General features: G+C 49.0%; 1 protein-coding gene across 1 annotated transcript; it reads left to right on the top strand.

Annotated features, from left to right (window-relative positions):
• Positions 1-92340: 92340 nt before the first annotated feature.
• On the top strand, positions 92341-333117 carry MDGA1 (MAM domain containing glycosylphosphatidylinositol anchor 1). The gene is made up of 18 exons (XM_006126531.3): positions 92341-92941; positions 93663-93969; positions 176859-176998; positions 183927-184101; positions 190476-190672; positions 195709-195841; positions 205785-206054; positions 206480-206809; positions 213404-213697; positions 256208-256477; positions 262697-262848; positions 287030-287207; positions 288337-288360; positions 299331-299483; positions 301131-301265; positions 322110-322240; positions 324313-324421; positions 327822-333117. Exons 2-18 carry the CDS (start codon positions 93903-93905, stop codon positions 327911-327913), a joined length of 2850 nt encoding a protein of 949 aa, XP_006126593.2. The 5' UTR covers positions 92341-92941; positions 93663-93902; the 3' UTR covers positions 327914-333117.
• Positions 333118-524718: the final 191601 nt, after the last annotated feature.

Raw genomic sequence — 524718 nt, 5'->3', positions numbered from 1 at the left:
CATGCTGCAGGCACGATAGTCTCTGGATTCACACCATAAAAGAAGCAGGCTTGGTCCTGCTTTGGGCAGGGGGCTGGACTCGATGATCTCCTGAGGTCTCTTCCAGCTCTATGGGTATGTCTATGCTACATGGCTCCATCAAGGGAACCATGTAGATGAGTTTACTAGACGTAGGAAAATGAAGTGGTGATTTAAATAATCACTGCTTCATTTACATCAAAATGGCCACCGCGCTGTGCTGATCAGCTGTTTGGCAGCACAGTGGGGCAGACTGGATGCTCTGCGGTCGACAAGGGAAGCCTTTGTTGGTTGCTCCGTTATGCCTCGTGAAATTAGGTTTATCGGAGCGGTCAACAGAGGCTTCCCTTGTTGACCGCGGAGTGTCCAGACTGCCCTGCTGTGCCACCAAACAGCTGATTGGCATAGCGCAGTGGCCATTTTGATGTAAATGAAGCAGCAATTATTTAAATCGCCGCTTCACTTTCCTACGTCTAGTAAACTCATCTACATGGCTCCGTCGACGGACCCATGTAGTCTAGACATACCCTATGATTCTATGATTCAAGCATAGGGCATATTGAGCGGGCTCCACGGAGATCTATCCCGGATCTGGTCCTATTCAATGTCTTCGTACATGATTTGGATAATGGCATAGTGAGTAAGCTTATACAGTTTTCAGATTATAACAAGATGGAAGGGGTGGCAAGAATTTTGGAGGACAGGATTAGAATTCAAAATAATCTGGACAAACTGGAGAAATGGTCTGAAATAATAGGATAAAATGTAATAAGGAGAACTGCAAAGGACCGCACATAGAAAGGAATAACAATTAGGCAAATATAAAATGGGAAATGACTGTCTAGGAAGGAGCAGTGCAGTACAGGGGGTCATAGTGCCTACCAAATTAATATGAGCCAACAATATAATATTGCTGCAAGAGAAGCGAACATCAATCTGGGATTTATTGTCAGGAGTGTCACAAGGAAGATATGAGAAATAATTATACTCTGCTCAACAATGATGGAGCCTCAGCTGGAGTATTGTGTCCAATCTGGGCACCACACTAGGGAGAAGATGTAGATAATTTTGAGGAAGTCTAGAGGAGAACAACAGAAGCGATGAAAGGTTTTGAAAACAGGACCCACAAGAAAAGATTGAAAAAACCGGGTGTGTTTAGTCTGGAAAAGAGAAAAATGGGGAGGAGGGAGGCTGATAACCTTCTTCAAATAAAGTAAAAAGTTGTTATAAAGTGGAAGGGGATAAATTATGCCCCTTGACCACTGAGGACAGGACAAGAAGAAATAGGCTTAAATTGCAGCTAGACAAATTTAGGTTTAGCATTAGGAATATCCTGACTGTCAGGGTAATTAAGTTTTAGAAAAAGTGACAAAGGAGGCTGTGGAATCTGTCATTGGAGGTTTTTAAGAACAGGTTAGACAAATATCTGTCAGGGATGGTCTAGATCAGGGCTACTCAACTTTGGAAGCCTCAGGAGTCACAATGATACTCACAGCACATGCCAAGGGCTGCAACTTAAGTGTGGTTGCATGTACATGCAAATATATATGCAGATATATGCAAATTGCTTCTTTTACACTGATGGATGGACATGAATACAAAGCACTTCCCACAATGCCCCTGGAACCTCCTCCCTGGGGGCTAGAAATGCCGACACCCTGTACCCGTCTGTTCCAGCCAGCCTGTCCGCTTGTGTCTTTCATTGCTCACCCCACTTGGAAGAGGCCTTGCCATTGTGGAGCGTGTTCCCAGTGGAGGCCATGTCCAAAGGATCCCACCTGTGGACCATGTGTTGAGCCCTGCATAAATCCAAACTGCCTGGTGGGCCGCAAACAAACGGGCTGGGTGTTGAGTAGCCCTGGTCTAGATAATATAAAGTCCTGTCTCAGTGCAAGGGACTGGACAGAGAGAAGGCAGAAAGAGTCATGCTTGGAAGGCAGGGGCAGAAAAGTCTGTCCCACTAGAGCAGTGTTTCTCAACCAGTGGTACGAGTACCCTAAGGGGTACTCAAGAGAAATCTGAGGGGTACGTCAACACAACTAAAATTTGGAGAAAACTGCATTTTTGTTTTAAGTTTTACAGCGCTTTATTATTTTTGTATTTTTTACACCCAAAAATGTCATTGCCCGCTCAGCTATGATTCGGTTGTTTAAACAAATGTGTTGCAAAGGTAGAACATTTGTGTGTGTGTCTGAAAATTGTAAGTACTGGGGATATTTATAATATTTTTAAAAGGGGTACTTTATAAAAAAAGGTTAAGAATGCCTTATCGAGATCCCTTCTAATCCTATATTTCTGTGATTGTATGAAAGTCTTTTCAGAAGCCCAAATAAATTACATCAACTACTTCCACTACCATTTTACTGGAAGTTCAAAGGATTCTAATTGCTTGGCTAGACATGATTTCCTGTTGCAAAAGCTATGCTGGTTAATCCCTATTGTATCCTGATCATGAGCTATGTAATTGTGTTGTAAATTAGCATTACAAGTTTACCAGGTACCTGACTAAGGCCTGATTGGTAATTCCCAGGATCAGTCCTAATGCTTTTTGAAAATTAAGTTCAGAATTTGCTACCCTTCAGTCCTCAAGTTCAGAAGCTGATTTTATTGTATGTTTTTGTTAGAAGCTCAGCTGCTTGATTCTTAAGCTCCTTCAGAGCTCTTGGCCCTGGTGATATATTGCTACTTAGTTAATCACTTTGTTTCAGCATCTCTTCCTTTGACGCATCAATCCCTGCCAGTGCCTCAGCTTTATTATTTTTTATTATAGGCAGGATTGGTAAAACTACTGATTAGTAAGGTTGCCTGACATGTCCCATTTACAAGCCCCTGTGTTCAGTAGTTTATAACTTGGCCAAATTTTAAATATTTTGGCTGACATTTTTCATATCAAGTGTCTATCTCAGCCTGATTTATTTAAAGGGAACTGGAACGGAGACACATTAGGGAGAAGGGAGGAATGAAGATGGCTCTGATGAGAACTGGAACTGTCTGATCTAAGAGCCAGGTACAATTAGCTGGGATGGGATGGGGGAAAGATGAGGACATTGAAATTAGACAAAGAACCTACGGTGGGGAGTTTGGGACTGAGAGAGAGAATATTGGCAGGGAGGCACCTGTGCACCGAGATAGGGGAGACAGACGCAGCAGATGAAAAATTAGGGATGTGAACTGGGACTAGCTGGGCAAAGAGATGAGAGTCAGGGAGCTGGGGTGAGAGGAAATGAGACTGGCTGGGCAAGAAATCTGAGATGGGGAATGCGGATGGGAGAGGATAAGACTTGGTGACCAAAGAGACTGGGGCTAAGCCAGAGCAGTGGAGGCCAGGATGATCTGGCTCAGAAGAATAGAATAGCAAAAGGATTTATGGAGCAGGGAAGGGACAGAGACACATTGACGGGGAGAAGGCAGAAAGAGTCATGCTTGGAAGGCAGGGGCAGAAAAGTCTGTCCCACTAGAGCAGTGTTTCTCAACCAGTGGTACGAGTACCCTAAGGGGTACTCAAGAGAAATCTGGGGGGGTACGTCAACACAACTGAAATTTGGAGAAAACTGCATTTTTGTTTTAAGTTTTACAGCGCTTTATTATTTTTGTATTTTTTTCACCCAAAAATGTCATTGCCCGCTCAGCTATGATTCGGTTGTTTAAACAAATGTGTTGCAAAGGTAGAAAATTTTAGTGTGTCTGAAAACTGTAAGTACTGGAGATATTGATAATATTTTAAAAGGGGTACTTTATGAAAAAACGTTAAGAAACACTGCTCTAGCGCACTCTCTGAAGCTTAATATGCATCCCAGTATTGCCACGTCTTACCATTCCGCTGCGCACGCAACTCAGTCCCCAGCATCCATCTCCCCGGCCACACCAAGATGGGGAGACAGGTCCAAAGTTCAGTATCTCAAAACCCAGCACCTCTCTTAGGGTATGTCTACACTACCCCCCTAATTTGAACTAGGGGGGGGGTAATGTAGTCATACGGAGTTGCAAATGAAGCCCGGAATTTGAATTTACCGGGCTTCATTTGCATAAAGCTGGTCGGCGCCATTTTTAAATGCCGGCTAGGTTGGACCCCGTGCCGCGCGGCTACACGTGGCACGGACTAGCTAGTTCGGATTAGGAAGCTGGCCGGCTTTATGCAAATGAAGCCCAGGAAATTCAAATCCCGGGCTTCATTTGCAACTCCGTATGACTAGATTCGAACTAGGGGGGTAGTGTAGACATACCCTTACGTACTACACTACACTCATTCCTGTCTGGAGGCTAGAATGTTACTGGTTGAGTGGCACTGTGTCCGAATGCCCCATCTTGCATGCAAATGTCCGTGTGCTTTATAGTTCTCAGAACAGAGCAATAAAACACAGACGGGGGAATCAAAACCGTATTTCTGTTCAGCTTTTATATGACCAGTTGTGCTTAATGCAATGCACTTAAAATGCCTCCAGAATACATTAGGATGTTTTGATGGTGAATTTAACTGCCAGACGACAGCCTGTATTGCTGGCCTTCCTTCTCTTCTTTATGTCCACACTCTTGTTGTCTATATTCTCCATTAATGGAAAGAGCGAGTAAGGCACTGCCAGGCTGCTAAGAGGTAAACCAAGGGGGTAGAAGTAATTCCTGGGCTGTACGCTATCACTCAGGAATCCCACGCTTGCCTTTGTAACCACCTTAGCCACACTGACATTGAAAGATCATCTGTTCTGTTTTTTCTGACAGATCTCTCTGCTTCACACTGTGCAGAACTCCTTCCTGGCCCAGTGGCTCAAGAGTCATGTCAAACTGTTTCAACAAGTCAGCCCTGCTATTGTCCAGAAATAAAGATGAGCGAGTGTCAATATCTGTTCTCCCTTTTATAGACACAGGAGGCCTTTGAGAAATGTTTCAGATTTACCCAGGCACTACCTTGGGGCTGTCATTTAAAAGGTACGATCAGCTCACATTTGACCCCAAAGTTAGGTTTCTGTAAAAAAAATAAGCTTCCCAACCCAAGAAACAAAAAGCCCAAGACCAATACAAATGCCCCTATTGATTTGTTTGTAAAAATTCCAAGAGAGCCAGTTCTCCTAAAATAAATGATCATTCCCCAAACATTTCACAGAAATGGAGGACTGGAAGGGACCTCGAGAGGCCATCTAGTGCAGTCCCCAGGACTGAGACAGAATTAAGTATTAGCGATAGAGCTGTCCTGTCCATAGGATGGTTTGGGGCAGCTGCGCTGTGGGGAGCCCTGTGGCAGCCATCCCAACTCTGCTCTGGGCAGGACCTGGGGGGCAGGGCACCCTGGGGGATTACTTGGGGTGGTTGGTGAGCACAGTCACCCTGTCACTCATGGTGGCAGTGGGAGCTGCAGGAAAAGGAGCGCCACAGCGACTGCGCCGCTTTGCTGCCGTCCCAGCCCTCTGTGCTCCATTTCACGGTGGCGGCAGCAAGTGGAGCGACCCAGCTCTGGCCCAGGCCCTGGCTCACTCCCCTCCCCCGAGCAATGCAGGGCTTGAGGGAGCAGTGGAGAGCAGGCTACAGCGAGGGTGCCCTGTTTTCTGCCACCGCCATGAAGTGGAGCACAGTAGGCTGGGAGATGGCGGCAGAGCGGTGCAGGATACTGGGTCTTACTCCTGTCTCTGTGGTGAGTGCGGGGGGGAGGGAGGGATGGACCCCTGCTGCCACTCCATGACAGGCCCCCCAGGTAATCTCTTGGGAAATGTAACTCAGGGTAGAGGGCTTTGGAAAGGGGTGCAGAGCAAGGGCAGGAAGACGCGGGATGGGGGTGGAGCCTGGGATGTGGAGGTTACCCTGTGCCCCATGCCTTGAGCAGAGGGAGGGTTGTCCTAGGCCCTACCCCCACCCGAAGGGACAGCCCTGATTATCTTTTATCTAACCTATTTGTTAAAACATCCAACAATGGAGATACCCCGGCCTCTCTAGGGCTATATCTACACTCGCGGCTTCTTGCACGAGTAATATGCAAATGAGGCTAAGCATGGAATATTGCCACACCTCATTTGCATACCTAATGAGTCACCATTTTTTTTCAGAAGAGGCTCTTGCGCAAGAAGGAGCATCTACACTGCCCCTTCTTGCGCGAGAAAAACCCTCTTGCGCAATGCTGTTACACCTATTACTTTTCAGGAAGAACGGCATTGCGCAAGAGGGTTTTTCTTGCGCAAGAAGGGTCAGTGTAGACACTCCTTCTTGCGCAAGAGCCTCTTCTGAAAAAAAGGTGGCTCATTAGGTATGCAAATGAGGCTCAGCGATAGTCCATGCTTAGCCTTATTTGCATATTTCTCGCGCAAGAAGCCGCGAGTGTAGACATAGGCTAGATGATTTGTTCCAGTGCTTAGCTACCCGTTAGTAGTTTGTTGTAATGTCTAACCTAAATCTCCCTTGCTGCGCTGCACAGGGTTAGTTCATGAAAATCAAAAAGTGAAAGTGACTAGACGCTAAAGTGAAACTGACCAGTCAGCTTTCATTGGCCACTGGAGAGAAAGGCCAAAAACAAGCGAACAGCAGAAAGAAGGAAAATAAAATTCGATTCTGAAAAGTCACTCATTGTCAAGATTATGAGGTGTTATTTGTAACATAGAGAACATAAGAATTTTAACCTGACAGCGTCTATTAGTTACCAGTAACTATTACTTTACATTTTTGCAAGATCAGCTGTCCAGATAACTTTTGAAAACCCCAACAGATTTGCCAACGCTACCCATAATGCCTCTGGAAAAATATGTAAATTTGGCTCCAAATGGGTCTGCTAGAGCTTTCCACTTTCACAGACAATAACTATGATGCCTGTAAGTGCCTGGCAATTGATTCCAAAGAATTAATTTTTCACCTGAGTGGTGATACCTGGAGTCCTGGAGCTGCACCTCCCCAGCGTAAACAAGCTGTCAGGCCATATTGGGCACTCTTAACCTGAGCTATATATTGTTAGGAAGTGCCCTAGGCACTGTAAAACAAAACTGCTCTAACTGGGTTAAAAATGGGACACAGAGCTGCAAAGAGTCGTTGGAAAAAGGGCCTGAGGATACTGTCATAAAGAAACAGGAGAGAGAGAGAGAGAGAGAGGGAGGGGTGTGTCAGGACCAGGTATTGAGTCTCAAGTCTTGTGACAGTGCAGGACTGTTCTGGAGAGTTGAGGTAACTGTATAGTCCAGCTCTATAAAGGCATTTAGGTACCCAAACTGCATTGTTTTCAATGCAAACAGCAAAGATGTGTTAACATAAAAATCATCACTAGCACTTCACTCGCAATTCTGTGATGTGGGGCAATGAGGACCAGAATAAGTAAATGATTTCTTGTAGGCAATGGCAGGTCCAATCAGAATAGCAGTTCTGTAAGGATAAAGGATGGGGTAGTGCAGAGAAACACCACAGCACACAGGTCTAGCTAAGCTCAGGAGTGACTAAAAGCTGTTCGGGGGGCTGTTTTAAATGGGCTGATGGATCTCTGTGCACAGTCATCAATATCTGCAAGCTACCATCACTGCTAGTTTTAATTGGCTCCCATGTTGGCAGTCTCAGCGGAGAGGCCAAGAACTGAATAGGTCATCCAGGGTGAACTCATCTCTATCTGCCTCATGACTGAAGCACATTGGCAAGGGCAGAAAAGAGGAGGGTGTCGGGGGGGGGGGGGGGCAAGAGGGGGGAAGCTTGCAGTGTCCCTGTCTGTGCTGACCCTGTTCTATGGATAAAGGCTTTGGGTCATTAGGACTGTTAATCTAGCACTTTTCCCCAGCACTGAGCTCATTCCAATAAAGAAGAGGAGAGGCAAGGATTTGTAGCCTTGTGCCTTTAATTGCCTGGCTGTTTCAGGTCCCATTCATTTCATTTTAAATGGAGAAGTTTACACAGTGTTAAATCTGGTAGCATTGCCTTTCACGGGAGCTTTATATTATCCTGGAGACAAGCTTACATTTTGCGGGAACAAATATTTTATCGGCATTGATACAATACGTACATCGCAAAGGAGCACCCTGAATCAAGTCTCTTTCTGTTTCAGTGAGGAGACGTGTTTGCTGCACAGATGACGAGAGTAAATCTGGCCCCACAATTAAAATCTGTTTAGAGATGGTTGCAAAAGTGACGGATGAATTAGGTGCTGTGTGCCATCAATCCCCAGCACACTTCTCTCTGTAGAGTGATATTGACAGCCCATCATAAATAGCCATTTGTACAAAGTGCAGGAACTCTTTCAGAAGCAGTTTATGGACAGCATATATATTCCAAGTGGTAGACAAAATGCAAAGTGCCTGGAGCTTTTAAGAAACAAGGGTGATGATGGGTCCTGCCTGGCCTGCAATTGCCTTTCTGTTTGCACCTGTGGTGCCTCACAGACACACATGGATGGCAGCATTATTAATATTCTGGTAGTATCCACAAGATACTATGCACTGTTCTCACATATAGGAGGACACAGTCTGTTCCCCAGAGAGATTGGGGCAGTGGGCAGGATTTCTGGACCAAAGAAATCCTGGATCTTGTTTGGGTAATTACAATCTGCCTCCTTATATCCTCCTGGCACTTTCAGCTGGATGCAGCACTGCTCCTCACTTCCTGCCCTGAAGTCCTGTTGCTGTGCTCTATGAAACAGCTTCCATGTTTTTCTCTGGAAGTGATTGATTTCTGCACTGAGCGGGAGAGGGCTGTTTATTTGTTACAAAAAGCCAAATTCCCAGTCATAGCACCGAACACTTAACATTCCCACTCATTTCAATTGGAATTGTACCTGCTCAGCCCGTCTCGGGGTTTTGCCTTTGCATTGTCCTTTTAAAATAAAGTCTCTGGGGAAGAGTAGAATATTAAGATAACCAAACTGTTGAGATTTTAGGCATTTGTAATTAAGACCATGGCCACTAAGGGCTTCAAAGAGGCATGGGGCAGAACACAAATCCAGGCAGGCCTCCAGTGACACGAAGCCTTTGTTAGCTGGTAATGGGGAACACAGAGGGACAGCTTCCTTCATTCCACCTAAATAGAGTATAAGGTGGATAAAAAGCTGGCTAGGTCATCAGGCTCAAGGGGTTGTCATCAACGTCTCAGTGTCTAGTTGGCAGATGGTATCAAGCGGAGTGCCTCAGGAGTCGGTCCTGGGGCCAGTTTTGTTCAACATCCAGAACATTAATGATCTGGAAGAGGGGATGGATTCCCCCTTCAGCAAGTCTGTGGATGACACTAAGCTGGGGGTAGAGGAGAGGTAGATATGCTGGAGAGTAAGGTGAAGGGTGACCTCGGTAAATTGGAGGATTGAACCAAAAGAAATCTGATAAGGTTCAACAAGGACAAGGGCAGAGTCCTGAACTTGGGATGAAAGAATCCAATGCACTTGTACAGGATGGGAACTGACTGGCTAAGTAGATGTTGTTCAGAAAAGGACCTGGGGATTACAGTAGATGAGAAGCTGAATATAAATCAACGGTGTGCCCTTATAGCCAAAAAGGCTAGCAGCATATTGGGGTGCATTGGGAGGAGCATTGCAAGCAGATTGAGGGAAGTGATTATTCCCCTTTATTTGGCACTGCAGACAGGGGTGTTTAAGAGGGAGTCCTACTATGCTTAGGAAGACCCACAACACCTTTGCCAGCACTGCTTCTGTCTCTGCCTGTGCCTGTAGCCAGTCAGACCACCTGACCATGGATGCTTCTACCCAGACCCTAGTGTGATTTTGCAGGGACTGTGACTTGCAATTCCCAATTACAGAAACCCAGCTTGGGGGAACCATCCAATGTACAAGGTGCCTACTGATGGAATCTTTCAGGAATCAGGTTGGAGAACTACAGGAGGAGGCTGAGGAGCATCCAAGTCCATGAGGAATTCCTGGAGAGTATTCATATGGAGACCACTGAGGCTGAGGAAGCTGTCCCATCACAAAAGACTGCTGACACACCACTGGTGAAGGAGGAGATGGCTCGGGGGGGGGGGGGGGGGCGGACACTGGCAGCTCTCCACCCCTGCTCCCAACCCTCCCACTGTGGTACTAGGGAACTGTGATGCTGTCCTGGATACAGGAGACAAAGAATCACCACATAAGTATGCAGGGGCAAGATTAGAAAGGCAAAGGCAAAAAGTAAGCTCAATCTAGCTAGAGACATAAAAGATAAGAAGAAGACATTCTACAAATATATTAGAAGCAAGGGGACGATCAAGGACAGGGTAGGCCCTTTGCTCAGTGAAGAAGCAGAAACAATAACAGGAAACTTGGAAATGGCAGAGGTGCTTAATGACTTCTTTGTTTCAGTTTTTACAAAGAAGATTGAGGGTGATGGGATGCCTAATATAGTGAATGCTAGTGGAAATGGGGTAGTTTTAGAAGTTAAAAAAAGAACAAGTTAAAAATTACTTAGAAAAGTTAGATGTCTTAAATTCACCAGGACCTGATGAAATGCATCCTAGAATACTCAAGGAGCTGATAGAGGTATCTGAGCCTTTAGTTATCATATTTGAAAAGTAATGGAAGTCGGGAGAGATTCCAGAAGACTGGAAAAGGGCAAATATAGTGCCCATCTATAAAAAGGGAAATAAGAACAACCCAGGAAACTACAGACCAGTCAGTTTAACTTCTGTGCCAGGGAAGATAAAGGAGCAAGTAATTAGGGAATTCATCTGCAAACATATGGAAGATAACAAGGTGATAACATGTAAAAAACAAATCATGTCAAACCAATCTGATAGCTTTCTTTGATAGGATAACAGGTCTTGTGGATAAGGGAGAAGCGGTGGATGTGGTATACCTAGACTTCAGTAAGGCATTTGATACAGTATCTCATGACCTTCTTATCAATAAACTAGGCAATTACAATGTAAATGGGGCTACTACAAGGTGGGTGAGTAACTGGCTGGATAACTGTTCTCAGAGAGTAGTTATTAATGGTTCACAGTCATGCTGGAAGGGCATAACAAGTGGGGTTCTGCAGGGGTCTGTTTTGGGACAGGTTCTGTTCAATATCTTCATCAACGATTTAGATGATAGGTTAGAGAGTACGCTTATTAAGTTTGCAGATGATACCAAGCTGGGTGGTTGCAAGTGCTTTGGAGGATAGGGTCAAAATTTAAAATGATCTGGACAAACTGGAGAAATAGTCTGAGGTAAACAGGATGAAGTTTAATAAGGATATATGCAAAGTACTCCAATCTGTTTCACACATACAAAATGAGAATCAACTGTCTAGGAAGGAGTACTGCAGAAAGCGATCTAGGGGTCACAAGCTAAATATGAGGCAACAGTTTGACACTGTTGCAAAAAAAGCAAACATGATTCTGGGATGCATTAACAGGAGTGTTGTGAACAAGACATGAGAAGTCATTCTTCTGTTCTACTTTGCATTGATTAGGCCTCAGTTGGAGTATTGTGTCCAGTTCAGGGCACCTCATTTCAAGAAGGATGTGAAAAAATTGGAGAAGATCCAGAGAAGAGCAACAAAAATGACTAATGGTCTAGAACAGTGGTTCCCAACTGCTGGTCCCTGGACTGATGCTAGACTGCGAACCACTGGCTGCCAAGCCACAGCATACTGCCAGGCCACACCCATGCTGGCTGCTCCAGGGTGTGTGGCTGGCTACTGCCGGAGCTGAAGCCGGCTGTTTGTGGTAGCTCTGGGGGCTGAGGCTGGAATACACCCCAACCCCCTGAGTCGCCATAGAGCAGCTGGCTTTCAGCTCCGGCAGCTGCCACATGGCAAGTGGCGGCCACAGCTGAAGCTGGCTGTTCGCAGCAGCTCTGGGGGCTGGGGCTGGGTACATATTTTGATGGACCGGTAACATTTTATTTGCCTATTTGTATATTCTTTATTTAAATATAATGAATATGCAAATAAGCATATAAAATGTAACCAGTCTGCCAAAAATTTCTGAATGGGTTTGTTGGTTCACGGTATAAAAACGATTGGGAACCAGTGATCTAGAAAACATGACCTATGATGAAAGACTGAAAGAAGTGTGCTTGTTTAATCTAGAAAATAGAAGATTTTAGAGTAGATTGATAGTAGTTTTCAAGTATATGAAAGGGTGTTATAAGGAGAAGGGAGAAAAATCGTTCTCCTTAACCTCTGAGGATAGAACAAGAAGCAATGGGCTTAAACTGCAGCAAGGGAGGTTTAGGTTGGACATTAAAAAAAACTTCCTAACTGTCAGGGTGGTTAAACACTGGAATAAGTTGCCTAGAAAGGTTGTGGAATCTCCATCACTGGAGTTATTTAAGAGCAGGTTAGATAGACATCTGTCAGGGATGATCTAGACAGTGTTTGGTCCTGCCGTGAGGGCAGGGGACTGGACTTGATGATTTCCAATTCTAGTGTTCTATGATTCTATGACAGCAGTAGCAAGGGTTGGAATCAATAAAAAATCATATACATATGTGTGCTCTGGGCTCAGATAGGGTATGTCTACTACGACCCTAGTTCGAACTAGGGTGGTTAATGTAGTCATACGAACTTGCAAATGAAGCCCGGGATTTGAATTTCCCAGGCTTCATTTGCATGTTGCCGGGCGCTGCCATTTTTAAATGTCCGCTAGTTCGGACGCTGTGCCCGCGGCTACACGCAGCACGAACTAGATAGTTCGGACTAGGCTTCCTATTCCGAACTATCTGTACGCCTCGGCAACATGCGGCGCCCGGCAACATGCAAATGAAGCCCGGGAAATTCAAATCCTGGGCTTCATTTGCAAGTTCGTATGACTACATTAACCACCCTAGTTCGAACTAGGATGGTAGTGTAGACATACCCTTAGTTGTTTTGGAAACTCAACGCAGAAATCAGACTATTGTCACATGTACAACCCAGTGAATTGGGAGTGGGCTAGTGCCCCATCTGGCAATGTCTAAGCCTGAGAATTGGGAAGGGAGCTATTGCAATTGTGAATAGTGAGAAGCCCATCCAGCCACTGGAAACTACATTCCCCTGTCAACGGCATGTAACAAGCTCCAATCACCAAAGAAGCCAAGTTGCATGCCAGCAAAACCCATCTGCTTTCCTAACGACACCAGTCCAAGGTGCTATCATATGTGGATTTTTAAAAAAATTCTGGACGAGTACGTGGAAAATGAGTTTTAAACTGTAATTTAATCCTACTGAACCCAGCTCCTCATGAGTGCGTTGGGATCTGTGTCAGTTAAATGGATTTCTTGAAATATTCATCTACATGCTCGTAATTTATTCCAAATGGATCACACTTGCCTTCTGTTGCAAGAGGACCTTTAGGTGGTGAGTTCAAATGTCTGCATAGCTGCATGCATAATTTGCACCTTCTTTGATACAAATTGCCTGTGCAAATTGGGAATTTGTGTGTGCAAATGGGTGTTTGCACATACCCGACCAGTGCTTGCAGTTGCAGTGCAAATTTGGTACAGAATTATGTACGGCTGATGTACAGCTCCAGGCAGGCTTGACCTTTCAAAAATTAGGCCCTGAACCTCCCAGGAAGGACTATACTCTCATTTACCACTGTGACTTTCAGGGCATCTCTACACTGCAGCTGCATTTATTATTTGCAGCTCTTCAGTATCCATGCAGTAGCTGTTCTTTAGCTATCTTTCTAAAACAGCAGTGAGGATGCTGTGGTGTGGGCTTCAGTGGTTTCGCTGCAGATCAAGGTGTACAGAATGAGGGCTTCACTGTGAGAGCCATCACAGAGGACAGCACTAAAGCTGAGTGGACTCTGGTCAGGTCCTGGACACCTCCTGCCTTGATAAAGCTAAAAAGGGGTTAATAGGTGAGTGGCACACTCCACTGATTTGAGTGACTTAACAAGGCCTCTCAGAGAATGACAGAGGCCCGGGCCACTTTAAGCTTAGAGGCCCCAGCCCAGCCTCAGGCCCCTGATGTATCTAACTTCTCATCCACAGAGTCACACTAAAACCAAAAGAATATATGAACATGAACACTTGAGACATTTATTTATTAACAATTAAGTCATTATGCCAATAGCATGTATATTAAAAATGTAACTTTAATTGTAAGTTCCCACTGCAAGCAAAACTCTTCAGTTTAGCAATGCTTTTCTGGCTTTGTTGCGTGCAAACTTTGTAATTGAAGAAAAATCTAATTTATGTGCAACATCACTGTTAATGTTTAGCATTGTGAGCCCATTCAAATACTCTTGTCCTATTATAGAATGATGATAGTTCTTTACTTGTTTTAACATATTGAATGTGCATTCACCTGAAGTCATTGATTCAGGGAGATTGACAAAAATACATAAAGCAATTGTGATATTAGGAAATACAGTCAATAGGCCAAGATCAAATATTTCTTGAAGCAATTCTTTTGGCTTGCAGTCCGATTAAAAGTTAGTGGAATGTTTACATTTCAGGAAAACAATCTCATCACAGAGATCTCTTGAAATTTCATTGTTGCACCTTTGTTGAAACTGTTCAGGCACTAAATATAAATCTTCATCACATAGGGTGTGTCTAGACTACAGGGCTTTTTCGAAAAAAGTTGCCTTTTTTCGAAAAAAACTTCCCCTGCATCTAGACTGCAGCCGCTTTCTTTCGAAAATAAATCGAAAGAACGCAGCAGTTTTTTCAATCATAAGCCTCATTTTACGAGGAATAACGCCTTTTTTCGAAAGTAAAATCTTTCGAAAAAAGGAGCTATTGAATGCAAACCGTGCTTTTTCAAAAGAGAGCATTTAGATTCTTTTGAAAAAGCACCTCGCTTTTTCGAAAAATCTGCTTGTAGTCTAGACGCTCTCTTTTGAAAGAGGCTTTTTCAAAAGATTCTTTCGAAAAAGCCTCTTTCGAAAGAGGCTTCTAGTCTAGACGTAGCCTTAGTTCTCTGAACTCCCGAAGGAATCCCAAAAGGGTACAGATATGTTACAGTGACTCAAATCAATGTCTATGACCAGATTTGATGGAGTCAATAATAACAAAAAACAACAAAAACCCATTGGTTCGATAGTGCCTCTCTGTATCAGATTGCGATGTTAGGCTGTGATTGGTGGAGAAAATACAGTTTGGATTTCATTCAGGAAGGATTGCTTGTACTCCGTTGTACTTCCCAGACATATTGGATCCATTGTCATAGGTTTGGCCAATGGAGACAAGAAAATTTAATTTAAAGCCTTCCATAATTTCTAGTATATGAGTGGTGATTTCTTTTCCAGGTTGTTTTGTGAAATTATCGAACAAACTGAATCATTCTTCAATTGAAACCTTTGTACTTCCTTCAATTTTAACATTCACCAACCAAGGTCATCTGTTCTTTATGAGAACAGTCTGGAGTTGCATCAATAATAATTGAAAAGTACTTCACATGTATCTCTTCAAGAATTGTTTGCACAAATGTTCTACACAGGTCAATAAACCCGTTTTGTATTCTGGTAATCAGATAATGGACTTGCATTTGTTTTCTGCTCTCTCATGATTCACAAACATGCTAAACATGGCCTGATAAAAGTGGGTCACACATTCAATGTATGTTCAAGGATTTTTTTTTTCCATTTATCAGATTCTATGTTTATTTCATTCAGGAGTAAGTTTTCAACTGAACTGTCAGCTAGTACTGCTCTATTAGCTGATCTCCATGTAACATCGGGTATGTCTATACTACCACCCTAGTTCAAACTAGGGTGGTTAATGTTGTCTACCAGAGTTGCAAATGAAGCCCGGGATTTGAATTTCCCGGGTTTCATTTGCATATTGCCAGGCGCCGCCATTTTTAAATGTCCACTAGTTCGGACTCCGTGCCCGCGGCTACACGCGGCACGAACTAGGTAGTTCGGATTAGGCTTCCTATTCCAAACTACTGGTACACCTCGTTCTTTATGCAATACTGAAGTTTCATGTGCAGGTATTCGGTCTTTCAACTTCCTCCAACCTCTACTGAGGCTCAAATGGGATGGATCAGACAGCACTGATTCATTTGAAGTATTACTGTTAAAAATGAAACAGGGTACACAGTACAGAGCCTGCTTTTCCATATTCCAGGAGAGCCAGTCTCTTGTGTAGAGCCCTCCATTTGGAAGAGTTTTTGTCAGCAGACGTATGGGAGGAGCATGATTTTCAGCATCTTTCAGTATATTACTTGGAATCTGAAAACAACTAACTTTGAGAAACGACTGCATTTGAGCAACATTGTTCTTATCAAGAAGCCCAATATCAGGATCTGATGCCACCGTTGTTACACTGTGTCCTGTGCTAGTCATAAGTTCTTGCTCTTGCACAGCATCTCTGAGGTCCTCATTTTCTGCCTGCACAGTCTCTAAATCGAGCGTAGATTCTGCATCTATTGCTACTGTTGGCATTTCTGTCTTGATTAATGACCTCCACATTTTGAGGCAGTGACATTGAAATGTCATTTGTGGGTACAAAGTTTTATCAGCAGAACTCGAAGTGTCACTCTCTGTATGGTCACTGTCTAATGGCTGAGGTGTCTTTTCTACGAGAAATGATGTTATTGACTTTAAACGCTTAACTGATGCTTTACTCTGTTGCTTTCACCGTCTCTTATTTGCACCACTTTCAAATCTTTGCTTCATTTTTATAAAGGGGTTCTTTTAAAACACGGTAACACACAATAAATTAATTCGCTAAAAGCTATTGATTATACAAAATTTTAATTGTATATACTTCGCAATGAATATTATATAATAACAGTTTGGGAGTGTTATTCACTATGACCCTTATAGCAGCCTTATTTCAAAGTCTTGAAATTTCATCTGCTAACATGTTCCCCTTATTAAATTCCTCTAGTAACTGGTGTGTTATTATGAATATTAACATGGGGTGATTGCCAGATTAAATATAAAGTTTATTCAACAACTAGAATTAAAAGTTTATTATCCCAAAAAAGCTTTTAAAGGTGAATCTAAAAGTGGACAAAGAGGTAGCTTTCAGCTGAGCCTGATATGATTATTGTATACGAGGACACATAAGAAAAAACAGGAATACGAAAGTATCCTATGCAGAGATAAACATCTAATTTAAAGGTTAAACTCACCCTCAGACCCAGAAAAATCAGTTTACAGTAACAGAATTAATTACAACTTTCAAAACCTCTAAACAGAGACTGTAAACAGCATTTCAGAATGTAGAATCACCAATCACAGAAGCTACTCCAGTCTTCAGTCACACAGATAAAAACTCGGATGTGACCAAAAATCTGGAGAAGGTCTGAGGTCCCACAATGAATTAAATCAATTTTTTGCAGGTATATAGAGCTTCTTTTGTTGTCTCCGTTATAACTGCAAAGTGTAGAATAAATGGAACTGATTTGGTAGAAAAATGTCACAATTTGAGGCCCCTTTCTCTCTTGAGGGCCCTCCTGCTCCTCCCCTTTTTCCCTTCTCCCCGATAGGGCCTGCTCTTTACACACCTGTACATCATGCATCATTTGAATGCTGAGTATGGATACTTTAAAAGGAAGTGTTGTGTGGAGCTGTCAAACAGTGCTAGTATTATACAAATGGGGATAAACTATGACACCACCAGCATAGTACAATCACCACTTTGAAATATTTGCACTTATTTTCTGTTAGTTTAATTACTCTGTGTTTTATTTCAAGACATAAAATTGGTTCACAGCATCACAGTAATCATTGAAAGGGAAAAACAACATCTAATAATAAGTTGGCATAGGTGAAATTGAAATGCAATAGTGCTGATGACATTTCTAGTCAACACCATTATCATCCTCTTGTTCCTCATGATCTCTATCGAGAGCACATGGGTTACCTGTTACCTTGGCATGTACACAGGTCTGTGAAGAGCATATTGTTTTAATTGAGAGAGTGGATTTTCACGTCTTTTTTCATGGCAAGCTGATTCAGGATGTGCTCTAGGTATTTCAAATGTTGTACACTGCATAAGAGACTTGGATTACCTGGGGAAGTAAGTAGAGCCCTGAAAATCTGCGGATATCTGCTTTATATCCACGGGTCTCTGCATCCGCAGATGTACATGTGGCGGTCCACGGCTCATTTTTGCAGATATGGATACAGAGGCAGATACACATTTTTTATCTAAACCCTTGCAAATTTGTGGATATCTGCTTTATATCCGTGGGTCTTTGCATCTGCAGATGTGGATGCAGATACCTGCAGCTCACTTTTGCAGATACAGACACAAATTTTGCATCTGTGAAGGGCTTTAAAAGTAAGTAACTTTTTTTCCCCCATGCTTCAGTGATATTTCTAGTGATACTAGGACACTCTGCAGATTGTTCTTGCAATACCACCATAGCCATTGCATGGAAGGTATTATTTCCATCAACAGTCTCTGTGTTGATGTCTATATTATCAGCTCCCTTGTGGAAGAGATTTACACTGGCATGAAGTGGTTCAATTCCATGTGGAATGAACAAACCTCCCTGGAGTCTTTCTACTTCAGTTCTTGCAGCTCTAGTGATAAACTGCCTAGGTTCTTCCTAAGAGATGCAGGATCCATGAAGGTGGCATATATTAATTAAATTGTGAGTCCCAAACTGATGGTGCAGCTGTACAGCAAGGCTTATGGGCACAGGTATGGTAATTTGGAAACTGTGAAATACACTGCAGCTGAGAAGCACTTTCTCTGAATGTCTTCTGAACAATGACACGCATTGCTAGCTGAATTATACGCCTCTTTTCTCTATCAACCCAAGGACAAACTCCTGCACCAACTGGGACCACAAAAGTAGCTGACTTGGTTTCAATCACCTGGCTTTGGATAATATCCCAAGGCTTTCATTTTGGCTATTTCAGACAGAAGGATTGAAGTAGCATTATATGAAGCCACTTGTTCATTTGAAAGCTGTTCATCAGGGTCACTCACCAGCAGAACATCCATAAAACATTTGGATAACTTAAATTCCTGCTTCAGATAACTAGCAGCTGGGATAGCATCCGTTTATGTTATTGTGTCACAGGGAACAATGGTAGACTGCCACCTGCCTCAACCAGGCTGTGCCTGGAATGATGTGGCAGAACCGTAGGGTTTTTCTAATCTTGCCTGTAATTTGCTACTGGAATAGCTTGGCGTTTCTGCATCTGAGGGGAGTTATATCTTTGTAGTAGCTTGGACAGGAGCAGAGCTTTCTTGAAAGTAAGATCATTGTCTCGTCAATCAGGTGATAAAGTGTAGTGTCGTGTAATGATGGTATTATTGCAGTGTAACTAGATGATTTTGCTTTCCAGTTTGTTTTACTCGAGCAGGAAGAAAGGCACGTTGAGTGATAAACTGAATCCCTAGCAATCAGGTACGCCACAGATCGTCTGTGCAACATGTCATCATCTCCTCTTTGAAGTGCTGCCTTCCTTAGATTGGTTACTCTCTCCCAGGTTTCTATTTTATGAGGTTTGTCTTGTGGGTTTTTTTCTCAAGCAAATAGTGCAACAGGACGAGTCACTGGTGGGCGGGCTTGCTCTGGTAGCTATTGAAGTAAGTGAACATGATGCTTGCTGATCAGATTCAGAGTCTGATTTCTTTCCTGGGTTCAATACAACTGTGACATGTGCCAAATGTGACTTGTTTGTCTATTTCTGCAAGCAACCCCAGTGATAGAGTATTGATGGCACGTCATTGCAACTAGAAAACTCATCCAGTAACCGCCAATACAATTCATCTCTCCTGGTGTCTGCTGCCAGCTTGACCGAATTCTGTGCAGCACCGGTGGCTGTTGACAGTATTTAATTCTTTTGATTTTCTTGACAAATTAACACATTTTTCAAGAGTCTTTTTGTCTTTGATGTAAGCTTTAAAGGGCTTGTATCCTCCATGACTTCATGTACAGTAACTTCCCTGCAGAGGAAAAATTCCTAAGGATATTGTTAGCCTTACCATTACTACCATTTTTCCTTTGCACAAGTATACAGACTGGTGCTAAATTGGATATAAATTCCATCTATATTTTAGAATCCAAATTACCATTTTTGTTTAGTGAGCATATTGATTGAAGCCCAGTGTGGAGTCGTGTTAACGCTAAAACTGATCTGTGAATAAGTGAAAAAGCTATTTTCTAGAATATTTCAAAGGTTGCTACTGCATGCATAGGAAATTACAAATTAAAACCTTCTACCCAGCAGAGACTATTCTATGCTATTCTGTATGCACACAAGGTTAAAAATGGAGAAGCATTTACATTAAGAATTCATGTACATTTATATCTATCCACTGTGGAGTGCAAACTGTGAGCAGGGTATCTACTGCTGCTAGTGGGAGGCTGTTCTGGTCAGCAAATTGCAACTGAAAATATAGAAAACTATTATAATCACCTGAGAGAGAGTTTGAAAATGAAGAATATACGATGTAAACATATTCCACGTTGGTATGTTGAAAAATGCTGATATTTGCCATTTTTGCCACATGCTAAGCAGCATCATCATTTTTGAAAATAGGCCCATGCAAAACCAATAGAAATCCTTTAATACATTGTCCTTTCAGAGCTTTGACAAATGAACACCATGTTTAAGGTGTTGAAATTAACATACACAGTAAAAACTATAATCATAGTTGTGTTACAGTGTTCTGGAACTGTGCAAAAAATGACACTCATCTTTGGATACTATTGTTTCATTTTGCCTAGTGGTTTATGACCTGTAGGGAGGTAGACTGGCCACCCACTGACCTGAAGAAGGAGAAACACCTCCATAAGGCACTGGTGGGCAGAGCCCGGACCCACCCCATCACCTCACCGGAAGTCTGGAAGTCAGGAGGCGTAGCTAGAGCTATAAAAAGGAAGCTCACAAGCCTGGTCAGGCCTCAGCTGATAGAGAAGCCAGATGCCTATCCCATGCTCCCAAGCTTGGGGGGCAGGGGAGTGTGAACCTAAAAGAGACCGAGGACTGGCCAGGACTGCTGGGCATGCAGACGACTTCGACCTGGAAGAAGTGCCAACCTGCTAGTCCCCCACACCTCCGAGGACCTGCAGTGGAGCAAGGTATGCCCGGGAGGGGGGAGTCTGGAAGTAGCCCAAGGACAGCCAACCTTAGTCTGGGTGACTCAGATCCTGTGACTAAGTTGGCATGTTGCGGGTAGGATCCCCGCTGAGCCAGTGGCAGATGGATCTGCCACTATTAGGGCCCTGGGCTGGGAAGCAGCAGAGCAGGTGGGCCTGTGTCTCCCCTGCCACCTAAACAGCGTTTGGCAGCCTCTCCCCACTGTGCAATTCTAGGCCTGTGTTTGTTGGCTCTCCACCAGAGCTAGGAGACCTGAGTGTTTGCTTGTAGCCCCCGACACATCCTGAACCTAGGGATTGCTGGGCCTAGGGACTGCTGCTCAGCCTGAGCCTAGGCCTGCACTCCTGAACTCTGTTGCCCCGCCCTGGACCAGAGCCTGGGCTTAGTGACAGTTGGCTCAGCTCAATCATGCGCCTGATCCCCTGGACTACTGTCACCTGCCCTGCATGAGGACTTGGTGTGTTTACTGTTGGCTTGGCCCAACCATAGGCCTGGACCCCAGACTGGTGGTTCATCCAATTCCCCTGGAGAGACTGAGCAGGTGTAGTGAGGCGGAGTAGCCCCCCACTGACCTGGAGCCCCCCTTGGCTACATGGCCCCTAGTACTGCTCTACATTATGCCTCATCTATGCATACATAAAAAAACAACCCAGCTTTCAAATAATAGACGATGTGGGTGGATGTAAGGTGGGTATATTAAACTCCAACAATATGGCCCTTTTTGGAGAATTGCTGCATACTTACTGGCAGTGGAAACTCCGGTCAGTACTGACCAAGCAGTTTCCATGAAACTGGAGACAGAGCTACTCAGAGACACTTGGATTGCAGCTATTCACTGATCCTAACTATGAGTTGGTTTTGGTGGACAGGTGTGATGGTGTGGAAAATATCACCTGTGGGATACTCAAGCTACTGACCAATGACTGCTAGACTTAGATGGATTACTGCCAGAGTTACTGGACGAGTAGGGCAAGGGCATGTATATTGAGTAGCTTGGTTTCCCCAATTTTATGACTGTGTTCTCTGTTCCCTACTAAAGATTTCTGTGTTTTTACATAGACTCAGAGAGCTTCTCGGTCTAGGAAGATGGATTTAATATTCTCAAGTTTCTGTGTGGGGGCTAGAGCCATTTTAGTTATTTGCCAAGAAGAACCCTAGATATATTGAAGAGAGCCCATCTCATCACTATGAACCAGTTGGTACATGGGTTACATTGGGGAGACAGGAGGGTGTCGCAGAAAAACTCAAAAGTCTAGATGCTTTCTCCCAAATTACTGTAACCGCTTAGGTCTGCAAAACTGAGTTGGAAATCATCGGAGAGTGGGACTTTTTCACATGCGATTTTTGCATTTCTGGAAATAACTATTCAAAATGCATGAAAAATAAATGTATTGAATTTGTGACCAGCCAGCTTGCTATGGCCACTTAACATTCCACAGTGGCAACAGGGAATCAAATCTTCCTGCTGCAAAAACCTTACTTGCTAAACTTTGAGTTGAAGGAGGACCTCTTTTGGCAGCATATGGCCTATGACAAACTGTTGACCAGTTATGATTGTATAGAGAGCAATGACCTTTCTCACACACAAACCATCAAGATCCCAGGTCTCAAATCTGGGTCCTAGTTAACTGGCACTTCTTTGATGTCACCACCAATTGCCTGTGAGAGAGACCATGAAACCTGAGCTACATCAGGGAGATTTCCCTTGGTCCCTGATTAGAGAAACATCTAGACCTCTGATAGGTCAGGACTTCCTATTTAAAGACAACGAGAGAGAGAAACAGGAAGTTGCTAGCACAAGTAGGCACTATCTACCAACTGTTTGGACCCTTTGTCTGGTGCTACAGACTCTGACTTACTTGTGTCCTGGTATTCTAACTTTGGCTTCACTCGTGGTGACCAGTCTAGTATCTGGCCCTGCTCGGATTGGTTCAACTGGCTCTTGCCTGATTTCTAATAAGCAGAATATAACTCCTCTGAACTAGGTTGCTAACCACTAGCCATCCCCATGGCCACCTATATCCTGGCTCTGACGAATAAGCTGTTTCATTATGGCAGAGGTAAAAACTGCTGTGAAACTTTCTTTAGTGGAAGCTGTTTACTCTTTCTGGACTGTAATGACACATGATGAGATTTTGATATGAGCAGGTTCCTCTTCTGTTTCATGTGGGAAAACAGTGACTTAGCTGTTTGTTTTGAATTTCTATTTGGTCCCGATCTCATAATTCTCTGAGTCTACAATTGAAGAGGTGGAAATATCCTTTCTCTGGTACATGACCCTCATGAGCATGCTATGGCACAATTGTCCACTATAGGGACAAAGGAAGGACAATCCTTCCTTTGAAGGATCTGTCGGTGGCTGCCAAAGGAATCAGCCGGATGGGCCATTGGCAATTCCTGTGTAAGAGGCAAAAACACTGCTGAGCTGCATTTCAGCTTTATTGCTTTCCTCCTCACACTCCGTAAAAGCAATGGCTATGCTGGTAGAGAAGGACAAATGTGATAAATAACAATGTAAAACAAATCTGCAGAGATGGATATTCTACTGTAAACCATATGTCTCCGTCCACCGCCTCTGCAGAGTCATTACTAAAAATGGCAGGGTAATAAACAGTGAGATTCCTAACATTTCTAATAATGTTTCATGCCCATCCAGCTCATCAAGTGGTGTGGAACTGGCAAAAAGTTAATAGAAACTCCCCATCTCATCTCCTGTGTGTGTGTGAGAGAGGGGACAAGGGGAATTGGAAACAAGAGCTGCTGTTGCTGAGAGGAACATGCAATGTCTTCCAGCTGCTTTTTGGCAGCAAGTCTTCATGCTGTTGGCAGCACAAGTGACATAATCACTCAGGAAAGGGAACCTGTCATGGTGTGCAGAGGCTTCTGATCTATGCCCCAGCCTGTAGCCACTCTCTCCGGAATAACTCCGATAGTGTGTTAGGTCCCACAATGCACCACCAGGGCAGGCCTGTGCCTTCTAAGACTGAGAGTTCAGCACTCACAATCCCTTTCTCTCTGCAGCTCTCTGCAGATCTCTAGAAAGAGGTTTGTACTGTTCCTCTTCAGTAGGGTTACCAGGTGTCCGGTATTAAACCAGACAGTTCGGTATTTTCGCCTCCTGTTCAGTAAAAAAATTCAGAAAATACCAGACACCTAAAATGTCTGGTACTTTCTGATTTTTTCCCAGCTAGGAGGCAAAAATCCCATGTGCTTACCAGGTTCCCCAGGGGAGCTGTCTGGCCCAGCACAGGTAGGCAAGATGATGGGTGGCCGCCGGCAGCCTGTTAGGGCCAAAAAGCCTCAAAAGCGTTTCTTAAAGGGACCATGCTTTTTTTCCCCCTCAATAACTTTGGTCTCCCCCTTTTTTTTCTCAACATAATTTTTTCCCTTTTTTGGGGGGGTGGTGTTCAGTATTTTTTTGTTAAACCACCTGGCAATCCTACCCTTAAGGGCACCATGCTCTCGGGGAGTATTTACAGTGACTCAGGCAGCTTTTTCAAAAAGCAAGGTATTTTTCAAAAAACAAGGTACTAATACAAGGACTAATGTATTAGTCACTCGGTGCATGGTATCTGAAAGTCCTTAGGTTAGCAAAAAGAGGCAGAGGTTAAGCCATAGTCCAGCCAGGCAAACTATAACAGACTCCATCTCTGCCTTTTTCCTTGTCCCCTTTCTCTCCCCAGGTCAGAGCTCCTGAGTCCCTCCAAAAGGGCAGCCCTTATTCCAATCACCACACACCTTATTGTCCAGCCTCACCTGGTGGGTTTCCTGCTGTTTGGTGTTGATTGGTTCAAGCATGCACTGAGGTGACTCTTTGTTGATTTGAGTCACTTTCCGCTTCTCCTTTAATGACTGTTCATTCCACCCCATAGCTAGGTGACACCCTCCACCTCCACCTGCCTCCTGCACTTAGGGTTAGGATGCTTGTAAACTGAGGGTGAGGCCACTGGATGAGGCTTAGCACAGAGTGGGTAAGCACTAGGGATGTTAAGAGGCAAGTATTTAACTAATTGAGTAGTGGATGGAATTTTTAGGGACTGCTTGATTAGTCAACAGCAGCCAGCTCAGTCCCAGCTTGCGCGAGGTGTGGGATCCAACCTCGCTGTGGCTCTGCAATTTAAAAGGCTGTAGGAGTCGGGCAGCCTGCCCCCCGGCTCCTACTTCAGTTTTAAACTGCAGAGCTGCAGCGGGGTTTGGTCCTGGACTAGCGCAAGACGGAACTGAGCTGGGCTGCCCACTGTGTGGATGCCTCACTCCTTACACAACATCTGTGCATGCATTTCACAATGATATTGGTTACACTGACTTTTTTTTTGAGCCCTCACATGACACCTTTAGGTGAACTAGAATGTACACACCAGATGCAGGAGATCCTGGTAACCACTGTGCCTCTCTTCTATGCCTCTTGCCAGTTGGCACAAATAGGTTCCTGAATCACACCACTTCACTTACTTTTTAATTAAATAGTGTTGGTCTGCCTCTGAGTGATCTGATTCCAGCTGGCCCTGGAAAGAATTAAGTATTTTGAGAGAGGCCATTCATGTGGAATTCTATTCATCCTTGGTCTATCTCTAAAGAAGTGCATAGTACAGTTACACCATGGCTGGTGTTTTCAGCCTGGTTGAAAGGAGGCGACATGACAGATCTCCCAAGAGAACCTTTTCTCAGGGGATTTCTAATCCAAAGAGGCTGGGGATATGTTTGAATAAACGGAAACGCCATCCAAATCTGCTGCCTTTCCAAAGAAATCTTTTCAGGATGACCCATCACCAGCGCTAACTTGCTGTGCTTTTATGAACACAGGATGGGTTAAGGCAGAATCCACAAATGCTTGGGATATGAATTGGATAGTCCAAGAGATTCCAAATTGAGCTGTAAATCAGAGGCAAAGCAACGAATAGTCCTGCAGCACCTTAGGGTATGTCTACACTACAAAGTTAATTCGAACTAACAGACGTTAGTTTGAATTAACTTTGATAGACGCTACACATGCAAACCGCTAGTTCGAACTTAATTCGAACTAGCGGAGCGCTTAATTCGAACTAGGTAAACCTCATTTTACGAGGACTAACGCCTAGTTCAAATTAGCAAGTTCGAATTAAGGGCTGTGTAGCCACTTAATTCAAACTAGTGGGAGCCTAGCCCTCCCCAGCTTTCCCTAGTGGCCACTCTGGGCACCACCAGGGAAACTCTTCTGCCCCCCTCCCGCCCCAGAGCCCTTAAAGGGGCACGGGCTGGCTACGGTGCCCGTGCCAGGTGCAAGCCTGCCAGCACCCAGCCATCAGACCCTGCACCTGGCACGGCTCGAGCCAGCCACCCGCTGCCAGCCAGCCCTCCGCCTCTTCCCGGGACCAGGCTGGCGGCTCCCGGGAGCCTGCCCAGGTCCGCAAGAGGCGGGCGCCCGCCTGGTCTAGTGCAGAGATCGTGGACCTCATCCACGACCTCCGCACTAGGCACAGGAAAGTGGCCGTCTAGGGCAGGATAGCTTCCAGCCTGGCCACCCAGGAGCAGGTTGGTATGAAAATCAAGGTGGTCCACTGAGACCCCTGACCCTGAGCCCTGAGCTTAGAATGGCCGTACCGGGTCAGACCAAAGGTCCATCTAGCCCAGTAGCCTATCTGTCAACAGCGGCCAACACTAGATACCTTGGAGGGGATGGACCGAAGACAATGACCAAGCCATTTGTCTCGTGCCATTCATCTCCAGCCTTCCACAAACAGAGGCCAGGGACACCATTTCTACCCCCTGGCTAATACCACTTTATGGACCCAACCTCCATGACTTTATCTCACTTCTCTTTAAACTCTGTTCTAGTTCTAGCCTTCACAGCCTCCTGCAACAAGGAGTTCCACAGGTTGACTATTTGCTTTGTGAAGAACAACTTTCTGTTATTAGTTTGAAGCCTGCTACCCATTCATTTCATTTGGTGTCCTCTAGTCCTTCTATTATGGGAACTAATGAAGAACTTTTCTTTATGCACCCTCTCCACACCACTCATGCTTTTATAGACCTCTATCCTATCCCCCCTCAGTCTCCTCTTTTCTAAGCTGAAAAGTCCCAGTCTCTTTAGCCTCTCTTCATATGGGACCTGTTCCAAACCCCTGATCATTTTAGTTGCCCTCCCCTCTCCCACCCTCTCTCTTCCCCTCTCCCACCTCCTTTTCCCAGTCTCCCCGAGTTTTGTTCAATAAAGAGAGTTTCTATTTTTGAACACGTGTCCTTTATTTTGTACATTAGGAAGGGGGCCTAGGGAGGGGTAAGTGGAAGGAGGTGAGGGAGGAATGGGGTACAAACCCCCAATGGGGAGGACTGGGGTGGCTCTGCAGGCTTCTCAGGGTGGAAGCTCTCCTGAAGCCCCTTGATTGACCCCCCCTCCCCGGATGGCAGCCTGCGGAAAGCGCAGCCAGGCTGATGGCCGAGTGCTGTGATGTGCCGAGTGTGGACACTCAGGGCACTCCAAGCCAGGACTGCTTTGCAAGTGGGGAACCCCTGAGAACTGTCTGTCCGGGGTGGGGGTCGGGTCCCTTTAAGCACAGCCCTCAGCTAGCCTGAGGCAGCAGCTCCATGCTCTAAGTCAGGCATGTCCAAAGTCCGGCCCGCGGGCCAAATGCGGCCCGCGGTCGGATTTAATACGGCCCCCCGCTTCTCCCGGCTCCCCGGTGCTTTTTTTAACTGGCGCGCTCAGCGCGCCGCTTCGGGCCGCCGCCGCCGCCGCGGTCCCAAACCCTGCCCCTGCACTCCGCTTTGGGGCTGAGAGTGCAGGGACAGCCCCCGCTTCCTCCCCCTCTCCTGGCTCCCCGGCGCTCCTCTGACTGGCGCCGCTTCCGGCCGTGCCGCCGCCGTCCATGGCGGCCGCTGCGGTCCTAAAGTCCACCATGTAGGGCACGTCCGCAGCCCCGCTCCCCCGCTTGGCTACGGGTTCGCCCTGCCCCCGGGCCGCCGTGAGGCCAGCGTGCCCTGCGCTCTCCGCCCGCCTCTGACCCTGCAAGCCCTCTACCTTGGGGCTGAGAGTGCAGGGACGGACTCCGCAGCTGCTGAGATCAGGGACGGACTCCGCAGCTGCTGAGATCAGGGACTGCCTTTGAACCAGACCTAGCCTATGTACTGCAGTCCAGATCTCAGTTTCACTCTTCACATTAGTGTAGGCAAGTTTTTTTTTCAATTGAGATGAATACATTGTAAAATCTCAGTTAATGTCAGTTGGTCTAAATCAGTTATAAATATATTTGGACACAACATGTATAGTTGGTGTTATGTCGTTTGCCGTTTGCAATAAACTTTGCATAAAATAGTTAATTTGCATTTAATTTTAATGGTTCAAAGAATGTCAGGCAAAATGGTCGGCCCTCACGCATGTTCACTTCATCAAATCTGGCCCTCTTTGAAAAAAGTTTGGACACCCCTGCTCTAAGTCCTAATCTGATGCCCTGCCGGCACTGCTTCCGGCCATCCTTAACCTCAGTTCAGGGTCCACTCAGTGTGGACATGCTAGTTCGAATTAGCAAAACGCTAATTCGAACTAATTTTTTAGTCTAGATGCACTAGTTCAAATTAGCTTAGTTCGAATTAACTAATTCGAATTAAGTTAGTTCGAATTAGCGCTGTAGTGTAGACATACCCTTAGAGACTAACAAAAAATGTAGACGGTATCATGAGCTTTCGTGGGCACAGCAGTAGCCAGGATATCTGTAAGGGTGAGTTAGACTGATTTGGTTGCCAAGAAGCTTAAGAACTCGAGAAGGAAGAGAACATGTGTCCATTTTGGGGTGGAAGATGGAAAAATCTGTCTGCGTGGAGAGATGGGCAGTAGAAAAGAAGTTGAAGGAGTCTTCTGGAAATGGAGGAAGGAGGGTTGATAGACTGTGAGGAAGAATCAGGGAAGAGAAAATGGAAGAAGAGTCTATTCAGTGGGCCTGAGGGACAGAGAAGTGAGCCAAGTTTTGACATTATAAAATATTAGTGCAGCAATGCTCTGCCCCTGCAGAGACCTGTGAAAGGCAGTTAGTTGTGACACAGCTTCTGTCTCTCACCTGCCACAAGAATTCACTCCCCCTGCATCCATCTTTCAAAAATTGGCCAAGCCACTAAGTTTGGATGCAGTTCAAATGTACAGATGCAAGGGTCTGGTTTACTATGAGCAGCAACAAAGTGGGCAGCCAGTTCAGCACCATGACCCATTTTACCTAGGAGACAGATGGCTGGTAAAGATGAGAACACTGAGGCCTGTGCTGAATTTCTGTCTAAAGATAACCTCACCCCAGAGCTGTGGAGGTAAGACTCCTAGTCCCATTATTGACTGGACAGGAGCTTCCCTAAAAGATCATTCATGTGAGTTCTTTGGTAGCTGAAGTTTGACTTGGCCTCTCTTGGAGATCCTCCTCCCCTCCTCCTGGGGCTGAAAGGGGAGGAAGTGGTTTTGTCATTTAAAAGAAAGAAACAGATGGAATTTGTGGCAGTGTTAAAAAGCTCCAGCTTGTTGCCACAGTAACCAAGGGGATTTTTTAAAAAATTATTATTTTAAATTCTTCATTGTCTTCATTAAAGGTAACAACGATAATAGCAGTGAATAAACAAAGCAGAGCCCTGCTGTGCAAATCAGTCCCTCAATAAATAAAATTAAATGAGTACTCTGTGTGATGAATACTTATACAGTGACTGAAAGGATGGAAGGACTATGGGTTAGCTGAGGACGCTGAATTAAATCTAGTGGTGGCTTTATGGGCAAAGTACAGTTATGCCATGGCTCTGCCCCATATCTAAAGACATCAGGTACACCCGGTCAGGACTAATATGCTGCTTAATATAAGGTGCCAGGAATAAAAATGATCAATTCTCATATTTTAGGGCATCAACTGATCTCCTTTAGGGGTCAGGAAGTAATGACTCCATCCACATACACTCATATGTAACATTGCACAAGTACGTTATGGCGATATTTCACCTTCCTCTGAATCCAGTAGGGGCCCCTTCTGGATGAGGTTAGTAACTTAGGGTATGTCTACACTACAGCACTAATTCGAATTAGTTAATTCGAACTAAGCTAATTCGAATTAGCGCATCTAGACTTAAAAACTAATTCGAATTAGCGTTTTGCTAATTCGAACTAGCATGTCCACACTGAGTGGACCCTGAACTGAGGTTAAGGATGGCCGGAAGCAGTGCCGGCAGGGCATCAGGTTAGGACTTAGAATGTGGAGCTGCTGCCTCAGGCTAGCCAAGGACTGTGCTTAAAGGGACCCGACCCCCACCCCGGACAGAGAGTTCTCAGGGGTTCCCCGCTTGCAAAGCAGTCCTGGCTTGGATTGCCCGGAGTACCCACACTGGGCACATCACAGCACTCGGCCATCAGCCCGGCTGCACTTGCTGCAGGCTGCCATCCGGAGGGGGGACAATCAAGGGGCTTCAGGAGAGTTTCCACCCCGAGGAGCCCGCAGAGCCAGCCCAGTCCTCCCCATCGGGGGCTCGTACCCCATTCCTCCCTCACCTCCTTCCACTTACCCCTCCCTAGCCCCCCTTCCTGATGTACAAAATAAAGGACACGTGTGTTCAAAAATAGAAACTCTCTTTACTGAACAAAACTCGGGGAGACTGGGAAGAGAGAGGGTGGGAGAGGGGAGGGCAACTAAAATGACCAGGGGTTTGGAACAGGTCCCATATTTCTTTTTTAATTTAATGGAGATTGCCTCTCTCCTAGAACTAGAAGGGACCTTGAAAGGTCATTGAGTCCAGTCCCCTGCCTTCTCAGCAGGACCAAGTACCAACCCTGACAAATTTTTGCCCCAAATGGCCTCTGTAAGGATTGAACTCACAACCCTGGGTTTAGGAAGGCCAATGCTCAAACCACTGAGCTATTCCTGCCCCCAAAGGGAGGCTAAAGAGACTGGGACTTCTCAGCTTAGAAAAGAGAAGACTGAGGGGGGATAGGATAGAGGTCTATAAAAGCATGAGTGGGGTGGAGAGGGTGCATAAAGAAAAGTTCTTCATTAGTTCCCATAACAGAAGGACTAGAGGACACCAAAGGAAAGGAATGGGTAGCAGGCTTCAAACTAACAACAGAAAGTTCTTCTTCACAAAGCAAATAGTCAACCTGTGGAATTCCTTGCTGCAGGAGGCTGTGAAGGCTAGAACTAGAACAGAGTTTAAAGAGAAGTGAGATAAAGTCATGGAGGTTGGGTCCATGGAGTGCTATTAGCCAGGGGGTAGGAATGGTGTCCCTGGCTTCTGTTTGTGGAAGACTGGAGATGGATGGCACGAGACAAATGGCTTGGTCATTGTCTTTGGTCCATCCCCTCCAGGGTACCTAGTGTTGGCCACTGTTGGCAGACAGGCTACTGGGCTAGATGGACCTTTGGTCTGACCCAGTACGGCCATTCTAAGCTCAGGGCTCAGGGTCGGGGGTCTCACTGGACCACCTTGATTTTCATGCCAACCTGCTCCTGGGTGGCCAGGCTGGCAGTTATCCTGCCCTAGACAGCCACTTTCCTGTGCCTAGTGCGGAGGTCATGGATGAGGTCCATGATGTCTGCACTAGACCAGGCAGGCTCCCGGGAGCCGCCAGCCTGGTCCCGGGAAGAGGCGGAGGGCTGGCTGGCAGCGGGTGGCTGGTTCGTGCTGTGCCAGGTGCAGGGTCTGCTGGCTGGGTGTTGGCAGGCTTGCACCTGGCATGGGCACCGTAGCCAGCCCGTGCCCCTTTAAGGGCTCCGGGGCCGGGAGGGGGGCAGAAGAGTTTCCCTGGTGGTGCCCAGAGTGGCCATCAGGGAAAGCTGGGGAGGGCTAGCCTCCCACTAGCTACACACCCCTTAATTCGAACTAGTTAATTCGAACTAGGCGTTAGTCCTCGTAGAATGAGGTTTACCTAAGTGCGTCCAGACTTAATACATCCGAGGGTACGGAGGGAGTTGGCAAATGTCATTCAGGAGCCTTTGGCTATTATTTTTGAAAAGTCGTGGAGATTGGGAGAGATCCTGGATGATTGGAAAAAGGCAAATGTAGTGCCCATCTTTAAGAAAGGGAAGAAGGACGATCCAGGGAACTATAGGCCGGTCAGTCTTACCTCAGTCCCTGGAAAAATCATGGAGGGGATCATTAAGGAATAAATTTTTAAGCACTTGGAAGAGGGGAAAGTGATCAGGAATAGTCAACATGGATTCATGAAGGGCAAATCGTGCCTGACCAATCTGATTAGCTTCTCTGATGAGGTAACTGGTTCTGTGGATATGGGAAAGTCAGTGGATGTGATATATCTTGACTTTAGCAAGGCTTTTGATATGGTCTCCCACAATATTCTTGCCAGCAAGTTAAGGGAATGTGGATTGGATAAATGGATGGTAAGATGGATAGTAAACTGACCGGAAGGTCAGGCCCAGCGGGTAGTGATCAATGGCTCGATGTCAGGTTGACAGTCGGTTTCTAGCGCAGTGCCCCAAGGCTCGGTTCTGGGACTGGTTTTGTTCAACATCTTTATTAATGACCTGGATGAGGGTGTGGATTGTACCCTCAGCAAGTTTGCAGATGACACTAAGCTAGAGGGAGAGATAGATACACTGGAGGGCAGGGATAGGATCCAGAGTGACTTAGACAAATTGGAGGATTGGGCCACAAGAAATCTGATGAGGTTCAACAAGGACAAGTGTAGAGTCCTACATTTGGGATGGAAGAATCCCAAGCATTGTTACAGGCTGGGGACCAACTGGCTAAGTAGCAGTTCTGCAGAAAAGGACCTGAGGATTACAGTGGATGAGAAGCTGGATATGAGTCAACAGTGTGCCCTTGTAGCCAAGGCTAATGTCATATTAGGTTGCATTAAGAGGAGTATTGCCAATCGATTCAGAGATGTGATTATTCCTCTTTATTCAGCTCTGGTGAGGCCACATCTGGGCTGTGTCTACACTGGCATGAATTTCCGGAACTGCTTAAAACGGAATACTATTTCGTTTTCAGTTTTTCCGGAAAAGGAGCGTCTACATTGGCAGGCTGCTTTTCTGGAAAAGCCCTTTTTCTGGAAAAGCATCTGTGGCAAATGTAGACGCGCTTTTCCGGAAAAGAGCCCCGATCGCCATTTTCACGATCGGGGCTTTTTTTTCCGGAAAAGACTACTGGGCTGTCTACACTAGCCCTTTTCCGTAATAGTGTTCCGGAAGAAGGACTTATGCCCGAGCGGGAGCAGAATAGTTTTTCCAGAATTGCGGCTGATTTTGTACAATAGAGCGTCGTTGCTTTTCCCGAAATTCAAGGGCCAGTGTAGACAGCTCGCAGCTTATTCCGGAAAAGCGGCTGATTTTCTGGAATAAGTGGCCCAGTGTAGACACAGCCCTGGAGTATTGTGTCCAGTTCTGGGCCCCCCATTACAAAAAGGATGTAAATGCGTTGGAGAGGGTCCAGCAGAGGGCTCCCAAGATTATTAGGGGGCTGGAGCATATGACCTATGAGGAGAGGCTGAGGGATTTGGGTCTATTTAGTCTCTAGAAGAGCAGAATGAGGGAGGATTTGATAGCACCCTTCAACTTCCTTAAGGGAGGTTCCAAACAGACTGGAGAATGGCAGTTCACAGTAGTGACAGATGGCTGAACAAGGAACAATGGTCTCAAGTTGCGGTGGGAGAGGTCCAGGTTGGATATTAGGAAAAACTATTTCACTAGGAGCGTGGTGAAGCACTGGAATGGGTTACCTAGGGAAGTAGTGGAGTCTCCATCCCTAGAGGTGTTTAAGTTTTGGCTTGACAAAGCCGTAGCTGGGTTGATTTAATTAGGCTTGGTCCTGCCTTGGGCAGGGGGCTGGACTTGATGACCTCCTGAGGTCTCTTTCAGCTCTATGGTTCTATGATTCTATTAATAGGTATTGGCCACTACTGGATATAGAATATCAGACTTCTTCAACTAGTGGTCTGAGAAATTAGGACAGCTTCTGTGTTCCAGCGTTGAAGGAATATGGTACAAAAGTCTGTACAATGATGACTGCCATTTTGTAACCACTTCCATCCAAAGATTTCTGAGCTTCAACAAGCTCATCACAGACTGATCACAAATGATGCTTACTGGTATCACTCCACCCACCACAGAAATAAAACTCATGTGGAACACAGCAGCAAGCTGTCTGGTGAACAGCAACATTGCACAATAGTCAAGGACGTGAAGTGAAGAAAAATGGTCAGCCAGCTGAAACTACATGGTAAATTTACGACAGCAGAATGCTATTCCTAGAACTGGCATTTGGGCAGAACATGGAACTATCATTCACATCATCAATAATCATGATTAGCTTGGATTCTGTAGTACAGGAGTGGCCAACCTGTGGCTCCAGAGCCACATGAAGCTCTTCAGAAGTTAATATGTGGCTCCTTACATAGGTACCAAATCCAGGGCTGGAGCTACAGGTGCCAACTTTCCACTGGGCCAGAGGGTGCTCACTGTTCAACCCCCAGCTCTGCCCTAGGCGCTGTCCTCCCCCACCCTTTCCCGTTCCCCCTAGGATCCTGCCACTTCCCACTCTCTCCACTGAGCCTGTCACCCCCATGCTTCCCCCTCCAGTGTCTCTCACTCAGAAAGAGCTGATCCCAGTGGGCAGGAGGGAAAGGAGAAGGCGGCACTGACTAGTGGGGTTGCCAGTGGGTGGGATGTGTGGAGAATGGTAGTGGGGATATGATCAGGGCTGGTGACATAGAACTGTGGCTCTTTGGCAACGTGCATTGGTAAATTCTGGCTCCTTCTCAGGTTTAGGTTGGCCACCCCGGCTGTAGTACTTCCAATCTGAAAGATACCACCTCAGGATTCCTTCACTTCACTTCTTATGTGCCTTAGGCAGGCACAATCAATAGATAGCTGAATTACAGGGAGAAAGAACTTCAGACGAAAGAGCACAGAACAACCCAGCATCAGTAATGCACAGAAACATTCTTTCCTGGTGAAGTCAAGGCCAGTGAAGTGCGTCTTTGGACATGGAATGGTCTAACTTGATCCACAGCATCGGTTTGGTAAAAACAAACCTATGTAAAATGCAAGGCTGTTTAATTATTTATTTATTATTATTTCCCACAGATGAAAGTGATAAGATCAGGTGTTAATATAAGGAATTATTTTTAAACATGACAATGGGGTGCGCTTGTTTTTCCCCAGGATTATTGCAAGGACTTTCCGTCATGGATATGAAGTCTTCAATCTCCATAGCACCCTACTTCAGACTTTGGGAATGCCCTGCAATCTGAGAGGGGCAGATTGAGAGGGATGGGGTCTGCAGGATGTGCCTGAGATCCACTCCCCCGATGCCAAAAATAAATATGCCCAAATTTAACATAGCTCTTCTCCCTCCAATTGCAGTGAAATTTGATCTCCAAAATGATGCAAAATTTCCCCCAGAAGGGATTGGACAGTGATCAGAATACTCCACCCACTAACTCTATCCTTCAGTGGAATCTTATTTCACAGGGAAATTACAGTCAGATCTTTTTCAACTGGAACATTTGGGTACAGTAATACATGATTGTCTGCCTCTAGTGCATGAATCACTGCTCCCTCAGAATGGAAGCAGTAGGCCAATGCGATATTGTATCTTTCCCACTGAAGACACATCCAGCTTTTGTACATGGCTGGAATATGTACTTGGAATCTCTAATGCAGAAACATCCCTTGAAGGACATGAGCAATGTCTGAAGCCATGTAAGCAAAAATGTAATTCACTGCTATGTCATAAATGCTCCTCTTATTACTAACTTTACTGCCACAGTGATCCAGTTCTTCCATGCATGGAAAAGAGAAGGATCATTTGAGGGTCACAGCCAGTCACTGTCTGGTTATTCCTTTATTACTAGGTGTAATCTCCTTTCCTATACTCCAGCAAATAACCAGGAAGTTCCCTGTGTTATTTCAGTATCACTCTTGGATCCTATATATTAGGAAGTGAATAATACTACAGGTTGAACTTCTTTATTATCTGGTCTTGCAACATTCAGGGTCCAGCTTGATTTTAGTTAGCCGAACGTCTACTTATCATGGGCATTGCCAAGTTTTCTGCGGTCCCATAGAGTTTGAAACAGAAAGAGAAGTCATACGGCACTAACTTAGGAAAATACCACAAACAGAGTTCATATCCCAAACATGAGCTAAGCCCCCCCCAACCAAGAATCACCCAAAGTCCCAAAGTCCGATACCCCAAAAGTCTCTGTCTCTGGTCAGTGCCACCCAGAATCCAAAAGCTCACCCGCAGGGTTTTACTTCCCAACCTGGGTAGAAATGGGAGCAGGGAGATAGATAGGGGGAACCTTACATGGTCCAAGGCTGACAGCCCCACCTCTCCGTAGAGTGCTGCTGTAGTCTTCAACGCAAGCAACTCCGCCACGCTCCACCAGCTGTCTCGTTCCACTCCACTGGACGCTCCACTGGTCACCTGCCACCACTCCTACCAGCCATGTCGTCTGTTGCCGCTCCTCGCCTGCTGCTGCATCACACCGCTGATCGCCTGCCACCGCTGCTACCGGCCGCCTGCCAGTGGTTCCCACCAGCCACTCTGCTGGTTGCTGCCGCTTCGCTGGCTGCAATGGGTCTGGCTCCCAGCCAAACCAGTGATTTCAGCTCTTAGGCTGTGTCTACACTGGCGCGATCTCACACAAAAGCGGCCGCTCTTGTGCAAAAACTTGCTGCCTGTCTACACTGGCCTCATGTTCTTGCGCAAGTAAACTGACGTTCTCATGTATGAAATCAGGGTTTCTTGTGCCAGAACTCTGATGCTCCCACTCAGGAATAAGCCCTTTTGCGCAACTGTTCTTGTGCAAGAGGCCAGTGTAGACAGGCAACATGAATTTCTTGCGCAAGAAAGCCCTATGGCTAAAATGGCCATCAGAGCTTTCTTGCACAAGAGAGCGTCTACATTGGCATGGAAGCTCTTGCGCAAAAGCACATGCCAGTGTAGACGCTCTCTTCTGGAATAGTTTTTGCAGAAGAACTGTTCCGCAAAAGAGTTTTTATGTGAGAACGCGCCAGTGTAGACGTAGCCTTAGTGATTTCAACTCTTTAGCCACCACCTAGACTAGCAAAGGATTCCAGCTTCCACTGGACTAGCAAAAAGACTCCTCATGGAGTCTGCTTTAGGTCTGTCCTTAAAACAAAGGGGGTTAAGGGCAGGTTGGGCCAACCTTACAGCTCACACCTGGCAAGTATGCAGCAGGCTGACTCAAGCCCTTTAACCCTTCCCCCAGCTCCATCCACTCAACTCTGGAAGGGGGGAGGCTTGTTCCTCAGAGACCTCTTACAATGATGATGTCTCTCCTGCAAGCACTGGTATCATGTTTTACAGTTCCCACATTTAGGGGTAGCATGATTTGTGACCCCCACAACAGCCCCAACTTAGTTACAATACACCACATTCCATTCCAACACTGACCCTCCATCAGCCCTGGCCGAATTGGATTTACATAGCCACACCTCATATTCCCTCCCTCTCCTGGCATGAGCTGTATTTACATATCAACAGTTAACAGTTAATTATCTTGCAGAGCTAAACAAGTGTAGTGGGCACACCCACGCCCAGGACAGCTCTCTCCTTCTAGCTGGCTGATAGCAAGCAGCAGTTCAGCCCCTGCTTACACTAAGGTCAATAGTCTATACTGTCTGATAAGACTTTGTCATACTGTCATGCTAATCAAAATGCACCCTGGGAAAATATGCTCCATGTTGCTAAGACTTTGGAAGAGCTAAAGTCTACACAGATTCTGATGCATCCATTGCGGGTATTATGCACATTGGGCTAGATCATTGTGGATGGCCTCTGTCAGTGTGAGTCAGACCCCCAGAGAGGATGAATATCTTCTATAAAGATGCTAATTCTTGACCAGGCCCACCAACAGGAGGTGCAAAGGGGAAACCGGTGGTGCCTAAAGTCCCAGCAGGACTGGTCTTACTATAAGGCGAACGGAAGTGGCCGCCTCAGGTGCCAGACTGCAGGGGGGGGGCGCCACTAGGACCCAGAGGGTAGAAAATTGTGTCTGCTGCTGGTGCATATGTATTCTCTCTGCTCTAGATGCACAGAGATGGTGGAGTGCCATGAGAGGAGTAGAACAGGAAGAAGGCAGAATTGAGACCTTTCAAAGTGTTGGCCCAAGCGAGGGGGCATGGCGGTGTCATTTGAGCTCCCAGCCTCAGGTGCCAAAATGTTGTGGGCCGGCCCTGAGTCCCAGACCCTTTAAATTGCCACTGGAGTGCTGAGTGTGAGTTCTGGGTAGCTTTTAGGGCTGCCTGAGGAGCCAGGGCATCATGCAGCATGCTCCAGGCAGTGCTGGTGGTAGGTGCTTTGGTCTGGGTGGCACTGAGGGGCAGCTGTCTTCAGTCCCACCCCTTATTCCTGAATCCCTGCCCCTTCTGGGAGCATGGAGCTGCCCCCATCACACTTTGCCCAGGGGCCTCGCATGGCTGTTGGTTCTTCTGTTTTTTCTTTGGTTCTGATTCTTATTGTGTAGTTTGCACTGTCTTGGGAGTATTGGCTCATGCCTGTTTCTTCTTTAATCTGCATGGTGTGACAGTCCCTTCCTACTAAAATGCTACTGTGTGTGTTTCTCTCTCTCTTACAGTCCTTACTGAAGAGATCCGGTATATGGAGAAGGGAGGAGTCAGCTATGTGAGCAGCATGTGATCTCCAGGCATTAGTACATCTCTGGGGCAATGATAAAATCCTCAGAGGGTACGTAGGGAGATGAGTGCTTTTGGCTTTGCTATCAGTGCTTTCCTTCACCTTACTGCTGCATCCTCAGGTTCCCAGGATGGTCCCATCTCATGTCAACAATTCTCCTGTGGGCCAGAAAAACTGACTATGGATGGGACTTCTCTTCCAGATTCTTCTGTCTTGGTGCTGACAGATAGGGAGCAGAAGATCAGGGAAATGGGAGACAGGAAAAAAATTCTTAGAGCTCCTTTCTTCCCTGCCAAAAGAAATGAAGGAGCAGTTTTCCAGAGGGTGGAATGTCTGACCTCTCTACTGTTATCTGTGAGGGTACAGATCTATCCTTTCAAAGCTGTTTTCAAAGTGACTCTGATAACAGAATTGCCTACCGACAGGACTGCAATGATTATTCAAAGCATTAATCAGGGGAAAATTATGCTAGTTACTGATTAACTAATTACTGCAATCACATATTCACTCCGCTCTTTGGAACAGTGGGCAAGGCACAGGGAGAAGGCAACAACAACAACAAAAAGCCCTCGCAACAACCAAAAAGTTGAATTAATATTTTGAGGGCCAGTGGGTCCCACTGGTGGGAACCTAAGTCACATGAGGAAAAGCACTGGTGTCCTCCAGCCTATATGATCTGAGTCCCTCTCTGCAGCTCCAGATTTCCAGTTATATGAAATAACGGGAAGGAACAGCATGCGCTTCATTAAGTGGGAAGCCATTGAAAGTGACCCCTGGTAATGGCAACAAATGATCGATTCAGTAATGCCACTTAGCTCCATGTTTCTGGGGGCAAATCTGCCAGCCTCCTCCTGCCACGCTGGCCCTTTGGGAACACTAGCACAGGCTGTGCCACCAGAACAATGGAGCAGATGACTCCAGAGGCAGAGAGTTTAGCTGCATGGATGAACTTTCCAAGAAATCTGCTTATAGGGATGAACAGCAGAGGGTAATAGAAAGTAGGGGTTCAGTAGGCTGGATGGTGGCAGTGACATGGGGGGGGTTTCCTCTCTAAAGTTTGAGGGTGATTCTCCAGCAACTATCAAAGCATTACAAAAATCCCAACTTGTTACAATACAGCAGTGAAAAATTAAGGACAGTAGGTAAAAGTGCTACACGAAGGACAGAATAACAGAAATTTACATTACTTAGCCCAGAACTCACTATCCAAGGGAAATTCTTGACTATGGAATGTATTATGTTGTGGAATAAAATCCCAAAGCTGGCGCTCTTGCACTGGACATTTTACAAGAGTCAAGGCACAGCAGAGGATTGTACAGGGCATGATCCTCCATGACAGGGAGAGGAATTGGATCTAGAAGTCTCAGACTGGTACTGGTTTTCAAGGTAATCGGTGGAGCTGCTTCTCTATCAAAGGGGAATCTTTAATTAGTCTTCAAGCAGTGGAGTTTCTTGCTAGTTGGAGCTCAACCCCAGAATCAATTAGGGCTTTCCAATGATCTTAGGGTTTGACCATTTGAAGACCAATCCAACCCATGCTCTGCACTCTGCATAGCTCCTATGGGCCTTTCTATGTGTTGTCCCCTTACTAAAGGAGCCTCTGACTTTTAATGCGAGGATCCTTTGTGCTGCAATCTAGCCCTAGAGACTACAACTCCCATGAGCCCTTGGGAAAAAGGAGGGAACAGTGGCTCTTCCAGGCATGAAGAGAGAGAGTTGGTGACCTCCATTTTGGAGAGAGGAGCCAGGCTGCTGGTGGGGAGCCTTTTCCAGGCTAGGAGCTGTTGTGTTGCAGCTTGATCCTGTTAGTGAGAGCCTGCCAGGGCTTGGATCTAGCAGGCTGCTTCAGGGGCTGTTGATTGTCCCTACAGGAGAGAGAGTCTGCTTGTGCCTGCACAGGAGGTAACTGTGAGTAACTGGGCTCTTTGGTAAAGTGCTGCCTGGGACGGAGCACAGAAAATAGACTGATTTTGGGTACAAAGGAAGGCAGAGTGGCCAGCACAGTGAGCCAGAGCTGCTGGCATTGGGTGGGGCCTGCTCCAGTGGCAGAGGGATTTTGCTGCTGGTTGCCTGCCTGGAGTGACACACATAGGACCAGCACAGTGCTGTCTCCACTCCAGTTGCAGACCTTCAGGTGCGCCCACACAAACATCTGGGACTCTGAATCCAGAGGAGCGTGCACTCTGGGGTGGGATAAATTGTGGTAGTGTAAATGCCAGATAGATAAGTTTCCTTTCTTTCTGACTACTTTGTTAATTGCTTTTATTCACTTTTCATCTGTTAAACCCTGTTTCTTTAAGTTGTTAAGTAACGGTGTGTTAATTCTAATTTAACCAATTAGATATATATTATTTAATATTGTTGTCTTGGAGTTAGACCCAGATTACTGCTGGAATAATTTGATTCCTGGAGGCTCCCAAGGCACACCATTAAGTGTGTACAGGGCCAGCCAGGTGGAGGCACTGCCATTGTATATTCTTTAGGAGCAAGGGACTGCAGCAAGGGGGAGGATAGGGCATCCCCAACTAAACAACATCACCACTGGGGTACTCAGGATCTCCTCTTATGTTAAAAACTTCAGGCGCCTATGCACACATGTGAGTGTGACCTGCTCCTGAGCAACCCAGGGAGGAAAAAGGGGGTTATCTATTAGGTGGTTCACCTTGTCTTCCTAGCTATTCATTAACCAGTTACTGCAGCTGATACAGGAAGGTGAGGGATCAGAACAGGAAAGGTGTCTATGTGAGAATTTCAGGGTTGATTTTCTTTGAAAATGGGCCCTTCATTCTTAGCAGATCCTCCCCTCTTTTGGTACATCAGAGTTAGGTTTGGTTAGATTGTCCTGCGATGAGGAAAAGCAAAATCCAGACATTTAACAAAAGGATTTTTTCAAATTTTGAGAGATAATATTGACATTCATTTTGGAGTCTGTTTTATTTTAAAATTGACTTACATTTTTCTGCTAACCGGAACTTTAAGAAAAAGTGTAAATATTAATTGCTTTTAATTCAAAGCGTAATGAATGCAGAATTTGAGCTTCAAACCCGGTTTAGATATAAATTCATGCTGGATAATAATTATATTTCATAATGTTAGCTTCTTAATGTTTTTATTTTAAGTATCATCAAAAATTCTCTTCTCGCTCACGAACGCCCACACACTCATCCACTCACGCATCCCATCACACACACTAATTTGCTCTCCAATATAATGTTAAACATTTAAGTTTTTCCTCTCTGGAAATTTCAATTATAAATTATTTGAAAATTTTCTCCCATTTGTTTTTGAGTAGAACAAGAATTTGTCTGACATTCACAGATGAAAGGCTAATTTTTCCAAGCCAACAAATAGCAAAGAATGATGAAGACCTGTCAGACACCCCTCTAACCTGCACCCCAAGCTCAGTGACACAGTAGTAAACTCCCTGAATCAGGCACAATGGCTTTCATCCAGCCACACCATGGGAGAGAGGTCTCCTTTTATTAAGCTGCCCAGTGCTTTGCCCCATTTCTAGCATATTTCAGCCAACTAAAGTTACTCTTCTAAAATGGTCAACTTCCTCTTCTCTGGGGGGACTTCATTACCTAAATCTGTAAGGACCCATTCTCAGAAGAGTTAGGCCTTCTCCCCCTCTCAAAATGGTCACTGGTAAAGCTTTGCTAGCCTACGTACCACTGTCAAGATTCCCTGATTGGCTTGGTCTTCTCCCTTTCTTCCACAGACTTTGCAGAGGGCTTGGAGTATTGGACCAGAATTGCACCGTCTGATCATTTTGAGGGGAAATGTCCATTGCCTGCAATTAGGCAAACTAAGCATCTTGCTTAGATTATATAGACTAAGAGCAGTCTTCAAATATGTTACAAGCTGTTATAAAGAGGACAGAGATCAACTGTTCTCCATGTCTACTGAAGGTAGAATAGGAAGAAATCTGGTTAATCTCCAGGAAGGAAGATTTTAGGTGAGATATTAGAAAAAACTTTCTAGCACCAAGTGTAGTTAAGCACTGCAATCAGGTTCCACGGGGGGCTGTGAAATCCCTGTTGTTTTTAAGAAAAGGTTAGTCAAACACCTGCTAAGGGTGTTCTAGGTTTACTAGATCCTGTGTTAGTGCAGTGGGCTGGAACAGGTGACTTCTCCAGGTCCCATCAAACCCTGCGTGTCTATGATTTCTATGATTATAGCATAATGAAAGGGCTGTCTGTCCACCCCCTGAGGAGTTCCAGCCCACCGGAAACAGCTGGAGAAACATAAAGGGTACCCTTCCCAAGTCTGTTATCATAGAGGGAGGGCTTTCTGAGTCCAATGGTAGAGTCCTCCGTCACATCTGATTTTCTCACTAAATAACAAATGGTTTCTCCGAGTGAGAGAGGCTCTCAAATAGAAACACAGCACAGCAGCCCTTCTAGCTAACCTTCGGAGAACTCTAATTCCCTCTGACCCCAACTGCAACAACAGGCCCCAATACAAGATATTGTAGAGCAGCTGCTTGCCAGTCAGCTAAACTTCCATGCATCCAAATGTTTGTTGCCTGTTTGATGCAAGATGGAGAAGCAGCTGTACTTGTACCGACCCTCTCCCTTCCCTTCCCTTTGACTACTTGCAGTTGCACCAAATGGAAAATCTTATCTAGCCAGTAGAGATAGGAGGGTCATATTTATACTGCAGGTGGTCCCTTGCCCTGTCAAAATCAGAGCCTCTCTGGGCTGGTGCTTTACACACAGGGGCTATGTCTAGACTGCAAGCCTCTTTCGAAAGAGGCTTTTTCGAAAAAGAGCGTCTAGACTGCAAGCGGAACTTTCAAAAAAGCCGCTTTTTCGAAAGAAAGCAGCGAGTGAGTCTGGATGCTCTCTTTCTAAAAAGCCCTGTTGGCATTCAAGAATGCCTTTTTTCGAAAGAGCACTTTCGAAAAAAGACGTTCTTCCTCATGAAATGAGGTTTACCACCGTCGAAAGAAAAGCCACGTTCTTTCGATTTAATTTTGGAAGAACACGGCTGCAGTCTAGATGCAGGCGAAGTTTTTTCGAAAAAAGGCTACTTTTTTCGAAAAAAAACCCTGAGTCTGGACACAGCCAGGAAGACAAAATAGCCTCCACTCAGCTGATTATACCACTAAATATAAGCACAAAAGATATGGGCCAAATTCAGGTTTGGTTTAATCAAGAGCCACTGTACTGAAGTCCACTGAGTGGCATCTGCCTACATCAGTGCTGAATTGATTTCATTTTCTTCCTGAGACAAACCTTGTCTCCGAGATGTTGCTCCTGCTGGCATTGAAGTCCGTAACAAAAGGCTCAATGGAGATAAGAGCAGACCCCATTCCAGTAGCTGGCTCTGAGGAGAGGTGAATGCTTTTGACATGCCTCAGCAGGGTCACAGCCAGGCCTCCAGAAGAGGGAGTGCCCTCCCATCCATCCATATTTTACATGCTTTCGGTGGTTGGTGACGTGATCCTAGGGTATAATATATACCTTCAGCACCCCAGCGGTGTCCACTTCTCCCTTCTGAATGCTGTTCTAGAAACATACAGGATTATAAGAGACGATCAAGTCATGCAACTGAGCATTAAAAATTCATTCCCTTACATGCTTCATTTGGTTTGTTTTAAAATCCTTCCCCTGGTTTTCTCATTTCATTCCCGAAGAGCAGCTGTGGTGCTGGCTGCAGCTATGACTCTTCATTATTATTATTTATATTGTGGAAATAGGCCCCCAATCAGGAGTGGACTGATTGTGTTGGGTATTGTACAAACACAGCAAGACATGAGCGCTTCCCTAGAGAACTCACATTCTCTCAAGACAAACATATGGAAAGGGATCCACCATTCAATTAAAATCACCCGGTGGTCACAGCCACGTGGCAGCTTAGCTCCAGCCTTTTTTTTAAAGATCGTTCTTATGCTTCATTTGTCCATAGAGTTTTTTGAGGGGGGTCTTTCGTTTTTTGAGGAGCACTCAGGGTTGGAATTGGAAGAGGAAGGTTTGGTGGGAGCAAGAAAGGGAATGAGGCTTAACAGTTAATTTGAACTAAGGGGTTTATCTCGGAATCCCGCTTCTCTGCTGCATGTAGACACGGGCAGTTACTTCGGGATAGTCATTTTCCAAAATGGCGACTAGCCGGGGATATGCTAAACAAACACAGGATATTTAAATCCTGTGCTTCATTAGCAATTTTGGTTGCCCTCATTAGCCTCCCTAGTTCAAACTAGGGGGCTAGTGTAGACATACCCAAAGAGAGTGAGGAGAGAAGGTGAAGGCTCTTGCAGACTGGATTGACACCCACTGGCCTGAGGGGAATTATGGGCTGTATTAGAAGGGACCAGCTGGCCAGCCACTGTGTCTGTGGACCAGGATAGAAGTAAAGTTTATATTATAACATTAGGGATGTTGCATCTCTGGACAGTGGATATGCTTTGCCTAATATGGCAAAAACAGCCCTTCCCTCTGTCACTGCGTAACATGGTACAAGTCCTGAAAAAGGAGGTCTTTGCCCCAGTGCTGAGAGAAGATACCTGAGCGGACAGTGATTCTTGGGTAGACTTAGGTGTGGCTGGATGGCATGGTGGCACGCGTAAGAGAAAAGTGACAAGTTATAAAATCTGTTTCGATCTCTGTTAAATGCACGTTAAATACTGTGTCTGTGTAAGATAGGTGGGATCAGGAGGACCTAATGTAAATGCTTAACTCTGACAGTATCAGGTCATAATCACAAGGGCGCAGCTTGTGAGCCAAACCATTCAAAGGGACATTTCTAGAAACACAATAGCGTGCTACACTGCATATGGTTCTGGACTCATGTAGGCCTTGCTCAGATCACCTTGGACTTCCAGGCCTGCCACACTTCTGACCAGCATATACATGCAATACCGTTACCACACACAATGCAATGTATTATTATACCCAAAGCATGTAATATACACCTCCATAATCACTCTTATTGTACTAGAGGTGTGTGATATGGATTACAGGATCACAACTGGGGTACCCTGCTGTGTATTACAAGCAGTTTTGACAGCACCTACCCTAGTATATGATGATGTTGGTGTATCTGAAGGGGGCGCCAGAGGGGGAAATCCCTGTAACATCACACCCTGGACTGAAGGGGTGCTCTTGTGGTGAGTCTGCCCCCTCCCCCATGGCAGTCCGTTCACAACACTGTAATGGTAATTTCATAACCTGTTGGGGAAATACATTAACATGGCGGATAAAATGATGGACCAGATTATAGTCAGAGTTATAAATGTGGAAGCAGAAATTGTTTTTTTGTAAAGGTATCAGCTGTTTAATGCCCATCTCCAGGGTGACACCTTTATTCCAGGTGCTGCACTTTAGGAAACAACTGCTAGTGAAATCACCAAAAAATTGGAGGATGCCCAGTTGAAAGCTATTCTCAGGCATCCCATGGGTCAGATGAGAGAGTCTGCTGATTGTGTGGGTCTCAGAACAATTTGCAGGTGATATGACCTCCCGTGGTCCCTTCCAGTCCTAGTATTCTATGATTCTATATGCAGGTAAAAGCCACTGCACATGGAATTGCCCCAAAAGAAGGAAGTCACACCAGGGACACATAGAAGTTGCTGATGCAGTAGGGCCACCATCAGCAACTATTAGAATGGCCCTCGTGAAGAGCTGCTGAGATATTTGTTACTATGTGTCCGGAAATGCCGATGGCTGAAAAACTGTAATGCTGTTGTATGCAGGAACTGAAATAAATTTGATCCATGGCGAACACCCAGAAAAGAAAATTGTACTAGAGAAGATTATTCAGCCACTGCAGAAAACAGAAGAAATCCAGTTCCAACTGAACTTGGGGTCACTACATACAAAATATACTTCTGATGCCTTAACCAATATTTCTACTGCTGTTGTAGTGGGAGTGGATTCCACCAGAGGGCATCGCAAGAACTCATGGGGTATTAATAGAAAGAACTTGTCCCTGGATATTATTCAGATGCACTTGCTGGGCATAGGTAGGAGAAAATGTGGATCTTGGTGTGGGGGGCATAAATGTACCCCTGCCATGCCCACCACGTGTATCTCTGTGGGAGTTCAGATTAAAAAATGTTGTGAAGCCAGCTCCTCATGCAATAATACTGCTGAGGATTAAAGGACTGCTGCAGTGACCCTATAGGAGTGTGTGAAGCTCTCAATATCCAGTCAGGATGATTGGTTAGCAGAACTCTGTTTTGAGCAGAGAGTGACATCGGCCAGAAGGGGGGGCCTTGCTGAGAACTAAGCTAATTCCCAAGGGGACCAGCAGAAGATACCATGATGGTGAGTCCGGACCATGTTACAGCTGCCCTCCTTCCTGTATCACTTTTTCCTCTCCCAGAGCCCCACATACTGAGAGCAGGATACCTTGTTCTATTCCCTCCATCCATGTGCCTCTTCTCTCGTCCTCCATTCAAGTATCTCTTAGACGTCGTCTCCATGCCCTCTTCTGCAACTCTGTGTCTGTATATTTCCACTGGTCTCATGCACCCCGTCCATGCCCCCTTAGTCCTGGATCAGCAGAGCATCTATCGAATCAAAGACTTTTGAGTCAGTAGCAGGCCATTTAATATTTATAAATCTTTTTTTACATTGTTATTTATATGTTCAGTGTTGCTTGTTGTACAAGTAAACCTAGTTCTGTAAGTCCTTTGTAATTCCCACCTTAGCCAGGTCCCATTCTCCCAAGGACTAAAAAAAGGATTAAATGGTTCCTTTCAGCAGGTCCAACCCAAAACATCCACATAATTGGAGGCTATTGCCCAAGCCATTTCGGAGATGTAGTGAGTTAAAAAGGGTTAGAAGAATGTTTAAAACTGCACCAGAAAGGGGGGCATTGAAAACTCTGTCACTGAAAAATTCTTTTCAATCTTGTTTGTTTCAGTCCGCACACACAAAAAAACCTTCCTCGGGATTAAATGTGGCATGTGGAATTTATGGGAGACAGGGTTTGTTTTAGGGGTATTGAAAGGGGGTGGGATTGAAAATTGGGGTAATGGTTAAAAAAAGAAGATAACTTGAACCTTTGCTGCTCCATAATATCCAGATTTTTTCTAGGAACTTAAATATATGTAATATGCTTTCATTATTCTTTACATAAAGTCCACTAATTGCCTTGCTGTACTGGTCCAGTGTATTTTCAAAGATAGCCCTTTTATAAGAGAAGTTCCTTTCTTTCTCTGCTGTGTAGTTTTGCAGTGTGGTCTGCAGTCATGTATGACACATTTTCTTCTCAAATATTATGGCTGGGCTCCCTATATCTAGTGTGAAGATGAAGCAGTTAATTACAAAGCAGTTCTAGCTATGGGTGACAGTAAAATGGCACACAGATAAATGAAGGCATAATTCTCCTACTGGACCAGTTTCTCAGTCCTCCTCTATCCTCTTTGTATTCTCCGGCTGTGCAAAAGGGGTAGAAACTGGCCACATCTCTCGTGCTGAGGCCTCCCTTAATATTTAGTTGGCACATAGCTCGCTCCTACATTACCATTCCTTGGATCCCTGGCACACTGGTTATGTGGGGTGCATGGAGGACATGTGAAGAGCTTTGGCTCATCCCCAGATGACACTGTCTTATGAGGGCCATTGCCAGTTAGCATAGTTCAGAGTAGTCCCCCAATTTACTTCAACCTTTGCCAGGATCACACTTAGGGTAAACAAAGAACTGTTGAAGAATCAGGCAGCTGTAGCCAGTTTTCCAATGGACCTTTCTCTGCTATGCAGAGCAGAGCTCTAGCATACCTGAGAATTTGGGTCATTTTTATCTTGTGCTCTTCTTCCCCCTCGGTGGTTTGATGTCTAAACATTATTACATGTAACAATATGCACAGTGGTATGTAAGCATTGTTACTCTCCCTTTACTGATGGCGGCGGGGGGCAGAAATGAAGCACAGAAACTAAAGTCTAGAGATCCTCAAAGGTATTCAGGTTCTTTACTTCCCCTCATTTCAATGGAAGTTAGTAGTTTGCCTGAGACCATTAATTCAACTAGTTAGGACTAGAACTCTACAATCCTGACAGCAAATCCGGTGTCCCAGCCATTGTTGCATAGACAGTTTAGGTAGCTCAAAATCCCCATCAGAAGTGGTATAGACAGCAGCAAGATAGAAATAAGAGCTAAAGGAACTGTCCACCTCTTTGTGTTTGGACTTCAGGCTATGCATTGTAGGGAAGCGTTTTTATTACTGGATGAAATTTGATGGGCTGTGTTGGGCAAGAAGTCATACTAGAGGACCGTAGTTGTCTTTTCTAGCTTTGAAGTGCGTGAGCCTATGAGTCTTTCACAGAAAGTTTAGTTGCCACACAGTGAGTAACAAAAGCACTTGGTCCCAACTTTTCACAGATGGTGGACCTAGTTCTCTTGCTTTAAAACAACAAATGGTGCACCAGAGGCTTAAAAGGCACAACATGAAATACTGATAAGAGAAGAATACCAGGAGACCCTGAGAAATGTTTAAAAAGAGAAATCTTAGCCACTTTTTCTTGCCAGGACAGCTAAATGAAGGGTCAATTTAAGAAAATGGCCCAAAGTGGCATTCTCACCCCACGGAGAGAGACATTTACAAACCTGGCTGTATCTAGATGAAGTGGAGTAAAATCACCTGTGTAAGAGCTTAAATAGAATATTTCTAAGCCTTGTGCAAAATGAAACACATGGCACCCAGCCCAAGTAAATTCCCTAATATTTTTCTTTTATTTTGACACTTAAATCCTCAGTTCTCATGAGTCTGAGATAGCGATGTGAACAAGTAGTCGGCTACCCGATAAGCAGAAGCTTATCGGATAGCACTATTGACTACTGACTACTTAATCACTTCCACCCCGCCCCCGCCACGGCTCTGCGCTCTTAAAGGGACAGAGCGGAACTGGCACACAAAGATGCTGACTCAGTCTCTGGTCCCCTGCAGGGTCTCAGGGCACGCACCCCTCCTCCCTTCCACTGCCAATCTGCATTGTGAAAGGGACAGAGCAGCGACAGCCAGTCCGGTGGGTCTCTCAGCACAAGCTCCCCCACCCCCAGGTTGCCACTCGGCATTTTTAAAGGGAAAGAGCAGTGGCAGCTTAAGCAGCTACTGCTGCTCTGTCCCTTTAAAAATGCTGAGTGGCAATGGGGGGTGAAAGGGAGGGGCTTGTACTGAGACCCACTGAACCGGCTGCTGCTGCTCTGTCCCTTTCAGAATACAGAGTGGGAACTGTGGGCTGGGGAGGGGTATCCTGAGACCTGGCAGGGGACCAGAGATTGAACCAGTATCTTTGCACACTGGCTCCACTCTGTCCCTTTAAGAACACAGAGCTGGGTGGGGAGGGTGTTGTGCTGAGACCCAGAAGTGACCCCTGTAACTGCCTTTCCCTGGTGACTAGTTAAGTAGTCGATGGAAATTCCCTCATCTAGCAAATTAATCTCTACTGAACATCCCTAGTCTGAGAATCTTTCTATTTGATGTTGGAAGAAGCCCTAGAGCACATATAGCCAAGGTACTTAGATAACTTGCTAGAGTTCTTTGCTTAGTGATACACCTTCCCAGGGGAATATGAGCTCCAGAAAGCTTGTGGTATTATGCTTTCTGTTGAACGTGAAGTGGTGTTTGGGTAAAGCATCTATAACCAAAAAGTACACACAAAGTCAGAAGGAAGACTAATTTGGCAATCAAATCCACCCCTTGGTAGCCCATGTAAGAGTTTTCCTTACAGCGCCGTTTTAAGTATCCTATGTGTCCAGGCCTCTAGAGAGACTGTACTATAGTCTGGATGGCTATCATTGTCCCTGGTTCTCTCCTGCACTACCTGTTCTTGCTTTTTCACGTTCTCTAAACCACTGCTCACTGGCCCCAAACCTGCTCGGCTCATGAGACCTGGGCATAGAGTCATCTGGAAGCAGGACGGTCACTCTCTCTCAGCTCCTGCATCTTTATGTCCCAGCGCTTCTGGCTGTGGGGAACTGTGGATTGCAATGCTTCCCACCCATTTCTGTCATCTTTCATTTCTACCTGGTATTGCCAGTGGCTCTGGAGTGGTACGCATGCAATGGGACAGTGACACTGTTCCTGTGGGACAGAGGGTCTGGGATAACAGTGGTCTCTCACTCTGACACTCTCTCATTGCTCTTAAAAGCACTAAAGCAGTAGGCCAGATGGCCTGTCCCCTGCTGCCTTCTGTCCAGCCACTGGAGCATTAGGATGTTGCCTGTCACTTTAACTGTATTTAAGCAGAGGAAAGACAAGAAACATAAGGCTTGATTTTTATCAGGGGAACTACTTCAGATAGTAGTTGAGATGGACAACATTTATCCCTGGAATAGGCACACAAGTACTATGCCACATGAATTAACCCTGAGATGGGGAGCAGGGGTTAACAAAGAAATTCCATATTATAGGGCTGAGGGGGGGCCTGTTCTGCCTGATGCCTTTTCAGTATTGATGAGAAACAGCATTGTCTAAGCACAGAACCAAGGCAGTTGGAAGTTGTTTCCCATCCTGCCAGTGACTTGCAGTAAATCTTCAGAAGTCTCTGAGACTGCGCTTGGGGGAGGAGGGTCTGGCATAAGTGTGTGTTTGCCATGAGAACTGTTTGAATATAATTTGTATGTTTAAAAGAAGTGTTCTCACTTGTGCAACACTTGTGAGTTCATGTGAAAAATGCACGGTGGACATTGCTGTCAGGCATGCTTGTTTGTTGTTATGAGGTGCTGCTGGGTGTTATTTACACACCTCAGAACAAAAATAGAGAGATCCATTAAGAAAGGTCTCCTTAAATCTCTCAGTAAACAAAGACTCAGATGTCTGTTATCTGACTTCACAGCCCTTCAGTTTCATTACATTAATAGCCCTCATCAAGGGGGCAGCTGGGTTGCTGGCTGTTGATTTAAAACTTGTGAACTCATCAGTCTTAAATGGCATTTAAGCCACTATGGAGACAGGCAGAAGGCTTGCTGTTCTGTGCAGGGCTCTGATGCCAACACTACAGACACAAATTAGCAAGGGTCCCCTGGGCTGTCCTTATCTGGCCCCATTCAGTTGTGATTGTGATATTGCATGTCCCCCTCCCCAATCAAATGCTGCTCGTCTATAGGTGTCGGGTGTGTAGTGACATGACTTGCCTTTGAAGTACAGGATGCTGGCTAAAGATGGTAGTTATTGGGGTACTCCATGGACACTGGTTCTCAGTGTTCTTTTGTGGTTGTGGGCAGTGTTCCCTCAAAGGTTTTCCATCCATGAGCAGAGTGTGTTTTGTTTGTGCACCAATATTGATGTCATGCACTTGTTTGGATGTGTGACACTGTGGCACCCACCAGTTACTAACAAAATTTTATATATATATATATATATGCAAATTGTTATGTAAGAAAAACCCTAAAACAAGGTGCATGACCCACCCACACTGAAAACCACCCAGCTTGGAACCCCAGTCTCACTCCCACCCAACCTTGCTTCCACCGTTCTTGCACCCATAGGCTCCCCAATCCCTACCCCCCCATTCTGTGCACCCTTTACCACTAACCCTGCCCCCTTTCACCTCTAACTTCTGCACAGTGCCCCCTTCACCCCAACCCCAACACTTTCCTCCCATCTGTACCCCCAAACCCCTAATGCATATTTTCTGGCTTCTAAGTGCTTAATGCAACTGGAGCAGGTAACGTTTTCAAAATTTGAATTTCAAAACAGGGTGAAAATTGAAAATCCATGAAATCTCATCTTCTTAGACAAAATGTATCTACAATTTTAATATTCTCTTAAACTAGTCTTTGGAAAATTGACGACTGGTAAAGTGAGCATCAATATGTTGGTCAAAAATACATAGACCAAGTAAAAATGTGAGCACCGGAAACAAATCTTTACTTTCATCAAAAATAAAATAGAGTGAACATGTGAGGTAGTGAATAGCAGCATTTTTAGCCCTCTAAGTGTATTTCTCTTTCAGAAAGCTAAAGGAAAATATTTATATTTAACACAGATCATCAGGGAGAGATTTCAGATCCATTTTAGACAAGCATTCAGAAAGCATGTCATGATACAAAATGAATAAAACTATTTCCTGCCTACAAGTCCCAAGCTCTAACCAAGAGATGAAACTGCCTCAAAATTAATTTACCTTTCTGCAACTCCCGACCAGAAATCCATACACACACTGAACTCGTTTCTATGTTCCCTGAGTGACACTGCTCCTGACCTTCTATCTGACCACTGGGCAGGAAATTTAAGTTCATCACTTGACTGTTTGCAGCAAATCATTGGTTAGGATATTTCTACACGCAATACAGACAATACCTCCCGCACAGGAGTCGTGGGCAATGCAGTGTGGGCTAGGCTTGAAGGAAAGTCACTCTACAGGTCTCTGATATATGAGGGAGCCTGGCTGTGCCCCGCAACCACACGCTCAAATCGGGGTAGCAGCCTGGCCCCACGCCGCACAGCCAGCCAGCCGTGACGTTCAACCTGCCGGAGCTGGAACCGGGGAAACAGCCTCACTGTGCCCGGCTCCAGCTGGAGCAAGGGAGGCAGCCACCATGTTGCCTGGCCAGCCAGCCACAGCATTCTGCTCGCTGAGGCTGCCCCAGCAGAGACAGCCACATCGCACCCCAGCTCCAGCCAGAGCAAAGGGGGACAACCACCCGCCACCTTGCAGCCTGGCCAGCCAGCCACAGTGTTCCGCCCACCGCCACATGGCCTGGTCAGAACCCACCAGGCCGTCACCACAAACTCTCTCCTTCTGTTTCAGCAGGAGAATGAATGGTGGTGAGTGCTGCTGTGCAGCTCTGCAGATGAGGTGGGCGGGTCTAAAATTTGTTGCGCACAGGCGCACAGCTCAGAGGGAACCCTGGTTGTGGGTGCATCTCTCCTCCAGAGCTTTGATTTGAAGAAGCACCAACAATTTAGCTGTTTCTCCAAGGAACACTGTCACTTTAAAAGAAGTGGACTCAGACCATAGAGTGGGGAAGCTCAGGTCTTATCCTGGAAGCAAGTGAGGGGCCTGCAAATTTGAGACGAAGTCAGCTGGAACTCACCTAAGAAACTGGCCAGACATTTTTGTGCTAGGTAACTTGTGTTGATTTCATTACTGTTCAGATTAGATGAGTGTCTTACCCTTGCGTGGTGCTAGCTTGGTTTCTGCCACAGAATGAAAAGGGCTTAAGAGATGCCTGGTCTTGAGAGACATCTGGGTGGGAGCATAGCTCCCGTGCCCCTTCATCTCTAAGGCTACAGGTTGTGGTGAGCAGATGCAAGGGCAATCGGATCTGTAAACACTCCACTATAAAGCATATCCTTCCCAGTCTTGCCTGGGGTTCCAGAAACTCAGGCCAGGGACTGGATGTGCAGGGGATTGGGAGTGGGATATATGCAGGCTTTCAGATCTAAGCCAACAAGTCCAAATCTAGCCCAATTCAGCGGTCACTCACAGTCATTAACATTTAGCTTTTTGGTCAGGGGACTCTCTGAAATGGGTTGGCCATTTCAGTCCACTTCCTCCCCATTACTCTGACAGTCCCAGCAGGTCATTTCAGAAACTGGACTAGAAATATCTTAATCACCTCTAATTCACAGCTTCAGTCATTTTGATTAAGCGATGGGGAGTCCTGTGGCACCTTATAGACATAGGGTATGTCTACACTACCCCGCTAGTTCGAACTAGCGGGGTAATGTATGCATACCGCACTTGCTAATGAAGCCCGGGATTTGAATTTCCCGGGCTTCATTAGCATAAGCGGGGAGCCGCCATTTTTAAATCCCCGCTGCTTCGAACCCCGTGTAGCGCGGCTACACGGGGCTCGAACTAGGTAGTTCGGACTAGGGTCCTATTCCGAACTACCGTTACTCCTCGTGAAACGAGGAGTACCGGTAGTTCGGAATAGGCACCCTAGTCCGAACTACCTAGTTCGAGCCCCGTGTAGCCGCGCTACACGGGGTTCGAAGCAGCGGGGATTTAAAAATGGCGGCTCCCCGCTTATGCTAATGAAGCCCGGGAAATTCAAATCCCGGGCTTCATTAGCAAGTGCGGTATGCATACATTACCCTCCTAGTTCGAACTAGGAGGGTAGTGTAGACATACCCTAACAGATTTATTGGAGCATAAGCTTTTGTGGGCAAAGACCCACTTCATCAGCTGCTCTCGAAAGCTTATGCTCCAATAAATCTGTTAGTTTATAAGGTGTCACCGGACTCCCCATCGCTTTTGCAGACCCCTCTGATACATGAAAGTCATTTTGATGTAAGTCTGTGTGTAGACACTTTAGAGGTGATCCCCTCAGGTCAAGTGCAAGACACATGAGTAGATAGCATGAAGAACCTTGATGTGCCATTGTCCCGGCTGTGCTTTTTCTATGGGTATGTCATACATGGGAAATATCTTGTCCAGATCAGTTCCAATTTTGCTGAAGAATTCTATGTTAGGCCTAGACCTAACTCATTGGCTTGTGAGGCCAACTGGACTTTTTCAAAGGTTTCTACACAAGGTCCCTAAATTAGGTTTATAAGAAAACTCTCAGCTACAAACATAACTATGGAGCAATGACTGTCACTCCATAATATAGGAATCTTCAGTCCCCACTGCTGTTAATCCAATACCTTTCATAGTACTACTAAAGCCACTAATACAGGGCAGTACTTTAAGTCCAGCCATGTTCAAAGCTGCCTCCTATGTGCTCCTTTCAGAGTCCATAAACTCAACTTTTAAGGAAAGGGGGAAGGGCAAGCAAGGGATTGCTGCATTTTCACCCCAGCTCCTTTTTGCCTATACTTTGCAATGATATATTTCTTATTCTTGAATGCCTTTCCTCCTTGCTAAGTCCTTGCTGCTGCCTGCATCTCATACATAGCAAGGCCCTCATCACATCAAGAATTCATAATCATCCAAAAATATTCAATAGGAATATAAAATATTTACATGCAAAAGACTGTCAGATGGAATGAATCACTTGTGTTACTTCACTGGAAATCGTTCACTTAGAAACGGTATGAAATGTGCCACGTTGCAATGCTATGGGTGTGTGATCTAGTGCTGAGCCTATGATGTGAATTGGAGCCCATGTGGGCTCCCCATCTCCTCTCCTAAGCTGCCGTGTAATGTGCAGATGAGAAGAATCCCAGCCCTGGACAGTCTCCTGGTATTTGTGCAGTGAGCCACTCTGTGTCCTATTAGTCACAGAGTAACAATATCAGACAGAAGAAGGCCATTTGGCTGGGCTTGGTTCAGCCACCCGACACAATCTGGATTTTTATCCTGGCTTCTGAATCTGTCCCACACAGTCACTATCTTCTTGCATAATGAAGACACAGCTGAGAACTTTTCTTAGCCTCTGCTCCGGCTCTCTTGTTCTTGAACCTATTTCTTTCTCAGATGCGCTCTCTGGAACTGTCAAGACTGTCTTCCAGCCCTCTCACAGCTGTGTTTCTATTGCAAACCATGGCCAAATTCTGCTTGTAGTGGGGCTGGGCTCACCGCTGCCTCAGCTCCTACTGGTTAGTATGGGAACTAGGTGTGTCCATCGAGTGCACTGCCTCCTGGTCAGCGGCTTGCCTGTCATCACTCCACTTCCCTTGTCTCCATCCTCTGGCCCCGGACCCGCATCGTTCCCTTGTTCCATGGTGTGTGCTTCTCTGGGTCCTGTTCTCTTCCCCTTTTGTGGGCATCAGCAGTCCCTACTCCATTCACTCACCTGAATGGCCAATCACACTCCCAAAGGTCTAGCCCCTTGCCTCAGAGACAAGCTGGCTACGTCTACACTGGCCCCTCTTCCGGAAGGGGCATGTAAATTTCACTAGTCGTCGTAGGGAAATCCGCGGGGGATTTAAATATCCCCCGCGGCATTTAAATAAAAATGTCCGCCGCTTTTTTCCGGCTTTTAAAAAAGCCGGAAAAGAGCGTCTAGACTGGCCCCGATCCTCCGGAAAAAGTGCCCTTTTCCGGAGGCTCTTATTCTTACTTTGAAGTAAGAATAGGAGCCTCCGGAAAAGGGCACTTTTTCCGGAGGATCGGGGCCAGTCTAGACGCTCTTTTCCGGCTTTTTTAAAGCCGGAAAAAAGCGGCAGACATTTTTATTTAAATGCCGCGGGGGATATTTAAATCCCCCGCGGATTTCCCTACGACGACTAGTGAAATTTACATGCCCCTTCCGGAAGAGGGGCCAGTGTAGACGTAGCCGCTGTGTCTGTAGGTGCAGTGCAAGGGGGAAGGAAGAGACCTAGGCCCATGACTACTCAGGGTCGCTCCCCAAGGACCCTCTGATGGCAGCCATCTTCTGCCCTCCTCCTCTCTCCCTGACTGCTCCCCTTCCCTGGACCACTTACCCGTAACCCTTGCACTTTCTTGGCCCTTGATCAAGGCCCACAGCCTGGCAGGTATCAGGCTGGAGCTTCTCTCTGGCTCCTCTTAGCCTGCCCAGGATTGCTCTTCTCAAGGTGCCGCTGGTTCCCTCTCCTCCTGGCAGGGAATCCTTAGGGCTCCCAGACCCTGGGGCCATCCCCGCTGCAGGCCCCACCCCCACTCCACCCCTTCTCCCATTGTACTCCTTGCCAGAAGCCCCCTTCCCCAAGCGATGCAAGCCAGGGATTACTGGGGGGCCTGGAGTAGGGTGGCAGCAGGGGTTGGGCCCTCTGCACTCACCACAGTGGTGGAAGCCAGAGTGACCCAGAAACCTGCTCCTCTGCTCCACCCCACTGCCCATCTTCCAGCCTGCTTCACCATGGCAGTGGGAAACAGAGCAGGCTAGGGCCAGGCTTTGGCTTGCTGCCACGGGGAGGCAGAGCATTGCAGTCTGGGAGCTGGATAGCAGAGTGGAGCAGGCAGCTGTGTCACTCCAGCTCCCACTGTCATGGTGAGTGAGGGGGGGGCCAACCCCTGCTGCCACCCCATGCCATGTCCCCCCCCGATAATCTCTGGGCCCTGCAGGTTCCATCCATTGGACCATTGAGGTGGGCGCTGTGCCCCCCACCCAAAGTGCAGGGTCTGGGGTAGCTAACCCAAACTGTCCTATGCATGGTATGGCTCTGCCTACTGGGACCCAGCACCTTTTCCCTTGCTGGTCAGGTCAAGAATGAGCTCCTCTCAGCTTTGCAGCCTTTTATAGGGCCTAGCCTCATCCTTATTGGCTGACCGTTCCTCACCCTAATTGGCCAGGTTTGCACAAGCTTCCTCTGGCCTGCCTTTAACCCTCTCCCTGCTGGAATGGGCTATAGCACCACTATCCTGCGCCACTACAATGCGGTAAATCTGAAGTAACGCTACTGACTTCATCAAATAACTCTGAATGTACACGGGTGTAACTGAGAGCAGCATATAGCTTTGTGTTTTGAAAACTCTACACAAAATCTGCCCACAGGCACTCTCAGAGTATGGCATAGATAAATTAGGGTTCCCCTGGGGAGCACGCTTGGCTCGCAATTTTTAACGGCCAGCCAGTACCCCCTTACAAATGCAACACATGGGCTGAGTCAGGCCAACCTGTATCAGATGTATGACTGGAATACTTTGCATAGGGTTGTTGTGGCTGTATTTCCCAGCCATAGGAGCTGTTGGGATGCTGCATGCCATTCTGGTCATGTCTCTAGGCAGGGATCTCTGTTCTCATAATAGTAGGTGAGTGAGTAACACAGAAAATGTGTGTTGGAGAACAGGAGGAAAAGCAAGCAGGACAACTCATTCAGGCTTTCAGAATAAGGCAGAAGATACTGGTCTTAATAACGGGGATAAAAATACACCATGGAAGCTGTTCATTTTTAGTGTACTTTCTCCTCTTGCAGTCTTTTTCATAAACTAACTTGCAATGGCCTTCAGATTATTCCTAGAATTAGGGACACATGGACTAAAAAATCTGGATAAACTTCAACATAAATGAGAATCCCATGCAAGAGAAAACCTCCCAGGAGGCCAGCACAGAAGAACACCTACTCTGGGGATGGGTGGAAGGGGAGAGAACTAAGAGGATCTCAGAGCTCCAGAAGTCCATTCATGGAGTAGCATCTGGCCGTCTCAAACTCCACAGACATCTTGGAACTCAGGGATCTTTGTGCTCCAAAACTTCACCGTGCAGCTATCCTTTGGGCACACCCTCCTTCCCCCAGAGAGGCTTTGGATTTGAATGTGCCATGTCCTAGAGCAGTGTTTCTTAAACTGTGTTCCGTGGCACACTGGAGAACAACAGAATTCAAAGTGGCCATCCTTAAAGGGGAAGGTGACCTTTTTTTTTTTGCTCATCAAAAAAATCTTCAGTGTTCCTTGGTCTTAAAAAGTTTAAGAAACACTGCCTAGAGAATGGGTGATCTTGTGGGGAAGGTAACCTGACTGGGAAGCAGGAGATGTAGCTTTTGTAAGTGCTGGTTCTATCCCTTGGGCAAGTCACTTATCTTGCTTCCACTGAATTCTCCATCTCTAAAATGGAGAAAATGATATTCACTGCACAGAAGAATGGTGCAGTGCTACATTCAGGAAGAGCTCTGATACTAAGGGGAGGGCGATCAGAGAAAAGCTCACAAACAATGCACAGAACATGTTGGCATTCAAACTAGAAAAGGACACTTTGGAGGAAGACGTCAGACCACGTTAGAATGTGGCCCGAGAAATGCTTGGCCCACACAGTGACTGATATTGTCATAATTCAGCCTCATATATAGCTTCCCTGTTGACTCCCAATTCAGCATCACCCTCTCCTTCTCTGATCAACTCCTCTGTGATGGGGAGACACCCACACACAGTTTCCCTGTCACTTCAGCATGGAAAGGGAAGACGAGGATCAGAACCATATAATTTAAAAATGGAAGAGACCTAGGGATTTATATTTCAAAGCAAGAGGGGAGGAGAGAAATCACTCAGGAATATTTTATAGAGAACAATCTTGCACAGACAGAAGGGTGAACGAGGTGACCTAATAAAAACTGTTAAAGGTTATTCCAAATCTATCACATAATAGAGGACTTCTGTCTCCAGAGCTGTCAATCCAACACCTTTCACCAGCACAAAATTCACTCAAAAATAATCTTCATGAAAGGAGAAAAACCTCAGTTAACTGCTTGCCTGGGGCAAATAGAATGAAGCCAAGAGACATGTTGGCAAGTAATTAAGTATGCACTTTTAGCTGCCCAGGTACAGGAAGCACAGCTTAGATTTGTATTTATTAACATCATTAAAAATTCCATTTCAGCTGTAGCTCTGGCATAGATGATGCTCACAGCATTGTGACCAGGGCAGATCAAAATTGGCAGCATGCCTTATGCTGGGCAACACACGTTTAATTGCTCAGTAGGCAAAGCAAATGCTGATATAAATGTTCTGTTGTTTGGGGGATGCCTTCATGAAACTCACATGAGGGAAAGGGTGGCAGGGATGGAAGCAGCCAGGCAGCCACCACCAGCATCCTTGGGACTGGAGCTAGGATCAGCTGAAGGTAAGGCGGAGAAGGCATCATCTGTAGGTAAAACAGGATTTCAAGTCAGACGATGCACGGATATAGAAAGTGACATCTGAGATCAGGCTAGTGCCCATCCAGTCATGTATCCTGTCTCTGAGAGTAGCCAGTACCAGAAGTTACAGGGAAAGGTGCAAAAGACCTTGCAGTGCATGGTTAGTGGATAACCTGATTTACTTATCCCCTGCATTACAACATTTTATACCTATTTGTGTAATCATTTCTTATTTCTAATATAAACGTGAATGTTGTGATTATCAGTTCTTGCATGTCTTCTCATTATTCACATGTTTCATCCTTCCTTGAATCCTGCTAAGCTCTTGGCCTCATCTGAAATATTGTGGCAGTGAGTTCCACAGGTTAATGGTGTTGCATGTAAGAAGGCATTTGCATTATTTCTAAATCTTTCCTTTCACTTTCATAATCTAAGAACAAAGAGACATTTCATGAAAGACGATAAATAGGAGCATTCAATGAACTTTCTCTCGCAGTTATTGCACACTTTTATGAACAAAAGGTGTACAATAATCATTCTAAAATAAATAGTCCCAGATGAGCAGAGATTGAAATGCTGGAGTCTTTCCATGCCTCTAATTTTTTATCCCATCTCTGGAGCCTTGCTATTTCTGCTAGATCACTTGAGATAAGGTGACCAGAGCTGAACAGTGTTCCAGGTAAGGGTACACCCTGACCTTAGATAATGGTATCACAATGCTTTTACCATTTTCTAGCCTAATCCTTATACATTCCAATGTTTTGTTTGCTTTAGTGACCACAGCTCAGATGAATGCTGAGCTGATGTTTCCAGAGTTGTCTTCAAGAAGGCCCAGTTCTTTTTCCTGAATAGTTGGTTTATTTAGAACTAGCAAAGTGTAAGTAGTTCAAATTATTATTCCTTCTAGTGTGCATTTGTTAACAATAAATGTCACCTGCCATTATGTTGCCCATTTATCTAATTTGGTGGCTACTTCATTGTCTTCTCTAGCCTTGACTTAATATTGTATCATCTGCATATTTTGCCACCTGACTGGTCATTCCCCTTTCCTCAATAGTTAATAACTATACAAAATTACACCACTGATCATCTTTTGCTATGTTGAAAATTGAGCATGCGTCTTCTATTTATATTCTTTCTTTTCTGTCTCTTAGCCAGTTTTGAATCCATGACAGAACTTTCACTCCAGATCTGCTTAATTCTCTCTTGTGAGGGGCCTTGTTAAAGACATATTGCAAGTTCAGATAAACAATATCAACCAGTTTTTCTTTATACATTATTTGCTGACGGGCTTAAAAAATTCTAGTAGATTGGAGAGGCTTGGTTTTCCTTTGCAGCCACTATACTGGTTAGTTGCTACCATATCCTTATCATAGAATCACAGAACACTAGAACTGGAAGCGATCTCAAGAGGTCATCAAGTCCAGTCCCTTGCCTTCACAGCAGGATCCCATATCATCTAGACCATCCCTGATAGATGTCTATCTAACCTGCAATTAAATATCTCCAGTGATGGAGATTCCACAACCTCCCTAGGCAACTTATTCCAGTGTTTAACCACCTTGACAGTTAAGAAGTTTTTCCTAATGTCCAACCTAAACCTCCCTTGCTGCAGTTTAAGCCCATTGCTTCTTGTCCTATCCTCAGAGGCCAAGGAGAACAATTTTTCTCCCTCCTTCTTGTGGCACCCTTTTAGATACCTGAAAACTGCTATCATGTCCCCTCTCAGGGTATGTCTACACTACCCCCCTAGTTCGAACTAGGGGGGTAATGTATGCATACCGAACTTGCTAATGAAGCCCGGGATTTGAATTTCCCGGGCTTCATTAGCATAAAGCCGGCGCCGCCATTTTTAAAAGCCGGCTAGTGTGAACCCCGTGCCGTGCGGCTACACGCGGCACGGACTAGATAGTTCGGATTAGGAAGCCTAATCCGAACTATCTGTACACCTCATTCCACGAGGCGTACAGATAGTTTGGATTAGAAGCCTAATCCGAACTATCTAGTCCGTGCCGCGTGTAGCCGCGCGGCACGGGGTTCACACTAGCCGGCTTTTAAAAATGGCGGCGCCGGCTTTATGCTAATGAAGCCCGGGAAATTCAAATCCCGGGCTTCATTAGCAAGTTCGGTATGCATACATTACCCCCCTAGTTCGAACTAGGGGGGTAGTGTAGACATACCCTCAGTCTTCTCCTTTCCAGACTAAACAAGCCCAATTCTTTCAGTCTTCCCTCATAGGTCATGTTCTCTAGACCTTTAATCATTCTTGTTGCTCTTCTCTGGACCTTCTCCAATTTCTCCATATCTTTCTTGAAATGTGGTGCCCAGAACTGGACATAATAGTCCAACTGAGGCCTGATCAGCGCAGAGTTGAGCAGAAGAATGACTTCTCTTGCCTTGCTCACAACGCTCCTGTTAATGCATCCCAGAATCATATTTGCTTTTTTTGCAACAGCATCACACTGTTGACTCATATTTAGCTTGTGGTCTACTATGATCCCTAGATCCCTTTCTGCAGTACTCCTTCCTGGACAGTTCCTTCCCATTCTGTATGTGTGAAACTGATTATTCCTTCATAAGTGGAGTACTCTGAATTTGTCCTTATTAAACTTCATCCTATTTACCTCAGATAATTTCTCCAGTTTGTCCGATCATTTTGAATTATGACCCTATCCTCCAAAGCACTTGCATCTAGATACTTCATAATTTTATTATCACTTCAATCAGTTTTCCTAGTGTGGAAGCAAGGCTCACTAACCCTGTTATCCCAAGGATCACTGTCAGTACTCTTTTTGAAGAGAGGTTTGCTGTTCTTCCGTCCCTTGGCAGAGTAGCTGATATATATGAGACTGGATCCTTTTGGTAGCAGCTCAGCTACTTCATTCACAACTCAGATCCTTCTTATTCCTGGCTCTTTCACTGATTTAGGATGTCCTCAATCAAATGGCTTGACTGCTCAGGGTCCCAGTTTCCTCATTTGTAAAATGGGGTTAATTAAACTCCTTTTCCTCCCATTGGATTGTGAGCGTTTATTCATGTTTGTAAAGTGCTTTGACTTATTGGGGGGAGTGGCTACAGAAATGCCAAGTATTCTTATTTAAGAGCTTCAATAGTTTCATAGCTATAGATAAAGCACTGCAGCTCACTTTTAAAAATATAATTGAATTCTATGTACATTGTTTCTGTCAGCTGTCCTGTTTCTGATGTAGTCACATGGGATTGCGCCTGGGAAAAATTGCTGGCCTTTGGATGGATGTTCTGCACAAATTGTTTTATCCTGTCTTTTCCTTGCAAACATCCCTTACATATAAAAACTTAAACAACAAATACAGGCAGTCCTCGTGTTACGTACAAGATAGGGACTATAGGTTTGTTCTTAAGTTGAATTTGTATGTAAGTTGGAACTGGCTCCAGATTCAGCTGCTGCCACTGAAACTGACCAGGGGCTGACTACAGGAAGCAGGAGGCAGAGTTGCTCTGCCCTCAGCTTCCTGGAATCAGCCTGATCAGTTTCAACAGCTGCTGAATCTGGAGCCTGGGACAGAACAGCTGGGGCGCTGCCCGGTAGGTTCCCACAGGACCAACCCGGCAGCACCCCAGCTGCTCTACCCGAGGCGTCCCGCAACAAAAGCCTGGTCTGCTGGGGGGGGGGGGGGGGCGCGCTAGTTGCGCCCCCCCCCCCAGCAGACCAGGGAGACCCGAGCAAAGCCGCACAGGCGGAGGGACCCCGCTGCCCGTGCGCCTTTGCTCCTGTCTCCCTGGGGTGCTGGGGGAAGTCCCCCCCAGCAGACCAGGGAGACCCGATCAAAGCCGCACATGCGGAGGGACCCCACCGCCCGTGTGGCTTTGCTCCTTTGCCCCCGAGCAAAGCCGCCCAGGCAGCGGGGGTCCCACTGCCTGGGCGGCTTTGCTCCCGGGCAAACGAGCAAAGCTGCCCAGGCGGCGGCTTTGCTCGGGTGTCCCTGGTCTGCTGGGGGGGTCCAGCGGCTTTGCTGGACCCCTCCCAGCAGACCAGGGAGACCAGGAGAAGCTTTTCTCGCCCCGGAGGACACGGGCGGCGACCAACCGCCCGTGAGCTCCGGGGTGAGAAAAGCCCTGTTCGTAAGTGCGGATCCGACATAAGTCGGATCCGCGTAAGTCAGGGACTGCCTGTAGTCTAGCAGCACCTTAAAGACTAACAAACCATGTAGATGGTATCATGAAGCTTCTGTGGGTACAACCCACTTGATATTAAGAATTCATATCCCTTGCATATAAATGCATAGTGATGAAAGGGTTATGATGCCATGACAACTGCAATCTTTCGTTAACAGTTTTTCATACAGTCTCAACGTTTGCAATTCCAGCTTTAAAATGTTTCTTTTCCTACTGCTTTTGTCCTTTTACACTTGCCAAAGAGATCATATATCTTCCCCCGTCCTGAGTCTCCAGGGATGCTGAACATATGCCATGACTTTGCCTCCATTTGTTTGCACAGCAGCCTTCATAATATAGTCACAACTCTGGGAACTGGGATTGCCATGCTGCTGTGAAACTCGGCTTCCATGGCAGATAAGTTCACACCCTAACAGATCTCAGGTAGGATGAACTTCCCCCTTTATATAGTCCTTTTCTATCTTACCTTGATTCCTAATTGTATCACATTGAATAATTATCTCTCTTTTGTGTCTTATTTGCCTTCCTCTTTGTGTATGAAGTATTTTCAGACTATTAATACGTGTCCCCTCTCATTGTCTCTTAGATAAACACCAGGTTTAGTTGTTTTGAAAATATTTTCTCACATACCACTTTGGGGCAGGACAGTTACTTGTGGACCAGAGAGTGTTTCACTACTCCCAGAAAAGTATATCAATTGTTTTCTGTGATGTGACCACTTTGCTGCAGATGAATAAGTGTGTTCCTGTTTGTTGATCAAGTAGGAGGTGTAGGACTTTCACACACACACACACACACACACACACACACACACACACACACACACACACACACACGCTGCATCTAGACTGGCAAGTTTTTCGGAAAAACTTGCCAGTTGTCTACACTGGCCGCTTGAATTTCCGCAAGAATACTGACGATCTCATGTAAGATTGTCAGTGTTCTTGCGGAAATACTGTGCTGCTCCCGATCGGGCAAGAGCCCTCTTGCGCAAATGGCAATCGGGGCTTTCTTGCACAAAACCGCATCTAGATTGGCACGGACGCTTTTCCGCAAAAAGTGTTTTTGCGGAAAAGCGTCCGTGCCAATCTAGACGCTCTTTTCCACAAATGCTTTTAATGGAAAAACTTTTCCGTTAAAAGCATTTGCGAAAAATCATGCCAGTCTAGACGTAGCCACAGAGCCTGGATGGGACCTGGAAAGAGCCCAGTGTCTGCAGCACCGAGAGGCAATTGTTGAACTGTAGGTATTTTGTCTGTTTACTTGCAAGCACAAAATTTGTCACTTGTGTGATTAATTTGGTGCTAATTATGAGCTTACAATCTGCAGACAGAGAAATCAAAGCCAATGTGCATTTTCAGAGGAAAAGGGAAATTACCCAAGTACTGTATAATTATGCACTTAACTGAGACTCGCTCTTGTGCCCTTTCCAGAATGTTGCTTTTGCTGTACAACTTTGAGACACTCACACACAACTGTGTTTGTGTGAGAAATAAACACCTATAAAATGCCATGGCCAGCTGTAGAGATAAGTTTAAATCTGGGGGACTGAATGGTTGGGATTTACTTGTAAAAATCAGGAGCATCAGTAGCTATAGCCAGACACAATGCAAGTGTAGCGCCCCCTCTCCACCTGATTACCTTCTTTAGTGCCAATCTGCCTACAGGTTTCGGTAGACAGGTCTGGGTTCTTCTGGATCCCGCCACCCAGGCAGCAGGGTGTATCCTCTTTATTTTTTCCTATGCATTTATTTGGCAGTGCCTCCACCCCCCTCACTCCTTCCTGGCAGGGTCACCAGGGCAGTTTGGGAGGAAAATTCTAACCACAGGGTAATCCCCACTTACTTGCCAGATAGTTGGAGACTTCAAAAAATAACACAAACACATACAATATATTCAATACACAATAATTACATTAAACAGGAGACAATTATAACAGGGTAAAACACTATTTTTAGGTTCACCGGTGCCCACGCTGCTAATACCTGTGACTTTCCCCAGTCATGTGACTCGATGTAGCAAATGTCAGATTAGTGTCCCATTGGTACGCATACTTTGTTGGGGCCCTTGATGACCTATGACCACAAAATTCTTCTCTGCAGTGGTTTAGCAGTGTGGCTGACTAGGTTCGGTACAGCCCAAAGGACTCACAAGCGGGAGAAGGTGGTAAATCCCTCCACAGGTTTAATATGCAGCAGATTATAAAATCCCCAAACCCTTACTCCCTGGCTTGAGGACACAGTTCAGGCAGTAGGGGTTCCCCAAAACAAATTCCCTGACTAACTAACTAAAAGATGGTGCACTCGCAGGAGCGGACTGAAGCCGGCTGCTGCAGCTGGCGCCCCAGGCAGACGGCGCGATCAGCGCCCCCACCTGCACGGCCCTAAATGGCCATGACGTAATCCCAGGATTTCCCCTCTCCAAAAAGGGGTGCAGGGCTCAAGGTGCAGATTACACAACTGTACTAGAATCCAAACTGTAGTCTCCTAGCCCAGCGCCCAGACACACACACAGCAGGCAGCAGCCCTGAACTAGCAGGCAGGGCAGCGCTGACCATGTGGTGACTGGTCTCACAAAGGAAGCAGGAGGGCTGACTCAGCCTGGCTGAGGAAGTTTCCCAGCAAACTCTACAAACTGAGAATCATTAGTGGAGAAAGAAAACCCAGCTGAGGGATCTTGCTTTCAGGTCCCTAGAGGCCAGTTCTCATGGGGGGGACCCTCTATGCAGGCCTGGGGCTTACCAGCTCCCCACACAGCCAGGCCTGCCCTTACCCTGGCTGGCTCCAGACTGACTCCTAAAAAACAATAGCCTCTCCCCTTTCCTGAACTCCCTGGGAGGGGCATTGAACTCCCTATTTGTTGCTGGGCAGACTCTGAGTTTGCCTTGGCTCACCCTCCCTACCAGGGACAGCGTGCCTCTCCCTGAGCTGCCAGCAGACAGAGCCCCATGAATCTAGGTAATCTCCTTGGGGGCTACACAAGCTTCACCCGGCCGTGCCATATACCTCACTTTTGCCCTGCATCCTCCTTGTTAACCCAGCCCCGTGCTCCCCACACACAGATCTGCCAATGCCCTCCCCCCGCTATCCCAGCCCTGGGCTCCCCACACACAGCTCTGCCAGTGCCCCTCCCCCTGCCCTGCAACCTCCCTGCTCTTCCAGTTCTAGGATTCTGATAAGCATGTCATGCCAAACACAATAGCATTTTTGCTTGTTTACCTCTATGTGAACGTGGAGAATAATTGAGAATCTCACTTTCATTGTTGACCTGCTGTGGATTTGAACACAAGGCTCCCAAGTTGAAAGGCCCCAATGATAACTCCCTGCAGCATGTAACAGAACACAAAGAAGCAGAGAGGAGGGATGTGCCAAAACAATGCAGTACAGCTTTATTTTGTCTGTCTCTTCCACAAACTAAAGCCCAAACTGTTGTAGAGAATTAAATCACACAATTTCAGATAATAGCAGAAGAGAGAAACAAGAGCCAGAGATGTTGTCATTTGAGATTTCATAAGCGATGGAGAGTCGATAAGGCAGAGAACTATAGGAAGGAAAATGTGAAATACTTAATTGAATTTTCATAAGTGATTCCTTAATGATAAACTAGGGATAGGTAAAGTGGAGAACTTAGAGATGGAAATGATTTATTAGGCCTTCTTGCCCATACACCAGTTCAGATAAAATAACCCACTCGTGATCACTGTCAATCTCTCTCTCTGACACACATTTGTCTCTTTCCTCCACCTCAAACTCATTGCAAATCTCTTCAGATGGTTTTAAAATATTTTTTCTTTGAATGCAGAGCTGAGTTAACGAATACCCTTGGGTTAACGAATACCCTTGGAGCGTGGCGCTCTTGTCTGTCTACATGAATTCAGCAGAGACAGAGTGGATTCATGCTTCTCCAGTGCCCCTTCCTTGTGATGTAGAGGGACTATCCCTTGGGGCGAAAGGGGAATGGGCCAAAGTAATTAAACTCAGCCCTTGGTCTGTCTCCTGAGATTTCCAGGTTGATGGCAAGCTGCCATTTTCATGTTGTAGATATTTGTCTTCTGACACCCAGACAAACTCACAGGCTGTTGAATAGCTTTGAGATGGTCATGATTGTGGATTCCTGATGACTCTGGAGTGACTCTCAAGACTGCTTCTGGTAGGCATTAATTCAATATCCCTTTCTTAGTTCCTAGACCTGCCCTGAGCCTTTTCTCTAGTGGCTTGAAATCTGGTTAACTTTTGCTTCTGTTTTTAATTTTCATGCCTTGTGGTTCCATCTGGGACCTTGTGAGAGAATCTGGGGCCTCAGCCAGAAGCAGGAGTGTGTTCTAGTGACCTTGATAGGGCAGGGAAGCATGCATGCTTTTGGGTGCTTAACTGAACCTACAGATATTATGAGCTCCACCCGTGACAATAATCAACTCCAGAATAAAGCTTCATCTGCCAGCGCCTTTATAGAATTATTTATGGATTAGCAGACTCTTCTCCTTCCCACTCCTCAGAAGGATGGTTAGGAACAGTGCCAGCATCACTAGAGACAAGCTAACACTGCAAACGCATTTTTTTCATGAATAATTGTTTGAATTTAAAATGAACTTTCTTCACCTATGTTCACACTGCCCCTGCCCTCCCTTCTCTCCAGATGTTATAGTGGATAGGTTTGCTGGCAGGACCATTTGCAGAAACAGTGAATTTTAGGCAATAGTTGGAAAAAGAACATAAGCAAATTTCAGGCTCATGGTGAATATTCAAAGAGATCGAGAACACAGGAGGTGACTTATAGTCCCCATCAAAACAGCTCCAATTTGCACAGTGAATATTTGCAACAAACTAGCCACTAGCGAAGATTTATTTGCAAGACTTATTCAAATAACAAATACATTGAGAAAAGCACAACTTGCCTCTACATAGTCAGGAAAGATGAAATTAATCAAATAACCAATACTTAATTATTTTCCCAGTTCTAAAAATCATGCAGGATTCCAACTGCAGAGTAAATTCTTTCTCATCTAAACTCCTCTGGCTCCTTATTGAGATTTCTCCTCCTTTAAATGGTGTTGTATTGTTGGCCTAAATTATTCATGTGTTGAAATAAATTTATTGGTTGTGGACTTGTCCCATATTCCTTTCCCTCTGCTGAAAATATTATTTAACTTCAAGGTGGCAGTTATGCAATTTAGTCTTTGTCTTTCATTATTGATGAATTTCAACATAAAATATTTAGGCACTTCCCCTGTTCCGCCTTATGTAGCATTGGCCATAATTATGTCAAAAGGAATTTTCTCCTTTTTTGAAGAAGTATTTAGTAGAAACCATCCTCTATGCCCCTGACATTAGATATTTAAATAGAAAAGTAATTTGTGTTCCCTTATTTTTAGCTCTTTTGGTATATGCTGATCTGTTGGCCTTGATCATAGAACCCCTTACTTGTGTGATTCATCTTTGCCCTTCCAACTAGTTCTGCTGAAGTCACCATGTCCCCTTGAGAGAGTAATGGCAGCAAGCTCAGTCCCTACTTTTTGACCATCTGTTCTCTTCTCTTCAAAAATAACTTGGCCCTGTGTTAGCTCTGCTCACTTAGGCTACGTCTAGACTGCAAGCCTCTTTCCAAAGAGGCTTTTTTGAAAGATACTTTCGAAAAAGCCTCTTTCGAAAAAAGCGTCTAGCCTACAACCAGTACTTTCGAAAAAGCGAGCTGGTTTTTCGAAAGAGAGTACCCAGGCAGTCTGGATACTCTCTTTCGAAAAAGCACAGTTTGCATTACATAGTGCCTTTTTTCAAAAGACCACTTTCAAAAAACGGCGTTCTTCCTCTTAAAATGAGGTTTTCCGCGGTCGAAAAAATGGCCGCATTCTTTCGATTTACTTTCGAAAGAACGCGGCAGCAGTCTAGATGCAGGTGAAGTTTTTTCGAAAAAAGGCCACTTTTTAAGAAAAAAACCTGTAGTCTAGACACACCCTTAGAAGAGATCAAAGCACTTTAATTAAACCTCATTCAGTTCCTGAGAAGTATTATTCCAATTTTATATAGGGGAAACTGAGGCCCACATTCATATAGAAGCTCAGAGCAGGGAATAGAAGCTGAAAGTGCTGACTGCCAGCCCCTCCCCCTAGCTCTCTGCATTAGACAATACTCTCTCCCAGAACTGTGATTTGAATACGGGTTCACAATAGTTACACTTACATTTCCAGTGCTCTAACCTCAAGAGCTGTCACTGACTCTCTCTCTCTCTTCCTTTCTGTTGTGATTAGTCTCGCTCCTGTTTGCACACACAGATGGAACTCAACAGATCACTAACAGCATCCTGTACTTAATTAACATGCAATTAGCCTAATGAATTTTTAACCTAATTATGTAGTTATTCATCTTTATCTGTTGGGTAAGTCTGGTGCCCAGTTCTGGTCTGTTGTAAAGACAAGCCAAATTAGGCTCAGTTCTGCAATTATTTCTATGGAGCCTGTTTGGGTAGCTGCTCATCTCGGTTTTTGTTTGGCATGGCTATGCTGCTGGGACGGGGTTGCGTGGCACTGAGCAGCAATGAACTGCATCTGATGTGGGCAGAACTGCTCTGCTCGCAAACAGAGCCTGTTCTGAAGCTGAAAGCACTCTGATGAGCATTCCTGTGACAGTGCTACTGTCCTACCTGCACTTTCAGCTCTCAGCTAGGCTTGGGGGAGGAATGACCTGAGAGAGAGCAGGCCTGGAGAGAAATACTCCACAAGGGGCTGCTGTCTGCTGGAGAAGCTCAACTCACCCCTGCAGGTGGCTCAGAGCAATTGGCTGTGGTCTTCTTTCTGCCTCTCTGCAGAGTTGGCCGGGCCTGCCGCTTGAATTTGGCTTCTTTTCATGTAGAACCAGGAACCCAAATATCAAGTCTCAACACTGCCTGAGGGCAGATAGGCTGTTCTTTGTCCATCTAGTCCATCTTGGGTGCCCGGGTGTTGTATCGGGGTACATGTTGGATGGAGAGAGTGGATAATGGCTCTGAAGAGGGTTCCGTGAGATAAGAAAGGAACACTCCCATCATCAGTCTAGGACAGGGGTGGGCAATACTTTTTGCCCGGGGGCCACTTCAAAAATTTTTGAAGTAACCCCAGGCCACCCTAAACAGGATTGGCCTGCGGGTGGGGGAGCCACTTTGCCCCCCTCTCACTAGTCATCCATGCCCTGGAAGAGGCTTGGCACACTTCCCCTCCCCCAGGCCAATCAGGGCCTGGAGGTGGGGGAGCACGAGAAGCCTTCTCCCAGCAGGGCCGGGGCAGGGCGAAGGAAGCTAATTGGCCTGGAGTAGGGGGGAGCAGCAGGGCCTCCACAGGCTGGATCCATCCCCTGGCGGGCCAGATCCAGCCCATGGAGGCCCTTTTGCCCACCCCGGTCTAGGAGGAAAATCAAAAGGCTTGTTTCCTGTTGGCATTACCACAGCCCCCTCACCTCCTCTTCCCTGGCATGATAGGCCTGGGAAAGGCAGTCATGTTTTTTACCCTATGCCTGCGGAAACTTGCTCATAAGAGCCAGTCTGTCTTTATGGGAATGCAGACAGAGTGAGCAATGGACATCAAAGATATTAACAAAACTACATACCCCCACCCCACTCCTGTAAAATCTCATTGGAAAGTGGGGGGGAAACACACTGAGCAGTATTTCCTCCAGGCTGTGGGTTTTGTTGTTTTGAGTCGGCAAGGTTAACCAGAGAAATAGAGCAGCAAGTTGAGATGTCTGGGAACAACTGCAGTCGGGTTTTCAGATCCTTCTCCAGCACCTTAAAGGAAAACAACAAACTGTACGTACGCATCCCTCACCCTTGCCTCCTCAACTCAGAGCTGGCTTTACAGAGAGGGAAAGATGAGATCGTAGAGGAGCAGGTGCAAACAGGCACAGGGTAGGGATGTTAAATATCGGTTAATTGAATCGTTGATTAACCTCATGAATTCTTATCGGTTACTCGACTATTCAGAGGCAGCAGCGTGGGATGCCGGGCGGGAGCTGGCCCATGAGGGGAGCCAGTTTAAAAACCAGCTCTCCTCATGTACTGGCAGCCTGTTGTCCCACACTACTGCCTCTGCTACAGAGGCAGCAGAACAGGGGTGGCAGCAGCCCCTGGGGAATGAACTCCTGGACCTGGTATAAGCCAGAACTGGGCCGGGCTGCCTGCCTGCCTGGCTCCTAATACACTTAAATACAGAGCTGCAGTGGGGGTAGGTCCTGGACTGGGTGCAAGCCAGGACTGAGTCAGGCTACTGGCCAGCCTGCTAAAAAATTTACTGGCAAAGGGGGGGCCTATAAGCTGGGAAGGATACAAAAATGAGTCAAATGAAAGACTGCTTTCTGCACCCAATATGGCTATTTCAATATCTGGTGATGCCCTTTGGATGATAAAATGCCCCAGTGAGCTTCTAATATTTTATAACTAGTATCTTTAGGGACATGCTAGATCCATTTGTTGTGATAAACTTTGACAGTATCCTTAACTTTACTGAAGTCCAGATTCTTCCTGCTCAGTGTGTACACAGAGTCCGTGAAAGGCTTTGCCTAAATCATCCGTGAGAAAATTAGAAAAGTGTGAGTTTGATCAGAATATGATGAAATTTCTAGGTTATTTCTCCCTGGAAATAACTATGGATTCCCAGAAGGTTGCTGCCATCTCGAACTAGACATTTCTCCCAAACTCTCTCCTCACCTCCAGTGTGCATGTCAGCTTGTAGTCTCCTGAACAATCAGGCACAGCATTCCCACTAGACTATCATACCTGACATCTACCAGGGCCACTTCCTCACCTCTCTAGGTGCTGCACACAATGGAGAATCTCGGATCTTGAATGGGCTTGATAGGAAACATCAGTGACTTCACTTCTGATAACTTTCTTCACCATAGGCAAAAGCAGTTATGTGAGGAGATGGGGGAGGGGTGATTGGATTGTCTGTTGCTCTGGTATTTACAGAACTTATTTGCCCATCTTCATTTGGACCTTTAAAATAGCTCTTTCAAGGATCAGAGACTACTCACCTGCAGCAAAGTCCTTCTCTACAAAGCTAAATTCCTGGTCATTGCTGCCATACCAACAGTTTTAAGGCAGACTCTTCCTTCGGTGGCTACGTTTAACACTTGACCCTGTTCTGTGTTGTACAGTCTTTCATTGACTTCTTGTGTAACAAGGGTGGCTACCCCACCATACTAACCCCTTGGGAATTCCAGTTTAAAATGGCCAGTTGATTCCCACTAGTTCCAACTAGCAAGCAGGGTTTGGAACCTGAGCAATTAGTTTATTGGATTCCCAATTCCTAGGACTCCAATACAAACCAATAGAGAGCAGCTGAAGGATCCTTGTGGAGTTGACTGGAGTTCCCAATAGTTGGCTAGCTAGAGGTGGCTCGTGGAGTTTTACGCCATCGCTAATATTTTATGTGGAGCAGGTGTAGCTGACGGAGTGTAGCTCTGGAATGTAGGTCTCAGTTCAAGATAGAGGACGGTGTGCATTGTAAGCTGGGACCTTTTGACCCCACAGGCTACCCTTCTCCTGGCACTACTTCAGCAATTCTCCAGCAATGTCTCTTCTTCCAGACATAGCCACCTGGGCTTTGACTGGGGCAGATGATCCCCCTCCCCCTCTCTGGTGCGCCTGCATACACTGCCTTGCTGTTGGTTGCTGGGGATGCCAGCAGAGGATGGTCCCTGCCCTCCTCTGGACACACCTGGGGCATAATGCTAGAGGAGCAGCCAGTGAATTCCCTGCCTTCCAGGAGTAATGGGACCCAGGCTTTGGCGTTCAGCCCTTGGATGGCATGGCAGCAGACTCTGCCTGGGACTTCATGCTTCTTCCCCAGGCTCTAGCTGTGTGGCTTTGGCCTCTGGCCACAGGGAGGCTCTGGCCCTCCTCTACCTGCCTGGTCCAGGCTATCTCACCCACCCCTCTTGTCCAGGGCTTAATTTGTCCACATAGTTTCCAGGGCTAAGTCTGCTATGAAAAGTTGTGCATGTTGTACAAGAGGTTTTAGCTAGCAGACTTACTAGCTAGCAATATGTACATTACAGCGATCTGGATTTGTATATATGCATACTTATTTGGGCATATGTTTGTTTTTCCTAAAGTTAATTAAGCATTTTAGGAAGACGTGTGAAAGCAGCCACCAGCAAAAGTTGGTGGCCACTCTCTGAGGCCATCAAATAATTTGGCCTGAGGACCCCTGCTCTAGGTTATGCATCTTTGATGCTGCCCTTACACCTCTGGCAGGGAGCTAGTGTGAACTGCAGCTGGACAATTGGGCAGCCAGCTGCTTCTTTAAGGTGAAGTGTGTGAAGGTGCACTGACTTCTTCTGGCTTCCATCTGCAACTCAGCTGCTATGGCAGGTGTCGGGGGGGGGGGGGCATGCGAGCTGCAGCTGGAACTGGTGGTGTCTGGAGTTGTGCTGCTTGCCTCAAACCCACAGGCAGTGTGACAGACACAAAAAGGAAGCAACTGGGGTTCTCCAGAGACTCCCAGGCAATGCTCATGACACTGGCTCATCTCCGGCTGCCAAGAGGCTCCTCTCTCAGATGGAAAGAGTTGAGCTGTGACAGTTATTGCAGAGGATACAGCAGCACCTCGTCCTCTTTGTGTGCTTTCAGCCATTCCTCTCTGCCACAATTCACAGCTATTTTGCCTCCTAGCCAATTAAAACCAAGCCCTGGGTTATAGGCTTTGTGGATTGTTTGATGTCAGGCAGCTCTGATCCAATCTCAACTGCGGTTTCCAAAGAGAATCAAACCTCACCCGCCCTTCTCCCCCCTGTCCAGGCTTAATCTTCACATCAGCTCTTTTCCACAAATAGCCATCCATATGCATGGTGCAGGCTGTGTGTGTGAGAGGGAGCTGGGGGCAGGAGACAAAATGTGGCGTCTCAGAAGAGATTAGTGTGCAAACACAGCAGTCGGGCTTTCCCGGAGAAGGCAAGATGCTGGAAGTTCAGCATTTCCCCTTCACTGGTGATTGATGGTCTCTGAGTTTTGTGGGGGGATTAGAATTCTGCATTTTGATCCACTCTTGGCAAGTCTAAAGCTAACACACGCTGTCCCGGAGATGTGGAATCAAGCCTCAGCATAGCCTCAGAAGACATGTCTGTCTCTTGACTTTGCAAATGTGTCTTTTGAACATACATTATCTATACTGTTTAGTAATCTCTTATACATGTAAGGGCTGTAGCACGTCTCATCCTCAAGTGCTTGATAAATGACTATAAAATGAGTAAATGCTGCACATAGTGTTTCCCCAGGCTTGGGCAGATTAGTGCAGATTAAATTCTGCACTAATATGCCTGAGGCCATAAATGTTCCATTCAATTTGACTAACTTCCTACAACTCTGCTGGCAATATTTGTGTGCTCATTGAACAATATCAAAATATCTAAAATCAATACTAGTGTGTGTGTGTGTGTTTCTCAATACTCAGCATAATACAGTGTGCTCAGTGTTGTGCAAGGTCTCTGCCCTGAGAAATTTACAATCGTACATATTTTTTTAAAGAAGTATGACACCCAATTGTCCCACCTTTGAACTGTGTCTTGAGAAATTTGGCTGAAAATCAGAGTGACTCTGAAGCCAAGGGAGAAGATATATGTGCAATATCTGAAGAAAAGTTTATTAACTGTAACTCACAAATCTTTTTGAAAAAGTGTAACCTTTCTGACATTTTCCCTTTTGTGTAGATCCCTCTAGCTCACAACCATCTTGTTTATTATCCTTCACGCTTCCTGTAGGGTTTCATCTGGTTGGAAGCTAGTTATATATGAAGAAAAGGGATTGTAAATAAGCAACATTATTAATGATTTTGCTGGTGCCCTACACTGTTCTCATTGATTTCGGTGGAAATTGTCTGATCCTATTCCCACTGTTGTCAATAGAAATTTGCCATTGATTTCAGAGGGAGCATGAGTGGGCATTATATATGTGTGTGAACATATTGCCCTCTATTCAGCTGGTTAACTAAAGGGTTTAAACTAAAGGGGGGGTGATCCTCCTCCTCGCTGTGGCTTGGCTAAGTGCTGTGTTTCTGCCTGGCACCCTTCCTTCTTGACTGGTGCAGTGAGCACTCACCTTTTGTTCCAAACCACTGACATTGCTGCTAAGAGAGGTCTGTTCTTCAGGAAGCAGTTACATTACACTCCTCCTTTAGCTTTCAGGGGCAGGTTCTGTCTGCTTGCAGCTGTAGGATGGAAGTCTAGACCCAGCTGCTCAAGCGAACATTTGGTTTGTCACAGTGTAACAGGGCACAGGCCTTGATCTTTGACCACTTGTATGCTCACAAACCAGCCAGAGTGACTGCACCAAAGCAATGATTGACGGCATCAGTTCTCAACATTTTTTATTTACAGGCAGTTTTAGACCTGCAACCTCAAAGACCCTGCAGCTAGCAGGGGACCACAACCTACCACTACTTGGCCCTTTCCACTCCACTTCCTTCCTGCCAGTCTTATGCTGCACCACAGCTAACTGTTCCCCATTTGTCCCTTAGTCTTGGACTTACTCGGCCAGCTTCAATTAACCTTTCCCGATGGAGCTGTTGTGACAGAGATCTGGCTTAGGGGTCCTAGCCAGCAGCCTGTCATGCATAGTAAGGTAGGAATTCCCTGCAAGTTAAGGTTACAGCAGAGGGACCATTATGAGGTAGATTTCGATCCTCTCTGTAGAAAAAAGGAGGAAAATAAAAGTTCACATAGTTCCACATTTCTAGAATTAAGTTTCCATGGGAAAAGAGTATTTTCTAAAAATTAGAAATGAATGGAATAAATACATTTTGAAATTAAAACACTCTAATGATCTCATTTTAAAAATGCGTGCAAAGGGTCTATGACTTCTCCCTGCCCACTTAAACCACATTATATTGCACAATGTGAAATATGGATAGATTTTTTTCCATGTCTTCTGCAAGAGGCAATTTACAAGGTGAGGAATATTAAATGTTTAATACATTGCCGTTATTTGAAAACTAGACATGATTCTTCATCAGTAGAGCCAAATCAAGTATTAATGGAGAATATTTTTATTGGTGGTGTCCGACCCATCCCAGACTCCTTTTGAAAAGAGAGGAAACTTAGGTTCTAGTACAACGATTCTTTCTCTTGTATTTCCCTCTGACATGCCCTCTTGATCTAGGACCGAGTGCAGAGTTCCATTTTTTTCAAGAGATGGTAAATGAGGGACAGGAAGCTTAACGAGAAAGATTAATAAGACGTGTTAGGGCAGAGATGGTAGAGCTCTCTGAGTTGGTAGAACTATATTTTATCCACTAAACCTCACTGCTTCTTGTGCCAACCCCATGCTGCCAAGTGCCATGCATTTGGTATGACACTTGCACATTCAACAACCCGGACCCACTGTGCCCTGTCCCATCTGCTAGTTATAGCAGTAGGTTCAGCTGGATTAGGGAGTACAGCTGCAGTTGCTTCTCTTGGCTGCTTGGGGCTGCTGTAGCACTGGGTTCAGGCCACCAGCTGGTCTTTCTGCATCTCCTCTCTGTGCTCCCCCAGCTGGCACCAAGTGTGTGGCACCTCTATGGAGGAGGTGATGGCTGGAGCAGCTGGTAGGTAGGTGAAGGGAGCAAAGGGGAAAGAGGGGAGGGAGGAGGAGAAGTAGGGGAAGAATGGGGATGCTAATAAGAGGGGCAAGAGGAGGCCAAGGGTTACCCACATCCTCAACGTCCTCCCCGGCCCATACTCCTATGGACCTCCCAGCCACCTTGCCCCACCTCAGCAATATTCAGCCCCGTTCTCCTCCCCCACAATCTTTCTTCCAGATCTTTTCCCCCATCAACCTCCTTATCTTCATGTAACCTTTGACTCTATCCTTTCCCCTGGTCCTCATCACTTTTGATTGCTCTTGGTTCCCTTTAAGCCAGTGATCACCAACCAGTAGATTGGGATCTATTGGTAGATCTTGGAGCCTCTGACAGGTGATCCTGACTGTTTCGGCCTGGTGGCTGTCAAGTGCGGGCACTTCAGCTGCTTCTCCGCCCACCACTGTGCATCTCCTGCCCTTTGCCTTAGAGCTGTCCCCTTGGGAGCCTCCTGCTTGCTGGACATGGCAGGGCAGGGAGAAGAGGGTGCTGATGTCAAGGTGCCCCCCTCCCAGCCTGTATCCTTGCTCCACAGAGCAGAGAGGACTTGGGATGGAGTTTGCTGGCTGCTTTAGGGAGTGATGCATGGCCAGGGCAGGGGTGAACCTGCCTTAGCCCCACTGCACCACCACCTAGGAGCCACCTGAGGTAAGCAGGGCCCAGCTGGAGCCCACATCCCAAAACCCTACCTCAGTCATGAACCCCCTCCTGCACCCCAAGCCCCTGTATCCAAACACCCTCCCACCCTGCACCTAGAACCCCCTCCAGCACCTTAACTGCTTGCCTCAAGCTCAGCTCAGAGCCCCACTCACACTCCAAATCCCTTAATCCAAGACTAGAGCCTGCACCCCAACCCTCTGCCTCAGCCTGGTGCATGGGAGGGAGGATGGAGGAGGGACAGTGGACAGGGGCGGGGCATTGGAGAAGGGGCACAAAGGTGGTGGGGGAAGGGTATTTGGGTTTGAGGTAGCTCTTGGATTGCACTTAAATTCAAAAAGTGATCTTGTGCTTTAAAAAGTTGGAGACCACTGCTCAAACCTTCCTTGCTTCTGGGATATGTGTGCAGTAGGTACCTCCCCCCCCACACACTCCAACACTCATCCACTGCCCCTGATTGAGGAGAGTCAGCAGGAGAAATCAGAGATTTCCCCCCACCAGTGAGAAATGTCACTCCTGGAAATGCACAAACTTGTCAGCAATGCACATTTCCGTGCTTATCTGTACAGTTCATCACAACACAACAGCCTTAACTCTGATCCCAGCTGAATGCCATTCTCTCAGAGATCAGGTTATTGCGTTGTGGGAAAATATGCATTACTTTATGGTTGATAAGAATAATTGGTTTATTATGTGGGTGGTGTAAAATTTACAGTATCTTTTAACTGTTCATTTCCTTGCCTTTAAGTGCTTGAGATTGGTAAATGATACACCAGGGAAGTCACTGTTGTCACTCAGCAACCATAATTGGATTGCAAAGTGAAGATTTGTTTGGTTTTGTAGTAGGAATCACTTCATCCTCCACTGAAACACAGCCGCTGTTGTGATAGAACGGAGCAACTGTTTAAAACCACATTGTGACAACGTGCAAGAGGTTGGGACAGGATGGGAAGTGAATGAAAAATACTTCAGCTGCTGGAAACAAGCAGAGGAATTTTGTTCAGTGCAATGGGCATCAGGGCTAATGTTGTTGTTCCTTGGGGAGACCTGATAGTGTTTCAGGGGAATGCATGTCCCTGCTATGAAGATATTATGATCATTGTTAGATAGCTTATTTCAGTGTCTCACAGGATTGCCATCCAGGAAGACAGCTACATTGTGCACAGAAGGCAATTACCAGCTAGAAAAACAAATCTGTAATATGCAAACAGCAGACCTTCCAGAGAGACTAGAGGGGTATGTCTACACTACCCTCCTAGTTCGAACTAGGAGGGTAATGTATGCATACCGCACTTGCTAATGAAGCCCGGGATTTGAATTTCCCGGGCTTCATTAGCATAAGCGGGGAGCCGCCATTTTTAAATCCCCGCTGCTTCGAACCCCGTGTAGCGCGGCTACACGGGGCTCGAACTAGGTAGTTCGGACTAGGGTGCCTATTCCGAACTACCGGTACACCTCGTTTCACGAGGAGTAACGGTAGTTCGGAATAGGACCCTAGTCCGAACTACCTAGTTCGAGCCCCGTGTAGCCGCGCTACACGGGGTTCGAAGCAGCGGGGATTTAAAAATGGCGGCTCCCCGCTTATGCTAATGAAGCCCGGGAAATTCAAATCCCGGGCTTCATTAGCAAGTGCGGTATGCATACATTACCCCGCTAGTTCGAACTAGCGGGGTAGTGTAGACATACCCGAGCAGATCACATGACACATTCAAACTGGAAAAAGCCTCCCAGACACCAAGTAAACTTAGACCCATCTTGGAAGCCAGGTGACAATTGCATGGAGCTAGGATGGGCAGCTATCATCTCAAAAGCGGTCTATATTCTTCCCACCATCCCCCTGACCTTGTGAAATGCTGAGGATGTGTGTGTCATACAGTTGGTTTGTTTGGTTGTCTTTAGGGGACTTACTGTAAGGACACTAATGCAGAAACACGAATCTTACATTTTGTGCTGAACATGGTCATTGTAGCACACGGTGGCGTGGTTCAGGTGACGTGATCTAGTATCAGCTAGCATGATCATTCTGGTTTTGTTTGAATTGAAAGATCAAACTTCAGTCCTTTGGAGGCTGTGAAAGGTAGAGAAGGCTGAAGCTCCAGTGGGGACGGGAGATATGTTTATTCCAGGGAAGGCGAGGACGTGCAGGGAAAGAAGAGATGTGTCTCCTTTGCATTTCCAGCAACTTCCCAATGGAGCCTGGATCAGCATTCATGGCTCAGTCTCTGACTCCACCCAGCCCAAGCTGGGATCCAAACATTGGACCAAATTTGGTGATGAATCCGGAGGCACGTTGCACATACACTAAGATCGGCATGATGTACAGTGAGTAACTATTCAGTGGTAGTTAATTGGCCTGTAGTAAAGGGGTTTGGCTGCACTTGCAATCAGGAATGTTTAAGTGCTGCCTAATGGTTAGGGCAGGGGACTAGGTATCTGCAGTCCTGGATTGAAGCTCTGACTTTGTCTCTGATTTGTTTCTGAACATGACTCTGATTTTCCCCTCCCTCACAAGAGGGGCTAAGAATCATTGGGGGGGGGGGCATAACGTGTTTAGAGACCCTCAGAGGAACGAGAAATGCACAAATGCGATATTCCTCTTATCTCCTCACACTAGGATTTCTCACTTTGGTTTGGTTCAGGCAAAGTCAAACATTACTTGGATTTACAGCAATGACTTGCTCTTTTTAAACAGCATTTCTATAGAAAGTTTTATAAAAATAGTCATGTAAATCAGGACAGCTTGTTTTCTACAGTTTTACACACTAATTTTGGGGTGAAAAACTGAGCAGTTGGCTTGCATTAGGATTCCAGGAGTAGTGTTTTTCAGTTGTATTATGTGATGAAGTGATCTGCCCCCCATGTAAGGGCAGTGCTGTGTAGGGATTCACCAACCCTGTAATATGGTATGACCCTTCAAGGTTTAGAGAGGTCTGAGCTATACAAGAACCTAGGATCTCTTGGGAGAAAGTAAGCAGTCCTGGAAGGAAATCCTATTGCTGTTTCTTTAAGGCCTTGGGACTAGTCCCCTTGCAGATTGGAAGGGACAAGGCTCCCCTCTCCGCCAGCCAGTTGGGATGAGCTTTAGGAAGGGGACCAGTATATATGCTGATTCCTTCCATGGAGCAGAATGGACATAAGCAGGAAAAGGTTGGTTTGCAGAGGGAAGACTTGGGGAAGAGAGGGCCTAGCTGAAGGAGAAGCAGGTTAAAGCTCTATAGCGGGCCTAAATTGCAATACCAGCCCCAAGGAGGAGAACAGGGGTGAGGGGGCCTCCTGTCAAGGAGGGAAACCAGAGAGACTTCAAAACAGAGCCCAGCTGGAGCCAGAAAGACTGGGTGCAGCATCGTGGAAACTACTGGGAAACGGAAATCTGGGCTTTGAGACACAAAGAGCAGCTCAGGTACATGAGCGCCAAGAGAATATCCCTTAACTCAGTGGTCACCAACCAGTCGATCCGGATCTACTGGTCGATCTTGGAGCCTCAGACAGGTGATCCTGACTGGTTTGGCCAAGAGGCTATTATAAAGTTCAGCACTTCAGCTGTCCCTCCCCCCACTGCTGTGCATCTCCTGCCCTTTGCCTTGGAGCTGTCCCTTCCCCCCAGGAGCCTCTTGCTTGCGGTTCAGAGCAGGGAAGGGAGATGAGGGGGTGCTGATGTCAGGGTACCCCCTCTCCCATCCTGTATTCTATCTCCACAGAATGAAGGTGGAGGGCACAACAGGCCTTGGGATGGAGGGAGTTTGGGAGTGATGCAAGGCCAGAGCAAGGGTGAGCTTGCCTTAGCCCCACTGCACTACCACTCAGGAGCCACCTGAGGTAAGCACTGCCCAGCTGGAGCCAGCTCTGAACTCCTGCCCCAGTCATGAACCCCCTCCTGCCCCAGCCCTGAGCCCCCTGAACCCAAACTCCCTCCCAAAGTCTACACTCTGAACCCCCTCCGGGACCCTAACTCCCTGTCCCAGCTTTAGCTCAGAGCCCCCTCACACTGCAGATCCCTTAGCCCAAGACCGGAGCCTGTGCCCCAACCTCCTGCCCCTGCTCAGTGAAAGGGAGGGAAGATGGGGAAGGGGGGAGGATGGAGTGAGCAGGGGCAGGGTCTCAGAGAAAGGACATGAAGGAGGTGGGGCAAGGTATTTGGGTTTGAGGTAGATCTTACATTGTGTTGGAAAGCAGGCTTTTTCTGTCCATGGCCTTCGTGTATCGCCTATCCTGCCACACAAGGCCCCTCACAGAAAACCCAGACTGTGAGGGTATGTCTACACTACCCCGCTAGTTCGAACTAGCGGGGTAGTGTAGACATACCCTGAGATACTCAGAGAAGCATGGGAAGCACAATGCAGCTTTCTGTAAAACGGAATTTGGCCTTGTAGGCATCATAGGACAGGGAGGTGAGAATGAAAAAATAGAACACAAGCTGCAAGAGATAAATAAAACTCTCTCGACCAGTCCTTGAAAGCAGGGAGGTAGGCATAGGGAAATAAGACGCAACTGCCATGCACACAGACCATGCCCACACCCAGCACTGTCCACGGGGCCATCAGGCAGGCATCATGAAAAATCCTATAGGGCAGTATTTCACGTTACCTCATTACCAGCCTATCAGGCCCGGCCAAGGAACTAACCCTAATAAGGTACCAGATATCAGGTTGTTATAAAAGACCCTCAACCCCTTTGTTCGACGGAGGTTCCGTGTATTGAGGGCACGTGTCTTTTTTTTTTTGCCCGGCTAAAGGATTGATTACCCTGAGGCTGCCTCCCCACCCTTTGAGTCAAATATAGGGGTGCACGAGTCCTGAGCATGCTCTGAGTTCTAATGTATCTTTGTGTTATTATCGATGCTGGATATGTAAGTATTGCTTAAATGTATTAGTTATTGGTTTAATTAATAGTTAAATTGTGTTAATTTCACTGTGTAATTCTGTAAAGTGTATCTAAGTTCTGTTAACCACACTGTGTAAATCGTATAATTTTGTGTTGTGTAGTAGTGTTGTATTTAGGTTAAGTGTAAGTGTTAGAAATAGAAGTCCAAGAGTTGTTACTAATTCCACCAGCTGCCCTAAAATAACCATAGGGTATGTCTACACTACCCCCCTAGTTCGAACTAGGGGGGTAATGTATGCATACCGAACTTGCTAATGAAGCCCGGGATTTGAATTTCCCGGGCTTCATTAGCATAAAGCCGGCGCCGCCATTTTTAAAAGCCGGCTAGTGCGAACCCCGTGCCGCGCGGCTACACGCGGCACGGACTAGATAGTTCGGATTAGGCTTCCTAATCCGTGGAACGAGGTGTACAGATAGTTCGGATTAGGAAGCCTAATCCGAACTATCTAGTCCGTGCCGCGTGTAGCCGCGCGGCACGGGGTTCGCACTAGCCGGCTTTTAAAAATGGCGGCGCCGGCTTTATGCTAATGAAGCCCGGGAAATTCAAATCCCGGGCTTCATTAGCAAGTTCGGTATGCATACATTACCCCCCTAGTTCGAACTAGGGGGGTAGTGTAGACATACCCATAGAGAGGCTGGCTTTAGACGGAGTTATCATTATCATTATATTGTCTTTGTTTTTGTATTTTTGTTAAGCGAATTAGAGATAGTGATTTAATATAAGTAAATTGTAATCTAAGAATTGTAATCAGTTAGGTATAGTTGCGTTCAAGTTTTCTACCCTGTAAAAGCATTAGGCAATTGTTAGTTAAAAAGACCATTTTCTAATTGTTAGTTTTGATAAAAGAATCATTCCACTTAATAAAAATAATTTGTTTTACACCATCATCCAGTAGTTTTCACTGGGTAATCGGCTTTAACCCTTGAGGCTTCCACCACATCACCGAACCAAGGTGTAACACATTGCACTTAAATTCAAAAAGTGATCTTGTGCTTAAAAAGGTTGGAGACCACTGCCTTAACTGGTAAATCAGTTGCAGCACCTTGTACTATCCCTTCAGGCTTCTGGCATACGGGTCGGTGTACAGACTTAACAGGGGAGTCCAGCGTTCTCAAATTGGGGGTCCTGACCAGTGTTCCCTCTAAGCTGGGTGGCAGCTCAGCTTCACAGGTGATTAATCCACCCCGCCCAAAGAGTCAGCTCCCTGCTGAAACCCTGAGCCTCTGACTGGGCAGGGCTGATTAATCACCAGTGAAGCTGTGCTGCCGCCCAGCTTAGACGGAACCCTGGTCCTGACCCAAAAGGGAGCTGCAGGGGGATCACAAAGTAATTTTAGGAGGGTCACGGTATTACCACCCTTATTTCTACGTCAGACCAGGCCACTGGAAAGTGGTTGACCAGGTGCCAAGCTTTGAAGGCAGCTCCCCACCAGCAGCAGTGCAGAATTAAGGATGGCAGTACCAGACCTATGTCACCCTTACTGCTGCTTTCAGCATTGGGCACCCAGAGAGTGGCACTTGCTAAGGGCTGCAGCTGCCCTGTCTGAAGGCAGCATTGCCACCAACAGCAGTGCAGAAGTAATGGTAGCAGTGCTGCAACGCCCCTCAATGACCTTGCAACCCACACACGACTCCTTTAGTGGTCAGGCCCCCTACAATTACAATACCGTGAAATTTCAATTTTCAGTATCTGAAATCATGAAACTTGCCATCTTAAAAATCCTATGACTGTGAAATTGACCAAAATGGACCATGACTAGGGAAGGGCCTAGTCATAATTATTGCTATCTGTGGGGGGCAGTGCATGCAGGCCCTAATCACTCCTCTATTTAAAACTCCTCTGGTGTCTTTTCATTCTTGAGATTACAGAAATCCTGGCTGGCAATGCAATCAGATACCCCACTGATGAGCCCGGTATAGATTCTTAGATTAGATACAGACCTGGATCAGTTTTGTCACAGAATTTCATGGTATCTCTGCAATAACTCTGCATTGTTATTGGAGTGGCTCCTCTGTGTAGCTGCTTCTCATGGCTATTTGCAGTAGTGCTCAATGGGGGAGGATGGGAGATTCTAGAGTATCTGTCTTGCACATTCCCCTCTGCCCTATTGTAATGCTAGCTGCTCTTCCTAGTAACAGGAGGGCCTTCTTTTCTGGGAGCATAGTGGGACAGTAGGCCCTCACATGCTCTGTTTCAAACCCGCATAATGTTGACAGATCAGCTTCCTGTGTATTTAACAAGGATCCTCAAAGCAGATTTTAGTGAGCCCACAGCCAGAAAGGGATATATGAGGATGGTCTCCTCTCCAGCAGCTGGTCTTAGGGGTGTGTCCACCTGGCACATGACTACATCCTAGTCTCAAACTGATCCATAAAAATGGGTCTACAAGGTGAACCCAAGGGGTTACTCCCCAGGAGAACCTAGTGCTAGCCATACTAAGTCAGTCTGGATTGGGAGTTGCCACCTCCCAGGGCTGAGCAAGTAGGGGCTGTGCTAAACTGGTCTCTGCTGGGAATTACTCTTTGCAGAGTTGACACAGATGCATGCCAACCTGTTTCCTGTGGTGAGGTGGATTTAAAGTGGTGCAGTGTCCTTGCAGTGACAACACCAGCTAGAGCTTATGCCTCAGGCTGACTTCCATCTCTTTCTAGAGCCGCTCTCTTACCTTTTCCATTGGCATTGTACCATTCCCTCAGCAGAGCTCAGTGGTTTCAGACCATTCATTGCATCTGCAATCAATATGCCATCCTCTGATTATGGTGGAGAAGGGGAGAAGTGAGACCTGGATAGTTCTGGTTCCCTTTGTATGAGACTTTTTTTTTTTAAACACTTGACTTTGCATTCAGAGAGGTGTGTGTTAAAACTGGTGGCAGGGGTAATGGGGTAAGACAAAGGAAGCATGAATTTATTTAACTAGCACCAGTTTGGGAGGGGCGGGTATTTTTTATTCTTGTTCTGTTGGTTTCAAATTGTAGATAGAGGATGGGGAGGAGAAAGGAAGAAAGCGTGAATATAGAAGCAGGTGGCAAGAAAGGACTAGGGAAGAATCAAACTAAGAGAAAGACACTCCCTTGGCAGTAGTAGGGTACCAACCCTTCTTCATAGAGACTTCAGCCCCTTCCCTGAGCTGAAGCAGAGAAGCAACAGACCAGCAGCAGGACAAACCCTAAGATAAAAGCAGTGACAGAGAAGTGAGGGGGAGGAGAGTGATGGGGAATGTAGGGCCCAAAGTCTCCAGCTTTATAGCATTAGGGGTTGGGTAGAGTGCAGGTACAGTGTGTGGGAGAGAAATTAAATGCACACTGGCAATAGGAAAGGTGTGCCCAAGACCTTACCAATGGAATGTACTTCTCTTTCCCACCTCCAAGTAGAAATCAAGTGAAAGTAGGAACAGAAAAAAATCCCCACAGAATAGTGACTATCTGCAACGACTTCCAGTGATAGAAATGTAGCTGTGTTGATCTGAGGAAGTGGGTCTGGCCCATGAAAGCTCATCACCTAATAAACCATCTTGTTAGTCTTTAAAGTGCTACGACTTCCAGTGAGGCACAGAACAGCTGCAGCAGCAGTAGGGGGAGGAATATGAAAGGTGAGAAACAGAAGTGGATTTACTCCTCGTCAGTTCGTTCTGTACCAAACGTTGGCTGTAGGGCAGAGAATACTCAAGAGGTTCAGCAGCGCTGTTAATGCTGTAAAATGAAAATAGGAAGGAAGCAAACACCGCCTAGGGGTATATTCCCCAGAGAAGGCATGCTAACCACTGAGAGCAGAGCAAAGCAAAGCTCCGCAGGGGCTTAAGCCTCTGATGCCACCTTAGCAGGAGCCATGCATTCAGGGCACGTCTACGTTACAGGGCAAAAATCGAATCAAGCTACGCAGCTTCAGCTACATTAATTGCGTAGATGAAGTTGAAATGGCTTAATTTGGCTTTTGGTGCAGTCTACAAGGCAGGAAGTAGAAAGAAGAGCACTCTTCCTCCAACTTCCCTTACTCCTCCTGAGATGAGGGTTACAGGAGCCGGTGTAAGAAGTCCTCCAGTTTGACGTTATTGTGAAATAGCTGCTTGCTGTGTAGATGCACAGGTTGTCATTTTGAAATAATGTCAGCTATTCCGCAATAATGCTGCTGTGTAGACAGACCCTCTGAGAGTGCAGGAGCATCTAGGAATGGAAGCACAGGGTGGCATTAGGGGCATTGTTTTCTGTGCTGCCGCCTTATAGGTATTCCTCTGCTGCCCACCCCAGTCTTCTGTATAATTACAGGCCTGCCCCTCCCTCGCTGTGTATCTCGTCTCACACCGGTGTGAGGCGTTTCCCTGGGTCTCCATCTGTCTGCCCCCCTCCCTGCACTGTTACCATTCCCTTGTTTTCTCATCTACCTCCCTAGCTCTAGGAGCTGCGCTGTCCCTTTTCCCCAGCTCTTACCGGCGACGCCTCCTTAGCTCCGCCAGGACTTTCCAGGGGTTCCTTGGCTTTTCCTTTCCCTCCCCCTCCCTTTTTATGTCTCTGTTTATTTTGACTTCTCATGTGCAACCCTAACAGCAGACACGCTGGGCAAACCGAACGCGCTCTCCCCTGCATAAAGCCCAAGCCTCCGGGGTACTTGCGAGACTCCCGGAGGGGTGGGGGGAGATGCCAGAGCGAGGTGATGGAAATGTCAGACAGCAGCAGGCGATGATTGGCGCAGGGAGATAGCAGCTTCGTCTGCACGTCAGCGGGAGAGGCACGCAGTGATGGAGTGCGCTGGGCTGGCGCAGGAAAACATTGCCACAAAAGAGAATTAATGATACAGGACCCGGGCCTTGGCCTCGCCCAGTTCATCATTCCAAGCTAGCACGGGGCCGGGGCGCCCGATAGGGCTGCCTCTCTGTGCACACGACAGCTGTTCCAGAGCGTGACTCCCTCGCCCTGGAGCAGTGAAATATGCGATGGAGGAGGTGTAAATATTTCAGAAAGGCAGGGCTCACTTGACAAGTGGGGGCTGGCAAAGGGACGCCAAGCACTTATTATCCGTCGGGAGGATGGGACAAATGAGTTCTCCATAAACCATTTGAGGAAAGGGGTACCCACCCTGATCTATCTTTTTGACAAGTTGGGATCACTGGAGGCTCCGGTACCTATTATCATTCTGTGCCAGGTAAACAAGGTTGGGCTGTGTGTGAGGCTGTTGGTTTATGGCTCTCGGTGGAAACGCTGGAAATTAATATTTTTTAATGTTACCTTATTAGACCTGAGCAACTAATTCATAAATAATTCAACAAGGGTAGGCCCTGATTGCTCCCCGAATACCTACCAACAGATCCGTTTCTTCTAATTACTCATTATTCAATTACTCTGCTTAACTCCGTAGGCTGAGCTCAGACTGTTCGCTGCAAGTATCCCCCGTTTGCTATTCAAGCCGCATTGTTTTGAGCTCTGATTAGTCAGTTAATTCGGATATCTTTTTTCTCTTCCCTAATTGGATGAGTTCACAGGTACTTCGGGCGCAAAATACTTGTGTGAGCTGATTTAAAATGTGGCTGCTGCAAATACGTTGGCAGATTACTTTGAACCTCATTTTCCACGATCAATTGCTCGGGCAAAGAGAATCATGTGAATATTCACGAAAAGCTAACAGAAAAGGGGTATGAATATGGCGACAGCAAATTAATTTAAAACTCGGAGCGAATAATGCTGGATTAGTGTGCACTATTCAGCTAGCTCTGTAACTCTTTGCTGGCACAAATCCTTAATTTGGGTTAGCAGCTCTATTAAAAACCTTGACACGGATTTCATAAATTACAAACCACGCCAGATGCGTACCCCACTGCTAATTAAAAATGTATTTCTTCGTGTAACTGGTAACAACGTGTATTAAATCTGAAAACCTAACGCTTCTCGCTGCTTGGTTCCTTGTTGTGATCAATTCCCTCATTCTGTCTCCAGGCGGTTTCGCTTCCCACTTGCGCCTACCTAAAGGGGAGGGGGGGTGTTAAATCCCGCACAAAACAGGGCCTATTGAAACTTCTCAAAAGCCAGGAAACATTTTCTACTCATAGGAAAGTTTGGAGGCACCTCCGCCCCGAGCTGCCGCAAACTTCCAACTACTTGTCGGAGTGTTCCTTTAACCCGTCTTTATAAAGCCACCGCCCTCTCAGATCCTGAGCTGGGGAGGAATATGGACCTGTTATAAACTCTATCTGCCCTCTCCGCCCCATTCATAGGAAACTGGTCCTTATAGTCCAGCTAGGCGGGTGGCTCACGCCACCTCTGATAGTCACTCACTGCTGAACGTTATTGCTCCTTTCCACGGTTGAATACAGTTTATAATATAAATAACTGCTTACTAATTAGCAGCTCTATCTGTTAATTGCTTATTTGTTAGAGCATGAATGAATAAGCAGCCGTTCGCTGGGCGATAAGCCGTGTGTGTGTATTTAAGCCTGGGAACGATTCTTGTCAATACCTGCCAGTGTGCCTTTAACAAGTGCAGCCCCTCCTCCCCCCTTCAGTGTAACACCTCTCTAGCTACTGCAGCTCGATCCAGTGATCCAAGAGAGAGAGAGAGGGGTGAGTAACCCTCCGCCAGCCTGGGGAGGGAGGTTGCTGGATCCACGTGTGTGACTAGCAGAGGCAGCTGCTTTCCTTAGTGATCTCTCATCAAAGGTCGCATGTAATCGTGGATGACAGCACCGCTGCTGGTGGTAGCGACGCGTATTGGGGGCCCAGGCACTAAGGAATGCGAGCACACAGCTGCACTGGAGGGGACTGGATATGTCTAAGTACCTGCTTTTGTCAGGCTTTTCACTGGGTCACTTCTTTTGCTCCGGAGCTGAAAGAGCTAAGAGTGCTCAGAGAAACAAGCATCCCATGGACAGAGCTCTCCCTGGCGATCTGGCTTTCCAGCTAGCTGTGTTCCACGTTACACTTCTGGCCACGTGTAGAATAGTCACTAGCTCTGCAACGCCCTCAGCGCCTGCAGGAAACTCCTAAGGGAGAGACTTCGGGGAATGGAAACTCCCCTAGTTAGACTTGCCAGGGACAACCTAGCTGGCGGCTCCTACGCTTTGCGTTTGCTGATTGCAAAGAGCTGGCCCGCCCTGTGCTGGGGGGAACATTGTGGTGGCAACGTCCTAGTGCCATGGAGGAAATCTATGAAGCAGTACATAGGATAGGTAGCCAGGCTGCCAAGGGAGGCTGGAGACACGCAGAGAGGTTGGCTTAAATCTCTTTCCTTGTTAATGAACTCCCCTTCCCCCAGTCCTGGAAGATCCTACTGAAATGGCTATCCGTGGACACACGCAGAGATAAATACCAATGCCAGTTAAAGCAAGAGTAATGAGACAGGTGCATGGGGGCACAGATCACTTTAAACTCCCTTCCCTGTCTGCCACAGTCCCTCCTCTAGGTATCTTGAAATTCCTGAGTCGTCGTCACATGTTGACAAAACCACAGCGGCCACTGCAAAGAGAGCTAATCAATTTCACTGGTATCTCCAGTACAGCGCCCCAGTTGTGTGCACAACCAGGAGAAATATTAATGGATTTCTTTCCTGCAAAACGTCAGTGCAGAGTAAATACTCCCCGTCTCCCCCTAAGGTTTCCTGCTAAAATATTCCCTGCCCTGAATCGCTTTTTCTAGCCTCTTTAATGCATAATCTGGTTGCGAAAAACACAGAGCGGCGTCTCTGAGCAGGAACTCAGTCAAGAGGGCTGGATAGCTTCATTAAACACAGCTCGCCTTGGACTGCAAGCAAAACTCCACAGAACCCTTCTCCCAGCAGCTCCTGGGCGCTCTCTTGCTGGTGAATATTTCAACAGCTTCTCCTCCGTGATGCACACATCTTACCTCCCAATCATTTTTAACCACCTTGGCGGACAAAAGACCAGATTTGATTCTCAGAGAAACTTTGATTTACTATTTCCCGCCCCCTGCCTAAGGCAGCGCGCGCGTGTGTGTCTTTCCTATGCAGCGGATGGCGGGAAAAGCAGCACCCGGACCGGCTGCACAGAGGGTGGCTCCGGCGCGTAGCGGGCAGCCGGCGCAGCTCATGCATTGGGCCAGAGGGGACAAGCGCTTCCTTCCCGCGCCCCCGGCAGCGGCGCGTGCGAGCAAGGCGGAGTTCCGCCGCCGAGGCGCTCCAGGGACCTGCGGCAGTTGGCGTGTTGTTATGCCAGGAGGACGCGGTGTTTGTTTCACCCCGGGATCGCGCTCAGCCGTGCTCCAGACCCGGCCGCGGGAGGCTGGTTCTCCCATTGTCCCGCGAGGAGAACACGCGCGCTGGGTGGGTGCGGGCTGCGTCCGGAGGATCGCCGCGAAAGTGTTGAGAGGCAGCTTGGCGGAGGGCGCTTGTTGCTCAGCCACACGGCCGCGATCGCTGCCGCGCACCAACACGCCTGTATGCCTGAAGGACGGGGAAAGGCAGACCGGCGCCCTAGCAGCCACAAACACTGACAATGGGTCAATGCAACCGTGCAAGGCCAGCAGACGACGTGCATCATGTGCAGTGCAAACACACACACCTGTGCACAAGCAGCCGGGCACGCTTGGGCCACATGCAAATGCACACCCGTGGAGAACACACATGCCTGGACAAATGTGCAAACCCACGTGCACTACACAAACACACCCAAGCATCACTCGTCACAATAAGGCCGTGCCCCCCCCCCCGCGCTCAGCACCCCGCTGCGCCGACACATACAACTCACCCAGTGTATTACCCACGTAGGCGCCGTGGGTGCACACATGCTTCCTGCACATCACGTACACGTACCCGAGTGCTACACTACGGACACGTTCCAAGTTGTCTGTTGTCGCGCTGCACAACATTGCACCAAGCGTGTGCATCGACCAACTCCCGTCTCCTCTCCCCCTTGGCTCTAGGAATGGGTCCCCGAATCCGCGAAGCCGCCCTTGCTCTGTGTGTCCCTAGGATGAAGGGATTCTTGCCTGGATCTGAGACTTCTCTGCAGGGGAAAAGAAAAGAAAGGAGAAGGGATGCGAAAGAAAAGGAGAAAACAGCCGCGCAGATTCGTTTTCTGCCCAGCCCTGTTTTCTTTTCTCTCATTTGCCCTGGGGGAGGCCGGGGAATTAGACAGGAGGCAGGGCTGTCTCCAAGCACAGCTGATTTAATTGGCTCCCGCCCCCCCCCCCCCCTTTAACAGGAGAGAGGATCAAATAGTGGAGAGGAATAGGGGGAAAAATGAAAAGCTCGAGAGGGAAAAAAAGAGACAGAACTTGCAGCCTGGTCTTTAAGGATCATAGATTCCGTTCAGGGGAGAGGCAGCCATCGGCAGAGCCCCCGTCACTCCTGATCTGCATAGGGGATCGGGACATCTCACTCTTCGGGTCAGCCAGGCGGGAGCGGAGAGGCTAGAGAAGCTATTAGCCAAAGACGCGGCTCTCGGAGGGAGGATTAAGTTTCTGCGGGGGTGAATGCCATTCAAAAGAGCGCCACGGCGAAATAAAGCATGATCCAGGCACTGGCTCGTGCAGGACACACGGAGTGATCCTCACATTCCTCCACGGGCTGGAAAACCTGCGGATCGTGGGGGTGCAGGGGACGGAAGAAAAGAATCGACTTTTGCCCAGACTTTCACACTTTGGGACGAAGGGGCGGGGCCAGGACCTGCCGAGCGATGTCTACAAAGCGTCCTTCAAGAAGAATTCAACTTTCTCCACCTTCCTAGCACCTCAACTGGCTTTGCCGGTCATAACCGGTGGAAAAGGAAAGGGGGGGGAACCCTTTAAAAGCCCCCATCCCAGCCACCAGCCAGCACGAGCTCAGGGAAACTTCGGAAGCCAGAAAGATCTGCCAGGTTGGCTGGGGGAAGGGAGAGAAAGGGGGAGGGGAGACCAGCCAGGCTGAACTGCAAACCACCAAGCTGGGTGCGTGTGTTGTAGCTATTCCTCGCTTGTCACCCATCCCCCCCCCCCCGCCCTGCAGGCTAGTGGGGCTGAGGTGATTCCGTGCACCTGGGCAATTTCAGGCTGGGGACCCGATCTCAGCAGCTGGGGGAGCTATTGGCAGCTGCTGTTTAACAAGCCCTTCCTGGATTGACTGAATTACAACGACACCCCTCCCCGAAAGAGCTGGAGAAGAGCCACCTATTTTTCCCCATTCCACCCAGCTGGGTCTCAGCCTTCCCCCCTCCCCCCCCACGTTCCTGCCTGGGGCTTCAGCCAGCGCCTCCTTATCGGAGGGGACTCTCTAGTGGGCCCCAGTTGGCAGGCAGTTTGGGAAGCCTGGGAGTTCAGGCAGCGCTTGGCGTTTCTTTGGGACCAAATGTCCCTCCCCCCGCGAAAGGATCGGGGCAGAGAGAGGGAGAAACAGCAGGAGTTTGCCTGGATTCTGCTCCCCACTGGATCCGCGTCTGCTGGGCTCCGGTTTGATTGTGTGTGTGTGTCAGTGTGAGCTTGTGTTTATTTCCCTGGCGCTCCGAAGGAGCCTGGGAGAGCAGAGGGACCCTGGTTTGTTTTTCTCCCTTCCTTCCTCCGTTTATTTTTAACTATTCGGGGTATTTTTTCCCTTCGTCCAAGTTGACTGTGTGGAGCTCGGAGACTCCCAGGCGGCGCTGGCTGACTTCGCTAGCCGGGCTGAGGCTCTCCGTGCCTGGGCAAGGCTCCGCGGGCTCCCGCCCTGCTCAGAGGCGGTGGAAGGGCTGCGGATGAAGGAGCATTTCCGTGGGCTTTCGCCGCCGGTTTCGCGGTTCTCCGCCGGATGCTGCCTGGCTTTGGGGGCTGCTTTTCCTCGCCGGCTATGAGGGATCTGCCGTGAAGATGGAGATGATTTGTTTGGTGTTCCTGGCGGTGGTGCCGGCGTACATCGAGGGAGAAGGGGTTTATGGTAAGAGACGTTACTCTGGTGCCCTGTTTGGGGGGCGGCGGGGGGCGAGCCCCGCGAGGATCAGATCAAAGTTAAAAAGCACCGGCAGGAGAAAGTAAACGCCGCGCGGCGCAGCCCGAGCTGGAGACGGGTGCCGCAAGAGAGCCCTTTGGCTCCTCCAGCCCCAGCCCGCCTGAAACTGGCCGGAGCGGGCAGCGGGCGCCGTGAACCCTTTGCGAGTCTCTCTGAGCTGGGGCTGTGCAAGGGAGAAAGCAGCAGTTGGTGTCACATGGGCCAGCCTGAGGTCTCTGCTCCCCGCCCCAAACTTGCCCGAGGAAGAGACGTACCAGATCGGAGACTGGGCGGCAAAACTCGGCGGCGCGCTGGTCTCGGCATTGGCCAAACCAGAGCTCCAAGTTGCAAGGCTCCGAGTGTGTTTCGTTTGCCCCTGGGCTGCCTTGTTTCCCTGGTGCGAGAGCCCACCCCGCCTGTTGGCTCGGGGCCTCCGCTCCCCTCCCATTAATGTTCCTGGCTGAAGCCCTCTATATGGGGGGGGGGGGGGGGGGAGGAGTGTGCGTCTTAGAGTCGAGCGTTCACACCGAATACTCGCCGAACCGTAGTGGCTTTGATTAGCCTGCTGGTCTGACAAAGGGCCATTGCACTGGGAGCTCCCTCTGTCACCTGCTGCGGGGAGAGTCGTAAAAGACCCATACAATAAAAAACAGGACTATGTAGCACTTTAAAGACTAACAAGATGGTTTATTAGATTTTGAGCTTTCGTGGGCCAGACCCACTTGGGGGGGATATGGATGTCAGTCCCCTGGGGTGGGGGAGGGTTATGTGGTGGAAAGCAAGCGGCTGCCCAGGTAATTGCTGCAAGTCTCAGCACACGTGGATTGAGGCTATCGGAGCTAGATAAGAGTGATGCTCCGTGATCGAAGTGTAGGTTGGATGCTCCTGGCTGAGTTAACAAAGCATCGCCCCAAATCTCCAGGGACGGCCCCTTAGTTGTGCACAGTGCTCGGATCTGAGGGAAAAGGGCTGCAGGGGTGACTTTGCCTTTAAATCCTACTGAGCTGAGTTACTTTGCTGTCATGCTTTAAAATTATTTCCTTGGCAGAGCTCAGGTTTAGCTGCTTTTGTTGTTGTTGTTGCCCATTTGCAAATGAATGCAGGCAGCGAGGCTAGCAAACTGCAAGAGCAGATGACACCCAGCGTGGTGCGGTTCCCACAGACATAGATTATTTATCCCTTCAGCTTCAAGGAGGGCAGCCAAGCTGACCAGCAACACATGCTGATGAGAAGAGCCCTCTGTCCTGAAGACAGGCTCTAAGTTGATAGCACACCCCGGGTTTGCTTTGGCAAGCACTGCAGCTCCAAAATGCAGCCTCCCGCCCCCCGATTGACTCTTCAATTTTTGCTTTACAAGCAGAGCTGCATTTCCAACAAATACACTAAAAAACCCAACCCCCCAGGACCTGCCGCTGACAACAAGCCTGCTTGATCTTGGCTTACAACTACATTGAGCGTTGCTATAAAGTCCCTCTTGAAGATGTGCCTTTACCTCTAATAAGGGAAGAGCTCTGAGGATAGACCTCCAGCGAGAGGGCTCCAATTTTTCTGTGTTTTTTGAAGAGCACGTAGCTAATCTCTTGTGTGAGCTCTAGTAATGCTGAGTTCAGTCTCACTGACTGTGGCTAAGTCTTTGTAGGTCACTTTTTAATGATGTATTTCTTTGATGGGAAAGGATTCTTCTTCCCCTCAGGGCTGGGATATTAATTTGAGTTTAAATCTGTTTTGTACAATAACTACTTTAAGCAGAGGCTTTATCCCCCCCCCCCCCCAGTGTGTGGGTAGAGGAGGGATTGCAGTCGGTTCAGAAGGAAATTGGAGGAAGCACCCAAGAACAGTGAAATGGGGAGTCAAGGGATTGAGGGAAACAGAAATGTGGGATGTACAAGTTTTTTAATCCCTGAGGATGGGTATTGTGTTGGTAGACAACCTTTGATTTTTTTAAATTAGTACGTCTGCTGCTGTCCAACTATTTTTTCTTTGCTTTAAAAGGCTCTTCAATCAGTTTTAAGCTCTCTGGCTCTTGTCACACTCCTGTGTTGTCACACACCTTTCTTCAAATGTAGCTTATTACACTGTTCACCCAACCATTCACTCTAGGCAATTCATATTTTAGTAGAGATGCTGCAAAACTAGATCTTCAGAATATCTTCCTGACTCTTTTTTTTTTGAGAGTGAGAGAGAGAAAGGCAGTGTATAAAAGAGCAGCAATAGAGATACTAAGATGAAGGCATCCTTTAAAGTCACAACTGTACTCTACTCATATTTACTTTGCTATTTCAACTGCACAAATAAAGGAAAAAATCCAGCCTCCTTTCCCCCTCCTCCTTTTTCTATCTGTTGAGAGAATCAGGGTTTTTAATATAGAGCTGTCTCTGTGAGTGCAACTCAGAGCATACTATGCTGCAGTCAGCACACCACAAACTTTTATGGTGACTAATAGTTTTCATATCCTCTTTTCCAATCCTTCCTCCAGTCTCTTTCCTAACACTTGCTCTGTACAATCTCCAGCCAGAGCTGTTTGTTTAGATGTGAAATTGCTTTTATTGCTGGCTCACATGGTGCTCAATTGAAACCATTATATTTGCAAGAATATCTAAAACAGGATTAGAAATGCATGCTACTAACCTTCCCTTACTTTTGTCCTAAATGTTAATTTCTAACTGTAGCCCCTAGATAAATATAGAAGGAGTAGTTTTGCAGTTGGAATGCTTATCTCCTGTGGCACTTAATGTGGGAATATTGGGAATTCAAGAATTTTGTTTCAGAACACTTCCCCTTTAGAAATATTATAATGATGGAAATGCAAGTGAAAGAGAGGCATTTGCATGATGAGGACTATAAATATATTTTATTAGAGTAAATCTAGTGCGATTAAATCCGATTAAAGCAGATAAAATAACCACGTGATGTACCCTTTAAATAATACCCCCCATGGATGTGCACAAAAGACCTCTGTGTAGGAAAGCTGAGTTGTTGGAGAGGTTTATTGAGATAGATGGTATAAATAAAATGTGTGTGAAGCATTGTAAGGGGGAAAAGTGCCTGCAAAGGAGGCTCAATTTAATTAGGAGTCAAGATACTTTTAGCAAGTTACCTGAAGAGGCTTGTTAACCAAATTGGTGTTTGTTATAATGACTGAAGCATGACTGAAACCCGATCATCTTTCCTCTACTCATTAGCTGATTCCATCTATTCAAGTCTCTTTGACTAGCCTCACTGTATCCTTTTAGCAATCCCTTCACACAGTGTAATATGGCAGTTCAGTGGGCAGCCAATAGACAACTATTGAGAGCCCACTGCTGACTGTTGTGATAGACCCATCCCCAAATGACTTGGTTTCCTGAGCATCAGCCATCGAAGCCATGCACTCAGGCAAGCAGCACGTTGAAATATATGCTTAGTAAACAATACCTCCAAAATGCAGAAAAACAGGAAAAAATGCATCCCTTGGCTGGGAAGAACTGAACATTGAACAAAAGAATTGAATGTGGAGCAGGGAGAATTCTCTCTGGCTAGTTCTCTATAAATAACTTACTGGGGTTTTGAAGTCCATTGTTTTATTTAAAGTTAGCCATGTGGACTTCAAAATGTTCTCCAGCTTTGTCTTAGGCTGCATGCCCTGGGTGGCTGCCCTGCTTATTCCATGTACAGCAGTTCACGAGCACTGGTGGAATGTTTTTATTGATAGACTCTGCCGCCCAGTGCTTTTGTGTTCAGTTGAAGGTGGTTTGCTGTCCATTCCACCCCAAAGCCTTCCATCTGCAGCAAACTAGAGAACCACCTTGCAGGAATGTCTGAGGATAGAGATGAAATCTATAACAACATGCTAAAGGGATGAAAGTAGGAGTTTTAACATGGATCTCAGTATAAGTGTCCTGAATGTGAGATATGATGCTCTCCAGTGGAGGGACTGAACAAACTCTGTCATCTGGGTCATAGAAATCTGGCTCAATATGGAGCAGTCCTGTCTCAGCCTCTGATAATGGGACTAAATGACCAGTAAATCTCTCTCTTTCTCCCTCAAGGCTCCATGCTCCTGTGAGTCAGCAGGAGATTTCTCAGTCTGATGGGGCAGGCTGTGTGAGCAGCATAAAAATCTACTGAGGGAATCTGTCCTCCCTTCTGTCATATGAGTACTTTGGGGACACATGTTGTAGGCTCATGCACAGACTCTTAATCTCTTTCATTGAACACACAAGCATTGTGTTTGCCTTCTGATTCCTGAGGCCAGGCTTCTGCTCCTACAGCTTCTACATCACTTTTACCCAAGCAGAACTCATCTCTTGCAAGTTCTGTGTGTTTTGGTGTTGGGCTGTGAGTGCACATGGATACACTGTAATATTAACCTTTAGCCCGATGATCTGAACCAACAGCTCCTCTCCTCTTCCTCCCCATCTCTTCTGCAGATGTTTCACCAGCTGAGCCAGGGTGCCAGATGGCATGCTTTGCAGTCTCTTTGCCATTCCAATCCCTCCCTTCAAGGCTGCTGCTTTAGAACCTGATTCTGCTTACACTCAAGTTGATGAGTTTGACCACTGACTAACACAGTGGCTTTCTTGGCTCCTCCCATAGGGTATGTCTACATTGCACGGCTATTTCAAAACAAGCTATTCTAGAATAGTTATTCCAAAATAGCTTATTTTGAAATAGCATTCCTACACTGCAGGGGAGCTTCAAAATTAGTCCGAGGCAGGCTTCCCTAATGTAGACCTGCGATCTCAATTTAGAGTCCCAGGAGGAATAACTTAGAATGGCCTTGGTGCAGGACTATTTCAAAAGAGCAGCAGTGGAGTGTCTACATTAGGGATGTTAAGGGCTAGTCTACTATCCAATAAGCAAATGCTTATGGGATAGTCAGTTGACTAGTCGATTCTCCCCCTCCCTACCCTTGCTGCCTCAGATAGAGGCAGCAAAGGGGGACACTTCAAAGCAGCAATGCTGCACAGCTGAGCCCACGATCAACTGTGCGGCGCTGTGATGCGTGGAAACCGGGATCAGCTGGGGAGTTCCCAGCTGATCCCAGGTTCCGCTGAAATGCCACTCGGAGCCTGGGATCAGCTGGGGGAGTCCCCAGCTGACCCCAACTCCACGTGGCATTTCAAATTGGCAGCACAGCATGGAGCCTGGGATCAGTGGGGGACTCAGAGTCCCCTGCTGATCCTAGGCTCCATGCTGTGCTGCTGCTTTGAAATGCACAAGAGCCCCTGCTGGGTTTCCTACTAGCCCCTGGCTGCAAGCAGAGTTCTGCATTCCTCCTTTGAAATGTACAAGAGCCCTGGCAGGGGCCCTTGTATATTTCAAAGGAGGAATGCGGAAGTGCCTATCGACTAGCTGATGGTAATTCCATTGACTACATGATTAGTAAATTAACTGTTACTTAACATCCTTAGTCTGCACACGCCTTATTCTGAAATAACTATTTTGGAAGAGGCATTATTCCTTGTAGAATGAGGTTTACAGATTTTGGAATAAACCATCTATTATTTCAAAATAACGGAATGGCTGGGTGTAGACACTCACATTGTTGTTTTGAAATAACGATAGTTATCTCAAAATAACGGTGCTGTGTAGATGCACTCAGAGTCCCTTCCCCTGTGATCAAAGCATTCTTCCTTGTTAGCCATTGGATTTAGCTCATAAAAAAGCCCTTCGAACAAGACCTTTGACTTATATCTGTAATTTGCCATTTACATTCCTATGATGCTGTATAAATCTCCCACAGTGTGCAGGTTTGGGCCAACACTTCCTGAGCCTCTCCAGCAATTTCTTCATATCCATAAAGTAAGAATTCTCAGCAGTATTCCACAAATCCAGCTTGCCTCCTCTTATAGAATGTGTTGATGCCTTCCCTTTGTGTAGCCAGAGTCCTGTGTTAGGTCAATGGAATTGTGCTCCCAGCAAAGTCTGGGATTATTTTAATGTGCACTACTTGGAAACTGACATTATCCTCCTGACAGGTTGTTTGCATCTTACTGGTAGAAGTCAAAATATTTCACTGTAGGTGTCATCAGAAACCACTATCCTATGCTAATTTTTGTGGGAACAGGAAGACAGATGTTGAATAATTTGACACGAACAACATAGCTTATAAAATTATCACCATGTCAGATTCTTGTTGGATTTTGTGGAAATACATATTAGATGACATGAAAAGAGCAAGACGGAAGAGTGTGTGGGTACAGAAAGTCACGCTAAAGGAAAAGCCGAGGTGCTGCCAGCAAAGACCCAGGTAGTTCTGTAGGTAGTGCTCTTCCCTCTGGGTATGTCTACACTAGCTTGTTAATTCGAGCTAGGTAGGCAAATCAGGGCAACCGGAGTTGCAAATGAAGCCCGGGATTTAAATATCCTGGGCTTTATTTGCATGTTCCCGTCCGGCCACCATTTTTAAATCCCCTTAGTTCGAATGGACCGCCCGTGGCTATATGCGGCAGTTTAAATAATTCCATGAGGAGTAACAGTTAATCCGAACTAAGGACTTAGTTCGGATTAATTTTAAACTGCCGCGTGTAGCCGTGGACAGTTTGTTCAAACTAAGGGGATTTAAAAATGGTGGCCAGATGGGAACATGGAAATAAAGCTCGGGATATTTAAATCCCAGGCTTCATTTGCAACTCCGGTTGCCTGATTTGCCTATCTAGCTCAAATTAACGAGCAAATGTAGACGTACCCTCTGAGTCTCTGCTACCACAGAGATACATTGGCAAGTTCAGATCTCTGCTCCAATGGCTATTTTATAATTTATATACCCTTGCCTACTGTCAAGAGGTAGGATTGCAAGAGACCTGCATGAAGCTAGCTAATAGTTGCGGGGGCTTTGTTGGCGGTTCAAGTTGGAAACCCTGCTCCACATTAGGCAGAGGGGGATTTGAACCTTGGTTTCCCACATCCCAGGTGAGTGCCTTAGCTACTAAAGGTTCTAGAGGAGCTGGTTCCTCCCACTCTTGCCTCTGTTTTGTGACTGGTGCCTAAGTCCTTCAAAAAATGTTCTGGCTGCATTTATTTGGCAAACTTGTGTCAAATTCCCTAATGGTTTTGGTTTGGCTGAAACTGGCTTTTTTTTTTTTTTTTTTTTTTTTTTTTTTTTGGCAAATGAACTGTTTATCTCAAATGTACCCAACTCTTCCAGCAGAGACTTTATAGCATAGACAAGGCCTTAGTGTTAGTGGTGCAAAATGGTTGCTAGAAGACATCCCCAGATGTACATGACTGCTTCAGTTCTGGGTGAATGAGTACGCTATCTGCAATGTACTTTTCTCTTTCCAGATGAAAGGCCTTGTACAATGTTGGTGGTTATGAGAAATGCAGCAGGCGCATTCCCCTAAAATACATTGGGGTGTGTGTCGTCTCTCTGTACTGTCAGTGTTCACCATAGCTGAGACTAGAATTACTAAGAAGAGGCTTCCAAACGTTGTGTTCTAGAATGTTCCAAGCCTGTCCAAGCAAGAGCCCCTGTCCCAGCCGTCCTTCTCTTCCAGGTGGTAGCTGTCAGTGATGCTGCTCCGGCTGCTGTTTCATTTGTACCCAGTGCCAATGTCCTCCAGGCATGGGAGATGTGGTACTGACACCATATAGCTGAATGCAGATCTGGCCAGGAGAGAATGATCCATGGTGATGAATGTGGGGAAAGAGGGAGAATATTTGTGTGTCTGTGCACCCGCGCATGTGTGCACATCAATGTTTAATTAGAGAGATCTACCCTGTCAGGATCTAAAGTATTTGTTTAATTTTTAAAAACTGCTCTAATCCTCCCTTTCATTTAAGAGACTCAGAGGCTTGCTTTTTAGCTGAGAATTAGCTTAGCAATAAAAATGTTTCTAAAAATGCTTATTCCTCTATGGAGGAGATCAAAACCACCACATAAATTAGTGATGAAGGAGATCAATAGTTGGAGCAAGGCAAGGGGAACCTGGGGCACTAGCTAGTCCTGGCTCAATAAAAGAGTTAAGCTAGAGGAGGGCAGTTACCAAAGGGCTATGGGTTACTTTGGAGTCCTGCTAAACAGAGTCTGGCAAGACTTGTTCTGAGGCAGTGACCTTTCTTGCCCACTAGTCAGTGTTCCAAGAAACAAGGGCTCCGATTCTCCTTTCACGCACTCCAGTTTCAGACTGCTATAGTCCCATTGTCATCAGTTGGGTTGCTGTTGAATTTACACCTGTGGGAGTGAAAGGTGACAGGCTACAAATGAGCATCAACGACTGCTGTTCTGCTCAATCTATAAAGAGAAGTGTCTGTCAGCATCATTTCCATGGTAATACATAGTTCTGTGGGAACATCGTCTTTAGATTTTGTTTCCTTCCAGAAAAGCTTATCTCACCTCTGTCCATTCAGGTTTTTCACTGGCCACAGGTGGCTTGGTGGGTTCATAGCTGGCGAGGGAGTCAGTCTTGTTGTGTCACATCGAACCAGCAGGGGGAACTCTTGCCTACAGCATTCCTCTTTCTATAGATTCTAAAGGTGTGTGTATCTGTCCCCAAGCCTGAGTTCCCCAGAGACCAGATCAACTTGTGTTTGCTGTTTTCCATTCTAATAGAGGCCATCTGAATCATTGTCATTATGCCACATCCCCTCTCTCACACATGTATACACTTGCAAATGTGTGTGTAAATAGGCCCATAAATTGTTTGTCGTGAAGATGGTGGAAAGGATGAAATGCTTTGTTTTATTTCACTGCAGAGTACAAATGGTGCTTCTAGAGATACTCTATTTAGGAGGAATCTGCTGTATGTGTTTGTGGAGAAGGGCACTTTACAAGTCATCCTCTGTGTTTGGTGCTAAGGTTGCTCTGAAACTTGCACTTGAAGCAAGATTAAAAACTGTTTCATACTTTAATGATTGAACTTAGCCTCCATGTTTCACCCAGTATTGTCCTTTGAGGACAACTAAGTCTTCTTTGTTACCTCTTTAGTATAATGCTTACTAATTTATGAAAAGGAAAATTTTTAAATGGCTCTTTTTAACGAGCTTGTTCTGCTCTTATTTCTTTGGGATCCTCTGGCCAATCTCCCATCATCCTACAAACTCCAAATTTCACACAGTCCTTTCTGATAACCACTAACCCACTGGCCACTTCCAGCCTTTTCCTGTTGTGCTATGTACATGGCACAAAGTTAACTTAAAGCAGCCAGAGAGTGCTGCTGGAAAATTCCCCATGTTAGTGCCCTGACAGCCTCCCTTCTCCAATGTGCCTGAGCGGGTCATCAAGTTATTCCCTATACAGGATAAACTAATAGAGCTACACGGAGAATAGTCAAAGGAGTTTCTCAGATTCAACAGCTATTTCCATTTCCCAGTGATGGCTGCCTCTTGACCGTCTCTCTAGATACTCAAATGGCTCCAGTTAGCATAGTATCTGAACGCTTTCTCCAATATATTTATCCTCCTAGCACTGTCCTACCCACAAGGATGCTATTACCCCCACTTATGGATGGGTAACTAAGGCACAGACAGACCGAGTGTGTCTATGATGCAATTAGATGCGCACGCCTGGCCCATGCCAACTGATTTGGGATTGCAAGGCTTGGGCTAAAGGGCTGGTTTTGGTTCTGTCTTTCTGGATCCCTCCCACCTTGCAGGGTCCTGGAATCCAGGCTCCAGCCTGTGCCTAAGTTTCGGCACCACAATTAAACAGTTCTTTAGTCCAAAGCCTGTGAGCCTGAGTCAGCTGGGTAAGACCAGCCATGGGATTTTAACTGTAGTTTAGACATACCCTGACTTATCTGCCCACGTGGGCAGAGCAAGGACTTGGATATCAGTCTATGAAGGCCAAGAATATTGCCTTAATCAGTAGACCATCTTTCCTTTGCTATACACAGCTCCCTGGTCAGGCAGGCTGAGCAGCAGATAATCTGGAGGCGGAGTGGGGGAGTTGAGTGAAGGAGGGATTTTAAGTAAGGGCATGCGTGTTTAGTGTGAGAAGAGACTGATATATAGGGGAGAGGTTGATTGCAGTAGTGGCCCTGGTTGGGCAGAGAATCTAGTGTCTCTGCCCAGTGTCTCTGGCCATGGAGGGACTTTCATGAGCCAGTGCATCAGCACAGAGACACTTGACTCATTTGATGTTGCTACCGTAGCTATTTGGAGCACCATCCACTGAGGCAGAGGGGCTCTGTACTAAGGCACTGTGTGCTCTTCATAGCTCTGCTGACATCTTAACACGGTGGGGTGGCCTTTATGCCAAAGTGCGTTGGATCACCTTTGTTCCATATCCCGGCTTTACCACATTAGCTTTTAAACTTGGGCTGTGTCTGGAAAAGGGAAGTCGTGGAGGCTGAGCAGGGGAATGGATGAATGGAGTGTAAATGGGAGTTGGAAATTTTTACTACATATTTCCACGTCTTTTCCCCCTTTGCCTTAGTGAGAGAGGTGGTCTGGCAATTTTAACAGCATTATTTTGTGAAGGGCTATATCATTAATCTGTAAATCTCTCTAGGGATTTCAGGAGCTTTTAAGGTCCTCTGAGCAGAGACCTTTGTACTTGTCTGTGAAGTACCATGCATGAGGATGTTTTATTATCAGTATTTTATGACTAATAAAAGGCTGTAGATTTGGTGATATCATTTTAGTGCCTTATACCTGGGGAGGTGGCCCATTGGGGAATTACAGGCCTGTCTTATAATGATCCCATGCCTGCCTTTGCTAAGAATAAATTCCCCTCCGAGTGGCTGATAGCCCAGATGATCAGGTCACTGCTCTGTAGCATTGGAATGCAAAACATCAGGCAATGGAGAAGTAATATTCCAGAGCCCAGGGAGTCCATGTATGGATCTGGCCACTGTCTTGTTTCCTTGTGCCTCTCTCTCTCCTTTTGCAATATACTTGCAGATGCTGTGTGTTGTGCTGCCCTTCTGTAGCCAGTCCCACAGGCTAACTATCATCTTACATTGGAAAAGTCCCACAGAGCTCACTTAGTAACCATTGCATGTGTGAAAATCTGTGCCTAGCCATGATGAAATGGCTTGCGATTTAAACTACTATTTGGAACTATTTATAGTCTAGGGTAAACAGGATTCAAGTGCTCCTGTTGGGGTTCTGTAAATGGAAAGAATGTCAGGATGAGGATGGAAAGTGTCACGTATTACAGTTTCTCTAGAGAAAAATTGCAAATGTTGTACTGAGAGAAGTGACAGTACTGAAAATTAAAATCAAGGTATGGGATAAAGGTTTTGGATGTCTGTGGGTGAACATAAAATACAAGTCTCAGTGGGGTAGCTGTGTTACTCTGTATCTGCAAAAACAAGGAGTCTTGTTATGACACCCGAGGGCACATCTACACTACAGCGTTATTTTGAAACAACTCACATAATTTTGAAATAACAAGGTGAGCGTCCACACAACGAACCCGTTATTTCAAAATTATTTCAAAATAACAGGCTTCTTATTCCAGAATAATAACCCCTCACTTCACGAGGAATAACACCAATTTCAAAATAGCTATTTTGAAAGTGGGCGGGTGTGGTTGGCGCAATTGTGCTTATTTCGAAATAATTGGCCTCCAGGGCTTCTCACAGCTGCCCTGGTGGCCACTCTGTCCACACTCCTCAAAACTCTATAGTTTCCCTTCCCCTGCAGCTTTTAAAGCTGCAGCCACAGGGGAAATTTCTGATGGCACAATACAGGCCCTGACCAGTGGTGGCCCATCCATAGGTGCGAACTAGGTGGTTGCCTAGGAAGGGCACCAAATTAAACGGCTGTTGAGGGGTTTGGAGGTGAGGGTGCCGATCCTGAATTTTGCCTAGGGCGCCTGTTGTCGGCAGCTCGTCTAGGGCCACTCCTGGCCCTGACAGCCCTGTGCCATGCTGCAGAAGCCATTTGTGTAGCAATGGCTGACCCCAGTGCTCTCACCAAGCCCCCCACGGCTGCTAGTGAGCCGACAGCCAACTTCCAAGTCTCTGCCCAGGGGCAGAAGAAAAGGGCCTCTTCCTGGTTTGGTGCAGAGATCCTGGATCTCATTGACATATGTGGAGAGGAGGCGAACCCCTAGGATCTCTGCACCAGACACAGGAACACTGCTATGTACAGCTGGATGGCCACAAGTCTGGGCCAGAAGGGCCACGTGCACCCAGGAGTAAGTGCACATGAAAATCAAAGAAGTGAGGCAGGCCTACACCAAGGCCAAGGAATGCAGTTCTTGCTCAGGAGCGACACCCCAGACCTGCCACTTTTATGAGCAGCTGCACCGCATTGGGCGGTGGCGGGAGGGGGGGTTGGTTCCTCCCTCCCCTCATGAACTCCAGCCTGGAGATGTCCTTTGTGAGCCTCCCGGAGGGCGGGTCTGTGGACGAGGAGGAGGAGGGGGTGGAGGAAGATGAAGCCAGCCAGGACACAATGCCTGCCAGCAAGGAGGTCATCCTGTCCCTGGAGCTGTCACCTGCCCTCCTCCCAGGATGTAGCCCAGGGTTCAGACGAAGCCGGGGAAGGCCCATCAGGTGAGTTCTATTACTTTGCCTGGACACAGGTGGGGGGAGATGGTGGACAGTACACTCCTTGCTTGGCCTTCTCAGCCTGGGGATTGCACAACAGCCTCTGCACATGGCGCACCAGTCCAGGGCACACAGCTGCACCAGGCTGCCACAAAGGAACCTTTCACTCATACTCACAGGCTTTCTGGAGACACCTTTCCACCACAAGCCATCACTAAGCAGGGTGGGGTCATGGATACACGCAGCAGTGTGCACACAGTCATGCCCCCACTGTCAGGGCAACATTCACTCCCAGTCAAGTGTGGCGAGGCAGCTGACGGTGAGGCAGCTGACACCGAGCCCCTGCCATGGGACCCCGCGGGGGAAGAAGAGAAGGGGACCCCAGTAGCGCCCATACCAGCAAGTGGTGTCTGCTGCTCACACACACCTCCCCAACACCTTCCCCTCTGTGGGACGCCACCATTGGCACTTCCGGAGGGAAGGCAAGATGCCCTGTCACCCCCTTCCCACCCACAGGCTCCTGGCCTGGCTGGCACCTTCCCATGCCTGCTTGTCCCCGGGCCGTGGGGGTAGCAAGGGTCCCCTGGGACATCTGCACCCCTGCAGGACAGTGCCCGTTATCTAAGCCACAGATGGCCTTTCTCGAAGCACATCACCATTGTCTGAACAGAGACCTATTGGTGTCAGCTCAGAGATGAGGGCTGGGCTTCATGTACACTGACTCCTGGGATGACTGCCCTTCTCGCTTTTCTTCACAGCTGGACCAGCTGCGAGTGAGGCACATCCACCATATCCCATGCCATCCTCCTGACCCTGTGAGAGCCGCTGCCACAAACAGCCCCATGAGGATCTAGAGGGAACATATTGCCCTGCAGCGATGTCTCTAGCAGCAGGAGCAGAGGTGGGACGCTGGCCTGGAGCTACACCACACCACCTGGCAGGACCTGTCCCAGCAAAACCGCAGCGCAGTGTGGCATACACTGCTGCTGTCAACCTCCTGCTCACCGTGATTGAGAGCCCCGCAGTCCCTCCTCCCCCTCCCCCACACATCTGCTTCTGTCCCTGCCCCTCTATCTTCTCCCTTAAACCCCTCTTGGCTGCCAAGGGCCCCACACAAGAGGCAGTGGGATCAGGTGCCAGTCCCAGCTCCATTCCTCAGCCTCTCCTCTCCCTCCTCCTCTTCCTTCCTCCCAGGTTCTTTTCCTAGTCCTTCCCCCATTTTATATTTTTCCTAAATAAAAAAAAACAGTTTCTTGCTTCAAATCAAAAAGTCCAGTTTATTGTATCTGTGGGGGGGGAGGGAAGGTGGGAAGGAAGGCACAGAGGGGCAATGCAGAGGCCCCTTGTGGGGAGATCCAGGGGAGAGCGTCACAGCTGGCCTTGTCTGAAATACTCCTTCAGGATTTCCTGGTGCACACAGCCCCTTATGGACTTGCCAGATGGCAGTGGTGCATGGCTGCTCAAAGGCCCTAGCGAGCTGCTCAGCCTCTATCCCCCCATCCTGGCAGGAACATCTTCCCCTTGTTCTTGCACAGGTTGTGTGGGACACAGCAGGCTGCCACCACCTGGGGGATGTCCCACTCGCTGAGGTCCAGGCAGATGAGATGTCAGAATCTCCCCTTCAAATGGCCGAAGGTGCCCACCACCACAATGCAGGCACTGCTGAGCCTGGCATTGAATACCTCCTTGGCGGGGTCCAGGTGTCCCCATCATCAGCCAGGGGGGCACAGGGTAGGCTGCATTGTCCACGATGCACATGGGCATGTCCATGTCCCCAACCCTGATGGTGTGGTTGGGAGAAAAGAGTGCCAGCGTGCGTCTTCTGGAACAAGCTGGCATTCCTGAAGATGTGAGCATCGTGAGCCTTCCCCGACCACCTGACACTGATGTTAGTGAAGTGGCCTTGGTGGTCCAGAAGGGCTGCAGCACCATTGAGAAGTAGCCCTTCTGGCTGATGTCATTGGTGGAAATGTGAGTGCCGCTAGTGGTGACGATGGGGTCCACATCACCCAGGATGATGACCCTGCACAGTAGGATGGCATTGATGGCCCTCACCAACTGTGAGAGGATACAAGTAGAGAATCACAGGGTTGCCAGAGCCCTTGAGAAGTCTCCGAGCCCAACCCCCCTTCCCAAAGCAGAAGCAACCCCAACTACTCGAACCCTGGCAGGGCTTTGTGAAGGTGGGACTGAAAAACCTCCAGAAAGGGAGAGTCCATTTTTCCTTCTCTTTCCTCCCCCCCGCCCATTCCAGAGGGAACCCCATTCCAGTGCTTCCCCACCCTCCTGGGACAATAACAAGAGAATTACACCTGCATGAGCACGGCCCTGATGGTCGATCTCCCCACACTGAACGTCATCATCGGGCGCCCGGGCCAGTGGTGCCCTAGGCAACTGCCTAGTTTGCCTAAGCTCATGGGCGGCCCCTGATTAGGACATAAGCTTTTGTGGGTAAAACCCACTTCATTCATCTGATGAAGTGGGTTTTACCCATGAAAGCTTATGCACTGATAAATCTGTTAATCTCTAAGGTGTCACAGGACTCCTCATTATTTTTATAAAGTACAAGGATAGTGGTTTGCTGTGACTGTTTGTTACTAAAGAAATGGGCCGTCACTAATTGGCAGAAATTGACTTAACAAGATAACTCTGGACTGGAATACAGTGCATCACTTGTATGGTCTGGTAATGAAAATTCACAAACCCAGAATCTGTTTGATTCAGACAAGGGTTCAGTGGGAAAGAATAATGGCAAAATGACTTGGACTTAAGTGAATGTGGGATGCATTTTTAATGTTCACTTTGTGCCTTGTTTCTCCTCCCCTCCTCCCCCCAAGAGCCTGCAGGAAAACAGTCTGAGGAATTATAGAAGTAAAGAATGGTTTTTGCTGGAGAGTTCAGTGAATGGGCTGCGTGGGGGAGTGGATATTTGTTTAAAACTGATGGCAAGAAAAAGGATTTTGTGAAGCCTATGAAGTCATCCTCAAACTTCTGCTAGAGATAGTTCACAGCTTAGTCATTTGCTTAGGGCAGGCGTGGGGAACCCTTTTTTGGGTTGGGGGCCACTGACCTTCAGAAAAATCAGTTGGGGGGCCGCACACAAGTGAGAAGCAAAAAATCCCAAACCAACCCTCACTGAGGTGACTCCCGAATGAGAAGGAGAAAGACAGTCTCTACATTCCCCTCACACCAGAGCCTTGGAGAGCCCAGACAAGTAGATTTTGTGTGCTCCAGCCCTGCAGAGGGACAGCGGAGGGGGCTGGAGTGCTAGTGCAGGCTCTCCAATGCTGTGGGGAGCCCTGAGCTTTGGTCTGGATCCAGGCAAGCCGGGGGCCGCATCTGGCTCCCAGATCTTGGGTTCCCCACCCCTGGCTTAGGGCATAGCATGGATTCAGAGTGGTTCCATCCTTTTGTAGGAAGAAAAGGACATTGAGACTGTGACGGTAAACCAAAAAGATTTTGGCTTTAAGATAAGCTATTTTAAAGCTGTTAAACTACTATGGAAGAGTCATTCCAAATTTGTCTACTTTAATAAAGCCCAGGGTTGAATTGGGCTGGCTCTCGATGGCTCAGCAACTTGGCATTTATTTTAGAAGCTGTCTTCTGACAGAGGTCCAGAATTTGAGCTTTCCTTTACAACAAATCATTGAAGTCTGTAGGAGCCTTTAGGGAAAAGTAACTCCTCTAAATATGAACCATTTGCCAACAGATGCAGTAGCACCAGCCTGAGTCTGCAGGCAGCCTGAAGATAAAGCTCTGCAAAATGTGTAACTGGTCCTATACATCATAATGGGGTGTTCATCAAGGGCTTTAGAATCATGATCAAAGCAAACAAGTAAGGAATGATTATACCATTCTGAGCAATATGTGAAAGAGATGGATAAATGGGGAAGGCAGAGCTTTGCAAAGTCCTGAAGGCAAACAAGAAGCTTGAATTTAATGCCATTAGAGAAGAGAAGTGGGAGCCAATGGGAATGGGAAGGATTCAGAATTGGGGGTGACTTGGTCAGAAGATAAACAAGGAGTACCACCTTGGGAGCAATATTCTGTACAGACCAGAGAGTGACAGCTTGAGTGTCAGGGGTGAGGAGTTGACAGTAATTAAGATTGAAAGTGATAATATAAAATTGGGTTGGATGGAAAAGAAAGGCAAAGGTTTTGAAGCAGGAACAGCAAATCTGAGAAATTCTACCATTCTGATACATTTTAGTCTAGAGTTTATAACTAGGAACAAATGACACTTTTCATTATGTGCAGAAGCTGTAATTGTTTACACGTGTGAAGATGGAAAAGAGAAAGCCTTAACATTTGTGAAATAAATGCTTAACAAAGGCAGCAATGAATTACATTCTCTGCTGCCTTTTCAGTTGAGGTATTTTTGGAGCAATTAAAATTCACATTTGAAAAGAAATCTACCTTGATCACTGATCAAAAGCTTGTGTTAAAAGGCTGGTGCAGAAGGTATTCCACCTCTTGCAGAAGCCAGGATTCTGAGGTGGGCTAAAATCTTAGCTTATATCAGTTTTCTACCCAGCACAAGCCTGAGTGAAACTTACTAACCCTGGCTTGCTTTCCCAGTAGTCTAGAAGTACGGACACAATGGGAAGTAGACTCAGGATATAGAATCTTCCCAGTACTGCTTGAGAGAGAGAAGTTACAATTTCTCAAACATCCAAATGGCTTAGGAGCCTGAGAGCTTGTCTACATACATACTTAGTTTGCAGCAAGCAGGGGTATGATGCTACCTCACACTAGCTTGCTGTGCACTAATGGTCTCTGTGTACACACTGCTTATGTGTACTAATAGCTTAGTGCTTTGGTCTACTCCCATTTCAGAGCAGGTTAAAGCAATGTGTACTAACTGTTAGCGCACATCAGCAGGCTAGCAGAAAGCAAATCCACACCTCAGCTTGTCGCAAGCTAAATATTCATGTAGACCAGACTGTAATCCTACTTTGAGAAGTGAGTGGAGGGGCATATTCTTAAATTTTCCACAAAGACAAATGCAGAGTTCTACACTTGGGATGGAAGAAGCAGCTGTTTGGCAGAAAAGGACCTGGGGATTATAAGATGATAAGATGGATGCCAGTCAACAGTGTGGCCTTGTAGCTGAGAAGGCTAACAAAATATTGGGATGCATTAGTAGGAGCGTTGCCAGCAGATCTAGGAAAGTGAGGCCGCATCTGGAATATTGTGTCCAATTCTGCCCTCCCCCCCCCCCCCCCGAAAAGATGTGGATGCATTGGGGAAAATTTCAGTGGAGGCTTAGAACAAATAATTTATGAAGAGAGGATGAGGGATTTGTGCGTATTTAGTCTGCAGAAGAGAAGAGTGAGGGGATGTGTGATAGCAGCCTTCAACTATCTGAAGGGAGGTTCCAAAGGGAAGGGAGAGAGACTGTTCTCATTAGTGACAAATAACAGAACAAGACACAAGGGTCTCAAGTTGCTATGGGGCAGGTGTAGATTGGATATTAGGAGGGTGGTGAAGCACTGGGATGGGTTACCTAGGGAGAGGGTGGAATCTCCATCCCTAGAGGTTTTTAAGGCTTGGCTTGACAAAGCTCTGGCTGGGATGATTTAGTTGGGATTAATCCTGCTTTGGGCAGGGGGCTGGACTCAATGGCCTCCTGAGGTCTCTTTCAGGCCTGAGAGTCTATGAAACATAGTTAGGGACCTAAATAATGAAAATTAGATGCCTACTTGCCTTTTGTGGATCTGGAGCTTAGCCTCCTAGTTCCTATTGATTTTTTCAAAGAGATTTATGTGCCTACACTTGCTACATTTCAAAGGCTGAGGCGCCCTTATCGACGAATAAAATAGTTGATGTAAATTACATCGACTATTCGATTAGTAGATTAATCTAAATTTAACATCCTTAACCTAAACCAAGACATCAGGAGAAATTAACCAGTGCAAACTCTGAAATGGGCTAGAAATTGCTTTACAGCAGTGGGGTTTTAAGTCTTGGCAAAGACAACACGCTGATTTATTTCCCCCCCAGATCAGAGTAAGCATATTCTTGTAGCTGGTGCTTATTCCAGGTGGCCTGCAGTAATACAGATTGTATAGCAAATGTTTTTGCTGCTCAGACTACTGAGCCATTGCAGGCTATGTTGGCAGCATATGGTTTGCCTAAAAAGGTGAGATGTTTGGTAAATCGCACTGGATCACTGTTTATCTCTTTGCTTCACATGGGACAGTGGGATGTTTTGTGCAAAAGGGAAATACAGAGAGAGAAGGGTAAAGTCCTGCAACGCTGCATTGCAGACTCTATTGGATGTTTAGCTCAGCCCTACAGACCCCAGCCCAAGAAATTCCAGCAGAGATAACTACTAATAAACATCAGTTAAGAATTACATTTGTTGAAGCAAATAAAAGAGAAATAAACAGCACAGAGGTTAAACCCACAATGTAAGCCTCCCAGACTTTTATGTGTATACCAGAGAGCATCGGTTTTAAATTACTGGGGAAGATGGAAGCAAGGTGCTGTAAGAAAAGCATTAGGGCTAGTGACACGCTTGGGCAGGTACATAGAGAAATGATGAAGAAACATGTTGTCTTGCTGTTACTAGATAAAAAACAGTAATTACATAGTCGCCATCAACATCAATTTCTTTTGTAAGAGTGAGAACGTTTGTGCCTCTCTCTCTGTGGTGAGGATACCAGTAACAGTGTTACTGTTGAAAACAAGAAACTGGAAGAGCAAGGGACAACAACTCTCCCTGATGTGCAGATCTTGCCAAGGCAGAATCTCAGAGCTTCCAAAAGCTGATCTTGGTAACATGAAAATTCCACAGGAGCTCGGCTACATCTACACTGCACAGTTATTACGGAATAAGTTATTCCGGAACAGTTATTCTGAAATAGCTTCTTTCGAAATCGCATGTCTATACTGTAGGGAAGCCTCAAAATTAGGGAAGCCTGCCTCGGACTAATGTAGACGTGCTATCTTGATTTAGAGCCCCAGGAGGAATAACTTAGAATGGCCCTGGTAAGGGGCTATTTTGAAATAGCAGCAGTGGAGCACCTACACATGCCTTATTTCAAAATAGCTATTTCAGAATAGGCGTTATTCTTTGTAGAATGAAGTTTCCAGAAGTTGGAATAAGCCATCCTTTATTTCAAAATAATGGAATGGCTGTGTAGACACTTGCACAGTTATTTTGGAATAACGGCCGTTATTCCAAAATAACTTTGCTGTGTAGACACACCCAAGGAGTCTGGAGTTTTTCAGAATATAAATCATGAGGACTGTGTGTGGTTTCTGCATATTTTTCCCCCTTTAAGGTCTGTAACATCATCAGGCACAGTTAGAAAAGCTATTCTTTTGAAGCAGTTGCCGGCAGAGTCCCAGATCAGAGTAGGATGGATAGCAGAGAAATCTGTTGATGTGTTTGGGGGGCGGGGTGGTCAGCTACTACATAAGTTACATGGATGGGCAAGCTTGAATTTTGGGTGGAGTTGAGTCACAGCCTTATTGGTTTTATGGAAAAAGGTTTGACTTTGGTGACAGACTTCACAAGCTTTTAGGTGCTGTTTCATTGAGACTCTTCTGGAAGCGTCTCAGATTTTCCAGAAGCGACTGTAACCACCTCCTGATATCCAGAAAAGTAGTGTGTGTGTGTGTTTAAGCTCGAGGAAAAGTGAGCCCAGAATATGTGTAGAAGTGATGTAGCCACAAGTTCTGGACATGTAGTTCTCAGTTTTAAGATCTGCTGTGTCACATGTAAACATCAGACTTGATGAAAAAATCTTTGTTTGTCATCAGGCCATTTATAATGGATTCTTATCCTGGTTCCATACTTTGAACCAACCCATATATCGGCTTCATTGCAGTCCATGTACAACCGGTGCACTGCTCTTTTCTGCATGCTAGTTGCATAAAGCAGTGCCTGCACATGGTCACAATACAGCAGATGGTCTGTTGGGACTGAATGTGATGCCTATAGGTACGTCTCCACTGCATGCCTATTTCAGGATGCCGTATCCTGAAATAGACATCCTGCGTCTACACGAGCCACTCATTATTTTGAAATATTTTTCGAAAAAATGGACATGCTAGTTCAGCATCCTGGTAACCCTCGTTCCACAAAGGTTTAGGGATGTCTCGAAGTAGCACATTACAGGCAGTACCTGGGTTACGCAGATCCGACTTATGTCGGATCCGTACTTATGAACGGGGCTTTTCTCGCCCCGGAGGACGCGGGTGGCGGGACCGCCCAGACGCACCGCAGTCCCGCCGCCTGCGTCCTCTGGGGCGAGAAAAGCTGCTCCGCATCTCCCCAGCGGACCAGGGAGACACAGAGCAAAGCCGCGGAGGATGCGGGCGGTGGGACCGCGGCGCGTCTTGGCGGTCCCGCCGCCCGTGTCTCCCTGGTTAGTGCGCCCCCCCCCAGCAGACCAGGCTTTTCTCGCTGACGCCTGTGGTAGAGCAGCTGGGGGGCTGCCGGGTTGGTCCCGCAGCGCCACTCCTCGGCGCTACTGGACCAACCCAGCAGCACCCCAGCTGCTCTGCCCCAGGCGTCCCCAAGTCAGCCACTGCTGAAACTGACCAGCGGCTGACTACAGGAACCCGAGGCAGAGTTGCTCTGCCCCGGGCTTCCTGTAGTCAGCCGCTGGTCAGTTTCAGCAGTGGCTGAATCTGGACGCCAGTTCCGACTTACGTACAAATTCAACTTAAGAACAAACCTACAGTCCCTATCTTGTACATAACGTGGGGACTGCCTGTATTTTGAAATTTGGCACTGTGTAGATGTGTAGATTTGAAATAAGATACACAATGTGCATAACACAAATTGCATCTCTTATTTCAAGTTTAGGGTGCTGTGTAGATGCACTCTGTGTCTGGGGCACAGCTATTGAGGAGTTCTGAGGAGCTGGGTAATGCCTCTAAAAATGCCAAGCTCTGTGCTTTGCTTCTCAGGATCTGTTGCCTGAGGAAGATAGTTTCTGGGGTTTCTTCATTTCCCCAGGTACTAAAGATCCAGTGACCATTCTGATTTCGGGACTCAATTGGTCATGGGCTATGGTGGTTTCTTTCCCCCCTCTCCTACCCACACTGTTATCTGTGGCCAGCCTGGAATAATGGGGTAGGGGTCTCTCTCTCTGAACATTTTCCTGCTATGCCCCTCACAGCAGTGGCTATTGAGTCCACCCTCATTCTTTGTCTGTAAGGGGACATCGACACAGTAGCACGTACCTCGAGAAAAGCTACACAAAATAAGCTTATTTCTAAATTTGGCTCTGTCTACAGAGCACTTATTTCGAAATAAATCACTCTTTCGCTGACTTCCTTAATCCTTGTACAACAAGGTTTACAGGAATTCAGTGTAAGGAGCCTGTTGTTTCAGATTTATTTTGCAATAATGGGCTTCTTGTATAGACAGCGCAGAATGTTATTTCAGAATAACAGATGTTATTCCAAAATAACTCCGCTGTGTAGACGTACCCTAGAAGAGTATGGCCCTTCCCAGTACATAAAGACATATACTGATTTTAAAAAGTTGACATGCAACGCTCACTAAATATTAAAAACAGCAAGGCATTGATTTAAACAGAGCCATTTAAGTATCTAGTAATGCACATTGTAAGTGAGATATTGCTTGCTAGCATCATCATGCCTTGATTTTTGGAGCAAAGCAATTACAACCTAGGTTGGCAATATACCCTGCCACCCTTATTTCTCTGGTGTTGCTGGGGGCAGTACTGCCTTCAGAACTGCATGGCCAGAGAGCAACGGCTGAAGGCCATTGCCCCCCTCCCCCTCAGACTACATTCCATGTCCCTCAGTTTGGGAACCTCTGCCCCCCGGCAGAGGAAGCTGGTGCTGTATTGCCGCTGGTGGCGGTACCCACTTCTTTCCGGGGACCGTAGAACTGTAATTGCTGTGGTACACAGCTACCATGGGTGTGGGTACTACGGGTGCAGGAGTTTTCATTCTGCTTTGCTTTCTTTCATGACAGCTTATACCACTGCTGTGCAGTGCAGTAGTATGAGGAAACTTTCCTTTTCTTTACTACATTATTTTAGTACATTATCACTTTTAGTTATAGTCACTCCCCCCACATCTCTGGGTCCCCTTGAACTGCTCCCTGCCTCCCTTGGTATGGGTTTAGAAAGTACAGTAAGACGCATAATGATAAATGGAGGTACAGAGCTGCATTTTCCCATCCCTCTGGCTCTAAGGCAGCTGATGGTGCTCAACTCCCTGCCAGGCTGAACCATCTGATTTTATTTTTTAAAAACTGGTGAGTTGTTTTCAAAAGGTTGGTCACAAACTGCTAGTGAGTGATAGTTTGAGAGGGGACCCAGGAGAGATGGTCCCTGAGTCTGTCTCCTGTCCAAAGAGGCTTTCTGTTCTTCTCTTCCCAGTGATTTCCTTCGGGAGGCAGAACCAGCTCTGCCTTGTGTGTGTTCATGGTGGTAGTGGGAGATGTAGCACAGCTTCTGGGGTGCAGGCTGCTTCTTTGTTTTGTCCTGCATTTTCAGAGCTCAGAGCTCCCGCAGACGGGCTGCTGCCACCCTGCACTGCTGCCTGGGTATCAGAGGCATCAGCGCAGGGTGGCAGGCAGGCAGTCCATAAGAGGAGCTGGTTTTTAAACTGGCTTCCCTAGCAGACCAGCTCTCACCTGCCACCCCATGCTGCTGCCTCTGATACAGAGGGTGGCAGGGGGCTCCCCGGGAGTGGGGCCAGAGCACACCGAGTGCTGGCCCCACCCCTGTGGACTATTGAATAGTCGTGTAACCACTTAGATATTATTTAATTGAATAGTTGTGTAACTGCATGATATTTAACCTCCCTACTGGGAACTGGCTCTTCTTAGGTCTGACAGGAACTTTGTGCGAGACCTTAGGTAAACTGAGGCAAAGTGACAGCCATCTGTTTGTATATTAGAACCTGGCTTCCCCCACAGACACACTGATTACATTTGCTTCTGTCCTTTCATCGCTGAGCACTTGAGGCAAGTCTAGTGTTATCTCAGCTCTGCCTTGGTTCTCAGCAGCTTTGTTTCTCCTCTCAAACAGCCTCTTTTGCCTCCAGTCCTTGCTGATTCTGATTTGCTTTTATTCCTTTGGGGCATCCTCTCAGTTTCCTCCTCCTTCACCCTTTCTGCACACAGACAAACGTCTTCTTTGCCCAAGGTCTCCCTAGAGGCCTGAAAAGCAGGTTTGTCAGTTGTGCAGGATCTTTCACTGGGCTCTCACACTCCTCCCTCTTCAAGCTCCAATTTTACCCTCTCCTCCTTAGTTCTTGCTTTTGACTTATATCTTACTGCTGTTTGCCTTTCACCCTCTGACTGGCTTAGCAGGACACACAGTCTTGAAAATGCAGGCGACAGTCTGCTCTCTTACATTGGTTTTATGCTGCAGACTTGCACCACTGTAGTAGAGAAAAATCAGGCTCTGTGCATAGAAAAGCCCATTTCAGTGGGAAATGTATTCGTATAAAATCTAATCTAGCTTGCCTGGTAGTATGGTGCAATATGCACCTACTTTGTCATGTCATTGAGCTTCTGAGAGATCCTGATCAATGTAATGCAGCAAGAAAACTAGGTCAGAAGTGGTCAGATCATGATCTGTAGGCCAACTGCAGTTTCCCAATGCTGTACATAACTTTTAATACACAATAATGTGGCCCACAGACACTCGCCTTCCCAATATGTGATGCTCCATCTTGATTCGATTGAAGTTTGGCTTAAACCCTTGTCTAGGAATAATTCTGAAGGATCGAGCATCCAGTCTTCACTGGGCACCTGCTTTAAAAAGTTATGACAGGAGATAAAATGATGTGTATGGATATAAAGACTAAGCTATTGTCAGAGAGGAATTAAGTTATTCATGTCGGCTTCCAGTAAAACTGTAGATATCTTATTGAGACTCTGGGCCCTCTGTTATCCCCTAGAATTAGGTTGGAATAAGTGAAGGCTTATGGGTAGGATAGGCCAGCTGGCAAATGTTGTGGCCAGAAGCTGTGGGCTCACTCTACGGCTGTCCAGTGGAGAGGCTCCTGTCTGACTGCTTAATGAAGAAGGCTCTGGTTCGAAGGGGTGAGATATTTTGGATAACTTGTCCTTGTTTGAAGTGTCATTTCTCTACACACCAGATCATAAGAACATAAGAATGGCCATACTGGGTCAGACCAAAGGTCCATCTAGTCCAGTAGCCTGTCTGCCGACAGTGGCCAGCACCAGGTGCCCCAGAGGGGGTGGACCGAAGACAATGATCAAACGATTTGTCTCCTGCCATCCTTCTCCAGCCTCTGACAAACAGAGGCCAGGGACACCATTTCTATCCACTGGCTAATAGCCTTTTATGGACCTAATCTCCATGAAATTATCTAGCTTCTCTTTAAACTCTGTTATAGTCCTAGCCTTCACAGCCTCCTCTGGCAAGGAGTTCCACAGGCTGACTACTCGCTGTGTGAAGAAGAACTTTCTTTTATTAGTTTTAAACCTGCTACCCATTAACTTCATTTGGTGTCCTCTAGTTCTTCTATTATGGAAACTAATAAATAACTTTTTTTTATTCATCCTCTCCACACCACTCATGATTTTATAGACCTCGATCATATCCCACCTTAGTCTCCTCTTTTCTAAACTGAAAAGTCCCAGTAACTTCAAGCCTCATAACTTCAGAGGCTACTTGAGTTTAATTACTTGTCATGACCCCATTCAGCCTAACTAGCCCCAGGTACAAGTGCTCCCCTTCCCAATTAAAAAAAATAATTCAATGAAACCCTTCATGAGGTGTGGTAAACTTTTGCCCTTCCCAGCTTCAAAGGAGAGAGGCATCTCCTTTCTTGTCCCCTTCACAGGAGCAAATAGTCTCTCCCACCCTTTCCTGTGTCTGATTTTTCTCCCTTGCCCCGTTGGAAGGCTCCTTGAAATATCAGTGCCCACACACCACAGCAACTAGATGCCAAAGAATGAAATGTGCATAATAATAAAACTACAGTCTGATGAAGTTTGGGAAGGATTTTTCTCTTTTCTTCCCTAATAATTTATTGGAGTCAACAGGAAAGTAGGGAAAGGAATCTAGCTGCTTTTGGATTGTGGTGTGTGTATTTTGGCCTTTTTCTCTGCAGCTCTCTCGGGGAAACAGTGTTGCTTTGGGGTAATGAAAAATCAATGCTTTTTTAAAGAGAAAAAATATTTTGTTTCCTCGGAGCTGAATTTTGCCTAAAACTGTGATGTTTGGTCCATCAGTGAGCCTCACTTTCTGGATCTCAGGGCTTGGGATTAAAATGCATACTGAACTGAACTCCGTTTAAAGATTTGACCAGAAATCCAAAGATTTGACTCAGGAAGGGCTGAGTGAAATTCCTACTCCTTGCACACTCTCCCAAGCAAAGGCCTGTGTAAATAGATGGATTTTCTACAAAGGTGTTGGCAGATTTGGGTTCTACCAAAGTAAAAAGTGTGTACAAAGTGGGCTCAAGTCTTCTATTGAAAATGACCTGCCTGCAACTCCCAAGTCTTTATATCAGTGGTGCAAGGCTGGAGCTGGGTCTCTCTCTTGCTTCAAGGCAGAGAGAATTCAAACCTTTCCCACACTTAAAACTGGAACCCTGACTCGGCCCAACAGCTACCACTTCCTCGCACATGAGATGGCACCGTCCAATATGTGCAAAAGCAAAATGCCAGTGATGAGCATTTGAAACTCTGTGGGGCTGCTCAGCCCCATTGACAGCTTTCAGTGTGGCTAATGAGCACAAGGGTCCCGGACTCCTGTTGTTTGCTGAGGCTGCTTTAAGTTTCAAGGTCTCCTTGTATGCCCAGTTGGCAGCAATAGTGCAAACATTCAAGTTTGAGACTCAGCAGCTCTTTCACTCTCTATTGGTCTGGTTGTATGGAGTAGTGGTGTTGGGTGGAGGATGTGGAGGGGGGGAGTGGGATGCGGGGGGAAGGATTTGAGGGAATTATTTTACTCCCATCCTTGATTTTATATGGGCAATGTGAGCACTTTTTAACAGTATTTGAAAAGGTGCTTTGGGGCTTTTGATCACAGACACCTCCAGATTAAAGGGAGGCAGACTCTGCATGTAGATATCTGGATTGTGAGGAGGTGGCTGGGATTGGAGGCAAGACCCTTTTGATCTCCCAATCCAAAGCTATGCGAAGCTGTATGTAACATCTGCCTCTTCACTTCCATTCTGCCACTTTCTTACCTGTTACCAAATCTGCTAAGGGATGGGGATGGCTTCTGTTCTCCCTCCCCTGCCTCAGCTCTTGGAGCCCAGCTTCCGACCTGAGCCTGAAGGTCTACAGGGCAGTTTGGCAGCCTTGCAGCTGGAGCGGGCATCAGCTGACACAGCCCAGCCATGGATGTTTGATTGCCATGTGGACTGATCCCATGTGTCTATATGAAATCCAGCCCATGCACACGGACGCAGCATTACATGTGCCCAAGCCAACTGACCGTTTGTACTGGTCATGCTCAAAACCTTCTCATCACCATACCCATACGTTTTCTGACAGGGCAAGAGCTAATGTGACTCCAGTCTGTGCTCCTGTTGTGTGCTGTGGAGCCGCAACACCGACTCTGTGTGTGTGTGTGTGAGAGAGAGCATGAACGGCCCACTGTCGCTCCAGAGCTCGCTCTTCTTGGGGAAATGGCAGCCCTGCCATTTCACTAGAAAATATTAATGCATGTAAACATTTTTCAAAAGGTATTACAGCTTTCTGCATGTACTTTGTTATATTCCCCCAAACATGACTAGATTTGATAGATGGGCAAAGAGGGAACAAGGAGAGAGGAGGGAAGAGGGACGAAATAAACACACGAGCCTGCTGTAATTCAAAGCAAGGCAAAATCAGATTGTGCGCTTTGGCTAATTTTCTTATTCAGCTATTGATCTAGTGGCTGCTCTGGAGTCTATTAGCAGTCAGCTAGTGAAAATATTTCCCATTGGGGGCTCTGACCTGAGACGGGGGTGAATCTATAGCAATTTGTTCAAACAGAGGGAAAGCTTTTCCTTCTGATTTGTATTCCAATTTGCACCATGTACAGAGGGGTCCCTTCCGGGGAATTTGCCGGATGCTGTTTGTCAAAAGGGAGCCAGGCTCCAGCCAGCTGAAGAAACTCTGGTTAATACCCAGAGATACCCTCCGTATGTGTGTCTCCTCATTTTCCAGCTTCAGTATCTGCCCGTGTAACCAGTAAGTGCCTGTCTCCCAAGGGAGCATATTGGCCCTTTGTGCCCAGCTGGAGTGGGAGGATATAGAGCTGCGTCCTGTCAACGCTACCCAGAAGGGGCGAGGAGGTGCCTCTGAAGAGAACTGTTTATCAAAGAGGAATAGTTGTGTCATTAAGGGCACATGCCCATACACTCCGCCACTTCTTGCTGAATTTAGTGCTGGTTTAAGGTGTCAGTTTGACAGCAGCTCTGAAGATTGAAGTCATCTATATTGCAATCTTGGCCACTTGAATCAACCTGCCCTGAAGACTGAATTCAATTGAAGTGTTTCCTCTCCTGCCTTTTAAGTAGCCAGGACTGTACAAATGCAGGCATTGCTAGCTGTCTATGCACTCCCTCCCGCCTAGCACGAGTAATGGTAGTTTAAACTTCCCTCAGGAGCACCCAGGGCATCCTATCAATATGCTTTGGTTCAGGCTCTCTGCTGGTTAGCTCCTGGCCTGTTCTAGTTGACGGTGTGCACGAGAGTTCTTTTGGAATAGGACCCCAACCAAAACCCACCAACCTCTTTCATGTGGGATGTGAAACAGCCATTGGATAACTTTCAGTCACTGTCCTCCTGAGGTGGATTTGAAACCATACCCTAAGGATGAAAAGTTCACCCTTTCATTCCCCTGAGCTACTGGCTTCCAGTGAAAGCATGCCTTCAGGGGCAACCGGGTGAGAGATCCTTTCCTTGGCTGCCTTTATTTCTGTTTTCTCAGGGCATTTTCGAGAGCACTTTGAGGTTGTCAGAGGAAAAGCACAAGATCAGTGGAAAATATCTGAGGGGGAGGGTAGAGGGAGGCAAGGTGTAGCTGTATGGAGTGATCCCAAGCAGCTGCAGTTTGCTCTCTGGTCTTCTGCTGAAGGTGACTGTTTCGGTCTGTTGTCAGAAGCTCTCTGCAACCTATTGTGTGGATTTCTGTGACTGACCCTCTCTAGGAATTAGTTCCAAGTTCTCTGGGATATATTGGGTGAGGACTAGTTATATGTGGGATCATATTATGAAAGGCTAAGGTGGCCCAAAAAGCTCTCTATTTTGTGCAGAAGGGGATGTGTGTGTGTGTGTGGGGGGGGGACTCCGGGAATCCCCAAAAGCTTGGACCCTCCAGTGCCTGATAATCCCTCAAATGCTAGAGAGCACTGGAAATTGGAGGGTACCTTGTGAGGCTGCCTGAATGTTCTAAACAGAATAAATCCCTAATTCTTAATAGGCTATTAGGTTTCAGTCTGGACTGATGACAACATCTAGTAAATCTCAGCTGTTTGCAGCCCAAGTCTGAGTAGGATTGCCAGGTGTCTGGTTTTGAACCGGACAGCCCAGTATTTGAGCTTTCTGTTTGGGAAACAAATTGAGAAAATATAAATGCCCGGTATTTTCTAAATAAGATGTAATGTAGATTGTGATGTAATGTCAAGTGTGTCTGGTATTTTTGTTGAAACCACCTGGCAACCCTAGATAGGAGACTTGTTCTGGGATTTCAGCATGACAAGTCCTTAGGAGAAGGAGAGGCAACGGGTGGAAGAACAGGCAGGAGGAATAAGGGAGAATGGACAGTTGGCTTGACACTCCCATTAGTTTTTCAGATTTTGGAAACTGACCTTGGCTTTGCTGGGCCTTTGCTGTTTGGCTTTAGTTTAGTGCTGCCAATCATTGAGACACCTGGGCATATGCCCAGAGAGAAGGAGTGGGTCAGGGAGGGAAAAATAAGAGCTTAAGATTTAAAGTCCATTCATTGTTTAAACCACAAGTTTATTTTTTGACTTGGCCATAACTTTGAAGGAACCAGCCTGGATTCCAGGGAGAGCTGTAACTCCAGCTTCAAGAAAGAGAGTGCAAGTTTATGAGCTTTTTTTTAAAGCAGTCAAGCAGAGGTCCCTGTAGGAGCTGACATCTGGGGGAGAAGGGCAGCCAGTGTTTTGTAATATTTAGGGGAATTATTTAACAGTGGTGGGGCTGGGACCTGCTTCTTTTATAACTAGTAGAATGCTCATTAATGTGCTGGGTGTGGAGAGTGGGGAGAGAATTACCAAGAGATGTTAAATTCTTCCAGCCAGGAGGGACATTGAGCGCAAAAAATCAGAACCACTTCTTATCTGCCTGTTCCCTACATTTGGAGGGAGATCCTGATTCAGCTGAGCACATGGCTCCAGGGCATTACACAGCGTGGCTGCTACATAGTCAAAGTAAAAGAAGGCAATTAGAATCCCATACTTGGTTGATGTGCACCAATGATTAGGTCCCATCAGGAACAGGCACTTAAGAGTTTCACATGAGATAATTGGTCAAGTAATTCCAATATCTGTCTTTGGACATGGCCAGTCCCTGGGGCTTCAGAGGAAGGAGGAATGACTCATGTAACGCTGTAAACTTGTTATTTTACATCTTCCCCTATCCTCTTCATCATTCTGAACCTGCTGCCCTTTAATTCCATTGTCTTGGTGCTCTTGGATTGTGAGATTGGCCCCAAGAAGAACTGAATAGTTTTTACTGTGCTGTTAATGCTCTGACTCCTGGCTGCAGTTCCATTTCCACAATACAAGAAGCAGGTTGTTGTCCTGACTGGCAGGGAGGCTGATTCACAAACAGGCTGCTGGCTGGCAAGTCTCCTGTGACCCTGCCTCTGGCATCCCAGCCCCTCCCTTCTCCAGCCCTCTGCCCCCCACTCCTGCCCTCCCTACTCCACCTACCCAAATCCTCTGTCCCCCTCTTGCACCCATATCCCCTCCCAGATCTGGCACCACGATCCCCTGCCCCAGATCACAGTCCCCTTCTGCCCTAGCTCACAACCCAAACCCCTGCACCCCTTCCTCTATCCCAATTCCTTGCCCTATGTCACACTCCAGCCCCCTGCACCTCAGTCCAGTGCCCCAGGTCACAACTGCCTTCTGCACTCAAACTCCCTCCCTTACCCCAAGCTCCCTTCTGCACCCAACCTCCATCCCAGACCCTGCACCTCCATCAATATCATGGAAGAGTGTGGCCCTCAACCACTTTCCAAATTCTTGGAGTGCCCCCCCATCAAAAATTATTGCCCACCCCTGCTCTTGGGTCACAGTGGAGAGACAATGGAAAGGGAGCATGTAGGAAGCTAGCCAGTCACGTGGACTAAGTCCAATGGATTCCTCTGCTGAAGATTCTGAAACCTACAGCAAACTGTAGTGTTATAGAACTTTTTTTTTTCTAGAAGCTCTCTGGAAAAATGCATGCGTTATCTGTAGAAAACCTAATACCTGTGTGTCAGAGCCTAGGAAGGTTCTGTAGAATACTAGCCTGTGGGGGCTCCATTTGGCTTTATAAGATCTCAGGGTTAGGGAAAAAGCATCACATTTCTTCAGGACTGTTCCAGGTCTCATCTTGTTCAGAACCAAGGACAGCTGCCCCCATTCTTTCCTTGGCTTCTGTGGATCCACCCATTCCAGTTATTCCAATTATATAATGGGCTTTTTTGTTTTTTTTATTGCACACTATATCGTTGGAGGTGACAGGCTGGCAGAGGGATTGGATTCTTTGAAATGCCAAAGGGAGTCTGTTCTTTCCAGGCTTTCACACAGACTGCTATTTTCTTGTGCCTGCCCAACCGTATTATAGAGGAGTTCAGCAGAAAGGAATATGGGTATGTCTACACTACCCCGCTAGGTCGAACTAGCGGGGTAATGTAGGCATACCGCACTTGCAAATGAAGCCCGGGATTTGAATTTCCCGGGCTTCAATTGCATAAACGGGGCTCTGCCGTTTTTAAATCCCCGCTCGTTCGAACCCTGTGCCGCGCGGCTACACGCGGCACGAACTAGGTAGTTCGAACTAGGAACCCTAGTTCGAACTACCTAGTTCGTGCCGCGTGTAGCCGCACGGCACAGGGTTCGAACGAGCGGGGATTTAAAAATGGCGGAGCCCCGCTTATGCAAATGAAGCCCGGGAAATTCAAATCCCGGGCTTCATTTGCAAGTGCGGTATGCCTACATTACCCCGCTAGTTCGAACTAGGAGGGTAGTGTAGACATACCCTATGCTAGTTGATCCCAAGTTTCTTCCAAATCAAAATCCTAATGTTTCATAAGTGTGTTCATAGACAGGTACCAGAGAATGATGTCCTTCCTTTATTCCCAGAACTAGCCCCATGCCACCAACATTTGGGCAAGCTTCCAACATGGCCCTTTTCTATTGTCTCCCCATGGTGACCTAAGAGGAATGAGAGAGACTTCTGATTGCCTGCTATAGTGCAGCGAACCCTACCAAGAAGGAAAGTAGGTCACAAAACGGGGGCATGATTCTGGGATGCATTAACAGGAGTGTTGTGATCAAGATATGAGAAGTCATTTTTCCACTCTACTCTGTGTTGCTTAGGCCTCAGTTGGAGTATTGTGTCCAATTCTGGGCACCACATTTGAAGAAAGATGTGGAGAAATTGGGGACTGTCCAGAGAAAAGCAACAAAAATGATTAAAGGTCTAGAAAACATGACCTATGAAGGAAGACTGAAAGAATTGGGCTTTTTTAGTTTGGAAAGGAGAAGACTGAGAGGGGACATGATTGTGATTTTCAGGTCTAAAAGGGTGTTACATGGAGGAAGGAGAACAATTGTTCTCCTTAGCCTCTGAGGATAGGACAAGAAGCAATGGGCTTAAATTGAAGTAAGGGAGGTTTAGGTTGGATATTGGGAAAAACTTCCTACCTGTCACAGTGGAACACTGGAATAAATTGCCTAGGGAGGTTGTGGAATCTGCATCTTTGGAGTTATTTAAGAGCAGGTTTAATAGACACGTATCAGGGATGGTCTAGATGGTGCTTGGCCCTGCCATGAGGGCAAGGGACAGGACTCGATGACCTCTCAAGATACCTTTCACTTATATTATTTGTGCTGTAGACATCTGGACACTAGACTAAAAGAGCCACCAGCTAACTTCCCACGATCCAGAATAAGGCAATGAGTGTTCAGGGTTGACTGAGACCCTTTCTGACTCTCTGGGCAATATCCTGAATTTGTGTGTGAAGCAGAAAAGGCAAGGAAGCTGGGAGGCAAAAGAAAAGCAATTTATCCAAGCAGGAGCATTTAGGCCTAGGCATCTTCAATTCCTCTGAGGCTCTGCCCCAGGGTCACTGTGTTGCAAGAGGTTAAATCTCTTGTGGCTACAAACTTGTCTGCTCCCTGATCCATGACTTGTATGCTGTCTGCAGCCACAGTCATGTGGAGAGTCTGGAGGTGATCTTAGAAAAATAATCAAGTTCTGAGAAGAGCATAAATCAAAATTACTCTAGAACAGGGGTGGGCAATAATTTTTTGGGGGAGGCACTCCAAGAATTTGGAAAGTGGTCGAGGGCCACAGTCTTCCATGGTATTAATGGAGGAGGTGCAGGGTCTGGGATGGAGGTTGTGTGCAGAAGGGAGCTTGGGGTAAGGGAGGGAGTTTGGGTGAAGGAGGAAGTTGTTACTTGGGGCACTGGACTGGTATGCAGGGGGTTGGAGTGTGACCTAGGGCAGGGAATTGGGGTAGAGAAGATGATGCAGTGATTTAGGTTGTGAGCTAGGGCAGGAGGGGATTGTGATCTGGGGCAGAAGATTGGAGTGCCGGATCTGGGAAGGGATATGGGTGCAGGAGAGGGACAGAGAATTTGGGTTTATGGAGTAGGGGGCAGAGGGTTGGGGAAAGGAGGGGCCGGGGTGCTAGAGGCAGGGTCTGGCCAGGACACTTGCCAGCCAGAGACCCATTCTGCCCTGCCAGCCAGTGTTCCCTTTAAGCTGTGGGACAGCACAGCTTCACAGGTGATTAATCAGCCCCTCCCAGTCAGTCAGCTCCCCATGGAGCCCTGAGCCTCTGACTGGGTGAGGCGGATTAATCACCTGTGAAGCTGTGCTGCCCTGCATCTTAGAGGGAACACTGCTGCCTGCCCCTGCCCCACCCCCACACAGGCTGCACCCATGTGCTCTGGAGCCCCTTTGTGCTTCGTGGCTGCCTGTTATTGAAACAGGCTGCTCCCATTGGCCGGTTTCTGGTGATTTCTCTCCCTCCCCTCCAGACTCACAGTTTTTAAAGAAAAACTGCTGCGTTTTAGGCGAGGCAAGTGGGGAGCCTGCCTGCGGCTCCCCGCAGCGTCCATCGGCCAGATCTGGTGGCTTGGCGGGCTGGATCCAGCCCACAGGCTGTATTTTGCCCAGGTCTACTCTAGAATGAAACCTGCCCCTCTAGCTCTCCAGAACAGAAGCTCTGCTCTCACCACATTACTGTTCCCTTTGTCTCCCCCTCCCAAGTGTAAGCAATCCCCTTCCCCAAGCAGGCCTAATGTCCACTGCTCCCTCTCTGACAACCACCCCACTTTCCTGGAAGCAGCCATTCCAGGCTCTGTAAGTCTACTTCCTTATCTTTTATTGTCAGAGGAACCCCCCACTGCTTCCTTGCAATTCCTGGCTTCAGGCTGAGGTTGGCCACCAGCAGCAATGGGAAGATGAGGGGAGAGGAAATGGGAGCGTGTGTGGGTGGTGATCCCAGCAGGACTTCAGAGTTCCAGCCTGGCTTTGGCTGCGGGAGACTAGAAACCCTCCCTGTTGTGGTGCCCTTGGTGGCCATTCAATACCCTTAAGGACTAGCCCATCTCAAGGCATTCTAGTGCCCATGAGCCCTTTGTAGGAGGACTGGACCGTTTCCAAAAGGTTAATGGAAGGGCAGGACAATGGAGGCAGCTCTGTTTTCTGGAGAGTCCACCCACCGCAGCGAGCATGCCAAACCAATGAAACAGCCCGACCCATAACACAAATGGAGGGCCGGACACTGTTTCTTGCGTTGCTTGCCAGCTGCCTTTCATGGGTTTCCTGTCATGCATGTCCCTTGTCTGGGAGTGGGAGTAACACACCGCCTGGTACCTGCTGAGTGTGCCATGCTCACATACTGTTCCATCTCTCTGTCATTGTCCCTATCTCCTGTAGCCGGCACAGATGGCGCACTGCTGTGTACTTCTGTGGAAGCTTACTGAACTCTGGCGTGCAGGCGCTCGGATATGCAGTTTGAGAACTCTTCTCCTCAGCAGCAACTGGGAACATCTCCGGGGGTTGAAGGAGTGTGCAGCCCAGGGGATGTGCTGAGTGCCCCCTGGTAGTGCGGTGCACCTGTAAAGCTACAGGCTCTCTCCATCTCACTAATGGTTTGGCTCACCTGGGTACTTAAGAGTTCCGCTGATGGGTTATTGCTCTGGCTTCTATTTTTCAGCTGACAAGTCCGTTTCTGCCTTTCTCTAATGGGCAGTCATGGTGGAAGGGCTCTTTATGTATAGAGCTGATAGCAACCCCCTTATGCTGCCTCAATCTGCATGTGAGCAGCTTCTGAGTGCAGTACTGGGGCTACATTGCCTCGCACAATTGCGGCTGGTGTGGGACTCATGACTTTGTATGGCACTTGAGAACACTTAGATGACAACAAGTGCTACAGAAACCTCACATCTCTCTTGGCCGATGGTCCTGGTGTTCTGTCATCTGGGCCGCTGCACAAAGGAGATGTGATGGGACAAGAGGAAACCTTTGCTTTATTTTTAACCTTCCTGGGGAATGGAAGTGCTTCATGTTTTGTACAGACTGTGTTAAACAACAGGCAAGGAATTTTTTCACTTCCTTTTCTGCCCCATTAGACGGTTGCTGTGCTCTGCTCTGACATGAATGCATTTCCACGGGGGGAGGGGAGGAGTTTCTGAACTAATTTGTGTTGTTGGCCAACAAAACTCTGTATTTCCATTTACGAGGGAGGAGGAGACAGTGTGTGAGGCTGCGGTGCCCCTGGGCTACATCAGGAATCCCAGGCCAGATGTCAGGTGCTTAACAGGTGGGCACTTCCTGTTAGAAAGGGAAAGGCCTTGTCCCTTTCCCAGAGCTGAATGCAGCCTGGGTCAACTTGTTTTGGTGGCATAACAGGGAGGTCTACACATGTCGCAAACTTTGTGAGGCGGTGCCCCCAGTATCCAGCTGATTCCCAGGAGCCAAGCTAGCTGCCCATTTAGCAGCTGCTGGGATTTTACTACTAATGCAATGGGTCTGCCTCTTGTATCTCCTTTTCCCCCAAGCTGACTCCCTCATCTATGCGGATGCTCCTTTCGCTGAAAGGGAAAGTGAAATTTTGCCTATGATCGATTCAGTGGCCTGCCTTGCTAGTGGCAGGGCCTGCTGGGTGCATGGCTAGGTTTCCTGGGGGAGGGCAGGGATTCTTGTGGAGCGGCTCTTGCAGAGAGACAGATTGGAAGCGAAAGGCCCACAGCTGGGGAGGGAGCCATCTGCAGCAGAAAGCCGGAGAGGTGCGTGATCAGAGGTTCCCGTGGAGACAAGCCCTGTACTGCTAGTGTGCCCAGCTCAGCACTGATGCTGAGTCGCTAGCTCTGGCGCAGGCTGCTGCCTGTAGGTGCTGTTTTACAGCGGGAGTGCTGCTGCGACCTTAGACTGCCATTGTGATCATTGTCCCTAAGAAGGCCTGCTCTGTCTCCATCGTTGTTGTTGCTTGTGTGGCTCTCCCTTTCCATCAGAGTGGAAGGACTGTGGCTGTAAGCGGTTGCACCAGTCGCCACAGCGGCCCCTGCTCTCAAGTCAGGCTGTGACAGGGGTTCTTTGCCTCTGGCGCCCCTCTTCCCACCATTCCAATTCTGCCACAGTCTAAGTAGTCTAAGTCTTCCCCCTTCAGCTCAGCCAGGGCCCCTTTCAGCTCAGTCCTTTTCGGAGGTAACCAAGAAGTCAAAATAAAAATCAAAGAGTCTTAGTGACGACGTAGTGGGCCGTCAGCCCCTCTCCTGGCTCTATAATCCTTGCCTCTTTCCTGCGGCTTACACTGCCCCTCCTGTCAGTGGTAGGGGGCATCCCAAGGCAGCCTCTGCTCTGGATCCCAGCAAGGGCCTTTTTGATTGGCAGCCGGGGTGGTTTCTTATAATCCCTTGCTGGTTCCCTGAGCTGCTCCTTGCCTCTGCCTGCTTGCAGGTAAGGTTACTAGGTAGCTTCCAAAAAAATACTGGACACACTTGATCGGGGGGCGGGGAGGACCAGCCGGGAGGGGAGCAGGGCTGGCTGGGAGAAGGGGGGGGGGATGGGAAGCAGGGCTGGCAGGGGGAGCGGGGCTGGCCGGGGGAGATTGGGAGGAGGAGAACTGGCCAGCAGGAAGCAGGGCTGGCAGGGGGAGCGGGGCTGGCCGGGGGAGATTGGGAGGAGGAGAACTGGCCAGCAGGAAGCAGGGCTGGCAGGGGGAGCGGGGCTGGCCGGGAGGGGTCAGCGGGAGCGGGGTTGGCAGTGGGAAGAGCAGGGGAAGGGGGAGAGAATCAGCTGGCGGGGAGCTGGACTGACCGAGGCACATACAGATCCCAGGGCGCTGCCTGTCCCGCACACGGTCCCGGCTTGAACAGCACTCAGGAGCACAGACAGGGCTTCTCCTCTGCCCCAAGGTGTCACTCTTACGTCAGACGCAACCAGAGGCTCCCAGTGGCGATCGCGCCCTGCCTCCCAGCCACTCCCCCCGCCCCTGCCAGGCTTCTGTCGGGCGCCCAGCCGGAAAACCAAAAAATACCAGACATTGCACATGTCCAGTATTTTCTGAATTTTTTTACTGGACAGAGGGCCCAAAAACCGGACTGTCTGGTTGAATACCGGACACCTGGCAACCCTACTTGCAGGTGTTTATGGAGCCAGACTTTTCAGGCTGTTCTCCCTCCAGTGTTGTTCCTCACTTGCAGCTTTTCCTCGGCTTTTGCTAAGCAGCTTTCCTTGGGTAGCTCCTGGCTTCTCTGGCAGCTGCCTGGAATCCATCACTTGTGCTGTTTGTTCCCTTTTGAGGGCACTCTCAGGGTACGCGGCTCCTCTCAGTTCTCCCTCGCTGCCCCCGCAGCCCCTCCTTTATAGGAACCATCCAGTCTGGTTCCCCTCAGCTGGGTCTAATCCTTCTTTAGCTGACTCCCCTCCTGGTGCCACCGAATGGGCCCCCAGGCACCCTGTTAACCCTTTACTTGTCAGCAGGGAACCCTCCTCCCAAAGGCTAGGCAGCTGATGTTAATACAATCTGGCCATTCTGCAGCAGGAGGCACTTGCTCTCTCTGCTAGGCTGTTTGCATCTGAGGGCGGATTGGCAGATATGTGGCTGAGTTGCTGGAACATAGGGTATGTCTACACTACCAGGGTATTTCGGAATAATAACTTCTGAAATAACTATTTCAAAATAGCACGTCCACACTGCAGGGAAAACTAAAAATTAGTCTGAGGCAGGCTCCCCTAATGTGGACGAGCCACCTCAGTTTGGAGCCCCAGGAAGCACTGGGGAGTAATTACTCTAAATGGCCCTGGGGAGCAGTGGAGTGTCCACACTACAGCTATTTGAAATGGCAATTTTGAAAGAAGCGTTACTCCTCATGGAACGAGGGATTATTCTTTGGAAATAAGAAGCCCGTTATTTAAAAATAATTTTGAAATAGAGGGCTTGCTGTGTCGCTGTAGTATAGACATGCCCATAAATCACTGAGTCAGATCCCTGGAGACTGCGCCCCCCTGCTCTCCACCCCAATAGCTAGAACCAACTTCAGGCGCAGACAGGGACAGAGAGCTCTGGCTTGGACATGGAGAGTTCCCGACTCTGACACAGACTCCCTCCGGGCCTTGGGAATTCCCTAATCTCTCTGTGCCCCAGTTCCCCCACTTTAAAAATGTGGCTACGGATGCTGACCTATCCCCCAGGAGTGGCAAGGATGAATCCACTCTTTAGGCGGTCCTTTGCCGATCAAAGGCCTGCATCAGTGCTGAGCTGAGAGGGATTCAACCGCCATCCCTTCCATCTCTCCCTAAACTGCAGACTGGCTCAAATGCAGAGCTGGCCTTTGTGGCTCAGGCCTGTCTCTAGTGTGTAATTATGGGTGTCACGTGTTTGCTTTTCTGTAGCAGAAAGCGAACAGGCCAGGTCCCTCTCCTGGGGAAACATGTGATAACTTTCTTTACACTTGACATGGAGCAGATTCCCAGAAGGGACCCCACACCAGACCAGAGAAGATGCAATTTGTGGGATGGAAAAAAGAGTAAGAGGATAATGAGAATGGCAGGGAAGAGGCAGCCTGTATTATCTAAGCCCCTAGAGAGCCTCCTTCCACCTGGGTATCCCCAGCTGCCCTTGCATAGAGACACAGTGCATCAATACATGGGCATTGCTCGCTGAAAATCTTCTCTCTCAGCTCCTGACAGGCTGCCATCATTGTTGCTGACAGCTAATAAAATTATGCTGTTTGTGGCTAACGTGTCCACTAAACAATGTAATCTCTGCGCAGTGAGAACAATGCATCATGTGGGTCCGCAGGGCCCAGTGATATTGAGTTACTGTTAGTCAGCAGAGGAGGGATGCTGAATTGAATGTAATAACATTCACTCAGCACTCTCCGGGGAGAGGGGGAGCAGAGTCTGTGTCCTGTAAGGAGGGACATGAATTACATGTAGAATATCGCTCAAACACCCTTAATTCATCTCCAGAATTCTTGGGCAGCTTTGTGCTTCAGGGCCTGCCAGGCTGTAGAGAATGCTTAGCGCGGTGACTTGGCTTTGTTACAGCTGATTGTTCTGCAGTGCCCACCCCATTTCTCAATTGTTTCCTCTCCTCACGGCTGCTCAGGGGCAATAAGGCCTGGCCCAGTTCTCAGTAATGCAGGGGCTGCTGCTGAAAAAGATCAATTATTTTCTTCCAAGAACTTCAGTGCTTCTGAGTCCCACTTGTGTCAGATCTTCCCCTCCCATTCCTTCCTCCACCCCCCCCCCCACTCTATCTAGTCTTTCCCTCTTAGACCTGTATGATCCATTCTGCAGCTTAATTCAGGGAAAGAAAAAGTGCAAGGCACAATTTGGTAGTGTCCTCAGTTACCACAAATGCATTTAAATCAGGGCTGGGCAAAATACGGCCTGGGGGTTGGATCCATCCCGCCAAGCCATGAGATCCAGCCCGCGGACCACCCTGCTGGGACACTCAGGCACACACCTGCTGTGGTTTAAAGCGCAGTCCCTGCGTCTCTCTGCTCTGCTGGCAGAGGAGGCTTTGTGTGATCTCCCCACCTCCAGCCCAATCCTCAGCTACTATTGGCTAGAAACAACCAGCCAATAGGAAATGATCCCAGGCAATCTCTCAGCTCCTATTGGCTGGAAATAGGAGTGGAGAGATTGGCCTGGGGGATGAGGGCAGCACAAGCCTCTTCCCGCTCCTGGAGCTGAGAGCCACATGGAGGGAACAGCCTGCAGTTTCAAGTGGTCTGGGGCTGCAACAGGCAGGGAGTCCAGCCTGCCTTGGGGTGCTGCAGGGCTGCTGGCCAGGAGACACTTAGGTAAGCACCTCCCAGCCACAGCCTGCCTCTGACACCCCTTCCCCTCCTGCACCGCATGCCTCTACCCCAGGTCACCACCCAAGCCCTCTGCAGTCTGTGCCCCCTTTTTCCCTTCTCCCAGGTCACAGTTCCCTCCCAGACTTTGCACTTCCTTGTAGAGCCCCTCCCCCAGGCCAGAATTCTCTCTTGTACCCAAACTCTCTCCCTGACTCTACACCCCAATCCCCTGACCCAGGTCATAACCCCCTCCTCCACCCAGACTCCCTCTCAGACCTCACACCATCTCCTGCATCCCAATATCTTACCCCATGTACCCTTCTGTACCCAACCTCCATCCTAGACACTGCATCTCCTCTACAGAAAAGTGCAGCCCTTGATCACTTTCCAAAATCTTGGAGTGGGCCCACACCAGAAATGATTACCCACCCCTGCATTAGATCATGGTGCTGAGACTTGATTAGTAACTATGGGTATGTCTACACTACCCCGCTAGTTCGAACTAGCGGGGGTAATGTAGTCATCCGCAGTTGCAAATGAAGCCCGGGATTTGAATTTCCTGGGCTTCATTTGCATGAAGCCGGCCGGCGCCATTTTTAAATGCCAGCTAGTTTGGACTCCGTGCCGTGCGGCTACACGCGGCACGGAGTCCGAACTAGCCGGCATTTAAAAATGGCGCCGGCCGGCTTCATGCAAATGAAGCCCGGAAAATTCAAATCCCGGGCTTCATTTGCAACTGCGGATAACTACATTACCCTCCGCTAGTTCGAACTAGCGGGGTAGTGTAGACATACCCTATGACCTTTATTGCTTATGTCAGGAACTGTGCATCCGCATGGCACTGACTAGACTGAGTCCTGTCTCCTACTGTGTTTCTCACTCATTCTCTCCAGTAACAGTATCTCTTTAAACATATCACTGGGTTTGCATTGTGACAAGTGACACATTCTGAATACAGTAAGTACCGACTTGAATCCCTGCTGAAATTTGAGTCTCTTGAAGGTGAGGCAAGGTTGGTTTACAACACCTTTCTATCGCGTGTGTCTTCCATTTACCCCACCAGTGCTACATTTTGGTCAGGAGAAAAAGGGAAAAACAACAAAATGTCCCCCAGGCTGCTGGTCTTGTGCATTTCTGGCCTAGGTGGAACCAGGAGAGCCAGGAAATCTCCTGAACTACATTTCCCGACACAATAGTGTTTGAAATATCTCACTTGCCCTGAGCTATGGCCACCTTGGATGCTTGCTAAGTAGTTGGTGGTAGGGAAATCTCAAGCGCATTAGCTCAGTGTAGGTTGGATCTTTATCTAAAGTTGTGTGTGTTGGAAATCCTGTCGGATCAGACTCATACAATCATAAAATCAATTCTGCCTCTAATTCACATTCCCCTCCAGGAGAGTTGAAGTTGTGCAAGAGCAGAATTGGATCGTGTGTATTGGAAACAGAAAAACTCATTATAGGCCTCCTGTGATCCCTCTCTCTAAGGCCATGGTGAGATTCTTCCCTAGTGTCTGTTCTCAGGGCTTTATCCATTTCTGACTGAACTAGAGCTCTGCCCCTCTCACTCTGTGATGTATTCTAAAGAGCCTCTTACTAGTTTCTGAAATCGAAGAGCCGCAAAGTTTGGGGCGAGCTCCTTGCTTGTTAGTTTTCTTCTCTATGGATGCTCCTAAATGACTGATCCATGGCTCATAAAAATACTTGGCAACAGCTCGTATTTTTTCTCATTTGGCAGTGCCAGATACTGAGTACATTTCAATGCATTTCCTAGTAAAAGAGATCCCCCGGCCTCACTTAAAGCCCTTCAGCTCCCTCTCTCCGCCCACGTCCCTGTTTACCAAAGCCGAACAACAATATTATTAACTGGAGTCCAGTGAATGATGTGTACCAAATGACAGAGTGATTTTTTTTTCTTAATGCGTCTTCTTCAGTGTATAATTCTTTGTGGTAGGAAGAAGCTATCCATAGGCTCCTTTGGGCCCCACTTCAGCAAAGCACGGAAGCATGTGCTTAAAGTTCGCCATGTACCTTGCTGAACGGGGGCATGGTGACTAGCAATAATCCTGTTACTATTTCCTGTATGGCACTTTCCAGCCGTGTATCTCAAAACACCTCAGGATCTTTTAATGTATTGCTCCTCAGCCTCTCCGTGAGGTTATCATCTCATTAGGCTGTTCCCAGGAATGGGCCTTCATTCTGGTCAGATCACCTTCCCTAATGGGACTGGGCTGTGTCAGGAGATTCCAATGGAGCAGCAGCAGTGGGATGAGCTGCAGGGTTCCCCACATCCTGGAATGGTTTGTGGGAGAGCTTTTGGCCTTGGGGGAGGGGTGCACGCGGACAGGCTCTGCAGCACAGCCTGGCTCAGGTGGCATGGTGTGGAGCCCCAGCAGAGCAGCACTTAGCCCACCGCTAGAGAAGGGCTAGGAAGGAAGAAATAGAGATGTTTGCTGCTAAGCTCTCCAGGAACGACCGGAGCCACAGGAAGTGTCTGTACTCTCAAACTGCATAGCACCAGAGGGCTGCAGGGATAAGGGGATAGCTTGGGCAGCTAGGGTATTCGATTCCTTGAGATGAGATTGGTGCACTGCCAACGGGTCTGTTTAAAATGACAGGCTCATATCTCCCAGGAGGTCTCACGCTGGGGTCCCTTCCCCTTGTCTAGCACCCCAAACAGAACAATGTCTCAGGCACTCGGCTGGGCTGTGATTGGGTAGGGAGCCTGATCTCCATGCATGAAACAAGAAGGAGCAGAAGAGTCTGATTCCACGTCCCTGGGCCTATGCTCCAAGGGGAGGTGGAAACCATTAGTCCCCGCTCCAGCCAAAGGTAAAAGGTCTGGATGTGTCTGTCTGGCTACTTGTGTCTGTCTGGCCCTGCGGGGTCTGAGCATGGCTCTGTTGGCGCAGGGGTGAGAACTGTTTGAGTTGTGTATGCAACATGTTTGAATGTGCTGGTGTGCAAAGAATGCTGTAGGGCACCAATAGGATGGGAGACTTTATCCAGGGAAGCAGTGACACTAAAAGATTTGGGGGTCCTGGTGGATGATCAGCTGCATGTGAGCTTCCAGTGTGACTCTGTGGCCAAAAGAGCTAATGTGGATGCATAGACAGGGCAATCCTGAGTGATTTTATCTCTGTACTGGGCCTGGGTGTGACCACTGCTGGAAACTGTGCCCACAATTCAAGAAGGATATTAGTGAATTGGAGAAGGCTGGGGGACAAGCCATGAGACAATCTAAAGGATTCAAAAACAAGTCTCATAGGGTATGTCTACACTACAAAGTTAGTTCGAACTAACTTTCATAGGTGCTACACTAGCGCTCCGTTTGTTCGAACTTAATTCGAACTAATGGAGCGCTTAGTTCGAACTAGGTAATCCTCATTCCACGAGGATTAAGCCTAGTTCGAACTAGCTAGTTCGAATTAAGGGGTGTGTAGCCCCTTAATTCAAACTAGTGGGAGGCTAGCCCTCCCCAGGTTTCCCTGGTGGCCACTCTGGCCAACACCAGGGAAACTCTACTGCCCCCCTCCCGGCCCCGGACCCCTTAAAGGGGCATGGGCTGGCTACGGTGCCCGTGCCAGGTGCAAGCCTGCCAGCACCCAGCCAGCAGACCCTTCACCTGGCACGGATCGAGCCATCCACCCGATATCCCCCAGCCCTCCCCCTCTTCCCAGGACCAGGCTGGCGGCTCCCGGGAGCTTGCCCGGGACCGCAAGAGGTGGGCACCCGCCTGGGCTAGTGCGGACATCGTGGACCTTGTCCACGATCTCCGCACTAGGCACAGGAAAGTGGCCGGCTTGGGCAGGAGAGCTGCCAGCCTGGCCACCCAGGAGCAGGTGTGCAAGAGAATCAAGGGGGTCCACTGAGACCCCCGACCCTGAGCCCTGAGCTTACAATGACCGTACTGGGTCAGACCAAAGGTCCATCTAGCCCAGTAGCCTGTCTGCCGACAGCGGCCAACCCTAGGGACCTGAGGGGATGGACCGAAGACAGTGACCAAGCCATTTGTCTCATGCCATCCCTCTCCAGCCTTCCACAAACCTTGGGCAGGGACACCACTCGTACCCCCTGGCTAATAGCACTCCATGGACCCAACCTCCATGACTTGATCTCACTTCCCTTTAAACTCTGTTCCAGTTGTAGCCTTCACAGCCTCCTGCAGCAAGGAGTTCCACAGGTTGACTCTTTGCTTTGTGAAGAACAACTTTCTGTTACTAGTTTGAAGCCTCTACCCATTCCTTTCCTTTGGTGTCCTCTAGTCCTCCTTTATGGGAACTAATGAAGAACTTTTCTGAATGCACCCTCTCCACCCAATGCCTGCTTTTAGAGACCTCTATCCTGTCCCCCCTCCATCTCCTCTTTTCTAAGCTGAAAAGTCCCAGTCTCTTTAGCCTCTCTTCATATGGGACCTGTTCCCAACCCCTGATCATTTTAGTTGCCCTCCCCTCTCCCACCCTCTCTCTTCCCCTCTCCCACCTCCTTTTCCCAGTCTCCCCCAGTTTTGTTCAATAAAGACAGATTCCATTTTGGAAGACACGTTATCTTTATTTTGTACATCAAGAAGAGGGGCTAGGGAAGGGTAAGTGGAAGGAGGTGAGGGAGGAATGGGGCACGAGCCCCCGATGGGGAGGACTGGGCTGGCTCTGCGGGCTTCTGGGGGTGGAAGCTCTCCTGCAGCCCCCCAATTACCCCTTTTCCCCAGATGGCAGCCTGCGGTAAGTGCAGCCAGGCTGATGGCCGAGTGCTGTGATGTGCCCAGTGTGGGCACTCAGGGCACTCCAAGCCAGGACTGCTTTGCAAGCGGGGCACCCCTGAGAACTGTCTGTCTGGGGTGGGGGTCGGGTCCCTTTAAGCACAGCCCTCAGCTAACCTGACACAGCATCTCCACGCTCTAAGTCCTCCTCTGATGCCCTGCCGGCACTGCTTCCGGCCATCCTTAACCCCGGTTCATCCTTTTCCCAGTCTCCCCCAGTTTTGTTCAATAAAGACAGATTCCATTTTGGAAGACACGTTATCTTTATTTTGTACATCAAGAAGAGGGGCTAGGGACATGCTTAATGTGGACATGCTAGTTCGAATTAGCAAAACTCTAATTCGAACTAGTTTTTTAGTCTGGATCCGTTAGTTCGAATTAGCTTAGTTCGAATTAACTAATTCGAACTAAGTTAGTTCGACTTAACGTTGTAGTGTAGACGTACCCATAGTGATAGACTCATGGGACTCAATCTGTTTAGCTTACCAAGAAAGCGTTAAGGGGAGACTTGATCCCAGTCTGTATCTATATGGGGAACAAGTCATTATTAGTGAGTTATTTTATCTGCCAGAAAAAGATACCATATGTCCTGTGGCTGGAAGTTGAAGCTAGACAAATTCAGACAGGAAATGAGACCATTTTTAACAGTAAGAGAAGTTGACCATTGGAACAACTTGCCAAGGAGAGAGGGAAGTGGATTGTCCACCAAGAGTGAATGTATTTCTAGGCATTATTCTGGGGCAGTTCTCTGTGCTGTGCTCTCGAGGAGGTCAGACTAGATGATCAAAACGGTCCCTTCTGGCCTTAGAATCTATGAACCTGTTGCTGGCAATGTGCATCTATGACTGGGGGCATGAATGTCCATGACTCTGGATGGAGCGGTGTCCTTTTCTACCTGTCCCCACACGCCACTGCAGTGTGCTCCAGAGTCAGCCAGTCTGGGGAATTGCCTACAACAGAGTCCCCAAATCGGCAGGGCTCAACAAATAATGCAATCTACTCGCCTGCGGCGAGTAGATTGCAACCTGGAAGAGCCGGGTTCGAGCGATCTGCGCAGGCGCAGATCGCTGGACAGCGCAGCTGGCGAGCGGGGCTCGCCGCAATTTGGCGAGCCCTGCAAATCGGTATGTGCCAGCTCCACTGGGGAAGCTGGTGAGCAGGAGAAGCTTTGCTCTTAGGTTGTTCTCTTTTGACTCACACTCTCTGGTGCATTTTGCTGGTTCTTTGGGGCAGTAGGATGTGCCACATGGACTATTCCATCCACAGGCTCTCTCAGATGGAAATACTGGCAGTGCCATGGGGTTGAACTCTACTGTGGGTCCATTGGAGCAGACTGTAACTACAGGAGACCTCCTTATAGGAGATGTCTGGTGTGCAACTGAGAAAGTGGAACTTCAGCTCTTTTCACTTAGGTGCTGTGAGAACAGCCCTCCTGCCCCTTAGCCTATTAATTGGCAGAGCTCAGATGGCCCCTTTCCGGATGTGCTCTCTGTCGCAGTGGCTCCTCTCCCCATGCTGCCTGGATCTCTAGGATGCTCAGCAGAGTGGTGTTTCCAGGAAGCTGCACCTTGTGCCCTGATTGTCAATAGTAAAGAGGCAGACTGACCGTAAGGGAGTTGGCCCAATGCCTCTTTTCTCTTTCCAAGAACTTATCACTGCATTCTGGAACACTTTCCTTCTTGTCATGAACACACAGACTGGCCATGCAATTACACGCCTGTACATCTACACAACAGGCACTTGCTCAACTGTACATGTTCCTCCATACGCCCTCTGGGCTTGTACAATACAAATCTCTGTGCATGCCCATCTACCCCTTATACGCTTGCAACTCCTACCCCCATATATGCAACTCTATACATGCACTTGCAGAGATATGCCCTGTTGTCCTTAGATGTATCCATTTACACATTTGCCCAATTGCATCTCCTCCACCTCATTCTTACCCAGTCATTCACCTAGGTGCACACGTGTCCTGTCTGCTCCCCCGCTCCCTGCATGCAGTGATACTGCTGTGTTGCCTTCTCATACCAACTCTCACTCCCTGTACAGAGATGTTCAGAAGAACAAAACAACATGGAGCAGGCATATTTGCTGGACACAGTCCTCTCATGGTCCAGCACTGAAGTAGTTAATACACAGGGATGTAGGCGAAGAGGCAGGAGACTGGACTAAATGACCTGACAAGATCCCTTCCCATTCTATGTTGTCACCTACTGGTTCCAGGAGCCAGTGTATCCCAGCCAGTCACCCAAGTTCACCAGGACTAAAGGGCTGTGTCTACATTGGCACCCTTTTCGGTAAAAGGGATGCTAATGAGACACTTCGGAATTGCAAATGCCATGGGGGATTTAAATATCCCCCGCAGCATTTGCATGAACATGGCTGCTGCTTTTTTCTGGCTCGGGGTTTTGCCGGAGAAAAGCGCCAGTCTAGACGGGATCTTGCGGAAAATAAACCCTTTTCCGGAAGATCCCTTATTCCTACTTGAAAGGGATAAGGGTTTATTTTCCGCAAGATCCCGTCTAGACTGGCGCTTTTCTCCGGCAAAACCCCGAGCTGGAAAAAAGCGGCAGCCATGTTCATGCAAATGCCGCGGGGGATATTTAAATCCCCCGCGGCATTTGCAATTCCGAAGTGTCTCATTAGCATCCCTTTTACCGAAAAGGGTGCCAATGTAGACACAGCCAAGGACAGAAGAAGAGACCTCTAGAAGGTGAGTAGACACTCAAGTGGGTGGTTGTAGACTGTTGAGGCACATCAGTGACAGTCAATGGGCACCCTAGTCTACAGAGAGCAGTGGGACTGGGTCTGGAGCTTGCATATACTTCAGTAGATTTAGTTCTGAGGTCATGGAGAGTGAGAGAGGCTGGAGCAAAGCTAGCATGCTCTCACGAGTGCTTTACAAGAGGCCTCCCCAACTAACTGATTAAAGACTGGTTGAAAGTCAGCTGGATGTAGCTGATGTGCATTTACTTTATTAAAATACCCTTCCACCCACAAAAAGTGTGTGTGTGTGCGTGTGTATATATATTGCAATACAAATCCTACATTTAAGAAAGTGGTAAGGTTACAAAGTCAAGCACCCCAAAATTAGGAAATGTCACTAATCAAGTGGCCATACAACCATAACCCTGTCTGCATATGCGTTACTGATACAGTCGTGTTAATACAGTGAGACTCTGACTTGAAGAATGCAAATTAAAGATACACAATGGTGTAGATGAGATCAGAGCTGTTTGGATGAAAAGCATAACCGAGATCTTGCTCGCTTTTGGGCACTAGAAGTCTAGTCAGTGGCTCTTCTTGCAAGAGTTCTGGCCAAATTACTCAACTTGGAATTACATTTTGCCTCCATAATTCCCTGTGCTCCTCCTTTCCTTTCTGTCCTAAACGATTTGATAATGTTGTTGTGTACTGCAAAACAGATGCCATGTACCATCCCAGAGGCAGCTACATTTCAGTGGTGATGTGACGTGATCCTTGGATGTAGCTGGTAAAGCTCTTCTGGCATGAAAGATGCTATAGAGGCGGGAGTCAGGATTATTTTTCTAGTTAGGGCTATTTGGTTTCTATACTCTGTGAAGGGAGCTGCGCAGAAGGGGCTGAACTTTGCAGAACATACGCCAGCCACCCTGTATGCTTCTGATATCAGTAACAAGATCTGCAAACATGCATATAGGGAAGGGGAGTCTCTTGTATTTCAGCCGTGTGAGTGCAGCCAGGAGTAAAAGGCTGCAAAGAGGGAAAGAGATAAGGGCTGTGTTGGGAAGGGAAGTGCAGCAGGTGTGACAGCTGGAAATTATGATCTGTGATATGGGAGGGAGTGTGTGAGCATGGTTCTGCCTAATGGCTCCATCACTGCATATATGCATCTGATTCTCCATGCTGTACTTGGCACAGCAGCTGGTGATGCTAATCCTTTGCCCTTATCAAGCTCACATAACAGCGATTATAAGCATGTCCTCCAAGGAAGCATTTCCTTCCAACAGGAGGGGCCTGGGAAGTGCAGACAGTAGAGGTTCTTGTGTCCTTAGTGAATGGTTTTGTTTGGATCATGTAGGCTGGGCTGGAAACTAGATAGTCAACTGCTGGGATGTGGCTTGTGTATTTTTCTTGAATGTCAGGACAAGTGTGTCTTCTGACTGAGAAGTGTGTGTCAGATGGTGCCTGTTACTTTAAGAAGGATGCTCATTTTAAGTTTTTCGAGGCCTCTTGTGGACAATTCAAGGATTTATGTTGCTTTCATTGTAGTTTTTTTATTATGTCACTGGCTGTTAAATGCAGAATCTCGCCTTGTTGTCAGTCCTAGCCCATCCAGAAGCTTGAAATCCCCACTACCACCACTATCATTAGGCATGTCTGCTATATTTGTGCCTGAAGGCCTCAACCAGAGGTGGGACCCTATTGCTGTGCTCTGTGACGGCAGCAGACAAAACAGTCCCCAATCCAGAGACAATGGATTTATTTGCACAAGAGGGAAGCTCTTTGAATTAGTTTTCCTTCCTAGTATTGTACACCCATGCAATTATGGCAGTTCCCCGGGAGGCTGGGACTTCCCTTGTCTGCAACATTTAAAACTAGACTGGACAAAATACCAGAGAGCATGCTGTGGGGAAACCATCTGTAGAGATGGGTAGGTGCAAAGGGGCTATGTGGCCCCATCTTTAAATTGCCCCTTTAGCTCATCTGAGCTTCCCCGGCTAACTCACTGAAACACACTCATCCCCCCACCTGTGGTCTCATTTTGACCTCCTTGATGGTTAACCAGAACCAGCTGGCACCAGAAAAACCCATGTGACCCACTGGAACTCAAGTGAAACAGTGATTAATAATCATTTAAAAATGGCTTAATTAGGCTGTCCTGTTGCTTTGTCTCTGTGCCCGGGAGTTGTCATTGCTCCACCTCAAGCTGCAGGCATGGAGCAGCACACAGATCTCCTTCCACGCAGTATGAGGGGCGTAGGGGGCGGCGGCATTAGACATGGGAAATAAATGGCAGCACTGAGCATCCGGCGGGCTATTTTGTTTAGTGTGTGTTCTGGGGCCACTCAGCTTTTCAGCATCTGCTGTATTCAGGAGGCAGCTGGTACTCAAGCAGCTAATGAAATTGCCACTGATCGCCCTTGTCTAGTGAGAATAATTCTCCAAGAAGATCTCCGAAGGCTCTTGTTTCCCCATTGCAGTGTGTAAGTGATTGGTTTGGCTGTGCAGCAGGTTCTGCAGCCACCCCTCTGGGAGTTCACAGCAAACTGGAAAGCATACAGCCTGGCATGTTTCATGCTGGAGTTTGGAGTCTTTCCCCTCAGCAGCATTTCAGTCATATCCCTGTGTCTTTCAGCAGTGATCTTGGGGAGCAGGCTGGGGAGTTCTCTCTCTGTTTACGCTCCTCACCTCTTGATCCAGAGAGAGAACCATTGGCCTCTCTACCCAGACCCTCCACAAGGGGAGCAATAGTAATGATGTTCCCAACACACAGGCACCAAGTCTGCCAACTCGCTTTGCAATCAAGCATTCAGGTGCTCCATTGAGTAACTATTGGCTCATGACCACTTTTGGTGACTGTTGATCTGGCTTGTAACCATGAGGTGGCATCCCAATCTTCTGAGCAAGTCAATTGAGCTGCCTTAGGCCTGGATTGGAGGCATGGCATCCTAGAAATGAAATGCTTCAATTGCTCATTTTCAATCCTGTCAGCCACTCAGAGGATTCATTGAGTGTGTTTCACTTCGCAATAGATAAGACATGATACCCGTACAAAGAGTAACTAAGCACTCCAATGATGGACCAGTCCCCCATTGAGTGAGGGGCTGTACAAAACTAGAGCAAGATAGGTCCTGCTTCCAAAGTGTTTATAATCTAAGCATATGCCAAGAGGCAACTGCTAGCTACAGCACACAGGCAGGAGGAGCACAAGGAAACAGTGACACCATACCAGGCAATAGGCTAGGCTGTTGTCTTACGTAGTAAATATGTCTTTATAAGACTGGTTTAGTGTTAAAAAGCCAGCAGCTGTTGAACTCTGGGACACGAAGCTTCATTCACCACAGGAGTCTTGGTTCATGCACTGAAACATGAATGAGATTTCTTTGCTGCCCTTATTCTACTTTGCCACGTCAGTGGGCTGGTGGTTGGAGACTTGGAGCATGGTGAAAGGAGCAGAGATTGGGTGTCTTCTGAATCTGTAACAACTGGGAGCATCACGCTCCTCTGACATACAGCTTTGTCTCCCTTCCATTTAATACATTAGCCAGTTTGCTGTTTAATGGGGTGTGATGCTCAGAGCTGCGCTGCCGATGCCTTGTTTTGCATTCTTAATGGCAAAGTGATTCTTTTGGGGACACTTGTATGTTCCCCAAAATTGGGTTTAGGGTTAATGCATGTTCCTTGCAGGAGCAAGAAAGTACTTTGTGCAATCTTATAAATTGATGGTCCCAGCCTTAATTAACACTGCATGCTGAGTTGGCCAGCCACTCATCCTTCTTATTAGCGACAACTGAGACTTGCGTTTCAACTTTCATTTTTATTAAATCAAGTGTTGCACAGAACAATAAAGCCCAGATCAGATTATGAAGCATTTAATCGTTTGCATATCTGTAGCACATTTCATCTGGTGATCTAGGACTGTTTTACAAACATTAATTATGAAACTGCATAACCCCCCTCTGAGGAAGGTAATAACTGCAATAATACTTAGCACTTACACAGGGCGCAAAACACAATGAGCTTTAACATTGAATGCAGGGCAGTAATTATTGTCATTCTTATTACACATGTGAGGAAACTGGGACACAAAGAGGTGAAGTGTCTTGGCCAAGGTAACACATCAAATCAGTGATGGTCAGAAATGGGGCCCTGGGGGTGTGACTGTAAATTCCTGGCTTGAATTACAAGGCTGCACTCTCTTCCTTGAACTGGGTCTGAATGATGAAGTCTCAGGGTAGCATAGGTTACAGCAATTACACATTCACTAGCAGAACACAATCTATAATTGTGTATAATGCTGGATGCTGCTTCCGCAGAATAATTTTTGTGGAGTAGTGTAGTATAGCCAGCTTCTTGGTCAATAAAAGGCTCTTTATCTGAGTGATCACTTGCCCTTGGTGCTAGATAATATCAAAGGGTGACTTAGCTGGAATATTTTTGCCATTCCAGGAAAACACAAATCCATTTAATCAGTAGCTTCCTGGGTCTCCCAATTGTTTTCCTGATAATATTTTGAAAAAAGCGGATTGTGGACATGACCATAAAGGGGTCTGTCATGGGGTGGGAAGCCCGGCCCCCTGGGAGGCCAGGCAGGGTGTCTTTTAGGCCCCATCTGCGTTGCCCCACCCTGTAATCTGGCCCCTGTCTGTAGCCTTTACCAGCAGGCAATACAGCTCAGTGGCCTAGTCTATAATGACCCCAGTCCACAGGGCAGTAAGGCCCAGTGGCCACATCTACGTTGCAGTTGAGGCACGCTTCCCTTTGGGGGAGTCAACGGGGGTGGGTTAGGGTGACCTGGGCCCTTCCTCTCCACCGGGCCCCAGCCCAGGGCCCTGTCAGTGAAGGGTGTGTCCCACCACTAGCTTAACGGGGAATCCACCTGAAACACGCTGAGCTTGCCAGGTGCCTTGCAGTTCCCCGTCCTGGGCTACTTCCTACCCTCTCTGCCAGCATCTTCCCCCCTGCAGCGTCCGGGCTAGTCGCTCCCCCTGGTGTCCCCTTGCTGCCATTGTGGTTGCAGCGGCGGCGGTGGTGGTGGTGGTGCTTGCGGTTGCTGCTCCCATGCTTGGACAGGAGCACCTTCCCCTCCCATGGTCAGCCCTGACTGAGCTGCTCCCCTGGCTTTTATACTAGGCCTGCAGTCGGAGCATGCCCAGAAGGGCTGTCAGGGAGGTGCCTTCTTACAAGCTGGCCTGGTTAACCCCTCGCAGGCCAGTGTGGGGTTGGTACACCCCGCCACAGGGTGGAAGAAGAAAGGTTAGTCACTGCAATGCATGGGTCAGTGAATTCCTTTCCCAGCCATTCAGCATGCTGTGTATTATGACTGCATTAATGGTCCAATCTCGCTCTCACCTGTGGCTGCAACCAGGCTCAATCTGCCTTTCTTCACAGCTTCTGTCTCTGCAGAATGGAATTGGTTCAGAGCAGGGGCACCGGTTTTCTCTAATCTTGGTTGGGCTCTGTCGATGCTGTTGCAATAGTAATTCTAATGAATGACTCCTCATGTGCACCCTAACTGTGCTAATCTGAAAAGAAGATGGACAGCCACATTTATTCCATTTAAATGGAGTAGGCTGGAGTGCTGGAACAATTTTTATAACTGGTGTGCTGAGAGCCATTGAACCAAGCTGTAACCCCTGTGTGCAATGGAAACCTCTTCAAGCCAGGGGGTGCGGCAGCCCCCTCGGCACCCTTTGTTCCAGAATCTATGGAGCAGGTTGGTGCTCGAATAATCCGTGGGGGATCTGATTGCTCATAGGGCAAGAATGGGAGAGTGAATTCTGTTAGCAGTGAGAAAAGGAGGCAGGGTGTCTCCAGCGCTGGCCAACCCCTGTGCAGAGATGGCCAGACTGAAGCAGCAGGAGAAAGCAGAGATGAATAAAATGATACTCGCATTGGTGTGAATTGGGGATATAAAGGACTAGTTGACAATCTACTAAGCAAATGCTTATCAGCTAGTCAACAGGATAGTTGACTAGTCGCTCCCCCCCACCCCCTTGCTGCCTCTATCAGATAGAAGCAGAAAGGAGGGGAACAAGAGGGTACTGAAAAGCAGCAGCACTGCACCGAGTCCGGGGTCAGCTGCTCCGTGCGGCGTTGCTGCTTTGAATGCTGCGGGGAGCCCGGCAGCAGCCTCCTCGCAGCATTTCAAAGCAGCAGCGCTGCGTGGAGCCCAGGACTCCCCAGCTGACCCCAGGTTCTGCGCAGCGCTGCCGCTTAGAAATGCCGGGAGGAGCCTGGGATCAGTTCTGGACCCCCAGCTGACCTCGGGCTCTATGCAGCATTTCAATTTGCTAGTCAAGTAGTCGATGGAATTTCCATCGACTGCTCGACTAGTTGATAGGCACTTCCGCGTTCTGCCTTTGAAATGTATGAGAGCCCCAGTGGGGACTCTTGTGCGTTTCAAAGTTAGAACGCCGTGTGAAGCCCAGGGCCAGCAGGACTTTCCCCTGGCCCTGGGCTCTGCACAGCGTTCCAGGTTTGAAATGCACAAGAGCCCCTGCTGGAGCTCTTGTACATTTCAAAGGCGGAACGCAGAAGTGCTTATCCACTAGTCAAGTAGTTGATGGAAAATCCTTGGACTACTCGACTTGCAAATTAATCACTACTTAACATCCCTAATGTGAATACGAGAACTGGTTATGATAAAATAAGAACTAACCAAAGCCAACTCTTTGAGGTTCAAATAGATGGATTCATTTTTTAAAATGTTTTAAAATCTCCTGCACTCTCTGACCTTAGCTAGAAAGTTGAAGTGCTGAAAAATAACGGAACAACCGATCATCTGTTTCATGAGAGAGCTTGTTCTCTGTACACATGTAGCCTAATTTTGCACATCGAGATTCAACTAAGCAACGGTTTTGAGATGTTACCAGCTTTTTCCTTCTTCAGACTCATGTTTCACCTGTAGTCTTTAGGCTCTTCCCATTCTTTGGGTCAGCTGCTGCCAGGACAAGGAGAGCCATTTGGAGGCAAAGCTCCTTGTGCAGGTATTTATCTAGGAACAAAAGCTAGGTTTGGGACTGGATTTCCTCTTGCTTGTTTTTTTTCTTGTGGTGGACTGCACTAGATTATCCTGTCAACAGCCACAGACTCAGAAGAAAAATCCCCAAATGTATGAGACTATCAAATGAAATTTAAGAAAAATGATATTAGAATATCCCTAGGACTTAGGGATCTGACGGTGTCTGGTCATATCTACTGACTGGACGCTCAAAGTCTGATTACTATGGGTGGGAGCCATGCCAGCCCCAAATCAGCTAGGGTTCCTCAGTCAAGTCCCTCCTGACCTGGGTATGTGAGGGGAGGAAAGGGTAAAAGTAGGAAGCAATGTGGGAAGGGTTCTTAGGTGTAATAGGCGGGGAAGGGGTGGAGCTTCAGACAAAACATGTGGGGCTGTGGTGCTATCTCAGGTGGAAGTGGCAGGGTGGGACAGGTTTTCACACTCCCTGCTGGAGTGTCTGTTTTTAAATATTCCATAGTTGCCAACCTAAGCCTACACCTGGCATTGCTGAACTGGGCCAAAGCCTTTTCTGTTTCAGAAGAGAGAGTAGAAGGCTAAAGGCCTTTGTCTTTAGAAATCCCGTATTTCTGTTTCTTGCCTCTCAAGGCTCTGCCTGTCAGTATTTCAGTCTCCCAGAGCTCCATTTTCTCAATGTCAGAGATCATCTTGCTTACTGTGATGACCTGTCATCTATCCTCTGCCTTCCTGGATGCTGCTAGGTGAGTCTCATATCTGGTGTATGAGCCGCTTGACAATTGTGAAAACTGTATCTTGGGAAGTAAATTAATTTTTGTCCCTCTTCCCAGTACAATAAGCCAGTTGACAAATACTCTTGTTTTGGAAACACCCTATGCTCACAGTATACCTTTCCCAGTTGCCTCTTGCAGGCCTTCGCATTTCAAATGAACGTGTGATCTGCACAGGTATCGAGTCATAAATTCATAACGTTGCTAACTTTGCTTTGTGTATCTCTTGCTACAAAACCCACTTGCTTGCCAGGAGACGGGAGGAGACTAGGTCAGTGTCACTCAGCATGTCATGCCTTTTCAGTCTCCGTTGTTAAGCGGTTATGTTTTTCCACAATTCCCCATTTTTTTTCACTACGAATCAGATGTTTCACAAGAGACCGTGACAGCTAGATGCACCAGTTAACAGTGATGGGTGAGGCTTAGATGTGGCATGGAGCTGATGGGCTATTTTAGAACTGCCCTCTGCTTGGTGTTGCAGGAGACTGGTGAGCTACAGAAAGCACCAGCTGGAAATTCAGTTTGGAGAGAGAGCTTCCCAACAGACAGTGGCCCAAAGCCATCCCTAGGAGCAGAACAAATACTGCAATATTTTTATAATTAACCGAATATACACAGACTGTCATTCTAGCTGCACTGAATAATAGCCCAATGTACAAAGATAACTGCAGAAGTCCAAAGCAGATAAATGGGCTTTTAGGAAACCAAAAACTGGCAGGGCTGCACCACTTCTGACCTCTCTTAGGAGAACTGCTCACTAGGGATGTAATGTAGTCAATTAACCGGTTAACCGATAAGCAAAAGCTTATAAGTTAATGCTATAGACGACACACATTCCCCCCCCCTCCCCCACACACACACACATTGCCAGGCTGCCAAATTTTTTAGCAGGCTGGCCAGCAGCCCAGCTTAGTCCAGACTTGCACTGGGTCCTGGACCTACCTCTGTTGCGTCTCTGCATTTAAAGTGTATTAGGAGCCAGGTGGGCAGGCAGCCGAGCTCGGTTCTGGCTCATGCCTGGTCTGGGAGCTCAGACCCCTCTAGGGTTACCAGGTGTCCTGTTTTGAACTGGACAGTCCAGTATTTGAGGGTTCTGTCTGGGGAAAAAAATTAAGAAAATACCGGACATATAAAATGTCTGGTATTTTCTAATTAGGTTAGTTTTATTATTATTAGGAATATCAGTACCTAGTTGCGAACTGCCTAGCTGGTAGACATGCTCACACTGCGTGAGTGTGTCTACCAGCCAGACAGTTTGTAACTATGCGAGGGGGGGGGTCCAGGGTGGGAGGGAGTCCCCGGGGCCGGACTCGCTCGTGCTTCACCAGGACTGTGTGCGGGATGGGCTGCACCCCGGGATCTGTGTGTGCCCGGGTCAGTCCCACTCCCCGCCGTCCGATTTCCCTCCGTCCCCCCCGCTCCTCCCTAACACCTCCCGGCCGGTTCCCCCCCCAACCCAATCTCCCCCGGCCAGCCCCACTTCCCCCAGCCAGCCCTGCTTCCCGCCAGCCGGTTCTCCTTCCCTCCTCCTCCCGATCTCCCCCGGCCAGCTCCGCTCCCCCCAAATCCCTCCCGGCCAGACCTGCTTCCCACCAGCTGGTCCCCCCCCCCGATTTCCCCCAGCCAGCCCCACTGCCCCCAACCCCTCCCCCACCGCCAGCCCTGCTTCCCGCCAGCTGGTTCCCCCTCACACACACATCCTCCCGGCCAGCTCCGTTCCCCTCCCGGCTGGTGTGTCCCCCCCCATCTGAGATCAAGTGTGTCCAGTATTTTTTTTAAGCCATCTGGTAACCCTAGACCCTTCCCCTCCCGGACTAGTCGACTAACCGATAAGAATTCATTAGGTTAATCAACAATTCAATTAACCGATATTTATCATCCCTACTGCTCACCCACCGGGCAGTGCCTCCTCCCCTCACCCCAGGCTGAGCAATGACAAGCAGAAATACAGGCATGACTGGCATCTGCACAGTGAAAGCAGCATGGCCAGCTGTTCTACACAGCTGCATGGGAGCGTATGGAAAATCTATTAATTGGAGTTGGGACACAATTCAAACAGTTTATGGTATCAAGGCTATTTCATTGCATGCTCACATGGCAGATGTGAAGTGATGCAAAATGCTAATTGTGTACAGATAGCTTCACGGGGGGGAAAATTGTCGCCTTCTGTATTTTCTCATACTATGCTGAGTGGTATGGAATCATGCCCAGAGTTTGGGAGCTGGTAATGAAACTCCAAATTCCTATGCTCGTTCAAAAAGGGGCAATTAACGCAGGAACCTCAGCTCTGACTTTGTGACTCCTGTGGAATAGAAAATTTTAACCATAAAATTGTAACATGCTAGCTTTTGGGTTTGCATCCCTGGTCCTTGGGTGTGGAATGCTAGAAATGCAGAAGCGTGTCTCAGAAACGCTTTGCTCCTCAGCTTAAGGGGACACTTTCCCTTAGTTCGTGGCACTGGGAAAGGACTGTGCTTTTGCAGCAGAAGGGCCTGAGATCTGTCCTCACTAATGATCGTATGTCCCTGAGTGACCATTGCACGTGTGTTTGTAGGTCCTACCCCCAACCGAGCCACGTTGCTACAGAAGCATCGTGCTGGCTGGTGCCTCCTTGGTGTGTTTGATGTTGCTGGGCTGCTGTCGTTGTTGTGTGTCTGGGTCTTCCATGACCGAGCCCTCCAGCCACGTGACTTAAAAGTTCAGTCCTTTTCCAGGGCATCCAGTTCCAGCTTGTAACCAGACAGGCTTCTTCAGATTCTTTTTGCTCAGCTCTTCATAGGCCAGCAGCAAAGTCTTTTCAAAGCCAACAGAATCGCATCATCCTGTCACAGAGCAGCAGGATCCAGGGCCCTTCATTAGTATTGGTCCATGGGGTGCCTCACTGGAGCCTGGCCCCCTGTTCTGTGGTAGCCCCTAGGAGCTGACTCTCCAGGTCTGTGGCTTAGCTTTTCAGCTACAACCCAGCTCAATTGCTCTCCTCCACTGTCCACCCAAAGCTGCTGGGTTTCATTGCTTGTGAGCCCTACACCCAGGCCAGCACAGGTGTGGCAGGCTGGGGCTAATGAAACAGAACTGGCCATCCCTGGGTATGTTGGCTGTGAAAAGCCACCTGGTACAGTGCGGCACAGTGGGGGCCAGGGATACATTAGATGCATTGACTTATGTGCATTATGGAGATACTGGCTCTAGCTCCAGCATTAAGGTTGAGTTTGGCTTTGCACTTAAAACAGGGATTTAATGTCTTTGTTATGTATGAGAAATGCAACATACTCTCTCCAGAATTACAGCACTTACTTTTTGAGCAAAGAATGAATTTACTGAGCACTTACAAGTAAATCCATTAATTAATTTAAGATTAATTTTAAAATGATCCTTTTAAGAAATTTAACATTTGTCAGTCTTGTCTTTGTCCTGAATTATCTTAATAATAGACTAGCATAGACAATTCAAATGTTACATTTAATTAACATTCATTGAAATCTTCTCCCTGGATTATATTTGAAGAAAGTAGGTTATAATTACAATAACAGTTAATAACTTAGTTTATCTAATTGTTCTGAGTACATAGGTACTGACTGGGTCAGGTCAATAGCTCAAGAATGTTGTAATTACCAGAATGAAACATTACAGAACTAAGAAATTCAGAGTTAAGATAACAATTAAAAGAAACCTAAACTAGTTAAGGGTATGTATATGCATACCCACAATACACAAAAACCCTTACTGCTGCCTTCTCTTCTGCTCATATCATTATGATTGAGGGATTTTAGTGCTTGTTGTTTCAGATTAGATTAAAATTGATTTTTAAAGCTGTTATGTCTCTTCCGTATATTCTTGACTCCTGGCATCACTGTAAGACAGACTTAAGTGTGCATTTCTGCACTTTGACATATCTGGCTTTCTTTAAGTGTAACTGAATTTCCTGGGCTCATAATCTTTTCTCTGGGGACAATCACAGCAGTCCTGTAATTTTTTAACCCTTAATTTACTTATGGACTTTCAAGTTTAATCCTTTTTAAACATTGGTGGTTGTCTAAGAGTACAATATCAAAAAGCTGTGCAGATTTGTATCCCAAATCCCCACCAGTACAGAAGACAACTATTATGGGGGAAGGTTTCTCTCCCTCCTCCCATCTGTATTTAAAGAAGAGGGGAAAGGGGAGAAAACAAATAATGGGCAAAGATGAATAAACTCCCTGAGATGGTGAATCAAAACCTCTGGAAATGCCTCTATCCAGTTAGTCACCTAGGGCACGTCTAGACTACGTTTTTCTTTCGAAAGAAGATATGCAAATTTGGCATGAATTTGCATATCTTCTTCCGATCACTTTTTTGAAAACGTTTTTTTTTTGAAAAAGCAAGCAGTCTAGATGCGGTTTTTTCGAACTCTCCCCTTTTTCGAAAGAACCCTTCTTCCTCAAAAAATGAGGTTTACAGCGTTCTTTCAAAAAAGGATTGTTGTTTTTTAAGAACTGTGTCTAAACTGCTTGCTTTTTCGAAAAAACCTCTTTCAAAAATGCAATCGGAAAAAGATATGCAAATTCGGCACAAATTTGCATATCTTCTTTTGAAAAAAAAAACGTAGTCTAGATGTGCCCCTACATACAGACAGCAGGAGACATGTACAGTTTCCCCTTGAACTTCATCATCCCGCCAAAAGGCCCAAAAGAACTCAGATGAGAGTCCTTTCAACAGATATTTGTCTTGGGTTCCTCTGAGTGTTTTGCTACAGCTAATTAAAAGAGAAAAGCCTTTTAATATTTAAGCACCATTAACTTGGCTGAATTATTAAATGTCAATTTGCATTATGTGCATAAAAGGATCAATAAACAAAGAGAATAAAACAATGGAGATGGCTGAGGTTAGGGAGATATCAGCTCCTCTTATCGGAACTGAAGGGAATTGTTCCCCTGCCTGTCAGGCTGTGATTATTCATTATTGGCACATGAGAGGGAAGGAACTGGGAACTGCAGAGGACTTCCTACCAAAGGCTTTGCAGGGAGTTAAAGGGATCCTATCAAGATGAAAACTATTTGGCTTGCTTTCCAGGGGGTACTAAGCATTCACAGGCCTCTCAGCCTCTCTGGAAAAATCTGTCAGCCTTTCCTTTCTGCACTTCCACTCTGCTTAGATGGTGACACTGGGCTGTGGTGCTTGTTTGCTTGTTTGCTTTTCTCCATTTCACTTGTAGGTAGTTGCTTTTGGCTTGGAGTTCCAAAGGATGGGAAGGAGGGTGAGGAAAACCCAGTGAAAACACTAGCTTGTGCTTTAATACAAGAAGGGCCATACTGGTTCAGACCAAAGGTCCATCTGGCCCAGTATCCTGTCCTCCGTCAATGGCCAATGCCAGCTGTCCCAGAGGGAGTGAACAGAATAGGGAATCATCCAGTGATCCATCCCCTGTTGCCCATTCCCAGCTTCTGACAAACCAAGGCCGGGGATACCATAATCAAATATAACCCCCTGAAATGGCATGGTGCTTTTTTATTTTGTGACTATGAGTGTAGAACTGGATTACACAGCCCTGGAGACTAAGGGCATTGTTTTGCCATTAAAACATTGGACTGGATTTGAGAAAGGTGTATTAAAGTCTGTGGTCTGACACAGATTTTCAGGGGTACCTTGTGCAAATCATTAGTCACTTTGTACTCCCCAGCCCACAAGGGGTGGTGACACTTTCCAAACTTGCAGTGGCCAACTCAGTCAGATTTTGTGAGGTGCTTGGCTAGAACGGGGACAGGGCTGACTGAGCAGATCTATTTCCAGAACAGGTAGAGATGAGCATCAGCAGAGCAGGCTTTCCATTTATCATCCTCAAACGTGCCTCAAAGGGACGGTGCCTAGACGGCAGAGGGCAAGTTAGTGTCTTTCACCTACTCTGTTCTTGACTTCTCTGCTGGCACTATTGGTTAATGCTAGTTCTTGTGTTGGGTTTGTAATGTGAACACTGCTCCCCAGGGAGCTGGCTTGAGATCAGCCAGCTTCCCTCTCACAAGCTGCAAAACACTCATCAGAGAGCAACAATCCAGTCACTACTGACTTGGACTGAATTGAAATCTAGGTACCTGTGTTTAGATCCTCTGTAAACACCAGCTTGGGCAGAGTGAAATGCTTTGTCCCCGCTGCATACTACTGTGCAGCAAAAAAACCCGATTGGAATTTCTTGAATTCAAGGTAACATTTCAGGCCCTAGTGAGGAAAAAGCAGAGGGTTTAAACCAATTCTGGTTGGAATCTCATTCTCCCCCTGCCCCATATCACCTTCCCTCCATTGCAGGGGTTTTCAATAGTGACAGAAGGAGGAGCAATGGTCTCAAGTTGCAGTGGGGAGGTCTAGGTTGGATATTAGGGAAAACTATTTCCCTAGGAGGGTGGTGACGCACTGGAATGGGTTACCTAGGGAGGTGGTGGAATCTCCATCCCTGGAGGTTTTTAAGTCTCGGCTTGACAAATCCCTGGCTGGGATGATTTAGTTGAGATTGGTCCTGCCTTGGGCAGGAGGCTGGACTCGATGATATTGTGAAGTCTCTTCCAGCCCTGGGATTCTGTGATTCTCTGAAATGGCTTCTGACTCTCAGAGAAGGTATGGTCCAGCAGTGGGTAAATAGGGCCACTTGTTGACTCTTCCCATTTTAGCTGTAAATGGCAGGAGAACCTGTGTGGCACACATTCAATATCTAGGAGTCTTCTGCTTCCCATGCCTTGTTTCTGTACCCCTCCTTCTGGTTCAGCACAGTCACGCTGCCTTAGAAATGACACTCAATGCACTAAGAAATGTAGAAGATTCCCGGAGCATCCTCTGGCTCTCTGCAGCAGGTCCCTCACTTCCTTCTAATAATGCCCTTCTTTTTCTCTCCTTCCTTCCCTCTGCTGTCCACAGCCTACATTTCTTCTAGACCCCAATCTCCATCTCACTGGAAGAGGCTGGTACTTTATGTCTTACACTCTGAAAGGCCTATGTTGATTTGCACAAAACCTTTCATGTTCCTGTTCAGTAGGGAATTCATAGATTTAAAGTGCCAGATGGGACGACTGTGATAATCTAGTCTGACCTCCTTTTGTAACACAGGCTGTAGGGCTTTCTGGAATTAATTTCTGTTTGATCTAGAGTATATCTTTTTTCGAAACACATCAAACTTTGACTTTTTTGGTAGCCTCCTTTCCTCATTCGTAAACAAAACTTGTGGTTTGGGTCTCTTTTATTTTGATCTTTTTCTTTTTAAAATTAACCTGATGGATGAGTCTGTACCTGTATGTCTGTGTTTTTGGGTGTGCATGTGTGATTGTGGTGGTGAAAGTTTGCACTTGTTCCCAAATGTTCTCAGTGCAGCCTGCCAGGGAGCCATGTGTGATACTGTTCTTTCTCTCTGCCTTTTGTTCTCTTTCCAACTAGGAAGTCACAGCTGTTGTCTGATGACTTTTTGTATGAAAAGGAGTCCATAGTTTCTCATTGATCAGAGCACGTGCACCTTTGCTGTTAATCCAGTCTACAGATGATTAGCAAATTGACATTTTCCTTTCCCTTTTGAAGGGCTGAAGGCTGCATGTGTGTGCTTGGCTTTCATCTCCTCTGTTAAATGGTCCAGCAATAAAACAGCAGCCAGAGTTTCAAAGTGCTCTGTTTCCTGAATCCATAGCTGCAGATGGCTTTGTTGAAAAGTCGCTGCTGTTGTACCAAAGTGGTTTTTGAAAAGGGAAAAAACGAGGAGGAGGGGGAAATAAACGGCACTAGCAATGACCTTGAGAATGAGCTGATCTCAAATGCAGGGATGACAGGAGAGAGGCAAAAGCCTTGGGATGGTTGGGGCAAAACACACTTTCTTACAAAGGTTATTGGCAACAAGTAACTCTCTTTCCTGAGACATTCATCTGTTAAACTGCACTACCTGCATTGCCCCGTTACTGTGCACCTAGCTGATTCTCAAAATGTGCAGCATGAATCTGTCACCAACATTGGGAGGGGAAGGAGAAGAAAGGAAAGCAGAGGGCCTGAGATTTGCACTGAGTGGCAGGCTTTTAACTGAGTCCTGTTCACTTGGGTTTGGCCCTTCAGGCTCATCAGACACCACTGTAGCTGTGAGATCGTTTGTAGCATGGTGGCCAGTGGGGGCAGAATGGACTTGCTTGCTTGCCGTGTGATTCAGTGGTAGCGTGGTGAGAGGCAGAAAGCAGCCGGAGAGCAGGGTGGCTCATGAAAGGGAAGTCTCGCTGAGAGGTGTTCTGTTACGATTCACTGCTTGTGTGGAGGTGCCTTTGTGAAATGAATAGTTTGGTCTCAGCCCAGCTCCTCCTGGGCAGGGGTTACAAACCACCATCACTGCTAGGATTAATTGCCCTCCCCTGGTTGGCAGTCTGCATAGAGAAGTTATGTATTGAATAGAAAATGGAGACTGGATTCACCTTTCCTCCCTAGAGGAGTTTCCTGCAGGGGACTCCACAGACAAGCAGGATGGATGGGCCATGTTCTTCCTGCCCTGTGGATAAAGGGAACTCCCCAGGATCCAACCTTTCACTGGCGCTGCATTCATTGCAGTGTTTTAAAGCGGGGGAGGGAGGGTTAAAACAGAAATTGGTCTGTAATTGCAGCTGGGACAGAACCCACCTGGGCCGCAGCATGTCATCTGCTGCATTCCTTTTACTCTGTAGAGGATCCTGTGGGGTACAGGAGTCCGGCGAGAAATTTGCTTCTGCAGATAGGGAGGCAAGGCCCAGGTAGTGAAGGAGGATGGAATTCTTTCCAGGTGTGGGCTCAAATAATGAGAAATTCTTGGTCTCTTCCTTTCCTCTTGTCATTTGAAGTCTGTGAGGATAATGTGTCTGGGTAAAAGAATCAGAATACAGGCAGTCCCCGGGTTACGTACAAGATAGGGACTGTAGGTTTGTTCTTAAGTTGAATCTGTATGTAAGTCGGAACTGGCGTCCAGATTCAGCCGCTGCTGAAACTGACCGCCAGTTCTGACTTACATACAGAATCAACTTAAGAACCCCAGGCGTCCCCAAGTCAGCTGCTTCTGAAACTGATCAGCAGCTGATTCCAGGAAGCCCGGGGCAGAGCAACTCTGCCTTGGGCTTCCTGTAGTTAGCGCTGGTCAGTTTCAGCAGAAGCTGACTTGGGGACGCCTGGGGCAGAGCAGCTGGGGTGCTGCTGGGTTGCTCCAGTAGCGCCGCTCCTGGGTGCTACTGGACCAACCTAGCAGCACCCCATCTGCTCTGCCCCAGGCGTCCTGATTCAGCCGCTGCTGAAACTGACCAGCAGCGGCTGAATCAGGACCTGGGGCAGAGCAGCTGGGGTGCTGCCGGGTTGGTCCAGTAGTGCCCAGAGCGGGCGCTGCAGGACCAATCGGCAGCGCCCCAGCTGCTCTGCCCCAGAGTCCAAAACAAAAGCCTGGTCTGCTGGGGGGGGGGGGAGCACACTAGCTGCCCCCCCCCCTCCCCAGCAGACCAGGGACACGGGGAGCAGAGCCTCTGAGGCTTTGCTCTGGCAAAGCCTCAGAGGCGAGGGACCCCGCTGCGGCTGCGGCTTCAGTCCGGGAGCCTGTGGTCTGCTGGGGACGGTCCCCAGCAGACCACAGGCACCCAGATTGAAGCGGCAGCAGCGGCGGTTCCCCACGCCTCTGAGGCTTTGCTCTGGCAAAGCCTCAGAAGCGCGGGAACCCGCCCGGTGCCCCTGGTCTGCTGGAGACGGTCTCCAGCAGACATGGGGCACCGGAGCAGCTTACCAACGGGGCTTTCTCGCCCCGACTTCCGGGGCGAGAAAGCCCCGTTCGTAAGTGCGGATCCGACATAAGTCGGATCCGCGTAAGTCGGGGACTGCCTGTATAGCCAACCCCTACAAACAGTACTTAATGCAAGAGAAATCAAGTCATTTTTTTGACCTAGAGAATTGCACTAGGGTCATAATAAAAACTGAATTGCTGCAGGCCAAAGGGGAGGGATGGGCCTGTTTTGGCAGTTCGATGTTTTACTGAAGCTCACAATAACCTTCCTTGCAAAACTAATCTAATGCCGTTGCTTCAAAATCAAGCCAAATCCTCTGGTATGTCAGCCACCTTCTCTGGAGGATACACTCTGCTACTCCTGCTGGGGTTTTTTCTGTTTGTTTTCTCTGTTTTTTAAAGAGAGCCGTATCTAAATGTTGCAGGAAGAGTCACTGGTGATTCAGCATAGGGTTCTCTTGAGCAAATACCAGCCTACTGCTCAGGGGGATGTTTTGCTGGAGGTGAAGCTAAGGTTCTGACCCCATCTGATTTCTTAAAGAGCTCATGCCACTTTTTATAAGTGGCGAGCTTGCATCCTGGGTAATTCCCTTCTACTCCTCCATGTCGTTTCCATCAGAAGCCACATTCTCAACTTGTTGTGCACTGTTCCGTAGTGTTAGGCAGCTGCTGCTTTGCGTACCTCTGCGGCGGCAAAGTTTCTGTGGAATGATTCCTGTATATTTATGATTTATGTAAATGCGACAGTGGCATCTGGCCCTTTACAGATGAAATCGAGAAATCTCCTTGCCCCCAAGGTACTGCACTTGTAATTGAATACAAGCAGGCAATCCAATGCGCAAAGCTGGCAGTAACACATGGGGCTTGGGGTGGAAGATGGCTAGCACACTGGGAGAAGAGACATGCTCAGCAGAGCTTAGCTCTGTTCTGTGCACCCTTTGGGTTGTGCTTAGAGTGCTACCATGTTAGATAAGCTTCATGGTGGCTTTGTTTTGTGATTTGAGGCCAGCAGCACAGAGCACCAGAATCAGGGCAGTGCTGGAAGGGTAGTTAAATGTAGAGAGGTGGCTGGGTCAGTGCTTAAAGAAGTTGGAGAAAGCGGAGGGTCTATAATTTTCTAGAGACAAGGGACATGACATTTGCCTCTCCTAGCCCTCCCCCCCCCCCCAGGCCTGCCTCCATCTGTTCTCCTCTGCATCAGTGCTATTCTTCCACATTGGTTTTGCCCTCCTCAGCCTCACTTCTTCTCCTCTTGCTCGTCTCCTCTACCAGGCCAGGGAGAGGACTGCGGCAGGGGCTTTCTTCCTCTCCTAGGCAGGGGGCAGCTCCAGAGGCTCTTTACCCTTTCTTCTAGGGTTGTTATCTGTGAGATGTGAGGGGGCGGGGGGGGGGGGGGGGGAGAGAGCCATTGGCTGGCTACCTACCCACCCACAGAAAGGATCCCACTGCCAACTATAATTAATTTTCTCTCCCCCCCCCAAAAAAATTGTTTTCTATCCCATCCCCTCCGAGGAGGCCCTGCCTCCCCACTGGTGAGCCTCATGTCCACCCCAATTCCCAGTGCCCAGTGGCAAGGGGGGCGGGATGTGGTTTCAGTAGGTTGAGGGCCTGGTAGGCCAAGTACTAGCCAGCTGAACCCTATGCACCACAGTAGTTACAAGATTGCTGTGTGTACCTACAAATTTCAGGGAAGTGTGGTCCCAAGTGGGGAAAAACTTAGCACTTAAAATATTTTTTCAGCAATCATCAAGCCAGGACAAAACCTGCCATACCTCCTCCCAGCTTGGGTGTTGCAGGGAGGGGAGAAGAGCAGAGGAACAATCCCTGTTGCTCACATTGGGGTGGGGGAAGAAGGAAGTGGAGCTGCTCTAAACAGCTGCTCTCTTTCTGTTCCCTCCTGCCAGTCCTGAGAATGTGTCAGCGCCACACGGGAGGGTGTGATAGCTTTTCCTGCTCCTTGCAGCAGCTCTGATTGGCTGCTTACACTTTCGGTGAGGGAAAGTGGCCAATCGGAGCAAATTTTCCTCCAGGAAAGTCTGCAAAGGTCTCCCCAGTGACCCTAGAGAAATGTTATGTGAAGAAGTGCCAGCTGTTGAAGTGTGGCTCACTTTGCATCCTGGGTTTGGCCGAGGAGAGCAAGGTCCCTAGCGCCCCAGGAGGCAAGGGGTTTCCAAGAAGAAAAGGGGATTGTGAGAGAAGGTCCAGAGCAATGGATGGAAGGAGTGGTGGGGAGGATGAAAACCCTGAAACCTTTCCCTTTCCACAACTCCCCCTTTTGGCTCCTGTTTTGGCAGTTAGATGTCAGTGAACCTCTCTCTCCTCTATTCTTGAGAGTAACCCGGCCCTCTTGCTTTAGGGGTCTGAGACTCAACTAGAGTCAGCAGCACCTAACTGCCTCTGCTGCCAGTTGCTCCTGGCTGGGATTCTGAAAACTGCCTAGGATTTAACTCACTGTCTGGTTTGACGGGGATCTCCTCCAAAGAGGATCACGGGGCAGCACTGCAGCCAGGACTTGGTCACAAGGCAGTGGTAGAAGTGCTGACCAATCCGATTCCCCCATTGAGAGGTGACATGAAGATATCAGCCACCTGGATTCAATTAGGTATCGCCTGCTGCCTCCTCCCTTCCCTCTGTGTTGCAGAGTTAATTCTGACAGACACTGCCCGGTCTTTCTTCAGCCATTAATACGCTATTGATCTGCAGCCCTCATGACAGCGTTAATGGACACTGATCGTGTATTATTATTTCCATAATAAGCCTTAAGCCGGAATGCATTTTCCTTTGCAAATGCTCCATTGATATTGAGCCCAGCGCTCTGGCCTTCAGGGGAAGGAGCTGGCCTGATTATTTGTTTTGTTTAAAGTTTCAGTGGAGCCACTGCTTTCTATCATTAATAGCTTAATCAATGACACAAGCTGAATAATAAAAGAATGACTCTCCACTCCTGCCCCCCAAACATACTAGCCCTCCTACACAGCATTTGCCATCCTTTCCCACAGCCAAGTTTTAGCTACTACTTGTTCTGGCAGAGACATGACTGTGCAACACTGACCTGTTGCGCTGGACACCCTGGTCCATGTTTGTATCTGTTCACTATCCTAAAATAACTGCTCTTCCTACAACAGGAGCACAAACCCTGTGTGTTTTTTCTATTCCCATTCTTAAAGCCATAGTGACCCCACACTTCCCTTCTTTGAATGTGTATGTCATAATGTTCTTAATGCAACTCTTCTGCTAGTTAGCACTGGCAGCTGCCAGGGCTGGGTTCAATATCTAGGGGTTCCTCTACATCCATCCCACATGGAACTGGCTCGAGCACCCACCCAGTAACCTGGGGATTCACACAACACCCCTGGGTGCCTCTTCCCCACTCACAGCACAGTCTGAGAGTGTAGAGAAGAAACTTTTAATAATAGTAATCTGGCATCACCCTACAGGAACACACACAAACAATGAAAACCTTATAAGCAAGGTCACATCTCTGGAGTCTGCAGGGAAGAGTTTTTTGCTTAAAGATCTTTAGTCCAACTCTCAACTCATATAGTGGTTCCCCCCTCACTTCAAACACCCCACTCATGGCTCTGTCCAGTCAGTGCAGATCCAGATTCCATCGGTACATCATCATGACATCTCCTCATCATTGAGCGTGTGTCAATGTGCTGCTCCTACCGGCCACCCTGCTGGCCATCTGCTGCTGCTCCTCCTACTGACTGCTCCTGCCAGCCACCCCACCCACCACTGTTCCCACTGGCCACCCTGCCAACTGTTGTTTCCCCTGGCCACCCTGCCAACTGCTGCTCCCACTGGCCACCTGCTCGCCCACTCCTGCCGGCTGCTCCCCTCGGCCACTGTTCCTGCCAGCCACTCCTGTCGGCCGCTCCTGCCAGCCATCTCACCAGCCGTCTGGCCACTTGCTGCTACTCCCACTGGCCACCCCGGCTGCTGCTGCTGGCCTTGTGATGGATTTGGCTCTAGGGATTGCAGCTTCTCAGTGATTTCAGTTCTTGGCCCACAGCATAGTCCAGCCAAAAGATCCCAGCATCCACTGGAATAACACTTTACAATAATAAAGAGACTCCTTATGGAGTCTGTTTTAGGTCTATCATTAGAAGTGGGAGGGATGGAAACAGGTAGAAACCAGTCTTACAGCTCATGCCTGGAGGGCACGTAGCCTGCTGGTGCAGAGCTCTGCCATTCCCCCACCCATCCAGTTGATGTCACAGAGTTTGGAAGGGAAAGCCTTGTCCATCTGAAATTCTTTATGCTGACAGTTTCTCTCCTTCGAGCTGAGTTAAACACAGTCTGCTTTTCTGCGTTTCCAGTAACAGCAAGCATTGGTGGCCATATCTTACAATTCCTGCATTTAGGGTTAACACAGTTTGTGACCCCACAACAGTCAAATTGGTTACAATAGGCAAAATACCATTCTATAGTCTAACACTTGAATATCAAGCAGGCCTAAGCAACTGTGTGAACTGTATTTACATAACCACATCCAGGATTTCTTTCCCATTCCAGGGTGAACTGTATTTACATAACAACAGTTGAATACCTGGCAGGTCTGAGCAACTGAGTTAACATAACTACACCCAGCATTCCTTGCCCATTCCAACTGGCTGTAATGGAAGCATTGATTCAGACCCTCCTTACATTAACAACTTTCCATTGGTTGGTTTACAGGTCTTCTCCTGAGGCAAAGACCAGCTAATTTCTATATCGGCAGTATTATGAAAGTTCTTATTACTGAGAGGAATGAGGTTCTTTTCATTTTCTTGCTGCTCTTGTTGCTATGCTGTATCCTTTTTTCTTTCAGCTGAGTTTGGTCTGGCAGTTAATAATTGCAAAAGTCTCTGGTTTCGTTTATGCACTTGGACATTATTAGTCATGACATTGTAAGATTGAGACATTCACTCTTTTAGTTAAATGGCTTTCTGAGCCCAATTTCTACCATTATAGACAGGTACTTGATCATTTAGTTTCAAGTAAGGTAGTTCTTGCAATCCACTATCATGATAATACTTTTGATACAAACTCAAATTATATTTATATTTATTCCTTTCCTTATATCCTTCTTAAAACAACAGGTAACCTGTTGCTATGTTTTCCCTTACATAACAAACATTTAGGTGATAAACCTTGTCATAATGACAATGTTCTGTAATTTAGCAATGCCAAATACAAATCAGCATTCATTTCTCCAGCTTTTGTTAGTAATATTTTTATAATTTGATCACCATTTCAACTTCTCCATTAGATGGTGGATATGTGGACTTGATATAAGACCTCTGAAACATATTCTACACAAAACCTTGACACTCTTGACTGTGAAATGGAGATCCATTATCAGTTATTGCCCTATGGAGAATGCAATGCAATGCGAAAATTGATTTTAATGTATTATCAACTTGTTTGGCACAGGTGTTTTCCACTATAGATATTTCAGGAAAATGTGAAAAATAATCTAGAACTATAACACATGCATGTTCTTTACATTCAAATAGATCTAAACCTTTCTTAGACCAAAATCTTAAGTTTTCTTGAACAGATGTCATATATTGTTTAGACTTAGCACTTCTATATTTTTGATATTATCAATGGCTTGGCTTGTATTCTTTGTGACTCAATCCGTAGCCCCTGACTGGTCAGTGTGTCTGTTAGAAGCATTAATTCTTGCACTCTAAACTTACACATATTCTTGTTATAAGTTTCAGCCCTTTTCTTTTGCTCTAGATAAAGCTTCAGTTAATTTTATATCATGCTTTTCTAAAGTTATTCCCTATATTCTTATGACATCTCTGCACACTTGTATACTACCTCTATTTCAAAAATCTCTTTATAACTCTATGAAATAATCTGTAGAGCTAAACATAATCCAGAAGATAATATTTGAAAACAATAATGTCCAAAAAGGTGTGTTAAAGCAGTTGGCCTTTTTGCTCCAATAGTATTTGCCAAAATTCATTTGGTGCACCTAAAGAAGAAAAATGTTTTTGCTCCTGACATTTGTCCAAATATTTCTTCCCTGGTAGATATTTTAAAATGCTCCATTTCAACTTATTTATTTAAGTCTTCTGGATCTAAATATAAATGTAAGTATCTAGCTTTCTCTTCTCCTATTACTAATGAATTCACCCACTCAGTTGGCTCCTCCATTATTTTAATTACCAGTATATCTAAGTTGACTAACCTTTCCAATTCCTTATGTACTCTACTTCTTAAAACGAAGGGTGTTTTTCTAGTTACATATATAACTGGGTGTGGGTTTTTTGTTTGTTTCATTTAACGCTGTTATATAAATTGTATCCAATTTACCGATGCCTGAGAATAATTCTGTTAATTGATGTTTTATTTCAAGTGTTTCAGAATTTGGAATAGCTTAATACCTTGTCCCTTTAGTACTGCAGATCTTATATTTTTCTCAATTTTCTTTAGGAAAAAACAGTAATTAGCTAATATCCATAACAGGATTTTTTTTCCCAGCTAAAAGACTGTAAATTGATATGTATTTGTTATTATTACATATTTTACATTTAGACCTCTTATAATTTCTTCTGAAATTACAGTGTCTTGTTCACTTGTATCTATAGCATATAAAATACATATTCCATTAATAGTGCAACTGTCCAATTCTCCCTGTAGTTTGCAGAGTGATTCAGCTTCAAAATATGCATTTTCTTCATCTCTAATGTCAGTTCTGTATTCCTTACATTATATCTTTTCTAATATCTTATCTGTTCTTTGCAATTTTGAACTAAATATATATTTCTAAGTTTGCCCTGCCAGCTCTGTTTACAAACTTCTGTGAAATGATTCTGTTTCTTGCAGATAAAACAGATTTGACCATATGCTGGACATCGTCTAGGTTAGTGCCTCCTTCCACATCAGGAACGTTCTTTCGTGTGGTCATATATTTTATCTTTAACACTCTATTGACTTGTTTATTTCTTTTTTTAAGTCTATATTCACACCAATTTGTTTTCTTTCCAAAATGTGCAATTGTTGTTAATCAAGTTCAGCTGTTTGGCAAAGTCTTGGTGCTTTTTCTAGATTTAGATCTGGCTCTTCTAATATTCCCTTTTGTTACACAAATCCATTTTTAACCCATCAACATGTGATTCATTATCATTGATTCAGATTCTGGAAATGATATGTGTGACTTTTCATATCTGTAGGTCTGTTAAAAATGATTCAAAAGTCTCTTCCTCTATTTGATTCCTTGAGTGAAACTGACATCTTTCAAATGTTTCATTTCTTTTTGGTAAACAGTATTCCTCACATATTCTTAAGACAAACTCATAGTTGGCTCGTTCTCTAACATTAAGCTCAAATGAATTAGATAATGAAATTGCTTCTGTAGCTGCAGTATTCAAAAAGATGGCAATCTTTTGTTCCTCTTCCTTATGAGTAGATCTGGATGCCCTCAGAAATAAATCAAATGCTTGTTTAAACTTTTTCCAATTTTTCTGCAGTATTTCTTGACATTTTGAGAAATGTGAGAACTCTTAATTGATCCATTTTATTTCACCCAAACTTGGTTTTCACTTCTGAGTAACTCTTACTCACGTTTTTTTTTTTTTTTTTTTTTTAAGCTTTGTCTCGTTTTCTATCATTTTCTTCATTCCTGTTATTATGTGTTTCAGGGGGTGGGGAATCATTTTTTGGTCACTGACACACAGAAGAATTAAGTTGGAGCCATGCACAGAGAAAAGCAAAAACCACAAGAACCCAAACCTCACTAACCTGGCTTCCAACTGAGAAGTGCAAAAAATAAAAAAGACAAAAAGGCACCTCACACACACACAATTTGGGATGCCAGGGCTCCGACGCTTGCCACAGGGCTGGAGGGCAAGTACTAGCTCGCCCTGCTTGGGAGGGGGAAGCTCCAAACTTTGCAGTTGGCCTGATCAAAGTAGGTTCCCCATCCCTGATGGACTGGTTTATGTTCAAGTAATCCCTTAGTGTAAATCATAATAATTCATTGCTAGTAATTTAGTAAACATTATTAGATACATAGTTAGCCTAGACTGAAATGATTTAAGATGCTCTGTACAGGTCAATCTAACCTAAAGCCAACAGACTTCTCCCACTGCCATCTCCCATACCCTTAAATTAAGTATCATTAGAGCCACAATAACATACCATTTTACCTAGGTCTTTGTGTATGTCATTGTGCCATGTGCGCAAAGGTCTCTGTGATTGCTCTGAACTCTATAGGAAGATTGGGGTAAGACTCTGTGCCTGTTGCTACCTTTACACTGGCTCCTACCACTTGAGAATCTTCCTTCATTTTTAGCAGTGTAGGGCATATGACACACAGTGAAACAGTTGTGTTTCCATCCAGAAGAGGACAATAATACTTAAACTCTGGCTAGTTGATTACAGTTCTCTCTCAGCAAGAAAAATTGAATGATTTATAATTGAATTCTAATAAACACCTACACCCTCCTTTCGATGTGACATATTTTAGGATTTTCTGCTTCCTTCTGTGAGCCAGCTGCTAAGCTCATCCACTAGCTGCCTCTGGTTGAGACAAGCGAGGTGAAAGAGTATGATTGGCAGCCAGCTGCCTGGCTCGTCAGAGCTTGAGCAGATGGTGCCAGTCGGACTAGAAGTGAGCATTCAACACTGCCCTCTCTCTCCACTGCCGTGTTCTCTGTAAATCCAAAGAGATTGACCCAGACGGATCGACAAGGGAGGGAAAGGGCTCTGCCTTCGTAGTTTGACCTCCTTGCAAAAGAGACTGCTTTATATAGTAGACTTCCGATAATCCGGAACCTATGGGACCTAGGTGGTGCCAGATTATCAGATATGCCGGACTATCAGGAGGTACTATAAGATGGTTTTATATATATACTGTATACATTATATACTGTATATAAAGTGTTCTTAACCCTTTTTATTGTACATACTGTATACAGTATACTGTAATGTTTTAGTTTTTTTAAGCCTTTTTTACCCTTTTTGCTCAGTTCAGCTGCTGCCACTGTTACCTTGTGACTCATTTTTTGCCGAAGCTCACTCACTCGGCTCTTGCTATTTTGATGCCAGACTATCAGGAGTGCTAGACTATTGGATGCCGGACTATTGGAGTTTTACTGTAATTGCACAGGGTACATAGAGAGTTACGTGACTGGCAAAACTGGAGCCGTTCTAAAGAACTCTGTCAACAAGGAACAGGAGGCTCTAGCATAGAGGGAGCAGCAGAAAGGAACAAAACAATCTGCTTCATGCTCAAGTGGTGGCAGAGGGGAGGACCGGAACCCATACCCGATGTCAATGTTCCCTCTAATATTTTCCATTCATGCGCGGAATAAATTATGTGCACCAAGGCATGTGCACCACCAGTAAAAACAGAAACCTAGCTGTGGGTGCTCTGCTAATCCACTGGACAGCATTTGAATCCCTCTTGAGCGGCTGGACAAGCGCCCAGCTTACAGGGGACACTGTGGGGACGCTTACAGGAGATGCACGGTTTCTTTCTGTGTGCTTCTTGGTACTGGATCAACAGCTTTGACAGTTAGAAGTTCCTTATCCAGGGAACCAAACACAGAACAGGTACAGCAGATGTGGGATAGAGCAGCACGGTGTGGGGCTGAGTTCCAGTGCCCCTGTGAACGACTCTCAGATCTTCACTGAGCTCTGCATTTAGAAGTGGATGGCTTGTGTCCAAGGTTCTGAGCTGTCGACACTTGTGGTCTCCTACTTGGAGACAAAGGAGTATGATCTATATGTTTTTTCTGCTCTAATGCCTGAACTGCTATCCACGGTGGACGGATGCAGGTTTATTGTTAGGCTTGCTCCGGAGGCTGCTTTTATGGATTTTTCTATCCTTTCTAGAGCAAGAATATTGAACAGCTGGGTCTGAAGAGTAGCCTGCTGAGAGAAGGGCACCCAACAATAACACATGGATATAAGAAAACAAAAGGGCAGGTCACATTTGCTGACCTGGCTGATGTAACTAAGAGCCGGAGGGAGGGGGGAGGGGGGGATTTTGTATACAACTCTGTGAAGAATAGCCTATAACATAAGCCTAGCTCAGAGCAGACCTGATCAGCCCAGCCCCAGGGGAGCTGACTCCAAGCTGACACTGCACTGAACTGGTCTCAGCTGGGAGTTGCCTGGCCTTGGGCCAAAACAGTGGGAGCCATTCTGAGCAGATCTGTGAATGCCTGGAGATAACTCTCAGCTGAGCTGGCTTTGTTTGTAAGCTCAGCCCAGGGGGAGAAGACTCCCAGCTCACTGCAGCTCCTTTCCGGACCAGCTCCCTTTTGGAACAGCTGTCAGAACTGCTGTCCTTGTGCCTGGCTCTGATTCCTGTTTGGGGCGTAACTGTGGAGTCTCGCTGGCTTGTCTGGTATACAATGAGGGACTTTGGATAAAGTTTCAGCCTCTTTGGTGTCTAGATCCCAGCCAGCTGACCCAGCGGGCTCTATCCTCAGCATGGCCTGCCCCAGGTTGGTTTCAGGGCTTGATCATGAAATTGTGCCTTCGGGGAAAATGTTGATCTAATGTGAAGAAGTTCGTTCTGTGTTCTTCCCATGAAGTGGTATGGTCAGAGAGATACATGGCCTTGGCGCCTTTCTTGCCTCCATCACTGTAATATCTGAGGCTCATTAGCATTAATCGATCCCCACAACCCTCCTTGTCTCCCATGAAATAAGGAAGCAACGTTAACCCCTTTTTACAGCAGGGGAACCAGATTAAATGATTTGCCCTAATTTACACAGGTAGTTTGTGGCAGAGCAAAGAATGGCACCCAGGTTTACTGAATCCCAGTCTATTCCCTCCTCCACAAGATCATTTCTCTCCCCTCTGCTACTTTATTATTAACACTACTGACCTCTAAAGAGCAGATGTCTCATAAACCTTCCACATTAGGGTGATAACACTGTACAGGATGTTGCACTGGGTATAAAGTTATTTTATCCTCTCCAATTTCCTTTCACTTTAATGGGTAAATATATCAAATGAAAGGCTAGTTTAAAAACCTCCATGCCAAGGCCTAGAGCCTTGCGGGCCAAGTCTCTTCAGAGTAAAAAATACTGGGAGGTGCAGTGAGATAGGTAAATATTCAAAGGCTGCATCTTTCCCTGAAAGCAGCTGCCAGTGGGAATGCTGGCTTGTCTGGGGCAAAGCCCCTTGTGCTGGGCTGCGTCTCGGCTCTGGGTTTCTGTCAGGGAGTGGACTGGAAGTGTCAAAGCCGCTTTCCTTAGATTTTTGAACAGTGGACTGAAAGCCTTGGGGAAAAGACAAGGGACACAATCGTGCCCCAGCCTCCAGTGTGCATTGGACCTCTTCCTTTTCTGCCTCAGCTGGCTCTTTGGGTTTTGCCCACTCAGAGAGGCAGCCCACTTGTATCTCCCCTAACTAGCTGCGTCAGAGCAGTCCTACACCATTTTAAGCATCTGGCGGCTCCCTGTGGCTCTCTGCTCCGGGTGCTGGGGTGGGTGGGGGGGTGGGTAGAGAGAAGCTTCGCAGAAACTGGCCAATGGGAGTGAAGATAGTTTTGGTAGGGATGGGGGCAGTGTGTGAATCCTCCCTCTCCTGCTGGTGCCCGGAGCAGAGAGCCACAGGGAGCAGCCAGCCATTTTGAGCAGCATGGGGAAGAGGCAGGTAAGGAGCCTGCTTTGGGGTCCTGCAGGGCTGCTGGCTAGGACCCACCTAGGAAAGCACTTCCTGGTCCCACAACACCTTGTTGACTGTGCCAGATACAGTCCCAACATCTGGAGATCGAGGTAATGCTTTCCATTGTGCTGGAGACCTATAACCTCTCTGTGGGTACGTCTAAACTACATGGCTCCGTCGACGGAGCCATGTAGATTTGTTGTTTTGGCAAAGGCAAATGAAGCCGCAATTTAAATGATCGCAGCTTCATTTAAATTTACATGGCTGCCGCGCTGAGCCGACAAACAGCTGATCAGCTGTTTGTCCGCTCAGCGCGCTAGTCTGGACGCTCCCCTGCCGACATCAAAGCCCTTTGTCGGCAGCCCCGGTAAACCTCATCCCACGAGGAATTACGGGGCTGCCGACAAAGGGTTTTGATGTCGGCAGGGGAGTGTCCAGACTAGCGCACTGAGCGGACAAACAGCTGACCAGCTGTTTGTCGGCTCAGCGCGGCAGCCATGTAAATTTAAATGAAGCTGTGATCATTTAAATCGCGGCTTCATTTGCCTTTGCCTATGTGTCTAATCTACATGCCTCTGACGACAGAGGCATGTAGTCTAGACACAGCCTGTGTGTTTAAAAACCCCATCGGGCCCAGCATGATGTGAATCAATAATATTCCTTTTGCGTGAGCACCTTGCAAATGTAGCTAATCCTCACCATACCATTTTACAGAGGGACAAAGTGACTTTCCCCAGATCCTACAGTACATCACAGCAGAGCGGAGATCAGAACTCACATCTCACTGTCTATTTTTGTGGTTTAACCACTAGGATATCTTTCCTGTGAGACACTGGGAATAGATTTTGCCCTTGGCTATCTCCCTGATGGCAAGACACCACTGAAGGCAAAGCTTTTCCTCTGATCAGACTCCCGTTACGTGGTAGCCAAGTGCTTTCACAAGCAGTCTGCAGATGGTACAGCAGGTTTTCTGAACTCTCCTTTCAGAGACCTGAGCTCAAACTGAGTTTAGAGGACAGACAAAATGACTGTTGTTGCCAGAGACTCAGTGCTGCTACTGCAAGAGAGTCTGCTTCTTTGTTTGGCCACAGTTTGATCAGCAGCAGTGGCTCACTCTCTCACAAGGGCCTCTCTCTCTGATCAGGGGGAGGGATCCTGTTGAAAAGAGGCTCCACCCAAGATGGCGGAAGCTTCCTAACTGTGTGTGTGTGGGAGGGGGGGACCACCCCCAACACTGCCTGTTCCCCCTGAGGCTCCTTCCCTAGTCACTCATCCTTACCTCTGGTAAAAAGTGGGAGAGACATGCCCCCCTCCCCACTCCAACGCTCCTGTCCTCAACCAAGTCACTGATAATTACCAATAAAGCTAGAAATTTCCTCTTGCTTCCGAGTGCTTTGGAAATCCACTGAACTAGAGAAATATGTGAGGAGCAGTAGAGCGAGAGAGGAGAGGGAACATGTCTTAGGGACCGTTTACATGTGGAAATGTACCTGTATAATTATTCGACTCACTCCCCTGTGGGCACTCTGTTCTAGCATATGAAAGCCTCTTTCTCATTTAGTTTATACCACCTCCAGAGCACCATAAACTAAACTGAAAAAAGCATTCTTATTCTGGAATAGGTATGTCTACATGGGGAGTTATACCAGTATATCTGTGCAGATAAAATTACCCCTGAGCCAATAGAGACTGTCTTGGAGACAGGGCTGGGAGGCAGGACATGCTTAGAGGAGAGGAGCAAAGAAAGCAGAGACTACAGTGGGGTGGGGCATTAACCAGAGGGACAGCCACAGAAATTAGAAGATCTAAGGTGAGCTAGACTGAGTGTGCACCAGGAATGTGAAGGACTAGTAGACAGGCTAGATAACTAGTCGCTTCACCCTTCCCTCCTACTTGCTGCCTCTATCAGAAAGAGGCAGCAAGTGGGGAGGGAGGGAAGAGGAAGGGGGTACTTCAAAGCAGGAGCACCATGGAAAGCCTGGGGCCAGACTCGGGGCTCCATGGGGCACTGCCCCTTTGAAATGCATGGGGCCAGCTGGAAACCCAAGCTGCATGCAGCGTTTCAAAGCGACAGTGCTGCGTGGAGCTCAGGCTCCGGGGGGGCCCAGCTGACCCCCGCGGGACTCCATGCAGCACTGCTGCTTTGAAATGCTGCATGGAGGCTGTTGCCGGGCTCCCTGTGACGTTTCAAAGTGGCAGTGCTGCATGGAGCTGGGGTCAGCTGAGGAGCTGACCCTGGGTTCCATGCGGCGCTGCCGCTTTGATATACCGCAGGGAGCACGGGGGCAGTAGGGGACTGCTTGAGTCCCCCGCTGGTCCCATGCTCCCTGCAGTGCATTTGCCTTGCCACACTTCAAAAAGCAGAAGCACCCTTATCAACTAATTGAATAGTCGATGCAAATTGCATCAACTATTCGATTAGTCAGTTAATCGACATTTAACATCCATAGGTACACTAAGAGCGCACAGAGGAATTTAAGGAAACATTTAAGCTAAGGAGACAGCTGCTGAGCTGTTTGCGCAAGCTGAAGAGCTCTGAGACAGGACGGATCTGTTGGAATGCAGACAGCAGCGCAGCTTGAAGGGGAGAACTCAGGATGAGATGGGGGAAACAGATGTCTCTATTTTAATCAGCAGTAGAAATTCCTCTCGAATCCAGAATTGGGCACAATCAGCATGACTGCTAATCAGTGCTGCAAGAGGCAGGGTCATTGAGGTGCCCTGACAGGTCTGGAGTAGGGGACAGGCCCAGGACTGGAATAGCAGAGCAAGGGACTCGGGTCAGGGCAGAGTGTGAGAAGATTTCACCACTTTTTCTAGCCCCCTCACTAGCCATAGTGCTAGCTTACCTTCACAGATATCAACTAGGGCTGTCAACTGATGTGTGTTAACACCTGCAATTAACGCAGGGAAGGATTAATGCATTCATTTTTGAATGTGTTAATTGAAGGCTGCACTGCCTCTTTGAAGTGCCACTCAGGCACTTCAAAGGGGCAGTGCATTAGGAGCTTGGGATCAGCTGGAGTTTCCAGCTGACCCCGGGCTCTGTGCAGTGCTGACCCCGGGCTCTGTGCAGTGCTGCCCCTTTGAAGTGCTGCTCCCCACACTTCAAAGGGACAATGCATACAGAGCCGGGGATCAGCTGTGCACTCCAGCTGATCCCTAGCTCCATGTTGTGCTGCTTCTTTGAAGTGCAGGTCTGGAGCTTCAAAGGGGCAGTGCATTAGGAACCGGGGATCAGCTGGAGTGTTCCAGCTGACCCTGGGCTCCCGTGGTTCTGCCCGTTGGAAATGCCAGGGCGGCATTTCCAAGGAGTAGTGAGGTATGAAGCCAGGGTCAGCTGGGGATTCCGGCTGACCCTGGGCTTCCACAGCACTGCCCCTTGGAAACACTGGGGTGTCCTTTCCAAGGGGCAGCCCTGCACCGGGCCAGGGTCAGCTGGGGACTCCAGCTGATCCCCGGTTCCTAATGCACTGCCCCTTTGAAGCTCCAGACCTGCACTTCGAAGAAGCAGCACAACATGGAGCTGGGGATCAGCTGGAGTGCCCAGCTGATCCCCGGCTCCATATATGCTGTCCCTTTGAAGTGCAGGGAGCAGCGCTTCAAAGGCACAGTGCATATGATTAATCACGCAATTAATTGTGATTAATTTTTTTAATCGCTTGACAGCCTTAATATCGACCCTTTCTGTTTCTTTAAGTGCTTCCACTTTTCCCCCCTGTCCCGACACAGTTAGCAAATAATAATCCCCATCCTTTTACAAGTGGCACTCTCATCTGTTCAAGCATATCACTGTAGCTTCATGCCCCGGTTCCAGTGTGTTCGGTTTTAATAAGACTCTTGTGAGAGCCATCCCAGGAGATCTCACCAGATGCTCTAGGCAGAAGAGGGACAGAACTGCAAAGATGAGGGTCCAGACCGTTGCTGTAATGTTATTCCAATAAATGCATTGATTCTATTAGCGCACAGTTGTTTGGACAATACTTATCCAATGATCCTGCCAATAAATTGCCATTGAACTAGAAAGAGAGAGAAGTCGATGGGGGCGAGGAGGCGTGATCACCTGGCATGCAGACCTTGTGCTGCATTGGAGCCTGCGTCTTCAATGTGTTTTAAAAATTGTCACCTGTCAGAACAGGGTAACCAGTTATGGAAATATGACCTTCCTTCTTAGCTGGAGGTGAGGGCCTCTGCTGTTACACATTAGTGTTGTTCTGCTAAAGGCAGTGAGGCTGTCCCAGCTTACACCAACTGAGGATCAGGGCACTGGTCTGAATGAACACCACTTCAAATCCACTTTTGCACAATCCATGCCCAGCCTGACAGTGAATACAGGGTTGACTGTTAAGAACGACACAAAACAGGGCTTTAATTTCACACTGGCTAACAATATTTTGATTTTTCCTCCCTGGAGGCTCCATGGTTACAGGATCCATGGCTTACTCAAAATGTCCCTGTGCCTCAGGGACTCGGTAAACTTTGTGTGAAAGCCAGTTTTTAATTCTGCCTGTGTAATGGGGTTTTCTTGCAAACTCTGTGCTCGGTTTGTCAAGTTTTATAAAACTATTTGCTTTAAGCCCTTTGTTCATTTCTCTCTTAAAGTGTGCCTGTATTGAATTACATTGGCAGTTGCGATCTGGGTCAGGGGATTGAGGTGTAGGGTCAGGGAGGGAGTGTGGGTGCAGGGGAGGGTTCTGACCTGGGGGAGGGGTGTAGGAAGGTTTACAGGGACTGGGAGGGAGTTGTGACATGGGGCAGGGGGTGCAGAGGGTTTGGAGCTGACCTGGGGGAGGGAGTTGGGGTGCAGGAGGGGTTGGGGTGCCAAAGGCAGGCGCTGGCTGGGAGGAGTTTATCTAAGTGTCTGCTGGCCAGCAGGCTGCAGCACCCCAAAGTAGGCTGGGATCCCTGCCTGCTGCAGCCCCAGCCCACTTGAAAATACAGGCTGCTCCCTCCACGTGGCTCTCAACTCAGGGTAGGGGAACAGGCTTGCGCTACCCCAGTCACTCAGGCCAATTTCTCAGCTCTGATTGGCTGGCTGTTTCCAGCCAATAGGAACTGAGAGAGAGGCAGAGGTCAGTTCTTATTGGCCATTTGTTTCTGGCCAATAGGAGCCGAGGATTGGGCTTCATATGCTGCAGCTACATATGCCTGAGGATCCCAGCAGGGTGGGCCATGGGCTGCATCTGGCCCCCAGGCCGTATTTTTCCCAGCCCCGCTACAGCAGGATTTCTCTAGAACAGGGCTGAGGCATGTTGATGAAACAGAATGGAGACTCACACCTATCAGGGCTTGGGTTGTATCTGTTCTGGGGATAAGTACTAACAGATCCAGTGCTTATACAGCCACCCAGTGCCCTTTGGAGTCACTGGCTGATTAACTCGCAGATGTTCCCACTAGTGTTTTCCATCCATGTGTGGAATAATTTTATGTGCATCAAGATATATGCAGATGTGCACCACCAAATAGAAACATACTTCTGGCTGTGGGCACTCAGCTAATTAGCTGGGCAGCATTTGTAACTCTCTTGGGTGGCCTCCAAGCACACAGCTTACAGGGAACACTGCACACAGTTCCCCCCTACTCACTGCATGCATGGCAGGAGCTGGAGTGGCCCACCAGCCTGCTCCACCCCGCTACCCTTTCCTGACCCACTGCTCCCTGCTTCTCCATAGCAGCTATGTCCTGGGGCCAGGACGCTCTGAGCTACAGCAGGCTGGGAGGGTGGCAGGACAGGGCAGGCTCTCGGGCCACTCCGGCTCCTGCCTCCCATGTGGTGAATGCGGGGGGTAACCCCCTGCTGTCACCCCATGCCAGGCTTCCATAGTCCTCAGGTCCCTCCTGGCCATAGGACAGTTGGGGCAGCTGCCCCAGGGCCCCCAAAAGTGCAGGGCATGGGGCGGCCGCCCCAATAGGTCCTATGGACGGGATGGCTCTGACTGTATATAACCCCACAGCAAAGTACATCACAGTCATTATCCTTCTTCTCCAGGCACAGAGCACTCCGGATTTGACTAGGGTTACACAGTCAGTCTCAGAGAACGCTCCTCCTCAGAGCTAGGAAAGGAGTTCAGAAGTTCCTGGCTCATATTGATCACTAGTTTACACTGTCTTTCAGAGAGGGCAGTCTACTCTGGTCATCAGTCTTCAGAGCTGCTAATCCCAGTTTCTTTCCCTTCGATTAAAGTCACTTAAATACAGACTGATGCCAATGGATCAGAGGGAGGAAATCCCCCAGTTTTCAGAGCCTCTCCAGCACTGAAGTCAGTCTTGCTTTTGCTTTAGGCTGTGGGCTCCCAGGAAGAGGTGTCATGATTCTAACAGCCTTGTGAGGACTTGGATTGCACTTGTGCTTTGCGGCCATTACCTTTTCTAATTTGTTCTCTTTCCCAGCTCCAGCTCAGGCCCAGATCATACATGCTGGGCAGGCATGTGTTGTGAAGGAAGATAACATCAGTGAACGAGTGTACACTATCCGGGAGGGCGACACCCTGGTCCTGCAGTGTCTGGTTACAGGCCACCCCCGGCCACAGGTAAGCTTTCTGTGATGCCAGTCTGCCACATCCCCTGGCTTGAAATGGTTTCCAGCATTTGTGGTTCATTGGCTCTCAGCACCCCCACTTTAGAAATTGTTCCAGCTCTCTTAGTCAAAGGTGTGACTGTGATGTGTGGAGATGTACCCCAGCAAGCTTAAAAAGCAGTGAATCCACAGTGGCACAGATGGCAGCTTAAGCTAGACACTCAGGTACATACCTGGAATCCTGGGCAGGCTTGTACATGCAGCTATGCCTTTACTGTTGTTCAAGCTAGCTAGGTTAAAGCTAACTCAGGTGTGTGTACAGGTGTTGCAATCACACCTCTGACTGCAGTGTAGACCCTGCCTCCCTCTCGCACCCCTGCCAGGCTTCCATCCGGCGCCCAGACGGAAATTCAGAAAATACCGGACATTGCACATGTCCGGTATTTTCTGAATTTTTTTACTGGGCAGAGAGTGCAACTACCGGACTGTCCAGTAGAAAACCGGACACCTGGCAACCCTACAGCCACCCCTTCCCTGCACTAACAGACAAGGGGCTACTTGTCTCTAGGGCCTTGACTGCTAGGAAATGGCAAAGGACATAGAGCAGCTCTCCCAAAGCATTCACGGTAGAATTATCTAACAAAATAGCTTTTAAAAAAGGACAGTGGGAGACTGAGCCAAGATGGGGGCTCAAAGAGCCTCTTGTGTGTCATCAGGGGACCTGTGGGTGAGCCCCCAGCAGAGGCACTTGGGCACACTAATAACACATGCAGCAGTCAGAGCTTGGGTAGGTAGAGCAGAGGCATGGAGAGAACGGATGCCCATGCTGCCCTGGAGCATGCCGAATGCTAGGTGAAGAACAGCTCATGAATGCTCTGAGCCTGGCAGGACTAAGGCACATAGATGTGCACACAATGCTGCTGCACAAGAAGCTGCAGTGTCCCTGGACCTGTTTGTGTGTAACGCTAGCACATGCAGAGTACGGGTGTGCCCGCGGGAAGCTAGCCCGTATGCCCAAAGAGAGCTGCTAGACATAGAACACTGGCTTACATGGAGCTGTGCCCACATCCCATCCCATTTCTCCCAAGCTTCCCTCTCTCCTTCATACTTCTCTCTTCCTTCTCTTCCTTGCTCATCTGCCACATCCCTCCTCTCTCTTTGTGCCTTCTCTCTCTTCCCCCCACTCCCACACATGCTCCCCCCATCCCCACTACTCCAAATCAGAGTTCTTTTCTCAGCCTTTGTGTAATCTCCACCCCCCCCCCCCTTCGTCCAGTTACTCACTAAAGCTTTACCGCGTCGCCCAAATATTTAAACGAGGTTGAAATGAAAAGGCTGGGGAAGGATTAAAGAGCTGACTGAAGCGGCTGTGCAAACAAGAGACTCTGAGATTTGGGGTCCTAAAACAATCTCATCATAAGCCCGCCAAGCCTAAATAAATCCGTCACAGATGGCCATTAGCTGAGCAAATCTTCCCAGCAGGGGAATGGGCTGTAGAGCCCTGCCACCTCTAGGGCAATAGCTCCAGTTCAGCCCCATGTCAGCTGACTTTGGGCAGGGGCCAAGGTACTCAACCCCTCCAGGGCAGCAGCTCTGTCTAGCCTGGGGTTGTCAGTGAATGAATAAATGTCATTTTACCATCTGCTTTGTGTCTACTGCAAAATGGTCAGGCAGCTCTCAGCCCAGCAGTTTGGGTCTAGGTATCCACGCTGCTGGCAGCTACCTTAGCAACTGGGGGCAGGTCTAGACTTTGGAAAGAGGATATGCAAATTAGGTTCGAATTTGCATATCTTCTGATCGCTTTCTCGAACGAGGTTCTTTCGAAAAAGAAAGTAGTCTAGACGCGGTTCTTTCGAGGGAAAAAACCCTTTTTTGAAAGAACTGTTCTTCCTAAAAAAATTAGGTTTACACGGTTCTTTCAAAAAAGGGTTTTTTTTCTCGAAAGAACTGCGTCTAGACTATTTTCTTTTTTAAAAGAACCTCTTTTGAAAAAGCAATCGGAAGGAGATATGCAAATTCACACCGAATTCGCATATCTTCTTTCGAAAGTGAATCTAGACGCGCCCTGGGGTTTTGGTGATGTCTTCATTGCAGTCAAAGTCATAGGTGTTAGAGCTAGGGGCTGGCGAGTCTGCCACATCCCCTGGCTTGAAATGGTTTCCAGCATTTGTGGTTCATTGGCTCTCAGCACCCCCACTTTAGAAATTGTTCCAGCTCCCTTGGTCAAAGGTGTGACTGTGATGTGTGGAGATGTACCCCAGCAAGCTTAAAAAGCAGTGAATCCACAGTGGCATGGATGGCAGCTTAAGCTAGACACTCAGGTACATACCTGGAGTCCTGGGCAGGTTTGTACATGCAGCTATGCCTTTACTGTTGTTCAAGCTAGCTAGGTTAAAGCTAACTCAGGTGTTGCAATCACAACTCTGACTGCAGTGTAGAAGTACCCTGAGTACAGAGGCAGCCAGCAAGAAGACCAAGAGGCCAAGGAACAAATGGGCCCCGGGCACTGACCTTCTTTCTCACTCTGAGTTGAGGTGTGGGAAGGCTGCACTGCTGCTGCCTATGCTATAGCTCTCTACTGGCTATTGAGATAGGGCATGGCTCTCTAAGGGCATGTTCATTATGAAATGCCATACAAATCTGCAGGTAGTGTTCTAAGACTAAACATGCAACCTCCCCGCAAAAAATGTCAAATAATTTGAATTCTGAAGGGTGCTTCCTTGTATTGAAGTGAGTTTACAACAAAAGAGAAACTCACAAAAATAACCCCAGAGAGGGAGACAGCAGTAGCTGCCTCTCTTACTTCGAAGCGAAACAGATTCAGCATTCCATTCATACAATGTAAGGCTAGAATGGCTCTGAAGAGGTAAAGTCCAACCTGCTGTGCTGATGCAGGACCAAGCAAACCTAGATTATCTTGACAGATGTGTGTCTAACCTGTTCTTAAAAAACTTCCAGTGATGGGGAGTCACCTCCCTATAAGCCTATGACAGCACTTAACTACCCATATCGTTAGAAAGCTGTTCCTAGTATCTACCCTAAATCTCTCAGGCTGCAGATTAAACCCGTTACATCTTGTCCTATCTTCAGTGAATATGGAGAATGATTGATCACTGTTAACAGCCCTTAACATGTTTGAAGACTGTTATCATGTCTCCTGTCAGTCATCTCCTCTTCCTAAGATGAAGCATGCCCAGTTTTTTAAACCTTTCCTCATCATAGGTCAAGTTTTCAATATTTATTAAGAGTATGGTACACAGATTAGGACAGTACTCCAGTTGAGGCCCCACCGGTGCTAAGGAGAATGAGCTAATTACCTCCCATGTCTTCCATCTGACACTTTTTCTCACCTGCATCACGCTATTTACTCATCTTATTCAGTTTGTGATCCACAGTAGCCCCTTTTCAACCGTACTTCTGCCTGGCCAGTTACTCCCCATTTTGTAGTTGTACATTTTATTTTGTTTTTCCTTCCTAGGTGTAGTACGTCATACTTATCTTATCCTAGTTTCACCTTGTTTAATTCCAACCAATTCTCTAATTTGTCAAGCTCATTTTAAATTCTAATCCTGTCTTCCAAAGGGCTTGTAATCCTTCCCAGTTTTGTATCATCCTCAAATTTTATAAGCACACTCTCCACTCCATAATTCAGGTCATTTAATGAAAATATAAATTAGTATTTGGACCAAAAATGACCCCTGTGGATACACTGTCCCAGCTTAACAGCAAACCATTGATAACTACTCTTTTTTTGAGAATGGTCTTCCGGCCAGCTATGCGCCTACCTTCTATTAGTTCATCTAGGCTTTGTCTACACTGCAGGCTTTTGCTGGCAGAGAGTATGCTAATGAAGTGCTTATTAGTATTTGTCATGCTGTCATTTGCATATTCTCTGCCAATGCTTTTTGCGCAAGAGGTTTTTCCACAAAAACAAGCAGTGTAGATGGGTCCGTTTTGTGCAAAAACCTCCTTTTGCACCAGATCCTTACACAGTAAAACCTGTGTTATCCGGCACGCTTGAGGATTAGGGCATTCCAGTTATCTAAAAATTCTGGTTATCTGAGGGTCCCATCAACCTAGGAAAAACCAATGGACAATAATAGTAAAACTCAAATTTTTAATATTGGTAGTTTCGTAGCGTGAGGCAGTTGGTTTAACATTTCTATTTTGAATTAAAGATGATTAGTACTTCTTAAATAAAAAATTAAGCCAATCATGGTAAACCAAGCCAGGCCTTTGCGCCTGAAGATGTGACAGTATTGTGACTGGGGGCAATGCCGGCTAACAAAGTTTTCTGGTTAACAGAGTGCCGGATAACAACGGTTTCACTGTACCTCCTTTTTTGAGGCATAAGGATCTTGCATAAAACGGTTGTTTTGTGTAAAATGGACCTGTCTACACTGCTTGTTTTTGCGCAAAAACCTCTTGCACAAAAAGCATCAGCAGAGAATATGCAAATGACAGCACAACAAATGCTAATGAGCACTTCATTAGCATACTCTCTGCTGGCAAAAACCTGCAGTGTAGACATAGCCCTAGACAATATTTCCTTACTTCCCTTATCAGAATATCATGAGGGACTGTGCAAAAAGCATTACTAAAATCACGATATATTATGTCACCTGCTTTCCCCCAACCACTAGGCTATTAACCGTGTCAAAGAAGGAAATCAGACAGATTTGTTCTTGACATTGCTATTCTTTGTAAGCCTGTTATCTTCTAGATGCTTGCAAATTGATTGATTGTTTTAACAATTTGTTCCAGTAACTTTCTTGGTATAGAAATTAGGCTGACTAGTCTATAATTCCCCTGGTTCTTTTATTTCCACTTTTTAAAGATAGGTACTTCGCTCTTCTCCAGTTCTCTGGGATTCAATCCCTGATGAGTTCTTGAAAATCATTGTTAACAGTTCTGAGATTACTTCTGCAAGTTCCTTAATACCTTTGGATGAATTTCATAGAATCATAGAATCCTAGGGCAGGAAGAGACCTCAGGACGTCATCAAGTCCAGCCCCCTGCCCAAAGCAGGACCGACCCCAACTAAATCATCCCAGCCAAGGCTTTGTCAAGCCAGGACTTAAAAACCTCTAGGGATGGAGATTTCATCAAGCCCTGTTAACTTGAATACAATACTTCTCACTTATCTTCATATTCCTTAACCAGTTCTTTCCTGATTTGCCTTGTGTTCCTTCCCCTAGTTGTTAATATTAATTGTATGGAGTATCTTGCCACCATTAGTGAGGACTGAAGCAAAATAGGCATTAGACTTCTTGATGTCATCAGTTATTACGTCTTCTTCCTAGCTAAGTAAGAAGACTACAAAGTGCTGAGTCGGCAAAATGCGGCAGCCATTTTTATGCAAATTAGGCACGGGATAGTTAAATCCCTGCCTCATTTGCCATGTCAACCTGCCTAATCTGCATCTCTCTGCCAACAGAGGGATGCAGTCTAGACATACCCTTAATGTATTTAAAGAGCCCCTTCATACTGCCTTTTATGTCCATTGCCAGGTGTAACTCATTTTATGCCTGAGGTCTAGTCTACATTAAAAAGTTAGGATAACCCAGCTATATCTCTCAGAGGGTGTGAAAAATCCACACTGCTGAGTGACACAGTTAATCCGAATTAACTCCAGTCTAGACAATACTAGTACAATGGAAGACTTAGGTAGTGTCTGCACTGAAGCTTTAAAGCATTGCTGTTACAGTGGCACAGTTGCAGTTTTTCAAGTGTAGACAAGCCTTACCTTTTCTGATTTTGTCCCTTCCTGTTTGTACTGTCTTTTTGTGCTCCTCCTTAGCAACTCACCCATGTTTCCACTTTTAGTAGGGTTCCTTTTTGATTTTTCAGGTAATTAAAGAGCTCCTGATGGTGCTATATTGGCCTCTACTAGTCATCTTATCTTTCCTTTGCATCCAAATAGTTTGCATTTGTGCCTTTAATATTGTCTCTTTGAGAAACTGCCAGCTCTCCTGAACTCCTTTAGCCTTTAGATTTTCTGCCCAGGGGACCTCACCTACCGGTTCTTTCAGTTTTGTTAAAATTTGCCTTTTTAAAGTTAATTGTTTTGTTCACTCGTTTCTTTTGTTAGAACCATGCAGTCAGTAATTCCATGATCCCTATTGTTCTCATTGCCTTCCACCTTCAGATTTGTCACCAGTAGCGTGCATCAAAGTCAAAATTGGCTATCCCCTGGGTTACTTCCTTCACTTTCTGAAACAAAAAGTTGTCTCCAATATATTCCAAAGAATTTCTGGAAAAGCATTGTGCTGTATTACTTTTCCAAGGGATGTCTGGCTAGTGGAAGTCCCCCGTTACTATTAGGTCTTTGGGCTCTGGAGATTTGCTATATGTTTTGTGAGTGTGTGTGTGTTGTGTGTTCCCCATTGCTTGGAGAATGATGAAAAGATGCCAAGCGAAGTGGTGACGACAGCTTTGTAGCCATGAGCTAGCTGCCTGCAAGGACCTCACTCTCCTGGTCGTGTATGCTTGGCTGGCTACCCAACTTATGCCCCTCACCCCCCGAAGGATCAGCATGGAAAGTCCCGTCTTTGCAGCCTAGCTCTGATTCTCTTCTGGCTAATAGAACGGACCAGGAGTGAGGAAATGCAATGCCCATTTGAGACTAGTAGGGGAAGTTTAATAGTAGGGGAACTCAGAGTAAGAGGGGAGTAGCTTTTACATTCGGGGGTCGCTGCGGGGCACTAGTGTGTTGGCAGTTACTGATGGGCAGCTGCAGCTTCCTGGGCAGGGACATTTGGGGTCAGCTGCTAAGAGCTGCTGACTGTGTGGGGGTAGAGTGCTGGATGCTTCCTTCTCAGAGGAGGCGCAAAACCGAGTGCTGCGATAATATGAGATTTTAGAGCTGTGCCCACAGCTCTGAGTCCATCTGTGTGGCCTTGTGCTGTGTTTGCCTCCCTCTCTCTCCCATTCCCCTGCAGGTGAGGTGGACCAAAACTGCTGGCAGTGCCTCGGACAAGTTCCAGGAGACGTCGGTGTTTAACGAGACCCTTCGGATTGAGAAGATCCAGAGGCTGCAGGGAGGCCGCTATTACTGTAAAGCAGAGAATGGGGTTGGGGTCCCTGCCATCAAGTCCATTCGAGTAGATGTGCAGTGTAAGTCGTTTAGTGGCAGCCCAGAGAATCCCACAGCTCTACTGTGTGTCTGTAAATAACTGCCAGGCCAGCAGGACTCTACATTGACTTAGAACCATGCTCACCTCCTTAGGGACCAAGTGGTATCTCCAGAATTCCCTTCCCCCAGGGATGATAGACCCTTTTAGGGCAGGATGACTTTGTCTAAACCAGGGGTGGGCAACCTTAGGCCCAGGGGCCAGATGGAGCCCCTGGCTTGCCTGGTTCCGACCATTGAGGCTCAGGGCCCCCTGTAACTTTGGGCAGCCTGCGCTGGTATACCTGTTCCCCTGCTGCCTCACCTCAGGGCTGGAGCACACAAAATCCACTAGGCAGGGCTCTCCTAGGCTCTGGTGTGGGAGGGGAATATGAGGAGTGTCTTTCTCCTTCTCAGTTGTGGGGCACATCAGTGAGGGTTTTTTTTCCCCTCCTTCTTCTCACTTGTATGTGGCCCCTGACTGATTCCCCACCCCTGGTCTAAACCAATCCCTCTCAGCCCATGGACCCTGACCCCATCCAAGGGTCCCCAGTGGGTGGCAGGGATGTTTGTGAATGGCTTCTGTTCCCTTTTGTTTTTCTCCTTTTTGACATTGACTTGTTCTCCACTCGAAACTGGATTCACCTCAGATGCCTGGGACCCTCCCAGAAACCATTGCACTGATTGCCATTGTGCTTCATCTGAAGCACAGTCAGAACAGAGCAAAGGATTCTGGGATGCACCCCAAGAGGCTGAATTGCGAATGGCTAAATATGGGTGAGCACAGAAGGGAAGCCAAAAATTCCCTCATTTTAAGCAATAAAGGAAGAGATCTCATCTAGAATTCCTTTCACCTTTTTCTGCTCTACCTGAATCCCTCTCACCTTTTAGATTCTACTTATTGCCCCTTGTGCGGGCAACATTTATATGTGGACTGTTGAGGCCAGATGTGAGGAAGGTTAGAATGGATTTGTGCTGCTGTCAGATGGGTCCCCGTTGTGGGAAAGACCAAAACTGGGAACCCAGCATAATTTTGAGGGAACTTTACTAGGCAGACACTTTCTGCTTAAGGGAAAATAGACAGGCTCCCTTCAGCACAGACTCCTGTCAAGCTGCTGCCTGGTGTGGTTGTGAGCAACTAATGCAGCTCCCTTCAAATCCTGCTGGCATTCAAACCAAGGTCCTTGCTGACCTCAATAGTGAGGATCCAGTTACACATAGTTAATTAAAGGTTTACATTAACAATGGGCCTGAGGGGGATCTAAGCACCCCTATCCTTTGGGGGAGTCAGGATCCTGATTGCAACTTGGGTAGATTCCTATTTTAAATCAGCCTTGCCTGTTGCCTTCTGCTTTGATTTGAGTTTCTCTCTTCTTCCCTTACCTTGCCCCACTGCTTTACCTCACTGGAGCAGTGTTGGGGGGGGCACGAGCCTATTACTTAGGCAGGGACACCTGTAAGTCTTCCTGCAGTTGATGCTGCTGTGGATGGGGTCACTGTTTCTCCATGGATTCCAGTTGTCTTTGCTTTGAGAAATTCCCATCTAAGAGCTCTTGGCTTGTCAAACCTTTCCCTTTCACGTCTATAGTCCAGCCATTTAATTGCTCCCTAAGGGTACATCTACACTGCACCACAGCTCAAAATAAGATACACAATTTGAGCTATGCACATTGCATATCTCATTTCAAACTTATTTTGAAATACCTTATTTTGTCATTTGGTGCTGTCTACACCAGCACCACATTTCAAAATATCCCACTATTCCAAAACATCCTTCACTCCTCAGGGAATGACGTTCACAGGGATGTTGGAATAGCGAGCCTGTTATATTTTGGGATACTCTGGTATCCCAAAATAGCGTTACAGTATAGATGTAGCCTTAGAAAGGGAACTTGCTTTTCTCTGCCCATGGCATAGCAGCTTGTCGGGGCTCTGTGTCATTAGGAACGGGCTTGTGGGAAGAATCTCTCTTGAGATGAGTATTTTAAGTAAAAGGAGGCCCCTTGGCATCTGGGGTGCAGATTGGAAGTAGGGTGATGTAGAGTCCTGTTGTTCCTCACACATCTCTAACCTTTAGAACTGTGGGGCCAATGGGGTGGCCAAGGGCTTTCTGATACTAACATCTACTCTGCACATGGACTTGGTAGTGCATCTTGTTTCCGTTTGCTTGTTTTCTGGGAGAAGTCTGCTTTCTGGATTTGCTGTATTTAAAAGGGAGCAGTAAGGAAAGATCAGGTAGTCAAGCTGAGTCAGCCATTAGCCATCTGAGCCTGATTTTCAAACCATATCCTGCCTTCCCTCCCTCTAATACCAAACTGGAAATAATCCCCATCATCTCAATGTTGCCTTTAGTGGTAGTGTCCTCAGTGGCCAGCCCTGGTGGGCTCTGGAACATTCAGTATAATGTGTTGCAGATTGCATGGAGAGCTCCATTAGGGGCTTGCAGATGGTTCCAAGGAAGGTACAAATTATCTGCCTTGAGGCAGAGTCACAAAGCTAGCCACTTTCTGTCTGAGTTTGGTGAGGGCTGTGCAGTATCAGTCTTTCTTCATTCAAAGATCAAGTGCATCTTGGGAAGAGCCAAACACAAGCATGTTATGGGCCACATCCATCCTTAATGTCACTCTCTTGAAATCAGGGAGTTGCACCAGGTATTTGACCCTGCCTTGCTTAGCGTGTGCCCATCCTGGTTCTGAAGGCAATTTTTTTCCATGAGAAGGAAGCTCTAAACTGACCTGGAGACTGAAGCCCCAAAGAGGCCATGTCTTATGGATTCAGAGTGTGGGTTGCTGTTACACACCCAGATTTTTCAGAGCTCCCTATCCTTTGGCTTACACTGAAATAAATCTTCCTTCGGGAGAGAGAGCAAGGCAGTGTGCAGCTGAGTATCGGTGGCTGCCAACCAGCTATTTGGGGAGGAGGATCTAGGAAGCTGCAACAGCCAGAAGAAAGTTCCTAGGTCTTGCTGCACTAGGCTGGAATGCTGCTGCCTGGAAGTGCTCCAGGCTGAGGAAAGGGAAGATCCATGGAAAAAGGGAGATGTTGTTATCGAAGTGGTCCATGCAGTAGGGTCCATGGGCAAGTTGGCAATTCAAGTGCTAAACGTATCCCTGGTGCAACTCCACTGATTCAGCAGAGTTACTGCACAACAGGGATGTGCATGTCTCCTTGGTTCTTATGGTAGCTCCTCTCAGGAGGGCTGGACTAAGGGCTGGTAGCTATTTAAAGAAGAGGAGGAGGAAATTACACTCTGTACTACCATGAGCAGAGCCCAAATGGACAGGGGTGGAGTTCTGGAAAGCTGGTGTGCTCTGTCCCTAAGGGTTGGAGGAATATCCCTTATTGCAATACAATGATCCTCTTGCCAGGTTAGAGGTGTGGTAGCTGTAACTCAAGTCCTGGAGTGTCCTAATGGATAAAGGAAAGAAAGGGAGGAGTGGGGGAAGGGTAGTATAAAATTCAGTGAACACTGCAGGTAGAGGAGGGTCTCGTCTCTCTGTCTGTCTTCTCTCTCTTGCTGTCATTCAGCTAACAGTTCTGCTCACGTCTCTGAACCATGGTGTTGTCAAGCTAACAAATCTTGGCTTCCATTATAAATGCTGTCTTCAGAACACATGCCTCATTAAAATATGTAAATAGACTGGACCATGTGCACATCTCTGTGGGAAAGGCATGCTAGTCACAGAGTGCATTAACAGTGATTAATCTTTCTCCCTGTAGCCAGATTTCCAAACTTGCAAGCATCTAAGCCAATATCTTCAAATCCAGTGACATGTAAGAACAAGGAGTGATGGGAACACATCCTTTCCCTCCATGGGCTTGGGAGGGGGGAAGGGACTGGGTCTCAGGGAGGCACAAACGAAGGCAGTGTACATGAGTTTCACCTGATAGTTACCTCAGCTGTAGCATTCATAGTCAAGTTGGACCCTGATTCTGATCTTGGTGATGGGTGGTTATCCAGAATCACTCCACTGAGCTCAGTGGCCACCCTCCCCTCAAAAGGCGGGGCGGGGTGTATGCGAGAAAGAGGGGCCTGGGGAATTTCAGATTCAGAGATCCAGCTTGGCTCCATGTCTCCAGACAAGTAGAATTTTAAATGAGGGTCCTGAATGTCAATTCATCTGAACAGTGATGCTGTCCGGGGGTTCTCCAGCTGCTGGAGTCTGGGAACTCTTTTTCTGAAAGAGACCTGCCTTCCCTTCCTGCCCTCACACCTGCCCCTCACTCTGTGCTCTTTTAAAACATTGCATTCTGCAATAGAGGGGCCCAGTCTGAGAAGCTCCTTTGTAGCGGAAGGTTGCAAGGGGTGCAGCCTGCCACGTCTGGCAAGCTCATCAAATGGCAGGCTCTGCACAGCTCTTCTCCAGACCTTCTCAAATGCAAGGTTAATCCCATCACTGAGAGGGTGAGGACTGACCTGGTTTTGGGGCACAGGAAGCAAAAGACCACTCAGGGGCAGTGTTCCCTCTAAGCTGTGGGGCAGCGCAGCTTCACAGGTGATTAACCCTCCCACCCAGCCAGTCAGCTCCTACCCTGAGCCTCTGACTGGGCGGGGCTGACGAATCACCTGTGTGCTCGCAGCTTAGAGGGGACATGCTTGGGAGGGAGGGGTGAAAGGAGACAGTCTAATGCAGGGGTGTGGAACCTTTTTTCGGTTGGGGGCCACTGACCCACAGAAAAATCAGTCGGACACCACATACAAGCGAAAAGCAAAACACAACTCACTGCCCTGGGTCCCAACAAGAAAAACCCCACCCAAACCCCTCACTGATCTGGCTCCAGGCCCACGTAACACCAGTTCACCCTACTATGGTGGGGAGAAGCTGTGGGCCAGACCCAGCCCTCGAGCCATAGCCAGGCCCGCCAACTGGGTGGGACAACGGGGAAAGTTGCCATGAGGCCCAGTGATTCAAAGGGTTCAAAGGCTCCTGCCTGCCGCTAGAGCTCCAGGCCCTTTAAATAGCCACCACATGCTCCATGTGGCTCTGCTAAGGGCTAGGGGGTGCCATGCTCTGTGCAGCATGGAGGGCTGCTCCTGTCTCTGTCCCTTTGGGTGTGTCTAGACTACATGCCTCCTTCGACGGAGGCATGTAGATTAGCCAGATCGGAAGAGGGAAATGAAGCCGCGATTAAAATAATCGCGGCTTCATTTAAATTTAAATGGCTGCCCCGATCTGCCGATCAGCTGTTTGTCGGCAGATCGGGGGAGTCTGGACGCGATGCCCCGACAAAGAAGCCTTTCTTCATCGACACAGGTAAGCCTCGTGAAACCAGGTTTACCTGTGTCGATGAAGAAAGGCTTCTTTGTCGGGGCATCGCGTCCAGACTCTCCCGATCTGCCGACAAACAGCTGATCGGCAGATCGGGGCAGCCATTTAAATTTAAATGAAGCCGCGATTATTTTAATCGCGGCTTCATTTCCCTCTTCCGATCTGGCTAATCTACATGCCTCCGTCGAAGGAGGCATGTAGTCTAGACACACCCTTTGGGAACACGGAGTCCGCCCCTCTCCACATACTGCAGAAGCTGTCAGCTCCCCTGGACATTGCCCCTCCCCCCATCCTTGGCCTAATGAATAGTTTTGGGGTAGGAGAGGAAAATGTTGACAGTGCTTTTAAAATAGGGGAGTAGAACTGGTGGAGGGGATAGGATCTGTGCATGAGAAGAAAGGGTGGGGCTACACTTTGGAAAGGAGAAGCTGCATCCAGACGTTCCTGTGCTCTTACACTCCATGATCCCATGACTGATGTTCCATCAGACTTTCCTGTCCGTGAGGTGAATCTCCATCTCCATCCATCTGTTGTTCCATTTTCTCTGCAGCTTTAGGGTTTCTCATGGTGGGTGTTTTTTTTGGGGGGGAGGGGTGTTCATTGTCTGGCTATGTCCAAGAGAAGGGCTTAGTCCCTACAAACCCAGGAGAAATTCCTCCCCCTTTGGGGACAGAGGCCACTGAAGTAAAGGGTGGGAGCAGAGGGGAATAAGGGTGTGGGAAGAGAGTTCCTTAGCTTTTCAGTCCTTTTGCCTGTCAGCTAGAACAGAGGGATGAGATGGGGCCAGGGGTAGTGTGAATGATGTCTGGGAGCAAGAATGATATCACTGGGGTCCTGCCAGATAGCCAATCAGTTCCTCTTACTGCCCGCGGAAGGCTGCAAATCAGCTTATTTCCTACTCCTGGAGTGCTGTGGAGTGACCTGGAGAAGACTGGTTTCTCCCATCAGACACATGTTTTAAGTCAGGTTAGCCTCTAGCTTAGTGGTTTTCATTAGCTGACCATGAGAGGTTCTCCTCCCTCGCGGAGCTTTGTCTGCCCAGCAGACTGTATGTGCCCTGGCCTGAGCTTGCTAATCGCCCCTGCGGACCTTCCCCACCTCCCTTCCAGATCTAGATGAGCCCATTCTCACCGTCCACCAGACCATCAGCGATGTCCGGGGCAGTTTCTACCAGGAGAAGACGGTCTTCCTCCGGTGTACAGTCAACTCAAACCCACCTGCTCGCTTCATCTGGAAACGGGGCACTGAGACACTCTCCCACAGCCAGGATAATGGAGTGGACATCTACGAACCACTGTACACACAGGTGAGAGTGAGGTGACCCACCACCAAACCTCACCCCGGCGTGAGGTGCCAGGTCCTAACAATCACCATGGGTCCACCCCTACTGTTCCTGGAGGGAGAAAATGGCGCTTGGCATCCACCATAGTTTCCCAATAATACTGGGTCTCTGCACAAGGGAGGATCATAGCTGGGAAATTCTTGTCCCACCATGAGATTGATGCCCATGCCCAAAGGGCACTGCTGTGTTTTTGAGGATGCAACCAGGGATGGTTAGGCAGGAAACCTCAGGAATCGAAGGCTGGTTACTCTGTTTGGTTTTATGTGCCTGAAAGAGAGAAATGGAGTCCAGTCCCCATCCTCCCATCTCTCTGGCTGCACATCCCTTAGCCTCCTACTGATACCCACATGGTGATGCCAATACCCCATCTCTGCTCATGAGGTTCGTTCCGAGAGCTGCGTGCACTGCTCATAGCCAACAGATTTGTAGCCCTTTTTCATGTTGGCAAACTGCCTGTGAGCAGGCCATGATTTTCACATTTGTGTCAGTTACTCCTAACATTAAATGAATAGTCTGTGGAAATTAATTTGAACAGCTGAAATGATTCACTGAACAAGCCATGCGATTGGTTCTTTCTGTTCCTGATTGGATCCCATATGCTTAGTATTTATGAAGAGAGTTTCTTGTTTGGAAATATGCATGGGTGTTTGTAATTGCTGGGAACTGACAGTGCTAATAATGAAGAACTTTTCTGAATGGCTGGTGTGAAGCCCAGATACACATCTACTCTTCCTGTCTGTTTTACTCTTTCTGTCTCCCTTTTTTTTTTCTGACTTCACACACTTTCTTCCTCCTCCCTACCTTAATATGCAGGTCAAAATCCTCATACTTCCTTATACTTATCTCCACCCCATCCACACATTGCTCCAAGTCCCAGTCATTTTCTTTGAAGCCATGGGAGTGGTGGTGGAGGGAATTGTGTTTGGGTAGTCTGTGTTCCAAAGTATTCTGGGTAATGGTGTCCTAAATTTTGCTATGGATTTCAATGCCTCTCAGTGACTGCTTTGCTGACACTGCGGAAGTCAGTTAATGAGGCAGAACAATGCCATGAGGCAATGAAAAGAGGGGCATAAGGGTAGGTCTTGAGGGGACAGCTTCATCCCTCACATCTCTCTGACAACCAAAGCCCTGGCAACTGGGCCCTGAGAAGATTTTTTTGTTTTTGAGCTGTGCCCTGGGCAACCTCTCAGTTATTGAGGTATTGTTCATAGCTTATTGAAACAAGCCTTCCCTGTATGCCATGGAAATGGGCAGTTGGAAGAAAAACAAAAAGGAAGATGGGGATACAGCTCAGCACTATGGGTCTGTAATCGATTGAAAAAATGCTGTAGGTCAGTGCTGCTACTTTGATCTGGAGAGGATTTTCTGTCTCGTCTAATGTCTAGTAAAAAAATTCCAGGACGCAGAACATCGCATCTTCCTCTGGCTTCCCCTTTTCATGGAGTCTGAGGCTGACTATGAGGAGGAACCGGAGCACAGTGGAATAGTGTCTTCGGCATAAATGGTGCAACTCAAAGAAATTAGGGTATGTCTACACTACAGCGCTAATTCGAACTAACTTAGTTCGAATTAGTTAATTCGAACTAAGCTAATTCGAACTAATGGATCCAGACTAAAAAACTAGTTCGAATTAGTGTTTTGCTAATTCGAACTAGCATGTCCACATTAAGTGGACCCTGAACCGGGGTTAAGGATGGCCGGAAGCAGTGCCGGCAGGGCATCAGATGAGGACTTAGAGCGTGGAGCTGCTGTCCAAGGCTAGCCGGGGGCTGTGCTTAAAGGGACCCGACCCCCACCCCGGACAGACAGTTCTCAGGGGTGCCCCGCTTGCAAAGCAGTCCTGGCTTGGAGTGCGCTGAGTGCCCACACTGGGCACATCACAGCACTCGGCCATCAGCCCGGCTGCACTTGCCGCAGGCTGCCATCTGGGGAGAGGGGGCAATTGGGGGGCTGCAGGAGAGCTTCCACCCCCAGAAGCCCGCAGAGCCAGCCCAGTCCTCCCCATCAGGGCCTCGTACCCCATTCCTCCCTCACCTCCTTCCACTTACCCTTCCCTAGCCCCCCTTCCTGATGTACAAAATAAAGAAAACGTGTGGTCAAAAATAGAAGCTCTCTTTATTGAACAAAACTCGGGGAGACTGGGAAAAGGAGGTGGGAGAGGGGAAGAGAGAGGGTGGGAGAGGGGAGGGCAGCTAAAATGATCAGAGATTTGGAACAGGTCCCATATGAAGAGAGGCTAAAGAGACTGGGACTTTTCAGTTTAGAAAAGACGAGACTGGGGGGGATAGGATAGAGGTCTATAAAAGCACGAGTGGGGTGGAGAGGGTGCATAAAGAAAAGTTCTTCATTAGTTCCCATAATAGAAGGACTAGAGGACAGCAAAGGAAAGGAATGGGTAGCAGGCTTCAAACTAGTAACAGAAAGTTGTTCTTCACAAAGCAAAGAGTCAACCTGTGGAACTCCTTGCTCCAGGAGGCTGTGAAGGCTAGAACTGGAACAGAGTTTAAAGAGAAGTTAGATAAGGTGATGGAGGTTGGGTCCATGGAGTGGTATTAGCCAGGGGGTAGGAGTGGTGTCCCTGCCCAAAGTTTGTGGAAGGCTGGAGAGGGATGGCACAAGACAAATGGCTTGGTCACTGTCTTCAGTCCATCCCCTCCAGGGTCCCTAGGGTTGGCCGCTGTCGGCAGACAGGCTACTGGGCTAGATGGATCTTTGGTCTGTCCCAGTATGGCCATTGTATGCTCAGGGCTCAGGGTCGGGGGTCTCAGTGGACCACCTTGATTTTCATGCACACCTGCTCCTGGGTGGCCAGGCTGGAAGCTCTCCTGCCCTAGACGGCCACTTTTCTGTGCCTAGTGCGGAGGTCGTGGACAAGGTCCACGATGTCCGCACTAGACCAGGCGGGTGCCCGCCTCTTGCGGTCCCGGGCAAGCTCCCGGGAGCCGCCAGCCTTGTCCCGGGAAGAGGGGGAGGGCTGGGGGGCATCGGGTGGCTGGCTCGAGCCGTGCCAGGTGCAGGGGCTGCTGGCTGGGTGCTGGCAGGCTTGCACCTGGCACGGGCATCGTAGCCAGCCCGTGCCCCTTTAAGGGGTCCGGGGCCGGGAGGGAGGCAATAGAGTTTCCCTGGTGTTGGCCAGAGTGGCCACCAGGGAAAGCTGGGGAGGGCTAGCCTCCCACTAGTTCGAATTAAGGGGCTACACACCCCTTAATTCGAACTAGTAAGTTCGAATTAGGTTTAGTCCTCGTAGAATGAGATTTACCTAGTTCGAACTAAGCGCTCCGCTAGTTCGAATTAAGTTCCAACTAGTGGAGCACTAGTGTAGCGCCTATGAAAGTTAATTCGAACTAACATCCGTTAGTTCGAATTAACTTTGTAGTGTAGACATACCCTTATTTTCTGTGTTGCATCTGCAGAATGTCTGTGGGTTCTTGTCAAGGGGCGTCCCCTGCCAACATGGGTCATTCCTTCAATTGCCAGCTAGAAGGAAAGCAGTGTAGGAATGCTCTGTTCATGCAGAGGTGCCCTAATTCTCCTCTGTTTTCCCATGGCTTACTCCAGAAATTGAAGTTAGCAAAGTCACATTGGGTATAAAATGGGTGTGATAACAGAATCAGTCTTGCAGCTTAGAAGCTTCATGTTTAACAAATCACAGTTCAATTACACTGATACTGTTGTATTCTCAGTCAGGACAGATACACTATGTCACTATAAGGTTTAGATGGCTGACATTTAACAAATGAGCCAAAGGCTTACCAGTGTATACTTTTGTAAACTGATTTACAATCTAGGTTTATACACGTTTACCCAGCCTTGTGTCTAATGTGTCTACTGATCAATAAACTGGATGCATATGAACTATGTGTAAATCACTAGTTGACTCACCCATTGTAAATACCCTTATTCATTCAGCATAGCAACAGATCTCTGGGGAGGTGTTTTTCACTTGTGTATTGGTCTCCTAGGAATTTATCTTCTAATTCACCCAGGTCAGATACTACATGTTCAATGTATATTAATGCTTGTGAGCTCCATGTCTTGCCCTGCGCAGTCATCTCAGGAGGATTTGTCAAGCTGGTATCTTTTTTTTCGTTTCCAGATTTGTATTAAAAAAAAAAATCTGTAAAAAGAGATTTACACAAACAAATGAAAAAGGACAGGCATACCGTTGTATAAAGGCATATGAATGAGAGGCTACAAACCAGGGGGTGTATCTCAGAACTTCCTATATGCATGTCTCTTAAATGTAAATCTACAGAGCCCATACGATGTGAATTTAACAGAGTTCTTCTGGTTCTGTTGTGTGCCCATAACTGGCAGTACTAGAATCTGATTTTAGTTACATTCGTATGAAAAATCCAAGGTAACTCCATTACAGACAGTGTGTTACTCTGGAATTACTTCAGTGTAAATGAGATTAGAATCTTCAGCAAAGGGGGGAAAAAAGGTTTGATGATTTATTTGAATATTTCTCTTAATTACCCTTTTTCCTCTACTGCAAATGTTTATGGTTTTAACTGTTGAGCATGCTGTATTTAGCCAAGTATTAAAGCTTAAGGGCTGGAATTTGATCTTGTTTCCCCTGGTTTTATGACATTATGACTCCACTGACTAGAGCTACTGCTGGATATATCCCAATGTGAGATCAGACTCTTGCTGTAAGTGGTTTAGATCCTTTCAGTTCTGCAAGATGATCCTGTAGCATTTGACAAGAGATTATCTATAAAACTGCTCAATAGTGCTTTCAGGATACATGGCAATGCTGCTGATTTCATTCATTTATTTATTTTATTTACATAGAGAATGATTAGTTTTGGAATTATTACCACAAACATTCGCTCCTTTTACAAAGGAATGAGGGGCTGATCCAGAGAGGTCCTGAACTTTTCCAACTCCCATTGACCAGCACTTCTCAGAATCAGACCGCAGATTTGTAGCCGAAGGTGGTTTGTAGTGCATCTGTCACTCAGTGACTCTGTTCCATTTCTTTCCACTTTTCCCAGGGTGAAACCAAAGTTCTGAAGCTGAAAAACCTGAGGCCGCAGGATTATGCCAGTTACACATGTCAGGTGTCGGTCCGGAATGTGTGCGGTATCCCTGACAAATCAATCACTTTCCAGCTCACTAACACAACAGGTAAGAGAGCAGCAACAGAGTACCCCGAGCACCTCTTGCTTGCTGAACAGCTGTCATCCTCCCAAGTTCGGGTGAAGTGGAACCCAATCAAATACCCGTTAAGGATTCCCACTGATCTCAGTAGGCAGGGGATCAAGTCCATAGTACAAACACTTGGCAATAACCAATGAGTTGGAGTAAGATGTGTCCGGCACTCCTTGGAATTCCTGGGAGCTTGAAGCATAGCTGGTGGGATGTCGCAAGGATAGTCAATCTCCGTTTGGGTGTTGAGGGAACCTCAACAGATTGAACCTCTCTTGTCTGGAACTCTCTCTGGTTCGGCAACATCTGTGATCTGGTAGGACAGTGGATGTTGCTGGACCAGAGAATCCTGGACTAGAGAGCCCCAGAAGGAAGTATTTGGCAGTGGAGTCCCAGTGGCCATGGGGTGGGGCAGCAGAGTCCCAAGGCTAATAGCCCAAGAGCCTGATCTTCCCTGGTCTGGCAAACTCCCTCCTTCAGGGCTGGTCAACCTCTAAGGGTGCAGGACCAGGTAGGTCCAACCTGTAGCCAATTTTTTACAAAAATAAAATCAATATTCCTGATTTGCTTTTTGTACAGTTGATACTTGGGAAAACGCTGCACAAACTTTCCACAAATTTTCCATACAATATTTGGATGACTTTGCTGCACCCTGGTTCACACCCCTCATGCAGCTGCTTTCTGAAAGCATTCAAGCCAGTAAGTTCTACCAGCACGAATGCCTGTGGAAAGCAGATATCAAAACGAATTTCACAACCACATGCACAAATGTTCATGACAGGGACGCTTGAGTGGTCAACCAGTCAAGGAACAGAAACAGTATCACGTGATCATTCAGAGAGTTCCTGAGTAATTAGCAACTGGGTGCTCTATATCAAACCCTTGCAGGAAGCTGGTCACAACCAATAGATTTAAACTCAAAAACTAAAAAGCAAAAAATTGTCAAATGTCTTAAATAATGAATAAATACAAGAAAATTGCTTTTTTGCTTTGGGATATTCTGTGATCAAAAGAGGCTGAATCTGTGTCTGTAATGTGATGTAATGTGCTTGTTTGAATTATTCACCTAGCTCTAATATAATACAAAATAGTTTCCATCCCTTGTGTCATCTCTGTACAATGAAGGCAGAACTATTGATGATGCCAACTGTTGATGAGAAATAGTTAATACTGTAGAAAATTATATTTATTGATCTAACCGAGCCCAGGGGCTGAGACAATTAACATGTTTTTATGAATAAATAATGAAATACCTTAAGAAAAGGAAAACCCAAATTAAATGTTAGGCATCGATACTAGCAATAAGATCTTTGCAGCTATGTAATCGTCTCAAAAGCTGGAAGCTCCATTTCTTGAGTCCTTTCAAACTAGACTGCACAGAACACTAGACCATGCATTATAAAAAAAGCAACCCTGCTCTAGTCAAGGGGAATGGGGCCTCATGCAGCTTTTCTAGCTCTGGCTTCTCAGTTGATATGTTTGTAGATTTATAGACTCTAATTCCTCTTCAGAACCATGCTTCCTAGGTAAATGCAAAGAAAGCATCCTTCTTTTCTGTTTCAGCCACTTTACTGAGTGAACCAGAAGTAAGGGTTTTCCTGATCCGATCTGGTGCCAAATTTACTCAACTTCTTAGCAATTTGCACCAGCTCAGCATTTGGCCCATACAGTAGATGTGTGTTCCTTTCTTGCAATATGTAGCTAGCTATATACTCATGTTTATGCACACAAATTTAAAGTCTTTCTCTGTCTAGGTATGAATATTTTTTTACAATTCTCTCTGATCTTGCATAAATCCCTTCCTCCCTTCCTCAGCTCATGCATTAGTAACTTTCTTGTAGCATTGGTTGTGTCCAGAATTCTGAACAGCCTTACTCGGGATGTCTTTGCTTCTATACCTGAACTCTGGGAGCACAGAAGTGAATGGAAATCTTTTTAAGTATTTATAGACCCCGATGGTATGGACCTCTGAGGGGAAGTGATGGGTCAGGTCAAGCTAGGCCAGAGAATCTTCTTTCCCCAGTTTGGTTGCTGATCCTTTGCCATTTGGCTATAAAAGTGGCTCCCACAATTCATCAGGGGCCTCTTGCTACTGACTGTCTGTGGTGTATATCTGTACTTCTCCCTGCCAGAGAGCCCAGAGCTTGGTAAGGAATCAATCTTTTGTTCCCTGGCTTGGCTCTTTGATAGTTATCTTGGGCAGCAGCTGAGTGTTGTGGTTGCAGCACAAATTCTGCAGCACCAGTTCTGATTCCTATTCTCTATTTGCATCCTCATTCTGCAGAAGTTTTCTGCCTCCTCCTCCTCATCATCATCTTCCTGATGATCCTTTGTGGTTCCAGAGCTCTGAGGCGCTCTCAAGTCCAGTTTGTTGCAGCCCACATATTCTGATCCCGCTGTGGTTGGGGAATGGCTGACATTTTCTCCCTTGATTTCTGCAAAGTTAAGCAGCCCAGCTGGTTAATTCTCCTGCAGTTTTACTGCAGCAAATTGGACTTCAAAGGGAATTGAAAGCGACTCTTTGTTTTTAATGGTCCCCTCGCTCCACAGCAGACTCTGCCAGCAGGTTTTCTGAGCCGAGAACAAAAGGAATCGCCACGGGTTACAAATAAATGAGATTCATCTCCTGCATAACAATGGCTGCATATTGTTACCCTCCATCCACCAACTGGAGGAGGATGCGATCCATCCTCAGCTCCCAGAGCTGGGGCTGGGTTCATACCTTCTAGCTGGAGATGCACTGCCTTAAGATGTGTGGGTAGCTGTTTCACAGGGGTCTCCTCTCCTGCTTGTGCCCACAAATAAGCTGCTCTGAGGAAGCAGCCACCACTTGAGGTCACTTATCCTGCACAGAACACGTCCTCACCTCACTCAACAGGAGTCTAAATAGCTTTATCAGAACCCGAACAGTAACTGACACATGCTCCCCTGCTGCCTTCCTCCACCACCCCTCCCAAAAGCCCCCAAAGAAATGGATCTCTGCCTGTTTCCAGGTCTGCTGGGGGAGGACGAGTCTCTGCCAAGACCAGTTCAGTGCAGTGTCTATCAGCGTGGCCAAGGAAAGGCCGTTCCCAGGCAAGACCAGCTCATCATCAGGGGAGGTGACTGCTATTCAGAAGCTCAGGTCTCTTGGCTCAGGGCAACTGTCTTACGGATGGTCTGGCTCTCTGTCATGTCTGCACAGCTTATGGGGGTTTATCCATCCAGGATGAGTCAGGTCACCTTATTAGGGGTCTCCTTGGATTTGTGAAACCTTATCAGAGCCTAAAGTCATCACTGGCAAGCACACAAATCATTTTTGCTCCCTGTTATTCTGTTGTTCTCTGGATTTAATATTTATTTTCCAAAGCTCCAGGTTGAGGAGAAATCAAAGGAATCAAACCTTGTCCCTCAAACTGATCCTTATGGCTGGCAGCATAAGATGGCATTCCCTCACTATGCAGCTATACAGTGCTTTCAAGGCTGGTTGGGTGCTCCTTGTGCATGTGACAAGAGGGACGCTGGCCACTGCTAGAGGCAGGACACCAGGCTGGACTGCGCTGAGCTTTCTGGCCATAGTTATGCTAAGTTATGCCGCCTGCATGGAGGAGAGAGTGGCCCTTCTAGCCTTGTCTGCACGAGCTGTAATTCAGAGATCCAGCACAGCTCATTAACGCAGTCCAGGGAGAGGAGAGGCAGAAATAATGATGCTGTTAAATCAGGCTTCATGAATATGTAACAACATCTTATTTTGCATTATTATGGCTGTTACTTAAAACACACTCTCAGCCTTTGTGCTGCTGCTGATTGTTTCTCGAGCTCTGTCTGGAGCCCTCGATGGAGCTGACAAGGAACATAAAAGGGCCTTTCGTGAGATGAAGTGGAGAATGCAGAGAAAAGGTTCTGAGGACTGTTCCTGGGGAGGGCAGGAATGGAGGAAACCAAATACAAGGATGTGAGCATCCAGAAGATGAGGAGCTGCCCATGCGCTTTGAATCAGCCCAACCTGTTCAGCTGTGCCATAAAAAAGGAGGCGTCTGGGTTGTACCCCAGGTGTGTAGAACCATGAATCTGAGGCATGCAGAGAACCAGGAGTGAGCTGCAGTGGTGAGCTGGTGGTTGGGATAAAGAACCGCGAATGATCTAAATCAGCAGTTTCCAAACTTCATTGGCTTTTTGTACAGCCTTCATTATTGATGTTTGAAGTATCAAGAGCAAATTTCTTCTTTTAGTGCCCATTTCTTTAGGCCTTAATAGGTGCCCACAAAGAAGTCTAAAGTGCTAAATTATAACAATTTTAACCTCTCAGGTTTTTAGACAGTAAATCAAAAAGAATAATCAATTATTCTGTCTTCCTTGTAATCTGATTAACACAAAAGATTTGTCAAATGACTTGCTGCTAAAGAAAGCCAGTGGCTTGAGGCTTTAATTTGTCTCACTTAAGTTCAAAGTTTCTGCTAATTCTTACTTGGATTATTGCTGAACATAACACAACAAGGCTGGCTTCTATTGACCACAGGTCCCTGATTATCACCTGGACACCAGACAGCTCCAGTTCACTCTTCTTCCAGTGCTTCAACTTCCCAGCTCCCTTCAGTTCCCACTGATGCAGGGAACTCTGCCAGTCATTGTTGCAGACCTCTCTGGAGAGCCTTTCACACAGAAACACTCATCTTTGTAAAGGACTCCCCAGCCTTCCCTCATAGGGCTGTGCCATGGTTCAAACAGGCTTCTCCTGCCCACCAATATCCACATTTTAGCCACACTCCACAGACCCTCCCTTGGTCCTTGGACTCACACGCCTCTTGCCTTGCTTCACACATCCCTACAGCCCTTCTCCTTAGGGCTGGGTCCTGATTTAGTCAGGTTTTCTCAGCCCACCAGTCTTCCTTCTGGCTCTCATTCTGGTGAGCCTTTCTCTTGACTTTGTGTCCCCCTGCAGTTCTTCCCTCCTGGCTGTGCTCTGCTTCTCCTGGGCGTCACCTGGCATATGAGTTTTACCATGTTAAGCAGGTAGCTGCTTCCTTAACACCGGCTCCCATTCTGCTGCTCCCTTGAACACCTGTTTCCTTAAAGGGGCCATTTCATGGAACAGGGCTTGTCTGTTCTTGGGCCCCACTCCCTTTAAAGTGGACAGCCCCCCCCTTTACAGCAAGCTCTTGTACCACCAGTGGCACGTGCACCGCAGTTTGGGCACTCATGATCCAAGCAACAAGTTCTGTTCTTCCGTCCCCTGGGGCTAAGCCAGCAGGGTTGCAGCAGTCTGAAGGAGGGTAGAATGCTTGTCTCAAGGAAAGTGCTGTCCATACCCTGAGAATGTGCTGTGAAAAGGAGGGAAGTCTCATGTTGTGAGTTGTTTGTGTTATATCCTTAATAGAGACATGCTCCAAAGCTGCTTCTCAGCCCTGCTGAACAGGGGCAGAGAAATACATCCTGGTGTCCAAGCTATTTAAGCAGGTTTGGCATCTGGAACTGTATTGTTGGATACAGACAGATATTTATTTCTCGTCTCTCCTTTAAGTACAGTTCCCATTAATGCTGTGAAATAGGATGTTCTCTGTGAATCTGTCGTATGTCTGCAAGGAAGGGCCTTTTCTGCTGTTCCAGCTAGGTTGCTTTCTCAAATCAAAACCCTGTCCCTGGCTGCTGTGAGGGCCCATATGTCTTAACACTAGTACAAACATGGTAAAGCACCTTTGGCCTTTGTCTTGACTAGAAGGATAGGTGGGCTTAGTTAACACGTGCTAATTAAACCTGACCTGACCTCAACTTTTTAACTAGTCTATATGCAGCTAGGTTTTGAAAAAGGTTAGCTCAGCTGGCATGTGTTAACTAACCTGACCCTTCATCCACGTAAGACACAATGTCTGTAAGAACAGGCATGGATATGTATGCCGTTAAGCACGTATGTGTCCCTTGAACACCTCAGGCTTGGAAGAGCTTTGTCAGTTTCTCTTGTTTGAACAGACAACAGTGTTTGGTAATGAGTTACATGTGAAAGGGACATTTGCATTGGGACAGTGTGGGCATAATTGTCTCTGTTCTCCACTAAAATGCCCAGAGATTGATCCAAAGCCCATTGAAGTCTATGGAAATCTTCCTTTAGACTTTGGATCGGGCCCTGAGTCATTGAGCCCAATCCATGGTGAGCTGGTAGCAACTTACTACAATCTATTTCAATGAATCTCTTATTTTCATCTTTCCCCGCCACTGCCACCTCTTCTGTTCATTCTCCAGTAGGCCGTTTTGTAGGAGGCTTAGGGATATTTGCAGTGACTTACACAGCATTTTCAGTAGGGGATATGTCACGTTTCTATTCCATCTCTGCTTCCGCAGGCCCCATTTAAAGGCAGAGGGACTGAAACAGAACAAGCAAAATAAAATAACCTGTGTGCAGGAGACTTTCATATTGTTGAAAATAAACTCCGCACTGGTTCTCCATTTCCCTGTCATCGGGTATGTCTACACTACAGCACTAATTCGAACTAACTTAATTCAAATTAGTTAATTCGAAATAAGCTAATTCGAATTAGTGCATCTAGACCTAAAAACTAGTTCGAATTAGTGTTTTGTTAAATCGAAATAGCAAAACTGACGGAACTAACAGAGCGCTAGTGTAGCGCCTATCAAAGTTAATTCGAACTAACGTGTGTTAGTTCGAATTAACTTTGTAGTGTAGACATACCCCTATTGAGTTAGACAAGCAAGCGGGGAACCCTGAGAACTGTCTGTCCGGGGTGGGGGTCGGGACCCTTTAAGCACAGCCCTCGGCTAGCCTGAGACAGCATCTCCACACTCTAAGTCCTCCTCTGATGCCCTGCCGGCACTGCTTCCGGCCATCCTTAAGCCTGGTTCAGGGTCCACTTAATGTGGACATGCTAGTTCGAATTAGCAAAACGCTAATTCAAACTAGTTTTTTAGTCTGGATCCGTTAGTTCGAATTAACGTTGTAGTGTAGACGTACCCTAAGGGACAGCTAAGTAGTCCTGTCTGGGAGTGCCCTAAGTGCCCACATTCGGCACATCACAGCACTTGCCCATCAGCCTGGCTGCACTTGCCGCAGGCTGCCATGTGGGAGGGGTGAATCAGGGGGCTGCAGGAGAGCTTCCACCCCGAGGAGCCCGCAGAGCCACCCCAGTCCTCCCCATCGGGGGCTCGTGCCCCATTCCTCCCTCACCTCCTTCCAATTACCCCTCCCTAGCCCCACTTCCTGATGTAAAAAATAAAGGACACATGTGTTCAAAAATAGAAACTTTCTTTATTTAACAAAACTGGGGGGGGGGGGAGGGGATATTAACCTCTGGGGAGACTGGGAAAAGGAGGTGGGAGCGGGGAAGAGAGAGGGTGGGAGAGGGGAGGGGAAAACCTGGGAGGAGGGAGCTGGAAGGGGGAAGCCAGGGGAAGAAGGAGGAGGGGAAGTATAAAACTATGGTACGCCATATCTTCAGTACTGTGTACAGATGTGGTCTCCTCACCTCAAAAAAGATATTTTGGCCCTGGAAAGGGTTCAGAAAAGGGCAACTAAAATGATTAGGGGTTTGGAACAGGTCCCATATGAAGAGAGGCTAAAGAGACTGGGACTTTTCAGCTTAGAAGAGAGGAGACTGAGGGGGGATATGATAGAGGTCTATAAAATCATGAGTGGTGTGGAGAGGGTGAATAAAGAAAAGTTCTTCATTAGTTCCCATAATATAAGGACTAGGGGACACCAAATGAAATTAATGGGCAGCAGGTTTAAAACTAATAAGCGAAAGTTCTTCTTCACACAGGACATAATCAACCTGTGGAACTCCTTGCCACAGGAGGCTGTAAAGGCTAGAACTATAACAGAGTTTAAAAAGAAGTTAGATAAATTCATGGAGGTTGGGACCATGGAGTGCTATTAGCCAGGGGGTAGGAATGGTGTCACTGGCCTCTGTTTGTGGAAGGCTGGAGATGGATGGCAGGAAACAAATCGCTTGGTCATTGTCTTCAGTCCATCCCCTCCGGGGTACTTGGTGTTGGCCGCTGTTGGCAGACAGGCTACTGGGCTAGATGGACCTTTGGTCTGACCCAGTACGGCAGTTCTTATGTTCTTGTGTTCTAAGCTCAGAGTTGGGGTCTCACTGAACCAACTTGATTTTCAAGCAAACTTGCTCCTGGGTTCGCATGTGGCCTTTGGTGGCCAGGCTGGCAGCTATCCTGCCCTAGACAGCCGCATTCCTGTGCCTAGTGCGGAGATCGTGGATGTTGGAGGCCTCCCCCCAAACCTCGATGAGGTCCATGATCTCCGCACTAGACCAGGTGGACACCCATCTTTTATGGCCCCAGGCAGGCTCCTGGGAGCCGCCAGCCTGGTCCTGGGAAGAGGCTGGGTGGCAGTGGGTGGCTGGCTCGTGCCGTGCGAAGTGCAGGGTCTGCTGGCTGGGTGCTGGCAGGCTTGCAACTGGTACAAGTACTGTAGCCAGACCGTGCCCCTTTAAGGGCTCTGCGGCTGGGAGGGGGGCAGAAGAGTTTCCCTGGTTTGGCCCAGAGTGGCCACCAGGGCAACCTGGGCGGGGCTAGAGTCCAACTAGTTCGAATTAAGTGGCTACACAGCCCTTAATTCGAACTACTTAATTCGAACTAGGCATTAGTCCTCGTAGAATGAGGTTTACCTAGTTCAAATTAAGCGCTCCATTAGTTCAATTTAAATTCGAACTAGCGGTTTGTATGTGTAGCCCCTGTTAAAGTTAATTCCAACCAACGGCTGTTAGTTTGAATTAACTTTGTAGTGTAGACATACCCACCTCGCTGCAGCCACAGTTACTTGAATTGGGAGCAAAAATCAACAAGTTTTAGACCCTGAGGCTACATCTACACTACACATTTTCTCAGCAAAAAATATGCTAATGCGGGATTCATTGCATGAATCGCGATCTCATTTGCATATTTTCTGCCGATCCATTTTTGCGCTGGGGTTTTTGCGCAAAAACAAGCAGTATGGACATTTTCTTTTTGCGCAAAACCCCCTTTTTCCACAAGATCCTTATGCCCCCAAAAAGGAGGTTTACCAATCTTGCGGAAAAAGGGGGTTTTGCGCAAAAAGAAAACATGCACACTGCTTGTTTTTGCACAAAAACCCTTAGCATAAAATGGATCGGCAGAAAAGATGCAAATGAGATTGTGACTCATGCAAATGAGTCCCTCATTAGCATATTTTTTGCAGGGAAAGCTCATAGTGTAGATGTAGCCTGATTCTTCACTGCTTGTCTGTCTGTGTTGCCAACTGTATTGATGCAAAATGGGTGTAAAATACTACTGTTCTGATATGGGGTAGAAAATTAGGCCCTACCTCTATAACACAGCCAGAGCATTAATTTTGTTACAGGGTTCAGTGTAGATGGGATCTAACTCTGTTTCTAAAGCTTGGACTGTTTGGAGTCTAAACAAAGAGTACGTCTACTCTGCAATCGCAATGTATCACTGCAGCTCACGTAGACATGCCCACGCAGGTTTTAATCTCACTAGCTCAGTCCTGGAGCAGGAAAGTTGTGACCATGTATGCATCAGTCCAGCTGGAATCCAGTCCACCTGGAATTCAGCATGGACTATCCCCATGAGTAAGCATGTGCCGCAGTGGCTTCACCGTTCTGGGACCCTGAGCTAGCTAGATTCAAGTTAGCTGCAGTGGTGCCCTGTGATTGCAGTTGAGATGTGGCCTCTGTTTGGGGTCTCTGTGGGAGACAGTCTATGCTATGCCTTTGAACCCTACTACAGCTAGGTCCCCTGACTTGGTTAGAGATGCCGTGTTTGATGGGGTCCTCCTAGATTCACATTTTTAATGAACTCATGGACAGCCCACCCTTACCCCCTCTTTTCTGAGAACACATGGAAAGTTTCTCCGTTCATGTCGAATTGAGCGACATCCAGGCTGGTGGGAGTCTCCTCAGAGCTCACTAGTGTTGCCTTTTTTCTCTTCCAGCCCCACCCGCTCTGAAGCTGTCTGTCAATGAGACCCTGGTGGTGAACCCAGGAGATAATGTCACTATGCAGTGCTCCCTGACAGGCGGTGACCCACTGCCTGAGGTGGTCTGGTCTCACTCACCTAGCCCCATGCCTCACAACAGCCTCATTCAAGAGGGCAACCTCACCATTTGGGGGATCCGCATGGAAGATTCTGGCTACTACAATTGCACGGCCATCAATAATGTGGGGAACCCAGCCAAGAAGACCGTGAACCTGCTGGTGCGATGTACGTCCTTCTACTTCTAGGCAGACACTCTGAGTACCCAGAGCTTGTTATTGTTCCCTTACATTGGGGTGAATGTGCTACTTCAGCAAGGGAGTGGTAGTGCTGACTGGAGACAGTGCTGTGCCAGCTTCCCCACTTACAGTTCTGCTGATGCACCTCACTCCTGGCCTGCCGCATCCATGGTTACTCCAGTCCTACCTTCCCACTGCTTTGCTGATGCTTCCTGATCCTGACATGCAGTGCCACAGCAGGCTTGGGGGGTGGCACCATTGCCTCCCATGGGGATCTCATTTGAGCATGGGATGGGAGCACATGGAACCACTGTCTCCCATTGGGCAAGGGATAGATAACGTACAGACATTTCCCCCTTTGGGCACAGGGCATTCTGGCTTCACTAACCGGCTTTGCACCTCTGTCCATCCCAGCCATGAAGAATGCTACCTTCCAGATCACCCCTGATGTGATCAAAGAGAGTGAAAGCATCCAGCTAGGGCAGGACCTGAAGCTCTCGTGCCATGTGGATGCTGTCCCCCAGGAGAAGGTCGTCTACTTCTGGTACAAGAATGGGAAACCAGCCAGGGTCTCCGACCGACTGCTCATTTCCAGAAACGACCCTGAGCTCCCACCAGTGACCAGCAGCCTGGAGATCATTGACCTGCGCTTCAGCGACTACGGCACATATCTGTGTATTGCAACCTTCCAGGGAGCCCCCATCCCTGACCTCAGTGTCGAGGTGAACATCTCTTCAGAAACAGGTGAGCCTCCTCTATGGAGGCCTGAGGTTTAGAGGGAGTCAGGGCAGGGGGCATAATGTGCCAACATATTCCCCTGATAGAGGCAGCAGTGCGGGGCAGGCGGCACCACAGAGTTGGTGCTGAGCAGCGGCTCCTGCCTGCCCCCCCTCACTGCCTCTATGGGAGTCAGCGAGGGATAGCAGGCGGGTCCACGGAAGCAGATAAGCACAGGGAACTGGCTTGAAAGCCGGCTCCTCATGCTTATTCGCTCCCACCTGCCTCCCTCTGTGCTGCTGCTTTATCAGAGGCAGCAGTGCGGAAGTGGGGGGACAGGTGGATCCGGTGCTCATGGGGAGCCTGCTTAAAGCCAGTTCCTCATGGGCACCAGCTCATGCTCCCCCCTTGTATGCCTTGAGATACAGGGGCAGCGAAGGGGGGGAGGGTGCACGTACTCGATAGGAATAACTGATAAGCCTTATCGGTTAATTGTTTACTCGATTATATGCCAACATCCCTACTTACTGAGTTAGTTTCAGGGCTCAAGTGACCTGAGGCACAACATGCCTGAGGATATAGGGTTGGCATTGGGAAGGCCCAGATTGCAGTCCGGCCCAGCCTCGGAAGAAGATGGTTTGGAAGAAGCCCTGGCCAAGGGCTTATCATGAAGGAACAGTGAGGGAATCAGATTTTACTAAACATTCAAAGGCTGTTAGCAAGCCGGCCAGTAGGAGAGCTAAGGGGACAACTGCTCCGAGGCCTGGTGATTCAAAAGAGCCCAGCGTTTCTGGCTGACACTGCTGCTACAACAGTAGCAGTGGCCAGAGCACCGTGTGGCATACTTCAGAGTCGCAGGCTGCGCTAAAGGGCTGACAGGGGGAGTCTACCTCCAGCCCTGCCCCCAGGGCAGAGTTTCGGGAGAGCAGGGGGCACAGCAGCCATGCACACCAGGATGGAACTTGCTTTTCTTCCTGTTCCTGGGACTATCTGGGGGAGAGGAGAAAGTACTTGTAGTCTGTGATTTACTCCTCTGCCCCCTCCCTTCACTAGCCAGGAGTGAGAGGCATGCACAGAATGCAAGTCCTTTCCCCTCACTCTTTAAGGGTATGTCTACACTGCACGCTTATCTCAAAATAAGCTGTTCCAGAGGAAATACTCCTCAATAGCTTTTTTTCAAAATAGCACGTCTATACCTCAGGAAAGCCTCAAAATTAGTCCGAGGCAGGCTCCTCTAACAGGGACGTGCTACCTCAGTTTAGAGCCCCAGGAGGCATTGGGGTGTAATTACTTTGAACAGCCCTGGGGAGGCGCTACTTTGAAATAGCAGCAGTGAAGCACCTAAACTACAGCTATTTTGGAATAGGCGTTATTCCTTGTGGAATGAGGTTTACAGAAGTCGGAATAAGCCATCCATTATTTCAAATGGATTTCAAAATAACGGAATTGCTGTGTAGATGCACTCTACTAGTCCAAGGAATGGGAAGAAAAGGGAGCCATGTCCCAGTGTGCATGGCTGCTGCTGCCCCCCTACTCTCCCGAAACCCCTCCCTTGCCCTGCCCCTCCTGAAACCCTCCCCCTCCATCAGGCCCTGGGGCTCAGCAGTTCTGGCTGGTGTCTGTAGGGAAGGAGACACTGCCCTTTCAACTCTTCGGCTGGGCTTAAAAGAGTCACTTCCTCTGATAACTGTTCCAGAGACTGATGTGGAAGGACCTGGCTTGTGTCCATGGCAGCGTGTGGTGTGTCACAGACTCTCCTCTCATGAACAGCTTGAACGAGTAGTGTCCTGACTCCAGTCTTCAGGGCACCTCTGGAGTGCTATGTGCAGGAGCCCGGACTCTGTAAATCTCACTTTCCCCCTACCCTCTCCCTAAAGGGCCCTATCCTTCTTGCAGGAAAGTCACTGGCTTCAGTGGGAGCCCCAAATCTGTCAAGCCACTTTTGTGGCTGCAACATACAGACTCAGGATTTGGTCTGTGGTGTAAGCAAAAGAGATCAGGTCAGGCTCTGTTCTCAGCTACACCCCTGCAGTCCCACTGCTTTCCCTGGGATTGCTCAGGTGTGACAGAGCCAGGCTGCGCCGACCTGGAGCTACGTGGGGAAAGAGCCCGAGGGAAGTTCTCTGGCTGTAGAATCTGTCTGGATTTTTCCAAATGGCTCAGAGTGATGTTAACCAGCTTTGGCGGGTCCTGGTTCTGTCCATGACCCATTTGATTCCCTGCCCTGCCTGTGCCCTTAGCAGAGACTGTCGGAATTGCCTCTTGTTTTTCTGACAATCTGCTCCAACGAGAATGCCCCCCGATGCTTTGTGATAATGGGATGCTGAACACTTACTGTGCACAGAGCTTTTCAGCAGAAAGGAAATTAACTAATTTATCCTCCTAACAGCCATGAAAGGCAGGGAAATGCTCCTGCTCTTCTTTTCACAGCTGGGGAAACTGAGGCACCACATGACATGACGTGCCATGAATCCCATAGTGAGTCAGTGGCAGAGCTGGCAATGTAAGCCAGATCTGGCTGTAGCCTGGAGTCTAGAGCATACTTCTCACCCCAGCCCCACCACCTCCCCGCAATAGCTAATAGAATGCAATAGTCCATAAGATCGTAGGAGTAAGGTGGCAAAGGGTCTGTAAGATCATAGTCTGTCCCCACTGCAAGAGCTGGAGAATATCTGCTAGCCCCAAATGTAGGCCCAGGGCTCAGGAAAGAAAAGAAACCCTACCAGGATGCAGTTGTGGTGGCACAGAGACGGCACAACCTGCCTTCCACCAGCAGGAGCTGAAAGGGCCAGCACAGCATGTGGGGTTGGCTGGGAAGAAGGCATGGGGAAGGTCATCAAGGAATGTGGCAGTCTGACACGTCCTATCCACAGTCACTGGCAGCTGGGCCCCTCCGGAACTGGAGAAATTACAGCTGCCCCAGACCCAGGGGAGGGCAGACTGCAGCACCATCGCCTGCCTCCCTTCACGCTGACCCCCCCCCCCCCCCCGGGCAACAGACAGTGTTTGTCCCTTCTGGGGTACCTAGCTGTCTGTGTGCACTGAAGGAGCAGGAAAGTCCCTCCTTTGTGTTGGGTTGGGACTCCTTGAGTTTCCCTCCAGAACCATGGTATTGAAGCAGCAAGGCGGAAACCGCTCTGCATTCCTTGGCCATCTGCTGCCACCCAGCAAAACAGCCCCCCACTCACTGAGTTGGCTGTCTCCAGTGGGAGGCACAGAAGAGATGGCTTGAATTAAAAAATCTCCAAATACAATTTACAGGTTTTCCCTCTGGTGAAAATTGCCTCTCGCTGGGTGAGCGTCTGCTGGTGGAGCTGACTGGCGGGGGGCAGTGCTCTCTTCACACCAAACAGGAGAGAGTCTGATGAGATTCCACAGCCCACAGGGGGGCTGTAAATTGAAAGCTGGACTCCTTTGTTGCATAGAGAGTTTGCTAGCGAAGGAGACGGTGACCAGAGCCATCTTAAATATGCTCTTAATGCAGTTATGTGTGGTGTGTGTGTGTGAAAGTGCCACAGCATGCTCTCTGTAGTGGGCAGAGGGTACATTGAGTGATTACTGGACAATCTGGATGGAGATGGCCCCTGGCATTTTAAGCTTTCATTTAGAAAGAAAAATATTTAGCCCTTCCACTTGTGAAAGCATCAGTCCCAATGTCATCCCAATGCAATGTCACCTGTAGAGAGCCAGACTGAAACAAGAACTCTTAGAGAGGTGAGAACAGCTGCATTTGTCTCAATGGGTGTTAACTCTGAAACCTAACGGTGCCCGTTGCAATGTCAGCATGATGATAGATGTATCTGTGAAAGTGATCTACATCTGAGTGGGTTGTTGGTGGAGCCTGGAGCATGAGCAAAGAGTCCCCTTCAAGTCAATTCCATGTTCATGTCTGCACTGTGATAAAAGACTCACCGCACAGCTGTGGCAGGCCATAGTTAGCTGACCTGAGCTGCAGGGCTATTATATTGCTGAGTTAGATGTACAGGCTTAAGCTAGAGCCTGGGCTCTCAGACCCATCTCTGTTGCAGTCTCAGGAATTAGCCTGAACCCGAATATCTACCCTGCAATTGTGAGCCCTATAGCCTGAGCTGTGAGTCCAGCCAGGCTCTGAGACTCCGTGCCTTGAGTTTATTGCAGTGCAAACACCTCTCTTAGGCTCTTTAGGAACGTTGGCTGACAATAGAGGCTAGACAATAAAGTGTGTGTCACTAGTGCTGTGAGAGTAACCTGAGATTTTTAGTTTGGTCAGGGGTGGACTAAGGGGTGGGCTAGCCGGGCAGCTGCCCAGGGCGCCAACCTACGGGGGGCATCCGGCTCCCAGCGGGCTGCAGCAGCCGCCCGGGGTGGGGCCGTGTTAATCCCTGCAGCACCGGCCAGCAGTGCCCTTTCCCCCACGGCCGCAGGGCGATGCACAGCCAGGCGCAGCCCGCCCCGGGTGGCCCCAGACTGCACGCCATCGGCTGTGGCTGGGCCGCCTGGGCAGTGCATGCGCCGTGCATCCGCCCACACACCCTGGGGGTGGGCCCGCGCATGCGCCGTGCGCCCCTCACCCCACACACACTCTTTATTTTAGGGCCACACAAATACCCATTCTTTATTTTAGGGCCACACAAATACCCACTCTTTATTTTAGGTCCACTAAAAACAAACACTTTCTGACTTTTTCAGAGAACCAAATAAGTAAAAACAGACACATAATTTTCAATCGCGGGAAATGTTTAAAGATGTTTTTACCTTTTTATTAACTTTAAAGTTTGGCTTTCTAACTTCTAAGTTAGGCTTTCTAATTCGAACTACCGGTACACCTCGTTCCACGAGGAGTAACGGTAGTTCGAATTAGAAAGCCTAATTCGAACTACCTACTCCGTGCCGCGTGTAGCCGCGGGCACGGAGTCCGCACTAACGGGGATTTAAAAATGGCGGCGTCCGGCAAGATGCAAATGAAGCCCGGGATATTTAAATCCAGGGCTTCATTTGCAACTTCGAATGACTACATTAACTACCCTAGTTCGAACTAGGGTGGTAGTGTAGACATCCCTTGGAGACTGGGAGTGGAGTATTTGGAGCATGTGTCTGTAGACCATGTCTCCAATCCAGCCCATGTAAGGAGATTGGACTTGGTCTCTCACTTGTGGGCTACAGGCTCCAACTCCATTCAAGGAATTAAATGGCTAACAAGATTGAGATGAGGACCTAGAGTCTTACACATCCTACATGATCAGGTCTAGTCTGGTTTAGGCTGACAGTGATTGAAAGTGTTTAATTGGAGTTCACGGATGTATATTTAGGGCAGGGATGGGCAAAATACGGCCCAGGGACCAGATCCGGCCCGCCAAGCCACTGGATCTAGCCCGCGGACCACCCTGCCAGGACCCTCAAGCACGCAGCTGCCACGGTTTAAAGCGCAGCCCCTGTGTTTCTCTGCTCTGCAGGCAGGGGCAGGCTTTGTGTGATCTCCTGCCCCCAGCCCAATCCTCAGCTACTCCTGGCTAGAAACAACCAGCCAGTAGAAACCGATCCTAGCCAATCTCTCTGTTCCTATTGGCTGGAGACAACCAGCCAATGGGAATTGAAAGATTGGCCTGAGGGATGAGGGCAACGCAAGCCTCTCTTCCCCCTCCTGGAGCTGAGAGCCACATGGAGGGAACAGCCTGCAGTTTCAAGCGGTCAGGGGCTGCAGCAGGCAGGGAGCCCAGCCTGCCTTGGGGTACTGCAGGGCTGCTGGCCAGGAGACACTTAAGTTAAGTGCCTCTCAGCCAGAGCCTGCCTCTGACACACCTGCCCCTCTTCCACTGCATTCCCCTGCCCCAGATCACCTTCCAAATTCTCTGCACTCCCTTGCCCCAGGTCACAACTCCCTCCCAGACCCTGTACCCCCCCTACATCTTTCCCCCAAGGCCAGAATCCTCTCCTGCACCCAAACATCCTCCCAGATCCTGCACCCCATTCTCCTGCCCCAGGTCACCACCCAAACCCTCTGCAGTCTGCACCCCCTTTTCCCCTTCTCCCAGGACACAATTCCCTCCCAGACTTTGCACCCCCTCATAGAGCCCCTCCCCCTGGCCAGAATCCTCTCTTGTAGCCATACTCCCTCCCTGGCCCTACACCCTCATCCCCTGACCCTGGTCACAACCCCCTCCTTCACCCAAACTCTGTCTCAAACCTCACACCATCTCCTGCACCCCAGTCCCTTACCCCTTGCACCCTTTTGTACCCAACCTCCACACTAGACACCGCATCTCCTCCACAGAAAAGCGCGGCCCTTGACCACTTTCCAAAATCTCGTTGTGTGTCCTCCCAACAAAAATTATTGCCCACCCCTGGTGTAGGGTGTTGAGATGTTCTGGCCCTTTTTGTTGGTGTTGGCCATTCAGAAGCTATGAAGATGGAACACTCTCCTCCACGAAGAGGGGGAACTGCCCAGAGGTGACTCACATTGGCGGGGAAGCATGGGGAGCATGGGGAGCTTTGCTCTGGCGCTATCGGGGCCATTCTCGGTTGGAGGCCTGTAAGCATGGCATCCTTCCCCACAAATGCAGCCATCCTTCGAAGGTCTTCCTCGTGCTACGCCAGAGGGATGTTACCTTGACAAACAGGCTCTTTTTGTCATCTTCTCTCTAGTGCCTCCAACCATCAGTGTCCCCAAGGGCCAGTCCACCATCACCGTGCGGGAGGGCTCCAGGGCCGAGCTGCAGTGCGAGGTTCGAGGGAAGCCTAAGCCTCCCATCATCTGGTCCCGGGTAGACAAGGAGGCCCCCATGCCCTCTGGCGCCATGACAGTGGAGACATATGACGGGAAGCTGCGCCTGGAGAGCGTTAGTCGAGAAATGAGCGGGACCTATAAGTGTCAAACTGCCAGGTACAATGGCTTTAACATCAGACCCCGGGAAGCCCTGGTACAGCTCAACGTACAGTGTGAGTATAACAGCGTGATCCTGTAGCCCCTACCTTTGGGCCAGCATGCACTAGTGTCTTGCTAAAGTCTGGGTAGGGGTTGCTTAAGGTGCAGCTGTCAAAGTGAGTTGACATCTCTTAGTGGGATTGGGCGTGGTTCATCTTGTGGACTTCAAAGAGTTTGTTTAACTCATGCCTGCCTAAGAGAAGACGTGCCAGCCAATCGATAACATATTCCAGCCAGCTGTGGGGGCCTGTTAATCCACTGTTGTCGGGATCACCTCAGTTGTTGGCAGAGCAGTTGCCTGTATTTGTGTGTGTACCTATGTTACACACATGCATTACATTAAAAGGGTAGCAAGACAAGCACTCCGAAGCTAGGAAATGTCAGAATTAATGTCTGTTCAAGAATCAAAGTTGTCTTGTGCATCTGTGTTATGCTGCAGTCTTTAATTACAGGGTCACATATTATTTTTTCTATTGGACCCTTCTTCTCCACTGAGGATGGGCCTGCTCTGGGATGAATCAGGAAACTGTTGCAGATAAGAGCCCTACCTCCTTTTGGGCTGAAGTTGGAAGATGTGTAGTGAACGAGGCAGGGGACTGCAGGAAGAGAAAGGATGGTCTCATAGTTAACACAGTTGAATGTTGCCCCAGAGAGCCGGACTTTTTCACTGTCTGTGCCACAGAGTTCCCTTGTGTTGATAGTCAAGTCACTTAAGCCAGACTTTTCAGAGGTGGTCACCAACTGCTTGTGCCTCATTTTCCAAGTGCTTGACTTGACATCTTGGGGTATGTCTACACTATGCGCATATTTCAAAATAAGCTATTTTGGAATATTAACTCCCGAAATAACTATTTTGAGATAGCGGGTCCACTCTACATATGCCCATCGAAATAGCACAGAATTATGTAGAAGTAAAGCATCCGCGCTGATTGGAGCCTGAATTGCATTGAAAGCCCCCCGGAAGCTTTTCAGGACAGCAGTCACTTCCTGGAGCTACTGCCTGAGGCTGTCTGGCTCCTACTTAAGGGGCTATCCTCTACGGCCGTGTCTCTCACTCTTCACCTTTGCCTACCTCCTTGAGGGACGGCAAACCCTTCATACTGCGTGTTTTGATTGCCCTTGCCGACACCACAGCACTCCTGCCATGGAGCGGCCCTGCTGCAAAGCACTCACCAGCTCTTAGCCCTCATGCTGCACCTCCTGGTGCAGTTATTGCAGGCTGCCCATGTGGCACTGCAAGACCAGGAGCAGCAGCTCACTCTGGGGCATCTCCGCACCCCAATCCATGTGCTGCTCATGCAGCACAGCCCCTCCCACCCTCCCCTGCACACCGTGCAGCGCCGCTTCTGGTGCTGGGACACCAGTACCGACTCGTGGGATCAGATCGTCATGGAGCAGTGGGACGACCAGGTGTGGCTCCAGAACTTCCACATGCAGAAGGACCCCTTCATGGAGCTGTGCGAGTGGCTCGCCTCTGCCCTCAGGCAACGGGACACCAGCATGCGACCTGCTATCCCCCTCCAGAAGTGTGATGCCATCGCTATTTGGAAGCTCGCCACACCAGACAGCTACCACTCTGTCGGGAACCAGTTTGGCGTGGGGAGATTGACCATCAGGGCTGTGCTCATGCAGGTATCATCCTCTTTCTGTTGTCCCAGGAGTTTGGTGAAGCACTGGAATGGGGTTCCCTTGAGAAGGGGGGGATGGACTCCCACCTTCAGAAAGCCCTGCCAGGGATGGGGTAGGTGGGAATGCTCCTTCTGTGGGAAAGGGCTTGGGCTTAGGGAATTCCCAAGGGCTCTGGCAACCCTGTGATTCTCTGTTTGTATCCTCTCATAGGTGACAAGGGCCATCAACGCCACCCTACTGTGCAGGGTTATCATCCTGGGCGACACCGACCCCATCATCGCTGGCTTTGCTGCCACGGGCTTATTCAACTGCAGCCATTGATGACATCCATATTCCCATCCAGGCCCCTGACCACCGGGCCTCCAATTACATCAGCTGGATAGGGTACTTTTCTATGGTGCTGTAGGCCCTTGTGGACCACTGAGCCTGCTTCACGTACATTAACGTAGAATGATTGGGGAATGTGCATGATGCCGTGTCTTCAGGAACTCCAGCCTGTTCCAGAGGATGCACACCGGCACCTTTTTCTCCAACCACACCATCAGGATTGGGAATGAGGACGATGCAGCCTACCGCTTGCTCCCCTGGCTGATGAAGCCCTAGACGGGATACCTGGATCCCACCAAGGAGAGGTTCAACCCAGGCTCAGAAGTGCCCTCAGTGGTGGGCACCTTCGGCCATTTGAAAGGGAGATTCTGACGTCTCCTCACCTGCCTGGATCTCAGCGAGCGGGACATACCCCAGGTGGTGGCAGCCTGCTGTGTCCTGCACAACCTGTGCAAGAACAAGGGGGAGACGTTCCTGACAGGGAGGGGGGCAGAGGCTGAGCAGCTCACCCAGGCCTTTGAGCAGCAGCGCACCACTGCCATCCGGCAAGTCCATCAGAGAGAGGGCTGTGCTCATCTGGGAGGCTCTGAGGGAGCATTTCAGACAAGGCCAGCTGTGACACTCTCCCCTGGGCCTCCCCACAAGGGGCCTCTACATTGCCCCTCTGTGTCTTTCCTCCTCCACTCCTCCCTTCCCACCTTCTGCCCCTCCCCCCACTGCCCGCAGATACAATACACCAGACTTTTGGGTCTGAAACAAGAAACTGTCTGTTTTTTTAATTTGGGGGTAAATATAACTGGAGAGGGACTGGGGAAAGAACCTGGGAGGAAAAGGAAGGGAAAGAACAGGGGAGGAGAGGCTTGGGAATGGGGCTGGGATTCGCACCTCCCTCGGGTGGTCCCACTGCCACATGTGCAGGGCCCAGGGCTAGGAGGAGAAGCTGGCGGGGTAGGGAAAGGGGCAGGAGTGGGATGTGGAGGGGCAGCTGCTGGACCTCTCAATAGCAGCAAGCTGGCGGTTGACAGCACCAATGTCTGCCACACACATACTGCAGTGCTGCAGGGACAGCTCCTGCCAGATGGTGCGGCGCCACCTCAACACACCTCTGCTTCTGCCACTCAAGACACCACTGCAGGGCACGCAGGCAGGCAATGTGTTCCTGTTCCAGGTCCTTGCGGGGTCTGTGGCAGCGGCTCTCGCGGGATCCGGAGGATGGTGCGGGAGGTGGTGGATGCACCTCACTTGTAGTTGGGCCAGCTGTGAAGTAAAGTGACAAGGGAAGTCATCCCAGGAGACACTGCGTGAAGCCCAGCCCTCATCTCTGAGGTCTCAGTTCAGATGATGGCAATGTGCTTCAAGCACGGCCATCTGTGGCCTAGACAATGGGCACAGTCCTGTAGGGTCACAGATGTCCTGGGGAGCGTCGCTACCCTCACGCTCCAGGGACAAGCAGGCTTGGAAATGTGCAGGCCAGACCAGGAGCCTTCAGGCAAGAGGGGGGCAATGGGGCATTTTGCCTTCCCTCCAGGCCGTGCACATGCTGGGTCTGGCAGTGGCATTGTCCCCAGGGAGAGGACGTCTAGGCACCTCTTGCTGAGACGGGTGTGTTGAGGGGCAGGTCCCCTCGACGGTCCGGAAGTTCCCAAAGTTTGTGTCTGTGCTCCCTTTTCGCAGGGAACGTCTCGTAGGCTGAGTTCCTAGCAAATGACCCTTTATCAGAGTATATACGGCCCAGAGGCCTGGTTCAAAGCACAGTTCCCTCTATCCGGATATATACGGCCTGGAGGCTTAGTCATACACACAATTCCCCCTGGCAGGGTATATTTGGCTCAGAGGCCTAGTCCAAAGTATTCCGCTGCCTGCTCAGCAGGGGTGCCTGCCGAAACACACCGAGCTCCTGGAGGACAAGCCTCTGCCCTGGGCTGCTTCCTACCATTCCCGGTGTGCTGCTCAGCTCTCGGGGTGTTGCTCAGCAGGTTTACAGGGTTCTTGTGCAAAAGGGGTTTTTTGGGGCAAAAAATGGCCCATCTACACTACATTTTTTTGCACAAAATCCTCTTCCGCAAAAAGGATCGGAAGAGGATATACAAATGAAAGCACGACATGTGCTAATGAGCACTCCATTTGCATTTCCTCTTCCGCAAGAGGGAAGCAGTGTAGACATAGTCTAGGTGACAAGGAGATACAGAATCTCCGCAACAGATCAGAAAGGTCTTCTCCTGCCCTGGGTAGGGGCTTGGGAGCTGGCTGCTGGCTTGCTCACAGCCCTGGGGAGTTCAGTGGGGACACTGGGGGTCAGCCATTGCTGCACAAACTGCTTCTACAGTGTGGCACAGGGCTGTCAGGGCCTTCGTTTTGCCACCAGAAGTTTCCCCTGTGGTTGTGGCTTTTAAAGGCTGCAGGGGAAGGGAAACTATAGTGTTTTGAGGGGTGTGGACAGAGAGGCCACCCGGGCAGCTGTGAGAAGCCCTGGAGGCCAATTATTTCGAAATAAGCACAGCTGAGCTATCCACACCCACCCTCTTTCGAAATAGCTATTTTGAAATAGGTGGTGTTCTTCATGAAATGAGAGGTTATTATTCCGGGAATAAGAAGCCTGTTATTTCCAAATAATTTTGAAATAATGGGGTTGCTGTGTGGACCCTCATTTTATTTCAAAATAACGTGAGTTGTTTCAAAATAGTGCTGTAGTATAGACCTGCCCTTGTGGTCTGGTTTGCAGAAGTGCTGAGTATGCACAGCTGCAAATGAACTCTACGGGAACTGTGATTTGAACATAATGGCAAGAACTCTTAAAAATCAGGTCCTACGTGTCTGAAATTGAGCACCCCAGAATTAGTGCACACTTTTGCCCTCAATCTCTGACTCCTTTCCATGTTTCTAAAATAGAGATAGTGCCATCTCCTTGCCTCACAGAGGTGCTGGGAAAATAAATTCATTAATATCCATGACGCACTTGGTAACTACAGGGATGAGCCAGATAGGAAAAAAAACAAGGAGGAAATTTGTCTTCAGAGCAGAGTTTGAATAGTGTGCAGACAGTAAATGAGATCAGGGACCACACATTGAACCATGAGGAGAAAACAAAACATTGACTAGTGAGCGCTGTCCATTCTGCACGGAATGAGTCGGGAGTCCTGTGGAAAAAAAATAGTACGTGGTCATGTAATTAAAGACTATTTCAGAGCCCATGAGAACAAGAAGGTCAAATTAAGATTGTACACGCAGCCATAATTCTGGCATTTTCAGATTTTGAATTCTTGGTTTTGTATTTTTAATACTGTTCCTAGAACATAGGGCTTGTTGGGAGGTTTTCTGGGGGTGCGGGGAGGATGTAATTCCCTGACTTTTAAAAAATCAACCCTAAAAGCAATGGATTTCCATTGTGTGGCATCCTGCTGACATCTACATGGGTTTTCTGCAGGGTTTAACTTTTACATCCACCATACAGACCTTTGCCGTGTGAGCTAATGGTGTGACTGGTGGCAGTAGTAGGTTGTCTGTGGACCAGCATTACAGTGGGATGGGACACATTGCAAGAGGGTTTCACAGATCTTTGCAGGCAAAAGAGGAATGGTGAGATTCTGGAATCTTGGCTTCCTTCTTCTAGGCTGTGGAATGGAGTGTTCTCTAGTAAATCCAGACTCTTCTTCCCCGTTCCCTCCAAACATGGTCTCCTTCTGCTCTATCCCATTCAACTTATTTCTGTATCAGGCCTGTCTCTTCCACCTCTAGTGCCTTGTCTGAGCCAGTTCCAGTCTCTGCCCCTCATCCTCGTCTCTTTGCCCAGCCGGTCCCTGGTCTCCTCACAGATCTTAGAACCTTCTCAAAGCTGTATGCCTCGCCCTTTGTTTCTTCTTTCTCACAGCCCTCCTGATTCTCAGTCCCATTCTCCTTGTCTTACCAGCCCCTTCCTGGTTCCTCAGTCAGTATCCCTTTCCCCCATCCTATTGGCTCCCACTCCCCCTGCCCAACTAGTCCTTATCTCCCACATCTTATCTCCCTGTTTCCCTTCTTCCCCCTCCCTCCCAACATCCAGTCCCAAATTCCTTTCCCCACACTGTTGTCTTGTCCTAATGTCTTACCCTGTCCTCCCAGATCCAGCTCGTTTTCTCCTCCACGCTGCTTGGGCTTAGCAGCAAGAAGTCCTGTGGCACCTTATTAGACTAAAGGTATGTCTACACTAGCCCCCTAGTTCGATCTAGGGAGGCTAATGAGGGCAACTGAAATTGCAAATGAAGCACGGGATTTAAATATCCCGCGCTTCATTAGCATGTTCCCAACCGGTCGCCATTTTAGAAATTGACTAGCCCGAGGTAACTGCCCGCATCTACACGCGGCAGTGAAATGAGATTCCAAATTAAAGCCCTAAATCGAATCAGCTGGTAAACCTCATTGCAGGAAGAATACCAGCTAATTCGATTTAGGGCTTTAATTCAGAATCCCGTTTCACAGCCGCCTGTAGACGCGGGCAGTTACTTCGGGCTAGTCAATTTCTAAAAATGGCGACCGGCCAGGAACATGCTAATGAAGCCCGGGATATTTAAATCCCGTGCTTCATTTGCAATTTCATTAGCCTCCCTAGATCGAACTAGGGGGCTAGTGTAGACATACTCTAACAGATTTATTGGAGCATAAACCGCCACAGGACTTCTCGTTGCTTCTGCAGATGCAGACTAACACTGCTACCCCTCTGATACTTGGGCTTAGCAGGCAGATCACTGAGAGCAGATAAAATACAGGCTCCCTGCTCTCTTCATTCAAGTGCCTGGTCCTGGTATGGCCCAGGGCTGTAACTACAGGAAAACCCTGCACAGCCCTGCAGTGAACATGCACAGTGCAAATGGAATCTTCAGGGAATTTTCCTGCCAAAATGCAGTCTTTTCTGAGCATGTGCAAACTGTGCTCGATTCCCCTCCCGCCCCCTTCCCAAAGGCTTGTGTCTTGGACAGATCTGGGCAGATTTTCATGGGACAGCGGAAGGCACATCTTTGACATAAAAGCTCTCCTTTGCTAAATTTGAAGTCTGTGTTCCAAAACATAGGGGATTCTAAATCCTCACAAAGGTTGCCAGTAATCAGCATGGATAAAACAATATATAATTCTTCCTTGAGGAGTGTCCCTGTGGGTGCTCCACTATAGGTATCTTGACAGCCGAGCGCTTGGAACCAGAACTTTTCAGCAGCAGTATCCCCCATCCAGTGGCGGCACGCACATGCGGCACCACCCATGCCATAGTAAATGTGCCAGCTCATGCACACCCTCAACCAACCATCGGTTCCTTCTCAACCGCCCCCGGTTTGGTCAGAAAACAGCAGTGTTCTGGGCACTATTCAAAATGTACTAAGAGTTATTATTAGATAGTATTGTTAGATAGTTATCACCTTTTGCCCCGCCTGAGTATTTAATTTTAGTAGTTAAAAAAAATTCTTTTTGCTTCAATAGATACAGTAGGTTGTTCAAACATGCCAGGTTCACCGGCATTTAAATGGTGCCTGACGTGCCGCATGTCCATACCTGTTTTGGACAGACATGCCCAATGCATCCTATGCCTAGGCCAAGAGCATTTGCCCAAGAGCTGTCGCCATTGCTAAAAGCTCTTGGCCAGCTTTCTGAAGGCAAGGGGGCTGCAGTTAAAACTACTCACTATGGAAAAAACAGAGAGACCAGCCTTCTAATCGGCACCTGATGTCTCCCCGGTGAGCACCTTACCAACGGCGGCTTCTGACCAAGGCCCCTCAGTTCCAAGAGACATCCTGGCCAAAAAGACCACCAAAACAAAGCCCTCTTCACCCTCAGCAGAGAGGGCACCAAAGTAAGCCTCTTTCACCTAAGGGAAAGGCTACTGGGGATGCCCAGGCACCGGGGAAGTCCGGCATGGACAAACCCTGAGGGGCGATATCTGTGAAAGATACACATGTCCAAAGGTACCGGCATCCAAGCTGAAGAAAACTGCCACTGCACCGTTGGTACCAGCACTGACGGTACTGCTGAAGCTGGCTCCAAAGAAAACGCATGGTGCCAGGGATAAGAGGTGCTCTGAACCGTTGGTACGCACACCACTGAAACCTGTACTGATGAAAGCCATAGAGATCTCCCCAGTACCATCTACATCCAGGATACAGGCAGACTCCATAGTGCAGCCACAATGTGCAGTACCGGCCTTTGCTGCACCGAACCTGCTGACCATGCAATAGGAGCTGACAGTAGTGTCGGTTCCTGGCACGCCTCTATTCATAGCTCCGGCCAGGCCTGGACAACCATGGTTTCCTTGCCTGTCCCAGTTGGCAGCAGCACCGTCCCTTCCTCTGCCACAGTGGCCGGACATACTATCCCAGGATCGGGGCTGAGTTGTTCATCTGCACATTCAAAAGCTTCATCTCAGCACCTAGCTTCCATAAGACACATGGGTGGGAGGGGAGTGCACAATATAATTACGAACTGTCGCAGGCAGACAACAAGGAAAATATACTCCCAAAAGTGGAAGCATTTCTCCAAGTGGGCAGATCCAAGATCCCTACACCCACAATCAGCACATCTAAAGGTAATATTAGATACCGCCTCGCTTTAAAGAAGCAGAACATTTCTAATTCATCCATAAAGGTGTATTTAGCAGTGATATCGAGCAAGCACGAGATAGGATACGGGCACACTGTATTCTCACACCCTATAACCAAAACGTTCCTACAAGGACTGAACAACGTATTTCCTCCTATAAAGACATCAATGTCCCCTTGGGACTTTAACCCCATTCTTAACTCCTTGACCCATGCACCATTTGAGCCCATGGCAACATGATCCCTCTCAATAAAAGTGGCCTTCCTCCTAGCAATCACAACAGCAAGGAGAGCAGGCAAGCTAGCCATACTCATGGCACATTCGCTATTCACCATCTTCTATAAGGATTAAGTAGTTTTAAAACCACACCCCAAGTTTCTCCCAAAAATAATATCTCAATTTTGCCTTAACGAACTTTTATACTTACCCGTTTTCCATCAAAAGCCACACTGAGACGCCAATGCAGCACGACTCCACTCCCTCGACGTCGGGCGGGCACTCGCCTTTTACCTAGACAGAACCAGACCTTTTAGACAAACTCAGAGACTTTTTATTTCTATAGCAGACCATTCCAAGGGTCAAGCCATATCAAAACAGGGACTTTCACAATTGATAATAAATTGCATTAAAGAATCCTGCCACTTTAACAAAGTGCCGTTACTGACTCAAATCAGGGTATACTCCATCAGAGCCATGTCAGCCACTACAGCCTTCCTTCATAATGTGCCCATTGCACATTATGGAGAGGTGAGGGGGCATTTACTACAAAACTCCAGCTGCTAGGCCGTACTATCCCAGGTAGAGGGGCACAAGTGTATAACCACAGTTTACATTGTATGACACATGAGCATTGTAGTTCAGCAAAGCATTAGGCCACCATCCTTGCCCCCTATTTGATGGGAACCGCCCAGATGGCCTTCTGGAATTTAGACCCCAGAGAAGCACTGGAACCCCCCAAGCTGAAGGTGGCCATACTAGAGCAAGTCAGGGTGTGCCTGGAGACATACCGCCAATGGTTACGCCAGGAAAGGTTCTCACCGGGGGACAGGCTCCGGGCTGTCACATAGCAGATCCAAGATTTGTGCTGGTGATAGTTGGGGCTTAAGCAGCTGACCGAGGCTCAAGTGGCAGAGACTGTGGCCCTGGAGCAGTTTCTGCAGGTCTTGCCAAAAGGCAGCAAATAATGGATGCAACAAAACCGCCTGAAGACACTTGCCACAGCTGTCTCCTTATTGGAGGACTACATGGCAGCAGAGGAGTCAGAAAAGTTGGATCCGCAACCAAGTAAGTGGCAGGTCAGGGAACCTCAGGGGTAAATGGAGACAACCTGGTCAAAAGAACCCATTAGAGATACACCTGTTCAAGGAGGACTAGACCCATTAATAGATGGGGAAGCTTTCCCAGAGGAGATGCCTCCTAGGAGGCACAGCAGAGGCAGCAGTGACCAATGCATCCAAGAGGGACACTTCAGGAGGGAGAGTCCCCTTGTAGATTGCACTTATGGGCAGGTGATGGTAGCGGAGTGGAGGGCCTGGAAGAGGTACAAGCTAAGGTGCCTGTCCAAGTGAATGTAATGCCCACCACTGCCCTGGTGGATTCTGGTTGCAGCCATACCATTGTACAAGCAGGCGTGGTGCCTCTTCCCGACCAGTAGTGTGTCGCAGTACAGCTTCATTGCCTCCATGGTGATGTGAGGTGCTACCCAATGACCGGCTGGAAGCTGGACAGTGGGAAGGATGGTATCAAGTTGTGGTGGCTCCAAAATTGCCCTACCCAGTGGTCTTAGGGCAGAATTGGTCAGGTTTCATGGAGCTGTCGCAAAACGGAAGCACACGATCTGTGAGCAACCCCGGGGTATGACTCACTACAAGCTTCGATAGGCGGACCACAGGCCAATGACCCCGGCGAAGGACCCTCGAGGGCCCGGAGTCCCCTAGACCTCCACCCAACACGACTAGGGCCCATTCAGAACCAGACCGATGGACTGGAACTGGATGGGGATTTCCTTGAAGAGCAGAGGAGCAATCCAATGCTTAGCCAAGCATGGAATCAAGCAATGTGCCCTTCCCCCGCAGGCGAGCAGCAGATGTCAGCCACAAGGACCCTGGTTCGAGGTATGCCATGATCTTCTTTACCGAATGGCCCCAGATTCCCATACTCAAGTCGACATTTGCCAGCTGCTGGTCCCGCGATGATTCCGACGGGGATTGCTGCATTTGTTCCACGCAATACCCTGGACAAGATACCTGGGAAGAGAGAAGATGCTACAGAGGGTAGCCCCATGATTCTCCTGGCTGGAATCCACCAAGAAGTTCACAACTACTGTGCATCATGCCCAGAGTGCCAGAGGACCAGCACCACGAGTGTTCCCTGAGCCCTGCTAGTGCCCTAAACAGTAGTGGGGACCCTATTTGAGCAGATAGGGCTGGACCTGGTGGGCTCACTAGAAAGGAGTGGTACAGGACATAAGTATATCTTAGTAGTGGTGAATTATGCCATATGGTATCCCGAGGCAATCCCCCTGCAAATGGCCATGGCCTCCACCATTGCTGAGGCGCTCCTGAAAATATTCTCAAGGGTGGGACTGCCTAGAGAAATACTTACAGACCAAGGGACAGACGTGACCTCAAAACTCATGGTAGAGTGTTACACAGTCACCCCCCTACTCGAGGTTGACCCTCCCCCTTTTGCCATTTTCCATGTCTGTAAGTCCCTTGTCCACCAGTAAGTAGCTTGGGAAGTTCTTGTGACCGCTGGAAGGGAAGGGGGACCTGAATCCCCCCTCTCTCCAAGTCCCAGCCCAGGACCCTAAGAACAGGCATAACAGACGCCTCGTTCAGCCGAGTGGGGCTAATGCCACAACTCACCGGCCCTCGGGTCCTCCTAGGTCCCGTCCTGGGCTCCTGCCTTCCCCCAAGTTGTCCTCCGTCCGGGTCCCGTTTTCCCCAAGTCCTGTGGCTGCTCCAGTGCTCGGCCTGAGCTGGTCTGCGCCACCAGTCCCCAGTGCCCAGCCGACCTCTGTCCGCCCTCCTCCCTCTCAGGGCAGGAGCCCTTCCCTTTCAAAGCTGGCGCCCGTTTCCCAGGACGCTGGCGCATGCACTTTACAGCCCCCTCCCCTCCCCCCGGCGCGCCGACCTAGTGGACTCCTGCGCCTGCGCAGGCGGCCGCCGTCGGGCAGGCTTTGCAGAGCCGCTTCCGTGCTGTGGCACTGGGGCTGCACTCCACTTGGGTGCGGGGCACGGGGCTTAACCCTTCAGCCCCTGCCGCCCTGTCACACAGAGTTATGCTGTTTATTGAACATCCACACTCTCAGAACTTCGGTCTATCACCCACAAACGGATGGGTTGGTGGAGTGATTCAACAAGACGCTGAAGTCCTTGCTACATAAGTATGTGGAAGATGGCACTGGACTAAGATGCTGCCTGCCCTGATGTTTGCGGTGAGGGAAGTCCCTCAGGCTTCCACATGTTTCTCACCCTTCAAACTACTCTAGGGGTGATAACCCCAGGGGATTCCGGACCTCGTGCAGGAGACCTAGGAGGAACAAGAGACTCACACTCAAGGGTCAAGCGAGTCTCCTCAAGCGATTCCATATTGAACACCTCTTGGGCCTATAGCAACAAGTGAGGTATCGGTGGAGCGAATGTTAATGTGCACTGTCCCTGGTGTGACTGAAGAGCCGCAGTGCATTGCACAGTCACTCAGAAAACACCAGCCCTACCTCCACCATCGCCATAGAGAAGGAGTTAAACCTACTCTGATAACCTGGGCGAAGCTGACCACATACAGATATTTGGTTTCTTGCTGTCTGCATCTCCCTTCAGCTCCATCTTACGACAGGCAATACTGACATTTGTTTGGAGTCTGATTTAACCCACATTCCATTGGAATCCGTGGATGGTCCTAGAAATTACCCTCTTCACCCATCTCATCCCCTTCCTATCAGGGCTGCAGCCTTGGTAGAGAGATCAAACACTGAGTGGGTCACAGGGACTGAACTGCCCATTCCCACCTTGAGGTTGGTTCCTCCAAGGCAGTACAGCATGGCAGAATTTGCAGGGCCGCTGCCTGCCTGTCCATGTTGTGCCTAAGCAGTGGGCTTCAGTCTCCGGGGCTGTCCATCTGACTCCTTTTACCTGCATAAATTCACTGAAAACAAACCTCAGCAACTGGAAAATGGAGTAAGATCTAGAGTCACTCCTGCCCACTTGGCTAAACAAACAACCTATCTGTTTATCCATCTCCCTTTTTGTGGCAAGAGCTGGGTGCCCCAGCAGGGGCTTGCTCTGGTTAATTGAAATGCTGTTCTCCAGTGCGGGCAACTCATTAGTTTTGTGGCTTGCTCTGGAATTCTAATCTTGTCGGAAATGGGAATCGTGTGGCTTCTGAAGCCTCTGTGATGAGCGTGCTTCTCCCTGCCCCCCACCCCTTTCCCTCCACCCAGCCTGCTCCTTCTATCTGAGAATCCACTCAGGTGGGGGGGGGGGGGTTTGTGTGAGCTCCTTTTGAACCGGCTTACCCTGGGGAGAGTGAATTTTGGGTGATAATGTGGTTGTTTTGCTGATTTGTACCAAAGCTAAAGTTGCAAAATCAATACAGCAGATCTGATTAGATGTCAGAACCTGTTTCTCTGTTCCTTCTTTCTTCTTTTTTTTACCCATATAGTTCTGTATTGTGATAAACAGCCCAGAAATGAGCTTTGCTAACAGTGTTGCAATATGGGAGAGAGAGAGAGAGAGAGAAAGAGAGAGAGAGAGAGAGAGGGGAACAAACCAATCAGCTGCCAGAAAAGTAATGTTTTGATTCCTTTTATTATTTATATACTTTGAAAGTGGGAAAAGTGGCTCTCCTTTCATGTTACATGCTGGAATTGGCTAGGGGCAGATCTGTGACAGGCCACCCAGTCTGTTCCCTGGATGCTGCAGCTCTAGAGGAATAATAGACTTACAAGAGTGCTTTCCAGCTTTCATCTCTAATGCTGGGAAGAGGAAATATGGCATAGTAGTGAGAGCAAGGGGCTAGGAGAGTCAGGTCTCCCAGGGTTCAGGTGTGACTAAGTCATTCCCTAGCTCTTTGAAAAGGAGATAAAAGTGTCCAATCTCACTAGAGGACTATACAGCACTTTAAAGACTAACAAGATGGTTAGTCTTTAAAGTGCGGCATAGTCCTCTCTTTTGTTTCAGCAAGATCAGACTAACACGACTACATCTCTATTACCAATCTCAGTAGGTGAGAGTTAATGCTGCAAAGCACTTTAAGATTCTTAAATAAAAAGGAGCTATAAAAGGACCAAGTATTATAATAAATCTAAAACTGTTTACCAGGCTTGTTTCAAAGCTAGGTAGTCACTTTCAGAAGAAGCACAGTTAAACATAGCATATGTCATGGATGCATATTAAAACTAGGAATAGGCAACCAGCTTCAGATAGAGATAGAGTTGAACTGCAGATTATAGGCCTGCATTAATACCTCTGCAAATCCAAAGTGTAGTTTGGGACATCTCAAAGAGTAGTAGTAAATAGCATCTGGTCTCAACCATGCATCCCAAAGCCAGCAATAACCAAGTAACTAATGGTGAAAAGTCTTTGATTCTAAGTATCCTAAAATCAGGACAAAGAATCTTTATGGGTACCAAAAATGAAAGATGTTGATTTAAGGTCTAACCCTTTGGAATGATTGTTTTCTCACAATGACGTGACATTTTTTTCAGATACTTGCATTGTGATGTTTCTTCAAGACGTAACAAAGCAAACCATATGATGTTATATCCTGGGTGTAATATCCTGTTGGGATATTATGTCAGCTCAAAAGATTTTCTGGTTCTGAAAGCCATTCCTGATTTCTAAGATATAGGACAGCTCTGTCACAATTGGAATCCCCCATTATAATTTCCACTCACGGGCCACACCACACCTGAGCATCGGTTCTAGAATGTGTCCTGCTAATATACTAGATCAGATCAGTTGTCCATCTAATTCAACTGACTCTGGTAGTGTCCTACGCTTGGCACTCTAGAGCAAGATATTGTGCCCTATGTAAGGGTATGTCTACACTACCCTGCTAGTTCGAACTAGCGGGGTAATGTAGGCATACCGCACTTGCAAATGAAGCCCGGGATTTGAATTTCCCGGGCTTCATTTGCATAAACTGGGCACCGCCATTTTTAAATCCCGGCTAGTTCGAACCCCGTGCCGCGCGGCTACACGCGGCACAAACTAGGTAGTTCGGACTAGGCTTCCTAGTCCGAACTACTGTTACTCCTCATTCCACGAGGAGTAACAGTAGTTCGGACTAGGAAGCCTAGTCCAAACTACCTAGTTCGTGCCGCGTGTAGCCGCGCGGCACGGGGTTCGAATGAGCAGGGATTTAAAAATGGCGGCGCCCAGTTTATGCAAATGAAGCCTGGGAAATTCAAATCCCGGGCTTCATTTGCAAGTGCTGTATGCCTATATTACCCCGCTAGTTCGAACTAGGAGGGTAGTGTAGATATACCCTAAGAGGCTTCGTCATCATGCTGGCACCTCCTGCTGGCAAGGATTAGCTTGGTAGGTCAGTATGCCAACACCTGGAAGTGCCTCACCCACCATCACTTCTGCTCCTGGACCCTCATCTCTCTGTCGTTTTCTTCATGACGCTGCCATCTAGCAGTCTCTCAATCTCTGCTTCCCCCTTCCAGGGACAAGTGTTGCAGTCCAACTGTCTCACCACTTCCTCTGAGGTGAGTGCAGCCAATTTCTGGCCACTTCTTTGTGGTCTGAGCACCATCTTCAGCAATGCAGTTAGCCAGGATCTCTCTCTAGCCCCCCAGTCCCGTCTTCTCAGCACTGCTCTCTGTAGCATGTTAACCTCCTTCTGCCTGCAAGACACCCAGTTCTCTCTCCTTGAGCTCCAGGGGGTAATTAACCCTGCTCTGCCTCGCAGCTCTTCTTATTGGGTCTGCTGGGCTACAACTGGCTGTTTCTCGTAGCTCTTCTACTATTGGGAACTTCTGCTAAAAAAACCCTCAGAGCTGTAGTTCAAATTCAGGCAAGTAGTCCTCTCAGCTGTCACAGCATTCATTCCTGAAGGGAATTCAAGAAATACTCCTTTTTCAGTTGTTTCTGCTAGACAGACTAACACAGCTACATCTCTGTTACTATCCTTTTTCAGTTGTGCATCACAGCGCAGACCTTAGGAACATGGACAATCTCAGGGCAGGGCAGTCATGTCTCTTGTATCAAGACCTGGCTATTGGGTCACCACGTTTTTGCATATTGGTCATACAGTCTTCGCCTTTCTTTTGTCAGAATTTTTCTCCATAATTGAGTGCCCAGGGGAAGACGGAATAATTATTTATATGTAATCTACCTAGTTTTGGATGTCCATATTTAAAGGATAATCATGCTTCCCACCCTTGAGGAGAATCCTATAATGAGAATCTCGTTATAATGGATTTGTAGAGCTTAGTATGAAGGAGAACAAAAACATTATCCATGCTTACCTTTGAATTTCTTTTCTTTGAATAATAAGATCCACAGATCTGGCCTATCTGGAAGACAGATGAATCATTGAGAATAGAGATAGAAAGTAACATCCAAGGGTTTAGATTTGTTTATTGGACAGAATTGACTATGCCCTGCAGCAGGAGAAATTGTTTTCCCTCAACCTATGTTAAATCCAATCTGTAGCTTAAAGTAGATTTGAATTAGCCTGACTGGAGAAGTTATCTTAACTAGAAAGGAAGAAAGGTATTTACCTGTTGCCTGCACCTAAGAGGAGGGATTACCTAGGAGTTAGGATATTGGTTTAGGATTTGGGGAAACCCTACTCCGTCATACACTTAATGTGACCTTTAGCCAGTCACTTAGCTTCTCTAAGCCTCAGTTACTAAATCACACTGCCTGACCTCACTACTGGTGTTGTGAGGATGCATATATTAAAGATTTTGAAGCACTCAGCTACTACCAATGGGGCTAAATAAGTGCCTCAGGGTACGTCTACACTACAGCGCTAGTTCGAACTAACTTAGTTCGAATTAGTTAATTCGAACTAAGCTAGTTCGAACTAGCGCATCTAGAACTAAAAACTAGTTCGAACTAGCGTTTTGCTAGTTCGAACTAGCGCGTCCACACTGATTGGACGCAGGGGGGCATTTAAGGGCAGCTGAAACCGGTTCTGGCAGGGCATCAGGTCAGCAGTTGCTTTGTGTGGCTGCTGTCTGAGGCTATCTGAGGCTCGTGCTTAAAGGGACCCCCCTGGACAGCCGGTTCTCAGCTTTTCCTGCTTGCTTGCCAACCTCGCCGAGGGACAGCAAAGCGTCGGTCTCTGTGCCCGTCTGTGTCGGTGCTTCCCTTCGGGGGGGACCGCCGCAGGTGGCAACATGGAGCCACGGCTCGCCCTGCACCTTCTGGTGCACGTTCTGGACTTGCTGCTGCAAGCCTGCCAGCAATGGCTCGAGGCTGCCTGGCACCACCTGGGGAACGTCAGCCCCCTGCCTCTCCGCCTGGCCGCCCTGGGGGCCGTGGAGGAGCCGCGGCGGCGCCCCGGCACCGGCGTGCCCCGCCGCATCTGGCGTCTGGACACCAGCAGCGACTGGTGGGACCGCATCGTCCTGGAGCGCTGGGACGACCGACAGTGGACCCAGAACTTTAGGATGAGGAGGGACACCTTCCTGGAGCTCTGCGAGTGGCTCGCCCCTGCCCTGCAAAGAAGGGACACTCGCATGAGGCCCGCCATCCCCCTCCAGAAGCGGGTGGCCATCGCCCTCTGGAAGCTCTCCACGCCGGACAGCTACCGATCCGTCGGGAACCAGTTCGGCGTGGGGAGATCCACTGTCGGAGCAGTGCTCATGCAGGTACGGCGCTCGTCGGCCACCGAGCCGGGGGGGAGGGGGGCTGCGAGGAGGGGATGGGCCGCCCCAGGGACAAAGGGGGGGGCGGGAGGAGGCGAAAGCGCCCCGCACCGGAGGGGTCGGGCTGTCCCGGCCGTACTACACGCCGCCAGGGGGGTTGCTTCCGGGAGTGGGGCGCGGGGCACTGCCAGGGCACGCACGCTCCCAGCCACCCGGGCGCCCCACTGATTGACGCTTTGCTGTGTCTCTCTCCGCAGGTGGTCAAGGCCATCAATCGGGTGCTGCTCCGCAGGGTGGTCCGCCTCGCCGACCCGGATGCCGTCATCCGGGGATTCGGCGCCCTCGGCTTCCCCAACTGCGGGGGGGCCATCGACGGGACGCACATCCCCATCCGTGCCCCGGAACACCAGGCGTCCCGGTACGTGAACCGCAAGGGGTACTTCTCCGTCATCCTGCAGGCCGTGTGTGACCACCGGGGACAGTTGACGGACATAAATGTGGGCTGGTCCGGCAAAGCACACGACGCCCGGGTGTACCGGAACTCCTCCGTGTGCCAGCGGCTGCAGGACGGGACCTTCTTCCCCGACCGCCACATCAGGGTCGGGGACGTGGACATGCCCGTCTGCCTGGTGGGGGATGCCGCCTACCCACTGCAGCCCTGGCTCATGAAGCCCTACACGGGACACCTCAATCCCTCCCGCCAGGCCTTCAATAACAGGCTGAGCAGGGCCCGCATCGTGGTGGAGGGGGCCTTCGGGCGACTGAAAGCCCGCTTTCGATGCCTCCTCACCCGTCTGGACCTGGCCGAGCACAACATCCCTCCCGTGGTGGCGGCATGTTGTGTGCTCCACAATTTGTGTGAGCGGAAGGGGGAGGCTTTCTTGCCAGCCTGGATGGCTGAGGCTGACCGCATGGCTGGACACTACGGTCAGCCCCGCACCGCCGCCGTCCGGGAAGCCCAGCGGGGGGCCATCCGGATCCGGGAAGCCCTGCGGGAGAGCTTCCAGGTGGAGGAGGAGGAGGACTGACCTCTCCCTGCATGCCCCACCGGGGCCTTCTTCCACCCTACCCCCCCCTTCCCCTTTCCCCTCCCTACCTACTGTCAAATAAAGACACCTGTTTTTCCAACAAAAACGTCTGTTTATTTCAGAGAACTGGGGTGGGGGAGGGAGGAATGAAGGTGGGAGAAGGGAGGGGGAAACCTGGGACGAGGGAGCTGGAAGGGGAGGGGAGGGAAGGGAGGAAGGGAAAGGAAAGCTCAGGGGTGGGAGTCTGGGTGCCTCTCCCGTCTCGCCACACTGCGGGTCCGGGGGCGTCGGTGGGGAATGGTTGTGGAGGGGGGGGCAGAGAGGACAGGGGGTGTGGAGGAAGCAGGAGCGGAAGCAGGAGGAGCAGGAGGAGCAGGAGGAGCAAGAGGGGGAGCAGGGGGAGCAAGAGGGGGAGCAGGAGGAGCAAGAGGGGGAGCAAGAGGGGGAGCAGGAGGAGCAAGAGGGGGAGCAGGGGGAGCAAGAGGGGGAGCAGGAGGAGCAAGAGGGGGAGCAAGAGGGGGAGCAGGAGGAGCAAGAGGGGGAGCAGGGGGAGCAAGAGGGGGAGCAGGAGGAGCAAGAGGGGGAGCAAGAGGGGGAGCAGGGGGAGGAGGAAATGGAAAGCGGTCTAGCAGGCTCTGGAGGTGGCCTCGCAGGGCACGGCCCTGCTCCTCCAGGGCCTCCAGACTCCTCTGGCGCAGCCTGAGGTCCTCCTGGACCCAGTGGTCCTGGAGACGGAGCTGTCGGTCCAGGAACCGGAGATGCCGCCTCTGGTAGTCCTCCTGGTTCCTGGCTGTCCTGCTTGCCCGGGCGCGGGCGGCTGCTGCAGGCGGGGTGGTGCGCCCTGCAGTCCCCGGTGCTGCAGCTGTGGTGCAAGAAGACCAGCGGTCAATGACCCCAGGGGCCCAGGTGTGTGAAACCCAGCTCCCCTCTGCAAGGCCAGGGCCCCTGCAGGATCCCCAGCTGCTGCTCCGTGGTGGGCAAGGCCCAGGCGCACGGTCCCGGGGCTCCCTCTCGCCCCAGCCCCCCGTACACATAAGGGGAACACGAGGGTACTCACAGGTGGACGCCTCCCCGGCCTCAGATGATGCAGGCGAGCGGCTCTGTGGGGTGCCTCGGGGGTCCCGGGTCCTGGGAAGGCTGGCAGCAGGCTCCTGGCTCTCAGAGCCCTCTTGCTCCTCCTCGGTGTCCAGGAGCGGTCCCTCTGCCCCGGGGTCAATCACGTCCCGGGGGGCAGGGACGGCATGAGCCCCCAGGAGGCGGTCCAGGGCGTGGAAGTGGGGGCAGGCCTCCGGGTCAGCCCCTGGCAGGCAGGCCCGGGAGTAGGACTGCCGCAAGTCTTTAATCTTGCAGCGCACCTGCTCCCGGCTGCGCTGGTGGCCCCTGGCGGCCAGGCTGGCAGCCATGCGTCCATAGACGGCCGCATTCCGGTGGCTAGTGCGGAGATCGTGGACATTGGAGGCTTCCCCCCAAACCTCGATGAGGTCCACGATCTCCGCACTTGACCAGGCGGGCGCCCGCCTTTTGCGCCCCCGGGCAGGCTCCTGGGAGCCGCCAGGCTGGTCGTGGGGAGCAGTGGAGGGCTGGGAGCCCTCGGATGGCTGGCTCATTGTGTGGCAGGTGCAGGCTGTGCAGGCACGGGTGCTGGCAGCCTTGCAACTGGCACAAAGTGAGTAGCCAGCCCATGGCCCTTTAAGGGCTCCGGGGCCGGGAGGGGGGCAATAGAGTTTCCCTGGTGTTGGCCAGAGTGGCCACCAGGGAAACCTGGGAAGCCTTAGCCTCCCACTAGTTCGAACTAAAGGGCTACACAGCCCTTAGTTCGAACTAGCTAGTTCGAACTAGGCGTTAGTCCTCGTAAAATGAGGTTTACCTAGTTCGAACTAAGCGCTCCGTTAGTTCGAATTAAGTTCGAACTAACGGAGCGCTAGTGTAGCGCATAGGAAAGTTAGTTCGAACTAACGTCCGTTAGTTCGAACTAACTTTCTAGTGTAGACATACCCTCAGATACATAGGTCTGGTTCTACCCCCAACCTTCAAGCAGGGTGACGTGCCCATTTTAACAGTTTGTGGATCTTATTACTCAAAGGAAATTGTCAGGTAAGTACAGATACATTTTCCTGTTCTAGCTCGTGCACCTGCAAATGTTATTCCTGGTGACACAGAGTTGCTTCATCCCTCTTTGGAATCCTGCTAAGCAGTTTCCAGTGCTGTGCATTAGACAAGTAAAAGCCTTCAGCAATTTGACCTGTTATCTATGTAGCTAACAGAAGAGCACAAGAGGGAGGAGGGAGCAATAAAGTAAATAAGTAAAAAAAGCATCAGTGGATATCCACAACTGGAAATGGAAATGCATTAAACTCTGCTTCGATCAGCGGTGGAAGCCATCCCTCAATGTTGGAGCTTTTTGCTGGTGCCCAGCCTCCTCTAAACCACAAGCTTGGCTATTAGCTGCTCCATTAAAATCCTCTCAAGTCTTGCTGGCATGGAGTCTGTCTTGGGGGTTGTCCAGAACTGGGCTCTGGGCTCCTTTGAACTTCCAACAGCTCTTTGTGCTAGTTTGTCTCCTGTCAATTTAGCCACTGCCGCTCAGGAGGCTGGCAGAAGTTTGCCTGCTTGTGTAACGCTCGCTGATGTCCACAACAGCACTTAGGTTACTTATTCACCCCCTGCACAACATAAGTTATACCAGCGGAAGCTGTAGTTGTGTACATAGTTATCTGAGGGTCAGAAGATGGCCTCTTTCCCCATGGGAAGTCAGAGCTTTCCTCCCCACCCTTCTGCACCGACTCTATCTCCAGTGGAGCTCAGTGTTCCTGAGAGAGACCTCGGAGGGTCTGAAAGCCCCCGACCCCTGCCCCAAGCGCTGTTTTGTGGAGTAAAGATCAGCTGAGTTTCCAGGAAGTGAGACCTTTCCTTAAAGCCCCCAGGGAAATCAGGCATCATCCACCTTCTAAGTGTTTGCAATCCCAGGGGGCTTTCCTAGTGCAAAGGAGAAAATTCGCTCTAGTCACATGCGTGCCCCCCGACTAGTTCTCCGTAAACAGAATAGCTGTTTTTTACAACAGAGTACAGTCAGATTCTGTGACCCAGTCCCACTTTGATGGGCACTCCCCTCTCCTACGTTCATACCCTTCTCATGCTGCAGCGGTGAGTTACGTGGGGTTGGTGAGCAGACTGATGTTCCGGAGTGGTATATATTGCTCTGTGCTTCTGGCTACATATGCTTCAATCAACTCCCAGTGCCTGTGAATATGCTGCCCAGAGTCTGTGTACGTACTACTGCCCTTTGCTGAATCGAGTTAGGATTGCACAGCCGTGTGTCACAGGCTGTATATTGCTAGTGGCTAACAGAGATTCTCCTTTATCTCCAGAGGTCCTGGCTTGCCCTGCTGGGGCAGGGCTCAGTTCTATGCCCGCTATGGCTATGAAGTTCCAGATAGCCATGCTGCAAAGCCTAGTGGCACCTATGAATCCCTAGGTGATCGTGGGTTTGTCGTGCCATTCAGAGAAGAGTGTACTGTCCAGCAGCCCAGTGATCAAGGTGACCAAGATCCTGACAGCTGCTCCACTGATGTTTTGGGTTGACTTTTAGACATGGCTTGTGTCAAATCTGGGTGTTGGTTGGGTGACTGATGTGGATGTAACTGCTGCTGGCTATAAAGCATCATCAGCTTCACCTTCCTGCCTCCCATTAGTCCAGTGCACTGTGCCCTTTCTTCAGTGAAAGAAACTCCATACCTGGCATCATATGGTGTTGAAGTCATAGCCTTTGCCAGCTGAAACCAGGGGATCCCCAGAATAGCCAGTCCCTGGTCTCAGGCATCCAGCTGTGCCAGGGGTTAGCCTAGGAGGTAGTTTGCGTTGAGTTTTGCAGTGTAAGACCCGGGAGGATTTAGACTTATTTAAATACATCTGTCTTTGGTGTGTAGTTGTTAGCTCTTTCCGAAGGGTATTTCAGTCTCTTTCTTCTCTGCTTGCTGTTTCATGGAAAGGTTCCTGCACCCTTCTGACTGTTCATGGGAATCTTCTGGGGAAAGTTTCCTTTGTGGCAGGAGTTCTCTCTTCGTTTTATTTGTAATTGAAATTGACCCATTGCTGCTTGTTGAACGCTGCTATGGCCATGGGTCACTGGCCATGGGGCAGGGTGAGGAAAAGGGTCTCCCAGCAGCCTGGAGGGAGCAGACTCAAGCAGCAGAGAGAGGGAAGCTCTGAAAGCTGGTTGGCAAAGCTGCCAGATACATTATACTGTGAGCAGGACAGACTGTCACGACTGCTCCCAGCTAAGTGGGTGATTGGTGGCTGCGAGGGACGAGCTTCTTAGTTGCTCCTGATACTCTAGTCAGGGCTCTGGGCAGATGAGTGCTGCCCCATTTCCTGACTGGGGTGGGTACAGGACAGCATACAGCAGCCCTGTATCTATATCTGGTTGCCAGCAGCGGGTAGCATCCCTGGCATAGGACAAGGGACTGCTCCTTGGCTAGCCAGTGCTTTCATTTGAGCCCTTCTGCAGAGTGTAGTTCAGTCTGTAGATATCTTTGTGGTTGTAATGAGGGACTCAGGTGAAACGTTGTGTATGAATTCTGGGAGATTGTATTAGCTCGGTTCTGGATGAGAACTGGCTTAAATTTGTTCTATTTCTGTTTGGAGTGGGGTGGAGAACAGACACATGCACTTTTCAATAAACTGCCACAAACCTAATTTTTGGCCAGACTCTCTCCAGCAAAAAAGTATCTAATTATATATGCGAGAGTGTGCATCCTGCAGATATTGGGCTGGGGTGGTGACTGTCACATTCTCTGTTCATACCATACCCAGAGCAACAGTGCTCTCACATAGTGGAGTCCTCTCGGTACTGTCATAAGGCTGATCGTACACAATATGCTCCAGTAGCCCTGTTGGGATTCATGCTCTGGCAGCTCTCTTCCCTTGGCTGTGGCTGAACCAGCTGGGTTAAAATAAGCCCCTGGATCTTCTGGAAGCCATGCCCCAAATTTGAAATTTGAATTCAACTGCCTTGAGGTTTGTGGCAGTTCAGTTCTGGTCTAAATCGGAGCTACGCAACTGGGGTCCATCTCTTATCTCTAGGTATGTCTACACTACAAAGTTAGTTCGAACTAACGGACATTACAGGCAGTCCCCGGGTTACGTACAAGATAGGGACTGTAGGTTTGTTCTTAAGTTGAATCTGTATGTAAGTCAGAACTGGCGTCCAGATTCAGCCGCTGCTGAAACTGATCAGTTTCAACAGTGGCTGAATCTGGACGCCAGTTCTGACTTACATACAGATTCAACTTAAGAACCCCAGGCATCCCCAAGTCAGCTGCTGCTGAAACTACTTCCTGTAGTCAGCCACTGGTCAGTTTCAGCAGCGGCTGACTTGGGGCCTGGGGCAGAGCAGCTGGGGTGCTGCTGGGTTGGTCCAGTAGCGCCGCCGCCGCTGGACCAACCCAGCAGCACCCAAGCTGCTCTGCCCCAGGCGTCCTGATTCAGCCCCTGCTGAAACTGACCAGCAGTGGCTGAATCAGGACGCCTGGGGCAGAGCAGCTGGGGTGCTGCTGGGTTGGTCCAGTAGCGCCCAGAGCGGCGCTACTGGACCAACCGGCAGCGCCCCAGCTGCTGTACCACAGGCGTCTGGAGCAAAGCCGCAGAGCACGGGGGCAGCGGGACAGCCCAGACGCGCCGTGGCTGTCCTGCTGCCCTCGGACTCCGCGGCTTTGCTCTGCTTTGCTCCCCGTCTCCCTGGTCTGCACACCAGGGGGACGGGGAGCAAAGCAGAGCAAAGCCCCGGAACACGTGGGCAGCGGACAGCCCAGACGCATCTGGGCTGCCCGCTGCCCGCGCGTTCCGCCGCTTTGCTCCCCGTCCCCCTGGTCTACAGCGGGCAGCGGACAGCCCAGACGCTGCCCGCGTGTTCTGCCGCTTTGCTTCCTCTCCCTGGTCTGCTGGAGACCAGGGAGAGTGCCCCGTTCGTAACTCGGGGACTGCCTGTAGTTCGAACTAACTTTCATAGGCGCTACACTAGAGCTCCGTTAGTTCGAATTTAATTCGAACTAACGGAGCGCTTAGTTCGAACTAGGTAATCCTCATTCCACGAGGATTAAGCCTAGTTCGAATTTACTAGTTCGAATTAAGGGGTGTGTAGCCCCTTAATTCGAACTAGTGGGAGGCTAGCCCTCCCCAGGTTTCCCTGGTGGCCACTCTGGCCAACACCAGGGAAACTCTACTGTCCCCCTCCCGGCCCCGGACCCCTTAAAGGGGCACGGGCTGGCTACGGTGCCCGTGCCAGGTGCAAGCCTGCCAGCACCCAGCCAGCAGACCCTGCACCTAGCACGGATCGAGCCACCCACCCGATGCCCCCCAGCCCTCCCTCTCTTCCCGGGACCAGGCTGGCGGCTCCCGGGAGCTTGCCCGGACCGCAAGAGGCGGGCACCCGCCTGGTCTAGTGCGGACATTGTGGACCTCGTCCACGATCTCCGCACTAGGCACAGGAAAGTGGCCGGCTTGGGCAGGAGAGCTGCCAGCCTGGCCACCCAGGAGCAGGTGTGCAAGAGAATCAAGGGGGTCCACTGAGACCCCCGACCCTGAGCCCTGAGCTTACAATGCCCATCCTGGGTCAGACCAAAGGTCCATCTAGCCCAGTAGCCTGTCTGCCGACAGCGGCCAACCCTAGGGACCCTGGAGGAGATGGACCGAAGACAGTGACCAAGCCATTTGTCTCGTGTCATCCCTCTCCAGCCTTCCACAAACCTTGGGCAGGGACACCACTCCTACCCCCTGGCTAATAGCACTCCATGGACCCAACCTCCATGACTTGATCTCACTTCCCTTTAAACTCTGTTCCAGTTCTAGCCTTCACAGCCTCCTGCAGCAAGGAGTACCACAGGTTGACTCTTTACTTTGTGAAGAAGAACTTTCTGTTACTAGTTTGAAACCTGCTACCCATTCCTTTCCTTTGGTGTCCTCTAGTCCTTCTTTATGGGAACTAATGAAGAACTTTTCTGTATGCACCGTCTCCACCCAACTCCTGCTTTTATAGACCTCTATCCTGTCCCCCCTCCGTCTCCTCTTTTCTAAGCTGAAAAGTCCCAGTCTCTTTAGCCTCTCTTCATATGGGACCTGTTCCCAACCCCTGATCATTTTAGTTGCCCTCCCCTCTCCCAGCCTCTCTCTTCCCCTCTCCCACCTCCTTTTCCCAGTCTCCCCCAGTTTTGTTCAATAAAGACAGATTCCATTTTGGAAGACACGTTCTCTTTATTTTGTACATCAGGAAGGGGGGCTAGGGAAGGGTAAGTGGAAGGAGGTGAGGGAGGAATGGGGCACGAGCCCCCGATGGGGAGGACTGGGCTGGCTCTGCGGGCTTCTGGGGGTGGAAGCTCTCCTGCAGCCCCCCAATTGCCCCCTCTCCCCAGATGGCAGCCTGCGGCAAGTGCAGCCGGGCTGATGGCCGAGTTCTGTGATGTGCCCAGTGTGGGCACTCAGGGCACTCCAAGCCAGGACTGCTTTGCAAGCGGGGCACCCCTGAGAACTGTCTGTCCGGGGTGGGGGTCGGGACCCTTTAAGCACAGCCCTCGGCTAGCCTGAGACAGCATCTCCACGCTCTAAGTCCTCCTCTGATGCCCTGCCGGCACTGCTTCCGGCCATCCTTAACCCCGGTTCAGGGTCCACTTAATGTGGACGCGCTAGTTCGAATTAGCAAAACGCTAATTCGAAGTAGTTTTTAGTTCTAGATGCGTTAGTTCGAATTAACGTTGTAGTGTAGACATACCCTCTGTGAATGTTCCCAGGATGGAAATGCTTCCTAGCCCAACTGTAGTGCAACTGGCGCACCTGCGAAGGAAACACCATTTTGCCAGTTCTCTGGGCTTGCGGTTGATGTCTGGGGTCAGACCATCTTGTGTGTTGTGGTCTAACCTGTAGCACTAACATCACTGGCATGCCAGAGAAGAAAGTTTGGAGGCTGCCCTTGGCTTCTCATTCTCTAGCGCTGGGAGCAAAAAGCAGGGAGAGGGGTCTGCCTTGCCCTTGCTGCATGTGACAAGCACCCGATGAATTCTCCGAGCCCTGAAGAGAGCCATGCTGAGTACGTCCCATCTGGAGGAAGAGCCACCACAATTCAGGAGGTGGGACGGGAGCAGAGGAAAGGAGATACGAGGAAAACGTGGGAGTCTCCAAAAGAAACCCTCTCCCAATAATAACCTCCGCAGAAGTGCCTGAGGCATAGTGCTTCGGTCTCCCATGAGAACTGCTGGTGGCCTGAACCGTGATGGGCATGGGTGCAACGCCGGGAACATTGCTGCAACATGTTTCTTCTCCATACACGAGCACCATAAATCTCACCCATTGCAAACATGCTGAGACGCGGGCCCACATCTGCTGGGCACAACCGCAAGCAGGAATTGGCTCTTGTGCCAAAACTAATGCTGGTGCCAGAAAATGGCTGTGGGCTAACTCCAGGGACAGTAAATGAAAACAGCATTTGCACTGATCAAGGATTTCTTTAGTGTTTATAGGGAAGAGATATTTTACCATCCTAATTGTGAGCCAGAACACTGTAGCTAATAGCAGTTTAATGCAATATAAATGGGCTTAAAAGTCATGGCCCTGCTGGGATTTCCTTAACAGTTCATAGCAAATGCCTAGTACATGGTCTCCTGGCCAATTACTTGCTGTGCTGTGAAATGAGAGATGGGGGCTTTGGCAGTGAAGGGAGAGAAAGTGGCACCCGGCATAAGATATTTTTCTGGGGGCAGGAGAAAGGAGAATTTGAAGAAATGAGACAATAGCAGCAGCTAATTGGAAACTACAGGCACACGTGGGGCTGGTATTCGTTGGGCCGCCAATAGATTGGCCCCATTTTTTGCTGTGCACTTGTTTGTGCATGCAAAACCTGTGTTTGTATGTAGAAACAAGCAGTTGTGCATTTTCATTTCCACAGGCGTCCACCACTGGCCTTACAAAGGAAAGATTTTTGCACACACAAATTAAACTATTCGTTATTTTGTTGGAAGCTCATTAGAAATTTGTGGGTTTTTTGGCCTCCCAAATCCCCCTCCCCCCTTCTCCCAGCAAAGTGTTGGGTTGGAAGCCCGCCTTCTGCAGCATTGTGAGAAAGCAAAAGATGTTTAGTCTCACCATGAAGTTTTTTGTCTGTCAGCACAGGTGGAAAAAATATTTATTTGCCAAGGGTGGTTTTTCCCTCACTAACAGATCCAATTCATGGATTTATTTATTTATTTAATGCAAGAAAGAATCATTGTGATGATCTAATCTGACCTCCTGCATGGCTCAGACTAAAGATCCACACTCAGTAATTGTTGCATCAAAACCATCACTGCTATTTGAGCTGTAGCCAGCAGCCACAGGGGGCCACGCTGGCCAGTGTCCAATCACTTTTTGGCCCACTGCAGCCCAGCTGGGGGCAGGTCAGAGCATTCTGCGGGAGAGCCCTGCCTGCAAGCTATGGCAAGAGCTAATGAGCCAGAGCAGGGCAGGGAGGCAGAACAGGGACCCCTGTGAGATTAGTAGGGCAGTCTTGATCTTAAGGCCCCTCTCCCTACCGGGGAAGGACACCCCCTTTGAAAAGGCACTGTTCAGCCAGGGCTGCTGTATATTGGCACTGTCTTGACTTAAAGATTGCTCATGAAGGAGAATCCAGCCAGGTCCAAATACCTTTAAGGATCTGGAGCAATGTCCTGAGGTAAGTTGTTCCTGTGATTTATGATCCTCACCATTAAAATTTAGTGATTTATTTCAGGCTAAATTTGTCTATCTTCAGCTTCGAATCATTGGACCTCATTATGGCTTTTTCTGCTAGATTAAAGAGCCATTTTCTATTAGAAATTTCTTTCCCGTGTAAGTCGTGCCGACTGTGATCAAATCATCTAACATTCTCTTTAACACAGTAAATAGATTGAGCTGATTTAGTTTTTCACTGTAAGGCAGGTTTTCTAGACCTCTGAGCATTCTTGTATTTCTTTGGAATCCTGCCCAGTTTTTTCAACCTCCTTTTGAAAGTGTGGATATGATTACTGGGCACTATATTCCCCTAATAGTCTCACAGATGCAGAGGTAATACCACCTTGCTACTCAGGGGTGGGCAAGAGGCAGCTAGTGGGCCGAATCCAGCTCATAGCCACCTTGCCAGTACCCTCACTATGCAGCAGCTCACACTGTTTTAAACAGTCAGCTGCTGATTGCTCTGCAGGCTGTCGAGGGATGGGAGAATTTGTGCACTGTCTCCATCCCCAGCAAAATCCCTCAGTTCCCACTGGACAGTTTCTGGCACAATAGGAGCTGAACAATTTTGCTGGAGGCAGGGGCAGAGTGAAGGCTCCTTCCTCCCTTCCTCCCCCTCCCAGCACTGGAGCAGAGCCACTTGGAGTAGCCCGCCCAGCAGACGGGCATCAAGCCTAACTCAGGTTCCTGTTGGGCTGCTGGCTGGGAGCCGCCTAGGTAAGAGTCTCCCATCCACGGCCTGCTTCTGGCACCCTACCTCCTCTTTCCCTCCTCCCCCTGCAACTACCTGCCCAAGGTCACCAGCCTTCCTGCCCAAGGTCACCACCCAAATCCTCTATATCCCCCTCTCTCTACCTCCTCCTTTCTTCACCCCACCGGCAGACCCAGATCCCCATACCTCCTCCACAAAAGTGCAGCCCTTGACCATGTACCAAATTCTTGGAGTGGCCTCCCCATTACAAATTATTGCCCACCCCTGTTCCTGAAATTCCCTTGCTTATGTATCCATGGATTGCCTATGCCTTAGCTATAGCATTGCTCTGGGAACTGATGTTCACCTAGTTACCATGATCCCGAAGTCCTTCTCAGAGAGAGTTTTCCAGGAAAGTGAGTAACTTACATTCTTTGTTCCTAACCTCATAACCTTTCCATGGAGCTGTGTTTAAAACATATGTTACTCACCTTAGCAAGCAATCCACGTTGGTCTGTATTACTGACACGTCCTACGGATGTAATAGTGTAGTTTATTAACCAATTAGCAAAAGCGTATTGGTTAATGCTATAGACTACATGCATTTCCCCATTCCCCCTTGCCAGTAAATTTTTTAGCCGGCTGGCCAGCAGCCTGGCTCAGTTCTGGCTTGCACTGGGTCCTGGACTTACCCCTGCTGCGGCTCTGCATTTAAAGTGTATTAGGAGCCAGGTGAGCAGACAGCCCGGCTCAGTTCTGGCTCACGCCAAGCCTGGTAGCTCACACCCCCCCATTCTGTATCAGAGGCAGCAATGCCAGGCGACAGGCAGCCGAGCCGCAAGGGGAGCTGTTTTTTTAAACTGATATAGAGGCAGCAGTGCTGAGTGGCAGGGGGCTCCTCAGAGGTGGGGCCAGAACACACTGGCTGCTGGCCCCACCCTGGGGACTGTAGAATAGTCGAGTAACTGATAAGAATTTATGAGGTTAATCGACTGTTCAGTTAACTGATATTTAACATCTCTAATGTGTCCACATCATTGTTATTTATACTCTACTAATCTTAGTGTGTTCTATCAATTAACTGGGAGATCATATAAAATCATGGCTGGGAAAATTTGCAAAGATATTGATAGCATTGCTATTGAACAGCATTGAGCTAAGAAGAGATTTCTATGGGACCTCACTAGAAACATTGCTCATTTACTGTATCTTTTTGCATTCTATTAGTTAACCACTTTTTAATCCATTTAATATGGTTTGTATCGATGTTACTATAGTGCTAATGTTTTTTAAAAATCCATCTATTGGGCAGGACTACGTCAACTGTCTCACAGAAATCTAAGCATGTCAGGTCAACACCTTTACTTTTACAGTCAAACTTGTGATCTTCTCAAAAGACAATAGAACAGCTGTTTGACAGGACTGATTTGTCCATAAAACCACGTTGTTTGGCATTAATTAGGCTGCCTTCTTTGCATTCTTTCCTAGTTGCCTCTCATATTGATCTTTCCATGATTTTGTCTAAATCAGTAAAGAACTAAAAGATTTCCTGATATTCAGCCTGAATGTTTCTTTTCCTAAGCTGACCCTATTACTCCTAGCTTCCCTCCCCTGGTCCATGCTAAATTGCTGTCTATCCTTAGTGTTTATATCCTTCAGATATTTGCAGCTAATGTTAACTTATCCTTCCCTTCCCCCAGCTGTGGTTTAGCCAGGCTAGATATATTTAAATCTCTTAATCTTTTTCCGGTAAGTAAGTCCCTGCACCTCTTTGATCTTTTTTCTGCTCTTTTCTGAAGTTGCATCACTTTGTCATGATCTTTATAGTAATGAAGTGCTCAGATCAGAGTGCTGGAGTGTGCCAAGAGCTGCACAGAGAAGTTGCTCCACACTCTGCTCTGGGACATGGCTCCTCAGGGAGGAAGGTTCCCAGATGTGAGTGTACTATCCCCTGTGGCTTCTCCCCAGATACACACAGAGGAGTTACCGCTTCCCTGTGCTCCCATGAGATGGCTCAGCAAGCGGCATATGTTACCCAGAGTCATAAACTTGCCATTGTCCCTGCTGAGTGCTTTGCGTGCTAGCGGTGCCTCCCCCCGTCTGGGAGGGGCATCACAAAGAAGTGACCAAAAGCTGGAGGCCTCCTTCCAGAATGCATGATGGCTGCACCATTTTAGGAAGGAACGGGTTCAGATGTGGAACCCAACCCTGAGCTGTGGCACTCTGGGACAGGATGGGGGAGGCTGTTTGGTGGGATCAGCAGAGCCAGATACAAGAATGACTGGCGCTTTGCAGAATGGACTCAGTCATTGCTTCCTTGGGACAAAATCCATCCGGTCATGGTGGGGTGGGGAAAGCAAACAACTAGAGAGTGGTCTAGCCTGTGGCAGGGCAATGCACTTGCTGGCCCTTGCCTTGCGAGCTCCTCTCTGCTGCAGATTAAACCCTCTCCACTTGATATTAAAAGGATGCATGTGCGGGGTGCTGCTGCCTCTGCAATAATGGATTCTGCTCCTGGGAGATGCTCCTTTGATGCCAGCCTGGTTTGAAGTCTGCCACTGAAGGAGTCTGGCAAATCAAATGTCAAAACGTGTGAGTGGGCTAACTAATAAATCTCTCTCCAGTCTGACTCCAGGTGAGATGAGACAGGGCTGCTGGCCAGATGGGGAGGGCAAGGGAGGCAGGAACCGGGAGTGGGCAGCAGGCTGGTGTCCTGGAGTGGATGCCAGTTCTGCCACTGGTCTCCTTCCAGTGCCCTCTGCCGCAGAAAGCACCCTGAATTCAGACCAATGATTTCTGACTGCACCCGCAGCTATCAGAAGCCACAGAGGACTAACTAATGCAGCCTAAGCCAGTTGCTGTAAGGTGCTCCAGAAGTTTGGGGGAGGAGGCAGTTCTTCCTTTGCAGAAACAACGTCCAAGGGAGGTGACAGAGAGACTATGTCAAGTGTCACAGCTTTGGGAGAGAATCCCTGAGCCAGGCAGCATTTGCTATTTGTCTGAGCACAGCCTGAGACCCAGGGACCTGCTGAGTTCTAATGCCAGCAATGACACGCCGGCAGTGCCCAGCTACAGAGTGGGGTCAGGCAGTTACACCGGGAGGGCTAGAGGCAGGGCTTCTGGCCTCTATTCCAAATTTGGCCATTGCCTCCTTGTGTGACCCTAAACAAATCTTATAATCTCTCTGCCTGCGTGGTGCTGGCGACACTCCAGCTCGCAAAGGATTTTTCTTTGAAGGGGAGGGGGTCGATTTAACATTGGTGCAGCATTTTAATGCATAGCACTTCACCAGCTAAATGTCTTCAAATAATAATTGAGAAATGAGGATGAATGCATCTAGTCTAGTTTTTCTTATTGCAGGTTGTGGTGAGGGGAGAGGGGTCAGCCCACCAGTCTTACCTTGGCATTGCTTCTATCCCAGCTAAGGCCTAGACCAGGAAAATGACCCACAAAAAGAAGGTGACTAACGGAACAGGGAATGGGACGCTGAGAGTTTTTTCACCTCTGAGCTGATGATCTGAATTCTTCCCACATTAGTAATGTCCAAAAGCTGTTAACTTTTAGTGGCTGTTGAGACCCACGTTGAACATCTCCCTGCAGGTCCATGGGAACAGATAATCCACAGGACATATACCATTTCAACTGGCATAGATTCCACGAGGAGTAACAAATTAATCCGAACTAAGGATTTAGTTCGGATTAACTTTAAACTGCCGCGTATAGCCGCGGGCAGTTCGTTCAGACTAAGGGGGATTTTAAAATGGCGGCCGGCCGGGAACATGCAAATAAAGCCCGGGATATTTAAATCCCGGGCTTCATTTGCAACCCCGGTTCCATGATTTGCCTACCTATCTTGAATTAACGAGCTAGTGTAGACATACCCTATAATAGGTGATGGCTCAGAATTAAAATTAAACATATTTAGTCACTAAGGCTATGTCTACACTGAATAGTTATTTTGGAATTAGCTATTCTGGAATAGTTATTCAAAAATAGCTTATTTCAAAATAGCACGTCTACGCTGCAGGAAAGCCTCAAAAGGAGTCCAAGGCAGGCTCCCCTAATGTAGACGTGCTATCTCGATATAGAGCCCCAGAGGAATAACTTAGAATGGCCCTGCTGAGGGGCTATTTTGAAATAGCAGAAGTGGAGCGTCTACATGCACCTTATTTCAAAATAGCTATTTTGGAATAGGCGTTATTCTTCACAGAATGAGGTTTACAGAAGTCGGAATAAGGGAATTGCTGTGTAGATGCTCGCATAGTTATTTCTAAATAACGGCCATTATTCCGAAATAACTTTGCTGTGTACACACCCTAATAGTCAATATTTTGCTCTTATAAAATTGTCCTAGGCTGTCTTCCTTTCCCCACAAGACTCTTCCTAGCTTGGGACCACTACTTCACACATCAAGTCCTGCCTTTTGTGGTGACCCAACTCCACTTTTGAACAACTATTTCTGCCTCTGGCAGCTCTCCTTTCTCTTCCTCCGTCTGTGTTGGAAGCAGCTGGGAGTGTCTAGTGCTCCCTGCTTAATATGCAGACTCAAAACAGAAGGCAAGGTAAAGCAATAGGCCAGCTGTAAGCAAAAGGCTCTGATCACCTGTGGTTTTGAGGATCATTTCTATTTTACAACAGGGGTTCTTCTCCCGTATGATAGGTTTGCTGTTTCCAGCACTGCTTGATCTGAAGTTTCACTGCTTTTAACTTTCATTGAGTTTTATTAAAAGGTCCAAACAGAAAGGGCACTGGAATGCCAGGGCAGCTGGCGGTGGGATACAGAACCTTTCACTTCCAGATTGCTACATTGAAGCCAGCCAGTAATGACCAAGAGCCCTTCCTAGCTGATGGCTGTTCTGAAGTCTGTGTGAAATGTGTAGTGGGAAACCAGAGGGGGTCTCAGTCCAATTCCTAGCAGGCAGTACTATTCCACAGAAATCAAATCCACAAATGGTGCTAATTGGCTGCCGGTTGAGCAGCCGTGGGAACCAAAGATTTGTCATTTGGTTTGGATAAAGATATGCATCTCGTTATCCATCTGGGCCTTTTGTTATAATGACTTCAAAAGTGATGTCTTGGGAGGGAGAAGACTCTTGCATATAGAAGGGCTGTTCCCCAGCGGCAGGAAGCATTGGCTGCGCTTCACACTTAACTCATGTCCCATCTTACTGGGGAATTCCTTAACTCGAGGTGCTGAACCTCCACCGGGAGGCACAGAAGCATGAACGTCATTGATCAGGTCTGTGTTGCATGGATATGCCAATAGCATTTGCTAATTGCCTAAAGTCCTGTCTCAATCTAAAGCCAGGGAAGATTACCAGTCTCCTTTCTGATTTGTTCCAAAGTCTTGCCTGGGAATCTGGAGGGGCTTGTCCCTGGATCTGCACACTAGATATTGTCTCTGCCAACAGGTCTGCTTTCACTTTCCCTTCTCACTAGTGCTGGGGGCTTAGTTTTGCTCTCTGTGATTCTTTTCACAAGGTGGAAATGGTACCAGCTGCTGTCTACCCTCGCCCTTATTGCTGGATTTTGTGCATCTGTCTCTGGCAGCCACTGAGTGCTGGTTCCCTGCAGCCCTCTGTGATGCTCAAAAGACTCAGGCAGAGCAGCACATTCAATTTTCTTTCTTTTCTCTTTTTCCCTTGTATGTGACTGCTGGCATTTAAAACTCCGAGGCCCTGTTTGTCCCCAGAGAGAATTAAGCCAGAGTGTAAAATAAAGCTGTGCTCTTGGCTGGTGATGATCAGAGGAGGGGAGGGGAGGAGGAGGGAAAGGGGAAATGTAAAGAGTTAGAATAAATGCCAGAGTGACCTTGTCAAGGGCTTGGAGAGTTAAGAGTGAAACGTGGCCGAGAGCGTCTCTGTGTCCTGCTTGTGAATGCAGTGGGGGCTTTCGGTTCTTCCATAGGAACTGTGCCCCCTGCCAGCCTGGGTTTGCTGGGGTGCAGAGGTGTCCACCCACGCTGTGAAGAGGGCTTGAAATGTCTTGCTGCATATAAGGCCTAGTCTACACTACTGCGGGCCATCAACTTAAGTAACGCAACTTTAGCACTGTGCTGAGGTCTGCTTACCTCAGCGTCTTTACTGGGGAGAGTCAACAGCTGACGCTTTCCCATCAACTCTACTTTGCTTGTTCTGGTGGAATGCTGGAGTCGACAGGAGAGTACTCAGTGGTTGATTTATCATGTCTATACTTGTCTGGGTGATCCCATTTCCCTCCCTGAATTCCCCCTGTGGGTTCAGCTGGGACTGAGATGCTGTACTTCCTGACCCTAACTGGTTTTGCTGTTTAAAAGCAGGAGGAAATGTTTTCCAAAAGTATCTACATCTAGATTAGCACAGGAAATGTTTTGGGTACGGTATAATTGACTGATGTTTAATGAATGGTTGGATAGAAACGCCACAGGAGGAATTGAAGGTTGTTGCTATCCTGATGTGTCATTAGAAAGGTATTACTGTGAATTTCCATGCCTTTGCGTGCATTTACACCAATGTCTCCTGGAAAATGGAAACAGAACCTCAACTGTGTGTCATAGGTCCTATAATGCTAACAGCCAAGGGAGTTTCCAGGGTAGGCAAATCTGAGTTCTATCATAGCCGTTGCCATGAAGGTCCATGTAGCTGCTGTTAGCAAAATAGTAAAGTCCTAATTGACTGTGGCTTGGTTATAGTATTTCTTTCTAAAATTGTGCTAAAATCCTGGAATTGCTCTATGCTGTTGCTGTGTTAGTAACTAAGACAACAGCATGCTGTAGCCTATTCTGAAATGGGGATGTTCATTATTTTCACTTTTCACGCTTGCATACATGCCCTGTCTGATCTGGTGATGAGTGAGAGTAATGTGTGTGTGTGTGTGTGTGTGTGTGTGTGTGTGTGTGTGTGTGTGTGTGTGTGTGTGTGTGTGTTACACTGTGTGGGTGAGAGATAGAGTTCTACTATGTATGCTCCATCTTTTTTGAATCATTTTTTTTCAATTAAGGAAACCAAGTGTGCTGAAATCTAGCACTTCAAGGTAACACAGCCATCGGAATGATGTGGCTTTACACTGCAGGGGAGTACTTGTCTGTGTAGTGTCTCGTTACGATGAATTAATTGGATGCTCCGTCTAAGCAGAGCTCCAGCATATTTGCACTAAGTATGTTTTTAGGAGGAGTGTGGGTGGGGGCAAAAGGTCTGGAGATTCCCACCCGGAATGGACTCTATTCTAACACTTACTGAGGTGAAACAGTAGTGTAAGATACAAATCAAAATCGCAGAATAAATCACTAAACAAAATCTTTACTACAATAAGATTTGACTAGCTGAGTTAATTGGCTTCGGTAGTTGGTAGAAGAAGAGAGCTGGAAAGCTGAGATTCAGCCTGCGTGTGCATATGTTTTAACTTTCTCTTTTAAAAACATAAAGGTATGTGACTGGCATTAAGACTATCCTTCTGTCCTCTGAACCCCAGCCTGCCCTCCCTTCTCAGCTCTGAACACAGTGTGCCAAATCAGATTTTATTGTATTAGTGAGAATGGGAATTCTCAGAGCTTTGGTTCAAACCATTTAAATGACACACAATTCTTGGACTCCACTATGCGAGTTGGGTTGATATTACAATCACTCCGATTTCACAGATGGGGAAACTGAGTCATGGAGCAGCAAAGAGCTTGTGCAACACCACAGCGAGTGTCTGCGTAGGAGTCGAGATTAGCCCTGAGAGATTGTTATTGATGCTCCCCTGCTCTAACCAATAGGCTGTACCATTTCCTATTTGACATGCTCAGTCTCATGTACTTTTCTAGTAAATGTCCCTAACATAGGTGTTTCCAGATGGAAAACTGCTTTGGTTGGGGCTCATTAGCACCCTTCCACTAGCATGTATGCTTGTGCATGCCCTTGGCTGGTGGCCACATGGCTCAGCTCTGGGTTTCAGCAGCATAGGTCCTGTTGAACTGGGGGCAGGAGAGGGAAGGGTCTGTGCTTTTGGAACAAGAGAATGAGTTGCTCTTTGGTGTACAGGCAGGGCTGCCGATGGAGGAGGGAGTAAAGGGGGAAGTTGCCCTGAAACCCAATTCTTTTAAAGGGCCTGAGGCTCCAGCCCACCACCACTGCTACCGTGGCAACAGCATCAGCCAACGCCTGGGCAGGGCCCTTCAACTTGCCACTGGACCCAAAGGTTGTGTGGTGGAGGCTTGCCCCACCCCTTATGCCCAAGGCCGCACCCCTTTTGGGGAGGGGAGCCCAAAGCCAATCCCACACACACACACACACTTTGTCCAGAAAAGCTTGTTGCTAGCCCATTGTACAGTGTTGTGATGGCCATGACTCCCTTGGTGGCAGAGGATTTGTTGCAGTATTGCGTGGGATAGGACAGCTATCAGCAGTTACACAGAGCTCCACATACCCTAGGGCCCAATAGGCACACAGAGTAGTAGCCGCAGGAACTGGCGTAGTGTCATCGTAGACTGACGTCCCCCTTCCCCAGTGCCTTGGCCTCTCTGCCTTCCTGCGATCTGGTGCTGCGGATAGAAGAGGAGATTCCTGCTTGATCCCCCTGCTTGGTATGCTGTGCTGCAGATCAGTGGGTGGGTGCCAACAACCTTTAGCGAGGTGGTGGTGGTAACGCTGAACCTCAGCGACAGGCAAATGAGGTGGCTGCCAGTGTGTCCATGTGAGGAGTACCAGGCAGTCTTTCTCTCCAGCAAATGAGTCTTCACTTTGTTCTTTTACTCTGGTAATCGGAGAATTTAGGGGTCAGTTATGTCCGCTCATGCTGGGGGATAAAATGGAATCTGCAGGAGCTGCTCTCTTCCATTTGGTGACCAGCCTCTGGGGTAGAGGGTGCAGTTTGCATTTTAAGTTTGTGTCTAAGTTTGGCAGGAGCGTTGTGCAGCGGAGAGTCTAAGGCTGCTGAACATAAAATCGCTCTCTCGTCTAGAGACTTTGCTATTTCTATCACTCGCAGTTGGAATTTATTTTCCTCTGTTTTGAATAAAAGCTAAGGAATTTCTGAAAGTATGGCCATCAGGCAATCCACCACCTGCTGCTGGCCAGTGTCCACTGATTCCGGCTCGCAGGGCTGTAAAACCATGACATAGATGTTCAGGCTAGGGCTGGAGCCCAGTTTCTGGACCCTGAGAAGGGGAGGATCTCAGCCTGTGTTGCAGCCTGAGCCCAGACATCTACACCATGGTTTCATAGCTCCATGGGTTTGGCTCAGCGGAAGCGGGCCAGCCGTGGGTATCTTACTGCAGTGTAGACATACCCCAGAGGCTCCACATGGAGCTGTGTGACAGGAGATGAGGTCCGGGTCTGGTGGTGAAAGCACAGATCTAAGGCAGCAGGACTCCAGGATTCCCAGCTCTGCTGCTGCCATCCCTCACTTCATGCCTTCCTTGCGCACACCAGTTGCCTGCCCCGGGCCTCAGTTTCTCTAGCTGTGAAATAGCAAGGAGGCCAGCTCTGGGGCAGCCTGGTTCAAAATTCATTAGTGTTAGTAAAGGGCTTTGAGATCTGCAGAGTACTCGTTGCTCCTGGGCTTAGTCCTGACCAGAATCAGGCCATGCTGAGGATCCTGGATGTTCTTGGGAAAAGCGAGATGGAATTCATCTTTTTCAGCCTGCAAAGACCAGAGTCTGGCTGTTTTGGGAGGAGACAGAGTTCGGATTTGGGGCTCAGGCCCCTATTGGTGCTGCCTTTGGGGCTAGTTCATTTCTGACTCGAGTTAACTGGATCCTTGCGTCTGTGCACTGGCTTGTCCATCACCTTCCCCATGCAGCTCAAGCACCCCCCCTCTCCCCTCCCCAGCTCACTACAGCACTGTGCTATCACCTGAATCTCCAGCCCAGACTCCTTCCCCCTCGCTCGGTCCTGTCCAGGCTTCTCTCCCTTTTCTCCTGCCATTCCTCACTTCCTGCCTTTCTCTGGAGGAGGAGCTTCTCAGCTAGTGCCAGCTGAGTCTCCTTCTTCTTTCAGGCTCCACCTATCTTGGGGGCCCAGGCCAATCTCTTTGCACATGTGCATTCATGCCTTTGCCCTGCAAGCTCCAGGCAGGGACCTGGGTGTGTCTCTTGGCTTTCTGCATAGCGTTTCGCACCTGCTGTAAAGCCAAGTGTAAATAATGATCCCAGGCCTAAGGGGCTGTGGCCCCAACTAGAAAAAAATGGGAAGGGGCTGCCTAGCCATGCTCGCACCACATCCCCTCCATCTCATGGGGGCACTGTTTGGCCGGGCACTCTTCGTGACAAGAGTCCACAGTGATGTGAATCCATGGACAAGGACACGTAGCAGCTGCCAGTGGCGAGGACTCCATCCTATTATCAAAACCAATTTTCTCAGGCTTTGTGCCCTGGGGCAGGACCTAGCTGTGCTGTGGTCATATGACTTGTGGCTCCTGTGACTTTCCTGGGGCTGGGAGGACGTTTCCTTGACATTTGTGGATGTTTCTGTGGGGCAGGTGGACCCGATACAAGGACAGTTCACTGAAAACTTTCTGGGTTACCATCGTAGGCAGCATTGGAGGCCACACAGTAACAGTCCAAGGAGACAATGGACTGGAGTTCCCATCTGGCGACTTTGATTCCTTTGTGAGGAAACGTGGCTTCTCCCTTCTCTGAAGCTAGGATAAAAAAAGGCTTTACAAAACTGGTTCTAAAAGGTTGGCTGTGGACCTGCAACTATTTCTCTACCCTCTGGTATGGCTGCACAAGCGTGGATCTAGTAAGTTCCAGGAAACAAAGAACATTAGACCATGACTAGGACCCAAAACTTCACCCCAGCACTTGATATTTCTTTACACTACTTCCCTGACTCCTGTTCTTATTTGTCACATGTTCCCTGTGACTTTCACTAAAAATGGCCCTGCTACCCTGGCAGCCCCATTCTCTGCAAATATCTCAGACTGGCTGCTATGAGGGTGCTGGATAGAGTCTCTCTTGGCTTTCAGATCTCTGGGATGACCAGTGAAACCACCTTAATTTGGTTGATTTTATTTGTTCCTAACAAGCAGGTGAGTGGCTATGATTTTTACAGTTGCAAAATAATTTTACAGCTAAGGCGGGCTTGCTTTGCCCTGTGTTTTCACAGCAGCAGCATCTGAATGAACCTGTTGGAGAAATGATGCTGCTTTAACACTGTCTGGCAGGGGAATGCTCTGCCCTCTTCAGCCTTTTCATAATACTTCTTGCCATGCTTCTGTTCTACGGTTTATTTGGCACAGGAGGAAGACAGGAGTCTGTACATTTGCATAGTACGTTTCAGGCGGAAGTACCCTGGAATGCTGTGTTTTCAGAGATTGCTCCTATGCTGAACGCAGCCACCTCTGGGGGGGATCATAGCAGGTGCTTTACAGCACACACCAGCACTACACAACAGCGTGTAAGGGGAGAAATGGAAAGGAATTTAGGAAGGTTGAATGTTGGAATTTAGCCAGGAGACCAGGGCTAGCTCCATAACTCCCTCAAGCATGTCAAGGGACCTTCATGCACCCAAGATCTAGGTTTTATGGTACTTCGAGCAGGACAGTGCCCCATGCTTTAAAGTTTGTGACGTGCTGTCTTGTGTTTGAGGAGGTGGGCATCTCCATCCAGGGCATAACCTAACCAGATGCAGCATTTTATTTTACCGTTGCCCATGCAGAAGAGAGTGATGGTAACATAGGCCCAAACCCTGCTGGCAGTCTAGATTAAGTAGGGAATCTTCATTCCCTATTCTCTCCCCCCCCCCCCCCCCCCCGAGCACATTTAGAGTTGCAGCTCCTGGACCCTGCAGCTCCTGGACCCTGAGGCAAGAACTGGGATCTCCCAGCCCTGCCCCTGCTCCTCTCTTGTCTTCCTTCTGCCCTCATATAGTGCCTCTCTATTAAGGAGCAGGGTGTCCCTGTAGCCAGCAAGGGGACCTTTTTGTCTAGCTCCTGGCCCCCTTCTCCAGCCTAGTGACCTACCCTGGTTCGGCAGATCTCACGGATCTCCATGGCCTCCTCAGTGCTATGAAGTGGTGGCTGCCCCCTCCAACCCCACAAACTTGTTTGCTTTGGCTGACTGCGTCTGTCGCTGCCATGTCACTTTTGAAGCCGTCTCTTTTTTTTTCCACCTCACCAGACGGTCTCGATTAGAACAGCTTCCTCTCAGGAGCAGATGTGACCCAAGAAATGGGATAGCAGCTGGGGATGAAGATGACACGTTCGTGGCACTAGGGCTAATCAAACAACTTCTCACATTATAACACTGTGAGGTGGGAGACATGCAAGCCAAAGGCAAGTCAGCTCTTAGAGCGCCTGCTGAGACACGCCGCTAGCATGCCATCTGTAATGAGCTGACCATGCCACTCAACAGGGCATCACACGCTCCGTTCAGGGCTGTTTTTAATCCATTTAACCACAGAAGAGGATCAAAAGGCTGAGAGCTGGGCCAGGTACCTGGAAAACAAGATGGTTACTGTCAAGCAAGGGTGACCTGGGAGAGGAGACGCTGTTGTACCAGCCCTGGACATGCTGTTTCTCCTGTGGTGGAAGAGATTTTGTCGTGCTGGGGTCGATGTTGCTCACAGGGCTGTAGATGCTCCCAGGTGCACAGAGGAAGACACACAGTACTAGATGCATGGAAAGACATCTCGGTGCTCTCTCTCTTGGAGCTTTTTGGCAGTGCAAGAGTAAGATTCTGCCCTCTCACGGGGGCAGCCACACTCATTCGAGCAAGAGAGCTTGTGTTTTTCCCCACTCTTACTTTCAGTCAGTAGTGTAGTGCTGTCGGAAGGTGCTGGATCAATAGCCCTGGTGACCAGAGTCCTCTGTTAGTACATCAAACCGGTACAGCCCAAGCAGCAGTGGCTCATGCTGTCACCATGCCGTGTCCCTCCCCTGTGCCTCACTCATGCATTCCAGAGGTTCTCAACGAGTGTTCTGAACCTTCATCGTTTTTCATAGCCGCCTTACCTCCAGGAAGGAAAATCAGTGGTGTTAGCCCCTTGTGAAGGGTCAGGAGAATGAAGCATTGAGGGAGGAAGTGGTTTGCCTGCCAAGGTCAGTCAGTCAATGGTAAACATGAAAACAGAACTTGAAGTCCTGACATCCAGTCCCCTGATCTAACCACTAGACTCTGCTGTCTTGTACATCTCTGGCTTCTTGCATCCATTACATCCCTTTAACACCCCAACGGCCTACAAAGGGATCTGTGTTCTCTAAGGGCTGACAGGTGTTATCCTACCAAGGGACAGGCCTCTATCTGATCTATTGTAACCCTTCTCTGTACTAAGTTGCACAGGAGAAAACAGATTTCTGCATGAGAGTTACTTTGTGTTTGCAGCTCACACTGTCTTGGAGGAATTACTACCCTTCTTGTTCTGATTTAGGGTTTGCGGGGAAAATGCAGGTGGTGGGACGGGGCAATGTGGGCTTCATTTAATATGAAGGTTCAGGGGGCTGATATTCTAGGGCTCAGCATATAATGTTCTACCTTGGCAGCTTATATCTAGATCTGGGACCTGTTCTCTCCATGGGCTGCCCCTACATAATGGAGATGCGGGAGGTTGCAAGCTGCCCCAGGCCCGTCATGAGTGGCTGGCAAATGGCTAAAGCAGCTGTTGATTGTACAGGTCATTGCTGCCCTAGCAAGGGGGAGCAATACACAGTTAAGAGCAGTGGGGATGGGAGTATTGAGAGATGATGCGCAACCAGTGAGGGTCTAGCCGTGGAAGCAGACTGCCATTCCTCTGATGGATTTCCTTTCTGTTCTTGTCATTACCATTACTAGTCCCTCCGGTGGTGGAGCCAACTTCTCAGGATATCCGCCAGGGCCTAGGCCGCAGTGTCACCCTGCGGTGCACCATGCTGAAAGGGAGCCCCCTGAAGGTAGCCACGGCCGTCTGGCGCTTCAATGGGAACCTCGTGACCCTGCCTCCCAGTGAGCAGCAGGACTACTCGGAGTTGAAGGTGGACAGCGTGACTCGGGAGAGCAGTGGTAGCTACGAGTGCAGCATCTCCAATGATGTGGGGGTCTCCACCTGCCTCTTCCAGGTGTCTGGTAAGTCTCACACACTGCCATCTCCTGGGGCTGGTTTTCAGTGCTTTGCTTTGTGGCTGGCGAGCCCTGGACATGGAGGCTCTTTCTCTCAACCAGTGTGCTTTAGTCGAGCTCCGGGGGTACTGAGTGGGGAGCGCAGCCCCCGTTTCTCATGTACCCCCTTAGTGCCTCTGCTGCCACCATTTAGAAGGGGGCTCATTGGTGCTTGTTGGATTGGTGTGTTTCTGTGGTGTTAACACGTCCTCTAAGGAACAGGAGTGACACCCACCAAACTCATTTCACATAGGCTGCTGTACAGAAGTCTGAGGCTTTCTGCTCTCAGCTATAGACCATCGTAATTGGGTGTAAATGTTGATCATGTGGGTGTGTAAGATTCAGCATCCCGTCATCAGCTCCTGGAGACCTCCAGTCCCCTTTTCTAAAACAAAGCCATTCCTTTGGTGCAGGTTTCTCTTGTTTCTCCAGATCTCTCGGCTGAGGTAAAAACTAAGCAGGATCAGGGGCTCTTACTCAGTGGATTTGCTGCTGGGTTTGTGCAAATCCAGCCTATACTACAAGTGAAATCCTTTCCGGCTCCTTGGGCAGCAAAAAGGGGCAGCAGTACTTGAGCTAAAACCACCCGTCTGACCTAGCCACTTCTGCCGATCGTTAAAACTGGTTTTCCCTTGACCTGAAGCTTGACTTGGGCTCTGGTTTCTAAAGGGATAGATTTACACTCCATCGTCCTGCAGATTAAGTATTTGTATAGAGGAGGGCTGGTGGGACCTCTTTTATTTCACATCTTCCACTAAGTCATTTCTCAGGCACTGGTACCATGCTGGCCTTAGGATGTTCCAGGCGTGTGCCAAGGGAAAAGCCTATTTTGATTAGCTACATCCCCTTCTCCAGTGAACCTTCCCTTATCCCTTCAGACCTCCAGCGTTAGGCTTCTTTCCGTAACTTACCCCCCTTTCCTCCCTAACTTGCAGCCAGCACTGTGAAATGTAGGCCATTGTGCTCTGTCAAACCACACTCTGTCCCTAACAAGCTTACTCATTCCTGGTGAACTTGGAAATGCTTCCAGCACATGGATTCCTTCCTGGAGCTGGTAATTAATGGGTTAATGCCATTCAGTTTGCGGTGCTCAGTCCCATGAGACAGGATTCCCTTAACAGCCAGCACCATCCAAGAGGTGACTATGACAAGTGTTCCTTCAGTTCCAGCCTTTCTCAAGACCAGGGCCTCGATTTCCAGTGCTAGCGTGCAGATCCCTAACTTCTCTGCCCATTTGTATGCACCCAGCATATACGGTCAAGCATATACGGTTCAGCGCTCATAAAGCTGCCTGAAACTTCTGGGACTTGAGCCACCCTGACCTGCCACAAACTTATTGTGTGACCTTGGGCAAATCACTTAACCTCTCGGTGCTTCAGTTCCCCATCTGCACAATGAAAACAGGACCATCCTGTGTTATGGGGTGCTGTGATCCATTAAAGATCCTGAGTGCTCAGGTACTGTGATCATGGGGCCCATGTAAGGATTCTAAGATGGATGGGGGTATGGAGGTGTTAGCTTCTTCTACAGGTAAGGAATTAGCTTGTCACGTTTTACAGGCACAATCTGACTCCTGGACATAGGTGACGTGTGGGGAGCATGTGGGATCATGACTCACGTGCTCCCCTATGTTATGACTGCTGAAGCCAAGTGCCCTCCTGTTCCCCCTCCTCCAGAGACACAGGTTGCCAATGCTTCTACACTGTCCTGCATCCATCCCCCATCCACAGGCTTGCCGATAGTGGGGGCGGAAGAGAAGGGTGAAATGGGCATTGGGCCCAGCAAGTCAAAAGGGAGCAGGGCTCTAGCAGCAGGAGTGGTGGCCAGAGCTGTGGGCCCTTTAGATCAGTGGTGCGCAACCCCCAAGGGAGTGGCAGATGTCTTCCTGGGGGGTCGCCACTCCGCACAGCTGCGAACAGCCAGGCCCAGCTGTGGGGGTCACGGTTGAAAAAAGTATGCGCACCCCTGCTTTAGATCAGTGCTTGAACCCTGGGTGGTGCACTCTGGGCAATGCTAAAGGCTGGCAGGAGAAGTGGTGTGGTGCACTTGGGGCAGCACTGAGGGCTAGCTGCCCCCAGGCCCGCCCCTTCTACTTGAGGCCCCTCACTTCCAGGAGCGCAGAGCCATCCCCACCCCCCACCTTGCCCAGGGGCCCAGAAGTTTGTCAGCCCCCTGCACTTACATGTTGTAAAGATTAGCAGCGTTGCCATTGTCCTCCTATGGACTGGTCAGTGCTCATCTGCTCTTCAGCTTCACTTAGGGGATGTCTACATTGCGGGCTAACGTCGAGTTAAGATACGCAGCTTCAGCTACGTTAATTGCGTAGCTGAAGTCCAAGTACCTTAACTCACCTTTTGGCGCTGTTCACGCTGCAGGAAGTCAAAGGAAGAACACGCTTCCTTCGACTTCCCTTGCTCCTCGTGAAATGAGGATTACAGACGTCGGCGTAAGAAGCCTGTTATTTCAAAATTATTTTGAAATAACGGGCTTGCTGTGAATAACATTAAATATTTCAAAATAAGAGTGCAGTGTAGACATAGTCTTACATACAAGATCCATAAAACATGATCTGAATGTGTAATTGTCTGGTTCTCCTTTCATCCTAAAACAGTTGGAAAAAGTCCAGCGACATTTCCGCTTTCCACAATGGAAGTTTTAAAAGTATCTGATATGCCGCAGCCCTTATTAAAGGGCTTCTTTTTTTTCCCTCTTTGCTGCCACTTCTCAGAATCAATTAATAAGGAATTAATGTTATGCAAGATGGTAATTATCATCATTTTGGAATCCATTATGAAACTTGACTTCCACAGTCAATACAAGTTGAATAAGTAGTAATTAGTCTTTGAGGTGGTTCTGAACTTCTTGCTTGTGCAAAAATTTAAGTCGATAAAAATAACAAGAAAAAAAGACTTGTGTATAAGCATTCGTATCATCCATCAGAGTTCACAGAAAACAAATACTGAATCCTTCCCAGGCTGATCACACCATGCTACAATGACAGGGCCTGTGCATTTGATGGAAAATGGCGGGAGCATGCTCTGGTAGTGGCAGAGGTCGGGGGGCAGTGATATGTATAGTTGCTGTGCACTCCTCCAACCCATGCTATCTAGAGATGGCCCCAGTCTGGGAAATTCACACCTGCATCTGGACTCGCATAAAGTCCCAAGAGACTTCTGATTCAGGCCCATCTCTTGCCTTGCCCCCTTTTTGCTCTTGCCCAGGTTTTGAGCTCAGTCATGAGCGTGCAAACCTAGATCAACTCCATTAAGCTGGGTACAGCGACTCTATTAACATTCTCGGGGGTAGCCATGTTAGTTTGTAGCTAAAAAAACTTCAAAAACAACAATGGTTCAGTAGCACTTTGGGTATGTCTACACTACCACCCTAGTTCGAACTAGGGTGGTAATGTAGGCAACCGCAGTTGCAAATGAAGCCCGGGATTTGAATTTCCCGGGCTTCATTTGCATAAAGCCGGGCGCCGCCATTTTTAAATGTCCGCTAGTGCGGACTCCGTGCCGCGTGTAGCCGCGCGGCATGGAGTCCGCACTAGCGGACATTTAAAAATGGCGGCGCCCGGCTTTATGCAAATGAAGCCCGGGAAATTCAAATCCCGGGCTTCATTTGCAACTCCGGTTGCCTACATTACCACCCTAGTTCGAACTAGGGTGGTAGTGTAGACATACCCTTAGAGACTAACCAAAACTATATATGGATGGTATCATGAGCTTTCGTGGGCACAACCCACTTCTTCAGCTGACAAATAACATTTTTGACATTAATGACCTGGAAGAAAACATAAAATCATCACTGATAAAATTTGCAAATGACCCAAAAATTGGAGGGAAAGGTAATATTAGAGCGTAAGTCACCGAAGAGCAATATGAATGGCATGGTAACTATGTATTTTGATGTGGCTAAATGTAAATCGGAACAAAGAACAAGGGGTGTCCTTAGAGGATGGGGGAGTCTATCCTGGGAATCAGTGACCCTGGAAAATATTTGGGAATTGTGGTAGATCATCAGCTGAACACGAGCTCCTGGTGCACTGTGATGGCCAAAGGAACTAATGTAATCCTGGGATGCACAAACAGGAGGATGTTGAATAGGAGGACTGAGGTTATGTCGAGTAGGAGGACTTGGCACAGGTGTAACTGCTGCCAGAAGACTATGTTCAATTCTGGTACCCAGAATTGAAGAACGATGTTGAAAATTAGAGAGGGGTCAGAGAAGAGCCAGGAGAATGACTGAAAGATTTAAAAACATTCCTCCTCAAGAGAGACTGTAATGGGATAAGAGGGAAAGTCCTTATGGAAGATCGCCCCACCGGTGGGCAGGGTTTGTGTTCCCAGCCTTGGTCAGAAGCTGGGAATGGGTGCCAGGAGTGAGATCACTTCATTTCCTCTGCGGCTCTTACATTGCCAGTGTCAGAAGACAGGATACTGAGCTAGATGGACCTTTGCTTGAACCCAGTATGTATGTTCTCATGTTCTTATGACTCAAGGAGCATCATCTCTTTATCTTAGCAAAAAGAAGGATAAGTGATTACTTGATTCCAGTTTATAAATATTTACCTGTGGAGCAGATGTTTAATAATAGGCTCTGGCAGAGAAAAGTGTAAAATTATCTAATGGCTGACAGTTGAAGCTGCACAAAAATCAGACTGGAAATAAGGTGTAAATCTTTAACTGTGAGAATAATTGGCCATTGGTATAATTTACGAAGGGTTGTGGTGCAGTCTCCATCAGCAACCATTTTAAACTAGGAATGGATGTTTCTCTAAATAAAAGCTCTGCTCTAGGGATTATTCTGGGGTAGATCTTTGGCCTGTGCTGTTCAGGAGGTCAGAGGAGATCATCACAGGGGTCTTTTCTGGCTTTGGAATGTATGAAACTATGGATTGACACCTGGGTGTCCAAACTCAGATTCTCGCCCCTGGTGCTTTGTTCCGGCATCTAAGGATGGGCAACTTTCAGGGGCTGGATGATCCTCCTCAGGCACAGGATTCCATTCAATTAAGCCCTGGATGCTTCCCGAAATCTTATTCAAACTCCTCGAGGCTGGAGAGCACTTGCTGTGTGGTGTTTTGTTGACTCCTTTGGCCAGAAACACAGGTGCACAGAGGGAAGGGCCAGTCTTGGGAACAGTTTTGGATTGGGTCTTATTTTACCCCAACCAGTTCCTGTAACAAAGCCAGCTCGCTTTGCAGCTTTTTTGTGGAGGCAGAGGAAGATAAAGGGCTGCTGCTGCCCTGTGGAAAATCTTTCTGTTGCCAACCATCATGGGTGGTGAGTGAACACAGGGCTGGGGGAAGCTAGGCCCCAGCCCTGTCCCTTCTTCCTGAGGCCCCACCCTCTGTGAAGGCCAAGCCACCACCACCACAGGGGCAAGCCTTCAGCCCGCCACAGGAGTCTCCCCGCCCTGGAGCATGGGGAGTGCACACTGCTCCAACATCCCCAGCATGGCTGACGCCTGGAGCAGCAACACTTCGCCCCCAGAACGCCTGTTGGAAGCCATGCTGAAGCAGTAGGCATTCTGGGGACGGAGTGTGGGCCTGGCAGTTTGGGAGGGCAGTGCCTCCCCCCGCCTTTTATATCTGCCACCAACCTTCTAGCCTCTTTCTAGTGCATGTTTCCCCTGTCTCTCTTTTCTGGTGCAGCTCTTCATTTCTAGGAGCAGACATTGGCTGAGAAATCAGATCTTTCCCCCTGAACAGAAAACTATGGTCCATTGCCCGGAAGGATCTTTTCCGCGGGATTGTCAGCAGGCAGCTCTGTAAAGCAGCTGATGAAACAGGAGTAACAAAGATATCACTGGAAAGTGATAAACTACAAACAGAAGGGAGATCCGAGCTAGTTCTACCACAGAATTGAACCCATTGCTGCCTTCTCTGGTGCAGTGTCGTGGCATGCTGGGGTCACTGGTTTTTGTGACCTTCCCTCTCCCCCTCTCCATAGTGCATGTGGAAATGGGAGCATCGAAACATATGGTTTGAGTGGCACTTCAAATGTGAATGAGGTGTGTGGCATGGTGCCAGCCTGTGCCCCTGGGTGCAGAGTGCCTCCTCCGCTGCAGTTGGGCTGATATGTTGGGGAGTGAAGTCTCACCACCCTCGCCATCTCACGTTATAACTTAAATTCCCACCCCACCCCTACCCTTCCCCTCTCTCTTCTTTCTTTTCTTTCCCAGCAAAAGCTTACAACCCAGAGTTTTACTACGATACTCCCAACCCCACCCAGAGCCAGAAGCAATCCAAGAACTACTCTTATGTCTTGCAGTGGACACAGAAGGAACCTGATGCAGTGGATCCCATTCTCAAGTACCAGCTGGATGTCCGGCAGGTAAGATCCCCAGTCCTTCTTCTCCAGTGCCGTGCTCATGCTTGGACAGACCAGCTTTCTGTGAGAGCTGGCAGGCACTTACCTCAGATAATGCCTGCAGATTGGGAGCTGCCCTTAGCAGAGTAGCCAGAAATAGAGAGTCTGGCCCCTTTTTCCCTGAAGGAATAGAAGAGGAAAGCCAATTCTGCAGGTCAGCCTTCATGTTAGTCTGCTGTGGGGGAGGATTGAAAGCTAACAGGTCCGCTCCTCAGACCTTCCATGCTCTGTGTTCTGAACGAGGCTTTATATGAATACCCTCCCTCCCCAAACATTAGTGAAGTATTGTAGATTGGAGAGGGTGGAGATGCAAGCAAGTGGAAAGTCAGCCTCTTCACTCATTAAAATAAAGGGAATAGAGTGGAGAGCTCTCCAGGCTCGAACTGCAGGGAAAAGTCATTGTTCGTGTTACAAATAATGAAGTCACAATAATGAAGTCACTGGAATTACATAAACTCTTGCAGCAGCAGGAGTTTAGATTTCCAGCTCTGTACAGGCTGACGGCGAATTGTGGAGGGTCAGAGAGGATGGGAGAAGATTGGAAAGGGGACTGGCTAGAGATGATCACAGGAAGGAGTTTGACATGTTTAAGAGTGTGGAAAGCTGAGTAAGTATCACAGGATGTTTCCATGCAGGCTTTCACCCCTCACATGGGGCAAAATGTCTGGGTCTCGCCAGTGATTTGCAAAACCAGGATTAAGATGAATGTTGCTTAGGAGCTGAGGGCAGCCTGGTAGGTAGTTAATGTACGTGATATTTGGGAGTAAAAGATTATTTACTGTATATACAAAATCGAATAATTAAAAAAGAATCCAAGTGCCTTCCTCCTTTGGGTCACATTGTGCATGTCATCTTTATGTCTCTGTTTGATTGTGAGCTCTCCAGGGGAAGGACTTTTCATATTTGTTTCCCGTACAGCGCAGAGCACATTGTCAGCACTTAACAAATCACTACCGCAGTGCAGGACGCAGGGGAGTTTCTTTATAATGAAGTCACTTCATCACAGAACAGCTCCTCTGTAAAATGGGATTCACCGTAACCAGAATTGCCATTTCTGCCTTTGCAATGCTCCAAAATAGTTTAGGGTTTTCATTCCTTTTCATTCTCAACCAAGTTTTTCCCCATCCAAGGTGAGTACGTCAGATCTCCAATCTCATTCTCATTTACACCGAGGCCCCATTACAACTTTATAAAAGGCCCTTAAAGAGGGTAAAAATTACCTTTGCACTACTGGAGTGGTAGAAAGGTATTTTGTGAAAAGGAGATTACGGTCTAACAGTCTTTGTCTTCAGTTTACAATATATCACTGCTGGCATTAACGATTTCTCTTTTTTTTTTGTCATCATTACATTCTTATAATGAGTATTTTCCTGCATTTGCAATCTAAACGCATTTGCACACATTTATTACTGGTTGAATGCTGCACCAATAGAGTTTGATGTCAAACAGGGCCATAGTAAGGTGTATTAATCCCACACCCAGCCATGCTCCTATGACATGCTAAAGCTTCCACAGTGGAGGTTTAGCACTGGGTAAGGTATGGGGGGGGGGAGGAAAAGATATAGTTAATACCCTGCTCCAGACAATGCCTGGACATGTGCAGACAGAGTGGAAGGTGATACGTATCTACAGTACTGCCCTCATCTAGTTCTCCTCCGACTGCTGATCAGTGTTCTCTCCCAGGGTATGTCTACACTACCACCCTAGTTCGAACTAAGGTGGTTAATGTAGTCAATCGAAGTTGCAAATGAAGCCCAGGTTTTAAATATCCCGGGCTTCATTTGCATCTTGCCGGGTGCTGCCATTTTTAAATCCCCGGTAGTTCGGACTCCGTGCTCGCGGCTACACGTGGCACAGAGTAGGTAGTTTGAATTAGGCTTTCTAATTTGAACTACCGTTACACCTCGTTCCACAAGTCCGAACTACCGGGGATTTAAAAATGGCGGCGCCCGGCAAGATGCAAATGAAGCCCGGGATATTTAAATCCCGGGCTTCATTTGCATCTTCGATTGACTACATTAACCACCCTAGTTTGAACTAGGGTAGTAGTGTAGACATACCCTCAGTGACTGTGGTCCTCTTCCAGCTGCCCTGTAGGCCCTTTCCCTTCCTCTTCTTGCTTTCCACTTGCTTTCTGCCTGATCTCATCTACTCTCGTGCTCTTAACTCTCATCTTCATGCTCAGATCTCTCTATGCACTCCTCCTGTCTCCATTCAGTCCATGCACCTCAGTCTGTGTCGCTGACATTCTTCCCTGGATGCTTCATCATCAACTAGACTAGTGATAGAAATGTAGCCGTGTTAGTCTGGTGTAGCTGAAGCAAAATGCAGGACTATGTAGCACTTTAAAGACTAACAAGATGGTTTATTAGATGATGAGCTTTCGTGGGCCAGACCCACTTCCTCAGATCAAATAGTGGAAGAAAATAGTCACAACCATATATACCAAAGGATACAATTAAAAAAAAGAACACATATCCTTTGGTATATATGGTTGTGACTATTTTCTTCCACTATGTGATCTGAGGAAGTGGGTCTGGCCCACAAAAGCTCATCATCTAATAAACCATCTTGTTAGTCTTTAAAGTGCTACACAGTCCTGTATTTTGCTTCATCATCAACTAACGCTCAACATGGCCTAATAGAGCTGCTGATTTGTTGTCCGAAGCCCTAGCCATCTTCTATGTCTTTCTGACTGCAAGAACACTGCCTTCTCCCTGTCGCTTGGGCCTGTAACTAGGGAGTGCCATCTTCAACTCCTTTCTTTGTATTCTGTTTTCCCCATGGCAGGATGGCAGGGTACATTAACAAGTTTTTGTCATGTTATTTGATCTCCTGGGTTACCTTCCTGGTGGAGAACATGAGGATGCTAGTGAATACAACTGTGAAAAGCACAAAAGTGTTGAAAAGCTTAGCTGAAAAAAAAAGTGCTTTCATCTCAAGAGCCCTTAAGGGAAGAGAATTTGTCTGGATAAATGTTAAGAGTGTATTCCTTTGTGAACTCCTCTCACTGGATACTGCACTAGCTTCAAGGTGCTACCTCGGGTGGAATGAAAGGCCTGTTACGTGAAGTCCGTAAGGATGTCCCTCCACCCACTTATGATGGAATGTTTTACTCAGAGAAAATAGGTCTTCGGCTCAGGTGTAGTGCAGTGTCAGTCCCGGGACAATGAGAGAAAAGCTGGGTGAGGTAAAACTTTTTATTGGACCCACTTCTGTTAGTGAAAGCAACACACTTTTGAGCTTCCTGGAGTTTTTCCTCAGGTCTAGGAGTATACCCATCCGTTAGCCATTCCCAGTATTAGAGAGATCCTGATTTACGAGCCAGCTGGAATTCACCAATTCCTCAGCATTCTGGCAGCTCAGGTTCACTGTCCTGTCGGAATTCGTTCCTCAGCACCATGACCCACCCTGAACATATCTGACCCAAGAGGGGGGCCAGTGTGGGGCAACCAGCCGGAATTACAAGAGGTGCAGTTGGTAAATGTAATGATCTTTGCTGGGTCTCATTTCAGCTTCCTCAATTTAGTCTAAGGGCTCTTGGTGTGTGTATCTATAATGCAAAGACCCCTAAGCAGTGGCATGCTCTGCAGGACCCCAGGGAATCTTTGAATTGAAATTGCCAGTTGCAGCTGATGAAAACAGTGTTGGGCAGGAGCAGAAGTATTGCTTATTGACTGATTGGCAGAGTGGCTCCTAGCCTTCTCTCTCCCTGTTCGGCAGCTGAGGCCAGGCAGTAGGGTTAGATGGGGGCATGTGTTCCAGGTCTGTGCATTTTCAGATGGGATTTGCTCGTTAAGGGCATTGCGGCAAACAGACAAATCAGTTCCATTTGGATACAAAATAACCTAAATGTGACAACTAGCCTGTGATAGCTAGGAGCCACCACCCAGGTACAGCACCAGCAGTAGCAGTTCAAGCCTCTTGAAAAGCCTTGGTCTTAGATCTCGCCTGAACAACTCTACCTCTCTCAGCATGCCACCCAATTGCACCAGGCTGCTGCACTGGCTTCATTCGTGCTTTGGAGGGAAGCTCGTTCTGCTCCAAAGACGCTGCAAAGCCCTGAAGGATTCTGTTCTGTTGGAGATGTGTTTTTCTTGCTCCTGGAGGTATCCCCTCCCAGTGCTGACCAGGGTCGATGCTGCTCATGAAGACTGGTGAGCTGCAGGCTCAGGTGGCTTGACTGTGGTCAGGTTGTGACGCCTCGGCTTATTTTTCTCATCACTGTTTTTCTACATGGAAAAGCACCAAGTGCACTCTGAAAGCCTCCTGCATCGCTTGGGAATTCAGAGCAGCCCACTCAAACCAAACCCTGGCTTAAAAAGAAACTTTTTCAATTGCTCGTTTCTCAGTGTGCAGTTTCTGCCCTCCCCGAGCTCTTGGCTCGCACATGAAAGGGAAATGAAAAGCTTTCCAATATTGTGTGCAGGTTGCATCCTGGAGGAAGGATCTGCACTGGTGGTTACAGGGGACAGTGGTAGAATTACTGTGTGCTCAATGAGACAGAACCCATCTGTGACCTGAGGCCAAGGAGAAAGAGGCAGGAGAAGGTACCGGTGCAGAAGGAACGTTTAATCTTCGCTTGGCCCCTCAAGGGGACCTGAGGCTAGCGATTCCACCTTAAATTCTGATGCGTGGCCTCAGACCAAAACAGGGGCAGTTTAACACATTCTTGCCAGCCCTCTGATTGGAACAGACTCAGATTTGCCTGGCAAAGTGTTCCTCAGTAACCTGCACCAGCCAGCCATCTGCAGTGTAGACTGCTTGCTTCCCCATTAACTCCAGAGTGAGCTCCCCTCCTGGACCCACTCCAGAGAACCCCCCTAAATTAGCTAGCCAGGTGGCCATCTCTGATTAATTCCTGCCAGGGAGCCCAGCATGTCTTTAATGAGATTGGCCCCACGCATCAGAGTGACTGGATGGGGAGAGAGAGTGGCACTCTTCTCTTTGTCCGTGCTTTCATCCTCTGTGTTTGATAAACATCCTCAGCTGCCTACAAAACTGATCTGGACTTGGGAGCTGGCTTCTGCTCACTCCGTCAGCCAGCCAGAGGATATTAATGAGTGCTAAGGCAGTGGGGAGCCAGGCTCACCACATTGGAAGTGTCAGATAACAGAGCTCCTGGGCCATATGCAGGACAGGGGCGTTAGCAGGGATTTAACGATGGGGATTAGAGTGGAAGGTTAACTGCTGATGGCCAGCGCAGCAGGAGGTTTTTTATGCTGAGGTCCATTTGCAGTAAACCTGTTTTTCTTTCAGCCTCTAACAGATTTTAGCCCTCCTCCAACCCCATTCTGCATCTCTTTCCATGTTGCTCTGTCTTGAAAGCCAGACAGGACCGGCTAGTGGGGTTGCTTCTGCTCTCCAGTTCCTCCTGCTGGCTGACTGACGCAGTGGCGTTGGTGCTCCTAATAGAGGTGTGTCCGGCCCTCCTTGCTCTTTTTAATTTAAAAAAGCCAGTGTTCTCAGCTCAGCACACGAGCCAGCCTCTAATAACATGCCAGTGTACATGTGTCTCCATTCACCAGCAACCTTAGAGCTTGTGTACACAGCACTGGGCTCATGAGCAACCCAATGCTAACAAACTTGGGTGCCTGTCCCCATGCTGCTCTGCTACCATCCTGCATGGACCAGCTAGTACAGACATCACAGTGTGCCAGCCCAGCACTCAGAAGCAATAAGAAATCAGTGCTCAGTTCAGCGCTCATGATTAGGAAGGGTTCTGAACCGGTGAAGAAGGAAAGCATGCTGATGGGAGCCTCCCCTAGCATTCAGGCCACCCTCTCCCCGCCCACAGTGGGAGGTGATCCAAGCCCCTTCTGTTTTCCAGGCATGGCAGCTACTTCAGGCAAAATGGAAATGTTCCAGAGATGTCTTGAGAAGTCTTGGGGGGGGACGACAAAAAAGGGTTATCTTGAGGCTACAAAAATGGAAACTCCTCCTAAGACAGACTCAGGTGGCTGAACGCTTTACAAATAAACAAGCTAACGTTTTGCCAGTTCCTGGGGATTACGTGCTGTCTAGGCAACACCATGATCATCACCAAGGAAACAACACCACATGGCGCTGTGATGATAGGCCTATGTCCATAATACAATTATCCTGAGGTTCATTGCTCGTGCACATACTAGGCCAGAATCTGCCCTCTCCTTTACTGGTGTCTGGCAGGGTTTTTATCTCAGGAGACACTGTGGAAGCTCCTGGAACAGAGTAGATGCAGAGGAACCTCAGTGAAGTTCTTAAATTGAAGTGGAGCTAGTGAAAAGTGGTTTGTCCTTCTTATCTAGCAGATTCTGAGACAGGAGATCAGAGGATTTACCAATGGCTGGTAAATTTACAGTGACGCAAGTGAAAGGAAATACTGTTGTGCACATAGTGTAATTCATTCCTGACTTAATTAGTTCTCGACACATGGAATAGGCGTGTTCCACAGTAGATTGTCTGCTTGTAGAATTACTTCTGGAAGTGGGCAAGTCCCACATTGAGAGGTTGCATAGCTTTGGGTATGTCTACATTACAGTCAGAGGCATGGTGACAGTTCATGTGAACACCTTTGAGCTAGCTAGCTCCAATAACGATTAGCCGTGAAGCTGCGGGAGCGTGGGCTAGCCACTTGAATACGTAGCCAGGGTCTCAGGTGGGTTCATTCAGCGCGTGTTACTGCTTTGGCTTCACTGCAATTGTTTGAGTACCTAGAACAAAGCTAGCTCTGGTGTGTCTAGATGCACTGCAGTCACGCCTGTTGCTGCAATGCAGGTGGACTCTTTGTGACCAGTAATAGCAGTTATGCGCTAAAATGAGGTAATCACTGCTCAGGGTGTAAATTCATTGTTTTCTGGGCTCAGGAAGGTCATTTTGGGTACATCTACACAGGTGCACTAGTTCAGGATCCTTCCGGTATCCCAAGATAGCATTTTCCACATCTTGACAGCGCACCCGTTATTTCAAAATGTAATCGAAATAATGGGCGCGCTATTCTGACGTCCATGAGGATTAAGGGATTTGTCGGAATAGCAGTCTATTTCACAATTTGGCACTGTAGAGAGAGTCTATTTTGACATTTGGCGATCTCGAAATAAGCTCAAAATAAGGTACATGGTTTGTAGACACACCTTTCTAGAGCTGGTCAAAAAATTGCAGTGAAACAATTTTCCATCCAAACTGCTGCATTTCTGTAAAACATTTAAGTTTTGACAGAATTCTCACCTAGATGGCTCAGGTCCAGTCTGGTCAAAAACAGAGAGACCTAGACCAGCTCCAAAATAGCCAGTGGGACCCAGATTCAAACTCCTGCTCAAAATCAAACACAGCAGAGATGTTAATCCGGATCTCCTTCCCCATCCCAACAGAGTACCCCAGCCACCAGGTTATAGAGTTAGACCTCTCTCATGTATGACTATTCATTTATACAAAGTGGGGTAGCCCCAACAGCTGAGATTGAGAGAGTCAGTGTCATCATCTTGCTCAAACCAGTTCCTTTGTTTGCCCATAGAGTTATGAGGATTGGCAACTACAAACACCTGGTCACAAAGCACCAAGTGCAGGCACAATATTGAGTTTTATAAAGATGTCTCCTATTTGGGATGATCCTCTCATTTCAGCATGGCATATGACTCTGGAAAGGATTTTTTTTTATCGACTTCTTTTTTGCTTTCTCCAGCCAGCGGACTAGTATCTGCATATGACAGGGTGCCATAATAAGACGTCATCAAAGTAAACATTTCATTGACTCTAAAAATGTCCTTCCCTGCAATGAGTAATACTTCAGATGAGTAATACCTGGAGAAGGTTTTCAGATCTAGTTTACTTTCCACCTTCTATGCAGTTTGTTTACTTTCTGCTAAGACAGAGACACTAGACTGGTAAGTGCCTGGGCACTCGCTAATGGATTAAAAGTGACAATTTGAAAAACCAACTATAGAGAGACGCTGCAGAACTTGGTTTCGTTTACAAGTTTGACACCTGGAAACGAGGTCTGAACAAAGACCTGACTTGGTCTACTGCTACGTTCCATATCCTAATGACGTAAATAGCTAAGCACCGGGTACTTAGAGTCCACTCTGTTAGCCTCATTTAGCATGGACATTCTAATTGACAATATTTCCTCCCTTTTTTTCTTTCTCTTTCCCTCCCCATCCCCTCTCTTTTTCTGCTTTTTATTTGTACCCCGGACCCCTTAATTCCATTAATCTGAAGAAGTGGGTTGTGCCCATGAAAGCTCATGATACCGTCTACATTTTTGTTAGTCACTAAGGTGCCGCAGATCTGCTAGTGAAACTGTTTAGTGCACCTAGGAGCAGTTCAGCAAATAATTCACAACAAATAATTTAATTTTGGCGTGTTTTATTCACAATTGCTCATGAACAATCATTAAATGGTCAGATTTATTTGTTATTGACTGTGATTCAGGAATCTACACAAGGAGTAAAAGCTGCAGCTTATTTGGGAATGCTGGTCATTTGAGCTGTGCAAGTTAGTTGCATCAGTTACATGGTGTTTCTGTTCTCTGACTGGATCATTTCCAGGATTAATCTGCACTGCCCAAAAAGTAGCTTTTGTGAGTGTTACAATCTAATCAGCAACTCAGAATTTACTTTTCTGTGAAAGTTTGATCTTCAGATTCACTTTTCAGGAATATTTGTGCTAATAAAACTGAAGTGCTTTGGCCTGGCCCAGTATGGCCATTCTTATGTTCCTCCTCAGTTTGGACTTTGGCTCAGTGCTAATTCAGGAAAGGGGGGGAATGGTATCCCCACTGTGTCTCTATCATATGCTAGCCCTACAGGGGTGAGATGTTGATTTCACCCCCACCTTGCCTGTTCCTGCCCAGCTGTCTGTTCACATAGTCAGCCTGTAATGTACAGAGCTGAGCACAGGAAGAGAAATACTAGCTTGGCATCAAAGATGAAAGCAAGAGAGCCTTTCATGCCTATCTTATCCCCTCCCTTTGGTGCCTTTAAGGAGTACATGCTAGTTACGGAACCCCTGTCGGAAGGTAGAAATGCTGCCTTGGAATGCTTCCTTTCTCTACTTTTCTTCATTTATCATTTTCAATAACTTATCTCCACCGCTCTCCTACCTTCCTTGGCCTTTTTCATGTCTATTTGCTCTCTGCTCCCCTTGCTTTCTTTCCTTTCTGTTTGGTTTTCTTTCTCTCCCCCTGTTTATTAATGAATGCTGACTGTGTGAGGATGTGGAGGAGAGAGCCAAAGCCATCTCTGTTGTAGCAAACCCCCAGGTGAAAACGCCTGTGGTGCGCGGAGAGGCCTCCCTGGGCCAGGGCTCCTTTCCTCACAGAGAGGGCGAAGGGATTCTGTGGCCATGATTTGTTGGAAGAGGACATTATCTTGTCAAAAAGAGAAAAAATCCTCCCCTCTAGAGCTAGACTATGAAACCGTTGCAGGCAGGTTGCTGGATTTCCAAAGCCCAGAAGCAGGGCTATAGGCACGGCTAGAAATTGCTTTCTGTAACTGTCCACAATTATATACAATGACCTTTTCCTACCATACAAAATGCTAAAAAGCTTCTGTAACCCAGAGGCTGCCAAAGTGTGGCTCTCAGCGCTCAATAATGTGACCTCTGGCCAGCCATCTTTAGTGCACAGGGTTAGGTCCATGGGGCTAACAATTCCAGCATGCAAAGCTCCATCTTGAGCCAAATGGGCAGGTGGCTTGGATCAAGAAGCATTTTGTGCTGGATTCTGTATACTTCCTTTGTACAAAATTGCAGTTGCAATGCAATTAGGGATGGCCTTTGGGCACCCAGCCGTTTGCCAGTGTGCCCTGCTGGAGGATTGACTTGGGTAAGGGTTTTGTGGGGAGGGGGCAGTGTGCCAGTAGGTTCCATTTAAGGACTCTCTGCTCCAATAATACACAATTCTGTACTTGGTTTTGTTTTATAAAAAAAGGCTCCTTGCCAGGCCTCCCAGAGTGGGCTTTGTCATCAGCAGGGAGGCCAGGCAGGCTGGCTGTGACACTGGCATTCCTCTCTTACTCCTCGATGTCCTGTCTCCTCGGCAGGAGCGGGGTCCGTGGGTGTGGCATTGTCCCTGGCCCAGGCTCTGCCTGTGCTAGGTACAAAGACAGAACGTCTGGCTGTGTTGTGTCAGTTCAGGCACCTCCCAGCATGGGGAGATTGTCAGAGTCTTGGCCCTGTGGTCTGTGAGGCCCCAACCCGAACAGTGGGGCCCTGTGCACCTGAGGGCCTAAAAGGGAGACAGAATGAAGCATGGGGGAAATGAGGCGGAAGAGCCTCTTTTAGAGCAGGGTTGGGAGGCTCGGTCTGAAAGGAATTGTATCTTTGATGGGGAGGGAGGGCATTTTAGGGGCACCAACATTTTGGTGGAGCTATGTCCCAATCAGGCTTGGTTCACACTTGCCTTTCACTAGCACAAAATTCATGTAAATTCAAGAGGGGAAGGAGTAGAAGCCCACAGCTTCCCCCCCATTCCCATCCTGCTGCCTGGCCAGATACTTCAATCTCAGCCCCAGTCTCCCCCTCATCTCAGGATCAGCAGTACAGTTCAGTCTCTGTAAGGCCCAGGGCTCAGACGGCTGCCGGGCATCCGTTAGCTTGGCTGAGCCTTTCACTTGATTCCCTTCCTGATGAAGTGAAGATTAGGTTTGTTCTTCTTACATGGGGGACATATGTTAATAAAATACATATTGCTTTCTCATCAGCCCCTAATGAAAGACATCATTGAAGAGTGTGGAACAAGCAGTTACAGTAATTCATGACAGCACCAATTTGGCTTCTCTGGGAAGCTGTAAACTGCTGCTCTTGGCACCTAATGAGGATGGGCAGCTGATCGTGTGGGTGAGAGCGAGAGAGAGACTGTCTCCTGCCTTGGCTGGTGCAGACCATTCCCTGCAGTAGTGCTGAAGATCGCAATGGTTTTTCCATTTGGAGCTGGGATTTCTTTTCTGCTCAGTCCAGGAGAGGAATAATTCTCCTAATAGTTTACTGCTAGCTGAAATATGTTTCAGGACCATTCATTTGGCTTTAATAATGAATTTGCCCTGAATGTCGTGCTAGCTTACCAGTGACATTCGAACCCTCGTATTTGACTAGTGCAAGAGCTCACAAAACATAAAGCCATTCATTTTTAATTCACCCATGTGCGCGACGGTGCAAAGTGGATTGTATATCTGTAAGCATGGTTATGCCCCCTGGAAGCTTCTAATTCAAATCATGGTTATCGAGTGCCACCACTGGAAACCAAACCAGTTGGGAAATTTTCCCCACTCCTGGGACAGCATCTTCTCTTGACACATATCCATCCAACACTGAGAGTGGGAAATAACGCAAGACACAAGAGATCTCTCCAAAGCTCAGAGAAAACCCAAGCTTTTGGTTTTGTACACGGAATCACACAACTACCCATCTGCAGAGCTTCAATCTGGCCAGATACCAGCCAACACAATTGGGTTTCCTCTTGAATCCCTAGGGAAACTCTTTGTTGCAGAATGTGGTTGTGTTTTAGACTTTCTCTGAGTGCTCAGAGAAGAGGAAATGGGCTTCAATGGGTGAGGATTTTTTTGGTCTGCCTAAAAATAAATAGGGTCAAAGCTCTAGACAATGAACCAACCTTCTTATGAAGCCTCACCTCACGGCATATTTTGAGTCCTTGAAAAGCAAAAACAAGGACACCCAAATCCACTTCTGTATGTCTGGGAGGGGAGCTGTTGCAAAATTTGCATCACTGTGGAAAATATTGAAGGCCATGCTCAGAAGGAATAACCCCAATATTCTCTGAACTGGGCCCCACAGTTTGCTGGGAGCTTTTGTTAATTCACCACCAACCTCTTTCCCGCTGATTCTGTTTCCACTCCTAGTGCTCATGTCCCTGTTTTGTTATTGTTCAGTGGTCTAAAAGCCAACCTCTAGCAGCAGGGGAAATGGCCCTGATCCCCATTGGTGTTGGTGAAGCTCTAAGATGGAGGCCTGGCATTGGATAGTGAGGAGGGGAATTGCACAAGTATGTGGTTCTCAGCAGAATCTCCAGCCAGGAGTGACCTGCCTGTGTGACTGCTTAGCAAGCTCTCCACAGATTCTTCCGAGTGGAATAAATGGGATCTTGGATACCACATCTGTCTGCAGCATAAGTCCTTCGGTATTACTAATGCAGTAGGATTGTGGGAAGCTCAGTCTAGTTTTGGGTTGCTCCCATCTCCAGTCAAAATATTTTTTGAGATTCATGAGCCTCTCCAGTGAATTGAGGTTCAGTTTGGAACAAAACTGCGAATCCCAGCTTTGCTACTGATTCCTTGTGAGACTTCTTTAACAAGTGGGTCCATACAGGATGCAGCTTCCCAAGCTCCTCTTCATTGCCAATCACATTTGATCATGTCCCTCTTTCACTGAATCCCTATGCTGGCTCCCATCTGCCATCACGTATTTACCTTGTTGTCACCTTCAAAGCTCTGTAGAACTCTGTCCCAAATGCGTATCTTCTCTTGCTCAGTTTGTTCCTCCTCTACTCTACCAGGATTCCCATCTTCATCAGCCTCCTTCTCAGCTTCTGGCACAGTTGCCTCCGTGCCTTTTTCCACATGGTCCCTTTAACCTCTCTGAGTTCCTTGGCAGAGCTCCTAACCAATCCATGCTTAAGTCCCATAAAATCCCACTTCTGCTGTGCTACCTACAATGAATCGACTTGACTTGTATAGAAGAATCCATATTTGTCATTTCTCTTCCCTTAATCTCTGATCTACCTCTCCATTAGTCCTCAGACTGTGAGCTCCTGGGGACAGGAACATCTCCTGGATGTCTGCAGGGAAGCTTGGGCACTATGGACTCTGCCGTTAATAAGCAGCAACAGTCACTTAGGGTATGTCTACACTAGCTCGTTAATTCGAGCTAGGTAGGCAAATCAGGCAACCGGAGTTGCAAATGAAGCCCGGGATTTAAATATCCCGGGCTTTATTTGCATGTTCCCGTCCGGCCGCCATTTTTAAATCCCCCTTAGTTTGAACGAACTGCTGGTGGCTACACGCGGCAGTTTAAAGTTAATCCGAACTAAGTCCTTACTTTGGATTAACTGTTACTCCTCGTGGAATAGAACTTGAGGGCAGGGGCTGTCTCCTATATGTGCATGTGTGTACAGAACCCTGTCCTTCATGGGTTCCTAGGCACTACTGTAATCAATGTGATTAATAATGGAACTTGCACCGTCCACACCCCAAAATGGAGGCCTCTGCGGCAAGCCAAAGTTGATTCTTCATCAGCTGTTAGCAGCAGTGGCCGGATGACACTCAGCTGGTGGGTCTAAGTCGGTCTGGTAGGAGGCGGTGATGCCGTTCATTACACCATTGTTGGTTGTCTGTACAGGGAGCCACGTGGCAATCACTGGGTTTGTCTGAGCTGGCCCCTGTTCTGTTAAACTGCAGCCAAAGAAGAAAGATTTGAGGAAGTGCCTGTAAGATCCCAGCCTGAGGGGAAGAGACTCACTCCATATCATGATCCTTCTCCCGCTCCTCTCAGAGATGCTGAACTGGAAGAGGAGGCTGTTTTACATCATGATTTGCGCAGCCTTTCAGAGTAAAAGTCTCACTTTGCTGCCTTTGCTTTACTCGCAGCCTCTGCCACAGTCCAAGCACCAGCACGGCTGCTCCTAGACATAAATGGACTGCCTGGCGGAAGCTCTGCAGTGGGGGTGTGCAGGCTGGAGACAGAAACCCGTCCTGTCGCTGCCAGCATTGTTTTATTTGAAGCTGTGTTTAACTGGTGGCTGTGGCAAAGGGGAGGTCGCAGCGCTTGCTGCTGGATGTGATTTACTCGGCTCCATTGCTGAGGCTTTTCTGAATCCCCTTTGAGCAGTCTGTTCCCCCAGCAGGTAGGAGGAATTACAGGCCTTGTACTTCTTTGGCCCCATCTCTGGTCTCCTTCCTGTCTGATAGATGAAGATCAGCTCAAGAAAGCCCAGCTGCCTTCTGACAGGATTGCTGCTGGAAGGGATGCTCCAAAGCAGGGGGGGGGGGGCCTGTGTGTGTGTGTGTGTGTGTGTGTGTGCCTACATACACCTCAGTGTACCTGAGAGCAGTGGTTTGTCCACGGGGCTATGAGAGCGCCCGAGACCACGAGGGGAAAGGAACACGAGTGAATGGCATCTGCATGTCCCATGGCTTTGCACTAGCTTGTGTTTCTACATCTCTCTCCTCTCCCTTCATTCTCTGCACAGATACCTGCGTGAATGGAAGGGGATTTGGGAGTTCTTCCCCTGTTCCGTGGCCATGTACTGCTTAGCCGGTGATTGCAGAGTGTGTGTGCACACAGCCAGCCACTCCTCATTTGCTGTCTAGGAAGGAGCGTCCAGGAGAATTAGAATGATTGGAAGAACAGAGGCGAGATAAAGAGTTGCAAGAGGAGATATAGGAGAGCAGGGCTGGTGCTCACGCTCCATGCTGAGATATAGCAGAGAGCTGGGACAAATAAGGACAGAGAGTGGCAGGAATGAGTAATGACTCTGGGAATCATGGTGCTTATGGTTGTTTGTGTCCCTTTGCTCTAATCTGCTTGTCATGTATTCTGCACAATTTTAATATACATTTTTTTTCTTGTCAATTGTGATAATCCTCCTGAGACTGGGACTGAAACAGGCTTCCTTACTGCTTGTATCTCCAACACACACACACACACACACTCTCTCTCTCTCTCTCTCTCTTTCAGTCTCTCTCTCTCTTCTGGTTTATTAACAGAAGATTACTTGTGAGGCTACAGAGAGAGACTCACAAGTGCTAGGATGGTTATGTTGTTATAGTGCAAACGTTGCATGTTGTATGGCTTCCTGTATTGGTGCACACCCTGCTTTGTTTGTGTAGGCTTGCTAGTGACTCCTGGACTCAAACAAATGCTGGTTATTTGTTATAGGTTGTTTGCAAGGGCTGTGCAGTGTGCCCTGACATCTATTACAGAGTTCTGCAACAATATCGGGATGACTTGACTCACTGACTTGTGGTAGGGTGGCTTGTGACTGCCAGGAGGAATACACTCCTGTGTGTTTTGGCAGAAGTCTTCAGAAGTGCCATGCTGCACACAAATGGGATTGTTGCTGGCCAAGAACACTGTTTTCCTATTATAGGATCACTTGTCACACTCAGCTGCTGTCCGGCATTTTATTTATGTGTTTATTTGTGATTAAAACATCCTTTGATTTGAAAAGAAAAGCCCCTAGGCTACAAATGCCATGAGCAGGAGGACTAGCAAGGACAGGGTCATGTTCTGGCTCTCTTGCCCTGATATGTCCCTGTGCAAACTGTTGTAAATCAGCTAAGAAGGGTAAGCGAAGCCAGCCCAACTCCTTGCATCTCACTTTGAGGCCTGTGAACACGGGGCAAGTGGTCTGTCTTCTCTGCCAGCGCCCTTACCTCCCCCCCCCCAAGGCTATGCTGGAAGCAGCACCTTGTAAGTGCCAGAGCTACTAGGTTGAGATGCAGGCATGGGTCTGTAGCAGAGGCCATGCTTGGAGGACCCGCTAGCAGTGTGTGATGGGGGAGGCTAGAAGCAGGAGGCCCAGTCCTGGATGCCTGTGTGCAGGCAGTTGTCAGTCTGTGTGTGTGGTTGTAGGGTGGGGTTTGGGTGTGCGAAGCTTCCTGTAGTGGCTCAAGAGCAAAGTTCCCTGAAAGCGAGCCCCGCTCAGAGGTTCAGAGCTCCCCACACAGCTGATCAGCTGGAGAAGGGGGGTGGGGCACTCGCTCTCTGGCTGTGGAGGAGCAGAAGCAGCTGCTGCCACCTGCTATACTGGCTCCAGCCCCCCCCTTCCGTCCCCACCCCCTTGGAGGGTTTGTACTCACTGGGGTGAGCGAGTTCTCCAATCAGGGAGACAGGTAGTACTTGGGGGATCATGCGACCCAGGTCGTGCTGAAGCTGCTAGCTGAAGAGAACGAGGGATCCTGTTTCATTGCCTGCCACCAGCCACACGGGAAGAGCTGGGTAAGTTACAGGTGCTGTCAGATCCGGTCAACTTCTCTGCTTTGCTCCCAAACTCTCCCCTGCCCTGTGAACTGCTTACAAGATGGCAGCTTCCCTCCTCCCTGCTTCTCCCCTAGCCTTCCATTGGGGAATTGGCCTGGCAGGGATCCCCTGTTTTCTCCCGTTACACTCCCCTGCTGATCATTCAGTTCTGTTTACTTCTCTACTTGCTACTTTGCCCCGTTCTCTCCCCCCACTACATCGGGTTGCCAGATGGTTTCAACAGAAATACCAGACACACTTGACATTACATCACAATCTACATTACATCTTATTTAGAAAATACCGGACATTTATACTTTCTCAATTTGTTTCCCGAACAGAAAGCTCAAATACTGGACTGTCTGGTTCAAAACCAGACACCTGGCAACCCTACTGCTACATAGTAACAAGACAGCATCTCTCTCTTCCCTCTCCCCTGTGTTTTCCTACTTTCACCCCCTTTGCAATCAGGTCAGAATCTCCTCCAGTGAGAGCAAGACCAAACTTTTCCCTGGCCTCTGCTGTCACTGAAAATAGGACATCCCTCCCAGTTTAAGCCATCTCTCTGATCACTTTAGTACCCCCTCCTTTTTAACTCTCTGAGCACCATGCTTGGAAAGCTTCCCTCCCTGGCTGCAGGAAACAGGAGAGCCACAGTCTACATGTGCAGAGGCTGCAGATAAGTCGGGGGTGGTTTTCTGGTTGAATAAAGACATTTGGTAAGGATTTGTGGGGGGAAGGGAAAGAACCCCATGTTGCGAGAAGACATTGTGAGACGTGAAATGCCAGACAAAGAGTATAAGATGATTGTGAAGCTATGTGTTTCCTTGGGAACAGGGCAAGCTGGAGCCTCTGGCAAATTTGTTCTGTAGATGTTATCTTAGAACAAGGGAGGGGGGACTTCTTTCAGTACCGTAAGAGTTCTCTTGGAAAAGACCTAAGGAGAAGCAGGCTGCATGGGTGTTCGGGTGTGTGCCAGGACATTTGCGTGATTATATTTCAAGAAAAATTTACAAAGGTAGTAATGGCTTAAAAGGTAAGAGAGAAAAAGATCCTTTTAACAGAATTTTTTGGAGTGTTCCAGATATCTAAAATTGCTATCTTAATGATTTTTTAAACTCCTGTGTTACTAATTAATACATGGTATAGTGTATTTCATTAAGGTCAGATCTTTGCAATCTGATAGAGTTCTGGCTCCTATGAGTCGGAAGTAACAAATACTAGGTGTGATGCTAACTGTTTTGTAGGATGAAACCTTATTTGCAAGATCTTGGAAACATGCATCTGTCTGTTAGAAAGGATGATGATACATGTACTCCAGGGTCTCAGAGGGGTAGTCGTGTTAGTCTGTAACTAAAAAAACAGTGGACCTTAGCCTAACAAAAATATATAAAAAGTATCATGAGCTTTTGTGGCACAACCCACTTCTTCAGCCAAAAGCAGTGTTAATTTTCTTTTTATTTGATTTCATATTAAATAATCATAGGCATTGCTCCTTGTTAATTATCCCTTGTTTTAATATATTTTCTTCCACACCTATGGACTATTTAAAATATATACTTATATCTACGGTTTTTTTGTTTGTGCTGGTGGGTTCACATCCACACACTGCCTCAATATTGGTGTTGCACATAAGAAAATTCAGCCAGCCCAAAAGAAAATTCAACCAGCTCAAGGATGGAAAATCTTAGGGTACATCTAGCCCACAAGCCTCTTTCGAAAGAGATCATCTAGACAGCCACAAGAGTTTCAAAAAAGCGAACTGCTTTTTCAAAAGAGAGCACCCAGGCAATCTGGATGCTCTCTTTCGAAAAAGCCTTGTTTGCATTCAAGAATGCCTTTTTTCAAAAGAGCTCTTTCGAAAAAAGGTGTTCTTCCTGGTAAAAGTAGGTTTACCGATTTAAAAAAAACTGCCGCATTCTTTCGATTTAATTTCGAAAGAACGCGACGGCAGTCTAGATGCAGGTGAAAAAACTCCAGTGTCTAGATACACCCTTCGAGGGAACACTGCTCAAGAGTGTGAGTGCCAAATAGGAAAAGAAACAAAAGCTATTTACAAGGCTAAAGCAGCTAAATATGCGTGCGCACACTAATCTTAAATATCAAAGAGTACCAGAAGTTTCTGTGATAAGCAAGCTTCACATGTCCTTTGGGGCTAACCCAGGCTAAGCAGTGGGGAGCTCTTGCTTAAGCATAGTAACCTCCCGCCCCAGTCGAAGCAGCATAGACATGCAGTTTCTTTTTGTTAAGTTTTTTATTTCCTCCTTCCTTGTGCCCTGAGCTGCAAATTCAGCTGATGGGGGAAAATGCGCTTTCATGATTTGTCTTCAAAACGGGGAGGGCAGAACAACCAACATCTTTTGTCCTCTTTCACGTCTCATCATCATCCCTCTGGGGAGGATGGACCTTTCCTGTTGGACAGGATGTAATACTTACTGTTGCAGCTCAGCACTTTCTGCTATGTAGTATCTCTCTCCTATCTGGTGATTTCCATGACCTCAGCAGCTTCCAACAAAGCTGCTCAAATATTACCTTACAGTATGGGACACAGATGTTATAAGTGAGATTAATGCACGTAGCAACTCACAAGCATTCAATAAAGTATGAACACTAAACACCTATTTCTAATTCTAGTATCTATTTTAACAGTATTAAGAGACAGTTGAGCCAGACGGCATCCAGCAATGTATTTTTCAGTATTCAGTGGTGAAGGGGGAGGACCTTGGCGTAAGCTGGCATCTGATCTGCCAGCATCACAGTGCATTCATGTGCTTGCAGATATTCGTGGCTGCGTATGTGTCCGTGTGCTTGTGAATGCTGGAGGGTGTATAAGTGTGCACACAACCTATTGATTGTGTGGGTGGCTTCACTCTTCCCATGCACTGTGAACCATTCTCTACAGATCTCCCCCCACCTCATCAGCCCCCACAGTGTCTGCAGCAGTATGTGGAGGCTGCTGGGAATGGTCTATTTTCCCTTCATTCTCATTATTGTAAATGAAAGGAGGTGAAGGCAGAAATGAGACCGTGTTGCTGTTTGCTCTGGCTCTGGCTGCACTGGCAGCTTCCCACGCCCAGTGATGAATGAGCTCATTGCTGAGTCCGGCGTGCGCCCCTCTACCGAGGCCTGGGAATTTCTAATAAGGGGGGCAGCATTTCCCTAGCCTTAATGCCGGTGTGTGCTGCTCACTGCACAGAGCGAGATTAGGCCACAGTGCTGGGACAGCAGGAGCAAGGAACGGAGACACAGAACCGGAGCAGCATGGGGGGAGGGAGGGCACAGGTTATGGGGAGAATGGAGCGGTCAGCATGGCATTGCAATGAAAGAATAAAGAAACGGCTCCAAGACGGCTGTGTGCAGCTGTAACCTGCTCTGCACAGAGCTGCTGCCATCAGTCCTGGGTGGAAGCACTCCTGAGAGCTAGATCCAACCTTGGCCCTCCTGTGGTTGTCTGCTGGGCTGAGCCAGTCATTGCTACCAAACACCTGCTCCAAGCTGAGAGAGAAGAGGGGTGGCGGAGGCTGCCTGGAGCCAGTGCTGGGTCTTACTCACACTGTAGTCTCACACTTTAAACTAGGGATGTTAAATATCTAGGGTTAATTGGATAATTGAGTAACCTCATGAATGTTTATTGGTTAGTCGACTATTCTATAGTCCCCAGGGGCAGGGCTGGCAGCCGCTGTATCAGAGGCAGCAGTGCAGGGTGCCAGGCAGGAGCTGATCCATGAGGGGAGCCAGTTTAAAGAAACACTCCCCTTGTGGGCCAGCTGCCTGTCGCCCAGTGCTGCTATCTCTAGGTATGTCTACACTGCATTCCTCTTTCGAGAGAGGAATGCAAATGCAGACAAATGAAATTGCAAATGAAGTGCAGATTTGCATTTCCCATGCTTCATTTGCATAATCGAAGCAGGCCGCTCTTTTGAAATACCCTATTTCGAAAAAAGAAACGCTATCTAGACACGGTTATTCCCAAAAAAATCCTTTCAAAATAACCCTTAAAACTCATTTTATAAGGAGTAAGGGTTATTTCAAATGAAGGGTTTTCTTTCGAAATAACCGCATCTATACAGCATTTCTTTTTTCTGTTTCGAAATAGGGTATTTCAGAATAGCGCCCGGACATGATTATGCAAATGAAGCGCGGGAAATTCAAATCCGCGCTTCATTTGCAATTTCGTTCATCTGCATTTTCATTCCTCTCTCAAAAGAGGAATGCAGTGTAGACATACCCTCTGAGAGAGAGGCAGCAGCGTGGGGTGGCAGCAGCCCCTGTCTAAGGGGGGTCTGAGCTCCTGGACCCAGTGAGAGCCTGCCCACCTGGCTCCTAACACACTTTAAATGCAGACCCACAGCAGGGGTAGGTTCTGGACCAGAACTGAGCCAGGCTTCTGGCCAGCCTGCCAAAAAATTTACTGGCAATGTGGGGGGGCAGGGGGATGCATGTGGTCTATAACATTAACCTAAAGCTTTTGCTTATTGGTTACTCTGTTAATCGGCTAGACTATTACAATCCTACTTCAAACTGGGCCTTTGCCATGGCCCCTCTTCCTCCTTCCCCACTTTGTAGCAAGTTTGGACTTGTGCTGCTGCTCATGCATAGACAGGCCTACTTCCAAAAACTGTCCCAGGCCATGGAACTATGGAGGGGGTGCTTAGTGAGTGGTGGGGCTGCAGCGGACAGTCCCTTACAGGACTGGGGTCCACTCGTCTGAGACTGCATGAGGATGAATAGAACAGCCCGAGGCCTCCAGGCTGTAGGAATGTGAAGCGTTCTGTAGCTGTCTCTCAGGGTATTCTACTACAGGTCTCTAGGACCTGCTCAAGTCCCCAAAGGGCCACTGCCTAAAAACTGCCACCACATTTTAGCACTAGTTGGCCGCACCATGGGCACTCTCAGCGGAGAAGCCAAAGTCTGAATGGGCCACAGTTCATGAACTCCCCCTCTCCTGCCTGGCAAGGGCCTCTCCAGGGCAGGGCGTGTCTGTGGGACAGCGTGGGGAATGACACAGGATTTCGAACACTTAAACTGAGTAGAGCAAACCTGCTCCTGTGCCTCCGTTTTTCTCCCTTCCCTGTTGTGTCCAGGGAAAAGCTGAGATCTGCAAACACCCCGGGCCTGCTGGGCTTCGATCACACCAGGCCATGCTAGCTGAGCGGGGCCGGATTGGCTCTGCTTGTGGATAGGAATGCTGCAGGAAGTGGTGCTGGGGATTTAATGGGGGTTGGGGCGGGGGGGGGGGGGGGGTTCTGCAAATCAACCTGGCTCTCTACCCAATCTGGTAGAAAGCCAGGCAGCTCAGATCACCCCACTGCCTCCCCAGTCAGTGTGTCCAGAAGTGTGCATAGCTCCAGCTGTAGGCTGCTCTCCAGTCCTGCCTTTCTGTCTGTTTCTCTACCAAGGGGTAGGGCTAGAACAGGGAAATGGTCCCTGTTTCCTAGCTGCTTTCTCCTTGCTGGCCGACTCCCCCCCCCCCCCCCCCCAGGGACTGAGGCACTCCAGACCTAAAGCAGGAGCTGTCCCGAGCCTTTGCATCAGGCTCCCCCTTTCAGTGAGCTCCAGCTCAGGACTGTAACAATCCACTTTGGTGCCATATGCACCCCAGGAGGGCCGAGCTGAATGGGAGCTGGGTCAACACCCAGTGAGCACCCAGGCAGATGGACCCTGACAGCATCTCAGCATCCAGGTCATGCTTGGATCGGTCTCTCAGGTACAAGAGGAGGGTTACGTGCTAGGGAATCAAAATGGCTGCACCAATTCCAGAAGCTTGACAGGGTTGTGCAATGACCAGTCTTTTCAATGTTCTTGTGGGAGCTGTGGCCAAACAAACTGGTGAAGGACAGGGTCTGAGTTACCTCAGGAGTGTCCAGGGCTCTGACCTAAGGAAACTCTGGTGGTAGCCACTGTCCTGAATTCTGAGTGCGTTCAGTGTCTTGTCAGTGAGGGGCTAGAGCAGGGGTGGGCAATCGTTTTTGACCAGGAGCCATTTCAGAAATTTTTGAAGTGGCCTCCGGCAGCCTCAGTAGGGGCAGGGCCTTAGGCAGAAGGAGGCGGGGGCAGGACGCTTCCATTCTTCCCCACCCACAGACCCTGACTGGTCTGAGGGTGGGGGAGTGTGTGAAGTCTTTGTCCCACTACCCCCAGAGAGAACTGCCAGCTGTTCTGATTTCATGTCTTGTGATAGGCCAGGTCTCTCTTCTGTGCATTTGGATGGCTCAAATTTCAGTTTTGTACACTCTACCTTTGATCTTCATCACAGCAAATAGGGGTCAGCTCTTGTATTTGCACCATGCAGCTTTGGTACAATGCTGCACATCAGTCAGGAGAACACCATTGCCCACCTAGCTATTTCAATTCATTCATTCGCCTCAGCTTTCTGCCTGTGTTATCCTTTATGGTAGGCCCTCCTCCCTCAGCTATCATAGCCTCAGTCTTACCAGTGCTCACTCTAAGTCCTGGCTACTGTCAACTGTGTTGCCCGGGTTCAGTGGTGGTTTGTAGGATCACGTGGTCTTCTGCACAGACCATGAAGTTATCAGTGAACATTGTTCAAAGCAGCTCCATTCCTCTGTTCTCACTGATCACACCCAACACAACTGCAAACAAAAAGAGGACTCTGTGCAAATCTCTGGGGTAAGCCAGCATTTACTGAACATTCACTCCTGTTGCCCTATTTGGGTTTTTGACTGCAGTGCTCACTCCATCGTACGTAGCCTGGATAAGGTGGCCATATCCTTCCAGTACATCTCTCTGTTGCAAAGCAATTCTTTTAGCATACAATCACATGCCTTCTTCAAGTCCATTCAGACCAGCACGGATTGCTATCTCTTTTCTCTGAGGCTGTGTCTACACTGGCCACTTATTCCGGAAAATCAGCCGCTTTTCCGGAATAACTTGCCAGCTGTCTACACTGGCCCCTTGAATTTCCGGAAAAGCACTGACGATCTACTGTAAAATCATCAGTGCTTTTCCGGAAAAACTATGCTGCTCCCATTGGGGCAAAAGTCCTTTTCCGGAAAACTGTTCCAGAAAAGGGCCAGTGTAGACAGCACAGATTTCTTTTCCGCAAAAAAAGCCCCGATCACGAAAATGATGATCGGGGCTTTTTTGCGGAAAAGCGCGTCTACATTGACACGGACGCTTTTCCGGAAAAAGTGCTTTTCCGGAAAAGCATCCTGCCAATGTAGACGCGCTTTTTCCGGAAATACTTATAATGGAAAACTGTTCCGTTTTAAGCATTTCCGGAAAAGGGTGCCAGTGTAGACGTAGCCTGAATGTTTCCATCGGGATTCATAGAACAAATATGACACCACCTGTGTTCCTCTCCATCTAAAGCCATGCTAGCCCTTTCACATTGTAACTGTTCCTCTCAGATGCTTTTCAGTAATCTTCTCCAATCCCTTTTCAGCAGGTGATGTGTGCTTACGTGGGCGATAATTAGCACACAACGTCATCTCCTCTAGGTTGCAGCATGGGTGCTACAAAGCTTTTATATCATTCCGCATTTTCCCTTTCTTCAGATGATCATGGCATGGACTTGTAAAATTCCTGATACTGTCCCTTTCCAGTGACTTCATCTGATCTAGGTGCTTTCTCCTTTTTCATTTTCCTAAGTGTCTCTAGTCCCTCTTCCTCCTTTAAGAAGGGAGAAGGGAAACTATGGTGCCAAACCAAGAGTACTGGGCTTACCCAACTGACCTGTAAAGCTCATCCAATAGAGATGTTTGGGTGACCTGATGCTCAGTGCGTCTTGCTGCAGCCATGAATGAAATCTGCCGACAAAATGCTGAGTTCTGTGCCCTGTTGTGGAAAAGCCATATTCCATGGGCATGGAGTTATGGCATCCATGGGTCCTGACTGAGAAGAATGGGACTGTTCTTAGAACCAGTGATTCAGGTTTTGCTGTCAGGTAGGCGTCGGTTTGCACTCAGTTGCATTTTCAAGGTTATCTTCCCACCCAGAAGGGTACACGTTTCTTTTCTTTTGAATGAAAGCTGAGATTCCGGAGCACAGGTCTGTGGCCAGGAGTGACTTCTACTGCCATGGCAGTAGATCCAGGGCCCTCACTATAAGGAGCAACCCTGCCTGGCTGGGAGGGAACAGAAGCCTGGTCTAGATGTCACACAGAGTCTTTCAGTTGCTCGTTGTCTGGATGCTGTTAACATTGATTTCATGAGCTCTTATTTCTCCCTTGCAGCTGAACCAGAGGAGCACTGTCCAAACGGTAATTCCTGTGAAGAAGATGGAGAAAGGCCTGTTACTGGAGCACACCCTGCACAACCTGAAAGTTCCTCAGAGCTATGAGGTCCGCCTGACACCCTTCACAAACTTTGGGGCTGGTGATATGGCTGCCCGCATCATCCAGTACCTGGAACGTAGGTATCTCCTCCGACTTCCCACCCAAGGCAGCAGTGGCAGGGTCCCTTTCTAGGGGGAGGGGTTAGTTGTGGGGTTGTTTCTAGAGTGGTGATCACAGAGGGAGTCTCGTGGTGAAGCTGTGTTATGGTGAGGCAGTGCCATTACTTCCCAGTTTTCCTCACCACGGGACCTCATGCAAACACCGGAGGGCAGAGGGTGGGATTCATCTGACGTTGTTATGTTCTTTGCTTTCCGGTCGTACGCAGCTCAGTGTTCCCAGTCAGACCACACAGCCCCTTTTGCTGAGGACGATATTCAGCACCTCTGTGCGTGCTAGGCCACCAGCAGCAGGCAGGGTGCTCCAGCTAGACTGGCCGCAAAGAAGGGTGGGATTGGGGAGGAGGGGTGAAGCAGTTCATTCCACAGATCTTTTCATAGCTGAGAGGCCAGTGTGTTGGAGCTGTGCCCTAACCCCTCTGGAACGCAGGGCCCTCTCTCCTCAGGCCACTGGACAGACCCCCAGCTACTGCTCCCCCCCCCCCCCCCGCAGGACACCAACCTGCTTTCATATGCCGTCGGATAGTTGCCCTCTCAGTTTCATACAGGAGTTTGAGTCCCATCAATTCAGCATGAACGACCCACCTATCCCATTTCCATGTGATTCTGCACAACCTTCCATTCCTATGGGACACTGTGGTGCCTCAGTTTCCCTAGAAATTCCAGTCCCCTTTAGCTGCACACTACCACTTAGGCCTTATTGACTTCCTGCAGGGTGGCAGATCCTGTCCTAGGGGCTACCTCAGTTTTCTACCAGGTAGCAAGCTGTCTTGGTTTCCCCATCAGATACCAGCTTTCCCATTCCCAAAGAATTCCACCAAAGAATCAGCCTAGACACAAATCCAGGGACACCCTTTGAACAAAAGGTTTGCCTCTGGGCTTCTGTCTCCATTTTGAAAATAGAACTGTGAACCCACATACCTTGGTGTCTTCCCATTTCCAGCTCAGAGTCTGTGAGGAAGTTGTGGGTGATTTGGGCACTAGCCACATTTCTCAATGTTTGGGATTGCTTTTATTCTGGGTTTTGTTTTTTCCATGGGGAAAACAAATGCTGTTCTAAACTCTCTTGTTTTCTGTTTCTTTCCTCAGCGATTAACTATCCCAATCCGGCAGGTAAGCACTGAGGCCTCTGGTTTTATTTTTTACTTCACTGAGCGCTAGTTGCCTGGGACTGCCCCAGCAGCTACCAGAGTTGCCAGAGAGAATGGAGAGATGCAGCCATGCCAGGGGTGCTGGGTGGCAGAGGTGGCTTTGCCAGGTCCATTCCCCTGAAACAGAATGAAATGTAGGAGCACTGAAAGTTCACTCCACCGACAAATACTCTTTGTTGTAGCTCTTCATGTCGACAGAAGAAATATACCAAAGAAATGCGTCCCCCACACACCTGGTGTGCGTATGACCTCCAGCACAGCTCTTCTAACTTTACCCACGTACTGCCACCAGGAGGGGTATCAGCATTGTCCCCACAAGGTCTGGGTTTTTCAAAGTTACCCCTGTCTGGTCTGAATTGGGAAGGGAGCTGCCCGATATCCCTGCAGGGCGTTGGAGAACGTTTTACAGTATTGGTCTTCTTTTCCTGCAAATGCTCACGCTCCTTATTCCTTATTTTATTGGCCCAGCATTGTCCTTTTGTCTAGTCATTTCTCTTCCAGCTATTCCCTCTGAGGGACACGCTTCCACCTCAAAGCTTTTAGGAACTGGCTGCAGGGCCTGATTTTTCTTAGCTACTGAGCACCCATCATGTCCCTTGAGCACCCACTGTGTCAGCATCTCAGAATAATCAGGCCCCAGGTGTTTCCCTGGAATAGCATGGTGCCCAGAGCTCTTGAGAGAAGATTGTTTAGAGAGGTTGCAGTGGGTTAAAATTAGTGGTGGGATCCTCTCCCCTGGGAGAGAGGGGTGGAAGCTAGGAATGTAAGCAGGTAGCCGACTAACCGTTAAGCCTAGACTACTCGTATTCCACCCCTCCTGTCTTGCTGCCTCTGTATCAGTATCAGCAGGGGAGGGAGAGTGTGGAAGCAGGAGCAGGTGCTGAGGTGTCCCTCTCCCCCACACTGCTGCCTCTACCAGGGGCTGCTCCAGCCGGGCAGGCAGTCTGGCGCGAGTCTGGGAGCTATCCCCACTGCGGCTCTGCAGTTTAAATGTAGTAGCTGCCTACCCGTCTGGTTCTTACTACATTTAAAGAGAGAGCCGCAGCAGGGGGTAGCTCCTGGACCCATCGTGAGCCGGAACTGAGCTCTTCTTTCCTTATCGACTATTCATGTAGTCGATAAAAATGCTATCAACTACACGATTAGCAAATTATCTGCTTCTTAACATCCTTAGTGGAAGCCCTATTAACTGAATCACAGGAGACCTGACAAGGTATAAGTGCTAGGACAGAGGTCGCCCTGTCAACAGAGCATTGGCTGGCAGTCCACAGACACCAGGCTTGTCCCATAGTGCAGGATTATCCTCCTTGTATCCAGCTGCGAAAATGAATTAAAAGAATTCAATATTTTCCTCGTGGTACTTACCATGTAAGCAAGTACTGCAGTTCCTCCAGGGATATCTGATGGTTATCAATGGCTATGTCTACACTATAGAGTTTTGTCTGGGATACCTCTGCCACGTCCAGGAACACATCTGCTTTTTCAGATCAGTTTCCAAAAAAGCAGGCATGCTCTTTTGAAAGCCCTGTATTCCTCGTTTTATGAGGAATAAGGGCTCTTCCGAAAGAGGAGGTTTTTCCCACATTTGGCCCTGTGTAGACAGGCCAAATATCAGAAAGGCCTTTTTCGGAAAAAAATACGCAAATTGCGGTTCACAATTTGCGTAACTTTTTCCAAAAAAATAACAGCAGCATAAAAATAGCCAATATGATCATGAAAGCTGGTGGCTCTGTATCCATGGTGCAAAGCTAATACCCCAGAATGGCACCCCACCCTTTGGAGCACCTGTCTTCTCAGATTAGCAGAGTGCTTCTCTCTGCCCTTAACTCTCCTTCCTTCCTCTTTGAATTCCCTCCTGAATGCCCAGCTCTCTGGAGTGAAAGGCAAAGATGAGGTGATTAATGCCCATGGCAGCCTGATCCAGGGCACACATAATGGTGATTAATTTACAGATGCGGAGTGTCAATTAATATAATTATTTCTTCATGTATATTCTCGCCTTGCCTAATATGACAGTAATGATGTTGAGCCATGCATGCATGATGGGGCATGGTTACAAAGGCAGGTGCTGGGGTTATACAGCAACAGCAATCCAGCGGGAGGGGATGGGGTGTTTAAGTTTCACGCACTTGGAGGTTAGAAACCAGATTGCCAATAACCAATACATATATAGCCTATGTGTGTAATATGTAACAATCACTCTCTGGCTCCTGTTGTCTTTAACTCTGAATAACTTCCTGCTCTACGTGCCCTACACAAGCCTGAATATCTGAACTCCTCCATGCCTGGCATGAAACCCTCTGTTCCATTTTTCTAAAGGGGCGGGGCTAATAGTCATGGCCGACGGCCACTCCCAGGTGAGTGGTTGTGCCAAGGGATAAATACCAGGGCATTTTCAGCTGCAACCACTGCAAAGCTTAACAACTCATACTGTGTTCAGTATTTAACCCAGTGGTTTAATTTTGAAACCTTTGCTCCTCATTTTGCTGAACCAGGATCCTAGCCAGGTGGATGGATTTTGAGGCAGGGTTTGTCTCACGCTCCCTGGGTCAGCCAGCAGGGTAATGCTGGAGTCTCAGCAATGAAGGGGATCATTACAAATATTATTTTATAAGAATATGAAAACGGCTTTACTAGGTCAGACCAATGGTTTATCTAGTCCAGTATCCTGTCTTGGCACTGGCCATTGCCAGGGGCTTCGGAGGGAATGAATAGAACAAGATGGTTTTGAGTGATCCTTCCCCTGTTGTTCACTCCTTACTTCTGGCAGTCAGAAGCTTAGGGATCATGGGATTTTTATCCTTGACCATCCTGGCCTGTCATTCTTGAAATTATTGGGGGGGGTTTAATCATGTTACAGTTTCAGCTTTCATAACATTCCCTAGAAAGGAGTTCCACAGGTTGACTGTGCATTATGTGAAGAAATATTTCCTTTGGTCTGTTTTAAACCTGCTGCCTATTCATTTCATTTATGTGAGCACTGGTTCTTGTGTTGTTATAAGAAGGAGTAAATAACACTTCCTTAGTCACTTTCTCCATACCATTTTATAGACCTCTCTGCTATCCCCCCTAAATTGTCTGTTTTCTAAGTTGAACACCCCTGTGGAAGCTGCTCCAAACCTCTGCTTATTTCCATTTTCTGTACCTTTTCCACTTCTGCTATTATTTTTCTGATGGGGCAACCAGAGCTGCACACATTATTCAAAGGTATGGGCATACCATAGATTTATGTAGTGGTATTATGCACAGTCTAAGCTTAAATTTTTCAGGTCCGGTACAAACTTGTAAAATGGGCCCCCTCTCACACACATACCACAGTTTATAGCCTGGACTCAGCCCCCAGGGCCTCCAGGCCCTGGTAAAGTGTATCCCTCACTCCCTCTCCCTTCCCCCCACCATGTGGGGACCCTGGCATTACGATCTTTTATGTCTTCTTATCTGTTCCTTTCCTAATGACTCATAACATTCTGTAAGTTTTGGGGATTGTTGCTGCCCATTGTGCAGATATTTTCAGAGAACTGTTTTCTGGGGAGTCTCAGGGCCCAGAGAAACTGGTTTACCTCTTCAGAGGTTCTTCAGTCTTTCTGTTTGGCTTTGCAGAGTGGAAGCATGGTCTTCTATTTTAAAGCATGGGACTAGGAGTCAGGACTATTTCCGGCTCTGTCTCTGACTGTCTCCATCCTTAGATGTGTCCCTTCCTTTGTGCTATGGTTTCTTCGTTTGTAACATGGAGATGAACTTTCCCTATCTCATAGAGGGAATGAGAAGTCTAGTTTGTCACTATTTAAAAAGTGCCTTGAAAGCCTCCGGGGAGAAGTGGTAGAGGCTGGGAAGCATTCCTCATCATAAGGTCCTCACAAGAGATTTTCAACAGTCCACATGTGCACTATCAGGTTCTGGAATCTATTGACTGTCGAGGAGTTCTTCACTTCCTGCCCCCCCTGCTGTGCAAGATGCTACCCTGCACCTGAGACATGCGTATGTGTCAGCGAAGGGGAAGTGATTCTAGCTTGGGGCATTATAATGTCAAAGGAGCTACCAGGCCACGGTTCTGTTTCATGCCCACTAATCCATGTCTTGGGATGTGACAGGCAGTCACCTGTGCAGCAGCAGTTGTGGTTTCTGACCTTAACTGCTCAATTTTTCTGCCCCATTCTGTGAGGGACTTTATTTCACAGACACATGGGACTCCAAATGGCTGTCTTCATAGCATTTCCATCCCTTTGCACCCCCCACCCCCCAGTCTCACAGGCTCCTATGCACTCCCTGTTCATAGTCAGAGGCCCAGCTAGCTGTAAGAGACACCAAGAAAGATGACTCCATAGACATCAGTGCTAGCCACACCAGATCTCGGGCTCTGACAAGTCACAGCACAGCATTTCCCTTTCTATTCTCTCTTCCTACCCCTCTGCCATCTTGAGGGTTTGGTTTTTTTTCCTATGTTCAAGTTCAGTGAATTTTTGTACTGATGGAAAGTCCAACCTGTCACCCTGGAGAAGGAATTGCTCTGCCCTTTCATAGAACCAGCTTGCAGATCATGCAGGCCCCACACCTACCACTGTGCCTCTCCGTGGAGCTGTTCCTTGCCACAGTTATTCACAAAGATGTAATTTCAGGGGCTGCCCCCCGTAGGGCAATGCCCTTGTCAAGGGAGCTCTATGTGCAGACAGTCCCAAAGCCCTTCAGTGAGTCCCTATAAGTCCAATGCTGCTCAGTCATTCTGCGTGGGAAGTGCATTGTGGGTAATGACATCCAAGGGAACACACCAGGAATTGAGCTAATAGAAGCCAGCATCCTGTGACCTGGAGTTGGGATGCCCTAGGGGCTAATCCGTGGGCATGTCTTTCACTTGGGCAGGGTTGATTGTGCTGGCCCCGGAGCTGAGCCAGGTCGAGGTGAAGCCAGAGGTGTTGGTACAAACTAAGTCCATGGGAGGCTGGTGGGTATCGGCCTCCTGTTCTGAGCTGACGGTCTCAGCGCACCTAGCAGCACAGCTGGGCCTGGGTCTCAGCCACCTCATTCACATAGCCCCCCGGAAAGGACATGGAGCAGCCGCTGCCTTGCTTCCCTTGCCTTTTGAACTGGACCCAAACCAGCCACATGGAGAGCATGTGCTCCCCGTGCTGAAGCTCTCTTGCCCAGGCCAGTCCCCGCTTCCCCCGCCCCCTCTTCCAGCGTCAGCTGCTGAGCAGTCCCCCGCTCTGTGCTACAAAGCAATAGCTAATTTGGATTAGGATGCTAATTAGAAGCGAATGGACTGAACAGAGAGCACTTAGCCAGGGTTAATCAGCAGTTAAGTGGGCAGCCAGCTCCCTATGTCTGTGCTCGGCAATTTCCTGGTGTGCTCCAGGGGCCTACATTCAGCATCAAAACCCAGCTGCCCTGGTCAGGGAGCCACTGTGGTTGAGTCTCTCGTGGACAGAGCATATGAAGCAGGTTGTAGTGAGGTCTGTGCCTGGATACCAATGGATCTCTCAGAAGGGGTCAACTTCTTTTCCTTTTTACCCTCCCACATCTAACATACTGGGTGCGCCGCAGTCTCCATGGGGAGTGGTGAGTGCTCTACAGTCTCCATGAGGAGTGGTGAGTGCTCTACAGTCTCCATGGGGAGTGGTGGGTGCTCTGCAGTCTCCATGGGGAGTGGTGAGTGCTCTACAGTCTCCATGGGGAGTGGTGAGTGCTCTACAGTCTCCATGGGGAGTGGTGAGTGCTCTACAGTCTCCATGGGGAGTGGTGGGTGCTCTGCAGTCTCCATGGGGAGTGGTGAGTGCTCTACAGTCTCCATGGGGAGTGGTGGGTGCTCTACAGTCTTCATGCAGAGTGGTGGGTGCTCTACAGTCTTCATGCAGAGTGGTGGGTGCTCCACAGTCTCCATGGGGAGTGGTGGGTGCACCGCAGTCTCCATAGGGAGTGGTGGTGCTCTGCAGCCTCCATCAAGGAGAGGCAGGCATAGAGTACATGGGGACAACGGTATAGAGCCCCAAGTTCAATACTGCAGGTAAGGTCTCCACATGCACTGACTGAGCTACTGAAATCCACATGACCCTTGGTTCCCTCCCAGCCAAGGCCTAAAGAGAGCCAGATCTGGAATGAGACTTGCTGGGAATACAGGAATTGGAAAATGTAAGTGCTTTAAATGAGGGCTGTGCTCTAATATGTCCAACAGGGAAATGTCCCGGGTGCTTCGGGCTCACCCTGTGTCCCAAAGCAAAAGGGTTGCTATCCCCTGCCCCTTTCTCCTTTTATTACTTTTGAACTTGTTGCTTCCCAATTTCACTGGGTGCCCCTTGTTCTTACTGAAGAAGAGAGAGCAGAGAGGAGCTGGGCTATAGTGACTCAGAACATGAGTGCGTCAAGGCAGACTGTTAGAACAGGGCACAAACCCCAAACCAGATGTGAGTTCTGTACTTAGATTTCACCAATTTCCTCCTGCCCTGTCACTTTCTTTACATGGAGTCACAGACGGTTCCTTTGGGTGCTCCCAGTGAGCCTGCCTTTGTGATAGATGGTTCCTTGCCCTATGAATCACAGCAATATTCTGGTTACTCCCAGTCCCAAAGAACCACCGACTCCAGATCAGTTGCACTTTAGATCTCACACCAGAGACAACACTTCTAGCCAATTCAGTAATCAATTATTTAAAGATTTATTGAATGGGGAAAGGAAACAATAGTTATTTACACGGTTAAAGCAGGGGAACATACATAACCCAAATGAGTTGCAACGTGAACATTCAAGAGGTAATAGAAGCTTCTTTAATAAGCAATGTCCTTTAAGACTAACCCAAGCTAAGCAGCAGGAGATCCCTTGCATGTACCTAGAAACCTTGCCCCCCCCCTCTGAGATGCCAAGCAGCAATGAAACAAAATACAGGACAATGTAGCACTTTAAAGACTAACAAGATGGTTTATTAGATGATGAGCTTTCGTGGGCCAGACCCACTTCCTCAGATCAAATAATGGAAGAAAATAGTCACAACCATATATACCAAAGGATACAATTTTAAAAAAAGAACACACATGAAAAGGACAAATCACATTACAGAACAGAAGGGGGATGTGGGGGGGGGGGGAGGAAGGTGAATGCCAGTGAGTTAATGATATTAGAGGTGGGGAAGGGGAAATGTCTGTGAGTTAATAGTATTAGAGGTGATAATTGGGGAAGCTATCTTTGTAATGTGTAAGATAGCTGGGGTCTTTGTTAAGTCCAGTGCGGAGAGTGTCGAATTTTAGCATGAATGCCAGTTCAGAGGATTCCCTTTCAAGTGCAGATTTGAATGTCTTCTGAAGTAGGATGCAGGTTAGCAGGTCATTGAGACTGTGTCCTTTCTGGTTGAAATGACAAGCAACTGTTTTTTCTTTGTGATCCTGTCTAATGTCTGTTTTGTGGGCATTGATTCTTTGGCGAAGGGTCTGTGACGTTTGTCCAATGTACATAGCAGACGGACACTTTCGGCACATGAGAGCATAGATTATATTTCTGGAGGCGCAGGAATATGTATTCTTGATCTTGTAACTCACTTGGTTAGGCCCAATAATGGTGTCAGCAGAGTGAATATGTGGACAAAGCTGGCAGCGGGGTTTGTTGCAAGGGAAAGTACCAGGGTTGGTATTAGTGTGGTATGTCCTGTGGCTGTTGGTAAGAATCATCTTGAGATTAGGTGGTTGTCTATAGGAAACTATGGGTCTGTCTCCCAGAGCTTCTTGGAGTTTAGTGTCCTGTTCCAGTATAGGCTGTAATCTATTGATAATGTGTTGGACAGGTATAAGTTGGGAGCTGTAGGTGATGACAAGTGGTGTTCTATTGTTGGTTTTCTTGGGTCTGTCCTGTAAGTAGATGGTTTCTAGGTATTCGTTTGGCTCTTTCAATTTGCTTTTTTATTTCTCCAGGTGGGTAGTTGAGGTTTATAAATGCTTGATAGAGATCCTGAAGTTTCTGGTCTCTGTCTGTGGGATTAGAGCAGATGCGGTTGTATCGAAGGGCTTGGCTATAGATGACAGATCGTATGGTGTGTGCTGGATGGGAGCTGGAAGCATGTAGGTAACTGTATGAGTCAGTGGGTTTTCTGTAGAGGGTGGTGTCTAATTTTCCATTGTTGATTTGTACTGTGGTGTCCAGGAAATGGATCTCCCGTGTGGAATGGTCCAGGCTGAGGTTAATGGTGGGGTGTAGGTTGTTGAAATCTCTGTGGAATGTCTCCAGTGTTTCTTGGCCATGCGTCCAGATCATAAAGATGTCATCGATGTAGCGTAAGTAGAGAAGGGGTAAAAGGGGACGGGAGTTAAGGAAACGTTGTTCTAGGTCAGCCATAAAGATATTAGCATACTGTGGGGCCATGCGTGTACCCATGGCTGTGCCGCTGATCTGGAGGTATAAGTTGTTCTCAAACTGGAAATAATTGTGGGTGAGAACGAAGTTACGTAGGTCTGCTATCAGGTTGGCAGTGGTGTCCTCTGGGATAGTGTTTCTAATAGCTTGTAATCCGTCTTCATGTGGGATGTTGGTGTATAGTGCTTCTACATCCATGGTGGCAAGGATGGTGTTATTGGGGAGGTTATCGATGTTTTGTAGTTTCCTTAGGAAGTCAGTAGTGTCTCGGAGATAGCTGGGGGTGTTGGTTGCGTAGGGTTTGAGGAGAGAGTCTACATAGCTGGATAGACCAGTAGTTAGTGTGCCAAGTCTCAATGACCTGCTAACCTGCATCCTACTTCAGAAGACATTCAAATCTGCACTTGAAAGGGAATCCTCTGAACTGGCATTCATGCTAAAATTCGACACTCTCCGCACTCGACTTAACAAAGACCCCAGCTATCTTACACATTACAAAGATAGCTTCCCCAATTATCACCTCTAATACTATTAACTCACAGACATTTCCCCTTCCCCACCTCTAATATCATTAACTCACTGGCATTCACCTTCCTCCCCCCCCCCCCCCCACATCCCCCTTCTGTTCTGTAATGTGATTTGTCCTTTTCATGTGTGTTCTTTTTTTAAAATTGTATCCTTTGGTATATATGGTTGTGACTATTTTCTTCCATTATTTGATCTGAGGAAGTGGGTCTGGCCCACGAAAGCTCATCATCTAATAAACCATCTTGTTAGTCTTTAAAGTGCTACATTGTCCTGCATTTTGTTTCAGCTACACCAGACTAACACGGCTACATCTCTATCACTAAGCAGCAATGAGACACTGCTTCTCCTTGGTAGAGGTGTAGTTCCCTTATCCCACTTCTGCTTTGAGTTGCAAACTCAGCTTATGAGAGGAATTCACTTGTTAAGACTCGTCTTCATGGCTTTGGGGGAGAGTAAACAACAAAGTCTTCTATCCTTTTTGATGTTCCATTGTAGTCCTTTTGGTGTCGATGGGCCTTCCTGATCAGGCCTCTGGATGCTTGCTTGCATTTCACACTAATTAACATCTCTCTCCTGTGTGGTATGTATGCAGTGACAAAGCCACTTGCAATGCAAATGCTCAAATATGACTTTGCAATGTGGGTTACAGACCTTGTAAGTGAGACTAATACATGCCGTGATTCCCAAGTGTTCAATAATGTCTAAAGACATTCTTTTAATGCCTGTTTTAACAATACTAAGCCAGAGGTGAGCCAGACTGATTCCAGCGATGTATTTGTCACTGTTCAGTGGAGACCTTGTGACCTTGACATGGATTGGCTTGGTCTGCCAGCATCACACTCCTGATTTACCTTCACTGGCCATTCACTAGCTTTTATGCCTCACTTGTGCTCCCTCCCATTCGTTTTCTCACTAAACTGAGCGATCCCCATCTTCCCCAATTTCCTGTCGTAAGGCTCTCTCTCTCCAGCCTCTAATCATTTTCACCAGCCGTTACTGGATCCTTTCCTATTTCTGCTCTGTTTCTTTCCTACATCCAGCTCCTGTTGATTTCAGTAGAATCCCAGTGCAGCCAGCCAGGCTCGGTGTCTGGGCCTGGATCTCCTGGGTCTGGGATTAGTCCTTTGTCATAAAAATTACAGATGGAGAAACTGTCAGGTCCCATTGGGCCTGCTCCATGGGAGCCAGTGTAAAGTGGGGTCTACATTAGAAAGCTTTGTGGAATAACACTTTTAGCTGGTGGGGGAGGGTTGACTTTTCTGTACCAGGCAAAGTACTGATGCACTTGCACTACCCTAAAAGTGCTTTTACAGGTATTGCTTGTTTCAGGCCAGCTTACGCTACAATTTTGCTGTCATAACAGTACCAGTTAAGAGTAAGGGAGGGAGGAGAATCACACCCCTAACCAACACAGCTGTGCTGGCAAAATCCCCCATGTAAGTGCAGCTTCTACTAGCAAGAGTCCTTTGGCTGATGGAGCTTTTATCTCATTCGGGGAAATGGTTTAACTAGAAAAGCAAAGGAACTCCTTCTTCAGTGCAAGTTGTGTCTCCCCTAGGAAGCTTTGCTGGTATAGCTATACCTGCAGACCTCTTCTAGAGTAGGCCTGGCTTTACATTCTTCCCTATAGTGTTATGCTGGTCCAGGCTGGTTTTAAATATCCCAGTGATGAGGCTTCTACCTTTTTCCCTGGGGGGATCATTCCGCAGTCTAGCAGATTTTGTTATTAGGAAGCTTTTCTGATCTATTGAGCTTAAATGTTCCTTTTACCCTTCTGTAATTCTGCCCCTTGAAGCACTCTTGATTCTTCTTTCTCCTTGATCTTTATACTCTTACTCCATTGTTGTAGACAGTCGCACCCTCTAGCTGTATCTAAGCTTGTTAAGCCTTCCTCTCTGATTTGTTCCACGCCCACCTAAGCCTGTGATGACATGGATTCCTTCTGCACTGACACAGCCTTACAAGGAAGAGTCACAAACACTGGCCAGCGCTCTTCACCCCAAGTGAAAAAGCCAAACCGGCAGGTTTTGGGAGCGGTGAAGCTTAGTAATTGATCAGCCCCTTTTCCATCTACAGATAACACCTGCCGCTTCGAGGACGAGAAGATCTGTGGCTTCATGCAAGACAAGATGGATAACTTCGACTGGACCCGTCAGAATGCCTTGACCCAGAACCCCAAGCGCACTGTCAACACAGGTCCACCCACAGACATCAGTGGCACGCAAGAAGGTATTGCAGGCTTCCAGGTCCCCTGTCACTCCATTCTGTGCGTAGTGTGAGGGAGGAGAGACATCGCCTGGTGTCTTGCCAAGCCCCTGTCAGGAGATCTGTAGCGCTCAGCACCCTGCCTTCCCACCCCCAGGATCCGGAGGATCTGCTTTCTAGGCACACATGTCTGCTCTGCATGGGGCACAGGGAGCAAGCAATTAATTTGCATGCTACTGATTGGCATTAAATACACAATTAAAACGCCCACAACTTTGTTTAAAGGAATAGTGAAAGCTCGTTACCAGCTAATTGCCTGCTGCCAAATGCCCTTGTCCCATCTGATGCTTGTTTTGAAGTCTCAGAGATAGAAACAAGCAGGAAACTGCTCTAGTGCTTAGGAATGTCCAGGTTGGTTGCAGCTAGATATTGTCTTAAGGAGGAAACCCAGCGAGGCCACCAGGCCACTGTGTCTCCTCTGTGCTGCGTCCACGTAGAAGTGGACTGTGTGAGCCCTTGTGGGCTGAGATCAGCAGTGCAAATGGGGAGAGTCAGTGCTTTGGAACAGCCTCTTTCTCCCTGCTTGGGGTCTCCTTTCATGGCCAAGTCTCTGGGGTGCAGTGCAGAGGTGGAAGGAGCCCACTGGCTGAGTAGGGAGGGAATTGTGCTATTTTAGCCCAGCAGTGTTACATCCAAAGGCAGGGGAACCAAGAACAAATGGGAGCACCGATGTGTCAGCCGAGTCAATTGCTTGTCTTGTCATTGTTCTTCTTACCAATCTGCTTCAACATGAGACGGGCACCGGTGAAATAAGTGGCTGTATTGTAAAATTGTATTGCGTTATGAGGCTGTACTTCTCCGCATGGCTAAAGGCAAGCCTACACTCGAGCACTGTGGAGCTCCAGTGGAGACATTTGATGCCAGTGGGAGAGAGCTCTCTCGTTGGCACAGTTAACGCTGATCTACAAGAGACAGGAAGGTAACTATGTCAACAGGCAAAGCTCCCCTGCCCGCATAGTGCTGCCTACACTGGGGGTAGGTTGGTAGAACTGGGTTGCACAGGGGTAAGGTTTTGTCACACCCCCGAGTGCCATTATTACAGCAGTGTAGCTCTGTAGTGTAGCCCAGCCCTAAGAACCTCTCCGATACTATTATTTAAAGATACCTCCATCCAGGGCAAATTTGCTGGAGCTTGTCACGCAACTTGGGACAGTGAAATTAGACTGATCAGTTTCACTTTCCTCTGCCTCCTCCATTTCACTCCTTGGTTCTCCTCCTGCACAAAGCATCTCGATTTGGGGTTCTCAGAGCTGCCCGAAAAGGCCTTAATCCCCCTCCCAAAATCCCAGCTTTTCAAAAGCATGAGCTAAACCTGCTGACCCATCTCATTCACCATCCTGCTGCCACTCAGCACCTGATCCTCCAGTGGCCAGTGAAAAGCCTGAGCCGAATCAGCAGGGCACAACTGGGCCAACACCCTGGTGGGGCGCGTTCAAAGCAAAGGCTGAGAAGAGCAAGCCTGACCCTCCTTCGCCCACCATTTCTCTCCATGTTCGATTCGTTCAGAGCTTGCCCTAAATGGTGGCTCTAAGCTGTCAGTATCTCTTTTGCTCTGCAGGGAGGGAGACCCGGTGTATTGCCTTTTCCCCACCTTTCCCTCTTGGTCTGTAGGTTATTACATGTTCATAGAGGCCTCCCGGCCCCGGGTGACAGGAGACAAGGCCCGGCTCATCAGCCCCCTGTACAACATCACTGCCAAGTACTACTGCGTCTCCTTCTTCTACCACATGTACGGGAAGCACATCGGTGAGTCACGTGGGAAGGGGTAACTGGCCTGGAGTGGGAATCCCCCACTGGGCGGGGGGTGGGGGGGTGTCTTCCAGCCAGGTCTGCTGGGAGCCTCTGAAGTTGTCCTTTCCCACCACCCCAGTGCAGAGCCAAATGTGTCTACCCTGTACCTCGCAGTAGCCCTTCAGCCCGGAGCCCCTGCCTCCCTACCCCCCAGCACAGTGCCCCGTCCCCCCAGGAAACAGGGCTGTGCTCCTTTGGTCATTCTCTCCCTGTAAAGCCCCTTCTCCCCGGCAGCAGCCCCTCTTCCGTCCCCAGCAATGTAGCCCTGCATCACACCCTCTCATCTGATCTCCTCTCACCACACCTCAGCCCCCCTGCAATCCCCTCACTCCCTCCTTGCCCAGCCTTGCAACAGCAGGGTGTAATTTCACAGGAGCGTCGTTGGTGTCTGGGGTGCAGAGGGAATTGTCCCAAGGGGGGTATTGACCCTTTGGGAGACATAAGAGGAAAATAGGGCTTCATGGTTGCTGGAGTGGTTTGGGGGTGGAAGCAAGATTTGGCAGGGTGATGGAGATCTATGGGGGGGAGGAGGTTTTATCCTGAGGCAAAGCTGTTCTGAGGGGGCATCTCCCCCTCCACCCTGCTCCTCTCATTGCTGAGTTGGAGCCCATGTACTTAGCAAGCAGCATGGAAGAGCCAGGCATGCTAATGAGTTTCCATATACAGTCACAGAGTAATTGCTAATTTGTCACCTCTTGATTATAATTTCATTAATTTGAATAATAGATGCAGTCTTCCCACAGTGCACCGGGTTATTAATCACCTGCTGGACTGGAGCCTGACTGAAAAATCATGGCCCAGATAGGAGTGTGTCTGGCTTCTGGTAAATGGGGTTAATTAACAGCTCTGCCTCTTCGCCACTGAGGTCAGTGGCATGGAACGAACTTCAGGGCCCATGGCTACTGGGTGTGGCAGGGTAGAAGAGGCCAGGGTCCAACATCTGGACACTTCCTGCATGGCTTGGACTATTCTGGATCATGTGGCTATGAACTGCCTTCTAGCCATGAGGAAAGGAAGGTTGTCCCAGCGGTCACTTAGAAGGTGCCCACCCATAGACGTGAAGTGAGGAGTCAGGGATGGTCTAGATGAGTGCTTCTCAAGTGGGGCACACGTACCTTAGGGGGTTCACAGAGGTCTTCCAAAGTGTCCATCAATTCATCTAGAAACTTGCCTTGTTTTACAAGCTACATAAAGATCATGAAAAATCAGTACAAACTACAATTTCATACAGTGACTTGTTTATACTGCTCTATGTACTGTACACTGAAATGTAAGTATAATATTTATATGCCAATGGATTTATTTAATAATGATGTGGTAAAAAGGAGACAGTTAGCAATTTTTCAGTACTAGTGTGCTTGGGACGCTTTTGCAGTTTTATGTCTGGTTTTGTAAGCCAGTGAAACTTGAGGGTATGGAAGACAAACCACACTCCTAAAAAGGGCCCAGGAGTCTGGAAGGACTGAGAGCCCCTGGTCTAGATAATACTTAGTCCTGCCATGAGTTCAGGGGATGGGACTAAATTTGCTTTCCATCCTATGAGTCTATGATTTTGGACCGCACTCTTGATGGTGATACGGCGGGAACTCTGTATTCTCAGACTTGCTGTCTGAGTGGGCTGTGCTTTTTTGATGCTCTCAAGGGCAGATGATGCTGAACTTACACCCATGTTTGTTCCACTTCATGCCGAGTTCTTCTGTGCCTGCCGGACTCATCCATCACTCAACTAAGATCAGGTCACAACTGGCTACTTGTGTGGCTTTGTGTATGGACTCTCCTGACCGCCACTGATAAGGTCAGCCATGATTCCCTGTTGTGTCAATCAGGAGCTTTTCCTGCTGACTGGGCTGTGTATGTTTTTAGCCAGCCCTTCTCCAGATGTCTTCGAAGGCTTTCCTCCTTCATCAGGCCAGTGCAGAGCGAGAGACCCCAGTGATGGAAGGAAGAGTGGCAGGGGAAAGAAGAGCTCCTCCAGCCTTTCTCAGTTTGGGAATTGGGCATTGCATCTCATACAGGGACATCACAAGAAATCCCTTCTGCAGGACAGATAAAGACCCGCTTCAGAGTTTCCCTCTTTCCCATGGAAACCTTGCAGCACCTTCAATTAACAATGTGTTCCAGATTTGGAGACAGGATGAAATGGATGCAAATGGGGACAGGTGCACTGAAGCTCTTTCGCTATTGGCATTTTAACCCTTTCTGCGTTGGCTCCAGCTACTCAGAGGCTCGGGTAAAAGACTCCATTACTGCAGAGACCTGGGAAAACCACTTTGTCCCATTTCCATTCCCCTGTCTCAGGTCTTTTCCACTTCTGTTCATTTCTCCATTCAGACTTTAATATGATCCTCCCTGCCTTGTCCCTGCCCCCCTCTGGCCACCCAAAGGGACTGTTACATGTGTGCGAAGTGGCTGGATTGTTCAATGTTAATGGCATGTGGGTGCCACCGGAGCTGAGAGCGAATGATTTAAAATGCAGATGACTGGACAGAGTCAGAGAGGAGAGGTGAGGGAAGAGAATTATTTTCCCAGTGGTCCATTTGCAGTGGTCCTTCCAGACCTTTGAGCTCCCACACTTGCTGCAGGGTCTCCTGTAGCGTGCCCATCGCTGCAATCTCGAGTCATTCGGGCTTCTATAGAATTTGCTGGGATACCCAGCAAAAATCAATATGTTCCCAGGAAATCAGACCACCCAGCAACCCTAACCCTGCCTGGCTCACCAAATCTTGTGCTGCAAGATGACCTTTGCTCTGGGGTCGGTTTCTCTACTGCAAGCATGAAGCTGGCTAGTTTTTCAGTACTGGCATGTCACTGGCTCCTCTTCTCATCCCTCTCACATCCAGGATTGTCACTCGTATCCACCACATTTCGTGGGCTTGATCCTTGCCTGGATGCTGCCTGCCTTAGGCAGATCTCCAGCCTGGGGGTTCTCTGGGCAGTAGCTGTTCTCCTCCACTGAGGACATACTCTGTTCCCTATAGAAGTCTCTGTGATTCAATCTTGATTTCCAAGGTGCAGTGCTTGCTCTAAGACCAGTTTTGCTTGCTCGAGCAGAGGGTCATGTGGGACCAGGCCCTGCAGCCTTAGCACTGCTGAAGGGTGCCAGATGGGAAATCCCTGGAGGCTGAAGGCCTCTTGCTGCAGATCAGGTCCAGCCCAATCACAGCCATAACTCTCTGGTTCATCATCCTCTTCGCTGGGACCTATTGTGCCAACGGAGAGTCTGGACTGAGGCCTCCTACCCAGCAGTGCATCATACTGGACGCTCGGATGGTCACTGCAGTCCTCCAATGCTGTCCATTCCTCTCGTGTGCAGTGTCTACACGCACGCCAGCGTAGCTGGACCAGAGCCAGCGCTCGCACGGGCCCATCGTGCCAGGGCCATTCTGTGTCCCCATTGCACTACCAGCAGAGTGTCAGAAGGGCAGCATGCATTTGAGCCCCACCCTATCCCAGCAGCTGGCCCTCCACCGCAACGCCACACAGCCCTGTGCCACCATGAAAAACAGCGGTGTAAAAAGCAACAGTTATTTCTCTGTAATAACCTGTTTATTGCCTTTTATTCCCCCCCTCACCACAACTTGGAAGCTGACTTGCTCTCACAATTTGACTATAAAATATCCATCGCCATTCAGGCAAATCTTCCCTGGGAGAGTTGCCAGCCACTGCTCGTTTATAATAGATATGACGAAAGTGAGAAACAGAATACAAATGGAGCGTGTGTCGCGGGGGTATAAAATATTCAGTGGCGAGCATAGCAAGGTGATGCTGAATGTCTCCCAGCTGAGCCGGGAGCTGGATGGACAGGCGCTCTCTGGAGACCCTTCCCATTCACCTTGATTTATTTGCCCGTTGCTTCTTCCGCCCCTGAGCCCCAGGAATGAATGAATTCACACACCCTGTGGGGGGCAGGGGTGGTCAGCACTGTTGTCCCCATTTAACAACACAAGAAGTTGAGACCCAGAGAAGAGTCTTGTCCAAGGTACCACAATAAATCAGTGCTACCGCTGGGACTAGAACCCAGGAGTCGTGACTCTTACTCTCCCCCCCTTCCTTAACCATTACACTAAACTCGCTCCCAACAGGCTACTAATGTAGCAGATTAGTTGCTGGAGCTGCAATAGTCTCTCTTACCATGACCACTTATCTCAAGACTCACAGCTATTCATCCATGGGGACGCTTGCCAGAGTCGTAGCTGGGCGTCTGATTAGCGCTGTGCACATGAGCCGCTGTTCTAGGACAGTGCCACATCTCTTCCCCTGCCAGACACACCGCTTGCAGTGGAGGTCAGGACGCCTCCGTCCGCTACTCACGTGGTCGATTGCAGGATGACGAATGGTTGAGGATTTCCCAGAGCAGGGGATGTGGCTCCCCCCCAGACACAGCACCTTAATATGTGTGGCCACCATGCTGGTTGGCTTCCTTAGTGTGATCAGGTGCCTGGTCTCCAGCCCAGAATGCCGCGTCTCTCGGAAAGCAGTAATTGTACGCACATCAAAGGGGCTTGGGCTGAATAGCCAGTCATGTGACTATTTTCATCCAATCAGTGAACGGGATTTGTTTTCTGACTTCTGATTCATGATGTCACTGCTAGCCTGGCACAAAATGCTATATTTGGGACGGGGGGGGGGGGGGGGGGTTGCTATATTTTTACCAGGGCTAGTCACTGGCATATGCAGTCTACATCGAGGCTCTGGAGGGAGGTAGCCCCAGAGATCAAAGTTGGGAATTACCTCTCCTGGCACTGGGGGGACTCCGATTTTAGTAGTCTGTGTACCTATGGCAGCTTCATGTAGAATCTATATCCAAACTACCAGCCCTTCGGCGGGAGAGCTGGGCCCGAATTAAAATTAAAATTTCAAAACCCACCTCTGGATTCCTCTTGGTCACTCGTGAGCCTCCCAGTTGGTTTAGGAGTTCCTTGTGCATTGGGGAACCAGTTTGTCAGCCTGGATCTGCCCGACCTCTCTCCAGCTCATCTGACAAGTGTGAAAGGTACTGCTATTCCAATCCCTCTCTGGCTGTGATCCTGATGGGGTCTGGCCTGGCCACTAGCTGGGTGGCATGCCTCCGAGAGAAGAGTGGAGTGACACTGGTGACTCAGCAGGAGCTATTCTTTTTGAGTAACTATGGAAAGAATAGTGCAGGACTGAGGGCCATAGAGGTACTTAGGCAGAAAGAGGTGCCAGCTTTCAGCTGAAACCTAGGCCCTAATATTTGCAGGCATTAATGATCCCACGGCACTTGTCGCAAGAATGAGGATGTTAGTCTCTCAGGCTCCTGATCAGTCTTCCTCCTGCAGACATACCGTGCTCATCACTTCCCGCGCTGCGCAGTGTTACTGAACGCTGTTAAAAACAGCAGCTGCTTTCCACCCTGGAGGGAGCTGCTTTATAGTAGTGGGGGAAGGGGAACCCACTATATAACGTGTCATTTATAAGACATGTTGAATTGCCTCCAGAGGGCACAGCACTGTATTCTGTAAGATTGTCACGGGGCTGAAATAGAGGAGGCGTGTTTCTCCAAATGGGTGTGATTCATGTCCCTTCTAGGCTCTTGGGAAATAAGTTGCAATAGGAGCCGAGTGAACAGTTTGTAATGAATAATTTATTCAATATGCATAACCCTTTTTTGTTGTTGTTGTTCACAAAGCATCCTCCAACAGGCTCTCGCTCTTCCTGATTTGTTTGTTGTTCAAAATGTATTTGACTGCTTTATGCAAACATATAGCCGCTTATGGGTTGTTTGCTGTGGGCTAGGGGCGTTCAGTGCCCTGCTGTACTTCAGTGTACTCTGGTGGCAGCTGTTTGAACATTTGTTTTTGTTTTATTTTTGGAAGTTGCTCAAGTGCCATGATGATGAACAAGCTTATAAATACCTGGCAAGTTAACCAGACATTGGTACTATGTTGTTCAAACTCTTTTGATCAAACGCATACGGTGTGATCCTAAGTTCACTGAAGCCAATATGGATTTCAATGGGCTTTGGAGTAAGACCATAGGTTATTAAGGCTAGAAGAGACCAATAGATCATCTTGTCTGACCTCCTGTATATCACAGGCCAAGAAATCCAGTTACTCTGACATGAGTCGGATAATTATTATGTGTCAATTTTCCCCAACCCTTTTTGTCCCTCATAAAAAAAATATTGTTTGGTGTTCCTTGGTCTTAAAAAGGTTAAGAAACACTGACCTAAAGTGTGCTGGACACATTACAGAAGGAAGACAAAACTGCTTAATGATCTGAGAGCTTAGGTCTAAAAACTAAAAAAAAACCAACATCTCAAGGACAAGGAAAAGAGTCACTTGATGTTTCATTCTGTGACTAAAACCCCTTCCCCACTCCCTCCTTTTACCATGAGTCCATCTGCCCTGACCTGCCCCCTGCACTATGCTTCCCCCACCCTGAAAGTGCGTCCCTCTGGGTCAAGATTCAAGTGCAACTAAAATTACACAGCCAGCATTTGTATTCTTCAGACATGCTCCCATGTTTGCTTACAACTCACTGCTTGGCAGCATTCCTGCCAGGGAATTTGTTTGCAGTAACATCCGTGGGAAATGAATCTTCAGCGGGTACAAATAGGCAACAGAGATTCACCTACAGACTTGGGAACACCTGCAGATAACCTTTGGCACTATTAGCCCACTTCTAGTTATCTGAAGAGTTGTTCCTCTGGGAAACAGCTTAACCTAGTCACCCCCAGTTGATCAGAGGAGGCCCACTCTGTCTCCACAGGTTGCCCTGATTTAGAATTACAGAACCTACCTCTCCAGGGCACAAGATGTTTTCATCAATTATTCAAATCCTGAAATCAACACTTACCGGGCATTGAAGAGAAATTACAAGAAAACAGGAGCTCTGCCTGTATTCCCCTGAAGTATTTCTAAGCCACCTTTCTGTTGTCTAAGTGGAATTTTAATAGCTTCATCACTGTCTAGTGATATACATCTGTCAATGAAGATTGCTACTATCCTATAGTTGGACCAACTAAGTACCTTGGAGCAGAACAGCCACATGTGCTAGTGTTGCAGCAAGACCAGGGATAGGCAATCATTTTTGATAGGGGGCTACTCCAAGAATTTGGAAAGACGTCAAGGACTGCACTCTTCCATGATATTTATAGAGGAGGTTTGAGGCCTGGGAGGGAGGTTGGGTGCAGAAGGGAGCTTGGGGTAAGGGGTTGGAGGGCAGGAGGGAATGTGGGGTCTGGGAGGGAGTTTGGGTGAAGGAGGCAGTTGTAACCTGGGACACTGGATTGGGGTTCAGGGGTTTAGATTGTGACCTGGGGCAGAGGATTGGGGTGCAGGGGTTTGGGTTGTGACCTAGAGTAGGGGACTGGGGTGCAGGAGGAGGTGCAGGGGGCTGGGTTATAACCTTGGGCAGAGGATTGGGGTGCAGGGTCTGAGAGGGGGTATAAGTTCAGGAGCAGGATAGAGGGTTTGGCTTATGTCAGGCATGTCCAAAGTCCGGCCCACGGGCCAATTGCGGCCCGTGTTCCGGTTTAATACGGCCCCCCAGGTAATTTGGCAATATCTATCTTTTATGGCCCCCAACGAATCCATATGTATTGAGATGAATACATTGTAAAATCTCAGTTAATGTCAGTTGGTCTAAATCAGTTATAAATATATTTGGACACAACATGTATACTTGGTGTTATGTTCCTGTTCATATTTTTTGAACTTAAAATTGACAGACAACCTTTATTACCAATAATATGTAATGTACTTTACAATGTTCCTGACATATATTTCAGCTTCCTGGATTTTTTTTTTTCATCTGGTCTTCAGATATGAAAGGCAGAGTGATTTAACACCTGTTTAGATTTGTCATCCATGTGACGAAATGAAAAGTATGCCGTTTGCAATAAACTTTGCATAAAATAGTTAATTTGCATTTAATTTTAATGGTTCAAAGAATGTCAGGCAAAATGGTCGGCCCTCACGCATGTTCACTTCATCAAATCTGGCCCTCTTTGAAAAAAGTTTGGACACCCCTGGCTTATGTGGAGTAGAGGGGCAGGAGTAGGGGGACAGAGGGTTGGGAGGAAGGGTGGGCTGGGGTGCCAGAGGCAGACTCTGGCTGAGAGAGTTACCTAGGTGACTCCTGGCCAGCAGCCCAGCATGTTCCTCAGCCAGCTTCCCTGCCTGCCCCATCCCTGCACTGGCTGCAGGGGCCATGTGCATTGGTGAATAAGAGTCTGAGGGGAGGAAGGAGTGGTGTTTTACACACTGCCTGTTCTTCAAACAGGCAGCTCCCATTGGTCAGAAATTTGCCAATGGATTGTGCTGGGGGTGGGAGCAGTGCATGAAGCACCCCTCTCCTTCCCCCGTGCTCACAGCTGAGAGAGAGAAATGGCCGCAGCATCTGCTTTTCTGAGTGGTGTTGGGGGGAGCGCGGGGCAAGCAGGGAGTCTTCCTGAGGCTCCTCGCTGTGTCCGCAAGCCGGATCTGGTGGTTTGGCCGGCTGGATCTGGCCTGTGGAGGGTATTTTGCCCTTGCCTGAGCCAGACTGAGAGCAAACCCAGCTCAGTGCTCTAGCCAAGGGAGCTGAGGACATGAAGGGAGCCAGGGCATGACTGTCCTGTGGCAGAGATGAAAGGGGAGGCTATCACAACAGAGATGGAGGGCTGTGTGTTGCACTGCACCATCAAGGAGAATTCTCCTGGAGACCACTGAATGTGCCGTGGAACAAGCAATAGCTGAGCAAGTGGCTGGCAAACCTCAGAAGGGTCAGCATTCCCTTTGGCTCTATTGCAGCCTCTTCAGTCTGCAAAACCAGCATGATTCCTGCCCCAGTTCCTCTCATGGTGGAAACAACCCCAACATCTCTTCTCTCTGCTGCCACCCACTACTTCTGGGACCTCTTGGTGCACAGATGCCACAAACATGAAGGACTTAAGGGAAGGAGAAGACAAACCTTTCAGAACCCTCCTGAGGGAGGCAGAGCTTGTAGTGGGGAGAGGGGCCTCCTGTGATCACCCTGTTTTGGTTTCACGAAGAAATTGATGACTTGGCTTTTCCGTTCCCTGTGTGGTGTTCCCCACTGGGTGTGGAAGAGTTAATTTCTCCTCTGGGCCAAAGGGAGTCAGAGATGGTCATGTAGGCAGTTGGAGTTGGTATGAATGAACTACCCGGGGCTGCCAACAGATGAATGAAATTGCCTTGGAGGTGCAATGGAAGGTGTTCACAGCTGGTAGCCAGGAGGAGAGCCTGGGGACGCTGCATAATGTGAACTAGAGACAAAGGTCTGAGGTGGGCGTAGACTGGAGTAGGAGTTGCCTGCACTGCCCCGTGCAGGGGTAGATTGGCTGCAGGACAGACGGGCAAGGCAAGATGGTTTGGCTGCAAACCTGGAGTCTGCTGCCCGGGCTAGAGCAAAGAAGGGGCTGCCCAGCTGGAAAAGCAGAAGTTAGCAAGTTAGCCGAGACCCTAATATGCCGTAGTCCAGGTGACTTGTGAATAGTGCGGCAACGAGAAGCGCTGACATGGACTAGCCACCCCCTGCCCTGCTCCGCCCAGATTCCGCTTGCTGCTGCCCATGCTGCTGAGGAGCGCGCTAGCACGCATAGGTCTGCATGAGCGGGGAATCGCATCCCCAGCTCCACGGGTAAAAGCAGCCCACCGGGGAAGAGCCAACTCAAGTAGTACGTGCTACGCACCAGTGGCTGGTTATCTGGCCAGCTGCTCTGTACAGGATTTGGAAGCTGAGCTCCACTTTGGCTCTCTAGTGGTGACACTGGAGAGACATTTTAGACCCTGGAGAAAGGTGGCTGGCTGGGTAGCAAAATGCAGATCAGAACTGGAGTCTGGGATGCAAAGCTCCATGCTGGGGATCTTCTCAGGGATCCTACAGAAATTCCTGCCGAACCCCCTAGGACTGGGTGAGATCCAGCCCTGCCTAGCAGATAGAGCTGGGAGCCTGCCCCGCTCCCCCAGAATTCGCCGTATGTACCCTGAAAAGGGTGTTTTGAAATTATTTCCTCCTCCATGCCCATATGGTGCTGTAACTGAACACACAAGTCCCAGTGCCGATCGCTTTCCATTGTTGTTCATTGAAATAAGACTGAAGATGTCCCCTGGGATTCACCTACACTGGCTTGTGCTTACTGATCAGCGGCATGACAAATGAACTTAGTGCAGGGTTGGAGGAAACCATCCTAGGCACTAGAGGCAGGGGACGAGTTCTTGCTGGGCTGGGCTGTGTGGCTGTCGGTTTAGAAAGGATCTGGCCTCGGGGTCTGGATGCAGGTATCTGCCCCGGTTGAGAATTGCATACCATGTGTGTGCATTGGGGGTCTCCCCCGCTGGCCGGTTCTGCAGCAGAGAGTTCCTCTCTGGTGATACTCGGGGTGAAATGAAGGCAGCTGGGTTTATTTCAGTGTGCAATGTTCAGGAAGGCACATTTGAACTAAACAGACTCCCTGGGCCGTTTTGAATTACATGCTGGTTCTGTAGCACTGCAGATGAAAACATTGGCTCTTATCTGTCATTTTTGATGGTAAAATCAAATTTTTCCTTCCTGTACCATGATCAATCTGCCTATGACAGTTTGCACCTCTGGGTGTATATTTTATTTCACTAGGAGTCCATGCTAGGGCATTTGTCTTTACAAAAATTGATGAGTTTGATCCATCTGTTTAATTCGTCTACTGTTGTGGTGTCTAGGCACCAAATACAGTAATTAAGAGAAGTAGCTCCTGTTGTGTAGGAAGGGGCTCACTCCAGGGATTTGCCTGGGACCCCTCCCCTGCCCATCAGGTAGCTTGTAGGGTGGTGTGTTAGGTTGGAGAAAGTCCTTGTGACCTGTCATACGTGTGTGTGTGTGTGTGTGTGTGTGTGTGTGTGTGTGTGTGTGTGTGTGTGTGTGAGACTTCAATGGGAGCCATGCCAAGCCCTAAACTAAGTAATATCCTTTCCTCTCAGTCTCTAGAGTCAGAGTTCCAGTCTAGGGATTTCTGTCCAGCTGCCTAGCCTTCCCTCTTCCAGAAACAATGTCCCTCTAGAGCCTAGACCATTGATCAGGGATGTATGAGGAGTGTAAGGATGTTAAGGACTTGTCGACTAGTCGATTCCCCTCCCCCGCCCCTGCGCTGCCTCTATCAGATAGAGGCAGCAAAGGGGGGGGAAGGAAGGGATACTTCAAAGTGGCAGCGCCACATGGAGCCTGTACCGAGCTTCATGCAGCACTGCTGCTTTGAAATGCCGCCTTGGTAAGTTGAGCACCCAGCTCATCTGTGTGGTGCTGCCCCTTTGAAGTGCCACTGCGGTGTTTCAAAGTGGCAGTGCCACATGGAGCCCGGAGTCAGCTGGGGACTCCCCAGCTGATCCTGGGTTCCAGCGCAGCATTTTGAACCATGCAGAGCTGGGGGTCAGCTGTGGAGTCCCCCACCGATCCCAGGCTCTATGTGGGCGCTTCTACTTTGAAATGCACAGGAGCCCAATAGGGGGTCTTGTACATTTCAAAGGAGGAATGTGGAAGTGCCTATCGACTAGTCAAGTTGTTGATGGACATTCCATCGACTACTCGACTGGTAATTTACTCGATATTTAACATCCGTAGAGAAGTGTGGTCCATGAAGTAGCTAGGCCTTTGCCTCAGCAGAGGATGACAACTCAACCCTTGAAATTGACCTGGGCTGCATACAAGGCTGTTCGCTGTGGTGTATGGACAACAGTTACTTAGAATGGAAGTGCCTTCCCTTACTTGACTGTGGCATCTCTAAACGAATAATGGATATCATGGATAGGGCTCATGGTAGATCGGTGCCATACAATATTATATTATATTATATATATGCCAATTCATGGAAAGCCATGTTTAAGGAACAGGTCTATTAGCAATATCCAAAATACCATTCCATCAAGGTTGCAGGGCGACTGTGACCCTGGTTGACTAGGGATACTGTCTCCTGGTCAGGGGGACCAACCAAAATGCTGAGCCTCTGAGCAAGGTGACCTGGGCAGGGTGCTCCAGAAGGGACAGGACCTCGGGCAGAAGGGCAGGGCTGGAGACATTCAGCACTGCCTGGAGTATGCCATGCCATGGCTCCCCCACCAGCCAGCCCTCCGAGCTGCCTGGAGCACGCTACATGACAATTTAGAGTCTGGGGCTCTGGCCACAGCACTTGCTGCAGTAGTGGTAGCCGCTGGGAGTGCCAGACCTTTTTGTATCATCAGGCCCTGGAGCAGTTGCCCCTTTGACCTCACCTGTCAGTGGGCCTGGACCTGGTACATTCCGTACTAAAAGAATAGCAGCATGGCAAACCCAGGCCTGAGCCCGACTTCAGCTGATTGGAAGCATCTCCGGGGTGCTGGTGTGAAGCGGGGCCAATAAGGGACACCAAGTCCAGCCAGACACAGCCTGCCTGTGTCAGCACCTCAGCAGCACAGCAGCGAGAAGGAAGGGGAGCCTCAGCTCCTCATGACAATGAGATAACGGGGTGTATCGTAGCCCTTATGGCAAATGTAGGGGCAAAGACCTGAGTGACCTATGGGCTCCAAGCTTCGGACCCTTATCTTGGGGGAAGGAAGCATCTTCCACTGGCCAGGGCTAGAGGATGGTCCTGTTGAGAGAGGTAGAGAGCAGGTGCCATCTCCACAGACGCCTGCTGAGATACAGAGCAGTAGCGCAGGTTCCCGGAGCCCTTCCTCCTGCCACGTGGACGAATGCAAGTGCTTGAAGACTCAGTCAGTCCCGGTTGCTCCTTTATTTTCTGCATTGCTGAGCTATAAATAATCAAGTGTCCAGCTGAGAGAGTTGCAGGCTCTGCCCTCCTCTCTTGCCTTCCTCATCCCTGTCAAGGAGCGGAGCGCCAGGGGAGACTGACAGACTCATAAGCCCAAGTGACTGTTCTGAGAGCATCCAAGGGTGGGACCAAGCTGGTGACAGGAAGAGGGAATCTGCTGCCGAGGGAGATGTTTGATCTTTGTAAGTTGGTGTCCTGGCTCCCCTGTGCCATGTGAGAGAGGTGTGCTCGGGACCAAGGTACAATGGAGGCTGAGAGCACGGGGTCAGCTTGCGGGGGGGGGGGGGGGGGGATTTGCAATTAGACAGCCTGACCTTTTGGGAACTTGCCTCCCCCAAATCCTCCCCCCCTTTATCATTATCTGTTTACACAGGCTGATGCAGAGGGAGGAGAAAAGGACTTACTCAAGGTCCTGCAATGGATAAGAAGCAGAGCTGGGACTAGAACCCTGGAGTCCTGACTCCCTGTTCTTTAACCACTAGCCCCTGAACCCTCCCTCTCGTTTGTTTTGGCTGGGTTTTGAGTGGGGACTTTCTCGTTAAACATGGCAGTAAATATTAGTAGCTTAAAATTATCCCATTTAAAAATCCTTTGAGTCGAATCCTGTCGGTCTCACCAAGGAAGGCTCTTACTGACATCAGACAAAGTCCATGGGCATTTTGCATATGGTAGACTGCAGTATTATGCCCCTTAATTTGAGCCTATTTGATAAATGCCTCCTGTCATTCATTTCTTTGTACGGGAGTGCACACATCACCTCCCCCTACCACATCTTACAGACAGTGAGCCAGATTCTTCTTGATGAAGCTCCATTGCAAGTCCATGGATGTCAAATTGCAGCTGGGATGGAATTGGCCTGTGGTGTGGAGAGCGACATACACACACCTCCATACACCTGGGCATGTGCAACTCTATTTTCCCTTTGCATGTTTCTGCTCCATGACGACGCAGCCTACAATGAGACTGCACAGATTTGGACACTGCCAGGCTTTGCTCCTTCCTTCTGTCAGCTACTTAATTGGGTATTTTTAATCCCTGGCCAAACCCAACAAAGTTGCCTCTACCAGAAGCTGATTTTCTCAGGTTTGCCAAGGAGGGAACATTGCCAATTTAAAAACATGTTATCATTTACACTGCACTAGATATTGATTTAAAAAGTCATGGCAATAGCAAGAAGGGAAATCTGATCCTCTTACTCCAAGAACTCATACCTCTACCACCTGAGCAAATGGAAAATCTTCCCTGCTGGTTAGCAGGATAGAGCCTATGGCACACAGTTAAGGAGTTCTGATTGCGCACCACTGCCCTCTGTGGAAAGCATACACACTAGCCAGTTTGTGACCGTATATACCTATCACATGGGGTTAACTCATTCATGCTTGCAAAGTGCTATGAGATCCATATGTTATCCTCTGCCTATAGTCTGTGGTAGTGCTTTCCAACATGTAACTAGCAGTCAGTTGTGCCATTAGGTGGCTGAGTCTGCCCTCCATGAAATTGCTGGGTCTTGCCATGCAGAAGGGTCTTTGTCTGCAAAGAACTCTTAAGTCTGGTGTGAGTGATCCAACAGACAGGACTAGGGCTCGAGAGAGCTTGGAAGGAATCCCATCTATTAAAGAAGAAGTGAAACGAAGCGTTGAGCAAGCAGGATTCGGAGGCCATTGAGAGCCTGTAATTGGGTTTATTACACATATGTTGCTATACAAAACATCATTAGAGACAATGGAAGAGTAAATACCTCTTATTGTGGCACAGAGACAAATTACATTCCTATCAATTACAACTCAATGCAGCTTGATAGTATTTCTCTCCCTCCATCGCCAATATGATAGTTTTCCCCACTCCGTCTCTCACCTCTGAGTGGTAACTTTCTGCCACAGCATCATAATTGAGAACGCAAGCCTGCCGCTGATTGCTTTTCATTATCATTTATTTAAATGAGAAAAAGAGAGGCCTGTGTTTGTTCCCGGGATTATGAACAGTAATAGGTTCCTTTTGAGGGCTTTAGCTTGCTCCAGGGATTTGCCTGCTCTGAGCTTTGGGCTTGCTTTATGATCAGCTGTGTTAAAATAAACAGCTGTACCCAGGATGCTGTCAGAGGCATGGTTAAAGGAGAAAGGATTTTGTTTCCTTGCCGGGGTCAGGGTCTGTGGCCCTCTTAGGTTTACAGTTGGCTCTACAAAGCTGTGGTATATCTGCCCTCCTATATTCTATCTCAAGCCATTGCATCTATTGTAAGTTGCTCTCTTATTTACATCTCTGTTTATCTAACTTAGAATCTCAACTCCTTGGCTGCATCTAGACTGGCATGACTTTGCACAAAAGCAGCCACTTTTGCGCAAAGTCTTGCCGCCTGTCTACACTGGCCGCGAGTATTTGCGCAAGAACACTGACTTTGTAATATAGAAAATCAGTGGTTCTTGTGCAAATACTCCGACGCTCCCGCTCAGGGATAAGCCCTCTTGCGCAAGAGGGCCAGTGCAGACAGCCATGTTAATTTCTTGCGCAAGAAAGCTCAATGGCTAAAATGGCCATCGGAGCTTTCTTGCACAAGAAAGCGTCTACACTGGCACGGATGCTTTTGCGCAAAAGCAAATCTTTTGCGCAAAGGCACATGCCAGTATAGACGCTCTCTTGTGCAAATACTTTTAACAGAAAAACTTTTCCGTTAAAAGTATTTGTGCAAAATCATGCCAGTCTAGATGCAGCCCTTTTGAATTTCTGGGGTGATATTTTGATTCCAATCCCCAGACCTGATTGGTTGGAAGTTGGACCCAACTGTAATTTCTGGCCTCATCTGGATGCAGATGAAATGCCCTGGGAACAGCTGATCTCTTGAAATTTCCACCTTTTGGGAGGTGGAATATTTTAAGAACGTTTGTCCTGAGCTACAGTGTCATTCAATCTGAAACCACACCTCATCCCACAGCTAATCCGGGTCTGTGATGTGATTCCAAACACCACCTGGCTTCATGCTCCACTTCATTGAGCTAGAGGATTCAGTGTTATGCCTACAAGAAATGTGTCTCTCTCTACTCACTATGCTGTCCTTTTCTGAACTAGATTTCAACTCTGTTACTTTGCTTCTTTCCATCCATACTATAGATACATCATCCCTTTGGTCAGTATGTTAGGCTTGCTGTACGGCAACCCTTACTCACACACACATGGGCTATGTCCACACAGCACTGTTATTTCAGAATAGCTGATGTTATTCTGAAATAACATCATCTGTGTCCACACACAAGCAGTTATTTCGACATAATGCTGAAATAATGTTGAGTTGGAAGGCTGCTTACTCCTACTCCTGTAATCCTCATTATACGAGGAGTCAGGGAAGTTGGAGGAAGAGTGCTCTCTCTCGAAATAACTGCTGTGCAGACAGCGCCCAAAGCAGAAATAAGCTCTTTTGACTTAGGCTACGCAATTAGCCTTGCTCAAGTTGAGTCACTTATTTCGAGTTTAGCCCTGCTGTGTAGACATGCCCATAGTGTGTTGCCTAAAACTGCTATGGAAAACTCCACACTGCCGCTTATGCTGCTGTCATTCCCATCCCTGTTCCTTGGCTAACTGGCCAACCCATGCCAGCTGTTCCTAACTTTTGTTGCAGTTCCGCCAGAGTGAAGTTTCTATCCTATGGCAACTGAAATGAGACCTTTTCATCCTGCAAGCAGGTAACATTTAGCAGCATCCCCTTGGGTTACTGTATCTGGCATCCCAGCTGGTGCTCTTTTGTGTACATGCCACTCTTCTGAAATGCCAGCTCCGGGTTTAAAGATCCAGCAGACGGCATGGCTTACTCATGCCGTAATTGATTCCTCCTCACTTATTACTGGCCTTTATTTTCTTTGAAAAGATGAAATGATACAGGTAAATAAAATATCAAGATCACCCCATTGGAGGGAGTTACCAATGAGACTGGTGGTGCCCAGGGATTTCTTCTCTGATTCTCTGCCACTATGGACTCTGACCTGCTGCAGCACACTAGCAACAGACACCTGGCCTCCGCTTATCGGTGCATCACTAGCAGGTGTTTTGAGGAAAGGCCAAACAGTCAGCAGGGTGAAGGTGGGAGAATGAAGAGACAACAAAAACTGCCAGGAAGGATATGGATTTCTAAATGGGAAACTGTATGTGACTATAGAGGAAAACTAGGCGGGGGGATAGACCACAGGTACAGTTGCTTGGGAGTTTTTTGCTGAAAATTGCTGATTCAGCGAGACCAGCAATTTGTGAATCAGAATCAGGTTCAGTGAAGCACTCGACTCCACAAATGTTTGGTAACAAAATAATGTTGAGCTTGTTGAACCAGGAGAGGTTTTTTTGAGGGGCAGGGAGCTGAGTAGAAACAACTTTTTGTTTGGAAATATTAGTAAATCTACTCCTTGAAAATGGAACATATCAACATTGAAACCACCTTTCAATATGGTCTAAACATTTTGATTGACTCAAACTGATTTTTTTCCAGTTTTTCTGTTTCTGAAAATTTTTGAGATTTCATCTTTGCCTCCCAATCTGAGACTGGAAAATGTTTCAACATGTCAAAAATTCTCATGGGATGGGGAAAAGCCATCCTGCACTGGGTCCCAGGGAAGAAATAGAGCAGGCCTTGCCCCTCTCTGATGGCTGTGAGCTGAGGACTAGAGCCATGTCCCAGTTAGATTCTTCTCCTGCCTGGAGCCATTGGAAAGTCAGTACGATGAATACCCACTTGCTGAAACAAGGATCAAAAAGCATAATCTCCATTTCACAGATGGGGAAACAGAGGCACAGAAAGAGAGAGCGCAGAGCTAGTTTGTTGAAGATCACACAGCAGGTCAGAGAGGGATAGAGCTGGGAAGGGAACCCAGAGTCCTGATTCCCTGTCCTGTGCTGGCACCACCACGGTATCCTTCCTTACCCCAGAGACGTACAGTGCCTGCTGCTGGGGACTGTCCATCTGGACCTGTGGGGCAGTCTTTATAAACGACTGGCTGGACAGGCAGTCTGTCTTCTAGGAGAGGAACGTTTGGTCCCCTGACAGGCGTAAGGCATTTGTCTTGACCTGAGCCCATCTGAAGTATTTATCAGGGGGCTGGAGGGGGAAAGGAGAACTAGTAAAGATGGGAGAACAGGCCTGTATGCAAGAAGAGCGTGAACACACCACCCCCACACAGTCCTTCATGGCCCACCATGGGGCCGATTCTGGTCCCTTAGGGAAGGCTGGGGCAGTACATTGCCCAGCCTCCCTGCCCTGTGCTCTGGCCACTTGGGGAAGGTTTGGGGCTGACCTTCCCCCCCCCCTCCTCACCCAGGAGCGAGGCTGGGAGTGGGTCTGGGCTGCAGGGCAGGGGACAGCTATGAGCCCCTCCCACAGCTGGCACCCCCCCACACACTGAAATTCCTGTGTATGGGCCTGGAGAAGGCACCTCGTCACCAGAGCTGCCTGTGGTCATTGGCAAGGACTGTGAGGACTTCAGCTCATGGCGTTTGCTTTGAGAGGAATATCTTCAAGCGCATGAGGGCCATCAAGCTGGCTGGGATCTGTCTTCTCAGCCCTTTGTTCCTGATCTTCAAAAACACTGGGGCCTGGTCTGGGAAGAAAGAAACATCAGTGCCCTGCAGTCCCAGCAGAGGGCCCCTATGTGTATCACTCTCCCCACTGCCCCAGCAGAAGATGAGGGATGGGGTGGACAGAAGCCACCTCTGTCATTCCAGTAAAGCTTCACCACCCCCACCTGTCTTCCCAACTCAGGATTCAGGGTGGTTCACTGGAATGGAAGCTGTGCTTCTTTTTATAGACCAGGACCAATAATACCAGATGGTCCCATCTGGAGATTAGAGCCAAGGGGAGGTACTCCTATCATGAGGCATTTAAGCTAGCTGCACTTGGAGAGCATTATAGAAAACAAACCAGCACTGACTGGAAGCCCTCCTCAATCTTTCATTTCTATGACTCCAAGCCAATTAAGGAGCAGGCTGAAACCCTGTTGATTTCCAGGGGCTTCCATTCTTTTTGCCAAATCTGAAAGTGGCCCTACGAATCCATCAGAAGGCCATAGTCACCAAGGCCAGCGAGGCGAGGGGAGGGTCTGTTTCTCTCCAGGCAAACTCAGGGAGGCAGCCTGGGTGAGCAGTTAGAGCAGGGGGCTTTGATTGGCACACTTAGTTCTCTAACACCGATTTGGGCAAGTGACTGAGCTTTTCTATGGAGAGTGGAGCTAGTCCTACTGATCCACATTTGCAGGGGTGTTGTGAGGCTTTGCCAATGTTTGTGAAGTGCTCCAAGACCTTCACTTGGGAAGTGTGTATAATTAGTATTACCAGAGCTCTTTGGTGGACCTTGCTCCTTTTCCCTTGTTGCTGCAGACCAGCGGCCTGGAGTTGCCAGTAAGGGTATGCTCAGGATTGGTTTGGCTCTCAGCCAGGAGTTCAAAGCCTGTACCTAGTCGGCACCATTTTGCAAGCCAGCTGCTCATTTTGCCCTCTTTTTTTCCCGTGAGCACCAGAGTCCATTTACTGAACGATTTGTCCCACCACTGGCTGCTCAGCCAGGCTCTGGTGTGGCAGATCATAGTGTCTGTCACTGAGTGAAGTTAGAATAGAGGGTGGCTGCCTTTAATCCTCGCTCACTGGCAGCTTCATGCTAATTCTTCCCTCTCTACCTCTCACCTTCCCAGCTCTGGTGGCTGTAATTAGCTGCGCTCAACACAGTCTCATTGACATTGATCTATGGGGTTATTTAGTTCCTGCTTGGACCATCAATTCACCCTCCGGCCTCAATGAGATTCAGGATTCATTCTTCTTCCGTCAGAAATTCCTTCACTGGGAGTTTCAGAGACCAGTGGGCAGGGAGGACATAAAGACACCTGTGGCTCAAAGCTCCTGTTTGCTAGAGGCTCCACCAGTGCCTCCCTCATTCCTGGCTCTATTTTCTCATGGAGGAGAGACCGGGTCTTCACACTAGGCCAGCTGACTTCTCCAGAGATCCATGTGCTGTTTCACATGCCACTGTGGCTCATGGTGCCAAGCCAAGTGCAAAATAGCACCTGCAAGGAAAGGATCTACTCTCCCCTTTCCAACGATTTTTCTCTCTCGCATATTCTAATTCATCTCATTGGAATCCAAGAGGGAAAGTTAGGTTATCTGATCCATCTTGCCTCCTCACCAGTTCCGGATGAAACTCAAGGTGACCTTTGAATAATTGCAGACACAGAGCTTCCTTTCTTTCTCTTTTGGAAACTCATCCACTGTCTTCTGTCTCACCACCTTGAGAACTTTTTCTTGATGTTCTCCTTGTTGGTTTAAGGGCGTCACTCCTACAACCAGTCCCTTGGCCCTTCCCAAGCAATCCCTCTTCCCCATTAATGTGGACACTCTTTGGACATTTCTGACCAAACTCTCTCTCCCCTTCTTTTAGTATATGTCTACATGGCACCTGGGAACTCGCCTCCCAGACTAAACAGACAGATGTGCACTGTTGTGCTAAAAGCAGCAGTGTTGCCGCTGCAGCTCTGGTACCGGCTCAGTCTCTCAAGCCCACCCAACCTCGGGGGGGGCTGAGTGCAGGGGGAAGCTCATGTCTTTGTTGGAGCGGCAACTTTAAGTGCACTGGCTCAAGTCAAGCTTTCATGCGTCAGGATACCTGGGCTGGGAGCCTGCAGTGACGCTGTGCCCACCATAGTCCAACTGCAGAGTTACAGATATTCCATGCCTTTAGTCTTTGCTTTCAGCCAGCCACCCGAGTCCAAACATTTCATCATCTTTATTACACATCCCTGACCATCCTCCCACGTCAGTGCTGGGGCTGCCATGACTCTGTTCAAGTCCTACAGACCTCCCTGGTGCTCATCCCCTTCTGTCCTCTTCCTCTAGGAGCACAGTCTTGCCCAGGGTGGTCTCTGTGGCCCAGATCCTAAAAGGTATAGACCACTAGCCCATGTTGAAATCATTGGGCTGCTGTGTTTAGCCACTGATATAGGGTCCTGAATGTCCCGTTTCAGCTGGATTTTGGGGACACCTGCAAGCAGATGGAGCCTGACCCCTGCCTCCAGTGTCCAGTTTCTTTCTTGCAGGCTCCTTGAATCTTCTGGTCCGTGTGCGGAACAAACGGGCCATTGACACTCAAGTCTGGTCGCTCAGTGGGAACAGAGGAAACGAGTGGCAACAAGCACACGTCCCCATCAACCCTCCGGGACCCTTTCAGGTAAACAGGCACTAGAGCCTTGGGTGCATGCTATGCCTGGGGAGAGCCATCACCAGAACAGCCTTGCAGTTACACGTCCCCTACCAGAGCAAAGAGGGTGTGTAAAGTAGAGGGGAGGGCACAGGGCAGCTACCTGCTCTCAGAGCTAGGGGGAAGGTGCGTATTCAGAGTCACAGACAGTTTCAGGAAGGATGTGATGCCGCTGCAAACCTCCTGCCTACTTCTACATGCACCTGTGAGTTGTTGTAGGTTTGCCTAAAGCAGTGCTCTACTGGGCTGGTGTTGTAGGGTTGCTTCTTGGGTCTGTGTGCACTGATTTGTTGTGTAGACGTGAAGTGCCTATACTCGGCGGTGCTATTAAATAACGTAAGAATGTAGATACTCATGAGAATGCTATTCAGCAATGGCTGCTTAGTTATTGCAGTGATTATGAAAACTGCATTGTGCATATTCATTTGTGATATCTGCAGATGCTTAGGCGTAGTATGCAGTACTCATTAAGTTGGTACCGTAGCATCACAGCCTGGGCACACATGGGGGTTTCTAGGGTTTCTTGTGGATAGGGTTGCCAGATGCTTTTACAAAAAATCCCGAACATGGCATGAAAAAAATTGGTTGTGCAAAAAAAAAAAAAAAAAAAAAAAAACGGGGGACCAACCAAAGTTGGGGAGCAAAAAAATAAATTAAAAAAAGTCGCTGAGCCTTTAAAAATCTCCTCATCTCCTCACTCCCCCCACCAGACGCCTTCCATCCAAGAAAAACAGAAAATACCAGACATTTTTACATGAATGGAATTTTCTGGGTTTTTTAACCATGAATAATAGACAGTCCGGGTGAAAACCAGACACCGGGCAATCCTACTTGTGGCTCCTGGGCTACACAGATATTATGTGGATGAGTGTTTTAGAAGCAGCCAGTTATTGCACAGATGCTGGTAGTTGCTAAGTTTGTAGGATTGCTTACACTGGCGTGTTACTTTCTTATAGGATGACCCTTGAGGGTTGCATCAGACACAAATTTGTCTGAAAAAATTTGTCCAAGTGGGTAGGGTTGGGAATTGGTTTTTGTGGGTGTGAGCTGACTAACAGGTTGGGGTGAGCCCATACGGAGATGAGCAGAGGGTTTAGCACCATGGGTGAAGGTGCTCTCCCTAGAGAGTTGCCCACACCCTTTTTTCATGCCCCAAACAGCCTCTGTCTGCCTGAGTCTGAGTGCAGCATGGTGTTGGTGCAAGCAGGGAGTGTGTGCTCTCTCCAGGGATGATTGTGGCCATGCGGGGCTGGGGGGAGAAGGGACAGACCCAAAGCTGGGATTTACCCCTCTCCTCAGCGAGTGAGAGTGGCACTGAGTGTGTCCCCCTCCTGCCAGCAAGTAGTGATTGAGTCTCTGCCCCTGGGCTGCAGGCAGAGTTTGGTAACCATGGGAACAGAAGAGGGAGCTCAGGCTGATGAATGTCAAGCTGCGAGAGGGAAGAAGCCAGTCTCTCCATGATTCCGGAGCAGGGTGGGAGGCACAGGGAGGGGAGCCCTACAGCCGCCAAAGGGAGATGCTGGAGATGCCCCAGAAGTGGAGTGGGAATCGCTCTCTCCTGTCTGTGGGGAGCAGGGACTGCCCCAGTTCAACTTACTCCCGCCCCAGGGCTTTGGTGATGCTAGGTCCCTCACTGGCCTGCTCAAAGGCACCAAGGAGAGTGCCCCTCTCACAGTGCAGGGTGTCAGGTCACAACAAGCACAAGGAATCACATTCTGAGGCAACCAGGGTTGGGCTGGGGGTTGGAGAGGGAGAAGGGCTCATGGGGAAAAGCTATGAGGCAGTGACCAGAGAGCTGGGAGAGCAATAGTCTGCTTAGGGGGCTCATCCAGAGGGGTAGCCAGGCGGCTGTATGGAACAGAGATGGTTTGGGAGGGAGGAGGTGACCAGTGAGCTGCAGGAGCTGGGATCCTGGCGTGGGGGAGAGCCTGTGCTGGGCAGATGGACTCTGTGGATGTGGCATGCTGTATACGTGGCCTGTCAGTGAGGCCATTCCCCTGCCTTGGGGCAGTCCCTTCTCTGACCAGTCTCCCTGTCCACAGATCATCTTTGAAGGCGTCCGTGGCACAAGCTACGAGGGGGACATTGCCATTGATGATGTCACCTTGAAAAAGGGAGACTGCCCAAGGAAGCCATTCGGCACAAATAAAGGTGAGTGCGTGAGCCGGCTTGGAAGTGCCTGTGGGTGGGCACCTGGCGGGGCTGCTAGAGGAAGAATGTGAAATGGGTGTCTGTGGGATCTGAGGCTTTGGTAGGAGCATGTATCCACGAAAAGAGAGAGAACGTGTGTGGATAGAAGTATCCGGGGTGTGTAGCTGAGTGTTAATGGGATGTTTGTGTCTGTGGTATTTATACATCTGTGTTGCTTTGTGTGTGTGGGTTGGCATGTGCACTGGGGAGGCGATTGCTTGTTGGTTGTCTGCAGGGTCTGTCTGAGTGTTTGAGTTGGATGCCGCTGGGCTCTGTGGAGGTCGTATTGAGCGGGTGGTGTGTAGGGAAGTGTTGAATGTCTGTGGGATGTGTAGAGGAGGGTCGAGTTGGAGGGCATGGAGGGATGCAGTGGGTGTTAGGGGGAAGGGTTTGACTTACTGTATAATGACACATTATTAAAGCAAAGCCTTTCCACAGGAAAGAGGAGTGTTTAGCTGCACGGTCAGGTAAAACAGGGACATTGCCTGCTTAGAACAGGGAACACCCAGGGTCAACCAGACACTGCTGTTAGGTTGCTCCAGAACCTTCACCCCACGAACTGGCAACTAACAGCCCAGGGTCAACATGACCTTAAAGCAGGGGCTGGCAACCTATGGCTCACGAGCCATATAGCTCTCTAGAGAGCCAGGTACGGCTCTTCTGGAGCCCCAGCTCAGCTCCCCCTTGCTCTCCCCGCAGCAGGGAGCTTGCACTGGTGCTACAACTTTACAGCTCCCCACAAGACCGGAGCATCAGCGCTGGCTTCCTGTGGGAGGGACAGGGGAAGAAAGTCCCGAGGCTCCATGTTGGATACGACGTGTGGGAAACAAGTGGAGCAAAACATGTCTCGGTTTCGCTGCTCTCTTCCTTCCCTCCGCATGCGGGAAACAAGCAGCCAAAATGGCTCCATGTGCACCGCCCTTTCTTAGAGTGACCGTATTTGAACTTTCACAAAAGAGGACACCCCTGAGGGGGAGTGCATCTGTATCAGTATCTACCAACTCACCTGGTATTCATGTGTTAACACATTACAGTTAACACATACCAGGTGAGTTGGTAGATACTGATACAGATACACTCCCCCTCAGGGGTGTACTCTTTTGTGAAAGTTCATATATGGTCACCCTGCCTTTTTAATCCCTCTGGGAAACACTTCCCTGGAGGCTTCCCCTGTGAATCCTGCCTGGAGGCTTCTGGGGAATGGGAGCGGCAAGTGTGTTACACGATGCCTGCCATGCAGAGTGCAAACAAGTCAGTGTCCCCCCACCCCCTCGCTCAACCCCCCCCTCCCAGCCAGACAGCCCCTGCCCCCTGGCCAAAATCCCCCCTACCCCCCAGCCCCTTGGCCAGAATCCCTCCCTGCCCCCTGGCCAGAATCGCCCCGGCCTCTGGCCAGGCAGCCAGCTTCCTGCCCCCTTGCCAGGCACCCTGCCCACAGCCAACTCCTGCCACATGCCAGCAGCCTGCCCCTTGGCCAGACCTTGCACCATCACCCCCTCCCCTCCTACACTCTACCTCCTCCCGCCCAGATCCTGCACTCTCATCCTTAACCCAGTCACTGGTAGCCCTGTCCCGCACAAGTAACCCCTCATTTTTGGCCCCACCTCAGAGCCTAGGTGGGTCCACAAAATCCACTAACCCCAGAACCCCAGAAGAATAAATCTGTCCTGAAGCCTTGATCCTCACTGCTGCCATAAACCAAGGTAACGTTGAGACCTTTTGTGTTGGACATAATATTTTACTTTATTTAAAAATGAAGCCTGGCCAACAAGCCCCCAATAGGGGCCCAGCCCCCGTCTGGCCACAGCCTCATAACACTCCTGCATCCCACCACACACACCAATCCTGAGTCCATCATACACCTGAACCCCCTAACCTGAGCCCCTCATATCCTCACATCCCCAGACTCCTGCACCCCCACATTCCCAGATCCCTCCAATAACACTCCTGTACCCCCACACACACCAACCTTGTGCCCCGAGTCCATCGTACACCCAATTTCCTGCCCTGAGCCCCTCATACATCCCAACCCAGACTTCTGCAACCGCACATCATCAGCCCCCTGCAATAAAATTGACAGCCTGAACGTGCGCATGAAGCTGGATTTGACTAGTTATGATGTAAACTTCCAAGAAATGTGCAAAAAGATGCAGCAGCAGAAATCCCATTAAATGAAGTCTGTGAGTACGTTTCCTTTGTGCTATTATTAATCATTATGTCATTTATCAATAATATTAAGTTGTCTATTTTCAGTCATGCAAATGGACATTCTTATATGGCTCTTTGTGGACTGCTTGTTCTGAATTCTGATGTAGTTTGGCTCTTTCGTTTGAAAAGGTTGCTGATCCCTGCCTTAAAGCATGAAGCAGAGTCCATATGGGTTGTATTGCTGGACCTGCTCACTGGTCAGAAGCCCTCAGCTGGGCACTGAACTCTATTAATATGCCAAAGACTTGGCCAGGGTATTGGGCAGTTGCAGGGTCACCATTTCTGGAGAGGTTTCTTAGGCATCACCAGTCCTGTACCAGCAGAGCCCATGAACACTAGTCATTTGAGCAGCCTTGGGAAGAGGGTAGATCTTCTTTGAGCCTTTAAGGCTCAGCTCACCCAAGAATCCTAGAATTTCGAGATCAGACAGAAGTAGTTATACTGGGGCCTGTTTAGTCCACCTCTGAAGCCCAGGCAGGACCAGTCTTGATAGTGTATGCTGCAGCTGTATGTTTGCTCTCATTGTAAATGCCTTTAGCAATGCCCCTTTTGCCTAGGGAGACAATTCCCCTAACGAATTTTACAGCCATGACATATGTTCTGATATTCAACCATTGTCCTTGCTTTTATTTCATCATAAAGGAAATACGGCCTTCAGATATTTATGTAGGTGGATTTCACAACACCCTTCGGTCAATGTTTTGGCAGGAAAGACAAATTTAGTTCTTTCATCTTCATTCGGAAGTAAACTCCTCTGTCCCCATGATCGTTTGTGGTTCTCTTTTCTAAGCCTCCCCAGTTGGCCAATATCTTCTGGATATAAAGAGGGACCCTTCCCTCTTGGTTGTGGGAACGTGCAGCCATGAACCAAAGTGCTGTTTGATACCACATAGCACTGGGGGAGAGGGACATTGGTTTTTTTTCTTTGACTTTTGTCCTGAGAATAAATGCTGGGTTCCCATGAGCTTATTCCCAGCCACTGCCTCCACTGGATCCCCACGGGGGGAAGAAAGAGGATGGAAATGCAGGTAACCAGTGTATGTGGAATTTGCAGCACCCTGTGGTGCCAGCTGGAACTGATATTGGTTGACTTGCTCTATAGGGCTTGGCTGTTTCCCTAACTAATCTCTCTCTTTCTCTCTCTGACCGGCAGCGGTCGCCCTTCCAGGGAACGGCGCCCCAGTCCTGCACAGCTCCTCCTTTGGTGGACCACTGACTTTTTTCCTTTATGTGCTGCTCAGATGATGGCAAGTGAGAGCTCCTGTCTTCTGACCAAGACATTCCTGCTCCTTTCTTACTCAGCCACCTCTGCTCCTCTTCCTCCCCCTCCTTACTGGCACACCAAAGTGTCCATATGTTACCAAAGACTGACAAGCATGGCCACGCAAAGGGATCCAGCTCAGAACCTGGAGGATTTCTCAAGAAAGTTATAATGTCTAAAAAATTAAAATACAAACCGAAAATGCAAGAGAGAGAGGGAGAGAGAGGCAGAAAATCACAAAAGAAGGAATGACGGAAAATGGAAGGACAAAAATGTAGAGAACGAATGAAGGACGAAACTCCCCCTCCGCGTGTTTCCTTGGGAACATCGGACAGGACTTCCTCAGGGAAGCAGGAACTTTGTTTTAAACAAAAATATATATATATAAATATATATATATAAAAGCACAAATTTCTACCAGAACTGTTACCTTCTTTACTGCAGAGCTCACAGCTTAGGAGACAGCACCGCAGCACTCCTCTTTTGGCTCCTTGTGTTCCACCTGTATCCTGCTGTCTCTGGCTACCGTGTACCACCTGCAGTGCCCCTGCGGTAACCTCCCACAGGCCTTCACACAGAACAGCTAACCTCCTGTGTGCTGGTGGCCAAAGGCTCCCGCTCCATGCTGCATGTGCTTCAGTGTCTCCATCCACATCTTCCAGACTTCCATGCATTTAATTGTCTACGTGTGATTTGCTTTCATCCATGCCACACTCCTTCTCCCATGCCCTGTGCCTTCTCCCTGGCTCCAGCCCAAAGAAGACCACAGCAGAGTGAACCCATCATCTGGATTGTCCTGAGTGGTGGAAAAACCCCGGGTGGAGCCAACTGCGGCACTGACCACCGAGCACTCCCAGGTGGTTCTTTGCATCTCTCACTTCCCCCCACCGGGAGCACAAACCGGGAGGATGGAGCTGAGGTTGCGGACAAAGCTTCTCAGCGGGATGGAATTAGCAGGGCAGCGGCGTGCAGACAGCACTTGTCTGCCAGTGGACATTGGAACAGGAGCTGCAGCCGCCTTGGGGCCAGGATTTCCTCTCAGCATTTTTCGGTTAGCTACCTTATTTCTGTCTTCATTCCATCATGAGCCTTCCCTGCCCCAGGCCCATATTTCCTTTCAGACTGTGGGGAGGCATGAATCTGTGCCCGTCGCACCTCCCCACCCCCCACCGCACGCCTCTCCTAGGCTGCACTCTGAACAAATGTGACGTTGCAGCGGCTGCCTCAAACTCCGAGGATTGGTGGTAACCATGACGTATTAGCCACAGGGGAGGTGCCGAGTGGCAGTTGTGTTCTCTTTGCCAGAGTTAGTCTCAGGAGCTGAATGGGGCCTGAAGCTCCTGGGTGACTGGGCACAGCAGGTGGCTGGATCTCAAAGAGAGGACCGTTCTGATTGTTACGTCTGGTGGCTGCTGCGGAAGAGGCTGCAGATGGGGGAAAGTTGGGATTTCATCTTCATGGAGTTGATGCGACCACCATGAAGGGATAAAGCCAATGTCTCAGGAGAATTGCCTTTTGGCTCTGCCCCTGTGCCAGCCAGATCCGTCCTGCTCACTACTGCAGCCCTGGCTTGGCCTGGGAATAATGTAGCGTGTACGCATCTGCTGCCCCACGCAAACCGGAGGAGCAAGGTCTCCCACAGACTAGCCAAGTGGGAGCCATCCTGACCCTGCCGCAGCTGGAAACAGCTCTCGGCCTATTTTGTTCTCACGCCTCCCTCCGAAGAATAATGTTCGCTGCACCCGTGTTGGAGCTCTCAGGGAGATGGTTAGGCAACACTCTTTCCTCTGAGGCACAGTCGGCATGCTACACCAGGGCACAGCAGAGGCACGCTGACCTGTCCCAGCTGTACAATCCCCAGCACACATGCTCCCACCCTGGCATTGCTGATGACTCTATGACAAATCTAGACTTCTCTGGATTTAGCATGTAGCTAAATCAACTCAGTGCGTCACCTGCCCGAAGCCTTCTGGAGGGTCTGGCTTTCCCAAATGCCTGAGGCATGTGTGTGGCTGTCCAAGAGCGCCATCTTCCAGTGCTGGATTCAACTGCTCACTCCCAGCCTCGGGAAGCTGGCCTCATGAGTCATTCTGCAGTGACCCTCCCGGACAGTGTAAGGGCTGTGCGGAGGGGCTCCAAAAGGGGTCTCGTCCTCAGCCAAAAAAAGGGTTCTAGCATGTTGGGCTGAGGAGATCCTTCACGGAGGACTCCCCAAAAGGTATCGAAGGGTCCAGCCAAGGGTTTTCAAAGCTCCAGTCTCTCTATGGCTAATGAATGATTTTCCTGCTCTCCAGGAATGAGGACTGTGCCCCCCTCCACCTCCTGGGCCCCGGGCTTAGTTTCACTGAACATCTGTCGGGAACAGGGTATTATATACCATTGGCCAGGGACTGCAGTGGGGCCCTGGCATGGTGACCTTCTCCTATTCGTTTCCAGCAGACATCTGGCATGCAATCCACCAGCTTGTTACAAAGCCTCCTTCAATTCTATGCTCTCTCCAGGAAGCAGCTCCCTTTCCTCCTTGTTTGCTGTAGGCTAGGAGTCATTGTATGCTTTCCAGGGGGTCTGATCTACTCTTGGAGCCGAGCTGGTGCTTTCCACAGGCAGCTCAAGGCCCTGGGTCTTGTGCTGTCTTGTGATTTGGGTCAGCTGCAGAAGTTCCCTAGTGTGTTGCTTTTTGGAGTAGGCCTGGTGGAGATCTGGGGTATGTTCTCTTCTGAAGGATCTATCTGCGAGAGCCCATATTTCCCTCTAGATGTAGGGGTGGAGAAGAGGTGGGTCATGAGTTTGCACCTTTTGGATGTTTTGGGAATGTGGGGTGAGCTCTTAGGAGCATACCTTCCCCTGAGGAGAAACAGGAGCTGTGCTGCAGAGCTGGCAAGGGAGGGGGAGGAGAGGGATCAAAGTCTTGAACAAGAATTAGCCTTGAGCAGATGCAGAAGAAGATGGACTGGTTCTAAAAAGGGAAACCTGTCACCTCTACAGGCCTACTCTGCCGCTGCGTGTGGCCCATACCCCTCACATACAGGGCCATGGAGCCATCCCCAGTGCCAGGGTCACAATCCCGTCCAGGAGCCTGGAGAGCAGAGGGGATTCCCCTTGAGTCAGAGCATTTGCCTTCTCTAGCCATTGGGCTCAAATGTTTCCTGCTTTTTGGCCCATTTGCCCTTGTATCAATCTCAGGGAGCCCCTGTTCACCCCTCCCTTCCTAGATTCCCTTTCCCTTTATCTGTGGCTTGAAAGCAGCTGGTGGTGTGTTTTTTGGGAGATTCATTAACCCGAGTGCCTCAGCTTGTCGGCTGTATTAAGGATGAAAGGAAGGAATTCATTGCGCTGTCAGCAGGGCTGAGTGTGTGTAGCAGAGGAAGGAAACAGTTCAGCAGCAAGGGCGCCTAGCTTCAGGGGCCTTGGAGGCTGCACTTGTGGGAGAGTCTTGTTATTCCCAAGAGATCTGGCCACCTGGGACTGAGTCCTCACAAGCTAAGCTGGGTTATGTGATATTAAATAGAGGGGAGACCCCCCCCCAAGGGAACTCCAGGTCTTAAAATTTGTGGCGAGGAGTCTATGCCAACCCCAGCCTCGCTCTGTGCTTTCAGGGAGGGGGGGTCTAAAACTCTGCTCAGCACCCCTGGTCATTAAAGATCTCCTGGCACTTTGCAGTGGTGTTAGCTCCAGTGTCCGAGCCAAACTACAATCCTTATGTTTAATTACTGAGTGCTTCCTTCAGTTTCTGAGGTGGTTTCAGTTGGATACATTATCCTTCATTTCCTGACCTTTACTATTCTTGTGTGACCATCAAGTCGCTGCTTTGTTCCTGCCTGCGATGGCTGCGTTTCTGCTTATCACTAGTGATCATTTGGAAAGTCCTGTGGGAGAGACAGTGCTGTAGCTGTGTAAGTGACTGTGTTTATTTACAGGGACATCTTTAGTAGATAACTGTAGAGAGGCAGCAGTGAAATTGCTATGTGGGTGTAATCCAATGTATATTCAGCCCTTTGTTGTCAGTACACGAAAGGAAATAGGAATGTGCATGCGTGCACAGGCAGAGAGTTCAGGTACCAGATGTCGTGAGTGAGACTGGATAGTTAAGCTTGCAACAGAATTTTGATTTGAAACCTCTGAGTTTGCTCATTGCATCCTGGAAAAAAAATTCTTTTTTATTATAATTTTCCACATTTGAGTAACAGACCCAGTCACAGATCATCACCCTAGGATTTTTAGCTATGCAAGAGTTCACCATCACGGCTTTAAGTACAGGTGCAACTCCTTCCGCTGGTGCAGTAGTAGACTTTTATCCTTTTATGTAATTCAGTCACTAGAGCAACAAAACTAGTAAGTTATGTTTGATTTTAGGTCACAAACAAGTGTGTTGGAAAGTCAGGAAAAAAATGTTTCTAACCACTTTGGAATGAAAAGCAGCAGGAAAAGAAATACGTATTTTTTGCATTATTTAAAAAGCTATTCAGACTTCAGTTGTTTTTGAATTAACAATTAAAGTTTAAAACATTATGTTTGACCTGTTTGCAAATCTTCCTCTCTGTTGTCTCATAACACACCAGCTGAGTATCAGCCTTCCAAAACTGTTACCACTGGGGAAGCAGTTTTTTTCTGAGGAGGCGGGGAGAGGGAAGTGGGGAAGAAGTACTGTAAAATGTTTGTTCACAGGTTTAGCCTGGTGCATTTCATGGCAGTTTTGTAAGGATGATTGATGGTGTGTATATGTATTAATAACCAGGCTACAAATGGCATTTAATTCTCAGCTACTATTCAAGGCAACTGAAATTTAACTTCTTAGTATATTAGGCCCTTTGGGCAAATGCTGCTCAGTATCTGTGAGAGAGCAGTCACTGTAGTTCACCTTCGACGCTGGCCCATTTCTAGGCCCTGCAAGCCAGCAGATTGGACTTCCTTGGTCTGGCATGCTTGGGACCTCTCTGGTCCCGAATGAGGGAATATGCCAGAGCAGGGGAGGTCCCCAGCCACTAGCCTCCCAGCCCATCACCACTCCCTGCTGCTGGCTCCTTCTGGCTCATGCCCAACCCTGCTGTTTCTGGGCTCAAGCTCCAGTTCCAGTCCCAGCCCCCTTGTTTGCCAGGGCCGGGGCTCCCTGGCTGCTGCCACTGGGGCTGGAGCTCCCCACCACACCATCCACTTCCCCTCTTATGGTACTCCCGGCCAAGTTTCTGGCCCCCCCCCCCCCCCCCCCCGCCACTACTGCCACCGCTCTCTTGCCACCAGTCCTCCCTGTCCTCCAGGAGAATCTGTGGTCCAGAGGCCTGGTTTAGGGAGGTATGGCCTGTGTTGGGAAGGCTGCTATCCCTCTGGACTTGTGTCCTGTGCTTCTCAGCCAGCAGAGGGGATGGTCTCTGGGGTTTATGGACACAGTTCTGTTCTGAGATGTCCAGTTGGGTGTTGCCATATAACTAGAAGATCCACCACTGAGCACAGTCTCCCTGCAGTGAATCATCCCTGTTTTCAGTCATTGGCTGGGGCCAATTGCTAGTGCCTTTTTCTCCCACACTTCCAGCAAAATTGAGGCAGACAGTTGGGCCTGCACTGGGGAAAGGCGCCACTTTGGGCTGCTCTGAGTGACCCCCTGTGCAGAGTGGCATTGACAGAGTCAAAGTAGGAGCTCCCAGGTCCTTGATAGAGGGGCATGAGTGGATCTCTGCCTTGCCCTACTCAAGGAGAGGGGCTTCTGCCTTAGCTATTATGTATTAGTTGCATTTCTGTCACCCTGAGGAGCCACAGCCATGGAGCAGGAGCCCATGGCACTAGGCGCTGTGCAAACAAATAACAAAAAGATTGTTCCTGCCTAGAGAGTTTGCAATCGGTGTATTGGACACAGGACGATGGCTACAGGCAGCTGGCTTTTTGCTGGTGTGGTGTGCTTAAGCTTTAGAGGTCCCAGATTCAGTGCTGCCCACAGACAACTGGGCTCTGTCGCCATTACATCAGTATTTCAATAGTAAGTGAGAGAGGACTGATAGGGTGGCGCAGGTCAGGAATGGCCTGGAAAGGGAAAACAGGCAGCTTATGTTTGACACACTAGGGGAGGGGGAGCCAGGGGAGGGATGCAAAGGGGTGACATAGCCAAAGGGATGGGCTCAGGAAATTGTCTTTGCAGCTACGGGCCGTGCAAGCCAGCAGTTGTCAAGACCCAAGAGAAGGATACTGCAGTAACTGAGGTGCCAAAGGATGAGAGCTGAGAGCAGGTGGATAGGAAAGGCTGCAGCTGTTGTGCAGAGAGAACCGCGAGACTGGGCCTTAGCTTGGCTGTGAGAATCTGGAGAGTGGTCTGAGTTAAAGATGCCCCTCACCCCCAATAGCAGGCAGAGTGATGGTGCTGTCCCCAGCCATCAGAAAAGAAAGAGCCAGCAGAGCACGGGGTGTTGTTGTGGGGAGAATGTAGCGGCGTGTGGTACACACGTTGAGCTGCAGTTGGGGGCTAGACACCCATGGTGAGATGCGTGAGAGACGGACCAAGATTTCTGCATGGCCAAAAGATCATAGATCTGTGAGTTTTCCATATGGAGACAGCAGTTGGACAGTATTTGCTCACCCAGAGCTAAACAGGGAGCTCACAGTGGTGTTCTTTTGATGCCCTTTGTATGCTGCAGCCCTGCCAATGAGGCACACCCATCTTGCCCCCAGATATGCTGCAGCATCCCGTGCCTCTAGCGCCAGAGAAGGGACGGGGCATGCCAGTGCCTCTCAGAAGCATGGAGCATGATGCAGCTGGTACCCTGCCCAGGCTGGATCTCTCTGGCGGGAGCTGTTAACCCTTGTAGTTTTACCTTTGCCCAGTTGTTTTTTCATTTGCCCTGTTCAACCTTGGATGATGCTACATAAATGAGCAAGACATCTGCGGAAAAATACGTCCCATGGTGCTTTGGAAATTGCATTTGAACAGGACCCAATTTACACTCGACAGTAATAGCCAGAAGAGGGTGGTTAGCAGCAGGAAGCTGATAGCACCGATATGCTCAGCAGCCCAAGATGATGGCAAGGGCCTTCGCATGTCGCTGAGTCCCCTCTTGAAGCGTGTGCAGAGTCAGACACCAGGCGGTGGCACATCTCTGACACCTGGGTGCCAGCACCTCGTTTCTGTGCAGCAAGATTCTTGGGGCATCGAATGGCAATTCAATGCCTGGCATTGCTGCTTTATCTCAGCGGCAGCCACGTATGGCCCCAAAGCCAGATCTGGCCACTGGTGAGTTATAGGGCTGCCTGAGCGGCCTTCATCTGTAACACAGCCGTGCGGCCTGCAGACGTCATGCTCCTGTAGGCCATGTGCTCAGGTTGGGAAGTAGCGTAGCATGCTGGGAATGGTTGTCTCTGCGGGACGCAGGCACCATGCGAGAGCAGCAGCGATCTGCCCCATCTTAGTCCCGTTAGGTGTGGCCCCTGAGAATCCCAGCACTTAGCAACAGGACTCCCCCACGCCTCTCTACCCGGCTTAGATGTTTCATACCTCAAGCTCCAATGGGCTGGAGTGTGAGCAGGGAGTCAGATCTCCCCTTCCCTGCCCCCTGAGGCTGAAGGCAGCCTGAGCTTGCCAATACCGGGGAGTGTAACTTTCCAGACTGCGGCCTCATACAGCGCATGCCGTGCCCTGCGTTCGTTTAGTGTGGAGCCCCCATGTCAGGAAGGCTCTCCCTCCCTCCCACTGGCCTCCTGCCTGCCTTACCCAGTGTTGGCCTGAGGGACGAGGGGTCATTTAAACTTCCTAAGGATGGAGGGCTGGGGGCCAAGACCACCTCCACTCAAATCTTGACTCCTGCTATGGCCTGGGACCAGTCACCTATTGGTGTGGTGCCTCAGTTTCCCTGCTGGTTGTGGCTGTCCCACAGGTGTGCCAGGAGGGCAGAGTAGGGAACGTTGGTAAGGGGTTTTGTAAGGGTGAAGCTCTAACATTAGGGAAACGATGGGCACCATGGCAATCTGAACTTCCCAGCTGCCCCTCGCCCCTGGGATAAAGGGTCAGCCCAAATGCCACGTCCTTGCAGGAGCTCCCAGCAAAGCCTGTGGCTCAGGCCTACATGTTAGGTGCTTAACTGGCTGCCAGTCACTTCACTAGGAAGCAAGTGGAGCCCCCTGCCGCCCAACTGGCCACACTCCGTGGGCTAGCAGTGCGCAGGAGGCACTGGGGGCTACCTGCTGGCTAGGCCACTCCACCGCCTTCTTGAGCCCCATGTGCCAGGTAGCAAGCCGGGCCGGGTATCCTTAGCAAGTGCGGGGCACCAGCAAACTGTCTGTGCAGCCTGGGCCTTGGGGACAGGGCTGGTTTTACCATGAGGCGAACTGAAGCAGCCACCTCAGGTGCCAGTTGGTTGGGGAGGTGGGGGGCGCCACTAGGACCCAGAGAATTGAGAGCTTTCAAAATTTTGGCCCAAGCGAGGGAGCAAGGGGGCATCATTTGAGCTCCCCGCCTCAGGTACCAAAATGTGGGCTGGCTCTGCTAGGGGAAGGCTGCATGATGCAGCGCCCAGGCCCTGGCATGCTCTCACTGCCCAGGCTTCCTTTCACAGCGTGCATTTTCTGTGCGGGGGGGGCAGAAGAGGGAGAGTTGGGTCGTGGCCGGGGCTGGTTGGAGCGGAGAGCCCTGCAAAAGATGGTGTTCCGCTCGGAGGACAGACCTGGGAAGGCCTAGAGCATAGCCAGTTCTGCTAGGCTTGGGCTGGCAACGGTCCCCTGTGCTCCCATGGGAGAAGATGAAACCTCATTTTGCCATAAGCTCTACTCATAGGCTACGGGATTGCCCCCGGCAGCCAGTGTACAGCAAGATCCTTCCCTAGGATGGCTGAGAGACAGCATGGCCCATAGAAGGCAGCACGGGGCTTGCACCGGGCAGAGAGCTGGCCTGCAGCCCTTCCCATCTTTGCTTTAGCTGGCTGTGGCAACTGCCAGCTCTTTGGCTTAAGCAATGAGCAGAGAGAGCAAGGCATGAGCTGGCGCTGTGTGTGAGAGGTGCCCTTCTCCTGCCTGGGCCCTCCAAAAAGATCAGGGACCCTCCACTGCCACCAGGAGTTCTTCAGCTGGAGTGTTGATGGAGCTGGGTTCCAGTCTGGCTCCCAACTCTGGCTGAGAGTCGGTGCAGTGAGTGTGGCTGTTACTTGCCGAGCATTACAGTGCCGGGTGAGAGATGCACAAGGGAGTGTTCCAGAGGTGTCAGGAGCATTGAGCTTGGGACAGTTGCTGGCAAAGCTAGAGGAGCAGCCCTGGGGTAGGAGCTGCAGTGGGCCAGACATTAGCCACCCCACCTTCTGCCCCTGTGTGGGCACTTGGGGTGAGCGGTGCCTTTCGTGCTCTCCCAGGGAAAGATAAACGATTAGTCAGACCAGGTCTCAAAGCAGCCGCAAATGGACCTGCTGCCACTTTCCTGTGCTGCCTCTCAAACACGGCTCATCTTGATCCTGGCTTGTTTTCTCTTGGGAGCCCAGGCAGTGTCATGCCTGCTGGGTGCCAGTATTGCCATTGCCTGTGCTGGAGGAGTAAACAGAAGGAAGAGGAGTTAATAACATGCGAAGGTGTCTCCTGGAAACAGCTCCTGCTAACACAGCACTGGGGAGGGACTGCAGGCAGGGGACTGGAAAGATATGGCCAAAGGTGGCATTGTCATCAGCTATTCCAAGCCCCCGTGCCAACTTACCAGGCAAGATGCACCTGAGGGCACTTAATCCATGGCATAACTGGGCACCAGAGTAGGGCACCAGTCACAGAAAGCTGCCCTTCCAACACTGGTGTGCAGGGTGGTGGCAGGAACACTGAATGCTCCTGCAGCGCTCACTAAGCCAGGCAGTGCTGCAGTGCGTTCTCGTCCGACTGTGCACACGTTTTAGTGGGAGAGCAATATCCACTTCCCTGTCTTTTAAACACCGTGAACACCGGCCAGATGTCACACTGTAAATCTTCTGCATCCGCCACACTGGCATAAATGATCAGAAAGCCGGAGATTTCCCTTGGGACATTCAGCTGCTAGAGTTAGACTGACTTTCATGCTGGGGGAAATGTTCAGACAGCAGGGAGTCCCAAAACCTTCTCATGCATTTTTGTGACTGTCCTTAGGGGTACCTTGTTTGTTACTGAGTGGAGTGGTAAGAATCTCCAGACAGTCGCTGGGGATAATCCTGTCCCCTCTGCCCCCGTGAAACCTGCATTTTTATTTTATTTTATTTTATTTATTTATTTATTTATTTAACACCTCCTGGGCAAACCCGTAGAGGTAGAACTGTAGCACGCCTGATAGGAAGGTTGCCTAGCAGAAATGCTTTCAATTAGAGTCCCTTGCTCTCAGAACCCCTGGGGTTTACGGAACCAAGCTGAAGCTCTCCCCGAGATGTGCTCACAGCCTCTTATGCCACTGGCAGTGCGGGCCAGGAGTGCTGCTGGAAGGTGGCCTTTTTGTATTGTGAGGCCTGACCACCCCCTAGCACGGCAGCAGCAGCCAAAATGGACAATGATCCTTAGGCAGCATTCACCCCGTTTTTGACTGTGAGAAGCGCTTCTGCTCGGGTCAGAGAGATGGGCCCGAGGGCTGAGTTTTGTTTCTCTGCTCAGAATCACCCAGCCCTGTTACCAAATGTACCGAGCAGGGTGCATGGGGGGAGCTGTCTCACGGCCAAGCCATCCTGGCCATGGCCAGAGTATGTTCCAGGCAGCATTCCACATTCCCTCCTCCCGAATTTGCCGCCACCAGTCATTTCATTTCCGGTCTGGAGAGATCAGAGGGGAACGTCCCTGCTGAGTCCCACAAAGGGGATCACACCAAAATCTTGTCTTTGACTGCAGGAACGATGGACAGAATCAGCTCAGGCCAAACCATGAGCTGCTTCCGTGGGATTAGGAGCAGGGAGATGCTGCCACCCCCACCTTTCTGCTTCCAGGTCACTGCGGCCAGTAGAAAGAACATGTTGACCTGAGTGAAGCATTAGAAACCTGGGATGATGACACAGAGTCTGTGTATTTTGGGGGATTGGTGGGCACCGGGGAGGAATTTCTTTGATGTCTGTTGTTTTTCCCATTGGTGTCCTGGGTGGATCTCAGGAAAACAGCCCTGTTCTCCACCATCTGTACCATAGCCACATCACACCGTGCTCCTGCGCTGCTCCTCCTGGCGTGGCCTCATGCAGAGCCTCGCGCCAGCATCTACCGCCACATCAAAGGCCACAACTCTAAAAGCACAAACTCCAAAGGGACCCCCAGAGGACCCTTTGAAACAGGGTGAGATGTTTTATAAACAGCCCCCCGCCCCCGCCCCCTTCTTGCCCTCCATGTAGCAGATTCTCAGCGTGGATTGTTTCATTCAAATAAAGCTGCAGTATTCAAATGCACGAGCAAGCGTGTCAGTCTGTGCGGGGGGAGGTTAATGCCTTTGGCCTTGTGGGAGCACTTGGCTCTGGGGACAAAAGATTGGGGGCCACACTCATGTGGGGGTGTTGCTGACAGGGGTGCTTAGCTCTAGGGGCCTGCACTGAAAGATTTGGGGGTGCTGCTATTGAGGGATTGCTTGGGGCCAAGTCACCCCATTGGTAGGGGCGCTCTGCTATCCCCAGTGCAGAAGCCCTTTCTTTGCTTCATGGATGCTTTTCTCATATATGGTGCTGATGCGCATTCTCTCCCAAAGCCCCACCTGCTGCCCAGCCAGAGGCTGCAGAGGTCGCTGCTGTTGCTAAGCAGTAGCAGGTCTCTTTCTTTCGCTCACACAGACCTCTCCCACCAGGGACCGGGCAGCAGCTTGAAAACAACACTGGTCTGAGACAAGCATGGGCTGCCTGTCTTGCTAGCGGTGCTGGCCCCGCCAGGCTGCTCTGCCGAGGAACCAGTTTGGAGAGTCTGAACCTTACTCTACCTGGATGGAAGACCTCCCGCCCCAAGCACCCAAGGAGGAATCTCGGGGCAGATGACTGTTCTCTGCCCATGGACGTGTAGAGGCTACTCCAGCCTGTCTGTGAACATTGCTTCATTATAGCACTGTAGGCAGAGCTCCGCTCTGCCAGCCAAGAGACCTGGGCTCGATTTTTGTGCTCATTGGGCTAGCGGGAGCTGGAAGCGCTGGCTTGGGGCTTAGTAGAGGGCAAAGCCAGGGCTGCTAATTGCCAGGTGCCCATCCACAAGACAAATGGGAAACAGTAAGGGCATCTGTGCTCCCAGTGAGGGCCGGCAGGCTATTTAAGCAATAGCCGTGCTACTGCCTTTGCTAGTATTAAAGCAATCAATCAGTGCCAGCTAGGCCGTTGCTCTAGCACGCACCACAGCCGCCTTTGAATTCAATGGTACAGGCACTGATGGAACTTGCCCAGCCCTGCTGCAGAAGTACAGCCCAATGCGCATGTGTGCAACAGGAAATCTTCATTAGCTGTTCTCCGTGCAGGATGCGTGGGATGCAATCGAGCAGTTCTAATTGCATCCAGCAGAGGTCAACAGGATGGCGTGAGGGCATGCGTGCGCGCACGCACACACAGACACACTTAAGGTTCTTGAACACTTTGCATTGTTTTAGACCCTGTTTTTCAATTATATCCTTTCAATTATAACATTACCATAGTTAATTGCGTAGGCTGAAATTTCTTAGGCCGGGTGTCTGCTTCAAGCTAATGAATATATATATAGTTAAGTCTCAACACAAACAGTTCATCTGTTTTGAGCCTGGGGCTGTGGGTGGGGAAAAACATTGTTTTGCCCAGGTTAAAAATTCTTACAACCGCTTAGTTGAGCAGCTTTAGTCCCTTTACTTCCATGTGCCAGTCTTTAATTCCACGCTCGCATACTATTTTGTTCCCCTCAGGACCTCTCCTGCCTTATTCACTGCACAGGCTGGCCTGCTGCCCTAGGGACGAATCAGGGTTGTGTCATGAAGGAAACTTTTATAAGTAGGACCCCTTCCTCCTTGGGTGCAGAAATTGGAAGGCGCCCAGTCAAACAAGGCAGGGGACTGCAGACGAGAGAGACAGGATGGCTGTGGGGTGGAGGCTGTTGTCAGCTGCTCTGGAGAATTGGGTTCTTTCTCTGTACCTCTGCCACAGCATTCCTCTGTGCTGCTGGGCAAGTCACTTCAACCAGCCTTTTCATGGATGGCTACTAATTGTGTGCTCCTCATTTTTTAGGCCTCAACAGTGAGTCACCGGGCACTAGTTGTTCAGAAATGCTTAGCGCTTATGCCTACAAACGAAGCCAGTGAGAGCTGTGCTTTCAACACAACACGTTGTACAGTATCATGCTAAGATCTCTGAAGTGTTATGGCCAAAGCATCCTGCCTTGGGAAGCCAAAATTAGTGGACACTGTTGATGCTTTTAGCCTTAATCTCTCTGGGTATGTCTACACTACCCTCCTAGTTCGAACTAGCGGGGTAATGTATGCATACCGCACTTGCAAATGAAGCCTGGGATTTGAATTTCCCGGGCTTCATTTGCATAAGCGGGGAGCCGCCATTTTTAAAACCCCGCTGGTTCGAACCCCGTGCAGCGCGGCTACACGGGGCTTGAACTAGGTAGTTCGAACTAGGATTCCTATTCCGAACTACCGGTACACCTCGTGGAACCGGTAGTTCGGAATAGGAAGCCTAGTCCAAACTACCTAGTTCGAGCCCCGTGTAGCCGCGCTGCACGGGGTTCGAACCAGCGGGGTTTTAAAAATGGCGGCTCCCCGCTTATGCAAATGAAGCCCGGGAAATTCAAATCCCGGGCTTCATTTGCAAGTGCGGTATGCCTACATTACCCTCCTAGTTCGAACTAGGAGGGTAGTGTAGACATACCCTCAGTGCTGCAAGCCCGCCTGGGTAAAATGGAGGGGAAACGAACTAATCCCATCAAGTCTCCCAAGTGGCTGCTGTGTGCTGTTAATTGTATTACAGTTTGTGAACACTGTGAATGCACCCGAGATACGTCCATGACAATATTAGTAAGTGTGTATTCAGGGCAGGGATTGGACGGCGTGTGTAAATAAGGCCTGGGGCCAGACATTGACCGATGAGGATAAAAATAAATATTGACTAACTAGACATTAATTGAGTGCCATCCATGTTGTGCACTGAATGAGAATGGGAAGGAGGGGCAGTAGGAAAAACAATAGGTGATTGTGTAATTAAAGATTTGCATCATGGTGCAGCAGCACGCAGGGACTGCTTTAAGGCTGGCCAGACCGCCTTCACTTTGGAGTGCTTGATTTTACCACTTCCATGTAGCTGCTTTTGGTTGCAAGGCAGCGCCCCAGTGGCACGGCTGTGCAGAGCACTTCACACTAGAAAAACAAACTCGGCCCCCCGAGGCATGGTGGCCCAGTCCTTTCCCCAAGGGTTGGCCCCGTTCCACAAAGCCCATCCCTACCCCGCACCTCCGGCTCCCCCAGCCAAGAGCAGCAGCGGCGTGATGGCCATTCATCCCAGCGAGTTGCTTAGCCTGTGCCTCTTACAGCAGCAGCCCTGCCCACACCAGCTGCGTCTCCGCCCCAGCAGAGAGGACCCGCAGGCAATGGGGAAAGCTTCTGGCAACAGTTGTCATGCGCACACGGCACGGGCAGCAAAGGGCAGGCAGGTGCCTGCTGGATGTGCACATCACCCTGCTCAGCCCACCTCACTTGGGCTTCAGCTCCATGGGCCTCAGCCCACCCTGCTGTAGGTGGAGGGTGGGAGGGAAGAGGGGATTCAGCAGAGGAAATAGCTGCAGCCTGTGCCAGGAAATCACGGCTGGGCTGGGGGGCAGGTATGACATGGGCCTCACCTCTCACCATGCCAGGTGCCTGCCTCTCTTGGGGGTGCGTTGCAGGAGAAGGGGAGCAGTAGAAACCAGCAGCCTTGGGCTCCCTGGTCCAGCCTATGCCATTGGCTCACTGCATGACCACTAGGGCAAGTCCCGCCCCTCCCTGTGCCTCAGCTGGAACCTGGGAATCATGCACAGGGAGGAAGGGAGAAAGCTGCAACCCTGAAGCTGGCAAGTTCAAGAGACAACCCAAGTCTGTTGGGCAAGCAAGAGAAGGCAGCAGCTCCCACGCCCAGCAGGCAGGCGTGGCCCTGTGCCGATGGGACCTGCATGCTGCCAGGCCAGAGGCTCAGGGACAGGGAAAGGGGTGAGGGAGGAAGAAAGACACCAACAGGATCAGGGAGGCATGCGTGTGCCCCACAGCTGAATGCCCCTTCTAGAGGAGATGGGTGGTGGGAGCTGGCAGCCAGAGGGGGCTGCCTCTTGAGCTCAAGCTTGAGCCACTCTCAGTTTTTTGGTCTGTGGGTCCCTGGTTCAGTCCCCAGTGTGAGGGCCAGAGGCTGGTGGTCTTACACACCCGGTGTAGGACAGACGCCCAGTGTGGGACAAACAGTGTAAGCCTGGAGACAGAGTCTTGCCTTTGCCGCCTTTCTGATCATTAGTAACTAGACCTCCAAGGTCCTGTCCCCACCCCTGGCCTGCCCCTACTCCAATGCTTCTCACAAGGCCCTCCCCCCCCCCCCCCCGACACTTCATCAGGGCCACTCCCCCACCCCTGGCGCTGTGTGTCACTTTTCTTGAATCACTCACAGGCTTGTCATGCAGCCCCTGCCTGCAGGTAAGAGGTGGCCCCAGCTGCAGAGGGGCTGATGTGGGTTACCAGCACCTACCCTTACCCCACACTAACCAGACTTCTGGGGTGGGTGCCATTTAGGGTCGACTTTTCCTCTTTTTGAGTGGACTTGCCAGTTGAAAACTGGGCACCTGGACACAGAAGCCGAAAACTGGGGAGCAAGTCTACTTACACTGGGCAGCACAACAAAAACTTCAGGAAAGACCCATCCCCCACCTCCTTCATGCTTCAGGGCTGCACTCCAGAAACGCTGCTTCGGCTACACCCTGGGCCCAAACAAAGCAGGCATGGAAATGATGGGGTGGTCCCTGTGTCCCACTCCAGGGCACTGATCCCTGTCAAGGGCAACAGCTTCTCAGCTGGTCGACATGTCTGCCACGCCTCACTTGCAGCCTGGGCTGGCCCTGAAACACCAAGGCACTAGCGCAATGAGGGGAACCTGGGGGCTTTCTGTGCTGGGCTGTGCTGGGGCCAGGCTTGTGTGCAGCAGGGGGTAGGGTTGCCAGATGGTTGAAACAAAAATACCAACCCCACCCCCCCCAAAAAAAAACACCGGGAAAAAATTCTGTTGACGAAAAAAAAAAGCAGGGGAGACCAAAGTCGTTGAGCAAAAAGAAAAAAAGGACTCCAAGACTTATTAAGCAAATAAATAAACACATACAATAAAACAGCATTAAAACAGCATGTCCCCTTTAAGAGTTAGTGCAGGGATAGGAACAGGGGAGAAGTTGAGCACTAAGACCCAGGGGAGGCATTGCTTCCCCTTGGTCTTTTTGCCAGCAGCCATTTTGTGCCAGCAGCCTTGCGGAACCAGGTAAGCCTGGGCTTGGGGGGCTGAGGGTGTTGGGGGCTCGGGGAGGCCAGGCACTGAGTGTGTGTAGGCAGGGGCGGCCTGTCCATATAGGCGAACTAGGTGGTCGCCTAGGACGCCAAGTTAAATAGGGCGCCAAATGGTGGCACAATATCATTGAGGGGTTTGGAGGTGGGGGCGCCAATTGCTGGCAGCTAGTCTAGGGTCACCCCTGTTTGTAGGGTTGCCAGGTGCCTGGCATTTTTGTCTCCTGGCTGGGGAAAAAAAATCAGAAAATACCAGACATTTTAGGTGTCTGGTATTCTCTGAATTTTTTACTGGACAGGAGACGAAAATACTGGACTGTCCGGGTGAATACCGGCCACCTGGCAACCCTAGACAGAGGGTGGGAAGACGCCTCACCCGTACAAAAGTGGCTCTGCTCTCTCTGACAGGGATTGAAGATGCTTGTGTGCTTCTGGGAGGGCTGGGCAGGTGCCGCCTGGGGCTCTCCGTCCCTGCTCCAGGGGAGCTCCCTGCCAGAGAGAACTTGGCTCCTCGCAGTGACAAAGATCTATTAGGCTACCACCATGAGCCAGGGTGCAGTAATTTCCTGCACAGGTCAGTGCCAATTCCAATCTGAGCGAGCGATCCACACACCCCGGGCATGGCCCGACGAGGCACTCTGCTAATGCTCACACCGCCGCTGGCAGTCGTGCCGTTACCTCTGCGGTGCAACAGCAGCAGAGGGGTGGCGCATTAGCAAAAGCAGCTGGCAGTCCAGCACTGGCAAGTTCAGCTGCCCCCACCTTGCTTCCTAGACTGATATGCAAATCCCACAGCCCAGCTCGGCCGGGTAGCCACTTCTGGGGTGGCGCAAGCTGGAGACGATTTGAAGGGGGCATAGTGAGGCCACATAAGAGTTTGGGACAGGAAGTAACGCACACTATGGTGTCATTTGGGGTTGTGGGCTGCGTTTAGCCATGCACTATGATTTAACTAGCGCTAATTCCTTGATGCTGACAAAAGTCACCCTGGAATCCTTAGTGTTGAACCACCACAGCTTTGGCTAGTCCAGGTTTATTTGGTGCAAGACAGGGGCTTCCGACACTTCCCTTGGGTGTGGAGGCTAAGACAGCTCATGGTTTCCTTTTGGTCAGTTTCATCCCATTCGTCTCAGCCTACCCCAGGCACTGCCTCTCCCTTCTTGGGGTTAATGCTCTTCCGGCACTCACACGAAGTCGTCCCACAGCCTTTCAACCCTGGATGCACCACATCGGAGAGCCTCTCTGGGCATCGCTGCAGCCCAGAGCTCCCCCCGGCTGTATGCCCAGCTCTGGAGTGCGGGTACACAGTGCCCTCCTTTGCAGCACTCCAGCGTGAGGATATTCGCTGCTTGCTCGCTGGGGCTGGCGCTTGCTAGCTGCAGCAGTCTGTTGCCATCTGTCCCCAGGGTTCCAGATGTTCCTGCCTCGGCTCAGTTGGCCAGGCTGTTTTCCAACAGCGCTCCCCTTCAGAGCCAATGACAGCTGTGGAGCAGCAGCAAAGCCCTGATTTCTCCCCAAGGGAGCTGAACCTCTAGGAAGAGGCTTCAAGCCAATCTGGTGGGAAGCCCAAAAACTCTTTTCCCAGGGAAGAGTGCATGGCCAGTGATCAGGCCACCCGGGGAGAATAGCCCCTGGCCACTTCCCTTGTGCCCCCTCTTCCACTCCCTTCACCCCCGCAGGAGCACAAAGCATAGCCACGGCTGCCCATGGCTGCACAGCTCGCCTGGGGGCAGAGAAGCAAGATCCCAGGCTTTGTGTGCCACAGTGTCAGTGCTCACAGCTCCTGCACCGTGCAACCGCTGCACTCACACCCACACCCCCAGGGCTCCGGACCCCAGAGCACTGGGCAGGCAACATGTCCAACCTTGACTCCCTGCGGGAACTACAATGGTCTGGGGGAGGAGCCACAATAGGCTGTGTGGGGATGCTCAGCCTCCCCCTGCCTACAGTAACCACCGCCCTTGCTGTTGGATCAATCTTGTATTAACCCATCAATGAGCCAGACAGATTCCAGTGATGTGTCTGTCAGTGTCCCGCTGAGACACGGAGACCGTGGCATGAGCTGGCACCTATTCTGACAACATCACAGCATCTACTTAAGGTGAAACGTTGTACAAGCACAGCTAGAGGAGCACACTAGGAGTTGCTGTAATGTATGATCCCATTGTATAAGAATTGTCAGAACAGACCAGAGGTGAAAGCAAGCTGATGCAGTGCTCCAGCAAGAAGCCAGCCAGCGGGCTGGGGCACTTGGCTGTAGGGAGAGGGGCAGGGCACCCCACTCAGCTCCCGTCTTCCTAGAGGCTGCCACACTCAGCAATAGGCAGTCAGGCAGGGGAAAGGGGTTAGCTGGGGGTGCCCCCCGGGACTGTGCCAACACTGAGCCCCCTCCTCCCTCTACCATTTTGAGGGTTGCAGCTGCACCTACTCAGTCCCCATTGCTTTTCCTGCTTCCTCTGACTAGGGAGTGAGGGGAAAGTGCAGAGCCTGCTGCGTCCTCCTCTGCCTCTCCCCAAGCAGCCAGGAGCAAAAGGGATGGGTTGTGACAGGACAATACCTGTAAGAAATTTAAATTACTTACATCCCCGACTACAGTCAATACTTGTGCAGTATGGAAAGGAGTATAAACACACACACACACACACACACACACACACACACACACACACACACACACACATTTTACTTTATGTTTCATGTCAGAACAAACCCACAAAAGCAGAGGAAAGTTTGGAACTGTCTGGAAATGGGGGATTTTATGTGGTTCTCATGGAACAACTCAGGCTTGCTTGAAAGTCCTACGCATCTGTCAGTGTTACCCGAGGGCTCTTTCATAACAACACCACTAGGCTTGGCAGTGGGTCCATAGCACTGACTGTCCATGGCCACATTGTATGGCTTGATTCCAGGCATTTAAAGGCTCCACCAAGTTATTACTGATCTGGTACAGCCAAAGCAATCATGGCTGACCACAAGTCTCCCACCTGGGCAACATCTGCTCCAACCTTAAGTCCAATCTTCAGGGCTCAGTGTGTTGGGACTTTCTCTCAGAGGCAGGCTACATGGCCAGAAAGTTCCATTCGGCAGGGACCAATGAGGATTTCAATCCTCTCCAGCCCAGTTCTCAATAAAACATCCCAATGATGGATAAAAATCAAACGGCAAACATGCCCACCAGTCGCTGTCACAAAGGGTGTGTCTAAACTACATGGCTCCATCAATGGAGCCATGTAGATTAGGCTGATCAGCAAAGGGAAATGAAGCCGCAATTTAAATAATCGCAGCTTCATTTAAATTTAAATGGCTGCCGTGCTGAGCCGACAAACAGCTGATCAGCTGTTTGTCGGCTCAGTGCGCTAGTCTTGACGCTCCCACACCGACCTGAAAGCCCTTTATCGACCTCCCCATTATGCCTTGTAGGATGAGGTTTGCCGAGGAGGTCGATAAAGGGCTTTCAGGTCGGCGCGGGAGCGTCCAGACTAGCGCGCTGAGCCGACAAACAGCTGATCAGCTATTTGTCGGCTCAGCACGGCAGCCATTTAAATTTAAACGAAGCCGCGATTATTTAAATTGCGGCTTCATTTCCCTTTGCCGATCAGCCTAATCTACATGACTCCATCGATGGAGCCATGTAGTTTAGACACACCCAAAGCGTATGAAACGCCTCCAGGCTCCTGCTGTCTTGTTTATGCAACCGGACCAGAGAGCGAGGGTAGCAGTGTGCCTAGCCTACAGCACGTTTAACACTAGCGGAGCAGCTTCAATGTGTATTTAGAGAAGGGGGGTCTTTTGAAGAATTTATTTAAAAAACCTGTATGTCTGAAGATCCAAGAATTTACAGTGCAAGCTGACTACTCAGATTGTGCATCAAACTATCTATGCCAGGATTTTTAGAGCTGCAATTTTATAATCTTCAGCAACAAACTAATGAAATATTTAAAGCAAATTTTAAACAAAGGCCCGGTAGACATAGTAATGCACAACTGTATTTGTCAGTCAATTCAGGGTTGGCACATGGCTGTTAAATAATTTCATTACCACTTAATGGCTCTTTTCACAGGTTCCCTGTTATGCTAATAGATCTGGCAAGCTGGAAGGCTTTTCACTTTCAAGTTAACAGATCCACTGTGGGGATGGGTGTGGAGAAGAGTCACCAGTCTGCAAGCAGCAAGAGCCTGCTGTGAATAGTCAGAATAGGGATAGGAAGAGGGGACACATTGAGCTCTAAGACCTCCCCTTGCCTCTTCCTCCTGCTGCCTATGGAAGGGAGGGGCAAGAATGGGGCAGCAGGGGATAAAGCACCTGGTCAGCTGGTTGCAGGACAGAAGCCAAGGCCAACACCACCAGCCAGGAGACACCACATTCCGTCTCACATATTCCCCACCCTACACTTACACAAATATTTGTGTGTGATCAGATGGGCAGCATCCACCAAAGCGGGGGGCACTGGGGTACTCCCCTTAGTGTCCGAAAGGAGAACTGCAGGCCATAGCCAAACATGCCGCTCTGTTCCATTTGTCCTTTCACCCACAGCCAGTGCGTTGCTCTGAATTTTAAGATACAAGGGACATTAGGTTCTAAGGTGGCCACAACTAGCTGTCCAACTCCCCTGCCCGTCCCCCCCCCCCCCCCTCCACCAAGCATGCACACACTCTTATCTTCTCTACAGCCACACCTCGCCCTGCCTCTGGAAGTAGAACCCTGCGAAGCTGCAAAGATCCACTTTAGATCCACAGGCAGCCCCAGCACGGATAGGGATGCAGATATCCACAGCTCATTTCTGTAGCTGCACCTGTGGATACTGGTACCAACTTCGAGTCTGTGCAGGGCTCTATCTGTTGGGTCTGGCCTGCTGGTGAGGGGAATAAGGCGGAGGAAGGGAACCATTCTCTCTGATCTATTTTCAAGCAGGTTTACAAAGCACTAGAACAGATGCAGTATCGGCTGCCAGGCAAAGCAGTTGGAAAACTACAGCTCCCCTTGGTTGGCTCCATTCCAAGGGGTGTGCACTGTTGTAACTTGTTGGGGCCACTGGTTCTTAGGGACAAAAGCTCTTCCTCGGAGCTGGGCCCAAAAGGATTTACCTGCAATGCTGAGAGGCGCAGGAAGGCGTCCCCATGAGCACGGCCCTGGCTAGAGGGCAGGCAGGAGAGCAACGGGATGGACAGAGCTGCCAGGGTTCAGCAGATCTCGTTCTTCCCTTGCTAGATGGACACTCTGCCCTCAAACCCTGGGTGTGGAATGTGAAGCCATTGCAGCTGTTGCCTTTACTGCTGGTGTCCCCCGGCTCAGTTGGTATTGTGGGGTGGTGCTAGGTGTGCATCATGTACCATGGCACAGGGGCATTCCAGAGACCCCAGGAAATACTACACCAGCCATGACCTCCGCACAAGTGAGGAAAGAAGAGTGCTGTGTCAACTGTCTTCCTAGAGGCCTGCACTCCCAGGCACGGCATCCCATTTCCCTCTCTGCGGTAGCAGATCACTGCCCTGCCCGGTTAGCTGGAGAGCTCCTCCTTGCGCTAGCCTCTCCGCCACTGCAATCCACCTTTTGCAGAGGGAGAGAGGGTTCCCACCATGGGAGCTTAGCTCAGAACTAAGGATGTTAAAATGTGGTTAACTGACTAGTTGCCTAGTTGATAGGCACTTCTGCATTCCTCATTTGAAATGTACAAGAGCCCTCCGCTGACCCTGGGCTCCATGCTACACTGCATGAGGACTCCCCAGTTGACCTCGGGCTCCACACATCACTTCCCCGGAACCTGCCCCGGTTTCTCAGGGAGTTCCCAGATGACTCCGGGTTCCACTGCCCCTTTGAAACACTGCCTCCATGCATTTCAAAGGGTCAATGGACCTGGGCTTAGCTGGGGACTCCCCAGCTGATCCCAGGCTCTGCACAGCATTTCCCCAGAACCCGCGGATGAGCTGTGCGGCAGCTGCCCCTTTAAAACACCGCCTCTGGCATTTCAAAGGGGCAGCTGCCGTGGAGCCTGGGGTCAGTTGGGGATTCCCCAACTGACCCCGGGTTCTGGGGAAATGCTGCGCAGAGCCTGGGATCAGCTAGGGTGTCCTCAGATGACCCCGGGCTCCACTGTTGCTCCTTTGAAATGTGGCCCTGGGGTTTCAAAGCGGCAGCACTGCACAACTGTGTGGTGCTGCCACTTTGAAGTACCCCTTCCTCCCCGCTCCTTTGCTGCCTCTATCTCATGGGGGGTGGGGAAGAGTTGACTAGTCAAAAGACTATCTGATAAGCAAATGCCTACTCAGAACACAAGAAACTGTCACACCCTGTGAGGCCACACCCAGGGCACCAGAGGAAGCAGGAGCAAGGAGCAGCTGCCAGGGCCTCTCAGTCAGAGGCAGGCTTGAAGCAACAGCAAGCAAACCAGAACAGCTGGCCTTTGTCAGCCTGGAATCCCCCAGGCCTCTCTTCCAGCTACAGGCATTTCAGAGAAACACTGGCAGCTGATCAGAGAGGGTGCACAGCCCCTGTGGCTGCTCAGGAGGCTCCAGCAGTCAAAATTGGACACAGGTTGCACCATTTTTAGCCTCCACATACACAGATCCTCTGGGCTGAGCTCTTAGTATCCAGCTTTTCTTTGTGGATCTTTGTTGTGTCAGAGAAAACTGCCCCTTGCTTTTGGAAACAACCACCCCCACAATTGCTATCTCTGCATTCATGGACTCTGCCAGAGCCCCAACACCGACTCACAAGCTCACCCCTCAGACACACACAGCTCTGCCAGTGCCCCTCCCCCTGCCCTGCAGCCCCCTGCTATCCCAGCCCTGGGCTCCCCACACACAGCTCTGCCAGTGCCCCTCCCCCTGCCCTGCAGCCCCCTGCTATCCCAGCCCTGGGCTCCCCACACACAGCCCTGCCAGTGCCCCTCCCCCTGCCCTGCAGCCCCCTGCTATCCCAGCCCTGGGCTCCCCACATACAGCTCTGCCAGTGCCCCTCCCCCTGCCCTGCAGCCCCCTGCTATCCCAGCCCTGGGCTCCCCACACACAGCTCTGCCAGTGCCCCTCCTCCTGCCCTGCAGCCCCCTGCTATCCCAGCCCTGGGCTCCCCACACACAGCTCTGCCAGTGCCCCTCCCCCTGCCCTGCAGCCCCCTGCTATCCCAGCCTTGGGCTCCCCACACGCAGCTCTGCCAGTGCCCCTCCCCCTGCCCTGCAGCCTCCTGCTATCCCAGCCCTGGGCTCCCCACACACAGCTCTGCCAGTGCCCCTCCCCCTGCCCTGCAGCCCCCTGCTATCCCAGCCCTGGGCTCCCCACACACAGCTCTGCCAGTGCTCTTCCCCCTGCCCTGCAGCCCCCCCAATATCCCAGCCCTGGGCTCCCTACACACAGCTCTGCCCGTGCCCCTCCCCCTGCCCTGCAGCCCCCTGCTATCCCAGCCCTGGGCTCCCCACACACAGCTCTGCCAGTGCCCCTCCCCCTGCCCTGCAGCCCCCTGCTATCCCAGCCCTGGGTTCCCCACACACCGCTCTGCCAGTGCCCCTCCTCCTGCCCTGCAGCCCCCTGCTATCCCAGCCCTGGGCTCCCCACACACAGCTCTGCCAGTGCCCCTCCTCCTGCCCTGTAGCCCCCTGCTATCCCAGCCCTGGGTTCCCCACACACAGCTCTGCCCGTGCCCCTCCCCCTGCCCTGCAATCCCCTACTATACCAGTTCCACCCCCAACCCCACCAGTTTTGCTAATGTCCTTCAGTCTTCATCAACATCACTCAGCTAGGAATTTGTGCCTGGTCCACTAGGAATTCAAAGAGCCCGAAATAATTTGGTCCCTTTGTCTGAAGGCGCTGACAGCAAAGCGGTAAAAATGAAAGATTCTTAAAATAACATGCCACATAGAGGAGTCACGCCACTACAGTGGCCACCACCTTTCCCTTTGTCGTTCCTAGATGCCTGCACCCGTCTCATCAGCCTTCTTCATGACTGTCGCCATGATTGATGGTGTTAATAACCAAGCCTGAATCCAGCTACACCCCCGGGGCTCAGAACCAGCCACTCAAACAGATCACGTAGTGTGCTCCAGTGCAGCATAGGCCATCGCTTCAGAATGGCCCTGTCATTCCCCCTCTCTCTGCCCAGGAGCTCTCTGCTCAGACCATCCCCCTGGCTGAGCTTGGCAAATGGATCTGCTTTATCCTTCTGTGGTGGGACTGGGATGCTGTATCTTTCCTGGGGGCACACATCAAACGGCCATAGATGGGTCCATGAGACAGCAGCCACACCCTCTCCTCCATCTCCCCCCTCCAACCCCAAGATCTCAGAGGTCCAGAAGAAGGCCTGCTGTCTCTTAGAAGTCAGTCACGGATCCTCCTTACAGGCAGGGGGGGAGTGGGCAGCAGCTGAGGGAACTCCAAGACTAACTTGGTCTTGGGAGTTAGTTTGACTTTTGGGCCATCTGACTAGGTGACCTTTTGTTGCCAGAAGGGCCTTTAGGAGGAGAAGAGGGTGGAGGCCAGGCAAAGGAGGCTGGGAGGCTTCAGGCACACAGGGGCTGTGTGGAAGAAGGGAATGCAGAGGCAGACTAGCTCATGGCTTGGTTGGAGTAAAGGCGATGTGGGGGGAGGCTGACTGGGCAAGGCCCTAAGCTAGAAGTGGAAGCCGCACAGTTAGTCTGAGCCAAAGAAACTAAGGTTGCCAGGTGTCCATTATTGACCTGGACAGTCCGGTATTTTCGCCTCCTGTCCGGTAAAAAAAATTCAGAAAACACTGGACACCTAAAATGTCCAATATTTTCTGATTTTTTTTTCCCCTGCCAGGAGGTGAAAATACTGGACACCTGGCAACCCTATGGACACACTAAGCAACCGGGCCCAGCTCCCGGACCTGCCCCTCCGATCCCCTCGCCAGGCTCCCCCTGGACCTTCCGCCAAGTCCCCCCCCCCTCCCCACCCGCTTATGTGGTTCTGCAGGGGAGCTGTCTTGAGGCTGGAGCAGAAAAACAAGATGGCCACTGGCAAAAAAGCCTCTTCTTAAAGGGGCCATTCCTGGGGGAATTTTGGGGGGGTTTTTTTTGGCTTAATAACTGCTGTTGGGGGGGTCCTTTTTTTCCTCTCTCTATAACTTTGGTCTCCCCCTTTTTTTTTCTCAACAGAAAATTTTTTCACCGTTTTTTTTGGGGGGGAGGGGAGGGTGTTCAGTATTTTTGGTTAAACCATCTGGCAACCCTAAAAAAAAATCTGTGACCAGATGGCAGCCTTTAGCTGAGTTTGATGTTAAAACGGTTAACAGGTTGAACAATAGCACTTAACTGATGAACCATTTTAACCTAGGTCCCGCCATCCAGCCCGGCCTGCCAGGCAGCCCCGCCACAGCCATGGGGTTCTGCTGCTGGCCCCGTGGTCCTGCCCCAGTCTGCGTCCTGCCGCCCAGCTTGCCAGCCCCACTTAAGCTGAGGCTGCTCTGGCCCAGCACAGTGGGCTGCTGGCAGTTAGCTGGCAAGGGCCGATTAACCAGGAAGCATGTCACATGCTCACTGGCATTAGGGATGTAAAATCCCATTTAAAATTCCAGCTGGAGCAGCCCCTGCCAGAGCCCCCCTTCCAGCTCACTGTGGACGAGCTACGCCTGATGCCCGCAGCCCCTGCTTGTCAGTTAACCGGTTAGCCTTTCTCATCCCTACCAGTTGTTTAGTCTGCAAAAGAGAAGAGTGAGGGGAGATTTGATAGCAGCCTTCAACTTCCTGAAGGGAGGTTCCAAAGAGGATGGAAAGAAGCTGTTCACAGTAGAGATTGATGGCAGAACAAGGAGCAATGGGCTCAAGTTACAGTGGGAAAGGTCTAGGTTGGATATTAGGAAAAATTATTTCCCTAGGAGGGTGATGAAGCACTGGAATGGGTGAAGCACTCCTCCCTATTTGAAGCCACTTAGTGGCTTGGCTGACTCTACACATGGCTTCTTGTCACCCACCACCAGGTATTGCTGGGTCGGGAACTGAGGAAGATCACAGTACGTCCCACAGCGGCCCAGGCTGACACAGGGCTGGCAGGGTCTGAATTCCCAGACATTCCCGGCTGCCCACAACATGCTCAACAGGAAACAGAATCCTAGGGCTGGAAGAGACCTCTGGAGTCATTGAATCCAGCCCCCTGCCCAAGGCAGGACCAATTCCAACTAAATCAACCCAGCCAGGGCTTTGTCAAGCCAAGACTTAAAAACCTCTAGGGATAGAGATTCCACCACCTCCCTAGATAACCTCCTTTCTATAGTGGGGGGCCCAGAACTGGACACAATACTCTAGGGCTGTGTCTACATTGGCAAGATTTTGTGCAAAAGTGGCGACTTTTGCACAAAATTTTGCCGCCTGTCTACACTGGCTGCGAGTATTTGCACAAGAACACTGATGTTGTAATGTACAAAATCAGTGCTTCTTGCGCAAATACTCTGATGCTCCCGCTCAGGGATAAGCCCTCTTGCACAAGTATTCTTGCGCAAGAGAGCCAGTGTAGACAGGCAACATTAATTTCTTACGCAAGAAAGCCCGATGGTTAAAATAGCCATCAGAGCTTTCTTGCGCAAGAGAACGTCTACACTGGCATGGATGCTTTTGTGCAAAAGCACATCTCTTGCACAAAAGCACATGCCAGTGTAGACGCTCTCTTGCGCAAATACTTTTAACGGAAAAACTCTTCCATTAAAAGTATTTGTGCAAAATCTTGCCAGTGTAGACGTAGCCTAGATATGTCCTCACCAGAGCCGAATAAAGGGGAATAATCACTTCCCTAGCTCTGCTGGCAATGCTCCTCCTAATGCATCCTAATATGCCATTAGCCTTCCTGGTTACCAGGGCACACTGTTGACTCATATCCAGGTTCTCATCCACTGTAATCCGCAGGTCTTTTTCTGCAGAACTGCTACTTAGCCAGTTGGTCCCCAGCCTATAACTATGCTTGGGATTCTTCCATCCCAAGTTCAGGACTCTGCACTTGTCCTTGTTGAACCTCATCAGATTTCTTGTGGTCCAAGCCTCCAATCTGTCCAGGTCACTCTGGATCCTATCCCTGCCCTCCAGCGTATCTACCTCTCCCCCTAGCTTAGTGTCATCCACAAACTTGCTGAGAGTGAAATCCACCCCCTCATCCAGGTCATAAATAAAGATGTTGAACAAAACTGGCCCTAGAACCGATCCCTGGGGCACTTCGCTAGAAACCGACCGTCATCCTGACATCGAGCCGTTGATCACTATCTGCTGGGCCCGACCTTCCAGCCAGCTTTCTATCTGCCTAACAGTCCATCCTGCCAATAGCCCAAGCTCCTCAGGGGGTTTCTCCAGTTATGTGGGAACAGGACTCAGAAGGGAGTTTTGTCAGCAAGCTCCCATCTCCTGTTGCTCCTCCCCACCCCCTGCTGCTCCAGTGAACCCTCAAGTCCTAGCTGGCTCCCCCCCGCCCCGTGCCTGTTCCTCAGGCTGAGCCCCGCTGCTCCCATCGGCACTGAAAAGCAAGTCACCTAGCCGCTACAGCGAGGAGAAGAGCTCGGCTGCTGCTTTCTGGGCCTGCCAACTCAGCCACACTGCCTGCCCTACCTGAGTTTCCCCTCCTGCTGCCTGGAGTCTGAGGAGCATCACAGGCCTTTGCTGAGTCCAGCAGGGGAGCGGGGAGGAAAGGAAACAGCAGGGGGTGGGGATGGGGAAGTCCTACAGGCCCCTGCCCGGTCTCTGAGGAACAGGAGCTCACAAGCTGTTCGATCGAGGGCATTGATTTGCTTTTAATGCCCTTCAATAGCATCCACAAGGAAGCGAGGCCTTGGGATCCGGGAAGGTGGCGCCGATGGGGTCAACCATACGTGTGGGCCAGTTCCCTTCCCCAGGGGGCAGATGGAAGCAAAGTTCTATCTGCTCAGAAAGTGGGCCCGATTCTGAGCACCTGCAGCGCCCCCAGACCTCTGGCAGACTGCTGGAGCCACAGCACCTTTGCCGCTGCGGCCTGTCCAGTCCTTGAGGGGGAGGGGGAGTGCCCCCCCCCCATCAGTGCCAGCCAGAGTATCTTGATGAAGGACGCAGAAGTCTGGGAGCTGCCTCTCCGTGCTGCCAAACAAGGATTCAAGAGGGGAGATGAAGCAGGCATCTGCCTAGCGCTGCGTGGGGACAAAGCCCCTGCCTGCCCTCTCCCAACATCCCTGGGCCTGAGTGCAGAGGCCGAGGGGGAAGCAGTTGGAACAATGGCTAGATGCCCTACCCCCGAGAGAGAGTGTTCCACGGACACCGCCCAGCCCACGTGCACACGTGCAACACGAGCGCCAGCCGAGACGTGCCTGCACCAGCAGTGGGCCAGCCTCCCGAGTGTGGGGCCTGAGGCTGGCTGGGAGCAGCCCCCCGACTTACAGCAGCTCACCTGCCCACCCCGCCAGCAAGACGCTGGAACTGCTCACACTCAGCCCTGCCTTGGGCCACTCCCCAAGGTTCCAGCTCTCAGCTGGGCCTCGCTCATGGGCACCATTTGGGCATTCCCTCTTCAGGAGAGCCCAGGTGGCGCTCCTGGAGTGAGGCGGAGCCAGGCGAGTGAGCCGGAAAATGAGCCAGCAGAGTGTAAGCAGTTAACAGCTTGCCTCTGTAACAGCGTCAGCCGGGCGTTCATGATGAATGAGCCCTGCCCAGTGGAAATGTCACTGTCTGAACAGCATGTGATCTCCTCTCCTCTGCCTCTGATCCCAGCACAGCTGTCACACCCAGCCGAGCAGCTGCCTCCCCTTGGCTGAGCTGGGCTGATGGGGGCAGCCCCAGCCTGGCATCCCTCCCCACATCACCCCCCGGTAGCATGAAGATGCCCGGCTTTACTAAGAGGTGTCGGAGGATTTCATTACCCAGCCTACCTGTTTCAGCCCTGCTTGTTAATGAGACGGGCTCCCCCTCCTCCGCCAGAGTCAGGGAAAATATAAGGATGAAGGATGGTCTAGTTGAGGATTCAACCTTGTTATCTAATTCAAACCACGGCTAAATGAGATAATTACGGTGAGATATCGATTTGCAGCAACATGCCCCACGAATGCCAAAGCAATAACTCCCAGCTCCTCCCCTGGCCAGAGGAAGCAGGCGCAGACTTAATTTTTATAGCCTGGATGGAAATACTGAATGGAGAGCTCCGGAGACTGAGCGATGCTGAACAGAAACAGCCTGGGCAGGGGCAGGGCAAGCTTCATCCTCTCCTCGCCCCCCGCCCTCTGCCAATTTGTGCCTTCAAATCCTCTTCCAAAGGCAGCACCTCTGGGTGCTCAGATCTCACACTCAGGGCCCACAGCCGTGCTCAGACACCGTCACTGTGGGAGCAAGACCGATGGAGATGAGAGACGGGCTCACTGAGGCACAGGACTAGGACCCAGACAATCTGGATTCAATTCCCCACTCTGCCCTGGATGTCTTTTATGGCCTAGGAATGTCCATCAATAGGAGTTGTTTCCACTAACGTGTAAATCTCTTCTGCTACAGTTTGCCATTGGCACAATTGGGACAATAGGCCTCGGTGCTGAGAGGTGTTCAGGTACTCTGGTACTCACTCTCCAGCACTCTGCAATCTCAGCCTGCAAGAAGACTGCCGGCAAGAATGTGTCCAATTAGGTCCTGACCCTCAAAGGTATTTAGGCTCCTAATGTCCATGGAAGTCAGTGACAGTCAGGAGTATATTACTGAGGATCTGGGCACTAAAGCTCAGGGGGGTGGGTGAGGGTAGCAATGGGGAAATTGGACAGCAGCCCAAACACCGCATTTCACACAGCTTCCTGTGCAGCCATCAGGTTGGAGCGGTCACCACCACTCTGGTTCAGACAGTTTTACTGTAAAATGGGTGGCCATTATTCTTGCCTGTCTCCCAAGGCACGGGGTGGTGAAGATTCCTGTGTCCATGTCTTTAAAGTGCTTTGAGATCCTTGGCTAGAGAGTGCTATAGAAATGCAAAGATTCATTATTATGATTATAAATAGAATCTACTCCCGCGTATCGTCTGCTTCTAGTGTAACTTAAAGTCATATAAGAGCAGTTTCTTGGACACATTAGACTTCACAGACAACTTGTAATCTATGGTTCTAAAAACACAAGCACTTGCTGTTCATGCTAAGGGAAGAACTACTTTCTTCATAGGCATTGCCTTAGATTTCTCTCCTCCAACTCCTGCTTCGATCCCGTCGGTCCTCTCCACTCCACCAAAACTGCACTCATCAAAGCGTCTAATCATCTTTCTGGCCAGATGTAAAGGCCTCTGCTCCTCCTTGACTTCTCCAGGGCATTTGAGGCTCAGACACATTCTCCTTCTCAACATGTCATTTCCTGAGTCTCTTGCTTTTTCTGATCCTTCTTTCAGTATCTCTTTTGGTAGTTCCTCCTCTGACCCCCTCCTTCCTCCAGCCTCTGTGATGGGCTGTTCTTGGCCCTCTCTTTTCCTCCTTCTACACCCTTGTTTTGGGCAATCTCATCTGCTCATACGCCATCTCTCGCAAGTATAGTAGCTTACGCCTTCCCACTCATAGAATCATAGAATCATAGAGCTGGAAGAGACCTTAGAAGGCCATCAAGTCCAGCCCCCTGCTCTAGGTAGGCCCAATCCCAACTAAATCAACCCAGCCAGGGCTTTGTCAAGCCAGGACTCTCTCCATCTCGCCATGCAACTTGACCTCTCTGACATTTCTTCTTGGGTGTCTCAGCTTGAACTCAGTTCAGCTAAAACTAAACTAATCTTTGCTACTAACCCTCCCCTCTCCTCCCATGAACACATCATCCTTCCTGTCACTCATTCGGACCTGTAACCTGGGAGTTGCCTTTGACTGTTCCATCTCTCTCAACACTCTGATCCGGGTTGTGTCCAAATCCTGCTGCTACTCCTGACTTCCTCCTCAGTAAGAGGTGACCATCTCTCTGTCCAAACAGCAAGAATGCTTATCCGGGCCCACACCTTTCATCCTCATTACTGCAACTTCCCCTTCACCAGGAGATGAACCCTCTATACTGACAACTCAGAAATAGTCCTTGTGCTGGTTATCTGTGCAGGGGCACATTTCACCCACAGAACTCAGCTGGACTTTCACATCCTAGGAGAAGTTTACCTGCTGTCTAAATCCTTTTTCCCACTGAAATCAATAGGAATTTTCCAATAAAGACAGCAATTTAGCTTCACACTTGAGCACAAAAGCAGATATTTTAGCATGGGAGTGAGGGGGAGGGTCGCATTTCTTCCTTATTACCCCACTAATGCCCCTAGGGGGTGCTTTTTATTTTCAAAGCTGTTTGATCCTAATAATTCCTAGGTGCTTGATAGGCTACACTGAAAGCATTCATCAGCTCCTTCAGGACATCGGCTGTTGATTGTTATTTGAAATTTAACGCCCCCAAACACTGATTAAAAACTATCCACTGATGGAGAAAATATTTGTTTAGTTTACTTCAAGTTTATTAGATGTTAGACCTAATTAAAAGTTCTAATGCGTGGCAAATGCTTCTTTAATTACAGAGAGAGGCGGAACATTAGAATTGTGTCTTTGTAGAGAAAGTACATCTAATTAGGTGGGTATATTTAGGGCATTATTTCTATCTGTTTGAAATACTCTGCACTTTCTAAGTGTTACTTATCCCCGTCAGAGCTTTAAAACAATTTGTTCTAGTTTAAAAATATGTTTTTAATTTTTTTCCCCCCAGCACTAATTTCTTAAAAATAAATGTGTCCCTATTGAAAAGCATTGGGATGGCAGTCACGGATGCCACAAATTCAAGGCCAAAAGGGCCCACTGTGATCCCCCTTCTAGTCTGACCTCCAGGCTAAACAATTCCTAGAGCAGAGCTTTTAGAAAAACATCCAGTCTTGATTTTAAAACAGTCGGCGACAGAGAATCCACCGTGACCTGTCGTGCATTGTTCCAATGGTTAATTGCCTTCCCTGTTAAAAATGTATGTCTCTTTTCCCAGGAGAATGAGATCCCCTTTCTCTGCAGGGCTTTGCACAGCTCATTGGTGGGACCTTCTCCTTTAAGAGCAAGAGGGCAGTCAATTCTCCAGGTCAGTCCTTCGTCTTGTCCCTTCTGCCACCAACCAGAAGGCCAGCAACGGTGGTGGGCAGTTATGAGGGGAACACTTGCACCCTGGGAACTGGATTGAGCCTCCGTCCCTCAAGCTGTTCCCCCCTCCTCCCAGTAGAGGCCATTGAGTCACCATTAGATTTCCTCAGACAATGTTGCAAAGGACACACAGGCACCCTGAGGTGGAAAGCAACGAGTTGTCATAGGGTAAAACTCCCCCCTTCAGTCAAGGCTTACATTGTGCACAGGTCTGCAAGGGCCATCAGCACGGGAGGAGGAGGATTTTCACCACAAAGAGAACCACTGGCAGAAACAGTCTGAGGCCAATTCTTGCTTCCCCCTCCCTGACCTAACAGAGGGCATTTTGCAGTTTCCTCTCTTGAAACAGAACAATATCAGTGAGGCAGGGCTGAGACATTTGTTCCAGGAACAAAAGCTTTGCCGGCTCTGTCTGATAAGCTGCTCAACATGCAGTGACTCACCCACAAGCAGTCAGAGCCTTGGGCACCTGGCGCTCTGCTGGGAGATCTCCCCAGATTCCTGTTTCTAGTGATGCTGGAAACTCCTTGAGGTTGGCAACCCAGCAAAATTGACAAAAAACATAGGAAAGGGAAATATTTACCTTCCCTCCCTTCTTTTATATAGCCGCCAGCCGGCATTTCCCAAAGCTCAGGGACGCCCGAGGCTCTGGTTTGGGTCAAAGGGTCAGGATAGCTCGTATCTGAGCAGGATTCAGTTGTTCCAGATGGAGACAGTGGTTTTCTCCAAAGAATTCTGACCTCTCAGTTGCTATGACAAGCTTAGTAGCAGCTTGTTCTTCAAATGGGGGCCCATGCCTTGCTGTCCCAGTGACTCCTGGGTGCTGGCATGGAGCCGCATGGATCATCATTCCTTGCTCACTGCCACACCGGCTAGGCTGTGGCTGCCCACGCTGATGGCCCACAGGAGACTAGCTAGCTGTGCTTTTCTTCCTCACCCTGTCAGCCTCATCCTAAATTGGACTGATGCCCTTGGGTCTCGGTGCAGTCGCCCTGGCATGGCCCTGCTCTAAAGGAACCCAAGAGAACATTACAGGTGAGGCGAAGCATTCTCACTCTGTGCCTGAAAATGCATTTGGGAATCTAAGCGTGTAATACACCGGGCATGTTCTGATCCAGCCCTCTCCCTTTCTGGCCACACTGGGGATGTAATAGTGTAGTTGATTAACCAATAAGCAAAAGTGTATAGGTTAATGCGACAAACTACATGCATTTCCCCTTCCCCTCGCCCTGCCAATAATTTTTTTAGCAGGCTGCCAGCAGCCTGGCTCAGTTCTGGCTTGTGATGGGTCTAGGACCTACCCCTGCTGCAGCTCAGCATTTAAAATGCATTGGGAGCTGGGCGGGCAGGCGGCCCGGCTCAGTCCTGGCTCATGCTGGGTCTGGGACCTACCCTAGTTTCAGCTCTGCATTTCAAGTGTATTAAGAGCAGGCTGGGCAGGCAGCCCACCTCAGTTCTGGCTCTCATCAGGTCCATGAGCTCAACCACTCCCCCAGACAGGGGCTGCTGCCAGCCCGCACTGCTGCCTCTTTCTCAGAAGCAGCAACACAGGGCAACAGGCAGCCAGTTTGCGAGGGGAGCTGGTTTTTAAACTGGCTCCCCTCTCGGACCAGCTCCCACCTGGCACCCTGTGCTGCTGCCTCTGATACAGATGCTGCTGGCCCTGCCTCCGGGGACTATAGAACAGTCAACTAACCAATAAGAATTCATGAGGTTACTCGACTATTCAATTAACCGAGATTTAACATCCCTAGTCCACACACAACGTAGGGTTATTCCCAGTAAACATTGGCCATCCAGCCCTCTTATGTGTGTTCATTTTGGACACTGTCCAACAAGGTTTCACAGCTCTCTGCATTTTGATCAGGTCTGCATGAGCCTCTCTGTTTGCAGTGGAGTTTTGCTAACATTTTGGTATCTGTTGTAATCCAGTCAGCAGCCAGTTCTTTCTGGGAGAGGCCAATGTATTTGCAGCATGCAGGGATTAGCCCCAGGTGAGCTCTCTGGAACCCTGGTACCCTGAAATCTGGCCCTTGTTGGAGCAGGACATAAAAGTAACAGCGGCCTTTATTTGATGCAAAACGCACAGCACACAGGAACTGACCCATGCCCACCTAGGACTGGATTTATATCTGGGTAGATATTTATGCCACCATTTTCTCTTTTCTATCTTATTATGCAGTTCACAGGTATCACGGCCTCTCATAACTCCACAGTTGACAGTGGAACTAGAGCTCAGATCCTCCCAGCATGAAAGTGCAGGCCCCTACTGCTTGCCACAGAGGAGAAGCTGGTAGCAGGGCAGCCCCTATGACACACAGATGAGGCTCATGTCCATACCTCAGGCTTACCTAGTGTCGAATGATTTGACGTGAAAAGGGCCTAGCCGCGGTGGAGCGTTATGGTAATGAGAGCTGTTTCAGCCGCCATGCCAGCCAGAACAAAAACAACAAGCACACTCAGCCCACAGAGCTCCAAGTGCAAGCTCATCAGTGGATGGGGGTGTGGGAGATGTTTTGCTCCAGGGCAAGTTACTGCACAGATCTGGACAAATGAATTGGTTTTATGCCTTTCTCTGTAGCATCAAATCCAACCTGCTGCTGGGGATGAGAGAAGGCACTAGATGGAAATTAGCCTTTTCTGGTACATTTCCAATGCACGCTTGCCCTCTTTCATCCCTTCCCCCTACCTTCCTCTACTGCTTGTCTTGATAGACTGTCCGCGTCTCATGACAGGCCCTGTCTCCCGCATGCAGCTGTATAAGGCCTAGCACACTGTGGGCACTGCTATAATACCAAAGCACTTAATCCTCCACTGCAACTCATGCAACTCCAACAATCTCCCATAGAGTGACCAGATGTCCTGATTTTATTGGAACACTTAAAAAACAACAAATAGTCTAGTAACACCTTAAAGGCTAACAAAACACGTAGATGGTATCACGAGCTTTCGTGGGCACAGCCCACTTCTTCAGATGACCGGAGTATTAAAAGTCCAGATCCAAGAATAAATAAGGGAAGAGTGGGGAGGAGGAAAAAAAGGAGAAAAAAAGACAGTGACTAGATTATTCAAGTAGTTGCAAGAGGCTGATAAGAACAATTAGCAGCTCCATTGTTTGGTTGGTTGGTTGAGTCATTAGGATGTGGAAGGTAATGTGCCAGCCAGCCGATATCTCTGTTCATTCCCTTCTGATAAGCATCTAGCTTGTAAATGAAGTTAAGTTCCAACCTTTCCCTGTGTATTTGGCTTGTGGAATTGGCCTGAAACAACACAATGACTTGGAGATCCATTAATGAGTGCCCAGGCAGGTTAAAGTGTTGGTTCTTGGATCTAGACTTTTAATACTCCAGTCATCTGAAGAAATGGGTTGTGCCCACAAAAGTGGTTGATACCACCTACATGTATTGTTAGTCTTTAAGGTGCTACTAGACTATTTGTGGTTTTTAAGTTTTTCTATTTAGTCTAACTCGGCTACCCCTCTGAAGTTTTTTATTTATAGTGATAGAAATGTAGCCGTGTTAGTCTGGGGTAGATGATGAGCTTTCATGGGCCAGACCCACTTCCTCAGATCAAATAGTGGAAGAAAATAGTCACAACCATATATACCAAAGGATACAATTTAAAAAAATGAACACATATGAAAAGGACAAATCACATTTCAGAACAGGAGGGAGATGCGGGGGGGGGGGGGGGAGGGGGAAGGAAGGAAGGTAAGTGTCTGTGAATTGATATTCCCCACCTCTAATATCATCAATTCACAGACACTTACCTTCCTTCCTCCCCCCCCCCCCGCATCCCCCTCCTGTTCTGAAATGTGATTTGTCCTTTTCATATTTGTTCATTTTTTTTAATTGTATCCTTTGGTATATATGGTTGTGACTACTTTCTTCCACTATTTGATCTGAGGAAGTGAGTCTGGCCCACGAAAGCTCATCATCTAATAAACCATCTTGTTAGTCTTTAAAGTGCTACATTGTCCTGCATTTTGCTTTATTTATAGGGACAGTCCCAATATTTGGGGCTTTGTCTTATACACCCCCAACCCCTATCCTGATTTTTCACACTTGCCGTCTGGACACACATCCACCCTACATATACAGTGTGATCCTGTATGCCCCTACATACACTAATGCAGCACCCCCTCATGGTAACACAGCTCTCCAACAAGATAATACAGGCAGTCCCCGGGTTACGTACAAGATAGGGACTGTAGGTTTGTTCTTAAGTTGAATCTGTATGTAAGTCGGAACTGGCATCCAGATTCAGCCGCTGCTGAAACTGATCAGCGCTGGTCAGTTTCAGCAGCGGCTGACTTGGGGACGCCTGGGGCAGAGCAGCTTGGGTGCTGCTGGGTTGCTCCAGTAGCACCGCTCCTCGGCGCTACTGGACCAACCCAGCAGCACCCAAGCTGCTCTGCCCCAGGCGTCCTGATTCAGCCGCTGCTGAAACTGACCAGCAGTGGCTGAATCAGGACGCCTTGGGCAGAGCAGCTGGGGTGCTGCTGGGTTGGTCCAGTAGCGCCCAGAGCGGCGCTACAGGACCAACCGGCAGCACCCCAGCTGCTGTACCACAGGCATCCAGAGCAAAGCCGCAGAGCACAGGGGCAGCGGGACAGCCCAGACGTGCCGTGGCTGTCCTGCTGCCCTCGGGCTCCGCGGCTTTGCTCTGCTTTGCTCCCCGTCTCCCTGGCCTGCAGACCAGGGAGACGGGGAGCAAAGCAGAGCAAAGCCGCGGAGCACGTGGGCAGCAGACAGCCCAGACGCGTCTGGGCTGTCTGCTGCCCGCATGCTCCGCCACTTTGCTTCCTCTCCCTGGTCTGCTGGAGACCAGGGAGACGGGCCCCGTTCGTAACTGCGGATCCGACGTAAGTCGGATCCACGTAACTCGGGGACTGCCTGTACAGACCCTTACCCCCTAACTACCTCCTGCATATTGACTCCAGCTTTCTCCAGCACAGAAAAGGCATTTGTGTCCAGTGGGAACCATCCCATCTTGTTCGTTGAAACACACATGGTTTGGGGCAGTGAAGAGAAAGCCTCAGTTTCTCCCATGTCAATGCAACATCCTCATTTGTTCTGATGTTTGGCCATAGAGTCTCAAACTCCCTTGACCCTGGCAACCATGGAGTCCCCTCGGGGCCATGAGTGCCTCTTCCCCATCCCTGCTCACAATATCCTTCCAAGAACTGGTTCAGCCTCCCCTATCTCTGCCCTTCAATCCCCACAGGCCTTCCCCTGCCCCACTACTGACCAGTGCCTCACTCTAGCACAGGGTTTCCCAACCTATGGGTCGGGACCCAAATAGAGGTCGCCATTACATTTCAGAAGGGTCACCAAGTGTCTCCCCAGGTGGCTCTGCCCTTCCTCCTCGCCCCTCCCCCCCGTTTTTGAATTGCCTTGGGTCACCAAGTTTTCCTGAATTGTCAAAATGGGTCCCCACCTGGAAAAGGCTGGGAACCGCTGCAGTAGTCTAGCACCTCTCATGTACGAGCTATTGTCTAGTAAAAGAGATATACAGAGCTGTGACCAAACTTTTCACAGGTCTTAAAAGCACCATAAAACAGTCAGTAGCTTTTGCAGCTGGCTCCTTACTCAGCTGCATTACAGATACAGGGCCTCCAGCAACTCATTTGTGCTCTGCCTCACTCTTTCTCTGTGCAGTTCTTTGGCCGGAGAGGGAGGGGGCTAACACAGCAGAGAGTGCCGGGGCTGTTCTAGTCCAGCTTTGAGCGTGAATCTCAGCCTGGCGACCCGGCGGGACCCCTACCCATATTTGTCTGGCCGAACATTACCAGAGATAAAACCCTGGTGAACCTCCAGAGACTCACCTCAGGGAGTCCCTGCTTCTTGCTCATGTGGGGCTACACTGCTCCTGTGCTGAGGGAATTCCCCCCTACCCATTGGGTCGGTCGTGCCCCTAGAGCGACAGGCCCCTTTGTAATGGCAAGTGCACACCAGGGCCATGCCAACTGACTGGCCTGGGATCTCAGTTCCCCGTAGGTTTCACTCATTCTCAGAACCAGTCTGGGCTACATCTGTCAGCCAGGGCTCCTCCATTTCCGCTTCTCTCTCACGCACACAGACACTCATCGTTACAGGCTGCAGGAAGAGGGGGGAGTGGGAGGAGAGCAAGCTGGCAGGGAAATCCATCCATGAAAGAAAGTGCAAGGGAAAGCAACGTGGGGCATGGATGGGCTGTTTTCTTAGACGCTTGATCTATTTGGCTGAAAGATCAAAGGCGCCTACTTCAGACCAGAGGGCCGGCATAAAAGATAGTAAACTCTGTGCCCAAAGCATGCTCCCAGCTGGAGAGAGCGAGGCTTACAGCACAGCCAGGTTCACACAGCGCTTTGGCTCTGCTGTCTGAAAGGAACATTAAGAATCCCATTTCCTTCTCGGGTGCCAAAAGGGGACAGGACAAGATTAATGTCCGCTGCCCCCCCTAGGGGGTAGGTAAGACCCTCCTTGGTTTGCAACCCTCTGAAGGAGAGATCTGAGCTGCCCTGGTTAGAACAAAACCAGAATCAAAGTCTTCTCAGGGGTTCCATACATAATTAGCTATAGCGCAGTACCTGGGGTTGCACGCAGATTATTATTAATTTGTGTGGTGTAGTGACTAAGCACCCCAGCTGAGATCAAAGTCCCACTGGTGCTGTACATACACACAGCCCGGGATGGCCCCCACTAGGAAGCGCTTACTTGGCAAGTAGACAAGACAGAGAAAGGGGATGAAGAGAAACAAAGCAGACGGGATTGGTCTAAACTCATGCTCCTGAGCAGCAGCAGAGCCAGATCTACAGCCCAGAGTTCTTGATTCCCAGCCCCCCAGCCCTCGCCAGCAGCCAGCACGGAAACGTTGCGTGGGACAGCACGTTCCCTAGAACTGCAGACATGTTGCTTTGGGGGGGGGGGGCAGAGCAGCTGCCCCTCCTCACAAAAACCCATTGAGCGGAGAGGCAAGTCAGCTAGTTCTGCCGCCACGCAGGTGGAGGAACACTCGAGTGATTGGCGGGATCTACCCACAGGACCGGCCAAAGAGTTTGCGGGGCCCAAGGCAGGTTGTTGTGGTTGGCTGCACCCTGCAACCAGGCAGTTCCCAGCCAGGGCAGCGAGTGAGCAGCGGGGTAGGCGGGCACCAAGCAGCGCAGGGCCCAAGGCAACTGCCTTGTTCACCTTGCCCTAAGGCTGGGCCTGTCTACCCAGGAGGGGGCAGTGGGACATGGGGAGGACCTATTCTGCCCCACGCCTGTGATGACAGCTTCTGAGGGTCTCATCAGAATAAAGTGAGGATTATTCATGCATTAGCTAAACCTAGGGGCGCTGGCTGATGCACAAATGCAATCCACAACTCCTCGGCCTGCCACAAGCTCCCAAGTTCTAGTTGGTTGGGTGCTGGCATAGAAATATAAGGGTGCTGACCCGGAGCTGTCACTGCTGTGTTCGGGGCTTGCTATTTCTGAGTCTGGAGACCAAATTTAATTCAGCCTCGTGAACAATACAGCAGATGCCTTTTCTGAGACAGAGAAACCAGCTCAGAGTACCACAGAGAACCTGCAAGACAACATAACCATCCACCTGCCTAAAGCATTACACCTGAAGAACAGTCATTCACTGCAGCTCCTGAGCACAGAACCTTTGGTGGATGGTGGTCTCCACGGTCCTGTTGCTGTGCCTGCCAAACCTGGCGTCTCCTGGCTCAGGCAACAGGCTTATATTTCTGTCATTCACCCAGCCCTGCTCAAAAGCAAATGGCACACAAGGGCATTTCAATCCCAGAATGACCTTGTGGCAGCCCTGGACTGACCGGCGGGCAGTAAACCACAGAGGACCATCCTGAACTCTCTGCTGAAATCCTTCTGTCCTGGACAGACCCTGCAGAGATCCTTGAGATGACATAAACAGGAAACATTGGGGGGGGGGGGGGGGACCCTTTCCTCACAAGTATCCAGCCTTGACCCCGGCTGGAGACAGGATACCAGACTAGATGGGCCACAGTCCTAGAATCAGAGAAGTTAAAGATGCTGCCCACAGGCCACGTTAGAAATGCTGAGGGTTAGGTCAGAGAGCCCATCTCTTGAGGCATCTGGCCTGCCTACACAAAGCACGCCGGCTTGTTCTCTGTGCCTCTGCTCCTAATCCTAGGGGTGACTGAGTTCAGCTGTAGGCTGCTGGAGCTGTGGGCATGTCAATATCAGAAAGCACACAGATTGACCACGACATGAATATTCAGAGGAGATTAAACTGAGAATCTGACTAGATTAATTTTTCTACATAATGAAAATGTTCTTTTTAATGTTGGCCACAAACTAAATCTGCTCCAGCATTTAACCATGATAAAAAAAAGTAATTTCTTCTTTCCTTGTTTCTGCCTTTCTCATTTGGCGTCTCTTTATCTCACGTCAGTGGGGGAAAATCAACAACAGCAGCTGCCTCCATGAACAGAAGGAGTGTCTGCCGAGGAGTCGACGAGCTCCGGAGGAAGACGATCACAAATACTAAGCCAACCCCAACTATTCCATCAGAGCAGCCCCTTTCATATCCTCCATTGAGTGGCGTTTGCAATCTCATCAGGCTGGTATCAGAAGCGGCAGCATCCAGAATTGGCAGCTTTGGCAGGATTATGCTAGCAGAAGCTTGCATCACTAATAGCTTTAGCTGCATCCAACTTCCCACAGAACAGCAGAGTCTGCTAACTGCATTCCATTAAAAGCCCCTAGGTTTACATTATTTTATGCAATTGTATCAAACTGGGGCCACATATTCATCATCAGCGGGTATCAAACCTCAGACCTTCGGCACAGGCACCTGCCACTTGAAAGAGTGACTCCATTAAATGTGAATAGCTAGCAGGCTGTTATAATCACCAAGGCCAGCCAGCGTCTGGCGAGAGAGACACATGACTGCAAGCATTACATGAGTGTGTTATACAATAGTAGCAACGGGAATACATTTTGTGCCTTATGACCCTCTGGTCTGCATCTAATGAGCATCTAGATTTACATGATAGAAACATAAAGCTCTGGACACTAATCCCAAGCATCCACTGGTACCAGTTGTATTTCCCTGGTAAATTAATAGACATTTCTTGATATTAGAGCCACTAGCAAGGGGAACCTGCAGCAGGTCAGCGTCTGTGTTAGCATGGCCTTGCTTATACGCAGCCTCAGGGCCTGGGGGAAGGGAGGGTACTTTATGTACTGCTCCAGACACATGAGCGATCACACGGCAAAGCTGAAGGGTTCAGTCTTTGGTGAACCCACCTCCCCAGTCATACCCTTACAGGGGCCCTGCCTTCTAAATCCCGCAGAGAGAGGAACACAGCAAAGAGTGGCTTTTGTTGCAAGACAAGTTGATATGCTTCACTCCAGGCCCACAACCCTAACCTGGGACTGACCATCCGTAAATCAAGATGGGACCATTTCATTTGGCACCAGAGACGAGGCTGCCCCTTTGGGCAGGATTCTAGCATATGAAAGGTGCAGACCAGTCAGAAAGTGGGTTGGTTCAACATCCCCAACCAAAACACTGCCTGTCTTGAAGGCATGACAGTCACGACAGAATGGCCTACGAAAGCTCATCACCTAATAAACCATCTTGTTAGTCTTTAAAGTGCTACATGGACCTGTTTTTTGCTTCAACTCTATAGTTAAGCCTGTAGGTGGTTTCAGTTATAACCCAAGATTTGCATGCGCTCCCCAGTATTATGCTGAAAGCTCCTTTCCCCATGGCTTCTCCTGTCCAAAAGGAAGATGGATTGTGTGGGTGTCTGGAAAATTTGTGGATGAAGAGGAAAACCATTTTGAGCGTTTGAAAAGTGGGTTGGGAGGGGAACTTGTGCTAGCTTTTATTTGCAGGTATTTGCAAAAATGGAGCTGAGCCAATCTCCCAGAGCAGAAGGCTACTGAAGTTTGGGAACGTTTGGATTCATAGAATCATAGAAAACTAGAACTGGAAGGGACCACGAGAAGTCATCGAGTCCAGCCCCCCTGCCCTCATGGCAGGACCAAGCACTGTCTAGATCATCCCTGACAGGTGTCTGTCTAACCTGCTCTTAAAAATCTCCAGAGATGGATATTCTACAGCCCCCCCCCCCCCCCCCGGCAATTTATTTCAGTGTTTAACCACCCTGACAGTTAGGAACTTTTTCCTAATATCCAACCTAAACCTCCCTTGCTGCAGTTTAAGCCCATTGCTTCTTGTTCTATCCTCAGAGACCATGGAGAACAATTTTTCTCCCTCCTCCTTGTAGCACCCTTTTAGATACTTGAAAACTGCTGTCCTGTCCCCTCTCAGTCTTCTCCTTTCCAGACTAAACAAGCCCAGTTCTTTCAGTCTTCCCTCATAGCTCATGTTCTCTAGACCTTTAATCATTCTCGTTGCTCTTCTCTGGACCCTCTCCAATTTCTCCACATCTTTCTTGAAATGTGGTGCCCAGAACTGGACACAATACTCCAACTGAGGCCTGATCAGCGCAGAGTAGAGCAGATTCCAGTCTGATCTTTGTGACTCAGGCACATCCTCCTCTAATTTTTAGAAATGATCACTAGCTACACTAATAATGTCTCTGAGAGGTCTGGCAAGTGCTCCCAGGCCCATTGCAGCGAGTCAAAGCTTTTCTTTCAATAAAGCCAGTCTCTGGTCCCTATTGCCTGGCGTCTCCAGAAAGCTGAGCCAACGTGGGGCCTGTAAGTCTGTGACACAGACTCTTTTGATACTTCAAGAGATTATTGAAGGTGAACGTAAAGGGAACGGGACCTGCTTTAATGCTGTGTTACTCAGACATCAAAGTGGAGCAATGCTGTGGTGAATGAGATTGCCTCTAGTCCCAACCTTGTCTGCCACAGCCCCTGCACTGAGCTCTTCTCCTGGAAACTTGTGTCTCTCTGAAATACAGAGACTAATTCACTCTCATCTCCAGGAATAGGGCTGGTGCAAGCTTTGCTCTTGTCATTGATTGTGTTTCTTTTCATCCTAATTTCCTGGCTGGGATGCAAAGGCGGTGTCTGTGGCAGAGCTCAGGAGGTGTGTTATGGGGGTGAGCCGTGCTGCTGGTGGTTAGAGCACTTAGGGTACATCTACTCTGCAAAGAAAAACCCGCGGCACCATGTCTCAGCACCCACATCAATTGATTCAGGCTCACTGGGCTAAAAATAGCCGTGTAGGCATCCCCTCTCGGACTGGAGCTGGGGCTCTGAAATCTGCTGAGGGCGGGAGGATTCCAGACTCCATCCTGACCAGAAATTTCAACACTGCTATTTTTTAGCCCCCCAGCCCGAGGCCCTCCAGTCGAGTCAATTGACCTAGGCTCTGGGATACGGGGAGGCGGGGTGCTCTTTGCCATAGACACATATCCACAGAGATTGATGAGCCTGCTACAGCCTTGGCTGAGCTGGGTCTTTTAGTTCAGGCAGAAGACACTCATGCTTTAAGATCCAGAGGTGCTTCTTAAACATATGCAGCACCCTCTCTTCCCTCAGCCCCCCAAACTCAGTCCCGTACCTCCCTGAAAGCATCAGAGCTGGGGAGGGACTGTCCGTGCCCCAGGGTAATGTGCTCCCACAGGCTTCAGGAAGTCTCTGAGAGGACTCTGTCCTCAGCGTTCCTCTCCGGGGAAACCAGGTGCCTAAGCTTGCCGTGCCCGGGCACTGCCTACACAAAGATTGTCCTGCACGCACCGTGCTCCCGGGCAGGGCAGCAGGATCAGGATCAGTAGCGGCTTGATCATCTGCAGGCCCAGAACAGGGGAGCCAGGCCTGCGTCATTCTGTGCCCACAGCAGCTCGGCTCAGGTGTCTCGTGGTGACCCCATTGCCTGCCTCACTCTGGGCTCCTGCTCTGTGGGCCGCTCGGGCACAGCAGCCCTGGGAGAACTTCAGCTGCTTTGATTTGTTGCCAGGTGGCTGTGGACACGCATCGAGACAAAGCCCTTAAGGAGCTGCACAACCAAGCTCCTCCTGCCCATTTTGGGAGCCCAGCCCAGGATCTCCTTTCTTTCAACCCACGTTACGCTCCTGCTGCCCTCCCCGTCGCCATGGGAATCTCTCCCCTTCCTGCCCTGCTGCTAATGCAAGGGGAGAGGGGCATGGGATGGACTAGGAGAGAAAGCAGGCCCAGCTGCTCGATACCACTAACATCTACAGGTGCTCGAGCTACTCCAGGCCTTAGTGCCATGCCGAGGACGTTCACGGTGTCACAACACTTGCCACCACACAAGCCATGGGGCACCATGTCGGTTCTCCCAAAGCCATGGGGAGCGAAGTGTCGCAGCCCCTTCTGGTGCAGCTCCTTGCAAAGTCATCCATCTCCTTGAGAACGCCCATGCACAGCAGGTAGGTGGCACCCTTTAAGTAGCTGGCCACCCCACTAGTGGCCTTCAGTGCTCGGCAGTGCACCTATTGGCAGCTAAGACTTGTGGGTTATGTATAGTCAGCAAACACAGTCATTTGGACCCAGATGCTTACAGTATTCAGGGACCTAACTCCCACTGATTTCAACTGGAGTTGGGCTTTAGACTGTGTTGTGCCCTATAGTTCCTGCCTGTGACATCTGGACTGTAAAAAGCTAAAGACGCAACCCCTGGTGAGGAGGATAAGCTCCCGATCCAGGTAAACAGTGAATTAGACAGTGACTGCTGAAGCCTGGGAGACATGGGAAGGAAACTCTTTTCTACAGCCACTGGGACTCTGAGTAACCTGCTCATTTACAGAAAAACACTAATAAAAAAGGACTATGATTGTCTGCTTGTGGGGGGCGGGAATGGCCTTGTTTGATAGCTCAGTAAAGGACTGGCCCAGCTCTAGCAAAAGAGTATCATAGCTAATAGTATAACTGATGAGAAAATGGTGGTGGTTTTACTGAGCGTAATGGGGGCTAAGATTTATAACCCGCCGCGTTGCCTAACAGCTCCTATTAAACCTGCAGACAAAACATTTGCTGAGATTGTTTGCTGGAAATTTTACAAAAAATCACCTCTCCCCAAAGCCACTGCGATTGCAGAGTCCTTCTGCTTTTAGAAATAGAATCAATACAAAAATGATGCAAGTTCTGAATGTGTGACTGGATTAAAGAAATTAACAGAGCATTGCCAATGTGGAAAGCGCTTAAATGATGCATTAAGGAACCAGTTAGCGCGTGGTATTCAGAATGAAACAACCCCAAACTGTTATTGACTGTGGCTCATTTGACACCCAAACATGCTCTAAAAATTGCTGTATCAATAGAAACAGCTACTAATGATGCCAGGGAGCTACGACAACACCATGTAATCGGTGCGACAAATTAACGGGGGGTCAAGCAGAAAGCGCTGCAGGACCAGCCCTCAAAGACTAAATGTTTTCATTGGGAGAAAGAGTCACACAATGCAAATACTGGCTGGTTCAAACCCTGTAGCAACTGCAAGAATTCGGGTCACGCACAGAAAATATTCACGAGCGTGGCAGTGCAAAAGCGCCACGCAGCCACAGAAACAGTTTATTCTTGGCTACAGATCATCAACCTCTGGTTGCAATTTTTAACCCAAAAACAGTACTAATCCGACAGACAGCTGTAGCACAAGTAAGGACCGGACCCTTTTCCTGGGCACTCACTTGTTAATACTGCATTTTAAAGCACCACCCGACAAGCGAATGCAGATTGCTTGTTACACTTGCCATTGGAAGTGGCAGGTAATGCTAATGAACAATGGTTGTAAGTGACCATGGAACTCAGTTCACAGCTGAAGAATTTCAATTGTTCATGAAAAGAAATGGTAGCAAACATCACCTCAGCACCTTCACATCTCCAAATGGATTAGCTGAAAGGTTTTATCCACACATTCAGGCCAGCGATGCATGCTCTGGACAATGCACGAGCATAGGTTTTTATTTCACCTATAGGAATGCGGCACATGCTACTTCAATTTACACACCGGTTCTGTTGGTTAGGGCTGTAATTTAAGGTCTCACCTGAAGTTGTTAAAGCTTGATCTACATGGGGACATGCACCGCAACAATGTGATTGAATTGCCACAAATAGTCTCATTGGAGAGTGCTGTTTTCATGTTTGAGAAAACTAAGATACTGTGGAGATAATTCATAGAAACCAGGAGCAATTACATCGCAGATGAGACCCATCTTAGCAGGCAGAAGTATCATCAAATAGATCATGCAGAAGACATGCACTCCCAGTTGAACGCGTGTTTAGCAGCTGATGTTCTATCCCAGGGAGGCCTAGTGAAAATAAGAAGTTGGTGCCTTGTGATAGCACTAGAAAGCCACAGGTCCCTGTTTCTACTAGAAGCAACTCTAATACTACACAGCAGACATGGGTCCAGACCCGGGTGTAATGCCTATGAGACATTTTCCAAAGAGAAGTCAAAATCCAGTTGTCAGATTTAAAGTGGGGCATGCTGGGCTGGCGACAGACTTTGCCTGGTCCTGGGCAATGTGAGGGGGCTCGGCTCAGGGGCCCCTGGAAGGGGCGGGGTTTCAGGCGGAAGGGGTGGGACTAAGGACCGGCAGCCTTCAGCGCCACCCAAAACATGCTCCTCCCAGCCACTCTCAGCGCCGCAAGGACCATGCTGCCCAGACCACACTGCACAGGACTCCAGGGCAATTTAAAAGGGCTCGGGGCTCCGACTGCTGCTACTGCCATGGTAGCGGTGGCACAGAGCGCGGGGCCCTTTTAAATTGCCAGGCCCTGAGGAAACTGCCCCTTGCCCCTGTGCAACAGCCCTGGGGGAGCATGTTGGCTATTGAAAGCATTGATGCCCTGACACATTAAGGGGGGAGGCGTAGGTACCGCACAGCAATGGGTCATACTATTTAAATAATATGTGAGCCCTCAAATGGACCTCGTTGTCTTTTGTGTTTCAGAAAGCAGCGGAACCCTGCCAGAGCAGCGGTGTGTGTACACAGCTAGGCGTTGCATGTTCTGCCTAGTCAGTCAACATCCCACTCTCCCTATGTGGGTCCCTTCTGTTACACAAAGAGCAAAACACACACACACAAGACCCATGCATCGCACTGGAGAAGGAGCACTCTGTTAGGCCCGCCAATCAGCCTGGCTTGGCAGGGACTGCATTGCTCTCTTCCTTGGAGATTTCCACCCCATTATAAAACCCCCAGTGTCAATGTTCCCTCTATTTTTTTCTCTCCATATGCAGAATAAATATTGTTATGTACACCAAGGTGTGTGTGGATGTGCACCCCGAGTGGAAGCGCACGCTGCTGGCTGTCGGCGCTGTGCTCATCCGCTGGGTGGCACCCACATCTCTCCTGCATGGCCACCCCCGCGCTCAGCTTACAGGGAACACTGCCCGGTGTTATAACTTGGGTAGGTGGGAATGCAGGATTGATCGTCCCAAGTGAAGCATGAGTGGAAATGTTCACAGGCCTCAGCTGGGGCTACAGCAAACTACCGAAGGAAGGAGTGGGGAACTGTTCTGGAGCCAGTGTCTATCCAGGAGCAGTTTCCTTGTAGGCTCATGCAAAGCAGTTGCTCAAAACCAAACCTGACCTGTGGTAGGGACTCAGCTGTCCCTCAGGATACTCACTGGTTCCCCTCGTGTGTAACTGACAGGTCACTGGGCAGGGATCAGCTGAGCATGAGCAAGGTTGGACTGAACCATATGAACCCCCACAGAATGGATGCCCTTGCCACACGTCTCTGTGGGAGGCCCTGAGCCTTGCTGACACAGGAGTATAGTGTTAAGTGCTTTGCTGGTGGGGGTGGGATGGACACTGTAAGGAAAACACCGGGGCTGAAGGAAGCAGCATTGGCTGTGTTCTTCCTTCAGACTCAGCCCTGGTGTGGGCGGCACTGTGCCGCAGAGAACAGAGGTGGATGACCCAGTGACTTCCAAATCCGTATTGAGCCCAGTGGTCCAGCACAGCACAAAGGGATGCTGTAGCCAGACCCTTGTTCCCTAGGTTCCCATATTACAAGGGTGGCATTTTCAGATGACTGAACATGTGACCCCCAGTTAGTTAGGGTAGGGCATGTATGCTCCCCCACAGCATCACACCAAAATGTGCTGCTCTCACAACAGTGGCCAGCAAAGGGAGCTAGGGGCATCACCTGTTCCATTTCAGTTGGGGATCCCTCTTCTATGGCACAATCCCCATTTGCGGTCCCACTCCTTCCCCCCCACCCATGACCACACACCCAAAAGAGGCCTTGCGACACAGTGGGATGAATAAGCGGGTGCAGTAGGTGTAGGAGTAGATTCAATGAGGCATCACTACACGGTAGCCAAAGCGCTGGCTCTCGGTAGCCCAAACCGGCTGGCTCTAGGAGCAGCCTCTCAATTGAAAAAAAAAAAAAAAAAAAGATCAAGTACTTGAGATGCACTGGGGTTTAAGGAGCTGAAAGGAAAACAGAGGGAGAGTGTAGGCCGGCACTGGCCTGCCTTTGGCATCCAGCCAGCATCAAAGCTTCATTCAATTAAATATATTTTTATTTAATAAAATGCATCTGCACTCAAGCTGAAGAGCACAGTGCCAGACCGGTACTGAATAGCTCACAGGGGAGACAGAGACGGCAGCCAGTTTCCATCAACCCCCTTCTCGATGTCTCCATTGGGTCCTGCTACCGCACGTGCCATCCCAAAGGGTTACCAAATAACCCCTCCTAGCTCTTCCATGGTACTTTTCATCAGTGGGTCTCAGAGTGCTTCACAAAAGCAAAGCGCTGTATGGGATACGTAGACGGAATCAGGTCCCTTGCCATGGAAATGCAGCCACCTTTGGGCCCGGAGCACACGTACCAGCACACAGCAATGCTACAGCCTTTTGTGAGGTAGTGAAGAGTACTGTGTTCGGGTGAAACTTCCAAACATATGTAGATTGACACAAGGTTCTTTATTGCCCACAAGCGGTCTGGATCTTAGTTGTAGGCCTTATCTAAAAGGTGGTACAGGCAGCAACACAGAGCCTCTTGCACCTCTGAATCAGAACTGCATTCAGTGCTGACTCAGAGAAAAGTCCATCCCTCCTTTGGGTCCTCGCATCCAAGTAATGAGCAGGAAATACTCTGTTTAGTAGGTAAGAGCTGATGAAATCCCAGCTGCAAGGATAATGATTGGGGCTGACAGATTCCAGATTACTGAAAGGATCTACTAAACATTTTTAAAATAATGACTCCCCACTTGTTACACTATTATGTAACCCAAAAACAAGGGGATGGAGGATGAAATGTTCAGCCCACACACAAATCCTCACAAAACAGGTGTGACTATTTGTGCAGCAGACTATGGACCTGAGTTTTTAAAGGGGTAGGAAATTGGATGGCTCACACTAATGTATTTCATTATGCATTAAAATAGGAATAAACCAGCTCTCATGCTTCAGAGCATCAGATGATCACCCAGAGAGAAGGAATTTCCTCCACCCCTAAGATTTCTCATTCCTTTTCCTTCTGCATGTCACAGGTTGCTTAGGATCATTCATCCCTCTAACAGGTGGTAACACTAAAACCTAGAGAAATGAAGCCAGATGTCGCCCCACAAGTCTATGTCATAGCTGGGAAAGGAACTCAGGAGTCCTAGCTCCCCCCTCTGTTATCTTCCTCTAATAGGACATACTACTGCACCTCGGTGCCCGTGAAACATAACACACCATGTCAAATGCACTACGGGTGTTCTTCTGGATAGTGGACTTGCTAAACCAATAGTCTGAGTGGGCACAATCAAATTGCCACTTTCAAAGTGCTACACCAAAAGGGTGATTTTTAAATCTTGCTATACAGTTTGAAATATGCTCGGTCCACCAGTGCCCCCTGACTTTCAGAGGCTCTAGTCTCCATTTGCTTTTCCATCTTCCCTCATCCTCATTCTTTTAAAACCTTTGTGGAACATCAGAAATAAAGCTGCTTTCAAATCTCCTTTCCTGCTGTGGTGTTCAGTCGGCTTCCACTTTCCACTGTTTCCTATTGCCCTTGAAAAATGATTTAGGCTGACTGTGCGCTCCCATCTCTGGGTAGACTTTTTAGCTCCCTTTTAGCATGTCAATTTAAAATGAAAAAGCAAAAACAAACAAACAAAGACGGCTACAAAGGCTCTATATGTGTCTTGCTACCTGCAAAGCAATTCAATCCATTTTATTTTCTCTAGCATCCTCAACACACAGCATCACAGAGCTCTGCACACTGAGAGTTAGTCATAAGCTAATGAGAAAGAGAAAGGCTTAAATAATATCTTCCATTCATAGATCATCTTTCATGCTGAAGGGCACCCAGTGCGCTATACAGTTATATAGCCATGCTAGTACCACTGACATGCAGCCAACTCTGAAGAGGATACAACTTGTTTGTGTGCTGCACAATTGCTATCTAAAGTCATACTCATAACTGGAGTGAAATGCCTTCCTAAGTCCCACAGAGATTGGCTCATAAACCTCAGCATGAAATTTTATTATCCTTAGTATTACTCTCACTTACTTTGCTACAAAAATAATTAAGGATTCAGTTATCCATCCCTGTGGTATTTAGCACAATAATTTCCTATTTCAGGGAGTTCCACAGGTTAATCACATCCTGTGTAAAACATTAGTGCCTTTAATCAGTTCTAAATCAATTATTTTTATTTCATCCAGAATTTTCATTGTTCGAAAGATAGAATCATAGAACCATGGAATATTAGAACTGGAAGGGACTTTAAGAGATCATCAAGTCCAGTCCCTTACACTGCCAGCAGGACCAAGCACCGTCTAGATTAGGGGTTTTCAAACTCTTGGTCATGGCTTGTAAGGACAAGCTGCTAGCTGGCCGCAAGATGCTTTGTTACCTGCGCCTCCCCAGGTACAGGCAATCGCCGCTCCCATTGACAGCAGATCACCATTTCCGGCCAATGGAAACTGTGGGAAGCGGTGTCCCAGTCTGCACTGCTTCCCACAGCTCCCGTTGACTGGGAACAGTAATTTGCGGCCAAAGGGGGCTGCGATCACCAATACTTGCAAAAGCCTCTCACCGCCACCTAATGGCTTACCCTTACAATTTGCGACCCAGAGTTTGAAAACACCTGATGTAGATCATCCTGATGAAAACACCTGATAGACATCTATCTAACCTGCTCTTAAATATCTCCAGTGATGCAGATTCCACAAGCTCCCTGGGCAATTCATTCCAGTGTTTGACCACCCTGACAGTTAGGAACTTTTTCCTAATGTCCAACCTAAACTTCCTTGGCTACAATTTAAGTCCATTGATTCTCGTCCTACTATTGGACATTAAGGAGAATATTTTTTCTTTCTTCTCCTTGTAACACCCTCTTAGGTACTTGAAAGTTGTTATATCCCCTCTCAGTCTTCTTTTTTCCATACTAAACAAACTCAATTCTTTCAGTCTTCCCTCACAGGCCAATACCTAGGGACAGAGTGAATGTGAGCTACTGACCAGTTTTCATATTAGAGATGTGAATGAGTAGTCGAGTAGCTGACTACCTGATAAGCAGGGACTACTTGATCACACACACACACCACCACCACGACCCTGTGCTCTTAAAGGGACAGAGAGGAGCTGGTGCATAAAGACACGGGCTCAATCTCTGGTCCCCTGCTGGGTCTCAGGACAACTCCAGCTCCCTCGCCCCCCACCTTTGCTGCTGCTCTGTTCCTTTAAAAATGCAGAGTGGAAATGGGAGAGGGGGGGCTTGTGCTGAGAGAGACCCGCGGGACCGGCTGCTGCTGCTCTCTCCTTTTCAGAATGCAGGGTGGCAGCGGAGGGGAGGGGGGCTTGTCCTGAGACCCAGTGGGGCACCAGAGACTGAGCAGCATCTTTGCATGTCGACACCGCGCTGTCCCTTTAAGAGCGCAGAGCGGGAGGGGCGGTGTTGTGCTGAAACCTGGAAGTGAGCCCTGTAACTGCCTTTCCCTAGCGACTAGTCGAGTAGTCAATGGAAATTCCATTGACTACTTGACTAGCAATTTAATCGCTACTGAACATTCCTATTTCGTATCATACTGTATATCAGGGCTGGGTCCCCTCGGGCTTGTCTCCTTTCTAACATTCACGTGGTACAAACAGCAAAGATGTAACATGCCCACTAATTCTTCTTCTCTCACTGCCCTCTGCATACCTCCAGACTAAATACTATAGCCACTGCTAAACTCATCAGCTAGCCAATATTTCCATTCCCGTCTGCAAAGCATCATTAGAGGTTTAAATACCTGTGGATTCTGGCATGACTATTGCCCTTTAATCAAGTACAGCTGACTTATTCATGACTCCATGACAGGCAAAATCCCCTGTGCTCACCGTAGGAATAAATATTATTATAACAGGCACTAGCAGAAACTAGACACATGGATGGAGAATGCCTAGGAATTCTGGGGAACACCACCTGCAAGCACATGGTGAAGTATAGGCCATACTTTGCCCATAATGCACTGGAAACCACCTATTCCAAACGAGAAGGCATAGAAATCCAAGCCCAACAATCGGAGAGACTGTGGCATGTACAGAGGTGACAGTTAGCGGGTGCGCCCTGGTGCGCAGCTCCTGCAAGAGCTGGCTGGGCTGTGGCAAAAGCCAGCAGGGAGCTATTGAAAGATCTGGCAGGTATCTGGGTTGCAATATGACAATACCCGTATGACTCTGGAAGTTACTTTCACTGCTGGGTGTGTGGCTTTCCTTGCATATCAGAGTGCTATCCACTAGGAAACACTGCCTTCTCTATACAATATAAGAGACCCTTCTCCCTAGACTGGGCTGGAAAAAAGTCCCGGGCACATAAAAATCATTTCAGCACCGTCAGCTCAAAAGCGGTTTGATTCAGAAATGTAACTTGTGAATCTCCTTTCTTGAGTACAGCAAGCTCATGGTGTAACCATCCCAATGCAACAGGTGCCTTCCTGACTCTGTGTAGAAATTATATTGTCTTTCCTCATTACCCTGCTGAGTGCCACCTGTAGACCATGTCCGTACCTCCCCATTATGGCAGCCCCTGGGGATTCAAGTTCCCGCTCCACTTAATGGCCAAGTGCTATTAATATTTCAATATCCGCATGATATATAATGGGCCATGTTAAAAACCAATCAATAGGCCTTCCCTCATTTCCCCATGTCTGCCAGCTTAATGGAGGAAATGGCTGCTGCCCGAGACCTTGGCTATTTTTTCCCTCCGTGAATGCGTTTAACCCATCATTTAAAAAAAACTTTTAAATGCCCGTGGCTTTTTCTGGATGTACATGAGAGGGCAAGGGGAGAGTCTGGCTCAGCTACTGGGGGAAGAGACAGAGCCTTTCAGTTCCTATATCTGGCGCTCCGTGGCATCTGGGACAGTGAAGACAAAGGTGGGCCTGATTTTTCACTCTTTGGAGGAGAGACAGGCTTTGTAGGTAATCAGACAGGAGAAAGTGTTTCAACAATCCAGCTGACTGACAGTCTGTTGTTAGCAGCCTCAGCCTCAGAAAAGAAGCCAAAAATCACATAAGCCAATGAGACCCAACTCCCTTCTGTTGGGGGAAGGGTTTTGCTCCAGGATGGGACAGAGGCATGTTAGGGGCAGGAGGGAGGGAGGAGGACAAGAGAAGCTTCCCCTGTTGCTTTCCATGAAGCATCTGTGATGTGAATAAATGGAACTTTCAGGCTCCTGGACGGCCGCCTAGATACCTTTCATCCACACCAACGTTCTTCACCAAATGAGGAAGTGAAACATACAAGCAGCAGCCAATGCTGGGGTTACAGTAGCAGCTGTCCAACTGGGGAGGAATCATATGTTGGGAGAGCTCTGATCGGGTGCCACCTACACTGCTCATCATCCATCTATTCTGAGATGGTAACAGTCATCGCTAGTCATCAGAGTCAGTGACCCACTCAAATCAAGTGGGGAAGCTGCACCATGAAAGGTTACTGCCTGAGATGCTGGTCTGCAAACACAGTTGGAAGATTTCCTCTGTGGCTATAAAGGCTGGAAACTTCCTTTGTATAATGGAAGCTTAAATTGTCCAGAAACTGCTGGGTCATCCGAGAAGTCCTGGTCCAGCTCCACAGTGGTTCACAATAGCATGGCTTGCCAGTGTTAATCACCCCAGCTGGGCCTCTTCCTTTTCTCCTGAAGCCTTTTGAGGACAGGTTCACAGGCCAGTCCCTCAGATCCTGTCTGCTAAGAACATGACCAGGACCCCACACACCAACACAACTTGTTTCACATGAGCCACCACATGGGGGAGGAAGGGGATGAAAAAACAAACACCTGACAGGAAGCTGCTCAAGAACTACAGTGAGAAGCCCAGTCTAAGAATATATATAGAACCAAAGAGTTGCCACATCAGAGACCACAGCTGAGTTCCCGAGTACTGTGAAAGTTCAGACAAGACTCAGAATTCCAATGACTGGACAAATTCCCTGAGCTACTCTCTCAGGCAAAGCTGGGCTGATTATTTCAGGGTCCCTTCTTCCAGGTGGGAGCCCAGCTCAGAAATGGCATGGAATCCCAAAGAGATTAAATGGTTTTCCCCAACATCACCAAGAAGTGGGAGGGGGGGGAGGGGATATTCATATTTCAGTAGGGCAACCACTAGAGTTGGATGGATATAAGGGAAAACCATATGAAAAATATGGGACACATAGGAAAATACCAATTTCCTTAGCATATCAAGTGTACTTTTCTACTGCCCTCAAATCTATAATGCAATTACCCCAAAGTTCAATTTGATGTTTAATATGGTCCAGAGATGTCTCTCAAAATAAGGGCTGGGTAGCGACTCTGTCTGTCTGTCACCGCTGCGTCACTGAGCTATAACTTCTGATCACTAGCCAATACTGATCTGGGACTGGATTGGAACCAGTGACTAAGGGGGGGGGAATCCCCATTGCCAGTACTCTAATCCAGCCAGTCTCCACAAAGGGGCACTGTTTTGCTTCCCCTCCAGCCACTGGCCCCTCTTCTCTCATGTCTGTGCAGGTGGCTTTCTGGTCCCACCTCACCTCTGGGGAACTCTCCAAGGGTATGTCTACACTACAACACTAATTCGAACTAACTTAGTTCGAATTAGTTAATTCGAACTAAGCTAATTCGAATTAGCGCATCTAGACTTAAAACTAGTTCGAATTAGCATTTTGCTAATTCGAACTAGCATGTCCACACTGAGTGGACCCTGAACTGAGGTTAAGGATGGCTGGAAGCAGTGCCGGCAGGGCATCAGATTAGGACTTAGAGTGTGGAGCTGCTGTCTCAGGCTAGCCGAGGGCTGTGCTTAAAGGGACCCGACCCCCACCCCGGACAGACAGTTCTCAGGGGTTCCCCGCTTGCAAAGCAGTCCTGGCTTGGAGCCCTGAGTGCCCACACTTGGCACATCACAGCACTCGGCCATCAGCCCGGCTGCACTTGCCGCAGGCTGCCATCTGGAGGGGGGGGTCAATCAAGGGGCTTCAGGAGAGTTTCCACCCCAAGGAGCCCGCAGAGCCAGCCCAGTCCTCCCCATCGGGGGCTCGTACCCCATTCCTCCCTCACCTCCTTCCACTTACCCCTCCCTAGCCCCCCTTCCTGATGTACAAAATAAAGGACCCGTGTTCAAAAATAGAAACTCTCTTTATTGAACAAAACTCGGGGAGACTGGGAAAAGAGGGTGGGAGAGGGGAAGAGAGAGGGTGGGAGAGGGGAGGGCAACTAAAATAATCAGGGGTTGGGAACAGGTCCCATATGAAGAGAGGCTAAAGAGACTGGGACTTTTCAGCTTAGAAAAGAGGAGATGGAGGGGGGATATGATAGAGGTCTATAAAAGGCATGAGTGGTGTGGAGAGGGTGCATAAAGAAAAGTTCTTCATTAGTTCCCATAATAGAAGGATTAAAGGACACCAAATGAAATGAATGGGTAGCAGGCTTCAAACTAACAACAGAAAGTTGTTCTTCACAAAGCAAACAGTCAACCTGTGGAACTCCTTGCTGCAGGAGGCTGTGAAGGCTAGAACTAGAACAGAGTTTAAAGAGAAGTGAGATAAAGTCATGGAGGTTGGGTCCATGGAGTGCTATTAGCCAGGGGGTAGGAGTGGTGTCCCTGGCCTCTGTTTGTGGAAGGCTGGAGATGGATGGCACGAGACAAATGGCTTGGTCATTGTCTTCGGTCCATCCCCTCCAGGGTACCTAGTGTTGGCCACTGTTGGCAGACAGGCTACTGGGCTAGATGGACCTTTGGTCTGACCCAGTACGGCCATTGTAAGCTCAGGGCTCAGGGTCGGGGGTCTCAGTGGACCACCTTGATTTTCATGCCAACCTGCTCCTGGGTGGCCAGGCTGGCAGCTCTCCTGCCCTAGATGGCCACTTTCCTGTGCCTAGTGCGGTGGTCATGGATGAGGTCCACGATGTCTGCACTAGACCAGGCGGGCGCCTGCCTCTTATGGACCTGGGCAGGCTCCCAGGAGCCGGCAGCCTGGTCCCGGGAAGAGGCGGAGGGCTGGGGGGCATCGGGTGGCCGGCTCAAGCCGTGCAAGGTGCAGGGTCTGCTGGCTGGGTGCTGGCAGGCTTGCACCTGGCATGGGCACTGTAGCCAGCCCGTGCCCCTTTAAGGAGTCCGGGGCCGGGATGGGGGCAGAAGAGTTTCTCTGGTGGTGCCCAGAGTGGCCACCAGGGAAAGCTGGGGAGGGCTAGCCTCTCACTAGTTCCAATTAAGTGGCTACACAGCCCTTAATTCGAACTACTTAATTCGAACTAGGCATTAGTCCTTGTAGAATGAGGTTTACCTAGTTCGAATTAAGCGCTCCGCTAGTTCGAATTAAGTTCGAACTAGCGGTTTGCATGTGTAGTGCCTTTCAAAGTTAATTCCAACTAACGTCTGTTAGTTCGAATTAACTTTGTAGTGTAGACATACCCCAAGTGATCCCGTTAAGGGGGTTAGCGAGGCTGCTGAGGGGAGTGGGGGATGAACTCCACATTCCAGAGTCCAGGAGAAGATGCAAAAATGCCACGGAGAAGAAATAAAATAGCAGAATAAAACAGAGAGGGGAGGGGAAACATACTCTCCCTTATTGCAAAGGGACCAGACCCAACATCCCAGAGCCTTGCATTTCTAGAGTCGCTCCTGCCTGCCCCACTGTCCCGCAGCACCAGTGATGTGCCCTAAAAAACTTTGCTCCTGCTGGCCAAATTGTATACAGTGCACAAAGCCTCCGAGGGCCAGCATGCACCAGCAACGGTGAATAGGACCAAGGAAACAGGCTGCCTTGGCTAGCCAGTCCTGCTCTCTGGTTACCAGTCACCCCTTGAATGGCCCAGAGACCTCCCAAAACGTTTGCACAGGCAGTACCCGCATCCACACAGTTCTGTCTGCACCTCTCTTAGGCAACCCGCCACAATTCCCTTCATAGGCGCTTTTCAGGGTCAATTGTCACACCAGGTAAGGGGCAAGACCCCTCTTTGTTGACCTTTGTTGACCCTACTTCCTTCCGTCCTCCTCACATCTCCCTCAGCCATTAACGGAGGTAGCTTACAAGCCGTTGTATCTGCTTCCCCGGATTCTTTACTACAGAGACTCTCAGGAGTCAGAGAAACTGCAGCCCCAGTGTCAATTTCCATTTTAACGACACAATCAGTTATCAGCCCATTATCATTAAGGAGGAGATTAATCTCTGCACCACTCAGCACAGTCCCTCATGGCTGGGAACTTTGCTGCACTTTTTGCTAGGCCCCAGGATTCTGCAGGGAAGGACTTTGCTTATCGTTTTCCTCCGAGCTGCCCAGCGCGGTGGCTGTGGGAAAGGTGGAGTTCCACAAGAGGTACTGGCAGCCACAGCTCCCACAACCTAGTCTTTCACCGGGGCCCAAATCCCTGCATGGCTCCCACGACAGGCATCTGGGCCAAAGCCACTTTCCTCCCTTGCTCTGCCAAGGGGCTCTGCCATCCTGTGGCCGAAGGGCTTGCATGTTTCCAAGTTCTGTCTGTGGCTTCAAAAACTCTGACCCACCCCTACAGCCAAAAAGAAAGTCTTTTGTATGCACTGCAGGCAGCAAGCTGCCCTTCGCCTCAGGGCATAGTGCTCAGCCGCGTCAAAAGCAGAGGGTGTGACTGGCCTCTCACCACCTCTCCTGGAGCCAGGTCTGTACCAGAAACTTACACCAGTGCAGCCACATGGCCAGCGCTGGCCCACAGCATTTTGGCACCTGAGGCGGGGAGCTCAAATGACCTCCCTTGGGTCAAAACTTTGAAAGATCTCAATTCTGCCTTCTTCCTGTTCTACTCCTCTCATGGGACTGCTCTGCTACCTACATATGCACTAGCAGCAGACACAATTTTCTACACTCTGGGGTCTAGTGATGCCCCCCAAAGTCTGGCACCTGACGCGGCCGTCTCAGTTCTCCTCATGATAGGGCCAGCCCTGCACATGGCTCAGGGGAGTGAAGACCCCCTCACTGCTGAGCGCCGAAGTTACACTGACCTAACGCCCACTGTGAACAGTGCCATGCTGACAGAAGAGCTTCACCTGTTGACACATCTACTGACACTTGGGGAGGTGGAGTAATGACACCAGCTTGCCAGTCGGCATAGCAGCATCTTCACTGAAGTGCTACAGTGGTGTGGCTGCACCGGTGCAGTGTTCTAATTGGAGCCTTGCCCTAAGTTCAGTGTAGATACTCTGAAGTTACACCAGTGTAAGTGAGGGGACAGTCAGGCTCAGGTGTTCACAGAACTCTTGTTACACTTTTCCTGATTTTTCTCTTGGTAATCTGTTCTGATCCTTCTGGGAACACACAGTCAACCTGTGGGACTCCTTGCCAGAGGATGTTGTGAAGGCCAAGACTGTAACAGGGTTCAAAAAAGAGCTAGATAAATTCATGAAGTTTAGGTCCATCAATGGCTGTTAGCCAAGATAGGCAGGAGTGGTATTCCTAGTCTCTGTTTGTCAGAGGCTGGAAATGGATGATAGGAGAGGGATCACTTGATGATTACCTATTTCCATTCATGCCCTCTGGAGCACCTGGCATAGGGGAGACAAGATATTAGGCTAGATAGAAATTTTGACCTGACCCCCTGTGGCCTTTCTTATATTCACACTGAAAATTGTCTCACCCATCCAGACCCATCACAACTGGATCCTAACCCAGTCCAATCCTTGCCACCAATTTTCACCTGTTGTGAGTTACAGAATCACAAAGCAACCACCTGGATTTTCTTAGCAACACACACTCCTTTCTACGAGACATCCAAGGAACAGTTAGAAAGCAAGGGATGTGCCGAGATACTGTGCAGTTGAGAGAGAGACAGATAACAGCGTTCTCACGGCTCCTTGCAGCCAGCACTCCTTCCAGCAGCTCTCAAGCTGCCCTTTTTCACAGCTCAGCCTCCAGATATCATTCATAAAGCAGCCCGGAGTACCGGTTGCAGCAGCGCCTCGCCTGTCACTATGCCTAGGTATGGCTAGCCAAAAGGAGAACAGCGACTTGCGTGGCCTCCAAACTAATTCATGTGGGTTGACTGTGAAACACTTTGCACTTCGGATGAACAGTTAACAGTGCGCAAAGCAGCAGCTAGCAACTCAACTGTTCAGATTCGACATCGTTAAGACAGCCTGCAGCGTGAAGGATCCCAAAACACTTCAGAAGCTACATACACACAGCACCATAGAAATGCAGCCGCTTCTAACATGGCACACGAAGCACACCCTGCAACAGGGAGGGGACGAGAACACTGAAGTTAAAGTAACACTACTAGATTTTCTTCAAATGCTGTGGGATCTTTCACATGGACTTAGAGCAACCATGACTTTCAATTGTAAGGTCTCATCGAAAAGACCCTCCCATCCAGTTCCCAATTTATCGCCCTTCCAGGAGGGCAGACCATGCTGCCCCTGCAGGGCTTGAACCTGGGGCTCTAGGAATTTTATGTTTAAAACCTGACAGGGTATTAAACTGTCCCCTCTAGCTAGAGACAGAGAGGCTTTGGAGCAAGGTAGAACCAGCTGGCTAAATGCATCCCCAGTGTAACGTCACTGAGTCATAAGAGGAAAGGTTGTGACTTATCTCGGCAGGAACCAAAAGCCAGGTTGAAGATGGAAGGGTGGGAACTGCCACTTGGCTCCCTGTCAGCCTCCCCCCCCCGGGCCACTACAGCAACGTGGGCAAGTAGAGGGAACTGCCACCTGAGGGCTGCAACCCGCACCACAAGCACAAATGGTCTGGGAGCACCCTGGCCCTGCCCTTCTTTGTCAACAGAAGCAGGTGAGTGTGACCATGTACAACATGGGGGGAGTCTATGTGGAAGGGGAGGCAGGTGTCTCCCCAGTTTCTAGGCAAGATCTTAGGACTTCTGGCAATGTTGTTCCCTCTCAGATTTTCCATCCATCAGCGGAGTGAGTTTTGTCTTGGGCACCAATATTGAGGTCACGTGCGCTTGTTCAGATGTGCCACCATGGTACTCAAGTTATAAACCTCTCCCTCTCCCCTCTGCTGCCATGTCTCCCACCCTCCCCTCACCCCATCTGCTCCCCTGGTGCCTGCTGTCCCCCACTCCCCACCCCTCACCCTCCTCTACTGTCCTGGCTCCTGCCCTTTTCACTTCCTCAGTCCTCCTGGGACTTGCCCTACCACCCCATCCTCTAACCCCTGCACCTGCCCTTCCCTTCCCCCTGTGCCCACCCCTCCTCTAGCCCTCCTCCCCATCCCCTCTCCCCACCCTAACACCTCCCTCTACCCACCTGACCTGCCTCTCTCCTCTGCCCTCTGGTGCCCATCCCCTCTCCCCTTCCCTCCCCATGTCTGCCCTTCTGCTTCACCCCCACAATACCCCTGGCACCTGCACCTTCCTTACCCCCTGCACCCTCCTGGTGCTTCCCCTCCCCTCACTGTCCCTGCCCTCCCAACACCTGTTCCCCTTGCCCTCTTCCTGCCTGGTGCCCACCCCCTTACCACCTTCTGCCCCAGTTCTCCTCTGCCCCTTCACACATGACTTGCTCCAACCCCCACCTTCCTCATGCCCACCCCTCCTTTCAACCCCTCTTCTCCCAGCACCCATTCCTCCCCTCTCCTCTTCCTTCCTCTTGCCCCATTGCCCCTCCCTTTTCCTTTCCCAGCATCACCCTGTCCCCTCCCTTCTCCCATCCCCACTGACACCTTCCCATTCCTTCCCCCCCCCCACACCCCACTCCTTCTGTCCTTTCCCTTCATTGTCTCCTCTTGGCTCCCAGGCATTTGTCTCTCCTCCACCCTGCACCCCTGGCACCTTCCCCAGCCCCTCCTCTCCCCTAAGCACAAGCCGCTTCCTCTCCTCATCCCCATCTTCCCCTTAATTATCCCCCTTCCCTTCCCTTCCCTTCCCTTCCCTTCCCTTCCCTTCCCTTCCGTTCCTGACACCTGCACCTGCCGGGGCAGGGCAACATGGCAGGCGGCTGCTCTGTGTGCCTGGGCTGGATCCAGGGCTACGGTGCTATTTTTAGTACTGCGGCCCCGGCCCAGGAGCAGCTGCACTATGGCCCAGCTCCAGTCCTAGCACACCAGGCAGCCACCCACTACGTGGCCCAGCCCCAGGACTGCTGCACCCGGGACTACAGTACTAAAAATAACACCGTGGCCCCAGCTCCAGTCCCAGCACACTGGGCAGCACACTCTGCATGTCAGGACTCGAGCCAGGGCCACGGTGCTATTTTTAGTACTGTGGTCCTGCCCCAGCAACCGCAGTTCCAGCTGCTCCCAGGGGCTGGGTCACGCGGTGGGTGGCTGCCCTGTGTGCTGGGACTGGCACTGGGCCATGGTGGTATTTTTAGTACTGCAGCCCAGGCTCCAGCAGCTGCCACGCAGGCCACATGGTGGCTGCCCAGCTGCTGAGGTGGGCAGTCCCCCGCCACATGGCCCTACCCCCGGGAGCAGCAGAGGCAGCAGATGCATGGCTCTGCTGAGGGTGTGGGTGGGAATGAAATTCTTGGTGCATGCCCACGCAGGTGCACACCTTACAGCAGGGGTGGGCAAAAGGGCCTCCGCGGGCCAGACCCATGCTCCTGCTCCCCTGCCCCCAGGCCAATTAGGGTCTGGGGGCAGGGGAGCACACAAAGTTTCCTCCTGCCCTGAAAGCAGCACACAGCACTTTGAAGTGCCGCGCGCTGCTCTCAGGGCAGGAAGAGACGTCACATGCTCCCCCACCCCCAAGCCCTGATTGGCCTGGGGGCAGGAGGAGAGTGCAAAGTTTCCTCCACCCTCCTTCCCACCCTGCGAAGAGCACACGGCACTTCAAAGTGATGTACGGTCATGCAGGGCGGGAGGAGGGCAAGGGAAGCTTCGCACAGCTCCCCTGCCCCCCAGCCAATCAGGATTTGGGGACGGGGGAGCGTGTGATGTCTCCTCCCACCCTGTGAGCAGCGTGTGGGGGCAGGGCTGGAGGAGGCTTCTCGTGCTCCCCCCGACCAATCAGGGCCTGGGGTCAGGGAAGTGTGTGAAGCCTCTTCCCACCCTGCCAGAGGCATGGGTGCCTAGTGGGAAGGGGGGACAAAGGGGACCAATTATGGTCTGGGGGTGGGGAAGCCCAGAAGCATTCTGGCCCCTTCCAGATTAGGCCCCTCGCCAAAAATTATTGCCCACCCCTGCCTTACAGGGAACCCTGAGCTCTGGCTATTCTAACCCCCACTCCTCAGAGTAGTGACTGCTGTTAGCCATGGCAAAATTGACACCAGATCACATGGTCATTTTGTGATGTGGACAGGTGCCTATGCAGACAAATTAGAGGAATGGTAGGTAGGATACCAGGAAACGGGTTCTCAGGATTTACCTCCTGTATTTTCTTGCCTGTAACCTGTGACCTGGGAACACTTCTGTGGGCTAATGAGAGGGGAGAAAGGCTGCCAGTTGTACTAGCAAACATGATACTGGGGGCCTAAATTTCTCTTGGGGGGTCTGCTGTGCAGCTTCTAAAGACATGAGAAGGGCCACCCTCTCTGTGGGAGTTCACAGTGGGAGAGGGACTGGGTCACACCAGTGCCTGGATGGGAGACGTGTAGTAAAACTCGGATGCTGCAGGAAGCGGTGCGGGTTATTCATTGTGGGTACTCTTGCCTGGAAGTCAGCACTCAGCCCAGTGAGACATGGAGGGAAGCGTATGCTGCTTTCAGACGAGACACAGCCCAACACTCCAACTGCCTGTGATCATTCCATAGCCAGACTGCTTTCATACGAGCTGGCTTGTTACCCCCCAGCGTCCTAACCAAATTCCAGCCTGGGCCATTCCTTCCTACCTCCCTACCCAGTGCTTGATCTATACCAAGGCTTGCCAGACCTGAGCCTCGGCCCTCAGAGGCTTGGCAGTTCATAGCCCTGGCTCTTATGGGTTTGTGCATCAGTTATGAATTTAAAAAAATCGCTTGACCCTGGCACCTAATGAATTGCTTGAGCCCTGACTAGGGATGTGAACGACTAGTTGACTAGTGGACTATCCGATAAGCAAATGTTTATCAGATAGTCGACACACTGGTCGACTAGCTGCTTCCCCTCCTTGCTGACTCTATCAGAAAGAGGCAGCAGTGGGGGGAAGAGGAAGGGGTGCTTCTAAATGGCAGTGCTGCATGGAGCCCAGGGTCAGCTGGAGACTCCCCCTCAGATCCTGGACTCCATGTGGTGCTGCTGCTTTGAAACGCTGCAGGGAGCATGGGGCCAGCAGGAGCCCCCCACTGGCCCATGCTCCCCACAGAACTTTCACCTTTAAAGTGTAGCAACAGCCCTGGAGTTGCTAAATTATTCGATTAGCTAGTTAATCTAAATTTAACATCCCTAGCCCTGACACTTCTTTCATTACATTAAGCATTGGCCCTAACTCCCCTCTAATGTATCAGTGGCACATGGTGTTTCTCTTCACTTCCTGTCCTACATCACGGTGTGCTACTCAATCAGCTGCCACATTGCAATCAAACGTCAGCTCCTTTCAAGAGTTAAGAAAAAGGATCCTTTTATAAACATGCAGTATTTTGAGAGGTACTCATCTAAAGACTCCTACTGCAGGTTGTCGGCAGAGTTTGAGCCTGGGACTTTTAGCACTACATGACGCACCTCTATCAACTGAGCTGAAGGAGTAACTGCAACAGTAGTAGTAGATTGTCATGTTGTAAATGCAGCAAAAGCACTACAGCAGACATGAGTGTCATATTTAAACAAACTGTACTTAGTAAGGCAGTGTAGTCCAGTCAATGGGACAATGAGTTCAAAATCAACTGGTTTCTATTCCTGGCTCTGCTATGGGCCTGCTGTGTGAGAATGGGCTTGTCACCGTGCCTCAGTTTCCCTTCCCTATCCTTGTTCAGTCTTGTCTATTTCCATTATAAATTCTTTGGGCCAGCAATTGTCTTTCATCTGCATGTACACGTACAGCCCCTTGGGCAAGGCTGTCAACAGGGACCTTTGAACACTACTGTAACACAAATAGTATCTGAAAATAAAACCCATACAAAAGGGAAATTCAAACAGAAAACTCAGTTTTTGCTGAGGACAAACAGCGAGGCCTGATCCTGCCCAGATCTGGTCAATAAGATCTCACAGGATCAGGCACTGCATGTTTATTGTTCCCTGCACTGTTAAGAGGTGAAAGCTTCCTTCAGACAGGTCTCAGGGAGGGGAAAAGCCCAGTGATATCCCTGAAGAAAGCAACATCTGCTGTGTGCTCCTTTCAGTCTGGATTAACCACCATCTCGTCCCTGCACCGCCTGCCACAGCTTCAGATCTGGTGGGTTCCTGCTTGCTGTTTGCTATTTTCCCCCTACTTCACTTCTCTAGTTAAGACATCAGAAGTGAGATTTGTCACTTAGCCATCTGGAATAGGCAATCACTGGAGGCTGCAGCTTCTTTGCTTGACACACTCTTAAACAGTGCTAATATAATTCAGATGTTTTACAAACCAGCAACGACAACTGGGCATGAAATTAAAATGTTTGCGGAGCTTGCGGAGTGGAACATCATGGCTGGGCTAGGGAAAGGCAGGTACCTGGATGGATTCTAGGGCAGGGGGAAGAGTCCAGGGGCTCTTTGCTTCCTGACAGTTGAGTGGACCTGCTGCATTGGGATTGCTTGCAAAGGAAGCAATGGTGTAAATGCCTCCACCGATTCAAGAGGAAAAGCAAAGGGGCGAGATGTGGATGTGGCAGGAACATGGGAAGTGAATGTGATTTACCTCTTTCCCGCAGCCCTCTAACAGGTCTTATGTTTTACGGCTTATGTTCAACCCAACAGATCCTCAAGCCATTAGTCCGCTTTGCCCCCCATGCCCAGAGTCTGCCCTTTCTTAGCTGGTTGCATTCACGAATGATCTGCAAAACAAGCCACTGTTGCCTGCTCCAGGGAGGGCAAGCAGGTGGCTGCCTCTCCAAGCGTGGTGCTCTCAAAACTGGCTGCTCTGGGGGCTCGTGGGGGAAGCAGTCAGACAGATGGATGAACAGGCGCCAAGGAGGGCAGTAGGATTGTTTCTAGCACCGGGGGTGGGTTGTTTGCTCTTCCCCCTGGCTCTCCCATCTGCTTCCCCTTTCCCTGCAGGGCAATCAGACTTTGACACCTGGCTAGATGCCTCCTAGACTCCTGCTTTCCCCCAGAAGCTGCTGGGTTGGATTTCCACTTTGCACTGGTACAGAGGAGCACACACCCTTCCCAGCAATGTATGTGTAACCCACACAGCTGCTGGGTGTGGTGCACTGTCCCAGCTAGTGGCACTGTGACCACACTCACAGAGAGAGTAATGAGTCTGCTCTACAGCCTTAGCTAACAGCCAGCTGCCTTTTAGCTCATCAGGCTCAGGCACTAAGCTCTAGACATCCCAAGTTTCATTCTGCCTGCAGATGATCAGGGTCTGCCAGTGTGACATTGGGCTATGACCCTATGCTGTGACCCCCTTGCTCCTCCAGACTAGGGAGAAGTATATTGTTCCAGACGATAACATCCTACGAGAGCCAGAGAGAAGAACATGGACTCATTATAATGGGAGAGGGAATCTCTGTGAATATAGAACCAGGCACGGAATAATGTTTGTGCATTTCCTACCACAGGGTGCTTTTAATCAGCAGGGAGTGGAGTGGGAGAGGGTTAAAATGTTTTCTAATTAAGGAGCAAGCCTGCCTGGGAGAGCAATTAAGCTGAAAACTGTCCCTCATTTGATAAGGCTCATGTTACAAGCTCTGGAAACCTTTCCGATTTCCAGCAATTAAACCAAATTTTTTCACCCAGTTACGAACATTGTCTTTCATCTTTGCTTTTATCCAGCCTCTCAAGCACCCCCTAGTGCAAGAAGGGATTAGGACAAGGGTGAAATGCCAGCCAAGGAATGTTGAGCAGAAGCACGGTGTCTGAAGAGAGAACAGGACACCATCATGGAAATAGTATCTTGTATTTCTACAGCACCAGAATGATCCACAGGTTCAACTACCTAATTACAAACCACAAATCAGGGCCTCTGTACAAAACCACTGACATGCTGCCACGTCCAGGGTGGAACATAAGAGCCATTTAACAGCCGCAAAGCAATTTAGGATGAGAAAGGAATATTGTGTCTAGCTGAAAAACAGCAAAGGGGAATTTAGGCTGGAGGGGTACGTCCCAATACTCAAGCTAACACCCCCAACTCTTGCTGGGAATCTTGGACCACGAATGCTTTTGTCTCAACGAAGAACAACCCACCCTAGCAACATGCTAAGAGAAAAGAGTCCCACCTACTGCTGACTTGGTTTAGAGAGAGAAGAGCCCCACCTACCGCCGACCAGCAAGAATGAGAAGGCTACACAACCCTGAACTACTAAGACATGTGTGGGTCACAGGACAGAGAGGTAAAACACCAGTATAGTGGTTGTCGATTTGATAGAACTGCCTCAGTGCAGGGACTGGGCGTGATGATCTCTGGAGGTCTTTTCTACCATTCTGCATTCCATGTATCTCAGAGACACATAGGTGATTTTCCACCCACATACCAGCACTTCATTTAGCTGAAAACAAGCCATGAAGCTCTTGTCACTATCCAAGCAGGATGGTCAAAATTAACGGGGCAGGTATTAAACTGATTAAATGCTGGCTTACCGATAGATCTCAAAATGCAATTGTAAACAGGGAATCATCATCAAATGGAGGGCATTTCTGGGGGGGTCCCATGGGATCAGTTCTTGGCCATATGCTATGTAATATATGTATCAGTGACCTGGAAGAGAACATAAAGTAAACACTGATCAAATCTGAGGATGGTTGGTGAATGGAGGGAGTGGTAAATCATGAAGAGGATAGGCCACTGATACAGAGTGATCTGGATCAATTGGCAAAGTGGATGCGAGCAAACAATATATGTTTTTAATACTGCTAAATGTAAACATATACCTTAGGAACAAAGAATATATTTACAGGATGGGGGACTCTATCCAGAGAAACAGGGACTCTGAAAAAGATTTGGGGGTCTTGGTGCATAATCAGCTGAAGATGAGCTCCCAGTGCTGTGGCCAAAAGAACTAATGTGATTCTAGGATGTATAAATGGGAATCTTGAGTAGGAATAGAGAGGTCATTTTACCACTATATCTGGCACTGGTGCAACAGTTGCTAAAATACTGTGCCCAGTGCTAATATCCACAATGCCAGAAGGATGTTGATAATTTGGAGAGGGATCAGAGAAGAACCATGAGAATAATTAAAGGTTAAAAAGCATGTCTTGCAGAAATAGACTCACAAAGCTCAGTGGCTACGTCTAGACTGGCATGATTTTCCGCAGATGCTTTTAACGGAAAAGTTTTCCGTTAAAAGCATTTGCGGAAAAGAGCATCTAGATTGGCACGAACACTTTTCCACAAAAGCACTTTTTGCAGAAAAGCGTCCGTGCCAATCTAGACGCGCTTTTCCACAAAAAAGCCCTGATCGCCATTTTCGTGATCGGGGCTTTTTTGCGCAAAACAAATCTGAGCTGTCTACACTGGCCCTTTTGTGCAAAAGCTTTGCACAAAAGGGACTTTTGCCCGAACGGGAGCAGCATAGTATTTCCACAAGAAGCACTGATTTCAGACAGTAAGAAGTCAGTGTTCTTGCGGAAATTCAAGCGGCCAGTGTAGACAGCTGGCAAGTTTTTCCGCAAAAGCAACTGCTTTTGTGGAAAAATTTGCCAGTCTAGACACAGCCAGTGTGTTTAGTTTAACAAAGAAAAGGATTAGAGGTGATTTGACCATAGTCTGTAAGTATCTACAATGGGACCAAATATTTAATAATGGACTCTACAATCTAGCAGGGAAAAGTATAACAGAATCCAGTGGCTGGAAGACAAACCTAATCAAATTCAGACTGGAAATAAGGTGCAAATTTTTGACAGTAAGAGTAATTAACCATTGGTCATGAATCTTTTGAATATCTTTAATAAGTTGTTCAACATTATCCCTCTCAACATCTAATATAGCATTTGCATGCTTCAATTACAAGATTAATTTCGTGGATCATTTTTAACAGCTCCATCCACATGGATGACACTATAATGCATCCAAATTTGGATGTATACTTCTGAATTGACTTAAGCTCAGTGTGAGCCAGTGCTGTGAGAGTAAGAGATTCAAGCTCACTTAAAGACTTTCTCACAGAGTCCAAATGCTGAGCAATTGGTTTAATCAATTCATGCTGGCCATCTTGTTGTCGACATGCTGTGAAGGGAAACAGGCAGAGGCTGCTTCAGAAGTTCCCACTTTCGAGGACTGCTACTGAAGAGGTTGTTCAACAGCTGGATTGCTCCAAAGTATGTGATAGCTTCCTTGCATGATTCAGAGCAATCAACGCCAACAAGATTTAGTGTGTGATTACCACAACTGAAGAAAATACAGATTGGATTTTGCTCAAGAAAGACTGTTTGAACTCCAGTCTGGCCCACGAAAGCTCATCATCTAATAAACCATCTTGTTAGTCTTTAAAGTGCTACATTGTCCTGCATTTTGTTTGAACTCCATTATACTTCCCAGCCATATTGGATCCATTGTCATAGGCTTGGCCAATGCAGACTTGAAAATTTAATTTGAAGCCTTCCAGAATTTCTAAAACATGAGCGGCGATTTCTTTTCCAGTTTTTTTGTGAAATTATCGAAGAAAATGAATCATTCTTCAATTGAAACCTTTGAACTCCCTGCAGTTTTAACATATTGAATAACCAAGGTCATCTGTTCTTTATTAGTTGCATCATCCTGGAGTTGCATCAATAATAATTGAAAAGTACTTTGCATGTCGTATCGCTTCAAGAATTATTGTTTGCACAAATGTCCCACACAGCTCAATAAATTCGTTTTGTATTCTGATAGACAGATAATGGATTTGCATGTGTTTTCCACTCTCTTGTGATTCACGAATATGCTTAACACGGCCTGATAAACGTGGGTCATACTTGCTAAGAAGCTCAAGTATACCAAGAAAGTTTCTGTTTGTAGGGTCACCTATAAATTGACTGGAACCAAAAAAAAGCCAATCCCCATTCAGAAAGAAAAAGAATGACATTCAATATGTGTTCACAGAGTTTTTTCCCAGTTATCAGTTTCTGTGTTTTTCACCCGGGAGTAAGTTTTCAATTGAACTGCCAGTTAGTGCTGCTCTGCTAGCTGATTTCCATATAACATAGTAATCTTTCTGCAATACAGGCAGTCCCCGGGTTACGTACAAGATAGAGACTGTAGGTTTGTTCTTAAGTTGAATCTGTATGTAAGTCGGAACTGGCGTCAGCCGCTGCTGAAACTGATCAGTTTCAACCGCGGCTGAATCTGGATGCCAGTTCTGACTTACATACAGATTCAACTTAAGAAACCCAGGCATCCCCAAGTCAGCTGCTGCTGAAACTGATCAGCGGCTGATTCCAGGAAGCCTGGGGCAGAGCAACTCTGCCTTGTGGCTTCCTGTAGTCAGCCGCTGGTCAGTTTCAGCAGCGGCTGACTTGGGGATGCCTGGGGCAGAGCAGCTGGGGTGCTGCTGGGTTGCTCCAGTAGCGCGGCTCCTCAGCGCTACTGGAGCAACCCATCAGCACCCCAGCTGCTCTGCCCCAGGTGTCCTGATTCAGCCACTGCTGAAACTGACCAGCAGCGGCTGAATCAGGACGCTTGGGGCAGAGCAGCTGGGGTGCTGATGGGTTGGTCCGGAGCGGCACTGCGGGACCAACCCAGCAGCCCCCAGCTGCTGTACCCCAGGGGTAGGCAAGAAAAGCCTGGTCTGCTGGGGGGGCACTAGCTGTACCCCCCCCAGCAGACCAGGGAGACGGGGGTGGCGTTGCTCCGTCTCCCTGGTCTGCTGACCTGGGAGACGCGGAGCAAAGCCGCAGAGCACGCGGGCAGTGGGACAGTCCAGGTGCGCCGCGGATGTCCCACTGCTGGCGTGCTCCAAGGCTTTGCTCCCCATCTCCCTGGTCTGCAGCTCTCCTGGGCTGTCCCGCTGCGGGCGTGCTCCGCGGCTTTGCTCCCCATCTCCCTGGTCTGCAGGGAGACGGGGAGCAAAGCCTTGGAGCGCGCCCAGGCTGTCCTGCTGCGGGTGTGCTCCACGGCTTTTCTCCTGTCCCCCTGGTCTGCTGGGGGTGGGGTCCAGCAAAGCCGCTGGACCCCCCCAGCAGACCAGGGACACCAGAGCAAAGCCGCCACCTGGGCTTTGATCGTTTGCCCGGGAGCAAAGCCGCCCAGGCGGCGGGACCCCCGCCGCCTGGGCGGCTTTGCTCTAGTGTCCCTCTGGTTTTCTGGGGGTGTCCAGCGGCTTTGCTGGACCCCCCCCAGCAGACCAGGGGGACAGGAGCAAAGCCGCCCAGGCGGCGGGGGTCCTGCCGTCTGGGCGGGTTTGCTCCCGGGCAAACGAGCAAAGCCGCCCAGACGGCGGCTTTGCTCGGGTGTCCCTGGTCTGCTGGGGGGGTCCAGCGGCTTTGCTGGACCCCCCCCCAGCAGACCAGGGATACCGGGAGAAGCTTTTCTTGCCCCGGAGGACACGGATGGCGACCCGCCGCCCGTGAGCTCCGGGGCCGAGAAAAGCCCCATTCGTAAGTGCGGATCTGACATAAGTCGGATCCGCGTAAGTCGAGGACTGCCTGTACTGAAGTTTCATGTGCAGGTATTCAGTCTTTCAACTTCCTCCCACCTCTGCTGAGGCTCCAACCGGATGGCTCAGACAGTACTGATGCATTTGAAGTATTGCTGTTAAAAATGAAACAGGGTAGACAGAACAGAGCCAGCTTTTCCATGCTCCAGCAATACCAGCTCTTGTGTAGATCTCTCCATTTGGAAGAGTTTTTGCCGGCAGACGAGTGGGAGAAGTATAATTTTCAGCATCTTTTGGTATATTACTTGGAATCTGAAAACAACTAACTTTGAGAAATGACTGTATATGAGCAACATTGTTCTTATCAAGAAGCCCAATATCTGGTTCTGATGCCACCATTGTTACACTGTGTCCTGTGCTTGTCATAAGTTCTTGCTCTTACTGCGCAGCATCTCCAAGGTCCTCATTTTCTGCCTTCACAGTCTCTAAATCGAGCGTAGATTCTGCATCTCTCGCTACTGTTGTCATTTCTGTGTCTTGATTAATTACCTCCACATTTTGAGGCAGTGACATTGAAATGTCATTTGTGGGCACAAAGTTTTCATCAGCAGAACTGAAAGTATCACTATCAGTATGGTCACCGTCTAATAGCTGAGGCATCTTTTGTACAAGAAATGATGTTATTGACTTTAAACTCTTAACTGCTGCTTCACTGTTGCTTTCACCACCTCCTACTTGCACCACTTTAAAATCTTTGCTTCATTTTTATAAAGGGGTTCTTTTAAAACACAGTAACACACAATAAATTAATTCCCTAAAGGCTATTGATTATACAGAATTTTAATTGTATATACTTCGCAATGAATATTATATAATAACAGTTTGGGGATGTAATTTACTATAGCCCTTATAGCCTTATTTCAAAATCTTGAAATTTCATCTGCTAACATGTTCCTGTTATTAAATTCCTCTAATAAGTGGTGCGTTATTATGAATATGAACATGTGGCAATTGCCAGATTAGATATAAAGTTTATTAAACAACTAGAATTAAAAGTTTATTATCACAAAAAAGCCTTTAAATGTGAATCTAAAACTGGACAAAGAGATAACTTACAACTGAGCCTGATAAGGTTATTGTATGTCAAGACACATAAAAAAAACAGGAATATGAAAATCTCCTATGTAGAGATAAACATCTAATTTAAAGGTTAAACTCACCCTCAGACCAAGCAAAATCACTTTACATTAACAGAATTAATTATAACTTTCAAAACCTCTAAACTATGCAAAGACTTCTATAAGTTTTATAAGGTAGAAGCACTAATCACAGAAACTACTCCAGTCTCCAGTCACTTAGGGTATGTCTACACTACCCCGCTAGTTCGAACTAGCGGGGTAATGTATGCATACAGCACTTGCTAATGAAGCCCGGGATTTGAATTTCCCGGGCTTCATTAGCATAAGCGGGGAGCCGCCATTTTTAAATCCCCACTGCTTCGAACCCCGTGCAGCGCGGCTACACGGGGCTCGAACTAGGTAGTTCGGACTAGGTTCCTATTCCGAACTACCGTTACTCCTCGTGAAACGAGGTGTACCGGTAGTTCGGAATAGGCACCCTAGTCCGAACTACCTAGTTCGAGCCCCGTGTAGCCGCGCTGCACAGGGTTCGAAGCAGCGGGGATTTAAAAATGGCGGCTCCCCGCTTATGCTAATGAAGCACGGGAAATTCAAATCCCGGGCTTCATTAGCAAGTGCTGTATGCATACATTACCCTCCTAGTTCGAACTAGGAGGGTAGTGTAGACATACCCTTAGAAGAAAACTCGGATGCGACTGAAAAATCGGCAAAGGTCCGAGGTCCCACAATGATTGAAATCAATGTTTTGCAGATATATAGAGCTGCTTTTGTTGTCTCTGTTACAGTTGCAAGGTGTATAATAAATGGACATGACTTGGTAGAAAAATGTCAAAATTTGAGGCCCCTTTATTTGCTGGACCAAATGGCCCTCCTGGGCCCCCCTCCGATAGGGGCTGAATGGCAATCAATGTTTTTCTAAAAGACCTGCTCTCTGTGTTATTCTGGGGCAGTTCTCTGGCCAGTGCTATAGAGGAGGTCAGACTAGAGGATCACAGTGGTCCCTTCTGCCCTGGGAATCTATGAAATGATTAAGCCAGTTCCCAGCTATGCTGTCGTATTGCTATGTGACCTGATGCAAATTATTTAATCTCTCTACATCTCAGTCTCTTCAGTTATGTCTACACTGCAAAGTTAATTCAGAATAACAGCCGTTATTTTGAATTAACTTTAATAGCGTCTATACATGCAAACCGCTATTTTGAAATTAATTCAAAATAGCAGAGCCCTTAATTTGAATTTGGTAAAACTCATTCTATGAGGAGTAATGCCAAATTCGAAATAGCTATTTCAAATTAAGTGCTGTATAGATACTTAATTCAAAATAGGGGGCCTCCAGCCCTTCCCAGGGAGCCCTGGTGGCCACTCTGGGCACAACCAGGAAAACTTACTCTCCTCTCCCCCAGCCCCGGAGCCATTAAAGGGGTAGACCCTGGACACAGTGCCTGTGCCAGCTCCAAGCCTGCCAGCCCAGAGCCAGCAGTGACCACAAGGGCCCCTGACCCAGTGGCTCCAAAACATGAGCCAGCAAGCTATTGGCAGCCAGCCCTCCACTGCTCCCAAGGAGCAGTCTGCCAGCTCCCAGGAGCCTGCCAGGGGCTGGAGAAGGCGGGCACCTTCCTGGTCCAGGGTGGAGATCATGGACCTTATTCAGGTTGGGGGGGATGCCTCCAATGTCCATTATCTCTGCACTAGATGGAGGAATGCGTCCGTCTATGGCAGGATAGCTGCCAGCCTGGCCACCAAGGGCCACATGCAAACCCAGGAGCAGGTTTGCATGAAAATCAAGTTGGTCCAGCGAGACCCCAACCCCGGGCCCTGAGATTCCCCTCCCCCTTCTTCCCCTTGCTTCTCCCTTCCAGCTCCCTCCTCCCAGGTTTCCCCCTCCCCTCTTCCACCCTCTCTCTTCCCCTCTCCCACCTCCTTTTCCCAGTCTCCCCAGAGGTTCAACCCCCCCCCAGTTTTGTTCAATAAACCCAGTTTCTATTTTTGAACATACATATTTTTTGTTTGTCATCAGGAAGGGGGGCTAGGGAGGAGTAAGTGGAAGGACATGCGGGAGGAATGGGGCACAAACCCCCAGTGGGGAGGACCAGGGTGGCTCTGAGGGCTCCTCAGGGTGGACGCTCTCCTGCAGGGCCTCCTGGATCCTGACAGCCCCCGATGGTAGCCTGCAGCAAGTGCAGCCAGCCTGATAGCAATGACCCCACGAGATGCACCGGCGTGCCCAGGGGCAGCTCTGGCTCCATGTGGCTGAGTGCTGTGGTGTCCCGCGTGTGGGCACTCAGGGCACTCCAAGACAGGATTGCTTTGTTGTCCCTCACTGAGGTAAACAAGCAAAGTGGGGAACCCTGAGAACTGTCTGTCCGGGGTGGGGGTAGGGTCCCTTTAAGCACGGAGCTCAGTTATCCTCAGGCAGCAGCCCAACACACTAAGTCCTAACCTGATGCCCTGCCGGCAGAGGAAAAGAAGAAGGCAGGAAGGCAGGTAGGAGAGGCTGATCTGCTGCTGGCAACAAGCTCGGAAATTGAAATAAAACATACGTCACACAGCGCGTGTGCAGCTAAGCTGGGTTAGCCAAGACAGGGGTGGGCAGTACTGCCGCAGGAGTGAGGTAGGCACAGAATCCTTCCCACTGCTGCACCTCCCCTAAGGGAAGGGTGATAGGACAAGACATTCATATTACCGAGCAAGGGAAGCAATGGTCTGATGCTGCCCAAGCCCGCTGCCACAGAGTCAGAAAGGAGTGGTGGAGAGAGAACTGGAATGGGAGACCGACACATGTACACACACACCCTTTAGAGTCAGATGTCCTAGAGTCTCCCCCGAAGAAAGGGCCACTGAACTGTTGGAGCAGTGTTCTCAGCTGTTCAATGTGTGATCTCATCCATGCAGGGTCTTTTCGCTAATCCCCTAATCTGCTGGCATTTCCAATACAGGTATAGACCTGTATTGTCTGGCTCCAGGGGACACCCTTCAGAAACAGTCTCTAGGTTTTGGACACAAATCAGGAGCATCATGGTGGGGTCCAAATCTTTAGTGGAAAGCGGCAGTAGGAGTGTGGAGGCGAGCTCTGGAACTCACCGCCACAGGAGGCTGGAGAGTCAGTCTCTGTGGAGCTGGGTATGGCAAGGGGCTAAAGAGGGCTGCACTGAAGTAGGTACATCAAACTTCATGGCTCAGGGCACAAGCTGATTTCCCCCAGAGGCAGGGGCAGGGAGGAGTCCGGTCTCTCCACCCTGAGTCAGAGCATTGAGCACTGGTCAGCTGCACCATGGGAGGGATTCCCCCCACTGGAGAATGGGTCACTGGCCTAGGCGAGAGACAGGATACCAGATCCAGGGCCAAACCCAAACCTCAGCTTTATGCACTGGGGGGTGCAGAAGGAAAGACTGAATCAGAACCTCCCTCCCAGCAATGGGTGTGGAAGTGGAACCTCATCCAGGCAAGGGAAAGCTCAGGGTAGCCGCTGACTTTAGAAGCATTTCCCCATTTCTTCACGTCTTGCATGTACAGCTCGGGTGGTTATCCATCTCCCAGCTCGTGAACCTAGGCTCTGGCTGGGCCCCTCTGCGGGACATTCGATTTGAGGGGCCAGTGCTCTGTCACCTGGGCCTCTTGTTGCCACAGTAATGTGTCTCGCTGCAGTAACCGACTCAGAAGAAAATCAGAGCGTGCCCTTGCTATTCTTAGCGAGGGCGCAGGCTGAGGGGAGCCTGCAGGAGGGGCCAGCAGCCTGAGGCAAGAGCCCATGACATCTCCCCGAAGATGGCAGGATGGATGCAGAATGCACAGGCAACACATACTGGTGCCTGGGGTGGGGAAATGGAACCAAGCATCCAGCAAAGCCCCTCAACCCTTCACACCTTCCATCTCTTCTCTTGTACTTCCCTCTCGTCTTTCCCTCAGACATTCCCCCTCTATTCCAGTCTTTCACTGGCTTCTTCCCTCTCTCCGCTTTTCTTCGCTCTCCTCTCCCATCTTGCTCTTTCCCTCTTTCGGTCTCTCCTCCCCAAGGAGATTTCTAATGACTATAATGAAACTCCAACACACTTTCTATTCAATCACCCACCCTGCTGGAGCCCTAGAGAACCCAGCCACGCACAGCAATTAGAAAGCCAGTGCCTGGAGTGGCTGCATTTGCACTATGGCTACAGGGATCCTATTGGCCCTCTCTGAGTGAGGGAAGGACTTTCCAGAAAGTCGGGAGCATCACCGGCTCCTCCAAGCAAGGCCCTTAGGTTAAGAAAGAGCCTTTCTTGTGGAACAGCTGCCTCTCCTCTACCTGGAGGCAGCTAACTCAGAACAGAGGGGATTGTTCTAAGACTATAAGCAAAGCAAGCTGGTAGCAGGGACACAGACTAAACAGGGCCCAGCCTCCAGCAACTCCTTCACCCTTGAGAGGCCCAGCCCCTGTTAGGCTGTGAGCTTCTAGGCACTTGTGATGAGGCCTTCCACCATGATTTCTGAGTGCAATTGGGACGACAGCCAATTACATTAACAAAGCAGGGGTAATTAAGAACAAAGGAGAAGAGAAGAAGGAGATAGAAGAGGATGCAAATTAGGCTGCATGGCGCTCCCCCATGTGTACAGGGAATTAGGGTTCATTGAAATTCCTCCAGAAACCTGTTCACAAGCAGCCTCTGTCCCAACAGACAGCTCACTCCCTCACTGATCACACTCCCTGGCCTGCCTCTGCTCCCCCTGGTACCCCTTGACATCAGTGGGAGTTAAATACCTCGGTGCTTTTTGAAAATCCCAGACATCCTTCTGCATCTTTATGCGCCTACCGTCTAAACACCTTTGGAAATCTGGCCCAAGGGACCAGGGTTGGGGGAAGTAGATTGATTTCCCAGCATGCACGTTGCCACCGGTGGCCCAGGGGACAAGCCAGGGTTTGTTAGTAGGGCTGACTGAACCAATTTGGTGGGAGGGGAGAAAAAGACTGACCTGAACCTCGGCCCCAGGCCAGCAGAACCACCTATGTATCCAAGCACTGGGGATGGCTTTGAGCTCCTCTCATCGTGTCAAAGTGAAACAGGGCAACAACCTCCGAGCTCTGCAGGACCACACCCCAGCACGACAGGTTCATGCCAGGGAACCTGTTTAGCGAGCATTAAAATATTACAATAATAGATTAAAACATCAACCACTTTGTTGCTTTTTGAATTTGCATATACGCCCCCTCCCACCACCTTCACCCAGCAAATCTGTCTGAGGCGTGGGCGGCTGCATGTTATTTAGCTCTTGGAATCGCCTCTTATACATTGGTCCCTCCAGCCCCGTGACAGCTTTTTTGTCTCTTTTCTGAGATTGCCCCAATGTTATCAATATCCAATTTTATCAATAGCTCTGTGGTGCCCAGAGCTGAGCAGTCAGTTTTTAGGGTAGGGGTGCTGAGCTGTGTCCCTCCCCCATCCATGCCCACACTACCTCAGGCTTAGGCCACAACTGGGGGTAACTGAGAAGTCCAGATAAAGGGCCAACGGTTGGGACCCCTGGGTTGACAGCAGCTGGGACTCCAGCGTGGGCCACAAAATCTGCACCAAACCACCACCACTCCCCTCTACATCCTGAGCATATGCAGCTGAGCATGAGACCCCAGGCAGGGGCTCACTAGAGCTGTACAGAGGGGGTCTCTCCTCTCCCTGCTCTCGGGTATGAAGTCGCTGTGACTGAGGTGCCCAGCACTGAGTACCATATCCCAGGTGGGATTTCCTCAGAGTCATAGAGAGATGGCCCAACTCCTCCCTCCTCTGGAATGCGGGAGGGGAGGGAGAAAGAGATTTCCTCCTTGCTGAGCCCCTTGGGTTCCTCTCCCTTTGATCTGTGGGGACGCGTCTCCCCCTGCATGTCACAGCTACATGCTCAGACTTGCCCTTACCCCAGTCACAGCCAAACCCAGGATTACTGCCAATAACTCCTGGATCAGTACCCACCGAGCTGCCCCAAACCACACAGCTTCAGAGGATCATTACAGCCTCCCTGCTAATTAAGGTGTCTAGCTCAGCCCCACTCTGATCCCGCTCTTGTTAGTCTCCAAATTCTTACCCCGCTAGCAACCATGCTTCCCACAGCAGAATACTGACCCCTTCAGTGCCCTCAGTTGCTTTGCCCAGCCCTGCTCTCATGAGCAGCCTCGTTTTAAAGAGTCTTCAGGGAAGCTGTTCCTGTTGGAAGCGGTTTTGTTTCTCTGATATTTTCTGCCTCTCCTTCCCCCTTTGCCTATGTTCCCAGGGGTGTTTGTAAGAGAGCAGGCCTCTTCAGAGTCACCCCAACCAAGAGATTATTCCCCACCTGAGCACAGGATCCTTTGTGGTCAGTTGCAGCAGAGATGGCTAGGCTATTGCAAACAGAGAACCATGTATTTTCTGCAAGAATCAACAGTCAAGGATGTGCAAGGGTAGCAAGGAACTGCAGTTACTTTATGAGACTATGGATCACCAAGTTACCATTAAAGTCTGTCTGTCTGTCGACTTTGCAGTAGCCCTTCTGCTTACAACCTTTCTCAGCTCCTCTAGCATGGCTTCCTACTACAGTGTTAAAGAGATAGGACTAGTGTTGCCAGACACTTTCACAAAAAATACCGAACATGGCAGGGAAAATAATTAGTTGAGCAAAAAAAAAGGGGGGGGGGAGACCAAAGTTGTTGAGCAACTGCACCTCTAAATCCCCACACTCACTGCTCCCCACTCCCCTCCCCCACCAGATGGGACAAAACAAAAAATACCGAATGTTTTACATGCCTGGTATTTTCTGTTTTTTTTACCGGACAGAGACAGCAAATACTGGACTGTCCAGGCCAATACCGGACACCTGGTAACCCTAGACAGGGCACATCATTTCATGGCAGCAGCAGATAAGACTGCCCAGAAGCAAATGTCACACAGTCAACTACGTGAGACAAAAAATCTGGCCATCTCTGACATACAGTAACTCCTCACTTAACGTTGTCCCAGTTCACGTTGTTTTCATTGTTATGTTGCTTATCTATTAGAGCACATGCTCATTTAAAGCTGCACGTTGCTCCCTCAGAATGTCATATGATTGCCAGCTTTGTTTGTGAGTGACAGAATTTTCCAGAGCACTCTGTGGTGGATAGATCCGCTCACAAAGGAGGGGGAGGCAACTGCCTTGAGGCCCAGCGATCAAGGAGACCCATGTTCTGCTACTGCAGTGGCTAGAGCCCCAGGCCCTTTAAATCGCCATTGGAGCCACACACAGATCACTACAGAGCGCCAGGCAGCGCACTCCAGATGGAGTTGGGGGGGCCAGTCTGGGCAGTGCCGAGGGCTGCCTGTCCCAGCCCCGCCCCTTCTGGAAGGGCAGAGCTGGGTCCCCTACCTTGCCAAGTGAGGCTGTTGGGTCGCCCACTTGCAGAGGTTTGGAAGCAGGGTGAGCTGGCAGCCTCTTATCAGCTCCAGGAGTGGCCCTAGAAGAGCTGCCGGCAAGTGGGGCCCTAGGCGAAACACGCGATCGGCACCCCCGCCTCCAAAGCCCTAAATGGCCGTTTATCTTGGCGCCCTAGGTGACCGCCTAGTTTGCCTGTATTGATGGGCCGCCATTGATTAGCTCCCATATGTTCCCCATAAGCCATGCGGCTGGGGAACTGCAGTTCTGAGGCCCTTCCCTCACTGCTGTTCTGCTCCTGCCCCTCTGCCTTGGAGCAGCTCCCAGGAGCCTTCTGCTTGCTGTGTGGGGAGGAGAAGAGGGTGAGGGGTGCTCAGGTCCAAATGTCCCTCTTCCCTCTCTCCACCAAAAGCCCCTACTTCACATCTGATTTCTGCAGGGAAGTGCTGGTCTATTATGCTTCCTCTCTCCTGTCTCAGCCCATGCTGCCTCGTTTAGTGTGAGGCTACATTAACAACATTAACAACACGTTAACCCTGGAGACCTCAGCCAAGTGCTAGTTCATCATTTACTACAGTGGTGGGCAGCCTGTGGCAGGCACATGGGGATTCTATGGGTGGGCCACGAGACATTTTGTTTACTAGTGCCCATGAGCCAGGTTGCCACGTTCTGCTGGTTTGCATCTGCATAGGTTTTTTTCCGGCTGGTATTACTAAAGTGACACGTACACAAAGCAAAGGCTCGTGAGGTGCGGTACATGCTGTTTGCACACAGCACTGACTGTAAGAGCCGTGTGCTCCCTCCGCATCCAATCAAAGCCCCGCTACGGGTCAATCGGCGCATCCCGCAAATGCTAGGCACACAAGCGCAGTTAGCCAAACTATCCTTTCCCAGACATGCATCTGACGAAGTGGGTCTTTGCCCACGAAAGCTTATGCTCCTACACTTCAGTTAGTCTATAAGGTGCCACAGGACTCCTCGTCGCTTTTGCAGATTCAGACTAACACGGCTACCCCTCTGATACTATCCTTTCCCAGAAGACCGTCTTGGTTAAGACAATCTAGTGGCCCACTGAGATGAAGGAGGGCCTCTCATGCAGCCCATTCACTAGCCTAGTTTGCCCATTGCTGATTTAGTAACAAGTCATTCCCTGGGAAATATTCCACCCTTTGACTCTACCACCTCAACCAAACTTCACAATCAGCACGGCTGTGTAGAATATTCATCTGTTTAAAACGTACACTGTAAATGTATGCACTGCCTTTTGTCTGCTGGAAAAAAATCCCTGGAACCTAATTCCCCACCCCATTAACATTAATTCTTACAGGGAAATTGGATTCACTTCATGTCGTTTCACTTAAAATAGCATTTTTCAGGAAAATAACTACAATGTTAAGCAAAGAGTTACCGTAAGTCTCTTTGGGGATGGGGTGGAAATCACTAGTGATTGGGGCAGAGGGTGAGGAACTGCACTTCTGTGTTCCTTACCCAGCTGTGTAAAGGAGTGTGATCTGGGGGGTTGAAAGCAGGTGACCTGGGATCCAGACTCCTACATTCTGTTCCCATTTTTACCACCAACTCTCTGTATAACTTTAGGCTTGTCGCTTAGTCTCTCTCAGCTTTTGTGGGCACAGCCCACTTCTTCAGATGAATGGACTGAAGGGGTCATTTCTGATGGAAATTTCTAAGTCACAGTATGTCCTTTAAACTGTGTTTAACGGACAATGGATAGATCAATCGATCGATAGATGGATCGATAAATGACAAGCAGTTAAACTGCTGGGCAAAAGACTGGCATCTATGACGTTCCTTTAGGCCTTTTGAATTGTTTCTTCCTAGGACTTTCTTTTATCCTTCCCCCTAATCTCTAGAAACAAATCCTCGGCTCCTCCAAGAAGCTCTGGGCAGCTCCCTTTCCCCATTTGTTCTTCATTTTGCCTCTTTTCAGCATGCTGGCCGAGTTCCCAGGCATCCGAGCAGAGGGCACGAGAAAGATAGTGGCTCAGATGTGCTTGAAGCACAGCAAGGTGCCTGCCCCTTCTCCGCTTCAGCTCAGAGAGGCTGCCACTCTGCTAGGCTCAGAGGAGACTATTAGACTCAATGTTGCTGCTGCCAGGTTTCACTCACAGGGCTCTAGATCAGCAGTTTTCCTAGGCTGGCATTTGGCTCTGGCACGTCAGCTCTAATACATTCCAAAAGAGGAAAACAAAATAAAGACGAGGAGAATGAAAACCAGCCAGCACTGGCTTCTGCCAGGGAAGGGCAGAAAAAACCCCGTCCTCATTTCAGAATCTCATTGTAGTGTAATTATCAAACAGCGACAGTAGGCTGCAACGCTTGCTAATTAGGCCACATTCCTTCTGACTAGTTATTCTAAGATGCCATTTGACAGACTAAAGGGAGGGGAGCACACACACGACTTTGTTTTTTAATTACATTTGGTATGCTAATTTCTGATATAAAATAAATATTTACCGGCAGCAATATTTCTTCATTTCACGCTGGCTGCACCAGGGCATTTATCGAGGGCTCCAAACAGGCTACTATCGCTTGGTCCTTCCTGCCAGCACCTGACCCCTCCCACAACTTTTGAGAGAATGTGGCATCCTCATGGAGTGCTCAGGATACAGTGCGGTGTATCAGGGAGGGATAGACCTAGCTGTGAACTGGGAAGGAAAAAGCAAGGCGAAAGGGCGTGTTCCTGCTCTCAGCCCTCTTCCCCCCGCCTGCCTCTTCCAATCTGCTTTCTCCCCATGTGCTGTCTTCCCAGCAAGTGGCATGCGAGGCAGGGGACAGCTCTGCCCAGCTCAGCCTCTCTGAAAGCTTTCCTATGACCCTGGATCCTGCCCCAGACTCTTTCGAGGAGCCGGAAGAGATTTGTCTTGTCACATGAGGGGCTGATTCTTCTACAGTGGCTGCACCACACTGACAGCCCTGTCTCCTATCTACAGAGCACATCCACAGTGGTCAGCAGGCCACAAGGCCTCTGGGGCCTCGGTACTGACTCAGAGGGGGGCTACTGGTCAGTGTTAGGGTGACCACACATCCTGTTTTGGCCAGCACAGTCTCTTTTATAGGTCCTGACTCACTGTCCCAACTTTTTGACAAAACTTGGTATTTGTCCCATTTGCTCTTGCAAATTGATCCTCACTTGGCAAGAGGAAACTGGACAAATGCACAGTGTTGAGAAAAAAGAGTGGGGTGGGACCGCTACTGGGACATGGAGAAATGTGGCCGTGGGGAGTGAGTGGCAATCCCAGCCCTGCACTGGAGGGAAGGCTAAGGAAAGCAACTCAGGCCAGTAGACCAGCCTGCTTGTAGGGAGAAGAGGAGGGCCTCGTTTAGCCCCCGCATGCAGAGGAGAGAGGGGGTACTCAGGCCAGCCCCAGGGGCAGGTGGGTTGCAGGAAAGCTTGGAGGATCAGCCCCATGCTGGCCCTATGTGCTGTAGAGTGGCAGGGGGCTTGGGTGGGCCCCAGGTCCAGGAGTGGAGGAGGATCTTTTACGAGCCTGGGAGCAGGGTTCTGTTTTCCCTTTGAGAAAATATGGTCCCCCTAGTCAGTGTGTATGCTGTGTCCCCAATCCGCAGAGGATGCGAGTCTGCTCCAGCAGCCAGCTCCAGAGTGTAGCTAGTTTGAGTGCTAACAATTCCTGGTTTTCACTCAGAAGACCTCTGGTCCAGCCCTGGATGGCAGCTGCCTCCCTTCTGCTACAGGCGAACAAAGGGACTTGGACCTGCCTGGCCCAGTCAAGCGTCGCACTCTCTACTGAGAGAGCCACCAATCAGTGCTGGAGCATCTTGTGATGTAGACACCTCTATGCTATCCGATGAACTAAGAGTCATTGCTCTCAGGTCACCAGGGAAGCTGTGACTTCCCATCGCTACCAAGTTGGGATTAGTTAGGGACTGGGAATCTACCAGTGACCGTGTCTCTGTTCCACTGCCATTTTCTGAGCCAGCCAGTCGCCCTGCCCCCCACGGTTATCTGCTAGAACGAGGCAGGCTGGGTGGCAGCAATGGCGGGCACACAGCTCCTCCCATCTGGGGAGTGTTCACAAGGGGAGCTGTATCTACATTGCAGACACATCAGCCTCACAAAATCAGAGACTCTGGGAGCAGGAGTGGCCAAGGGCGTCATAATGAGCTGATTGTGAAGCCTTGGCTACGCGCAGCCACAGAAAAGACAGAGCCACCAAGGAGCCTGTCACAGGGAACACGCCACCGCCCAGCTGCACTCCCCCTCCTGGCAGGGAGACCGTGAACTTCCCCTTAACAGCGTCCTCCACTCACCTAGTGGGGGAGGGGATTCTGGGTGTAAAATAGTCTGCTCAGGAATGCCCAGAGGCGCTACCAATCAATGGCAGACAGCCTGAGCCCCACTCCTTTCCATTCAATAGCAGCCCCCCAGAATGCAGCTCATATCCCTCGCTGCTCTCCCTGCTAGCACTACCCTCCCTACTGTGCTCCCTTTCTGCCTCCCTAACCGGCCTCTAGTCCCAAAATGGCAGAACTATGCATGTCCGAGATGAAGAGGGGCCATCTGATCCCAGCTGGTCTGTCTTGGGAGCCACGGTAACGCTGTTCCTTCCCATCCCTTCCTTCGGGCTCTGTCCAGTGGAAATATGGGACTCCAACTTCGGCACTGGGATAGGGAGAGGGCAGAATGATTCCAGAATCCTTTGCTTGGTTTCACCCCCACTTCACACCTGATCTTGTTGCTTTTGCATCAACTCCCCCCTCTCTTTCCTGGGTGACATGCCCCATGTGGGATAACACACCCCACGAAGTCAGGTGCCATCACACCCTGATTGTCCTGCCCATTCCCCGCAGCAAGCTGAACCTCAGCTGGGTGCCCCACCTGCGGCCCAGCCCTGGGCTTTGCTCCAGCCCCACCATGCTGGTATGATGCAGAGCCCCTACGCACTGCAGTTGCCTGGGAAAGCTGAGCTCTTTGTGTCTGCGAGTGGCGTCGACAGGGCCCCGATTTCATAAATCAGAAGGAAAATAGAAAAATTAGCAGCTGCCATGTGAGCACGAAGCAATCGCCTCTCGAGCGGAAAGAGAGGAATTTGATACTCCTATTTGCTATTGATTTTGGGCTCTGTCGCTCCATGCAAGTTCCCCATTGGCATGCAGAGGGGAGCAGCTGCCCCAGTCTCGGAAAGGATGATTTCCATTTGCTCCAGGAGGTGTAACTGCTCCTAGGTCTGTAATCCTTGATCGGTGAGCTGCTCACCAGGGGCTCCAGCTACTTAGGTTTCAGAGCACTCTCGGACACAAACAGCTGGGCTGGGCAATTAGAGAGCCTGTGTCCCAGAACAGATTGTCATTGTGAAGGCTGTGCACAAACGCAAGCAGCTGTACACACACACACACACACACACACACTCACACACACACACACACACACACACAGTCACTCTGAAGTGACATGCACGAGGCAGAGTGCAGGTAGCAAGCCACAGGCGCAAAGGCAGGCTCCGACGTAGCTGTGACCAGAGTGACTCAGGCTGGACTTCCATACCGATGGGGATGCTGATACTGGGCACACAGCTCATCACTACTGCTAGCAGGAGCCGCGTGCTGAACTCATTGCAGGAGTAGGAATTGTATCCGGACTATATTGCCCAGGGAAGCCCTGGAGACAGAATGAGCTGTTGTTAAAGCCAGCGGGATCCAGAGCTGGAGTTCAAATGCTTATGCTAAGGGCACCCACTTTCCTTTCATTTAACCTGGGTCATGAATAGGACTGAGGCACATTCCTAAATACCCAAGGCTCTTTGTAACTTACCATGTCCACCCTACACATCTCAGCTGGGATCCAACCTGGACTCTCCAACACGAGCCCTACTGTGTGGGCTAAAAGCATAGCTCCATTCACTGTAAGTAGCAAGCTTTTATCCTCTCTGTGGCTGGACACTGGGGCAGCTATGACTCCATGAACCAAGCTAATTAATAGCTTCAGCGGGGTAGCCACTGTCCCTTTGGGAGAGGCAGTGGGAGCTGAAAGGGAGGTTAAGGGGGACAGATGCTGTAAGAGACAAGGTCAGATAAGCATGGAAGAAAAAGCGCTGCATTGTCTCCCGCTGAGGACAAGACATCTGGCAGGAAAGGTGGAGGCAGTAGATGGATTTAAAGAAAGGGCTGAGAGTCAGAGTGATGGCTGACAGCAGATAATGTTGGTGGCTGTATTGTGAGGCCACATGCATGTCAGAGAGACCAGCGGGGAGGAGGTTACATCAAAGCAGGAGTTACTGAAGGCCTGCACTAGAGCAAGCTGCTCTACGACTAGTATTTATGATGCAAAAGAACTATTCACTCATTCACTCCCTGTCCCAGGACCAGGGTAGAATTCATCCCTATTGCACATTTATTAGTGTTTGCACCACTCTAATTTTAGCTGTCTTCCATCATAAGATGACTCATAAGCCTGATAGATCTCGCTGTCAGGAAGATTTTCCTGATCTTCCATTTCTAATTTCATCCCATTATTCCTAGTTATACTCCTTTCACAGGGCCTCTTGCCCAGAATGTCATTAATCAGCTGTATTTTTTAAGGCTCCCCTGGAGCATTACCTTCCAGCTGCAAGTCTCTAGGGTTCTCCCCCTCCACACCACCCTTCTGAAGGGTTCGACTTTCTCCTGTGATGTTTGATGTTCAGAGCAGTTCAGTGCTAGATCGGTGCTAGGGAACCAGAAGGTGAAACTGACTAATCTAGCTTCATTATCCCAGGTGAACAAATACAAAAAGTAAGCCAGGTGTGTTCAATCAGTAAAGATCTTTCCTCTTTAACAGTCTCAGGTGGGATCGGAATCCCAGCATCACCTTTGTACTTTGTAACACAGTAGCATCTGGTTTGGAGTTTGTGTGTGTTTTGAGGGGAGTTTTTTGGTTGTTTGCCTCTTGTTTTTTAACTACAGCCCACTCTTTCCCAAACTGGTGCTGAAATCATTGACAATGCTGGGACACAAGCAGGAGACAAATGGAGCAGGGCTGTGTGAGGATTTTCACTCCCCCTGCACCTCTATTAAAAACCCAGGAGAGCAGAAGTGAGAAGCAGTCAGGAAAAGCACAAACATATGATGGGAAGCAACAGTATTTTCCATCTCCTAAGAGGATATTACAGAGGCAAAAAGAGAAATACATGGGAATGTGGCCAAGAGGGAGCCCGATCCTAATCTTGTCCAAGTCAGTGGGAAAACCGCCACTGGTTTCTATAGTGCAGGATCAAGCCCCAGGGGCTTGTCTGGAACAAGGTCAGAGCCAAACAACTGCACCAGGGGATCCCGTGTGAGCTCACACTAAGCCGCTTGCAATAAGAGGATAGAGAGTGACTCCTGCAGCTGCAGGCACCAAACGCGGCTGCTGGCTCGCTGCTGAACTACAATGTCAAGTGCCATGGCAGGAGTGGGCACACATCCCCCTCGGGGTGCCTTGAAACGTGCTGTGAGGCTTGCTACCTACTTTGGGGGCTGGAAGAGGATGAGAGGAGCACGGGCACATCTAATAACATACGCAGCGTTCTCAGGGCTCCGGGAATCACCAGGGTCACTTTGAGGTGCCTGCCCACCCCACGCTCAAACCCTGCCAAGTCACGCCCCAGACAGATCCATTTCAAAGATCCTTTTAAAACCTCCTTCCAAAGGGCTGTGGGAGGGAGTTCTTCCGTAACCTCCCTTCTTTATTATCGCAGCCAGAAAATGGATGTGTCTCGTGCCCCGGGGGTCTGCATTGTGTGTTACAGCCCAGGGAGGGCAGGGTGTCAGTTGCAGTTTGGCTGTCAGAGAACCCCCTCAGCTTTGTGCTGCAGGCTGCAGGTCACTAGATAGTCCCAGGTAACAGGTATAAAAGGGATCTGCTGGGCACCAAAAGATGCACTGTCGCCGGACCGCAATGAGGTGCTCCTCTCACACTCACCTGGTGCGTCATTGGCAAACCAGCTAGCATGGCTTCCGCAGGGGATCGTGCCAGCATGCCCAGTGAGGGCGAATTATAATGGCTCTCCAGACCTAAAGCCCCTTCCATCAGGGGTTCTCTGAGAGCATTTACAGACACAAACTAAATAAACCTGAAGCCTTGTGAGGTTGGTAAATGACCTTTTCCCATCTATACAGACCACAGAAATCAGAGATGAAATCGATGTATAAGCTCAGTCAATTGCTGCAAATGCAGGTTTGTTCCCTTGAGTACAAATGGGGAAACTAAGGCACAGAAAGGGGAAGTAACTTGTCCAAGGGCTTACAGCAAAGCCGGAGCTGGGTACAGAACAGAGATGGCTTGATTCCCAGTGCTGTGGCCTGACCGCCAGAACACCTTTCATTTCACAGATAGGAGCAGAACCCAGGATGTTCCGCCCCCTGCTACCTGGCTGGAATTTCCACATTTGCTATCGTTTTGTGCCCCTTTGTGTTGACATGGACTGGTGACCAGTATTCCCTGCATGAGAGAGTCAAATGCCACCCACCTGATTAACAGAGTGCCCACAGGTAGGTTTTGTGTTTCAATTGGTGGTGCACATAACAAAATGCATTCTGCACATGGATGGAAAAAATCCACTCCTGGATGGAAAAGATTAGAGGGAATGTGGTGACTGGCTATTGGCTCGGACCCCAGTGTCACTTGCAGCCATCTGACTGAAGGAAACAGACTTGAAGATGCACCTCACAAGGCTAATCCTCTACCTGTCATATGAACAAAAAGCTCCGTCAGCGACACTCACACAAAAGGAAAAAGAAAAGGCTTGTTTGTGATTAGCTAGCAACACAGAATGTCCGGGCTGCATGCTAATTAGCAGGATGGAGCAAGACGCTGAATGAGAGGCATGGGAGGAATGCAGGGGGGGGGGGGTCTAAAAATGAAGATTTGATACTCACTGTTCAGATTGCAGAAAATTACCTTTCCTGGGTTGGTTGGTTGCTTCTTTTTATGGGGAAAACGAGAAGAGACTTGAATGGAGAAAGGTGGTGTAGTAACGACTGTTCTGTGGGGAGCTCAGTGCTCCTCTTTAGGATTGTCCTTGCCTTTCTCTTTGTGTGTAAAATACCGTGGTCATGAATTGATGCTTCTGGTGGTGATTCAGGAGCCTCAAGACTAGGGCCCATTAAAATGAGGCATTCCCTCTCCTAGAGAAGAGGAGAGGTCACCAAGAAGCTGTCTCCATTGAAGACAGTACACTGCTGACAGACCTTATCCAAGAGGACAGCAATTTGACATCTTGGCCCATGGACCTCCCCAAAATGTCACTCAGCTTTCAGTTTTCTCTTCAGAGCTTGTGTCTATAAATTGGTTCCCCAATGCCTGGCTGATCTTCCTTCCTCAGTCTCTCCCAGAGCATGATCTTCTCTGGTCCTTGCTCCTCTTCAGCTTCCCCTGACACCTGACTTGTTGCGCCGTTTCTTCCTCTTCCATCCCTTTCGCCTGTGAAGCAGGGTGTCTCTCCAGCGCTGCTCCTCTCTACTTCAGGCTTGCCTCACTCCTGCCAAATGCCTGGAACATGGTGTTAACCCTCCTGCACATTTGCACAGCCCTGAGGTGTGGAGACACTCTCAAAAGGCTTTGTTTTATACCCCCACGATCAGCTCTGAACAAGCTAATTGCCCAGCCAATGGGAATCTCACTAGGAAACATACAGTTCTGCCACTGATGGGGAATTGAACCCAAGACTTTCTACAGAAAGACAGCACCAAACGCATGAGCTAGGGAAGTTCCTCCAGTAGGCACCCCTAAGTGTAAGTCAGTCTTGGAAAAGTGGCCAACATTAGCAAACATGTCATAATTGTCTTTACCCTTTGCCCCGACGCAGACACAAAATAATGTTTTCTGCTTTGATTTTACTGGTCACGGCTGTCTAGGGCTTCCCCCAAGGTTGACCTCAACAAGCTAAACAAAGGCAGAATGTGTTGATCTGTGCCCACACTAGGGGAAATGTAGCCAGAATCTGTTGGCCTTGACCACTCTTCCTACAGTAGACTAACCCATGTAGAGGGTTCCTCTTCTTGTTGGGCAGATACCTGAGGGAAACATGGCCGCCATGCCACAGGGCCCTCTATTACCCATGCCACCTGCAAATACAGAAGAGCTTGTGGCTGATCAAGAACTGGACAAGGTTCTGGTGTCTGTATATGCCACCTAGAAGCATTGCTCTCCAAGTAGCTGGCAGGCAAGCTGAGCAGTAATTAGGTGCAGGTTCCTGTGACTCAGCACTCTCATTTGGGTCTCCCGTTAGGGGTATTTACAACCTACTCCAAAGCTTGTTCCATCCCACTCCTGGAGCTGCAGTGCTGAGCTCCCCAGAGACCTGGCGGGGCTTCCCAACTCAGCAAGCGCCAGACAAGGAGTCAGGCCTGGCGTGTGATGGAATCAAAGTCCGTCAGTAACTAACTGGAATCAATGGAATCAGCAAAACTAAGTTCCCATGTCCCCCCAGTCAGGCCAGGGGGAAAAGGCCAGGCCCCACTGGGACTAGCTAGCTAGGAGTCCTGTCAACACAAAGAGCGGTGACACAAAGAGCGTCAGAGCTGTGCAGTCCAGCCCAGGTGGGTTCAGCTCCTTTGCAAGAGGGATTTGGTAACTCTTGGCCAAAGACTCATTGCCAAGGTAGCATTTGCCTCCACATGAAGCCCCACTGAACATGCAACCAGAGACCAGCTTTTCTAAATGGGCTCCGAGCCTTAAGAAAGAGCCCAGGAGGCTACACTCAGATCATGTCAACCAGCCAAGCGAAGAGAGACCTGCGTGCCAGCCCTGGGAACCGGGGCAGGTTCTGTTGGAAAGGACAATAAGATCGGCTGCTGCTTTAATCAACAGATTGAACACAGCAGGGAAGCTGTTCCAATTTGTGAGAGACGGCAGTTTTCACAGCACTGCTGGGTGAAATCTAATCCCACCACCCCCTCCAGCCAAATTCATCAGCATGCCCCGGAGGGGGGCCAATGGGGATGATCTTGTGGGGGAGCAGAGGGAATCACCTAGAGCAAAATTCATCACCCTGGTGTTCAGAGGGGACTTGCTCGGATGTTTTTGGCAGCTCATCTCTCCCCTCTCCACAGAAGTTCTGGTGAGCTGCCAGGCCTGCACCTGCTGTGGCTTTGAATGGGACGAGATAACTTCCTTGGCATCAGAGCTGTCCCTTGGGAGGGCAAATCAGAGCGACTGCCCTGGGCCTTGGGCTGGGGAGGGCCCCATGCAGCAATAAAATTGGGACTGTCCCAAGATTTAGGCCTTTGTCCCATATCCCTGCTGATGTACGATTGAGGCACCATTTGGACGGGGGAAGGGAGGGGAGATGGGCAGGTGAGCAGGGTGAGGAGGTGAACAGGGAGGCAAGTGGCAGGCAAGCAAGATGGGGATGAGGAGGTGGATGGATAGGGAGCAAAGAGGAGAGCGGGTGGGGGGGCACTGGGCAGACAGTGAGGAGACTAGCAGGGAGGTGAGCGGTGAGCAGGTGTGTGAGGAGGCGAGCAGCAGGCGCATGTGCCACATAAGGAGCGACCCTAGACACCTCTACTTCATGCGCTACACCAGGGCTATTCAACTTTGGAAGCTCTGGGGGCCACAAGGATACTCACAGCACATGCTGAGGGCCGCAACTTAAGTGTGGTTGCAAATACATGCAAATATATCTGCAAATATATGCAAATAGCTTCTTTCACACTTGCGGACATGAATATAAAGATTAAGCCTTGAGCCTTGGTGCTGGACTCAAACATGGCCAGTGTGAGCCAGTCAGCACCTCTCAGGCTCTGCCCACAAGGCTAAGCAGCCAGCACTTCCCACAATGCCCCAGCGCTCCCAGCACCTTCTCCCTGGGGGCTAGAAACACCGACACCCTGTACCCGTCTGTTCTAGCCAGCCTGCACACTTGCGTCTTTCAGTGCTCATCCTGCCTGGAGTGGAGCGTGTTCCCAGTGGAGGCCATGTTCAAAGGATCCCACTCATGGGCTGTGTCTTGAGTCCCATGTAAACCCAAGCCACCCTGCGGGCCACAAACAAATGGGCTGTAGCCCTGTCCTAAGGGGTGACTTCCTGAGCTCACACCTCTCTTTGCCCTGTTTCCTTCCCTTACCCCTCCCCCCTCTTGCCACCTGCACTAGGGGTCGGGGTAGGCAGGGCGCTCCTGGGTCCACCAGTGCATGACAGTCTGCTGAAGCAAATGTCTCTAAAGCCGTTAACCTTCATCTATCAGACCAAACTTGTTTCATCCCACGGGGACATTCAGAGGCAGGAGGCCAAGGAACTGGCTCAGCTCTAAATGCTACAAGGCGGTATAAAAGGCAATGCCTGATCCACATCGCACCTACACCCGGCTGTGTCCAGTGCCTTCACCTGCAGTGGTCAGAGCCAAAAGCCCCAGCTCTCCCCGAAATGTTCCAGCGTCTCCTCAGCTCGTCCCAAGGCGCCCTCTGTTTGCATGGAATAATCAGATGTGGTTTCCATGGCTGGCGTCGGGGACTCGGCGTGAGGAGCAAAGCAGACAGAAAAGCTCTGTTATGACAAGAGAGTGAATGGCAGTGAAGCGAAAGCTGCACAGACCCGATGTCTCCCCAGATAACAGGGGAGAAAGGGAATGGAAATGAAGGAACACAGGGCACATGAGCGAAGCAATGCAAAGGAAAGGTTAATGTAGGCAGGACAGTGAATTGAATGGCTGGAACAGTGCAAACCAGGCAATTATCTACTCCTTGCTGGAAATCCCCAGGCGGGGGTATCTCGGCAGATTCTGAATAAAACAGTGCGGTGCCAAGGAGGCACCTGGGAATTCTGGGTCATGTGCTCAAAACTGAAGCCAGTCGAGCTGGAACAGGTCAGCGCCTGACAAGAGAAGTCGCAGCAGGTCCGGGATAAGTGTTCTGTTGCTGTTTAGCCAGATTACACACCTGTTAGCAACAATACTTTGCCTAGAAAAACAACATCAACCTGATGTTCTGCAGCCTTGGGAAGGGATTTTTATCCATGTTGAATCTCCCGGGGCCTGGGACAGCGTAAGCCACAAAAGCAGACAGGCCTGGGTAAACAGGCCATAGGATGGTGGGCTAATCTTCCTTGCAAGAACACAGAATCCGTGCACAGCCTCCTGTGGGCCCTACACTGCAGGGAAACAATTGGAGTGCAGTGGGGATGGAGCGTTTGCAGAGGAAGGAGACAGGAGCATGGAAAAGATGGGGGGAATTGCGAGCTAAAAGGGACACACCTCAAAGCCATGATTTGATAAATGTGGGGGGGGGGGATTGTGCAGAGGTGAATCCAGTTATATTAGGCTTCAAAGAGGTGTTCCTGTCCAGTGAGCACTTGAGCAGCACGTAGGAGAGATGCAGGTGCCTCCCAGCTGATTAGCAGAGCGCCTGCAGCTGGCAGCATGTGTTTCTACTAGTGATGCACATCCACACATGCCTTGGTGCGCATCCGAAAACTTATTTTGTACATGGACGGAAAAAATGAGAGGGAACATTGGTGGGGGGCAATATGTAAGGGAGGGAGAGGGGCTGGCATGTTTTCAGAGTACATAGATAGCTCTCCGTTAATGACTGTGAAGTAAGAGGCTGGTTCTGCTGCTCACTGCTCATCTCTGGAGCCCTGCAAATCTGTGGATATCCGCTTTATACCTGTGGGTATCTGCCTCCCACCATAGCTCAGTTTTGCAGGTACAGATGGAGATGCAGATACAATTTTTTTTATCTAGAACCCTGCAATTTGCAGGGATCCGCTTTATAGCTGTGGGTATCTGCATCCGCAGATGTGGATGCAGATATTTTCAACTCATTTGTGCAGCTGCGGATACTCATTTTATACCCACACAGAGCTCTACTCATTCCTGGGGTTCCAGCCAAGAGTGATCCAGAGAGGGCCATCAATATGTACTAGGGAGAATACAGCTGTTCTGGGGAGCATCCAGCCGGGCAGCCCATTCAAACTTGCTCGTGGCTCCTTTCCTGAGAAAATCATTTCTTGAGCAAACACAACCTGCAGGTAGGGGGAGGGGATGGAAAGGAAACCTATTAACTGTTCTCTCTGGGTAAAGTGCTCCTCATTACAAGCTCTCTCTGCTGCTGGTCAATACCGATTCCCAAGGGGCTGATGGACATTTCAATATTCTTCACGCTCTCTCCATGTTCCAGGAGGGAGCTATTGAACATTCTGCATAAGTGACAGAACGTGTCTTCAGAACACGGCAGAAAACAGGGAGACGATGTAACGCCCCTGAAATCATCACTAGCTAACAAGGGGTGACCAGCTTGATCTTCGGGACCCCAGCTGCTGGCTGCCCCAGGCACAGGGGCTGTTATAGTCTGGATGGGCTGCTGAAGAGACTCAATTTCATAACAAAATACTTAGCTCCGAGATACTGTTTTACATCAGTAGATCTCAAGGCACTTTACAAAGGTAGTATCGTTACCCCCGTTTTACAGGTGGGGAGGCACAGGGAGGCAAAGTGACTTGCCAATCCAGAAACAGAGCTTAGGTTTCCTGAGTCCCAGTCCAGGGCTCTATCTGCTAGCCCACACTGTCCTTACTGGGCTGTTTTCCCAAGTGTTTGGGGAGGAATGTGGGTCCTGACCACTGAAGGGAGCCATAAGGAGGAGAGAAGGGGGAAGTTTCTTTAATTGCTAGGTTAAGCTTCCCAGCCCTGGATAAGAACAATCAGAGTACATCTACAGAGCAGGGCTAAAGCTGAAGTAAGCTATGCAACTTGAGCTACATCAATTGCGTAGCTTACATTGAAATAGCTTAATTCAGCTTTTGGTGCAGTCTACACCGCAGAAAGTCAAAAGAAGAACCCTGTTCCTTTGACTTCCCTTACTTCTTGTGAAATGAGGGTTACAGGAGTCGGAGTAAGAAGTCCTCCAGCTCGACATTATTTCAAAATAAATGCTGGCAGTGTAGACGCGCACTATGTTATTTTGGAATAACGTCAGTTATTCCCAAATAACGCTGCTGTGTAGATGTACTGTCAGTGTTATGCTGTAGTCGGTGTATTACAAACCCCAAGCCTGACAAAGACCCATAGAAAATGTCTCTTCAACGACATTAACCTGCTGCTTGCTGTGATTTTTTCCCACTTCTGTTTCAGTTCAGCTCAGTTAGGCTTCATCTACACTGCAGAACTATTTTGGGCAGAAGTAGGTTGTCTGTCACCCTAAGAACAGCACCACCCCAAGCAATGGCAGCTAGGTTGAAGGAGGCATTCTTCCCTCAGCCTAGCTGTGTCTGCACCAGGGGATAGGCCCTCCCTGCTACGCCATTGAGGGGGCGAGGATTTTTCCACACCGGAGTGTCATCATGGCTCTGTCACCCTACATTTAAGTGGAGATCACACACGCACATGCGCACCTCCTGCCCACACTTCCACTACTACCACAGCCACTGCAACCATTCCAACCACACCCATCACATTCCATCCCTATCACTACCTACCCCCCAACAAACCCACATACGCACCGCCTCACACTTTTATTTACAAAGAATGCATAGGGTCCCAATGCAGTGGGAATCAAACAGGTGGGTTTTTTTGCTCAGAGCACCAAGATTAGTTTGTTCACCTGCATCTCTAACCCAAAAACCTCTCCCCAGGTTTCTTCCAGGAACAACCATTGGCTGTATCTAGACTGGCAAGTTTTTCCGCAAAAGCAGGTGCTTTTGCGGAAAAACTTGCCAGCTGTCTACACTGGCCGCTTGAATTTCCGCAAGAACACTGACTTCCTACTGTCTGAAATCAGTGCTTCTTGCGGAAATACTATGCTGCTCCCGTTCAGGCAAAAGTCCCTTTTGTGCAAAGCTTTTGTGCAAAAGGGCCAGTGCAGACAGCTCAGATTTGTTTTGCGCACAAAAGCCCCGATCGCGAAAATGGCGATCGGGGCTTTTTTGTGGAAATGCTTGTCTAGATTGGCACGGATGCTTTTCCGCAAAAAGTGCTTTTGCAGAAAAGCGTCCATGCCAATCTAGACACTCTTTTCCGCAAATGCTTTTAACGGAAAACTTTTCCGTTAAAAGCATTTGCAGAAAATCATGCCAGTCTAGACGTAGCCATTGTGTTTTCAGCTTCTCCTTGGGCCTGTCTTTTGCCCAGATTTTTGTCTGTTTTGTCCCCACCCCTTCCCCGCTTCCGCCCCCCCCCCTTCCAGTTCCGTGCACATATCCCTACTCAGAATAATGCTCAGCACAAGCTCCGGGGCAGGGTTCACATCTGTCTCTGTTCCTAGGCAGGGATTTAGCTTTACCATTATGTTAACTGAAAGGCCGGTTCACACCTATAAATCTCAAGGAGGTTTTAGTTCAGCCGTCAGAAGGCTTCACCCAGCTGACAACACTACATTCCTGTTGACCAGAGCAATGCATTTGATCTCTGATCACTGAGCGGAGCAGATCTATGGATTCTGCAGCAGCAGCAGGGATTACATTAATAGTTCTTTGCTATAATATACAAGATTGTGTGAACTCTCCACAGCTTTAGGAAAAGGCCACTGTGCAGATAGAAATAGCCACCCTCCTTTTGGCAACAGAGATGACAGACACGGAGGCAAGGAGGGTGCCAGAAAGGAGCATTTACTCTCTCCACTACTGGTGTTAGATTTGCCCACCCTAACCTAACAATAGAACTCACCCCTGCCCTGCTGGAGGGGTAGAAAGGTGGTTTGGCGTCTGTGAGTCCAATCAATCTCCACAGCCTCTCTTCTGTGACATACCAATTAAGGCCAAGAGTAGGGTGATGCAACACCTGTGTGCTAAGACCCATCAAATTCATTGTTCACACACCCACACACACTGTCTCCTCTTCTCAGCTGTCTGTTGACTGGCAAATTCTCTGAATTGCCCAGTTTGTCGAGCCCATCAAAGTCATTACACCCTCTTTGGCCTGAGGCAGATAGCCAAACACTGCCAAGTCGCTCAGGGTACCTCTACACTGCAGCGCTATTTCGAGATACCAGAGTATCCTAACACAGCTATCCCATTATTTCGGGCTCACTGTTCTGACATCCCTGCAAATATCATTCCACAAGGAGGAAATGTATTTTGTCACTGGGCATTGTGTAGACAGCGCCCAGTGACGAAATAAACTATTTTGAAATAGCATCGAAATAAGATACTCAATTTGCATAGCTCACATGGCGTAGTTTATTTCGAGTTACGGTGCAGTGTAGGCTCACCCTCACAGCATGTTTGTTCTTTTGTTTCCATGAGGATGTCACTCTTGGGGGTGATATTTCCCATCCAAGAGAAGGATTCCTAAGGGGGGTATCCAAGGAAACAGACTCCTGGAGTGCAGGCTTCAAATTCTGAAGGCTCCCGGAAGGAATGCAGATGGCAAATCTCCCCCTCCAACCACAAAACTCTACCTCACTAAAAGTGAGAGAAATCAAGGGCAGGGGACACAAGTCTCCTCTTGGGCCTGGAGCCTGCCTGCTCTTTGCAGAATCTGGGAGCCACAGGAGATGTTGGTCTCTTGCTTTCTCTCCCAAATAATAAGTGATAGCTACCAGTATTGGGCGGTCTCCGCCATGGAGCGCATTCATGGAAGACCTCATCCAAAACCCCACTGGGAGAGGACTTTTGCTTCCTGGATTAGAACTTCACAATTGGGCCTTAGCATGCAGGGGCCAAATCTCAACCTCAGACCCAAGCACCCCCATTTGGGGAGGGGGAGGTGAGCACCTGGAGCCTTATTCAGCTCTGAGCGACACCAGTTTAAATCCAAAATATTTCCATTAGCATTATGGAGTCACAACAGGGTAAATCTGGTATGAGAGAGAAGAAACAGACCCCAGAGCTGGAACCACATTTTGTGGCTCAGACCAATCTCCAGTTATACTAAAGAATACGATAATGCCATTACATACATCAGTGATGTGCCCTCACCTGGACTAGCTTGTATAGTGCTAGTCATTTTATCTAAAAACAAAAGAGCTACGCAAAAATGGAGGGGGCTCAGAGATGGGATCGAAAAGTGATCAAAGATTGAGAGAGACGTCCTTATGAAGAAGAACTGAAAAGAGTGGGACTGTTTTACCACAGAAAGGAGATGAAGTGGGAACATAATAGAGAGATACAAAATTAGGATGGGCTAGAGAAGGAAGATCAGGAGGGGACTAGTATAAACTCTTATGTTTCAGGGTATAAAGTAACCACCTCCTGCCATGGGTGGAACTTTTGGTGGGAAACGTATTCCATACCTATCCACTGTAAAGTTTTTTCAACCTTCTTCTGAAGCATCTTGTGCTGGCCGACATCAGAGACAGGATACGGGTCTACATGGAACCCTGTGACTGCCCTTTTAGGGCCATAGTTCTTCGTCAGAGTTACACATAACCCTGGGGGTATGCAGAGGTCTTCCCAACTCATCTAGATCAGTGTTTCTCAGTCTAGAGGTGAGATCACAGGAAGGGTTTAGGGCAGGGGTAGGCAAAACGGCCTCCACAGGCCCTACCAAGCAGATTAGGAGGGAGGGATTGCTCAGTGGTTTGAGCATTGGCCTGCTAAACCCAGGGTTGTGAGCTCAGTCCTTGAGGGGGGCCATTTAGGGAGCTGGGTCAAATCTGGCAGGTATGGTACTTGGTCCTGCTGTGAGGGCAGGTGACCGGACTTGATGACCTTTCAATGCCCCTTCCAGCTCTATGAGATAGGTATATCTCCAGAGATATATATATTGATGAGGCCCTGCTGTTCCCCTGTCCCCAGGCCAATAAGGGCCTGGGGTTAGGGGGGAAGTACACAAAGTTTCCTCAGCCCTTTCCTCTAAGCATATGGTGGTTAGAAGTGCCACATGCTCCTGGCAGGGCGGGAGCAGGCTTTGCATGCTCCCCCACCCCTAGACCCTGATTGGGCTGAGGGTGGGGGAACACAGGAAGTGTCCTCCCACCACCAGGGGTATGGATGCCTAGGGGAAACCTGGGGGGGAGGCAAAGAGGCTCCCCCACCTCTAGACCAGTGATGGTCTGTGGGTGGGTGTGACGGGGCAGGCACAGGGCCCGCGCCGCCCCGCACTGAGAAGGGGAGTCCGGGAACAGGAGTCCCGGCCGAGACGGCCGTCGGCCCGCCGCGTTCCCCGGCGCCGGGCGATGACGTCACCGAGAGCGACGGGGAGAGCGCGGGGAGGGGCGGGGCCTGGAGTCACGGGAGCACGCCGGCCCCGGCGTCCGGAGGGGAGCGGGACATTCAAAGGGCCCCGGACCATGGACCGGAGGAGGGGAGTGCTGGAGGCAGGACGGAGGAACCGGGTCTGTTGGGAGACCCTGGAAAGGAGAAGCAGTACTCGCGGCGGCTGAAGCCTCCCCCGCGACAGGGACTCCGGGTGAGTCTATCCCCTTGCTGGGGGGAACGCGCCGAACAACCGGCCGGGAAGAAGTGACCCAGGGCGGGGCCGTGGACCCCGCGAGTGGAGGGTTTGGGGGGAACGTAACCCCCTCCACTGACTAGGGACTAGCGTCCCCGTCTTAGGGCCCTGGGTCGGGGCTCGGAGTGAGGGAGGGCCCGAGCCCCCTTCCCGGCGTCTGCGAGCCAGGGCGAGCTCCGGCAGCCCGCACGGTCGGCCGGGAGCTACCATCGGCCAGAGGGCCAAGAGCCCGATCAGCTAAGAAAGGACGAGGGTCACCCGAACTCGGGGGGACCACCAGGGCAGTGGGTTACACGTGGTGGAGAATGTGGGTATGACCTGAGCCCCGGTTAAGGGGGCACATATATACTCACTCGAAAAAAAAAAAAAAAAAAAAAAAAAGAGAGAAAAAGAGAGGAAAGGGGGCCTAGAGGTAAGGGAGCGAAACAGGTCGGTCCTCCCAGGGGTAGGGTCCTTCCTCGGGTTATAACAAGCTAATTTCCCCAGGGATAATGGAGCTGAATAAAGTAGTGGACTGGCTAATAGATAACCAGAAGCAGTGGCAGCAGCAGCAGTCGCAGGCGCTGCAACAGGTCCTGGATAAGCTCCAGGAGCATCAAGCGGCAACTAGCATGGCCGGTGGGGGCGCGACACCAGCGGGAAACGACGAAGACGTAGTGGGCCGCCAACTCCCCATCAGGCTGACGAAGTTGGGCCCTGAAGATGACCCTGAGGCCTTCCTGGTAACCTTCGAACGGGTGGCGTTGGCGGCGAAATGGCCACAGGACCAATGGGCAACGCTCCTAGCTCCCTACTTGTCAGGGGCGGCCCAACTGGCTTACCGAGGAATGTCCGCAAGAGACGCGTTATGCTACTACAAGGTAAAGGAGGCCATCCTAGATCAACTAGGGATCTCCCCGGAATTCCACCGGCAAAAGTTCCGCGAGGCCCGGTACGGCCCAGGCGAACGCCCGCGGGCCGTGGCGCAGAGGGTACGGGAAGCGGGGATGCGCTGGCTGGAACCTGAAAATAAGTCCGGAACGCAAGTGGCCGAGGCGGTGATCTTAGAACAGTATGTGAAGATCCTCCCAGCCGAGGGGCAGCGGTGGGTGAGACGACACCTCCCAGAGACTCTCGAGGAAGCCATCACCTTGATGGAACGCTTCCTTGCAGCCGAAGGAACAGAAGCGCCGCGCCCCCGCACCGGGACACGAGAACCACATTCAGGAGGCCTGGCCCCGGCGAAAAGTGGCGCAAAGACATACGGCCCCAGAACACCGGCAGGCCCAACCATGGGTCGAGGACTGGCACCCCGTTGGGACCACCCGGAGGGACGAACCCCAGAGGCCGGAGGGCCAACCGGAGTGACGGAGAGGAATCCACAACCCGAAGGAGGAACCAAAGGAGCCTGCTACCAGTGCGGACAGGAGGGGCACTTTAAGAAAGACTGCCCCATGATGGATTGCACCTTCGGGCAAGGCCCTACGCGAAAGGTAACCCGGGGCGAACAGGGGCGGAGGCAAATGTTGCATGAGATAAGGGTTAATGGACGCCGGGTGAAGGCGGTACTAGACTCCGGGTGCGGGCAAACGATAATCCGAGCCAACATCCTGGGACCCCAAGTGCCCCGGGGGCCGAGAGTGTACATGAAATGTGTACATGGGGATATCCACCCCTATGCGACGACAAGGGTGGAAATGGATGATGGGAGGATAAGGGACTCATGTATGGTCGCAGTGAGCCCCAATCTAGCATACCCCGCGTTGCTAGGCAGGGATTGGCCCGGACTGGGGTACCTACTAAGTAATTGGGGGTTGGAACAACGGAGCAAGAAGGGGGAAAGGGACAAAAACCCCAGGTTTGCAGCTCACGGGGAGGAAGTAGACGACCCAGACGCCGGAGAGGAGGGGACGAACGGGACAGAGACACCAATGCCCCACCTGGACCTGGACGAAGGCGATTTCCTCGCACTCCAGAGAGAGGACCCGACCTTGCAACACGCGTGGGCTCAGGTAGGAGAAGCCAGAGACCCCGGAAGAGGGGGACAGGGTCCCCGGTTCGAGGTGCACCAGGATCGCTTGTTCCGGGTCACTCCGCAAGAAGGGGGGACGGAGGAGAAGCACCAGTTGCTCGTACCAAAGCCCTACCGGGAGGGGGTGCTAGAGATTGCCCACGATCACACCTGGGCTGGACACCTAGGAACAGAAAAAACACAACACCGGGTGCTCCAGAGGTTCTATTGGCCTGGGGTATATCAGGACATAAAGAATTATTGCGCCTCATGCCCCCAGTGCCAAAAGACGTCACCTACAAGGGTGCCTCCGGCGCCTCTTATACCTTTACCCATCGTAGGGACGCCTTTCGAGCGTATCGCACTAGACCTGGTGGGGCCACTAGAAAAGTCCAGCAGGGGCTATATTTACATACTCGTCATTATAGACTACGCCACGCGATTCCCCGAAGCCGTCCCCTTAAGACGAGCAACCGCGGGGGCGATAGCTGAAGAGTTAATGAGGCTATTCTCGCGGGTAGGCCTACCAAAGGAACTATTGACAGACCAGGGGACGAATCTAACGTCCCGAATAATGACAGAGTTATGCAAGCTTTTACAGGTACGAAAACTACGGACGTCGGTATACCACCCTCAGACAGACGGCCTTGTGGAAAGATTCAATCGTACCTTGAAAGAGATGTTACGAAAATTTGTCAAGGAGGATCCGCGGGACTGGGACCAACTACTACCCGCTCTGATGTTCGCGGTGCCGAGTTCACGCTGGTAACGGACCACGCCCCCCTCCGATGGATCCAGGGGATGAAGGATACGAACCCCCGTATAATGAGATGGTACCTGAGCCTGCAACCCTACAAATTTGAAGTAAAACATAGGTCAGGTAGTGCAAACGAGAATGCTGACTGTTTGTCGCGGGTGCCAGAAAGGGGGGCCGGGGGGGAGGCGGGGGTAGTCAGGAGCCTAAGGGGGGAGGGATGTGACGGGGCAGGCACAGGGCCCGCGCCGCCCCGCACTGAGAAGGGGAGTCCGGGACCAGGAGTCCCGGCCGAGACGGCCGTCGGCCCGCCGCGTTCCCCGGCGCCGGGCGATGACGTCACCGAGAGCGACGGGGAGAGCGCGGGGAGGGGCGGGGCCTGGAGTCACGGGAGCACGCCGGCCCCGGCGTCCGGAGGGGAGCGGGACATTCAAAGGGCCCCGGACCATGGACCGGAGGAGGGGAGTGCTGGAGGCAGGACGGAGGAACCGGGTCTGTTGGGAGACCCTGGAAAGGAGAAGCAGTACTCGCGGCGGCTGAAGCCTCCCCCGCGACAGGGACTCCGGGTGAGTCTATCCCCTTGCTGGGGGGAACGCGCCGAACAACCGGCCGGGAAGAAGTGACCCAGGGCGGGGCCGTGGACCCCGCGAGTGGAGGGTTTGGGGGGAACGTAATCCCCTCCACTGACTAGGGACTAGCGTCCCCGTCTTAGGGCCCTGGGTCGGGGCTCGGAGTGAGGGAGGGCCCGAGCCCCCTTCCCGGCGTCTGCGAGCCAGGGCGAGCTCCGGCAGCCCGCACGGTCGGCCGGGAGCTACCATCGGCCAGAGGGCCAAGAGCCCGATCAGCTAAGAAAGGACGAGGGTCACCCGAACTCGGGGGGACCACCAGGGCAGTGGGTTACAGTGGGGAAGCCTGAAAGCATCCTGGCCCTGCCCCTTCTAGTGCAGCCCGGGGCTACTTCAAACATTTTTGAAGTGGCCCCCTGCAAAAATTATTGCCCACCCCGTTTAGGCAGTCCCAAGCGCAGTGTCAGTGTTAGGAGGTAGCAAGCAGGACAACTACTTGGGTCTCATGCCTCAGGAGGCCCCTTAAGCTAAATTATAATGATGTTCAGTAGTCTGGAAAGGAGGAGACTCCCCTGCTTTAGTAGACTATTCCTGGAAGCAAGTCTGAGTCATGATTGGGTTCCCACCTCAGCCCATCTCAAGCCTCCCTCCACATCCAAACACACATACACGGAGCAAATGACAGGTTCCTGGCAGGCAGCAGAGGCCCGCTTTGCTTCAGCAGCTGCCTCAGGGGTACGTCTCCATTGTAGCGTTCCTGTGTGAAGGGAGACAAGCTTCTGGACTGACCGCGTGAAACACAAGCAGGGCCTGGCCCACTGAGTTCCTAGGGCTGGTAAGCCATTGGAAACAGGCATTTTAAAGTGCTAACAAGTCTGTCATGAAGGTGTCACTAAGTGGGGAAGACACACACTACTGTAGGGACAGTGGGGAGGCTCATCAGATTCCCCACAGCCAACCCAGAGATGCTACTTCCCCTCTAGCTCCATTTTCTCCGGCTGTGCCCACAGCAGCTACAGCCAGAAAAGACCTAGTTATCCACCCATTGCTAAGCAATGGTACTCCAGTGTGTCCTCCAGAAACCTATTATAGCCATCCCAAACAATAGGGCACCCTCCCCTTCTCTTGTGAAACCTCCCTGCACAGCTCAGGAGTTCCTGCCTGGTAAGCCCATCTTTTCCATTTGTTTAATTTCATCCCCTATTGTTCCATTCTTTGTAGCTGCTTTTCCACACAAATCTAAGTCTGTTTTGGACTCATCCCCATCCAGCAGGTTATTAAGGGAATGGGCACCATACACTGTGGCCCGCCTGCTTAATGGGGAGGGATTTCTTGGTTGTGGTACTTACTGTGATTCTCATTCAGCAGCTGAATGTATAGTACTTAACAGAAAGATGGTTTGAGGCATATGGGTTACAGTTACTTCTCCCTCTTGACTCATCTGGGCTTAGGTAAGACCCAGTGTGATACTAAGACTCTAATCATATTTAACAGCATGAAAGTATAGCACTTAATATTGATATATATCCTTAAAGCTTGGGGATCTTATAAAGGCCCTGAACTGACACAGGTAGGGAGTCCTGTCTGCCCATGGGATAAGTGCAGCATTGACAATATAAGGTAACCCCTCACAACACCTCACTGACCCACATCCTGGTCTATTGGCGTACATCTACACTGCGACGCTATTTCCAGATACATCCAGTATCCCAAAATAGCATGTTTCGTGTCTTGACAGTGTATCTGTTATTTTGAAATATCTTTCCAAATAATGGGCGCGCTATTCCAATGTCCTGGTAAACCTCATTCTACGAGGATTAAGGGACTAGTCGGAATAGCGCTTTATTTAGAAATAAGATTGAAATAAGTAGCTCAAATTTCGTAGCTTATTTCAAAGCTAAGGGTGCCGTGTAGACTAAGAATGTTAAATTGTGGTTAATTTGACTAGTCGCATAGTCAATGGAATTTCCATCGACTACTCAACTAGTCAATGGGCACTTCTGCATTCCTCTTCTGAAATGTACAAGAGCCCCATACAGAGGAGGAATGCAGAACTCCATGTACAGCCTGGGGCCAGTGGGAAGTCGCACTGACTCCGGGCTGCATGTGGGTGCCAGCTTTGAAATATACAAGAGTCCCCAGCGGGGGCTCTTGTGCATTTCAAAACTATGGAGCCTGTGGTCAGCAGGGGACTCTGAGTCTCCTGCTGACCCCGGGCTCCATGCTGCGCTGCATGCCACAGGGAGCCCGGGATCATTTGGGGAATCCCCACCTGACCCTGGGCTCCACGGTGCTGCCCCTTTGAAATGCCAAGGTGGAGTTTCAAAGGGGCAGCTGCCGCACAGCTGATCCCTGGCTCAGCTGTGTGGCGCTGCTGCTTTGAAGTACCCGTTCCCCCCCTTTGCTGCCTCTATCTGATAGAGGAAGCAAGGGGGGGAATCGACTAGTAGACAGACTATCCGATAAGCAATCGGACTAGTCCTTAACATCCTTAGTGTAGACCCACCCTAGCAGACATATATTCCCACTTTGGCTTGAGACATAGACGGAGCAAAGGAACCTAAGAGTATGTCTACACTACAGCGTTATTTCAAAATATCTTATTTTGAAATAGTTAATTCAAAATAAGTTATTTCAAAATAATGCGTCGACACACAAAATGCATTTCAAAATAGCGTTTTGCTATTTCAAAATAGCGCATCCACACTGAGTGGATGCTGAATCGTATTTAAGGCTGGCCGGAACCAGGTCCGGCAGGGCATCAGGTCAGGAGTTACTTTGTGTGGCTGCTGCCTGAGGCTATCTGAGGCCTGTGCTTAAAGGGACCCCCCTGGACAGCCGGTTCTTAGCATTCCCTGCTTGCTTGCCTACCTCGATGAGGGACAGCAAAGCATTTTATCTCTGCATGCTCTGGTTGCCTTCACTTGGGACACCACAGCACTCTGCAACATGGAGCCAGAGCTGCCCCTGGGCACTCTGGTGCTTCTCATGGACGCATTGTTGTGAGCCTGGCTGCACTTTCTGCAGGCTGCCATCCGGGAGGTCCATTGGGGGGCTGTCAGTATCCAGGAGGCCCTGCAGGAGAGCTTCCACCCTGAGGAGCACTAAAAGCCTCCCTGGTGTGCCCCACTGGGGCCTTGTGCCTCATTCCTCCCTCACGTCCTTCCACTTACCCCTCCCTAACCCCCCTTTCTGGTGTCAAATACAATACATGTATTTTCATTAACACAAATTCTCTTTATTTAACAAAATGTGGGGGGGGGATGAAACTCTGGGGAGACTGGGGAAAGGAGGTGAGAGAGGGCAGGAGAGAGGGTGGGAGAGGGGAGGGGAAAACCTGGGAGATGGGAGCTGGAAGGGGGAAGCAAGGGGAAGAAGGGGGAGGGGAAGATCAGGGCTCAGGGTTGGGGATCTCGCCCGACCAACTTGATTTTCATGCAGACCTGCTCCTGGGTTTGCATGTGGCCTTTGGCGGCCAGGCTGGCAGCTATCCTGCCATAGACGGACGTGTTCCTCCATCTAGAGCGGAGATCATGGACATTGGGGGCATCCCCCCCAAACCTGAATAAGGTCCATATCTCCACCCTGGACCAGGAAGGTGCCTGCCTTCTCCAGCCCCTGTCAGGCTCCTGGGAGCTGGCAGATGGCTCCTGGGGAGCGGTGGAGGGCTGGCTGCCAGTGGCTTGCTGGCTCATGTTTTGGGGCCACTGGGTCAGGGGCAGTGACTGCTGGCTCTGGGCTGGCGGGCTTGGAGCTGGCACAGGCACTGTGGCCAGAGTCTACCCCTTTAAGGGCTCCAGGGAGGGAGGAGGGAGAGGAGTGTTCTTGGTTGAGGCTGGAGTGGCCACCAGGGCACCCTTGGAAGGCTGGAGGCCCCCTATTTCGATATAAGTGTCTACACAGCACTTATTTCGAAATAGCTATTTCAAATTTGGCATTATTCCTCATGGAATGAGGTTTACCAAATTGGAAATAAGCCCTCTGCTATTTTGAATTAATTTTGAAATAGCAGTTTGGCTGTGTAGACGCTAGTAAAGTTATTTTGAAATAATGGCTGTTATTTTGAAATAACTTTGCTGTGTAGGCAAACCCTAACAGAAAATTCCACTGCCCAGGCATGAAAGGAAATTTCTGTGCTTCGAACTCCAAAAACCAGTTCACTGTGTTCCTTCAGACATAGCTTATTCTTGTTTCATATAGTGCAATAATATCTACAAAACTAGCCACATTTGAACCAAAGCTGCCTGGTCATTGTTGAGTTGCATCTGTGCAAAATTTCTAATTTCAATATAGAGTATGGGATAAGTTTAATTCAAGAGAAGCCCACAGCTGTACAGATTTTGCTGAAGGCCCCCTCACCTCCTCTCAAAAAAGATCAATGGGCAGACAACAAACATGGAAAATATAAGCCCAACATGAGAAAATGATGAGCAACTGAAAAATTGTAGTCCTATTGGAAGGCATATTTCAACCTTTCAATACCAGTGAGTGACCCTCCTCTATGATATTCTGCATAGATGAATGTTTGGAACCAAGAGGGTATTTCCCACAGGTTGTTTGGCAACTTATTTTACCTGGACCTGCACCAAAATTTGAGATTTGTCCTGTGAGTTTCAATGATTTGCATAGATGTGATCAAATCTGGATGGCATGCCTCACTAGAGTTGTATTAAATTTACAAGAATAAGTTTGATTAGTAAACCACTTTAATTTTGAAAAAAAATTACTTATTTACATTGAATAAACACATCAAAGAAGCACCTTTGTGGAAATTATGCACAAATGCCTGGCAACAGAAATGCACTCCCTGATGCATATGAAAAATCATGGAGGAATATTGAATAACTTTTGTGAAATATTAACAACTTTGCATTTATAGCAAACGAGACATCGAGGATCTCAAAGCACTTTAACAAATCAAGCTTCTTGCAGCACGGCTTTTCTGTCTATCTTAAACACTTATTTCTATGCCCCCTTTGTCACCTTAGCACCTGAGCACTTCACAGTCTTTAATGGTTTTCTCCTTACAACAGCCCTGTGAAGTAGGGAAGTGCCATTAGCCCCACCTAAGAGATGGGGAACTGAAGCACAGAAAAACTAAGGCCCAGATCCTCAAAGGTACTTGAACTTGATGAAAGTTAGGCACTTAAATACCTCTGAGGATTGGGACAGAAGTCTGTGCCAGGTCTCCCACATCCCAGGTTAACACACTAACAACCCAAGTGAGCAACTCAATCAGTGGATCATCCTTTCTGTCTGCTGTGAGGTCTGTAAGTGTTGCTATGAGCATATTCCAGATAAGGAAGCTGAGTCCCAGAGTGTCTACGTGTTCAGAGCCACACAACGAGTCACTGACAGAGTTTGGATCTGAACCATAGAGTCCAGTATCCCAGCCTTGTTCTCTGTCCAGGACCACACAGTCCTTCACGGAGAGAACTCAGGAGTCCTGGTTCCCAGCCCCTGCTGTGACAACTAGGAAACCTTCTTGTGAAAGGATTCTAGTCCATTTCCCAATAGCCCGAGGCATCCAGTTCCACCGCCACTGACATCATCTTCATCTGCCAGCTGGGCTGCATCCTCATGCCCCCCCCTACTAGAACCTTTCTCCAGCCCCGCGGTGCTTGTGCTCTGTTTTTTTCAGCCCTGCTGTTCTAATAGAGGGTGCGGGGACTCTTGGCCTGGGAAGGGGCACAGTTGGGGCTCCGTGAGCTGCTGTCTTCATTACAATGTAAATGGGGCTGCTTGAACTCATTTCACAAATGACTGTCTCTGTGTGGCTGATTGATGGGCGGTGGGGAGGGTTGGTGACACACCGTGTGGCGATAAAGAGCCACTTAATACAGATCTGCTCACACTCACCATTGCGCTCCCTTTGTTTTCAGCCTCATAGGCTCCTGCTTTGCTTCCAACTCAGTGGTTCCTTTGGCAAGTTCCCCTCCACAGGCTGTTTTAAAAACACGGCTAAATGCAAAGCTGAAAAACAAGGGGAGGGAGGGAGGGAAGGAGCAGAGATGAATAGAAGGTGGGGGAGACAGACAAGAAGAAAGGAAGAGGCTAGAGGAACAGGCCATCAGAGAGATCAAGAGCAAGAAGGGGAAGGGCTGATGGAAAGGGGAGACAACATGAAGGAGGGGGTGCAGGAATCCTTTTCAGCCCACTAACTGGAATCAAGTGGATCAGTCTGTGATCCTAATGCAGCCTGGCCCAAATCATCAAACGTTCCCTGTTGGCAGCTAGGTCTACACTACAAACCTATGTCGACCTAATTCACATCCACGTACAGCTACTCCAGCTGTTAAATCGTCAGTGTGTGCGCGTGCTTGGCTCTTTGTGTTGGCACCAACAGCACTTTAACAATTGGATTGTCAGGGTGGGGCAACGTGGAACAGCTCCTGGAAGCCACAGGCGCAACTACACTGACACTGGGCTGGCCTAGCTAAGTTGACTGTGACACAACACTGCTTGTGGAAGAAGAACTAGTCAATCAGCGCAGAGATGCACTTCACGGGGAGCCAAGTGGTAGTGAAGATACATCCACTGCTTGGTCACTTCAAAGCAGCTTACATCTGCCTAACCATGAAGTGCAGACTAGCCCTCAGTCATGAGGCAAGGAGAGGAAGGCACCTTCATTCCCAGCAGGGGGCAGCAGGTGGGGAGGGGAGGAATGAGAACACCTCCTTGTATGGTTGCCACACCAGGGAGGAGGCAGCTGAGGGAACTGGTGCCAATGGAAAAGAGGGTTAACACAGACTTACCTGGGAGAGCAAGAAGTCCCATTTCCAGTCCTTGATTCTGCATTTGGTAAGAGTCCTACCTCCTCCGCAGCATGGTGAGGGAGCTTTGACTGCGGTGATGGGCGCTGTCTGTCATTCACACATACATACTGCTCCCATACATACGCCTACACTCACATGGGTATGCAACACGCACTGCCCTCCTACTCCTTCCACACACACAGATAGCACACAAGCATCCACGCATGACTTGTGTTATGTACAAGACTGGCTTACAAAACCCAAGGCAATGAAGCCTGCATGCTCCATTTTTTGCATGTGATCAGGCTTTCCAGCACTGGTATGGTCTTTTCCCAGCCAGGATGGGGTCTTGGGAGAGCAGTTTCCCTCTCTCTGTTTTGCTCCTTTCCATCCCTGGGGGAGTGGAGAGGCTGTGAGTGCAAAGCTTCCCCATCCGGAGGCAGCAGGTGATCCCCTCCATAGGAGTGCAGAACTAGCATCAAGGATGGGCACACCACTCCCTCCACTATATCCAGGCAGCAAGGGGGTGCTGCTGTCTCCCAAGCAATCTGTGTATTGCAAGGGTCAGCAACCTTTCAAAAATGGCATCCCAAGATTTAACCCTCCTGCCCTTGGCTATGTCGCTGTCCTGGGAGGTGCGCCCTGTGGGCCACCTGGGTCAATGCAAACCTTTCCGTGGACTACCAGTTGCTAATGGAAACTCGCTGTTAATTACATAATTATGACTGAGCCATTTTGCTAATTATTAAACATATTAAGAGTTTTAACTTTCTCATATTAGTTTATCAAACCTCATTTTAAATAAAGTAAAATATGTCCCACACAAAAGGTTTCAATGTTTTCTTTATTTATGGCAGGGGTGGGGAACCTTTTTGGGGTTGGTGATCACTGACCCACAGAAATATCAGTTGGGGACCACATCAGTGAGAAGCAAAAAAAAAACTCCTCCAAAACCTCCAGCTCTCACTGATGTGGCCCCCAACTGAGACATCTCACTCTTCGGGCACTACAGCCCCCATGGGGTGGGGGAAGGGACAGGGAAGACTGAGGTTCAGTACTTCTCATAGGTCAGATTTATTTTTCTGGGGTTCCAGTGTTAGTGGATTTTGTGGACCCCCTTAGACTCTGGGGTGGGAGAAATGAGGGGTTAAATGTGTGGGACAAGGCTGCCAGCAAGTGGGGTAGGGATGCAGGACGGGGTGAGGAGAGCAGGGTCTGAAAGGGAGATTGGCAACAGGACAGGGTGTGGGGTGGGGGCACAAGAGGGATTTTGGGGGGAGGGTGGGTTGGGGCAGTAACACAGAAAAGGTGAGAGGAAGCAGCCAAACAGCTAGTTGGGGATGGAGGCAAAGAAGTGGGGAGTAAAGAAAAGTGCAGCTTATGCAAAGTAAAACTGTATCCCCCCCTCACATCTTCCCTCTGCTCCAGCCTCACTCCCCTCAGCCTCATGATTCCCCCCAGCCTGGTCCCCTACATCGCCCCATCCCCCTCAGTGCAACCCCTGCCCCCTCACATCCATCCCCGCAGCCTCCTTCACCCCCCTCCTGCCACCACATCTCTGTGCCCCCAGTGCACTCACTGGCAGGGCAGCAGCGCTGGGGTGAGGAGAGGTAGGGTGAGGGGTGGTGGGCAGAGTCTTTTCCCTGCCTGGACCAGCCCTTTGCCTGCAGGCTGCGCCTCCAGGGCTGGGGCAAGCAGAGCCTAGGGCTAGCTCCAGACCAGCTGAGTGCAGCAGGGCATTGGAGAAGGGGCTCCCTGACCCCGCACACAGCCCGTGGGGAGCAGCCCAGATCCTAGCACGCCATGTGTGCAAGCTGCCCAGCCCCGGCTCTGCACAGCAAGCGACTCCCCCGCTCCCCCACGCTCCTGCCCCCAAAGCAAGAAGCCTGTAGTCAGGAAGAGGGGAGTTTACCCCTTAGCTTCTGGAAGCTGCACACCCAGGCTAGGCAGGGACAGCCCCAGGGTCCTGCGTGCGCCTCGCCCGCTCCCCTCCCAGCAGGAAGCCAGAGCTAGTGCTCCAGCTGCACTGCTGAGGCTGGAGCTGTAGCATGAGCTCCCAGCTGTGTGGGGAGGAGAGGGGCAGGGCTAAGCCACAAGAAATCAGCTCATGTGCCGCTTGTGGCACGCGTGCTGGGGGTTGCCTACCCCTGGTCTATTGCATCCTCTTGCCCAATTTAAGCAGTCCCCTAGTGGCAACCTCTGTGTATCGGAAGTGGACCCACAGTCACTCGCTGATGGCCACTTGGCACTGCAGCAGAGACAGGGTGGGTGAGGAAGGGTCACACAGAGCTATAGCTACGCTGCATACAACACTGGCAGCTTGTCCTGTGGACAAAAGCTGTGCCAAACATGCCTACCACAGACTGACAGCAGCCACATCTTTCCAACTGGAGGTGCAGGCAGTGGAGGCTCCCTATCCCAGTGTACAGTGCTCCATCCTCAGCCTCGGTACACTGCATACTGGGCTGTAATACCTAGGTGGCCTCTCTGTAGCAAAGATCAGGAAGGCTGCAGCCTGCACTGTAGACCCCTAAGGGCCGTCCTTGGCCTATGGCTATACTGCAGTCACCCCAACTATACAAGGATGTCATCCTTGAAGGATCAAGTTAAGGGGAAGCATCAGCTTTGGGGAATCCCGGCAATCCCATGGCAGCGATAGCTCCTCCAGGCAAGGTATCCAGAACTGCTGCAGGCGGAAGAAGTTGCACCCCAACAAAGCCTCATCATCAGTTCTGGGGGCATTTGGGATCTAAGGGCCCTTCCTTCCAGAGACATGTCCATGTGGCCTCACAAACTAAGAAGGAGCTGGAGAATTCCTCGATAAGGGAGAAATCAAAGCTGTGTCTATGCTAATGGGTGAATTAGGTGGCTGAAGGCAGTGTCCCAGACAGGCAGGGCTGTCCCTTCCATGCAGTCCCTCGGGTGGTCATTATATGCTGGTATTTATGAAGCGGCACAGCCAGCCCATCAGGCATCACTCACCACCGCCCCTTATATTGACAGATTCCCTCCCAAGAGAGCCTAGTTAATTTGCTTCCCTTCTATTGATCCTGTGGCCAGTCACCATTAGTTGCAACCCCTCCTTCCTCCTCCTCCTTCTCCTCACCAGGGAAGGAAGGGGGGGCAGAGCAGGCTCATTACAAGAGAGCCAGGCTTACAGTGAACAGAGATAAAAGGTGCTGAATTGCTCCCTATTCCAACTACTCCATCCCCACCCACCAAGGACCCTGTGTTATGTTTAAGACCGGCAGCACGTCTGTAATTAGCAAATGCTCTCAGCTCGCTCTCCCTGCACTGGGATATCGATTAGCCTTTGTTCACTACTTTATGAACCCATTTGTTAATGGGCTGGGAGCTTGTAAATGCTCATTGGATTTCCTCTCAAAGCAACCTGAACGGACCTGCGCGAGCGTGTTTCCAAGGAGGAGAATCAGAGACCTGCCGACACCTGCCAGGAAACTTTGATGAGCCCCGGCTCTGTGAACAGCCTTGGCCCAGTCCCCTCACATTCTCCACTGCACTCATCCCAGACTCTCCATTACAGAGCCACATTTGCATGGGAACGGAATCGTCGCTCCTTGAGAGGCTGAGCCGCTCCGGCAACTTGTTCTGCCGCTCTGACCATGAGCTCACATTGGCAGCAGCACAACTGGTTGCTGTGGAAATGATTACAAGGGACTCGAGGTTTCCTGCTCCTGAAGTTGTTACAGACTCCTCCTCTGCTTAAAGGCACGCAGCCCCATGGGAGCACCGTGCCCCTCACTCTGAGGGCTCTGCCCAGACCCTGGGCCCTACACATTTTGGCTCCAGCCAGGTTCTGGCTCTTGTTGTGTCTGATGTTTGGAACCAGTCACAGCCGGACACCAGGACACTGGGGTGATGGAGGCAGTGTAAATACCTAGAGGTGGATGAAGCATTCCTGACGTGACTATTCACCAAAAGCAAATTTCAAATCTGCCTGCCCAAGCATCCCCAGGGACCCACCACAGGCGTGTCATTAATGGAGGTGCTCACTGGCTCACTCCCATTTGGAACAGGAACAATCAGACTGGATGGGCTTTTTGACCCAGCATCACAAATCTGCTTCTTGCAGATAAAGACTGGTGATGAGTTCAAAAGTGTATCTATCCCTCCAGAGAGACTGAATGCTGGACTGTGCCCAAGGAAACACTGAGCTGTCTGAGGATCATAGAATCATGGAATCCTAGGGCTGGAAGAGACCTCAGGAGTCATCAAGTCCAGCCCCCTGCCCAAAGCAGGACCAATCCCAACTAAATCATCCCAGCCAGGGCTTTGTCAAGCTGAGACTTAAACACCTCTAGGGATGGAGATTCCACAACCTCCCCAAGTAACCCATCCCAGTGCTTCACCACCTTCCTAGGGAAATAGTTTTTCCTAATATCCAACCTAGACCTCCCCCACTGTAACTTGAGACCATTGCTCCTTGTTCTGCCATCTGTCACTACTGAGAACAGCCTCTCTCCATCCTCTTTGGAACCTCCCTTCAGGAAGTTGAAGGCTGCTATCAAATCCCCCCTCACTCTTCGCTTCTGCAGACTAGATAAGCCCAAATCCCTCAGTTTCTCCTCGTAGGTCATGTGCTCCAGCCCCCTAATCATTTTGGTTGACCACTGCTGGACCCTCTCCAGTGCGTCCACATCCTTTCTGTAGTGGGGGGCCCAGAACTGGACGCCATACTCCAGATAATCCCAAGCAGAAAAAGAGGGGGTATGTCTACACTACAGCGCTAATTCGAACTAAGGGTATGTCTACACTACCCCGCTAGTTCGAACTAGCGGGGTAATGTAGGCATACCGCACTTGCAAATGAAGCCCGGGATTTGAATTTCCCGGGCTTCATTTGCATAAGCGGGGAGCCGCCATTTTTAAAACCCCTCTGGTTCGAACCCCGTGCAGCGCGGCTACACGGGGCTCGAACTAGGCTTCCTATTCCGAACTACCGGTACACACCCATAACAGTCTGTATTGTCTCGCCACTTTCTCTTTGATCTATTGTCCTATACCTATAAAAACTCCGATCCTTGCCCCAAGAAAAACTGTTCTAATACCTGAATTTAAACTGCATCAGTTCCATTGAGACAGGCATGTCCAAAGTCTGGCCTGGGGGCCAATTGCGGCCCGTGTTCCGGTTTAATACGGCCCCCCAGGTAATTTGGCAATATCTATCTTTTATGGCCCCCAACGAATCCATATGTATTGAGATGAATACATTGTAAAATCTCAGTTAATGTCAGTTGGTCTAAATCAGTTATAAATATATTTGGACACAACATGTATACTTGGTGTTATGTTCCTGTTCATATTTTTTGAACTTAAAAGTTGACAGACAACCTTTATTACCAATAATATGTAATGTACTTTACAATGTTCCTGACATATATTTCAGCTTCCTGGATTTTTTTTTCATCTGGCCTTCAGATATGAAAGGCAGAGTGATTTAACACCTGTTTAGATTTGTCATCCATGTGACGAAATGAAAAGTATGCTGTTTGCAATAAACTTTGCATAAAATAGTTAATTTGCATTTAATTGTAATGGTTCAAAGAATGTCAGGCAAAATGGTCGGCCCTCACGCATGTTCACTTAATCAAATCTGGCCCTCTTTGAAAAAAGTTTGGACACCCCTGCATTGAGACTTCTTCATCTCCTGTCTTATCGTGCTCTGCTCTGCTTGTCTCCTGCCCTCTGGACCCCCAGCTACCATCACCAGATCAGTGAAAGTTCCATGGAGTGGTAAGGTCTCTCTCTCCCCACCACCCACCAACTACATATCTCTAAGCCTAGCCTCCTGATTCTGCCCTATGTAAACTGTTATATGGTTAGCTAGCCCTAACATTTGTAATCAGTTCCAATTTAGATTTAATATTGTAATTGTTAGATTTAATATTGTAACTGTTTTGTGTGTTTGGCTCCCTATATATATAATAAATAACTTTCATTGTTAAGCTGTTGCTTCTCTCTCTTTCTTTCTTTTCGTTCACTCTTCCTCAAGGGGTGTTGTTCTGGCTTCCCCATTCGCTCTGCAACAACGCTTCTTGTATCCAAGCTAAAGATCCCTGGGGTACGCCTACACTAGCTTGTTAGTTCGAGCTAGGTAGGGTAATGAGGGCAAGAAGAGTTGCAAATGAAGCCCGGGATTTAAATATCCCGGGCTTCATTTGCATGTTCCCAGGCACCGCCATTTTTAAATCCCCCTTAGTCCAAACTCCGTGCTCGCAGCTACACGCGGCACGGACTAGGTAGTTCGAATTAAAGATCCTAATTCGAACTACCATTACTCCCCTTAGGATTTTTAATTCAAACTACCTACTCCGTACTGCGTGTAGCCGCGGGCAAAGAGGTCGGACTAAGGGGGATTTAAAAATGGCGGTGCCTGGGAACATGCAAATGAAGCCTGGGATATTTAAATCCCGGGCTTCATTTGCAACTCCGCTTGCCCTCATTACCCTACCTAGCTCGAACTAACAAGCTAGTGTAGGCGTACCCCTGTAGTGCCCAAAATCCTGTGGGGTTTGCTCATCGTGTGGTTTACTAGTGAATGATTGTGGTGTGAAAGTGGGGATTAGGGGGTGCTGAACCTGAGGGCGTATGAGGATGGCGGCTTAAAGTGCTGTTTAATCCAGCCCACTGAGTCCAAAGGCACATGCGGGTGCAGTGTGGCATTGCTGTTAAAGCCAGCCTGCTGAATCCAGAGACATATCAGGGGTCAGCTTGTGAATGCTGATTACCCAGTCTTCTCAGGAATGCTCTGTTAGTGGGTGTGAATGTCTGTGTGTGTTGCTAAGGTGGGAAGAACCCCATCCTGAGGAACCTAGATCCTGCAGGAGAGCTCCAGTGGGAGGGAGAATTGGCAGCAGGGAGAATTCAGCTCCATATGAGATCACAAGTAAGCACAAGCCGCACACTGATAGAATTGTTAATCTCCCCCCAGCCCCATAAGAGTAACCCTGATAATAAGCATACCCCAGAGTATTGGGCAAATCTGGTAAGACTGCTGTGTAGACATACCCTAACTCGCTAACCCCTCCCTTTTTTCCCCTATGACTTCAGAGTTGTTATCAAGCCTTGAATGATGTTTTAAAATGTGTTAACTACTTATAGCAAATTATCTTCTCTGATTTATCTTTCCCATACCTGAAGAAGAGTTCTGTGTAGCTCTCTCCCCATCAGAAAAAACTTAAAAAATAACAAATAGTCTTTCAGCATCTTAGAGTCTAACAAAATTTGTAGATGGTATCATGAGCTTTTGAGGGCAAACATACTTGTTCAGATGAATGGAGCTAAGTGGGCTGTGCCCATGAAAGCTCATGATACCATCTACAAATTTTGTTAATCTCTAAAGTGCTGCAAGACTATTAGTTATTTTTTAAGATTTTTAAGTTACAGACTAACATGGCTACCCCTCTGAAACTTTTCACCATCAGAAGTTGGTCCGATAAAGGGTATTACCTCATCCACCTCAAGCCAAACCAATAGCCTTCTTTCACAGGGTAACAAACCTTGTGGATGGTGGAAAATAGCAGATATGATATAACATGATATATAGTAAGGCTTTTTATACTGTCTCAAATGACCTTCTCATAAGCAAACTAGAGAGAGATAGCCTAGACAAATCTGTTGTAAGTTGTGTATACAACTGGTGGGAAAACCATTCTCAGATGGTTTGCAGACAAGCTGGAAGACCTTATTGAGCGGGGTCCTGCAGAGATCTGTCCTAGATCTGATTCTATTCAATGTCTTCATAAATGATTTGGATAATGGCATAGAAAGTATATTTATGAAGTTTATGGATGATGTCAAACTGGGTAGTTTGCAAGTGCTTTAAAGGACAGGGTTAGAATTCAAAATTATCTTGAAAAACTGCAGGAATGGTCTGAAATAAATAGGATGAAATTTAATAAGGGCAAATGCAAAGTACAGTACTACACCTAGGAAGGACCAGTCAATTGCACAAATACTAACTGAGAAATGGCTGCCTAGAGAGGATGTGGGGATTATACTAGATCACAAACTAAATATGAGGCAACAATGTAATATTTTTGCAAAAAAGTGATCATTCTGGGATGTATCAGAAATTTTTGAAGAGGCCTGAGGCCGCCCCAGAATGGGCAGGACCTCAGGCAGAAGAGGTGGGGCCAGAATACTTCCATTCTTCCCCACCCATAGTCCCTGATTGGTCTGGGGTTTGGGGAAGCATCTGAAGTCTTTGCCCCCTCCTCCTGAGAAAGAACCACCAGCTGTTCTGAACAGGTGACTCCCCTGTCCCTGGTGGTGGGAGGAGACTTTGCAAGCTTCCCTTCCCCCTTTCACCACCCACCCAGCTACGATTAAGTTGTTTAACAAATGTGTTGCAATGGTAGAAAAAAAATGTGTGTCTGAAAACTGTAATTACTGGGGGCACTTATAATTTTTTTTTTTTTTTAAAAGGGGTACTTTTATAATAAAAAAAAAGGTTGAGAAACACTGTCATAGACAAAACCTAGAGAAATTTCACTCTGATCCCAGAATGGGTTTTTCCAGCCAGGGACTCATTAGCATATGAAACCGGCAACTTAACAGTTCATCTGAAGAAGTGGGTTGTGCCCACGAAAGCTCATGATACCATCTACGGCTGTGTCTACATTGGCATGAATTTCCGGAACTGCTTAAAACGGAATACTATTCCTTTTTAAGTTTTTCCAGAAAAGGAGAGTCTACATTGGCAGGCTGCTTTTCCAGAAAAACCCTTTTTCCGGAAAAGCATCTGTGGGCAATGTAGACGCGCTTTTCCAGAAAAGAGCCCCGATCGTCATTTTCGCGATTGGGGCTTTTTTCCGGAAAAGACTACTGGGCTGTCTACACTGGCCCTTTTCCGGAACAGTGTTCCAGAATAAGGACTTATGCCCGAGCGGGAGCAGCGTAGCTTTTCCGGAATAGTGGCTGATTTTGTACAGTAGAGCGTCGTTGCTTTTCCGGAAATTCAAGGGCCAGTGTAGACAGCTTGCAGCTTATTCCGGAAAAGCGGCTGATTTTCCGGAATAAGTGGCCCAGTGTAGACACAGTCTACATGTTTTGTTGGTCCTTAAGGTACTACTAGACTATTTGTTGTTTTTTAAATGTTTTTCCTGTTACAGACTAATTCGGCTACCCCTCTGAAGCTTAGGCAACTTAATGACAGAACTGGGGGCCCCAGTGCTAATGAATTTAAATTAGGGATACAGAAGTTGCCAGCTGTCAGGAATATAGATCTAGTTAAAAGACCCTAGGTTCTTCTGCCAGGAGGACAGGGAGTGGCCTTATTTATGTCTCTCTCCAGCCAAGTTTGTCTACATTTCTGTGACCTGATTTAACTCTTGAAGGAACTTGAATTCCTAAAATCTCAGCTGCAATTAAAGAAAATGCAAAAGAAAGCCCAGGCTGGCTCTCTGCCTTTGGACTCCTTTGAGACATGTAAGATCCCATTGGTAGATTTCTGCATGGATACAAAATTTGTATCCACATCCGTATCCACAAAAATGAGACGGAGATATCTGCATCCACATCCACGGATACAGATACCCATGGATATAAAGTAGATGTCCGTGGGGATGCATGGCTCTAGCCATTGGAAAACTGAAATTCAGAGCCCAAGCCCTACTGACATACTCAAAATACTTGGAGCCCAAATCCCTTTTTTCTCAGACAGAGCACTACTTCCTTAAGAGTTTAAAATCTTGTCATATTCCTTGGCTGCTTCCTCAAGGGCAATTCCTTGCTGACCGCTGCAGCAAAGTGTCTGGAATAGACTTTGCCAAGGAAAGACTTATTAATCAAAGTCTTCATTCCCATCAGCAGCCTGGCTTGGTGCAGCTTCCCAATCCATCCACCCCCATATCTGGTCTCACAGAGGCAGAGGAGAGAAAGATAACACAGGGCTGGGTGCTCTGCTAAGCTAGCTTTCCAAGAAGACAAGTTTGTTCTTTGTATGAATGTATTTCCCTCCATCCATCTTAGCTCCTCTTTCTCCTCCTGTGGCAAAGCTGTCTGTATGCAGTCCTGAGATCTTCATACTGTGCTCATGACAACAGTGTCTGACCCACAGCTGGGAGGGCAACAATGGGGGTGTGCAGGACCTGGCAAGAGCACTTGAGGGACTGAGAATGGCAGGAAAAGCCAGAGAAATGGGAGGGGGTGTGTGGGGGGGGGAAGGGGGGTGTTCTGTAAGAAAAATAGCCAAGAAACAACATTTAATAACCGAGAACCAGGACTATTTTCAGAAGTGTCATTCAGAGAGATTCAGATGTTCTTGTTCAAACCCTTTGAGGAATTCTCAGTGTTCCGCATTCTGTCAGAATGAAGAGACAGAATCCAAACTATACCAAGCTCTCTTCTTTGTCTCTGGGAGGCCCTGGAAGGACAGGCTGGGTTAAACTGGGACATCTGGAATGCCCCATGTTATCCCAGCCTCTCCTTTGGTCGCCCCGGACAGACAAAGAATCTACATGCCTTCACAGTCCAGTTTCCAGCTGAAACCTGGGAGTACCTTTTCCCAAAGTCAACAATGCCTGGCACGCGCATCCTTGTGTTGCCATGGAGATGCCATGCACACGTCTCTTTGCCAGCACCTGGCTGGCACACTTTCTGCCTGACATACGCTGTCTGGGATGAAAGTGCGTCAGGGCCAAAATCCTAGAATCTCCAGAGGGAGCCAGAATGGCAGATACACAAGAACCATGCTGTCAGTGTAGTTACCCGGACTGGGTAGTACAATTATATTGTAAGTGCCATAAAAATAGCACAGGCAGACATAAAGACAGATAAGCATTTAGTGACAGAGTTGTATTCCGAGTTTGGAGCTAATAGCTATTATATTGTATAGAAATTGATGATTGATTTGATCTATAGGCCCCTTCTGGCCTTAAAACTCTGAATTTGTTACCGGTGTGATAACAGTCTGTGTTCCTGGGGAATCAGCTGTTGTACTGTTGAAATTATAACTCTGGTATATGGTGAATAATTAATATTATTGGTTGCTACAGCAGTTGAAGCCCTGATCCTGGTGTGGCTGTATAGGAAATTAAGTGACTTCCATCACTGTGGTATGACTGAGATGTACATAGGCAGGAGTTCATGCTACAACTTCCCCCCACACCAAATATTCTGTAGCAGTGCCATTTTTAGATGCAGGAAACCCCAGCAAAACCAATGACTTGTTATTGTTGGTGCTTTGGTGGCACTTGAAGATTGCACCTCACTGTAGAGTCCCCAGTGAGGTTACTTTTTAAACAGACAAGCAAATAGATTCATCCACAGCACAACAGGCTAGTGGAAGAGCTGAGAACAAAACTCAGGTCTCCCAAATCTTGGTCTACTGCCCTAGGTAGTAGGCCACTCTACCATTTTCAAGCTCTGCTGACAGACATGACCTACAGGTGTGGTCCCTGTGAAGGGGCACTTTCCATCGTGACAAATGCACACACTCAGATGTCAAATTATTGAGCAGCATTCTAAGCCCCTTTCTATCTCCTCTGTTTGTCCACTAGCCCTCCCCTACAAAGACATTATTTTATTTCTCTTCCTCTTCCACTGAAAACGCCTGCAATTTTTTCCCTCCCGTGTCTGGTCCAATTTATAATGTTAATTAGTGATGAATTAGCAGCATAAATCCCATCCAAAGCCACAGACCCCCTGCAATGTATTCCTACGAGGAACCTGACAAATCTAGTATTGATATCTTTCTTTGCCTCCTCAAGCAATTACTTCTCACATCGTTTGTCAGCAAAGGCTGAACCCACACCCTCAGCCCTGGTGCTGGAATCAGGAGTACAACTGTGTCAATTAATTATGGAATGGCTTATTGCACACTGTTAGACCATTTAAAAAATACACGTGTGAAAACAGCCCCCTGATTATTACATTTCAACAGTGCCAAGTTCAGTTCAGGAAGAAAGAATTAAGCAAGTATTGAGTTTGGTCCTGACACCCTTAGACACATGAGAGCCCTGTTGAAGTCAGTGGGCCAAAGGCTGCAGGCTCAGATTATGAATAAAGAAAGCTGGGCACAAGAGAGACGTTGTCTGTCCCGACCTTAAGGAGGGAGGATGAAAGAGGATGAGGGTTTATCCAGCAGAGTCCAAACTTAAGGGACTGGGATGAACTGGAGCAAATGAAAATACAGGCCAAATACCAGGAAATTACTTCCTTTCCCTGAGATCAATTACACTCTGGGGTCCCCTCCCGGCCCCCAGGGAAGCAGTGAGGTTACTGAAAACTAGGCTGGCTAGTAGACTATAAGGAGTTATCCTAGGCCTCTCAGGGCAGCATTCTAGGTCCTTTTCCATCTCTAACTTCTGTTTGGCAGCAAGAAATGAGCCGCTCTGTTCTCTGCAGCTGACTTGCCAGCCACAGCCTGGCGTATCAGAGAAAGGTGAGCAATTAAAGAGACAAAGTGCTGAAAAATACATAACAAAAACCCTGCAAAGGGTCAGTGGGTGCTTCAAGATCCAGGCTGTGGCATGTTAATGATGAACACAGCTTGGTTAATTTTTAATAGCCTGTCACGAAAGTGACGGATCGGAGACACACTAGCGGTGTTAGTCAGGGAGCTCGCCTCATCTGAGATGACAGCCCAGACCCTCCCTCCATGCCTGGTGAGAAGTTCAACTCTCCAACTCGACAAGCTTTCAAGGGACACACTCCAAATGGGATTCTAAGGTTTATGTCACTCTCGATCTGAGTGCCTTGCAGTTAGAAACGCAACTGCGATGCCTCAGAGAAACTCTGACAGAGAACAGGAAGATTCTTTCAGGAACTTCAGTTCCAATGGAAAGAAACTGCTGATTAGCCAGGGAGCGTCTGGCAACAGGGCAACACCTCTTGTGGAGGTGCACCTGTGCCATGCTTTGCTTGGTGGGCACACATACAAATGTGCACACACATGCTCACAGCGGTATATGCTCACACAGGCTGGCTTCTGCGATCACACTGAGGGCATGGCTACACTGGACATGGGGGGGGGGGGATTGTAGCTTGGGTAGGCAGACTTCTGCTGACTTTAATTTCACTAGGGCAGCTAAAAGTGAGCACACAACAGCCCTGACGCAGGCACAGGCCGACCTGAGGCAGTACTCACATTGCTAGCCTGTGCCGGAGTCCGTGCTACCACGTCTTTGCTGCTATTTTTAGCCCTGCTAGAAAAAAGCTAGAATAAAGCTGCGATCACACCTCTGTGATTACACTGCAGATACATTGCATGTATAAGAGGGTTCATGTAAAAAACCATCACCCATCTCTTCCACCCTGCTGCTCACTGCAATTCATTTGAGTGCAACCAGGACTACTGTGTAGTCGTACAAACCTCGGGGGAGAGGGGGCGGCGGTTGAAAATGGTTTCCTTGCATACATAGTACAACAAATATGTATGTGTGGTTACCACATGGGGCCAGATGAGCAGGGATCAAACCCAAACCTGGTTCACAAAAAGGGGCTCCTTACTTGAGTCATAGAAGCTTTTGCCCCATGGATAGTGTGTGAACCTCTGGCCCGGGTTCACTAGCCCCTGGCCTGTCTCACCCTTTCTGTCTGAGGCTCCAACCCTCCTGCCTTCTTTATAGAATCATAGAACATTAGAACTGGAAGGGATTTCAAGAGGTCATTGAGTTCAGTCCCCTGCCCTCACGGCAGGACCAAGCACCGTCTAGAGTCTCTAGACCCGCCAAGAGTAGCTCTTGAGCCCTCTCTGAACTGCGCACCTGCGCAGTGCATTTACATTAGATTTCCTCATGTAATGTAGGCAGGGCTTCAAGGAAGGGGTGGGACAGTAGATCTTCGCCTGTTCTGAGACTTAAAAAGTGATCTTGGGTGTAAAAAGGTTGGAGACCACTGCTCTAGACCATCCCTGACAGGTGTCTACACAACCTGCTCTTAAATATCTCCAGAAAGGCAGATTCCACAAACTCCGTGGAATTTATTCCAGTGTTTAATCACTCTGACAGTTAGGAAGTTTTTCCTAATGTCCAACCTAAACCTCCCTTGCTGCATCTGAAGCCCATTGCTTCTTGTCCTATCTTCAGAGGCCAAGGAAAACAATTTTTCTCCCTCCTCCTTGTGATACCTTTTTAGATACCTGAAAACCACTATCATTTGCCCTCTCCGTCTTCTCCTTTCCAAACTAAACAAGCCCAATTCTTTCAGCCTTCCTTCATAGGTCATGTTCTCTAGACCTTTAATCATTTTTGTTGCTCTTCACTGGGTTTTCTCCAATTTCTCCACATGTTTCTTGAAATTAGGTGCCCAGAACTGGACACAATACTCCAATTCAGGCCTAACCAGTGCAGAGTAGAGTGGAAGAAGGACTTCTCATGTCTTCCTCACAACATTCCTGTTAATGCATCCCAGAATCATGTTTGCTTTTTTTGTTGGCTCATATTTAGCTTGTGGTCCACTATGATCCCTAGATCCCTTTCTGTAGTATTCCTTCCTAGATAGTCGCTTCCCATTCTGAATGGGTTGTTCTTTCCTAAGTGGAGTACTCTGCATTTGTCCTTATTAGACTTCATCCTATTTACCTCAGACCATTTTTCCAGTTTGTCCAGATCATTTTGAATTATGACCAGGGCTCGACAAATCTGTGTATCTACTCACCCATGGCGAGTAGATTTCAGCCAATCGCCCCGTTCACTGGCATGCGCGGTGCGGGGCTGGTGAGTGGATTTCACCGCGGTTTGTCAAGCCCTGATTATGATCCCATCCTCCAAAGCACTTGCAACCCCTCCCAGCTTGGTATCATCTGCAAACTTAATAAACATGCTCTCTATGCCAATATCGAAATCACTGATGAAGTAAATGAACAAAACAGACCCCTGCAGAACTCCACTTCTTATGCCTTTCCAGCAGGACTGTGAACTGTTAATAACCACTCTCTGAGAATGGTTATCCAGCCAGTCATGCACCCACCTTATAGTTGCCCCATCTAAGTTGTATTTGCCTAATTTATTGATAAGAAGTTCATGCAAGACCGTATCAAATGCCTTACTAAAGTCTAGGTATACCACATCCACTGCTTCTCCTTTATCCACAAGACTCATTATCCTATCAAAGAAAGCTATCAGATTGGTTTGACATGATTTGTTCTTCCTCCCCCAAGCCTAGATCTCCCCCAACCCCATCTGCCGCCACCCGCCCCCCCTCTTCCCCATAACCTTGGAGCACTGAGTGGTGTGGCTCTAGTGCCAGGGACCCCCCCCCCACATCCCACACCCCGCTACCCCAAATCCCAACTACCCTAGTCCCAGTCCTGGCAGGTTTTCCTTCCCAGAAGAGGAGCAGCCAGCCTAGGGTGGGGCCAAATAGCAGCAGAAGGGGGCCTCCAGAGGGAGCTGGGGTGGGGCCATGTAGGGCTGTTTCGGTAGGCATAGCCTTCTCCTACCTACTAGATGCACTGCCTGTGCCTTGTCCCCTGGTTATGTTATAGCCTAGGAGCCTGCAGGCTGCGCTGACTTCTCACAGCACTATAGGGCCAGTGTGTGTTAACAGAACTTGGATAAAGCCCAGAGCTTCACAGGGACTTAGGGGCTGCTGTCAGAACAAGTCGCTTTGCTGCACACCTCCTCTTTGGCTCTACAATCCTTTGCCTCCAGGAGTCACAGCCAACTGGGAGTTGGACCCCACTCTCTCCACCCCAGAGATCTGCTCCCGCCATCCTTCCACAGCTATTCCAAGGAAAACCAAGCAACCAGAAATGTCCACCCGTCCCCAGTCCCTGCGGATATCATGTCCGCTCCCTTGCACCCACCCCCGAGACACCCTCTGAATGCCTGTATCACCCTCCTAGTCACATCTCCTTGCTGACTCCCTGCTCTTCCTCCAAAATGCTCTGCTCCTGATACTCCACTTTTTATTCCTGACCCAGCTCTGCACCTTCTTCTCCCAGTATCCCCAGCAGTGGAACCGCCTCTCTGCCCAGTGCACCAAACAGTTCACTAGCCCCTTCAAAGCCCCCCAGAATCCCGTTTCCTTCAGCTTGCCCCCCTCTGCCACTGGAGCTGTGGGATCTGCTCCTGCTCTCTGCCTGACTTTTTAATCTGAAAATGTCATTCACCCAAACTAGACCAACTAAACAAAGCCCCCAGGACAAGCTCCCAGGATTTCTCCCTGCTGACGCCCATCTCTGTTCCATCTGATTGAGACTGCGCACTCAGTAGGGCAGAAGCTTTGGCAACAGCTCTGTACACATAGAGGATCCCTTACCACCGTGGCATATACCAGAGCTTTCCCTCTTGTGCGGTGAGGGAGATGCTTACCATGAGAGAACATGGCACCGAGGGAGGGTGTCGTGTGAAATGCAATTGGCCAGGGATCCTTGAAAGTAAGATTCCTTGTCAACAGAACAATTTGCTGTGTCCAACCAGCATGTCTGGGTGCCTACCCGCAACTCAGTATAACTCCCTGGGCATGGAGCATGCTGACACCAAAGCCATCAGCAGGGATCAAACACCGGCCCCTCAGCTCTCGCACTAGCCCCCTCCGGCCCGTCACTCGATCCAAAGGACACAGAGCTGTGGTGAAGTAGCAGGCGGTTGAAGATGCTGCCGCCAGCCACTAGCAGGAGACACACACAATGGGGGCACATTGTCCTAAACACTCTCCAACACATGCTGCCTTATTCTGGACTCTGAGTTGTGTCCCACCTGCTATGCATGATTCGTGGAGTAGTTTCTCCTACACTGGCCAGGCACAGAGGAGAGATTCCCTTTGGAAATGCTGGTCCTGTGTGTGGCTGGCTGAGGAAGGGGCTGTTGGAAAGAGGCCAGGCGACTGGCTGAGCAATATCCCCACACACCCATAGGACTTGGCTCACTTACTGCACCTTTGTCGGTCAGACTCTTCGGAGCATTTAGCAGGTCTGGGGGGCACTGAGCACCTTCTGCTTTCATCACAAGCTTTGGGCAGGATGGATCCCACATGCAGCCCATGCTGCTCTGCCCTGCCCGAGGAACCTGTCCCACTACCCTATCCCCATCTGATGGCGGCAGCAGGATAAATTGGCAAATGAACCCCAGGGGACCAGGGAGGGGGGAGGTGGCAAAATCCCCAAGAGCTGAAGATTAGCGCGAAATGCCAGGGACAGGACTGCAGAAAAACTCATTTTAAAAATGTAACATTCCACTCGATTTCAGGTCTCAACATGTCGCTTTGCAGCAATTTAGTCGTTTTTCCCCTTTCCCCAACACGATGTCGTGTAGCTTATGTAAGAAAAGTCGCAGGCTCTTTGATTAACTCCACAGCGAGGGTCCAAGCAACCCCGTCTCAGCCTGGCTCGCTCTGCACTGGATGAGAGTGCTCATGGTGTGAAGGGGCCAGCAAAGCCCCTTCCTCCCTTTCCTCGGCCTTAGTAATGAGCTGACCTCTCGGCACGGATGCTTTGCTTCCTCCAGGACCCAGGAATTTAACTGGCACCCTGGGGCATGCCCGGCACCGGGGAAAGGCACTCAGAAAACCCAAGCCTCCCAGGGGCTCCAATTCCAATAGCATTATTAGAATTTTTATTTTTTTTAAAGTGCCCCTCCAGCCATTTTGCTACACAGAGCCTGCTGCTGCCATAGTTACAGTTCCCAGCTAGCCAACACCAGCCACTCAGCTGCAGCCTCTGGAGAGCAATGAGCTCCTGCAAGGCAGCCCGCACACGCTGTCCTCCCCACAGCACTGCATGGCACGGCACACCTACCTCTACGCCCCGCACGGCAACTGTGGCTCATAGCATCCTTGCCACACCGGCCAAGAGCTCTCTGTTCCCCATGCTTTTCGGCGTAGAGTCGAATGAGGGTATGACTGGAACAACGAGCCATGTCTGCGTCACGCACCCCGGCCACAGGCACGCACCCACATCCCCGTCAGTAAGGCTCAACCTGAGGACCTTTAGCACAAGCCCCGCTATGTGTCCTTCAGGAGTAGCTCTGCTTGTGGCAGCAGGCTGTTACAGTCACAGGGACTGGTCACTAAAGAGAGAGATGAGCCCACACACAAAGCCAACCTCTGGCAGATGCATATCAGGACTCCAGTGCTAGACAAGTCACCTCTCAGGCTGCTTTTCTGGAGTCTTTCCATTGCAGGTGTCGCTCATCTGGTTATTGCCTCTCCTGAGAAATAAAAGCCCTGTCACGTGACGCTACCACTGGTCAATGGGACACATTGGCCCAGAGACTCACCATCACTGCCTGCTATTAATATCGCCCTCTCTCACTGCATGTGGGCCAGTCTCAGCCCTTGCGCCACTGTCAGTCAGCAGGACAAGCCCCCTTCAGATCCCAGCAGGTTTTCTTGGAGTTCAGCCCTGTGTGCACACCAGGGTTGGGCAAACAGAGCACCAAGGAAGCTTCTGACCTTGGCTCAATGCTGGGCCCAACTTCCCAAAGCACTGACCTTTGATAGCAGGGCTAACTCTGTCAAGTTTAAGATGCTTCCAGGTTTGGGCCAGAGGCAGCAAATTCTCATGGGATGGCTGATCCAGCCTGAAGGTCCCAGGAGGTCCCAGGAATCTCAGGAGAAATCCTGCTCCAACAAGACTCCCTGCCCAAATCCAAATGGCAGGAGCCTGTGTAGATTGGAGGCAGGCTGTATCCACTCTGTGGATGCAAATGGTGACAGAAGTGAATCTCAAAATCCTGGGGGCTTTTCCTATCGTGTGCAAAATCCTTTGCCCTGTTGGTGTAGAGTAAAAATCAGATTTGGCTGCAGGTGGAGACATTTCTGGTGATGGAGCCTTTCAGCCCTAGATCACAGCATCAATCTAGTACACACCAGTTGTGACTTATGGTTGTTTACACCTAATGACTAATTAGTGATCTCTGGGAAATAACTTAGTGGTCTTAATCCAAGCCATAGCCACAGACAGGCTCCAGACAGGCAGAGGGGGACCCCAGGAAGCAAAAAGCCAGTGTAGCCAATTAATTCTACCCACACCCCTGCTTTGGCAAGTGAAGTATATAGGGAGCAGGCAGCTTAATGGCCCCTTAGCCTTCTCTAACCTGTGTCAGAGACTGAGTCAGCCCCTGGCTAGCCCCAGGAGAAGGTGGCGTAAGTCCCTTTGCCTCTTTCAGCTTTGCCAAATGTGAACTTGGCACAGTTACGGAGTAAGGCCCAGGCTACCAAGGCTGATGAGCCCCATGGGGCCACACTCCACCTAGATGAGACCTCTTGCCACACTGTGTGCACTAGGCCGTTCCTTTTAGCCCACTTCAGTGCATGGGTATTGAGTAACTATGGTAACTGATCCAGACCTTATCCCAGCTCCAGATTTATCTTTCCTCAGCACTGCTTCAGTTTCTCCTCACTGCTTGCATTGTTCTCACTGCTTGCTCATCCCCCTCCCTCCTCGCTGCGAGAGGCAGAAAGTTTGGAGTGGTGACAGTCTGTTTCAGATCACCGCCGGCAACACTAAGCATAGCCTAGTTGAGATCCAGAGGCCAGGCATTACTAGTCCCTTGTTCAAAACCGCCTCAGCAATTCCCTTCCCTCATCTAGGCAGCAACGGCTGGAGCTGTCACCAGGTAAGAGGAGTTAAGCAATGACCTATGAAAGCAAGTGGGGTTCCTGGAGCCTGCCTGGAGCGAGTCTGACCTCAGAAGTTCAACCACATGACAAGGGCCCCATCAGACCAACAAAGCAGCCCACATATTGCTGTGCCATACTCTGGCTGCCCTCTTTTCACCCACTGTTGGCCACTGTCAGCAGACAGGATGCTGGGCTGTATGGACCTTTGGTCTGACCCAGTGTGGCCGTTCTTCTGTTCCTATATGTTCAAGACTGTTGGTTTGTTATAGCTGCTAACTGTTGCCTGTGACAAAAGCATTCATATGGCCTCACCAAATTCAGTTCTGTGCTAGATATGTACTAACACAGGGTATGTCTACACTACCCCGCTAGTTCGAACTAACGGGGTAATGTAGGCATACTGCACTTGCAAATGAAGCCCGGGATTTGAATTTCCCGGGCTTCATTTGCATAAGCAGGGAGCCGCCATTTTTAAAACCCCGCTGGTTCGAACCCCGTGCAGCACGGCTACACGGGGCTCAAACTAGGTAGTTCGGACTAGGCTTCCTATTCCGAACTACCGGTACACCTCGTTCCACTACCTAGTTCGAGCCCCGTGTAGCCGCGCTGCACGGGGTTCGAACCAGCGGGGTTTTAAAAATGGCGGCTCCCCGCTTATGCAAATGAAGCCCGGGAAATTCAAATCCCGGGCTTCATTTGCAAGTGCGGTATGCCTACATTATCCCGCTAGTTCGAACTAGCGGGGTAGTGTAGACATACCCACAGAGTGCAGGTGTCCTTGTTCTGAGGGATTCCGACACAGCAAAACGTGGGATCAAGGAAGCCAGATGGGAAGCTGACACACAGAGGGTGTGTCTAGACTACATGGCTCCGTGAAACAAGGCTTACAGGATCTCACAACAAAGTGTTCTGGGGTCAGCCGATCCCCGTCTAGACTACCGCGCTGTGCCAACAATCAGCTGATCAGCACAGCGCGGTGGCCATTTTGATGTAAATGCAGCGGCGATTATTAAAATCGCCACTTCATTTCCCTTTGCCGAGTACACTCATCTACAGGGCTCTGTCGACGGAGCCATGTAGTCTAGATACACCCAGAGAGATGAAGCGATTTGCCTCCAGGTCCCTTGGAATAGGGGCCTGAACTTTGAGCAGGTCACCACCAATTAGTTCCCCATTGAAGGGCTGACAGGGAAAACTGAAGCTAATTATCAATTAATTAAAGAACAAAAGAACCAATTAGCCCATCAAGTCGAGACTGATAAGAAGGTGCACAACAAAGCTAAGAGAGAGGGGTGGGTCTGGCTGTGTCCAGACCTGGAGAGCGCTGCAGGAAGAGAGATCGTGTCTCCCTTTAGCCTTATGAGAAGGGCTGAGGCTGCGAGAGACATTGAAAAAATCTTGCTGCACCAAACGGTAAAGGTGCTGGGGGAGGGAATCTCACTCAGCAGCACGGTGCAGAGATCCAGCCAATGGAGTCCGAGCAGGTTCCTGTGGTGCAGAAGACAGGAACAGACTGTGCCCTTCGACAGTGTGTCCACCCCAGCTACCGTCACACAGTTCACACCTCTAACTGCAGCACAGTCAGCCCCTTGGTGATTTAGGAGCCTGAATCCCATTTTCAAAAGCGTCACTCAGATGAGTTTGGCAATGCTACCCAGAATAATTTAGGAAACCCTAGCATGCCTAGTGACTGCTTTATGAGTAATGTTAAACATAATCTCAGTGGCCTGGCATGCTTTGCTGTCTTGCTGCACATTTTAGCTATGAATGACAGCTATTCCATGTGCTGCCAGTGGAAAACACTTACAGTTGAGTGCTGTGGGTTTTTTCTCTTGTATTTTAAAACTTAAACTGGTGATTTCTTCCCCTCCACCCTTTTTTTCTGCTGACAAATGAGTAGCCAGACGCCGGATGAAAACATCTGTAATGGTTGCGATAGGCACACAGCCAGCTGCCTTTTCAGATTTGCTCAGACTGCAAGATCTATATCTATTGCAAGTGCCTCTCTTCACTCTAATAACCCAGGATCTGAATAAGTAATTGCTACTAGATCAGACCTGGCTAAGGTGTTTCTGTTCCACCTGTGTTTGCCAGCTTTGAATTACCTGGCTCTCAATTGCTTGGTGCTAATATTCATTTTTTTGATTCAGTCCATTCTTCTCTCTTTCTCTTCTCAATCACAGTTGGCTGGGGGGATTGCCACTGCCCTTTTCACCCTGTAACGCTGGAATGAAAAGAAACCTGAAAAGCAACAATCTCTCCCCCTTTGGAAGGTGATTGGAAAGGGATGGAGGGCAAAGAAGCACCAGGGTGGGTATGTGTATAACGCCACTCGTGTTTCCGGGGCCTGCTGGGCGCTGCACCACAGCTGTGATTAGAAGTGGAATGTTAGGGACTGGGATGGAGGTGGCCTGGCTAAAGGGAAAGAACAAGAGTCCAGGTCAGAGATTGAAAACAGGGGACAGAGCCAGAGTCAATTGCCAAACACCAGAGCCAGGGGACTGAACCAGAGTCCGGACCAGGAATCAAAGCTTAGGACTGGCACTGAGGCAAAATACCAAACACCAGAGCCAAGGGTGGAGGCAGAGGCAGAAGTCGGAGCCAGAACTGGTAGCCAATGGTCAGGAGCACAGGGAAAGGGCAGGAATCAGAGAGAGGCCAGGGTCAGGCCTGGAGCAAGAACGAGGCAGGAGGGAGGAGCAGCTCGGGAGTGGAGCAGGAATATGGAACAGAGTTGGAAAGAGATTGCGGGAGGAAGGAAAGAGCAGAGTCCAGTGTGGCAGCAGGAAGCCTGCCCAGGTGCTCAGATGGCCCACCCAGCTGACATTCATGTAGTGGGTATGAGCCAATCAAGTGGCCACAGCCCATGGAGGCACCTGTCGAATCCTGTGGGGGCCTCACCTTCCAGGTTTTGCGAGATGGGGCTTTGCCCATCTCCCTTGGTTGTGACAACTCCTGGCTCCCACCGCCCCAGGTTCTGGACCTGCTCCCTTGGATCCTTAAGGGGAGACCTTTGGCCAGGAATGAGTCCCTAGCTGTGCTGGCATACGGGTCTCTGACAGCTGCAGCAGGCTCCAGAAGAGCAAGGGAAAGGAAGCCTTGTGCGCCACATCCTTGCTTAGGAGGGGAAGCTCATGTGAGCACCACATTAATGTGCTGTATCAGTCCACCTGTGAGAAACAGTTTTCTGTGGTGTTAATTTGAGACTTCATTAAAACCTTTACTTTGACATTCCTGTCTTGCTCTGTTGTTTCCCCAGCACTCACCCACCCAGGGATCGAAGAGCAGAATAACTTATTAAAAGTCATCTGCACAGACAGTCCGGCTGCTACAGAATAAAGAAGGGGCTCCTGGGGTTTGCTCCACTTCCTCTGCTCCCCGACAAGCATTGACACTGCTCAGAGTCCAAAACTCCTCCAGCATGAGGACAGGGGCTGTGCTTGGGGTGGTGCTGAGTGCAGCCCAGCTCGTGGTATTACAGGTACTTGGTCGGTGAGTTGCTGGACCGTGGAGGATTGATCTTTGCCTCTACATGTTCTGGAGGGATTTGATTTTCTCTCTGCACTGAGATCCAGTGACCCCCTCCTCTGCCAACTCCCTGGAGTCAGTCTGGTAAAACTGCAGATTGGGAGCAGCCTCTCCAAGCATGGCTCTTACCAAGCTCACACCAGAGGTGAGCGTAGCCTCTGGCCAACTGGAAGCATACTGGGGACATGATTTCCCAGACACCATCTCTTCTGTTTGAGTGAGTGCTGGGAAAGGCAATGGAGAAGGCTGCAGGCAGCGTGGATTAAATGTTGCGCCGGCGGAATATAAACTGCTAGGTGACTTCCAGGACAGAAGTAGGCTAGATAGATGGCAAGAGCATACAGCCCACGGGGAACTGTGGGAAGGCATTGGAGTACTAGCCTGCAGAGTGGCCGGGTTACAACACCAACCTGAAGGCAAGCAGCCAGCCCATGTTGCAAGTGCTGCCATTGCTGGGCAAGACACTTTTTTGTGTGGGCGGGAACTAGATGATGGAGCACACCAGATGAACGCTGCAGTAAAGACCTGTCCAAACCCTACAGCTATCCCATACCCCAGCCCGGTCAAAGAGTTTGTGGGGCCCAAATTGTTTTGTCAATTGCAGCACTGGGCCCAAGGCAACCACCTTGCTCACCTTGCCTTAAGGTCGGGTCTGTCAACACCTCACCCCTTACGCCTTTTCTCCAACTTTTTCCTCAGTCCTCTTTCCTGCATCTCTCCTTCCCTCCCCTCCTCTCGCCTTTTCCCTCACTTCCCCCATCTCTCCATTCCCATCTCCTTCTCACGCCCTCCTTCCCTGTCCCCTTCTGCTCAGCACAGGCAAACCCTAGCTCAAATCATTTACGTAGGACTCAGAAATGAAGTGCCCTGCATAGCCAATGCATGTCCTGGAGACTCCTCCATTTGTCAGCCCAGAGGAGGCAGAAGCCCCTCCCCATCATCTCTGGGTTAATACATGTCCACAAAGCCAGGGGAGGGAGGGGGAGTCCCAGAAAGTGGCCCTGTATCTATCATTGCACCAAGCCTCTCAGACCACCCAAGTGCAGGGTGTGGCCCAGAGACTGCTTTCCCTGAGTCAGTCTCCATCCCCTACCCACATTGGTGTTGAGAGTTAGCAGATAATATCCCAACCATACTTAGGTCGGGGAAAGATGAGACCAAGCGGGAGCTGGGGGGTGGAAGGGGGAAGCAGTAACAGGCCCCTTATCCTGTCTGTGGTCTCAGCCAAAAAAGTGCAGTGAGATCACATACCGTGAGGCCTGGCTGTCCTCATCACTCCTCTTTCCCACCAACCCAGGAGCAGTAGTCCTGAGGTCAGCCAGTGAGAGCAGCCCTCAGCCCTCCATGAGCAGAACAAGCTGTGTGAGGAGCCAGGACACGCCCTGGGCAGAAGAGGGATCAGTGACTCCCAAAGTCCTGCTCATTCTTCCCCATCGGAGATGTTCAACCATCTCTCTGCATTCAAGCCTTCCTGCTTTCCTTCAGAAAACCGATGCTGTCATCCAAAGCTGTCAGAACCACGGCGACATGATGAATTCTTCCTCTTGATGTGTCTGGGGGCTCTTCAAAGCAACAGAAACACCCGATGCCTCCTGGACTCCCCTAGCCTGAGCCAACAGTCCCCACAAGCAAGGTATCTTACTTTTGGATGCCAAGGGCACTTTTGGCAGTGGAATGGTTGCGAGCAAAGCAGGAAAGGAGTTGCGTGACAATGATAAAATGTGGAAACGGCTGCTTGGAAGGCCTTTGATCCATCATCCGGGTGAGTGTGTGACAACAGCAGAAAAAGGGAGGGAGGCACAGGGGAGAGACCTGAGAGAGAGATCAAGAAGAAGTGGGTTTGAAGACTTGGCGTAACTTAAAAATGAATGACTACCCTGGTTCACAGGTCTTATCACCAACTCCAGACTATACAAATAATTTAGCTTCCACTGCAGATGGACTTCGATCACTCTCATGGCCAGCCATGTCAGATAACCAAGATGAGAAGAAAATATATTCAGGACTGTCCCTTTAAGAAGTGGAGTTTGGGGTGTCTGTGGGAGGGAGGGATAGATGGCGGGAGAGCAGAGAGAGGCACTGAAAAACATTCTCCGGGCCTCTAAGAGTGACACCCCCTCATCCAAAACCAGCTCCATGTATGTCCTCGTGACTCAACCCAGGAGGCAGAGGAGACTGCAGTCCCAGATGAGACCTGCTCAGCATGGTTACTGCTGGATCAGCCAGGGAGAAGATCCCTTTTGGCCCCGGCGGTAGAACTCTTGCTTACAAGCCATGAGGATTATGGGTTGAGTCTTGGCAGCAGACGGACAGGGCCTGGTCTCAGAGCTCCTTCCCCAGACCAGAGACCAGTTAAAATGGCAGACGCTACCTTCCCCAAGGTTTTCCAGGAAACACTTTGACAGCCTGTCACGGGGTCCCCGCTGGCACCTCTAAGGCTCCCTCTCCTTGAGGGTGATAACTAATTTCCCCTACACTAGCCTAGCATCCCTTCTCTCCCACTCCACATGCTTCCACTACACATACTTCCGTGACCTCTGTGTGAAAGAAGCTGCAGGTCTCTGTCCTGTTCCTAGTGGGCAGAGGCTCACATCACAATCCACCAACCCCATGCAGCAAGCACTGGTAGCTGCCCCTTGGCTTGTGAGGGGCAGCTGGAGACTGTAAGGGCAGTGGTGACTGAGCTCCGTTCTCCCCCTCTAGGGCAGTGGTCACCAACCAGTCAATCGGGATCTACTGGTCGATCTTGGAACCTCTGACAAGTGATCCTGACTGGTTTGGCCAAGAGGCTATTATCAAGTGTCAGCACTTCAGCTGCCCCTCCCCCCACTACTGTGCATCTCCTGCCCTTTGCCTTGGAGCTGTCCCCCTCAGGAGCCTCCTGTTTTCGGGGCAGGGCAGGGAGGGGAGAGGAGGGTGCTGATGTCAAGGTGCCCCCTCCATTCTGTATCCTTTCTCCACAGAGCAGAGTGGGGGGCACAACAGGGCTTGGAGGGAGTTTTCTGGCTGCTTTAAGGAGTGGTGCAGGGCCAGGACAGGGGTGAGGCTGCCTTAGCCCCACTGCACCACCACCCAGGAGCCACCTGAGGTAAGCAGGACCCAGCTGGAGCCCACTTCCTGAAACCCTGCCCCAGTCATGAACTCCCTCCTGCACCCCAAGCCTCTGCCCCAGCCCCGAGCACCCCTGTATTCAAACGCCCTCCCAGAGGCTGTACCTAGAACTGCTCCTACATCCCAACTGCCTGCCCCAAGCTCAGCTCAGAGCCCCTCTCACACTCCAGATCCCTTCATCCAAGACCAGAGCCTGCACCCCAACCCCCAGCCCCAGCCTGGTGAAAGGGAGCGAGGATGGGGAAGGAGGAAGGATGGAGCGAGCAGGGGAGGGCCTCGGAGAAGGAGCGGGAAGGAGGTGGGGCAAGGGTATTTATATTTGAGGTAGATCTTGGATTGCATTTAAATTCAAAAAGCGATCTCGTGCTTAAAACGGTTGGAGACCACGGCTCTAGCATTTCCGCAGGGCAAGGCAGAGGTATGTTGTCAGGGGATGTGCGTAAGAGGAGTTTGTTCTGCCACTGCCCATGTTGCGCTGTGCACGCTGCGTGGAGAGGAGATGTCAATCTCCAGAGCTATTAAACCACCACTTAACACAGGCCAGCTGGCAGCAAAGCTTACCCACCAGGAGAGGAAAGGCCTCACTCTGTCGGCTTAGTACAGATACCTCCAACAACATTAGGCTTACTGAATATGAAAGAGCCTTCTTTTCCTGACGAGCACAACTCCTAGGAAACTATCCTGTGTAAAACTTCCAATAGGGCCTCCCACAGCCTGCCCTTGGAATACAGGACACCTGACAGGCTGAATCTTGTTCTCCTAGGGTATGTCTAGATTACATGGCTCCGTCGATGGAGCCATGTAAACTAGTTTACCCGACATAGTTTCATGAGGCATAAGGGAGCGGTTGACAAAGGCTTCCCTTGTCGACCGATCCGTGTCTAGACTGCCACGCTGTAACAGATCAGCTGATTGTCAGCACAGCACGGTGGCCATTTTTATTTTAGTGAAGCGGTGATTATTTAAATCCCCACTTCATAGACTATGTCGCGTAAACTAGTTTACATGGCTCCATCGACGGATTCACGAGGTGTACCGGTAGTTCGGAATAGGAATCCTAGTCCGAACTACCTAGTTCGAGCCCCGTGTAGCCGCGCTGCACGGGGTTCGAACCAGCGGGGTTTTAAAAATGGCGGCTCCCCACTTATGCAAATGAAGCCCGGGAAATTCAAATCCCAGGCTTCATTTGCAAGTGCGGTATGCCTACATTACCCTCCTAGTTCGAACTAGCAGGGTAGTGTAGACATAGCCTAGGTGTTTATAAAGGACTAATGTCTATAGTATCTGGGCATATGGTCTCCTTTCCAGCATCTCCCATGCAAGCGTCTCACTGCTCTTTACAAACAACAGTGAATTCAACCTTTACATTACAATGTATAATATCACCTTTGAAGAAGTCAACACAAAAATGAAATGTTTGAATTTGATCAACATTTCCATTGACTTGCAATGACATTTTCCCAAACATTTTGTTGCATGGCAAATTTCAAAGTTCCTTTGTTTTGTTCAACATTGGAATTAAAAGAAATTCTAAAATCACAGGTTTCCCATGAAGCAGAAATCCTGGTTCCCACACTGATCTGCTCATGAGAGGTAGATCCCCCTAAGAGTCATGCTACGTTGACTCCATGGTAGAACTAAACGTAACGTTCACGAGGGACACAGAGAACTCCTGTGGGGTGCAGAGCCTTGTAGTTCTGCTTCCACTGGTCCGTTATCTGTGTTTTTTATCTCAACATTCTCTCTTTTGCAAGCCAGGGCCAAAGACCCTGCTGTCTGCATTGAGAGACCATTTCTCAAGAATCCACTGAAGCAGCAATTTCCGACATGCCAGTTTCTTCTTCACCTATGGCCAGATTCTCCTCTCACCAATTTCTTCACAGCAAAGTCACTTCAGTGGAGTTATCCCTTGTAATGCTTCTGCCAGGTGGAGTTGGAGGCAGGTTCAATATCTAGGGATGCCTTTCAACAATACAAAATAGAACCGGCTCAGATCCCTGCCCAGTAACTGGGAAAATTAAACTGCAGCCCTGAGCATCTCTAAGAGGCAACAATTCCCCTCTCGCAAGCCCCAAGTCTGAGATTAGCAAAGAACAATTTAATCAAAAAGGGGAAAGGAATGAGGTATTACACTGGGAAAATATGACGAGCATGGTTGGAAAGTATATGGCCATGAACAATACACTTACCCCAGAGTACATTGGATGGGATCCTTTGCCTCAGTTTCTCACATGGAGTTGTGAAAATCCAACAAACAAATGTTCCTTTAACACTCCTCCACTGCACGCCACTCACAGCCGCTGCCCATGGCCAGCAGTGACCCCGCATTGAAAAGTGACAGGAGAAGGGAGGTGTCAGGCAATGCCACAGCTGCTGAGGCTGTGCCATTTGCTCCTTGTCACTGCTTTCTGCCATCACTTCATTCACCCTTCTCCCCGGTCACTGCACTGTGTCTCTCTCTGCTGCCACCAGCTTCTCTAGTGCAACCTCTGTGCTGACCAGAGGTCCCACCACTTCATACAGGACTCATTGATTTCAGCAGTGCGGGGAGGACCTTGCGCAGTCTCCTTCATTGGCAACTCTGTCCCCCACAGCAGGTGTAAGGGTCAGCACTGACACCTGGTTACCAGTGCTCTCAGCTTAGCAGAACAAGACTCAATGGAGTCCAATCAGCTCTGTCTTTAAACAGTGGGGAAGGAGAGGGTCAGATAGTGTCTAGGGCAGGGATGGCCATCCTATGGCTCTGGAGCCACCTGTGGCTCTTCTGAAGTTAATATGCGGCTTCTTGCTCAGGCACTGACTCTGGGGCTACAGCTACAGGTGCCAACTTTCCAGTGCTCGACTCCTGGCTCCACCTCCTTGCTCTTTCTCTCCCCCACAGAGCCTCTTGAGTGCCATGAAACAGCTGATTGCAGTGGGCAGGAGGCACTGGGAAGGAAGAGGAGGCGCTGATCCGTGGGGCTGCTGGTGGGAAAAAAATGCTGGAGATGGGAGAGGAGACACCTGATGGGGACTGCTCACAAATTACTGTAGCTCTTTGGCAACGTACGTTGGTAAACGGTGGCTCCTTCTCAGGCTCAGGTTGGCCACACCTGATCTAGGGCACAGCAGCTACAGTGGCTGCGGCACTCTCAGCCAATGGGAAAGCGCTCTCCCTTCAGTTTTCACAAGGGGTGGGAGCTACGAGAAGCTCTCCTGCCCACATCACGCTGTGCACACCGGTGCTTAGGTCGGTGTAACATATGCCACTGGTGTATGCAGTATTCATACACCTAAGTGATATAAATTATACTAACGTAACCTGTGATGGAGAGAGAACCTTGGTTACTTCAGCAGAGCACAGGCCAGCAGGTAGGAACATTTATCTCTTTCTTCTTTCACCAGGCTTTGGCATTCCTACCGCTGCTTGACAAGTGTAGTTCTCTTGTGGGGGACCCCCTCAACCAGGGACTATGGAGCCCAATTCTGCTGTCCTTTACTGGTGCAGGGATAAAAGCAACATGTCATTAAGTGTTGTAGTCAACACGAATGTAATTTATAACCTTGCATCGCATCAGCCAAAATTGATCATTTTGGCAATACAGTTACGTCTGCTGAATAGGGCAAGGCAGAGTCGGTGTGTTCATGTAAATGCAGTCTGATCCCGAAATCCGTCTCTCCTCTTCCCACTCTCCACCTCATCAGGGGAGAGCTCATTCAGACCCCACTTAGACTAGTCTAAGCAAGAGGAGACTCCGGTCCATCAGCTGCTGTGAGAACAGAGTACTGAATATGCAACACAATATAAAGAAACAATCCCCTGCATGCTCCCGCCCTCTCAGCACAGAAATCCCACTCTCACATTTTGTCTTAAGATAGACACCTTAAAGAAAGTGAGCCATGATGTATGGAGACTCACGAGGACCGTTGGGCTGGATCGTGACAGTGTAAACTGGTGTATTACCAGAACAAGCAACACATGCCAGTAGTGTCACCCGGAAAGGATCTGGCAGTTTGTTCAAACACTCTAACAGCAGCAGGCATTTTAGACTCTGACAGATAAAAAATTGGCCAGCAAAGTGCATTGACGGAGTGTTGCAGAGTCTGCACTGCTGCTTCCCTGAAATAATGTAGGACTAATTCCAGGGGGAATTAATGGCTTTTTCTTGGGTGGAATTACAGTTGGACCCGATACAGCCAATAACTTAGTTTCTGCAAGGATCCATTGGTTAAATAGACAGCATTTGTTGCTGGATTGATTTTTTCAGATAGGAAATTGGCTCATCACAACATTTCACAGATGCAAAGAGACTGCTAAGCCTTTTCTCATGTAGGCAGATGATGCCTGGATACTGTAGAGGTTGCCACTAGAAAGAGAGATGCCACCATCAAACTGTGTAATGAGGCAATCCACCAGCACATCCAGCCCCATCACCGCAGCAACTGTGCTCTTGCCAGACCCAGGCATTCATAAAACGGCTGGCTGCAAGATCAACAGGAGAGGTAGAAACCTGGGAAACGCATGGCAGTGGCATTAAAGATGGAACTCAGACACTCCAGTTACTGACCTCCTGCTCTGTACCCTCCTATTTCCTAGTCAGTATCAGGCTGGGAACAGGGGCATGGCTCAAGTATCACTGATTTACTGTTGCTAAAGGCCAACCCAGTGCAAACTACAAGGGAAAGGCCTCCCCATGGACCCCTTAGTGGAAGGATTACTCTGCAGTGCATGTGTACTGGACAAGGCATGGGCCTGGTGTTCCTACTTGCCAGCAGTTCCTCAATGGTGCAAGGCCTATGGTGCCACAGCAGCCAGGGTGCTGGATACAGGGGAAGCACAGGCCCTGCACTCCCCTCCTCGACTGTGGGTGGGCGGGGCTTACAACTGAAAAGAGCCGGGTGGGCAAGACTGATTTTCAAATAGTCATGCTAATTAATAGTGACTGAGCCACAGACCTATGTGCCCAACACAAACGATCACAATAAAACTCAAAACAAAATCCAAAATTCTAGAATATTACAACATGCCAATATAAGTCGAGAACATACAACCAGGTAAGCCATTTATTATCATCGTGCCACTCGCCTGCTCCTTATTTTAGTGGCTGACCATGCCAATAGGGCCAACACTTGAACCACAGAGACATTGTCAGTTCCCAGTAAATATTCTGTTTTCTGAGAGGTCATAAAAAAAGAGACAAAGCCATTTTGACCTCCCGTGGTAATGTAGTAAAAAGCGGTGTAGCTCTTCCACCTCCCCCCAGCCACATGGACGGAGCCGTTACATTTCTCAATGCCAGTGAGAGCTTCTAAGTCAGCTGACTGCACAGATTGGAAGTGGAGAGCTGTGAAGGCCCCCCCTTAACTTGTTATTGGACAAACTGTCTAAATAACTGGCACATCCATGAATCTTTTTCACAAGGGGAAACCAAGGAGACAGATTTGCAATGGAAACAACTGCCAGGTCTAATTGCTTATTAACATCTTCTTATCTCAACTTGATTAGGGTTTTCAAATTTTTAAACTTAAGTCTGATCATTTCCAATTCCGAGAGGCCTAGAGAATGCACAGAAGTCTGAGTGTACTCCCTAGCAAGGGTACTACTTTGGAAGGGCAGGAGGGGCAGCAGCCGTGCCTACTGGGATGCTGTTTGCTCTTCTTCCTGTTCCCCTGACTGTCAGGGAGTGAGGGGAAAGTACGCAGCTTGCCTGCATTCCTCTCACTCCCGGCTGGTGAGGGGACGGGGCAGAGAAGCCATTCATGCAAGCTGTGTACTTTCTTCTCATTCTCAGCTGCTCAGGACCCCACTGCCAGCCCTGGGTTCCCACAGCCGCCTGCAGCTACGGTTAGGGTTGCCAAGTGTCCCGGACTAGGTGCCATTGCCACAAATTGCCTGGGAGATTTGGCAACCCTTGGTGTGACCCCAGCCTGGAGCAATGAGGCGAACAGTAGTAAGGAGGGCTTAGCACTCCCACCCTAAAAATAGTTCCAGAGCCACTGGGGCGAGGCAGCCTCAAGGTTAGTGCACCTAACATCTAGCCCCTTGTTTCCCTGACAGAGGTGCCTGATTCCTGTCCTGAAACTAGGAACTTCTGGCCTCCTTTTCCATCTGGATCTCAGCTCATAAGGAAGTGTGTGTAGGCCATGCCTTTCCACTGGGTCCCTGCCCAGGGCTCTCTCTGCAGGGTCCTCCCAGCAGAGTCTAATTCCACTGCTCCGGGCTACTTTCTATATATGTCCCTTCATTTTGGGTGTGTTCCCAATAGCCCAAACAATCTGTAGTGGCTCACATAGAGTGGCACCCCTCCTGTGGACTTTTTATGGAACCCTGCCACAGCCTCAGGTCCCTCTGGGCATGTCAGATATACGGTTGGAGGGCACCTAGCCCCCCCCCCCATGTCCTTACAGTCAGCTAGAATAGTTCAGTCCCTGCTGGGTGTTCCCTATTTCCTTAGCAGTCTGTCTCAGTCAAGGACGCAGTGCTTTTCCCGTGGCGGCTGTCCGGCTGTCAGACTTGTACTGAAACTCTCCTCATGTAGAGAGGCAGAGCTACCGCCTTCCTCTTCAACTCTCAGCCGGAACTAAGCCAGATTCTCTCCTTTGCTTCCCCCTCCAGACCCAGCACTGGCTGCAGGTATAGTTGCTCTCTTTAACCCTTTTCCAGTTGGTGTCAAGTTCCTCTGCTTTATCAGAGAGATCTAGAATCTTCCTAAGAAATGTGCTTTGGTCACGCCTTATCCCAGAGGATTATGCCAGCCCCATATTTCTATGCCCCCCAAAATCAGAGTGCTTACCTTAGTCTCAAACACTTGAGCTAGTGCACGGAAATTGCACTCATGAGTCCAGATGAATGTCAAATAACTTTCATTGAATTTGAGGCTTCCTCTTGTGTGACCTGAATGTGTTCATCTCACAACCCATTTTATAAGAACTAGAATCCTAGATAGGAGAAAACACCAGCTTGTTCAATATATTGCCCATCAATCCTCCAGGTATGCAACCTCTGTCTTCTGCTACAAACAATTACTTTGGTTTTGGAGTAATTTAACAAAGGCTCTCTGTGATGCTGTGACTACCCCACACTCACCCAGCAGGGCTCAATGGAAGCAAGACAGGCCCATTAGGCAGTGGGTTAAGGAATAGGCATAATCTTTAAAGGTTACTGGCAGGTTACCCAGGTGCTGAAAGGAGAGGAGGCTGCTGGGAAAAGGGAGACACTCCCGGGGAGAAGAGTGACTGACCACTGCACACAGCAGTCGTTCCCTGGGAAGAAGCTTTGGGAACTGGCAGGCCCAGGAAGAAATGGGAACCAGTGGTAGGAAGCAGCCCCAGGACAGAGCAATGAGGCCAGAGAGAGAAGGCCAAAACTGCTGAACTGAGGGTAGCTGGGCTGGAACCCGCAGAAGAGGGCAGGCAAGTGGCAATGAGGAGAAGAATTGCAGGACTACTGAGTAGTTCTACTCCCCCAGAAGGGAGGACCCAGAAGGTGACGTGGCTGGACGGCTGAGCCACAAAGAAGACACTGCAGTTCCTGAGGCTGTGAGCGGGGCTGCAAGTGGACAGCAGAGACAGAGTTATGGTGGGCAAACCACACATGCAAAGGGAAGGCGAAAATGAAAGCCACAACCGTACTGACTCTTTGCTGAGGGAAGCTGTCCTCTGTTAGGGTGGATGTAGGAGTTGCTGCCTCCACAGAGTGAAGCTAGGAAGCAACAGGGGCAGGTCTCCAGGTAAGACAGATAATGGAGGACCAAAAGATACTATGGGAAGATGCATGGGTATTTACAAGACTGTCCGGCAAGGGAAGCTGGGCAACAGCGGAGGCTGTAGAGGCTCCTCCAGGAGAAAAGTAGGACGAGAAATAGGGAACAGGAATGGCCAAAGGCACTCTGGAACTAGAAGGCCACAGGCCCAACCCTGAAGATGCTACAACTGTAGGATTGGGAAACACCCGGAGAGACAGAGTGTCCCTGTTTGGAGGGAAGAAAAGGGCTGTTCCAGGAGGCAAGGACTGTGTCAAGGGACCAGAAAGCCCCACCCAATGAGCAATTGGGTCAGATGAGGACCTGCTCTCAGTATGGAGAAAAGGAAAAAGGAGAGCAGAGGCGAGAAGGGTATGGTGCCAAGGGAAAAGGGGCAACGAACATCAGAGGCCCATAGCAAGACCACCAAAATGACATAGAACACACCATATGTGGGGGGAGGGATTGCTCAGTGGTTTGAGCAGTGGCCTGCTAAATCCAGGGATGTGAGTTCAATCCTTGAGGGGACCATTTAGGGATCTGGGGCAAATCTATTAGGGATGGTACTTGGTCCTGCTTTGGAAGCAGGGGACTGGACTTGCTGACTTCTCAAGGTCCCTTCCAGTTCTATGAAATAGGTGTATCTCTGCACTGCTATGTGGGGGTAACTGAACTATGTTGTTTGCATATAGGAGGAGAGCCTGTGTAATCCACAATTTAGGTGGAAAATACTGATTCCCTTTTAATACTAAAACAACAACATTCATAAAAGTTACAAAGAAAAGTGGCTAAAAGACAGCCCTGACAAACTCCCTCTAACTCTGATGGAATCTGTGAGATACCCATCCAGCCCTATCCTAATCTTGGCCTCTGCTTGACTGAGCAGTGCTCATAAAAGAGAAACAGTACATAAAGAATAGCCATACTGGGTCAAACCAATGGCCCATTTTGTCCAATCTGCTGTCTTCCAGAAGTGGCTTCAGGGGGAACAAACTAGGGATGAAATAGTATAGTCGCTTAACTGATAAGCCAAAGCATATAGGTTAATGCTATAGACTACTTGCATTACCCTCTCTACCCCCCCCCCCCCCATCCAGTAATTTTTTTAGCAGGCTGGCCAGCAGCTCATGTCAATTCTGGCTTGCAACAGGTCTGGGACCTACCCCCTGCTGTCTGCATTTAAAGTGTACTAGGAACCAGGCAGGCAGGCAGCCCAGCTCATTTCAGTTTGTGGCGGTTCCAGGAGCTCAGGCCCTGTCCCTCCGCAGACTGGGGCTGCTGCCACCCCTCACCTCTGCTGCTTTATCAGAGGCAGCAGCATAGGACAACAAGCAGCTGGTCTGCAAGAGGAGCTGGTTTTTAAACTGGATCCCCTCATGGACTAGCTCCCACGTGGCACCCCATGTTGCTGCTGGCCCCGCCCCTAGGGACTATAGAATAGTCAACTAACTGATAAGAATTTGTGAGGTTACTCAACTATTCAATTAACCAATATTTAACATCCCTAGAATGAACAGCACAGGACAATTATTGAATGATTCAGTTCTAGTGTCTGGAAGTCAGAAGCCTAGGGACACCCAGAGTATGGGGTTGCATCTGTGATCTCCTTGTCTACTAATCTGTGATGGATCTATCCTCTATGAACTTACATAATTCTTTTTTTAAATTATGTAACTTTGGCCTTCCCAATATCCCCAGGAAGTGAGTTCCACAGATTGACTGTGCCTTGTGTGAAGAAATACTTACTTATGCTTGTTTTAAACCTCCTACCTATTCTTTTTTTGGGTGACCCCTTGTTCTTGTAACTGGTGATCTATTTCAGCTATCTCTAATTTGCCCCACAGACGCTCTCTGTCAACAGAATCAAGAGCCAATTTTAGATCAACAAAGGCTGCATAAAGTTTCCCACCCCCTTAAGAGAGACAAAGGTATAGGTCAAATAAGAAAACATAGAACAATTATTTGTAATAGAACAGCCATTTTGAAAACTATCTTATTCTTTAGCAAATAATTTTCTATTTTTTGCTCAAACTTCTAGTCTCCCCCAAAAAGATAGCTAGCATACATTTTTAAGACAATATTGAACAAGCTGATTGAGCAGTTTTCCCCTTTCCAATTCCTCTTTTTATATAGTGGAATAATAACACAGGTAGCATACCCTGAGGGGAAAATCCCTACATTATTTATATTGGAGAAGAGTTTAGCCAAAACAGCTGTCTGACAGTCAGTATTCTCCTGGAACACCTCTGCGGGGATGAAATTCTCCCCTGACATTTTACTGATTTTTTTTCCAACAGAAAATGCAGTTTCTGCACAATCAACATTTTCTTCAGGAAAACGCCAATCTGTTGAAAATATTAAATTTCCCATCAGGAAACTCAAAATGAAATATTTTTTTCAAGTCCAGTCAAAGAATTTCAGTTTGTTTTGAATCCACTCAATAAAACATTACATTGCATTTCCAAACCAGCACATTAGCTTATGCCTCCTATTCATCCCCGTGAGCTGAGTTTCATGGAGGGCTAAATCTCCCATAATGCAGTGCAGATTTCCCTCTGATCAAGTTCTGTGTGGGTTATCATGGGAGCCACACAGCTCTAGGTTCCTCCTGGGACATGTAGTCCAGTTAGAGAGCTTGGCAGGAGCAAGGGAGTCAGGCTCCCAAACTAAAACAACTTTGGTGCAACACATCACTATGAGAAAATGCAGTTTGATAAAGCAATGTGTATATTTCAGCAAAACCAAACTGTGCTGTTTCAACAAACTGAAATTGAATATTTCTGAATGGAAATTTTTCAGAATTTCTGTTGGGTAAAAAATTCAAAATATCAACTTGGTCCCACTTTGGGACAAAAACATGTTAAAGTGTCAGTTTCTCTGGGGGTGGATATTCCCGATCTCATTCAGCTCTATCACTGAACCCTTGACTCCTCCACCCCGAACAGCAGGGTCAGTATCAATCTAGCATATCAAGGCAAAAGACCTTTTTGTTGGCTGAGAACATCTGCAGCAAGACCAGCTGGGAGCAAACTGCCCTTGACCCCCTCAGAGTTTGGGCAATTCCCAGTCACTCATGCTCATGCCTCCTCATTGGCACCAAACTATGTATTCAATGAATCTAGAGAAATCTTCCCAGGTTTTATCGTGACAAAAAACAACTTCCAAAAGTCAGCTTTCTTGTGCCTCCTGCAAGCATCAACTATTTCTAGGAAGGCTTTGCATTCTCAAGGCCACCTGGGGGATACGGCCTCAATGTCCTGAACTCCATCCACAGCGGCACTCTTCCCAAGAAGTCCTACTCAGCCAGCGCCCAGTCCCTCTAGGGTCTGAAAGAGAATTCCTTCTGTCCTCTGGGTGTCATTTCTCCATCCGTTTCTCAGGCTTTTCCAGAAGGAGAGCAGTGTAAACTGACACGACAGTGATGACAGCCAATTACTAGCTTTAAAAATTAGCCCCCAGGTGAGCGGGCTGCCCGGCTGCTGTCAGACTGAATTCAGGTTAGACTGGAAAATTGTCAGCCAGCTGACAGAGCCCATGTTTAGTCAATTCTCCACTGGATGGACGTGCCAGCGTTTCCCCTGCATCAGACTCTCAGCTCTGCTTACCTTTCCAACCCGAGGACTGGGGACATTTAAAAGATGGTGGGGGAAATGACTGGTGCCTTTCTGTCTACGCTGGAAAAGAGATGTGAGAAGTGAACCCCAAAGGGTATTGAGCCCAGCCACAGAGCAACTCACCCATGACAAAGCAGGTCTGAACTACTGCCAGAGACACTGTGAAGAAGGGCAGGAAAAGTGAGTGACAGGCTAATGCTGGGGAGAGGAACTGGCTAGCTGAGTGTATATATTATGTAGCCAGAGTTGCTTCACCCAAAGGGCAGGTGTGGAGACCCAGAGGCCAGGAGGAACAGGGCTATGGAGCCACAACAGTGGGAGATTTAAATCTGAGGCCAGCAAGTGTAATGGCACATGAGTATAACAGTGTTGCAGTGGCACCCTCAGTCACAACAATGTAACACAACAGCAGCACAGTCGATATTAGGCAACAGCCATGCAACGCAGCATTACTGCAAAAGCTAGCACGGATGCAGCATCACGAGGCAGTACTAACACAGCGTTGCAAGACAGCAGCAGCAATGCAACCCTGAAGCAACAATGCTGCGCCATCACACCAGTGTATGGAGGCAGCAACAAGGCAGCAGTTCTGCAACACTCTAAAACAAGAGCACCGCAACCGAGCCCTAGCTGCAAAGCAGAGCACTGCTGCACAATGACAACTACACAGCAGCACAGCATTCCAACTAAAACACTGGCAGTCTGAAACTAGACGACTGTTGTGTCATTAAACACTTGGTGAGAGGGGTCACCAGCAGGCAGAAATAAAAGGCAATAACAAATAGTCCCAGAAGAGAGTGCAGCCAATTGCCACAAAAGACCCCAAGAGAGCTCTTCTAGAAAAGGCTGACCCTATGAATGCCCTCTGCATTCAAACTACTCACTGCACATTGGTGTCTCCCACCACCGATATTGATTTGAGTTACTGATTACAGTACAGCGCTTCCTGCTTTTCCTTTTCCACTGCTGTGGAGTTTGCTAAGGGGAGCAACAACACATTAGCTACAAGGGAACTAGCTGAGCGTGAGAAATCAGGCTGAAACAGACGGGCTGGGCTGGGATGGGAAGGAGGGTTTGCAGCAGCAAGAGTGAAGCTGACCAAGTCATCAGGGAAGACTTGCAGCACTGTTTTGTAGGGCTGGATGAGGCCTTCTGTAGCCTGCTTAGGCCATGGGACCCTCCTCTTGACTCCCCGGCCACAGCCTGCACAGAGTGAACAATGGGTACAATGGAGATTTCCATGCCACACGAAGAGTTCAGGTCAATTTGGAAAACTAATTAAGGGAACATGGAATGGGGCAGCTGCCCCACTGGCTGGAAGGGGTTAAAGTAGGCTGTAGGGAGAATGCACAGAGCCCCAGCCAATCAGGAGAGGTTTGTAGGGAGCCAACCACAGGGCAGCTTGCTGGGGCCGCCCTGTTTATAAAGAGCTACTCAGCTGAGCAGTTGGTCCTGACTAGCCGTAGGCGGCGATAGCATGAACAGAGCAGTGCAGGGCAGGCTAAGAGGTGCTAGAGAGGGAGGCTCTGGCCTGATTACCCCCAGACTGTGGCTTTGATACAATGGTTGAGAAGGTGCAAGAGGTCATGGGGAAGAGGCAGTCGAGGGGAGAGGAGGCGGCAGGACAAGTCGGCTGCCAGAGGGTCCCTGCTATGGGTGTTCGGTAGTGTAGGCAGAGCTTTGCCTTCCCAAACCGCCATGCATGGCCCTGCCCCTGCAGCCTCATCCCTCCCCAGTGCTCTGGGGGCCAGGCAGGCTGGGGTACACGCCTCCTCCTGTCTCTTCCCCTCCCCGTGGTAGGGGCAGGACCATAGCAGAGGGCGCAGGGCTGTAGGTTTGGCTGGGGGTCTGGCTCCTGCAGCCACAGCTGCACTGACTGCCCATGGCCCCTGGGTTGGGACCCAGGGTGGTGGGTGGGCCTAGGTCCCCCGCTTTCCCTTGCACTGCACCTAATCACTCTGCAGAGTGGCCTTTATATATTGTGGCTTGCACCTGAGGTGAGGAGCAAGACTGGGCCTGCAGTTGGCCATGACAGAGCAGGGTAAGGCTGAGAACTGCTGATTCCCCTGGAAAGGGGCAGGAGATTGGAATGTGGGATGCTGCTGCAGGGCAGCGTCCCAAAGAGGATGCTGAGGTTCTGGAAGTGACGCGAGTCCAGAGCTAGGGCATGGAGAAAGCAACAATGGGCAAGACATGGGCCAGAAAGGGGCGCCGGCTGAGGACTGAGCTAAGTCCTGGAGAAGACCAGCAGAGGAGGTGCTGTGTCAGTGAGTCCCAACCCCTTACAGAACGAGAGAAAAAGAAGTGGGGCTGGAGCTGGGGAAAAGGCTCAGAAAGGGCAAGTCACATACAGCCAGCACCGTGCATCTGGAACAGATCATTTTAAAGAAATGTGTCTCCATTTGCTTATAGGAATGGCCCATTTTTGCTACAACTAATTGTAGACTGGAGTCAGATCTTGTTTAGCTAACGCCAGGGTTTTTGCTAGGGTCTTGTCTATGCTACACACTTAAGTCAATCTGTTAGCTCAACTTAGTAATGACTGCGTGTTTTCATGTGCACCCTGTGCTCCTTCTACCAGTGGTGTGCATCATCCCCAACAGCACTTGCACAGATTAAAATGGGGCACAAGTCGGGGGGCTGATGATCCAGGATGGAACCCCACTGCCAGAGCTTTCAGCTGGGGGTGCTAACATAGAAACTGCGTCACCCTAACTACATTACACTACTTGCTACACTTCTCATGGAGGCAGAATTATTAGGTTGGTGTAGTGGAGGATTTACACTGACTTACACTGTCAGGAGCAGTGCTGTAATATGGATGCTTACAGGCTGTGTCTAGACTGGCCGCTTGAATTTCCGCAAAAGCACTGACGATCTCATGTAAGATTGTCAGGGCTTTTGCGGAAATACTATGCTGCTCCCGTTCGGGCAAAAGTCTTTTTCCAAAAAACTTTTGCGCAAAAGGGCCAGTGTAGACAGCAGAGATGTGTTTTCCGCAAAAAAGGCCCCGATTGCGAAAATGGCAATTGAGGCTTTTTTGCAGAAAAGCACGTCTAGATTGGCCACGGACGCTTTTCTGCAAAAAGTGCTTTTGTGGAAAAGCATCCTACCAATCTAGACGCGCTTTTCCGAAAATGCTTTTAACGGAAAACTTTTCCGTTAAAAGCATTTCCAGAAAATCATGCCAGTCTAGATGTAGCCACAGAGTTAGGGTGATGTAAGCTGCCTTATATCAACATAACTCTGTAGTGCAGCCCTGGCCTATGTTGTGTTAGCAGCTTTGTCTCTCACTCAGCCCAGCTGGACTCAGTGATTATAGTTCTGAGCTCTTATGTGGGAAACCTAGATGACACTCTTGCTAGGCAGGAACAATGACCTAGTCGTTCAGGCCTTGCTCTTCTGTCTTACGAATCTGGTTATGATGCTGAGTCTTTGTGCCTTTTACTAGGAACAGCATAGAAGCAGCATGCTCTGAGGGTGGGGAGGAGGAAAAGCACACCCCACTGCATGATGGAGAGACATAGACAGGGACTGAAGACCTGCCAAGGTGGTTACCTGGTGATTGAGAGTGAGACCTGGTCCAGAGGATCTAGGAGTTGGGAGGCTTTGCGTTTTGTGCCTACCAACTGACTGCTATGTGACTGCGAGCAAGCTACTTTTCTTCTCTGTCTTGTCTATTTACACCACAAGCTCTTTGGAGCAGGAACTGTCTCTCACTTTGTGTGTGCGTATTGTGCCTAGCATGACGGAGTCTGCTTGGAATAGGAGCTGCTAAGCACTGGTGTAATACAAATAACACTGGAGTCTCAAATGTCTTTGTGTGGGCAGATAGTTAAAGCAGAAGAAATACAGCTTTTCTAAGGCAGGGATCTGAAGGAGCCTCCTGTGTCCGCTGGAGGATATCCGTTAGCCATTGCAGTTAATAAGGCAAAACCTGCCTGCCCATTCTCCTTTAGAAGAGTCTGCGGCTATTGCCTCACGGAATGGAGATGTGCAGTAGTACATTATGCACAGTGCTAGGTGCAGCAGCCTTGTCTAGGAGAGTGGGGGGTGGGAAAAACATGCTTGGAAGGAATAAAGCCTGATTGTTTCTAAGTGGCATTGTATGAACATGAGGTCAATGCAACCCCTGGCCACACACCCAGCTTTTCCCACAGAGCGAGTTGCCTGTCACAGCCCTTGTGTGGAGGTTTCCCTTTCAGATTCTTGGATTCAACTTTTCTGTGTGGATAAAGATATTAAAGCAAATTTGATCAAAATGACACATGGATTGGAGCGTATGTTGCAGACTCTAATTCTGTTTACTGTTCGGGGGAATGGGCAATTATTACAGAAGCTGGGACAGAGTGTTTTTAATAACATTTCTTGTTAAGATTTAATTACAGGAAATTGTGTTTTCTTAATCACTGAAAACTCCACTGTCTAGGAAAAACATTATTTCTGATAATTTTGTTTGCAGTTTATTAAATCCTTTTCTTACATTAGGCTTCAGCATAGCCACCTGCTAAGTGTTTAACACCTGAGGGCCTTCTAAAGCATGGGGGTTGAAAAGAATCGCTTTCGGGGGGTTGGGAAGCAGGGATCTCTTTCCAAAGCAATGTGTCGGGGCAGGGAGCTCAGACTTCACAAGAGCACTACTGAAAAAATGTTGCCAAGTAGAGAAAGATTTCACCCAGATGAAATTTGGGAGGGTGGCTCCCAAATAGAATAAATACAATTCTGGCTTTTATTCTGAGGAAAACACTGGTCATTTCACAAGCAGCCAGATTGTATTGCCCTCCGGCTGGCTTTGAAACAGAGCCTGCCCTGCATCTTTGATGTAGCAAAAATGTGTCTGCCACAGGAGCCCTTCCCAGCAGGCAGCGTTCAATGGAAAAGAAGCATTGCTTTAAGGAATCCACATGGAAGGGCCTGGTTGATACAGAAACATTGCACTCGTAGGTCCTTTAGTCCAGGGCCAATGCAGTTGGTTTAACAAACACCAGGGAGCAGGAAGGAAGGGATGATTCTTTGAGAAACAGCCTTCTCTCTCTTCCCCCATCAGAAGCCGAAACTTCCTGAGCCTGAAGATCAAGGCTGTCCAGTATGCAGATGCTTAAGGTCAGGGGACTGGTAGGCACCCCAGGCTTGTATCAGTGGGAGTAGCCATGAATGCAGATAGTCTCATACTCGTAGAGAAGAAGGAGAATGCCAACAGCTCCCTGCAGAATCTCATGCAAACCCTTCTAACTGAAAGGACTGAGGGGTGAGTAGGGGAGGTTCCTCCGCATGTCCAAAAGCAGAACAACTCCACAATAATAGCAAGGAGCTGCAGTGGCCAGCCCCCCTTCACATCCCCCCTTCACATCCCACTTCGCCTCCTGCCATGGCGCTCGGCTGACTTTTGCGCTGCCCAGCCGGGCCACCGCAGGGGAGGCCAAACGGCCGCTTGCTCCTCTGCAAAAGCCTGGCTGAGCAGCGCAGAAGTCAGCCGAGCGCCATGGTGGGAGGCAAAGGGGGACGGGGCGGTGACGTACATGGCCAGGGGATGGGGCCTGGACGAGCCTGCATCCCCGACGGAGACAGAGGAGAGCGGAGAGACAGAGGAGTGTAAGAGGCAGGAGGGGGAGAAGAGAAAGAGAGAGACGGAGAGATAGGCAGAAGGCAGAGGAGAGCTGAGAGAGAGGGGGGAGGCAGGAGGAGGAGAGAGAGAAGGAGACACGGAGCGAGAGACTGGAGGCTCAGGAGAAAAGATCGACATGGAGGAGAGACTTGAAAATCCCGTCTTATGACGTGCTAATTGGCTAGTAGATATATAGTATTCATGAGCTCTCATTGGCAAAATCCACTTCTTCAGATGTTTTTGTTACTTTCTAAGGTGCCACTGGACTACACATTGTTTTTAAAGTTACAGACTAGCACAGCAACCGCTCTGAGATGTTGAGACAAAGAATGTGAATGTGGGGAGAAGGACCAAGCTCTTAGACATTGCACAAGCACATGGTCAGCTGCTCATTCAACACCCAGAGAACAGGACCTCAGGGAAAGCTGGCCACTGCAGCTCTGAGGGCTCAGGTCGCTATCCCCTGGTCACAGACCCTGGGCTGGCACTTTCAAAGGGGGGGGGGCGTATAAAGTTGGATTCTGTAGGCACCCTTATCAAAATGGCTTATTATCCAGGTGTTTCTGGGAGAGCCAGGCAAAGCACAGATGTGTTGCTTGAAAAAAAAAAAAATCTGATCATCCTCTTTCATTAAGCCCAAGTTTGTTTCTCGGTTGTAAAATTCACACTGCCTTTGTCCAAGTGCATTCACTTTCCCTGCAGGGGAAATTAGCCTCTTGTTTAGAAAAACTGTTTGGAACAAATTAAGTAAAGAGCTCGGGGTGCAATCTGCTTTCAGATAAATCAGGCCCTGGATATCTTCTTAAGCGAGACAGCCAGAGAGAATCAAGCTCTCCGCCCACCCTCCACTGCTCAGAATCAGAGAGGCCAGGGAGACATTCCACCTGGAACCTCCCCTACCAACTCCTGTTGGCATTGTTGGCGAGAAAGGCAGCTGAAGTGAATGAAAGAGCCAATTGTGCTGTATAAAGGCCAGACTGGCTCTTGTGTGTGTGCAGAGGCAGCCTCCCTTTGTACAGAGGGTGAGCACTGAAAGGACAGCTCTAGGGGGAGACGAGCAAAACAGATCCGCTATCAGCCAGAGGCAGCCAGAGTGTCAAGAAGCCACAGCTTGGTAAATAGGACGCAAGCGCTATTCACCCATCTGTAGCCTTTCAAAAGGTGGCTCCGGGCTGTCAAACAGCCATGTTATCTCTCCCTGGGAACACGAGGCACCAAGGTTCCGGGGTGAACGAGCTTATCGCAGACTTGTTTTCGACAGACACACGCCAGTCAGAAGCACACTGGCATTCAAGCCCTGCATGCCCATTCTCTTCACGTGGTGCCTGATTTTCCTATCGCTCCGCCTGACACAGTCCCTGCCAAACGGTGACATCTGCCGGCAGGTGCACGACTGAGACCCCTCACAAGACCCAGATGCTGGCGGGAGGAGGGGGGCTTCCTCAGCACACTCCTTCCTAACGCAACCTCCAAAGTATGGAGAGACACAGACAGAGCCGGCACAGTCAAATGCCTCTCCGTTAGACTGTACTTGGAGGTTAGGATTTAGCTACTTCCCGCAGAATGATGAGCAGCTCAGGATAAAACAAGAGCCAAGCAAAGCAGCGCCCTAGAGAGCAAGGAATGTGGTGGCACATGGGAAAGAGAAATGTTGCTTTCCTAGAGAGCTCTCAGCAGAGAGATTGGTGCATGTGTATGTTTTACACACACCCTGCAAGGAGCGCAGCTTCTGTATAGTCTCCCTTTATTTACCACGTTGCTTCCCTCGCTCTCTCATTCTGTTGACAGGTATCTATCGATCTGATGCTGCCGTCTGTCTTCCCCCAGCATCTCCCTTTCTTAAACTCTGCCTTTGAGGCACTGATTTTTTTATTTAAATCTTTGAGGGACATTTGAGACAGCTGTGCACTTACTCCTCATGGTTGGATGTGCCCCGTTGATTGCTGTTGTTTGCTGTTTGTGTTGATTGCTCGAAAAGAGTGAGTAACCCCATCAGGGAGGGATGGGCAGGCGGTTGGGGCCCGGGAGATGTGCACTGAGCCAAATAACAAAGGGCTCGTGCTGCCAAGAGATCTGCTGGAATACACAGACATTACTAAGCCCGAGGTGCCGGGAGAAGAACCTGAGCCCCACCCCTCAGTGCACCACCCAACTTCCCAAGGTAGAATCTGCCCACTAACTACAAATGTGCTTGTCCCTGCACTCAGTCGTGTTGCACTGATCCTTCAAGACATCCAGGAGATGTGGGCCAATAGGTTTCCCAGGCCCAGCACAGGTGCACTCTGAGCAGGTGCTTGGCTCTAAGGCAATGCCTGATGTGGGCACAGTTGGCCAAAGTGCAGCCCGCAAGCCGAATGCAGCCCATCCAGCTCCGCAACGAGGCCTACAAGTGCAAAAGCTCCTAGCCTGTAATGGGGAATGTTACCAGGCAACTTGGCTTGAGCTGGACCAGTGCCTGGGTTCTGTCCTCTCCACTGACCTCAGCCTTCCTGGTCAAGACCATGATGCCAAAAGCTGACCCCATTTTAGTCAAATTAAAATCTGCTCTCGAGATCATGGCTTCCCAACGTGGCCCTTGGCTGGGCAAAGTGTGAGCGGCCCCTAGGCTGGGGTGCCAGAACGGTCTGATCATCTTCTCACACAAAAGCAGTTTTACTCCATTGTGATCTCCTGGCCCCGCCCCACTGACTTCAGGAGACACACGACTGACTTTCAGCAGCGCCAGGAAGAGGACAGTCAGGCCCCTAGTGGGCAGAAGAGGAAAGGGGTGCAGCGCTCAGTTCTCCCTGGCCTATGCCCGCTGGGAATACTGAGTGGGGATGGGAGAGCATTCTTCTACTTTCAGCACTGTCAGGCTCTTGACTCTCTTTACCCGGCAGTGACACTTCGCTGGTTTGACACTTGCATTGCAGGGGTGTATTTCCCATCTGCTGGGATGTACCATCGGGATGCTGGGAGACTGACAATTCCTGCAAGTCATCCTTCAGCTAACAGTTCAGCTTGACACATGGTCTGCAGCCCCAGTGCAGGCTGTGGAGTAAGAGGCGCATGGAGTTGTGACGTGTGGGTTGGGTGGCTAGTCCCCCAAGGAATTTAGACAGTCTGTTATTGCCACCACCTACTGAGTTACTCTTCCCAGCTGGTAGAGGTTGATGTGGAAATACATGCCCTGAGGATGACCTAGGCCCGTGGTATCCAATACGCTAGCCACTAGCCACATGTGGCTATTTGGCTGGACGAGTGTGACTAGCTGACTCACAAAATTATTTACATTTACAGAATAGTGTGGCTAGTTTGTTATAGTAATAGCTACTATAGTGGCTACCGCTTCAGAACTGGTTGGACCCCACAGCCCTAGGCAAATGAATGTTACTTACTCACCTGGACTCATGCTAGAGCAGGATCTGTAACAGTGACTGTCAGTCCTTAATCTATGCAAGATTATCCAAATTGTGGTAGAGCTAACACATGTCCTGTGAGGCCGGACATAAAAAAAGTGCCTGAATATTTTAGGACTGATATATCATCATCCTGCAGGGACACCTGCACCCAGCCCTCTGTGCTTACAAAAGAGACACATCCACATCACATGTCATCACACAGATGCCACTGTGGGTATGTCTGCACTACATGTCTCCGTCGACAGAGCCATGTAGATTTGTTTACTCGGCAAAGGGAAATGAAGCAGCGATTTAAATAATCGCCGCTTCATTTAAATTAAAATGGCTGCCGCGCTGTGCCGATCAGCTGTTTGGTGGCACAGCACTGTAGTCTGGATGCTCCGCGGTGTGTCTAGACTACAGGGCTCTGTCGACGGAGCCATGTAGATTAGGGTTGTAGGCAAAGGGAAATGAAGCGGTGATTTAAATAATTGCCGCTTCATTTAAATTAAAATGGCTATCGCGCTGTTTTGATCAGCTATTTGGTGGCACAGCGCTGTAGTCTGGACGCTCCACGGTTGACATCAAAGGCATTTGTCGACCTCCCTGGTAAACCGTTATCCCACGAGGCACAACGGGGAGGTCAACAAATGCCTTTGATGTCAACCGTGGAGCGTCCAGACTACAGCGCTGTGCCACCAAATAGCTGATCAAAACAGCGCGATAGCCATTTTAATTTAAATGAAGCGGCAATTATTTAAATCACCGCTTCATTTCCCTTTGCCTACAACCCTAATCTACATGGCTCCGTCGACAGAGCCCTGTAGTCTAGACACACCCTGTGAGTCTTAGCCTACTGATTCCCAACACCCCAAATGCCAGGACTGTAAGGATGTGTCTACACAGCAGCGGTATTTCAGAATCATGGCCGTTATTCCAAAATAACATGCCATGTGAGCGTCTACATGGCAATTCCATTATTTCGAAATAAGGGACGGCTTATTCAGACTTCTGTAAACCTCATTCCACGAGGAATAATGCCTATTCCAAAACAGCTATATCGGAATAGTAGTAGTGTGGACTCTCCACTGCTGCTATTTCAAAAGAACCCCTCCCCCCCCACCACCACCGGTCCCTCCTGGGGCTCTAAATCAAGGTAGCATGTCCACATTAGTGACCTGCCTCGGACTAATTTTGAGGCTTCCCTGTAGTGTAGATGCACTATTTTGAAATAAGCTATTTCAGAGTATTTCTTCCAGATTAGCTTATTCTGAAATAGGTGTGCAATGTAGACAGATCTATGCAGGTTTCACTGCCAGAGAGCAGAGATCTTCTGCCGACATGGTCTGTGTCCTCCCCTTCCAGAGCCAGAGGAGCAGGGGAGCCTGGTGTGGAGGTGCTGCCCTTCTCTGGATCACAAGTGCTTTGGCCTGTAGGCTTTCCCTGATGCTAATCCTCAGTGTAAGACAGCAGGCATGTAGCAGCACCTGCTGCAAATCTATGTGTACTACAACCTCAGCATGGAGCAGAAGAGACAGCAGCAGCCAGCAGCCCAAGTGGCACTCTTTAAATATACATCAGCAGCAGCATTTCAGCTCAGCACCTTTCTGCAGCAGCCAGCGATGTGAGAGACAGGTCACGAGCCCACGAGCACAGAGCGGTAATTAGAAAAGGCGAGACCCGATCTGTCTCTGTGTGCTGCACATCACAGCTGCCGAGCCGGAGAGACTTTGGTGCGATGAGACTTGAAATACACTCTTCAGTCTCTGGATCCTAGAAGAAAATTCTTAACATGCTTCCATAGGAACACAGACTGTGCCAGGCGGGATTCACTCATAATCCATCCAGCCCAGGAGCCGGTCTCCAACAGGGGTGGCCCATCCATATAGGTGAACTAGGCGCCAAGGGCGCCAAGTTAAATGGGGTGCCACGGGGTGCCAAATGGTGGTACAATATCGTTTAGGGGTTTTGGAGGTGGGGGCACCAATTGCATAGCTTGCCTAGGGTGCTAGTTGCTGGCAGCTAGTCTAGGGCCGCTGCTGGTCTCCAACAGTGGTGAAGAGCACATGCTTGAAAGGAAAGTGCTCACGGCAGCTGGATCATGGCCTGCGCCCACTTTATGAGGCTCTGAGGCCCCATCCTCACTTCACCTCTTCCCCAGAGGCATCTCCCCCACATACTCCTCTCCGTCCCTCCCCCTTTCAGGTGTCAGATCTCAGGGGGAAGAGGCTGAATGGGGCTGGGGCCACAATCCAGACACTGGGGCCCGCCAAAGGCTAATATGGCTCTGGAAGCAGATATATTAAAGTTCTGGGGCCAGGAGAATCTCAGAGGATTTCTCACCCAGCCAGGAGGCTCTGGGACGCACTCAAAGAAACCTGTTCTCATCCGACTTGCAGCCCAGTGACTTTCAGATACAGTTGAAGGTGCTCTGAACAGGCATCTGAACGGCTGGGTGCTCCTCTGCGCCTTTTGAGGTCCCACTGCTGGTGCCCATCAGATGGATCTATCAAGCAAGCGGGCAGTTTTAGTTCCTTAGTTCTGTTCCTGGGAGCAGGAAGATGCACCCCTGTTTTTTCCATGATGGGTGCTATACCACCCTACCAGGCTTCTTTGAGGAGTCACGTTCACCCAGAGTCACTAAAGTTGTCTTATGTTGAAAAAAACAGCCCCTTTTTCACAAATCACTGAATGGATCTTAAGAGGGACCTGCCTGTCACAATCCCTCAGCTGCCCAAGTACCTCAAATAAAGCACTCTGAACAACAGTGAATAATTATCTGAGCAAATGGAGTAAGTTATGGAGGGGAAATAAGTGCTGGATATTAGTTTTGATGTAGGAATCATTGTTCCCATTTTACTGATTGAGAATTATAAAAAGAAGTTATCCCAGACAGCTGACCTCAGGAGGCATAGTCAGTCTCAGATCTCACAGCCCCCTGCTTTATCCACTAGACTATGCTACCCTACAGATGCTCACAGCCCACTAATTACTTAAAACTTGGCAGACTTCCTCAATGGATTGCTGTGGCCAGGCAATGGCATTTTGTGTAGTGGGAGCTCCTATTCCAGATCCTTCCTGGCCATGGCTTCCCCAGCTTTGATGCAAGCCCCAGAGTATGGCTGAGGAAAGCTTCATGGAGTAAGCTCCAGAGTTTTTCACCTCTACATCACTGGCTTGAGTCTGGCCCATATCAGTGGTCACCAGAACTGTGGGTTGGCCTATATGAAAGAAGCTTTTATAAAATAGACAATCAAAGCATTCCCAGTGATACCAGAAATTGCAGTCTAAAGCCCACTGCTCCCCCTATGTAAGGCTGCATTTGGGAAGCCACCCATGCTGTGTGTTATACAGAGAGGAGCTACATTCTGCCCTCACTTGCATTTGTTTGCAACCTGCTCTGAAATTACCAGGGCAGCTGAAAGTGCCGGCTGCATCTTGTCCACAAAGTTCAATGCAGATTGGAGCAGGCAGGATGAGAATTTGAAATGTAAGAGCATTACAGAGAGGGAGCAGTGTCTTACCCAAGCTATTCTCATGCACCGTACTGTGGACTAAAACCAACCCCCTCGTATGTGTACCTCTCACACCGTTAGAGCATCCTACAGTAATGGCTTCTACACTGTAGTACCGTTACTGTGAGCTATAGCATTTTGGACCCGTGCTATAGTACTGGTTTGGACAGGGCAGAAGTGGTGTGAATTGCTATTATCTGTGGGACATAGAAAAGATAATAGCACAGATCCCAGACCCATCATGGACTCGCGTGTCTTAGTACAAACATCTCCCTATTGTTCTTTCACTGTTCAAGCCATCAGTAAAATACAAGACTCTGCACACCAAAAAAGAAACCGCAGTTCTTGGCTGGCAGATACATCCTGGTGTTCAATAGCAGTGTTTCTCAGCCAGTGGCATGAGTACCCATAGGGTACTTGAGAGAAGTCTGGGGGGTACATCAACACAACTGAAATTTGAAGAAAACTGAATTTTTGTTTTAAGTTTTACTGCGCTTTAATGTTTTTGTACTTTTTACACCCAAGAACTTCATCACCCGCCCAGCTATGATTAAGTTGTTCAAACAAATGTGTTGCAATGGAAGAAAAAAAAATCGTGTGTCTGAAAACTGTAGGTACTGGGGGTACTTACAATTTTTTTAAAGGGGTACTTTATAAAAAAAAGGTTGAGAAAGACTGTTCTATAGGTCCCGTAACAGGGGACTCAAGTGCCCCCTTGTGGCCAAGGGCACCTCGGCTATGCTCTGCCGGTTTCCCTCTTAGCAGGGCTCCTTCAACAAATCCTAGCATCTCTGTGGCACAGTCTTTCTTTGGGGCAGGGCTGGGGTTTTTTAAATCAAATTAACAAACTTCTCAGACACTCACAAAACCAACATCCCCCCCAGGCTTCAGATGGGAACCACCAACTCCTTCCTAAGGCTCTGCCCTTTCCCTGGGGAGCACGGTAGGAAATTCTCTTCCTTGCTGCTTCCTGCTGCCTTTTACCTTGGGAACACTTGATTCAGCAGCCCTGCAGTGGCTCGTCCTATATTCAAGGCTGGCTTAGTCCCAGGCTCTCCAGCCAAGGGCAAGCCACTCGGTTACATTCCCTGGGTCCTTGCTTAAATACAAACCCTAGCCAGCTCCATCCTTGACCATAAAGCAGCTCAGAATGAAAAGTGTTATCTAATGGCCAAGCTAAATCAATAACCTTAGTGCTGTGCTGGGCTTCTGTGGCTACACCATATACTGTGCTGCTGCTGTGTAGCCATCTTGAATTGTCTTTCTCCCTGGCCTGCTTATTGGTAGGTCATGGCTATGGTATTAGCCTGGATGGAATTGGTTTCTCCTCTGGAGTGCTCACATCTATAATGTCCTCAGCCATGTCATGGGTAGGCTTAGGAGACTCTGTTGCTGGGGCAAAACCATCATTCGTGCCACTTTTACAAGCCTCACATGAATGCCCTTCCCTCCCCACTGCACTGGCCCAGAGGAGTTTGTCTCCACCATCAGAGTACTGGGAAGGAGGACGGGCTGCCGCTTCTTGTTCATGTTGGCTAAGCTCCCTAGCCTGATTGAAATATGGCAAACGTCATGGAACAGAGAGCCTGTCCTGAAGGTCCTGTTAGAACAACTCCAGCAACAAGCACCAATGGCCCAACCCCAGTGCACTGATGGAAAGTTCCCATTGATTCCACTGGATCTTTAACGGGCCTCAGTGGAACAAGGCATTCAGCATCTGTGATAGGATTGGTCGATAGCTGGCTTGTCACCCACCCCCTTCCACTGATGTTTGCTTCTGAATCTTCAAGATTCAGGGCTCGTCTACACTTGACACATTAAAGCTGCACCCCTATAGAGCATCAGTGTAAACACACCCTTCACTGACAGAAAGGGGCCTCTTGTCGGCGTAGGTGCTCCACGTCCCTGAGAGGTGGTAGCTAGGTTGATGGAAGAATTCTTCCATTGACCTAGCATTGTGTACATCAGGGATTCGGTTGGGTTAACTATGTTGCTTGGGGTGTGGATTTTTCGTATCCCCAGAGTGTAGTTGGATCAACTTAACTTCTGAGTGCTGACCAGGCCCTCACTCCTTGCTGGGGAGAGTGGTCACAAAGATGGCAGATGGTGGCCATAGATGTAACCATGAAAAATGTAGGCTGGGCACCAGGAGAAGTTTCCTAGCATAACAGATTACTGAAGGCTCTTCCAGGGGAATGGGAGGGAGCCCATCACATGGGACACTGAGAAGACAATGGGCAAATACATTGTATCCTGGGGAACGGCATGCAAGGGGCAGTCCTGCACTGACTGAGATTTCTGCCATTCTATACAAGAGAACGGAAAGTTGCAAAATGCCCCTTTCCAAGGAAAAGGGGCTGTTAAAACAAAAAGTGGGCAAGAGAAGAGGGGCCTGAACAGGGTGTATGTCCCCACAACTGAGCTGGAAAACGCTCTAAGTGAGAATAAAGGCAGCCCCTGGGATAGGATGAAAAATGAGAGACAGTAAAGAATCGGTCACGCAGCTAGAGTGTCAGGTTTCCGAGGGTGCAGCCTGGAGACGTGAACCTGCTGAATAGAGGCATTTTCCTGGACAGGGTGATTAAAGATATTCTGCAAATTATGGCAACAGATCGCACTCTGACAACTGGTGGTACAAAGCAAATCCCCAGCTGTGAGCCAGCGAGACCAGGGAGGCAACCCAGACCAATTATAGTGACATTTTTAATTTCCCGGAACCTGGAGTTACAGTAACTTAGAGAAGCAGGGACAATTGTATTATAACTCTGCCAGGGTAGCACTTTCTCCTGATTACACCTTGGAAACCCAAGGGGAAGAGATGAGCTTTCAAGGAGGGCTTTAAAAAATAACAATGTAGTGACAAGAAGATAAAATAAATGACATCTAACAGTGAGTGCCTGAGGGCACAGGTCTTGGAAAAATAACACAAAATGGGGACACTGCTGTAGTTGGCAAGGCTAGACTTGAAATTGCATGAAAACAGCCTTCTGGCAAGATCTCAGGGTACTTCCTGCCCCCCAGCTTGGGCATCGATACATCAAGAGCATCCTAATATATAAATGCAGCCACAGGCACAGACTTCTATTTTTCCCAATAGGTGCTCCCCCTCTGCTCCTCCCTGAGGCTCCGCCTCCACTCCGCCCCTTCACGAGGCCCCGTCCCCACTCCATTCTTTCCCCCGAGATCCTGCCTTTGCTCTGCCTCTTCCTGATCCACACCTTGCCCTTCCCCCTCAGGGTCCCCTTTCCACCACTCGCTGCCCTCCCAAGTGCCTCCCACCAGCTGATTGGCTGCCTTGCCAAACAGCTATGGTCAGTGGATACTAAGCACTCCCTATTTTTTCCAGGGGTGCTTGAGCCCACTGAGTCAGCATCAATGAGTACAGCCCTAAGCAGGAAGAGCAAAGATAATGAGTGAAAAGCTAAATAGTAAGTGCTGGTGTAAGCATAAAAGGGGTAGGAGCCTGTCCAACTGCTTAAGCCTGCCCATTATAGTGAAACTGGGGGTTGCAATTTCAATAGTGGGGATTTGGCTAGTGTTTGCAGGGGCTTTCATTTTTGCCCAGGAAAAATGAATCAACTGGCAGATGGAGACCTGCTATGGTGGTAGGTTATGTTAAATCTCAAGTACATTATGAGTACTGGTTATATTTAAAAGGAACAGAAAAAAATTATTGAAACTGGGCTAATGGGCAAATAAGGAGAGCCTATAAGCACGACAGTTAAAATTACATATACTGTCCTCGTTTGCCTCTCAACCAAGCAACTAGAATTTATTTCTCATCTATCTAATTTTAACTGTTACTCTTAGCTTACCGTATATTCCGGCGTACAAGACAACCTCTGATGTTAAAAAACATCCCCCAAAAATCGGGGGTCGTCTTGTACGCCGGGTATACATCCCAGGCGCACCTGGGCTGCCCCCCCGCCCGAGCCCCTCCGCGGCTTTGAAAGCCTCGGGGGAAGCCGGCAGCGGGGCTTTCAAAGCCACGGAGGGGCTCTGGCGGGGGGGCAGCCCAGGCGCGCCTGGGATGCCCCCCCGCCGGCTTCCCCCGAGGCTTTGCAAAGCTGCTGTGGCTTTGCTCCCGGTGCCTCTGGTCTGCTGGGGACCGTCTCCAGCAGACCAGGGACACCGGGAGCAAAGGAGGCGGAGGGGCGCTGGGGTATAAGATGAAACCCTATCTTTTAATTAAAAAATTAGGGGGTCGTCTTATATGCCCAGTCGCCCTATATGCCGGAAAATACGGTATTTTATACAGAACCTAACCTTTTCCCACTTACACACATGTGAACTGACAAGACGTGCTAGCTCTCACCCTATGTATCTCTCTTGTATTTTAAGTTCATTGGCGCAGATAAAGTCACTGTGTTTGTCCTAACACACCCGTACCCCAGTCTAAATCAGAGCTTTTGGGATACTACCATTATTATTATTAAGAGGGATGGCTCTGTACAAATGGAAATATTTTACAGTGTTTTCCACTTGCTAGCCAGTCAAATTGGCATCACGGTGGAGTGAAAATGTTTGGAAAAAATAAACACTTAACTTTTACCCTGAGTTTATACAGTACTAAATATTTCTGAGAAATCATCATCATCATCATTTTTAATACTACTACTATTTCCAAAAATCTAAAAAGGTTTCGGTTGAAACCAGAGTACAAGTTCAGGGTGATAATTTTATCCACATGGTTTAACCACTCACTGCTCTAGTGTACATGGGTCAGAAACATCCATCTGAGAAGATTATCCATGCAGGGTGCCTCTCTAGCAGCCACAGATCTGACTTAAGGGTAGTACACTGACCCAGCACCCAGCCCTCAGTGCAGGTGGCAGGGAGGGCCCACAGCGAGAATTCCTTGTGCTACAGCTATTCTTTGCATTGCAAGGCCCCTGGAGCAGCCAGTAGGCTGTTCTAAATAGAAGTAGGGCAGGCCTCCAGCTTGTGCTAAATAAAGGAGCACCCATAAGTCATCTTTGCCCCCACTTTGAGTCTGTGCTTAGCACAGAAATGGAGCAGCTTGCAATCAGGCCCTTGGTATGAATGATCAGTATTTGGTAGTTGTGACTAGCCATTAGTCTTCCCTTTGCTACAGTGGAGGTGCCAAACTGGGGCACAGTAGACAAGTGCCATATTATGACGTTCCATGCAGCACTGCAAAGAAAAATATGGGAAAATATGATTTAAATTGCTATTTGGAAACTACAGTTGGTTTTCTAACATAGAAGGAGGGGGATAAAAACGGTTGTTAAAAGGGAAAGACCAAAAAACGACAGTATTTTCAGAAGCGACAGCCTCATCTGACAGATAGCAAGCAAGAGAAAATGAAAAGTAAATGGGTTGCTAAAATGTTTTACACTTCATACTCATCACAACCAAGGGGAGTCGCCGTTTAATGAGCAGAGATGTATCATTTCACTTAGTAAGCCATCCAACTGAAGATAAAGAGCCTTACATTAGAGCTGCAGGATTAAACAACCTGCGGATAAGGATTATAAATTGTCATGCACCAAATGTGAACAAATTGCCCTTAAATGTCACTCTTACCTGGATAAATCAATAGTAGTTGTAAGGAACAGCGTGGCAAGGGCAGAGTTGAGGGAAGGGAGTAATGGGCCCACTTTTACTACATAGATCTTGATGTAGGCCCCAAGCCTACAAAGGGATCCACCTGCGGTACCCTTATAGCCACACAGTGGTCATGAGGCCTCTTTCTGAGTACCCCCTCACAAACCCTGGGGTAAGGTCCTACAGCCGCCAGGCTGGGGTGGAAAGCTGGTGTCAATGGAGGGCTGCAACACACTGGCTATGTCTACACTGCCACTTACGTTGGCATAATGTATGACACTCAGGGATATGAAATAACCACCCCTCCAAGTGATATCAATTACAGGCAGTCCCCGGGTTACGTACAAGATAGGGACTGTAGGTTTGTTCTTAAGTTGAATTTGTATGTAAGTCGGAACTGGTACATATTGTAGGGGAAACTCTAGCCAAACATTTTTTTTAGTTTTGGATAGCATAGGGAAAGGTTAACTCCCCTCTAATGTTTGTTTGGCTGTCTGTTCCCCTGTTCAGAAGATTTCACATCTATTTCTGTCCCTGTGACAAACTCAGGACTAAAAGAGTAACTCATCAAATACCAAACAGCTCTGCACCATGCTTTGAGCTAATAGCTTTATTTCCACACACCACCCAGGGTTCTAGGAGGAGGGTCCTTTTTTTGCTAACACAATGAGGCCAGCACTTTGTTTGTTTTGGTGGAGTCTTTGTTTGCCCAGGGAGCCCAGCATGTATAGGGGGAGGAGGGGCGGAGAGGCTGCTTTTGTCTGCTGTTCGGCAGCCTGTTGCTGGCAGGGGGGGAGGGGGGAGGGGGGAGGCGTGCAGGATGCGAGGCCGCGGGGGGGGGGCAGCGGGCGTGGGGAGGCACTTTTCCTCTGCCCTGCAGCTCTGCGGGATCCCTGTCCCTGTGGCCAGCTGCTGCAGGCAGAGGCCAGTTGGAGCCGGCCGAAGAGGAGGAGGAGGTGGATTCTAGGACCCAGGTGAGCGAGCCCCGGGGACGCTGCTGCGCTCCGGAGCCCGGCATGTATAGAGGGGAGGAGGGGCGGAGAGGCTGCTTTTGTCTGTTCGGCAGCCTGTTGCTCAGGGGAGGGGGCAGCCTGTTGCTGGCAGGGGGGTGGGGGGGCACTTTTCCTCTGCCCGGCAGCTCTGCGGGACCCCAGTCAGAGCCGGCCCGAGGAGGAGGAGGAGGATCCTAGGACCCAGGTGAGCGAGCCCCGGGAATGCTGCTGCGCATGTGCGGGAGTTGCCTCACCCCGTTCGTATCTAGGGATCCGACGTAAGTCGGATCCATGTAAGTCGGGGACTCCCTGTACACTGACATAAGTGCCAATGTGGACAGCGCAATGTCAGGAGGAAAGCTTTTTCCTCCAACACAGCCACTGCTGCTTACACAGGTGGATTTATTATGCTGACTGGAGCGCTCTCTTCACCAGAGCCACTGTCCCGGAGCGAGCCGCTGCACTGCTGCAGAGCTGTGTGTGTAGCCAAGTCCTTACACTGGTTCCTAGGTCAGTCCAGATTCTCCCCAGCGCTTCTCCAGCCCCTTGAGTAACCTAGCCCAGGCTTAATGGCTGAAGGCCATCTCAGATCTCATCTGCCTGGCATTAGAGGCACAGCACAGAATCACACACTGCATCTCCTGCAATGCACAGACACAATCCCATAAAGTTGCCAGATGGTTTCACACTTGACATGACATCACAATCCACATTACATCTTATTTAGAAAATACAAGACATTTATATTTTCTCAATTTGTTTCCTGGACAGATACTGGACTCTCCGGTTCAAAAATCGGACACCTGGCAACCCTAAATCCCAACCCCACTACTGCCCCCCCTCACATTTTTTAAGCACACCTGGTGTGACATTACCCATGGTACAATGTGGCCACATGAGCAGCTTTGTCCCCTCAGTTCTTCAACCTGTGGTGCCTTATACCTGGCTTCACTGTAACAGCTCCCCATCCTGAGCTGCTCACTCATAGTCTGCAGCACGCAAGCGTTGTATGAGCACTATGGCCAGACACTCCTGAATTACGTTGCAGAGCAACACCAGTAAATTCTCAGTCCCAGAATTTCCCCCAGAAACGTGCATCTTATACTGCCAGGCACCCTCCTAGGCAATATAAACTCATACAAAGTCTGCAATTTTATTAACAGAAAATGATCGAAACAAATCCTGGTATCCCAAATGGAGTTCTCCAAGCACTTCAATTCAAACATGTAAGTTTGGATAAAAATAAAAAACAAAGTGATTAATACAAATGATAGATTGTAAGTGACTACAGGTAATGAGACATAAAAGTCAGAACTGGTTACAAGAAAATAAAAGCAAAATGCGGCTAATGCTCAACTTAACAACCTAGCATGAATTCAAAGCAAAATTTCTCTCACCGCATGTTCCAACAGTCTTAATAGCTGGATTTCTTTCAGTCATGCTCCCTACCCAAATCTGGTGCTGCTTCCTTTGTTCTTCAAGTGTTGTCCACGCTGTGGGTACAGAGAGAGGAAGATATAATTTGAGGTGTCTGATCTCTCTCCTATTTGTTTTTTCTCTTCTTTAAGAATCATCTCCAGCTGAGGTTCAAGAGACAGAGTAGGTGGGAACCCCCAGCTGTTTCTTTGTAGGTTTTATACTCATGCCCTCTTTCCTGTCAGAGAGGGTAGGTCTACACTACCCTCCTAGTTCGAACTAGGAGGGTAATGTAGGCATACCGCACTTGCAAATGAAGCCCGGGATTTGAATTTCCCGGGCTTCATTTGCATAAGCGGGGCGCCGTCATTTTTAAATCCCCGCTTGTTCGAACCCCGTGCAGCGCGGCTACACGGGGCACGAACTAGGTAGTTCGAACTAGGCTTCCTAGTTTGAACTACTGTTACTCCTCATTTCACGAGGAGTAATGGTAGTTCGAACTACCTAGTTCATGCCCCGTGTAGCCGCGCTGCACGGGGTTCGAACAAGCGGGGATTTAAAAATGGCGGCGCCCCGCTTATGCAAATGAAGCCCGGGAAATTCAAATCCCGGGCTTCATTTGCAAGTGCGGTATGCCTACATTACCCTCCTAGTTCGAACTAGCGGGGTAGTGTAGACATACCCAGAATGATCACTTAACCGGATAATGTTCCATTTGATTTTGTTGCCACCTGACTGAGGTGTCAGCTTGCCTTTTGTCTCAGATGAACTGGTTTGGGACTGCTTTCCAGGCAGGGAACATGTCTTAGTAATATCAGACAGCAGAGTCTTATAACTTCACATATAATGTTGCCACACATATTTCACTAGGATAAAAATGGTTAGTGAATTATGAGTTTTCAAATGATACCTCAACAAGGTACACTTTGTACAAAATTTATCCTGGTCTTGTAAAAGAGGTGAACATAGGAACAGAGACAGTCACACCAGGTTCATAGAAGATGCCCCATTCCAGTTCAGTTTCTCATAACAGATCCTAACACCAGAAGTGTGGAAACAAGAAGCTTCTGCCTCTGCTGTGCTATCATGACTCAGTACAGCCATCAGTGGGGAGCAGCAGGGAATTCTTAAGCCTTGTCTATTTTACTCTAAGGCTGTGTCTATACTAGCATGATCTTGCGCAAAAACTTGCTGCCTGTCTACACTGGCCACGTGTTCATGTGCAAGTAAACTGACGTTCTAATGTATAAAATCAGGGCTTCTTGCGCCAGAACTCTGATGCTCCCACTCTGGAAGAAGCCCTTTTGCGCAAGAGCTCTTCCAGAAGAGGCCAGTGTAGACAGGCAACATGAATTTCTTGCGCAAGAAAGCCCTATGGTTAAAATGGCCATCAGAGCTTTCTTGCGCAAGAGAGCATCTACACTGGCATGGATGCTCTTGCGCAAAAGCACATGGCAGTGTGGATGCACTCTTGTGGAAGAGTTTTTGCACAAGAACATATCCGCAAAAGAGTTCTTGCACAAAAAGCTGCCAGTGTAGACATAGCCTTACATTTCTCATCGTTTCCACCAATGGCTCAGCTTCATTGATGGCAGAAAAGGGGAGATCAGGTATATTAAGCACCACCTTGCACAGACCTGCTTTGTGCAGAGCCAGACAGTCTGGTGGTTAAAATGCAGGTGGCTATCAGGAGCCATGTCTACAATACTTCACCTATCATTGCTACCACTGCGGGAGCTGTACTCAGTCACAACAATGGGATTTTTTGGGGGGTGGGAGCAGGGAGAAGAAAGCCTTATGTAGACACCCTAATAAAGGATGCAGACCATGCAATGGCAGGATCACATATGCACAGAAGTAGTGCAAACAGACAACTACAGCAACAACAAAAAATCCTCTAAGTATATCAGAAGCAAGAAGTCTTGCAGAGAATCTGTGCGTCTCCCGGACCATAAGGGAGTAAAGGCAGCGGCCAAAGTAGATAAGGTCATTTCCCCAAACACCATGGCATGGCCCTGTCCGTATGCTTCACCCCCAAGACTCCAACCCAGCCTGCTTCCAATTTCCTGATTTTCTGTGGCCAAACAGCTGGGGTCTGGGTGCACAAGGCCAAAGGGCAAGTGCTGGGGGCCACACAACCCGCCCAGTGCTCCGAGGCTGAGTGCTCCAGTTGTGCCACCCGCCTGGTTCACAGGGGCTGTGGGCATGCAGGGGGACACAGTGTGTGTATGCTCTCCAAGCTCTGATGCGGGATGGAGATCTGAAGGGGGGCCCTCTTGCAGAGTGAGAGGAGCCAGGGACTAGCCTCCCATAATAGTATGTTCTCCCACCGCCTATGATCAGGGAGGCAAATACCCCAGGCCCATACTTTACAGGTAATAAAGAGGAGCTGGGGTTTCATAAGAAGAGGTGCTGGAATGAAGTGATGAATTAAAGAGCAACAGGTCCCTGAGACCAAACAGTACATGATCTGAAGCAAAAACATGCAAGCACTCATGACTCTCAGTTACTGAACAGAGGAGATTTGGAAGACTCCACATTATATATCTCCATAAAAAAGGAGAAGGATGGAGCACCCCAAGGGATTGCCACAGAAAGTTTGAAATGGTGTCCCAAGAGCATCCCAAAGTTTTAAATATAAAAAGGGCCACATTTTGTTTTTTAAAATCTCATGGTCGTTAAGCCAATCCTGTGACTGGAGGAGGGAACTGATGTAATTTTTGAAGGCTTGGGGCTGGCAGTATTGGGAACCTAACCCAGGAAAATGAATGGGCAGTGCAATGACAGATGAAATTTGCTACTGCAAAGGCAAAGGAATGTACGTTGGAAGAAATAAACTGAACTACATATGCATATCGCTGGGCCCCCCTGAGGACCGCACCACGAAGAGCTGCTCAATGGGCAGCAGAGAGACACCAAACACACAAAATGTTAGGGTGGTTAATAAGTGGGATAAAAAATGTTGCTGGCGTCATAATGGCCTGAAATACTGGGTCTGATTAACCAACGTGTGACTCCAGTTTTACAGCAGGGCAACTCTACTTGATTCCAACAAAGTTACGTCAGCGGAAAACTGGAGTACTGCAGAGATGAATCAGGCCCGCTGTGCTCAGCTCTGCTCACTCTACCTCACTCCGGCCATAGCAGAAAGAAAGAAGGGCCGGGCATGGGAGACAAAATGATTAGACATGTAGAGAGACTTTCAAATGAAGAGGGATGGGAAAATTGGGAGTCTACGATAAACGAGAGATGAATTGGAGAGGGTGTGCTAGACACAACAATGAATGGTCTAACTAAGAGAAATCGGACACTCCCAGTGGTCCTCCCACTATTCAAGAACAAGGGACATGTGATGAAACTGAAAGCAACACATTTGAAACTGATAAAAGGAGATGCTTTTTTACACAATAAATTATTAACCTGTGACATTCACTGCCACGGGATTTTACTGAGGCCAAGAGCTGAGTAGTATTCAGAACAGAATAAGGCATTTATGTGACTAATGAGAACATCCATTGCTGCTCTAACCAGAACAGAATATTTTTAGAAGGGATATTGACTCTCCTGCCTCAAAGCATAACCCACTCTTGCTGTTGGGTGTGGGACAAAACATGTTGTATGGACACTGGTCACTGTGACACACAGGATACTGGACTGGAAGGATCTCTGGGATCATCTGGAAAACCCTGTATTCCAATGGAAATTATTTTAATTGCTTTTCATCTCCTTTCTTGTATTGGTCCATCAATTGTCAATTATTGAGATCTCAGAAATATAGCGCCCACAATAGCAGAGTATTCTTCCCTCAGATTTCATTATTGCTTGTTCTGCTATAAGCATTTGCTTTGATGACAATCTGGTCAATATTAGAGTTACTCTTTTTGAACCAAGTGGTTAGCTAATTTTTGGTTGGCTCTTCCCGTTAGGAGGAGAAATTGATGATAGAATCAGGTATTTCTTAGGGGTAAATCTGTTCATGTATCAAGAATGTACAAAGTCCTGTTTCCTTGACAAACAGCAGGAGATAATCTCTTTGCTCACCATTCCAAGCCCTTTCTAGCCAACACAAACCAAAAGCTCTCTCGCTCTCTCTCTATCTCTCTCTCCGGGTCATACTACTAGTGCTTCTGTAGCTGTGACTGGTGCTTCCGAGTCTCTAGAGGCTGCGCGCGCACACACACACACACACACACACACTCCAAAAATCAATATTCAGCAAAACCCTTTTGCCCATATAGTTCAGTTTCTCACCAACCTGTATTAGGGGCAGTGGCGCTTAGGGTACATCTAGACTACAGGCTTTTGTCAACAGAAGCGCGTCTAGACAACATCCAGTTCTGACGATAAAGCAAGCCACTTTGTCGACATGACAGTGTACATGCAAAGATAGTGTACATGCAATAATGCATTCTGTCGACAGAACTCTGCTGACAAAAGGAGTTATTCCTCGAAGAATGAGGTTTACTGCCGTCGACAAAACTGCTGTTCTGTTGACATTATGTCGACAGAACTCAGCGGCAGTGTAGACGCAGGTATAGTTTTGTCAACAAAAGTCCACTTTTGTCAACAAAACCCTGTAGTCTAGACACACCCTTATAGTTTCAGCAGTCTATTCTGTAAAAGAACTCAATTGTTCCTTACATTTATCTCAATGAAGGCCAGCTTCAGTTCCTCACCATAACAATATGTTTTGACCTCATTCACTATTATCATATGCATTAAATAATTCATACCATGTTAAAAATGTCCCCATTATCAGAAGCTGGAGAATAAACACTTTTCTTGTTAATGGATTTAAATAGGGGTTGCCAAACTGAATTCGTTTACATGATATTTTGCATTTAATATTGTATCTTCCAGCTGAAGGGCTCAACCTCTTTTACAATATTTCATTTATGTGAGCTTCACAACCTCTTTCTGAGGCTCATCAGAATCATTAACGCCCGTCTTCGTAAATGGGGAAACCGAGGCAGCATGCAAGTAAGCAATTTGTCAGTTTCCCACAGGGGTCTATGACCTAGTCTGGAGTAGAACTCAGATCTCCTAGATTCTTCTGTGCCTTCACCACAAGGGCGTCCTTCCACGCCTGAAGATTAATAGCAAGGCAATACTAATCATAACATTTTCCTTTGTATAATATCTTCTGTGTGAAGAACTCAGAGCAATTTCAAAATATTAACAAAGGCCTTGTCTACATTACATAGTTTTGTTGACAAAAGTCAGGTTTCGTCTTCCCAGCTGACCATGCCAGCTTTTAGCAGTAAATACACTCCCACCTGGACTACCCAGGAGCTCCTGGATCTGCTGGGTCTGTGGGGAAAGGAGGTTGTGCAGCTGAATCTCTCATCCAGCCATAGAAACTTTGATATCTATGAGTAGATTGTTCATGGCATGGATTAGAAGTGGCACACAAGGGACCTATGGCAGTGCCATGCTAAGATCACATGAGGCAGGTGTTCCAGAAGACAAGAAAAGCCAACTGCTGATCTGATGCGGCACCGAAAACATCCCATTTCTACATCATTGCACACCATGCTCAGCAATGACCCCGCCTCCACTGCCAAGAGGCAGATAGATACTTCAGGAGACTGGAGGCAACATCCAAGAGAGTCAGTTCTGAGGATGAAGTGCTGGACAAGGAAACTGAGTAGGAGGAGGATGTAAGCCAGGCAACACTACAAAAAGACACCTTACTGAGGCCTATTGTCAAAATGCTGCTTCAAAGCCTTCTGTTGAACCACTCTACTAGCCTTGGTATCTGGCTACTCCAAATCAGCTGCCAGGCAATCCACACAAGTGTTACAGCCACTCTAGGGAACCTTTTCCCTCTTGACTTCCAAAATGTTAGGCAGAGCACAGCAGGCCACTATGACCAGGGAAATATTTTCCTCATTAAGGTCTAACCTGCTAAAAAGGTACCACCAGTGACCCTTTACTCTGCCAAATGCACATTTTAGAGTTATTCTGCACTCGCTGTGCCTGTTGTTGAAGCACTCCTTGCTGCTGTCAAGTTTTTCTGGTGTAAGGCTTCATGAGCTCCAGGAAGAAGGGGTAGGCCGGGTCTCCCAGGATCACTATAGGCATTTCCTCATCTTCTATTGGAATTGTGTAGTCTGGAAAGAAATTCCCAGCATGCAGCTATCTGTACATGCCAGTGTTCCTGACGATGTGTGCATCAGGTACTTCCCCGGCCACAAAGTCAGTGAAATGACTCTGATGATCTGCCAGCGCCTGCAATACCACAGAGAAGAAGCCATGTCTGTTGATGTAGCTGCTTCAGGATAGACCGGGGCCACGTAAAGGTTCTCATTTGGGAGTTGGTTGGGAAGCGTGGCCTATTAATCATGCTATAAACTAGGGATGCAAAATCCTGTTTAATTAATCAGTTAAACATTAAGTTTAACCAGTTAGCTGATTAAACAGGAGTGGGGGGGGCATTCCAGCCAGGTGGGCTGAAGTGGCCCCCTGCCTGTGGCGGGCCATGGATGGGAAGTTGCTCCACAGTAACAGTTTAGCATTACCCAGTAAGCATCACCCATTAAAGGTGATACTTACCAGGTAACCAGGTTACCGTTCACATCCCAACAGTAAACCATGCCCACCAGGCAGGTTGTTATTGGTGAACCTGGACCTCCCACTTACTTCATCAGGCTCTTACCCACAGCCCTTTGGGCTATCAGTGGTCTGGCAACTGAGGCTGCGTAAGGCTGTCTTCCCTGGGCCTCTCCCATTACCTATTTCCCTCTCTCCCCCACATCAGCATGGCCCAAGGCTTCCCCTTGCTGGAGGAGACCAAGGCAGGAAAGTAAGAGGATTACCAAACTCCAGGGTCCACTTGCGGGGGAGAAGGAGGGTACTTCCCTTTCTGATTGATTCTGGGTTGAATCCTCTTTTCCCTCATGGGGGATTGCCTTTGGGAGAGCTGTGTCTGGGGCTTCCCCCTTCTCTCTCTCTGCCTGCTGGATGTGTGCTGCAGGTCTGCTTTCTTCCACATCTTCCCCCAAATGAGCTATTTCCAGGCCTTTTTAATGCCTCCACTGGATGGAGCATTTGCTGGTGCAATGGGGTAGGACTGGCTGAGGCTAAAAATTTACTTACCTCCTTGTTGCCTAGTGTGGGGAACACCTCATCATAGGCCCAAATTGTTCTTTATAGCAGGAGGCAGTGCAGAATCCCTGCCTTCAGACAGAGATGGAGGGTGCAGCTCGGAACATAGTTGGAAGCCCTTGAAATTACGGGACAGAGAAAACTGCCTCCCAGTGAAAACTGCCCCCATAAGATCCATTCTCAGAACTCTTCATTGGCAGAAGGTGGCAATTTGCACCATGGGATATCTACCCATGGTGCACTGTTCTCTCTGTCACCAATAGGGCATTAACTGTGGATACGCTCTCCAACACAAGGAGTGTCATGTGGATGTGCACAAGCGATATAATTGCAGTGCTTTACGATTGTCAATATAACTTAAGTCAACTTAGACATGGCCTCAGACTCACAATGTCTCTTTGTGGGGAGGTGTGTCGGTAAGAATCGTCTCTGTTTCGCAGATGGGAAAAATAAAACAGAGAGAGAGAGAGAAAGTGACTTGCTGCGATGCAGTAGCACAGAACCCAGGAGTCCTGACTCCCACTTCTCCTTTGCTCGGCACAAGAGGCTTTACCGTGTCACATGTGGGCGGCCAAAAAAATCAAAGCAATAGATTGTTACAAAATGGGATGGGAAAAGACGTGTCAGTCCTAAGATTGGGGAAATGTGAGGCAAATAAAAAGAAAGGGTTTTACACAAAGTGCTCTTAAAATATTGGAAGAAATGCTGAACTCAGCCTGGCTGAACAGTACAGTACATACCATGCATGGGGAATAGTCCAATACCCAAGAAGGTAGTGATAAAGCCAAGAAATTATTAGCCTGCCTGGTGAAAAGAGAACAAGGAGATAAAAACATTCCTCTTAGAGAGGATAAAGAGGGATGCTTATTATCCCAGCAACAAGGTATCAATGATGTTTTTGTGGATTACCATACACGATTATATACACAGCTAAATAGAGTGTACTCAGAGCAGGGTTGATAGCCTGCTGGGGAGATATAAATTAAAGCAGTTTTAGAGGATGAATAAAGAACTTCAGATAAGAATATAACTGATCTGGGAATACAAGAAGCTATCCAGTTACTGCATTCAGGTAAGAGCCACCTGCAGGATGTAATAAAGGCATTTCATCAGCCATTCACCCTTTAGTTACCCAAGCTATGTATGTTCAAGGAAAAAAAGACCTGAACTGTGCAAAGACCCAGATCCTCACAGGTAGTCAGGCAAATAACCTTTGTGGATCTGGGCATAAGCCTTCTAAAATCTGAGGCTTTTCCTTCTTTTTCTTTACATCTTTCTAAGAGGTAACTGGTGAAAGGCCTCAGCCTCATGTTCCTGGAGATGGGAGTCTTCAGTTTATCCACAGAACTGGTGCAGTTTGGGGAACAGCATTGCAAGTTATCCCACACCACTCTACTTTCACAAGGTATCTGGCCCCCATCCTTTGGGAAATCTAGCAGGAAGTTCAGTTCCCAAGACCTATTCAGATCTTGGTTTCCTCTACTGAGACGGATGACTTGGAGGCTAGGTGACCACAAACTAATCTCATGATACCTATCCCGTGTCTCAACAGCAAGCCCGTTATTTTGGGCTTGCTATTCTGACGTCGCTGTAAACCTCGTTCCACGAGGAGTAAGGGACGATTCAGAACAGCACTTTATTTCGAAATTTGGCACCGTGTATTTTGAAATAGCATTAAAATAAGATACGTAATTTGCGTAGCTCACATTGCATATTTGATTTCAAGTTACAGTTCAGTGTAGACACACCCCTAGTGAGCCCTAGGTTGATGACTTCTAGGATAAGGCCTCAGCCTCCAGAGCTAGGGATTCTGGTTTCAGGTCCCAGCCACGCCCCCACCCTCAGTGCAGCTGGGCAGCCACCAATAGCTTCCCAGAGCTGGAACTGCAGCCACGCTACAGGCAGGCACCACGTGGCCCACTCTGGCTATGTACCACATCTGGGAGCCTGGAAATAGTGCAGCCCCAGAGCAAGCTGCCCACTCTGGGAGCAGCCAGGCAGCCACCACCAGTTTCCCCAGGGCTGGTGGGGCAGGCAGCTTGCTCTGGGGCTATGAACTGGCATCAGCTGAAAGTAGGGAGGTGAAGTGGGTCTCAGTGGCAGAATGAATAAGGCAGCAGCCTCCAGAGCCTGGGATTGTTGCAGGTGGCTTCCTCTGAGGCCACACCGTGGCCTGGCTCCAGTTCAGGAGCAGCTGGGCAGCTACTACCTGCTTCCTCAGGGCTGGAGCTGGAAGGGGCAGAGCAACTTGCTCTGGGGTGGCACCACAGCCCTGCTCCAGCTCTAGCACATGGCTGGGGGGAAGCAACACTGTGGCCTAAGCAGTGCTAAGGATATGTCTGCCCTCAGCCCTGCCCCTTCTGGGAGTGTGGAGCCTGACTTCTAATGATTTTCCTATTTTATTCAAATTATCTTTCTACTTGATTTTTTGCTTCAACCTTTTTTTTTTTAAATAGCACTTAAATTAAAAGATTTGTTAGAACACAGAAAAACCAGTTTCAGCCGACTGCCTGATTGCTTTGGTCAAACACAGCTGAATGGGAGGTTTGGCCCACAGCTGCATATAGCCCTGGGGATACGCCATTGCTAGGGTGAACCATGTGTAATTTAGCAGTTTATTTCATTGTTTTAGCTTCCTGCTTCTCAATGTCTGACTTTTTATGTCTTCTACAGAGACTACAACAAACTGACCAAACAATCACCATTGTTGACCGTGAGGGTGGTTAACCATTGGAACAAACTACCAGAGGAAGGGGTGGAGTCTCCATCTTTGGATGTCTTCAGATAATGACCGGATGCCTTTCTGGAAGATAGGCTTTTGTCAAACATACATTATTGAGCTCCCTAAAGGAAAAACTGGGTGAAAAGTAATGGCCTGTGTAATACAGGTGATCAGAGAGGATCCCTTCGGGCCTTAAACTCCATGAATTATTATACTCACCCTTTTTGAAACAAAGGCACAGTCTATTCTCCCAACCAGATCTCAGGAATTCCTGTTTCCTGACCCCAGCACTGACCAAATCACTGAGGCTGTGTCTACATTGGCAAGATTTTGTGCAAAAGCAGCCACTTTTGCGCAAAATCTTGCCACCTGTCTACACTGGCTGCGAGTACTTGCACAAGAACACTGACATTCTAATGTATAAAATCAGGGCTTCTTGTGCAAATACTCTGATGCTCCCGCTCAGGAATAAGCCCTCTTGCGCAACTGTTCTTGCGCAAGAGGCCAGTGTAGACAGGCAACATCAATTTCTTGCACAAGAAAGCCCAATGTTTAAAATGGCCATCGGAGCTTTCTTGCGCAAGAGAGCATCTACACTGGCACAGATGCTCTTGCGCAAAAGATGTGCTTTTGCGCAAAGGCACATGCCAGTGTAGACGCTCTCTTACTCAAATACTCTAATGCAAAAACTCTTGCGTTAAAGAGTATTTGCGCAAAATCTTGCCAATATAGACGTAGCCTGAGTGAGCTATGGAAAGACACTTCTCTATGCCTCAGTTTCTCCACCTGCACAAGAGGACTAATACCCGCTTCACAGTAAAGTGGTGTGAAATTATTTGTGTACCATCATTCTGAGGATTAACTACGTTGGTGTTTGTTGAGCACTCTGGAGATGAAATGCTGAGTCTTAGCTGCCGTCGTGGTATGTCTGAATTTGGCATCTTGGTGGCACAAGGCAGAGTTTTACCAGCAGCTTGCCTACTGCTGTATGTTGTGTTTGGTGTTATAAACTTAATTTTTTTAAGCGACAAATCTTGACTGAGGAGGAGAAAGTCTGAGCCTGAATCAAATGAAGGGGAACATGGTGATTCTAGAAAAAGACACGAGCAACACAGAGTTACTCATGGAGCTTTCCTGTTCTCCATGGTGGCTGCCATTTGTCCCAGTCTGGATTCTCATGACTAGAAGAGCATTGGTGGTGAGTTATATGGGCCTGTGGTGCCCCGGCACCAGAAACACTCCTGGCCCAGGGCTGGGTGCCACCAAAACTTGTAGCCTGCCTCCTCTTGTCCCGTGTGTCCTCCGGCCTCCTTGCTGCTGCATGAGCAACCCCTGTGCATCACCCAGCCCCCCTGGTATCCCTAGGTGATTTAAAATGCTACCATCGCTCCCGTCCCCCACCACCACTAGGAGTGCAGTGTGGTTCCAGCAGCTTCTGCCCACTCACTTTCTGTGGCTGCAAGCACCAGCATCCCTGCAGCCCAGTGTGTGTGTGTATTCATGTGCTGTGCCCAGCAATTGGCCAAGGCTAGGGGATGCAGTGGGGAGCACACAGGAAGAGCAGGCAGGCAGTAGCACTCAGAGACCCTCCGTCACAGGAGCCAATCCCCCAGGCACTCCCCCACCCAACCTCCCTCCCACAGCTTGCAGCGCTCCCCCACCCAACCTCCCTCCCACAGCCTGAGGCTCAATTAGACCAGTGAGCCTCTCTCTTGCTTGCACACATATCACCCTTTGCATTCCTTATGTTGTCATGGTGTACTGTCACATATTGCTGCAGTGCTGCATCGCAAACATTGCAAGTGAGGGGCAAGACAACAACTCACAAGATGTTGTGGATCCCAGCAATACAACATTCTCTTTTTCTCACGGGCTGTTTTGAACAACTGAAGATTCCTTTTCTCTCACTGCACCTTGGGGGTGCAGGGAAAGATGTGTAGGGCCTCTGATTCAGTGCTCCTTGTGCTGCCTTGTGCATGGAGAACATTTTGCTCACCCTGTGTGCCTCAGTTTGCCCCATCTGGGCAGATCATATTTATCTCCCTCTCCAGGGAGTTGCAATTCTTCCTTAACTAGAGGGTGTAAAATGCTGTGAGATCCTCAGAAGGAAGGTGTTAGAGAAGGGCTAAATACTACTATCAGCTTTATTTATTTTATTTTTTTTACACATAAGGGAGAATTAATGAGGAACTGGCACCATCTGGAGAACTCTGATGAACATTTCTGCTTATCTAGCCAGTCCTGCCTGCACTTTTGTTCCTCTGTTATTTTAATCGCTGGGGAGGTTAGCAAAAAACCAGGATCTTTACAGGTTCCTGCCTCTTCTGCCCCATCCAAGGGCTGAATTCCTCATTTGTGGCATCCCAATTAGCTGCTGTGGCATTGATTTTGGTGTTATACATGAGGGATTGAGATTCCAGCTGGAGTGCAAGCTGCATGGGTAAAGGAAGTTTCTAAGGGATGAGATGTCTGTTTTCAAGCCAAGGCCTGTGTTCAGGGTCTGCGTACAGGGTCCGCCATCAGCAAGTGGCCATGCTGACTCCCTTAGGTGCCCACTAGTCCGTGCGGCACGCCTCAGCCAAGTCTTTGACCGAGAGACAGTTTGTAGGGCCGTGCCCTGGGTCAGGGCGGGGCAAACAGATAAGAGGGTTAACACAGAAGCAAATCAAGAGTCCAAAGTCTAAGGTGCAGCCCTGGGTCAAGGCGACAAGTCACTATGACCAGCGGTGTAGCAGAATACAGTCCGGCCGAATCCCGGCCGGGCAGGGGTTGAATCTCCTCACTGCTAAGCAGCCGAGAAGCACAGGGGTTTTACCCCCACTGGGGGAACCTGCCATCCAAGGGCAAGGGTGGCAGGGGAGGGAGATGCGGGCCCTCCCTACTCCACTGCATCCCAGCCTAGGGCCCTAGTGGTGGCCACTAGTCAGCAGGGATCCAGGCTGTTACATGTCAATCAGGCTGAGGGGTCAATGGGGTTCCAGGCCATGACACGCTGCCCACCCAACCTCCACCTCCTCAGCCATCCCAGGGTGGATCAGCAGGAGATGGAGGAGCTGGCAGGGTGTCCATGGGTTTGGGCTCCAGCAGGTATCTGGGTGGGCCAGCCCAGGCATCGGGACCCAGTGAGGGTCCTGGCAGGCTTGGCGCATCTTCAGGTGGCAGTGGCTGGGACCTTGGCAGCCTGGGCCAGGGCTCGGGAGTCAGCAGGGGTCAGGCCAGTCCGACCCAGTCTTCTGGCTGGAGGTAGCGTGGCTGGGCCCTTCAAGGCAGGAGTGAGAGCCAAGCATCTGCACTGGTCAGCTGCCTGACTCTGACTGAGCTCTCCACTCTTATACTGCTAGTCTCTCCCTCCGACTTCCTGTGGGTGGGGCTAGGAGGCTGGACCCACCCACCAGGGAGTCTTGGAGAGCACTTCCTTCTCGGGGTCAGAGGGTAGCCATGTTGCTGTCCTAGAATAACAAACTGTGAAGGGAAGAGAAATTCACTAAACCAAACAGTCTCAGAACTGAGTAACTCTGAAGGTTTCTCCAGAAGGTTCTCCCAAGCTAACTCAGTTACCAGTCCCTCAGCCAGCCCATGGGGCTTTCCAACAGCATTGATAGGCCCCTGCCGCTCAGAGCACTGACTGCCACTCAAAACCTGTAAGTAGCCATAAAAACCTATGTACGCGATAATGTAAAAGTCAACTCTACAGTTTAACACATTCAGAGCTGGAAGGAGGCCTTTTCCCGAGCACTGGCAACTAGACAAGCGGGTCTCGGCTCAGCTGGTTGATAAACCAGCCCCTTCAGGCTGAATGACTACATGCAGGGCAGCCCTGCACATCAGGAATAGAACAGGACCATGAGTTTTCTTCAACAGAAACTAGGCCACAACTGGCAAATTCCAAGTGCAAGCCTGAAATGGAGACACTCCTATGGGGATGTGTACAGGAGCAAGGCGTCATGTGTCCATCAAGGATGAAGAACTATAGAGATGGCAGCAGAACATGCCACCACTGAATGGAGAAACATTTCCACCCCTCCCTGACAGCAACACACTGGCAAGCCATGGCAAGCCAAACAGCTAGCTGCACCTTGGACCATAGGTGACTCATGGTAACATTCGAGGGGCACCACCCTCCTATGCCTATGCCAGTTTTAATGGCTAAATGCCGTGCTCCCTCCCTGCCCTTCTGGGTGGCCCTTCCTGCAACTCCTTACCCGCCGGCACCAGTCCAGGGCAGAATGCAAAGTAGCTTTGTCTGGTTTTTCTAGCTGCTTTACATCCCTCCCCCATTCTGTGTTGTGCTCCATCCCCCTCTACACCTCTGACAGCTGCTCCAAAGCAGTTCTCTTCATGTCATTTCTAAAACTGGCTATTGGAGGCTGGAGCTAAGTCATTTGGCATGTTTTCTCCTCTAAGTTGTAATGTTTCAGCACTGTGGAGTCCACTTGTATGTCATTATGACACATTCAAATTCCACTTGTCTGTGCCATTCATAGTTCAAATCACAAATTAGAAAAGAAAATGTGTCTCATGCATGGAGAGCTATTGTTACTACCTTTTGCCTTCCAAGCCTTCTGCTATGAAGTGCTGGTCTTGCATTCCCAGCCAAGGGGCTGCCTGCAAGAAAATCTGGAATAGCACCTCTGTCCGTGGCCATGCACAGGTACTCCTCCTCCTAGGTCCTGAGCCACCATGTAGTGCAGGACTCCAAAGTGGGTTGATCCCTTGTTGGGGAAGAAATGAGCTGACCCAAGCCAGGGGATTGTGTTCCTAGTCTGCTTCATTCACAGACAGTTGTGCTTGTGACCAATGACAGCAGAAGCCACAGCAAATAAATTGCACTTTCAGACGCTCATCAATAGAAAAGCATCTCTACCCTATTAGCCAGCAGCTGCTTCTCCATCTTCACAAAATGGTGCAGGGTGGTAGTTCTGTGTTTCCTAACTGTGTCACTGCCTGGCCTCTTACTCAAAAATCCTGCCATCCTCAACATCAGCCACTTGGTTCTGACTGCTGAGCAAGTAAGCTGCCCATCCCCTTCATCTGAGATTGTCCAGCTAATAGAGACGCCATTTTAGCCCATTGAAGGTCAGGTTGTTTTGCAGTGGCCCTTATATTTAACCCTTTGACGAAGAGTTTTGGTTAATTTCAAGGATGCATTTTCCATACCAAAATGTAAAAATTGCTTAGACCTATTCAGCACGGCAGCCCTGTGATAGGGTGGACAAACCCCGACCTCTCCGCTGGAGGCCTTCCAGCACCCTGGCCAGCAGCAGTAGCAGTGGAGAGGTCCTCCGAGCAGGGTAGAGGGGCAGCCTTCACTACAGCCAATCAGGCTGCTATATAAGGAGCTGGAAGCTAAGGCCTGTCAGTTCTTTCTTGGAGCTCAACCTAGGCAGACCTCTGGGCTCACTGGGGAACAGTGGAACCTTGGACAGCTCCGAGTGGGAGCTGGGCCTCATAGCTAGATCCTGGGGCTAAAGGCTAGCCAACAACACCCTGTAGAACCCCGGATGAGGGGAATTCAGCAACAGGGCCCTAGAGAAAAACTAGATGAAGCAACATTCTGGGGAAGTGGCCCAGGGACGTGACCGCAATTACAGACTTTGAAACTTGGCAGGTAATCCGCTATGTATAGGGTCCCTGGGCCGGGACCCAGAGGACTGGGTGGGCCTGGGTCCCCTCCAACTCGCTTGCAACCCACACCCGAGCAAGGGGTCTAAAGAAGAGGCCTGAACCCAGGCCACAGACTGGACACTGATTCGCCTGCAGACAGGTGAGTAAATACGGCAAGACCCCTTTAAGCCACCAAGGAGTGCTCGCACAAAGGACCGAAACGGTTACAAGCCCCTTCTCCTGAGCAGTGTTCCCTATAAGCTGTGCATTTGGGCAGCCACCCAGGAGAGAGTCAGGTGCTGCCCCGCTGATTAGCAGAGCACCCACATCTGCAGCATGTGTTTCTATAGGTGGTGCACGTGCCTTGGTGCACACAACAAAATGTATTCTGTTCAGGAATGGAAAAAATTAGAGGAAGCATTGCTCCCTTGGCAGACAGGAGTGATTCATCCTTGGGGAAGGCAGTTTAGTATTACATCCATTTTACTCAAGGAGAAATTGCAAGACAGAAAAGGGTAAGTGACAAGAGAAAGGCTAGGCAGTGAATCATTGGCAGAACCAGCAATGAAGCCCATAACAGTGACTCCCAGTCTCATGATCAAATTACTAGACAGTGCATATCCTAAATGCACAGACATATCCCTCCTCCTATAGGATCTAGTCTCTTGACTTGGGGGTGGATATCTGCCTTTTTCACTCATATCAAAGAGGTTTTTAGAAAGCCAAGGTTTCTTGAACAATCTTCTGAAGCCAATTGTCCAGCTGTGGTATGCTGCGACTGTGGCATGCTGTTAGGTATACCACTCCGGGCAATCTTCATGTTGTCTAAGAGGGCACTGATATTACATATATGACCCCTGACAACCTGTGTGTACTTCACAGCTTCAACAGGATCACCAGAAAGTCACTGGATATTATTGTTGGTGGATGTCTGGAAAAGTTAGAAGATGCTCTGAGAGATCAGATGAGTCTATGGGCTAAATTTACTGAGTGAGATTTCACTACAGCATGATTTCTAATGGGGATGTGTTTAAGGTCTATCAAACCTGCCTACTACCTCCATTGATATATGTCAGGAACCTGGAACCTCTTTAAAGGCAGACTTAGAATGGTTAGAGGCTTTCCACATGCACTGTTAGCACCCATTTCTGAGCGTAAAGTGCTTTGACTTGGGTGAAATGTCACAGTCTCACAAAGATCTGGCCTTTAATCGCTCCTTATACTCAAAAGTGGCATCGCAAGCTCTTGTGCCACTTTGCCAGGATGGACAAACGTCCCAGCGCACCATGCTCTCAAACTCTCTATCAACACGTAAAGAGGTACAGGGATGAGGCCCTAGAAGTAGCACAGTGGTAGCATTTCTGCTTTATATGTTTGGGCTGGCTCCCCTACTCCATGTCCCCCAGAGGACAGCTGGGTGGTTCTAGAGTCTCTGGAAGGAAGAAGCAGGACTGATGGAATCACAAACGATGCTGACTTAGCTTAGCCCAAACTTACCCCATTCATCATAGGAGTGCAAAGCCTGCTGCTGCTGCTACAGTCTGGAGGCTGCATTACCAACTGTGAAGTGACTGCTTGGTTGACCCATACCCTGGCTAAGTTTGAAGGGAAAATTCCATCTTTTCTACCCCACATAGGCCCAGTGCAATATCCAACTACACACTCTGCAGGGCACCACAGAGGAGAATCTGGGCTACCTTTGCAGAGTCGGGAAGCTGAGAGAAACTTCTTAGCACTAATGGTGACCCGGCTTGGGAAGGGAAAGCATGTGGTGCTTGCGAGGCCACGTACAACTTGGCTACGTCTACATTGGCAAGATTTTGCGCAAATACTTTTAACAAGAGTTTTGCGTTAAAGTATTTGCACAAGAGAGTGTCTACACTGATATGTGCTTTTGCACAAGAGAATCCATACCAGTGAAGATGCTCTCTTGTGCAAGAAAGCTCCGATGGCCATTTTAACCATCAGGCTTTCTTGAAGAAATTCATGTTGCCTGTCTACACTGGCCTCTTGCGCACGAACAGTTGCGCAAGAGGGCTTATTCCTGAGTGGGAGCATCATAGTTCTTGCGCAGGAAGCACGGATTTCACACATTAGAACGTCAGTGTTCTTGCTCAAGAACTCGTTGCTAGTGTAGACAGGCGGCATGTTTTTGCGCAAAAGCAGGCGTTTCGTGCAAAATCATGCCAATGTAGACAGCCCTTGAGTGAGGACTAGAGGGCTTGATATATCTGCTGACTGATTTATTCTTCTGTTCCTCTTCCATGGATCAATACAAGTGGGACAGCAGGGAGGGAGGATGTGTATGAAGAGGAGACATTACTGTGCAGCCATTAAGTAGAAGGTAGTGAGAATCTAAGGCCTGGTGAAACTCAGCCTCTTTTACTGGCAATTTCACCAGAAGTGTGCTTGTGCTGCATCAGATGACTCTCAGCAGCAATTGACGGAGGATTTCAATCAGAAATCTATCTCCTTTAAGGACTGCTTTTGGGGATGCGCTGAGAAAGCAGCCTGCAATCTGTTTCCTAATGGTGAGCGGTAATGGGGCCAGCTCAAACTAAGGGTACGTGATGGAGAAAGAGCAAATGAGTCCCCCGAACACATTGTGGAGAGGGAAGACAATCAGAGCAGTCACTATTGAAATACAGGCCAATTCCACTCTAAGTCCCTCTGTAGTAATAACAAGCTTCCCAGCTCTCCCTCCCCACTTCACTTGCTTCTGACATTGAGCTATTGAGCAAATATTAACCTGAGCGGCAACTGGATTCTCAGTCAATTTGGATGGGTCCCATCCCATCTCAGCAGGCCAGAGACTGGTGGCTTGAATTTGTGAATGTGTATTAGCCTGCTCACCTGTGCCTCACTGTGCAGGGCTGCCTTCCACCTTAAGCCCCGGGAGCAGCATCCTTTACAATCAAAGGTGTATGCTACTTGAAGGATAAGACACATTCTAACCCAGGCACTGACATGAAGCAGGGGTGGGAGGGATATGGAAGGTGGGAGGACTTGACCAAGGTCTTAATCCCCTTGCACTTAGAGTCAGAATTGGAAACTCTGTTTTTCACCTGACCGATGTTTAAGAAGTTCCTTCTTCAACTTCACAGAGGTGCCATAGCCTTGGAGGGAGGTCGTACTACACTGCAGCCACTGCCTTGCAATAAAGCAAAACATGACTGCTGTGACCCTGGTTATTAGGAGTTTGTTACATCAAGGTGGCGAGGCTGCATGACTACAACCCTTACTAAGCATCTCTGCAGCGGATGGGCATCTCCACAGCCCTGACTAAGATGCTGGCTCAGAATAAGAATTGGGCTGGATTGTAGGATGGGGAGGAAGATTAAATGTCTTTGGTGGTTCCAAAGTCCTGGTTAAATGTTTGTTGGGGTTTGTCTCTAGGACAGTGACCATCTGAACAAGGGCTGAGGTAGACACTGGAAGAACGCAAGCTAGCTCCTACATGGGAAGTGATGACAACACCACATGCCGCCTTTTTACATTGAAAGTGCAGTTCCAATTCTCCTCTGTTTGTGCGGCAGCAGCAGCTGTGTACTTAGCCTGGTAAATAATGCATACCGCTCTCGCAGCTATGCAGCCAGACAAAGGCAGATAGTGTATCAAAGAGTAATATTGTGCAGTGAATTGCAGTGTAATGGCAGTAATTTAGTGCCCTGTAGGCGATCAGCAATTCAGAAAGTACCAGAGCCCTATGATCTGTGCTGACTGGCAAGGTGACTGGAGATACAGTACAGAGTTTGACCTTTGGATTGTCTCCAAGCTAAGTAGAGCCATAAAAAATTCAGAAGACCAGTCTGTCTCCTAAACAATGGGCTGTGGGGTAGATAAACTGACATTTTGTGTGTCTATACATATATATCAATACCCATATGTCATTTCTAAATGCATATGCATAGGTACACACACCATATATTCAGGGGGATGCACACAGATTATCAAAGAAAGACTGATCATGAATCAAGCTAGTTATATAATGAATAGGCCTGGGGAGGCTGAAGGTTTCTTTGGTTATTTCTTATTGTCTGCATGGAAGAACGAGAAGGGACTTTTCATTAGGGTTCCAGCAGGATCCTAGCCTGGGGAGTCTCAATTCATTTCACATGCAGGCTCACAGATAATGATGTCAGCGTGTACTGGGGCAGGATTCAGCCTCTTAGGCCATCACAGTCTTGAGGGCATTAACATTTTTTTCCAGGTTCCCATTTCCAGAGTGTTTGCCTCTGCTGATCATCCTGGAAATCATTCCGGGAGCTAGAAATTATATCAGGAGAAATATGCTATTTTCAGGCTCCCTGCCAGCTCCTTGATCTGAGGACAGCTGGAAGTGCCAAGCTGTGTGTTCCCTCGGGCTTAGCAGAGACCTGGACAGATATAATCACTCTCCTGCTACTCAGGGTATGTCTACACTGCAAGGCTATTTCGGGATACCACAGGTATTCTGAAATAGCAACCCAGCATCCAAGGAACGCGCCTGTTATTTCAATATATTTTTTGAAATAATGGATGCGCTGTTTTGACATCCCTGTAAACCTTGTTGCAGGAGGAATAAGGGATGGCTTGAAATAGCGCTTTATTTTGAAATTTGGCACCGTATAGCCTATTTCGAAATAAAATTGAAATAAGATACACAATTTGTATAGCACAAATTGCGTATCTTATTTCGATTTTGGAGTGCAGTGTAGACATACCCTCAGAATACAAAACTGTGCTCGGATGTGGAGAACTGTCACCTCACATTTTCAGAGACCTCAGTGCAGGAGCCAGCTCTTTTTTGTTCACTGCCTCCCACAGTGCTGGATGGAGGAGCTCTCAGCAGCCTCACCACCCTCCAGTCTCTGCAACTCTTTCAGGCAGAGGGAACCAGAGACATCTTTGCAGCAAAGTTTTGTGTAGAGCTGGTGAGCCTGTACACAGGGGCCCAGATTGTGTATTTAAATAAGTGCAGGGGGACTGAAATCGGGAAGTGATTGAGAAGGACAATGCTTAGCACAATAATAATGCACTTTCTTTTTACATAGCATCCCATCTCCCAGAAAACCATAGGACACTTTACAGGGCGAGTCAGTCACAAGCCCCACGGAGGAGGTAGGAGTTGGACTGACTTCTCAGAGAGGCATTTGTGCATAGGAGTGAATTTACAGAGCTTTCTTTTCATACCAAGTGACAGAACTGTTGGTATCAGCAGGGGCACTCGGCAACCCATCCACCGCTCGACATGCCTTCTAAGGAACTGTGCAGCACCACACCTAAAGCCGTTTATTACCCTGGCAGCACAAGTTAATTGGAGTTCTGCCTTTCACTTTACTCCCTGGCTACATCTACACTGCAGGCTTTTTGCACAAGAACGCTTGTTCTTGCACAAAAACTTGCAGAGCGTCTACACTGCACACGCATTCTTGCACAAGTAAATGTACAGTAAAGCGTCGGAAAAGAGGGCTTCTTGCGCAAGAGTTATTCTTCTTCCCAGAAGGAATAAGCCCTCTTGCACAAGAGGGCAGTGTGGTTGGGCAACAGGGGTTTCTTGCGCAAGAGCGTCCACAGCACAATGGACACTTACACAAAAGCACATGGCAGCGTAAGCATGCTCTTGCGCACGACCTTTTGCACAAGTACTCTTGCACAAAACAGTTCTTGCGCAAGAAGCCTGCAGTGTAGACGTAGACCCTGAGTCTCTCTGGTTCAAGACACATCTAAGGTTCATCTACCAAAAGCTTACATCTGCATGAGCCAAAGTTAGGGAGATCCCTGCATGATGTCATAGGGGGATCATGACAACATGGTGAACACATGTTCAAAACACGCTTTACCAGCTGGGATGGGTAATTTTGAACAGACTAGTGTCCACATCACAAAACCCAATTAAGACTTCCACTTCATTTTAAACTGGTCACTATTGCTTTTGGTAAATACCCTACACTCAAATCTATCCAGTCTTCCCTGTGACAGGGTGAGATCACAGAAGACCTGTTAGGGGTGCTTCCCGGGGTGCTGACAAAGCCACTGACACACTCTCCTTCCTGCTCGCTGGGGCTTCTCACCATCCTGTCCTGCTGAGCCAGCTCCCTGGTCTCCCCCAGCCCAGGAACAGAGCTGAGATCACTGCCTCCACGAGGAGTAATACAGACACCGAAATTCTTCAGGTCCAAGGAAAATGCAGTTTGAGGCCCAGTTTCCTGGGATACCATTCCCCAAATGGGATCAGAACCCCAAATGAATTGTTTAGGTAAGCCCCCTTTAGCAATGAAAGGGGGAATGTATATAATGGTTGCTCCCCCAGGTAACGATCATTTACACTGGACTTGATAATAAAATCACTTTTATCTACTAAGTACAAGCAGTAGGATCAGGGCCGGCTTTAGGAAGTGCAAGACCCAATTCGAACAACTTCGACGGGGGCCCACAATTTTAATTGAGCCAAAAAAAAAAAAAAAAAGCAGCACACTTTCAGCTTCAGGGCCCAACGCTGGCTCTGATTAGGATTTAAGTGGTAATAAGTGAAAACAGGCAAAGCAAAGTAGATTACAAATTTAAAGTAACAGAAAATGCTTAGCTAATTCAAACACTAGAACCTCAGTACAAACTTATAACAAACTCACCATAAAATGGTGCCTTTAAACTAGGAAAGTTCCCTCTCCCAGGGGTCTTTGGTTCCTTCCCTTGGAAGTGCCACACCAGCCAAAGACAAAGATCCTGCTAAGCTTCCCATTGTTTTATGGGTTCCCTTTTACATGGGGAAGTTACCTGGCCAGTTCCTCCCAGTTAGGGAGGTCATGTGACTTTGTAAGTCCAACCACTGCTAAGATTTAAAGGACAAAAGAGGGTGTTTATATATGATTGCCCAGACATTGAGGTTCCCAGCACTGGGAACACCCTTGCTGGCTTTCCTTTGCACATTTAAAACCATCAAGCATTCCATACACTATGGCTGTCTACATTGGCAAGATTTTGCACAAAAGCAGCTGCTTTTGCACAAAAACTTGCCATCTGTCTACACTGGCCACAAGTTCTTGCACAAGTTCTTGGCTAGAAACTACTGCTCTAGGGCTCAAAAGTTTGTTCTTGTGGTCTTACTGCCCTGACTGGAAGTAGACATCTTCTAAGAAAGCCTGCTGTGAGACAGAATGGACCCAGAGAAATGAGCATAAGCAAAAGACTTAGGACTTATAGGAGTTGTTCCTCAAACTTCTAGCCCCTCCCTTGAGCAAAGCTCTGTTCCTCATTTTCCAGATCTGCAAAGTGAGGATAATGATGCTTCCCCACCTCTCAGGGACTAGACAACATTTTTAAAGGCAAGTAATACTGTTCACATGACTTCTCCAGACCAATCTGGCAGACTTAAGTATTTAACTACATATTTGACTTAGCCCTGTGCTAGAGCCAGAGCTCCCTGTGAAGTCCATGGGGCTTGAGGGCAATCAGCAATTTGCAAAGAGTCATCCACACCCCAGCACATGTAGTAGGCTTGCAAGTCAAAAGACCCATTCAAATGGGAGCCATGCATAGCAATGAGGACAGGCATCAGCCCTGGCAGTGAAATCCCTTCTCAGCTGAGTTGTTTAGCTCTCAGACACAAGTAGTCTGGTGGTGGGTGATTTGATTAATTTTATTCTAATTAATTCTGTAATCTCAAACTGTTCCTGAAAGCTGTGCGGAGCCCAGCAAGGTAGAAGCACAGAAGGCGACACGACCAAACCAAAGATTTAGTCCACTGCCTTCTCTATATTTAGCTTACCAAGAAAAACACTCAACAGCAGCATCTTCCAGCCTGCAGGGTCCTGATATCAATGTCTGTCATGTCCACATTTGTGGTGGTCCAGCTCAAGGAGTAGACATGGCCACATCAGAATTAGTGTCCTCCAGGCCATAATCACCACAGACCATATTCATCCCTGGAGTCACAGTACAAAGGGGAAGGGGATGTTCACCATGACATTATGAAGGGTGAGGAGGGAAGGAGAAACAAAATGTTCAGGAAAGTCCTCATGAACATAGGACTTTCCAGTCAACAGGCCCCATCCAGCCCCTGACTACTCCCTCCCATCCTTTTCCTGCACCACTGCGGCTCCCCATTTCCTTCAACTCACGTTCTTCGTCCTGTTTTGTCACAGCCCTCTCAGCCCAGAGAAGCAAGTTAAGGGGCCATCTCTGTCCCAATCCCCTACCCTGGTAACTTCTCTTTGTTCCTCATTGCAAGCAGTTCTCTCCAGCTTCCCCCATTTTACTCCCACATCCAGTGGCATCAAATTATATTCCCCTCCTCACTGGGGAAAACTTTCCCTTAATTCCCTTTGAAATATTAAAAAAGCAACAGGGAGTATTGCCTAGTGAACAAGGCTATGGACAAGGAGTCGGACCTCTGGGGTTCTGTGCGCAGCTCTTCTACTTGCTTGCAGTGTGAGCCGGGACAGGTCACTGCCTCAGTCTCCCCATCTATAACGTGGGGTGTTGAGCCAGGCTTTCCTCGCAGAATAGTAAAAGGATTCATTCATTAATGCTTGTGGAGCACACTGAGCTCCTCCAATGGGAGAGGGCAGAGAAGGGTGCAAGGCAGAGGTCAGTAGCTGCTATATCAGATTACTCCAAAGTTTACTCCATTCCAGTGGAACTCAGCCCAGTTTTCCCCAAACTTTCTGAAAACTTAAATTCTCTGGACTTGGTGTCTCCTCATCACCTGACTTTTTTGCAGGTTCATAGTCCCTTCACAGTTGGATGGGCCCCTATGCCTGCACACAGTACCCCAAGCGGGGTCATCTCCTTAGGGCCTTATCTTATCCCAGCATTGCCTTCTTTGGTTTGTGTTGCATCCTTTTGCTAATATTGCCTACTGGGCCTGTTTTTCTGCCACCTGCTGCTGCTTGATCATCTCAATAATTTTCCCACAGAGACCCCCTGGCTCATGGTGTCTGAGCTCAGTAATTGGAAAGTGTTTCAAAGAACAGGTTCAGGGGTTATAGAAAACCTGGCCCCCTCCACTCAGCTCTGTTTATGCAGATGGCATTACTTGAGTTAAGACTCCAGCCACAGGGAGCTGGTGCTGGATCGGATCGAAGCCTTGGCCTCGTTCAAGGTCAAAGTGAGGCTACCCTGCCTCATTATAAGCAAGCAGAACAGGTTAGTAGTCTGACCCAGGCCCTATGTCAGGGTGAGGCAGCCACAGCTATGTCTACACTCGTGGCTTCTTGTGCAAGAACATCTTGTGCAAGGGTTCTTGTGCAAGAAGTCTTGCGCAAGAAAATGTCCACACTGCCATGTGCGCGCTGTGCTTTTGCGCAAGAGCTCCCATGGCAGTGTGGACGCTCTCTTGCGCAAGAAAGCTCCGATAGCCATTTTAGCCATAGGGCTTTCTTGCGCAAGAAATCCCTGCCGAGCATCCACACTGCCCTCTTGCGCAAGAGCTCCTGCGCAAGAGGGCTTACACCTGTTAAAAAAGAGCATAGCTCTTGCACAAGAAGCCCTCTCTTACCATGCTGTACTGTAAATTTCCTTGCGCAAGAGCGGGCGGGCAGTGTAGACGCTCTTCAGATTCTTGCGCAAGAATGGCCATGCTTGCACAAGAAGCCGCGAGTGTAGACATAGACCACCAGTCCAAGTACTTGGGCCTGTGCTCAGGGCTAGGCAGCAACAGTTCAGGTACTCAGGCCTATGCTCGCGCTGACTAACAGTCAGGATGCCCAGGCCCTAGCTCAGGGTGGGCGGCAAGAGTTCAGATGCATGGGCCTGTGCTCAAGCAGTAATGATTTGGCTTTGTCCAACAGGGTGTTTTTGGAAGGTCTTCCCCTTCCAGGTGAGAGTGAGGCCAAATGGCCTCACTACGCTTCCTATTGCTGACAACAAAACATTCTGAGTAATTTTTCATGTCATGTATAAATGCATTTTTAAATACAAAGTTTGAGGCGCTTGTGTGCCACACAACTTCAGAGCTATTCCTGAAGAATGCTATTTACTGCTGCATCACTGGCTAAATGGAGCCCTGAACAACATTAAAAAGGAAATAAGCATGTTACATAGGAGTTATGGTATCAATACACTGCAAGGGCCAGGGTTGACAGTTTTGGCTCGGAGCTGATATAGGAGGCGTAGGGCATATGAACAGCATCATGAGATCATCAGCTTGGTAGATCTGAAACTGACAGGGATGAAAACATTAAAATTGCTGTTCATGTTTGGTGCTGTTTCTTGCATTGCAGTCAGAGCAGAGGCTGGGAGAGGAGGGGCTGACTGACCATCCTTTCCTCTCAGAATGATGTGGCAACAGAGGGGCCCCTTGCAGGAACCGACAGCTGTGAGGTCCTATGCTTTTTGGAGTAGGAAACTGAGTTCTAGCCCCACCATGACCTTGAATCAATACCTACTTTTGTAAGAGAAAATTCTTTCTGCAGGACAGATGGCTATTTCATCCCACTGAAAACCATGACAGATAGGTTTTGTTCAAACCTCTATACATTTTAAAACTGCATTTACACTTGCTAAACAAGAACTATGTCTGGGACGGACCTGTCTCCCTCTCTTTTTTCATCTTCTCAAACTCGGGCTGCTGAGCTGCTGAGGGGCTTCTGGGGAACCGGTACCCAATTCAGGAACGGGACCTCCTCATTTCCTGGGGGTTTATTCTTTTTAACTTAGTTTTCTACTGGTCAGAAAACATCATGCTGCTCCCCACAGAGGAAACGGGAGTTTAATTCCTTTTGGTTGAAAAATTAAAGTCGTGGTCACTACAGGTCCCATAACACAACAGCCATGCTGAAGCGATCCGTGCCTGCAGGGGAAAGGGACAAGAGGGGCAGAGTGAGGGCACCCTGCTTCAGCAATTAAAATCTATGAGGGCACGTGACTCACCATGGGGAGCACATGTCCCACATGTATCACTTGATTGTACACTGGACTGGGAGTCTGAAATGCTGAACTTCCTTAGGCAGGACACTTTCTCTCTCAGTGCCTCCATTTCCCCATTGAGATGCAAAGAAGGGGGACAATACTACTTTTCCCACTTTGTAAAATCTGTTAGGGTTATGACTGAAAAGTGCCCTCTACAAGTGCCGTGTTCTTAGCAGCACTTTTTTAAAGAGTAGCAATGCTAATCTCTGCCACCCTGGCAATACTGCAGCTCAGATATTTACATTCTGCCCAAGTAATACTCTTGTTTTACCTGGTGTTGCTTGCCCTTCCATTCTGAAACTGCAGTCTGCTTTGCTATTTTCTCATAAATAGTTGTCATGTCCCCTCCCCCCACCCCAAAGTGATTGCATTTCAGTGGTACGCATTGGTAGTTACTTTTATACACTATTATGTGGTTTACAGTAAAGTGCTCTGGGGATGAAAAATATGACAGCATTTTTAAGACGCCGTCATGAATTGGCTAGTGCACTGTCCCCTACAGATCAAAGCAGGACAGCTCAGCTATATGTTACAAACCCTATACCTCCAGCTCTTCATAGAGATCCCTTAGCTTAAGTGGTAATATCCTATGCTTCTGGATATCCCATGGCTCTGGATTTTATCCACACTGGCACTATTAAGTGCCAAGTGGCCACAATGTGCAGCAGAATGGCAATGATTTTTACCTTTTCTTTTTCAAAGGGATTTTCTTCTTCCTAGCTGGAGCTCTGAGCATGCCTTTCTGCTTTACAATCCCACTCTCTGGATCCCACATTACAGCCACCACCTACCAGCACAACAGGATTGGGTTGTGGCGCCTGAACAGCACTGAAACCCAGGTGTGAAGCTGGCTGAGTTCCAGGTAGCTGGTGTGCACAGAGACTGAGAATCTATATATATCCTCCTGCAAAAAGATTTGCCTTTCCTGTCCAGTCTTTTTATCTTGTATTCAGAGAACTTCCTAGTACTGGCAGCAGGACAGGGAAGTAGCCAGGACACTTTCCCATTAAGCTGGATATAACCTTTATCTGTTTGCAGTTTTGACATTTCATAAAAATGGCTGTACTGGGTCAGACCAATGGTACATTCTAGCCCAATATCCTGTCTTCCGGCAGTGGCAGATGCTTTAGAGCGAATGAGCAGAACAAGGCAATTATCACTTGACCCATTCCATGTCATCCAATCCCAGCTTCTGACAGTCAGAGGTATTAGATGCACTCAGAGGACAGAGTTGATGGACCTTTCCTCCATGAGTTTATCTAATTCTTTTTTGAACTAGGAAGGATAATTTTTGATTAATTAACTAACTGGGTAATTGATGGAATTTCAAATCGACTACTCGATTAGTCGATAAGGGGTGGGGCAGAGTGGGGTACTTGCTACATTTCAAAGGGAGAGGCGGTGCAGGGAATGTGGGGTGAGTGGGGACTCAAGCAGTCATTTCAAAGGGAGAAGCACAGCAGTTGGACCTGCGGCCAGTCCCTGCTTGTGCCATATCCCCTCTGCACCTCTATTTTCCCTAGCCCCTTCCATGGAGACAATGCTGGGGGGAACTGGCTTTTAAGCTGGCTCTCCCCAGCACTGACTGCTGTTCCCCCCTTGCTGCCTCTCTTCGATGGAGGGAGCAGCTAGTCAAGTTACTACTCAACTATCCAATAAGCATAAACTTATCGAATAGTCGAATAGTCACTTACATCCCTATTTTGAACAGCTATAGTTTTGGCTTTCACAACATTCCCTGGTTATGAGCCCCACAGGCTGACTGAGCAGTGTGTGAAGTATCTGCTTTTGTTTTAAACCTGCTGTCTATTCATTTTATTGGGTAACCCCTGGTTCTTCTGTTATGTGAAAGAGTAAATAACATTTTCTTATTCACCTTCTCTACACCAGCCATGATTTTATAGACCTCTACCATATCTTCCTCAAACTTCACATATTTGTTTCCTGCGATCTTTGTCATTACCTGCCTTCATTGTCGGTGTCATTTCTTGTGATTGTCCAATGCAGGGGTGAATCTGGCCCTCTGCTTAATTTGATCCTGCCCATAGTAAGTCTCTGTGCCAGTGGCCAGAAGCCCTGAGCCTTGGCACCCCTGCGCTTGGCTTGAGCACCTCCATGAGCTGCCGTCCCCCATGCTGAGTTGGAGACATGTCACCCTGAGTGCCAGAGGAAGACATCCCATTCCCATGCTGACCTTGCCTGTGGGCTCTACCCCTGCAGCTCCCATTGGCCAGGAAGCTGCGGGGGTGATGCCTGCAGGTGAGCATACAGCAATATGGGCCTGAGCTCCCTCCCACACCCTAACTCCCTCCCATATCCTGAAATCCCACCCCAACCCTGAGCACCTCCCTCCCCAACTGCAACCCCGTCTTGAGTCCCCTTCTGCACCCTACATCCCTAACTCCCTCCTAGACCCTGCATCCTGAGCCCCGTCCCACACCCTAACTCCCTCCTAGACACCATACCACAACCTCCTGTACGCCAATCCTTTGGCGGCAGCGCAAACCGCCTCCTGAACCCCAAACATCTCATCCCCAGCCCCACACCCATAATCAGAGCCCTGCCTCAACCCGCAGGCTCTTCCCGTACTCTGAACTCCTCATTTTTAGCCTCATTCCAAAGCTAATACCACCCTGACTACAAGTGAGTGACGGTTTTTTGTGCTTGTTTTCGCTTGTGTGTGGCTCCCAAGTGATTTTTCTGTGGGTCAGTGGCTCCAGAAAAGAGGATCCCTGTCCCTAGTCGAATGGAGGATACACTCCTATTCCCATTAACTTCAAAGAGTATAGACTCTTTGGCCCAGACGTGGGGAAAAAAGTTTTCTCCCCTTGCCAGGGGCCCCCTTTCAACTCATGGGTCCTGGTCACCAGTCCCAACGGCTCTGCTGCAGGCCCCAGGACCCCGTCAGTTCAGTGAAAAGCATTTCCGGAAAATCATGCCAATCTAGACACAGCCCCAGGTGTATCTGGCACCCTGCTGAGTCTGGGAGGAGGTGCATGGTGGGCAACATCAGCACATTATGAGGGAGGAATAGGACCCAGGTAAGGATTTAAGCGAGTAGTTGAGTACTTGACTACCCGATAAGCCTAAACTACATGAGGGGGGAGTTGGGGGGGACCTGGCTTAAAAGCTGGTTTCCCCCCAGCACTGTCTCTGCAGTGCCACCTCCCTCGCCTCTCTCAGAGGTAGCACGGAGGAAAGGGGAGGCTGTTGCGAAGCAGCCTCTGCCCATGTGCGGCAGCAGCCCCTGTTTGCATAGGGTCCCAATGGGGAGCTGCCCCCCACGCCCCGGCACAGGGGCTGCCATGAATAGG

The sequence above is a fragment of the Pelodiscus sinensis genome, chromosome 3 (genome assembly GCF_049634645.1).
Source record: "Pelodiscus sinensis isolate JC-2024 chromosome 3, ASM4963464v1, whole genome shotgun sequence".
NCBI classification, from domain to species: Eukaryota; Metazoa; Chordata; order Testudines; family Trionychidae; genus Pelodiscus; species Pelodiscus sinensis.
Note: the sequence above shows the minus strand (reverse complement) of the source record. Positions and strands in the feature narration are given on the sequence as shown.

What these genes read in the sequence shown, in the direction of transcription:
- MDGA1 (XM_006126531.3), top strand. Translation starts at nt 93,903, where the DNA reads ATGGAGATGATTTGTTTGGTGTTCCTGGCGGTGGTGCCGGCGTACATC. An exon ending in CGAGGGAGAAGGGGTTTATG is followed by an intron (nt 93,970 to 176,858) that starts GTAAGAGACGTT and finishes TCTCTTTCCCAG; the next exon opens with CTCCAGCTCAGGCCCAGATC. An exon ending in CAGGCCACCCCCGGCCACAG is followed by an intron (nt 176,999 to 183,926) that starts GTAAGCTTTCTG and finishes ATTCCCCTGCAG; the next exon opens with GTGAGGTGGACCAAAACTGC.